Source organism: Engystomops pustulosus, chromosome 6 (assembly GCF_040894005.1).
Source record: "Engystomops pustulosus chromosome 6, aEngPut4.maternal, whole genome shotgun sequence".
NCBI classification, from domain to species: Eukaryota; Metazoa; Chordata; class Amphibia; order Anura; family Leptodactylidae; genus Engystomops; species Engystomops pustulosus.
In genome coordinates this window covers 63,134,651-63,711,366 of record NC_092416.1, presented here as the reverse complement: position 1 = coordinate 63,711,366, position 576,716 = coordinate 63,134,651, and the positions used below count along the sequence as shown (strand labels likewise).

The 576,716-nt window shown below is 41.2% G+C and overlaps 4 protein-coding genes, 1 long non-coding RNA gene and 9 other non-coding genes across 15 annotated transcripts; 7 read left to right on the top strand and 7 right to left on the bottom strand.

The window, feature by feature from the left end:
- Positions 1-18,269: 18,269 nt before the first annotated feature.
- Positions 18,270-19,244, top strand: LOC140065923 (olfactory receptor 1E5-like). Its single transcript, XM_072113482.1, has one exon. It carries the CDS (start codon positions 18,270-18,272, stop codon positions 19,242-19,244), a length of 975 nt encoding a protein of 324 aa, XP_071969583.1.
- A 9,256-nt stretch (positions 19,245-28,500) lies between these two features.
- On the bottom strand, positions 28,501-28,573 carry TRNAR-CCU (transfer RNA arginine (anticodon CCU)). The gene has a single exon. It is a non-coding gene; the product is annotated as a tRNA-Arg (tRNA).
- Positions 28,574-33,708: 5,135 nt separating this feature from the next.
- TRNAL-CAG (transfer RNA leucine (anticodon CAG)) lies at positions 33,709-33,791 on the top strand. The gene has a single exon. It is a non-coding gene; the product is annotated as a tRNA-Leu (tRNA).
- A 2,093-nt stretch (positions 33,792-35,884) lies between these two features.
- TRNAL-CAG (transfer RNA leucine (anticodon CAG)) lies at positions 35,885-35,967 on the top strand. Its single transcript has one exon. It is a non-coding gene; the product is annotated as a tRNA-Leu (tRNA).
- Positions 35,968-42,957: 6,990 nt separating this feature from the next.
- TRNAL-CAG (transfer RNA leucine (anticodon CAG)) lies at positions 42,958-43,040 on the bottom strand. The gene has a single exon. It is a non-coding gene; the product is annotated as a tRNA-Leu (tRNA).
- A 4,770-nt stretch (positions 43,041-47,810) lies between these two features.
- Positions 47,811-47,893, top strand: TRNAL-CAG (transfer RNA leucine (anticodon CAG)). Its single transcript has one exon. It is a non-coding gene; the product is annotated as a tRNA-Leu (tRNA).
- A 9,763-nt stretch (positions 47,894-57,656) lies between these two features.
- TRNAL-CAG (transfer RNA leucine (anticodon CAG)) lies at positions 57,657-57,739 on the bottom strand. The gene has a single exon. It is a non-coding gene; the product is annotated as a tRNA-Leu (tRNA).
- A 4,608-nt stretch (positions 57,740-62,347) lies between these two features.
- On the top strand, positions 62,348-62,430 carry TRNAL-CAG (transfer RNA leucine (anticodon CAG)). The gene has a single exon. It is a non-coding gene; the product is annotated as a tRNA-Leu (tRNA).
- A 7,419-nt stretch (positions 62,431-69,849) lies between these two features.
- Positions 69,850-69,932, bottom strand: TRNAL-CAG (transfer RNA leucine (anticodon CAG)). The gene has a single exon. It is a non-coding gene; the product is annotated as a tRNA-Leu (tRNA).
- A 4,765-nt stretch (positions 69,933-74,697) lies between these two features.
- On the bottom strand, positions 74,698-74,770 carry TRNAR-CCU (transfer RNA arginine (anticodon CCU)). Its single transcript has one exon. It is a non-coding gene; the product is annotated as a tRNA-Arg (tRNA).
- A 172,138-nt stretch (positions 74,771-246,908) lies between these two features.
- Positions 246,909-259,656, top strand: PRXL2B (peroxiredoxin like 2B). The gene is made up of 7 exons (XM_072156330.1): positions 246,909-247,065; positions 249,138-249,342; positions 250,121-250,172; positions 252,559-252,622; positions 255,269-255,344; positions 255,598-255,716; positions 257,510-259,656. Exons 1-7 carry the CDS (start codon positions 247,003-247,005, stop codon positions 257,534-257,536), a joined length of 606 nt encoding a protein of 201 aa, XP_072012431.1. The 5' UTR covers positions 246,909-247,002; the 3' UTR covers positions 257,537-259,656.
- A 23,423-nt stretch (positions 259,657-283,079) lies between these two features.
- On the bottom strand, positions 283,080-440,667 carry MMEL1 (membrane metalloendopeptidase like 1). 2 transcript variants are annotated; one of them, XM_072156329.1, is made up of 23 exons: positions 440,535-440,667; positions 369,856-370,019; positions 328,478-328,513; positions 328,122-328,283; positions 327,255-327,335; positions 324,194-324,289; positions 322,840-322,958; positions 316,438-316,503; positions 311,470-311,604; positions 311,297-311,386; positions 310,054-310,190; positions 307,002-307,095; positions 305,069-305,197; positions 303,158-303,256; positions 300,478-300,561; positions 297,903-298,006; positions 296,205-296,263; positions 295,705-295,824; positions 295,243-295,376; positions 293,394-293,459; positions 292,732-292,827; positions 285,956-286,032; positions 283,080-285,285 (listed from the first exon to the last, which is right to left on the bottom strand). In XM_072156329.1, the coding sequence occupies exons 2-23, from the start codon at positions 370,007-370,009 to the stop codon at positions 285,186-285,188; spliced, it is 2,238 nt and encodes a 745-aa protein (XP_072012430.1). In that variant the 5' UTR covers positions 370,010-370,019; positions 440,535-440,667; the 3' UTR covers positions 283,080-285,185. The 2 variants fall into 2 exon arrangements, with proteins under 2 accessions (XP_072012430.1, XP_072012429.1); XM_072156328.1 differs by lacking the exon at positions 440,535-440,667 and adding an exon at positions 370,295-370,760.
- Positions 440,668-449,443: 8,776 nt separating this feature from the next.
- On the bottom strand, positions 449,444-534,524 carry TTC34 (tetratricopeptide repeat domain 34). The gene is made up of 8 exons (XM_072156331.1): positions 534,357-534,524; positions 528,113-529,777; positions 522,496-522,724; positions 507,415-507,607; positions 497,249-497,415; positions 484,840-485,113; positions 482,819-483,033; positions 449,444-453,267 (listed from the first exon to the last, which is right to left on the bottom strand). The coding sequence occupies exons 2-8, from the start codon at positions 529,738-529,740 to the stop codon at positions 452,746-452,748; spliced, it is 3,228 nt and encodes a 1,075-aa protein (XP_072012432.1). The 5' UTR covers positions 529,741-529,777; positions 534,357-534,524; the 3' UTR covers positions 449,444-452,745.
- LOC140135183 (uncharacterized) lies at positions 525,863-529,797 on the top strand. Its single transcript, XR_011856483.1, has 3 exons — positions 525,863-525,952; positions 529,133-529,169; positions 529,594-529,797. It is a non-coding gene; the product is annotated as an uncharacterized lncRNA (long non-coding RNA).
- Positions 534,525-576,716: the final 42,192 nt, after the last annotated feature.

Sequence of the window (576,716 nt, the reverse complement as noted above, 5' to 3'; positions counted from 1 at the left end):
CATGTCAGCTGTCCGGCCCTCCGTCTAGCTCCGCGGCTCGGTGTGAGATGCGCGGAGGAGTGACGTCACTATCCTGCGCCTCTACACCAAGCCACCAAAGACCGAGGGAAGAAACCTGCTCCAAAGAGGTGAGTATTATGTTTTTTTTTTGTCTGGGGCAGGGGGTGCAGTAGGGCTGGCAGGGGGCATAAATTATATGCTTGGGGCAGGGGGGGGGGCATTAATTATATGTCTGGGGCGGGGGGGGCATTAGGGCTGGCAGGGGGCATAAATTATATGTCTGGGGCGGGGGGGGGGTGCAGTAGGGCTGGCAGGGGGCATAAATTATATGTCTGGGGCAGGGGGGGCATTAATTATATGTCTGGGGCGGGGGGGTGCAGTAGGGCTGGCAGGGGGCATAAATTATATGCTTGGGGCAGGGGGGGGGCATTAATTATATGTCTGGGGCGGGGGGGGCATTAGGGCTGGCAGGGAGCATAAATTATATATCTGGGGCTGGGGGGGAAGCAGTAGGGCTGGCAGGGGGCATAAATTATATGTCTGGGGCAGGGGGGGCATTAATTATATGTCTGGGGCGGAGGGGGGCATTAATTATATGTCTGGGGCGGGGGGACATTAGGGTTGGCAGGGGGCATAAATTATATGTCTGGGGCGGTGGGGAATTATTGTATATCTAAGACTGGCGGGGGGGCATTATTGTATATCTAGGACTGGCAGGGGGCATTAATTATATTTTTAAATGGGTGTGGGCACAATCAAAAACAGTTTCAGATGTACAGAAGTAAAACGTTTTTTTAATTTATAATAGTTTCTAAAATATGACAGACATTGAGTACAATTAAAATGAATAGTGTGAACACATCTGCGTACAAATCATGTAAAGATCTTAATATAGATATAGGAACTTAGTTCGACCTTAATTGTATGTGTATCTCGTTAACAGGGTTCCTTTAGAGCTTTGTAAACAATTTTGTAAACAATTTCTATTCCTTCTGATACTTAGAGACAATATAGCGGTTGGTTCTCTAGATATAGTAATATTAGTAGTCCTGTACACAGTGGGGAGTCCTATATTTCTATAATGTCCCAATAGAAAGATTCATAAAGATGAAAAAATTCGTAGAGCTGAAAAATTCATGGGGATGAAAAAATTCATAAAAATAGAAAATTGCATGCATTAAAAATAAAGATAAAAAATGAATAGTTAAAACAAATTTGTTTAAGAGTGAATTGGTATCCAGGAGGTTTTTATGTTGCACAAAGTGTAGGGCCCTACACTTGTGTAGACTCTTACAGCTATTTGCCAAAAGTATATAGGATGTTTAAAATCTAATCACTCACAGTTGGTTGATTATATGCGTCTTTCTCTCTGTTCGAATTGGAAACGTTCACTATTGTGGAGGTTTTGGTAGTCGTTTTTAATACGTGATGGCGTCCTCCACGTGTAGCGGCATCTGTGTGTGTCCTCCGGGAGCGCTTCCACGGGAAACAGGTTCGTGCGTTTCACACTCCTCACTCTCCTCCTTTCACGGTATGGATTCTGTGACTGTTGGATGCCGCGGAGGATGTCGCGCTTGAGAATATACAACGTTCCAAACAATAGGCTCGAGCCCACCCACGACTCGTAGGTGAAAGTTTTCTTGTATTTCTATCGAGGGTGGTGTAATGGATCAAATTGTGAGGATGTTTAGGTTCTGTAAGAGTCCAGTAATTTGTGGATAATGGCTAGACGCGTTTCAAAGCGCAATGCTTCTTCCTCAGTAGCCTTGCAATTGTGAGAGCTTTAATTATATGTCTGGTGCGGGCAGGGGACATTATTCTATATCAGGCTGGCTGGGGGCATTCATTATATGGTGGGGGCATTATTGTATATCTGGGGCTGGCAGGGGGCATTAATGATATGTCTGGTAGTGGGGGTGGGGCATTATTCTATATCTGGGGCTGGCAAGGGGCATCAATTATATGGCGGGGGCATTATTGTATATCTGGAGCTCGCAGGGGGCATTAATTATATGTCTGGGGGGGCATTATTCTATATCTTGGGCTGGCGGGGGCATTAATTATATGTCTGGGGCGGAGGCTGCATTATTCTATATCTGGGGCAGGCAGGGGGCATTATTCTATTTCTGGGGTAGGCTGGGGGTATAAATTCTATGTCTGGGGTAGGTTGGGGACATAAATTCTATGTCTGGGGCGGGCTGGAGCCATTAATTCTTTTTCTGGGGTGGGATGGGGCCATTAATTTTATGTTTGGGGTGGGCTGGGGCCATTAATTCTATGTCTGGGGCAGACTGGGGCCATTAATTCTATGTCTGGGGCAGGCTGGGGCCATTAATTCTATGTCTGGGGCAGGCTGGGGCCATTAATTCTATGTCTGGGGCAGGCTGGGGCCATTAATTCTAGGTCTGGGGCAGGCTGGGGCCATTAATTCTAGGTCTGGGGTAGGCCGGGGCCATTATTATTACACCTGGGTCATAGTCGGAGCTCTATCAATACTGGGGTGGGGGTGGGGAGTTAAGGAGGTTAAAGGATAGAAAGAAGAAATAAATTATCCTTACATTATGGGGCACTATTTGTGTGGTACTAACTTTCAGGGGGCTCTATTACAGTATTTGGGGCACAGTATTGGTGGTAGCAGAAGAAGGGACAATGGTAAAGTGCAGAACATAAGACGTCTGTGTGGTAAACTTTGCAGGAAAGCTGTATACCTGGTGGAAGAGACAAGGTAATGCTGGAACTAATGGAGAAGATGAGGAACGAGAACAATCCGAGGATACGTCACCTGATGTCACTGGATGAAATAGGTATGGATCTCTCATGTGTTTTCTGTAGCTGTATATGATAAATACTGATTTTTTTGCACGTTTGCTTCTGTGTACAGTATATATGTAGTATTATAGTAGTTATATTCTTGTACATAGGGGCAGTATTATAGTAGTTATATTCTTGTACATAGGGGGCAGTATTATAGTAATTATATTCTTGTACATAGGGGGCAGTATTATAGTAGTTATATTCTTGTACATAGGGGGCAGTATTATAGTAGTTATGTTCTTGTACATAGGGGGCAGTATTATAGTAGTTATATTCTTGTACATAGGGGCAGTATTATAGTAGTTATATTCTTGTACATAGGGAGCAGTATTATAGTAGTTATGGAGAAATGAAAAAATCCTTCGGCACCAGCATGAGATGAGTTGCAGTAAAAAGCTTTCTCTTTATTAAAGATCCATTAAAATGTCCATAAAGATGCAGGAAAAAACATGAGATAATGTGTACACAAACAAAAAAGAGGTTACGCGTTTCGGACCATGCTGTAGCGGTCCTTACTCATACCTATAATGAACACTGGAAGTATGCTGGAATATATAGCAGGAAAGGCTCACATGACTCAAACAGACCACCCACAGGGCCACATGACTCAAACAGACCGCCCACAGGGCCACATGACACAAACAGGCCGCCCACAGGGCCACATGACACAAACAGGCCGCCCATAGAGCCACATGACACAAACAGGCCGCCCATAGAGCCACATGACTCAAACAGGCCGCCCATAGAGCCACATGACTCAAACAGGCCGCCCATAGAGCCACATGACTCAAACAGACTGCCCACAGGGCCACATGACTCAAACAGACTGCCCACAGGGCCACATGACACAAACAGGCCGCCCATAGAGCCACATGACACAAACAGACTGCCCACAGGGCCACATGACTCAAACAGACCGCCCACAGAGCCAAATGACTCAAACAGACCGCCCACAGAGCCACATGGTACAAACGGACCGCCCACAGAGCCACATGGTACAAACGGACCGCCCACAGAGCCACATGGTACAAACGGACCGCCCACAGAGCCACATGGTACAAACGGACCGCCCACAGGACCACATGACACAAAACAGACCGCCCATAGAGCCACATGACACAAACAGACCGCCCTCAAGTCACATGGTACAAACAAATGAGAGAGAGACAAATGAAATGTTAGTAGACATATGTTAAATCATATTTCGCATTTAGACCCAAGGGATTGCGAGTTTTTCCCCTTCACTCGCCAATTTGTATATGGCCCTATGGGAGGAAAAATTTTTGTTTAACGCATCAAATCCATTTGCTCCCTTTATAATATGGTACGGTAGATACATCGACGACTGTCTCCTGGTGTGGTCTGGACACCGGGAGACAGTCGTCGATTTTATCACCTACATAAATCATAACGACTTTAACCTCACATTCACATTTGAACATCGGGAGGAGTCCATTTCATTCCTTGACATCGCACTTTCAGGTGACACTTCACAGAATAAAGTTACCACCAAACTTTTTCGTAAGCCAACGAGTGGTAACACACTGTTGCGGGCTGATAGTTGCCATCCCAGCCATACAGTTAGAAATCTCCCCATAGGGGAATATATCCGTGCCAAAAGAGCCTCTTCCACTATGGAAGCTTTTCACACTAGTTGTGATGACCTGAAATCCCGCTTCCGGGCCAGGGGTTACAATAATTCCATCTGTAACCGGGCCAAAAGAATCGTAGATTCTCAATCACGCACTGATCTCTTATTGGACAAACCCACTGTGGCTTCTAAATACTCCAACAGACCATATTTCAGTACTAAATTCTGTAACCAATACCAAGAGATCACCGCGATTGTCAGAAAATACTTACCTATATTACAACATAATGACATCCTGAGAGATATTCTATGCGAAGGCGTCACCTTTGTCTCCACTCGAGCTTCCACTCTGGGCAACATATTATCGCCAAATTATTTCTTGTCACAAAGTGTGAACAAAGCCTGGTTAACACACAAAGGCAGCTATTGCTGTGGTGGGAGTAGGTGCAACATATGCAGATACATGGTAAAAACCAACACTTTTAAATCCCATACAAACAAATCTTCCTATCAAATTCAGAGGTACATGAATTGCGAGACCACCTGGGTGGTCTACCTTATTGAATGTTCCGAGTGTCATCTTCAATATGTTTGATGCACCGCCCGTAAATTAAAAGATCGGGTGTCCGAACACATTACTGGAGCGAACCCCAAAACGATTGCTAGCACCCGGAATCTGAGCGGTGCATCCAGACACTTTAGGGACTGCCACTCAGGTTCAGTCTCACACATGCGTGTAATGGCCATAGATCATGTTGCCGCTGACAGGAGAGGGGGTGATCGCTCCAAAAAATTATTTATGAGTGAGGCCAAATGGATTCTTACTTTGGAAACTCGCAATCCCTTGGGTCTAAATGCGAAATATGATTTAACATATGTCTACTAACATTTCATTTGTCTCTCTCTCATTTGTTTGTACCATGTGACTTGAGGGCGGTCTGTTTGTGTCATGTGGCTCTATGGGCGGTCTGTTTTGTGTCATGTGGTCCTGTGGGCGGTCCGTTTGTACCATGTGGCTCTGTGGGCGGTCCGTTTGTACCATGTGGCTCTGTGGGCGGTCCGTTTGTACCATGTGGCTCTGTGGGCGGTCCGTTTGTACCATGTGGCTCTGTGGGCGGTCTGTTTGAGTCATTTGGCTCTGTGGGCGGTCTGTTTGAGTCATGTGGCCCTGTGGGCAGTCTGTTTGTGTCATGTGGCTCTATGGGCGGCCTGTTTGTGTCATGTGGCCCTGTGGGCAGTCTGTTTGAGTCATGTGGCCCTGTGGGCAGTCTGTTTGAGTCATGTGGCTCTATGGGCGGCCTGTTTGAGTCATGTGGCTCTATGGGCGGCCTGTTTGAGTCATGTGGCTCTATGGGCGGCCTGTTTGTGTCATGTGGCTCTATGGGCGGCCTGTTTGTGTCATGTGGCCCTGTGGGCGGCCTGTTTGTGTCATGTGGCCCTGTGGGCGGTCTGTTTGAGTCATGTGGCCCTGTGGGTGGTCTGTTTGAGTCATGTGAGCCTTTCCTGCTATATATTCCAGCATACTTCCAGTGTTCATTATAGGTATGAGTAAGGACCGCTACAGCATGGTCCGAAACGCGTAACCTCTTTTTTGTTTGTGTACACATTATCTCATGTTTTTTCCTGCATCTTTATGGACATTTTAATGGATCTTTAATAAAGAGAAAGCTTTTTACTGCAACTCATCTCATGCTGGTGCCGAAGGATTTTTTCATTTCTCCATGCACAAGTCTACTGGGGACCGGACCAGGCTATTTTCTCCAGGCGAGCACAGCTATCTGAACACCTGACGAGATCAGCGCTAAGGGTGAGCACGCACTATTTTTGTCTTTTCCTTGTTTGCATTATAGTAGTTATATTCTTGTACATAGCAGCAGTATTATAGTAGTTATATTCTTGTACATAGGAGGCAGTATTATAGTAGTTATATTCCTGTACATAGGGGGCAGTATTATAGTAGTTATATTCCTGTACATAGGAGAAATGTATATAAGGCTTACCGGGTCGTGTGTTTGCATCATTTACTGATCGACAGGTCACATTCTTTGCACATTAGATTCACTTACTAGCAAAAGATGTTCTTGTTTTGCATTAAGGCCATCTACCAACAATTTTTCTGTTATAACCCCACCCGCATTATCTGACCACACCCACTTGTTTTGACTCCGCCCATAAAATGGGCCCAATTTTACAGTTTTTTCCATTTTAAATTCCCAGTCCGCCCCTGATCCTAACCAGCCATTTTTCACATTAAATCACTAAACAGACTGTGAAAACAATGAAACCAGTATTTGGGACAGGGTCGGGACAAGTCATTTTGGTGCAAAAAATTAGGGCCGATCCTAATGGGAAAATAAAATGCCCCCCCCCATTAAAAATAATAAGAAAGGCCAACTGGTATGAAAACATCTACAATTAGGTCTCCCAGACGTGAATATAGCATAAAATAGAAAAATATGTCCCTTCAGTGAAGGAGGGCTACATTGAGATAGCTGAAACGTTGCACCTGTCTACTGGTGAAATAAAACACTAGTTTTCACAGAGTGCTGCTTCCTTGTCTTGGATTTTGGATTGTGGACCTTGGCATCTTGAGTCTGATCCCTAGAAGCTTGCACCTACACGAATCTGAATCAGTTTTTCACAGTGCTGCTCTATCCTTGGATGTAAAATATAGACCAAAAATGTATTTACTACTCACATAAATATATACCAGCATTACATGTCCTACACACATCAATATATACAAGCATTACATGTCCTGCACATCTGGGCTGCGCTCAGCCCCAGACATCACTTACTGTTAGGTTGCCGTGGTCTCCTTCTATGTCTGTGTTGGTCTTGTCCATCCCGCTTTTTCCTGTAGTTTCCTCCTTTTTGTCAATCATTCTCCATCAGGTAAAGAACATCAAGGAAACTTCTCCCAGTCATGTCTTATCTCTGCAAAATGTGGCACCTTGGTAACTGTGACCTCTGGAGAACATCTCCACACTCCATCTCTAAAAAAAATCACAGTCAATTTAATGTCCTCTAAATAACAGCTAAGTACCCCCTGCATATAGAGATAATACACTGCGACCCATCAATATACTATAATATACTACCATATAATTTCCCCCACTTTAATCCAGTAGCCCCAGCACACTTCCTCAGTATATAGGTAGCCCATGCCCTCATTATATAGCCAGCCAATATATATCCAGCCAGCCCCATGGTATATAGCTTGCCAGTCACCTGCCCCCCAGTATATAGCCAGCCAGTCCCCCAGTAGTATATAGCCAGCCTTCCCCCATGGTAGTATATAACCAGCATGCCCCTGGGTAGTATATAGCTAGCCTGACCCTCGGTAGTATATAAGCAGCCTGCCACCCTTTGGTATATAGCCAGCACGCCCCCAGTAGTATATAGGCAGCTTGTCCACCCTGTAGTATATAGCCACCCTGATCCCATGTAGCATATAGCCATCCTGCCCAATGTAGTGTATAGCCATCCTGCCTGATGTAGTATATAGCCATCCTGCTCCCATGTAGCATATATCCATCCTGCCCCCATGTAGTATATAGCCATCCTGCCCTCATGTAGTATATAGCCATCTTGCCCCCTGTAGTATATAGCCATCCTGCCCCCATGTAGTATATAGCCATCCTGCCTCCTCTGTAGTATATAGCCAGCCTGCCCACCCTGTAGTATGTAGCCAACCTGCCCACCCTGTAGTATGTAGCCAACCTGCCCACCGGGTAGTATATAGCCAGCCACCCCCTGTAGTATATAGACAGCCTGCCCCCCTGTAGTATATAGGCAGCCTGCCCCCCTGTAGTATATAGGCAGCCTGCCCCTCTGTAGTATATAGGCAGCCTGCCGTCCTGTAGGATATAGGCAGCCTGCCCCCATGTAGTATGTATCCAGCCTGCCCCCCATTATATAGCCAACTTGCCCCCCATTATATAACCAGCCGCCCCCCTGTAGTATATAGCCAGCCTGCCCCCCCCACCCGTAGTATATAGCCTGCCTGCCCCCAGTATATAGCCAGTCTTCCCCCCAGTAGTATATAGCCAGATCCGCTGGAAGGGACACCATGTCTGTTGGTCCTATCACCCTCCGTGCTGACAATGCTAGCGGTCTTCCTCTGGCTGCCCAGCTCCAGGTACAGGAGTCTAAACAGGCTTTGGCCTCTATTGGCCTGTGTCTGTGGTTTCGTATCCGGTTTCTTTTTTTTTTATATAATTGTATTTTTATTGTAGTTTTTCCAAACAACGTAACAACAAATATCAGCATAAAATAAGCATTGAAATTTTCCAATATCAACACACAAATACAGGTCTTATCGGGTCTGGCAGCAATGCCCACATCAATCTCTTGCTCTGGCTATGAGTCACCAACCCAGCCATCGCAATGGTTATACAGCAATCATCAGACGCGTATCCACGCGATATAAGATATGGACAGTAACTGAAACCTATATATATATAGCAGGTGCATATCCCAAAGGGTGAACGGTTCTGTTGGTCTCACTACCGATGTCTGTGGTTAGGCGCACAACATTAGGTGCTAATGCCCTCCTAGTAAAGACCCGGATAAAATAATAAAGAGAAAAAAAAACAGTAGTAGAAACATGTTACAGTAGGGGTAACATTCATACTCACAATGACGACAAACATGTGGGAGGAAACAAAAAGGTGGGTGTCCACGTCACTCTTCCTCTCGCCCTAACTCCTCTGCCCAGAAGCGATCCCATTGTTCCCATATTTTATCAAAAACTAGGATGCGGTCATTGAGGGAGGCGGTCAGGGATTCCACCGTGCGGATTCCCCTTATTCTAGAGAGAAGGTCTAAGCGGGAGGGGGGGCTTGCCTTTTCCAGAATTGCGATATCAGACACCTCGCTGCAGTAAGTATATGTAAACACATCCTAGTGGTTGCCTTGGCCAGGGGCTGAGGGGAAACGTTCAGTAAGTAAAAGAGGGGAGAAAGCGGGACGTCCACTGCTGTAACTGCTTGGATAAGGGTCCTCACCTCTTGCCAGAAGGGCTGAATGAATGGGCAGCACCAAAAGATATGCTGAAGGGTCCCGCCAGCAAGGCCACATTGCCAGCAGGTGTATCTGGAAATAGTTTGTGGAGCAAAGAGGGTGTATGGTACCACTGCAACATCAATTTGTACTGGTTTTCTTTGTATGTGGCGCACCGGGAGGTCTCATTAGCCCTCCGCCAAATCAGCTGCCATGTCTCTTTATTGCTATTGTCACCATGTAGATATCCGATATAAGGCCAGCAGTATGAGTGGCATTTTTGTAAATGTGTTCAAATCGTATCCGGTTTCTGAGCCTAAGGTTCCCCTCCCTGAGCTGTTTTCCGGTGACCGTAAAAAAAAAATTTCATTTCGGGAGGGGGGTTAACTTCTTTACGACCTCACTCATCTGGTACAGAGACACAGAGAGTGGGTTTAGTCATTTCTCTTCTGCTTGGCGACCCTTAAATTTGGGCTTTTTCTTTACCCTCCGAGTCTCCTTTTCACTCATCTCTTGGCACTTTTTTTCTGCTCTTGGACAGATTTATGATGAACCAGACCATCGTGCTCTTGCTGTTTCTCGTATTCAATGCGAGAGGGTAAACAAACAGCAGAGGAGTACTGCGCTGCTTCCCGACAGTACATGACGGATTCGGGGTGGAAAGTTCTGGCCCTCAAGGATCAGTTTTTGACTGGTCTCTCAGACCGTGTTAGCAACCTGTACTTGCCCATGCTGAACCAGGGACTCTGAATGAGGCTATGACTCTTGTCGGTCGGTCTGACCAACGTTTAAGGTCCAGGCGACTGCCACAAGGTTCTCCAGTCCAACCATTGAGCTCCAGACTACCCTCTAGTCTAACCAAGCCGGAACCTATGGAGATCGACAATGTAGCAGCAGTTCAGAGGAGGGCGCAACGATGGAGACTACGACTATGTTTCTGTTGCGGCAGTTCCGCACATCTGCTTAACACTTGTCCTAAGAAGCCACAGCTGTGATCGGGAGCGCAGCCTAGGAGCTCAGGTACTCCCTGCAAAATGTAGATTGCTATTGCCATGTATAGTTAAGTTCCAATTGGCCTCAGTTCTTGGACAGGCCCTTTTGGATTCAGGTTCTTCTGCAAACTTCATTAATATTCATTTTGTGTCTCAACTGTTCCCTTCTTTGATTCCGTTATCTCTTCCTATACAGGTGGGGATTTGCCCCCCCCCCCCCTACAAACGGTACTGGTCAAATTCTGCACGCCCACGCCGCAGGTTAAACTAGTAAGTAGTGATATTCATGAAGAAATGTGTTCATTCTTAGTTATGAAAAATTTAACTGTAAACGTGGTTCTGGGATTGCTCTGGTTACTGACTCACAACCCGGAAATAAACTGGGAAACATAAGAGTTAGTCAGAAAGAGTCCCCAGTGCAATGACTATTTGACTAAGGTACACTACACTCTGTGGAGACTAATAGCCCCAAACTCCTAGCCTTTCTCTCTGATTGACCTTCTCCTTGATGCTAAGTTACCTAAGGGCCGAATTTATAACCTGTCTGTACTTGAGCGTGAGTCTTTGAAAAATTACATTGACAAGAGTTTAGCCATTGGACATATCCGTCCCTCTGAGTCACCCACTGGGGCCGGGTTCTTCTTTGTACAAAAGAAAGATGGCAGCTTATGGCCCTGTATAGACTACATAGAGTTCAACAAGATAACAGTGAAAAACCTCTACCCCTGATTCTTGATCTCCTCAATCAGGTCTCTGGGGCTCAGGTCTTTTCCAAGTTAGCTCTCCGGGGAGCCTACAATTTGGTCCGAATCCAGGAGGGGGACGAGTGGAAAACCGCTTTTCATACACCCTTGGGGCATTTTAAATATCTGGTCATGCCTTTTGGTCTGAGTAATGCCTCAGCGGTTTTTCAGGGGTTTATGAATTCTATTTTTTATGACTTGATTGGTGTTTTTATGGTGGTGTATCTTGATGAAATTTTAGTTTTTTTCCTCAGATCTGGCTGAACACCAGGAGCACCTTCACCTGGGCCTGTTCCGCTTCCGTAAAAACAACCTTTTTGCTAAGTTGGAAAAATTTATTTTTTGTGTACAAAAGGTTTCCTTTCTGGGCTATGTGATTACTCCCTCAGATGTTCAGATGGATCTGAATAAGGTTCAGGCAATCACGGATTGGGTTCAACCCACCAACCTACAACGGTTCCTAGGCTTCGCTAATTATTACAGGAACTTTATTAAATACTTTTCCGTGATTGCCTAACTGTTGACGGATCTTACTCGTAAGGGGGCTGACCCAAGTGATTGGTCACCCGCAGCCTACTTTGCTTTTGAAAGGCTAAAGGAAGCCTTCTCTACAGCCCTGTTCTTCTCACGTTTTGATTTTGTAGTCACCTATCGGCCGTGGTCTAAAACTATGAAGGCAGATGTCTTGTCCTGTAGTTTTCGAACCCCCGAGCCCCCTGTGTCCGGGACTGAAAACATTCTTTCACCAGGGATTGTGTTGGCAGCTGTCTCCTCCCACCTCTCCTCCAAAGTTCTCGCTGGTCAAAAATTTCACTCCTGAAGACCATCCGGAAGGCAAACTATTTGTACCACTTACCTGTCATTTAAGAGTGTTGGAGGAGACGCACTGCAGGACATCCAGGAATTTAAGGTACCAGGAGCTTCTTAAGAGGAGTTATTGGTGGCCTCGGATGTTCGACGACATCAAGGCATTTGATTCCCAATGCCAACTAGGCCATGGACTGATATTTCAATGGAGTTTATCATAGATTTTCCGCTTTCTCAGGGAAATACTGTTATTTGGGTGGCGGTAGACCTTTTTTCTAAAATGGGACATTTTATCCCCAAAAAGTTGCCTATGGCAGATGCCCAACTCTTCATCCAAACTCCAAAGCAGCAGCCAGAAGATGCATGAGCCACTGCCAGAGGTGAGTATAGGATTTTTTTTTTAAACAGCAGTGAAAAGATTGTGGCGCCCTAATATATGAAATAATTCATGTTGGAGGGCAGCATAGAAAATAATTAATGGTGGAGTGGCAGCATAGGGAATAATTAATTTTGACGGGCAGCATAGGGAATAATTAATTATGAGGGGCAGCATAGGGAATAATTAATCATGAGGGGCAGTATAGAAAATAATTAATGGTGGAGGGGCAGCATATGAAATAATTAATTATGAGGGGCAGCATAGGAAATAATTAATGGTGGGGGCAGCATATGAAATAATTAATTATGAGGGGCAGCATACGAAATAATTAGTTATGAGGGGCAGCTTAGGAAATAATTAATTTTGAGGGGCAGCATATGAAATAATTATGAGGTGCAGCATATGAAATAATTATGAGGGGCAGCATATGAAATAATTAATGGAGGAGGGGCAGCATAGAAAATAATTTATGGTGGAGGGGCAGCATGTGAAATAATTAACTATGAGGGGCAGCATATGAAATAATTATGAGGGGCAGCATATGAAATAATTAATAATGTATTCACTCCTGCTTTTGGCTACCAATCCTGAGGCTTTGCATTCCTTCCGACAGATGAAATGAAGAGGAAAACCAAACATAATGGCAACGTCACAGAGTGGTGGAGGGTGAAAACAGCATTATGGAAATCACAGGGTGTTCCAGAGAGGGTGGTGTCAGCAGCAGGAGGTCAGAGAGACTGGCACAATGACAAATTCTGGAGGTGGCAGCAACATGCTAGGCCACAGAGTGGCACAATGACAAAGTGTGGAGGTGGCGGCAGCACAGTATGAGGCCAGAGAGTGGCACAATGACAAATTCTGGTGGTGGCAACATGTTAGGCCACAGTCTGGCACAATGACAGAGTGTGGAGGTTCCGGCAGCAGCAGCAGGAGGTCAAAAAGTGGCACAATGACAGATTGTGGAGGTGGGTGACAATTCCAGTCCCTGGTAAAGATGGTGGGAGGCAGATGGAGCAACTGACAGCAGATATGTGGCATCAGGCGGGTGGCAGCATCAGAATAGCTGCCACACCGCCGAGTTGGTGATTTTACCTCCAACACTTTGCACTGAGTGACTACTAACGCCGATGCCTCGCTGAGCCCCTGTGCCACGGCTTACTTGGACCTGTGAAGTGGGTTTTGTACCCCGCGGCCATTTGGCTCCTGTCCTCGCACTGCTGCCACCCTGCTGACTCGCGGCCACAGTAGCGTTTTGCTGCCTGATGCGCAAGCTGACACCCTCTTTTCCCGAGAATGATGTTGAAGCCCTTGCTTCACCCTGCAACATCATCATCGATTTGTGTTTCCCTGTCATTGCTGTTCTCGTTAACGGTCTCAGTATGCACAGCCTGACTACTTGCAAGTGCAACATAACCTCCCGTGCCACTCTCCACATCTCTACGTTCCCGCCTACTGCACAAAGCAGCGGATGTCTGCTCTACCTCTTCACTGCCAAGCAGCTGCTGACTGTCCTCAAAGAGTTCGTCCTCGCTGTATAGTGGTGCTGAGCCAAACCACCTAGTAGATCTCTGGCTGAGGGAAATTAACAGGACAGCGGCTAGTTGAGGACAGGTGAGGGCCGCTGACCTGCTCCTGGGCCATGCCAACTAAGGGTTGTATCTGACGAACCCACGGACTCTTGGCTGGGGTTGTCAGATGTCATTTGGGAGGAAGTGGATGACTTAGTCAACCAATCAAGAACCTTTGGGTTGTTCATCAACACACTACAGCTAGATGACACCGGCAGTTCTGACCTCACAGAGTCACCCATACTTTGTGCCGAACCGAAGTTTTCCCGAAATTCTAAACGAATTCCAATTCATAAGAATCGATTTTCCCATCTCTAATAATCACTTAAGGGGATTTGCCCATTAAGGGGATTGCCCATTAAGAGGATTCACAAATTTTAATCCCCTAGTAATGTTTACACAATAAAGTTCATTTTTAACCTCTTAATTTGCAAGTTTAGTAAGTTTTATTGCTGTTTTTGGTCTCATCACTTAGCAATGGTCAGTTTAAGATTCAGCAGTGTGGGCGGGAACTCTCTAAGCAGACACTTCATGATTCCTCTGTGCTATGAGACGCTGTGTGCTGACATGGTACTTAGATTATCATAGTATCATAGTATATAAGGCTGGAAAAAGACGCAAGTCCATCAAGTCCAACCTTTAAGAATTAAATAAATGTTTTATCCCCATAACCCGTGATATTTTTTCTCTCCAGAAAGGCATCCAGGCCTCTCTTGAACATGTACATAAAGTCCGCCATAACAACCTCCTGTGGCAGAGAGTTCCACAGTCTCACTGCTCTTACAGTAAAGAACCTTTGTCTATGTTGATGGTAAAATCGCCTCTCCTCTAGGCGTAGAGGATGCCCCCTTGTCCTGGTCACAGGCCTAGGTATAAAAAGATATTTTGAGAGATCCTTGTACTGTCCGTTCAGGTATTTGTACATTGTAATGAGGTCTCCCCTCAGTCGTCTTTTTTCTAAACTGAATAATCCCAAATTTTTTAATCTGTCAGTGTATTCTAATCCCCCCATTCCCCTAATAATCCTGGTTGCTCTCCTCTGCACCCGTTCCAGCTCTACTATATCCTTTTTATACACTGGTGCCCAAAACTGTACACAATATTCCATGTGTGGTCTGACCAGGGATTTGTATAAGGGCAAAACTATGTCTTTATCATGAAAATCTATTCCTCTCTTGATACAATTTTATTTGCTTTAGCAGCAGCCGCCTGGCTCTAAAATTAAGTTTACCATCCACCAATACCCCCAAGTCCTTTTCAGCTCCAGTTTTACTAAGTAATTGACCATTTAGAACATAATTATACTTTTTGTTACCATGGCCCAAGTGCATAACTTTACATTTATCTACATTAAACCTCATCAACCATTTCTCTGCCCACTCCTCAAGCTTCCACAAATCCCTCTGTAATGCTAAACTATCGACCTCAGTATTTATTACTTTACACAACTTAGTATCATCTGCAAATATTGAAACTTGACTGTGTAAACCCACTACAAGGTCATTAATAAAAATATTAAAAAGAAGTGGACCCAATATTGACCCCTGTGGCACTCCACTGGTAACATCAACCTAATCTGAGAATGTGCCATTAATGACCACCCTCTGTTTTCTATCACTAAGCCAATTACTTACTCAAATACACATATTTTCTCCTATTCCAAGCAGTCTCATTTTATATTCCAACCTTTTATGTGGCACCGTGTCAAATGCCTTTGAAAAGTCCAGATATACAACATCCACAGCGTCTCCCAGATCCAGTCTTGAACTTACCTCCTCGTAGAAACCAATCAGATTAGTCAAAGTACAGGGTCTACACTTTCAGTTAACTCTTGGCTGGGGTTGTCAGATGTAATTTGTGAGGAAGTGGATGACTTAGTCAACCAATCAAGAACCTTTGGGTTGGTCATCAACACACTGCCGCTAGATGACACCGGCAGTTCTGGCCTCACAGAGTCACCCCTGCTGCGACGTCCCCTCACTGTGCTGCGACCTCTGCCTGCTCCACCTGCCACCTCTCTGTCTGACATATTGGTTAATTAACTATGTTGATTTGACACAGATTTCTTGGTATCAACTTTAGCAACAAAAAAGAATTGAAATTTGGGGAATACAGAACCCCCAAAACGGACACCCTGGACTTTAAGAAAAAAATCACTCCAGCAACTATGTGGATTTGACACGGATTTTGTGATATCTACTATAAGATAAACTGTGTTGTGTCTATGTAAAATTGGTAAACTCCCCATAAATTTTGTGTAATTTGTATTTAGCCAATAAGCCGCAAACTGAATACATTTTTTTGTTAGCAAAAGTCATTGTATAGTCTATAAAATGTATTGTCTATAAAATGCATTGACTATATATATACGCTATCACAGTGGAATCTTAATTTGAACTTTGGGAATAGCTACCAGGAGATGTACCTTGTTAAATTCGTATTACTATGGTCTTACATCATATCCATTTGGGATCTTGCAAACTCTAGTTAGGTTTGCATTTACAGGATATATACTCGAGAAAATTTAGACATTTTTTGTGTGTCTACCACACAATACACTGATTGTTTCTTTTGTCCAATATTGCAAAATATATTATTAAACAGGTAATATTTGTTTATTTTAAATTGCTGTTGTCTAACACATATATTTCATTGTATCACAAGAATTATGTGCACTTGCTTTTTAATCAAAATAGTAGTTTTTTTCTGCTACACAATATTAACTATAACTTTTGGGGGTATCACTATCACTAGATTTACTTTGGAATTAGTAACATGTGTCTGTTTTAAATGTAGGTTTTTTATCCTCAAGTAACTTGAACAAATTGGTTTCCAAATTGAAAGCAGTAATTATGATTAATACATTATATTTGAGGTTCAGTTTGTATCACTGATCAAATACAATACAGGCGGTCCCCTACTTAAGGACACCCGACTTACAGACAACCCATAGTTACAGACAGACCCCTCTGACCTCTAGTGAAGCTCTCTGAATGCTTTACTATAGTCCCAGATTGAAATAATCAGCTGTAAGGTGTCTGTAATGAAGCTTTATTGATAATCCTTGGTCCCATTACAGCAAAAAAATGTTTAAACTCCAATTGTCACTGGGGCCAAATTTATTTTTGTCTGGATCTACAATTATAAAATATACAGTTTCGACTTACATACAAATTCAACTTAAGAACAAACTTCCGGACCCTATCTTGTGCGTACCCCGGGGACTGCCTGTAATACTAGAATCAGCAATATTTATTTTAACATTCATTTTCAAATAAAAAGGGAAAACATAACTAATTAGTTGATCAATAATAAACAAAATATATTCTTTTTTAAATATTGTACTTTATGTTTTAGATGCATTTTTTTGTAAAACGTTTAAAAGGAGGAGTAATTTCAATTTAAAAAAAAAAATCCATTTAAAAAAATTATTAATTAATAGTGCTGGAAAATATATCAAACATTTTAATATATCATATAAAAGGAAAAAATTATTTTCTACATTTATCAGGCTTCCTTCCTCTCCATTCCATCAGTCTCTTTTCTTTAATGGAACTTGCATCTACACAAACAAATCTATGTAGTGGGAAGAGAGGCTGCTAGTAAATCATTTATTGATTTACCCTATTGGGGTACAGTTATTTTAAAGCACATTAGAGTCTTACATTACTATAGCACAGCCTAGAAGCAGCAGCATGTATGTCAATTACAGTGTCCTCATCTCCCTTTCCACTTGCAACAAACTTCTATATTAGAAATTATTCTAAAACATAAAATTCAAAGCAGTAAATAGAGCAAGATGATCTTTTCAATCTAAAGGACATCTACCACCAGGATGAAGCATTGTAAACCAAGCACACTGACATATTGTTGTGTGCCCCCTTGGCAGAATCTCTTCTTCTTTTAGCTTATTATGCCCTTTTTGTAATGCTTTTAAAATTATGCAAATTAGTCTGAGGGGCTTTAGGCTCTATAGGTGTTAATGGAGCCTGGACTCCCCCCGGCAAGTTTGCATAATTTTTAAAGCCTATTTTTCTTACAAAGAAGAAAATAAGCTTAAAGAAGAGCAGATCCTACCAGAGGGGGCACACACCAGTAAGTCAGTGTGCTTGGTTTACAATCCTTCATCCTGGTGGTAGATGTCCTTTAAGAAAAATTATAATAGTAATAAAAACTATATTTTATAATTTGAGGTTTCTTAAATACAAGTTATGATTGGAATATGACTATATTCAATGTATTGCAGCAAAAATAAATATTTTTTAGTATACGTCTCAACTTTATTTTCATGGTTTTCAATCTTTTTAATGAGCCACTAAATCTAACAAAATTATGCAACCTCATTTATTCATATCTGTTCTTAGTTTTGAAATGTATTTTTTAATCTCCTGGTATACATTTGGTTTTGTCACAGAACACATGAACTCCAATCAAAGCACAGAATTCCTAATGCTGGGACTGTCAGACCTTCCAGAGCAACAGGTTATGCTTTTTGTAATATTTTTGATTATGTATCTTTTAAACCTCACTGGAAATGCAACAATTATTTTTCTTGTGAGAACCGAACCCCAACTCCTTACTCCCATGTACTTCTTCTTAAGTAATCTGTCTTTTGTGGATATGTGCTATTCATCAGCAATTGTACCAAAAATGTTAGTGAACATCATATCACAAGACAAATCAGTTACATTATTTGACTGCATCTCTCAGTTGTACTTCTTCCTGTGTTTCGCTTGCACTGAGTGCTTTCTCTTGGCTGTAATGGCCTATGACCGATTTGTGGCTATCTGCAGCCCATTACACTACACATTGATAGTCAGTAGAAGAATTTGTATTCTTCTGGTGGTCTCTTCATGGGTAGCCGCTGCTCTTCACTCATTGCTACATAGTATGATGGCTTCAACCTTGACCTTTTGTGGTCCTAACAAGATCTATCACTTCTACTGTGATATGGCACCACTTTTGGAATTGGCTTGTTCAGATATCTCACTTAACAAACTATTGATTTACACAGAAGGCGGTCTTCCTGTTTTAATCCCTTTCATCATAGTTTTGTATTCCTACATCCGAATCATCTCATCTATCCTTAAAATACGCTCAACAGATGGAAGATACAAAGCCTTCTCCACCTGTTCTTCACATCTCACTGTGGTCATCTTATTTTATGGGACAATCGCCTTTATGTATCTCCGACCATCTTCTAGGTCTTCAGTAAATTATGACAGGGTTGTGAGTGTTGTCTATACTGTGGTAGCACCAATGCTTAATCCTTTTATCTATAGCTTGAGAAATAAGGAGGTCAAAGGGGCATTGATAAAAGTTTTCACCAGGAAGAAAAGTCTTTAAAACCTTAAATTGTTTAAAGGTAATCATGTGAGATTAGGCGATTTCCACCCACAGATGTCTTCACGTGTATTTACAGCTGTACTAAAAAATAATATCACTTAGGTTTAGGATATATGGAAAAGCAGGACATCTCTTTATGGCTGTAGCAAAAATAAATAAATAAAAAATTCAGAATATAGTGTCAAGCTGTATGTAAATATTGCACTTATGATTCTTGAATTACATTACTGCTATATTATATGCAAACATGAGGTTCTTAGAGTACAGTTTCATCACAGTGGGAGAGCCCATGTGCCAAGACAAACTTTTCTCAATGGGTTTAGGCCTCCAAAATGAATTCCTGGCGAGTTATTTCTAGCTACATGATATTTATTAGCCCCTTATAGTTATAAGATTATAACTTTTACATTTTCAGTTTACAGAGCTGTATGAGCGATTGTTATCTTCATAGTGTCAGTGTTCAATATTCCATATACAGGCGGTCCCCTACTTAAGGAAACCCGACTTACAGATGACCCCTAGTTACAAACGGTCCCCTCTGCCCCCCGTGACCTCTGGTGAAGCTCTTTGAATGCTTTACTTTACTCCCAGCCTGCAATGATCAGCTGTAATGTGTCTGTAATGAGGTTTTATTGATAATCCTTGGTCCCATTACAGCAAAAAAATTTTGAAAATCCAATTGTCACTGGGACAAAAGAAAATTTTGTCTGGAGCTACAATTATAAAATATACAGTTCCAACTTACATACAATTTTAAAGTACAAACCCAAAGAACCTATCTTGTATGTAACTCAGGGACTGCCTGTAATGTACTGGGAAGCAGAAAAAAATGACATTACAATTGACAAAAAAACGTAGCTGCACCATTTATTACGGACTTTAGCTATATTTATAAACTGTACAGTCCAAATGACACATCCTTTTTATTCTTTGGGTTAGTATGATCATATAGAAACCAAATTTATACAGCGTTGATTATGTTTTAATATCTTTTTTTAAAAAATGTACCGTATATACTCGAGTATAAGCCGACCCGAGTATAAGCCAAGACCCCTAATTTTACCATCAAAAACTGGGAAAACCTATTGACTTGAGTATAAGCCGAGAGTGTAGTATACAGCCTGCCCTGCCCCAAGTAGTATACAGCCTGCCCCAAGTAGTATACAGCCTGCCCTGCCCCAAGTAGTATACAGCCTGCCCTGCCCCAAGTAGTATACAGCCTGCCCTGCCACAAGTGGTATACAGCCTGCCCCAAGTGGTATACAGCCTGCCCCAAGTAGTATACAGCCTGCCCTGCCCCAAGTGGTATACAGCCTGCGATGCCCCAAGTAGTATACAGCCTGCCCTGCCCCAAGTAGTATGCAGCCTGCCCTACCCCAAGTAGTATACAGCCTGCCCTGCCCAAGCAGTATACATCCTGCCCTGCCCCCAAGTAGTATACAGCCTGCCCTGCCCCGAGTGGTATACAGCCTGCCCCAAGTGGTATACAGCGTACCCCAAGTGGTATACAGCCTGCCTTGCCCCAAGTGGTATACAACGTGCCCCAAGTATGCCAAGCTAATAAAAAATAAATAAACTTAATACTCACCCTCCAACGAAACTCACCTTTAATACTCGGCACGGCTCCCGGTCCTCGGCGGCGGCTTCTCTCTGCATTCTTCAATAGGCGGCAGTCGCGTCCATGCGAGCTGCCGGCGGGCGCGCACTATGATGTGGCGGTGTTGCCGCCGATAACGTCATCAGCGGCGATACCGCCGCATCATAGTGTGGGCCCGCCGGCAGCTCGCATGGATGCGACTGCCGTCTGGTGAAGAATGCAGAGAGACGCGGAAGCCGCGTCGAGGATCCGGGTGCCGGATAAGCCGAGTATAAGCCGAGGTAAGATTTTTCTGCACATTTTTTGTGCTGAAAAACTCGGCTTATACACTAGTATATACAGTATATCTTTTGAAAAAAAAAAAATATATATTTTTTTTAATTATGCCATATTCTGAAGCCAATACCTTTTTCATACTCAATATTCAACATACTTCATATTCAACAGAGCTGTGTACGGTGGCATGGATTTAATAATTATAGTAATAATAATAATTCTTTATTTATATAGCACCTACAGATTAAGCAGCGCTGCACAAAGCATGCCAAATTGGATTTCATGGCTGTATGACCTTTTGATCGCTTTTAATAAAAAATGTTTGTGTAGTAAAATGGTGAAAAAATAGCAATATAGACATTTGGAGTTTTTCTCCCTTTTCCACAGCACAGGGAAATATTTATTTTTTTATTACAGGCAGTCCCCGGGTTACGTACAGGATAAGTTCTGTAGGTTTGTTCTTAAGTTGAATTTGTATGTAAGTCGGAACTGTATACTTTATAATTGTAACCCCGGCCAAATTTTCTTTGACAATTGGATTTTAAAAATGTTAGGTTGCATAAGAAGCTAGATTAAACACAGATGTGCAGACACACTTGATAACTGCTAGATGTGCAGACACACTTGATAACTGTTACAGCTGTTCATTGTAGCCAAGGGCTACAGTACAGTAAATTATCAACATTCAGAGAGTCATTTGTAACCAGGGGTGGTTTGTAAGCTGGGTGTTACATAGGACAGTGATTTTCAACCTGTGTGCCGCGGGGAAAGTTCCCCAAACTATGGTGCCCATGTGTAGTGCTGCCGCCGCACCCCCGTGTTTTGGCCCCCATACTTACCTACAAGCCCCGCGTCGGCGATCCGCCCATCTTCTGTAGCTCCTGCACCGCGCGCCCCATGTCACGTGACTGACGCGACCTGACGTCAGGTCGCATAAGTCACGTGACCAGAGGCGCGCGGTGCAGGAGCTACAGAAGGTGGGCGGATCGCCATTAGGAGTGAAGAAGACATCAAGGGTAAGTATATAAGGTTATTATTTGTATAGGGAAGGCAGCTAGGGTCTTTTTTTATTAGTAAAGGGAGGCCTCTAGGGCCTTTTAATTAGTAAAGGGAGGCCTCTAGGGCCTTTTAATTAGTAAAGGGGGGCCTCTAGGGCCTTTTAATTAGTAAAGGGGGGCTCTAGGGCCTTTTAATTAGTAAAGGGGGCCTCTAGGGCCTTTTAATTAGTAAAGGGGGGCCTCTAAGGCCTTTTAATTAGTAAAGGGGGGCCTCTAGGGCCTTTTAATTAGTAAAGGGGGGCCTCTAGGGCCTTTTAATTAGTAAAGGGGGGCCTCTAGGGCCTTTTAATTAGTAAAGGGGGGCCTCTAGGGCCTTTTAATTAGTAAAGGGGGGCCGCTAGGGGCTCTTAATTAGTAAAGGGAGGCCGCTAGGGTCTTTTAATTAGTAAAGGGAGGCCGCGCGGTGCAGGAGCTACAGAAGGTGGGCGGATCGCCATTTGGAGTGAAGCGGAAGAAGACATCAAGGGTAAGTATATAAGGTTATTTGTATAAGGAAGGCAGCTAGGGTCTTTTTTTTATTAGTAAAGGGAGGCCTCTAGGGGCTCTTAATTAGTAAAGGGAGGCCGCGCGGTGCAGGAGCTACAGAAGGTGAGCGGATCGCCATTAGGAGTGAAGCGGAAGAAGACATCAAGGGTAAGTATATAAGGTTATTTGTATAAGGAAGGCAGCTAGGGTCTTTTTTTATTAGTAAAGGGAGGCCTCTAGGGGCTCTTAATTAGTAAAGGGAGGCCACTAGGGTCTTTTAATTAGTAAAGGGAGGCCGTAGGGTCTTTTAATTAGTAAAGGGAGGCCGCTAGGGGCTCTTAATTAGTAAAGGGAGGCCGCTAGGGTCTTTTAATTAGTAAAAGGAGACGGCTAGGGGCTCTTAATTAGTAAAGGGAGGCCGCTAGGGGCTCTTCATTAGTAAAGGGAGGCCGCTAGGGGCTTTTAATTAGTAAAGGGAGGCCGCTAGGGGCCCTTAATTAGTAAAGGGAGGCCGCTAGGGGCTCTTAATTAGTAAAGGGAGGCCGCTAGGGGCTATTAATTAGTAAAGGGAGGCCGCTAGAGGTTTTTATTAGTAAAGGGAGGCCGCTAAGGGTTTCTATTAGTAAAGGAGGCCGCTATGGGGTGTTTTATTAGTAAAGGGGGGCCTCTAGGGCCTTTTAATTAGTAAAGGGGGGCCTCTAGGGCCTTTTAATTAGTAAAGGAGGGCCTCTAGGGCCTTTTAATTAGTAAAGGGGGGCCTCTAGGGCCTTTTAATTAGTAAAGGGGGGCCTCTAGGGCCTTTTAATTAGTAAAGGGGGGCCTCTAGGGCCTTTTAATTAGTAAAGGGGGGCCTCTAGGGCCTTTTAATTAGTAAAGGGGGGCCTCTAGGGCCTTTTAATTAGTAAAGGGGGGCCTCTAGGGCCTTTTAATTAGTAAAGGGGGGCCTCTAGGGCCTTTTAATTAGTATAGGGGGCCGCTAGGGGCTCTTAATTAGTAAAGGGAGGCCGCTAGGTTCTTTTAATTAGTAAAGGGAGGCCGTGCGGTGCAGGAGCTACAGAAGGTGGGCGGATCGCCATTAGGAGTGAAGGTACGCGGAAGAAGACATCAAGGGTAAGTATATAAGGTTATTTGTATAAGGAAGGCAGCTAGGGTCTTTTTTTTATTAGTAAAGGGAGGCCTCTAGGAGCTCTTAATTAGTAAAGGGAGGCCGCTAGGGGCTCTTAATTAGTAAAGGGAGGCCGCTAGGGGCTCTTAATTAGTAAAGGGAGGCTGCTAGGGGCTCTTAATTAGTAAAGGGAGGCCGCTAGAGGTTTTTATTAGTAAAGGGAGGCCGCTAAGGGTTTCTATTAGTAAAGGAGGCCGCTAGGGGTTTTTTATTAGTAAAGGGAGGCCGCTAGGGGTTTTTTATTAGTAAAGGGAGGCCTTTTATGACTGTTTTAGTGTCATTTTGTGCTATTTTGGTTGGTGGTGTGCCCCAGGATTTTCTAAGTATAAAAAGTATGCAGCGGCTCAAAAAAGGTTGAAAATCACTGACGTAGGAGACCACCTGTATTTTGATAGACCTTGCAATTTGCAAAGCTGGGATACCTATCATGTTTATGTTTATTTATTTTTGTTCTAGGAAAAGGAGGTATTTGGATTTTTTAAAAACTTTTTTATCTTTTAAAAACCCTAGAGGTATATTAACCAGGGTTTTTCGGCTCATTTCTCGCTCTCCAACTTCAAAAATCCATAACTTTTTCACTTTTACGTGTACAGACCTGTGTGAGGGCTTATTTTGTGCGTAACAAGTTTTACTTTCCTGTAATGTTATTTATTTTAACATGCCATGTACTGCAAAGCTGAAAAATTGAAAAAAAAAACGTGCGTCACGTTCTTGTGGGCTCAGTTTTTACGACTTTCACTCTTCGCTCCAAATAACATGCCTACTTTATTCTTTGGTTCGGTGCGATAGCGGTGATACCAAATTTATATAGGTTTTATTGTGTTTTAATACATTTTCAAAAATTAAACGAATGTGTACAAAAAAGAAAAAAAATTTTTTGCCATCTTCTGACGCTAATAACTTTTTCATACTTTGGTGCACGGAGATGTGTGAGGGTTCATTTTTTGCGAAATGAGGCGACGTTTTCATTGCTACCATTTGTCTGTGCGACATTTTGATAATTTTTTATTTAATTTTTTATGTTATGTAAAAAGGTGTAAAAGTCGCATTTCGGACATTTAGGCGCCATTTCCCGCCTCGGAGGTCACCGTCGCCCGTAACCGTTTTTATATTTTGATAGATCGGGCATTTTGGGGACGCGGCGATACCTAATATGTTTGTGATTTTTACTGTTTATTATGTTTTATATCCGTTCTAGGGAAAGGGGGGTGATTTGAATTTTTAATATTTTATTAATTTTTTTTTTAACTTTTTTTTTCACTATTTTTTAGACCATCTAGGGTACATTAACCCTGGATAGTCAGATCGCTCCTACCATATACTGCAATACTTCTGTATTGCAATATATGGCATTTTTGCAGCACATTCATTACTATGAGCCACTGGCTCATTGTAATGAATCTGCAGAAGCCATGTAGCCTCGTGTCAAAAGAAGACCTGAGGCTACCATGGCAACCGATCGCCGCCCCCCCGATGACGTTCGCGCCGCCGGCGACTTTGCCGGCGGCAATCACATGGTTAATAGCACCGACCGCGGTTATTAGTGGTGGGGGTTTTCTGCAAAATGCAAAAACCCCCACCTTTGTATGAAGAGGACTCGGCCTGTGAGCCCTCTTCATACATCCCTTATACCTCTGCGTCGTAGAGCTACGGCGCAGAGCGTTAAGGGGTTAAAAGAAGTTCCAAGTGCAATGCTGGGAGCAGGAAGCAGTGTGGGAAAGCTAGTACTCCTCCCCCTCCTACTAGAAGAGATGATGTGGAGGCGGGACAGAGAGAGAAAGGGGGAGGGGTATGCAGTGACCCGGAAAGTCCAGAGGCTGCTTTGTGCCTACCTAAACGATAACTGTAAGTGGACAGTGTCTAAAAGTTGTTTATACAGTTCACATACATATATGTCTGCATATACCTGTGCTATGTATATATGTGTGTGTATATGTGACATAAAAGGTATATACATACACATATATGCATAACACAGATATATAATATGTCTGTGTTATGCAGATGTGTGTGTTTTATGTATGTATATACCTTTTATGTCACATATACACACACATATATAAAAATATTTGTGTGTGTTTATATCTGTGCTGTGCATATTTGTGTATATATTTATTTCTGTTATACATTTATGCGTATATATATGTGCTATGTACACTGTATATATTTGAATACTGTATGTGTCTGTGTTATGCATGTGTGTTAATATCTGTGTTATGCATATATGTGTATATATATATATATATATATATATATATAGTTCTTTCATGCATATATGTGTATATATCTGTGTTATGCATACTGTATATGGGTGTTGTACTGTATTTGTCTGTGTTATGCATATGTATGTTTATTTCTGTGTTATGCATATATGTGTGTATATGACTGTATTATGCATATAAATGTGTGATATACATATTTGTATACGGCTGTATTAGATATATGTGTTTAAGTGTATGACATAAATGTATGTGTTGTAATGAGGTAATGAAAATATGTTGCATACACTATGTTCTCACCAACGTTAGTAGAAGGGGATTTGAGAGCAATTTGCTTAACCTGCTTAGAGTGCCAAATTACCCGCCTCTCACAGGGGCATCATGGCAAATGCGAGTACAAATTTTTGGTAAAGAAGGGGGACATTTGTCAAAAGCTTGCCATAAATATAGGGAGTCATATTGTAAAAGACGGGCATTTGGCATAAAAGAAAGGGGGCACTTGGCATATAAAAGGGGGCACGGGTTTATATAGTGGACTGTTTACATAACAATCTCCCTTGGGACATCCAGGACTTCCTTGTTAAAAGGCAGAGGTATTATCAGTTATAGTGATTATAAGAGGGGGCCCCATAAGGAACTTTGCTCGGGGGCCCAGAGGACTCTAGTTCCGCCACTGCAAACTGCACTTTTTAAAATATATTTTTCAGTGTCAGGCTTCAGGGTTAGTGGAACCGCTGGACCACCGTGGACGATGACGTAAGCTGACACCTGGGACCGGAATCTAAGTGGATTCACATAAATTGCATTTCTGCAAAAAAACAAAGGTCCTTTGACCAAATTAAAAATGAACTTTTATTTGTATCAATCTATAAAACTATAGATAAATTATTTGTGGTTGGGGTAGATTTCTGGCACTATAGAGGAGAGGGAACAATGAATCAGGAGAGTTAGTGTATATTCACACTGATACCCCCTGAGGACGCCATGTAATGGGGAAACATGTCGGGGGGGCTGTTTGAGCGTCTATAGTTTTAGTTTAGTGGTGTTGAGGGGGGGGGGGTAGAACTATTTAAATAGACCTGATGCTGAACTGCAGCGGCATCTAGATCTAGAAATGGAGATAGAATAGGAACAGAGTGGTGTGTGTCTAGAATCAGCAACAAAGTTACTAATAAGGAAAAAGTTACTAATAATGTGTATGTGTCAAACTCAGAGCCGAGCCAGCAAAATACGTTTGTAAGCCTGAAGGATGAAAAATAGACTTGCTAATAGTGTTCGTTAAAAGCAAGTGTTTTTGCTCCAGATACAAATTAATAAAGTCTAACTAAGAGCAACTGGCAGAACTGTGAAAACGCACAAGTGTGAATGTACACTAACTGATTCATTGTTCCCCCTCCTTTATACACTGAGTGTCAGAAATCTACTACCACCGCATATAATTTTAATAGCTGTTTTGTACATGTATATATACCTCAGTCAAATACAGATATTCATATAGATCTAGTTTTGTAGATTGATACAAATAAAAGTAAATTTTTAACTTGGTCAAAGGACCTTTCTTTTTTTTGCAGAAATGCACTGAACGCGCGCCACAAAGCGTGTTGGACTTGCTGCGGCGTGGTACCACCAGGTCGTTCCACAGGTGTTACTTTGTACGTAGTGACAGCTGAGGTAAGGTACAGTGACACTGAGCAGAATCGTAGTCGTGGACAGGCAGCAGAGTAGGGTAGTCAGGAACGGAACCAGGGTCACAAGTAGAAATCAGAAAAACAGCACTGGGCATGAGACAAAGCTTTAATAAAGCACAAGGCATGAAGATCCGTCAGGGTGTGCAGGGAGAGGCAGGTTTATATAAAATTCTGGGAAATGGCCAGCAGCAATTTACGATGCGCTGACCCTTTAAATTTTACGAAGCCCGCAAGTGTGCGCCCTAGGAGACGGGGACACTCGCACACGGCCGGAGGACCGGAAACAGGAGCTGAGACAGGTAAGAAGCCCGGGTGCCGCAACAGCGAACACAGAGGGGCATGGGTGAGCCCGCGACCCGAGACGGTAGCACCCGTGACAGGCAGTAATACATTTCAGAATATTTATTATTAATACTTATATTATATATACTTATATTGGCACTGTATTCATAGTGCCTGCTGTATTTTCTGGGTTTGTTCTATTTAGAACATATGAAACCCTGCTATTTAAAATTTAACATCATAGTCCAATATGAGTAAAAGGCAGAACATTCATCAGACCAAGCAATGTTTTAGCAGTGCTCTAGTTTTAGATCGACTCCCTCTTATTTTTCCAGAAGGGGGAGTCTATACATTTGATCCAATACCTTAGCTGATTTTTTTCTAATTGTACCATATTTTATTTAAAATACTATATATTTTTTTTACATACCAGCTACACTGAGGCCCAGAAGTTAGGAGATGCCTAAATTAATGGATTTCATGTAATAAATATAAAATTTAGAAGTCACCCCAGATGGGACTCGAACCCACAATCCCTGGCTTAGGAGGCCAGTGCCTTATCCATTAGGCCACTGGGGCAGACACATATTATTCTGTTGCCTTCTGTGATTCGCATCAATGAAATAGAAAAGACACATTTTATAATTTTTTCCATGGACAACGGATTAAGCCAATGTAAAAACACCCTTTGAAAAATAATGGCTTTGTGAAGCATCAGTGGAAATCACTGAACTGAGTATGTGTAAACAACACCAATGTGAAAAAACCTTGAAGGTGTGAAAGTTAGCATGAAAATGCAGTAGAGAGTTTTAGACCCTCGGTGACTTCAAAGTGAAGCAGCACCTTAGATTGCTCAGACAAATGAATGAGACACGCCTATTTTCAGCATTTCTTTTACCAATAACAGGATAACAAAAACCATAGGAATAATTATTTTTTATTTTTTAATTACTGATGCAAAATACACAACAGTATTTTACCCCTTTGAAAAGAATCTAAATTTTTAAAATTTAAATTTAAAATTTAAAATGTTATCAGTCACAAATAAGACACATTCTCATGTCTCCCCTTATGGCCAATTATCCATGGATGGGATTTAAATTTTTAACAGAAGGTTCCCTACTTTGCTTGCGACAAGCCAAAACAGACTAAGGCCCCTTCCACACTAGCGAGTGTGATGCGATGAACTCGCATCACACTCGCCAAGCAAGCTGCCGGGAACGCACGGCCCGAACGCTGCACCGCGGGAGTGAACTCAGCATGTCAGTTCACTCCCGCGGTGCAGCGTTCGGGCCGTGCGTTCCCGGCAGCTTGCGTTGCGAGTGTGATGCGAGTTCATCGCATCACACTCGCTAGTGTGGAAGGGGCCTAAGGATATATAAGTACATAAATCTAATACCAATACTACTCGCTTTTAAGCCAAGTTTTTAAGCACAAAAATGTGGGCTATATACACTGGCTATATACTGGGGGGCAGGCACTGGCTTTATACTGGGGGGCAGGCACTGGCTATATACTGGGGGGCAGGCACTGGCTATATACTGGGGGCAGGCACTGGCTATATACAAGGGGGAAGACCCTGACTATATACAAGGGGGCCGGGGCTGCTGGCTATATACAAGGGGGCAGACCCTGGCTTTATACAGGGAAGCTGCTGGCTGTATACCAGGGGTCAGGAGGCTGGCTATATATTAGGAGGCAGGAGGCTGCCTATATACTCGGGGGTAAGGGGCTGGCTATATACTAGGGGGAAGGGGGCTGGCTATATCCTAGGGGGCAGAAGGCTGGCTATATACTATGGGGCTGCTGGTTATATACTGAGGGACATGGGGGCTACTGGCTACCTGCTACTTGGGGGCAGGCGGTGGCTACCGTATATAGTTGTGTATAAGCTGACCTTTGTATAAGCCTAGGCACCTAATTTTAACAGAAAAAAACTGGGAAAACCTATTGACTTGAGTATAAACCTAGGGAGGTAAATGCATTGGTCACTGCCTCCCCAGTATATAGCCAGCAAGCAAATGCCTCCCAATATACTGCACATGCAGACACATGCTCAGTTAGTTACAGCTGGTAATGCCAGGAGGCAGAACCCAACGGACAGAGGATCTGACCCCGGGGCTGATGTGGGATGGATTGGATCCCACAGTAAGCTCAGGCATGTAAGGGGTTAAACACACGGGATCAAAGCCCAGCAACGGGGTATGCAGAAAGCAATCTCCTGCAATCATCTGACACGTAGCCGTAGAAAGGCGCGTCAGAGGAATTACCCTTAATGACAGACTTAAAAAAGATATGAGTGACTGAATGCTAACAATGTTAATTACAAAACAAGTTGTCAGAGGTGGGATTTGAACCCACGCCTCCAGGGGAAATAACAACCTGAATGCAGGTCCTAAAACTGCTCAGCCATCTTGACTTCCAAAAAGCTACATTAACTCCTGCCACACCAATGATCTTTACAGTACAACTATTTGCAGCTCAAAGATATGAGCGACTGAATGATAATAATAAAAAGGACAAAACAAATTGTCAATAGTGGGACACAAACCCACACAGGAGACTGCAACATGATCACAGTGTTTTATACTACTTGAGCCATCCTGACTTTCATTAAGTTGCTTAAACTCTTGGCACAACAGCAATAGTTAACAGCACAACAAAGATGTTAAAACATATGAGCAACTTAATAAGATACAAACCCAAACCTTGAAAGGAGACTGCAACCTGATGTGATATATAAAGAGATATGAGCGACTGAATAATAATATGAATGACCAAATAAGTTGTCAAAAGTGGGATTCGGACCCAAGCCCTGAGAGGAGACTGCAACGAGAACACAGTGCCCGAGACCATTTGAGCATCCTGATTTTCACAAAGCTGCTTTACCTCCTGCCACAACAACGAGCTTTAACAACACAAATGTTTGTATTTAAATGATATGAACGACTGAATTCTAACAACATGAATGATAACAAAAAAGGTGATAGACTTGCATAGAGCTAAATGAAATCCTGCCAAACCAACAAGATATGAACGACTGAATGATAACAATATAACAAAAAATCCTTAAATGGGATTCGAACCCACGCCTCCAGAGTTCAAATATTTGGAGTTAAAAGATATGAATGACTGAATGAAAACAATATGAAGGACTAAGAAAATTGTCAAAAGTGGGATACAAACCCAAACCTTTAGAGGAGACTCCGACCTGATGGCAGTGCCTTATGCCTCTTGGCCAAAAAGCTGCTTTAAAGAAAATCTACCATTTGATTTGATGCATTATGAAGCAAACATACCTTGAGAATTCTGTAGCTACACTAATGCACTGATCGCTGAAAAAACAATTACAAAATTCAGAACCTTGGGAAAGCTGGATCTACATTACATACAGAGCTTTCTGAACAGCCAAGATAGGACTACAACTTGACCTGGATCACTCATACACAGCAGCTGGGGAATGGTACAGCGATTGATTATTCTGCCTGGCAGGGAGAACACCTTGATTTGATCATCCTCTGAGCAGCGCATAATAAATGTGAAAGGAAAAGCACTGAGCCCAGGCACAGACGTGACAGAGCTTCGATATCATAATTTTATAATAGTTTTTTCAGCAAGATACAATCCTGTATCAGTGAAGCTACAGCAGTTTCAAGGTATGTTTGGTTCATAATGCATCAAATCAAATGGTAGATTTCCTTTAACTCCTGCCATAACAACAAGCTTTAAAGGACACCTGTCATCAGGTCTCTGTCACTAGCTCACAAGGATCCCATCACAGCCTTTATCTAGTCAATTCATACATGAATGATTCTAAAATCATATTTTCTTTATTATGTAAATGAGGCTGGTCACTTGGTCAGATTCAATGATGTCACCCCTGTTAGCCCTCCTCTCTCCTCTCCCTGCTAATGTCTGTGTGTAATGTATGGTAAAGCATTGCTAGTGCCTGTGCTTTATCTGCTGACATGCTCTCCCTCCTAATACACATGTGAGAGACACAGACATCAGCTACACAAGTAGCTGACATGTTCTTCTATAACCTGACTGCCTGGAGCTGTTGTATCTCTCCTATACACACACACACACATGCTGCAGGGGCCGCCTCACACCATTATACAGGCTGTCAGTCAAGCACTGGGGGGGGGGGGGTCTGTACCGCCCACTCATGAATAAACTGGACAGCTAGAATATGGTAATGACTCATTGGACATCTCACAGGTCGTTTGCATACAGCCTTAGGACCTCATGCAAATGGTAGATTTTCTTTAAAGCAGCTTTTTGGAAGACAGGATGGCCGAGAGGCATAAGCACTGTCATCAGGTCGCAGTCTCCCCTGAAGACATGGGTTTGTATCTCACTTCTGAAAATTTTCTTTGCCTTTCATATTGTTATCATTCATCGTTCATATCTTTAAACTACACATAGTTGTACTGTTAAAGCTCCTTGGTGTGGAAGGAGTTAAATTTTTGTTGTGGCATAAAATTTGAACATGAGTACAACACAACTTTCATTTCATGATAACTCAAGTTTATCCCCAAGTTTAAAAAAAAGATTCTGCCTAAACCCGGGATCGAACCAGGGACCTTTAGTCTAACGCTCTCCCAACTGAGTTATTTCAGCAGACTGTAGAAGTGCATGGGGCAGTATAAAGATGAAAAAGAAATCCAACTGTATGTCTAAAGACTCGGAAGAATGATTGTGGGTATTATATTGTATAAGAAACTGCTTATCTTTTAAGGTTATTGTAATCTTTTACCCTGGGAAGAAAAGATATTCCAGCTCTCCACACATAAACAGATAATCTTCTGTCATTGTAGATGATTAACCCCTTATGGACGCAGGGTTTTTTCGCTTATTTCTTGCTCTCTACCATCACAAATCCATAACTTTTTCATTTTTCCGTGTACAGAGCTGTGTGACGGATTATTTTGTGCGTAACAAATTTAACTTCTTTGTAACAATATTTATTATTCCATAGCATGTATGGGAAACTGAAAAAAATTCCAAATGTGGAAAAATTGGGGAAAAAAAGCATTTGTGTCATGTTCTTGTGGGCTCAGTTTTTACCACTTTCACCGTTCACTCCAAATAACACCTCTATTTTATTCCTTGGTTCGGTACGATCACGGTGATACCAAATTTATATAGGTTTTAGATGAATTTATATAGGTTTTTTAACACATTTTCAAAAGTTAAACGATTGTGCACGAAAAAAGAAAAAAAAATTGCACCAACTTCTGACACTAATAACGTTTTCATACGTTGGTGTACGGAGCTGTTTGATGTGTCATTTTTTGCTAAATGAGCTGAAGTTTTCATTGCTACAATTTTGAGGACTCTGCGACATTTTGGTCACTTTTTATTCCATTTTTTATGTAATGTAAAATGTTGTAAAAGTCGCAGTTCGGACATTTGGGCGCTATTTTCTGTTGTGGGGGTCACCTCCAGCAATAACCGTTTTTATATTTTGATAGATTGGATATTTCTGGATGCAGCAATACCTATTGTGTCTGTGTTTTTACAGTTTATTATGTTTTTATATCAGTTCTATTGAAAGATTTGAACTTTTAGGTTTTTTACTTTAATTATTTTTGAAACTTTTTTTTTTACTATTTTTCAGACCCTCTAGAGTCGTTCATGTCTTTTAACTACAAATAGTTGTATTGTTAAAGTTTGTCCGTGTGGAAAGAGTCAAAAGTCACAATGTAGAAGTCAGGATGGCCGAGCGGTCTAAGGCGCTGCGTTCAGGTCGCAGTCTCCTCTGGAGGCGTGGGTTCGAATCCCACTTCTGACAAGGATTGTTTTGTCATTCGTATTGTTATACTTCAGTCGCTCATATCTTTTAACTACAAACATTTTTGCTATTAATAGCACAAATGTTTAACCCCTTAACACTCTGCGCCGTAGCTCTACAGTGCAGAGGTTTGGGGCTTGTATGAAGAGGGCTCACGGGCTCAGTCCTCCTTATACACAGGTGGGGGTTGTTGCATATTGCAGCAAACCCCCACCGCAAAAAACGATCGTGACTATTAACTCCTCCGATGCCGCCGGCAAAGCTGACGGCAGCATTTAAAAGACGTGGGCGCGTGGGCGTCGCCATCTTGGATCTGATTTGTCACTCCCCCGATCGTCATCCGGGGGGGGGGGGGGGGGGTGTGTTGGGCAATCGGTTGCCATGACAGCCTCGGGTCTTCGTCAGAGTTATAAATGTCACAAGATGGCGAAAAAATTATTTTCTTTTTTGTAGACATTCGTTTAGTTTTTGAAAATGTATTAAAACACAATAAAACCTGTATAAATGTGGTATCACCACGATCGCACCGAACTAAAAAATAAAGTAGAGGTGTTATTTTGAGCGCACGGTGAAAGTTGTAAAAACTGAGCCCACAAGAACGTGATGTGAACATTTGGAATTTTTTTCCAGCTTCCCGATACATGGCATGGAATAATAAATAATGTGTCGGAGAAGTTTTTGACTTTTCTTTTTGTTGTAGGGCACAACCACACCTGGTTCGATGCTGGTACCAATTGTAAACCTTTGATTTCTATCTCCACAGGGGCGTAACGATCGCGGTCGCAGGGGGTGTAACCTTGACCAGGCCCACTCTCCAACAGAGGCCCGCACCTGACCCATGCGCTGCGCTGATAACTCCCCGCAGCACATGGGACAGATGTTCTGATTATGAATTGTGATATGTTCCAAATGTCAAAAAAAAAAGTTTCTGCCGAAACCCGGGATCGAACCAGGGACCTTTAGATCTTCAGTCTAACGCTCTCCCAACTGAGCTATTTCGGCAGGCTATAGCACTGCATGGGGCAGTATAAGAGTGTAAATGAAATCCAACTGTATGTCTAATGACTCGGAAGAGTGATTGTGGGTATTATATTGTATAAGAAACTGCTTATCTTTTAAGGATATTGTAATCTTTTACCCTGGGAAGAAAAGATATTCCAGAGCTCCACACATAAACAGATAATCTTCTGTCATTGTAGATGATTAACCCCTTATGGACGCAGGGTTTTTTCGCTTATTTCTTGCTCTCCACCATCACAAATCCATAACTTTTTAATTTTTCCGTGTACAGAGCTGTGTGACGGATTATTTTGTGCGTAACAAATTTTGCTTCTTCATTACAATATTTATTATTCCATGGCATGTATGGGAAACTGAAAAAAAATTCCAAATGTGGAAAAATTGGGGAAAAAAAGCATTTGCATCATGTTCTTGTGGGCTCAGTTTTTACCACTTTCACCATGCGCTCCAAATAACACCTCTATTTTATTTCTTGGTTCGGTACGATCACGGTGATACCAAATTTATATAGGTTTTAGATAAATTTATATAGGTTTTTTAACACATTTTCAAAAGTTAAATGATTGTGCACGAAAAAGAAAAGAAAATTGCACCAACTTCAGAAGCTAATAACTTTTTCATACTTTGGTGTACGGAGCTGTTTGATGTGTCATTTTTTGCTAAATGAGCCGAAGTTTTCATTGCTACAATTTTGAGGACTGTGCGACATTTTGGTCGCTTTTTATTCCATTTTTTATGTAATGTAAAATGTTGTAAAAGTCGCAGTTCGGACATTTGGGCACTATTTTCTGTTATGGGGGTCACCTCCAGCAATAACCGTTTTTATATTTTGATAGATTGGGTATTTTGGGATGCAGCAATACCTATTGTTTCTGTCTTGTTACAGTTTATTATGTTTTTATATCAGTTCTATTAAAAGATATGAACTTTTAGGTTTTTTACTTTAATTATTTTTGAAACTTTTTTTTTTACTATTTTTCAGACCCTCTAGAGTCGTTCATGTCTTTTAACTACAAAAAGTTGTATTGTTACAGTTCATTGGTGTGGAAAGAGTTAATAGCTGCATTGTAGAAGTCAGGATGGCCGAGCGGTCTAAGGCGCTGCGTTCAGGTCGCAGTCTCCTCTGGAGGCGTGGGTTCGAATCCCACTTCTGACAAGGATTGTTTTGTCATTCATATTGTTATACTTCAGTCGCTCATATCTTTTAACTACAAGCATTTTTGCTATTAATAGCACAAATGTTTAACCCCTTAACACTCTGCGGCGTAGCTCTACAGTGCAGAGGTGTGGGGCTTGTATGAAGAGGGCTCACGGGCTCAGTCCTCCTTATACACAGGTGGGGGTTGTTGCATAAAACACAATAAAACCTGTATAAATTTGGTATCACCACGATCGCATCGAACTAAAAAATAAAGTAGAGGTGTTATTTTGAGCGCACAGTGAAAGTCGTAAAAACTGAGCCCACAAGAACGTGATGTGAACATTTGGAATTTTTTTTCCAGCTTCCCAATACATGGCATGGAATAATAAATAATGTGTCGGAGAAGTTTTTGACTTTTCTTTTTGTTGTAGGGCACAACCACACCTGGTTCGATGCTGGTACCAATTGTAAACCTTTGGTTTCTATCTCCACAGGGGCGTAACGATCGCGGTCGCAGGGGGTGTGACCTTGACCAGGCCCACTCTCCAACAGAGGCCCGCACCTGACCCATGCGCTGCGCTGATAACTCCCCGCAGCACATGGGGCAGATGTTCTGATTATGAATTGTGATATGTTCCAGCTCACGGACTGTTCTGCATCTGGTCCGTGCGCTGGTAGCGGGGACCCACGGCTGTCAAAACTTGTAACAAGCAGGGTCCTCGTTCCGCCCACCCTCTGTCCCCATCAGATAATTAGATCTGACCGGGATAGAGCCGGGCCGGATCATACCAACAGCCACCACCACCCAGACCGGCACAGGCATGTTTAATGATGCGTCTGCCTGCGCCAGGTCTGCTGAGGTCTATGACCCGGTATGTGACCTCGCATCATCAGACATCGCCTGCGCTGAATTCCCTGAGAAGGGAGAGCGTGAAGAAGAGGAAATAATGTAAGTATTTTATTAGTTTTTTTTTTCTTAACTTGTTATTAGTGTAATGCAAAACTACTGATGCCCATTGAGGGGAGGGAAGGGGGTGTGTGATATCACACAATGGTGGGTTCTTCAACCCATACATAATATACATTATAATGGCACTATGTTTACAATGGTGGGTTCTTCAACCATGCACAACGTACAAAAAGCAGGCACTAGTCACTTTTCACATTATTTTTTAGGTAATTTAATTGGTTTTGTTAATATACATTTTATATGTTTATACATGTATCTGAGGTGCATAATACCAACATTTGCATACACATGTAGGTTTATATTTAAATTAGCACCTTTATATTCAATACCTATAGGGATTCTAGTATGGTTCATAAACAGCACTAGCACTTTCTCTACACATTGGCAGTTATTTGTTATTTGTTTTTCGCATAGTCACTTCATTTTTAATAGTCATAATTCTATATATAAAAACAAAACCATATGAATTATAAATTTTATTACACATATCTGAGTGTTACACTAATTTACTTTCCTATTATGCGCAATAAATTATTATAAGGGTGTCAATTTCTAAATATGTTATGTGTAATTACTATTTGGTGCTCAAATAGGGAAATGTCTATGTATTAATTCCTTTTTATGTACAGGTGGTCCCCTACTTAAGAACTCTCGACTTACATATGACCCCTAGTTACAAACGGACCTCTGAATGTTGGTAATTTATTGTGCTTTAGTCCTAGGCTACAATGATCAGCTGTAACAGTTATATAAGGCGTATGTAATTAAGCTTTAGTGTTAATCCTGGTTCTTATCACAAGCCAACATTTTTAAATCCAATTGTCACAGACAATGATAAAATATACAGTTCCGACTTACATACAAATTCAACTTAAGAACAAACCTACAGACCCCATCTTGTATGTAACCCGGGGACTGCCTGTATATTGATATACCTTGTATGCACTCAATGCACTTTTAGGACCATTGTATACACTTCCACTTTAGACATATATATTATGAGCAAGTCAATTTCTATATACTTCTCCTATGCAACCCTTGGCCACACTTTTGCCAGCACCTAAGATGGTCGGGTGACATGCATTCCTTCGACACGTGCGCGCACTCTGGTGGCGGGCCCGGACTTCTGGTTCATGGTGACGCGCATACTATATGCGCCATGCGTCTTCTGGAATTCCAGTCTCACCCCTGGAGGCGGGCGCAGAGATGGTGGTAATGCGCTAAGACACACACCTGTACCTACATTTATCTTTAGGTGAGTTGACTATCATTGGCTCTATTTAGTCATCTGGTTATACCTTTGTGGGAATGTATACTGTCCTGCCCCCACTTCACGTACCCCCGAGGTCTATGCGGAGCTCAACAGGCAGTTAAACGCCTTCCTACAGTTCAACAAATGAGACTGGTTGAAAGTCTGTAGCTTTATTAAACTGATGTAGGATTAGGGTGAAACTGAAGAAAAACAGGAATGTACAAGCTATTAGATTAGCACAATAATATAACAGGAGCATGTTACATACATAACATTGGCATATAACAGGGAACAAGCTGGTACAGACGACACAGTCTTGGACCAAACATGGCCAACCATGAGGTTGGGCCTATCTGTGCAATTACAGATCTATACATTCAGGGCCGGCTCCAGGTTTCAGTAGGCCCCTGGGCGACAGAGCCTCACTGGGCCCCTCAACAGTGAAGTCATGTGGCGGGATTTAAAAACATGCTCAATCTAGGAATATGAGGAGGCAAGCCTCCTCCATGAAATAATATGAGGCGAGGAGGCAAGGCTGCAGCCTCCTCCATGAAATAATATACGAAGAAGAGGCATGAATTAATATGAGGAGGGAAGGATTAAATATGTATATTAAAATACTACAAAGCAGTAAGCACTAAAAGCAGTAAGCAGTAAAAAAAAAACTCTAACTTACCTCAAGAACACAGGTCCAGCGGCTCCATCACGCTCTCCTCTTCTAATCTTCAGCGCAGCACGGACGTCAGGTGGCGAGCCGGCAAGCATGCTGTAAAGACGCTCTGCAGATGTATTTTTGTCCAGGACAAATTGTCTTATTCCTGGGATCCGCTTGCGGCGCCGCCTGTCACAGGAGGATGCCGCAAGAGAGATGGGCGACACAAGGATGCCGTTGCCGATATAATTGAGGTTTTATATCATTGAGGCTGGGGGCCCTCTGGGAGTTCTGGGGCCCCGGCACTTGCCCGGGTAAGCCGGGTGCTGACGCCGGGCCTGTATACTTCATACAACAAAGTTTATACAGAGTGGTCCTATAGCTGCTAGTAGCTAGAGATTCTTATAGACAGTCTCCTTACCAGCTATACTACAACAAGGGTTAAGATGGATGAATATAGGTCTTCTCTCTGTGTAGACATGAAAGGAACTGCCCTTCTCCTACCCACAATCCTTTGTATCTACTAGTGGGTGGGGAAAACAGAATGTAAGTAGTTATTAACTTTGGCCATTAGATAGCGCCAGCAAAAAAACATCTGTTACATAATGGACAAAATTATGAGCATCATTTAACCTGCATAACATTTGCCAGTGGGCAGCACATATACTATCCACTCGCCGCACCACAGCACACCCCCTTGAGGAAGCGACAGCAAAACGTACTTCATGGTGGTGGTCAGGGGCTTGATTACTGCTTGTAATGTGCTTGGTATTATGTAACACCTGGTTGGGTAAACTTACTACTTGTACTTATTGCACAGCCCTATGTTGTATTTAATGTGGATGTCCACAGTGATGGTACATGTATATTATGGATTGACCACCAACATCTTTGTTTGTTTTTGTGGATTTCAACGTGTGTTTTAATGTTTTTTGATTGCCTTGGTGTGTACAAATTTATACCCTTTTGGTCCTTTATACTATTGTTGGTACTCATCTCTTGGTTAGTATAGGGATTGTATACAGTGGAAGTGGATGTTGTTATTGGTACTTACAGGTGAAGTTGTAGTCCTATCTTGGCTGTTCAGAAAGCTCCATCTGTAATGTGGATCCAGCTTGCCTAGGGTTCTCAATTTGTTTTTTCAGCAAAACCACTCAGCGCAGGGATATAACAAGATATGCTGCTGCATCAGTGTAGCTACAGAATTCTCAAGGTATGTTTGCTTCATAATGCATCAGATCAAATGGTAGGTTTCCTTTAAAGCAGCTTTTTGGAAGTCACGATGGCCGAGAGGCATAAGCACTGTCAGGTCGCAGTCTCCTGTGTGGGTTTGTATCCCACTTCTGACAATGTTCTTTGTCCTTCATATTGTTATCATGCAGTCATTCATATCTTTTCAATCCAAATACACTCACCGGCCTTTTTATTAGGTACACCATGCTAGTAACAGGTTGGACCCCCTTTTGCCTTCAGAACTGCCTCAATTCTTCGTGGCATAGATTCAACAAGGTGCTGGAAGCATTCCTCAGAGATTTTGGTCCATATTGACATGATGGCATCACACAGTTGCCGCAGATTTGTCAGCTGCACATCCATGATGCGAATCTCCCCTTCCACCACATCCCAAAGATGCTCTATTGGATTGAGATCTGGTGACAGTGGAGGCCATTTGAGTACAGTGAACTCATTGTCATGTTCAAGAAACCAGTCTGAGATGATTCCAGCTTTATGACATGGCGCATTATCCTGCTGAAAGTAGCCATCAGATGTTGGGTACATTGTGCTCATAAAGGGATGGACATGGTCAGCAACAATACTCAGGTAGGCTGTGGTGTTGCAACGATGCTCAATTGGTACCAAGGGGCTCAAAGAGTGCCAAGAAAATATTCCCCACACCATGACACCACCACCACCAGCCTGAACCTTTGATACAAGGCAGGATGGATCCATGCTTTCATGTTGTTGACGCCAAATTCTGACCCTACCATCCGAATTTCGCAGCAGAAATCGAGACTCATCAGACCAGGCAACGTTTTTCCAATTTTCTACTGTCCAATTTCGATGAGCTTGTGCAAATTGTAGCCTCAGTTTCCTGTTCTTAGCTGAAAGGAGTGGCACCCGGTGTGGTCTTCTGCTACTGTAGCCCATCTGCCTCAAGTTCGACGTACTGTGCGTTCAGAGATGCTCTTCTGCCTACCTTGGTTGTAACGGGTGGCGATTTGAGTCACTGTTGCCTTTCTATCAGCTTGAATCAGTCTGCCCATTCTCCTCTGACCTCTGGCATCAACAAGGCATTTCCGCCCACAGAACTGCCACTCACTGGATGTTTTTTCTTTTTCAGACCATTCTCTGTAAACCCTAGAGATGGTTGTGTGTGAAAATCCCAGTAGATCAGCAGTTTCTGAAATACTCAGACCAGCAGTTCTGGCACCAACAACCATGCCACGTTCAAAGGCACTCAAATCACCTTTCTGCAGGAGATTGTCTTGACCATGTCTACATGCCTAAATTCACTGAGTTGCCGCCATGTGATTGGCTGATTAGAAATTAAGTGTTAACGAGCATTTGGACAGGTGTACCTAATAAAGTGGTTGGTGAGTGTAGTTGAACTGTTAAAGCTTGTTGGTGTGGTAGAAGTTGAATTTGCAATGTAGAAGTCAGGATGGCCGAGCAGTCTGAGGCGCTGCATTCAAGACGCAGTCTCCTCTGGAGGCGTAGGTTCGAATCCCACTTCTGACAAGGATTTTTTGTCATTCGTGTTGTTATAATTCTGTCGCTCATATCTTTTAATTACAAACATTTGTGCTATTAATAGTACAAATGTTTAACCCCTTAACGCTCTGCACCGTAGCTCTATGGCGCAGAGGTGTTAGGCGTGTCCTCTTCATACAAAGGGGGGGTTGTTGCATATTACAGCAAACCCCCACAGCTAATAACCACGGTGGGTGCTTGCACCGATCGCGGCTATTAACTCCTCTGATGCCACTGGCAAAGCTGACGGCGCGTGGGCGCCGCCATCTTGGATCTGATTGTTGCTTCCCCGAACGTCATCGGGGGCGGCGATCGGTTGCCATGACAGCCTCTGTTTTTCGTCAGACCCCAGGCTGTCTGGTTTCTCCAGTTTCGTTACTATGAGCCAGTGGCTCATTGTAATGTATACTGTACAGAAATGTCACATCCTGCAATACAGTAGTATTGCAGTATATGGTAGGAACGATCAGACCATCTAGGGTTAATGTACCGTAGAGAGTCTAAGAGTTTCAAAGAAGTTTTTAAAATAATTAAAAAATGTTAAAAACCTGTCAGGTTGCAGTCTCCTCTAAAGGTTTGCGTTCAGGTTACTGGGATCGAATCCCAGTATTGTTTTAATTCAGTCACTCATATCTTTTAACCCCTTAAGGACGCAGGGTTTTTTGCTCATTTCTTGCATTCTACCTTCAAAAATCCATAACTTTTTCATTTTTCCGTGTACTGAGCTGTGTGAGGTCTTATTTTGTGCGTAACAAATTTAACTTCTCCGTCACATTATTTATTATTCCATGCCATGTATTGGGAAGCTGGAAAAAAATTCCAAATGTTCATATCATGTTCTTGTGGGCTCAGTTTTTACGACTTTCACTGTGCGCTCCAAATAACACCTCTACTTTATTGTTTAGTTCGGTGCGATTGTGGAGATACCAAATTTTATACAAGTTTTATTGTGTTTTAATACATTTTCAAAAATGAAATGAATGTGTACAAAAAAGAAAAACATTTTTTCGCCATCTTGTGACATTTATAACTCTGACGAAGACCCGAGGCTGTCATGGCAACTGATCGCCGCCCCACGACGTTCGGGGGGAGCGACAAATCAGATCCAAGATGGTGACGCCCACGCGCCCACGTCTTTTAAATGCCGCCGTCAGCTTTGCCGCTGCATCAGAGGAGTTAATGGCCGCAATCGTTATTTGCGGTGGGGGTTTGCTGCAATATGCAACAACCCCCACCTGTGTATGAAGAGGACTCAGCCCGTGAGTAGCTACGGCGCAGAGTGTTAAGGGGTTAAACATTTGTGCTATTAATAGCAAAAATGTTTGTAGTTAAAAGATATGAGTGACTGAAGTATAACAATATGAATGACAAAACAATCCTTGTCAGAAGTGGGATTCGAACCCACGCCTCCAGAGGAGACTGCGACCTGAACGCAGCGCCTTAGACCGCTCGGCCATCCTGACTTCTACAATGCAGCTATTAACTCTTTCCACACCAACGAACTTTAACAATAGAACAATTTGTAGTTAAAAGACATGAACGACTCTAGAGGGTCTGAAAAATAGTAAAAAAAAAAGTTTCAAAAATAATTAAAGTAAAAAACCTAAAAGTTCATATCCTTCACTAGAACTGATATAAAAACATAATAAACTGTAAAAACACAAACACAATAGGTATTGCTGCATCCCAAAATACCCAATCTATCAAAATATAAAAACGGTTATTGCTGGAGGTGACCCCCATAACAGAAAATAGCGCCCAAATGTCCGAACTGCGACTTTTACAACATTTTACATTACATAAAAAATGGAATAAAAAGCGACCAAAATGTCGCACAGTCCTCAAAATTAATATATATAAATTTATATAAATCCTATGTAAATTTGGTATCACGTGATCGTACTGGACCAAGGAATAAAATAGAGGTGTTATTTGGAGCGCACAGTGAAAGTGGTAAAAACTGAACCCACAAATGCTTTTTTTCCCCAATTTTTTTCCAGTTTCCCAGTACACGCCATGGAATAATTAATATTGTAACGAAGAAGTAAAATAATCCCTCACACAGCTCTGTACACGAAACATGAAAAAGTTATGGATTTTTTAAGGTGGAGAGCAAGAAATAAGCGAAAAAACCCTGCGTCCATAAGGGGTTAATCATCTACAATGACAGAAGATTATCTGTTTATGTGTGGAGCGCTGGAATATCTTTTCTTCCCAGGGTAAAAGATTACAATATCCTTAAAAGATAAGCAGTTTCTTATACAATATAATACCCACAATCACTCTTCCGAGTCATTAGACATACAGTTGGATTTCATTTACACCCTTATACTGCCCCATGCAGTACCATAGCCTGCCGAAATAGCTCAGTTGGGAGAGCGTTAGACTGAAGATCTAAAGGTCCCTGGTTCGATCCCGGGTTTCGGCAGAAACTTTTTTTTTTAACTCAGGGATAAACTTGAGTTATCATGAAATGAAAGTTGTGTTGTACTCATGTTCAAATGTTATGAATCAATATTTGTTTGGCAAAACCAGGTGTAAATCATAATGAGAAAAACATTTCTAAAATAAGTCCATTTCTTACTATTGAAACCTCTAAAACGCTAATTGTTGCTCTGGTTCCTGCTCCTGCTGACCTATTAGCTTATTCTTTCTTTTTTTATTTCTATTACTCTCCGTAAGAGAGATTGAATTTTGGACAATGGACTAAGGACTTGGATTTGGACCCTTGCAATACTTTTTATAGTTTTTTCACTTAGAACTATACTGATGTCTGGAGAGCCTGTATGGAGCTGGGGGTCTATTGTCTACACTAGGGAACAGCTGTTGGAGCTCAGTGACACATCAGGTCAGCATGCTAGCAGACCTGACATCCCCCAAGGACTGAGGAAAAGAAGGAGACGAGGATGTAGGGCTCGGGCTCTTCGGAGAGCCAGGAGGAGATGTCATAGACCTGTTCTACCCTCCGTGATTATGGGAATTGTGAGATCTCTTAAATAAAATGGAAGAACTGGTGGCGCTGACCTGGTTTTTCGATAGTGCAGCATGATGCTGTTTACAGAGACATGGCTTACTGGACTTACTCTGGACACACTTGTCTCCTTGGATGGTTTTAAACTCTTTTGTGCTGACAGGCCAAGGGATAGCGGTAAGAGGAAAGGTGGAGGGTTGGCGAAATTTCTGAATGAGAGATGGTGTGACTCTAGGCACGTTACAATTAAAGAGCAAACTTGCTTTAAAGACATTGAACTGTTAGCCACGAGTATGAGACCATTTTATCTGCAGGATTCTTATGGGGATGACATTGATGGCCTAACACACTGCACACCGGACTATATTAACTTCTGTACAGAGAACACGGTACCCACAAAAATGGTGAGGTGCTTCTCTAACAACAAACCCTGGATTAACCCTGATATAAAAGCTCTTCTTAAAAAGAAAAATATATTTTTTAGATTAGGTGAAAGGGAAAACTTGAGGATTGTTCAAAAGCAGCTGAAGCGACAGATAAAGGAGGGGAAATCCAGATACAAGAGCAAGATAGAGGAGCAGATGAAACAGGAAAACATCAGTGGGGTCTGGAAAAGTCTCAAATCAATATCTGATCACAGACAGCCTGTCTCTCAAGTTACAGGAGATAAGGAGTGGGTTAATGAACTTAATCTATTCTTCAATAGGTTTGATCACACACCTGCCCCTCCCACCTTACAGGCTTCCCCTCTGAGACAACATGAGTTCATGTGATTCTATTGTCTCCTCCACACTTAATGTGATCCCCTGCTGTTAGACCTCATCTCCAGATCAGTCAAACCAATTGTCAGCCATCAAGTTACAATGCCATCATTACATGGCTATACCTGCTGAGGAGGTTGAGGGCATTTGGAGTGCAGGGTGCACTTCTTAAGACCTTTTTCAACTCTGTAGTCATGTCAGCCATCTTCTTTGTTGCAGTCTTTTGGGGAAGCAGCATCTCAGCTAAGGAGAGGAGCAAACTGGACAAACTGATTGGGAAAGTCAGCTCTGTCCCGGGGGGTCCTCGCGACACAGCGCAGGTGGTAGCTGAGTGGAGGAAAGGGAAGTGAAATCTATTATTGAGAATAGCTCCCATCCCATGCATGAGACTGTGATAGCATTGGGGAGCACATTCAGTGACCGACTGCTTCACCCCAAGTGTGAGAGAGAGCGTTATCGTTATCGTTTTTTTTATTTTTGTTCATTTATCCCTAATACTATTGTTCTGTCATTGTTTATACTGTATTCTCTCTGCTGATGTAACGCTGTGAATTTCCCCACGGTGGGACTAATAAAGGATTATCTTATCTTGTATATTGGCCATAGAAAAGGCTACAAGAACATTCAAACATAAAAAGAAGAAGGCAGAGCCAGTGTACTCTATTAAGACCAGGTGCGTGAAGGGGTTAACAAATATGATCCTTGTTATGTTATGTAAAATGGTTTAAAAGTTGTGTCTTTTAAATGCCACTGGCAATCAAGGGGTTAACATCCAAGATTGTTGCCAGCACTGATCGAAGAGGGCTTAGCTGGGAAGCCCTGTTCAAATACCATTCTCAGCTCACTGACAGATATAAAACGTATATATATATATAATGTATCACAGCAAACAGAAAAAAAACACCCCACATGGGACTCGAACCCACAATCTCAGGGTTAGGAGGCCAGTGCCTTATCCGTTAGGCGACTGGGGCTTATATTGTTGGGAGAATGTTAGGCTGGCCCAGGACAATGTCCTCGGCAAGAACCAGGTAGGATTCATGGCAAACCATCACACCACTGACCACCTCTATACCTTGCACAGCCTCATCCAGAACCATGTCCACAAGGCAAAGAGGGAGAGGATATATATGCCTGTTTTGTAGACTTCAACTCAGTGGTACCCAGGTCTCTTCCTGAAACAGCTGGAGAATGGAATAGGTGGGAAAACCTATGATGTCATCAAGAGCTCCCACACCAAGAACACCTGCAGCGTAAAGGAGAACGGCCTTTTTCCAGCAGAGATGAGGGGTCAAACACTCCAGTGAACCCCTTCCCCCTTTGGACACATTGATCCCTCCCCCTCCGGAATACACTGTCCCCCCTCGAGCTACACTGTCCCCCTCCCCCAGGAAAGAAAACGAATCTCACCTTTCCTGGTTCCCGGAGCAGCACCTGCAGCTGCCTTCTTTCTTCAGCCTGGGCCTCCCGTTCGCGCCAGCCCGGAAGTTGGCACACATGATCCATTCTGCCAAAACCCAGGATTGAACCAGGGACCTTTAGATATTCAGTCTAACCCTCTCCCAACTGAGCTATTTTGGCGGACTGTAGCACTGCATGGGGCAGTATAAAGGTGAAAAAGAAATCCAACTGTATGTCTAAAGACTCGGAAGAGTGATTGTGGGTATTATATTGTATAAGAAACTGCTTATCTTTTAAGGTTATTGTAATCTTTTACTCTGGGAAGAAAAGATATTCCAGAGCTCCACACATAAACAGATAATCTTCTGTCATTGTACATGATTAACCCCTTATAGACGCAGGGTTTTTTCGCTTATTTCTTGCTCTCCACCATCACAAATCCATAACTTTTTCATTTTTCCGTGTACAGAGCTGTGTGATGGATTATTTTGTGCGTAACAAATTTTACTTCTTCGTAACAATATTTATTATTCCATGGCGTGTATGGGAAACTGGAAAAAAATTCCAAATGTGGAAAAATTGGGGAAAAAAGCATTTGCGTCATGTTCTTGTGGGCTCAGTTTTTACCACTTTCACCATGCGTTCCAAATAACACCTATTTTATGCCTTGGTTCGGTACGATCACGGTGATACCAAATTTATATAGGTTTTATATATATTTATATAGGTTTTTTAACACATTTTCAAAAGTTAAACGATTGTGCACGAAAAAGAAAAGAAAATTGCACCAAATTCAGACGCTAATAACTTTTTCATACTTTGGTGTACGGAGCTGTGTGATGGGTCATTTTTTGCTAAATGAGCCGAAGTTTTCATTGCTACAATTTTGAGGACTGTGCGGCATTTTGGTCACTTTTTATTCCATTTTTTATGTAATGTAAAATGGTGTAAAAGTTGCAGTTCGGACATTTGGGCGCTATTTTCTGTTATGGGGGTAACTATTTTTCAGACCCTCTAGAGTCGTTCATGTCTTTTAACTACAAAGAGTTGTATTGTTAAAGTTCATTGGTGTGGAAAGAGTTAATAGCTGCATTGTAGAAGTCAGGATGGCCGAGCGGTCTAAGGCGCTGCGTTCAGGTCGCAGTCTCCTCTGGAGGCGTGGGTTCGAATCCCACTTCTGACAAGAATTGTTTTGTCATTCGTATTGTTATACTTCAGTCACTCATATCTTTTAACTACAAACATTTTTGCTATTAATAGCACAAATGTTTAACCCCTTAACACTCTGCGCCGTACCTCTACAGTGCAGAGGTGTGGGGCTTGTATGAAGAGGGCTCACGGGCGCTCAGTCCTCCTTATACACAGGTGGGGGTTGTTGCATATTGCAGCAAACCCCCACCGCAAATAACGATCGTGACTATTAACTCCTCCGATGCTGACGGCAGCATTTAAAAGACGTGGGCGTCGCTATCTTGGATCTGATTTGTCGCTTCCCCGAACGGCATGGGGGGGGGGGGGTGATCGGTTGCCATGACAGCCTCGGGTCTTCGTCAGAGTTATAAATGTCACAAGATGGCGAAAAAATGTTTTTCTTTTTTGTAGACATTTGTTTAATTTTTGAAAATGTATTAAAACACAATAAAACCTGTATAAATTTGGTATCACCACGATCGCACCAAACTAAAAAATAAAGTAGAGGTTTTTTTTCCAGCTTCCCAATACATGGCATGGAATAATAAATAATGTGTCGGAGAAGTTTTTGACTTTTCTTTTTGTTGTAGGGCACAACCACACCTGGTTCGATGCTGGTACCAATTGTAAACCTTTGGTTTCTATCTCCACAGGGGCGTAACGATGGCGGTCGCAGGGGGTGTGACCTTGACCAGCCCCACTCTCCAACAGAGGCCCGCACCTGACCCATGCGCTGCGCTGATAACTCCCCGCAGCACATGGGGCAGATGTTCTGATTATGAATTGTGATATGTTCCAGCTCACGGAATGTTCAGCATCCGGTCCGTGCGCTGGTAGCGGGGACCCACGGCTGTCACAATTCATTATCGGAACTTTTGACAAGCCGGGTCCTCGTTCCGCCCACCCTCTGTCCCCATCAGATAATTAGATCTGACCGGGATAGAGCCGGGCCGGATCATACCAACAGCCACCACCATCCAGACCTGCGCCGCGTCTGCTGAGGTCTATGACCCGGCATGTGACCTCGCATCATCAGACATCGCCTGCGCTGAATTCCCTGAGAAGGGAGAGCGTGAAGAAGAGGAAATAATGTAAGTATTTTATTTGGTTTTTTTTTCTTAACTTGTTATTAGTGTAATGCAAAACTACTAATGCCCATTGAGGGGAGGGAAGGGGGTGTGTGATATCAATAGGGGCAATCTTATTAAAGTCCTCTGAGGACAAGAGAAAGGAAATATTACAAAAGGTTGCTGCTGTGGGAGGGTGGGAATATTACTAGTAGCTACTGGGGCTGGGGGGAAACTTATAAAAGTCTCCTTTGGGAGGGGGGAGTATTATTAATAGGTACTCTGGGTGCCTTAAATGGCTATGGGAGGTATTAGTAATAGCCACTGTGAGTGTGTGTGTGTGTGTGTGGGGGGGATATATTCCTGAAGGTTAGTGTGTGTGTGTGTGGAGTTGTATTCAATTACTGATGTCTACTGTGGGGGGTATTACGGATGTCAACTGTGCTTTTTTTTTTACTGATGTCAACTGTGTGGGGGTTAATTACTGATGTTCACTTGGGCGTTTTTTTCTGATGTCAACTGTGGGAGGGGGTATTACTGATAAATCTATAAAGTATTGCATTAAATAAGCCTGAAATGGGGGAGTAGGGTTCAATGTTGTTTTGGGCATAGTGAGGGGGCCCCTTTGGGAATTTTGGCCCGGGGGAACCTTCTTGCAATACCATATGGTGTACAGCGTCGTTTCCTCTGTGGGGTGTAGTTGTTATTTTCACATGAAGTAATTTTCTGCACATAAATCATTTGCATGTTTACAATGGTGGGTCTTTAACCCATACATAATATACATTATAATGGCACTATGTTTACAATGGTGGGTCTTTAACCCATACATAATATACATTATAATAGCACTATGTTTACAATGGTGGGTCTTTAACCCATACATAATATACATTCTAATGGCACTATGTTTACAATGGTGGGTCTTTAACCCATACATAATATACATTATAGTGGCACTATGTTTACAATGGTGGGTTCTTCAACCATGCACAACGTACAAAAAGCAGGCACTCGTCACTTTTCACATTACTTTTTAGGTAATTTAATTGGTTTTGTTAATATACATTTTATATGTTTATACATGTATCTGAGGTGCATAATACCAACATTTGCATACACATGTAGGTTTATATTTAAATTAGCACCTTTATATTCAATACCTATAGGGATTCTAGCAGGGCCGGATTATAGGCGGGGCTCCCGGGGCTCGAGCCCCGGGGCACCCACCATCTTGCCCCCCCTAGGGGCCCCCACCAGATCGCACCTCCCGTGCCCCCCCTCATGAGCCGAACGCCGCCCTCCGCCTCCGGGCATAGGTGAGCGCCTCCCCGGCGATCCAGCCCCTGCATAAACTGCCCGCCCACCCATCCTGCTGCATGGGGAGCCGCCTCCCGCCACTCCGCCCCCCCCCTCTGGCACAGGTGACAAGCAACCCCGCTCGCTCCCCGCTCCGCTCAATCCCGGCTTAACACCGCTCCCCTCGCTCACCACCCCCGCTCCTCTCCCTCACCACCCCCCGCTCCCAGCTCCTCTCGCTCACCACCCCTTGCTCCCCGCTCCTCTCGCTCACCACCCCCGCTCTCCGCTCGCTCACAACCCCCCGCTCTCCGCTCGCTCACCACCCCCGCTTCCCGCTCCGCTCGCTCACCACCCCCGCTCCCCGCTCACCACCCCCGCTCCTCTCGCTCACCACCCCCACTCCCCGCTCCTCTCGCTCACCACCCCCCTCTCCTCTCGCTCACCACCCCCCTCTCCTCTCGCTCACCACCCCCCGCTCGCTCACCGCGCTATATATGTGTATATACAGTGTATATGTGTATATACAGTGTATATGTGTATATATGTATCTACTGTGTATTTATGCATCTACTGTGTATATATGTATATACTGTATATACATTCATCTACTGTGTAAATGTGTATATATGTATATACTGTGTATATATGCATCTACTGTGTATATATGCATCTACTGTGTATATGTGTATATATGCATCTACTGTGTATATATGCATCTACTGTGTATATATGCATCTACTGTGTATATGTATATACTGTGTATATATGCATCTACTGTGTATATATGTATATAACGTGTATATATGTATATACTGTGTATATATTCATCTACTGTGTATATGTGTATATACTGTGTATATATGCATCTACTGTGTATATATATATATATATATGTATATACTGTGTATTTATGCATCTACTGTGTATATATGTATATACTGTGTATATATTCATCTACTGTGTATGTGTATATACTGTGTATTTATCCATCTACTGTGTATATATGCATCTACTGTGTATATATGTATATACTGTGTATTTATGCATTTACTGTGTATATATGTATATACTGTGTATTTACTGTGTATAGATGCATATACTGTGTTTACACACGCATATATTTATATAAGCATATATGTGTGTACATTTATATATATGTGAGGCGGCTGTATGTAGCTGTGTTACTGGGGGTGAGGCGGCTGTATGTAGCTGTGTTACTGGGGATGAGGCGGCTGTATGTAGCTGTGTTACTGGGGATGAGGCAGCTGTATGTAGCTCTGTTACTGGGGTAAGGCGGCTGTATGTAGCTGTGTTACTGGGGGTGAGGCGGCTGTATGTAGCTGTGTTACTGGGGGTGAGACGGCTGTGTATAGTTGTGTTACTGGGGGTGAGGCGGCTGTGTGTAGCTGTGTTACTGCGGGTGAGGCGGCTGTATGTAGCAGTGTTACTGGGGTGAGGCGGCTGTATGTAGCTGTGTTACTGCTGGGATAGTGGAAAGGAAGCAGGAGGACGTGTGTGTACGCTACACTTAGTGGGGGCCTCCACCAGATTTTGCGCCCAAGGGCCCCCACCAACCTTAATCCGGCCCTGGATTCTAGTATGGTTCATAAACAGCACTAGCACATTCTCTACACGTTGGCAGTTATTTGTTATTTGTTTTTCGCATAGTCACTTCATTTTTAATAGTCATAATTCTATATATAAAAACAAAACCATATGAATTATAAATTTTATTACACATATCTGAGTGTTACACTAATTTACTTTCCTATTATGCGCAATAAATTATTATAAGGGTGTCAATTTCTAAATATGTTATGTGTAATCACTATTTGGTGCTCAAATAGGGAAATGTCTATGTATTAATTCCTTTTTATGTACAGGTGGTCCCCTACTTAAGAACTCTCGACTTACATATGACCCCTAGTTACAAACGGACCTCTGGATGTTGGTAATTTATTGTGCTTTAGTCCTAGGCTACAATGATCAGCTGTAACAGTTATATAAGGCGTATGTAATTAAGCTTTAGTGTTAATCCTGGTTCTTATCACAAGCCAACATTTTTAAAATCCAATTGTCACAGACAATGATAAAATATACAGTTCCGACTTACATACAAATTCAACTTAAGAACAAACCTACAGACCCAATCTTGTATGTAACCCGGGGACTGCCTGTATATTGATATACCTTGTATGCACTCAATGCACTTTTAGGACCATTGTATACACTTCTACTTTAGATATATATATTATGAGCAAGTCAATTTCTATATACTTCTCCTATGCAACCCTTGGCCACACTTTTGCCAGCACCTAAGTTGGTCGGGTGACATGCATTCCTTCGACACGTGCGCGCACTCTGGTGGCGGGCCCAGACTTCTGGTTCATGGTGACACGCATGCTATATGCGCCATGCGTCTTCCGGAATTCCAGTCTCACCCCTGGAGGCGGGTGCAGAGACGGTGGTAATGCGCTAAGACACACACCTGTACCTGCATTTATCTTTAGGTGAGTTGACTATCATTGGCTCTTTTTAGTCATCTGGTTATATCTTTGTGGGAATGTATACTGTCCTGCCCCCACTTCACGTACCCCCGGGGTCTATGCGGAGCTCGACAGGCAGTTAAACGCCTTCCTACAGTTCAACAAATGAGACTGGTTGAAAGTCTGTAGCTTTATTAAACTGATGTAGGATTAGGGTGAAACTAAAGAAAAACAGGAATGTACAAGCTATTAGAATAGTACAATAATATAACAGGAGCATGTTACATACATAATATTGGCATATAACAGGAAACAAGCTGGTACAGACACAGTCTGGGACCAAACATGGCCGACCATGAGGTTGGGCCTATCTGTGCAGTTACAGATCTATACATTACACTTCATACAACAAAGTTTATACAGAGTGGTCCTATAGCTGCTACTAGCTAGAGATTCTTATAGACAGTCTCCTTACCAGCTATACTACAACAAGGGTTAAGATGGATGAATATAGGTCTTCTCTCTGTGTAGACATGAAAGGAACTGCCCTTCTCCTACCCACAATCCTTTGTATCTACTAGTGGGTGGGGAAAACAGAATGTAAGTAGTTATTAACTTTGGCCATTAGATAGCGCCAGCAAAAAAACATCTGTTACATAATGGACAAAATTATGAGCATCATTTAACCTGCATAACATTTGCCAGTGGGCAGCACATATACTATCCACTCGCCGCACCACAGCACACCCCCTTGAGGAAGCGACAGCAAAACGTACTTCATGGTGGTGGTCAGGGGCTTGATTACTGCTTGTAATGTGCTTGGTATTATGTAACACCTGGTTGGGTAAACTTACTACTTGTACTTATTGCACAGCCCTATGTTGTATTTAATGTGGATGTCCACAGTGATGGTACATGTATATTATGGATTGACCACCAACATCTTTGTTTGTTTTTGTGGATTTCAACGTGTGTTTTAATGTTTTTTGATTGCCTTGGTGTGTACAAATAAAGATTTGCAATATTTATTGGCACTGGTAATATGATTTATACCCTTTTGGTCCTTTATACTATTGTTGGTACTCATCTCTTGGTTAGTATAGGGATTGTATACAGTGGAAGTGGATGTTGTTATTGGTACTTACAGGTGAAGTTGTAGTCCTATCTTGGCTGTTCAGAAAGCTCCATCTGTAATGTGGATCCAGCTTGCCCAGGGTTCTCAATTTGTTTTTTCAGCAAAACCACTCAGCGCAGGGATAAAACAAGATATGCTGCTGCATCAGTATAGCTACAGAATTCTCAAGGTATGTTTGCTTCATAATGCATCAGATCAAATGGTAGGTTTCCTTTAAAGCAGCTTTTTGGAAGTCACGATGGCCGAGAGGCATAAGCACTGTCAGGTCGCAGTCTCCTGTGTGGGTTTGTATCCCACTTCTGACAATGTTCTTTGTCCTTCATATTGTTATCATTCAGTCATTCATATCTTTTCAATCCAAATACACTCACCGGCCACTTTATTAGGTACACCATGCTAGTAACAGGTTGGACCCCCTTTTGCCTTCAGAACTGCCTCAATTCTTCGTGGCATAGATTCAACAAGGTGCTGGAAGCATTCCCCAGAGATTTTGGTCCATATTGACATGATGGCATCACACAGTTGCCGCAGATTTGTCGGCTGCACATCCATGATGCGAATCTCCCCTTCCACCACATCCCAAAGATGCTCTATTGGATTGAGATCTGGTGACTGTGGAGGCCATTTGAGTACAGTGAACTCATTGTCATGTTCAAGAAACCAGTCTGAGATGATTCCAGCTTTATGACATGGCGCATTATCCTGCTGAAAGTAGCCATCAGATGTTGGGTACATTGTGGTCATAAAGGGATGGACATGGTCAGCAACAATACTCAGGTAGGCTGTGGTGTTGCAACGATGCTCAATTGGTACCAAGGGGCTCAAAGAGTGCCAAGAAAATATTCCCCACACCATGACACCACCACCACCAGCCTGAACCGTTTATACAAGGCAGGATGGATCCATGCTTTCATTTTGTTGACGCCAAATTCTGACCCTACCATCCGAATTTCGCAGCAGAAATCGAGACTCATCAGACCAGGCAACGTTTTTCCAATCTTCTACTGTCCAATTTCGATGAGCTTGTGCACATTGTAGCCTCAGTTTCCTGTTCTTAGCTGAAAGGAGTGGCACCCGGTGTGGTCTTCTGCTGCTGTAGCCCATCTGCCTCAAGTTCGACGTACTGTGTGTTCAGAGATGCTCTTCTGCCTACCTTGGTTGTAACGGGTGGCGATTTGAGTCACTGTTGCCTTTCTATCAGCTTGAACCAGTCTGCCCATTCTCCTCTGACCTCTGGCATCAACAAGGCATTTCCGCCCACAGAACTGCCACTCACTGGATGTTTTTTCTTTTTCAGACCATTCTCTGTAAACCCTAGAGATGGTTGTGCGTGAAAATCCCTGTATATCAGCAGTTTCTGAAATACTCAGACCAGCAGTTCTGGCACCAACAACCATGCCACGTTCAAAGGCACTCAAATCACCTTTCTGCAGGAGATTGTCTTGACCATGTCTACATGCCTAAATTCACTGAGTTGCCGCCATGTGATTGGCTGATTAGAAATTAAGTGTTAACGAGCATTTGGACAGGTGTACCTAATAAAGTGGCCGGTGAGTGTAGTTGAACTGTTAAAGCTTGTTGGTGTGGTAGGAGTTGAATTTGCAATGTAGAAGTCAGGATGGCGGAGCAGTCTGAGGCGCTGCATTCAAGACGCAGTCTCCTCTGGAGGCGTAGGTTCGAATCCCACTTCTGACAAGGATTGTTTTGTCATTCGTGTTGTTATAATTCTGTCGCTCATATCTTTTAATTACAAACATTTGTGCTATTAATAGAACAAATGTTTAACCCCTTAACGCTCTGCACCGTAGCTCTATGGTGCAGAGGTGTTAGGCGTGTCCTCTTCATACAAGGGGGGGGGGGGGGGGTTGTTGCATATTGCAGCAAACCCCCACAGCTAATAACCACGGTGGGTGCTTGCACCAATCGCGGCTATTAACTCCTCTGATGCCACTGGCAAAGCTGACGGGGCGTGGGCGCCGCCATCTTGGATCTGATTGTTGCTCCCCCGAACGTCATCGGGGGAGGCGATCGGTTGCCATGACAGCCTCTGGTCTTCGTCAGACCCAAGGCTGTCTGGTTTCTCCAGTTTCGTTACTATGAGCCAGTGGCTCATTGTAATGTATACTGTACAGAAATGTCACATCCTGCAATACAGTAGTATTGCAGTATATGGTAGGAACGATCAGACCATCTAGGGTTAATGTACCGTAGAGGGTCTAAGAGTTTCAAAGAAGTTTTTAAAATAATTAAAAAATGTTAAAAACCTGTCAGGTTGCAGTCTCCTCTAAAGGTTTGCGTTCAGGTTACTGGGATCGAATCCCAGTATTGTTATAATTCAGTCACTCATATCTTTTAACCCCTTAAAGGGCACCTACCACCACGAATCTACCTATAAAGGTAGATCGGGTGGTAGGTGGATGTATGGGACGTGAGGATAGCCCTTTTTAGAGCTAATCCTCACGTCCCCGCTAGCGTAGCATAAACTTTATTGCCCTAATATGTTAATTTAATTAAGCGGCTACCGGGGCGTGGAGTAGCCGGACACGAGGCTACACGGCGCGGCTACTCCACGCCCCAATAGCTGCTTTCCCCCGCCTACCCTGTGATCTTCGGCGCGCAGCTCCTGGCAGCTGCGCGCCCTCGTCCGAGAAGCCGGAGTTCTGCGCATGCGCAGTAACTCCGGCCAAGATGCGCGATCTCGGGAACAAGGCCGGAGTTACTGCGCATGCGCAGAACTCCGGCTTCTCGGACGAGGGCGCGCAGCTGCCAGGAGCTGCGCGCCGAAGATCACAGGGTAGGCGGTGGAAAGCAGCTACTGGGGCGTGGAGTAGCCGCGCCGTGTAGCCTCGTGTCCGGCTACTCCACGCCCCGGTAGCCGCTTAATTAAATTAACATATTAGGGCAATAAAGTTTATGCTACGCTAGCGGGGACGTGAGGATTAGTTTTAAAAAGGGCTATCCTCACGTCCCATACATCCACCTACCACCCGATCTACCTTTATAGGTAGATTTGTGGTGGTAGGTGCCCTTTAAGGACGCAGGGTTTTTTGCTCATTTCTTGCTTTCTTCCTTCAAAAATCCATAACTTTTTCATTTTTCCGTGTACTGAGCTGTGTGAGGTCTTATTTTGTGCGTAACAAATTTAACTTCTCCGTCACATTATTTATTATTCCATGCCATGTATTGGGAAGCTGGAAAAAAATTCCAAATGTTCATATCATGTTCTTGTGGGCTCAGTTTTTACGACTTTCACTGTGCGCTCCAAATAACACCTCTACTTTATTGTTTAGTTCGGTGCGATTGTGGAGATACCAAATTTTATACAAATTTTATTGTGTTTTAATACATTTTCAAAAATGAAATGAATGTGTACAAAAAAGAAAAACATTTTTTCGCCATCTTGTGACATTTATAACTCTGACGAAGACCCGAGGCTGTCATGGCAACTGATCGCCGCCCCACGACGTTCGGGGGGAGCGACAAATCAGATCCAAGATGGTGACGCCCACGCGCCCACGTCTTTTAAATGCCGCCGTCAGCTTTGCCGCTGCATCAGAGGAGTTAATGGCCGCGATCGTTATTTGCGGTGGGGGTTTGCTGCAATATGCAACAACCCCCACCTGTGTATGAAGAGGACTCAGCCTGTGAGTAGCTACGGCGCAGAGTGTTAAGGGGTTATACATTTGTGCTATTAATAGCAAAAATGTTTGTAGTTAAAAGATATGAGCAACTGAAGTATAACAATATGAATGACAAAACAATCCTTGTCAGAAGTGGGATTCAAACCCACGCCTCCAGAGGAGACTGCGACCTGAACGCAGCGCCTTAGACCGCTCGGCCATCCTGACTTCTACAATGCATCTCTTAACTCTTTCCACACTAACGAACTTTAACAATACAACAATTTGTAGTTAAAAGACATGAACGACTCTAGAGGGTCTGAAAAATAGTAAAAAAAAATATTTCAAAAATAATTAAAGTAAAAAACCTAAAAGTTCATATCCTTCACTAGAACTGATATAAAAACATAATAAACTGTAAAAACACAAACACAATAAGTATTGCTGCATCCCAAAATACCCAATCTATCAAAATATAAAAACGGTTATTGCTGGAGGTGACCCCCATAACAGAAAATAGCGCCCAAATGTCCGAACTGCGACTTTTACAACATTTTACATTACATAAAAAATGGAATAAAAAGCCACCAAAATGTCGCACAGTCCTCAAAATTAATATATATAAATTTATATAAATCCTATGTAAATTTGGTATCACGTGATCGTACCGGACCAAGGAATAAAATAGAGGTGTTATTTGGAGCGCACAGTGAAAGTGGTAAAAACTGAACCCACAAATGCTTTTTTTCCCCAATTTTTTTCCAGTTTCCCAGTACACGCCATGGAATAATTAATATTGTAACGAAGAAGTAAAATAATCCCTCACACAGCTCTGTACACGAAACATGAAAAAGTTATGGATTTTTTAAGGTGGAGAGCAAGAAATAAGCGAAAAAACCCTGCGTCCATAAGGGGTTAATCATCTACAATGACAGAAGATTATCTGTTTATGTGTGGAGCGCTGGAATATCTTTTCTTCCCAGGGTAAAAGATTACAATATCCTTAAAAGATAAGCAGTTTCTTATACAATATAATACCCACAATAACTCTTCCGAGTCTTTAGACATACAGTTGGATTTCTTTTACACCCTTATACTGCCCCATGCAGTACCATAGCCTGCCGAAATAGCTCAGTTGGGAGAGCGTTAGACTGAAGATCTAAAGGTCCCTGGTTCGATCCCGGGTTTCGGCAGAAACTTTTTTTTTAACTCAGGGATAAACTTGAGTTATCATGAAATGAAAGTTGTGTTGTACTCATGTTCAAATGTTATGAATCAATATTTGTTTGGCAAAACCAGGTGTAAATCATAATGAGAAAAACATTTCTAAAATAAGTCCATTTCTTACTATTGAAACCTCTAAAACGCTAATTGTTGTTCTGGTTCCTGCTCCTGCTGACCTATTAGCTTATTCTTTCTTTTTTTATTTCTATTACTCTCCGTAAGAGAGATTGAATTTTGGACAACGGACTAAGGACTTGGATTTGGACCCTGGCAATACTTTTTATAGTTTTTTCACTTAAAACTATACTGATGTCTGGAGAGCCTGTATGGAGCTGGGGGTCTATTGTCTACACTAGGGAACAGCTGTTGGAGCTCAGTGACACATCAGGTCAGCATGCTAGCAGACCTGACATCCCCCAAGGTCTGAGGAAAAGAAGGAGACGAGGATGTAGGGCTCGGGCTCTTCGGAGAGCCAGGAGGAGATGTCATAGACCTGTTCTACCCTCCGTGATTATGGGAATTGTGAGATCTCTTAAATAAAATGGAAGAACTGGTGGCGCTGATGCTGTTTACAGAGACATGGCTTACTGGACTTACTCTGGACACACTTGTCTCCTTGGATGGTTTTAAACTCTTTTGCGCTGACAGGCCAAGGGACAGCGGTAAGAGGAAAGGTGGAGGGTTGGCAAAATTTTTGAATGAGAGATGGTGTGACTCTAGGCACGTTACAATTAAGGAGCAAACTTGCTTTAAAGACATTGAACTGTTAGCTACGAGTATGAGACCATTTTATCTGCAGGATTCTTATGGGGATGACATTGATGGCCTAACACACTGCACACCGGACTTAACAGTACAGAGAACACGGTACCCACAAAAATGGTGAAGTGCTTCTCTAACAACAAACCCTGGATTAACCCTGATATAAAAGCTCTTCTTAAAAAGAAAAATATATTTTTTAGATTAGGTGAAAGGGAAAATTTGAGGATTGTTCATAAGCAGCTGAAGCGACAGATAAAGGAGGGGAAATCCAGATACAAGAGCAAGATAGAGGAGCAGATGAAACAGGAAAACATCAGTGGGGTCTGAAAAAGTCTCAAATCAATATCTGATCACAGACAGCCTGTCTCTCAGGTTACAGCAGATAAGGAGTGGGTTAATGAACTTAATCTATTCTTCAATAGGTTTGATCACACACCTTCCCCTCCCACCTTACAGGCTTCCCCTCTGAGACAACATGAGTTCATGTGATTCTATTGTCTCCTCCACACTTAATGTGATCCCCTGCTGTTAGACCTCATCTCCAGATCAGTCAAACCAATTGTCAGCCATCAAGCTACAATGCCATCATTACATGGCTATACCTGCTGAGGAGGTTGAGGGCATTTGGAGTGCAGGGTGCACTTCTTAAGACCTTTTTCAACTCTGTAGTCATGTCAGCCATCTTCTTTGTTGCAGTCTTTTGGGGAAGCAGCATCTCAGCTAAGGAGAGGAGCAAACTGGACAAACTGATTGGGAAAGTCAGCTCTGTCCCGGGGGGTCCTCGTGACACAGCGCAGGTGGTAGCTGAGAGGAGGAAAGGGAAGTGAAATCTATTATTGAGAATAGCTCCCATCCCATGCATGAGACTGTGATAGCATTGGGGAGCACATTCAGTGACCGACTGCTTCACCCCAAGTGTGAGAGAGAGCGTTATCGTAAGTCATTCCTCCCACTGCGATCAGGCTGTTCAACATACAAGGCTCAAACAAATGTAACCTGTGTTCAGCACCTAACCAGTCCCTGCAGGTCCCATCCACAGACTGAATACCAAACTGCTGATGATTGCTTGTCTTCTTTTTTTTGTTTGTCTTTTTATCCCTTTTTTATTTTTGTTCATTTATCCCTAATACTATTGTTCTGTCATTGTTTATACTGTATTCTCTCTGCTGAGAGAATTTCCCCACGGTGGGACTAATAAAGGATTATCTTATCTTGTATATTGGCCATAGAAAAGGCTACAAGTACATTCAAACATAAAAAGAAGAAGGCAGAGCCAGTGTACTCTATTAAGGCCAGTGCCTTATCCATTAGGCCACTGGGGCTTCTATTGTTGGGAGAGTGTTAGACTGGCCCAGGACAATGTCCTCGGCAAGAACCAGGTAGGATTCATGGCAAACCATCACACCACTGACCACCTCTATACCTTGCACAGCCTCATCCAGAACCATGTCCACAAGGCAAAGACGGAGAGGATATATATGCCTGTTTTGTAGACTTCAACTCAGTGGTACCCAGGTCTCTTCCTGAAACAGCTGGAGAATGGAATAGGTGGGAAAACCTATGATGTCATCAAGAGCTCCTACACCAAGAACACCTGCAGCGTTAAGGAGAACAGCCTTTTTCCAGCAGAGATGAGGGGTCAAACACTCCAGTGAACCCCTTCCCCTTTGGACACATTGATCCCTCCCCCTCCGGAATACACTGTCCCCCCTCGAGCTACACTGCCACCCTCCCCCAGGAAAGAAAACAAATCTCACCTTTCCTGGTTCCCGGAGCAGCACCTGCAGCTGCCTTCTTTCTTCAGCCTGGGCCTCCCGTTCGCGCCAGCCCTGAAGTTGGCACACATGATCCATTCTGCCAAAACCCAGGATCGAACCAGGGACCTTTAGATCTTCAGTCTAATGCTCTCCCAACTGAGCTATTTTGGCGGACTGTAGCACTGCATGGGGCAGTATAAAGGTGAAAAAGAAATCCAACTGTATGTCTAAAGACTCGGAAGAGTTATTGTGGGTATTATATTGTATAAGAAACTGCTTATCTTTTAAGGTTATTGTAATCTTTTACCCTGGGAAGAAAAGATATTCCAGAGCTCCACACATAAACAGATAATCTTCTGTCATTGTACATGATTAACCCCTTATAGACGCAGGGTTTTTTCCCTTATTTCTTGCTCTCCACCATCACAAATCCATAACTTTTTCATTTTTCCGTGTACAGAGCTGTGTGATGGATTATTTTGTGCGTAACAAATTTTACTTCTTCCTAATAATATTTATTATTCCATGGCGTGTATGGGAATCTGGAAAAAAATTCCAAATGTGGAAAAATTGGGGAAAAAAGCATTTGCGTCATGTTCTTGTGGGCTCAGTTTTTACCACTTTCACCGAGTGCTCCAAATAACACCTCTATTTTATGCCTTGGTTCGGTACGATCACGGTGATACCAAATTTATATAGGTTTTATATATATTTATATAGGTTTTTTAACACATTTTCAAAAGTTTAACTATTGTGCACGAAAAAGAAAAGAAAATTGCACCAAATTCAGACGCTAATAACTTTTTCATACTTTGGTGTACGGAGCTGTGTGATGGGTCATTTTTTGCTAAATGAGCCGAAGTTTTCATTGCTACAATTTTGAGGACTGTGCGGCATTTTGGTCACTTTTTATTCCATTTTTTATATAATGTAAAATGGTGTAAAAGTTGCAGTTCGGACATTTGGGCGCTATTTTCTGTTATGGGGGTAACTATTTTTCAGACCCTCTAGAGTCGTTCATGTCTTTTAACTACAAATAGTTGTATTGTTAAAGTTCATTGGTGTGGAAAGAGTTAATAGCTGCATTGTAGAAGTCAGGATGGCCGAGCGGTCTAAGGCGCTGCGTTCAGGTCGCAGTCTCCTCTGGAGGCGTGGGTTCGAATCCCACTTCTGACAAGGATTGTTTTGTCATTCGTATTGTTATATTTCAGTCACTCATATCTTTTAACTACAAACATTTTTGCTATAAATAGCACAAATGTTTAACCCCTTAACACTCTGCGCCGTAGCTCTACAGTGCAGAGGTGTGGGGCTTGTATGAAGAGGGCTCACGGGCGCTCAGTCCTCCTTATACACAGGTGGGGGTTGTTGCATATTGCAGCAAACCCCCACCGTAAATAACGATCGTGACTATTAACTCCTCCGATGCTGACGGCAGCATTTAAAAGACGTGGGCGCATGGGCGTCGCCATCTTGGATCTGATTTGTCGCTTCCCCGAACGGCATCGGGGGGGGGGGGGGGTGATCGGTTGCCATGACAGCCTCGGGTCTTCGTCAGAGTTATAAATGTCACAAGATGGCGAAAAAATGTTTTTCTTTTTTGTAGACATTTGTTTAATTTTTGAAAATGTATTAAAACACAATAAAACCTGTATAAATTTGGTATCACCACGATCGCACCAAACTAAAAAATAAAGTAGAGGTTTTTTTTCCAGCTTCCCAATACATGGCATGGAATAATAAATAATGTGTCGGAGAAGTTTTTGACTTTTCTTTTTGTTGTAGGGCACAACCACACCTGGTTCGATGCTGGTACCAATTGTAAACCTTTGGTTTCTATCTCCACAGGGGCGTAACGATGTCAAGGTCACACCCCCTGCGACCGCCCAGCCCCACTCTCCAACAGAGGCCCGCACCTGACCCATGCGCTGCGCTGATAACTCCCCGCAGCACATGGGGCAGATGTTCTGATTATGAATTGTGATACGTTCCAGCTCACGGAATGTTCAGCATCCGGTCCGTGCGCTGGTAGCGGGGACCCACGGCTGTCACAATTCATTATCGGAACTTTTGACAAGCCGGGTCCTCGTTCCGCCCACCCTCTGTCCCCATCAGATAATTAGATCTGACCGGGATAGAGCCGGGCCGGATCATACCAACTGCCACCACCACCCAGACCTGCGCCGCGTCTGCTGAGGTCTATGACCCGGCATGTGACCTCGCATCATCAGACATCGCCTGCGCTGAATTCCCTGAGAAGGCAGAGCGTGAAGAAGAGGAAATAATGTAAGTATTTTATTTGGGTTTTTTTTCTTAACTTGTTATTAGTGTAATGCAAAACTACTAATGCCCATTGAGGGGAGGGAAGGGGGTGTGTGATATCAATAGGGGCAATCTTATTAAAGTCCTCTGAGGACAAGAGAAAGGAAATATTACTAAAGGTTGCTGCTGTGGGAGGGTGGGAATATTACTAGTAGCTACTGGGGCTGGGGGGAAACTTATAAAAGTCTCCTTTGGGAGGGGGGAGTATTATTAATAGGTACTCTGGGTGCCTTAAATGGCTATGGGAGGTATTAGTAAAAGCCACTGTGAGTGTGTGTGTGTGTGTGTGTGTGTGTGTGTGTGTGTGTGTGTGTGGGGGGGGATATATTCCTGAAGGTTAGTGTGTGTGTGTGGAGTTGTATTCAATTACTGATGTCTACTGTGGGGGGTATTACGGATGTCAACTGTGCTTTTTTTTTTACTGATGTCAACTGTGTGGGGGTTAATTACTGATGTTCACTTGGGCGTTTTTTTCTGATGTCAACTGTGGGAGGGGGTATTACTGATGAATCTATAAAGTATTGCATTAAATAAGTCTGAAATGTTTTTGGTTTTGTTAATATACATTTTATATGTTTATACATGTATCTGAGGTGCATAATACCAACATTTGCATACACATGTAGGTTTATATTTAAATTAGCACCTTTATATTCAATACCTATAGGGATTCTAGCAGGGCCGGATTATAGGCGGGGCTCCCGGGGCCCCCACCAGATCGCACCTCCCGTGCCCCCCTCATGAGCCGAACGTCGCCCTCCGCCTCCGGGCATAGGTGAGCGCCTCCCCGGCGATCCAGCCCCTGCATAAACTGCCCGCCTACCCATCCTGCTGCATGGGGAGCCGCCCCCCGCCACTCCGCCCCCCCCTCTGGCACAACACCGCTCCCGGCTTAACACCGCTCCCCTCGCTCACCACCCCCCGCTTCCAGCTCCTCTCGCTCACCAACCCTTGCTCCCCGCTCCTCTCGCTCACCACCCCCCGCTCTCCGCTCCTCTCGCTCACCACCCCCCGCTCTCCGCTCGCTTACCACCCCCGCTCCGCTCGCTCACCACCCCCGCTCCTCTCGCTCACCACCCCCCTCTCCTCGCTCCTCTCGCTCACCACCCCCTGCTCCCCGCTCCTCTCGCTCACCACCCCCCGCTCCTCTCGCTCACCACCCCCCGCTCCCCTCGCTCACCACCCCTGCTCCCCGCTCCTCTCGCTCACCGCTCCTCTCGCTCACCGCTCCTCTCGCTCACCGCCCCCCGCGCTATATATGTGTATATACAGTGTATATGTGTATATATGTATATACAGTGTATATATGTATATGCAGTGTATTTATGCATCTACTGTGTATATATGTATACACAGTATACATAAATTATTATAAGGGTGTCAATTTCTAAATATGTTATGTGTAATTACTATTTGGTGCTCAAATAGGGAAATGTCTATGTATTAATTCCTTTTTATGTACAGGTGGTCCCCTACTTAAGAACTCTCGACTTACATATGACCCCTAGTTACAAACGGACCTCTGGATGTTGGTAATTTATTGTGCTTTAGTCCTAGGCTACAATGATCAGCTGTAACAGTTATATAAGGCGTATGTAATTAAGCTTTAGTGTTAATCCTGGTTCTTATCACAAGCCAACATTTTTAAAATCCAATTGTCACAGACAATGATAAAATATACAGTTCCGACTTACATACAAATTCAACTTAAGAACAAACCTACAGACCCCATCTTGTATGTAACCCAGGGACTGCCTGTTTATTGATATACCTTGTATGCACTCAATGCACTTTTAGGACCATTGTATACACTTCCACTTTAGATATATATATTATGAGCAAGTCAATTTCTATATACTTCTCCTATGCAACCCTTGGCCACACTTTTGCCAGCACCTAAGATGGTCGGGTGACATGCATTCCTTCGACACGTGCGCGCACTCTGGTGGCGGGCCCGGACTTTTGGTTCATGGTGACGCGCATGCTATATGCGCCATGCGTCTTCTGGAATTCCAGTCTGAACCCTGGAGGCGGGCGCAGAGACGGTGGCTCTTGGCTCTTTTTAGTCATCTGGTTATACCTTTGTGGGCATGTATACTGTCCTGCCCCCACTTCACGTACCCTCGGGGTCTATGCAGAGCTCGACAGGCAGTTAAACGCCTTCCTACAGTTCAACAAATGAGACTGGTTGAAAGTCTGTAGCTTTATTAAACTGATGTAGGATTACGGTGAAACTGAAGAAAAACAGGAATGTACAAGCTATTAGAATAGTACAATAATATAACAGGAGCATGTTACATACATAATATTGGCATATAACAGGAAACAAGCTGGTACAGACACAGTCTGGGACCAAACATGGCCGACCATGAGGTTGGGCCTATCTGTGCAGTTACAGATCTATACATTACACTTCATACAACAAAGTTTATACAGAGTGGTCCTATAGCTGCTAGTAGCTAGAGATTCTTATAGACAGTCTCCTTACCAGCTATACTACAACAAGGGTTAAGATGGATGAATATAGGTCTTCTCTCTGTGTAGACATGAAAGGAACTGCCCTTCTCCTACCCACAATCCTTTGTATCTACTAGTGGGTGGGGAAAACAGAATGTAAGTAGGTATTAACTTTGGCCATTAGATAGCGCCAGCAAAAAAACATCTGTTACATAATGGACAAAATTATGAGCATCATTTAACCTGCATAACATTTGCCAGTGGGCAGCACATACACTATCCACTCGCCGCACCACAGCACACCCCCTTGAGGAAGTGACAGCAAAACGTGCTTCATGGTGGTGGTCAGGGGCTTGATTACTGCTTGTAATGTGCTTGGTATTATGTAACACCTGGTTGGGTAAACTTACTACTTGTACTTATTGCACAGCCCTATGTTGTATTTAATGTGGATGTCCACAGTGATGGTACATGTATATTATGGATTGACCACCAACATCTTTGTTTGTTTTTGTGGATTTTAACGTGTGTTTTAATGTTTTTTGATTGCCTTGGTGTGTACAAATAAAGATTTGCAATATTTATTGACACTGGTAATATGATTTATACCCTTTTGGTCCTTTATACTATTGTTGGCACTCATCTCTTAGTTAGTATAGGGATTGTATACAGTGGAAGTGGATGTTGTTATTGGTACTTACAGGTGAAGTTGTAGTCCTATCTTGGCTGTTCTGAAAGCTCCATCTGTAATGTGGATCCAGCTTGCCCAGGGTTCTCAATTTTATAATTGTTTTTTCAGCAAAACCACTCAGCGCAGGGATAAAACAAGATATGCTGCTGCATCAGTGTAGCTACAGAATTCTCAAGGTATGTTTGCTTCATAATGCATCAGATCAAATGGTAGGTTTCCTTTAAAGCAGCTTTTTGGAAGTCACGATGGCCGAGAGGCATAAGCACTATCAGGTCGCAGTCTCCTGTGTGGGTTTGTATCCCACTTCTGACAATTTTCTTTGTCCTTCATATTGTTATCATTCAGTCATTCATATCTTTTCAATCCAAATGCACTCACCGGCCACTTTATTAGGTACACCATGCTAGTAACGGGTTGGACCCCCTTTTGCCTTCAGAACTGCCTCAATTCTTCGTGGCATAGATTCAACAAGGTGCTGGAAGCATTCCCCAGAGATTTTGGTCCATATTGACATGATTGCATCACACAGTTGCCGCAGATTTGTCGGCTGCACATCCATGATGCGAATCTCCCCTTCCACCACATCCCAAAGATGCTCTATTGGATTGAGATCTGGTGACTGTGGAGGCCATTTGAGTACAGTGAACTCATTGTCATGTTCAAGAAACCAGTCTGAGATGATTCCAGCTTTATGACATGGCGCATTATCCTGCTGAAAGTAGCCATCAGATGTTGGGTACATTGTGGTCATAAAGGGATGGACATGGTCAGCAACAATACTCAGGTAGGCTGTGGTGTTGCAACGATGCTCGATTGGTATCCAAGGGGCTCAAAGAGTGCCAAGAAAATATTCCCCACACCATGACACCACCACCACCAGCCTGAACCGTTGATACAAGGCAGGATGGATCCATGCTTTCATGTTGTTGACGCCAAATTCTGACCCTACCATCCGAATGTCGCAGCAGAAATCGAGGCTCATCAGACCAGGCAATGTTTTTCCAATCTTCTATTGTCCAATTTCGATGAGCTTGTGCAAATTGTAGCCTCAGTTTCCTGTTCTTAGCTGAAAGGAGTGGCACCCGGTGTGGTCTTCTGCTGCTGTAGCCCATCTGCCTCAAATTTGACGTACTGTGAGTTCAGAGATGCTCTTCTGCCTACCTTGGTTGTAACGGGTGGCGATTTGAGTCACTGTTGCCTTTCTATCAGCTCGAACCAGTCTGCCCATTCTCCTCTGACTTCTGGCATCAACAAGGCATTTCCGCCCACAGAACTGCCGCTCACTGGACGTTTTTTCTTTTTCGGACCATTCTCTGTAAATCCTAGAGATGGTTGTGCGTGAAAATCCCAGTAGATCAGCAGTTTCTGAAATACTCAGACCAGCCCTTCTGGCACCAACAACCATGCCACGTTCAAAGGCACTCAAATCACCTTTCTTCCCCATACTGATGCTCGGTTTGAACTGCAGGAGATTGTCTTGACCATGTCTTCATGCCTAAATGCAGTGAGTTGCCGCCATGTGATTGGCTGCTTAGAAATTAAGTGTTAACGAGCAGTTGGACAGGTGTACCTAATAAAGTGGCCGGTGAGTGTAGTTGAACTGTTAAAGCTTGTTGGTGTGGTAGGAGTTGAATTTGCAATGTAGAAGTCAGGATGGTGGAGCAGTCTGAGGCGCTGCATTCAAGACGCAGTCTCCTCTGGAGGCGTAGGTTCGAATCCCACTTCTGACAAGGATTTTTTGTCATTCGAGTTGTTATAATTCTGTCTCTCATATCTTTTAACTACAAACATTTGTGCTATTACTAGTACAAATGTTTAACCCCTTAACGCTCTGCACCGTAGCTCCATGGCGCAGAGGTGTTAGGCGTGTCCTCTTCATACACAGGTGGGGGTTGTTGCATATTGCAGCAAACCCCCACAGCTAATAACCACGGTGGGTGCTTGCACCGATCGCGGCTATTAACTCCTCTGATGCCACTGGCAAAGCTGACGGCGCGTGGCGTGTGGGCGCCGCCATCTTGGGTCTGATTGTTGCTCCCCCGAACGTCATCGGGGGCGACGATCGGTTGCCATGACAGCCTCTGGTCTTCGTCAGACCTGAGGCTGTCTGGTTTCTCCAGTTTCGTTACTATGAGCCAGTGGCTCATTGTAATGTATACTGTACAGAAATATCACATCCTGCAATACAGTAGTATTGCAGTATATGGTAGGAACGATCAGACCATCTAGGGTTAATGTACCGTAGAGGGTCTAAGAGTTTCAAAGAAGTTTTAAAAATAATAAAAAAAATGTTAAAAACCTGTCAGGTCGCAGTCTCCTCTAAAGGTTTGCGTTCAGGTTACTGGGATCGAATCCCCATATTGTTATAATTCAGTCACTCATATCTTTTAACCCCTTAAGGACGCAGGGTTTTTTGCTCATTTCTTGCTTTCTACTTTCAAAAATCCATAACTTTTTAATTTTTCCGTGTACTGAGCTGTATGAGGGCTTATTTTGTGCGTAACAATTTTAACTTCTCCGTCACATTATTTATTATTATTCCTTGCCATGTATTGGGAAGCTGGAAAAAAAATTCCAAATGTTCATATCACGTTCTTGTGGGCTCAGTCTTTACGACTTTCACTGTGCGCTCCAAATAACACCTCTACTTTATTGTTTAGTTCGGTGCGATCGTGGTGATACCAAATTTTATACAAGTTTTATTGTGTTTTAATACATTTTCAAAAATGAAATGAATGTGTACAAAAAAGAAAAACATTTTTTCGCCATCTTGTGACATTTATAACTCTGACAAAGACCCGAGACTGTCATGGCAACTGATCGCCGCCCCACGACATTCGGGGGGAGCGACAAATCAGATCCAAGATGGCGACGCCCACGTCTTTTGCCCGCCGTCAGCTTTGCCCGCTGCATCAGAGGAGTTAATGGCCGCGATCGTTATTTGCGGTGGGGGTTTGCTGCAATATGCAACAACCCCCACCTGTGTATGAAGAGGACTCAGCCCGTGAGTAGCTACGGCGCAGAGTGTTAAGGGGTTAAACATTTGTGCTATTAATAGCAAAAATGTTTGTAGTTAAAAGATATGAGTGACTGAAGTATAATAATATGAATGACAAAACAATCCTTGTCAGAAGTGGGATTCGAACCCACGCCTCCAGAGGAGACTGCGACCTGAACGCAGCGCCTTAGACCGCTCGGCCATCCTGACTTCTACAATGCAGCTATTAACTCTTTCCACACCAACGAACTTTAACAATACAACTCTTTGTAGTTAAAAGACATGAACGACTTTAGAGGGTCTGAAAAATAGTAAAAAAAAAGTTTCAAAAATAATTAAAGTAAAAAACCTAAAAGTTCATATCCTTCACTAGAACCGATATAAAAACATAATAAACTGTAAAAACACAGACACAATAGGTATTGCTGCATCCCAAAATACCCAATCTATCAAAATATAAAAACGGTTATTGCTGGAGGTGACCCCCATAACAGAAAATAGTGCCCAAATGTCCGAACTGCGACTTTTACTACATTTTACATTACATAAAAAATGGAATAAAAATCGACCAAAATGTCGCACAGTCCTCAAAATTGTAGCAATGAAAACTTCGGCTCATTTTGCAAAAAATGACATAGCTCAGTACACCAAAGTATGAAAAAGTTATTAGCGTCAGAAGTTGGTGCAATTTTCTTTTCTTTTTCGTGCACAATCGTTTAACTTTTGAAAATGTGTTAAAAAACCTATATAAATTTATATAAAACCTAAGTAAATTTGGTATCACCGTGATCGTACCGGACCAAGGAATAAAATAGAGGTGTTATTTGAAGCGCACAGTGAAAGTGGTAAAAACTAAACCCACAAATGCTTTTTTTCCCCAATTTTTTTCCAGTTTCCCAGTACACGCCATGGAATAATTAATATTGTAACAAAGAAGTAAAATAATCCCTCACACAGCTCTGTACACGAAACATGAAAAAGTTATGGATTTTTTAAGGTGGAGAGCAAGAAATAAGCGAAAAAACCCTGCGTCCATAAGGGGTTAATCATCTACAATGACAGAAGATTATCTGTTTATGTGTGGAGCGCTGGAATATCTTTTCTTCCCAGGGTAAAAGATTACAATATCCTTAAAAGATAAGCAGTTTCTTATACAATATAATACCCACAATAACTCTTCCGAGTCTTTAGACATACAGTTGGATTTCTTTTACACCCTTATACTGCCCCATGCAGTACCATAGCCTGCCGAAATAGCTCAGTTGGGAGAGCGTTAGACTGAAGATCTAAAGGTCCCTGGTTCGTTCCCGGGTTTCGGCAGAAACTTTTTTTTTTAACTCAGGGATAAACTTGAGTTATCATGAAATGAAAGTTGTGTTGTACTCATGTTCAAATGTTATGAATTAATATTTGTTTGGCAAAAGGTGTAAATCATAATGAGAAAAACATTTCTAAAATAAGTCCATTTCTTACTATTGAAACCTCTAAAACGCTAATTGTTGCTCTGGTTCCTGCTCCTGCTGACCTATTAGCTTATTCTTTCTTTTTTTATTTCTATTACTCTCCGTAAGAGAGATTGAATTTTGGACAACGGACTAAGGACTTGGATTTGGACCCTGGCAATACTTTTTATAGTTTTTTCACTTAAAACTATACTGATGTCTGGAGAGCCTGTATGGAGCTGGGGGTCTATTGTCTACACTAGGGAACAGCTGTTGGAGCTCAGTGACACATCAGGTCAGCATGCTAGCAGACCTGACATCCCCCAAGGACTGAGGAAAAGAAGGAGACGAGGATGTAGGGCTCGGGCTCTTCGGAGAGCCAGGAGGAGACGTCATAGACCTGTTCTACCTTACTCTGTACACACTTGTCTCCTTGGATGGTTTTAAACTCTTTTGCGCTGACAGGCCAAGGGATAGCGGTAAGAGGAAAGGTGGAGGGTTGGCGAAATTTCTGAATGAGAGATGGTGTGACTCTAGGCACGTTACAATCAAGGAGCAAACTTGCTTTAACCCCTTCACGCTCCGTGGCGGATATATCCGCCACGGAGCACAGTGACTTAGCGCTCAGTGGCGGAAAAATATATTTTTTAGATTAGGTGACAGGGAAAACTTGAGGATTGTTCAATAGCAGCTGAAGCAACAGATAAAGGAGGGGAAATCCAGATACAAGAGCAAGATAGAGGAGCAGATGAAACAGGAAAACATCAGTGGGGTCTGGAAAAGTCTCAAATCAATATCTGGTCACAGACAGCCTGTCTCTCAGGTTACAGCAGATAAGGAGTGGGTTAATGAACTTAATCTATTCTTCAATAGGTTTGATCACACACCTGCCCCTCCCACCTTACAGGCTTCCCCTCTGAGACAACATGAGTTCATGTGATTCTATTGTCTCCTCCACACTTAATGTGATCCCCTGCTGCTAGACCTCATCTCCAGATCAGTCAAACCAATTGTCAGTCATCAAGCTACTGTAACACCCCTTCAGGCCTACCTCTGCAGGAAGGGTGTCTGGTGACTTCAAACTCAATATGGCGCAGTGCCTCCACCCGAATCTTGCTTGAAGCTCTGTAGATAAGCAGGAGGGTTTTCCTCTTCTACCAGGGGTTGACTCGGGAAACCCCTGCCTAAGCTTAACACACACTCACAATAGGTAAGGGTAAAACAACTTGGCAGGTTTATTGTGAGGGAAGGAAATAGGGATGAGCCAAGTGCAATGAATGCAAACAGGGAAAAGCATAAACAAGGATAACGTATATATATACAGATGCAGATTTTCTACTAAAAGGAACTGCTAGTGGCAGTAAAAGGTAACTGCACTCCCCAGGCCTGAGAGGGATAATGGTGCAGAGGGATCCCTGTAAATAATGAGCTCTGTGAGCAACAGAGGGGATAAATCAGAACACAACACAAATGACACCTGTCACTATCACACACTCTGCAGGTGACAACATGCACTCTCTACCTACACAGATTACACTCTTATGCTGGAGCTATGCATATTACACAGTCCATTCGTTGGGGCCCTGATGCCGCGGACGTTGGCGCGCTTTCTGTAAAGTTGGTGCACTTAATACTCTAAGTTCTCTTGGAAATTATGTTCTTGCAAACTCCTTACTAACAATAAAGTCTACTCACAACTCTGAGTAACTGCACCCAGGCTTCTGCTTGTGGCTGGCACCTGGATGGTAATGGAGGGGCAGGCAGGAACCTCCTGTGTGGTGGATGTGGAGACCTCGTGGGGACCAGGCTGTGGTGCAGAGGTGGAGCTTCTCCAGCAGGTCCTCTTCTCCTCTGGGGCTGGGCTGCTGGGCTGTCTCTAGTCCTCTGCTGTGTTACTCTCATTGCAGGAGGTCTCTCTCCCTTCTCCTTCCCACAATCCCTTGTTTCTCCCCTCAGCCCTTTCTCCAGCAACTCCTCCTATCAGTGTCAGTCGCACAGAGCAGCAGGGATTGCTGGGAGATGTAGTCCAGTCGGCTCCTGAGGAGTAGGTGCTGCTAGCTGCTGGTCTTAACCCCTGCTGCCCAGCAATTACACTGTCCTGTTCACATGTTGTGCTCTTAGCAGGGGTTACACTACAATGCCATCATTACATGGACATTGAGGCAGTGAAGTCCTATAAGTACTTGGGTGTCCTTCTCAACAATGGGCAGAGAACATAAAGGAACTTCACAGGAAGGGTCAGCACAGGCTATACCTGCTGAGGAGGTTGAGGGCATTTGGAGTGCAGGGTGCACTTCTTAAGACCTTCTTCAACAGTCATGTCAGCCATCTTCTTTGTTGCAGTCTTTTGGGGAAGCAGCATCTCAGCTAAGGAGAGGAGCAAACTGGACAAACTGATTGGGAAAGTCAGCTCTGTCCCGGGGGGTCTTTGTGACACTGTGCAGGTGGTAGCTGAGAGGAGGAAAGGGAAGTGAAATCTATTATTGAGAATAGCTCCCATCCCATGCATGAGACTGTGATAGCATTGGGGAGCACATTCAGTGACCGACTGCTTCACCCCAAGTGTGAGAGAGAGCGTTATCGTAAGTCATTCCTCCCACTGCGATCAGGCTGTTCAACAAACAAGGCTCAAACAAATGTAACCTGTGTTCAGCACCTAACAAGTCCCTGCAGGTCCCATCCACAGACTGAATACCAAACTGCTGATGATTGCTTGTCTTCTTTTTTTGTTTGTCTTTTTATCCCTTTTTTCTTTTTGTTCATTTATCCCTTATACTATTGCTCTGTCATTGTTTATACTGTATTCTCTCTGCTGATGTAACGCTGTGAATTTCCCCACGGTGGGACTAAGGGTACATTCACACGCGGTATGCCCGCCGTGCGGGCATACCGCCGTGTGCTGGAGGTGAGGAGGGGGTGACCCCTCCTCCCTCCATAGGAAATAGTGGCACACGGCCGCACATCCGCCGAAAGATAGAGCTTGCTCTATCTTTTTGCGGTGTGCGGCCCGGATCGGTGCCACACATGTGTGGCACCGGATCCCCGCCGTGCCGCTGTTGCCGTCTATGGGGACGTACATGCGGCCGCAAATTTGCGGCCGCATGTACGGCCCCGCAGACGGCAGTGTGAATGAGCCCTAATAAAGGATTATCTTATCTTGTATATTGGCCATAGAAAAGGCTACAAGTACATTCAAACATAAAAAGAAGAAGGCAGAGCCAGTGTACTCTATTAAGACCAGGTGCGTGAAGGGGTTAAAAAATATGAGCGACTGAATTACAACAACACGAAAGCCAAAGAAATCCTTGTTATGTTATGTAAAATGGTTTAGTTGTGTCTTTTAAATGCCACTGGCAATCAAGGGGTTAACATCCAAGATTGTTGCCAGCAGTGACCGAAGAGGGCTTAGCTGGGAAGCCCTGTTCAAATACCATTCTCAGCTCACTGACAGATATAAAACGTATATATATATATATATATATATATATATATATATATATATATATAATGTATCACAGCAAACAGAAAAAAAACACCCCAGATGGGACTCGAACCCACAATCCCTGGCTTAGGAGGCCAGTGCCTTATCCATTAGGCCACTGGGGCTTCTATTGTTGGGAGAGTGTTAGGCTGGCCCAGGACAATGTCCTCAGCAAGAACCAAGCCGGATTCATGGCAAACCATCACACCACTGACCACCTCTATACCTTTCACAGCCTCATCCAGCACCATGTCCACAAGGCAAAGAGGGAGAGGATATATACAAACTTTAAGTTTCTGCAACAAAAAAAACGTAATGTGTGAACGCAGCCTCAGGCTTTCTGCACACTACACTTTTACAGTTCTTGGTATGCAAACAATGGTCCCAGCTCAGGCATAATCACAGCCATGTGCAGGAGCCCATAGAAGTAAATGAGGACGTGTACAACAATCCTGCAGAAAACAAACCTCACGCCGTGGTCACACATACTGCTAGGCGTCCGTTCATAACGCGATGCTAGCGCAGAGGGGGCGGTCCTCAGCCCGAACGCACATACTTTTTACAGAGAAACGCATGCGATCGGCTTATCAATTGCATGCATTTTCCTGGAAAAGCACATGCGTTTGGGCCTAGGACCTCCCCCTGTGCGCTAGCGTCGCGTATGAACGGACGCCTAGCAGTATGTGTGACCAATTCCAAATGTGGTATAAATGACAAAAAAAGTTGCATTATTTTTTATTACAGGCTCGGTTTTACAACTTTCACACACCTCTTACTTTTTGAAACTTTGATGTATGGAGCTGGAGAAGCTGACGTTTTTAGTGATATCAGTTTGTGAAGTGAAGAAGTTTTTTCATCACTTTTTATTCAAATGTTTGTGCATTGAAATGGTGATGAATCTGCAATTTGGACACCATGACGGGTGGGGGGTTAATACTGAGGCTGCGGTCACACGTAACGCAGGGTATGCTGGTAATACTGAGGCTGCGGTCACACGTAACGCGGACTATGCTGGTAATACTGAGGCTGCGGTCAAATATAAAGCAGGGTATGCTGGTAATACTGAGGCTGTGGTCACACGTAACGCGGGGTATGCTGGTAATACTGAGGCTGCGGTCACAGGTAACGTGGTTATGCTGGTAATACTGAGGCTGCGGTCACAGGTAACGCAGGGTATGCTGGTAATACTGAGGCTGCGGTCACACGTAACGCAGGGTATGCTGGTAATACTGAGGCTGCGGTCACAGGTAACGCGGGGTATGCTGGTAATACTGAGGCTGCGGTCAAATATAAATCAGGGTATGCTGGTAATACTGAGGCTGTGGTCACACGTAACGCGGGGTATGCTGGTAATACTGAGGCTGCGGTCACATGTAACGTGGTTATGCTGGTAATACTGAGGCTGCGGTCACAGGTAACGCAGGGTATGCTGGTAATACTGAGGCTGCAGTCACAGGTAACGCAGGGTATGCTGGTAATACTGAGGCTGCAGTCACAGGTAACTCAGGGTATGCTGGTAATACTGAGGCTGCGGTCAAACATAACGCAGGGTATGCTGGTAATACTGAATCTGCGGTCACATGTAACACATTGATTCCTTCAGCCCTGGCATTTGGACAATACAAGACACCGGGTGCAGGTTATCCATCGCATGCGTTTACATAGAAGCCCACCCCCGTGCGCTTTGATTCCAATTCTAAACACAGTCAGCGCGTTACGTGTGACATTAATCCTTATTCTACAGCAACAACTTTCAGCATAGCGTAGTTGTAGTCCACTGTTATTCTATATATATGTACTCATTGCAGGGATGTAATAAGGTGCACTGTGTGTGTGTAAATGTGATGCACTTTTATTTTGTACCTTTTTCTTCTGCTGGAAGCCATCATGGGGTGAGCAGCAGCTCCTCATCCATCCTGAGCTCCTGCACATGAGTGCAGCCTGTGCTGTGCCAGGGGGAGGGCACTCCAGCAGCAGCTGCTAGCTGATTGGTGGCCCCTGATGTCTGTCATGACCAGGAGGAAGGGGGCCCCCTGTGACAACTAGGGGGCCCACGTCCTCTGGTCTGTAATTAGTGACAGCTCACTGTCTGCTCCTCCAGTGAATCAGGGGCCATGTTCTCCTGCAGTAATGCAGGGGCTGAGGTGCTCAGTGCAGGGTGGAGGAAATGTCTTCCTCACTGCCCCAGCGCTGCTGTGAGAAGAGCAGAGAACCTGTCTCTCCCTCCTGCAGGACATAATAGTCCCCCCTGCTGCCCCCTTCCTCCAGCCTCAGCTGAATGTGCCTGCTAGCAGACACAGGCAGGAGATGGTGACTCATGATAAGGGCCCACCAGGGCTTTGACCGGTGTCCCGGCAGGCCAGTCCGAGCCTGCCTGCAGCTGCCTTCTTTCTTCGGCCTGGGCCTCCCGTTCGCGCCAGCCCTGAAGCCGGCACACACAGGGGCTGACTGGTAATTTAAAGTGGCCCTGGAAAAAACTGTTAAAGTGGCCCCATTCTGTGGGTGGGGTTAAAACATGTAGGCGTGGCCATGTGATGTGGGTGGAGTTACTAAACTGCATACAAACTGTTTATAGAAGGTCTAAATCAACATGTACAGCACAGAGAAAGAAACTCATACATATGCCTCCCTTATACAGGAATAACACTTCTTTTTTTAAGAGAACACAACTTAATACTACAATACCTTCTCTGATAACCAAGAATGTAACTACTATATTACCATCCCCTATGTACAAGAATATAACTGCTGTAATACTGTCCCCTATGTACAAGAATAAAACTACTATAATACTGCCACCTATGTACAAGAATATAACTACTATAATACTGCCCCCTATGTACAGGAATATAACTGCTGTAATACTGTTCCCTATGTACAAGAATAAAACTACTATAATACTGCCACCTATGTACAAGAATATAACTACTATAATACTGCCCCTATGTACAGGAATATAACTACTATAATACTGCCCTCTATGTACAAGCATATAACTACTATAATACTGCCATCTATGTACAAGAATATAACTACTATAATACTGCCCCCTATGTACAAGAATATAATTACTATAATACTGCCCCCTATGTACAGGAATATAACTGCTGTAATACTGTCCCCTATGTACAAGAATATAACTACTATAATACTGCCACCTATGTACAAGAATATAACTACTATAATACTGTCCCCTATGTACAGGAATATAACTACTATAATACTGCCCCCTATGTACAAGAATATAACTACTATAATACTGCCCCCATGTGCAAGAATATAACTACTATAATACTGACCCCTATGTACAAGAATATAGCTACTATAATACTGCCTCCAATGTACAAGAATATAACTACTATAATACTATCCCCTATGTACAAGAAAATAACTACTATAATACTGTCCCCTATGTATAAGAATATAACTACTATAATACTACCCTCTATGTACAAGAATATAACTACTATAATACCGCCCGCTATGTACAAGAATATAGCTACTATAATACTGCCTCCAATGTACAAGAATATAACTACTATAATACTATCCCCTATGTACAAGAAAATAACTACTATAATACTGTCCCCTATGTATAAGAATATAACTACTATAATACTGCCCTCTATGTACAAGAATATAACTACTATAATACCGCCCCCTATGTACAAGAATATAACTACTATAATACTGCCTCCTATGTACAAGAATATAACTACTATAATACTGCCTCCTATGTACAAGAATATAACTACTATGATACTGCCTCCTATGTACAAGAATATAACTACTATAATACTGCCTCCTATGTACAAGAATATAACTACTAGAATACTGCCTCCTATGTGCAGGAATATAACTACTGTAATACTGATCCTATGTACAGGAATATAACTACTAGAATACTGCCTCCTATGTACAAGAATATAACTACTATAACACTGCCCCTATGTACAGGAATATAACTACTATAATACTGTCCCCTATGTACAAGAATATAACTACTATAATACTGCCCCTATGTACAGGAATATAACTACTAGAATACTGCCTCCTATGTACAAGAATATAACTACTATAATACTGCCCCTATGTACAGGAATATAACTACTATAATACTGTCCCCTATGTACAAGAATATAACTACTATAATACTGCCTCCTATGTACAAGAATATAACTACTATAATACTGACCCTATGTACAAGAATATAACTACTATAATACTGCCTCCTATGTACAAGAATATAACTACTATAATACTGCCCCCTATGTTTAAGAATATAACTACTATAATACTGCCCCCTATGTATAAGAATATAACTACTATAATACTGCCCCCTATGTTTAAGAATATAACTACTATAATACTGCCCCCTATGTACAAGAATATAATTACTATAATACTGCCCCCTATGTACAGGAATATAACTGCTGTAATACTGTCCCCTATGTACAAGAATATAACTACTATAATACTGCCACCTATGTACAAGAATATAACTACTATAATACTGTCCCCTATGTACAGGAATATAACTACTATAATACTGCCCCCTATGTACAAGAATATAACTACTATAATACTGCCCCCATGTGCAAGAATATAACTACTATAATACTGACCCCTATGTACAAGAATATAGCTACTATAATACTGCCTCCAATGTACAAGAATATAACTACTATAATACTATCCCCTATGTACAAGAAAATAACTACTATAATACTGTCCCCTATGTATAAGAATATAACTACTATAATACTGCCCTCTATGTACAAGAATATAACTACTATAATACCGCCCCCTATGTACAAGAATATAGCTACTATAATACTGCCTCCAATGTACAAGAATATAACTACTATAATACTATCCCCTATGTACAAGAAAATAACTACTATAATACTGTCCCCTATGTATAAGAATATAACTACTATAATACTGCCCTCTATGTACAAGAATATAACTACTATAATACCGCCCCCTATGTACAAGAATATAACTACTAGAATACTGCGTCCTATGTACAAGAATATAACTACTATGATACTGCCTCCTATGTACAAGAATATAACTACTATAATACTGCCTCCTATGTACAAGAATATAACTACTAGAATACTGCCTCCTATGTGCAGGAATATAACTACTGTAATACTGATCCTATGTACAAGAATATAACTACTATAATACTGCCCCTATGTACAGGAATATAACTACTAGAATACTGCCTCCTATGTACAAGAATATAACTACTATAATACTGCCCCTATGTACAGGAATATAACTACTATAATACTGTCCCCTATGTACAAGAATATAACTACTATAATACTGCCTCCTATGTACAAGAATATAACTACTATAATACTGACCCTATGTACAAGAATATAACTACTATAATACTGCCCCCTATGTTTAAGAATATAACTACTATAATACTGCCCCCTATGTATAAGAATATAACTACTATAATACTGTCCCCTATGTATAAGAATATAACTACTATAATACTGCCCTCTATGTACAAGAATATAACTACTATAACACTGCCCCTATGTACAAGAATATAACTACTATAATACTGCCCCCTATGTACAAGAATATAACTATTCTAAACTACTATACAACACAGCTACATACAGCCACCTCACCCCCAGTAACACAGCTACATACAGCTGCCTCATCCCCAGTAACACAGCTACATACAGCCCCCTCATCCCCAGTAACACCGCTACATACAGCTGCCTCGCTCCCCAGTAACACAGCTACATACAGCCGCCTTGCCCCCAGTAACACAGCTACATACAGCCGCCTTGCCCCCAGTAACACAGCTACATACAGTCGCTGCATCCCCAGTAACACAGCTACATACAGCCGCCTCATCCCCAGTAACACAGCCACATACATCCGCCTCATCCCCAGTAACACAGCTACACACATCCACCTCATCCCCAGTAACATAGCTACATACAGCCACCTCATCCCCAGTAACACAGCTACATACAGCCACCTCGCCCACAGTAGTAACACAGCTACATACAGCCGCCTCATCCCCAGTAACACAGCTACATACAGCCGCCTCACCCCCAGTAACACCTCAGCCACACCAGCCACGCAGTCCCATGCAACATACCCACCAGCCACACAGTCCCATGTAACATACCCACCAGCCACACAGTCCCATGTAACATACCCACCAGCCATACAGTCCCATGTAACCTACCCACCAGCCATACAGTCCCATGTAACATACCCACCAGCCATACAGTCCCACGTAACATACCCACCAGCCATACAGTCCCATGTAACATACCCACCAGCCATACAGTCCCATGTAACATACCCACCAGCCATACAGTCCCATGTAACATACCCACCAGCCATACAGTCCCATGTAACATACCCACCAGCCATACAGTCCTATGTAACATACCCATCAGCCATACAGTCCCATGTAACATACCCACCAGCCATACAGTCCCATGTAACATACCCACCAGCCATACAGTCTCATGTAGTATACACACCAGCCTGTGGGTGCCTGTGTGGTCTCTGTGAGCTGATTGTATCTAGTTGTCAGCTCACAGCAGTGCTCCAGGCCTTCAAATCTAGCTAGGAGAGATGTCGGCCCGCGCGGGGGAAGTCATGATGCGGGTCACGTGATGACACTGGCATCAGAGAACAGAAGCACAGCAGGGGGAAGTCCCTGCAGTGCTGCGCCCAGCCTCCATTTCCTACGGTTTTCAGCGTGGCCACGGTGAGTTCAGGGTTTTGTTTTTCTTCATCGGCCCCACCAGTGTCAGACCGGCCCCGGACCGGCCCCAAACGAGTCGGCCCACCGGGATTTCTCCCGGTGGGTCTAATGGCCAGTCCACCCCTGGGATCTGATGACATCATGATGGCAGCCAGATCTTGTTGCAGTGAGCTCAGCAGATTTTTGTGGCACATAACCTTTAAAAAAAAGCATCAGAAAAGCGAGTGTGGGAGCTTGGTGGCGAGTGTGCATTGATCCGAAGTGTGTGCAGTGTCTTAAGTGTGACTTACGTTTGAGGGACTTAAGTTTGAGGGGCTTTAGCAGGTAACTGCTGTATTTTTTGTTACTTTGACTGTAAATTCTTCTTTCTGTGCATATTTCTATTGTAATCCCCATTAGAACAATGGACTCCATAAGTGGCATTGCTACACAGTGTACATCCTGTGCCATGTATGCTTTCCTTGAACAGCCGTTTGAGGGGGAATACTGCTGTGTAGGATGTGTGAAAATTGCTCATCTGGAAGCCCAGATTCTGGATCTAAATGAGCAAGTTTCAAGGCTGCGGGCAATTGACAATATGGAGTGAAGTTTTCTGCTCCTGGAGCACAAACTCTCTGGGGAAGATGGGTGTGGGGAGGGAAGTATGGAGGTGCAGAGTGAGGGGGCAGCTAGTTGGGTAACATGTAGAAGGCGGGGTAGAGGGAAGAGTTGTAGGAAGTCTAGTCCTGATCTGGTGCACCCCAATAAGTTTGCCAGGCTGGCGGATGAGGGGGATATCAGCTCTGGGGTAGCAATACTGCAGCAAGACATGGCCTCTAGCAACCAGGGGACTGTCTGCTCCAGTAAGAAGGGTAATGGGGGCACAGGCAAGGTCAGACAGGTGCTGGTAGTGGGAGATTCGATTATTAGGGAAACACACAGGGCAATCTGTCACAAAGACTGTACATACCGAACAGTGTGTTGTTTCCCGGGTGCTCGGGTTCGGCATGTTGCGGATCGGGTTGACAGATTACTGGTGAGGAACCAGCGGTCATGGTCCACATAGGCACTAATGACAAATTAAGAGGTAGGTGGAAGGTCCTTAAAAATTATTTCAGGGATTTAGGCCATAAGCTCAGGGCAAGGACCTCAAAAGTAGTTTTCTCGGAAATACTGCCTGTACCACGTGCCACACCAGAAAGGCAGCGGGAGATCAGGGAGGTAAATAAGTGGCTCAAAAGTTGGTGTAGGAAGGATGATTTTGGGTTCATGGAGAACTGGGCTGACTTTTCTGTCGGATACAGGCTCTACAGTAGGGATGGGCTGCACCTCAATGGGGAGGGGGCCGCTGTTTTGGGGGGAAAAAATGGCTAGAAGGTTGGAGGAGTGTTTAAACTAGAGACCTGGGGGGAGGGCAACTACACTCATGCAGGGCAAATAGACAGTGTAGAAGGGGGGCTGGAATGAGATTGGGGAATAAGAACAAAAGAAATACGGACAGGGAAAACCATATAAAGTGTATGTACACAAATGCCAGAAGCCTCACAAACAAAATGGAGGAACTGGAACTCTTGATGTTGGAGCGGAAATATGATATAGTGGGTATCAGCAAGACATGGCTGGACAGTAGCTATGACTGTGCTGTTACTATAGATGGTTATAGTCTTTTTAGAAGGATCGTATAAATAAAAAAGGGGGAGGGGTTTGTTTATATGTGAATTCTTGCTTCAAGCCTGTCTTGTGAGATGACATCAGTAACGCAAATGCAAATGTGGAGTCCCTATGGGTGGAGATAAGGGGAGGGGAAAAGAATAATAAAATATTACTAGGGGTTTGTTATAAGGCTCCAAATATAATAGAGGAAATGCTGATAAGTGAAATGGATGCGGCTTCAAAGCATGGTGAAGTACTTATCTGGGGGACTTTAATTACCCAGATATTGACTGGGGGGCAGAAACCTGCAGGTCCTTCAAAGGTAGCAGGTTCTTGTCAACAACAAAAGACAATTACCTGTCGTAACTAGTCCTGGAGCCAACAAGAGGGGGGGGCACTGCTGGACCTTATCCTAACCAACAGACCTGATTGGGTATCAAAACTACAGGTTGGGGGGAACCTGGGGAATAGTGATCATAATATCATTGATTTTGTATTACGCTTTACTAAGAGCATTAGGGAAGGGGCAACCAACACTCTAAACTTCAGGAGGGCAAATTTTCAGCAACTAAGGGAAGACCTTAAAGGCATAGACTGGGATAATGTTCTCAAAGACAAAAGCCCCCCCCCCAAAAAAAAATGGGACTTTTTCTCATATATTCTGAAAAAGTCCTGTGAGAAACACATACCTTATTGGAAAAAGCATAAGAGGAACAAGAAAAAGCCTATGTGGCTAACTAGTCTTGTAAGGAAAGCAATAAGCGAGAAAGATAAGGCGTACAGGATTATAGAGAGAAAAATAAATCCTGTAAAAAGCAGATAAAGGCCGCAAAAATAGAGACTGAGAGAAATATTGCCAGACAGAGCAAAAATAATCCCAAATTATTTTTCAAGTATATAAATGATAAGAAACTAAAAACAGAGAGTGTGGGTCCCCTTAGAAATAACATGGGGGTCATGTTGGAAGGAGATGAGGAAAGGGCCAATCTACTGAATGTCGCCTTCTCAACTGTCTTTACCCAGGAAAATCCCCTGGTGGAAGACACAATGAGGAATAATGTAAATTCTTTTTGGAATGTCAACAGTTTAACCCAGGAAGAGGTACGGCGCCGCCTCACAACCACTAAGATAGATAAATCACCGGGGCCAGATGGCATACACCCCGGGTTCTGCATGAACTATGTATGGTGATAGACAGACCGTTATTTTTAATATTTGAAGATTCAATGATGACTGGTTATGTTCCTCAGGACTGGTGCATAGCAAATGTGGTACCACTATACAAAAAAGGATCAAATAGCGATCCTGGAAACTACAGACCCGTGAGTCTAACTGCTGTGTTGGGGAAAATATTTGAGGGGTTTGTTAGAGATGCTATCCTGGAGTATCTCACTGTGCACAACCTTATAACCCAGCGTCAGCATGGGTTTATGAGAGATCGGTCCTGTCAGACTAATCTGATTGGTTTCTACGAGGAGGTAAGTTCAAGCCTGGATCTGGGGGACGCTGTGGATGTTGTATATCTGGACTTTTCAAAGGCATTTGACACCGTGCCACATAAAAGGTTGGTATATAAAATGAGACTGCTGGGAATAGGAGAAAATCTGTGTATTTGGGTAAGTAAATTGGCTTAGTAATAGAAAACAGAGGGTTGTCATTAATGGCACATTCTCAGATTGGGTTGACGTTACCAGTGGAGTGCCACAGAGGTCAGTATTGGGGCCACTTCTTTTTAATATTTTTATTAATGACCTTGTAGTGGGTTTACACAATCAAGTTTCAATATTTGCAGATGATACTAAGCTGTGTAAAGTAATAAATACTGAGGTCGATAGTTTAGCATTACAGAGGGATTTGTGGAAGCTTGAGGAGTGGGCAGAGAAATGGTTGATGAGGTTTAATGTAGCTAAATGTAAAGTTATGCACTTGGGCCATGGAAACAAAAAGTATAATTATGTTCTAAACGGTCAATTACTGGAGCTGAAAAGGACTTGGGGGTATTGGCGGATGGTAAACTTAATTTTAGTGACCAGAGCCAGGCGGCTGCTGCTAAAGCAAATAAAATTATGGGATGTATCAAGAGAGGAATAGATTCTCATGATAAAGACATAGTTTTGCCCTTATACAAATCCCTGGTCAGACCACACATGGAATATTGTGTACAGTTTTGAACACCAGTGTATAAAAAGGATATAGTAGAGCTGGAACGGGTGCAGGGGAGAGCAACCAGGATTATTAGGGGATTATTAGGATCCCCGGGGCCCCCGGCACTTGACCGGGTTGGCCAGGAGCTGGCGCCGGGCCTGCTTCTCTACATTACGCTGAACAGCTGTCCACTGACAGTGACTGACAGGTACAAGACAGGATCAAGCAAGCCATCCAGGTGCTCAAAAACAAGCCATGCAGAACCTAAAATGGCAGTGAGGTCTGGGGCCCACATACATACCCAGACTGGTCAAGGTGGGACTCCAGTCCAACCAAAATATTTCACCTGGAGTGATATGTGATACAATGGACTATAAAAGATAAACTTAAATTAAAGAGAAACTTGTTTGTCATGAAATGATAGTTGTGTACTCTTGTACAAATGTTATATGGGTGTTTCCAGTCCATGCCTGGTTGCCATTTCTCCTTCCAAATACAGTTTAAAGTTATCATGCTAATTCACAAAGATCTTCACAGTGATGTCTACCTCATCTACCCTCATCTAATTGCTCAACCCATGCTTTTCAATCAGCCATTGATCTTAAATTATTTTATTCTTTAATTCACATCTCCAGAACTCTTGCTGCGCCTATTCTCTGGAAAGCTCTACTCAACACTATCAGACTAAGGCTACATTCACACGACCGTAAGAAATATCCGTACCGTACCGTTTTTAAGGGTTACATACGGCCACTTTGTTTTCTATGTAAAATACGTCCAATCATTTATATTGCCGTTTTTAAGCCCGTACCATATCGTACCATATTTTGGCCGTAGAAAAATATAGAGCACTTCCTATTTTCACCTGTATATCTGTCCCATACGCTCCATAGAAGTCAATGGGAAAGTAAAAATACGGACTAAATACATTTGCATGATAGATGTCACCCCTGCAGCTTTGTGCATGATAGATGTCACCCCTGCAGCTTTGTGCATGATAGATGTCACCGCTGCAGCTTTGTGCATGATTGATGTCACCGCTGCAGCATTGTGCAAGCTAGATCTCACTGCTGCAGCATTGTGTGTGATAGATGTGACCCGCCTTTTTTTTTGGTTTCAACAGTAGAAATCATCAGCCTGCGATCAATACAAAAGAGTATGATGGCCAAAAGCAGGTGTGGGAAATTAAAACCATACTTGTACCTGCGTTTCTTGGACGCAGTAATGGATGTTGGAGAGTAAGTAAATAAGGTTTTCAAAATGTTAAACATGTTCTATATGTCCAGAGGTGTTTTCTTTCCATCATGCAGAATTATATCCCTCAACTGAAAAGATTCATTATGCATGATTGACGGAAATCCCTAGCATATACATGTTGATTTTTAATATAATTTTTTTATCCCACAGTACGGCTGATAACCTGGCAGAATCACCAGCACCAGAGATGCCCACTGATACTTCCACTCAGGAGCAGCACGTCTATTTGCCACACCAATGCATAGTCGATGGCGCAGGCCACCGCAGGGCCAGGAGAAGACGACTATGGAGAATGTGGCTCTATTAGAAATATTCGATCAGTTGCGGAATCAAAGGGATAACTCCCCAGAGGATGCCTACCTAAGGGGACTGGTGCCCGAATTAAAAAAAAGTGACCGAACAAGACATGGCCAACTGTAAAGCGGCACTGTTTGCCATTGTGCAGATATTTAAAAAAACTTATTATCTTTACAAAAATGAGGTGGGTCTTTTCCTAGACCGGCACCTGGAGCGTGTTGGAGGCCAACTTCCGCCCAGCCCTCCACGGTCCACTAGGTTGTACCCCAGCTTTGAAGGCCCATCGCATAGCCAGACATCAATGGGGGAATGTCGCGAAAATTTTTTGAATTATATATTTTTTTGTTTTTTATGTATATAGTTTAAAAATTTATCTTCATATAAGTTAAGAAAAAAAAGGTAAAGTCTACTTTGTTTATTTGGGAAATAGTTATTTTAAAAGTACATGAAATATACACCTTTATTATACATGGGTTTATCCCCGAATCAAAGTTCAGTCCAATGCACAGTACAGGCCTAAGTTGATGTGATGATGTGGATTGGGACAAACGTGGATTCATGGGAGAACCCAATTATAGAACATACAAAACATATAGCTTTACAGAACTGTGTTTAGCCATTTAGTGTTTAGTGGCACAATACTACTGGTTGTGTATAGTTTGGTGGCAGCGAGTTCCTTTCTTATATATAAATGTATTGCAGAGACATCCCCCTTATGCAATTCTGGCAAGTCTGCAATTCTGACAAGCCAACAGGAGAATTGTCCCTGCATAATATTTATATATAATGGAGTGTGCTGCAACCACAAAGGTGTGTACATTGAAATAATCCCTCACTCTCTACACCCAACAAAACGATACACACATTTTTAAAAATATATATTTATATAAAAATGATCACTTAATGATGAGGTCTTGGTTAACTCCTTTGACTTATTTTTAATCTCGTGGCACAAAATCCACAAATCAAAAATGGGTCAATGAAGTTTTAAGCTCACAACCCATGTCACAACCCACGTCATCTCTTGCGAGTACCTACACTAACTACCAAAACAAAAAAGATGAAAAATAATAAAAACTGATCTAATAGTCCAGAGCCTCAACATCCACTAATAGCATCCATCTGCCAGGGAACAGCACCCTCTGAAGAAACAAAATAGGAGGCAAACAGCTCACGAACAAACAGTCCAGCTGCTCCGGGAGAGTGTTGTCCAGGGGGACACGAGCTGTAAGGTGTCTGTAATGAAGCTTTATTGATAATCCTTGGTCCCATTACAACAAAGAAATATTTAAACTCCAATTGTCACTGGGGCCAAATTTTTTTTGTCTGGATCTACAATTATAAAATATACAGTTTCGACTTACATACAAATTCAACTTAAGAACAAACCTCCGGACCCTATCTTGTCCGTAACCCGGGGACTGCCTGTATAAACTTGTAGTCGGTGTCAGCCAAAGCCAACAAGACCACAGAAAAATATTGTTTATAATTGAAGAATTGGGACCCTGAGTGCTTCTTCACACGAAAGTGTTTCCCATCCAGTGCCCCAATGCAATTTGGAAACTGTGCTGATTCCTGGAAACCATCCGAAATCCGGATCCAGTCTTCAGCAGTAGGCTCAGGCATCACCGCAGCTTTCAGTTGCTCCCATATCACATTGCAGGTCGCTCTCCCGATCATTGAAATGGTGGAAACACCCAGCAGAAACTCATAATGCAGTGAAGCAAATGAGTTCCCAGTGGCAAGAAACCTAAAAAATTTTTAATATTTAAACACACAGTCCAACTTGAAATAATGAAATGTATGTACTAGGAAAAACTTACTGCAGTTTCACAATGAGCCGTTCCTCTGGTGTGACGGACCACCTCATGTTGGTTTCCTGTAACCGAAGCCCCGATCACAGGTCCTCCAAAAAACGGTCAAACGAAGTGATAGTCATCCAAACGTGGCTGTGAAACTTGTCCGGATGCTGCCGCAGGTCAGTGTACAAGTTCCTGAAGTGATCCATCCTAGGCCGATCAGCGACAATGGGATGAACCCAAAACTGCCGAGTCCTCTTCGGCTCCTCCGCCTGCATTGCAAAACACCTTCGGAGAAGCGTCACAAGGGCCCAGTCCAGAAGCAGATCATCAGTGGGATTGTACGACATCGCTGGAGCTAAAAACGCCAGAAACCACAGCCAAAAGCAGCAATGGAGTCTAACCTCAATGGAGTCTCGGACGGTCAGGTGACCAAATTTGGGGTTGAACAAGCTTTTATCATAATTTTGTCATCATTTTTCATAATTTGCCAGCCCACCGTATTTTATACGGACACGGTATGGATACCGTGATATACGTGCGCATACAGATGAAAAACGGTCCGTATATACGGCCACATACAGCCTGTATATACGGGACTGGAGAAATCATACGATCTTGTGAATGTAGCCTAAGGCCTCCTGCACATAATCACGTTCAGTCCATGGAAAATGGGGAGATGCAGTTGGGCCAGCAGACAAGGAGTCATTGCATCATATTTTGATATAATGCAGGGACTTTGATTCTCTGTACAATGTGCAGGCTGTGGATCGTGTTCAGGAGGACTAATACACTTTTTTCAAAAAAAGAATAAAAAGTATCTAGTCCCAATACTTTTTTTAGTACTTACTTCAGGCTTGGTTACCATTGATCCGAAGCAGTACTATAATGCCACCTGTCCAAACTGCTGGAATGGTTAAAAACAATGTACAATGTACATATATTTTAATCATCTACAATGACAGAAGATTATCTGTTTATGTGTGGAGAGCTGGAATATATTTTCTTCCCAGGGTAAAAGATTACAATAACCTTAAAAGATAAGCAGTTTCTTATACAATATAATACCCACAATCACTCTTCCGAGTCATTAGACATACAGTTGGATTTCTTTTTCACCTTTATACTGCCCCATGCACTGCTACAGTCCGCCAAAATAGCTCAGTTGGGAGAGGGTTAGACTGAAGATCTAAAGGTCCCTGGTTCGATCCCGGGTTTCGGCGGAATTTTAATTTTTTTTTTAAACTTAGGGATAAACTTGAGTTATCATGAAATGAAAGTTGTGTTGTACTCATGTTCAAATGTTATGACTCTATTTTTGTTTGGCAAAACCAGATGTAAATCATAATGAGAAAAACATTTAGATCCAGTCCTTTTCTTACTATTGAAACCTCTATAAAGATAATTGTTGAGCTGTTTCCCTATCTTTTAGACCACTGTAACTCCCTCAATTTTGCCCTTACTTAACTCTCTCCTCTACAATCTATTTTTATTGTAGCAGCCAGGCTTGTCTTTCAGTCCAAACGCTACAGGGATGCCTCCAGTCTGTCCAAGTCACTGCACTAGTTGCCGTTCCCCAATTACAGTTTAAACTAATCACCCTCATCCACAAAGCTCTGTATAATGCTGCACCTCCCTACCTCTCCTCCTCTGCTCTTATATTTTCCAGTGTTTATAATATATATATATATATTCTCTTTTTTAATTCAAACCTCCCACTCACATGTCCAGGACTTATCCCGAGACTATGCCCTACCCCAGATTTAGACTAATACCCAGCCTCCAAAGACATCTCTACAGACAGGACTACCTCGGTAGGATCGCGGGCACACCTGTGTCCTTCTATTTGGCGCATACCGGCTTCCCTGACTAGGCCACACGCTCCAGCTGCTAGGGCATGCCCAAGCCGGCTTTTTAAGACTTAAAGAGAACCCGTCAGGCAAAATAACCCCCCTAAACTAAATATATTTTCATGAACTGCCATTAGAGAGCATTGCATGTATCCCATTGTCCCTCTACATGCCTGTAAACTTAATCAAAACAACAGGAGAATCAGGAGGGGAGAGAGAAGGGAGGTGAAGGTATCAAACCTATATACCAAGTAAGTCCAGATCCATGTGGTACGTAATAAAGTGTGGGTTGGACCGGTATGGTGAGTAACACACCAAAGAGAGGCTTCCCATGAGCATACACAAAAACAAAAGGTACCCCTTTGAGGAGGGACAGGGAAAGAGGGGTAAAAGGAAGCACTATGAAAGACCAAATTGAGTCTGAATAATTGCAGTAAAAAATACTTTATTAATGACCATTTAAGACATAATGATAAAAGCAGGATGAGAATCCTCAGACAATGCTGAGGGGGAATGACAGTGCAAGGCGGCGACAACAAATGAGAAAGTCGTCACCCCGGGCAGACATAGGAGGAATTACACATGGACAAAGCATGCACATGTAATAGGTAAGGACAGAAGGTACATATAATGAAGGCAACAGGTGTAAAGTGGCACACAGCTGCTAACATGCATAAACATAGGTAATGTGCACAAACAGGTAGAGATAATACCTTACCAATGAACAAAAGGATAGATGAAGTGGACCTCCACTGTCCGGGATGGCGATATCCCCGACGCGCGTTTTGGCTCGTAACAGAGCCTTCGTCTGGGGGAAGGCCCAGACGAAGGCTCTGTTACGAGCCGAAACGCGCGTCAGGGATATCGCCATCCCGGACAGTGGAGGTCCACTTCATCTATCCTTTTGTTCATTGGTAAGGTATTATCTCTACCTGTTTGTGCACATTACCTATGTTTATGCATGTTAGCAGCTGTGTGCCACTTTACACCTGTTGCCTTCATTATATGTACCTTCTGTCCTTACCTATTACATGTGCATGCTTTGTCCATGTGTAATTCCTCCTATGTCTGCCCGGGGTGACGACTTTCTCATTTGTTGTCGCCGCCTTGCACTGTCATTCCCCCTCAGCATTGTCTGAGGATTCTCATCCTGCTTTTATCATTATGTCTTAAATGGTCATTAATAAAGTATTTTTTACTGCAATTATTCAGACTCAATTTGGTCTTTCATAGTGCTTCCTTTTACCCCTCTTTCCCTGTCCCTCCTCAAAGGGGTACCTTTTGTTTTTATGCCTGTAAACTTAAGCAATGAGGTCCTAAAGCTGTATGCAAATGACCTGCGAAATGTCCAATGAGTCATTAGCATATTCAAGCTGTCCAGCTTATTCATGAGTGGGAGGCACAGCCACACCCTCAGTGCATGACTGACAGCCTGTATAATGGTGTGAGGCTGTATAATGATATTCTTCCTGGTGGCCACACCCCCTGCAGCCTGTGTGTGTATAGGAGAGATACAACAGCTCCAGGCAGCCATGTTATAGCAGTACATGTCAGGTAGCTGATGTCTGTGTCTCACACATGTGTATTAGGAGAGAACATGTCAGCAGATATAGCACAGACACTAGCAATGCTTTACTGTACATTACACACAGACATGAGCAGGGGGAGGAGAGGGGAGGGGGAAGAGGGGTGACATCACTGCCTCTGACCATGTTACCAGCCTCATTTACATAATAAAGAAAAGATGATTTTACAATAATTAATGTATGAATTGACTAGATTTAAGGCTGTGATGGAATCCTTGTGAGCTGCTCCAAAAGGTAGTAGTGACAGGACAAGTGACACAGACCTGATGACAGGTGTCCTTTAAAGGGCCAGTGTCCTCCTGATTGGAGCTCGCTAATCCAGCCTCACCCTTATAATCCGGGACCTCCCTTCACTCCCCAAGATCATAGGATCTTTTCCTAGGATCTCCTATGGTTTCCATACCAGGCTTCCCTGAGCCGTTCCTGAGGAAGAGAAAGCCATCCTGCGTTCCCATACGCTTCTGGTGTCTCCTGTGTCTCCAGCGTTTCCATACGCTCTCGGTGATCCAGTCTCTCGCTGACTCCTGCCAGCTCTGTGTTCCTGCTGAGAGGTTCCAGGGTTTCCTTCCAGCATAGTACGCCCTCTGTCATTCCGGGCACGGACTGTCTTCTGCATCCCACCTTGGACTGTCTCCTGAATCCCACCTTGACTGCCACTGCGGGACTAGTTGTGCCTGCGGAACGACCTGGTGGCACCCTGCCGGAGCAAGTCCATCCTGCTTTGGGGCACGCTCCTGCGAAGACCAAGTACCACTTAGACTCCGGTCCCAGGTTGCGGCTAGCATCAACTTCCATGGTGGTCTGGAGGGTCCACTGGTCCACAAACTCCTCCCTCCGGACTGTTCCCATAGAGACTTTCCTCCCTGGTACTCCCAAGTACCTTCTGTCGTCTGTGTTACCGTTACAGCGCATTTCCTAACTGCACAAAACGTCAACTCTTTTTACCAACCAACTCTATGCATCCTCCTATCTGTTATCATGCAAACACCAGATGCCAAGCTACAGTACAGGCTTCTCTGCAGTCCCATTGACCTTTGACATTATGTATATACAATGAGTAGCTCAAGCAACAGAATTTTTGAATTATTCTATTATTTTTATAAAGAATATCTGTACCATTAAACAGGCTCTTACACCTCTTGTGTCCCCCTGTCATCCTCATAGACTGTAACCTCATGCAAGCAGCGCCCTCAGTCCTAATGTTTCATGTGACTATGTTTTATCCTGTAATGTCTTATTTTACTTGTACATGTCCCCCACTAATCTGTAAAGCGCTGCAGGATATGATGGTGCTATATAAATAAAGATTATTATTCTGTTTCTTCGATGAGCACAGAGTAGAGAATAAAAGCTGAGGGAAGTCAACTGCCTCTTTTTGGCAGGGTGATTGTGTGATGGATGCAGACAGCATCAAAACACGTTAGAAAATAAATTGTTTACATGCCATTAAAGATGAAATATCATAGTGGTGTATTAATACATAAAGTGCATGCATAGATAAATACAGGAGATTTATCAGAATTGTCTGAGGTAAAATGATTCTAGTTGCCTATTTAAACCAATCAGAGCTCAGCTTTTATTTTATAACAGCTGTGGGAAAATGTGAGCTAAGCCCTGATTGGTTTCCAAGAGAAACTAGAAAAGTTCTGATAAATCTCCCTCTATGATAATGAGGATGACTAATCATTATACATTTACAGATTGTATATTGGCCATAGAAAAGATTACAAGTACAGGAAGTCCCTTACTTAAGAACACCTGACTTGCAGACGACAACTAGTTACAAACAAACTTCTGGATGTCGCTAATTTACTGTACTTTGACCTAGGCTACAAAAAACAGCTATAACAGTTATGAAAGGTGTCTGCAATTAAAGGAAATCTACCTCCAGCATTAAGGATTGTAAGCCAAGCACACTGACATACTTGCAGGATCTGCTCATCTTTTAGCTTCTTATTTCCTGTGTTTTTTTTTTTTACAAAAAAAGGGATTTTAAAATTCTGCAAATAAACATGAGGAGCTCCGGGCTCTATAGGTTTTAATAGAGCCTGGAGTCCCTTAGGCTGATTTGCATAATGTTTAAAGCCTTTTATTCTTGAAAAAATCAGAAAATAGGAAGCTTAAAGTAGAGCAGATCCTGTCTGAGGGGAAGTGTGCTTGGTTTACAATCCTTCATCCTGGTGGTAGATGTCCTTTAAGTTTTATTTTTAAACCTGGTTCTGATGACAATCCAACATTTTTAAAATCTAATTGTCACAGAGACCAAAAAGATTTGGCTGGGGTTACTATTATAAAATACAGAGTTCCGATTTACACTACAAATTCAACTTAAAGGGGTATTCTCGCCTTGGCATTCACATTCAGTTTGATAAATCTGCCATATATAAACATTTCTTCAATTAGATGTTATTAAAAAAAATGTTCCTGTGTGAAGATAATTTCTCATAAATGTAGTCATTTTGTCCCTTAGAAACGAGATGGCTTCCTCGGATACGGCCACGTCTGCTAGAGGGATTGCACATGTATATGAAATGTCCGGGATTTACTACATGACCCACAGCCATCCTCTGGTAATGATTGCTGAATCCAGGAGGTCAGACAAGACTCAATAGCTCATGTCTGGCCACCGCTGCCAGAGTGTGACGTGGTCGTAACCGAGGAAGCCATCTCGTTTCTAAGGGACAGAATGACTACATTTATGAGAAATTATCTTCACACAGGAACATTTTTTTTAATAACATCCAACTGAAGAAATGTTTATAAATGGAAGATTAGTGAAACTTAATGTGAATGCCCAGGCGAGAATACCCCTTTAAGTATAAACCTACGGAACCTATCTTGTACATAACCCGGGGACTGCCTGCACATTCAAAAATAAAAGGAAGAAGGCAGAGCCAGTGTACTCTATGTGCAGTGTGTACCTGTCCCCAGGAGCATAACTAGAAAAGGCTGGGTCCTGTAGCAGACTTCTGAATGGGACCCCCTTTCCTTAACCCCTACGGGACTCGGCCTATTTTGGCATTTAGGAAGCGGTTCCATTTTTTAGATCTGCCCTGTGTCACTATAAGTGCTTATAGCTTTGGAACGCTATGAGATATCCAGGGGATTTTGAGACTTCAAAATTAGTTTAACACATTGGACTTCAAATTAGTTTAAAAATTTGGATGAAATCTTTTGTGTTTAATTATGAAAAAAAAACTAAATCTGGCAAAAATTTGGAAAAATTCTTTATTTTCAATGCTCTAAATTCTCTACTTTCGATGCAGATAGTCATAGCAATAAATTCACAACTTACATTTCCCAAATGTCTGGAATGGTTTTTTAAGATTACACATATTTTACTAGAATGTTATGATGCTCAGAATTTAGGTGTCATTTTTCACATTTTTTGAAAATGTTGGACCTGCTCAACTTCTAATTGACTGTGAGAGGCCTAAATAATAGCTGGACTCGTAAATGACCCCATTATGGAAACTACACCCCTCAACGTATGATAAACCACTTTTAGGAAGTTTGTTAACCCTTTATGTGTTTTATAGGGGTTAAAACAAAATGGAGGTGCAGTCTACAAATTGTAATATTTTTTCACAATACACTCATTTTGGGTGGAAAATGAAACATTCACAATGGATAAAATGAAAAAAGGCTCCACAAAGTTTGATAGCCAATTTCTCCCAAGTACACTGATACCCTATGTGTGGTGGAAACTTGCTGTATGGGCGCACGGACTGGCATAGAGGAGAAGGAGGCGCCATCCAGAGCAGATTTGCATTGTCAAATTGTACAGGCTATATATTTTTTCTTTTTTTAATGTGGACCTATACAGGCTTATTTCTTTTGCCACATGAGATGCACTTTTCTGGTACATAATTTTGGGGCATCTATAGCAATTGGTGAGATTTTACAAACTCTTTGTTGGCGGAGGAAGCGAAAATCATCAGTTTTTAGGAAGCTTTTTTTTCTTTTTTTGGCCGTTTACCATGCCGTAAAAATTGTATATAATTGCCACGATTACGAATGTACCTCATTTATATAGATTTTTCCCCATTTTTACTGAATAAAAAGTAATTTGGTACAACTGTTGTTTATTTTAGCATCACCGTCTTTCATATGCAAAACTTTTTTATTTTTCTCCTCACAAATCTGGTTTGTTCTTTTTAGTGTTCTTATTTTAGAGTGCTTAACATTTTTTTTATCACTTTTGAGAGCATTTTTTATAGGGTATTAATTAATAATGATCTTTTTTTTACGGGGTTCACTTTGTGGATCTAATAACGATTCTGTTTTATTATGCAGATTGATACAGATGCAGGGATACCAAATATGTAGGGGTTTTGTGTATTTTATTCAATTGTACTGAATAAAAGCTAATTTGGAGAAAATCTTGTTCATTTTATCATCACCATCTTTTCATATGCATAACTTTTTTATTTTTTGACTGACAAATCTGTTTAGGGGCTTTTTTTTCCGAGAAGAGTTGTTCTTTTTAGTGGGCTTATTTTAAAGTGCGGATCTTTTTTTTTCCCCCTTTTTAGTGGATTTTTTTTAAAGGTATTATTTAAAAATTATCTTTTTTCAGAATTTTTTTTCCTTTTTTTTTCTCCGGCGTTTACATTGTGGGGCCAGTAATGATTCTGTTTTATTATACAGATTGTTACGGGCGTGGCAATACCAAATATGTGGGGTTTTTGTGTGTTTTATACTTTATTAAGTGCTTTTATGGGAAAGTGACATTTTAGGGGCTTATATTTTTACGTATTTATTTTTTATTCTGTGTAAACTATAGCTTTTTAAAATCGTTTTACTTTTGCATACTTGAACTTGAACCAGCGATGCTCTGATCGCTGGTTCAAGTTCAATACACTGCTCTACAATACTAATTTATTGTAGCGCATTGTAAACTGTCTGAGCATGCAGGCGCATGCGCAGACAGTTTACAGTCCGACCCAGAAGGGGCCTGACTTCCAGGAACATCGGGCATCCCCGGTGTGTTTTGCTAAACTAAATCAGGTACCAAACGTTTATGTGCTATATGACTGGGTCCATATACTTAACTTTTAATATATGTAAACAATAAAAGGTAATAATTGGATTGCTGAAACCTATTGAAGACACACAATTAAAATTCTACAAATCGATGGCGTTGGGATTAGAGATGAGCGAACACACTCGTTCGGGCTTGATGCTCGTTCAAGCATTAGCGTACTCGAAACTGCTCGTTGCTCAGACGAATATTTTGCCAGCTTGAGAAAATGACATCTCCCGCCGTTTTGATTTTTGGCGGCCAGAAACAGAGCCAATCACAAGCCTGGAGACTCTGCACTCCACCCAGCATGACGTGGTACACTTACACGTTGATAGCAGTAGTTGGCTGGCCTGATCAGGTGACCCTGGAATAGACTAGCCCCTGCCCGCGCTGCTCGCATCATTCTCTGACTGGATGCCGTTAGGGAGAGAGCTGCTGCTGCTGCAGGGATAGCGTTAGGGTGTTATATTAGCTTACTGTTAGGCAGGAGTGAGTCTACAAGAACCCAACAGCCCTTGTTAGGGCTAGAATATTTTTTTTTTCTTTGCTTGTGGCTGGGCTTGCTGGCACTAGTAGTGCAGCTAGTACCATATTGTGACGAATTTGCAGGGAGACTTGCAAACGTTCTATTAAGCTCTTAGTGACACACATATCCATCTCAAACACCTAAGTGGGACAATTTATTAGGGGTTTGATTGAATTAGGCACAGTCTGACGATTTTTTTTTTCAAAACTTAAAGTGACAGGCACACCACAAAATCCAGTTGTGTGCTGTCAGTGTAGGTTAGAAACTAGCCATACAAGAACCCAACCGGCTTTCTTAGGGCTACAATAGCGTTATATATATATATTTTTTTTTTTCAAAACTTAAAGCGACACCACAAAATCCAGAGCAGGCAGCTTGTCTGGCACTGGCAGGGGTACGCTTTACAAGGCCTTTGCCAGTTTTATGTCACCCCAGCAAGACACTGTCACCTCTCCCCAGTCTCGGCAGAGTAGGGCTGATCTTTACAGAAAGATGGTGAGGGAGTACGTAGCTACAACTACTGGGTTTCAAAGCTGGACATGTGGCATGAACTGGCGCTGTACGCCTTGGAGGTTCTTGCCTGCCCTGCCACTAGCGTGTTGTCTGAGCGGGTTTTCAGTGCAGCTGGTGGCATCATCACCGATAAGCGTACACGCCTGTCGACTGACAGCACTGACAGGCTGACGCTTATCAAGATGAATAAGGCCTGGATTTCTCAGGATTTTCATTCTCCACCAGGTGAAAGAAGCTCAACCTGAATAATGTATGCACTCCTCCTCCTCATTTTCCTCCTTCTCCTCCTCTTTGTACACTAAAGCAGAGGAAGCTGGCTATTTTTTGCCAGGGCCAACTGGCTCTAGCCATAGTACTCTATGTATTTAATTTTTCTGGAGGGCCACCTATCCGGTCCCCTGTTTTAAACAATTTTTGGGAGTGCCACATACAGGTACTCTATGTATTTAATTTTTCTGGAGGACCACCCACCCAGTCCTCTGGTTTGAAAACTTTTTTGGACTGCCACAAACAGGCACTCAATCTATTTAATTTTTCTGGAGGACCACCTACCAGCTCCTCTGGATTGAAAACTTTTTTGGACTGCCACATACAGGCACTATCCAAATTTTATTGTCTCCATAGCAGCCTCCATACGTCGTCTTTATAGCTGCCTCCACACGTTGTCTCCATTGCTACCTCCACACATCATCTCCATAGCTGCCTCCCAAAGTCGTCCATATAGCTGCCTTCATACATCTTCACCTTAGCAAACGAGCTGTGTCAGGCAGAATTTTGGGTTGTTTTCATGGCTTCCACATCAAACTTGTTAACTTTGTCACCACCCTGCTGTGTTATCCACAAAATATACTGCCAAACTTTTATCATTTACCGATATTATTTCAGCGCTTCTTGCGCATCTGTTTACAATCCCCTCACCCGCCACAACCAAGCCAATTACTTATAAGAACAGTACTACACTTGAACTTATACAAAAGGTTCTTAGGAGTGCTGTTTGTAGCCCCCGCCTGCTTTGAAAATTATAATTTTTTCAAAGTAAACGCTTCTGGCCCCCCGACCCATTTTGGGTGGGGAGGAGCCGAGAGGCAGGGGCTTGGACAGGAGAAAGCTCGCCTGGCAGCGGACCGCCAGCTCCATCCCAAGATCCAATTAACATAGTTTTAACTGAAGAACCTTTAATCTACTACTACCTTACTATACATTGTCCATACATTGTCCCCTTAGCAAACGAGCTGTGTCAGGCAGAATTTTGGGTTGTTTTCATGGCTTCCACATTAAACTTGTTAACTTTATCGCCACCCTGCTGTGTTATCCACGAAATATACTGGCAAACTTTTATCATTTACCAATATTATTTCAGTGCTTCTTGCGCATCTGTTTACATTCCCCTCACCCGCCATAACCAAGCCAACCAAGCAGCCCTCGCCTGCTTTGATAATTATATAATTTTTTCAAAGTAAACGCTTCTGGCCCCCAGGCCCATTTTGGGTGGGGAGGAGCCGAGAGACAGGGGCTTGGACAGGCAAAAGCTCGCCGGGCAGCGGACCGCCAGCTCCATCCCAAGATTAGGCAGCCTCAGAGGCATCCATGCATACTGCCCCTGCTGTTTCCTGTCCATTTCGCCTCCACAATCCTCCACAGCGTCCACCAATGTCTCCATGCGCAACTTTCAACTGTCTATACCTCAGACGCTGGAGCGCGAGAGGAAATACAGCACATCATCCCCTTATCAAATGAGCTGTGTCAGGCAGAATTTTCAGGTGTTTCACCAGATACATAATGGAACTCGGCCCATCTGTCGCCTCCATGCTGGAGACCTGAAGTTGCAATCATAGCAGCGCAATATAGATGCCCCATACTGTCGCTCTTAATCATGGAACTATTTCCGAAAAAAAATTAAAAATAGAACCGCTATGCTATTCCATTATTCCTAGATGAAATATTCAAACGACCCCACCTGCTTTGAAAATTATAATTTTTTCAAAGTAAACGCTTCTGGCCCCCAGGCCCATTTTGGGTGGGGAGGAGCCGAGAGACAGGGGCTTGGACAGGCGAAAGCTTGCCTGGCAGCAGACCGCCAGCTCCACTCCAAGATTAGGCAGCCTCAGAGGCATCCATGCATACTGCCCCTGCTGTTTCCTGTCCATTTCCGTGGTGTTTCCATCATTTTCTGAGGTTTCCAGGTGTTTGGCCAAGCTTTGCGATCACTGCTTTGGAATCCCACCTCAACAAGTACAGTCCATACACATCCGAACTCAAGGGATTTGTTGTGGATGTGTGCCTGTTCCTCATGAGTCACAACTATTTCATGTTTGATAAACAATTTTTCCTCCAGACTAGAGGTGTTAGCATGGGAGCCAAGTTTTCACCATCATTAGCAAATTTGACTATGTCTTGGTGGGAGGAGACATATATATACGGAGACACCAATCCTTTTGCAGATCACTTGGAGTGGTATGGCAGGTTCATTGATGACATATTGATTGTCTGGAAAGGACCAGAACCTGTCATACCACTCTTTTTGGATTATCTCAATGACAATTCCTGTAATCTGAGATTTACATCCTTCATACACCGTACCAGCATAACGTTTTTGGATCTTTGCTTTACAATTGATGAAAATAATATTATTAATACCTCAACTTTCCGTAAGCCAACCAGTGGGAATACTATCCTGCATGCTAAATCGCAGCACCCACCACATACAATTAAAAGCATTCCCGTTGGTGAATTTACCAAAGCAAAACGAAATTGTAGCACTGAATTAGCATTTGCACATGAGAGAGATGACATTCGGGATAGGCTTCTCCACAGAGAATATCCCAAGTGGACATTAGAACGCGCTGACAGTATTGTTAACAAAAAAGACAGAGACATACTAATCAATTCCTGTCTTCCAAACAAATCAAGTAACATTACACATAACAAAGACAACAAACCAACATTGGTACTAAAATACAGTCCCCAATTTAAGGCGATCTCGCGCATCATTCACAAACACTTACCGTTACTCACCAGCGATCCTATATTGGATAAAGTCCTCATGGACGGCTGTAGAATCGTATCTAGGCGTGGCTTAACCTTAGGTAATTTCATTTCCCCCTCTTTGTTCCTATCCACACCCAGAACACGTACTTGGCTCTCCCATTCGGGATTTTACAAATGTGGAGCCGCACGTTGTACTACATGTAGATATGCGTTGAAAACAACTACATTTACAAACAGTGAAGGTACCAAAGAAATTTCGATAAAAAGCCACATTAACTGTAACTCCAATCATGTCATTTATGTCATTCATTGTGTTGAGTGTAACTTAATGTACATTGGCCAAACCTCACGTAAGTTAAAAATCAGATTCCTCGAACATCTCAATGACATTAAGAATCCAACAAACAGAAACCTTTCAGGAGCGGAGAGCGGCACGGCATGACGTAGTCACGCCGCACAGCGTCAGGCCGCCCCCCCGACATCCCTGCGCTGACCTGCTCGAGGAGGATGATTGCTTCCCCCGGAAGACGCCAGCAAGACAGCCGCTACGGGGGCCCACGTGTAGCGGGCAGGTTCTAAGGGGCGCATCGCGGAGAGTGAGAGTCCCCGTGCTTCGCGCAGCAGGAGCTGGACGAGCTCAGCCGAAGTGCTGGAGACTCATCTAGATCGCCCACTGGTCCGCAGCCCCCGAGCCTCACGTGTAGCGGGCAGGTTCTAAGGAGCGCATCGCGGGGAGTGAGAGTCCCCGTGCTTCGTGCTGCAGGAGCCGGACGAGCACAGCTGAAGTACTGGAGACCCGTCCAGATTGTCTATTTGGTCCGGAGTCGCGCGGTCCCACGTGGAGGAGCCCAGGACACTACGCGGGAGTGATGTGCTTAGATTCCTCCTTCCAGGAGCCGCTGCGACCGGTCTGCAGGATGTGTGTCTGAGATGCTCCATGCCATGCTATATCTAGACCTGTCCCAGGATTGCTTCGCCTGAAACCCGGATTATCTACTCCTCTGATGGGTGAGACCGTTTTATGTTTTCATCGGCTTAATAACTAACGCACCAGCTCTGGTCTACGATTCTGTTTTACTAACTATAAGCTTTAAATTACCCCTTGCTAACGGTAGCCTAATAACCAGTGATTTAATGCCAGCTGGGAACCCGGACGGGTTTTAAAGTGCATCACGGCACTTGACATCAATATTATTTTTTTTTGGCCTCATTCTGGTGAGGCTTCTATACTAAATCAAGACGAACAGTCTGCGAGAGGGGAATATTAATTGGTCGTTGCACGGCGGTTACCGGGGACCGGTTGAACCGCCTCACCATCTAACTGCAGTCTGATTGGGATTGTGAGCTGGGTTATACTCCAACTTGAACTTTAGTTTTAACCCAGAACCAATAGGCTACAATTGAAGAACTCTGTTTATTAGGACGTCTGCTTTTGGGACACTGGACCATGCTTAATCTGGACCTTTACGACTCATATTAACAAAGACTAATAGATGCGATGGCTAATAACATTTATGTATGAGTACCTGGTGTTTAAGTTAGAATTCTGAACTGTGAAACCGATTTTCCCTTAATTTACTGTTTTCTTATTCCACTAGCTTGTGAGAATGGTATAATTGTATCTGCCTCTATTGTGCATTGGGTCCACTATTTTCCGTGTTTTTGTCAGGTGGTATAGCAGAGGCCTGTCTAAGAGCTGTTAAGTTTAAAAGGCAGCTGTATCATGCCACCAAAAAACTCAGCAAGGAAGTCCCTAGGCTCAGTATCCCCAAAAGAGAAAGGGGCTACAGGCAAAGGGGACAATTTAACCAAAATAGACAAACTTTGGAAGTCCCCCCCGGTTAAAACTCGTACAGTTTTAAAAAATCAAGGTAATGAAGGTCAAGACCCGAAGAATAAACCTCAAGGGTCAAAATATGCTGTATTAGAGGGGGAAGAAACAGAGGAAGAAATGACAGGTAGTGAGAATGAAATGCTGAAAGAAATCCTAGCCTCTATCAAAGTCTGTAGTAGTGCGATCGGAGAACTTACCGATCAAGTAGGGGCTCTGAGAGGTGACGTCTCCCTTCTCAGAGAGGATCTCAATAAAGTCAGGGAGAAACAGAAAGTATCAGAGGAAAAAATATCAAAAGTGGAAAAGGAAGTGGGTGGAATAAAGAAGATACTCTCTGCCCTAGAAAAGGAGAACGTGACTCTAAAAATCAGATTGGCAGACATGGAAGATAGGTCAAGGAGGGCCAACCTGAGATTAATAGGGGTCCCAGAAAAAGCAGAAGGGGAGAATACAGTTAAATTTGTGAAAGAATGGTTTCTGGAAAAAATAGGCAAAGAGCACCTCTCTGACAATTTTGAAATAGAACGAGCACACAGAATACCATCGGTTCTAAAAGCCCCCGGTAGCACCCCTCGAACTATTATATGCAAAACTCTACTCTCTAGGGATAGGGACATAATATTACGACGAGCACGAGACCATGATGATCTTAAAGTTCAAGGAGTGAAAGTTGCAGTGTACCCCGATTTCTCCCGTGACACCGTACAGAAAAGGAAAAGTTATACTGAGGTGAAGAAAAGACTGAGAGAGAAGGGCATTATCTACTCCCTTATGTATCCGGTGAAGCTAAAAGTTCTATATCAGAACCAATCCCATTTTTTTAATACTCCGGAACAAGCATCCGAATGGATGGATTCAAAGGGATTGTGAGCAATAGTCATTATGTTATAACCGTTGTTGACAGTCGGCGCGGGGGGAGGGGGGGGCGGTTGGGGGCGGGTAAGTGGCTCTAGAAGGAGGAGTTCTACTACGGTAGGACATGGCGGTGGGCGGGGGGGAGCTTGGTGGAGGGGAGGGGGGTTGGGTGGTGGGGGGGGGAGGATGCTGGAACTGGAAGGGGGGAGGGGCTTTTTTTTTTTTTTTTTTTTTTTTTTCTTGAGTAATGGGGGGCACTAGGATTATCTCTTGGAACATAAGAGGGATGCATGACCGCATGAAGAGATGCATTATTTTTGACTATATATGTAAACAACTTCCCGCAATTGTAATACTGCTGGAAACGCACCTTACCGATGAGTCTTTATCCAGAATTCAAAAAAGATGGGCAAATCAGATCTATAGCTCAGTGTTCTCTTCCTTTGCCAGGGGAGTCACCATCCTGATCCATAGATCAATTGAATTTAAAGTGTTAGAATTACAGAGTGACGTAGATGGGAAATTTGTTTTTCTTTTTGGCATCTTGGAGGGCATTAAATGCATAATAGCAGGAATTTATATACCCCCGCCCTTTAGGTATGAGGTTCTGAAAAAGCTTTTATTGTTTGTGGAGAAAGTGGGAGAGTGTCCCGTGTTAGCCATTGGTGATTTTAACTCTGTATTCTCTGACAGACAGGACCGAACAGGAAAGAGACGAACCAACCAGTCGGGGAATTTAGGAGTAGGGGATACCCCCTTTGCCAGATTCTGTCAAGAAGTAGGATGGATAGATGTTTGGAGGTCACTGTATGGAGATCAGCCCGTATATTCTTGTTTTAGTCGTTCATTTAATACCTTCTCTAGAATTGATCTTGCGTTGGCAAACGAATCGGCTAGGGGATGGATTAAAAAAATGAAATATGATAACCGCTCAATTTCAGACCACTCCCCCCTGGTGCTGGAATTATCCGGCTCAATTGAGTCCCCACGTAGATTCTGGAGAATTAATCCATATTGGTTGTCCCTGATGACGAATGAAGATAAAATAAAGAAAGAAATGTGCCACTTCATTGCCTCAAATAGATCAGTTGATAATTATGGTTTGCTGTGGGACACTCTAAAATCCTGTTTAAGAGGGTTATTAAATTCTGAAGTTATATTTCTTCGAAAAGAGTTCTCAAAACAGGAAAGGCAGCTAAAGGAAGAAGTTATTAAGAGGGAGAGGGCTTTTCAGGAGACAAGATTGCAAAGTTCCCTAGATAGCTATAATCAGGCTCAAGAGAAGTATAATAAGTTCTTATCTAATAAAGCTATGCAAAAACTATTTTTCATGGGCCAGTCCGCACACTGTGAGTGCGGAACTTCATCTCAAAGGCTTATGCAGAAAGTCAAGAAACAGCAGGAGTCAAATAGAATAGAGGCGATTAAGAACAATTTTGGAGAAGTGGTACATAGCCAGAGTGAGATCAAGGCTGTATTTCTACAACTTTTCCAAAACGTCTACTCCTCTGACCTGAATGTGACTCTTGATAGGATAAAAAGGTACTTGGATGGTATCTGCATCCCGAAATTACTGGTAGAAAAAAGGGAGCAACTGTCTCTTCCGATTACAGTTAAGGAGGTGGAGGAGACACTATCTTCATCTAGGCGGAGCGCCTCTCCCGGTTTGGATGGGCTACCACTGGAGATCTATGATCGATTTGGCTCGATTCTTCTCCCATTCTTGGTTGAGGTATGGGATAAGTCACAGGCTGTAGGTAGGCTTCCTGAGTCTTGGTATGAGGCTGGTATTGCCCTGATTAAAAAGAAAAATAAAGATCCAATAGAGGGAGACTCATACCGACCTATCTCACTCTTGAACACCGATACCAAGTTGATAGCTAAAGTATTGACAAATAGACTGAAAATGGTAGTGCCCTCTTTAGTACACAGCGATCAATGTGGTTTTGTTGGAGGCCGACATATTAGTACAAACATTAGGCGGCTTTTTCTGAATATGCAATTGGGGAGAGGTGAGGCCCGCTCCATCCTGTCATTAGATGCCTCTAAGGCATTTGACAGGGTGGAGTGGGAGTTTCTCTGGGAAGTTCTATATAGATTTGGACTGGGTAATATCTTTGTTGAGTGGGTTAGATTGTTTTATGTTACCCCCAAAGCATGTATTAAAATAAATGGTGATTTTTCCTCTTTTTTTTCCTTAACAAGGGGAACCAGACAGGGATGCCCTCTGTCCCCCTTGCTATTCGCTATGTTTATTGAACCTCTGGCAATAAAAGTTAGGGCCTGCGAGGAAATCACAGGAGCAGGTATGGGTGGCCCAACTGACAAGATTATGCTCTATGCCGACGATATTTTGTTATGCTTGAAAGATTCAGGGACGTCATTACCAAAGGTCTTGAGTGTTATCAACGAGTTCGGCAGATACTCTGGCTTTGAGATTAATGTTCAGAAGTCGACTTTGGTGCCCCTCGATAAGGATACGATGAGCAATTTGGAAAGCCTAGGTCTAAATGTCTCCCGATCCCTGGACTATTTGGGTCTAAAAGTCAGTGCCAATGTTGGCGACTATATGATACTAAATGTGACTCCTCTCCTGACAAAAGTAAAACATAAAGTGAATACCTGGAACTCCCTGCCGCTGAGTCGAGCAGAGAGGGTTGTATTGATTAAAAGTATACTAATGCCCCAAATTCTTTATATATTGTGCAATTGTCCATGTTGGGTGGACAAGAAATGGTTCGGCTTTATACGGGCTAGTATTAATAAATTGTTATGGGGAAGGAAGAATGTGCGCATCAAACAAGAGACTTTAATGAGGGATAAGAGTAAGGGAGGTCTCTCTCTGCCTTCCTTCTTTCACTACTTCTTGGCCGCCCAGATTCAATTTATAGGGGAAAATAAAGTAAGCGGGCTTCTTGAGATACTAGCCAACTTGATTGGGAAAAGCTTCACTTCCATCTTGGCCCTATTAGAGTCAGGACAACTCAGTGGTGTGGGTATAAGGAAGCTACCTCTAGCCAGATTATTGACAAACTCTTGGAGGGAAGTTAAGAAGACGCTAGGGATTGTGGGGGGCTTTAAATTTACACCTCTGTGGAATAACCTTAATATGCCAGAACTTTGTAAAATGGAAGATGTGTGTTTTTGGGAAAATATGGGAATTACGTCTCTGGAGCAAATGGGCAAAAACGGGTCTTTACCTCCCTTTCAATTTTGGGTAGACGCTGGCATCCTTAAGGAGATAGACTTATTCAGGTATTGGCAATTTTCACATGCATACAAAAGGGAAAAAAATAAAGAAGTGTTTAAGATAGAGGGGAGTGAGAAACTCACAATGATTTTTGAGACAGGAGAAATCACAAAAAAATTAGCTAAGGCATACCGTTTTTTGCGGAGCTATATGGATAAAGAAATTAATCACAGTAGTCAAAGTAAATGGGCTAATCAGATAGGAGGGATCACTATAGAACAATGGGGCGAGATTTATAGGAATGTAGTTAGGAGCACTATTAACTTAAATCACAGATGCACACAATTAAATATTTTATATAGGACCTACTTCTCACCGAGTGTAATGTGTAGGATTGGGTTAAAGGAAGATTCCAACTGTATGCGATGTAATAGAATTGAGGCCGATATCCTGCATGTTTTATGGGATTGTCCGGAGATAGGGAACTACTGGCAGGAGGTTTTTGAAATTACTGAATCTCGGTCTGGATGCTCTATTCCACGAACTGCCGTTCTTGGCCTGCTGGGTTATATCCCAAGTAATATAGGAATTAGAATTAAACGAGATCTGATTCTAAAGGTCCTGTTTTTAGCAAGGCTGGTGCTCATAAAACAATGGAATAAGGATAGGGCTCCATCGATAAGGGAATGGCAAAATTTAGTAGAACGTATTAGGTCATACGAATGTTTATATGAAAAACGATATAGAAAGGGTAGAAAACTTAATGAATTGTGGTGCCACTGGAATTGTTGATGGTTGTTATTTATTTATTATTATTATAATTATTATTATTTTTTTTTTTTTCTTTCTTTTCCCCCGGTCAAGTCCAGCAAGTGGTGGGAGGGGGGAGGACGGGATAGGGTAGATGGAAGACCTGATGATATATCTGATGTCTTTATTGTATATGTACCACAAATCTGTATTTATAAATGACATTTCCTGTGAATGTGCTAGTGAAGGTACGGAATTTATGTAATTTACTTGTTTAATAAAGCATTTAAAAACTAAAAAAAAAAAAAAAAAAGAAAACCTTTCAGGAGCTTCAAAAAATTTTCTGCAATCACATGGTGCAAGAACAGAGTGCCTCCGGGTCTATGCAATAGAGAAAATTGCCAAACCATTAAGAGGGGGCGACTATAATGTCCTGTTGCATAATCGGGAGGCTTATTGGATATTTACATTGGACTCTCGTTCTCCATCTGGTCTCAATATGAACTCCTGTACCATTATGTAGCTTAACTTCATATAGATGTCATATACCTCTTACAACTTCTACATTGATATCGCAGCATACCCACTTACCTTTCTTGCTCCATTACAGTTCACCTTGTTTATTTTTAATAATGACTGATTGTTTTTTAAATTTTCTTTCTTCTTTTTCAGACCATTCTCACATTTGACACGTTGGGGTTAAATTGAAGGCAATTATTGCTGCATCTTTCTACATACTTTATAAATATCTGTCATCCGTCCAACTTTATATTAATGGTCACCATTAATAATGTATCCCTAACCTCTCAAAAGTGACAAACTGACATGTCTTTTGCAAAATTATATTTTTTACTTGTTGTCAATTGTCTGGACCACTACATAGCCTCCTCTAGACTTGCATGCGACTTTATAATAACGTCGTACCTTTATTAATGTTAACAGGCTTTTGTCTATCATCTTGATAGTTCAGTTCCGTTCCTCCCCCACCACTGATGTCATCCGAGGATTTCCGGAAGTGATGTATACGACGTCATTGGTTTGGGGAGTGTCTGTTTGTGCACATGTGCTTTTATATTGTTTGTATCACTCAGTCTGTGTAGCCATGACTAAGAACGGGCTCACCGTTTGAAACGCGTTGGCCTTTAAACACTTTGGGATTTTAAATATCATGCCTTAAATAAAGCTTGGAATATCTTGGACGAAGCTGGACACGGAATCTTTTTTTCTCACTTGCTAGTTTGGCCAAGCTTCCCTGTGCAGACCCTTGGTCCCCTTGAAAAATGCTCGAGTCTCCCATTGACTTCAATGGGGTTCGTTATTCGAGACAAGCACTGAGCATCGGGAAAAGTTTGTCTCGAATAACAAGCACCCGAGCATTTTAGTTCTCGCTCATCTCTAGTTGGAATATATTATTATCTGTAAACCAGTAGAACGAGTTAGCTATTGGGGCACATTTACTTACCCGGTCCATTCGCGTTCCAGCGACGGCTTCTCTGACAAGCGTTCCTGTCTTCCTGCGATTCATGAAGGTCCTGCGCCCGATGTCCACCAGGTGTTGCTGCTGCGCCGCAGTCCGCCGAGGTGCCCCGGAGTTCATCGTCTTCGGTTTTTCCGAATCCGTTGGGTTACCGTTCGGCCACGCCCCCCCGATTTCCGTCGCATGCATGCCAGCACCGATGCGCCACAAACTGATCGCGTGCGCCAAAATCCCGGGCAATTCAGGGAAAATCGGCGCAAATCGGAAATATTCGGGTAACACGTCGGGAAAACGCGAATCGGGCCCTTAGTAAATGACCCCCACTGTGTCAATTCAATGCAGGGAGAACCACTAGAGGTCACCAGAGATGTGGTTCTAATTAACCTATGTGTTGAGTCTGTAATATTGTAACATCATTTATTGACTCTGCAACATTGTTGCTGCGATTGTATTCACTGATGCTATAATATACTACTATTGGCCGACTTCCAAGCCACTACTTGCTGGTGTGCAGGTCCACTAGAAAGTCCTCCCTATCTATAAGCATTTTTATACACATTTCCTCCTCACTTTCTTACTATTAACGGACACTAGAACTGATCCCTAACAACCATTTCATTGCTATCTAAAAAGGATAGGCTAGGGGGGGCTATAATCTAAATCCTTTTTAGATAGCAATGATAATTAGATAACAGATAATAATATATCCCAACGCCATCGATTTGTAGAATTTTAATTGTGTGTCTTCAATAGGTTTCAGCAATCCAATTATTACCTTTTATCGTTTAAATATTTTAAAAGTTAAGTTTTAGACCAATGGGTCTCAGTGAGGTCCCTAGGGACCTTTTTTGTAAATTGCTACACTAAAAGCATTTTTCTTCATTGCTGCAAGTGTAAGTGTCACGGGTGATCCTGCGATCCATGTATCGGATCGCGGGTGCACCTGTGTTCCCCCTGTGGCGCGACCCTGGCCCGGTCCCGAGTCATCGTTGCCTCCGCGATCCATTTTGTGGTTTTCCCGTATTCCTGTGGCGCTCCAGGTTATCCTGTGGTCTTCTGAGGTCCTGCCAGCAATCCTTCCGAGGTCCTGCCATCCCAAGGTCCTGCCATCCCGAGGTCCTGCCATCCCGAGGTCCTGCCTTCCCGAGGTCCTGCCTTCCCGTGTCCCTACCTTGGCTGCCACCGTGGGCCTAGTCGCACCCGTGGAGCGACCAGGTGGCTCCACGTCGCAGCAAGACTATCCCAATTTGCGGCGGGCTCTGGTGAAGACCAGGAGTCCACTTAGACCCGGGTTGTGGATAGCATCATTATATCCCGCGGTGGTCCAGGGAGTCCACAGACTTCTTCCCGCACCCCAGTGCGTGACAGTAAGATCCGGCCATGGACCCCGTCAAGGTCTTGTTTCCTGCTAAAACCCTGGACTGTGTCAAGGACCCACGCCAGCTACTGGGTGATCTTCCCAGCCGTATTTCCCAGCAGTCTCAAGAGATTGCTACCCAACAAGAACTCCTGGACAAACTTCCTGCTACCCTTCAAAGGATGATTGTCTCCCAACAGCAGGTTCCCGCGACTCCTCCATCACCCCGCTATGTTTTCCGGCATTAGAGTCTGAACCCAAAAATTTTTTGTTTGACAAATTTGATGGAAACCCCAAATTGTGCAAGAGATTTGTTTCCCAGTGCTTGCAGCACCTTGAACTGTTGTCCTCTCAGTTCCCCACCGAACGCTCTAAGGTGGCGTTTGTCTACTGTTTGCTCTCTGGAGAGGCACTGGACTGGGCTACTCCTCTATGGGATAGTGGTGACCCAGACATGGTTACCCATACCAAGTTCCTGGCAAAAATCCGGTCCAGTTTTGAACCACCTCAAGTTCGGCTACCTCGCCTGTCCTGCTTGGTCCCCGTGTCCCCAGAGCCTCCGCAGCCTCCCAGAGCTGCTACAATGGCGCCTCAGCCTCTGCAGCCTCCTGGAGCTGCTCCAGCAGCGCCTCAGCCTTTGCAGCCTCCCAGAGCTGCTCCAGCGGCGCCTCAGCCTCCGCAGCTTCCCAGAGCTGCTCCGGCTTTCCTACAAGCCGCTCCAGTGTCTCCGCAGCTTCCCAGAACTGCTCCGGCTTTCCCAAAAGCCACTCCAGTGTCTCCGCAGCTTCCCAGAGATGCTCCGGCTTTCTCATAAGCCGCTCCAGTGTCTCCGCATCTTCCCAGAGCTGCACCGGCTTTCCCACAAGCTGCTCCAGTGTCTCTGCAGCTTCCCAGAGGTGCACCGGCTTTTCCACAAGGCGCTCCAGTGTTCCACTTCCTGGTGTTGCCCAAGAGTCAATCAAGCCTGCGGCTGCCCAAGGGTCGCTCCGGCCTGCAGCTGCCCACTTAGACTCTGCTCCTGGGTTGCGGCTAGCATCGTTAACCCTCGCGGTGGTCCAGGGAGTCCACAGACTTTAGCCCCAGAGACTCTTCCCGCACCCTAGTGCTTGACAGCATCTGTGTAAACATTTTCACACAGGGTCGCACTGGCCCACCGGTATACCAAGGAAAAATACCAGTGGGCCCCGACAAATTTAGTCCCGCCCCATGTCGCTGCTGACTCTGCCTCCCTTCGCTGCTGTCCCCACCACCCGCTGCCGTGCCGTTGATGGTGCAGACAGCTGTGAGCTTTCTGCATCCTTACTGGTCACCTGCTGTATCTGTGTGGTGAGGCCAGCAGGCGCAATGTGATGATCACTGCATGTAGACTTGGAGATTGTCTCCTGCCATTTCCTTGTGTGAGGTGATGGGGGGCTGCAGTTTCTGTCTGTGTGGATAATGTGTTTATAAGTGTAGGGAAAGTGAGGGCTTCTCCCTGCACATGACTGAGTGCTGGAGTAGTGACACATAAGTGCTGCAGCACTGAGCCATGAGGTAATTAGCTGTGTGCAGCGACACATGAGGTAACAGCTGTGAGCAGAGATGGGGAGGGGGCGTGTCTCCTGCCATAGTAACAGACATATGAGCAGTCACTGCCATCTAGGGGAAGTCTGCAGAATACAAGAGGAAGGAGCAAGATTCGGGTAACTAATCCAATTGCAAAAGGGCTTAAAATTACCTGCCCTACAACATATCAAAAGTTTTTTGAAATGACGGTTACACTTTAAGGCTACAAGCAGAGGCTTATTAAAGTTAACACTTTAATATACATGAAAAATACTGTACACTCAAAAACGAACTTGACAAATTACAATAAAAGAAAGTAAAAACAATATACATACAATACATAAACAGTTGATCCTTATTATCCTTATTATTAGATAGCGAGTGTTAAATTGGCTGGAGGACACGGCACCGAAAGATCCAGTCTTCTAATGTATAGAGTCTTCAGAACTGAACAAGGCCATGTGGCCGTTTAACTAATTTAAAGCCGGTGGGTTTTTGACCCCCACCCCTGGCTGTGATGTCATTGTGAGGGGGAGTTTCTCATATCCTCCTCTATTAAAGCCCTATAACTTTTAATTGGAAGATGGCACAAATGTGCCATTGCTCCCAATCACCTGGGTACCTTGCTATCTTTCACCCCATACCAAACTTGGGGTGTCTAGGCCTAACATTAGGGGTGTTCTGCAATTGATTGGGTTCCCCTGCGTGGGGAGGAACAGTGCAGGACACAGCACTTCCTCAGTCATCCCAGGATGTCCTCAGCACATGGGTGGTGTAGACTTTTGATACTCGGGCCATGATTGTATCTAGATCCTAAAACTCTCCCCTGTAACTGGGACCCATAATTATGAATTATGCCCCACTTATGGACAGCCATGATATTTGTCTCTCAAAGCTTTTTTGGCTGCAAAGTGACACACAGGTCCACTATTCCTTTGATCTCTTTGTCCCCAGAGATGAGCTAGCAGAGGTGTAAATATTTTCACTTGGGGTAGAGAAACTTCCTCTTAACCTTTGGTCATCAAGGAATCTCCTGGGGTGCTGACTCCAACTAACCTTCCTGCCAGTTGTATATGTAATTAACATTTCTTCCTCTACTCAGTCATAAATTTAAAAAGACTCAATGAAAGAAAAAAAAAACATATGTACAGTTGGTGTAAATGATCACATTTACACTTACAGCAATAAAGAAAAATACTTCCAGAGTACCAAAATGCATTGTAACATTTAACCCCTTTACGCTCCGTGACGGATATATCCGCCAAGGAGCTATGAAGGGTGTATGAAGAGGGCTCACGCAGCAAAGACCCATCGCTAACACCCGCGGTTGGTGCTTACATCTGTATTACACTGTGTAAGGTGAAGAAGAGCTTTAATAAGCGATCATTGAATCGCTTGTTCAAGCTAACCTGTAAAAGTAAATAAAAACAGTTAAAAACATTGAAAATTTTTTTTTTAATTAAAAGAATTAATTTAACCCCTTCCTGACATTTGACGCACTATTACTGCATGGCGGGAGGTGCGTTCCCGCAATATGCAGTAATAGTACGTCAAAATTCTGGCGCCAGCTCCTGAAGTATATTATAGCCGACACCTGCCTCTAACACCTGCGATCGGCGCTTACCTGGGGGTTTCCGTGGTTCCGATTGCATTCCCGGGAAGCTACCCTGTAAAATTAAAGAAAAAAAGTTAAAAACACTAAATAAACACACTTTTTAATAAATAGAATTAAAAAAAGTTTAAGTCCCCTAAACACAAATATTCCCTATACATATCTAATAAAGTAAAAAAAACCTGAAAATCACCAAAACCCCCACATATTTGGTATTGACGCGTCCGTAACCATCTGTACAATAAGTCAGAAACATTATTGGACCCGTATGGTGAACGCCGTAAAAAAAAAACCTGAAAAACTCGCCAAAAATGTAAATTTTCATAAAATCCCTTCACAAAAATGAGCCAAAAAGTGATAAAAAATTTTTATGTGCACCAAAATGGTACCACTGAAAAGGACAACTCAACACGTAAAAAATAAGTCCTAAACTAGCACTGTCAACCAAAAAATATTAAAGTTATATCTCTGAAAAGATGGCGATGCAAAACAAATGAGATTTTCTTTATATTCGTTTTTTTCCTGTAAAATTGTAAAATATATCACCGTAATCGTAGTGATCTATAGAATAAAAATATTATAGTATTTTTAGTGTATGGTGTACGACTCCCAAAATACACAAAAAAAGTAACCCAAAATTGACAATTTTCTTTTTCTCCATACATTAAAGAGTTAATAAAATCTCATCAAAAAGCTACAGACCCACTACAATGAAGTATTTTTAAAGTGCATCTCATGTCACAAAAAATAAGCCCTTATATGTCCAAATTGCCAAAAAAAATAAAAATTGTATAGCCATTATAAAGTGACAATACATAATCTGCTCTGAATGGCGCAGCTCCCCTCTCAATGCCCTGGCGTGTGCCCATACAGCAGGTTACCACCACATATGGGGTATTGTACGGGAGATTGGGTATCAAATTTTGTAGAGCGTTTTGGTATTTTATCCACTGAGAATTTGTAGATTTTATGAAAAACACATTCATTTGGCCAAAAAAAAAAATGTATTTCAAAATTGCATCCGATATTGTTTTAACCCCTGTAAACCAATTAAAGGGTTAACAAACTTCATAAAAGTTGTTTTACGTACGTTGAGGGGTGTATTTTCTATAATGGAGTAATTTATGGGGTTTTACTTTTATTTAGGCCTCTCAAAGTGACTGCAAACCTGAGCAGGTCCCTCAATAGCAGGATTTAGCTTTTTTTATGAAAATGTGAAAAATTGCACCTGACGTTCAAAGCCCCTTAACATCTTACAATAATGATAGTATGTATAAAAACCACGGAGGCATAAAGTAGACATTCGGTGAATGTTAGTTATTACGTATTTGGGTGTTATGACTCATGTGTGGAAAAAGTAGAACATTTTGAATTTCGAAAATTGAGAATTTTTCCAAATTTTCACCAAATATCTGATTTTCTCATAAATAAATGCAAACATACCACCAAAATTTTTTTAACTAACATGAAGTACAATGTGTCACGACAAAACAATTTCAAAATCACTTGGATATGTTACAGCGTTCCAAACTTATAACCACTTATAGTGACACAGGGCAGATTAGAAAAAATGGGCCGTGTCAGGAAGGTGAAAAGTGGCTTCGGCGTTAAGGGGTTAATAAAGTTAAAGTCCCCTAAACACAAACATTCCCTATACACATTACTTGAAAATGGCTACATAGAGATAGCTGAAACGTTGTATTTTTACCACTGGTGAAATAAGAGTTAAAAAATCTCATCAAAAAGCTACAGACCCACTACAATGAAGTATTTGTAAAGTTCATCTCATGCTGCAAAATATCAGCCCTTATATGTCCAAATTGCCAAAAAAATAAAGACTGTATAGCCAATAAAAAGTGACAATGCATAATCTGCTCTGAATGGCGCAGCTTCCCTTCGATGCCCTGGCATGTGCCCATACAGCAGGTTACCACCACATATGGGGTATTGTTATACGAGGGAGGGATTGGGTATCAAATTTTGTATTTTATCCACTGAGAATTTGTAGATTTTTTGAAAAACACATTAATTTAGCCAATAAAATTTTACTTTCAAAATTGTATCCGAATTTGTTTTAACCCCTGTAAAACAATTAAAGGGTTAACAAACTTCATAAAAGTTGTTTTACGTACGTTGAGGGGTATAGTTTCTATAATGGGGCAATTTATGGGGTTTTACTTTTATTTAGGCCTCTCAAAGTGACTTCAGCATTTTTTATGAAAATGTGAAAAATCGCACCTAACGTTCAAAGGCCCATAACATCCTACAAAAATAAGAGTATGCATAAAAAAACATGTCCACATAATGTAGACATTCTGTGAATGTTAGTTATTATTTTTTTTTGCGGTTATGACTATGTGTGGAAAAAGTAGAACACTTTGAAGTTCGAAAATCGAGAATTTTTCCACATTTTCACCAAATATCTGATTTTCTCATAAATAAATGCAAAACATACCACCAAAATTTTTCAACTAACATGAACTACAAAGTTTCATGGGAAAACAATTTTAAAATCACTTGGATATGTTAAAGAGTTTCAAAGTTATAACCATTTATAGTGACACAGGGCAGATTTGAAAAAATGGGCCGTATCAGGAAGGTGAAAAGTGGCTTCGGCGTTAAGGGGTTAATAAATGATGCTTCTGCTGTCTTTTTTTCGGGCCCCCTTGCATTGCATCACCTTTGAATCCTTTATTGGTGTGTAGCTGAACCTATTGCACATCCCTGGTGTAAACAGGGTTGCTGCCCATGCCTGGAGGCAGGGCCAGCTACACCACCCATGCCCTGAGGACATCCTGGGATGACTGAGGGTGCTGTGTCCTGCACTGTTCCTCCCCACGCAGACAAGGCACAGGACAGGCAGAGGCTACTGATCTATTCAGAGCTTGTGTGCTGCATTATAGGGTAAACCCTCCCCCCATCTCCTCTTCACATGGAGCTGCAGTCAGGGCGTGGTCACACAGTGCCTTTTGGTTGCGTTTTCATTGCTTTTTGAACCGTATAATAACAGCTGAGGAGAGGTAATTTGCCTAATTACATTACTGTTAACATTTGTGTTAATAGTGTGTTTACATTTGAATGTGTTAACATATTGTTAACACATGTGTCAACATTGCATTTACACTGTGTTTTGTAAATGGAAATGTTAATAGTAATGCAATTAGACAAATAAAGTCTCCTCAGCTGTTGTAATGCATTTCAAAAGGCAATGAAAACACAACCAAAAATGCATGCGTTTTTAGTCCGTTTAAAATGGTCCAAAAACTGTTCAACTTTAGGGTGCAGTAGCACACTACAGTTGAAATCTGGCAGCTCATGAATCGGGATGAAGAAGTGGAGGAGGAGAAGCGTGAAGACTGCTCTGTGTGATGCCAGGGCTTGCTGCAGACATCACAGGGTGTGTGATGATATGTGACATGTATGGATGTGTATAACAGATCCATATAGTGAGTGTTTTGTATGTGTGATAAGCCTGTGTTTGCCTGCATGTCTGTCTGTCTGCATGTATCTGAGTCTGCCTGCCTACATACATGTGTCTGGCTGCATGTAGCTATACTTGTCTGCCTGTATATATGTCTTTCTGCATGTGTGAATGTTGCTGGTTTATAGACTAAAAATATTAATCACCTGAAATGTACATGAGAAGGAGAGAGGGTTCTGTGTCATAATGTGTATTATGAGGTTCCACAGCAGAAGGGGTGTGTATTATGAAGTTCTGCAGCAGCAAAGTTGTGTATTATGAGGTTCCGCAGCAGATGAAATGTGTATTATGAGGTTCTGCAGTAGGTGAGGTGTGTATTATGTGGTTCTGCAACAGCTGAAATTTGTATTATGAGATTCTGCCGCAGCAGATGAGATGTGTAGTATGAGGTTCTGCAGAAGCTGGGGTGTGTATTATGAGGTTCCACAGGAGATGAGATGTGTTTTATAAGGTTCTGCAGGAGCTGAAGTGTGCATTATGAGGTTCTGCAACAAGTGAAATGTGTATTATAAGGATCTGCAGCAGCTGAGGTGTTTATTATGAGGTTCTGCAGAAGCTGAGGTGTGTATTATGAGGTTCTGCAGGAGCTGAGGTGTATATTATGAGGTTCTGCAGGAGCTGAGGTATATATTATGAGGTTCTGCAGGAGCTGAGGTGTATATTATGAGGTTCTGCAGCAGTTGAGATGTGTATTATGAGGTTCTGCAGGAGCTGAGGTTCTACAGCAACAAAGTTGTATATTATGAGGTTCGCCAGCAGCTGAGGTGTGTATTATGAGGTTCTGCAGCAGCTGAGTTGAAGTTTCAGTTTTATTACTTGGCAGAGGGGATGGGCAATGTTGGTTAAATTACCTCAAAACTATCCTGGCGATGACAGCGGTGTTTGCGATCATAAACTATGGAATATTTTAGGGAACAGGAGACTGTTTTGAATTGTTAATGCCCCCACGTGAGTTCACTGCAAAGGGGCCCACTGAAAACTGGAGCTGGAAATAAAGTGTGTAGGCAGTCCTCGGGTTACGTACAAGATCGGTCCTGGAGGTTTTTTCTTAAGTTGAATTTGTATGCAAGTTGGAATTGTATACTTTAATCATTGTAACCCCAGCCAAATTTTTTTCTGTTTCTGTGACAAATGGATTTTAAAAATGTTGGGTTATCAACCAGGATTAACAATAAAGCTTCATTATAGACTCAAAAAGCATATGAGTGATATCTGGTGCATAGACAATTCATCACACCATTTATCATTTATTAAAAATATTTCTCATTTTATTAACAATCACAATCTAAAAACAACAATTTGACGCCCCCCGGTGTCTGGGAGAGAACGCACCACTGGACCCGGGAACATGTTACCCTGGACCCGCGATGCGTCTCCTAACAATGAATGCACTTACCTGGCACTCGGGCTTCAGCGGACTCCCCCTTCTTGTCTTCAGCATGGGCTTCAGCAGTAGATATGCACATAAAAGACTCCTTGAGAACTCCAGCTTCCGCACTTAAGAAAGATATTTGTTAAAAAAAATCTCACTTTATTGAATACGAAAAGGGTGTTATTAAAAATACACCATATGGTCTGTAAAAAACGGACGCGTTTTCTGACACGGGGAAAGGGGAATCTTAACACTAAATACATTGGATGCAAAATACTAATACAAGTACATTGAATCATTTTTAAAATTCATACTGCCAGGTACCCAACTATAGGATCCAGAAGACATACTTCTTGCATGTGAAGGCTTCTTCTGGTAATTGTTCAACAGGAATAACCCGTGAGCCCACCCTATATTTTTACTAGAAAGAATACCAGACTGCTAATAGAAGTGTGAAACACCCAGATAACTAAACACATTGGGGCAACTGTTCTAGTTGCTCATGGCAACCAATCAGAGATCAGCTTTCATTTTCCCACAGCAGCTTATGAAACTAAACCTGAGCTCTGATTGGTTTCCATGAGTCATTGTAAAAGACAAAACACGTTACAACTTGCAGAACACAGATGCGTTTCATAGGTTCTGCCCAAAGCATTTGAATTACAACGTATCATCAGAAACCGGCCTCTGACTGTGTTCACACTCCTTAGGAAAGCAATTCCAGCACAGCGTAGAGGAGTTTCTTCCGATCAAATCTGCGTTTACAGTAAAACGCTAGCGATTAGGAATATGCATTGTAGATATGAGATCGGGAAACACTCTTTTGCCGAATTGTGTTCCTAAATGTAATTCAAATGTAGTGTGTGAATGCAACCATCAGGAACCTAAATATGGCCACTAACTCTAAGCCTACTATACCAAGTCCCACTAACCCTAAGCTACTGACCCATTAACATATACTGCAGCCTCCCTAATTAAAGGGGCTTGGGGGGGTAAGAACAAGAAAGCAATTGTACGTACCCCCCTCTGGTGCACCGGTCAAGCACTGTGCCCCCATCACTCCCAGTCTGTATGTATAGAGGTACAGCAGTGACATCACAACCAGAGCGGGGGAGCTGCAGGTCATGGCCATGGTCAGTGTTACACTTACAAAGGCCTCAGACAGAGGCTACAGGGGAAGCGCAATGTGGTTGTGACATCACTGCTGCATCTCAGTATATATATACAGGGACTGGAGGCACAGCACTGGATCAGAGCACCACAGCGGGTAAGTACAGCTGCTTTCTTGTTTTTACAGCCTCTCCACTTCACTGGTAAAAAAAAGTATATAAGCCTGGACAACCCCTTTAATAATAAAGGCCACGTATGTGTATGTATATATATGTATATAAAATGAATAAAATGGCAGCACTCCATTTAAATGAAAATAAGGGTTTGTTCCATCCTCTGCAACGTTTCAGCTATATCCCAGCCTTTATCAACATCATCATACAGCTGAAACGTTGCAGAGTCCATCCTCTGCAACGTTTCAGCTGTATGATGATGTTGATAAAGGCTGGGATATAGCTGAAACGTTGCAGAGGATGGAACAAACCCTTTTTTTCACTTGCATGGAGTGCTGCCTTTTCTTCATTTTACTAATGGACTCTTTTGGTTAGAGTGTAGGATAGTCTTTATATATATATAAAGGCAGTCCCCGGGTTACATACAAGATAGGTTCCATAGGTTTGTTCTTAAGTTGAATTTGTATGGAAACTGTATATTTTATAATGGTGATCCAGACAAAATGTTTTTTTCCCCCAGTGACAATTGGAGTTTCAAAATTCTTTGCTGTAATTGGACCAAGGCTTATCAATAAAACTTCATTGCAGACACTTTACAGCTGATCATTGCAGTCTGGGACTATAGTAAAGCATCCAGAGAGCTTCACCAGAGGTTACAGTGGGCAGAGGGGTCCGTCTTTAACTAGGGGTCATCTGTAAGTCGGGTGTCCTTAAAAGGGGACCGCCTGTTTATATATATATATATGATGAACCACAACCCAGCTCAGTGTTGTGTATTAAGTGATTAAGTGGATAATTTACTTACCCGGTCCTGCGCGATCCATGTATATCCTGCGCCCGATATCCAGCATGTGTCGTTTCCTCGCTCAGGTCCGCCAGAGTTCACCTTCTTCCCGGTGCATGTACGTGCTCGGCTTGCGACACAAATTTAAATGTTTAATTCCGCGCTTAGTCCGAATCCGTCGGATCTTCCAATGGCCTCCCCCCAGAATTTTTTTGCGTGAAAGCTGGAGCAATTGCGTCACAATCTCATTGCGGGCCACACAATCCCTGGCACAATCCCCAAAAGGTCGGAAAACCTGTTGAAAATGCGGCCGCGGGACCCTTATTAAATAAGCCCCAATGTGCTACTTATCTCCCCAAGTAGCCAATAGAAATGAAAAAAGGAATTAGTCCTCACGATTCGGTTTCCATAAGTCCACCATGACGGCTCCCTGGAGGTTGCTTCCCCTTCCTCTGTAGGGACAGGAAATTGAGAGTATTAAAAGAAGAAACCCTCAAAACAACAAGGGAGGGAAATAATAGGGTCGTGATGGTGGACTTATGGAAACCAGATTACCGGTGAGGACTAATTCCTTTTTTCCATTTCGTCCCCCATGACGGCCCCCTGGAGACATACCAAATTATCCCCAGGTAGGGAGGGACCACAGCTTGTAGGACTTTACGGCCAAAGGCCAGATCTTTTGCCATGGCTATATTTAGTTGGTAATGGTTAACAAAGGTGGAATTTGAGCTCCAAGTGGCTGCTCTGCAAATTTCATCAATGGAGGCTCCTCATCTCTCAGCCCAAGATGTGGAGACTGCTCTGGTAGAGTGAGCCCTTATCTTCATAGGAACAGGAACACCTTTAAGATTGTAACATTCCCTGATCGCATTTGTGATCCACCGGCCAATTGTTGACTTAGAGGCTTTTCTTCCCTTATTTTTCCCTGCAAATTCCCTGCAAGGTTTGAATCCTTTCTCCAGGGATTTAAGACCTCTAAGTATCTAAGTAGTGAGCGCCTTACATCTAGAAGATGCCATTTCTCTTCCGTAGCATTCTTAGGCTGACGACAGAAGGTTGGCAATATGATCTCCTGGCTCCTGTGAAAGTTAGAAACAACTTTAGGTAGAAAATTTCTATCAAGTCTGAGAGTAATTCTATCCTCTGTAACTAATAGATAAGGTTCACAAATCGACAAGGCCTGAAGTTCCCCTATCCTTCTAGCAGATGTATTCACAACTAGAAATACTGTTTTAAGCGTTAATAAACGTATATTATTTGAGTTATTGGTTTCAAAGGAGTTTGAGGTTAACACATCTAAGACCAAGGAAAGGTCCCACTGGGGGGAAGATTCCTTTACGGTAGGTCTTAAGCGGGTACAGGCTTGAAAGAATCTCTTTACCCACCTGTGTTCCGCAAGTGCTGTATCAAAATATGCACTTAAAGCCGACACCTGGACTTTCAGTGTACTAGGCCGTAAACCCTTGTCGAATCCCTCCTGCAGGAAATCAAGAACCTGGCAGATATTAGGAGGATCTTGGTTAGGTTGGTCTTTTGACCAGGCACAGAATTTTTTCCATATCTTAAAATAGATAGCATGGGTGACAGGCTTCCTACTATTCCTCAAAGTCTCCTTAAAGGAGAATCCTTTTGTGTTCAGGAAGGCGCTTTCAGCATCCAGGCTGATAGATTCAGGAACCCTGGGTTCTGGTGTAAGACTGGTCCCTGGTGCAAGAGGTCTGGAATCTTGGGAAGGATGAAAGGAAGGTCTAGAGCCAATTTTTGCAGAAGCAGAAACCAGCTTTTCTTCGGCCAAAAGAGAACTATTAGAATCAGCTTGGCCGGACTGGACACTAACTTCTGGAGAACTGTGTTGATCAGAGGAACTGGAGGAGGTCCTGATCCCAAGACTGGGAGAAGGCATCCAGACCCCAAGGAACTTCTTTCGGATCTAGGGAATAGAGTTTTTCGACTTTTGAATTTGTCCTGGATGCGAAGAGATAGATGGAAGGATTTCCCCATCTGAGGACAATCCCCTGGAAGACTTTGGTGTTCAGACTCCATTCGTGAGGGAGAATAGGTGTTCTGCTGAGGTAGTCTACTACCTTGTTCTCTGAGCCTCTCAGATGAACTGCTGAAACTGAAAGAACATTTTCTTCTGCCCAAGAAAATATTCTCTGGGAAATGCTCTGAAGTTTCCTTGACCTTGTTCCACCCTGTCTCTTTAAATATGCAACCGTAGTTGTATTGTCGGAGAAGATCTTTAGGTTCTTCCCTTTTAGATCCTTGGTACAGGCTTCCAGGGTTTTTAGGATGGCTTTCAATTCCCTTTTGTTTGAGGATGCATGAGACATTGAATGGGACCAGAGACCCTGAACATACTTCCCCGGAAGAAGTGCTCCCCAACCTGAGGTGCTGGCATCCGTCTGGATCTGGATTATTGGCCAGAGAACCCAGTTCACACCTCTTTGAAGGTGATCGAGATCCTTCCACTAGTCTATCGATTTTTTTTACTGTTGAAGGAATCTTTAACCGTAAGTTCAGGTGACGGTAATCTTTGTCCCATTTTGACAGGATCCATGATTGTAGAGGTCTTGTGTGGTTCTGGCACCAGGCTACACTTTGGATGCAGGAAATCATGGAGCTGAGAAGACTCATCGCTGCTCGTATCGAGATGCATTGCCTCCTCTGGATGTCTTTGATTTTCAGAAGTAATATGTCTACTTTCTCCTGCGGAAGATAAGAAGTTTGGGTTAATAAATTTAAGGATACCCCCAAAAATTATTTTATGGGATTGGGAACAAGATCGGATTTTTCCAAATTTATGATCCAGCCCAACTCCTGAAGAACTTCTATTGCCACCTTCTTTTGTTTTTCTAGATGGCTTACCGAGTCTACCACTAGTAGGAAATCGTCTAGGTATGGGACCACTAGGACTTCTTCGGTCCTTAAGTATTTGACCACTTCTGCCATGACTTTGGTAAAGACTCGGGGCACTGAAGAAAGACCAAAGGGTAAGCCTGTAAATTGAAAATAAGACTTCAGAAAATCTGCATGAATGGGAATATGATAATACGCATTTTGCTCCCAAAGATGATGTCACAGACTTCCTGGGGACTGCCTGGATAGAAAAAACCGATGAGGAGGAGAAGACATAAATGCTATACGGTAACCATCCTGGATAATGGAAGTCACCCACCTGTTGTTTATTATGTTCTTCCACTGGGGGACAAAGTTCTTTAACCTTCCCCCACCCTGGCGTCATTGCTTCTTTTCTTGTTTGTTAGAGGAACTGAATAGAAATGGCTTATTCTTTCCTCCTTTGGAGCTATTCCAGAAGCCCTGTCTCCAGGAAGATCTCCCTTTATTCTTTGGCTGGTCCTCATTTACTCTAAAGCCACAAAAAAACCAGCTTTTTTGGTGTAGGTTTAGGTTCAGGAAAACCTTTCTTCTTATCCGCAGCTTTGTCAAGAATCTCATCTAGCTTAGATCCGAACAAGAATTCTCCTGAAAAAGGAAGGCTGCAAAGTATGGCTTTAGAGCGAATGTCCCCAGACATTGTATGTATGTGGTACACTGTATGCTGTGTGCATTTTATATTAAATACAGCGTGCCGCCATGTTATATAAAATACATACTGCCATATGCTGGAGAGGCAGGCCGGGGGTCCGGGAGAGAAGGGTCGGAAGGTGGCCGCAGACAGAAGGGGCCGCCCAGGTGGCCGGGAATGGAGTGGTCTTGGCGGTCACAGCCGAGCTGCGGTGAGTGACCTGCCTGATGCCGCCCCCACCGTCCACCAGGAGGTGAGTTTCTCAACTCACCTCATGGTAGATGCGCCCCTGGGTATCCCCGTAATCATACTGACCCATAAAATAAATATAACATGTTTTGGTGAACACCAAAAAAAATTGTGTTTTTAAATATTATTCCTCTATTTCCCCACACATAAAAATTGATACATTTTAACAATAGGGCATAGCCTCCCCAACATAATATCACTGGAATCATTCCACTAAAAAATGCACTCACATGGCCCCACTTAAGGAAAAACAGGAAATAGTGGGGGAGCAGGGCTGCAGGCTATATAATGAGGGGGGGGCAGGGGCTGCAGCCTATATACTGGGGGAGGCAGGGACTGCACGCTATATACTGGGGGGGGGGCAATGGCTGCAGGCTATATAATGAGGAGGGGCAGGGGCTGCAGCCTATATACTGGGGGGAGGCAGGGACTGCAGGCTACATACTGGGGGGCAGGAGCTGCAGGCTATATACTGGGGGCCAGGGCTGCAGGCTATATACTGTGAGGCAGGGGCTGCAGGCTATAAACTGGGGGGGGGGCAGGGGCAGCAGGCTATATGCTGGGGGGACAGGGGCTGCAGACTATATACTGGGGGGCAGGGGCTGAAGACTGTATACAGGGTTATAAACTGGGTGGCAGGGGCTGCAGGCTATATACTGGGGGCAAGGGGCTGGCAGGCTATATACTACGGTGGCTGGCAGGCAATGCATTTCCCACCCTCGGCTTATATTGGAGTCAATAGGTTTTCCCAGTTTTTTGTGTTAAAATTAGGGGTCTCGGCTTATACTCAGGCCGGCTTATACTCGAGTATATGCAGTATATTCTTTAGGACAAATTGGCAACTGCATAGCCATCCTTCCCTTCTGCGCCTGGCTGTGCACCCATACATCAAGTAACTCAGGAGAAATTTAAATAAGTTTTTACTTTTATATTTTATGAATGTAGAAATTTTAGGGCTAAATGAATGTATTACAAACAAAATAAGACCATTCTACATTTCACCTCCATTTTGCTTTAATTACTGTGCAGCCCTCAAAGGGTTAAAATCCTCCTAAATGCAGTATTTAATAGTTTGAGGGGTGTATGTTTGAAAAGGGATGATTCATAAGGGGTATTCTAATAATCTTTATTTCAAATTTATTAAAAAAAGATAATCCCCAAAAAGTTCAATTTAGAAATTTGACAAAAAAAAATGGAAAATTGTTGTTCAGTTTGTAAGCCATCTATATTCTTTATCTGTATTAGAATATAAGGACATTTTTAAAATGCTAAAAACATGAAGTTGAGACCTTGAAATTTTTGTAAGTAAAAATTTTGGTGGTAAAACTATCTGTCTCAAAAGTAGAAGATAATTTAGAATGTAAAAAATTAGGAATTTCTCAAAAAATGTACCAAATTTTAGTTTTTTAAGTAAATAGACACAAAACATATGAACCAAAATTTATCACTAACATGAAGGACACCATGTGATGAAAAAACATTTTGGAAAATTAAATTGTTCAAAAGTTATAACCATATAAAGAGACACATGCCAGATTACACAAACAAAAGGGCTACACCTTAACATACAAACTGGCTATGTCCTGAAGGAGTTACAATCCCCACAAATAATTACCATCCCATAGCCTATGCCCTTCATCTTGGCACAAAGTTTTTTAAAATAAATTTCAATTGTCCTCTGTTCAGGGAGTATGTTGTGACAAAAGTATAGGATATTAATTTCACCAATACAGCATTGCTACGATCTGGATCTGTTATTGCCCTTGCCAGCTTAAAGTAAATCTACCGTTTGCTTTTATACATTGTGAACCAAACATACCTTGAGAATGCTGTGGCTATGCTGATGCAAAAACATATCTTGTTTAATCCCTGAATTGAGTGTTTTGCTGAAAAAAAAATTATGAAATTATGATAATTATTTATAATGACTGTGGCTACTCCTATTACCCTTATTTTGCACTGCTAAAGAGAATGGTGTATTCACTGTGTTGTCTCTGACAGAAGTAATCAATCCAGCTCAGGTTGATTAGTCCTGTCTGAACAGTTCAGGAAGCTCCGTGTAATGTGTTTATGTACAGCAGCCAGGGCACCCAGCTTTTCCAAGGTCCTGAATTTTATAATTGTTTTTTGAGTAAAACCACTCAGATCAGGGATTAAACAAGATATGTTTCTGCATCAGTGTAGCAACAGCATTCCCAAGGTATGCTTAGTCCATAATGCATAAACAGAATTGAGTTCCTAAACATTAGACACACCAGCTTTTTTATATGGAGCTGAGCATGAAGCATGAATACTAAGTGTAAAGTCCTGATGAGACAGACAATATTTATCCTTTTCAAGGAGATATGTATACTGAACTTAGGTAACCTGTGATTTAGATTAAATTAACTCTTTTTAATAATGCCCTTTTTGCTGGGATTTAAGACCACATTTAAAAATAATGTGATGCCATTAATTATTACATTTCATTTTATTCCCTAGATTCCTATTCCCTTATTCTCCATGGGGCTTGTTCTGATAACTATACCTTCTATACCTCTATACAGGTTACTGTGAGCTATTTATCATGTATATTTAGTTATTTTGACCATTGATGGTCTTTTTCTGTGTTCTCTTTTTAAATTTCTTTTAATTTATCTAATGAAGTGTTATTATATGCTTATATGTAGAGATGAGCGAGCACTAAAATGCTCGGGTACTCGTTATTCGAGACGAACTTTTCCTGATGCTCGAGTGCTCGTTTCGAGTAACGAGCCCCATTGAAGTCAATGGGAGACTCGAGCATTTTTCAAGGGGACCAAGGCTCTGCACAGGGAAGCTTGGCCAAACACCTGGGAACCTCAGAAAAGGATGGAAACACCACGGAAATGGACAGGAAACAGCAGGGGCAGCATGCATGGATGCCTCTGAGGCTGCTTAAATGCACCATTATGCCAAAATTATGGGCAACAGCATGGCCATGACAGAGTGACAGAATGAAGCTAGATAGCATCTAAAACATCCAATAATTGACCCTGACACTATAGGGGACGGCATGCAGAGGCAGCGGCAGCAGCGGAAGGCTAGAGAGTGGCATGGCGACATACCCTAAATGGACTCAGGCTTCAAACCAATGGGTAGCAGAGAGGAACCAAAGGAGGTGAGCAAGAAGCGCTCAAATAATATCGGTACATGATAAAAGTTTGCCAGTATATTTTGTGGATTACACAGCAGGGTGGCGACAAAGTTAACATGGAAGCCATGAAAACAATCCAAAATTCTGCCTGACACAGCTCGTTTGATAAGGGGACGATGTATGGAGGCAGTGAACTAGTAGTAGATTAAAGGTGCTGCAGTTAAAACTATGTTAGTTGTTTCTTGGCATGGAGCTGGCGCTCCGCTGCCAGGCGAGCTTTCGCCAATCCAAGCCCCTGTCTCTAGGCTACTCCCCAAACAGCACTTCTAAGAACCTTTCGGATAAGATCAAGTGTAGTAGCGTTCTTATAAGTTTGGGATATGGCGGGTGAGGGGAATGTAAACATCTGCGCAAGAAGCGCTGAAATAATATCCGTAAATGAAAAAAGTTTTCCAGTATATTTTGTGGCTTACAGAGCAGGGTGGCGACAAAGTTAACAAGTTTGATGTGGAATGCCCTGCAATAGCTCTTGGGCGGTGTGCCTTTTATCACCTAGGCTCAGCAGTTTGAGCACCGCCTGCTGTCGCTTAGCGACGGCACTGCTGCTGTGCCTAGAGCTACCGACTGATGGCGCCATGCCCACGGATGGTAATTCGGAGGAGGAGGAGGTGGAGGAGGGGTGGGAGGATTTGGAGGTATAGTAGGCCTTTGAGACCTGGACCGAGGTAGGCCCCGCAATCCTCTGCGTCGGCAGTATATGACCAGCCCCAGGGTCAGACTCTGTCCCAGCCTGCACCAAGTTAAGTGTAGTAGCGTTCTTATAAGTTTGGGATATGGCGGGTGAGGGGGATGTAAACAGATGCGCAAGAAGCGCTGAAATAATATCCGTAAATGGTAAAAGTTTGCCAGTATATTTTGTGGATTACACAGCAGGGTGGCGACAAAGTTAACAAGTTTGTTGTGGAAGCCATGAAAACAACCCAAAATTCTGCCTGACACAGCACGTTTGATAAGGCGGGCATGTATGGAGGCAGTGAACTAGTAGTAGATTAAAGGTGCTGCAGTTAAAACTATGTTAGTTGGTTCTTGGCATGGAGCTGCCGCTCCGCTGCCAGGCGAGCTTTCGCCAATCCAAGCCCCTGTCTCTAGGCTACTCCCCAAACAGCACTTCTAAGAACCTTTTGTATAAGATCAAGTGTAGTAGCGTTCTTATAAGTTTAGGATATGGCGGGTGAGCGGAATGTAAACAGATGCGCAAGAAGCGCTGAAATAATATCCGTAAATGGTAAAAGTTTGCCAGTATATTTTGTGGATTACACAGCAGGGTGGCGACAAAGTTAACAAGTTTGTTGTGGAAGCCATGAAAACAACCCAAAATTCTGCCTGACACAGCACGTTTGATAAGGCGGGCATGTATGGAGGCAGTGAACTAGTAGTAGATTAAAGGTGCTGCAGTTAAAACTATGTTAGTTGGTTCTTGGCATGGAGCTGCCGCTCCGCTGCCAGGCGAGCTTTCGCCAATCCAAGCCCCTGTCTCTAGGCTACTCCCCAAACAGCACTTCTAAGAACCTTTTGTATAAGATCAAGTGTAGTAGCGTTCTTATAAGTTTAGGATATGGCGGGTGAGGGGAATGTAAACAGATGCGCAAGAAGCGCTGAAATAATATCCGTAAATGGTAAAAGTTTGCCAGTATATTTTGTGGATTACACAGCAGGGTGGCGACAAAGTTAACAAGTTTGTTGTGGAAGCCATGAAAACAACCCAAAATTCTGCCTGACACAGCACGTTTGATAAGGCGGGCATGTATGGAGGCAGTGAACTAGTAGTAGATTAAAGGTGCTGCAGTTAAAACTATGTTAGTTGGTTCTTGGCATGGAGCTGCCGCTCCGCTGCCAGGCGAGCTTTCGCCAATCCAAGCCCCTGTCTCTAGGCTACTCCCCAAACAGCACTTCTAAGAACCTTTTGTATAAGATCAAGTGTAGTAGCGTTCTTATAAGTTTGGGATATGGCGGGTGAGGGGAATGTAAACAGATGCGCAAGAAGCGCTGAAATAATATCCGTAAATGGTAAAAGTTTGCCAGTGTATTTTGTGGATAACACAGCAGGGTGGCGACAAAGTTAACAACTTTGATGTGGAATCCATGAAAACAACCCAAATTTCGGCCTGACAAACCTCGTTTGATAAAGGGACGATGTATGGAGGCAGCTATATGGACGACTTTTGGAGGTAGCAATGGAGACAACGTGTGGAGGCTGCTATGGAGACAATTCAATTTGGATAGTGCCTGTATGTGGCAGTCCAAAAAAGTTTTTAAACCAGAGGAGCAGGTAGGTGGCCCTCCAGAAAAATTGAATAGATTGAGTGCCTGTATGTGGCAGTCCAAAAAAGTTTTTAAACCAGAGGAGCAGGTAGGTGGCCCTCCAGAAAAATGGAATAGATTGAGTGCCTGTATGTGGCAGTCCAAAAAAGTTTTTAAACCAGAGGAGCAGGTAGGTGGCCCTCCAGAAAAATGGAATAGATTGAGTGCCTGTATGTGGCAGTCCAAAAAATTTTTCAAACCAGAGGAGCAGGTAGGTGGAGCTCCAGAAAAATTGAATAGATTGAGTGCCTGTATGTGGCACTCCCAAAAAAACAATTTTTGGGAGTAAAACAGAGGACCGGGTCGGTGGCCCTCCAGAAAAATGAAATGCATAAAGTACTATAGGTAGAGCCAGTGGGCCCTGTCAAAAAATAGCCAGTTTCCTCTGCTTTACTGTACAAAGAGCAGGAGAAGGAGGAAAATGAGGAGGAGGAGGAGGAGTGGATAAATTATTCAGGTTGAGCTTCCTTCACCTGCTGGAGATTGGAAATTAGGAGAAATCCATGCTTTATTCATCTTGATAAGCGTCAGCCTGTCAGCGCTGTCAGTCGACAGGCGTGTACGCTTATCGGTGATGATGCCACCAGCTGCACTGAAAACCCGCTCGGACAAGACGCTAGCGGCAGGGCAGGCAAGAACCTCCAAGGCGTACAGCGCCAGTTCGTGCCACATGTCCAGCTTTGAAACCCAGTAGTTGTAGGGAGCTGTGTGATCATTTAGGACGATGGTATGGTCAGCTACGTACTCCCTCACCATCTTTCTGTAAAGATCAGCCCTACTCTGCCGAGACTGGGGACAGGTGACAGTGTCTTGCTGGGGTGACATAAAGCTGGCAAAAGCCTTGTAAAGCGTACCCTTGCCAGTGCTGGACAAGCTGCCTGCTCGCCTACTCTCCCTCGCTACTTGTCCCGCAGAACTACGCACTCTGCCGCTAGCGCTGTCAGAAGGGAAATACTGTTTCAGCTTGTGCACCAGGGCCTGCTGGTATTCATGCATTCTCACACTCCTTTCCTCTCCAGGGATGAGAGTGGAAAGATTTTGCTTGTACCGTGGGTCCAGGAGAGTGAACACCCAGTAATCGGTGCTGGAATAAATTCTTTGAACGCGAGGGTCACGGGATAGGCAGCCTAGCATGAAATCTGCCATATGCGCCAGAGTACCAACGCGTAAGAATTCGCTCCCCTCACTGGCCTGACTGTCCATTTCCTCCTCCTCCAACTCCTCCAATTCCTCTTCTTCTGCCCATACACGCTCAACAGTGAAGGACTCAACAATGGTCCCCTCTTGTGTCTCGCCAACATTCTCCTCCTCTTCCTACTCATCCTCCTCCACCTCCACCTCCTCCGATATGCGCTGAGAAACAGACCTAAGGGTGCTTTGGCTATCAACAAGGGAATCTTCTTCCCCCGTCTCTTGTGAGGAGCGCAAAGCTTCCGACTTCATGCTGACCAGAGAGTTTTTCAACAGGCCAAGCAGCGGGATGGTGAGGCTGATGATGGCGGCATCGCCACTGACCATCTGTGTTGACTCCTCAAAGTTACTCAGCACCTGACAGATATCAGACATCCACGTCCACTCCTCATTGTAGAATTGAGGAAGCTGACTGACCTGACTACCAGTTCTGGTGGAAGTTGACATCTGGCAGTCTACAATCGCTCGGCGCTGCTGGTAAACTCTGGATAACATGGTCAGTGTTGAATTCCACCTCGTGGGCACGTCGCACAACAGTCGGTGAGCGGGCAGTTGGAGGCGGCGCTGCGCTGCCCTGAGAGTGGCAGCATCTGTGCTGGACTTCCTGAAATGCGCACAGATGCGGCGCACCTTCGTGAGCAAATCAGACAGATTGGGGTATGTCTTGAGGAAACGCTGAACTATCAGATTTAACACATGGGCCAGGCATGGCACATGTGTCAGTCTGCCGAGTTGCAGAGCCGCCACCAGGTTACGGCCGTTGTCACACACAACCATGCCTGGCTTCAGGTTCAGCGGTGCCAGCCACAGATCAGTCTGCGCCGTGATGCCCTGTAATAGTTCTTGGGCGGTGTGCCTTTTATCGCCTAGGCTCAGCAGTTTGAGCACCGCCTGCTGTCGCTTAGCGACGGCACTGCTGCTGTGCCTAGAGCTACCGACTGATGGCGCCATGCCCACGGATGGTTGTTCGGAGGAGGAGGTGGAGGAGGGGTGGGAGGAGGCATAGTAGGCCTCAAACACCTGGACCGAGGTAGGCCCCGCAATCCTCGGCGTCGGCAGTATATGACCAGCCGCAGGGTCACATTCGGTCCCAGCCTCCACCAAGTTAACCCAATGTGCCGTCAGAGATATATAGTGGCCCTGCCCGGCAGCACTCGTCCACGTGTCCGTGGTCAGGTGGACCTTGTCAGAAACGGCGTTGGTCAGGGCACGGATTATGTTGTCTGACACGTGCTGGTGCAGGGCTGGGACGGCACATCGGGAAAAGTAGTGGCGGCTGGGGACCGAATACCGAGGGGCGGCCGCCGCCATGAGGCTGCGAAAGGCCTCGGTCTCTACTAGCCTATAGGGCAGCATCTCCAGGCTTAGCAATCTGGAGATGTGCACATTAAGGGCTTGGGCGTGCGGGTGGGTTGCACTATATTTGTGTTTCCGCTCCAGCGTCTGGGGTATGGAGAGCTGAACGCTGGTGGATGCTGTGGAGGATCGTGGAGGCGACGATGGGGTTTTTGTGGCAGGGTCCTGGGCAGGGGGCTGACTATCAGCTGACACAGGGGAAGGAGCAGTGGTGTGCACGGCCAGAGGTGAATGCGCTTGTTGCCACTGAGTGGGGTGTTTAGCATTCATATGCCTGCGCATACTGGTGGTAGTTAAGCTAGTAGTGGTGGAACCCCTGCTGATCCTGGTTTGGCAAATGTGGCACACCACAGTCCGTCGGTCATCCGGTGTTTCCTTAAAGAACCTCCAGACTTCTGAAAATCTTGCCCTCGCCGCAGGAGCCCTTGCCACGGGAGCTTCACTAGTTGACACATTTGGTGCTGATGCACCAGCTCTGGCCCTGCCTCTCCGTCTGGCCCCACCACTGCCTCTTCCAACCTGTTCTGGTCGAGGACTCTCCTCCGTCTCAGAAGCACTGTGTTCACCCGGCCTCTCAACCCAGCTTGGGTCTGTCACCTCATCATCCTCCGATCCCTCAGTCTGCTCCCCCCTCGGACTTCCTGCCCTGACAACAACTTCCCCACTGTCTGACAACCGTGTCTCCTCATCGTCGGACACCTCTTTACACACTTCTTCCAGTACGTCAACAAGGTCATCATCACCCACAGACTGCGACTGGTGGAAAACCTGGGCATTGGAAAATTGCTCATCAGCAACCGGACAAGTGGTTTGTGACTGTGGGAATGGTCCAGAAAACAGTTCATCAGAGTATGCCGGTTCAAATGGCAAATTTTGCTGGGAGAGGGCAGACTGGGGGGGAGGAGGCTGAGGTGCAGGAGCTGGAGGAGTGCCGATTTCGGTGACATGGGTGGACTGCGTGGAAGACTGACTGGTGGACAAATTGCTCGAAGCATTGTCGGCAATCCACGACATCACCTGTTCGCACTGTTCTGGCCTCAACAGTGCTCTACCACGATTCCCAGTAACTTCAGACATGAACCTAGGGAGTGTAGCTCTGCGGCGTTCCCCTGCTCCCTCATAAACAGGTGGTGTCTCACCCCGCCCAGGACCACGGCCTCTGACCCCTGCAGTAGTTGGACGCCCACGTCCCCGCCCTCGTCCTCTACCCCTAGCCCTCGGGTTAAACATTTTGAAAATGAGAGTTATAACTTGAATTTTTTTTTTAACTTTTTTTTTTTTGTTTTTTTTTTTTTTGTGTTTTTTAGCTTTTAAAACCAAACGATGCTATCCTATTGCTATGGCTATTTTTATAGCCAAGTATGAAAGCACACTGCTATGCCAGATGAGATGACGCTGAGTTATGAAAAAAATAAACGTAAAATAAAAAAGGAAATGGCAGACTGTGCCTAATTGAAATACAACCCCGGGCCCTAATAAATTTTCCCACTTCGGTCTTTGCGATGGATATGTGCGTCACTAAGCGCAAAACACAGTGGTCGCAAGTCTGACTCCAAATTGCTCACAATTTGCTAGTAGATGCACTGCAACAACTACAGCCACCAGCAGATCAACCAGAAATCAAATATATATAACGCTACTGTAGGCGTAATTAAGCCGTTTGTATTCTCCTATGGCTATTTTCTAGCCAAGTATTGCAGCACACTACTATGCCAGATGAGATGACGCTGAGTTATGAAAAAAATAAACGTAAAATAAAAAAGGAAATGGCAGACTGTGCCTAATTGAAATACAACCCCGGCCCCTAATAAATTTTCCCACTTCGGTCTTTGCGATGGATATGTGCGTCACTAAGCGCAAAACACAGTGGTCGCAAGTCTGACTCCAAATTGCTCACAATTTGCTAGTAGATGCACTGCAACAACTACAGCCACCAGCAGATCAACCAGAAATCAAATATATATAACGCTACTGTAGGCGTAATTAAGCCGTTTGTATTCTCCTATGGCTATTTTCTAGCCAAGTATTACAGCACACTACTATGCCAGATGAGATGACGCTGAGTTATGAAAAAAATAAACGTAAAATAAAAAAGGAAATGGCAGACTGTGCCTAATTGAAATCCAACCCCGGGCCCTAATAAATTTTCCCACTTCGGTCTTTGCGATGGATATGTGCGTCACTAAAACACAGTGGTCGCAAGTCTGACTCCAAATTGCTCACAATTTACTAGTAGATGCACTGCAACAACTACAGCCACCAGCAGATCAACCAGAAATCAAATATATATAACGCTACTGTAGGCGTAATTAAGCCGTTTGTATTCTCCTATGGCTATTTTCTAGCCAAGTATTACAGCACACTACTATGCCAGATGAGATGACGCTGAGTTATGAAAAAAATAAACGTAAAATAAAAAAGGAAATGGCAGACTGTGCCTAATTGAAATCCAACCCCGGGCCCTAATAAATTTTCCCACTTCGGTCTTTGCGATGGATATGTGCGTCACTAAAACACAGTGGTCGCAAGTCTGACTCCAAATTGCTCACAATTTACTAGTAGATGCACTGCAACAACTACAGCCACCAGCAGATCAACCAGAAATCAAATATATATAACGCTACTGTAGGCGTAATTAAGCCGTTTGTATTCTCCTATGGCTATTTTCTAGCCAAGTATTACAGCACACTACTATGCCAGATGAGATGACGCTGAGTTATGAAAAAAATAAACGTAAAATAAAAAAGGAAATGGCAGACTGTGCCTAATTGAAATACAACCCCGGGCCCTAATAAATTTTCCCACTTCGGTCTTTGCGATGGATATGTGCGTCACTAAAACACAGTGGTCGCAAGTCTGACTCCAAATTGCTCACAATTTACTAGTAGATGCACTGCAACAACTACAGCCACCAGCAGATCAACCAGAAAACAAATATATATAACGCTACTGTAGGCGTAATTAAGCCGTTTGTATTCTCCTATGGCTATTTTCTAGCCAAGTATTACAGCACACTACTATGCAAGATGAGATAACACTGAGTTATTAAAACAATAAACGTAAAATAAAAAGAAACTGGCAGACTGTGCCTAATTCTACTCAAACCCCTAATAAATTTTCCCACTTTGGTGTTTGAGGTGGATATGTGTGTCACTAAGAGCTAAACACAACGGTAGCAAGTCCCCCTGCTAATTCCTCACAATATGGTACTAGCTGCAAATAAAAAAAAATAAAAAATTATAACGTTATTGTAGCCCTAAGAAGGGCTGTTGGGTTCTTTTAGAATCACTCCTGCCTAACAGTAAGCTAATAGAACACCCTAACGCTTTCCCTGACCAGCAGCAGCTCTCTCCCTAGCGGCATCCAGACAGAGAATGATCCGAGCAGCGCGGGCAGCGGCTAGTCTATCCCAGGGTCACCTGATCTGGCCAGCCAACCACTGCTATCTACGTGTAAGGGTACCACGTCATGCTGGGTGGAGTGCAGAGTCTCCTGGCTTGTGATTGGCTCTGTTTCTGGCCGCCAAAAAGCAAAACGGCGGGAGCTGCCATTTTCTCGAGCGGGCGAAATACTCGTCCGAGCAACGAGCAGTTACGAGTACACTAATGCTCGATCGAGCATCAAGCTCGGACGAGTATGTTCGCTCATCTCTACTTATATGCTTTTTACATTTTGGTTATTGTTTCCCTTTGTTGTGGTGTTATCTATATACAGCCACCTCATTCTCAGTAATACATCTATATACAGTCGCCAACCTCACAATAATATATCTATATACAGCCGCCAACCCCAAGTAATACATATTTATATATATACAGCTGCCTCTTCCCCAGTAACACATCTACATACAGCTGCCAACCCCCCAGTAATACATCTACATACAGCCGCGAACCCCTCAGTAATACATCTACATAAAGCCGCCTCACCCTTCGTAATACAAATATATACAACCACCTCCTCCCCAGTAATACATCTACATCCAGCTGCCAACCCCCCTGTAATACATTTATATTCAGCTGCCACCCCCCCCCCCTTCCCCGGTAAAAAATCTACATACAGATACCAACCCACCAGTAATACTTCTTTATAGACACTCCCAGAATGCACACGTTCTGGAAGGCGCGGGAAGTAATTTAGAATTGTCCACACAACCTCCAGATATGGCACAACAATAAATCACACCCCTTTCACTAGCCTCAGTGAAACAGAACCTTATCAACCCCTATAAGCCACCACCACCTCTCCTTTACTATAAGCTCAGTCAGTAACGGGATTATATAGGGCAAGGAACCCGGTAGCATGTATTGAGCTGAGACACGGACGTGAGGATTTGTGGATCGAGATAAAAGAGCAACGCAGGTTAGATAGACACCCCCCTGCATACCCACAGGAGGGCTTTGGACCCCTCCTCCCTGGAATCAGATCCAGGACCATGAAGAAGTTCTAGCTTCTCAAGGGGACGTCATAGCGCCAGGATTCTGGTCTCATTCCGGGTGAATCTTTGGATCACATTGATACCAAACCTGACCCATTTGTTATGGTTCCATTCAGAGATATTTGTATCTCTGTGTCAAGGATGCTAGAATTTAGTGAGTCAGAGCTTTACGATCCCCTGGCTATACAGATGCCAAAAATGTATTTTCCCTTCTGCTGAGATTGACCTTAACTCCATAACCAACATATTGGACAGGGATTTTTATGACCCTTTGTCTGTTGTCAAACAAAATGGAGGGAGGGCTCTGAGAGATCCTTGGAGCCGCTGTGGCTGGGAGACATCCTTTGAAGCTCTACCACCTGGAAATTTGATGACCCTCTAGCTCAATTAGGCTAATCAAGATGAGGCTTGAGGGGGGAATTTGGGTAGTATAAGGTCCTGATGTCCCTAGTCATATTTATCACACCCCCAGTAATGTATCTACATACAGCCCCCAACTCCCCAGTATTACATCTGCATATAGCTGCGAAGCCCCCAGACCCTGTGAGTTCTCTCCCATCCATGTTTCGCCAGACAGTCAGACTTTCCAGCTTCATTACTTCCTGCAGTGTGAAGAGATTTTCCCGGGAAGCTCCATCCCTCCCATGTCATCACACCTTCCAGGAGAAACTGCATTATAGAAGATATAGTAGTAGGGTCTATTCTGGGAGGTGTGTGCTCTGTGTTTTCACTGTGTGCTGACTGTCTGTAGCTGGGAGTGATGTGCACTCAGGACTGTTTATCTGGGATGGCAAAGAAGTGTGCAGTGGCACCATGTGCTGTTCAACTTGCTGTGACTGCAAGCTGACTGCCCCTGCCTGACTAGGAGCGATACTCTGCAGAACCACCACTGCACAATGCTCCCAGTTACAGAGGGTGACAGCTTTCTGTCTTGGAGCACCAGAGGCACACCATGGGGGCAAATGGGGACAAATAAAACATACAAATGTCTGGCTGACAATGTCAGATACTGTCATCTGCTGGGGGCCCCTTGTGGGACAAGGTGGTGGGGGCCCGGGACAAGCCCCACCTATAATCCGGCCCTATACATACTTCTTATACACACTCACGGTATATAGACATCATATGTACGCATAAATATACAAACATGCAAGTATATACAAATCATATACACACACATACATACAGTGCCATATACAGGCATACATCATATACTCACACATACAGTATATACATACACCATATATACCATATACACAAATATATCATAAACATGCATACAGCTTATAAACGCCACATAAACACAGATATAGCAAATACACACATAATTACAATGCCATCTACAGACTCACATATAGAGCATATGCACATCATATATACACACATATCATATACGGACATATATCATATATACACACACATATAGTATATACACACTAAACACCATATACACTTACAGAAAACATGTATATAATGGTGCACATCCTCAGCCCTGAAATAATCACAAATGCTAGTTTATTACTACCGCTTGCAATTATTTCCCCCTTTTTGCCACTTCCACGCTAGGAGGGCATGGGTTGGGGTGTGAAGACGGCCGGGGGGCAGTGCGGCAGTGGGCCGGGATGGGGGGTTCCTGTCCCCCACCTGCGCACTTGCTGCAGCCAGCAAATTTTTATTCACGAAAATTCACTGGCTATGTTCATTTCTATGCCAGTTAGGGCCAGGAAAGAGATAAACGATGTGCATGTCCCCGCTGCATACATCAAGGGACGGTGGACAAGCGCCAGTGTATGATAAATGGCCCCATTGTCTCCTAGTTTATTGTTTTGGTTATATCTTTTGTTTTGTAGGTAATAAATGCTTCCTTTGAAACAAACAATTCAACCCAGCAACACGGAAATGGTATAATTTACCTGGCATTATCATAAAAATGACCTAAAACTTTGGGATTCACAGCTTTTGTGTCTATTTTAGTGGCTTTCAATGGATTTTTGAGTTCAGAAAAAAAAACAATTTAAAAATTGTAATTTTATGTAATAAAGCCAAAGGAAGACATCACTAGACAGCTTCTAGTATTCCACAACTAGACATACAAACCTATTGCCTTCAAACTATATGCTAGAAGAACTTATTATTGTATGGAAGCAACAGTTACCATGGTAACTAAAGAATCAGTTCTCAGAAGACACATTGTTTATGATGTCATAGACTTGTTTAAGCCAATAAACATCAAGGGAAGGAAAACTGATCAATCAACATCTAACTGCATCCAATCGATTAAAAAAAGATGGCTTATAAATGCCCACCTGAAACTGATCAAACAGAAATAATAATAATAAAAAAACATAATCCATTCCACCAGCATCGACCAACCAGAAACAATGATACAGAGCTCTTCTTATTTGAATTCAGCGGTTTAGTAGGAAGATTATTCAGCTCCACCAACCTGAACTGACCGATCAAGACTTCCCACCTGAACGGACCAATCACGAGCAAGATTTTTAAGCCATACTCACTTGGCTAGGGTATAAGACCTCAAAATGTGCACACATGGACAGAGCTCCAGAAGACCTTGACACTTGAAGACCTGTACCGGACATCTGAAGACTACTAAAAGTAGCCTGGTTAGTGATGAATATGGTGACTAGAGAAAGAAAATAGATGTCTCCCGCAAATATATCTATCTATCTATCTATCTATCTACATAGAAAAGCTTGAAGTTTATAAAGTAGGTTGTCAGGATGTTTGCTCATGTTAACAGAATCCCCCATCTAAATCCACTATGTAACCAGTCAAATAAAACTGGGGAGTCATTGTATTTAAAGTGACATGCTGGGAGTTATAGTTCTCTCCTCCTACACCCCTCTTAATTAATTAACATTAATTTGGCAAATTAATGTTATTGTTTATATAATGAAAAGTTATACAATTTTCTAATATACTTTTTGCATGAATTCTGCACAGTTTTCTGGATCTCTGCTTGCTATCCTCGTTCTAACATAGAGAGTAATCAGAGCTGTGTGATATAACGAGCTGCGCATCTGTGTGACCATGGTCCGATTTCTGTCCAATGGTATTAAACAGAAAAGATACAGAAAGATAAAAAAAAATTGATACAGAAAGTATATTGGAATTGCATAACTATTCATTATACAAACAATATCAATTATTTGCTGAAATGGGAATATCCCTTTGATTTTAAATCTAACTGTTGGAGAATGTACAGTAGTCCCACATGGAATGTCATCCTTATTACCAATAATATAATAATGGACATGCTGGCTGTTGTAGTTCCACCATTCCTGCATTACTATATTGCCGCATCAACATATCAGTTTCTATGTTTCCTAGATTAACCCCCAGGTTTTTTTAAACAATTTTTATTGGTTTTACAACAGTGAAAAATTTGACAGACATTACATGCCCTTTGGACACCAATTATATATTTTCATTAACAAATGGACAAAAACCGCGGGGTATATCAAAGCATTTACCGACATCACATTTCTTGCTCTTACAATTCTGTTCATTTGCATGGAATTTCCATGGTGCAGTTAGTATATTTGTATTTTTACTGACATGTAGGTTCTCGAGGGTCTGCTAGGCATAGATAAAATTCTAAAAGAAAAAAAAAACCAAAAACACAGAAATATATAAAAAAGAAAACAAGGACAGATTACTCAGGTTTTTTTTAGTGTTTCCATTTTTCACTCCCCGTTTTTAAAAATTGTGATGGCAGTTAAATGAAGCCATTGGAAGACTTTAACATACAGCTTCTAGTATTCCACAACTAGACATATAACTCTCTTGCCTTAAAAAACTATATGCTAGAATAACTCATTGTATGAAGGCCACATATGCCATGGTAACTACAGTAGCAATGCATTTTGGTCCAGTCTTTTTAGGAAAACTGCATTATAGAATCTGTAGACTTCTCTGAATGCAAATTGTTTATGATGTCATAGACTTGCTTTAGCCAATGGGCACCAAGGAAAGGAAAACTGATCTATTGGCGACCAAATAGCATCCTACCAATTAGAAAAAAGGTGGCTTATAATTTCCCATCTGAAACTGACCAAACAGTCACTCCTGATTAGTCAGACATGAATAATTAGGAGTAAGAAAACATAATCCTTTCCACCTGCATGGACCAACCAGAAACAAGGATACAGAGCCCTGCTCATGTGAATACAACTGATTAGATGCAAGATTATTTAGCACTGCCCACCTGAACTGACCAATAAGGAGCAAGATTTTTAAGCAACACCCATTTGTCTGTGATATAATAGCCATTCCGCAGCCAGCAGGGCCATTACTCAGTAAGACCTCGATGTGTGCAGATGAGGACAGAGCTCCTAAAGACACTTGAAGACCTGTACAGGACATCTGAAGACTACTGAAAGTAGCCTGGTTAGTGATGAATATAGTGACTACAGATAAAGAATATAGATGCCTCCCCCAAATATATGTAGAACAGCTTGATGTTGTGTAGATTGTGGGGAGGTTTGCTCTGGTCAGCAGAAGCCCTCATCTAAAACCACTATGTAACCAGTCATATAAAACAGGATAGTCATTGTACTGTAAGTGCTGGGAAACAGGGACATGCTGGGAGTTATAGTTCTCTCCTCATACACCACTCTATATAATATCTTAGAAATCCTAAAATTTCAACCTAACTATGTTGGAGAATATAGGTCCTCATGGTATGTCATCTATATTGCCTATTATATTATTATGGACACGCTGGCTTTTGTAGTTTTACTGTTCATGCTTTGCTATTTTACAGCATCTACATATCCCTCTTCTATGTTTTTTTAGATTATGGTCGGGTTATTTTTGTTTTTTTGCAGTTCCATTTTTCACTCCCTGTCATTAAAAATTGCAATGGTAATTTAATTTGATAAAAACGATATGCTAGAAGAACTTATTATTTTATGGAGGCCACATTTGCCATGGTAACTACAGTAGCAATGCATTCTGGGGCCAGTCTATTTGGTAAAACTGCATTATAGAATCTGTAGATTTCTTAGAATACACATTGTTTATGATGTCATAGACTTGCTTTAGCCAATCAGCATCAAAGGAAGGAAAACTGATCAATCAGCGGCCAACTGGCATACGGCCAATTAGAAGAAAAATGGTTTACAACTGCCGATATGAAACTGTCCAAACTGTCCAAAAATAATCAGACTTGACTTATCAGGATTAAGAAAACATAAACCCTTCCACCTGCATTGAACAAGGAGAAAGAAGGATTCTAAGGCCAGTCTGGACTTCCTACCTAAAATGACCAATCAGGAGAAGATTTTTTAGCCACAACCCCTTGGCTGGGTTGTAAAGAGCCATACCTCAGCCAGCTGATTCATTACTTGGTAAGACCTAGAAGTGTGCAGACGTGGACACTTGATGACCTGTACAAGAAATATGAAGACTACTGAAAGTAGCGGGGTTAGTGATTAATCTAGTGACTACAGATAAAGAATATAGATGCCTCCCCCAAATATATGTAGAACAGCTTGATGTTGTGTAGGTTGTGGGGAGGTTTGCTCTGGTCAGCAGAAGCTCTCATCTAAAACCACTATGTAACCAGTCATATAAAACAGGATAGTCATTGTACTGTAAGTGCTGGGAAACAGGGACATGCTGGGAGTTATAGTTCTCTCCTCATACACCACTCTATATAATATCTTAGAAACCCTAAAATTTTAACCTAACTATGTTGGAGAATATAGGTCCTCATGTTATGTCATCTATATTGCCTATTATATTATTATGGACACGCTGGCTTTTGTAGTTTTACCATTCATGCTTTGCTATTTTGCAGCATCCACATATCCCTCTTCTATGTTTTTTTAGATTATGGTCGGGTTATTTTTGTTTTTTTGCAGTTCCATTTTTCACTCCCTGTCATTAAAAATTGCAATGGTAATTTGATTTGATAAAGCCATTGGAAAACCTCAAAAGAAAGCTTTGAGTATTCCAAGGCATAGACATACAACCCTCTTTCCTTAAAAACGATATGCTAGAAGAACTTATTATTTTATGGAGGCCACATTTGCCATGGTAACTACAGTAGCAATGCATTCTGGGGCCAGTCTATTTGGTAAAACTGCATTATAGAATCTGTAGACTTCTTAGAATACACATTGTTTATGATGTCATAGACTTGCTTTAGCCAATCAGCATCAAAGGAAGGAAAACTGATCAATCAGCGGCCAACTGGCATATGGCCAATTAGAAGAAAAATGGTTTACAGCTGCCGATATGAAACTGTCCAAACTGTCCAAAAATAATCAGACTTGACTTATCAGGATTAAGAAAGCATAAACCCTTCCACTTGCATTGAACAAGGAGAAAGAAGGATTCTAAGCCCAGTCTGGACTTCCTACCTGAAATGACCAATCAGGAGAAGAGTTTTAGCCACAACCCCTTGGCTGTGTTGTAAAGAGCCATACCTCAGCCAGCTGATTCATTACTTGGTAAGACCTAGAAGTGTGCAGACGTGGACACTTAATGACCTGTACAGGAAATATGAAGACTACTGAAAGTAGCGGGGTTAGTGATTAATCTAGTGACTACTGCTGAAGAACATTTACATGCCTCCCACCATAGAACAGCTTGATGTTTATAGAGTAGGTTGTAGAGAGGTTTTCTCTTGTTAACAGAAGCCCTCATCTGTAGACAGTATGGGACCAGTCACATAGTTCTCTCCTCCTACACCCTTCTATGTAATATCTTAGAAAAGGCATACATTTCAACTAACTATGTTGGATGAATATAGGTCCTCATGGTATGTCATGTGAATTGCCTATAACAGTGATGGCGAATCTTTTAGCTGCCGAGTGCCCAAACTGCAACCCAAAACCCCCCTTATTTATTGTGAGGTGCCAACCAAAAATGAAAGCAGTAACTTATTGCTCCCTGTTCAACAACTTTTTATCATATTGGCCTCCTGAGGACAGCAACACAGTAGAAAGATGGAAAATTTTCATCATTTTAGCTTCTTTCCAGTGTCCCTCTGTAGAGAAAAAATCGTGGGGCCAGCAGGAGGTCCTCCAAAGATAATTAGGCCCTGTCTACTCATTCTCCCTCTTCCTACAGTCCCAAGTAGTGAAGTAAGTATCAAAATATGACTGAAAGCAGCATCTTTTAAGTTGCTTGGAACTACAGGAAGATTCTTTGAGTTCTGTCTGCTGTGCTGGGGCGATAGCCTGGGTGCCCACAGAAAGGGCTCTGGCACCCGTGCCATAGGTTCGCCACCACTGGCCTATAATATAATTATGGAGATGCTACTTGTTGTAATTCCACCATTTCTGCCCCATTACTGTATTACTTTAACCCTCCTAGGCTACATTCACACAAACGTATGCCCGGTGGCATATGTTCGCCACGATGGAGAGGAGGAGTGGTGACCCCTTCCAACTCTCCATTGCGATGCATGCCGTGCAGCACCGTAACACGGGGAAAGATAGGACATGTCCTATCTTTTCCCCATGTAGGGAGCAGTATCGCTCCGTGTGCCCATTGCCGGCCTATGGGTCTTCTAATCATCTCTCTTGCAGATACAAATTAGGTTGTAGGCCCCTTGAAGATCCAGTTTGGAGAAGATCTTGGCTCCATGAAGATGGTCAAACAGCTCACGGTAGGCAGCTCACATGCAGCCAATGCGTATTTGACTTGGGCCGACAGACCTTTTTTAACCCCTTCCCGCCGCGGCCCTTTTTCGATTTTGCGTCTTCATTTTTCACTCCCCACATTCAAAAATCTGTAACTTTTTTATTTTTCCATGTACAGAGCTGTGTGATGACTTATTTTCTGCGTAACAAATTACACTTCAAAATGGTGGTATTTAATATTCCATGCCATGAAGCGGGAAAAAAATTCCAAATGCAGTGACATTGGTAAAAAAAACGCATTTGTGCCGTATTCTTGTGGGCTTGGATTTTACGGATTTCATTGTGCACCCCAAATGGCATGTCTACTTTATTCTTTGGGTCGGTACGATTACGGTGATACCAAATTTGTATAGGTTTTATAATGTTTTCATACATTTAAAAAAATTAAAACCTCCTGTACAAAATTTTTTAGGGGGATTTTGCCATCTTCTGGCGCTAATAACTTTTTCATACTTTGGTGTACGGAGCTGAGGGAGGTATAATGTTTTGCAGATTTTGATTAGGTTTACAATTTTTAGGACTGTACGACCTTTTGATCACTTTTTATAGAATTTTAAATTTTTTTTTTAAATGGCAAAAAAGTGCCATTTTCGACTTTGGCGCGATTTTCCGTTACGGGGTTAAACGCAGTGAAAAACCGTTACCATATTTTGATAGATCGGGCATTTTCGGACGCGGCGATACCTAATGTGTTTATGATTTTTACTGTTTATTTATATTTAGATCAATTCTATGGAAAGGGGGGTGATTTGAATTTTTAGGTTTTTTATTATAATTTTTTTATTTTAACTTTTTTTTATTTTTATTTTTACAATTTTTCAGACTCCCTAAGGTACTTTAACCCTAGGTTGTCTGATCGATCCTACCATATACTGCCATACTACAGTATGGCAGTATATGGGGATTTTACTACTCATACATTACAATGTGCTGACAGCTGGAGCGGCGATCCGTCGCCATGGTAGCTTCGGGTCTCACCCGATGACGTCACGGGGAGCGACGAACCACAGAAAGATGGCGGCGTCTCTTTTTGGAGCCGGGCGGCGGCGATCAGCGGTAAAACACCCGCAATTGGTGCGGCACCGATCGCGGGTCTTATCGGTAAGCCTTTGCTGCATTATGCAGCAAAGAGTTATCGGCCTGCGAGCCCTCTCCATATACCGGGTCCCGACATGTGACGTACTATTACGTCACATGTCGGGAAGGGGTTAATGGTTACAGTCAGGGCCGCCTCATTCCAGAAGAGTTCAGAGGCCAGGGTAGAGAACTGAACTGCATGTCTTCCACAGATGAGTCCCCCTAGTTCAGGTTCAGCAGTGCAGTCTCGGCTGAAGACTGAACTATATAGTCTATCACATAAGTTATATGTTAGGAATATGCCCTAACAAGCTTATCATGTGACCTAGACATTTTAGGAATACTTAGAAGTTGAAATGTAAGGGTGAATATGCTACTTGAAAACATTGGGATAATAGCAAAACTATGATAACTAAATAACAGGATGAAGATAACCGTCTGCAGCTCCGGCTCGACTGCTCCATTCCAATGAGTGGCCCCTCAATGTTATGGAAATGGGAGGAGGACATTGTCTTCATTAGAATGGGCTCCCCATGTGATGCTGCAGCAGTTTGGATTTCCTGTACTTATTGTATGAGGATTTAGCAGGAAGTCTTCCTCAACCTAGACCTGGAGTGGACTCTGTGCTTCAGCACCTCATGGGCAAACTGTATTTTAGTTATTAAGTTATAAATTAGGTTGGCAAATAACCCTAAAGGTTTACAATTTTATTTAGATGGTTTAAGACTATTTGAGATCTAAGTTTACATATGCTACTTGAAAACTCTGGTATAAATTGCATAAATACAGGTTGTAATTACTGTACTATCCTTCAGCCAATCTTATTAATTAGAGGTACACAACCATGCCCTGTACAAATAATATTTCTGTAGTTTAGCAAACCCAAAAAGGACTTTATACCTTTGATGTTTTTTTTTTACTTTTTCATTCCCACATTGTGTAAAACTCTGCTATAAAACTCAGCCCGTCTTATGAATTGTAATTTTTTCGGGCACCCCCACTTATGGGCTATTCTTAACTTTTACCCCCTCCAACACATAACACGCTGAAAAAATTAAGGGTTTTGCACCTTTGAGCAGTAAAAAAGATTGGCTTTTTATAGTAGAGTAAGTTACCCTGCTACATTCCCTTAATTATTTGAAACTTGATTATAGAAGATTGCCACCAATAGTGGTAGAATATTCACCTATTCTGGTGATGGTTAGGGCGGCTATGGGGGTTATGGAGGAGGCCATTTTTTGTATAGGTGAACTTTAATCAATTTACAAATAATTTTAAAAAACTACACAAATTATGATAGCATATATTTTACATTAATAATATCATGGCTTAAATGAATGACAATTCCTGCAAGGTATATATCTCTAATTAAGCCTTTGCCAAGATCCCTGCATAAGCTATGGCAAGTGATTATTGTATGGAGGTTTAGCAGGAAAGTCTTCCTCAACCTAGACCTGGACTCTCTGCTTTAGCACCTCAGGGGAAAACTGTATTTAAGTCAGTAATTTATAGGTTAGGAATATACCCTAACAAGCTAAGCACGTTATCTAGATGTATTTGAGAATATTTAGAGGTTGAAATATTAGCGTAAATATGCTCCTTGAAAACAATGGGATAATAGCATAACTATGATAACTAAATTACAGGATGAAGATAACCGTCTGCAGCTCCGGCTCAACTGCTCCATTCCAATGAGTGGCCCCTCAGTGTTATGGAAATGGGTGGAGGACATTGTCTTCATTAGAATGGGCTCCCCATGTGATGCTGTAGCAGTTTTGATCCCCCTACTTATTGTATGGGGATTTGGCAGCAAAGTCTTCCTCAACCTAGACCTAGAGTGGACTCTGTGCTTTAGCACCTCATGGGCAAACTGTATTTTAGTCAGTAAGTTATATGTTAGGAATATGCCCTAACAAGCTTATCATGTGACCTAGACATTTTAGGAATACTTAGAAGTTGAAATGTAAGGGTGAATATGCTACTTGAAAACATTGGGATAATAGCAAAACTATGATAACTAAATTACAGGATGAAGATAACCGTCTGCAGCTCCGGCTCGACTGCTCCATTCCAATGAGTGGCCCCTCAATGTTATGGAAATGGGCGGAGGACATTGTCTTCATTAGAATGGGCTCCCCGTGTGATGCTGCAGCAGTTTGGATTTCTTGTACTTATTGTATGAGGATTTAGCAGGAAGTCTTCCTCAACCTAGACCTGGAGTGGACTCTGTGCTTCAGCACCTCATGGGCAAACTGTATTTTAGTTATTAAGTTATAAATTAGGCAAATAACCCTAAAGGTTTACAATTTTATTTAGATGGTTTAAGACTATTTGAGATCTAAGTGTACATATGCTACTTGAAAACTCTGGTATAAATTGCATAACTACAGGTTGTAATTACTGTACTATCCTTCAGCCAATCTTATTAATTAGAGGTACACAACCATGCCCTGTACAAATAATTTTTCTGTAGTTTAGCAAACCCAAAAAGGACTTTATACCTTTGATGTTTTTTTTTTACTTTTTCATTCCCACATTGTGTAAAACTCTGCTATAAAACTCAGCCTGTCTTATGAATTGTAATTTTTTCGGGCACCCCCACTTATGGGCTATTCTTAACTTTTACCCCCTCCAACACATAACACGCTGAAAAAATTGAGGGTTTTGCACCTTTGAGCAGTAAAAAAGATTGGCTTTTTATAGTAGAGTAAGTTACCCTGCTACATTCCCTTAATTATTTGAAACTTGATTATAGAAGATTTCCACCAATAGTGGTAGAATATTCACCTATTCTGGTGATGGTTAGGACGGCTATGGGGGTTATGGAGGAGGCCGTTTTTTGTATAGGTGAACTTTAATCAATTTACAAATAATTTTAAAAAACTACACAAATTATGATAGCATATATTTTACATTAATAATATCATGGCTTAAATGAATGACAATCCCTGCAAGGTATATATTTCTAACTAAGCCTTTGCCAAGATCCCTGCATAAGCTATGGCAAGTGATTATTGTATGGAGGTTTAGCAGGAAAGTTTTCCTCAACCTAGACCGGGACTCTGTGCTTTAGCACCTCAGGGGAAAACTGTATTTAAGTCAGTAATTTATAGGTTAGGAATATACCCTAACAAGGTAAGCACGTTACCTAGATGTATTTGAGAATATTTAGAGGTTGAAATATTAGCGTAAATATGCTCCTTGAAAACAATGGGATAATAGCATAACTATGATAACTAAATTACAGGATGAAGATAACCGTCTGCAGCTCCGGCTCAACTGCTCCATTCCAATGAGTGGCCCCTCAGTGTTATGGAAATGGGCGGAGGACATTGTCTTCATTAGAATGGGCTCCCCATGTAATGCTGTAGCAGTTTTGATCCCCCTACTTATTGTATGGGGATTTGGCAGCAAAGTCTTCCTCAACCTAGACCTGGAGTGGACTCTGTGCTTTAGCACCTCATGGGCAAACTGTATTTTAGTCAGTAAGTTATATGTTAGGAATATACCCTAACAAGCTTCTCATGATACCTAAACATTTTAGGAATACTTAGAAGTTGAAATGTAAGAGTAAATATGGCACTTGAAAACATTGGGATAATAGTAAAACTATGATAACTAAATTACAGGATGAAGATAACCGTCTGCAGCTCCGGCTCGACTGCTCCATTCCAATGAGTGGCCCCCTCAATGTTATGGAAATGGGCGGAGGACATTGTCTTCATTAGAATGGGCTCCCCATCTGATGCTGCAGCAGTTTGGATTTCCTGTACTTATTGTATGAGGGTTTAGCAGGAAGTCTTCCTCAACCTAGACCTGGAGTGGATTTTGTGCTTCAGCACCTCATGGGCAAACTGTATTTTAGTTATTAAGTTATAAATTAGGCAAATAACCCTAAAGGTTTACAATTTTATTTAGATGGTTTAAGACTATTTGAGATCTAAGTTTACATATGCTACTTGAAAACTCTGGTATAAATTGCATAACTACAGGTTGTAATTACTGTACTATCCTTCAGCCAATCTTATTAATTAGAGGTACACAACCATGCCCTGTACAAATAATTTTTCTGTAGTTTAGCAAACCCAAAAAGGACTTTATACCTTTGATTTTTTTTTTTACTTTTTCATTCCCACATTGTGTAAAACTCTGCTATAAAACTCAGCCCGTCTTATGAATTGTAATTTTTTTCGGGCACCCCCACTTATGGGCTATTCTTAACTTTTACCCCCTCCAACACATAACACGCTGAAAAAATTGAGGGTTTTGCACCTTTGAGCAGTAAAAAAGATTGGCTTTTTATAGTAGAGTAAGTTACCCTGCTACATTCCCTTAATTATTTGAAACTTGATTATAGAAGATTTCCACCAATAGTGGTAGAATATTCACCTATTCTGGTGATGGTTAGGACGGCTATGGGGGTTATGGAGGAGGCCGTTTTTTGTATAGGTGAACTTTAATCAATTTACAAATAATTTTAAAAAACTACACAAATTATGATAGCATATATTTTACATTAATAATATCATGGCTTAAATGAATGACAATCCCTGCAAGGTATATATTTCTAACTAAGCCTTTGCCAAGATCCCTGCATAAGCTATGGCAAGTGATTATTGTATGGAGGTTTAGCAGGAAAGTTTTCCTCAACCTAGACCGGGACTCTGTGCTTTAGCACCTCAGGGGAAAACTGTATTTAAGTCAGTAATTTATAGGTTAGGAATATACCCTAACAAGCTAAGCACGTTACCTAGATGTATTTGAGAATATTTAGAGGTTGAAATATTAGCGTAAATATGCTCCTTGAAAACAATGGGATAATAGCATAACTATGATAACTAAATTACAGGATGAAGATAACCGTCTGCAGCTCCGGCTCAACTGCTCCATTCCAATGAGTGGCCCCTCAGTGTTATGGAAATGGGCGGAGGACATTGTCTTCATTAGAATGGGCTCCCCATGTGATGCTGTAGCAGTTTTGATCCCCCTACTTATTGTATGGGGATTTGGCAGCAAAGTCTTCCTCAACCTAGACCTGGAGTGGACTCTGTGCTTTAGCACCTCATGGGCAAACTGTATTTTAGTCAGTAAGTTATATGTTAGGAATATACCCTAACAAGCTTCTCATGATACCTAAACATTTTAGGAATACTTAGAAGTTGAAATGTAAGAGTAAATATGGCACTTGAAAACATTGGGATAATAGTAAAACTATGATAACTAAATTACAGGATGAAGATAACCGTCTGCAGCTCCGGCTCGACTGCTCCATTCCAATGAGTGGCCCCCTCAATGTTATGGAAATGGGCGGAGGACATTGTCTTCATTAGAATGGGCTCCCCATCTGATGCTGCAGCAGTTTGGATTTCCTGTACTTATTGTATGAGGGTTTAGCAGGAAGTCTTCCTCAACCTAGACCTGGAGTGGATTTTGTGCTTCAGCGCCTCATGGGCAAACTGTATTTTAGTTATTAAGTTATAAATTAGGCAAATAACCCTAAAGGTTTACAATTTTATTTAGATGGTTTAAGACTATTTGAGATCTAAGTTTACATATGCTACTTGAAAACTCTGGTATAAATTGCATAACTACAGGTTGTAATTACTGTACTATCCTTCAGCCAATCTTATTAATTAGAGGTACACAACCATGCCCTGTACAAATAATTTTTCTGTAGTTTAGCAAACCCAAAAAGGACTTTATACCTTTGATTTTTTTTTTACTTTTTCATTCCCACATTGTGTAAAACTCTGCTATAAAACTCAGCCCGTCTTATGAATTGTAATTTTTTTCGGGCACCCCCACTTATGGGCTATTCTTAACTTTTACCCCCTCCAACACATAACACGCTGAAAAAATTGAGGGTTTTGCACCTTTGAGCAGTAAAAAAGATTGGCTTTTTATAGCAGAGTAAGTTACCCTGCTACATTCCCTTAATTATTTGAAACTTGATTATAGAAGATTTCCACCAATAGTGGTAGAATATTCACCTATTCTGGTGATGGTTAGGACGGCTATGGGGGTTATGGAGGAGGCCGTTTTTTGTATAGGTGAACTTTAATCAATTTACAAATAATTTTAAAAAACTACACAAATTATGATAGCATATATTTTACATTAATAATATCATGGCTTAAATGAATGACAATCCCTGCAAGGTATATATTTCTAACTAAGCCTTTGCCAAGATCCCTGCATAAGCTATGGCAAGTGATTATTGTATGGAGGTTTAGCAGGAAAGTTTTCCTCAACCTAGACCGGGACTCTGTGCTTTAGCACCTCAGGGGAAAACTGTATTTAAGTCAGTAATTTATAGGTTAGGAATATACCCTAACAAGCTAAGCACGTTACCTAGATGTATTTGAGAATATTTAGAGGTTGAAATATTAGCGTAAATATGCTCCTTGAAAACAATGGGATAATAGCATAACTATGATAACTAAATTACAGGATGAAGATAACCGTCTGCAGCTCCGGCTCAACTGCTCCATTCCAATGAGTGGCCCCTCAGTGTTATGGAAATGGGCGGAGGACATTGTCTTCATTAGAATGGGCTCCCCATGTGATGCTGTAGCAGTTTTGATCCCCCTACTTATTGTATGGGGATTTGGCAGCAAAGTCTTCCTCAACCTAGACCTGGAGTGGACTCTGTGCTTTAGCACCTCATGGGCAAACTGTATTTTAGTCAGTAAGTTATATGTTAGGAATATACCCTAACAAGCTTCTCATGATACCTAAACATTTTAGGAATACTTAGAAGTTGAAATGTAAGAGTAAATATGGCACTTGAAAACATTGGGATAATAGTAAAACTATGATAACTAAATTACAGGATGAAGATAACCGTCTGCAGCTCCGACTCGACTGCTCCATTCCAATGAGTGGCCCCCTCAATGTTATGGAAATGGGCGGAGGACATTGTCTTCATTAGAATGGGCTCCCCATCTGATGCTGCAGCAGTTTGGATTTCCTGTACTTATTGTATGAGGGTTTAGCAGGAAGTCTTCCTCAACCTAGACCTGGAGTGGATTTTGTGCTTCAGCACCTCATGGGCAAACTGTATTTTAGTTATTAAGTTATAAATTAGGCAAATAACCCTAAAGGTTTAGAATTTGATTTAGATGGTATAAGACTATTTGAGATCTAAGTTTACATATGCTACTTGAAAACTCTGGTATAAATTGCATAACTACAGGTTGTAATTACTGTACTATCCTTCAGCCAATCTTATTAATTAGAGGTACACAACCATGCCCTGTACAAATAATTTTTCTGTAGTTTAGCAAACCCAAAAAGGACTTTATACCTTTGATGTTTTTTTTTACTTTTTCATTCCCACATTGTGTAAAACTCTGCTATAAAACTCAGCTCATCTAACGAATTGTAATTTTTTCGGGCACCCCCACTTATGGGCTATTCTTAACTTTTACCCCCTCCAACACATAACACGCTGAAAAAATTGAGGGTTTTGCACCTTTGAGCAGTAAAAAAGATTGGCTTTTTATAGTAGAGTAAGTTACCCTGCTACATTCCCTTAATTATTTGAAACTTGATTATAGAAGATTTCCACCAATAGTGGTAGAATATTCACCTATTCTGGTGATGGTTAGGACGGCTATGGGGGTTATGGAGGAGGCCGTTTTTTGTATAGGTGAACTTTAATCAATTTACAAATAATTTTAAAAAACTACACAAATTATGATAGCATATATTTTACATTAATAATATCATGGCTTAAATGAATGACAATCCCTGCAAGGTATATATTTCTAACTAAGCCTTTGCCAAGATCCCTGCATAAGCTATGGCAAGTGATTATTGTATGGAGGTTTAGCAGGAAAGTTTTCCTCAACCTAGACCGGGACTCTGTGCTTTAGCACCTCAGGGGAAAACTGTATTTAAGTCAGTAATTTATAGGTTAGGAATATACCCTAACAAGCTAAGCACGTTACCTAGATGTATTTGAGAATATTTAGAGGTTGAAATATTAGCGTAAATATGCTCCTTGAAAACAATGGGATAATAGCATAACTATGATAACTAAATTACAGGATGAAGATAACCGTCTGCAGCTCCGGCTCAACTGCTCCATTCCAATGAGTGGCCCCTCAGTGTTATGGAAATGGGCGGAGGACATTGTCTTCATTAGAATGGGCTCCCCATGTGATGCTGTAGCAGTTTTGATCCCCCTACTTATTTTATGGGGATTTGGCAGCAAAGTCTTCCTCAACCTAGACCTGGAGTGGACTCTGTGCTTTAGCACCTCATGGGCAAACTGTATTTTAGTCAGTAAGTTATATGTTAGGAATATACCCTAACAAGCTTCTCATGATACCTAAACATTTTAGGAATACTTAGAAGTTGAAATGTAAGAGTCAATATGGCACTTGCACTTGAAAACATTGGTATAATAGTAAAACTATGATAACTAAATTACAGGATGAAGATAACCGTCTGCAGCTCCGGCTCGACTGCTCCATTCCAATGAGTGGCCCCCTCAATGTTATGGAAATGGGCGGAGGACATTGTCTTCATTAGAATGGGCTCCCCATCTGATGCTGCAGCAGTTTGGATTTCCTGTACTTTTTGTATGAGGGTTTAGCAGGAAGTCTTCCTCAACCTAGACCTGGAGTGGATTTTGTGCTTCAGCACCTCATGGGCAAACTGTATTTTAGTTATTAAGTTATAAATTAGGCAAATAACCCTAAAGGTTTACAATTTTATTTAGATGGTTTAAGACTATTTGAGATCTAAGTTTACATATGCTACTTGAAAACTCTGGTATAAATTGCATAACCACAGGTTGTAATTACTGTACTATCCTTCAGCCAATCTTATTAATTAGAGGTACACAACCATGCCCTGTACAAATAATTTTTCTGTAGTTTAGCAAACCCAAAAAGGACTTTATACCTTTGATGTTTTTTTTAACTTTTTCATTCCCACATTGTGTAAAACTCTGCTATAAAACTCAGCCCATCTTACGAATTGTAATTTTTTCGGGCACCCTCACTTATGGGCTATTCTTAACTTTTACCCCCTCCAACACATAACACGCTGAAAAAATTAAGGGTTTTGCACCTTTGAGCAGTAAAAAAGATTGGCTTTTTATAGTAGAGTAAGTTACTCTGCTACATTCCCTTAATTATTTGAAACTTGATTATAGAAGATTTCCACCAATGGTAGTAGAATATTCACCTATTCTGGTGATGGTTAGGACGGCTATGGGGGTTATGGAGGAGGCCGATTTTTGTATAGGTGAACTTTAATCAATTTACAAATAATTTTAAAAAACTACACAAATTATGATAGCATATATTTTACATTAATAATATCATGGCTTAAATGAATGACAATCCCTGCAAGGTATATATTTCTAACTAAGCCTTTGCCAAGATCCCTGCATAAGCTATGGTAAGTGATTATTGTATGGAGGTTTAGCAGGAAAGTTTTCCTCAACCTAGACCGGGACTCTGTGCTTTAGCACCTCAGGGGAAAACTGTATTTAAGTCAGTAATTTATAGGTTAGGAATATACCCTAACAAGCTAAGCACGTTACCTAGATGTATTTGAGAATATTTAGAGGTTGAAATATTAGCGTAAATATGCTCCTTGAAAACAATGGGATAATAGCATAACTATGATAACTAAATTACAGGATGAAGATAACCGTCTGCAGCTCCGGCTCAACTGCTCCATTCCAATGAGTGGCCCCTCAGTGTTATGGAAATGGGCGGAGGACATTGTCTTCATTAGAATGGGCTCCCCATGTGATGCTGTAGCAGTTTTGATCCCCCTACTTATTGTATGGGGATTTGGCAGCAAAGTCTTCCTCAACCTAGACCTGGATTGGACTCTGTGCTTTAGCACCTCATGGGCAAACTGTATTTTAGTCAGTAAGTTATATGTTAGGAATATACCCTAACAAGCTTCTCATGATACCTAAACATTTTAGGAATACTTAGAAGTTGAAATGTAAGAGTCAATATGGCACTAGCACTTGAAAACATTGGGATAATAGTAAAACTATGATAACTAAATTATAGGATGAAGATAACCGTCTGCAGCTCCAGCTCGACTGCTCCATTCCAATGAGTGGCCCCCTCAATGTTATGGAAATGGGAGGAGGACATTGTCTTCATTAGAATGGGCTCCCCATCTGATGCTGCAGCAGTTTGGAATTCCTGTACTCATTGTATGAGGGTTTAGCAGGAAGTCTTCCTCAATCTAGACCTGGAGTGGATTTTGTGCTTCAGCACCTCATGGGCAAACTGTATTTTAGTTATTAAGTTATAAATTAGGCAAATAACCCTAAAGGTTTACAATTTTATTTAGATGGTTTAAGACTATTTGAGATCTAAGTTTACATATGCTACTTGAAAACTCTGGTATAAATTGCATAACTACAGGTTGTAATTACTGTACTATCCTTCAGCCAATCTTATTAATTAGAGGTACACAACCATGCCCCGTACAAATAATTTTTCTGTAGTTTAGCAAACCCAAAAAGGACTTTATACCTTTGATGTTTTTTTTTTACTTTTTCATTCCCACATTGTGTAAAACTCTGCTATAAAACTCAGCCCGTCTTATGAATTGTAATTTTTTCGGGCACCCCCACTTATGGGCTATTCTTAACTTTTACCCCCTCCAACACATAACACGCTGAAAAAATTGAGGGTTTTGCACCTTTGAGCAGTAAAAAAGATTGGCTTTTTATAGTAGAGTAAGTTACCCTGCTACATTCCCTTAATTATTTGAAACTTGATTATAGAAGATTTCCACCAATAGTGGTAGAATATTCACCTATTCTGGTGATGGTTAGGACGGCTATGGGGGTTATGGAGGAGGCCGTTTTTTGTATAGGTGAACTTTAATCAATTTACAAATAATTTTAAAAAACTACACAAATTATGATAGCATATATTTTACATTAATAATATCATGGCTTAAATGAATGACAATCCCTGCAAGGTATATATTTCTAACTAAGCCTTTGCCAAGATCCCTGCATAAGCTATGGCAAGTGATTATTGTATGGAGGTTTAGCAGGAAAGTTTTCCTCAACCTAGACTGGGACTCTGTGCTTTAGCACCTCAGGGGAAAACTGTATTTAAGTCAGTAATTTATAGGTTAGGAATATACCCTAACAAGGTAAGCACGTTACCTAGATGTATTTGAGAATATTTAGAGGTTGAAATATTAGCGTAAATATGCTCCTTGAAAACAATGGGATAATAGCATAACTATGATAACTAAATTACAGGATGAAGATAACCGTCTGCAGCTCCGGCTCAACTGCTCCATTCCAATGAGTGGCCCCTCAGTGTTATGGAAATGGGCGGAGGACATTGTCTTCATTAGAATGGGCTCCCCATGTGATGCTGTAGCAGTTTTGATCCCCCTACTTATTGTATGGGGATTTGGCAGCAAAGTCTTCCTCAACCTAGACCTGGAGTGGACTCTGTGCTTTAGCACCTCATGGGCAAACTGTATTTTAGTCAGTAAGTTATATGTTAGGAATATACCCTAACAAGCTTCTCATGATACCTAAACATTTTAGGAATACTTAGAAGTTGAAATGTAAGAGTAAATATGGCACTTGAAAACATTGGGATAATAGTAAAACTATGATAACTAAATTACAGGATGAAGATAACCGTCTGCAGCTCCGGCTCGACTGTTCCATTCCAATGAGTGGCCCCTCAATGTTATGGAAATGGGCGGAGGACATTGTCTTCATTAGAATGGGCTCCCCGTGTGATGCTGCAGCAGTTTGGATTTCTTGTACTTATTGTATGAGGATTTAGCAGGAAGTCTTCCTCAACCTAGACCTGGAGTGGACTCTGTGTTTCAGCACCTCATGGGCAAACTGTATTTTAGTTATTAAGTTATAAATTAGGCAAATAACCCTAAAGGTTTACAATTTTATTTAGATGGTTTAAGACTATTTGAGATCTAAGTGTACATATGCTACTTGAAAACTCTGGTATAAAATGCATAACTACAGGTTGTAATTACTGTACTATTCTTCAGCCAATCTTATTAATTAGAGGTACACAACCATGCCCTGTACAAATAATTTTTCTGTAGTTTAGCAAACCCAAAAAGGACTTTATACCTTTGATGTTTTTTTTTTAACTTTTTCATTCCCACATTGTGTAAAACTCTGCTATAAAACTCAGCCCGTCTTATGAATTGTAATTTTTTCGGGCACCCCCACTTATGGGCTATTCTTAACTTTTACCCCCTCCAACACATAACACGCTGAAAAAATTGAGGGTTTTGCACCTTTGAGCAGTAAAAAAGATTGGCTTTTTATAGTAGAGTAAGTTACTCTGCTACATTCCCTTAATTATTTGAAACTTGATTATAGAAGATTTCCACCAATAGTGGTAGAATATTCACCTATTCTGGTGATGGTTAGGACGGCTATGGGGGTTATGGAGGAGGCCGTTTTTTGTATAGGTGAACTTTAATCAATTTACAAATAATTTTAAAAAACTACACAAATTATGATAGCATATATTTTACATTAATGATATTATGGCTTAAATGAATGACAATCCCTGCAAGGTATATATTTCTAACTAAGCCTTTGCCAAGATCCCTGCATAAGCTATGGCAAGTGATTATTGTATGGAGGTTTAGCAGGAAAGTTTTCCTCAACCTAGACCGGGACTCTGTGCTTTAGCACCTCAGGGGAAAACTGTATTTAAGTCAGTAATTTATAGGTTAGGAATATACCCTAACAAGGTAAGCACGTTACCTAGATGTATTTGAGAATATTTAGAGCTTGAAATATTAGCGTAAATATGCTCCTTGAAAACAATGGGATAATAGCATAACTATGATAACTAAATTACAGGATGAAGATAACCGTCTGCAGCTCCGGCTCAACTGCTCCATTCCAATGAGTGGCCCCTCAGTGTTATGGAAATGGGCGGAGGACATTGTCTTCATTAGAATGGGCTCCCCATGTGATGCTGTAGCAGTTTTGATCCCCCTACTTATTGTATGGGGATTTGGCAGCAAAGTCTTCCTCAACCTAGACCTGGAGTGGACTCTGTGCTTTAGCACCTCATGGGCAAACTGTATTTTAGTCAGTAAGTTATATGTTAGGAATATACCCTAACAAGCTTCTCATGATACCTAAACATTTTAGGAATACTTAGAAGTTGAAATGTAAGAGTAAATATGGCACTTGAAAACATTGGGATAATAGTAAAACTATGATAACTAAATTACAGGATGAAGATAACCGTCTGCAGCTCCGGCTCGACTGCTCCATTCCAATGAGTGGCCCCCTCAATGTTATGGAAATGGGCGGAGGACATTGTCTTCATTAGAATGGGCTCCCCATCTGATGCTGCAGCAGTTTGGATTTCCTGTACTTATTGTATGAGGGTTTAGCAGGAAGTCTTCCTCAACCTAGACCTGGAGTGGATTTTGTGCTTCAGCACCTCAAGGGCAAACTGTATTTTAGTTATTAAGTTATAAATTAGGCAAATAACCCTAAAGGTTTACAATTTTATTTAGATGGTTTAAGACTATTTGAGATCTAAGTTTACATATGCTACTTGAAAACTCTGGTATAAATTGCATAACTACAGGTTGTAATTACTGTACTATCCTTCAGCCAATCTTATTAATTAGAGGTACACAACCATGCCCTGTACAAATAATTTTTCTGTAGTTTAGCAAACCCAAAAAGGACTTTATACCTTTGATTTTTTGTTTTACGTTTTCATTCCCACATTGTGTAAAACTCTGCTATAAAACTCAGCCCGTCTTTTGAATTGTAATTTTTTTCGGGCACCCCCACTTATGGGCTATTCTTAACTTTTAACCCCTCCAACACATAACACGCTTAAAAAAATTGAGGGTTTTGCACCTTTGAGCAGTAAAAAAGATTGGCTTTTTATAGTAGAGTAAGTTACCCTGCTACATTCCCTTAATTATTTGAAACTTGATTATAGAAGATTTCCACCAATAGTGGTAGAATATTCACCTATTCTGGTGATGGTTAGGACGGCTATGGGGGTTATGGAGGAGGCCGTTTTTTGTATAGGTGAACTTTAATCAATTTACAAATAATTTTAAAAAACTACACAAATTATGATAGCATATATTTTACATTAATAATATCATGGCTTAAATGAATGACAATCCCTGCAAGGTATATATTTCTAACTAAGCCTTTGCCAAGATCCCTGCATAAGCTATGGCAAGTGATTATTGTATGGAGGTTTAGCAGGAAAGTTTTCCTCAACCTAGACCGGGACTCTGTGCTTTAGCACCTCAGGGGAAAACTGTATTTAAGTCAGTAATTTATAGGTTAGGAATATACCCTAACAAGCTAAGCACGTTACCTAGTTGTATTTGAGAATATTTAGAGGTTGAAATATTAGCGTAAATATGCTCCTTGAAAACAATGGGATAATAGCATAACTATGATAACTAAATTACAGGATGAAGATAACCGTCTGCAGCTCCGGCTCAACTGCTCCATTCCAATGAGTGGCCCCTCAGTGTTATGGAAATGGGCGGAGGACATTGTCTTCATTAGAATGGGCTCCCCATGTGATGCTGTAGCAGTTTTGATCCCCCTACTTATTGTATGGGGATTTGGCAGCAAAGTCTTCCTCAACCTAGACCTGGAGTGGACTCTGTGCTTTAGCACCTCATGGGCAAACTGTATTTTAGTCAGTAAGTTATATGTTAGGAATATACCCTAACAAGCTTCTCATGATACCTAAACATTTTAGGAATACTTAGAAGTTGAAATGTAAGAGTAAATATGGCACTTGAAAACATTGGGATAATAGTAAAACTATGATAACTAAATTACAGGATGAAGATAACCGTCTGCAGCTCCGGCTCGACTGCTCCATTCCAATGAGTGGCCCCCTCAATGTTATGGAAATGGGCGGAGGACATTGTCTTCATTAGAATGGGCTCCCCATCTGATGCTGCAGCAGTTTGGATTTCCTGTACTTATTGTATGAGGGTTTAGCAGGAAGTCTTCCTCAACCTAGACCTGGAGTGGACTCTGTGCTTCAGCACCTCATGGGCAAACTACATTTTAGTTATTAAGTTATAAATTAGGCAAATAACCCCAAAGGTTTACAATTTTATTTAGATGGTTTAAGACTATTTGAGATCTAAGTGTACATATGCTACTTGAAAACTCTGGTATAAATTGCATAACTACAGGTTGTAATTACTGTACTATTCTTCAGCCAATCTTATTAATTAGAGGTACACAACCATGCCCTGTACAAATAATTTTTCTGTAGTTTAGCAAACCCAAAAAGGACTTTATACCTTTGATGTTTTTTTTTTAACTTTTTCATTCCCACATTGTGTAAAACTCTGCTATAAAACTCAGCCCGTCTTATGAATTGTAATTTTTTCGGGCACCCCCACTTATGGGCTATTCTTAACTTTTACCCCCTCCAACACATAACACGCTTAAAAAAATTGAGGGTTTTGCACCTTTGAGCAGTAAAAAAGATTGGCTTTTTATAGTAGAGTAAGTTACCCTGCTACATTCCCTTAATTATTTGAAACTTGATTATAGAAGATTTCCACCAATAGTGGTAGAATATTCACCTATTCTGGTGATGGTTAGGACGGCTATGGGGGTTATGGAGGAGGCCGTTTTTTGTATAGGTGAACTTTAATCAATTTACAAATAATTTTAAAAAACTACACAAATTATGATAGCATATATTTTACATTAATAATATCATGGCTTAAATGAATGACAATCCCTGCAAGGTATATATTTCTAACTAAGCCTTTGCCAAGATCCCTGCATAAGCTATGGCAAGTGATTATTGTATGGAGGTTTAGCAGGAAAGTTTTCCTCAACCTAGACCGGGACTCTGTGCTTTAGCACCTCAGGGGAAAACTGTATTTAAGTCAGTAATTTATAGGTTAGGAATATACCCTAACTAGGTAAGCACGTTACCTAGAGATGTATTTGAGAATATTTAGAGCTTGAAATATTAGCGTAAATATGCTCCTTGAAAACAATGGGATAATAGCATAACTATGATAACTAAATTACAGGATGAAGATAACCGTCTGCAGCTCCGGCTCAACTGCTCCATTCCAATGAGTGGCCCCTCAGTGTTATGGAAATGGGCGGAGGACATTGTCTTCATTAGAATGGGCTCCCCATGTGATGCTGTAGCAGTTTTGATCCCCCTACTTATTGTATGGGGATTTGGCAGCAAAGTCTTCCTCAACCTAGACCTGGAGTGGACTCTGTGCTTTAGCACCTCATGGGCAAACTGTATTTTAGTCAGTAAGTTATATGTTAGGAATATACCCTAACAAGCTTCTCATGATACCTAAACATTTTAGGAATACTTAGAAGTTGAAATGTAAGAGTAAATATGGCACTTGAAAACATTGGGATAATAGTAAAACTATGATAACTAAATTACAGGATGAAGATAACCGTCTGCAGCTCCGGCTCGACTGCTCCATTCCAATGAGTGGCCCCCTCAATGTTATGGAAATGGGCGGAGGACATTGTCTTCATTAGAATGGGCTCCCCATCTGATGCTGCAGCAGTTTGGATTTCCTGTACTTATTGTATGAGGGTTTAGCAGGAAGTCTTCCTCAACCTAGACCTGGAGTGGATTTTGTGCTTCAGCACCTCATGGGCAAACTGTATTTTAGTTATTAAGTTATAAATTAGGCAAATAACCCTAAAGGTTTACAATTTTATTTAGATGGTTTAAGACTATTTGAGATCTAAGTTTACATATGCTACTTGAAAACTCTGGTATAAATTGCATAACTACAGGTTGTAATTACTGTACTATCCTTCAGCCAATCTTATTAATTAGAGGTACACAACCATGCCCTGTACAAATAATTTTTCTGTAGTTTAGCAAACCCAAAAAGGACTTTATACCTTTGATTTTTTTTTTTACTTTTTCATTCCCACATTGTGTAAAACTCTGCTATAAAACTCAGCCCGTCTTTTGAATTGTAATTTTTTTCGGGCACCCCCACTTATGGGCTATTCTTAACTTTTACCCCCTCCAACACATAACACGCTGAAAAAATTGAGGGTTTTGCACCTTCGAGCAGTAAAAAAGATTGGCTTTTTATAGTAGAGTAAGTTACCCTGCTACATTCCCTTAATTATTTGAAACTTGATTATAGAAGATTTCCACCAATAGTGGTAGAATATTCACCTATTCTGGTGATGGTTAGGACGGCTATGGGGGTTATGGAGGAGGCCGTTTTTTGTATAGGTGAACTTTAATCAATTTACAAATAATTTTAAAAAACTACACAAATTATGATAGCATATATTTTACATTAATAATATCATGGCTTAAATGAATGACAATCCCTGCAAGGTATATATTTCTAACTAAGCCTTTGCCAAGATCCCTGCATAAGCTATGGCAAGTGATTATTGTATGGAGGTTTAGCAGGAAAGTTTTCCTCAACCTAGACCGGGACTCTGTGCTTTAGCACCTCAGGGGAAAACTGTATTTAAGTCAGTAATTTATAGGTTAGGAATATACCCTAACAAGCTAAGCACGTTACCTAGATGTATTTGAGAATATTTAGAGGTTGAAATATTAGCGTAAATATGCTCCTTGAAAACAATGGGATAATAGCATAACTATGATAACTAAATTACAGGATGAAGATAACCGTCTGCAGCTCCGGCTCAACTGCTCCATTCCAATGAGTGGCCCCTCAGTGTTATGGAAATGGGCGGAGGACATTGTCTTCATTAGAATGGGCTCCCCATGTGATGCTGTAGCAGTTTTGATCCCCCTACTTATTGTATGGGGATTTGGCAGCAAAGTCTTCCTCAACCTAGACCTGGAGTGGACTCTGTGCTTTAGCACCTCATGGGCAAACTGTATTTTAGTCAGTAAGTTATATGTTAGGAATATACCCTAACAAGCTTCTCATGATACCTAAACATTTTAGGAATACTTAGAAGTTGAAATGTAAGAGTAAATATGGCACTTGAAAACATTGGGATAATAGTAAAACTATGATAACTAAATTACAGGATGAAGATAACCGTCTGCAGCTCCGGCTCGACTGCTCCATTCCAATGAGTGGCCCCCTCAATGTTATGGAAATGGGCGGAGGACATTGTCTTCATTAGAATGGGCTCCCCATCTGATGCTGCAGCAGTTTGGATTTCCTGTACTTATTGTATGAGGGTTTAGCAGGAAGTCTTCCTCAACCTAGACCTGGAGTGGATTTTGTGCTTCAGCACCTCATGGGCAAACTGTATTTTAGTTATTAAGTTATAAATTAGGCAAATAACCCTAAAGGTTTACAATTTTATTTAGATGGTTTAAGACTATTTGAGATCTAAGTTTACATATGCTACTTGAAAACTCTGGTATAAATTGCATAACTACAGGTTGTAATTACTGTACTATCCTTCAGCCAATCTTATTAATTAGAGGTACACAACCATGCCCTGTACAAATAATTTTTCTGTAGTTTAGCAAACCCAAAAAGGACTTTATACCTTTGATTTTTTTTTTTACGTTTTCATTCCCACATTGTGTAAAACTCTGCTATAAAACTCAGCCCGTCTTTTGAATTGTAATTTTTTTCGGGCACCCCCACTTATGGGCTATTCTTAACTTTTACCCCCTCCAACACATAACACGCTGAAAAAATTGAGGGTTTTGCACCTTTGAGCAGTAAAAAAGATTGGCTTTTTATAGTAGAGTAAGTTACCCTGCTACATTCCCTTAATTATTTGAAACTTGATTATAGAAGATTTCCACCAATAGTGGTAGAATATTCACCTATTCTGGTGATGGTTAGGACGGCTATGGGGGTTATGGAGGAGGCCGTTTTTTGTATAGGTGAACTTTAATCAATTTACAAATAATTTTAAAAAACTACACAAATTATGATAGCATATATTTTACATTAATAATATCATGGCTTAAATGAATGACAATCCCTGCAAGGTATATATTTCTAACTAAGCCTTTGCCAAGATCCCTGCATAAGCTATGGCAAGTGATTATTGTATGGAGGTTTAGCAGGAAAGTTTTCCTCAACCTAGACCGGGACTCTGTGCTTTAGCACCTCAGGGGAAAACTGTATTTAAGTCAGTAATTTATAGGTTAGGAATATACCCTAACAAGGTAAGCACGTTACCTAGATGTATTTGAGAATATTTAGAGGTTGAAATATTAGCGTAAATATGCTCCTTGAAAACAATGGGATAATAGCATAACTATGATAACTAAATTACAGGATGAAGATAACCGTCTGCAGCTCCGGCTCAACTGCTCCATTCCAATGAGTGGCCCCTCAGTGTTATGGAAATGGGCGGAGGACATTGTCTTCATTAGAATGGGCTCCCCATGTGATGCTGTAGCAGTTTTGATCCCCCTACTTATTGTATGGGGATTTGGCAGCAAAGTCTTCCTCAACCTAGACCTGGAGTGGACTCTGTGCTTTAGCGCCTCATGGGCAAACTGTATTTTAGTCAGTAAGTTATATGTTAGGAATATACCCTAACAAGCTTCTCATGATACCTAAACATTTTAGGAATACTTAGAAGTTGAAATGTAAGAGTAAATATGGCACTTGAAAACATTGGGATAATAGTAAAACTATGATAACTAAATTACAGGATGAAGATAACCGTCTGCAGCTCCGGCTCGACTGCTCCATTCCAATGAGTGGCCCCCTCAATGTTATGGAAATGGGCGGAGGACATTGTCTTCATTAGAATGGGCTCCCCATCTGATGCTGCAGCAGTTTGGATTTCCTGTACTTATTGTATGAGGGTTTAGCAGGAAGTCTTCCTCAACCTAGACCTGGAGTGGACTCTGTGCTTCAGCACCTCATGGGCAAACTACATTTTAGTTATTAAGTTATAAATTAGGCAAATAACCCCAAAGGTTTACAATTTTATTTAGATGGTTTAAGACTATTTGAGATCTAAGTGTACATATGCTACTTGAAAACTCTGGTATAAATTGCATAACTACAGGTTGTAATTACTGTACTATTCTTCAGCCAATCTTATTAATTAGAGGTACACAACCATGCCCTGTACAAATAATTTTTCTGTAGTTTAGCAAACCCAAAAAGGACTTTATACCTTTGATGTTTTTTTTTTAACTTTTTCTTTCCCACATTGTGTAAAACTCTGCTATAAAACTCAGCCCGTCTTATGAATTGTAATTTTTTCGGGCACCCCCACTTATGGGCTATTCTTAACTTTTACCCCCTCCAACACATAACACGCTGAAAAAATTGAGGGTTTTGCACCTTTGAGCAGTAAAAAAGATTGGCTTTTTATAGTAGAGTAAGTTACTCTGCTACATTCCCTTAATTATTTGAAACTTGATTATAGAAGATTTCCACCAATAGTGGTAGAATATTCACCTATTCTGGTGATGGTTAGGACGGCTATGGGGGTTATGGAGGAGGCCGTTTTTTGTATAGGTGAACTTTAATCAATTTACAAATAATTTTAAAAAACTACACAAATTATGATAGCATATATTTTACATTAATGATATTATGGCTTAAATGAATGACAATCCCTGCAAGGTATATATTTCTAACTAAGCCTTTGCCAAGATCCCTGCATAAGCTATGGCAAGTGATTATTGTATGGAGGTTTAGCAGGAAAGTTTTCCTCAACCTAGACCGGGACTCTGTGCTTTAGCACCTCAGGGGAAAACTGTATTTAAGTCAGTAATTTATAGGTTAGGAATATACCCTAACAAGGTAAGCACGTTACCTAGATGTATTTGAGAATATTTAGAGCTTGAAATATTAGCGTAAATATGCTCCTTGAAAACAATGGGATAATAGCATAACTATGATAACTAAATTACAGGATGAAGATAACCGTCTGCAGCTCCGGCTCAACTGCTCCATTCCAATGAGTGGCCCCTCAGTGTTATGGAAATGGGCGGAGGACATTGTCTTCATTAGAATGGGCTCCCCATGTGATGCTGTAGCAGTTTTGATCCCCCTACTTATTGTATGGGGATTTGGCAGCAAAGTCTTCCTCAACCTAGACCTGGAGTGGACTCTGTGCTTTAGCACCTCATGGGCAAACTGTATTTTAGTCAGTAAGTTATATGTTAGGAATATACCCTAACAAGCTTCTCATGATACCTAAACATTTTAGGAATACTTAGAAGTTGAAATGTAAGAGTAAATATGGCACTTGAAAACATTGGGATAATAGTAAAACTATGATAACTAAATTACAGGATGAAGATAACCGTCTGCAGCTCCGGCTCGACTGCTCCATTCCAATGAGTGGCCCCCTCAATGTTATGGAAATGGGCGGAGGACATTGTCTTCATTAGAATGGGCTCCCCATCTGATGCTGCAGCAGTTTGGATTTCCTGTACTTATTGTATGAGGGTTTAGCAGGAAGTCTTCCTCAACCTAGACCTGGAGTGGATTTTGTGCTTCAGCACCTCATGGGCAAACTGTATTTTAGTTATTAAGTTATAAATTAGGCAAATAACCCTAAAGGTTTACAATTTTATTTAGATGGTTTAAGACTATTTGAGATCTAAGTTTACATATGCTACTTGAAAACTCTGGTATAAATTGCATAACTACAGGTTGTAATTACTGTACTATCCTTCAGCCAATCTTATTAATTAGAGGTACACAACCATGCCCTGTACAAATAATTTTTCTGTAGTTTAGCAAACCCAAAAAGGACTTTATACCTTTGATTTTTTTTTTTACGTTTTCATTCCCACATTGTGTAAAACTCTGCTATAAAACTCAGCCCGTCTTTTGAATTGTAATTTTTTTCGGGCACCCCCACTTATGGGCTATTCTTAACTTTTACCCCCTCCAACACATAACACGCTGAAAAAATTGAGGGTTTTGCACCTTTGAGCAGTAAAAAAGATTGGCTTTTTATAGTAGAGTAAGTTACCCTGCTACATTCCCTTAATTATTTGAAACTTGATTATAGAAGATTTCCACCAATAGTGGTAGAATATTCACCTATTCTGGTGATGGTTAGGACGGCTATGGGGGTTATGGAGGAGGCCGTTTTTTGTATAGGTGAACTTTAATCAATTTACAAATAATTTTAAAAAACTACACAAATTATGATAGCATATATTTTACATTAATAATATCATGGCTTAAATGAATGACAATCCCTGCAAGGTATATATTTCTAACTAAGCCTTTGCCAAGATCCCTGCATAAGCTATGGCAAGTGATTATTGTATGGAGGTTTAGCAGGAAAGTTTTCCTCAACCTAGACCGGGACTCTGTGCTTTAGCACCTCAGGGGAAAACTGTATTTAAGTCAGTAATTTATAGGTTAGGAATATACCCTAACAAGGTAAGCACGTTACCTAGATGTATTTGAGAATATTTAGAGGTTGAAATATTAGCGTAAATATGCTCCTTGAAAACAATGGGATAATAGCATAACTATGATAACTAAATTACAGGATGAAGATAACCGTCTGCAGCTCCGGCTCAACTGCTCCATTCCAATGAGTGGCCCCTCAGTGTTATGGAAATGGGCGGAGGACATTGTCTTCATTAGAATGGGCTCCCCATGTGATGCTGTAGCAGTTTTGATCCCCCTACTTATTGTATGGGGATTTGGCAGCAAAGTCTTCCTCAACCTAGACCTGGAGTGGACTCTGTGCTTTAGCGCCTCATGGGCAAACTGTATTTTAGTCAGTAAGTTATATGTTAGGAATATACCCTAACAAGCTTCTCATGATACCTAAACATTTTAGGAATACTTAGAAGTTGAAATGTAAGAGTAAATATGGCACTTGAAAACATTGGGATAATAGTAAAACTATGATAACTAAATTACAGGATGAAGATAACCGTCTGCAGCTCCGGCTCGACTGCTCCATTCCAATGAGTGGCCCCCTCAATGTTATGGAAATGGGCGGAGGACATTGTCTTCATTAGAATGGGCTCCCCATCTGATGCTGCAGCAGTTTGGATTTCCTGTACTTATTGTATGAGGGTTTAGCAGGAAGTCTTCCTCAACCTAGACCTGGAGTGGACTCTGTGCTTCAGCACCTCATGGGCAAACTACATTTTAGTTATTAAGTTATAAATTAGGCAAATAACCCCAAAGGTTTACAATTTTATTTAGATGGTTTAAGACTATTTGAGATCTAAGTGTACATATGCTACTTGAAAACTCTGGTATAAATTGCATAACTACAGGTTGTAATTACTGTACTATTCTTCAGCCAATCTTATTAATTAGAGGTACACAACCATGCCCTGTACAAATAATTTTTCTGTAGTTTAGCAAACCCAAAAAGGACTTTATACCTTTGATGTTTTTTTTTTAACTTTTTCATTCCCACATTGTGTAAAACTCTGCTATAAAACTCAGCCCGTCTTATGAATTGTAATTTTTTCGGGCACCCCCACTTATGGGCTATTCTTAACTTTTACCCCCTCCAACACATAACACGCTGAAAAAATTGAGGGTTTTGCACCTTTGAGCAGTAAAAAAGATTGGCTTTTTATAGTAGAGTAAGTTACTCTGCTACATTCCCTTAATTATTTGAAACTTGATTATAGAAGATTTCCACCAATAGTGGTAGAATATTCACCTATTCTGGTGATGGTTAGGACGGCTATGGGGGTTATGGAGGAGGCCGTTTTTTGTATAGGTGAACTTTAATCAATTTACAAATAATTTTAAAAAACTACACAAATTATGATAGCATATATTTTACATTAATGATATTATGGCTTAAATGAATGACAATCCCTGCAAGGTATATATTTCTAACTAAGCCTTTGCCAAGATCCCTGCATAAGCTATGGCAAGTGATTATTGTATGGAGGTTTAGCAGGAAAGTTTTCCTCAACCTAGACCGGGACTCTGTGCTTTAGCACCTCAGGGGAAAACTGTATTTAAGTCAGTAATTTATAGGTTAGGAATATACCCTAACAAGGTAAGCACGTTACCTAGATGTATTTGAGAATATTTAGAGCTTGAAATATTAGCGTAAATATGCTCCTTGAAAACAATGGGATAATAGCATAACTATGATAACTAAATTACAGGATGAAGATAACCGTCTGCAGCTCCGGCTCAACTGCTCCATTCCAATGAGTGGCCCCTCAGTGTTATGGAAATGGGCGGAGGACATTGTCTTCATTAGAATGGGCTCCCCATGTGATGCTGTAGCAGTTTTGATCCCCCTACTTATTGTATGGGGATTTGGCAGCAAAGTCTTCCTCAACCTAGACCTGGAGTGGACTCTGTGCTTTAGCACCTCATGGGCAAACTGTATTTTAGTCAGTAAGTTATATGTTAGGAATATACCCTAACAAGCTTCTCATGATACCTAAACATTTTAGGAATACTTAGAAGTTGAAATGTAAGAGTAAATATGGCACTTGAAAACATTGGGATAATAGTAAAACTATGATAACTAAATTACAGGATGAAGATAACCGTCTGCAGCTCCGGCTCGACTGCTCCATTCCAATGAGTGGCCCCCTCAATGTTATGGAAATGGGCGGAGGACATTGTCTTCATTAGAATGGGCTCCCCATCTGATGCTGCAGCAGTTTGGATTTCCTGTACTTATTGTATGAGGGTTTAGCAGGAAGTCTTCCTCAACCTAGACCTGGAGTGGATTTTGTGCTTCAGCACCTCATGGGCAAACTGTATTTTAGTTATTAAGTTATAAATTAGGCAAATAACCCTAAAGGTTTACAATTTTATTTAGATGGTTTAAGACTATTTGAGATCTAAGTTTACATATGCTACTTGAAAACTCTGGTATAAATTGCATAACTACAGGTTGTAATTACTGTACTATCCTTCAGCCAATCTTATTAATTAGAGGTACACAACCATGCCCTGTACAAATAATTTTTCTGTAGTTTAGCAAACCCAAAAAGGACTTTATACCTTTGATTTTTTGTTTTACGTTTTCATTCCCACATTGTGTAAAACTCTGCTATAAAACTCAGCCCGTCTTTTGAATTGTAATTTTTTTCGGGCACCCCCACTTATGGGCTATTCTTAACTTTTACCCCCTCCAACACATAACACGCTTAAAAAAATTTGAGGGTTTTGCACCTTTGAGCAGTAAAAAAGATTGGCTTTTTATAGTAGAGTAAGTTACCCTGCTACATTCCCTTAATTATTTGAAACTTGATTATAGAAGATTTCCACCAATAGTGGTAGAATATTCACCTATTCTGGTGATGGTTAGGACGGCTATGGGGGTTATGGAGGAGGCCGTTTTTTGTATAGGTGAACTTTAATCAATTTACAAATAATTTTAAAAAACTACACAAATTATGATAGCATATATTTTACATTAATAATATCATGGCTTAAATGAATGACAATCCCTGCAAGGTATATATTTCTAACTAAGCCTTTGCCAAGATCCCTGCATAAGCTATGGCAAGTGATTATTGTATGGAGGTTTAGCAGGAAAGTTTTCCTCAACCTAGACCGGGACTCTGTGCTTTAGCACCTCAGGGGAAAACTGTATTTAAGTCAGTAATTTATAGGTTAGGAATATACCCTAACAAGCTAAGCACGTTACCTAGATGTATTTGAGAATATTTAGAGGTTGAAATATTAGCGTAAATATGCTCCTTGAAAACAATGGGATAATAGCATAACTATGATAACTAAATTACAGGATGAAGATAACCGTCTGCAGCTCCGGCTCAACTGCTCCATTCCAATGAGTGGCCCCTCAGTGTTATGGAAATGGGCGGAGGACATTGTCTTCATTAGAATGGGCTCCCCATGTGATGCTGTAGCAGTTTTGATTCCCCTACTTATTGTATGGGGATTTGGCAGCAAAGTCTTCCTCAACCTAGACCTGGAGTGGACTCTGTGCTTTAGCACCTCATGGGCAAACTGTATTTTAGTCAGTAAGTTATATGTTAGGAATATACCCTAACAAGCTTCTCATGATACCTAAACATTTTAGGAATACTTAGAAGTTGAAATGTAAGAGTAAATATGGCACTTGAAAACATTGGGATAATAGTAAAACTATGATAACTAAATTACAGGATGAAGATAACCGTCTGCAGCTCCGGCTCGACTGCTCCATTCCAATGAGTGGCCCCCTCAATGTTATGGAAATGGGCGGAGGACATTGTCTTCATTAGAATGGGCTCCCCATCTGATGCTGCAGCAGTTTGGATTTCCTGTACTTATTGTATGAGGGTTTAGCAGGAAGTCTTCCTCAACCTAGACCTGGAGTGGATTTTGTGCTTCAGCACCTCATGGGCAAACTGTATTTTAGTTATTAAGTTATAAATTAGGCAAATAACCCTAAAGGTTTACAATTTTATTTAGATGGTTTAAGACTATTTGAGATCTAAGTGTACATATGCTACTTGAAAACTCTGGTATAAATTGCATAACTACAGGTTGTAATTACTGTACTATCCTTCAGCCAATCTTATTAATTAGAGGTACACAACCATGCCCTGTACAAATAATTTTTCTGTAGTTTAGCAAACCCAAAAAGGTCTTTATACCTTTGATGTTTTTTTTTTACTTTTTCATTCCCACATTGTGTAAAACTCTGCTATAAAACTCAGCCCGTCTTATGAATTGTAATTTTTTCGGGCACCCCCACTTATGGGCTATTCTTAACTTTTACCCCCTCCAACACATAACACGCTGAAAAAATTGAGGGTTTTGCACCTTTGAGCAGTAAAAAAGATTGGCTTTTTATAGTAGAGTAAGTTACCCTGCTACATTCCCTTAATTATTTGAAACTTGATTATAGAAGATTTCCACCAATAGTGGTAGAATATTCACCTATTCTGGTGATGGTTAGGACGGCTATGGGGGTTATGGAGGAGGCCGTTTTTTGTATAGGTGAACTTTAATCAATTTACAAATAATTTTAAAAAACTACACAAATTATGATAGCATATATTTTACATTAATAATATCATGGCTTAAATGAATGACAATCCCTGCAAGGTATATATTTCTAACTAAGCCTTTGCCAAGATCCCTGCATAAGCTATGGCAAGTGATTATTGTATGGAGGTTTAGCAGGAAAGTTTTCCTCAACCTAGACCGGGACTCTGTGCTTTAGCACCTCAGGGGAAAACTGTATTTAAGTCAGTAATTTATAGGTTAGGAATATACCCTAACAAGGTAAGCACGTTACCTAGATGTATTTGAGAATATTTAGAGGTTGAAATATTAGCGTAAATATGCTCCTTGAAAACAATGGGATAATAGCATAACTATGATAACTAAATTACAGGATGAAGATAACCGTCTGCAGCTCCGGCTCAACTGCTCCATTCCAATGAGTGGCCCCTCAGTGTTATGGAAATGGGCGGAGGACATTGTCTTCATTAGAATGGGCTCCCCATGTGATGCTGTAGCAGTTTTGATCCCCCTACTTATTGTATGGGGATTTGGCAGCAAAGTCTTCCTCAACCTAGACCTGGAGTGGACTCTGTGCTTTAGCACCTCATGGGCAAACTGTATTTTAGTCAGTAAGTTATATGTTAGGAATATACCCTAACAAGCTTCTCATGATACCTAAACATTTTAGGAATACTTAGAAGTTGAAATGTAAGAGTAAATATGGCACTTGAAAACATTGGGATAATAGTAAAACTATGATAACTAAATTACAGGATGAAGATAACCGTCTGCAGCTCCGGCTCGACTGCTCCATTCCAATGAGTGGCCCCCTCAATGTTATGGAAATGGGCGGAGGACATTGTCTTCATTAGAATGGGCTCCCCATCTGATGCTGCAGCAGTTTGGATTTCCTGTACTTATTGTATGAGGGTTTAGCAGGAAGTCTTCCTCAACCTAGACCTGGAGTGGATTTTGTGCTTCAGCACCTCATGGGCAAACTGTATTTTAGTTATTAAGTTATAAATTAGGCAAATAACCCTAAAGGTTTACAATTTTATTTAGATGGTTTAAGACTATTTGAGATCTAAGTTTACATATGCTACTTGAAAACTCTGGTATAAATTGCATAACTACAGGTTGTAATTACTGTACTATCCTTCAGCCAATCTTATTAATTAGAGGTACACAACCATGCCCTGTACAAATAATTTTTCTGTAGTTTAGCAAACCCAAAAAGGACTTTATACCTTTGATTTTTTGTTTTACGTTTTCATTCCCACATTGTGTAAAACTCTGCTATAAAACTCAGCCCGTCTTTTGAATTGTAATTTTTTTCGGGCACCCCCACTTATGGGCTATTCTTAACTTTTAACCCCTCCAACACATAACACGCTTAAAAAAATTGAGGGTTTTGCACCTTTGAGCAGTAAAAAAGATTGGCTTTTTATAGTAGAGTAAGTTACCCTGCTACATTCCCTTAATTATTTGAAACTTGATTATAGAAGATTTCCACCAATAGTGGTAGAATATTCACCTATTCTGGTGATGGTTAGGACGGCTATGGGGGTTATGGAGGAGGCCGTTTTTTGTATAGGTGAACTTTAATCAATTTACAAATAATTTTAAAAAACTACACAAATTATGATAGCATATATTTTACATTAATAATATCATGGCTTAAATGAATGACAATCCCTGCAAGGTATATATTTCTAACTAAGCCTTTGCCAAGATCCCTGCATAAGCTATGGCAAGTGATTATTGTATGGAGGTTTAGCAGGAAAGTTTTCCTCAACCTAGACCGGGACTCTGTGCTTTAGCACCTCAGGGGAAAACTGTATTTAAGTCAGTAATTTATAGGTTAGGAATATACCCTAACAAGCTAAGCACGTTACCTAGATGTATTTGAGAATATTTAGAGGTTGAAATATTAGCGTAAATATGCTCCTTGAAAACAATGGGATAATAGCATAACTATGATAACTAAATTACAGGATGAAGATAACCGTCTGCAGCTCCGGCTCAACTGCTCCATTCCAATGAGTGGCCCCTCAGTGTTATGGAAATGGGCGGAGGACATTGTCTTCATTAGAATGGGCTCCCCATGTGATGCTGTAGCAGTTTTGATCCCCCTACTTATTGTATGGGGATTTGGCAGCAAAGTCTTCCTCAACCTAGACCTGGAGTGGACTCTGTGCTTTAGCACCTCATGGGCAAACTGTATTTTAGTCAGTAAGTTATATGTTAGGAATATACCCTAACAAGCTTCTCATGATACCTAAACATTTTAGGAATACTTAGAAGTTGAAATGTAAGAGTAAATATGGCACTTGAAAACATTGGGATAATAGTAAAACTATGATAACTAAATTACAGGATGAAGATAACCGTCTGCAGCTCCGGCTCGACTGCTCCATTCCAATGAGTGGCCCCCTCAATGTTATGGAAATGGGCGGAGGACATTGTCTTCATTAGAATGGGCTCCCCATCTGATGCTGCAGCAGTTTGGATTTCCTGTACTTATTGTATGAGGGTTTAGCAGGAAGTCTTCCTCAACCTAGACCTGGAGTGGACTCTGTGCTTCAGCACCTCATGGGCAAACTACATTTTAGTTATTAAGTTATAAATTAGGCAAATAACCCCAAAGGTTTACAATTTTATTTAGATGGTTTAAGACTATTTGAGATCTAAGTGTACATATGCTACTTGAAAACTCTGGTATAAATTGCATAACTACAGGTTGTAATTACTGTACTATTCTTCAGCCAATCTTATTAATTAGAGGTACACAACCATGCCCTGTACAAATAATTTTTCTGTAGTTTAGCAAACCCAAAAAGGACTTTATACCTTTGATGTTTTTTTTTTAACTTTTTCATTCCCACATTGTGTAAAACTCTGCTATAAAACTCAGCCCGTCTTATGAATTGTAATTTTTTCGGGCACCCCCACTTATGGGCTATTCTTAACTTTTACCCCCTCCAACACATAACACGCTTAAAAAAATTGAGGGTTTTACACCTTTGAGCAGTAAAAAAGATTGGCTTTTTATAGTAGAGTAAGTTACCCTGCTACATTCCCTTAATTATTTGAAACTTGATTATAGAAGATTTCCACCAATAGTGGTAGAATATTCACCTATTCTGGTGATGGTTAGGACGGCTATGGGGGTTATGGAGGAGGCCGTTTTTTGTATAGGTGAACTTTAATCAATTTACAAATAATTTTAAAAAACTACACAAATTATGATAGCATATATTTTACATTAATAATATCATGGCTTAAATGAATGACAATCCCTGCAAGGTATATATTTCTAACTAAGCCTTTGCCAAGATCCCTGCATAAGCTATGGCAAGTGATTATTGTATGGAGGTTTAGCAGGAAAGTTTTCCTCAACCTAGACCGGGACTCTGTGCTTTAGCACCTCAGGGGAAAACTGTATTTAAGTCAGTAATTTATAGGTTAGGAATATACCCTAACTAGGTAAGCACGTTACCTAGAGATGTATTTGAGAATATTTAGAGCTTGAAATATTAGCGTAAATATGCTCCTTGAAAACAATGGGATAATAGCATAACTATGATAACTAAATTACAGGATGAAGATAACCGTCTGCAGCTCCGGCTCAACTGCTCCATTCCAATGAGTGGCCCCTCAGTGTTATGGAAATGGGCGGAGGACATTGTCTTCATTAGAATGGGCTCCCCATGTGATGCTGTAGCAGTTTTGATCCCCCTACTTATTGTATGGGGATTTGGCAGCAAAGTCTTCCTCAACCTAGACCTGGAGTGGACTCTGTGCTTTAGCACCTCATGGGCAAACTGTATTTTAGTCAGTAAGTTATATGTTAGGAATATACCCTAACAAGCTTCTCATGATACCTAAACATTTTAGGAATACTTAGAAGTTGAAATGTAAGAGTAAATATGGCACTTGAAAACATTGGGATAATAGTAAAACTATGATAACTAAATTACAGGATGAAGATAACCGTCTGCAGCTCCGGCTCGACTGCTCCATTCCAATGAGTGGCCCCCTCAATGTTATGGAAATGGGCGGAGGACATTGTCTTCATTAGAATGGGCTCCCCATCTGATGCTGCAGCAGTTTGGATTTCCTGTACTTATTGTATGAGGGTTTAGCAGGAAGTCTTCCTCAACCTAGACCTGGAGTGGATTTTGTGCTTCAGCACCTCATGGGCAAACTGTATTTTAGTTATTAAGTTATAAATTAGGCAAATAACCCTAAAGGTTTACAATTTTATTTAGATGGTTTAAGACTATTTGAGATCTAAGTTTACATATGCTACTTGAAAACTCTGGTATAAATTGCATAACTACAGGTTGTAATTACTGTACTATCCTTCAGCCAATCTTATTAATTAGAGGTACACAACCATGCCCTGTACAAATAATTTTTCTGTAGTTTAGCAAACCCAAAAAGGACTTTATACCTTTGATTTTTTTTTTTACTTTTTCATTCCCACATTGTGTAAAACTCTGCTATAAAACTCAGCCCGTCTTTTGAATTGTAATTTTTTTCGGGCACCCCCACTTATGGGCTATTCTTAACTTTTACCCCCTCCAACACATAACACGCTGAAAAAATTGAGGGTTTTGCACCTTCGAGCAGTAAAAAAGATTGGCTTTTTATAGTAGAGTAAGTTACCCTGCTACATTCCCTTAATTATTTGAAACTTGATTATAGAAGATTTCCACCAATAGTGGTAGAATATTCACCTATTCTGGTGATGGTTAGGACGGCTATGGGGGTTATGGAGGAGGCCGTTTTTTGTATAGGTGAACTTTAATCAATTTACAAATAATTTTAAAAAACTACACAAATTATGATAGCATATATTTTACATTAATAATATCATGGCTTAAATGAATGACAATCCCTGCAAGGTATATATTTCTAACTAAGCCTTTGCCAAGATCCCTGCATAAGCTATGGCAAGTGATTATTGTATGGAGGTTTAGCAGGAAAGTTTTCCTCAACCTAGACCGGGACTCTGTGCTTTAGCACCTCAGGGGAAAACTGTATTTAAGTCAGTAATTTATAGGTTAGGAATATACCCTAACAAGCTAAGCACGTTACCTAGATGTATTTGAGAATATTTAGAGGTTGAAATATTAGCGTAAATATGCTCCTTGAAAACAATGGGATAATAGCATAACTATGATAACTAAATTACAGGATGAAGATAACCGTCTGCAGCTCCGGCTCAACTGCTCCATTCCAATGAGTGGCCCCTCAGTGTTATGGAAATGGGCGGAGGACATTGTCTTCATTAGAATGGGCTCCCCATGTGATGCTGTAGCAGTTTTGATCCCCCTACTTATTGTATGGGGATTTGGCAGCAAAGTCTTCCTCAACCTAGACCTGGAGTGGACTCTGTGCTTTAGCACCTCATGGGCAAACTGTATTTTAGTCAGTAAGTTATATGTTAGGAATATACCCTAACAAGCTTCTCATGATACCTAAACATTTTAGGAATACTTAGAAGTTGAAATGTAAGAGTAAATATGGCACTTGAAAACATTGGGATAATAGTAAAACTATGATAACTAAATTACAGGATGAAGATAACCGTCTGCAGCTCCGGCTCGACTGCTCCATTCCAATGAGTGGCCCCCTCAATGTTATGGAAATGGGCGGAGGACATTGTCTTCATTAGAATGGGCTCCCCATCTGATGCTGCAGCAGTTTGGATTTCCTGTACTTATTGTATGAGGGTTTAGCAGGAAGTCTTCCTCAACCTAGACCTGGAGTGGATTTTGTGCTTCAGCACCTCATGGGCAAACTGTATTTTAGTTATTAAGTTATAAATTAGGCAAATAACCCTAAAGGTTTACAATTTTATTTAGATGGTTTAAGACTATTTGAGATCTAAGTTTACATATGCTACTTGAAAACTCTGGTATAAATTGCATAACTACAGGTTGTAATTACTGTACTATCCTTCAGCCAATCTTATTAATTAGAGGTACACAACCATGCCCTGTACAAATAATTTTTCTGTAGTTTAGCAAACCCAAAAAGGACTTTATACCTTTGATTTTTTTTTTTACGTTTTCATTCCCACATTGTGTAAAACTCTGCTATAAAACTCAGCCCGTCTTTTGAATTGTAATTTTTTTCGGGCACCCCCACTTATGGGCTATTCTTAACTTTTACCCCCTCCAACACATAACACGCTGAAAAAATTGAGGGTTTTGCACCTTTGAGCAGTAAAAAAGATTGGCTTTTTATAGTAGAGTAAGTTACCCTGCTACATTCCCTTAATTATTTGAAACTTGATTATAGAAGATTTCCACCAATAGTGGTAGAATATTCACCTATTCTGGTGATGGTTAGGACGGCTATGGGGGTTATGGAGGAGGCCGTTTTTTGTATAGGTGAACTTTAATCAATTTACAAATAATTTTAAAAAACTACACAAATTATGATAGCATATATTTTACATTAATAATATCATGGCTTAAATGAATGACAATCCCTGCAAGGTATATATTTCTAACTAAGCCTTTGCCAAGATCCCTGCATAAGCTATGGCAAGTGATTATTGTATGGAGGTTTAGCAGGAAAGTTTTCCTCAACCTAGACCGGGACTCTGTGCTTTAGCACCTCAGGGGAAAACTGTATTTAAGTCAGTAATTTATAGGTTAGGAATATACCCTAACAAGGTAAGCACGTTACCTAGATGTATTTGAGAATATTTAGAGGTTGAAATATTAGCGTAAATATGCTCCTTGAAAACAATGGGATAATAGCATAACTATGATAACTAAATTACAGGATGAAGATAACCGTCTGCAGCTCCGGCTCAACTGCTCCATTCCAATGAGTGGCCCCTCAGTGTTATGGAAATGGGCGGAGGACATTGTCTTCATTAGAATGGGCTCCCCATGTGATGCTGTAGCAGTTTTGATCCCCCTACTTATTGTATGGGGATTTGGCAGCAAAGTCTTCCTCAACCTAGACCTGGAGTGGACTCTGTGCTTTAGCGCCTCATGGGCAAACTGTATTTTAGTCAGTAAGTTATATGTTAGGAATATACCCTAACAAGCTTCTCATGATACCTAAACATTTTAGGAATACTTAGAAGTTGAAATGTAAGAGTAAATATGGCACTTGAAAACATTGGGATAATAGTAAAACTATGATAACTAAATTACAGGATGAAGATAACCGTCTGCAGCTCCGGCTCGACTGCTCCATTCCAATGAGTGGCCCCCTCAATGTTATGGAAATGGGCGGAGGACATTGTCTTCATTAGAATGGGCTCCCCATCTGATGCTGCAGCAGTTTGGATTTCCTGTACTTATTGTATGAGGGTTTAGCAGGAAGTCTTCCTCAACCTAGACCTGGAGTGGACTCTGTGCTTCAGCACCTCATGGGCAAACTACATTTTAGTTATTAAGTTATAAATTAGGCAAATAACCCCAAAGGTTTACAATTTTATTTAGATGGTTTAAGACTATTTGAGATCTAAGTGTACATATGCTACTTGAAAACTCTGGTATAAATTGCATAACTACAGGTTGTAATTACTGTACTATTCTTCAGCCAATCTTATTAATTAGAGGTACACAACCATGCCCTGTACAAATAATTTTTCTGTAGTTTAGCAAACCCAAAAAGGACTTTATACCTTTGATGTTTTTTTTTTAACTTTTTCATTCCCACATTGTGTAAAACTCTGCTATAAAACTCAGCCCGTCTTATGAATTGTAATTTTTTCGGGCACCCCCACTTATGGGCTATTCTTAACTTTTACCCCCTCCAACACATAACACGCTGAAAAAATTGAGGGTTTTGCACCTTTGAGCAGTAAAAAAGATTGGCTTTTTATAGTAGAGTAAGTTACTCTGCTACATTCCCTTAATTATTTGAAACTTGATTATAGAAGATTTCCACCAATAGTGGTAGAATATTCACCTATTCTGGTGATGGTTAGGACGGCTATGGGGGTTATGGAGGAGGCCGTTTTTTGTATAGGTGAACTTTAATCAATTTACAAATAATTTTAAAAAACTACACAAATTATGATAGCATATATTTTACATTAATGATATTATGGCTTAAATGAATGACAATCCCTGCAAGGTATATATTTCTAACTAAGCCTTTGCCAAGATCCCTGCATAAGCTATGGCAAGTGATTATTGTATGGAGGTTTAGCAGGAAAGTTTTCCTCAACCTAGACCGGGACTCTGTGCTTTAGCACCTCAGGGGAAAACTGTATTTAAGTCAGTAATTTATAGGTTAGGAATATACCCTAACAAGGTAAGCACGTTACCTAGATGTATTTGAGAATATTTAGAGCTTGAAATATTAGCGTAAATATGCTCCTTGAAAACAATGGGATAATAGCATAACTATGATAACTAAATTACAGGATGAAGATAACCGTCTGCAGCTCCGGCTCAACTGCTCCATTCCAATGAGTGGCCCCTCAGTGTTATGGAAATGGGCGGAGGACATTGTCTTCATTAGAATGGGCTCCCCATGTGATGCTGTAGCAGTTTTGATCCCCCTACTTATTGTATGGGGATTTGGCAGCAAAGTCTTCCTCAACCTAGACCTGGAGTGGACTCTGTGCTTTAGCACCTCATGGGCAAACTGTATTTTAGTCAGTAAGTTATATGTTAGGAATATACCCTAACAAGCTTCTCATGATACCTAAACATTTTAGGAATACTTAGAAGTTGAAATGTAAGAGTAAATATGGCACTTGAAAACATTGGGATAATAGTAAAACTATGATAACTAAATTACAGGATGAAGATAACCGTCTGCAGCTCCGGCTCGACTGCTCCATTCCAATGAGTGGCCCCCTCAATGTTATGGAAATGGGCGGAGGACATTGTCTTCATTAGAATGGGCTCCCCATCTGATGCTGCAGCAGTTTGGATTTCCTGTACTTATTGTATGAGGGTTTAGCAGGAAGTCTTCCTCAACCTAGACCTGGAGTGGATTTTGTGCTTCAGCACCTCATGGGCAAACTGTATTTTAGTTATTAAGTTATAAATTAGGCAAATAACCCTAAAGGTTTACAATTTTATTTAGATGGTTTAAGACTATTTGAGATCTAAGTTTACATATGCTACTTGAAAACTCTGGTATAAATTGCATAACTACAGGTTGTAATTACTGTACTATCCTTCAGCCAATCTTATTAATTAGAGGTACACAACCATGCCCTGTACAAATAATTTTTCTGTAGTTTAGCAAACCCAAAAAGGACTTTATACCTTTGATTTTTTTTTTTACGTTTTCATTCCCACATTGTGTAAAACTCTGCTATAAAACTCAGCCCGTCTTTTGAATTGTAATTTTTTTCGGGCACCCCCACTTATGGGCTATTCTTAACTTTTACCCCCTCCAACACATAACACGCTGAAAAAATTGAGGGTTTTGCACCTTTGAGCAGTAAAAAAGATTGGCTTTTTATAGTAGAGTAAGTTACCCTGCTACATTCCCTTAATTATTTGAAACTTGATTATAGAAGATTTCCACCAATAGTGGTAGAATATTCACCTATTCTGGTGATGGTTAGGACGGCTATGGGGGTTATGGAGGAGGCCGTTTTTTGTATAGGTGAACTTTAATCAATTTACAAATAATTTTAAAAAACTACACAAATTATGATAGCATATATTTTACATTAATAATATCATGGCTTAAATGAATGACAATCCCTGCAAGGTATATATTTCTAACTAAGCCTTTGCCAAGATCCCTGCATAAGCTATGGCAAGTGATTATTGTATGGAGGTTTAGCAGGAAAGTTTTCCTCAACCTAGACCGGGACTCTGTGCTTTAGCACCTCAGGGGAAAACTGTATTTAAGTCAGTAATTTATAGGTTAGGAATATACCCTAACAAGGTAAGCACGTTACCTAGATGTATTTGAGAATATTTAGAGCTTGAAATATTAGCGTAAATATGCTCCTTGAAAACAATGGGATAATAGCATAACTATGATAACTAAATTACAGGATGAAGATAACCGTCTGCAGCTCCGGCTCAACTGCTCCATTCCAATGAGTGGCCCCTCAGTGTTATGGAAATGGGCGGAGGACATTGTCTTCATTAGAATGGGCTCCCCATGTGATGCTGTAGCAGTTTTGATCCCCCTACTTATTGTATGGGGATTTGGCAGCAAAGTCTTCCTCAACCTAGACCTGGAGTGGACTCTGTGCTTTAGCGCCTCATGGGCAAACTGTATTTTAGTCAGTAAGTTATATGTTAGGAATATACCCTAACAAGCTTCTCATGATACCTAAACATTTTAGGAATACTTAGAAGTTGAAATGTAAGAGTAAATATGGCACTTGAAAACATTGGGATAATAGTAAAACTATGATAACTAAATTACAGGATGAAGATAACCGTCTGCAGCTCCGGCTCGACTGCTCCATTCCAATGAGTGGCCCCCTCAATGTTATGGAAATGGGCGGAGGACATTGTCTTCATTAGAATGGGCTCCCCATCTGATGCTGCAGCAGTTTGGATTTCCTGTACTTATTGTATGAGGGTTTAGCAGGAAGTCTTCCTCAACCTAGACCTGGAGTGGACTCTGTGCTTCAGCACCTCATGGGCAAACTACATTTTAGTTATTAAGTTATAAATTAGGCAAATAACCCCAAAGGTTTACAATTTTATTTAGATGGTTTAAGACTATTTGAGATCTAAGTGTACATATGCTACTTGAAAACTCTGGTATAAATTGCATAACTACAGGTTGTAATTACTGTACTATTCTTCAGCCAATCTTATTAATTAGAGGTACACAACCATGCCCTGTACAAATAATTTTTCTGTAGTTTAGCAAACCCAAAAAGGACTTTATACCTTTGATGTTTTTTTTTTAACTTTTTCATTCCCACATTGTGTAAAACTCTGCTATAAAACTCAGCCCGTCTTATGAATTGTAATTTTTTCGGGCACCCCCACTTATGGGCTATTCTTAACTTTTACCCCCTCCAACACATAACACGCTGAAAAAATTGAGGGTTTTGCACCTTTGAGCAGTAAAAAAGATTGGCTTTTTATAGTAGAGTAAGTTACTCTGCTACATTCCCTTAATTATTTGAAACTTGATTATAGAAGATTTCCACCAATAGTGGTAGAATATTCACCTATTCTGGTGATGGTTAGGACGGCTATGGGGGTTATGGAGGAGGCCGTTTTTTGTATAGGTGAACTTTAATCAATTTACAAATAATTTTAAAAAACTACACAAATTATGATAGCATATATTTTACATTAATGATATTATGGCTTAAATGAATGACAATCCCTGCAAGGTATATATTTCTAACTAAGCCTTTGCCAAGATCCCTGCATAAGCTATGGCAAGTGATTATTGTATGGAGGTTTAGCAGGAAAGTTTTCCTCAACCTAGACCGGGACTCTGTGCTTTAGCACCTCAGGGGAAAACTGTATTTAAGTCAGTAATTTATAGGTTAGGAATATACCCTAACAAGGTAAGCACGTTACCTAGATGTATTTGAGAATATTTAGAGCTTGAAATATTAGCGTAAATATGCTCCTTGAAAACAATGGGATAATAGCATAACTATGATAACTAAATTACAGGATGAAGATAACCGTCTGCAGCTCCGGCTCAACTGCTCCATTCCAATGAGTGGCCCCTCAGTGTTATGGAAATGGGCGGAGGACATTGTCTTCATTAGAATGGGCTCCCCATGTGATGCTGTAGCAGTTTTGATCCCCCTACTTATTGTATGGGGATTTGGCAGCAAAGTCTTCCTCAACCTAGACCTGGAGTGGACTCTGTGCTTTAGCACCTCATGGGCAAACTGTATTTTAGTCAGTAAGTTATATGTTAGGAATATACCCTAACAAGCTTCTCATGATACCTAAACATTTTAGGAATACTTAGAAGTTGAAATGTAAGAGTAAATATGGCACTTGAAAACATTGGGATAATAGTAAAACTATGATAACTAAATTACAGGATGAAGATAACCGTCTGCAGCTCCGGCTCGACTGCTCCATTCCAATGAGTGGCCCCCTCAATGTTATGGAAATGGGCGGAGGACATTGTCTTCATTAGAATGGGCTCCCCATCTGATGCTGCAGCAGTTTGGATTTCCTGTACTTATTGTATGAGGGTTTAGCAGGAAGTCTTCCTCAACCTAGACCTGGAGTGGATTTTGTGCTTCAGCACCTCATGGGCAAACTGTATTTTAGTTATTAAGTTATAAATTAGGCAAATAACCCTAAAGGTTTACAATTTTATTTAGATGGTTTAAGACTATTTGAGATCTAAGTTTACATATGCTACTTGAAAACTCTGGTATAAATTGCATAACTACAGGTTGTAATTACTGTACTATCCTTCAGCCAATCTTATTAATTAGAGGTACACAACCATGCCCTGTACAAATAATTTTTCTGTAGTTTAGCAAACCCAAAAAGGACTTTATACCTTTGATTTTTTGTTTTACGTTTTCATTCCCACATTGTGTAAAACTCTGCTATAAAACTCAGCCCGTCTTTTGAATTGTAATTTTTTTCGGGCACCCCCACTTATGGGCTATTCTTAACTTTTACCCCCTCCAACACATAACACGCTTAAAAAAATTTGAGGGTTTTGCACCTTTGAGCAGTAAAAAAGATTGGCTTTTTATAGTAGAGTAAGTTACCCTGCTACATTCCCTTAATTATTTGAAACTTGATTATAGAAGATTTCCACCAATAGTGGTAGAATATTCACCTATTCTGGTGATGGTTAGGACGGCTATGGGGGTTATGGAGGAGGCCGTTTTTTGTATAGGTGAACTTTAATCAATTTACAAATAATTTTAAAAAACTACACAAATTATGATAGCATATATTTTACATTAATAATATCATGGCTTAAATGAATGACAATCCCTGCAAGGTATATATTTCTAACTAAGCCTTTGCCAAGATCCCTGCATAAGCTATGGCAAGTGATTATTGTATGGAGGTTTAGCAGGAAAGTTTTCCTCAACCTAGACCGGGACTCTGTGCTTTAGCACCTCAGGGGAAAACTGTATTTAAGTCAGTAATTTATAGGTTAGGAATATACCCTAACAAGCTAAGCACGTTACCTAGATGTATTTGAGAATATTTAGAGGTTGAAATATTAGCGTAAATATGCTCCTTGAAAACAATGGGATAATAGCATAACTATGATAACTAAATTACAGGATGAAGATAACCGTCTGCAGCTCCGGCTCAACTGCTCCATTCCAATGAGTGGCCCCTCAGTGTTATGGAAATGGGCGGAGGACATTGTCTTCATTAGAATGGGCTCCCCATGTGATGCTGTAGCAGTTTTGATTCCCCTACTTATTGTATGGGGATTTGGCAGCAAAGTCTTCCTCAACCTAGACCTGGAGTGGACTCTGTGCTTTAGCACCTCATGGGCAAACTGTATTTTAGTCAGTAAGTTATATGTTAGGAATATACCCTAACAAGCTTCTCATGATACCTAAACATTTTAGGAATACTTAGAAGTTGAAATGTAAGAGTAAATATGGCACTTGAAAACATTGGGATAATAGTAAAACTATGATAACTAAATTACAGGATGAAGATAACCGTCTGCAGCTCCGGCTCGACTGCTCCATTCCAATGAGTGGCCCCCTCAATGTTATGGAAATGGGCGGAGGACATTGTCTTCATTAGAATGGGCTCCCCATCTGATGCTGCAGCAGTTTGGATTTCCTGTACTTATTGTATGAGGGTTTAGCAGGAAGTCTTCCTCAACCTAGACCTGGAGTGGATTTTGTGCTTCAGCACCTCATGGGCAAACTGTATTTTAGTTATTAAGTTATAAATTAGGCAAATAACCCTAAAGGTTTACAATTTTATTTAGATGGTTTAAGACTATTTGAGATCTAAGTGTACATATGCTACTTGAAAACTCTGGTATAAATTGCATAACTACAGGTTGTAATTACTGTACTATCCTTCAGCCAATCTTATTAATTAGAGGTACACAACCATGCCCTGTACAAATAATTTTTCTGTAGTTTAGCAAACCCAAAAAGGTCTTTATACCTTTGATGTTTTTTTTTTACTTTTTCATTCCCACATTGTGTAAAACTCTGCTATAAAACTCAGCCCGTCTTATGAATTGTAATTTTTTCGGGCACCCCCACTTATGGGCTATTCTTAACTTTTACCCCCTCCAACACATAACACGCTGAAAAAATTGAGGGTTTTGCACCTTTGAGCAGTAAAAAAGATTGGCTTTTTATAGTAGAGTAAGTTACCCTGCTACATTCCCTTAATTATTTGAAACTTGATTATAGAAGATTTCCACCAATAGTGGTAGAATATTCACCTATTCTGGTGATGGTTAGGACGGCTATGGGGGTTATGGAGGAGGCCGTTTTTTGTATAGGTGAACTTTAATCAATTTACAAATAATTTTAAAAAACTACACAAATTATGATAGCATATATTTTACATTAATAATATCATGGCTTAAATGAATGACAATCCCTGCAAGGTATATATTTCTAACTAAGCCTTTGCCAAGATCCCTGCATAAGCTATGGCAAGTGATTATTGTATGGAGGTTTAGCAGGAAAGTTTTCCTCAACCTAGACCGGGACTCTGTGCTTTAGCACCTCAGGGGAAAACTGTATTTAAGTCAGTAATTTATAGGTTAGGAATATACCCTAACAAGGTAAGCACGTTACCTAGATGTATTTGAGAATATTTAGAGGTTGAAATATTAGCGTAAATATGCTCCTTGAAAACAATGGGATAATAGCATAACTATGATAACTAAATTACAGGATGAAGATAACCGTCTGCAGCTCCGGCTCAACTGCTCCATTCCAATGAGTGGCCCCTCAGTGTTATGGAAATGGGCGGAGGACATTGTCTTCATTAGAATGGGCTCCCCATGTGATGCTGTAGCAGTTTTGATCCCCCTACTTATTGTATGGGGATTTGGCAGCAAAGTCTTCCTCAACCTAGACCTGGAGTGGACTCTGTGCTTTAGCACCTCATGGGCAAACTGTATTTTAGTCAGTAAGTTATATGTTAGGAATATACCCTAACAAGCTTCTCATGATACCTAAACATTTTAGGAATACTTAGAAGTTGAAATGTAAGAGTAAATATGGCACTTGAAAACATTGGGATAATAGTAAAACTATGATAACTAAATTACAGGATGAAGATAACCGTCTGCAGCTCCGGCTCGACTGCTCCATTCCAATGAGTGGCCCCCTCAATGTTATGGAAATGGGCGGAGGACATTGTCTTCATTAGAATGGGCTCCCCATCTGATGCTGCAGCAGTTTGGATTTCCTGTACTTATTGTATGAGGGTTTAGCAGGAAGTCTTCCTCAACCTAGACCTGGAGTGGATTTTGTGCTTCAGCACCTCATGGGCAAACTGTATTTTAGTTATTAAGTTATAAATTAGGCAAATAACCCTAAAGGTTTACAATTTTATTTAGATGGTTTAAGACTATTTGAGATCTAAGTTTACATATGCTACTTGAAAACTCTGGTATAAATTGCATAACTACAGGTTGTAATTACTGTACTATCCTTCAGCCAATCTTATTAATTAGAGGTACACAACCATGCCCTGTACAAATAATTTTTCTGTAGTTTAGCAAACCCAAAAAGGACTTTATACCTTTGATTTTTTTTTTTACTTTTTCATTCCCACATTGTGTAAAACTCTGCTATAAAACTCAGCCCGTCTTTTGAATTGTAATTTTTTTCGGGCACCCCCACTTATGGGCTATTCTTAACTTTTACCCCCTCCAACACATAACACGCTGAAAAAATTGAGGGTTTTGCACCTTCGAGCAGTAAAAAAGATTGGCTTTTTATAGTAGAGTAAGTTACCCTGCTACATTCCCTTAATTATTTGAAACTTGATTATAGAAGATTTCCACCAATAGTGGTAGAATATTCACCTATTCTGGTGATGGTTAGGACGGCTATGGGGGTTATGGAGGAGGCCGTTTTTTGTATAGGTGAACTTTAATCAATTTACAAATAATTTTAAAAAACTACACAAATTATGATAGCATATATTTTACATTAATAATATCATGGCTTAAATGAATGACAATCCCTGCAAGGTATATATTTCTAACTAAGCCTTTGCCAAGATCCCTGCATAAGCTATGGCAAGTGATTATTGTATGGAGGTTTAGCAGGAAAGTTTTCCTCAACCTAGACCGGGACTCTGTGCTTTAGCACCTCAGGGGAAAACTGTATTTAAGTCAGTAATTTATAGGTTAGGAATATACCCTAACAAGCTAAGCACGTTACCTAGATGTATTTGAGAATATTTAGAGGTTGAAATATTAGCGTAAATATGCTCCTTGAAAACAATGGGATAATAGCATAACTATGATAACTAAATTACAGGATGAAGATAACCGTCTGCAGCTCCGGCTCAACTGCTCCATTCCAATGAGTGGCCCCTCAGTGTTATGGAAATGGGCGGAGGACATTGTCTTCATTAGAATGGGCTCCCCATGTGATGCTGTAGCAGTTTTGATCCCCCTACTTATTGTATGGGGATTTGGCAGCAAAGTCTTCCTCAACCTAGACCTGGAGTGGACTCTGTGCTTTAGCACCTCATGGGCAAACTGTATTTTAGTCAGTAAGTTATATGTTAGGAATATACCCTAACAAGCTTCTCATGATACCTAAACATTTTAGGAATACTTAGAAGTTGAAATGTAAGAGTAAATATGGCACTTGAAAACATTGGGATAATAGTAAAACTATGATAACTAAATTACAGGATGAAGATAACCGTCTGCAGCTCCGGCTCGACTGCTCCATTCCAATGAGTGGCCCCCTCAATGTTATGGAAATGGGCGGAGGACATTGTCTTCATTAGAATGGGCTCCCCATCTGATGCTGCAGCAGTTTGGATTTCCTGTACTTATTGTATGAGGGTTTAGCAGGAAGTCTTCCTCAACCTAGACCTGGAGTGGATTTTGTGCTTCAGCACCTCATGGGCAAACTGTATTTTAGTTATTAAGTTATAAATTAGGCAAATAACCCTAAAGGTTTACAATTTTATTTAGATGGTTTAAGACTATTTGAGATCTAAGTTTACATATGCTACTTGAAAACTCTGGTATAAATTGCATAACTACAGGTTGTAATTACTGTACTATCCTTCAGCCAATCTTATTAATTAGAGGTACACAACCATGCCCTGTACAAATAATTTTTCTGTAGTTTAGCAAACCCAAAAAGGACTTTATACCTTTGATTTTTTTTTTTACGTTTTCATTCCCACATTGTGTAAAACTCTGCTATAAAACTCAGCCCGTCTTTTGAATTGTAATTTTTTTCGGGCACCCCCACTTATGGGCTATTCTTAACTTTTACCCCCTCCAACACATAACACGCTGAAAAAATTGAGGGTTTTGCACCTTTGAGCAGTAAAAAAGATTGGCTTTTTATAGTAGAGTAAGTTACCCTGCTACATTCCCTTAATTATTTGAAACTTGATTATAGAAGATTTCCACCAATAGTGGTAGAATATTCACCTATTCTGGTGATGGTTAGGACGGCTATGGGGGTTATGGAGGAGGCCGTTTTTTGTATAGGTGAACTTTAATCAATTTACACATAATTTTAAAAAACTACACAAATTATGATAGCATATATTTTACATTAATAATATCATGGCTTAAATGAATGACAATCCCTGCAAGGTATATATTTCTAACTAAGCCTTTGCCAAGATCCCTGCATAAGCTATGGCAAGTGATTATTGTATGGAGGTTTAGCAGGAAAGTTTTCCTCAACCTAGACCGGGACTCTGTGCTTTAGCACCTCAGGGGAAAACTGTATTTAAGTCAGTAATTTATAGGTTAGGAATATACCCTAACAAGGTAAGCACGTTACCTAGATGTATTTGAGAATATTTAGAGGTTGAAATATTAGCGTAAATATGCTCCTTGAAAACAATGGGATAATAGCATAACTATGATAACTAAATTACAGGATGAAGATAACCGTCTGCAGCTCCGGCTCAACTGCTCCATTCCAATGAGTGGCCCCTCAGTGTTATGGAAATGGGCGGAGGACATTGTCTTCATTAGAATGGGCTCCCCATGTGATGCTGTAGCAGTTTTGATCCCCCTACTTATTGTATGGGGATTTGGCAGCAAAGTCTTCCTCAACCTAGACCTGGAGTGGACTCTGTGCTTTAGCGCCTCATGGGCAAACTGTATTTTAGTCAGTAAGTTATATGTTAGGAATATACCCTAACAAGCTTCTCATGATACCTAAACATTTTAGGAATACTTAGAAGTTGAAATGTAAGAGTAAATATGGCACTTGAAAACATTGGGATAATAGTAAAACTATGATAACTAAATTACAGGATGAAGATAACCGTCTGCAGCTCCGGCTCGACTGCTCCATTCCAATGAGTGGCCCCCTCAATGTTATGGAAATGGGCGGAGGACATTGTCTTCATTAGAATGGGCTCCCCATCTGATGCTGCAGCAGTTTGGATTTCCTGTGCTTATTGTATGAGGGTTTAGCAGGAAGTCTTCCTCAACCTAGACCTGGAGTGGACTCTGTGCTTCAGCACCTCATGGGCAAACTACATTTTAGTTATTAAGTTATAAATTAGGCAAATAACCCCAAAGGTTTACAATTTTATTTAGATGGTTTAAGACTATTTGAGATCTAAGTGTACATATGCTACTTGAAAACTCTGGTATAAATTGCATAACTACAGGTTGTAATTACTGTACTATTCTTCAGCCAATCTTATTAATTAGAGGTACACAACCATGCCCTGTACAAATAATTTTTCTGTAGTTTAGCAAACCCAAAAAGGACTTTATACCTTTGATGTTTTTTTTTTAACTTTTTCATTCCCACATTGTGTAAAACTCTGCTATAAAACTCAGCCCGTCTTATGAATTGTAATTTTTTCGGGCACCCCCACTTATGGGCTATTCTTAACTTTTACCCCCTCCAACACATAACACGCTGAAAAAATTGAGGGTTTTGCACCTTTGAGCAGTAAAAAAGATTGGCTTTTTATAGTAGAGTAAGTTACTCTGCTACATTCCCTTAATTATTTGAAACTTGATTATAGAAGATTTCCACCAATAGTGGTAGAATATTCACCTATTCTGGTGATGGTTAGGACGGCTATGGGGGTTATGGAGGAGGCCGTTTTTTGTATAGGTGAACTTTAATCAATTTACAAATAATTTTAAAAAACTACACAAATTATGATAGCATATATTTTACATTAATGATATTATGGCTTAAATGAATGACAATCCCTGCAAGGTATATATTTCTAACTAAGCCTTTGCCAAGATCCCTGCATAAGCTATGGCAAGTGATTATTGTATGGAGGTTTAGCAGGAAAGTTTTCCTCAACCTAGACCGGGACTCTGTGCTTTAGCACCTCAGGGGAAAACTGTATTTAAGTCAGTAATTTATAGGTTAGGAATATACCCTAACAAGGTAAGCACGTTACCTAGATGTATTTGAGAATATTTAGAGCTTGAAATATTAGCGTAAATATGCTCCTTGAAAACAATGGGATAATAGCATAACTATGATAACTAAATTACAGGATGAAGATAACCGTCTGCAGCTCCGGCTCAACTGCTCCATTCCAATGAGTGGCCCCTCAGTGTTATGGAAATGGGCGGAGGACATTGTCTTCATTAGAATGGGCTCCCCATGTGATGCTGTAGCAGTTTTGATCCCCCTACTTATTGTATGGGGATTTGGCAGCAAAGTCTTCCTCAACCTAGACCTGGAGTGGACTCTGTGCTTTAGCACCTCATGGGCAAACTGTATTTTAGTCAGTAAGTTATATGTTAGGAATATACCCTAACAAGCTTCTCATGATACCTAAACATTTTAGGAATACTTAGAAGTTGAAATGTAAGAGTAAATATGGCACTTGAAAACATTGGGATAATAGTAAAACTATGATAACTAAATTACAGGATGAAGATAACCGTCTGCAGCTCCGGCTCGACTGCTCCATTCCAATGAGTGGCCCCCTCAATGTTATGGAAATGGGCGGAGGACATTGTCTTCATTAGAATGGGCTCCCCATCTGATGCTGCAGCAGTTTGGATTTCCTGTACTTATTGTATGAGGGTTTAGCAGGAAGTCTTCCTCAACCTAGACCTGGAGTGGATTTTGTGCTTCAGCACCTCATGGGCAAACTGTATTTTAGTTATTAAGTTATAAATTAGGCAAATAACCCTAAAGGTTTACAATTTTATTTAGATGGTTTAAGACTATTTGAGATCTAAGTTTACATATGCTACTTGAAAACTCTGGTATAAATTGCATAACTACAGGTTGTAATTACTGTACTATCCTTCAGCCAATCTTATTAATTAGAGGTACACAACCATGCCCTGTACAAATAATTTTTCTGTAGTTTAGCAAACCCAAAAAGGACTTTATACCTTTGATTTTTTTTTTTACGTTTTCATTCCCACATTGTGTAAAACTCTGCTATAAAACTCAGCCCGTCTTTTGAATTGTAATTTTTTTCGGGCACCCCCACTTATGGGCTATTCTTAACTTTTACCCCCTCCAACACATAACACGCTGAAAAAATTGAGGGTTTTGCACCTTTGAGCAGTAAAAAAGATTGGCTTTTTATAGTAGAGTAAGTTACCCTGCTACATTCCCTTAATTATTTGAAACTTGATTATAGAAGATTTCCACCAATAGTGGTAGAATATTCACCTATTCTGGTGATGGTTAGGACGGCTATGGGGGTTATGGAGGAGGCCGTTTTTTGTATAGGTGAACTTTAATCAATTTACAAATAATTTTAAAAAACTACACAAATTATGATAGCATATATTTTACATTAATAATATCATGGCTTAAATGAATGACAATCCCTGCAAGGTATATATTTCTAACTAAGCCTTTGCCAAGATCCCTGCATAAGCTATGGCAAGTGATTATTGTATGGAGGTTTAGCAGGAAAGTTTTCCTCAACCTAGACCGGGACTCTGTGCTTTAGCACCTCAGGGGAAAACTGTATTTAAGTCAGTAATTTATAGGTTAGGAATATACCCTAACAAGGTAAGCACGTTACCTAGATGTATTTGAGAATATTTAGAGGTTGAAATATTAGCGTAAATATGCTCCTTGAAAACAATGGGATAATAGCATAACTATGATAACTAAATTACAGGATGAAGATAACCGTCTGCAGCTCCGGCTCAACTGCTCCATTCCAATGAGTGGCCCCTCAGTGTTATGGAAATGGGCGGAGGACATTGTCTTCATTAGAATGGGCTCCCCATGTGATGCTGTAGCAGTTTTGATCCCCCTACTTATTGTATGGGGATTTGGCAGCAAAGTCTTCCTCAACCTAGACCTGGAGTGGACTCTGTGCTTTAGCGCCTCATGGGCAAACTGTATTTTAGTCAGTAAGTTATATGTTAGGAATATACCCTAACAAGCTTCTCATGATACCTAAACATTTTAGGAATACTTAGAAGTTGAAATGTAAGAGTAAATATGGCACTTGAAAACATTGGGATAATAGTAAAACTATGATAACTAAATTACAGGATGAAGATAACCGTCTGCAGCTCCGGCTCGACTGCTCCATTCCAATGAGTGGCCCCCTCAATGTTATGGAAATGGGCGGAGGACATTGTCTTCATTAGAATGGGCTCCCCATCTGATGCTGCAGCAGTTTGGATTTCCTGTACTTATTGTATGAGGGTTTAGCAGGAAGTCTTCCTCAACCTAGACCTGGAGTGGACTCTGTGCTTCAGCACCTCATGGGCAAACTACATTTTAGTTATTAAGTTATAAATTAGGCAAATAACCCCAAAGGTTTACAATTTTATTTAGATGGTTTAAGACTATTTGAGATCTAAGTGTACATATGCTACTTGAAAACTCTGGTATAAATTGCATAACTACAGGTTGTAATTACTGTACTATTCTTCAGCCAATCTTATTAATTAGAGGTACACAACCATGCCCTGTACAAATAATTTTTCTGTAGTTTAGCAAACCCAAAAAGGACTTTATACCTTTGATGTTTTTTTTTTAACTTTTTCATTCCCACATTGTGTAAAACTCTGCTATAAAACTCAGCCCGTCTTATGAATTGTAATTTTTTCGGGCACCCCCACTTATGGGCTATTCTTAACTTTTACCCCCTCCAACACATAACACGCTGAAAAAATTGAGGGTTTTGCACCTTTGAGCAGTAAAAAAGATTGGCTTTTTATAGTAGAGTAAGTTACTCTGCTACATTCCCTTAATTATTTGAAACTTGATTATAGAAGATTTCCACCAATAGTGGTAGAATATTCACCTATTCTGGTGATGGTTAGGACGGCTATGGGGGTTATGGAGGAGGCCGTTTTTTGTATAGGTGAACTTTAATCAATTTACAAATAATTTTAAAAAACTACACAAATTATGATAGCATATATTTTACATTAATGATATTATGGCTTAAATGAATGACAATCCCTGCAAGGTATATATTTCTAACTAAGCCTTTGCCAAGATCCCTGCATAAGCTATGGCAAGTGATTATTGTATGGAGGTTTAGCAGGAAAGTTTTCCTCAACCTAGACCGGGACTCTGTGCTTTAGCACCTCAGGGGAAAACTGTATTTAAGTCAGTAATTTATAGGTTAGGAATATACCCTAACAAGGTAAGCACGTTACCTAGATGTATTTGAGAATATTTAGAGCTTGAAATATTAGCGTAAATATGCTCCTTGAAAACAATGGGATAATAGCATAACTATGATAACTAAATTACAGGATGAAGATAACCGTCTGCAGCTCCGGCTCAACTGCTCCATTCCAATGAGTGGCCCCTCAGTGTTATGGAAATGGGCGGAGGACATTGTCTTCATTAGAATGGGCTCCCCATGTGATGCTGTAGCAGTTTTGATCCCCCTACTTATTGTATGGGGATTTGGCAGCAAAGTCTTCCTCAACCTAGACCTGGAGTGGACTCTGTGCTTTAGCACCTCATGGGCAAACTGTATTTTAGTCAGTAAGTTATATGTTAGGAATATACCCTAACAAGCTTCTCATGATACCTAAACATTTTAGGAATACTTAGAAGTTGAAATGTAAGAGTAAATATGGCACTTGAAAACATTGGGATAATAGTAAAACTATGATAACTAAATTACAGGATGAAGATAACCGTCTGCAGCTCCGGCTCGACTGCTCCATTCCAATGAGTGGCCCCCTCAATGTTATGGAAATGGGCGGAGGACATTGTCTTCATTAGAATGGGCTCCCCATCTGATGCTGCAGCAGTTTGGATTTCCTGTACTTATTGTATGAGGGTTTAGCAGGAAGTCTTCCTCAACCTAGACCTGGAGTGGATTTTGTGCTTCAGCACCTCATGGGCAAACTGTATTTTAGTTATTAAGTTATAAATTAGGCAAATAACCCTAAAGGTTTACAATTTTATTTAGATGGTTTAAGACTATTTGAGATCTAAGTTTACATATGCTACTTGAAAACTCTGGTATAAATTGCATAACTACAGGTTGTAATTACTGTACTATCCTTCAGCCAATCTTATTAATTAGAGGTACACAACCATGCCCTGTACAAATAATTTTTCTGTAGTTTAGCAAACCCAAAAAGGACTTTATACCTTTGATTTTTTGTTTTACGTTTTCATTCCCACATTGTGTAAAACTCTGCTATAAAACTCAGCCCGTCTTTTGAATTGTAATTTTTTTCGGGCACCCCCACTTATGGGCTATTCTTAACTTTTACCCCCTCCAACACATAACACGCTTAAAAAAATTTGAGGGTTTTGCACCTTTGAGCAGTAAAAAAGATTGGCTTTTTATAGTAGAGTAAGTTACCCTGCTACATTCCCTTAATTATTTGAAACTTGATTATAGAAGATTTCCACCAATAGTGGTAGAATATTCACCTATTCTGGTGATGGTTAGGACGGCTATGGGGGTTATGGAGGAGGCCGTTTTTTGTATAGGTGAACTTTAATCAATTTACAAATAATTTTAAAAAACTACACAAATTATGATAGCATATATTTTACATTAATAATATCATGGCTTAAATGAATGACAATCCCTGCAAGGTATATATTTCTAACTAAGCCTTTGCCAAGATCCCTGCATAAGCTATGGCAAGTGATTATTGTATGGAGGTTTAGCAGGAAAGTTTTCCTCAACCTAGACCGGGACTCTGTGCTTTAGCACCTCAGGGGAAAACTGTATTTAAGTCAGTAATTTATAGGTTAGGAATATACCCTAACAAGCTAAGCACGTTACCTAGATGTATTTGAGAATATTTAGAGGTTGAAATATTAGCGTAAATATGCTCCTTGAAAACAATGGGATAATAGCATAACTATGATAACTAAATTACAGGATGAAGATAACCGTCTGCAGCTCCGGCTCAACTGCTCCATTCCAATGAGTGGCCCCTCAGTGTTATGGAAATGGGCGGAGGACATTGTCTTCATTAGAATGGGCTCCCCATGTGATGCTGTAGCAGTTTTGATTCCCCTACTTATTGTATGGGGATTTGGCAGCAAAGTCTTCCTCAACCTAGACCTGGAGTGGACTCTGTGCTTTAGCACCTCATGGGCAAACTGTATTTTAGTCAGTAAGTTATATGTTAGGAATATACCCTAACAAGCTTCTCATGATACCTAAACATTTTAGGAATACTTAGAAGTTGAAATGTAAGAGTAAATATGGCACTTGAAAACATTGGGATAATAGTAAAACTATGATAACTAAATTACAGGATGAAGATAACCGTCTGCAGCTCCGGCTCGACTGCTCCATTCCAATGAGTGGCCCCCTCAATGTTATGGAAATGGGCGGAGGACATTGTCTTCATTAGAATGGGCTCCCCATCTGATGCTGCAGCAGTTTGGATTTCCTGTACTTATTGTATGAGGGTTTAGCAGGAAGTCTTCCTCAACCTAGACCTGGAGTGGATTTTGTGCTTCAGCACCTCATGGGCAAACTGTATTTTAGTTATTAAGTTATAAATTAGGCAAATAACCCTAAAGGTTTACAATTTTATTTAGATGGTTTAAGACTATTTGAGATCTAAGTGTACATATGCTACTTGAAAACTCTGGTATAAATTGCATAACTACAGGTTGTAATTACTGTACTATCCTTCAGCCAATCTTATTAATTAGAGGTACACAACCATGCCCTGTACAAATAATTTTTCTGTAGTTTAGCAAACCCAAAAAGGTCTTTATACCTTTGATGTTTTTTTTTTACTTTTTCATTCCCACATTGTGTAAAACTCTGCTATAAAACTCAGCCCGTCTTATGAATTGTAATTTTTTCGGGCACCCCCACTTATGGGCTATTCTTAACTTTTACCCCCTCCAACACATAACACGCTGAAAAAATTGAGGGTTTTGCACCTTTGAGCAGTAAAAAAGATTGGCTTTTTATAGTAGAGTAAGTTACCCTGCTACATTCCCTTAATTATTTGAAACTTGATTATAGAAGATTTCCACCAATAGTGGTAGAATATTCACCTATTCTGGTGATGGTTAGGACGGCTATGGGGGTTATGGAGGAGGCCGTTTTTTGTATAGGTGAACTTTAATCAATTTACAAATAATTTTAAAAAACTACACAAATTATGATAGCATATATTTTACATTAATAATATCATGGCTTAAATGAATGACAATCCCTGCAAGGTATATATTTCTAACTAAGCCTTTGCCAAGATCCCTGCATAAGCTATGGCAAGTGATTATTGTATGGAGGTTTAGCAGGAAAGTTTTCCTCAACCTAGACCGGGACTCTGTGCTTTAGCACCTCAGGGGAAAACTGTATTTAAGTCAGTAATTTATAGGTTAGGAATATACCCTAACAAGGTAAGCACGTTACCTAGATGTATTTGAGAATATTTAGAGGTTGAAATATTAGCGTAAATATGCTCCTTGAAAACAATGGGATAATAGCATAACTATGATAACTAAATTACAGGATGAAGATAACCGTCTGCAGCTCCGGCTCAACTGCTCCATTCCAATGAGTGGCCCCTCAGTGTTATGGAAATGGGCGGAGGACATTGTCTTCATTAGAATGGGCTCCCCATGTGATGCTGTAGCAGTTTTGATCCCCCTACTTATTGTATGGGGATTTGGCAGCAAAGTCTTCCTCAACCTAGACCTGGAGTGGACTCTGTGCTTTAGCACCTCATGGGCAAACTGTATTTTAGTCAGTAAGTTATATGTTAGGAATATACCCTAACAAGCTTCTCATGATACCTAAACATTTTAGGAATACTTAGAAGTTGAAATGTAAGAGTAAATATGGCACTTGAAAACATTGGGATAATAGTAAAACTATGATAACTAAATTACAGGATGAAGATAACCGTCTGCAGCTCCGGCTCGACTGCTCCATTCCAATGAGTGGCCCCCTCAATGTTATGGAAATGGGCGGAGGACATTGTCTTCATTAGAATGGGCTCCCCATCTGATGCTGCAGCAGTTTGGATTTCCTGTACTTATTGTATGAGGGTTTAGCAGGAAGTCTTCCTCAACCTAGACCTGGAGTGGATTTTGTGCTTCAGCACCTCATGGGCAAACTGTATTTTAGTTATTAAGTTATAAATTAGGCAAATAACCCTAAAGGTTTACAATTTTATTTAGATGGTTTAAGACTATTTGAGATCTAAGTTTACATATGCTACTTGAAAACTCTGGTATAAATTGCATAACTACAGGTTGTAATTACTGTACTATCCTTCAGCCAATCTTATTAATTAGAGGTACACAACCATGCCCTGTACAAATAATTTTTCTGTAGTTTAGCAAACCCAAAAAGGACTTTATACCTTTGATTTTTTGTTTTACGTTTTCATTCCCACATTGTGTAAAACTCTGCTATAAAACTCAGCCCGTCTTTTGAATTGTAATTTTTTTCGGGCACCCCCACTTATGGGCTATTCTTAACTTTTACCCCCTCCAACACATAACACGCTTAAAAAAATTGAGGGTTTTGCACCTTTGAGCAGTAAAAAAGATTGGCTTTTTATAGTAGAGTAAGTTACCCTGCTACATTCCCTTAATTATTTGAAACTTGATTATAGAAGATTTCCACCAATAGTGGTAGAATATTCACCTATTCTGGTGATGGTTAGGACGGCTATGGGGGTTATGGAGGAGGCCGTTTTTTGTATAGGTGAACTTTAATCAATTTACAAATAATTTTAAAAAACTACACAAATTATGATAGCATATATTTTACATTAATAATATCATGGCTTAAATGAATGACAATCCCTGCAAGGTATATATTTCTAACTAAGCCTTTGCCAAGATCCCTGCATAAGCTATGGCAAGTGATTATTGTATGGAGGTTTAGCAGGAAAGTTTTCCTCAACCTAGACCGGGACTCTGTGCTTTAGCACCTCAGGGGAAAACTGTATTTAAGTCAGTAATTTATAGGTTAGGAATATACCCTAACAAGCTAAGCACGTTACCTAGATGTATTTGAGAATATTTAGAGGTTGAAATATTAGCGTAAATATGCTCCTTGAAAACAATGGGATAATAGCATAACTATGATAACTAAATTACAGGATGAAGATAACCGTCTGCAGCTCCGGCTCAACTGCTCCATTCCAATGAGTGGCCCCTCAGTGTTATGGAAATGGGCGGAGGACATTGTCTTCATTAGAATGGGCTCCCCATGTGATGCTGTAGCAGTTTTGATCCCCCTACTTATTGTATGGGGATTTGGCAGCAAAGTCTTCCTCAACCTAGACCTGGAGTGGACTCTGTGCTTTAGCACCTCATGGGCAAACTGTATTTTAGTCAGTAAGTTATATGTTAGGAATATACCCTAACAAGCTTCTCATGATACCTAAACATTTTAGGAATACTTAGAAGTTGAAATGTAAGAGTAAATATGGCACTTGAAAACATTGGGATAATAGTAAAACTATGATAACTAAATTACAGGATGAAGATAACCGTCTGCAGCTCCGGCTCGACTGCTCCATTCCAATGAGTGGCCCCCTCAATGTTATGGAAATGGGCGGAGGACATTGTCTTCATTAGAATGGGCTCCCCATCTGATGCTGCAGCAGTTTGGATTTCCTGTACTTATTGTATGAGGGTTTAGCAGGAAGTCTTCCTCAACCTAGACCTGGAGTGGATTTTGTGCTTCAGCACCTCATGGGCAAACTGTATTTTAGTTATTAAGTTATAAATTAGGCAAATAACCCTAAAGGTTTACAATTTTATTTAGATGGTTTAAGACTATTTGAGATCTAAGTGTACATATGCTACTTGAAAACTCTGGTATAAATTGCATAACTACAGGTTGTAATTACTGTACTATCCTTCAGCCAATCTTATTAATTAGAGGTACACAACCATGCCCTGTACAAATAATTTTTCTGTAGTTTAGCAAACCCAAAAAGGTCTTTATACCTTTGATGTTTTTTTTTTACTTTTTCATTCCCACATTGTGTAAAACTCTGCTATAAAACTCAGCCCGTCTTATGAATTGTAATTTTTTCGGGCACCCCCACTTATGGGCTATTCTTAACTTTTACCCCCTCCAACACATAACACGCTGAAAAAATTGAGGGTTTTGCACCTTTGAGCAGTAAAAAAGATTGGCTTTTTATAGTAGAGTAAGTTACCCTGCTACATTCCCTTAATTATTTGAAACTTGATTATAGAAGATTTCCACCAATAGTGGTAGAATATTCACCTATTCTGGTGATGGTTAGGACGGCTATGGGGGTTATGGAGGAGGCCGTTTTTTGTATAGGTGAACTTTAATCAATTTACAAATAATTTTAAAAAACTACACAAATTATGATAGCATATATTTTACATTAATAATATCATGGCTTAAATGAATGACAATCCCTGCAAGGTATATATTTCTAACTAAGCCTTTGCCAAGATCCCTGCATAAGCTATGGCAAGTGATTATTGTATGGAGGTTTAGCAGGAAAGTTTTCCTCAACCTAGACCGGGACTCTGTGCTTTAGCACCTCAGGGGAAAACTGTATTTAAGTCAGTAATTTATAGGTTAGGAATATACCCTAACAAGGTAAGCACGTTACCTAGATGTATTTGAGAATATTTAGAGGTTGAAATATTAGCGTAAATATGCTCCTTGAAAACAATGGGATAATAGCATAACTATGATAACTAAATTACAGGATGAAGATAACCGTCTGCAGCTCCGGCTCAACTGCTCCATTCCAATGAGTGGCCCCTCAGTGTTATGGAAATGGGCGGAGGACATTGTCTTCATTAGAATGGGCTCCCCATGTGATGCTGTAGCAGTTTTGATCCCCCTACTTATTGTATGGGGATTTGGCAGCAAAGTCTTCCTCAACCTAGACCTGGAGTGGACTCTGTGCTTTAGCGCCTCATGGGCAAACTGTATTTTAGTCAGTAAGTTATATGTTAGGAATATACCCTAACAAGCTTCTCATGATACCTAAACATTTTAGGAATACTTAGAAGTTGAAATGTAAGAGTAAATATGGCACTTGAAAACATTGGGATAATAGTAAAACTATGATAACTAAATTACAGGATGAAGATAACCGTCTGCAGCTCCGGCTCGACTGCTCCATTCCAATGAGTGGCCCCCTCAATGTTATGGAAATGGGCGGAGGACATTGTCTTCATTAGAATGGGCTCCCCATCTGATGCTGCAGCAGTTTGGATTTCCTGTACTTATTGTATGAGGGTTTAGCAGGAAGTCTTCCTCAACCTAGACCTGGAGTGGATTTTGTGCTTCAGCACCTCATGGGCAAACTGTATTTTAGTTATTAAGTTATAAATTAGGCAAATAACCCTAAAGGTTTACAATTTTATTTAGATGGTTTAAGACTATTTGAGATCTAAGTTTACATATGCTACTTGAAAACTCTGGTATAAATTGCATAACTACAGGTTGTAATTACTGTACTATCCTTCAGCCAATCTTATTAATTAGAGGTACACAACCATGCCCTGTACAAATAATTTTTCTGTAGTTTAGCAAACCCAAAAAGGACTTTATACCTTTGATTTTTTTTTTTACGTTTTCATTCCCACATTGTGTAAAACTCTGCTATAAAACTCAGCCCGTCTTTTGAATTGTAATTTTTTTCGGGCACCCCCACTTATGGGCTATTCTTAACTTTTACCCCCTCCAACACATAACACGCTGAAAAAATTGAGGGTTTTGCACCTTTGAGCAGTAAAAAAGATTGGCTTTTTATAGTAGAGTAAGTTACCCTGCTACATTCCCTTAATTATTTGAAACTTGATTATAGAAGATTTCCACCAATAGTGGTAGAATATTCACCTATTCTGGTGATGGTTAGGACGGCTATGGGGGTTATGGAGGAGGCCGTTTTTTGTATAGGTGAACTTTAATCAATTTACAAATAATTTTAAAAAACTACACAAATTATGATAGCATATATTTTACATTAATAATATCATGGCTTAAATGAATGACAATCCCTGCAAGGTATATATTTCTAACTAAGCCTTTGCCAAGATCCCTGCATAAGCTATGGCAAGTGATTATTGTATGGAGGTTTAGCAGGAAAGTTTTCCTCAACCTAGACCGGGACTCTGTGCTTTAGCACCTCAGGGGAAAACTGTATTTAAGTCAGTAATTTATAGGTTAGGAATATACCCTAACAAGGTAAGCACGTTACCTAGATGTATTTGAGAATATTTAGAGGTTGAAATATTAGCGTAAATATGCTCCTTGAAAACAATGGGATAATAGCATAACTATGATAACTAAATTACAGGATGAAGATAACCGTCTGCAGCTCCGGCTCAACTGCTCCATTCCAATGAGTGGCCCCTCAGTGTTATGGAAATGGGCGGAGGACATTGTCTTCATTAGAATGGGCTCCCCATGTGATGCTGTAGCAGTTTTGATCCCCCTACTTATTGTATGGGGATTTGGCAGCAAAGTCTTCCTCAACCTAGACCTGGAGTGGACTCTGTGCTTTAGCGCCTCATGGGCAAACTGTATTTTAGTCAGTAAGTTATATGTTAGGAATATACCCTAACAAGCTTCTCATGATACCTAAACATTTTAGGAATACTTAGAAGTTGAAATGTAAGAGTAAATATGGCACTTGAAAACATTGGGATAATAGTAAAACTATGATAACTAAATTACAGGATGAAGATAACCGTCTGCAGCTCCGGCTCGACTGCTCCATTCCAATGAGTGGCCCCCTCAATGTTATGGAAATGGGCGGAGGACATTGTCTTCATTAGAATGGGCTCCCCATCTGATGCTGCAGCAGTTTGGATTTCCTGTACTTATTGTATGAGGGTTTAGCAGGAAGTCTTCCTCAACCTAGACCTGGAGTGGATTTTGTGCTTCAGCACCTCATGGGCAAACTGTATTTTAGTTATTAAGTTATAAATTAGGCAAATAACCTTAAAGGTTTACAATTTTATTTAGATGGTTTAAGACTATTTGAGATCTAAGTTTACATATGCTACTTGAAAACTCTGGTATAAATTGCATAACTACAGGTTGTAATTACTGTACTATCCTTCAGCCAATCTTATTAATTAGAGGTACACAACCATGCCCTGTACAAATAATTTTTCTGTAGTTTAGCAAACCCAAAAAGGACTTTATACCTTTGATTTTTTTTTTTACGTTTTCATTCCCACATTGTGTAAAACTCTGCTATAAAACTCAGCCCGTCTTTTGAATTGTAATTTTTTTCGGGCACCCCCACTTATGGGCTATTCTTAACTTTTACCCCCTCCAACACATAACACGCTTAAAAAAATTGAGGGTTTTGCACCTTTGAGCAGTAAAAAAGATTGGCTTTTTATAGTAGAGTAAGTTACCCTGCTACATTCCCTTAATTATTTGAAACTTGATTATAGAAGATTTCCACCAATAGTGGTAGAATATTCACCTATTCTGGTGATGGTTAGGACGGCTATGGGGGTTATGGAGGAGGCCGTTTTTTGTATAGGTGAACTTTAATCAATTTACAAATAATTTTAAAAAACTACACAAATTATGATAGCATATATTTTACATTAATAATATCATGGCTTAAATGAATGACAATCCCTGCAAGGTATATATTTCTAACTAAGCCTTTGCCAAGATCCCTGCATAAGCTATGGCAAGTGATTATTGTATGGAGGTTTAGCAGGAAAGTTTTCCTCAACCTAGAACGGGACTCTGTGCTTTAGCACCTCAGGGGAAAACTGTATTTAAGTCAGTAATTTATAGGTTAGCAATATACCCTAACAAGCTAAGCACGTTACCTAGATGTATTTGAGAATATTTAGAGGTTGAAATATTAGCGTAAATATGCTCCTTGAAAACAATGGGATAATAGCATAACTATGATAACTAAATTACAGGATGAAGATAACCGTCTGCAGCTCCGGCTCAACTGCTCCATTCCAATGAGTGGCCCCTCAGTGTTATGGAAATGGGCGGAGGACATTGTCTTCATTAGAATGGGCTCCCCATGTGATGCTGTAGCAGTTTTGATCCCCCTACTTATTGTATGGGGATTTGGCAGCAAAGTCTTCCTCAACCTAGACCTGGAGTGGACTCTGTGCTTTAGCACCTCATGGGCAAACTGTATTTTAGTCAGTAAGTTATATGTTAGGAATATACCCTAACAAGCTTCTCATGATACCTAAACATTTTAGGAATACTTAGAAGTTGAAATGTAAGAGTAAATATGGCACTTGAAAACATTGGGATAATAGTAAAACTATGATAACTAAATTACAGGATGAAGATAACCGTCTGCAGCTCCGGCTCGACTGCTCCATTCCAATGAGTGGCCCCCTCAATGTTATGGAAATGGGCGGAGGACATTGTCTTCATTAGAATGGGCTCCCCATCTGATGCTGCAGCAGTTTGGATTTCCTGTACTTATTGTATGAGGGTTTAGCAGGAAGTCTTCCTCAACCTAGACCTGGAGTGGATTTTGTGCTTCAGCACCTCATGGGCAAACTGTATTTTAGTTATTAAGTTATAAATTAGGCAAATAACCCTAAAGGTTTACAATTTTATTTAGATGGTTTAAGACTATTTGAGATCTAAGTGTACATATGCTACTTGAAAACTCTGGTATAAATTGCATAACTACAGGTTGTAATTACTGTACTATCCTTCAGCCAATCTTATTAATTAGAGGTACACAACCATGCCCTGTACAAATAATTTTTCTGTAGTTTAGCAAACCCAAAAAGGTCTTTATACCTTTGATGTTTTTTTTTTACTTTTTCATTCCCACATTGTGTAAAACTCTGCTATAAAACTCAGCCCGTCTTATGAATTGTAATTTTTTCGGGCACCCCCACTTATGGGCTATTCTTAACTTTTACCCCCTCCAACACATAACACGCTGAAAAAATTGAGGGTTTTGCACCTTTGAGCAGTAAAAAAGATTGGCTTTTTATAGTAGAGTAAGTTACCCTGCTACATTCCCTTAATTATTTGAAACTTGATTATAGAAGATTTCCACCAATAGTGGTAGAATATTCACCTATTCTGGTGATGGTTAGGACGGCTATGGGGGTTATGGAGGAGGCCGTTTTTTGTATAGGTGAACTTTAATCAATTTACAAATAATTTTAAAAAACTACACAAATTATGATAGCATATATTTTACATTAATAATATCATGGCTTAAATGAATGACAATCCCTGCAAGGTATATATTTCTAACTAAGCCTTTGCCAAGATCCCTGCATAAGCTATGGCAAGTGATTATTGTATGGAGGTTTAGCAGGAAAGTTTTCCTCAACCTAGACCGGGACTCTGTGCTTTAGCACCTCAGGGGAAAACTGTATTTAAGTCAGTAATTTATAGGTTAGGAATATACCCTAACAAGGTAAGCACGTTACCTAGATGTATTTGAGAATATTTAGAGGTTGAAATATTAGCGTAAATATGCTCCTTGAAAACAATGGGATAATAGCATAACTATGATAACTAAATTACAGGATGAAGATAACCGTCTGCAGCTCCGGCTCAACTGCTCCATTCCAATGAGTGGCCCCTCAGTGTTATGGAAATGGGCGGAGGACATTGTCTTCATTAGAATGGGCTCCCCATGTGATGCTGTAGCAGTTTTGATCCCCCTACTTATTGTATGGGGATTTGGCAGCAAAGTCTTCCTCAACCTAGACCTGGAGTGGACTCTGTGCTTTAGCGCCTCATGGGCAAACTGTATTTTAGTCAGTAAGTTATATGTTAGGAATATACCCTAACAAGCTTCTCATGATACCTAAACATTTTAGGAATACTTAGAAGTTGAAATGTAAGAGTAAATATGGCACTTGAAAACATTGGGATAATAGTAAAACTATGATAACTAAATTACAGGATGAAGATAACCGTCTGCAGCTCCGGCTCGACTGCTCCATTCCAATGAGTGGCCCCCTCAATGTTATGGAAATGGGCGGAGGACATTGTCTTCATTAGAATGGGCTCCCCATCTGATGCTGCAGCAGTTTGGATTTCCTGTACTTATTGTATGAGGGTTTAGCAGGAAGTCTTCCTCAACCTAGACCTGGAGTGGATTTTGTGCTTCAGCACCTCATGGGCAAACTGTATTTTAGTTATTAAGTTATAAATTAGGCAAATAACCCTAAAGGTTTACAATTTTATTTAGATGGTTTAAGACTATTTGAGATCTAAGTTTACATATGCTACTTGAAAACTCTGGTATAAATTGCATAACTACAGGTTGTAATTACTGTACTATCCTTCAGCCAATCTTATTAATTAGAGGTACACAACCATGCCCTGTACAAATAATTTTTCTGTAGTTTAGCAAACCCAAAAAGGACTTTATACCTTTGATTTTTTTTTTTACGTTTTCATTCCCACATTGTGTAAAACTCTGCTATAAAACTCAGCCCGTCTTTTGAATTGTAATTTTTTTCGGGCACCCCCACTTATGGGCTATTCTTAACTTTTACCCCCTCCAACACATAACACGCTTAAAAAAATTGAGGGTTTTGCACCTTTGAGCAGTAAAAAAGATTGGCTTTTTATAGTAGAGTAAGTTACCCTGCTACATTCCCTTAATTATTTGAAACTTGATTATAGAAGATTTCCACCAATAGTGGTAGAATATTCACCTATTCTGGTGATGGTTAGGACGGCTATGGGGGTTATGGAGGAGGCCGTTTTTTGTATAGGTGAACTTTAATCAATTTACAAATAATTTTAAAAAACTACACAAATTATGATAGCATATATTTTACATTAATAATATCATGGCTTAAATGAATGACAATCCCTGCAAGGTATATATTTCTAACTAAGCCTTTGCCAAGATCCCTGCATAAGCTATGGCAAGTGATTATTGTATGGAGGTTTAGCAGGAAAGTTTTCCTCAACCTAGACCGGGACTCTGTGCTTTAGCACCTCAGGGGAAAACTGTATTTAAGTCAGTAATTTATAGGTTAGGAATATACCCTAACAAGGTAAGCACGTTACCTAGATGTATTTGAGAATATTTAGAGGTTGAAATATTAGCGTAAATATGCTCCTTGAAAACAATGGGATAATAGCATAACTATGATAACTAAATTACAGGATGAAGATAACCGTCTGCAGCTCCGGCTCAACTGCTCCATTCCAATGAGTGGCCCCTCAGTGTTATGGAAATGGGCGGAGGACATTGTCTTCATTAGAATGGGCTCCCCATGTGATGCTGTAGCAGTTTTGATCCCCCTACTTATTGTATGGGGATTTGGCAGCAAAGTCTTCCTCAACCTAGACCTGGAGTGGACTCTGTGCTTTAGCGCCTCATGGGCAAACTGTATTTTAGTCAGTAAGTTATATGTTAGGAATATACCCTAACAAGCTTCTCATGATACCTAAACATTTTAGGAATACTTAGAAGTTGAAATGTAAGAGTAAATATGGCACTTGAAAACATTGGGATAATAGTAAAACTATGATAACTAAATTACAGGATGAAGATAACCGTCTGCAGCTCCGGCTCGACTGCTCCATTCCAATGAGTGGCCCCCTCAATGTTATGGAAATGGGCGGAGGACATTGTCTTCATTAGAATGGGCTCCCCATCTGATGCTGCAGCAGTTTGGATTTCCTGTACTTATTGTATGAGGGTTTAGCAGGAAGTCTTCCTCAACCTAGACCTGGAGTGGATTTTGTGCTTCAGCACCTCATGGGCAAACTGTATTTTAGTTATTAAGTTATAAATTAGGCAAATAACCTTAAAGGTTTACAATTTTATTTAGATGGTTTAAGACTATTTGAGATCTAAGTTTACATATGCTACTTGAAAACTCTGGTATAAATTGCATAACTACAGGTTGTAATTACTGTACTATCCTTCAGCCAATCTTATTAATTAGAGGTACACAACCATGCCCTGTACAAATAATTTTTCTGTAGTTTAGCAAACCCAAAAAGGACTTTATACCTTTGATTTTTTTTTTTACGTTTTCATTCCCACATTGTGTAAAACTCTGCTATAAAACTCAGCCCGTCTTTTGAATTGTAATTTTTTTCGGGCACCCCCACTTATGGGCTATTCTTAACTTTTACCCCCTCCAACACATAACACGCTTAAAAAAATTGAGGGTTTTGCACCTTTGAGCAGTAAAAAAGATTGGCTTTTTATAGTAGAGTAAGTTACCCTGCTACATTCCCTTAATTATTTGAAACTTGATTATAGAAGATTTCCACCAATAGTGGTAGAATATTCACCTATTCTGGTGATGGTTAGGACGGCTATGGGGGTTATGGAGGAGGCCGTTTTTTGTATAGGTGAACTTTAATCAATTTACAAATAATTTTAAAAAACTACACAAATTATGATAGCATATATTTTACATTAATAATATCATGGCTTAAATGAATGACAATCCCTGCAAGGTATATATTTCTAACTAAGCCTTTGCCAAGATCCCTGCATAAGCTATGGCAAGTGATTATTGTATGGAGGTTTAGCAGGAAAGTTTTCCTCAACCTAGAACGGGACTCTGTGCTTTAGCACCTCAGGGGAAAACTGTATTTAAGTCAGTAATTTATAGGTTAGGAATATACCCTAACAAGCTAAGCACGTTACCTAGATGTATTTGAGAATATTTAGAGGTTGAAATATTAGCGTAAATATGCTCCTTGAAAACAATGGGATAATAGCATAACTATGATAACTAAATTACAGGATGAAGATAACCGTCTGCAGCTCCGGCTCAACTGCTCCATTCCAATGAGTGGCCCCTCAGTGTTATGGAAATGGGCGGAGGACATTGTCTTCATTAGAATGGGCTCCCCATGTGATGCTGTAGCAGTTTTGATCCCCCTACTTATTGTATGGGGATTTGGCAGCAAAGTCTTCCTCAACCTAGACCTGGAGTGGACTCTGTGCTTTAGCACCTCATGGGCAAACTGTATTTTAGTCAGTAAGTTATATGTTAGGAATATACCCTAACAAGCTTCTCATGATACCTAAACATTTTAGGAATACTTAGAAGTTGAAATGTAAGAGTAAATATGGCACTTGAAAACATTGGGATAATAGTAAAACTATGATAACTAAATTACAGGATGAAGATAACCGTCTGCAGCTCCGGCTCGACTGCTCCATTCCAATGAGTGGCCCCCTCAATGTTATGGAAATGGGCGGAGGACATTGTCTTCATTAGAATGGGCTCCCCATCTGATGCTGCAGCAGTTTGGATTTCCTGTACTTATTGTATGAGGGTTTAGCAGGAAGTCTTCCTCAACCTAGACCTGGAGTGGATTTTGTGCTTCAGCACCTCATGGGCAAACTGTATTTTAGTTATTAAGTTATAAATTAGGCAAATAACCCTAAAGGTTTACAATTTTATTTAGATGGTTTAAGACTATTTGAGATCTAAGTTTACATATGCTACTTGAAAACTCTGGTATAAATTGCATAACTACAGGTTGTAATTACTGTACTATCCTTCAGCCAATCTTATTAATTAGAGGTACACAACCATGCCCTGTACAAATAATTTTTCTGTAGTTTAGCAAACCCAAAAAGGACTTTATACCTTTGATTTTTATTTTTACTTTTTCATTCCCACATTGTGTAAAACTCTGCTATAAAACTCAGCCCGTCTTTTGAATTGTAATTTTTTTCGGGCACCCCCACTTATGGGCTATTCTTAACTTTTACCCCCTCCAACACATAACACGCTGAAAAAATTGAGGGTTTTGCACCTTTGAGCAGTAAAAAAGATTGGCTTTTTATAGTAGAGTAAGTTACCCTGCTACATTCCCTTAATTATTTGAAACTTGATTATAGAAGATTTCCACCAATAGTGGTAGAATATTCACCTATTCTGGTGATGGTTAGGACGGCTATGGGGGTTATGGAGGAGGCCGTTTTTTGTATAGGTGAACTTTAATCAATTTACAAATAATTTTAAAAAACTACACAAATTATGATAGCATATATTTTACATTAATAATATCATGGCTTAAATGAATGACAATCCCTGCAAGGTATATATTTCTAACTAAGCCTTTGCCAAGATCCCTGCATAAGCTATGGCAAGTGATTATTGTATGGAGGTTTAGCAGGAAAGTTTTCCTCAACCTAGACCGGGACTCTGTGCTTTAGCACCTCAGGGGAAAACTGTATTTAAGTCAGTAATTTATAGGTTAGGAATATACCCTAACAAGCTAAGCACGTTACCTAGATGTATTTGAGAATATTTAGAGGTTGAAATATTAGCGTAAATATGCTCCTTGAAAACAATGGGATAATAGCATAACTATGATAACTAAATTACAGGATGAAGATAACCGTCTGCAGCTCCGGCTCAACTGCTCCATTCCAATGAGTGGCCCCTCAGTGTTATGGAAATGGGCGGAGGACATTGTCTTCATTAGAATGGGCTCCCCATGTGATGCTGTAGCAGTTTTGATCCCCCTACTTATTGTATGGGGATTTGGCAGCAAAGTCTTCCTCAACCTAGACCTGGAGTGGACTCTGTGCTTTAGCACCTCATGGGCAAACTGTATTTTAGTCAGTAAGTTATATGTTAGGAATATACCCTAACAAGCTTCTCATGATACCTAAACATTTTAGGAATACTTAGAAGTTGAAATGTAAGAGTAAATATGGCACTTGAAAACATTGGGATAATAGTAAAACTATGATAACTAAATTACAGGATGAAGATAACCGTCTGCAGCTCCGGCTCGACTGCTCCATTCCAATGAGTGGCCCCCTCAATGTTATGGAAATGGGCGGAGGACATTGTCTTCATTAGAATGGGCTCCCCATCTGATGCTGCAGCAGTTTGGATTTCCTGTACTTATTGTATGAGGGTTTAGCAGGAAGTCTTCCTCAACCTAGACCTGGAGTGGATTTTGTGCTTCAGCACCTCATGGGCAAACTGTATTTTAGTTATTAAGTTATAAATTAGGCAAATAACCCTAAAGGTTTACAATTTTATTTAGATGGTTTAAGACTATTTGAGATCTAAGTTTACATATGCTACTTGAAAACTCTGGTATAAATTGCATAACTACAGGTTGTAATTACTGTACTATCCTTCAGCCAATCTTATTAATTAGAGGTACACAACCATGCCCTGTACAAATAATTTTTCTGTAGTTTAGCAAACCCAAAAAGGACTTTATACCTTTGATTTTTATTTTTACTTTTTCATTCCCACATTGTGTAAAACTCTGCTATAAAACTCAGCCCGTCTTTTGAATTGTAATTTTTTTCGGGCACCCCCACTTATGGGCTATTCTTAACTTTTACCCCCTCCAACACATAACACGCTGAAAAAATTGAGGGTTTTGCACCTTTGAGCAGTAAAAAAGATTGGCTTTTTATAGTAGAGTAAGTTACCCTGCTACATTCCCTTAATTATTTGAAACTTGATTATAGAAGATTTCCACCAATAGTGGTAGAATATTCACCTATTCTGGTGATGGTTAGGACGGCTATGGGGGTTATGGAGGAGGCCGTTTTTTGTATAGGTGAACTTTAATCAATTTACAAATAATTTTAAAAAACTACACAAATTATGATAGCATATATTTTACATTAATAATATCATGGCTTAAATGAATGACAATCCCTGCAAGGTATATATTTCTAACTAAGCCTTTGCCAAGATCCCTGCATAAGCTATGGCAAGTGATTATTGTATGGAGGTTTAGCAGGAAAGTTTTCCTCAACCTAGACCGGGACTCTGTGCTTTAGCACCTCAGGGGAAAACTGTATTTAAGTCAGTAATTTATAGGTTAGGAATATACCCTAACAAGCTAAGCACGTTACCTAGATGTATTTGAGAATATTTAGAGGTTGAAATATTAGCGTAAATATGCTCCTTGAAAACAATGGGATAATAGCATAACTATGATAACTAAATTACAGGATGAAGATAACCGTCTGCAGCTCCGGCTCAACTGCTCCATTCCAATGAGTGGCCCCTCAGTGTTATGGAAATGGGCGGAGGACATTGTCTTCATTAGAATGGGCTCCCCATGTGATGCTGTAGCAGTTTTGATCCCCCTACTTATTGTATGGGGATTTGGCAGCAAAGTCTTCCTCAACCTAGACCTGGAGTGGACTCTGTGCTTTAGCACCTCATGGGCAAACTGTATTTTAGTCAGTAAGTTATATGTTAGGAATATACCCTAACAAGCTTCTCATGATACCTAAACATTTTAGGAATACTTAGAAGTTGAAATGTAAGAGTAAATATGGCACTTGAAAACATTGGGATAATAGTAAAACTATGATAACTAAATTACAGGATGAAGATAACCGTCTGCAGCTCCGGCTCGACTGCTCCATTCCAATGAGTGGCCCCCTCAATGTTATGGAAATGGGCGGAGGACATTGTCTTCATTAGAATGGGCTCCCCATCTGATGCTGCAGCAGTTTGGATTTCCTGTACTTATTGTATGAGGGTTTAGCAGGAAGTCTTCCTCAACCTAGACCTGGAGTGGATTTTGTGCTTCAGCACCTCATGGGCAAACTGTATTTTAGTTATTAAGTTATAAATTAGGCAAATAACCCTAAAGGTTTACAATTTTATTTAGATGGTTTAAGACTATTTGAGATCTAAGTGTACATATGCTACTTGAAAACTCTGGTATAAATTGCATAACTACAGGTTGTAATTACTGTACTATCCTTCAGCCAATCTTATTAATTAGAGGTACACAACCATGCCCTGTACAAATAATTTTTCTGTAGTTTAGCAAACCCAAAAAGGACTTTATACCTTTGATGTTTTTTTTTTACTTTTTCATTCCCACATTGTGTAAAACTCTGCTATAAAACTCAGCCCGTCTTATGAATTGTAATTTTTTCGGGCACCCCCACTTATGGGCTATTCTTAACTTTTACCCCCTCCAACACATAACATGCTGAAAAAATTGAGGGTTTTGCACCTTTGAGCAGTAAAAAAGATTGGCTTTTTATAGTAGAGTAAGTTACCCTGCTACATTCCCTTAATTATTTGAAACTTGATTATAGAAGATTTCCACCAATAGTGGTAGAATATTCACCTATTCTGGTGATGGTTAGGACGGCTATGGGGGTTATGGAGGAGGCCGTTTTTTGTATAGGTGAACTTTAATCAATTTACAAATAATTTTAAAAAACTACACAAATTATGATAGCATATATTTTACATTAATAATATCATGGCTTAAATGAATGACAATCCCTGCAAGGTATATATTTCTAACTAAGCCTTTGCCAAGATCCCTGCATAAGCTATGGCAAGTGATTATTGTATGGAGGTTTAGCAGGAAAGTTTTCCTCAACCTAGACCGGGACTCTGTGCTTTAGCACCTCAGGGGAAAACTGTATTTAAGTCAGTAATTTATAGGTTAGGAATATACCCTAACAAGCTAAGCACGTTACCTAGATGTATTTGAGAATATTTAGAGGTTGAAATATTAGCGTAAATATGCTCCTTGAAAACAATGGGATAATAGCATAACTATGATAACTAAATTACAGGATGAAGATAACCGTCTGCAGCTCCGGCTCAACTGCTCCATTCCAATGAGTGGCCCCTCAGTGTTATGGAAATGGGCGGAGGACATTGTCTTCATTAGAATGGGCTCCCCATGTGATGCTGTAGCAGTTTTGATCCCCCTACTTATTGTATGGGGATTTGGCAGCAAAGTCTTCCTCAACCTAGACCTGGAGTGGACTCTGTGCTTTAGCACCTCATGGGCAAACTGTATTTTAGTCAGTAAGTTATATGTTAGGAATATACCCTAACAAGCTTCTCATGATACCTAAACATTTTAGGAATACTTAGAAGTTGAAATGTAAGAGTAAATATGGCACTTGAAAACATTGGGATAATAGTAAAACTATGATAACTAAATTACAGGATGAAGATAACCGTCTGCAGCACCGGCTCGACTGCTCCATTCCAATGAGTGGCCCCCTCAATGTTATGGAAATGGGCGGAGGACATTGTCTTCATTAGAATGGGCTCCCCATCTGATGCTGCAGCAGTTTGGATTTCCTGTACTTATTGTATGAGGGTTTAGCAGGAAGTCTTCCTCAACCTAGACCTGGAGTGGATTTTGTGCTTCAGCACCTCATGGGCAAACTGTATTTTAGTTATTAAGTTATAAATTAGGCAAATAACCCTAAAGGTTTACAATTTTATTTAGATGGTTTAAGACTATTTGAGATCTAAGTTTACATATGCTACTTGAAAACTCTGGTATAAATTGCATAACTACAGGTTGTAATTACTGTACTATCCTTCAGCCAATCTTATTAATTAGAGGTACACAACCATGCCCTGTACAAATAATTTTTCTGTAGTTTAGCAAACCCAAAAAGGACTTTATACCTTTGATGTTTTTTTTTACTTTTTCATTCCCACATTGTGTAAAACTCTGCTATAAAACTCAGCCCATCTTACGAATTGTCATTTTTTCGGGCACCCCCACTTATGGGCTATTCTTAACTTTTACCCCCTCCAACACATAACACGCTGAAAAAATTGAGGGTTTTGCACCTTTGAGCAGTAAAAAAGATTGGCTTTTTATAGTAGAGTAAGTTACCCTGCTACATTCCCTTAATTATTTGAAACTTCATTATAGAAGATTTCCACCAATAGTGGTAGAATATTCACCTATTCTGGTGATGGTTAGGACGGCTATGGGGGTTATGAAGGAGGCCGTTTTTTGTATAGGTGAACTTTAATCAATTTACAAATAATTTTAAAAAACGACACAAATTATGATAGCATATATTTTACATTAATAATATCATGGCTTAAATGAATGACAATCCCTGCAAGGTATATATTTCTAACTAAGCCTTTGCCAAGATCCCTGCATAAGCTATGGCAAGTGATTATTGTATGGAGGTTTAGCAGGAAAGTTTTCCTCAACCTAGACCGGGACTCTGTGCTTTAGCACCTCAGGGGAAAACTGTATTTAAGTCAGTAATTTATAGGTTAGGAATATACCCTAACAAGCTAAGCACGTTACCTAGATGTATTTGAGAATATTTAGAGGTTGAAATATTAGCGTAAATATGCTCCTTGAAAACAATGGGATAATAGCATAACTATGATAACTAAATTACAGGATGAAGATAACCGTCTGCAGCTCCGGCTCAACTGCACCATTCCAATGAGTGGCCCCTCAGTGTTATGGAAATGGGCGGAGGACATTGTCTTCATTAGAATGGGCTCCCCATGTGATGCTGTAGCAGTTTTGATCCCCCTACTTATTGTATGGGGATTTGGCAGCAAAGTCTTCCTCAACCTAGACCTGGAGTGGACTCTGTGCTTTAGCACCTCATAGGCAAACTGTATTTTAGTCAGTAAGTTATATGTTAGGAATATACCCTAACAAGCTTCTCATGATACCTAAACATTTTAGGAATACTTAGAAGTTGAAATGTAAGAGTAAATATGGCTCTTGAAAACATTGGGATAATAGTAAAACTATGATAACTAAATTACAGGATGAAGATAACCGTCTGCAGCTCCGGCTCGACTGCTCCATTCCAATGAGTGGCCCCCTCAATGTTATGGAAATGGGCGGAGGACATTGTCTTCATTAGAATGGGCTCCCCATCTGATGCTGCAGCAGTTTGGATTTCCTGTACTTATTGTATGAGGGTTTAGCAGGAAGTCTTCCTCAACCTAGACCTGGAGTGGATTTTGTGCTTCAGCACCTCATGGGCAAACTGTATTTTAGTTATTAAGTTATAAATTAGGCAAATAACCCTAAAGGTTTACAATTTTATTTAGATGGTTTAAGACTATTTGAGATCTAAGTTTACATATGCTACTTGAAAACTCTGGTATAAATTGCATAACTACAGGTTGTAATTACTGTACTATCCTTCAGCCAATCTTATTAATTAGAGGTACACAACCATGCCCTGTACAAATAATTTTTCTGTAGTTTAGCAAACCCAAAAAGGACTTTATACCTTTGATGTTTTTTTTTACTTTTTCATTCCCACATTGTGTAAAACTCTGCTATAAAACTCAGCCCATCTTACGAATTGTCATTTTTTCGGGCACCCCCACTTATGGGCTATTCTTAACTTTTACCCCCTCCAACACATAACACGCTGAAAAAATTGAGGGTTTTGCACCTTTGAGCAGTAAAAAAGATTGGCTTTTTATAGTAGAGTAAGTTACCCTGCTACATTCCCTTAATTATTTGAAACTTGATTATAGAAGATTTCCACCAATAGTGGTAGAATATTCACCTATTCTGGCGATGGTTAGGACGGCTATGGGGGTTATGGAGGAGGCCGTTTTTTGTATAGGTGAACTTTAATCAATTTACAAATAATTTTAAAAAACGACACAAATTATGATAGCATATATTTTACATTAATAATATCATGGCTTAAATGAATGACAATCCCTGCAAGGTATATATTTCTAACTAAGCCTTTGCCAAGATCCCTGCATAAGCTATGGCAAGTGATTATTGTATAGAGGTTTAGCAGGAAAGTTTTCCTCAACCTAGACCGGGACTCTGTGCTTTAGCACCTCAGGGGAAAACTGTATTTAAGTCAGTAATTTATAGGTTAGGAATATACCCTAACAAGCTAAGCACGTTACCTAGATGTATTTGAGAATATTTAGAGGTTGAAATATTAGTGTAAATATGCTCCTTGAAAACAATGGGATAATAGCATAACTATGATAACTAAATTACAGGATGAAGATAACCGTCTGCAGCTCCGGCTCAACTGCTCCATTCCAATGAGTGGCCCCTCAGTGTTATGGAAATGGGCGGAGGACATTGTCTTCATTAGAATGGGCTCCCCATGTGATGCTGTAGCAGTTTTGATCCCCCTACTTATTGTATGGGGATTTGGCAGCAAAGTCTTCCTCAACCTAGACCTGGAGTGGACTCTGTGCTTTAGCACCTCATAGGCAAACTGTATTTTAGTCAGTAAGTTATATGTTAGGAATATACCCTAACAAGCTTCTCATGATACCTAAACATTTTAGGAATACTTAGAAGTTGAAATGTAAGAGTAAATATGGCACTTGAAAACATTGGGATAATAGTAAAACTATGATAACTAAATAACAGGATGAAGATAACCGTCTGCAGCTCCGGCTCGACTGCTCCATTCCAATGAGTGGCCCCCTCAATGTTATGGAAATGGGCGGAGGACATTGTCTTCATTAGAATGGGCTCCCCATCTGATGCTGCAGCAGTTTGGATTTCCTGTACTTATTGTATGAGGGTTTAGCAGGAAGTCTTCCTCAACCTAGACCTGGAGTGGATTTTGTGCTTCAGCACCTCATGGGCAAACTGTATTTTAGTTATTAAGTTATAAATTAGGCAAATAACCCTAAAGGTTTACAATTTTATTTAGATGGTTTAAGACTATTTGAGATCTAAGTTTACATATGCTACTTGAAAACTCTGGTATAAATTGCATAACCACAGGTTGTAATTACTGTACTATCCTTCAGCCAATCTTATTAATTAGAGGTACACAACCATGCCCTGTACAAATAATTTTTCTGTAGTTTAGCAAACCCAAAAAGGACTTTATACCTTTGATGTTTTTTTTAATTTTTTCATTCCCACATTGTGTAAAACTCTGCTATAAAACTCAGCCCATCTTACGAATTGTAATTTTTTCGGGCACCCTCACTTATGGGCTATTCTTAACTTTTACCCCCTCCAACACATAACACGCTGAAAAAATTAAGGGTTTTGCACCTTTGAGCAGTAAAAAAGATTGGCTTTTTATAGTAGAGTAAGTTACCCTGCTACATTCCCTTAATTATTTGAAACTTGATTATAGAAGATTTCCACCAATAGTGGTAGAATATTCACCTATTCTGGTGATGGTTAGGACGGCTATGGGGGTTATGGAGGAGGCCGTTTTTTGTATAGGTGAACTTTAATCAATTTACAAATAATTTTAAAAAACTACACAAATTATGATAGCATATATTTTACATTAATAATATCATGGCTTAAATGAATGACAATCCCTGCAAGGTATATATTTCTAACTAAGCCTTTGCCAAGATCCCTGCATAAGCTATGGCAAGTGATTATTGTATGGAGGTTTAGCAGGAAAGTTTTCCTCAACCTAGACCGGGACTCTGTGCTTTAGCACCTCAGGGGAAAACTGTATTTAAGTCATTAATTTATAGGTTAGGAATATACCCTAACAAGCTAAGCACCTTACCTAGATGTATTTGAGAATATTTAGAGGTTGAAATATTAGCGTAAATATGCTCCTTGAAAACAATGGGATAATAGCATAACTATGATAACTAAATTACAGGATGAAGATAACCGTCTGCAGCTCCGGCTCAACTGCTCCATTCCAATGAGTGGCCCCTCAGTGTTATGGAAATGGGCGGAGGACATTGTCTTCATTAGAATGGGCTCCCCATGTGATGCTGTAGCAGTTTTGATCCCCCTACTTATTGTATGGGGATTTGGCAGCAAAGTCTTCCTCAACCTAGACCTGGATTGGACTCTGTGCTTTAGCACCTCATGGGCAAACTGTATTTTAGTCAGTAAGTTATATGTTAGGAATATACCCTTACAAGCTTCTCATGATACCTAAACATTTTAGGAATACTTAGAAGTTGAAATGTAAGAGTCAATATGGCACTAGCACTTGAAAACATTGGGATAATAGTAAAACTATGATAACTAAATTACAGGATGAAGATAACCGTCTGCAGCTCCAGCTCGACTGCTCTATTCCAATGAGTGGCCCCCTCAATGTTATGGAAATGGGCGGAGGACATTGTCTTCATTAGAATGGGCTCCCCATCTGATGCTGCAGCAGTTTGGATTTCCTGTACTTATTGTATGAGGGTTTAGCAGGAAGTCTTCCTCAACCTAGACCTGGAGTGGATTTTGTGCTTCAGCACCTCATGGGCAAACTGTATTTTAGTTATTAAGTTATAAATTAGGCAAATAACCCTAAAGGTTTACAATTTTATTTAGATGGTTTAAGACTATTTGAGATCTTAGTTTACATATGCTACTTGAAAACTCTGGTATAAATTGCATAACCACAGGTTGTAATTACTGTACTATCCTTCAGCCAATCTTATTAATTAGAGGTACACAACCATGCCCTGTACAAATAATTTTTCTGTAGTTTAGCAAACCCAAAAAGGACTTTATACCTTTGATGTTTTTTTTAACTTTTTCATTCCCACATTGTGTAAAACTCTGCTATAAAACTCAGCCCGTTTTATGAATTGTAATTTTTGCGGGCACCCCCACTTATGGGCTTTTCTTAACTTTTACCCCCTCCAACACATAACATGCTGAAAAAATTAAGGGTTTTGCACCTTTGAGCAGTAAAAAAAGATTGGCTTTTTATAGTAGAGTAAGTTACCCTGCTACATTCCCTTAATTATTTGAAACTTGATTATAGAAGATTTCCACCAATAGTGGTAGAATATTCACCTATTCTGGTGATGGTTAGGACGGCTATGGGGGTTATGGAGGAGGCCGTTTTTTGTATAGGTGAACTTTAATCAATTTACAAATAATTTTAAAAAACTACACAAATTATGATAGCATATATTTTACATTAATAATATCATGGCTTAAATGAATGACAATTCCTGCAAGGTATATATCTCTAATTAAGCCTTTGCCAAGATCCCTGCATAAGCTATGGCAAGTGATTATTGTATGGAGGTTTAGCAGGAAAGTCTTCCTCAACCTAGACCTAGACTCTCTGCTTTAGCACCTCAGGGGAAAACTGTATTTAAGTCAGTAATTTATAGGTTAGGAATATACCCTAACAAGCTAAGCACGTTACCTAGATGTATTTGAGAATATTTAGAGGTTGAAATATTAGTGTAAATATGCTCCTTGAAAACAATGGGATAATAGCATAACTATGATAACTAAATTACAGGATGAAGATAACCGTCTGCAGCTCCGGCTCAACTGCTCCATTCCAATGAGTGGCCCCTCAGTGTTATGGAAATGGGTGGAGGACATTGTCTTCATTAGAATGGGCTCCCCATGTGATGCTGTAGCAGTTTTGATCCCCCTACTTATTGTATGGGGATTTGGCAGCAAAGTCTTCCTCAACCTAGACCTAGAGTGGACTCTGTGCTTTAGCACCTCATGGGCAAACTGTATTTTAGTCAGTAAGTTATATGTTAGGAATATGCCCTAACAAGCTTATCATGTGACCTAGACATTTTAGGAATACTTAGAAGTTGAAATGTAAGGGTGAATATGCTACTTGAAAACATTGGGATAATAGCAAAACTATGATAACTAAATAACAGGATGAAGATAACCGTCTGCAGCTCCGGCTCGACTGCTCCATTCCAATGAGTGGCCCCTCAGTGTTATGGAAATGGGCGGAGGACATTGTCTTCATTAGAATGGGCTCCCCATGTGATGCTGTAGCAGTTTTGATCCCCCTACTTATTGTATGGGGATTTGGCAGCAAAGTCTTCCTCAACCTAGACCTGGAGTGGACTCTGTGCTTTAGCACCTGATGGGCAAACTGTATTTTAGTCAGTAAGTTATATGTTAGGAATATACCCTAACAAGCTTCTCATGATACCTAAACATTTTAGGAATACTTAGAAGTTGAAATGTAAGAGTAAATATGGCACTTGAAAACATTGGGATAATAGTAAAACTATGATAACTAAATAACAGGATGAAGATAACCGTCTGCAGCTCCGGCTCGACTGCTCCATTCCAATGAGTGGCCCATCAATGTTATGGAAATGGGCGGAGGACATTGTCTTCATTAGAATGGGCTCCCCATCTGATGCTGCAGCAGTTTGGATTCCACTACTTTTTGTATGGAGATTTAGCAGGAAAGTCTTACGCAACCTAGACCTGGAGTGGAATCTGTGCTTTAGCACCTCATGGGCAAACTGTATTTTAGTCAGTAAGTTATATGTTAGGAATATGCCCTAACAAGCTTATCATATGACCTAGACGTTTTACGAATACTTAGAAGTTGAAATGTAAGGGTGAATATGCTACTTGAAAACATTGGGATAAAAGCAAAACTATGATAACTAAATAACAGGATGAAGATAACCGTCTGCAGCTCCGGCTCGACTGCTCCATTCCAATGAGTGGCCCCTCAATGTTATGGAAATGGGCGGAGGACATTGTCTTCATTAGAATGGGCTCCCCATGTGATGCTGTAGCAGTTTTGATCCCCCTACTTATTGTATGGGGATTTGGCAGCAAAGTCTTCCTCAACCTAGACCTGGAGTGGATTTTGTGCTTCAGCACCTCATGGGCAAACTGTATTTTAGTTATTAAGTTATAAATTAGGCAAATAACCCTAAAGGTTTACAATTTTATTTAGATGGTTTAAGACTATTTGAGATCTAAGTTTACATATGCTACTTGAAAACTCTGGTATAAATTGCATAACTAGAGGTTGTAATTACTGTTCTATACTTCAGCCAATCTTATTAATTAGAGGTACACAAGCATGCCCTGTACAAATAATTTTTCTGTAGTTTAGCAAACCCAAAAAGGACTTTATACCTTTGATGTTTTTTTTAACTCTTTCATTCCCACATTGTGTAAAACTCTGCTATAAAACTCAGCCCGTCTAAGAATTGTAATTTTTTCGGGCACCCCCACTTATGGGCTATTCTTAACTTTTACCCCCTCCAACACATAACACGCTGAAAAAATTAAGGGTTTTGCACCTTTGAGCAGTAAAAAAGATTGGCTTTTTATAGTAGAGTAAGTTACCCTGCTACATTCCCTTAATTATTTGAAACTTGATTATAGAAGATTTCCACCAATAGTGGTAGAATATTCACCTATTCTTGTGATGGTTAGGACGGCTATGGGGGTTATGGAGGAGGCCGTTTTTTGTATAGGTGAACTTTAATCAATTTGCAAATAATTTAAAAAAACGACACAAATTATGATAGCATATATTTTCCATTAATAATATCATGGCTTAAATGAATGACAGTCCCTGCAAGGTATATATCTCTAATTAAGCCTTTGCCAAGATCCCTGCATAAGCTATGGCAAGTGATTATTGTATGGAGGTTTAGCAGGAAAGTCTTCCTCAACCTAGACCTGGACTCTCTGCTTTAGCGCCTCAGGGGCAAACTCTTTTTAAATCAGTAATTTATAGGTTAGGAATATACCCTAACAAGCTAAGCACGTTACCTAGATGTTTTAGGAATACTTAGTTGAAATATAAGCATAAATATGCTCCTTGAATACAATGGGGTAATAGTATAACTGTGATAACTAAATTACAGGATGAAGACAACCGTCTGCTCCACTGCTCGACTGCTTCTTTTCAAAGAATGGCCCCTCAATGTTATGGAAATAGGCTGTTTCGCACCGAATTGCCCAGGTTTTTGGCGCATACAATCTGATTGTGTTGCATCGGCGCCAGCTTGCATGCGACAGAAATCGCAAATGGGACGTTGGTCAACCCGACGGATTCAGACAAACCGTTGAATTTAAAAAAGGATTTGTGATCAAGCACTCTAAGATCAAGCAAGCTATGGCAAGTGATTATTGTATGGGGGTTTAGCAGAAAAGTCTTCCTCAAGCTAAACCTAGATCGGACTCTGTGCTTTAGCACCTCATGGGAAAACTAGATGTTTTTAGCATACTTAGAAGTTGAAATATTAGGGTATATATGCTTTTTGAAAACATTGGGATAATAGCATGATAACTAAATTACAAGATGAAGACAACTGTCTGAAAGCATGGCTCGACTGCTCCATTCTATTGAGTTGTCCCTTTATGTTATGGAAATGGGCAGAGGACATTGCCTTCATTTGAATAGGCTTGTTGTGTGATACTGTGGCAGCTTTGATTCTTGGACTTATTGTATGTGGTTTAGCAGGAAAGTCTTTCTCAACGTGAAGTGGACTCTGTGCTTTTGTACCTCTTGGGCAAACTGTATTTTAATCAGTAAATTATAGGTTAGGAAAATGACCTACAAAGTTTGCCATAGTACCTTGATGTTTTTCGAAAACTTATAATTTGAGATGTAAGGGTAAATATGCTACTTGAAAACATTGGCATGATACCATAACTATGACCACTAAATTACAGGTTGGAGACAACCACCTGCAGCTCAGCTAGTCTGCTCCATTCTATTGAGTGGCCCCTCAATGTTAAAAAATAAGCAGAGGACATTGTCTTCATAAGAATGGGCTTACCCAGAGCTGCCACCGTAGCCATTGATTTTCTAGCCACCACCTGTCCACCACAGCCGATCACTCCCGTTGCTGCTTGGATACCAGGCGGCTCCACACGGATTCAGAGGTACAGTGTACTCATGTATGGCAGGGGTGTGGGACAGGGGGGATTGGGCTGGCCAGGTGCACCTGGGTGGTCTGTCCCCTTTGACTTCGATTTTCCTCTTTTACAGCTGGTCTGTGAAGAAGTCATCTATATGGAGTGACAATGAGCAGGTTGGGAAGTCGCACTTTCCATTAGTGATGATCTTTAATGAGGTGGCAGCCATGGCTGAAGTTCCCGGTGTAATTGGAGGATTACACCGATCTGTGGCTTGTATTCCTATAGTACAATATTTCTCTGGATTTGCTTTCATCAGACTAATTACAGTGTGGCTTAGGGGACGAGAAAACGTGATTATTACTATATCTTTCCTGAGGGGATAATCTTTGCTACTATAACCAAACGCTACTCCTCGGAGTTTAAACTTAGTGTGGCATAGTGGAGAAGTAAACCTAAACTGTGACTTGTATTATCAGATTACTACTGCTTTCTTAAGGGGACAACCTTTGCTATCCTAACAAAATGCTGCCTTCAGGAGTTGAAACCATAGTCTGGTATGGTGGAGGAGCAAATGTGAACTCTGACTTGTATTACCAGATTATAACAGCTTTTATGAGGGGACAATCTTTGCTATACTAACAAAATGCTGCCTCCAGGAGATGAATCACAGTCTGGTATAGTGGAGGAGTAAATGGGAACTGTGACTTGTATTACCATATCACTACAGCCTTCCTGAGGGGTCAATCTCTGCTATACTAACAAAACGTTGCTTCCAGGAGACGAATTATAGTCTGGTATAGTGGAGTAGTACTACAGCTTACTTGTGGGGACAGGGGATAGTGGAGGAGCAAATGTGAATTTTGACCTGTATTACCAGATTATTACAGCTTTCCTGAGGGGACAATCTTTGCTACACTAATAAAAAGCTGTTTACAGGGGATTAACCATAGTGTGGCATAGCAGAGGTGCAAATGTTAACTGTGATTTAAATTACCAGATTATTTTAGCCTTCATGAGGGGACAATTTTTGCTATATTCACAAAACGCTGCTCCCAGGAGGTTAATTATTTGTTAGACTATGACTGTCTTTTTGAGGGGATTATTTCTGCTTCACTAGCAAAACATGGTTTTAAGGATTATCCATAGTCGGTCATAGTGGAAGTGCAAAACGTGAACTGTGACGTGTATTATAAGATCGCTATAGTCCTCTGGTGGGGATATTTGAAATTATGGCCCCTAAAAAAATGGAGGAAAATGTTAGCATAAAAGAAAAGTTCTTAAGAGAAAGGTCTAGGAGAGCTAATTTGAGAATAGTTGGTTATCCGGAAGAGAGCGGGAAAAGGGTCTCAGTGAAATCCACTCAGAAATGGCTGAGGGATATTTATAGACCGGAAGGTCTTCTTGACAATTTTGTGGTGGAAAGGGCTCACAGTCACTTCTCGGAAACCAGTTCCAGGTGCTCCACTCAGAACCATCTTAGTGAAATGCCTAAATTCACAGGACAGAGATTATATAATTCGGAATTCAAGAGTGAAAGAGTCTGAGTTAAAAAGAAACTCTATGAAGCTAAAATTCAATTCCCACTTTTATTCCCCTCCAAGTTGAGGGTGATATATAACAATAAAACCTGAAGTAGCCTCAGAATGGCTGGATCCATTCAATGAATAAGTAATTGATATATCTCTTTCTTGGATAGGTGCACTCTTAGTCAGCTAGACTAAGTACATCCCTCCAGTAAAATGTTTTTACTTTATCCGTACCTTATGGCCAATTGCTAGCTGTCTCCGGCGCATGCGATCTAACTTCATGCTTTGCCCGATCGCCTCAGTGCAGTGCGCAGTCTCCAGCACTTAGTTTTCGGCACTTAGTTGGAGGGATGTACTTAGTCTAACTGATGTTATTTGTCCATCTCATAGTCACTCTATGAGATCTGATAAGATAACATACGAGTGGCTAAATGATGGAATAGGGAGGAACTACTTAGATAATATAGTCCCAAACAATTTGTGCCGCCATCACTTATAGCCCAATACCCCTGATGAAGCCAGTGAGCTGGTGAAACATGTTGGGGGGGCTATTAGATTTGGATTTTAAAATCAATGTGTGTGTGGATGAGTGAAAAATGACTAGCTAATGAGCTAAGATTTGTACTGCAGATGGAGTTAGCCCAGCAAAAGGCATCAATAGCGAGTTACAGAAACATAGAAATTGCTGCAGTGTGTGGACGGGCATGAGTGTACAATAACTAAGTTTGAGACATGAGTTAACAATGATGTAGCAAATGAAGAGATCTAATATAAATACTGACACCTAGTGTCTACATTGAAAATTGTGCTACATTGTATCCAACAGAACGTCACTCATTAGCTGCTGAGAACATAGGAGTGCCCACTGTGACACTGAGCTATATAGTGCACACTACAAATAATTAAGCAATAATAAAAACTCTCCACACAACATTGGGCTTTTAAAGATAAGTTTATTTGCATTAGTAACATTAGAATAAAAGTTATTTTTTTAATGACACTTAAATATGGGTGGTATCGTTTTGCCTTAGCCAATATTCTGTAAATAAGCTAACCCTGCTAAGTGCCTTTGCCCTAAAAGTTCTGCTTAGTAAATAAAGGGACCTAAACGGTCCATTATATTGGCATTATATTGGCAAGATTGTGAAATGCACTTACTAAAAATGCATTAACAGAGAAGAAGTTTGTATTCACATTTACATTTAATAGTGTGATGGCCAACTTTCTACCGCAGATTATTAATCCAGAACAGATCCTACAACAGGCAACAACAGTCTTTCCACAAGAGGACCTACCCCTAAACTAATCTGACATCACCCTAGCATTCAATGATCTTTCCAAAACATACAAACAATACATACGCTCCAGCTAGAAAACAACCAGCCTTGAGACATATCTAAAACAACGTCTAGTGTATAGAGGCCTAAGGATAAATCTATCACCGAACACACATAAGGAAGATGATGTTGGATTCATCAGGGGGTGGCAAAAACTGATGACTGAGAACTCACTCTGGATGATAGATTATCTACTGACCTATGAGAGATCACACTTAAATAAAGTGAGCGAGAAGTTGCAGAAAGAAATAAGCGAGACACAAGTCTTTAACCAACAACCTGAATTTAAGACTTTAGAAACAAAGCTACAAAAGAACATTGACACACTAGCGAATGAGATCAAAGAAAAAAAGCATAAGAAATATATCTGAGATAGACAAGACTTTGAGCCTGGACAAATTTGAAACAATGAAACAAGAAAGAAAGTGACCGCTCACTCACATTTGCATTCTCAATGTAGACAAGGTCCGACTCCACTCCAGCTCCTGGTGCACGGAATTAGCAGTCCTGTCGGATGACTGAGCAATGTACAAGTTGAGAAACCGAAGGTATTCCAGCACTCGATTTCTTTAAAAATAAATGATTTTTATTGTATAAACGTTAAAAAACGCAATGTCACTTCTTGCATAACATACGAAAAAAAGGATCCATGCGTTTCGGACTAGTGTGCTTTCGTCCTTATTCATGATCTGAATAACATTGTGGTCTGCCATCTTAAAAAGGAAATGACCAGGTGAATTAGCATATAATTAATTAACTGTTGCATGCTAGCAGTGGAAATACTATCTACAATCCAAACACTATTGATCAAAGTATACAATTGCACATTAGAACAAATTCATCACATATACATATGTGCTATTTACAAACAAGATGTTGATACATCAGGAAAAAATGAGTGCATTTAAATGCATAACTGCAAGTTACGTTATAAATCACATGACCGGAGGATTACTTCACAACATTTGGATGATCAACACAGGTGTCCTATAGCATAAATATTCTAACAGTTTTCAATACACCGTATCTATTTTGTTATTCGGACCTATCAACATTTTGCTATTTAATGCTAGACTATATAACTATAAGTAGTGGTATAAGTCACATGACCGGAGGATTACTCCACAACATTTAAGCGAACAACACAGGTAGAGACTTGAAATGTTTTTATCTGTAGATTTAGAGCCATCTGTTACATGTTCTGCAATTCTCTTTTTGAGAGAACGGATGGTACTCCCGATGTACTGTACTTTACAAATATTGCAATAAGCTAAATAAACAACATATTTGGTATTGCAATTTATGAATGTTTTAATGTTTCTTGGTTTATTGTCTTGTTGGGAAGAAAAAACTTTTTTATTAGTCATAAATTTACATACACTACATCTGTTCCCACATCAAGCGTAAGAACCTTTCATGTTTAGCCATGTATCTGTTTTACCCTGTGATACAGAAGAAAACATAGAGGGTGAAACTACATTTCCTACTGTGCGTGTTCTTCGGGAAACAAATTGACATCCTGGACGTAAAATATTTTTAAGTTTGGTATCTGCTTCCAATATTGGTAAATATCTTTTTACTGTTTTTAGGATTTCTTTGTAATCCTCACTGTATGTGGTGGAGAAGACAACTTTACAGAGGGTGAAATCCTGTCTATTATTTCTGCATTGATTCTTTAAGAGAGACTCTCTAGTTCTACCACTGGCAATAGTCTTTGCTCTCGCTATGTCCCTATCTGAGTACCCTCTATTTTTTAGCCTGTTTGTCATGCTGATACATTCCTCAAAATAAGTGTGAGGGCTACTACAGCTTCTCCTTGCTCTGATTCTGAATTCTGAATTCTCCTACAGGTAGATTTCGGATTACATGTTGTGGTTGGCAACTGGTGGCTTGAAGAATCGAGTTGCCACTGATTTCTTTACGGTATAATATAGACTCAATATTGCCCGTGGCATTGTCTCCCTTCAAAGTCACATCTAGAAAAGTAATATTGTTTCTACCAATATTGTGTGTAATCATTGTTATTTATATACAGCATGAAATCTGATACAGATGTGGTCGAACCCCTCCATATGAGCAGACCATCATCTATGTATCTTCCATAGAAGTAAATAAAATCATGAAAAGGATTATTATCAGAATAGATATTTTCTTGTTCCCACCGGGAAACATAAATGTTTGCTAATGACAGGGAAAAACATGAGCCCATAGGGCATCCTTGAGTTTGTAGAATAAATTGTGAAAAAATTGTTCTTTGATAGGACATGATTCACTGTTAAGATATATTGCTGTAATTCTGTAGTGTAAGATGTGTATTTTTCCATGTGATATTGCAGAACCATTAATGCCGTTTCATGAGGTATACTTGTGTATAACGCTGAAATATCACATGTGACCCATATGCAATCTTGGTGCTGTGTAATGTTAGACATAGTCCTTAGAACTTGTTTGGTATCCTGTAGATGTCCTGGCATCTGTCTCACTATCGGTTGGAGATGCAAATCTAGCCAATTACTGAGGCGTTCTAATAGTGAATCCACTCCAGAAATAATGGGGCGTAAGGGGGACGGAAAAATTCCCTTATGTAGTTTATGGAGGGCATGAAATATCGGACACAATGGGGGTCATTTACTAAGGGCCCGATTCGTGTTTTCCCGACGTGTTACCCGAATATTTCCGTTTTGCGACGATTTTCCCTGAATTGCCCCAGGATGTTGGTGCACGCGATCGGATTGTGTCGCATCGGCGCCTGCATGCACGCGACAGAAATCAGGGGGCGTGGCCGAACGAAAACCCGACGAATTTGGAATAACCGCTGCATTAAAAAAAAAGTGTTGCTGGACTCGCGCTTACCTTCACCAGGAATAGGCTCGTACATTCCGGCGGGCCTCGGCGGACTTCAGCACAGCAGCGCCACCTGGTGGACGTTGGAGGAATCATTATAGATTTCTCATATAGCCCACTATTCTAAATTGTTAGTGAGCCCCCTTTATCCGCCATACGTATCGTAATATGTTTATTATTCTGTAACACTTATAATGCGTTTTTTTTTTTTTTTTTTTTTTTAAGTATTTTTATTAAATTTTTCAAATTACATTAACAAAGGGTAGGTAATCAACCTACATTTATCCGAGTGCAATCGGATTATTGAAATTAAACCAAATATAAGTTACATAGATAATGATATGGATAATTGTTACATCCATTAACAATAGAACGTAAAACATAACTTATATATATGGTGATCGAGTTTTGCATGTTAGATATAACCTGTTTGTGATTGTATGTTCATTGTCTTTGTGTGTCTTGTAACGTAATGTGTCGTTCAGGTGGAGTGTGTCCTTTAGTTTCGTTGTAGATATTAGGACTTCTCGGTGCCACGAACGTTTTTTAGTTTCAGTCAGTGTTTGTGACTTTCCTGTGTTTCTGTTTAGATCCTAAAGTGTGGGGAGGATGTCCAGATAGCCCATTTTTTCTGAAAGGCAGCTTTGCTTCGGGAGTTGGAGGCTAAAGCCAGTTCGTAAGCATATGTGGTGTTTAGGGTATCCACCACTTCGGAGAATGGTGGGCACTGTGGCTGTTTCCAATGCCGAGTGATAACCAGTTTTGTGATTATCCGTATGTGTGCTATTACTGTTCTCTGGGATGGTTTGAACGATGTAAGATCCATCAGGAGTAATGCTGTTTTGGGCGTGAGAATGTAGGGCCTGCCGAGTAGAGATGAGATCAATGCGTTAATCTGTGCCCATAGTGGGGCGATAGAGGTACACTTCCATAGAGTGTGCAGTAGTGACCCCTCGTGTCCACAGCTTCTCCAACATTTTGGTGAAGTATTTGGGTATATGAGGTGGAGGCGTGATGGAGTGAAGTACCATCGTAGGCTAGTTTTGATGGCGGCTTCCTGGAATTGTGTGCATTTAAAAATTTTGTATATACCTTTCAGTGTTTGTCGCCATTCTGAGTCTGAGAGGTGTATTTTGAGATCTCTACTCCAGTTCTCCAACGGTTTAGTCTGAGTCAGTAGTGTTTTGTCATCTATTGCATTGTATAATGATGTTATTCCTTTGGATTTCTTTCCTTTGTTAGTAAAGACCCTAAGGGCTTCATCAGTTATCAGTGGGGAGGAGGTATGGAGTGAGGATAGTAGATCATTTATTCTGTGAACTGCTAGGAATTCAGACTCTGGGATATTGAATCTTTCTGCTAAGTCGCATATCGTTACTTTCTGAGAGTCTGGTTTAATATCATATAAGGAATTAATTTCCTTGTTTTTCCAGCGTTTTAGCTGTAGATCATCTATTTGTTCCTCTAGAAACTCGATCGGTACTTGTTGTAAGGGCAGTTTGTTTTTGTTTTTTGTCTTTGTCAGAAATGTCGCCCATGCCCAGTCTGAAGCCTGTATTGTATGTATGTCTGACTTGGGTGGTTTCAACTTCCACATAATTGCAATCATTCTGTTTTTTAGGGAAGAGGTTCTAGTAAGTGACATTTCCAGTTCCACCCATTCTTTTTGTTTGTTCGCGTTCCACCAGTGCGTCAATTGATCAACTATGCATGCGATATGGTAGTCTTCTAAATTGGGTACCCCCAGCCCTCCTGCCTGTCTGTGTTTAGTCAATATTGTCATGGATGTTCTTGGCTTGTTGCCTTGCCATATAAATTTGGACAATTGTTTTTTGGCCTGTTGAAAGAATGTTTTAGGGAGTTTAATGGGGATGGTCCTGAATAGATAAAGGAATTTGGGTAAGATCATCATCTTGTATAGGGCGATCCTCCCAAACCATGATGAAATGTGGGTGGTATACTCGTTCATTTCTTTTGTGGTCTTATTCAGTATAGTTAGAAAGTTGTTTTTATATAAGTCTGTTGTCGGTGTCGATAGTTTAATTCCTAGGTAGTCTATACTTGAGGTTTGCCAGTCAAGATCAAATTGCTTCCGTAATGAGTTTATATCTGCGGCTGCTAAGGAGATAGGTAGGATTTGGGTTTTGGTTGAGTTCACTTTATAATACGAGATTTGTCCAAAAGCTTTTAGGACTTCAAGTGATTGCTGCAGTGAGGTTGAGGGGTTTGAGAGCATTAAAATAACATCGTCCGCAAATAGTGCGAGTTTATGGGATTTATTTACTATTTCAACCCCTTTTATTTTATCATTGGACCTAATTGCCTCCGCTAGTGGTTCAATGGACAGATTAAAGAAGGTTGGAGAGAATGGGCAGCCTTGACGGGTTCCATTTGTTAGTGGAAAGGAGTTTGACAGCACCCCATTAACTAGTACCTGGGCGTTGGGATTGGAATATAAAGCCTGGATTGCCGAATATATTGGGCCTGAGAAGCCAAACTTTTTTAATGCGGCAAAGGCGTACGCCCAATTTACCCGGTCAAACGCCTTCTCTGCGTCGACCGTCACGAAGACCGCCGGGATTTTTTCTTTTTCACAATGTTGCATTAGAGATATAACTTTCCGGGTGTTATCTGGAGCCTGTCTTTCTGGTGTAAAGCCTGTTTGGTCGTTCTTGATGAGTAATGGGGTTACTTTCATCACTCGATTTCCTAGTATTTTGGCGTAAATTTTTATATCCCCATTGAGCAAAGATATGGGTCTATAGTTTGAGGTCTCTTGTGGGTTTTTGCCGGGTTTTGGGATGGTGGTGATAATGGCATTTAACATGTCAGCAGGGAAGTTACCTTCTTCCATGGCTTTGTTAAAGATCACTTCCATGTGAGGGGCCAGTATGTCTGCGTATTTTTGATAGTACTCATTAATGAACCCATCTGGGCCTGGTGCCTTATGTTTGGGTAGTGACCTAATGCTTGAAATGATTTCTGTTATCGTTATTGGATCGTTTAGATCCTTTAATTGTGTTTCGGATAGTTTTGGTAAGTCCAATTTTCCCAAAAACTCGTCTATCGCTGCTTGGGATGGTATGGGAGTGTCAGGGTTTTCTTTTAGATTGTATAAGGCACTGTAGTAGTCTTGAAAGGACTTAGCTATTCCTCTAGGGGATAGGGTTTTGTCTTTTGTAATTGGATGGTTTATGCATGCTATTTTACTTTTCTGTATCATTTCTTTCACTTTTGAGGCAAGTAGTTTCCCTGCTTTATTACCCTGTGAGTAGTGTGTTAGTTTTAGCTTTTTAAGATTTTTTTCATATTTGTATAGTAGTAAGTTGCGGAGATGGTCTCTTTCAGTTTTTAATTGTTCTATTATTATGGGGTCTGGTACCTTTTTGTTGCTCCTTTCTAGTCTCTGAATGTTTTCCAGTGTCCTGTTTATTTCCGCCTCTCTGCGTCGTTTTATTCTACCACTAAGGTTTTGTATGAGTCCTCTGACATATACCTTGTGAGCTGACCATTTTGTGAATTCGTCTAGTCCGGGAGTTGTGTTAAGTTGGTAATAGTCGTTTATGAACTTTTCTATCTCCTTAATGTTCTGGTCATTTGTCAGCAAGTATGCATTCAGTCTCCATATATAGTCATTGTGTTTGGGATGTTTGTCAGATACGATAATAGATGTTGGGGCATGGTCGGACCATGTGATCTCGTCTATTGTCGTTTTTTCTATCCTGTCCAGGAGGTCTTTATCTGTCAGAAATAGGTCTATTCTTGAGTAGGTTAAATGTCGGGAGGAGAAGAAGGTGAAGTCTCTCTCGTCTGTATGAAGTACTCTCCATACGTCGAACAGTGAGTTTTCTGAGATTGTCTTGTCTAGACTTGTGTTCAAGTTGGGGTTCTGTGAGGTAGTGTCGATAGAAGGTGAGGGGGGAGCGTTAAAATCCCCACATATTACCAAGTTGCCTTTTTGTACTTTCTTTGCTGTTTTAATCACCTTCTTTACAAATCGTATTTGGTGTCTGTTAGGGCCATACACATTCACTAGAGTCATTTCTACATTGTTGATAGTACATATTATCACCAAGTATCTACTCTGTGGGTCCACTATTTGTGAGTGTATTGTCACTGCCAAGGAGTCCTTAAACGCTATCAGCACTCCTCTTTTTTTTTTTTGGAATGTGGAATAAACAATTGTTGGGAAGTGTTTGTGGTACACTCTTGGGGTTTTCTCCAACGCTAAATGTGTCTCCTGTGCACACAGAATGTCACATTTCTGGGTCATTGCCTCCCGCCACATAAATGCTCTCTTGTGAGGGCTATTCAAGCCTCTTACATTAATGGAGGTGATTTTAAAGCCCATGTTGGTGACTCAAAGGTTTAGCTCGATATAGGGCAGGTTACCCCTACCTGGGGTTTGCTTAATGGGCTCTGGGTATATGTGGTTTTATGTGTCGATATGTGTCTAGGGATCAGATATTTTCGTCCACCAATATGTTGCAAATATACAAACAGGTAAAACCAATTTTAACAGTTTTTTAGGTACAGTAATCGTACTCTAATAAATGGGATTGTGTGGTATTCACGTGAGTGAGTCTCGTCTGCCTGAGCAGCCTCTATTAGGTGGTATAACTGTCTACCAACCTTCTGCATGTTGTGTGGTTATACATTATGTAGCTTTAGGTTAGTACTGAACAAACTTGCATATTTAACCTTGCAAACAGTAACATAGTAAAACAGAAATGGTACCAGAGTGTCCTCTGTTGGGTTTTATTATTCCTGTCATCTTCTGATCAGGTTTCTTCAGGGAGATCCCACGTACTGATGAGTTTCATTCCTTCTTCCGCTGAGTGTACTGTGTGGATGGTGTCTTGCTGCTTGACTAGTAGTTTAGTCGGGAATCCCCACCTGTACGATATTCCATGTTTGCGCAGAATAGTAGTTAGTGGTTGAAAGGTTCTCCTAGCTTGAAGAGTATTTGCCGATAGGTCAGCATACAACTTGATTGCGTTGTAGGGAGCTGGTAGAGTCGGGTGCTTCCTGGAGAAGGCCAATAGCTGGTCTTTGGTGTTATAAAAAGTAAAACGTGCTAGAACATCTCTGGGAGTAGAGTCTGGCAAGCTTCTTGGCTTAGGGACCCTGTGGGCTCTGTCCACACAAAGTTCATAGTCGGTCATAGATCTTAAACATGTTCTGGTTAGTTTTATTACATAGTCTCTCAGTTGTGGGCCAGATACTGATTCTGATATTCCTCTAAATTTGACGTTGTTTCGTCTATTGCGGTCTTCAAAGTCGACCAATTTTGCTTGCATTTGTGATACTCTTTCCTCCAGCGCTTGGTGTTCATCAGCCAGAGTATTGAATTCTTCAGCATATTCTGCCATTTTAGTCTCCACATGTGTAACTTGCTCTTGTATTACAGAGATGGAGGATTGCAGGGGACTCACCGCTTTTAGTAGATTAGATGTTAGGGATGTCCTCAGGGCTTGTAGCATGTCTTTTAACAGGTGCTCTGTGACCGCTTTGTCGAATGTCTGAAACGCCGCGAAGGCGTCTGCTTCTTCGGCCTCATTAACCCCTACCTGGATCTCAGGTTCGTTCTCCCAGGGTTCTGCATGAGGGTTTAGCTGCAGCCTTTGTTTTTGCTTTAGCGGACTGCCTGTTGGAGTCTGGGTTGGCTGTGTGCTCTGGTGTTGTGCTGGCTTATTCTTGCCTTGTTTTGTGTCCCCGGGGGCCATCTTGTTTCTGCCCGGGGAGGGAGAGTCTGTCCACTTGCCGGGTATGTCAAATTCTGGGTCTGCTGGTTTACTGAGGGATCTATTTGTGGCTCTGAGCGGTGGTGTATGCTTTAGAGTCGGCTCGGGTACCTGTGCTGTGGCGTGCTGTAACTCCGGCCCGTCAGACCTCTTCAGCCGCGTGGCGCCGGCGCCATGTTTGTTGCGGCTGCCCTTAGCCGAGAAGAACTGCGGAATCCGCTTGTTTGGCAGGTCGGTATCTCCCCCTCTTTTGCCCATATGTTCTGGGTGTTATGCTTAGCACCTTCGAGGGTGCTGGGTGTCGCTGGCGAGGGGTAACTGCTCCGTATTGCTGCTCAGGAGACGGAGCTAGCGCTTCACGCAGCCATCTTCACTGGTGGCTAAACCACGCCCCCCATGCGGTTTTTTTTTTGAGCATGAGATAAATTGTGCTTAATATATTTTCTGGAACTGTTCAATTCTTGTAGATATTTCTCCACTAATGATTGAAACAAGTCCATTTCTGGTGTCCTTGACTTGATCGGGTAAAACTCAGGATTTTGTAGTTTCATGTATGGTACTTCTTCTTGCCCAATTTTGTCTATTGACGAAAGTTGATGTAAATCCGATAAGGTACACTGATCCCTACAGTCCAAATCTTGATATTCATTTGTCTTTTGGTTTAGGCCTTGCAGTTCGAATTCACATCTTGTGAATTGTTCTCCATCAGATTGTTCTCCATTGTTATAAACCGCATCCTCCTTATAGAATTGGCGTTTTAGAGTCAGTGTTCTTATAAATTTATTGACATCCAATAATGTATGATAAAAATCAAACCTGTAGATGGAACAAAATTTAACCCTTTGCTAAGTACTTGAATTTGCTCAGGTGACAATATATTTGATGAAAGATTAATCACTGTTAGTTCTTGTATTTCTTCTTGGTTGAATTGGTCGCCCTCGCGTTGTATTGCATTGCATTGCAGCGGCACTTGTGCTTGCGTCCTTCCCTCCTGCTACGTTTTTGGCTTGTGTACCATCCGTTTTCTCAAAAAGAGAATAGCACAACATGTAACATGTCTCTCCATACATTTTTATCATATACACAAAGGTGACTTTTCTTCTTTGGAAGTCACTGGCATAGAGAGGGTTTCCATTCCAATGAGGGGAGGCAACAGAACACACAAATTCCGCAATCGCCAGATGTTTTGGATTCTAGCATTAAATACTAGAATGCCGATAGGTCTGAACAGTAAAACAGACACTATGTATTTATATTGCAAATCGTTAAAGTATTTATGCTGTGGGATTATACCTGTGTTGTTCGCTTAAATGTTGTGGAGTAATCCTCCGGTCATGTGACTTATACCGCTACTTGTAGTTATATAGTCTAGCATTAAATATCAAAATGCCGATAGGTCCAAATAACAAAATAGATACGGTGTATTGAAAACTGTTAGAATATTTATGCTATAGGACACCTGTGTTGATCATCCAAATGTTGTGAAGTAATCCTCCGGTCATGTGATTTATAATGTAACTTGCAGTCATGCATTTAATGCACTCATTTTTTCCTGGTGTATCAACATCTTGTTTGTAAATAGCATATATGTATATGTGATGAATTTGTTCTAATGTGCAATTGTATACTTTGATCAATAGTGTTTGGATTGTAGATAGTATTTCCGAGTCTGATTTCTCTGGATCTGAAGATCCTAGATCAAACGCCACTAATAGACAACAAAAAGGGGGAACATAATGAAAGAACTCTAAAAACTGGAAATCGCCTCATCATAAAAGACCACTGGCACAAACTAACTCACACAGTGAAACAGCAACATGCACACCTTTACCAATGCAAAATCACTCAACAAGTATATCACCATTTACTTCTTTTGCACAACCCTTGAATACATCCACTACAAATACCAACACAAGTGGAGCACCAACAGTGAGCACCAACCAGGACCAAACTCAATTGGCCCCTCACCAATAAATAAATGGGACACAAACCTCCATCTTGCCGCACTTGATCACGACTGCACATCAAGCTCCTTTTTTAGGAACCCCGGCCCCTCAAGTACAATTGAGGGACTGGGAAAAATGGGGCTACAACAAATAAGCACTTTAGACAAACAAATGATAAGGAAAACTTGATAATTGATCTATTGTCTAAGAATCTGGACCAGTATACTGTAGAGTTACTACAAAGGGGTCTTTCGTTCACACCAACCCCACTTACAGATACATTTCTATGGATCAAGGACATCAACTTGTTCGCAAGGAAACTGGCACTACATAAGCTACATAAAAGTGAACTTCTTGAACAAAGGAAAAGAGGGATGAGAGACACAATAACACTAAATACTCTGATAGAACTAGAGTATGAAAATGAAGTGGGACCAGCACCAGTCACTTTGCTCAGCATCTAATATTTCTGACGCAGAGCGCTAAGGGGTTAAATGTTAAATCCTGCACTCAGTCCGAATCAGTCGGATCGTCCAATGGCCTGCCCCACGATTTTTGTTACATGAAAGCCGGCGTGGATGTGCCAAAATCCGATTGCGTGCGCCAAAATCCTCTGCTAAATGCGTCACAAATCGGAAATCGGCAGAGTATCCGACGATAGTGCAGTCCGCGGAACCTTAGTAAATGAGCCCCATTGTCTTCATTAGAATGGGCTTCCCATGTGATGCTACTGCAGTTTGCATTCACGTACTTATTGTATGTGGTTGTGCAGGAAAGTCTTCCTCAACCTAGACCTGGAGTGGACTCATGGACAAACTGTTATTTAGTCAATAAGTTATAGGTTAGGCAAATGACCCAACAAGTTTACCGTGTGAAAGGGAAACTCTCAGGAGAAATTGACCAAATAGACTACTACCAGTATTTTGCTAATCAGCTTCAATATTATGTTTCTGTCATGACCCAGTGAAGGAATCATCCAGAAAATCTACTTTGAAATGAAATGTAAATTGGTTGTATAAAGTCATGGAGGCTGAGAGTTTAACACTGAAATCAAGCTCTCTCTTCCTCAGAAAGCCTCTGTCACTGTAATTAATAGTCCTGCATACAGAGTCATCACTATCCAGATCTCCTGAAGTCTGATGCATGATGTCAATCACAGAAAAGGAGGCATTGAGAGCTTCCAACCTTGACTTCAGTGTTAAACACTCGGCCTCCTTGACTTTATACAACAAATTTACTTCTAACGTCAAAGTTAATTTTCAGGCTGATGCCACCACACTGAGCCATGAAAGAAAAGCTAGAAGATGTTACACTGCTTGATAATACACTGGTAGTGTTTTTTAGGCCAATTGCTAATGACAGATTCCCTTTAACTAGTTGTTTTTAGAAAACTTAGAACTTCAGATATAAGGGTAAATATGCTTCCTGAAAACATTGGGATAATAGTAAAACTATGATAACTAAATAACAGGATGAAGATAACCGTCTGCAGCTCCGACTCGACTGCTCCATTCCAATGAGTGGCCCCTCAATGTTATGGAAAAGAGCGGGGGACATTGTCTTCATTAGAATGGGCTCCCCATGTGATACTGAGCTGGTTTGCATGGTGATTTAGCAGGAGAGTGTACATCAGAATGGACCTGGAGTGGACTATCACGCCCGTTATTAATAAGAGATACACCACCATGCCCTGTTCAAATCACATCTCACACCTTTGCTATTTTTTTTATTAAAAATGTTAACTTTAATTATTTGATTCCCACATGGCATAAAACTCTGCTATAAAATTCAGCCTGCTTATGAATTATAATTCTGTCGGGTACCCCCCACGCTATTCCCCCCCCCCAACACATGACACACTGAATATTCTAAGGGTGTTGCAGTAAAAAAGATTGTCTACAGTAAGTTGCCTTGCTACTTTCTCTTAATTATTTGAAACTTTATTTTATATGGTTTTTACCGCTGTTTTTTGTATAGTTAAACGTTAATCAATTTATACAAACGACACAAATTAAAATGGTGTATGTTTTCCATTAATAATATAATGGCTTAAATTTATGACAGTCCCTGCCAAGTATAAATCTCTGCTTTAGCATTTGCCAGGATCATGGCTGAAGAAATGGCAAATGCTTATTGTATGAGGGTTTAGCAGGAAAGTCTTCCTCAACCTAGACCTGGGTTGGACTGATGGGCAATCTGTATTTTAGTCAGAAAGTTGTAGATTAGGAATATTCCCTAACAAGCTAACCACGTTACCTAGGCATTTTAAGAATACTTAGAAGTTGAAATGTAAGGGTGAATATGCTACTTGAAAACATTGGGATGATAGCAAAACTATGATAACTAAATTACAGGATGAAGATAACCGTCTGCAGCTCCGGCTCGACTGCTCCATTCCAATGAGTGGCTCCTCAATGTTATGAAAATGGGCGGAGGACATTGGGGGTCATTTACTAAGGGCCCGATTCGCTTTTTCCCGACATGTTACCCGAATATAACCGATTTGCGCCGATTTCCCCCAGGATTTTGGCGCACATGATCAGATTGTGGCGCATCGGCGCCAGCATGCACGCGACGGAAATCGTGGGGAGTGGCCGAACTAAAACCCAACGGATTTCGGAAAAACCGAAAATTGCACTTACCTTCACTCAGCCCGGCTCGGTGTATTCCAGTGCATTCCGATGCTCTTCAGCGCATCAGCGCCACCTAGTGGACGGCGGAGGAACTACCTTAATAAATCCCGGCCGGACCCGAATCCAGCGCAGAGAACGCGCCGCTGGATCGCGAATGGGCCGGGTAAGTAAATCTGCCCCATTGTCTTCATTAGAATGGGCTCCCCATGTGACGCTGCAGCAGTTTGGATTTCCTGTACTTATTGTATGAGGGTTTAGCACAGGGGTCAGGAACCTTTTTGGCTCAGAGAGCCATGAACGCCACATATTTTAAAATGTTATTCCGTAAGAGCCGTACAATATGCCCATGACCCCAGTAGATAGGTAGTCTCAGTGTCACGGGTGCCCCTGCGAACTACAGTACGTCTCAGATCGCAGGCACAACTGTGCCCCTTTTCGTGGCGGCGCCCCCTTTCTGAGCTCACTCACCTCTCCACATTCCTGCTCCCGCTGGCACTCGCATATTTAAAGCTACCCACTTTCCGGGTCCTAGAACCCAGCATTCCCCGCTGGATCTTAGTGCTTCATGCCTATGAGGAAGCATTCCACAGTGTTTTCTTCCCAAGTGTTGACCTCCCGGACCTGTTCCTGATACTGCTCCTTCGCTGCCAGTCCTGACCTTGCATCATTGCCGCTTACCTCGACCTTGGCTGCCACTGTGGACAATGCTGCGCGTGGAACGACCTGGTGGTACCAGGCTGCAGCAAGACCATCCTGCTTTGCGGCGGGCTCTGCTGAAGACTGGGTGCCACTTAGATTCCGGTCCCAGGTGTCCCCTTACATCATTATCCGCAGTGGTCCAGGGGGTTCACTACTCCAAATCCTGACACCCATCACATGCCTCCCAGTAGATAGGTATGCCCTGCACATACCCCCAGTAGCTAGGTAGCCACAGTACATGCTCCCCAGTAGATGGGTAGCCACAGCAAAAAAAAAAAAATTAATATTCACTTCCCAGCGCTCCCCGCAGCCAGCTCCCCATTGCTCCCACGCTCTTCTCTTTGACCCAGGTTTAGACGATGGCGGCGATGGCACCTGGGTTGTACAAAGGACGTAGGCAGCGGTAACATTGCTGCCTGTGTCCAGTGATCAGTCTAAGACACACACAGCAGCCATTACTATTTATTAAAGATCTGTCTGAGAGCCAGATGCAGTCAACAAAAGAGCCATATCTGGCTCCCGAGCCATAGGTTCCCTACCCCTGGTTTAGCAGGAAAGTCTTCCTCAACCTAGACCTGGAGTGGACTCTGTGCTTCAGCACCTCATGGGCAAACTGTATTTTACAAATTTAAGTCTGAACATAGATATTTGTAGAAAAGTAGGGTCTTAATTTGGTCGGAATATAGTGTAGACAAGTGAGGTTTCGGCGTGTAATCCTTCTTCAGATACTATAATATGAATATACTGGAACAATAATAAAAAAAAAAATGGTATTAGGGTAGTCATATAAGTGAACATATATTTTGTTGACATATTCATGTATTGACATGAATTGATGCGTCACTATCGTGTGAGTGCTGTGTGTCGGCTAGTGGTAGACCTGTAGCTCCTCCCTTCTATTGGTTCAATGCAGCTAATAACGAATGGGAGAAGTGTAGTGTCCACAGGTAAATGTTATTGGTTAAGAGGAAGAGCAGGCTAAACTATGTGTCTGGTTGATATCAGTAGGGAGAAACACGTACGTGCATGAGACAGCGCAGCTGGCTAACAATTACGTGATGGCAAAGTGCACAGCTCGAGGTGCTTGCCGAGATATTGAACGCGAGATGGCAGGGCAGGAAGTGGCTGAAAAGAGAACTGTAGGAGTAGTTTGGACAACACAGCTGGCTGGAGTCTTGGTGAATGCTTGACTGCTGGATCCAGAAGCCTACTTCCCTGACTGGTAGCTGCCTGTGAATATAAGTTTTTATTTCAGCATGCGGCTGGCACACCATCATTATAATGATATGCCTGGGCAACATTTTATGCAACCTATAAGGTATGTTTAGGGTTTTAACAGGCGTCTCGCTGTTAACAAGTTTAACAAAGACTTGAAAAAAAAATTGAGTTAGCATTTTTAAAAATGGGGTGATTTGTGGGGAGTTTCAAATATATAGAACTTTGAAAACCCTTATGGAGATGAATCGCCCTTTAAAAATTTTGAATCTGAAATTTACTTAAAAATTTGGAAAATCACTATGCGAACTGTAAGCCTCCTAAAAAAAAATTGTCAACATAAAGCATACATATGGTTAATGTTAGTTAACAACCAATTTGGGTGGTTAGACTAACTGTATGTGGAGAATTATCATGGATGCTCCTGCGACCCATGTCTCAGGTCACAGGTGCACCTGTGTACCTCTGGATCGAGGGTCCCCAGTGCGGCAGCTGCAGGGTAACTCACCTGTCCACGCTCCAGCCACAGCTCCTGTTGTTCGGAGCATGTGTCCCTATCCCCTAGTGCGCCCCGGGTCCTGTCAGTTTAAAGGGCCAACGCATCGCTAATTGGCGCTAGTTGGTCACTGCCCTGATACATAGCCTGTCTCTTCCTTTGTCTCGCTGCAGGATCTTTGTTCCCTGTTGCCTGAGAGAAGGTGTTTTACTGAGACTATTGTGCTTTATCCATTGTGACCTCTGCTTCATGTCCTGACCTCGATTCTCTGCCGCCTATCATGACCTTCAGCCTGACTACTACTCTAGAAATTCGAAAATCTCAAATTTCTCATTTATTTTATAAATAACTGTCTGAAAGTAAACTCGCTAAGATAAAGCGTTCCAAAGTTATAACTGCATATCATGACACAGGCAGATAGGGCTGTGTCCTAAAGGTGAAAATGAGCCGTGTCCTTACGGGGTTACAGCCTGCCATATTAACTAATATACTTTCCAGCAGTAACCCCTTCTTAATATACTTCAACCCCCCTTCTTACCTGTACATTTAGTCTTTTACTGTATATACTCGTGTATAAGCCGAGTTTTTCAGCACAAAAAATGTGCTGAAAAATGTCCCCTCGGCTTATACACAAGTCTATTACAAAAAAATGTACCCACTTAAAAAAAATAAACTTATATACTCACCCTCCGATGTCTGCGCGGCTCCCCGATGTCAGCGCGGCTCACCGATGTCCCCGATGTCAGCGCGTCCCGTCTTCTTTCTTCTCAGCGGCTCCTCTTCTTTCTTTTTGCTTCTCTCATGGATGCGGCGCATTCATGAAGCGGCCGCTGCTGACGTCATAGTATGGGCGGCCAGGAAGAAAACATGACCGCGTCCATGAGAGAAGCAGAAGAAAGAAGATGAGCCGCGGAGAAGAAAGAAGACCAGATGTGCTGACATCGGGGAGCCGGGCTGACATCGGAGGATGAGTATGTAAGTTTATTTTTTTAAAGTGCTGTGGGGGACGGCTGTATACTAGGGGCAGGCTGTATACTACTAGGGACAGGCTGTATACTACTAGGGGCAGGCTGTATGCTACTAGGGGCAGGCTGTATACTACTAGGGGCTGGCTGTATACTTTATGGGGACTGGCAGGCTGTATACTACATGGGGGCTGGCAGGCTGTATACTACTAGAGGCTGTAAGGCTGTATACTACTAGGGGCGGGCAGGCTGTATACTACATGGGGGCAGGCTGGCTGTATACTACAGGGGGCAGGCTGGCTGTATACTACATGGGGGCAGGCTGGCTGTATACTACATGGGTGCATGCTGGCTGTATACTACTGGGGGCTGGCTGGCTGTATGCTGCTAGGGGCTGGCTAGCTGTGTACTACAGGGGGCTGGTGGCTGTATGCTACTAGGGGCTGGCAGGCTGTATACTACTGGGAGCTGGCTGACTATATACTACTGGGGGCTTGCTGGCTATATACTGGGGGGGGGGGTCTGTGACCAATACATTTCCCACCCTCAGCTTATACTCGATTCAATAGTTTTTCCCATTTTTGGTGGTAAAATTAGGGGTCTCGGCTTATACTTGGGTCGGCTTATACTCGAGTATATACGGTAGTTCTTTAGAAAACCTAAATAGGGCATTTAACCATTGAGGCTTTTTAAATAGGCTAACTTTAATCATTTCAGTCATACCGTAAAATTCTGCTATAGCCTGTGCCAGAATACTGGTATGAGCAAAAGCAAAATGGCAGGCTGGGGCATTCATGGCTCTGCCTCTTTTCTTCCTCCATGCCCCAGTACATGATGCGCAATTGCCATAGAGAGATAGAAAATTGCATATCTGAGTGTGCCATCATATGTTGCAGCATTTTTGAAACTTTTAGAACTGTGTAGAAGCCATTATACATACCAAACATAATGCCAAGAAACCATCCTTATTAACATACTGGCTAGCAACCCTGCTTAATATTCTAAACCCCGTTTAATATTCTATCTTGCAACTGTCAAAAAAATACTGTCTAGCAGCTCCCATATTCAAAATATTCTCTCCAGCAGTTTTCCTTATTAGTAGACTGTCCATCAGCCCCCTTAAGGAAGTATTATTATACTTTCTAACAGGTTTCTTTATTAACATGCTGATCAGCATGCCTCTCCCCTTAATATACAATCTTGTAACTGCCACAAAATTTCCAGCAGCCCACCCTTAATAATATACTGTCCAGCCACCCCCCTTGTGAGCATATTGGCAGAATTCCCTGAATGTTAATATGCCATCCGGCCACACCCACTAATTCATATACTGTATATCAGCCCACTGAATTAATTAGTATACTTTCCATAAGAACACTCCTCTTGAAGGGAATCGGTCATCAGAATCACCCTTTTCTGGCTCCCCTATGCTCTCATGGAAAAAAGTGTACACATTGCCAAAGAGTTTTTTTTCTGAAAAAAAATATGTTAGATCAAAGTTTCAAACCTTTTTGTATGCAGAGTTGTGTCACTAGTCCTGTGAGTGTGGCCTGTAAGGAGTGGGGCTGACATGTATGACGTACTAATGGGGGAAGCAATATAGGAGGGACATGGGGGACATGGGAGTTTTTTAAATTTGAAATCGATGCATGACGCAGTTATTTCCCGAGGATTTTAGCAAACCCAAAGAGGTCCTTCCACCTTTTTTTTTTTTTTAAATAGGTTAAAATTAATTCACTCGGGTCCATACTTTTCTTCTCTGCAAAACTTTTGCAAACCCCCAACACAAGTATGGGCTGTGTATAGCTACAACTTTATACTTTTTGCGTACATTTTGTGGTCCCCTAAATTTTTATGGGCTGGCCATGTCAAAAATAAAGCAGAAGCTAGGGCGTGGTCTACTTTTTGTGGCACGGCCAAGCACCTAAAACACGTTGTGGTGGGATATACAGCCATATGGATATATTTAAGAGCTGTATTACGCATCACAGTATGGATATAAAACGGCCCCGAAATATGTATGTGTAAATGGAGTCAAACATAGAATGCCAGCTAACTCAAGTAAGTATGCTAAGGTGTGTCATGAGTTAGTTTTCCAATACAACTTATGTTCGTGGCCATCTGTGGGACAATATAAAGAACGGCCCCTTTTACATGGCCTGATTTTTCCGGTTGTATGATATCCAACAGTACCATACCATTTCAGTATAGGCAGCGTACAGCCACATACGTTTCAATAAGCAAAGTGTCCGTCTTTATGAATGGACATACTGCCCACTATAATGTACCGTACACTGGAAAAAATATAGCTTGCTCTATCTTTCCCTGTGTCTATGGCCGTACTACACTCCTCCCTGTGGTGTGGGGAGGGGTGCACAACACTCACCCATTCTCTCTCCAGTGCCTGGCTGTATGTTTGCCCAAGATACAACCCAGGTGAGTATACCTTTGTGTTTACACACACTATACACAGACACAATCACTACAATGACATCACACACTATACAGACACACACGTAAGCACTACAATGGCATCACACACACTATGCACACACAATCACTACAATGACATCACACACACAACACACATAAGCACTGCAATGACGTCACACACAAAATACACACATAAGCACTACAATGACATCACACACACAATATACACACATAAGCACTACAATGACATCACACACACTATACACTCACATAAGCACTACAATAACATCACACACACTATACACACACATAAGCACTACAATGACATCACACACACTATACACACACACATAAACACTGCAATGACATCACACACACAATACACACACAACAGCACTGCAATGACATCACACACACACAAGCACTACAATGACATCACACACACTATACACACACATAAGCACTACAATGACATCACACAATATACACACACATAAGCACTGCAATGACATCACAGACACACAAGCACTGCAATGACATCACACACACACACAATACACACACACATAAGCACTGCAATGACAATCACACAATAACTTTATAATCAGTGACACACCCCATCATGTAGCAGTGACTCTGCTCTAATCACGTGACCTCTGCCCAGTCACTGCGCTGTTATGAAAGTTGCATTGTAGCGGCTTATGCAACTAAGCCCCGCCCACATAACCATAGCTGGATGAGCAAGTGTCACCTTCAGCCCCGCCCTAATGCAGTGCAGTGCTCTGATTGGTCAAGGAGCTTCCAAGGCGGGATCTATATACAAGTAACGTGAGGAAGCGCTGTCCCGGGTGTTGTGAGTGTCGGAACCGCGGACGCGATGGGAAGCGTGGACCTGGCGAAGCTCGGAGGTCTCCTGGTGAAGAACGCGCTGACCGGGGAGGTGAGCCGGGGGTGCAGGTCACACGTCATTCTGCTCCCTGCTGTAGCACAGCATCTTGGGATCATTCGCCGGGTTGTATGTGTATATATAACAATCAAAGATGTGCAGTACTGTTTGCCCGGGCATTGAAGAGGTCCACATTTCAGGTTGAGATCAGTGGAGCTGCAGTACCGCACACAGCCACTGGACAGACGTGGCACTGTTTAATGAAAGAAAGCAGGGCACCCACAACTTAGGCTGAGGGGGTCCTTATATTCACCCTCCTTGTCATCACCGTCGAAGCATAAATGGTGATTAGTGGGAACTTCTCTAGAGTGGTCCTGGTGACCTCCGCTGGTGGGATCTCTATTGGCCCCAGACCCCCCTATACTGCCAGCATTTTCATGCGGTTTTTTAAATCATTGAAATGCTTAAAGTACATCTACCACCGGGATGATGGACTGTATGCAAATGATCCCGAGGGTCTCTAGACTACATTAACACCTATGGAGTTGGGATCCCCTCAGGCTCATTTGCATACAGTCTTTCACCCTGGTGGTAGATGCCCTTTAAAGAGAACCCATCAGGCAAAATAACCCCCTAAACTAAATATATTTCCATAAACTGCCATTAGAAAGCATTGCCTCTATCCCTTCATTGTCCCTCTACATGCCTGTAAACCTAAACAATGAGGTCCTAAAGTTGTATGCAAATGACCTGTGAAATGTCCATATTCAAGCTGTCTGGCTCATTCATGAGTGGGAGGCGCAACCACACCCCCAGTGCATGACTGACAAGCTGTATAATGATGTGCTTCCTGGTGCTGGCTGCCACGCCCCCTGCCTCCTGTGTGTGTATAGGAGAGATACAACAGCTCCAGGATGCAGCCATGTCATAGCAGAACTAGTCAGGTACTTGTGTAGCTGATGTCTGTGTATTAGGAGGATGCAGCATGTCAGCAGATGCAGCACACACACTAGCAATGCTTAACTATACATTACACACAGACATAAGCAGGGGGAGGGGTAACAGGAGTGACATCACTGCCTCTGACCATGTGACCAGCCTCATTTACATAATAAAGAATAGATGATTTTGCAATGATTAATGTATGAATTGACTAGATAAAGGCTGTGATGGATCCTTGTGAGCTGCTCCAACAGGTAGTGGTGACAGGACAAGTGACACAGACCTGATGACAGGTGTCCTTTAAATATCAAGCCTTTGTCTCCTTATCTAAATGAGAGATGTGCGCTGGCACCACGGTCAGACTGGATGGCATAACAGATGCATAGAAATGCCTCAGGGAATTGTGTAAGTTGTAATTTTGTAAGAGACTTAACATTTCTTGCAGTTATGCAAATAGTCTATAAACAAGTGGAGCAGGACTTTCTTGTGTATGACCCGGAGACCTATAGACCCCTCATCTAATCATCTTCGATGGTGCCCAGATATGGGCTCTCCTTGTATGATGATCAGTGACACATCCTATATGATGTGAAAAAGAGGAGTAAAGTCTGATATCTACGTTAAAGGGAACCACCTTTTTCAAAAACAGATATTGACTGGTTTCAATAGAATCCTAATAGTACAAAGTCGCCCTTCCTTTCCCTAAAAAAAAACAACTCAGAATCTTGCAAGATTAAGTTTAATTCTCTATTTGGTAACCAGGCAGACGAGCCAGCAAGTCGGACAGGCGTGGCCTCCATGGCTGCATCTCCTCCCACAGTCAGCCACCGATTCCTCATCATAGTCATCTGGCCGAATTCCTTCGCCTGCGCACTGCACTCCTGTTATCTGTCGTGCGCAGTGAACTCTGGAGCGGGTTTGTGTCCTCCACCCACTCACTGCGCATGTGCGGCTTCCTGCACATCGTCGCTAAGTAGTGAGCGGGTGGAAGATGTACAGCTACTGCAAGGCGAGGGTTTTTTTCTAGGGAAGAGGAGCGTGCCCCCGTGATAATTAGGGCTCTATGGGAACCTGCAAATATCTGTTTTTAGGAAAAAGGTGGTGGCAGGTTGGCTTTAAGCAAAGATGAGTCCATGTCAGTCTAGCACTGGTTTGACCCCAGATGTGACACTTTGTACTTTCAGGCGGTGGAGTTACAGTCATTGTGGAGAGACAACACAAGTGTCTTCTTCTTCCTGAGACGATTTGGCTGCCAGATTTGCCGGTGGACGGCAAAAGAAGTTTCCAAATTGCAAGAATCGTTCAGTGCCAACCAAATACGTCTGATAGGGATTGGACCAGAGAATGTGGGGCTGCAAGAATTTGTGGAAGGAAAATATTTTTCTGGGGGTAGGTTTGTATGTAAATGAGTAAGGCAAATACGGGTCATAGTAGCCTGGAGTCCTTACATCATAGTTGACAAAGATACAGTCTTTGCATCATATTTTTGTTTGATGCAAGGACTCCTGGCTACTGAAGTGTGTGAAGGACCTGACCAGCACATTGGTCCGTTTCCAAGCGGGTCTAAGTTTGGCCCCATAAAACAATAACCTGTCCAAATCCATCTAATGACCTATATATCATCAGTGCCTCGTTGACTTTAATGGCAGCTGTTCAATCGTGGGGTCATTTTACCAGAAAGAATAGCTAGTGTGCCTAAAACTTGCCTTGGTATGGATGTATGCTGAATTTCCCTTGATCCTCAAGACATTTTTTTTTTCCCCGTAAAACTGGTGATTACAGCGCTGAACTTGCTGTTCTGTGGGGAAGCAGAGACTCCATGCTTCATGAATCCCGTCCTTGGTACTGTGATCAGTCCATGATATCCAGACAGCAGACGGTGTGTGACTCACTGACCGACCAGGGCCGTGTATCGCTCTTTGTGGTGGTCTGTAACCCCTCATACATTGCTGTAACAATGTATGTAACTCATTTTGCTTCCAGAATATATTTGACAATAGTTTTGACCTTTACATAAAGCTGCATGACGTGCTCCTAACCTGTTAATGAACAGCCGGCCTCCCCCTAGGTGTAAACTCCACCTCATCCTTTATCTATAGTTTACAGCTTGATGTTGTGTAAGTCTGTGTCACTGGTTGTGTAACTGAAGATCTTGTCTCTGTTTCAGAACTGTATCTGGATGAATCAAAGCAGAGCTACAAAGAGCTGGGATTCAAGAGGTTGGTGTCTGGAGAAGGAAGACAGAGCCCCCTCTATGGGCAGAGTGGGGGAGATACGTGACCCCCTGCAAGAATTTGGGGTTCAAAAATGGCAGAGTAAAAGATGCTGGGTGTTCCTTGATGTATGGAAACTCTCAGCAGTAGATAGAGAAGATTGGTTTGCTGCCGGCGGTGGTCTCAGTCTCCACAGGAACAGGCTCTTGGTATTCAGATGCAAATGTTGAAGGAAATTCGGAGAAAAGTGACGCTGCTTAGACCCAGTAGTTGGGTCTTTCTCAGGTGCAGGGTCATGTCATGTACATGTATTTGGAAAACTAACTTTACAGTTGGTAATATAAAGTAATACCCATGCACTGATTTGGGGAGATTAGAAGTGTTTGAGGTAAAACTGTTCTCGTTGCCCAATCAGAGCTTGACTTCATCTTTTATTTTCCCAATGCTGTTTATAAAGCTCAAGTTAAACTCTGATTTGTTGATATCTATAATAATCCTGCTGTTAGACACTTCTGATAAATCCTCCTCCATTGATCTAATCTATAAACTACATGGAGGTGCCCAGGTAGGGTGGAGTTCATGATGCCCTGCCTCTTTATGCCTGAATTTGCAGAGCGGTGCCTGTAAAGTATGGACTGTCCTGGCAAATCTGGAGTAGTTGACAAGTATTGTATGGTAATGGTTTATAAGCTGTAGTAATATCCCAAGACAGAATTAAAGTAAACCTACCATCTGAATCCCTCATGATAAACCAGGGACACTTATTCATAGATCCAGGGACTGTGACTGTGGTAATCTTCTTATATTTGTTATCCATAGCCTCCTTCCATCTAAAAGTTGTAAAATTATGCTAATTAGTCATAAGGATTGGGGGGGCTGTTATCAGTGCTCCTTTTTGCTCTGGCTTAATACGCTGTTATGTCTACCCCTGCTCCCTTGGCACTTACCTCTCCCTCTGTCTGATGTAATCTCCCTGCAGCAGCAAAAGTTTCGGCACATGGTGGGAGAGGTAGATGCTCTTTACATACTATAACAGCTTGTGAATCTGCAGCATGGTGGGGCTGTGGTAACATCCAAAAAAACCTTCAGGCCCTTTAGCTTGATTTTAGAAGGAAGAAGGCCATGAATGACTAATATAAGATTACCAGAGTCACAGTGATTTGATCTATGGAGTAAGTGCCCCTCTATCATGCTGGATTTTTATGGTAGGTAAGTTTAATGAAAGCAATGGGACTATATATATATATCTCAATCAATTTGTTAAAATGTATGCATTTCATGGTAAAACATATCCCTTCAAAAATAAAGTTCGGTCATAAATATAAGAGGACATGTGGCCTGCAAAATATATGCAGATGTGCCAACATTTTCACACATTTTTATAGTGTACACTAACCCAACCAATAGGAAGTTGGTCTACTCTTAAAGGAAATCAACCATTGAAAATAACAAAAAAAATAAAAAAATACTAGAAATGCTCACCTCGCCCACTATACTCTTTACCCTGATCCCGACACTGTCAGTCGCCAGTCTTGGATCACCTAGAAACGAAACTTCTAATTAGCTGGCCGGAGCATGCGGACAAGATGCTGGGAGATGCCCTCGTGATGTCACCTTCCTCTCCCAGCATGGGAGTTGGCGAGGGCGTGCATAATTAGCAGTCCAGAACACCGAACACCGCTCTCCGTCCTGCTAATTATAAGTTTGGGGATCCCGACGGACTAGATTAGCGACGGACAACGTTGGGATCAAGGTGAAGAGGAGCGTAGGAGAGTATTTCTAGCCTTTATTTGTTTCAGTGGCTGATTTGACAGATGAATTATCTCACAAGACATTTTGATGAATCAATTTGAGTGTCTAGAGTAACTTGGGGTACATTTTAGTAAGGTTTTCCCATGGGATAGAGCCTAACTTGCTGACCAGTTGGAGTCTCAGTGCTGAGACCCCCACAGATTAGAAAAAACGAGGAGTCCGTCGGACCCCTCAACACCCCGTCAGACTAATGGAGCAGACAGTTGCGCGTGACCATTCTGCTCCATTCATCTCCATGGAGTTGACAGAAATTGCTTAGCGCCTGCTCCATAAGTCTGACGGAGCGGAGAGAGCTCCGACGACTCCTTGTTTTCGATGCCCCCACTGATCAGCAAGTTAGGCCTAACTTTAGTTTGTGGGAAAATCCATTTAACATGATGCCTATAACAATGCTCAGTTCTGAGTTTAGAAATGAGGTGTTGACTTTGTCAGTTCTAATCGAATTAATGTATAAATTGCGATCTCTGGAGAGGTACAGTTTTGGAATACCTGCAGCCCCTTCCATTTAGAACCGTTTTTGTAGGGAATTGCTTCCCGTGCTATATGGGTTCACATATTTTTTTTTTTTTTCGGATCATAGGTACAATGCTCTTTCTGTAGTTCCTGCAGCTCTTGGAAAGAAGGTTCGAGACATTGTTACCAAGGTGAGAAAAAAGTAGATTTCACATTTATGTTATTTTATGGGGGGTTTGGGACAGTTAGTCACCCACAGAAGCCAAATCGCCTTGTATAATATCTGTTCAGACATGCAATAAAAAACAGACGCTTATATTCCTTGACATGAGTGTTTTTCATCTGTTTTTGCCATGTGGGATTTGCAATGGACCCATTGTATTCCACACGCGCTTACTTTTTAAGGTGTGTGAAAAACCCCCTATGCAAGTCTATGGAGACGCATCAAAAATGCAATGCACTGGAAGCATAACAGATTAGTCTGATGCGTCTTATTGGACTCCTCTCTTCGTAACTATAAGGTTGGCTTCATACGAGCAAGTTTGTGCTGTCAAAATCGCCAGACTGGCAAGAGTTCTGCCAAGCGCATGCGGCGAGTTTGACTGAACTAACTCGCTCATGTGCAGATGACCTTTGACGTAATAGTACTGCATGGTGGGAGGTGCGTTCCTGCATTAAGCAGTACTATTATGTCATGCTCCTAAACAGAGCCGGTACCAGAAACTGGGCTCCAACTGTATGTTACAGCTGGCACCCGTCTCTAGCACCCGCGATCGTAGTTTCCTCTGATCATGGGCATTAACCCCTTACACGTCACGGTCTGCCAGTGCCCCGGGGCTGCGTGGCTACACCTGGGAGCCTGCCTTCTGACAGGAGTGTTACATAACAGTGTAACACATCTGCATTACACTGTGTTAGATGAAGAGGAGCTTGAACAAGCGATCAGAGCATCACTTGTTCAAGCCAACCTGTAAAATAAAAGAAAAAAAGTTTACAAATACAACCCTTACTAGAAACATTTTTTAATAAAAAGAATTAATTAAATAGTTAAAGTCCTCTAAATACAAACACTCCCAATACCTATTTTATGAAGTAAAAAAGCACAAAATCCCCAAGGAAACCCCCACATACGGTATCGCTGCATCTGTACAAAAAATCAGAAACATTATTTGACCCACTTGGTGAACGCCGTTAAAACAAAACCCGAAAAACTTGCCAAAAACTGTCATTTTTTCATAAAATCCCTTCTAAATCTAAAGAGTGGCCAAAAAAGTTTTGTGCGCCAAAATGGTACCACTGAAAAGGACAACTCAAGACACTCAAAAATAAACCCTAAAACACCTAAAAATATAAAAGTTATGTCTCTGAAAAGATGGCGATTGAGATTTGTATAGATGAGATTTTCGCTATATTAGTTTTTCTTCAGTAAAAATATATTAAACTATATAAATGATGTATCACCACAATCATAGCGGTCTATAGAATAAATATAATATGCTATTATTATGGTACGGTGTACGGCCCCAAAAAATACAAGAAGAAAGGAAACCAAAATTGACGATTTTCTTTTCCTAAATAAATCTTAAGAGTTAATAAAACCTCATCAATAATCTAATGACCAACAAAAATTAAGTATTTGTAAAGTGCATCTCATGTCGCAGAAAATAAGCCCTTATATGTCCAAATTGCCCAAAAAATAAAGATTGTATAGTCAAAAAAACAATAAAAAGTGACAATGAATAATCTGCTCTGAATAACGCAGCCTCCATTTGATGCCCTGGCGTGTGCCCATACAGCAGGTTACCACCACATATGGGGTATTGTTACACTCGGGAGAAATTGTAAACCACAAGAGCAAGACAGGATGTATGCAAACAATATGAAAACTTTATTAAGCCAAGAAATGCATAAAAACAATTAAAAAGCACTACAGGTGCTATAGTCCAGCAACCATCCCTGGTTATATGCTTGGGGCCTTTTGGCCTACATATATCTTTGGGACCCTTCCTTGTTGGATACTCGGGAGAAATTGGGTATCAAAACTTGTGGAGCGTTTATCAATTTTTTGAAAAACACATTCATATAGCCAAAAAAATGAAAATTTCAAAATTACATCCAATTTTGTTTTATCCCCTGTAAAATAATTAAAGGGTTAACAAACTTCATGAAAGTTGTTTTGCATACATTGAGGGGTGTAGTTTCTATAATGGGGCAATTTAGGTTTTACTTTTATTTAGGCCTCTTAAAGTGACTTGAAACCTGAGCAGGTCCCTCAATAGCACGATTTGTTTTTTTTAATGAAAATGAAAAATCGCGCCTAACGTTCAAAGCCCCATAACATCTTTAAAAAAATGTGAGAATTCGTAAAAAAAACCATGTCCAGATAAAGTAGACATTCGGTGAATGTTAGTTATTACGTTTTTTGCTGTTATGACTGTGTGGAAAAAATAGAACATTTTGAATTTCAAAAATCGAGAATATTTCCAAATATTCACCAAATATACTTTTTTTTTTTTTTTTTTTTTTTTCATTAATAAACGCAAAACGTAGCACCAAAATTTTTCAACTATTTCAAAACCACTTGGATATGTTAAAGGGTTCCAAAGTTACAACCACTTATATTGACACAGGGCAGAATTTTAAAAAATGGGCCGTGTCAGGAAGGTGAAAAGTGGCTTTGGCATTAAGGGGTTAATGTTGGTCACTCCCTCAAGTAATACACAGAGATTTGGAACACGTTAAACCAAATGGTCATAAGGACTTTTAGTTGCTTTACTGTCCCCAATTGCCAAGCTTTTTTTAAAAATTTTTTTATTTTAACATGTTATGTTTTCCAGGCTAATGCAGATGGAGTGCAAGGAAACTTCAGTGGAGATCTCCTCCAGAGTGGGGGGATGTTAATTGTCAGTAAAGGTAAAAGCTTTTTATATTGCACATTAATTTTGCAATTTACATTTTATGGGCTAAACTCTGAATTAAATGTGGAGACTTTACCCAAAACAGCCACAAGGTGGCAGCAGAGAACTCTGTGGCTTTTAAACCTGTAAAACAGTGTCTGCAGCATGAGCCGTTAGAACTACAACTCTCATCATGTTCTTTGAAGTATTGCTCTAACTTGTGGCTACAGTAATCTTTTATTTAATGGAACGTGTGTTTTTGCCACTAGGTGGAGAAAAGGTTTTGCTTCATTTTGTTCAAGACTCACCTGGTGACCACGTTCCTTTAGAAACTCTGGTGAAAACTCTAGGCATTTCCGCAAATGTGACTGAAGGCCAGCGCCCTCAGGTAGGAGAGCAGGATGTTATGGAGTAAATTGCACATGGCAGTACCTACCTGCTACTGATGGCCTATCATGTGAATCCCAGAATCTCTTACTGAATCTTAATTTTTTTTTTTTTCATGACAATGTTGTTTCTAGATGTAAAATTCTGTACTCATTGGGGGATATTTATCATGGCCTCTGTGCCACGTCATTGGCATAGAAGCCCTGAAATAATTGCAAATGCTTATTGCTAGCACTTGCGATTATTTTGCCACCTTCACACCAGACTCTTCCCGACCCTAAGGCCCTTGATGTATCGTGCTGCGGAAATGCACGAGCGCCAGCGTATGATAAATATCCCCCATTGTGTTTATGAAGCATTATAGGTCTACACTCTCATTGTAAGACCTCATTGGATCATCACTTCTCCAGCACAACAAGCCTAGACCTGAGGAAGCACTCGTTGGAGTGCGAAACGCGTTGTCCAAAATATCTTTGAATAAGAGGAAACCTCTTACCCCTGATGACCAGCGCCTTTCTGACGTCCCATTTTTACACATAGGGTGGCACCACCAGTGGTTTCACAGTGTTATGTATATTTTTGTGAATGTGACTCTGATGTTAAAGGACATCTACGACCAGGATGAAGGACTGTATGCAAATGAGCCTGAGGGACTATAGACTCCATACGTGTTAATGGAGCTTGGAGCCCCTCAGGCTCATTTGCACACAGTCCTTCATCCTGGTGGTGGATCCCCTTAAAGGTGAGGTTAGCGTAAGAATCACTAGGCATAAGGTTATAGTACAAGATTTAGGTGCTAATATAATTGTGGTGCTTGATGCATGGTTGACAATGATGTAGCACAGATGTGATTTATCAGGGTGTGTCCCATTTTTTCCGGGGTACAAGGCCTGCAATAATCGCACGGCACTGTGAACTGCCAGGCATTGCGATTATTACTACCTTTACGCCGAGAAGGGGAGGCCACTGCACTCGCTACAGCCAGTGAGCTGCCATGAGTTAAAGTTTGCAGACTGTAGCACAATATTACACCAGGCATGGCCTGTTGAATAAATGTATAGCGGCATAGCATATTTTTAAAACTTTTTCAAGAAAAAAACCCTTTGATGTCTGATTGTCCAAATAGAAATGTCACCTATATAAATGGCACTTTGTTAGCCGGGTGCACCCCTATGTGAGCACAACCACTCTCCTCTCTGTGAGGAAGGGCAGTGGCAGGCTTCTAGTTGGTTATTACAGCAGAGGGGAAGGGAACAAATGGGATGCAGAGATCAATGAACACAACAGTTTGAGCAAACCTACCCCCCCTGTCCATGCACAGTCCTGCTGCTACCACATACAAAGTTATGGTTACACATTTCTCCATGGCTGCTACAGTAAACTCGGCAGCTTTGCATGGTGAAAACTACTGACAGATTCCCTGTGGCTCATAACTATAAGACGCAGTCTTCTGTTTAAATAAGGGAGCTTGGAATCCAAAAATGTTAGCTTCAAACACTGTAATGAGTTCAAAGTAATGAATTGGCTCAAAATTGTGTGGACAGTACAAGTTTTTTTTATTACAAAATTGGTTTAATGTTGTCTATCTAACAATTGGTAGAACAATTCTGTGTCTCTGATCCTTTAGACGATGACCTCTGGGGGAATTTCCCTTGTAAGTGAGTTGATAGAAGGGGATGAGTGAAACCTGTAGAACCTGTCGGGGCTTTAGAGAAAGTGAATTGTTCCGGCCTGTACGGTGCATATCTGTAGTCATATTCTCTTCTACCCACTGACTTCTTTCTCTTCCCATAGTGTAATGATGACGTGTGCACAAGATGAGTGAAGCCTTCCGCACTGCGCATCACAGAAGTCATTTGACCTCTCAGATTATGTCCTTTGCACCGACTACATCCTACCACTAACTGAAGGGGCTTCTATAGGAGTATGACGAGTGGGGTCTTCAATATTATGTATAATTATTGTTTATCATTTTGCACCTTTTGTAATATGACTTTCTTTAGAGGAATATACCATTTTTCTGAGTTTCCCTCAGATACTCCAGGGATCAACTGGTAAACAGAGAATGGAACATAACGCGCTAGCACCGTTCTCTGTGTAGTGGCTGAACTGATTTATTGCAGCTTAGCTCCCTGAATTGACCAGAGATCAGCAGTAACCAGGTCTGGCCACAATATTGAAATGGAGCTGTCATTTTATTTTCTGTTTTATTAATTGCCTAGCTCAGTTGATCTGTCAGGATGTTGGGTTGGACCTCCACTAATATGATATTGATAATTTGGATGTTTTATCACAACTGATTTGCACAAGTCTGGCATCTTGTTTTTCACATATCCTCCTAAAACATTGTCTAAGTGATGTGAAACATGCGTCTGACTAGTACATGCTCTAGTTTTTAATGGATCGGATGCACGGTCTGTTAAAATAAGGCCCCTTTCACACAAACCACACCACCACTTTTACACTTCCTTTATCATACCGTTTTGGTACTGGTAGCATCCATTTGAATGGCTGTATTACCCACCCTACCATACTGTACACAGGGAAAAAGATTGAGCATTTTCTACCTTCTCCCAAACATCCGGCCGGGCGGCCCTCTTACCTATTGAGAGGGTAGGGGTAAGCAGTGCGCCCGGGCCGTAATGTGAAAGAGGCCTAGGGGTGTGGGCGCTTATTCATTAAACTTTGCATTCAGTGCAGACATGTACCGTCCATTCAAAATCAGATCGCATGCAGCCAATATTTGTGTACCCCTGCCCTTAAGTTACATGCACATGAACGTAGGTTTCTATCAATGTTCTTTTGATGAAAACTACGGCGTTGCTAGGTAACACAATTGTGTGACCCTTCAGAAGGTTGGGACGAGCTAGTGCCATGATTTGTTATCTTTCAGATTTATTTGCTTACCTGCAAAAATGGTTGACACATGGACCATTGTTGTGGACATACAGCTTGGCAATGGATTACACACTGATCAGTCACAGACTGGAAATAAATGCAGCCAGAGAAAAACACATTATCAAAGGGGTTTCCCTGTGAAAGAAAGTTCTCAAATTTGAATCCCCTAGTGATGTTTACACAATAAAGATAATTTTTAACCCTTTACTTTACAATTTTACTCAGTTTTATTGTTGATTTAGCTCATACAACTCAGTGACGGTCAATGTAAGTATCTAGAGTGTGGGCGGGGACTCTCTAATCAGACATTTCATGATTCCTCTGTGCTAGGAGATGCTGTGTGCTGACAATGTGCTTAAAGTATCAGGGTTAAGGTTTTTTAAACACTTTTATTCAGGTTCTAAACATTCTTCTAACATATGCAGTCATTGCAGTGGTAGCTCCTGCCTGGCAAGGCAGGAGTTAAGTGTTTTGTATGATTCAAGATCTGTCATCCAATCACTTGTATTGCATTCTGTCTAATGTAAGCTGAGATGTAATTGGAGGAGCAGCCACCACCTGACCAGAGGAGTTGCAAAACCCCTGGCCAGGAATGTTCTAGAGAGCAGTCTCTCCCTGGAGGGAGAAGAGCTCAGTTCTAGTCAGACCTGAGGGTCTGCAGGACACCAGAAGAGTTTAGTTTTAGCCTAGCTCAGATCAGAAGAAGCAGACTGGGTTATCCCAGTCCAGACTCTATTCAGCCAGCATACCATACGAGAGCAGGAAGAGCCTAGCCCCTGCCTCTGAGGAGTGGAGCTAATAGCTAGTTAGTGAGAAAAGGGGTATCATCCTACCTTTAAGGGTGATACCTGAAGCAATCCAGGATAAAGCTGAAGCATCCTATTAGGACACAGCTACCTCCCAGCCTGCCCTCTGCATCCAGGCTGAGAATCCCTCCTGTGGCTCCCTCCAACTTGCATCTCAGCACTCCACTACTCTGTTAAAGGCACGTTGCTGCGGTTCCTGTCGGTTCCAATAAAGAACTGTAAGTTGTTTTTGTTCAACCTCTGCCTCCGTCTGGTCCCTGCTACTACAGCTGCCATCATCACCGGCACCCTGTCCACCACACAGAGACTCATACTCTAGACACTAAAGGGTTGCCCCAGGGAGATCCGCTATAGCCGCCTCTCCCTCATCATTTCTTGCCAACACCACCCTGCTGGAGACCTGCCAGGCTGTAGGACAGCCCTCCGGTTCCCCATACCAAGCACCGTGACACTAGCATGCCTAGGCCGCAACCGCCAGCCACTCAGGTACTGCGGGCCCCGGCTGACTCCAGGCCCCGAGAAAAAGCTAGGCCCTGGTGGGGGATGTTGCACATCTGACACATAGAAAAAGAGAGGTGAGATCCATGGGATGGATATAACAAACAATGACACTCAGCTCAGCTAACCTGCTTATAACACACACTTACAGCACTGCTTTATGTCTCCCTCCTGGATAAAGACCTTATCTGTCTGTAGCTAGTAGAGTAATTCTCTACACACTGCTGCTTGCTGGCAGGAAGTGCCTGTGTCTGAGCTGGTCTTGTGATGTAGGAGCAAGGGACAGGAGGCAGAGGGCACTGCAGTGTGCAGACAAGAGCAGCTATTCATGAAAGGATGGCTGTATTTAAGGAAGTTATACGGTCATATCCAGGGAGAAATTGGAAACACCAGGACTAATAGAGACAGGCTGAAATTATATCTGTAAAAAACTGTTCTTTTCTTAATCTGAGTATATATTTTTTGTGATCAATTTTCGGAAGTTAAAAGCCTTAATTTCCGTTGCTCTCTTTATCCCTCCCAGGGTTTCCTTTATGATAACATTTCAGTTCCGTTGTTCTGGGAGGGCTATTGAGTGTCTAGATTTTTTGAGATCTAAAGAACTTACACATCATCATCTACTATTCCAGACTATGAGAAAGCCATAAAAACATAGCCCACAAGAAAATGTCCCAATTTTTGTCAATTTCACCATATTTGAAAGAATTTTCCATCTTCCCAGTAAATGGCATGGAATATTTAAATACCATCACTTGGAATTACAATTTGTTACGTAGAACACCTCATACACCTCCTTACATAGACTGTCAATGTCATAAAAATGTCATTTTTAAAAGAGGAGAGTAAAAATCGAAATGCAAAAGGGCATTAGCAGGAAGGGATTAAATACTGACAATGAGTACAATTTGTTAGGCAGAAAACAACCCCCCATACAGTTCCGTAGATCCAAAATGTAAAAAAAATATGGAATTTTATGGTTTTCGATTTTTGGTGATGCATATTCGGAAAAATACTGTGTGTTTAGGGTTTAACCCCTTAACATCGCAGGACATAAATAATCCCTTCTATGTCCAAAGTGGCAAAAAAATATAAAAAAATTGTATAGCCTTTAAAGGGAACCTGTCACCGGGGACCTCATTTTTTTTACTAAAGACAGGTTGCAGAAGCCCATCATACCTGCAGTGCAAAATGTCTTTGTGCTTTATCTCAGCATTTTCATTACAATATAATTGTGTGTTTTAACTTACCTGGCTTCCTGATAGAATCCTGTGGTGAGTCCTGGGGTTAGCTTTTTTTTTTTTTTTATTAAAACGCACAGTTAATGCAAAGTTAAGATGCACAATTAAGCTACATTCACATGAACATACAGAAGATAAAGACCTGATTGACATGGGCAGGCAAAACAGCCTCAATCAGGTAATAAACATGCACCAAAAGTTTGAACGCGAGTGATATACCACCCAAAGAAAAAAATTTTTTGCAACAAAGAATACTTTATTATGTGCCAAATACATTAACAATAAATACAATTACTGGACAAGCAACATATGTTAAAAACTCTGCAATAGATGGCTGAACAAAAAGCCTCAAGGTAGGTGAGACAATCATGAGGGTTGTCATAAAGTACCAATGCACTATAGTGCAAGGTTACAAGACAGTAAACGATAACACATATAAAATAGTATGGCCGAGACAGTAACAAATACCATACCCAATAATGACCAGCAGAGGCATTCCTCATTCCTATAATATAAATGTGTGTATGAGTGTGTAGATGTGTGTGATTGTATAAACGTGTCTATACAAATATGTATAGAAGGGGGTCCCCATGCAGAAATCCGCTATGGGGCCCAAGCTCTTCTAGTTACACCCCTGATAATGGGTCAAGACATGTTCATATGTGGCTGCAAGCAGAAGTGAATTGTCATATTTTTTAACAAAAAGATGTTCTGTGAATAGAGAATAATACTTCTTTATATAGCATCATAATTTTCTGTATCACTTTACAGATCATGGGGTACATATAAATAATACATTACAAAGCAATGACAATTCTAAGTATAATTGAAGGTTCAGTCCTATGATTGATAACAATCACTCATCTAACAAAAACTCCTAAAATTTAGATTTCACGTTTAGACATGATAATAGGAAGGGGGCGTTTAAAACAAAAGAGCCAGGTGCAACCCTGCAAATCTCTACAATCTGCGGCTATAAGACAGCTAAACTAAGCAGTATTCTTTGCTGGGAGAATTAATATGACAATGCACATTAGATGTTGGTCTTACATTTTGGCTTATTTCCCTCCCTGTAAATGTAAGTAAATATTCAAGTTTTCATGATATTAAATGTACATTTTTATGGGGCAAAGCGAGTGCAGCTCTGGAGTATAATACAGGCTGCAATTCAGGATCACCATCCGTATGTGCACATATGGCACCGTATCCGTATAAAATATGGTGGTCTGATAAATGATGGATGGCTGACTATTGGCTAGCTGACAGAATGCATCTTCCACTGGTTCTGGACACTGAACTTATATACAGCAGCATACGGTGCACAACCATATGAAGCCTGTATTTTATATATTCCCATTGACTTCTATGGTGTATACAGACGCAAATACATGAAAAAATAGGACATGTTCTATATGTTTATATGGCTCAAAAACGATATGGTGCACAATACGGCCATTCAATGCTGTATTGCACGTTGAAAATGCATTTGTGTGAATGGAGCCTAAGTAATGAATATAGACAATCACATATAGTGAGTGCCAGTTTGGTGTATAATAATGGGTAAATGTAAGTGCTAATAGGTGCGTGAAGTGTTAATTTATGTAGAATACAAGTCCCTCCTAGTGGATAAGAGGTGCCCAAGTACATTGTCACTCCAGATATACAAGTAATTAGCATCTCAGCATTCAGGTTCGATGCAATGTGATGATTATTATATTTGAAAATTGTGCAATCCACAGGAAATTATATGACGTTTCGGTAAACGAGTTGACCTTCTTCAGACACTATGGAACAGTTCAATAATGTCTAAAGAAAGTCACTGCGTTGGCCGAAACTATGGATTGTACAATTTTGGAATAAAATAATCACCTTACTGCAGTGTTGCTAATTAAATTTTGTAATGTACTAAGGCACTAAACCATTGTTACTAAACCATTTTAGGTTTTATGGTTTCCTACAAGGGCCAATTCTGCTTGTAAGTCTGTATGACTGTTATATTCTTACCTTAACTAACAACCCCCCCATTACATGTCAGTAAAGTTTTCCATGTAAATAAACAACAACCCCCACCATAACTGTAACTTCTACTTTCTGTTCATCAATTTTCCTCTTCAACACCTGACAACCAATCAACTAAGGGCCCATGCAATAAAATCTATAGCAGTCTCACCATCAAAGAATTAAAGGGGTTGTCCGAGTTTAAAAAAAAAAAAAAATATATGTGGCCGGGAGGGGGGTGACTAAAACAATAAAGCTGTACTTACCTCCGGTGCCCTCCGGTATCCAGCGCTGCTGTCGCTCTGGTCCGGGCGCCATGTAAACAAACATGGCCGCCGGAGCAGCGCTGGACTCAGTTCCGGCCGGACCCGACAACCTTCCGGCCCCCATACACAATGCTGTGTATAGGGACGGATAGGCGTACCCGGCCACGGCCGGCCGGAAGCTGAGTCCAGCGCTGCTCCGGCGGCCATGTTTGTTTACATGGCGCCCGGACCGGAGCGACAGCAGCGCTGGATACCGGAGGTAAGTACAGCTTTATTGTTTTAGTCACGCCCCCTCTCCCGGCCACATATATTTTATTTTTTTTTTAAACTCGGACAACCCCTTTAAAGTATGAGAACACACCAGAGACATTGACAAATCGAAAAATGAAATGGATGACAGTTGTCTAAAAACTAAAAGTCATTTCAACAAAATTTCATCAGAGCAATTCTAAACTCTTGAGGTTCATCCGCATTGATCATACTCATCGAGGCTCAAGTAGAGGAAATGTGAGTAATAGATTAGTACAATTAGCATCACAATGGATATATCGTCTGGGGACTATGTCATCCAGAGGGCTGAATGAATCTCTAGTGTTTAGCTAATTTTTGTATATTTTTATTAGGTGTTTGCTGCCTTGTTTGTTTATATTCTAGTTTATTTAGGTTTAAAAAAAAATCTACTTTCCATATTCTCATACAGATTGTTGAGGTCCTCGTTCTTTCTGGATGGATTGTCATTTTGGTCTTCGACTGGAGGTTTGATTCGGAATGGCCAACAACCGCAGATTCCTGCATTGGAGCTGCGCATGCGCGATAGTCCAGAAAAGGTCTCAATGAGACATGAGACTCCCTTATCCCTGTATAATTTGTGATTGTCCCTTAGGTGAATTAAATATCACCTGATCCACGCCTATTGTAGATGTCTCCCGATGATGATACACGCTTCAGGTGCGCACAAGGGATTTCTCACTTTGCTATTATTTAAGATTGGATTGACTAATAGTTCTGTTTATTTCATTATGCATTAGTATGTTGACTTGGGTCATGTCCTCTCTTTATGTATAGATTTAGTATATGTGCTTAAAATTTCCCTTTTATTTTCTTACATGCCTAAACACACCCAGTTTCTTTTTCATACTCTTCATAGAAAATAGCCATATTTTATGAATGGGAATTTTAGTTACTTTTGTTAATAAAGAGATAGTATTTTATGTTTACACATTTTTCTTTCAGCATATTGTTAATTGGGAGTTGATTCCTTTGTGTAATAGGTGTTTTGTATCCTATACTCTGTATTCTGGTATTTTGACCCTTTTCTTGTATTCACACTATCCTTTTGCCTTGTGATTTTGTACTTTGCCCTCTTGGTTTCGTCCCGGCTCTGGTGACTATTTTTCTTTGTATGTATTGTTGTGTCTTCATCTCTCTGTGTACTTTGGCGCAGAAAGGGAACATTTAGGGAACGTTTAGTTGTCCCATATCATCTAGGGTAAGCAAGGTAAAAAGGCAGGGACAGCTGGGAAGGGGGATTAGTCTCCGTGCCAATATCTCTCCGGCTGTGTCACCTTTCTGGTTCCAAAGCCAGCATTACACCAGCCAAACATTTATACTGACAGTATCAAGATAGCTACACATCAATGTGCTGTATATAGACAATGTCAGTATCAAGTACCAAATAATTATTGTAATGTGTACACAAGAATAGAGTTTTATAAATGGAAATTGGTGTTCAGAAGTAAACAGACATACTACAACTTTGTCTTTTACTAGTAAAATATTCTGTTAAAGTGCATATTTCTGTGCCTTTGTATTAGCTCTTAAGTAATTCCGCATGCAAATTCATGTGTTACTTATTGTCCACAGCCTTGTGATGAGTTTGTGGTTGTAAATCAGGTATACTTGGCTTAGAAGTTGATGCGCCTTCAGAATCTTGGATAATTCTTTGGTTTGTTTAGAATTTAGAACATGGGAAAGAAACTTTTCTGAAGTGACTGACGAGTTACTAGCAGGACGATAAAAACTATCTACCAAGCATTAGCCTGTAGTGACCCTAAGGGGGAAAATACACTCACCGGCCACTTTATTAGGTACACCATGCTAGTAAAGGGTTGGACCCCCTTTTGCCTTCAGAACTGCCTCAATTCTTTGTGGCATAGATTCAACAAGGTGCTGGAAGCATTCCTCAGAGATTTTGGTCCATATTGACATGATGGCATCACACAGTTGCCGCAGATTTGTTGGCTGCACATCCATGATGCGAATCTCCCGTTCCACCACATCCCAAAGATGCTCTATTGGATTGAGATCTGGTGACTGTGGAGGCCATTTGAGTACAGTGAACTCATTGTCATGTTCAAGAAACCAGTCTGAGATGATTCCAGCTTTATGACATGGCGCATTATCCTGCTGAAAGTAGCCATCAGATGTTGGGTACATTGTGGTCATAAAGGGATGGACATGGTCAGCAACAATACTCAGGTAGGCTGTGGCATTGCAACGATGCTCAATTGGTACCAGGGGGCCCAAAGAGTGCCAAGAAAATATTCCCCACACCATGACACCACCACCACCAGCCTGAACCGTTGATACAAGGCAGGATGGATCCATGCTTTCATGTTGTTTACGCCAAATTCTGACCCTACCATCCGAATGTCGCAGCAGAAATCGAGACTCATCAGACCAGGCAACGTTTTTCCAATCTTCTACTGTCCAATTTCGATGAGCTTGTGCAAATTGTAGCCTCAGTTTCCTGTTCTTAGCTGAAAGGAGTGGCACCCGGTGTGGTCTTCTGCTGCTGTAGCCCATCCGCCTCAAAGTTCGACGTACTGTGCATTCAGAGATGCTCTTCTGCCTACCTTGGTTGTAACGGGTGGAGATTTGAGTCACTGTTGCCTTTCTATCAGCTTGAACCAGTCTGCCCATTCTCTTCTGACCTCTGGCATAAACAAGGCATTTCCGCCCACAGAACTGCCGCTCACTGGATGTTTTTCTTTTTCGGACCATTCTCTGTAAACCCTAGAGATGTTTGTGCGTGAAAATCCCAGTAGATCAGCAGTTTCTGAAATTCTCAGACCAGCCCTTCTGGCACCAACAACCATGCCACGTTCAAAGGCACTCAAATCACCTTTCTTCCCCATACTGATGCTCGGTTTGAACTGCAGGAGATTGTCTTGACCATGTCTACATGCCTAAATGCACTGAGTTGCCACCATGTGATTGGCTGCATATCAGTTAGCAGGAGCATTGGTGTCCAACTTGGTCTTATTTTTAAGGGACTCTGTCACCAGCTTTTACACCAAATTACCAGCACCCTCATTTAAGACATGAAATATGCTTTCTTTTAAGATACAATTTCAACGCCATGTGGAAGATGCACTATTCAAGGCTGGAAATGCAGCATAATTTCAGATGTCCCCATCTTGAGTTGTGTAACACCGAGTACCATGTTTTTGGGGTGTCGCTTTAAAGTTGCAGTTACAGACAGACATAGTTGGGAATACAAGATGCAGAAAAATATAAATTTCCTAACTATATGCTCAAATATTTCTGGTCCTGTAGCACGCAGAACAACAAGTCTGATCATTCATACAAACCTTGTTTGACATGACATGGAGTTTTTAAGAGGATAAAATGCTAACTCTTTCTAAAATCATGTACATACTACATTATACTACATCAGATTCATCATCCCGCTTCAGGCACTGTGATTCATTTGGTGCAGTAGCAGGCTCACTTTGCTTTGGTATGGCCCTGTATATATTTAAGAGTCTTAGGCCTCTTTCACACTGCCGCTTGCATGTCCACTCATAGCCCATGTGAGCATGTAAACACCGGAAAAGATAGAGTATTCTCTATCTTTTCCTTTGCACGGTAAAGTGGCACATGCGTGTGTGCACTGTTCTGCGGCCAGGCACCAAATTTGTGACTGGATATATGTCCCCACAACGGCAGTGTGAAAGGGGCCTTAGTTCCAGTCCTGTATCTGGTTCTGTTTCTATGTAGTATACCTGGTTCTGTTATATATGTAGATGTGTTCAGAAGGAGTGAGAAGGCTATGTCAAAAGCTATGAAAACACTAGACAGAGAAGGCGGTTGTCAGCCAGCAGGTAGTGTATGTTACACTCAGGTAAATGGCTGGACTGTTTAATGGGTGGGTGTTTCTTTGTGGTTGGTATTACCCACTCACTCATTAAACATTGCCAGTATCTAGTATAAAACTATACTAAACTGTGGACAGACTGATGATTACAGATATTTGGCAAGAATACACTAGAATTGACAAATGGAAGGGATTATACTAGACTGACAGCTGACAGTTATTATACTTGAATGTTTATACGATTTGGGGATATGCTACATCTGACACAGTTATGGATATTGAAAAAAATGCAATTATGATGGCCTATACCAGATTTATCACATTTATTTACCTAGGGGCCTCCACCAACCTTAATATGACTGGCGGTTTTTATCATAAATGGGGTTACAGCTTATGGAGCAGTTGCGTCATCAAGATCCTAAGTTCTTGCAGCTACAGTATAATAGCAAATATTGGAAAAAAACATCCTAACAGGTTAAAGTGCCCAGAGAAGATACTGAATACAGGAATTTATTCTTCTTTAAATTTCTGGAGATAAAGAAACAAAAGTCAGTAACAAAGCCAAAAGTTATCACTAGTGGAAAAGTGAAAAGGCAAAAAAAGAGAATTTTCCAGGTTGAACCAAAAATACCAGGAGGCAGAATCCATAGGCAAAACTAAGGTAAGTCCCAGGGTCAAAGAACAATGCAAAATGTAAAGGGAAAAATCCACTTGAGGACGATAGGACAGCCAGATGTTCTTTAAATGTTCTCCCAGGGTGTCATTTCAGAGGGGCTGTTGTTGTGAAAATTTAAGAGGTAAGTAGTAATTGTTGTCAGGAGACTTGTGAAAACATGGAACGTAACCCACTATTTTATCACTATAGATCTCAACAGTCTCTAATTATATTAAATAATAAATAGTTTTGCCAAATATCATCCAATCAGATCTATTGATTTAGCTGCAATTTGATTGGTTCCTATAAATAAAAACCTTGTTTTTGCTTGAATTTATGTGATTTATGTTTTTTCCAAACATGACAGCACTGATAATTTAACCTTGGAAAATGTTATTTTTGGAACCTCATGTAACATCTGATGCTTATCCAGTTTTAGGTCCAAACAAATGCATTCCCCTCCCAATGTGTTTTCAATAATTGATGGCAACAAATTCATAATGTCTTTAAATTGGTTTACAGGCTTGTAAACAATTACCTGGAGAATATTTTGATTCTCATAATGTTCCTACCGTTGATTCATAAATGAATAAAGTAGCAAGAGGTCTCTGATGTCTTTTTATGTGGAAATTAGCAATTCAATTGGAGGGTGCAATTAATGATTCTATTTATTCATTTTTGAAAAATATTTGCAGGTAGAATCTTAAAGGAGCTAGTCAAAGAAATGTGTTTTTCTAGCTATCGAGATGAAGCCATCACAAAATAGTTTAGCAATAATTAGGAGTAGAGGTGAAGCCCAGAACCCACCACAGCCAAATTGCATGCCCACCACCTTCTAGGCATGACAGGGATAGCTTTTATGGCATGTTGGGTTGGTATGTTTGGTGATATTGGAGGCACTATCTCTACATCTCTTACATGGAGGTAGCTGTGAAAATATTTTTTGTGGTAAGGACCAAACTAATTCAGGACAAGATGGTTCTTTTGTTTGACTAGACAATCCCAGTTAATACTGCTATGCATATATAGCTGGTCTTGCTATTGCTAAGCAAACAATCTGGTATAGGCCACTTATGAATTATATGTTCTTTTAGATACCTGGAAGTCCTATTCAACAAGTGGTTCTAACCTGTAATAATCCTTTACCTTATTGGGTTTAATACCAGAGAGACAAGGTGACTATAGTTCCCCAATTGCCAGTATGCAATATGAATAACTCATTTTATCGCAGAAGACTTGAAGAAAACCTGATGGTATGATTTTGTATTTTCTCATCATATTTGTTTTCATGTATACAGATGCCTAAATCCAGACTTTCCCATATGATGGTTAAGATACTGCTAAGACTTTCTGCTGAATTTTGAGGCAAAAATAATTTTTAACAGAACCCATAGTTACCACTGACAGGTTAAACTCCATGTGAAATGATGCAGAGTTCACACAACACCTGCAAGCAGATCATCAATCACATGACCCAAGTTTTATTTTTATGCTCCCTGTCATGGTGCATCTTAAGCATACAGTAAAAATGTGTTAAGATAAGTTTTCCCAGAAACGCAGCTTTCTCTCATACATATTTTTTGGAAATATAAAAGAACTTAATTGAAGGCCAAATGAGTAGCACATGGTTTGGTTTCTCAGTCCATTAAGAAGACGTTACATCATGTTCTTCCTTTGGCTTTCCTCAACATTTGTTCTAGCTTAATGACTGGTACTCAATATCTATGGTCTATGTTCAATCATGAAATTATAAAAAAATATACTTCTGTGCTTCATTATTGGCTTTACTTGTATCTAAATGATAACATTTTTTTATCTCTGATCTTTGGCACCTCAGGGTTGTCATACAGACACAATGGGGGTCATTTACTAAGGGCCTGATTCGCGTTTTCCCGACGTGTTACCCGAATATTTCCGATTTGCGCCGATTGTACCTGAATTGCCCCGGGATTTTGTCGCACGCGATCAGATTGTGGCGCATCGGCGCTGGCATGCACGCGACGGAAATCGGGGGCCGTGGCCGAACGAAAACCCGACGGATTCGGAAAAACCGCCGCATTTAAGAAAAAAAATGTGTTGCGAAAATTACACTTACCTTCACCAGGTATAGGCCGGTGAATTTCAGGGCATTCCAGCGCGCCTCCGGGGAACTTCAGCGCAGCAGCGCCACCTGGCGGAGGAACTACCTTAGTGAATCCCGGCCGGACCCGAATCCACCGCAGAGATCGCGCCGCTGGATCGCGAACGGACCGGGTAAGTAAATCTGCCCCAATGTCCACTTTTGACCTCTATTTTTTTTAAATAGACAAAGCGTTATTTACTAGTTTTATTGGATTCTTAAAAGGGTTTGTCATGAATGATGCGCTGCCTTGTCACCTGGGGTGCGACTGTACTGGTTAATTTACTTGGCCCACTCATCTTGTGTTCACCACACACTCAGGACACAAATTGATTATAGATCACACCTCATACAGTTTCACATTCCAATTATGGATCTGCTGCCACCACTTATTGAATATACACTGGGACAGTAAGTATCCCACTCTACATCCGCTCTTGCCTTTCCAGCAGTCACCTAGTCACACAGCTAGACATGCACCCTCAGCACTGTAGCAGGCACACAGATAACCACCCATTACAAGGCTATGAATACGCAGAGCATACAGGGACCAAAATTAAAGTGCAAAGCTTTAACACAAAAGGGAGTTCAGTGCTTTCAAAAGGATGTTAGAAAAGTTACCGAAAAGGAGCTCATATTTCGTCCTTTCACTCTGGCACGATGGTACTTGCTGGAACAGCTGAAAGGGTCTTAAGGCAGATGGGGTATCGGGTAAAAGAGGAAGGGAGGGGGATCTTCACCCAGGTATGGACCAGTATCAGGTGTATGTAAATTGTGGACCACTTTAGGGAAATGTGATATCCTACGGTATTTGATATTAATACATTGTAATATATGTTAAATGTTTAAAAGGGCCTGCAAGCCTGGAATTTGATGTATTTCTTTGTTTGATAAATGCAAAAATAAAATACAAAAAATATATATAAATAAAAAGTTACAAAAATTAAATGAAACAAAACACGGCAAAACGGTTAAAAACTAAAAAGGGAGAAAACTTACAAGCTAAAGTAATTCCTGGTTCCCTGGAGGTGGGAGAAATATGGAACACCTAGCTTGTACCGACAGCCTCCATAGAGCAAACCCCTATATCAGTGGTGTCAAACCTATGGCGTGGGTGCCAGAGGTGGCACTCAATGCCCTCTCTGTTGTCACCCAAACCATTTACACAGCACAGAGTTCACCAAACAAACTCAAATAATTCTCCTGCAGTCCCAGGAGACTGAAGCTGCCCTCAGCACTACACATAGGGGCAGATTTACTTACCCGGTCCGTTCGCGATCCAGCTGCGCGTCCTCTGCGGTGGATTCGGGTCCGGCCGGGATTCACTAAGGTAGTTCCTCCACCGTCCACCAGGTGGCGCTGCTGCGCTGAAAAGCATCGTTCCGCACTGGAATTCACCGGGCCGGACCAAGTGAAGGTAAGCGCGTCCCAAGCGACACTTTTTTTGTTTTAAATGCAGCGGTTTTTCCGAATCCGTCGGGTTTTCGCTCGGCCACGCCCCACGATTTCCGTTGCATGCATGCCAGCGCCGTTGCACCAAAATCCGATCGCGTGCGCCAAAATCCTGGGGCAATACAGGGAAAATCGGCGCAAATCGGAAATATTCGGGTAACACGTCGGGAAAACGCGAATCGGGCCCTTAGTAAATGACCCCCATAATGTCTACTTGGGACTACAGGAATAGTGAGAGTTGTCTAAAGGGCTGCATAAGTTTTGGAGCTCTTCGTGCTGGCCCCACATTTCTTCCTTGTACAGGGGGACCCTGAAGAGAAGCTACAATGATAGTTCTTCTTTCAACTCTATTGGTGCCATCAAGAGGACGAAATGATTGAAAGTTGTGGCAGAACAGTTAGTAATAACTTACTACTCAAACTGCTTTGATTGCACTTTGTGATAAATCATTGGGTTTTGGTTGAAATTTGGGCACTTGGTCTCTAAAAGGTTCGCTATCACTGCCCTATATCATATTGTTCAATATGTTCTCTGTTTGGTTCATGTTTCAGAACCTCCCATTGATTAATTAGTCCACAGGGTCTTTCAGGATTGGAGAAACTTAATGAAGGGGGGAATCCAGGAAATTGTAAACAGTTTCTTTGTTTCCAAGTCCTCATGCAGGATGGCGGGGAAGACCAAGTGTCTTTTGAAGTCTGCACAGACCAGTCTTCTGTTCAGAGTTTATCAGTCTGTAGAATCTCCAGGATGTCGTAAAAGCTGCCTGGACACCTTAATAGATGCCAATTGTCCTTTACAATTGTTCTACACACTTAATAATATTTTTTCCATGACAGGGTTGTTCGACCATCAGAAAAATTTAGCAAGTGGACTGAAGAGGACTTAAAAAAACCTTTACACCTCCTCCCTGCATCAGGGTTCTTGAGCAGAGCCGTTGTGCCTCTGTAGACAAACAGGGCAGGACACTGGGAGCCCTGGAGGAGGTGAGTCAAAGTTTTTTTTTTTAAATGCCCTCCCTAGCCATCCTGCTAATTTTTTTTGGTAGTCGGACAACCCCTTTAATGTGATTAAACTATGGAGCCATGATTAAAGTTTCTTAGGCAACAATGTAACTTGAGGGGGTTGACAGGCACAGGAGCCTTAGAGGGCCCATAATGTGTATCTCCTTCATACAGAGACTCAGTTATACCTAAACTTAAGCTTTATCCCTGTTATTAAGAGTTAATTGACTATATCTAAAGGTGGGCATTCACTGTGGAGATTATTGTAGGGCTCCACTTGTTTTAGACTACACTATGTTGTATCTCGTTTTAGTATATTTTTTTTGTCTGAGAATATTTAAAGCATTGGCAAAACATAAAATTTTGATCTGGATTTTGAGTGATACACTAAGCCGGAGGAAACAAGGTCTTTGAAGATGGAAAATGTTGTGTGGCCAAAACTGAGCTAAGTTCCCTAAGAATAGTTGAGTGAATGCCATGTACTTAGGTACTTTTATTGATGCTAATTATATCCAGCTTTCCAGACTTTTCTTCTTTTCCAAGTATTTTTGTATAGGTAAGATTTTATTCCTCTGTAAGGCTACATTCACACAAAAGTATGGGGGACATATATATAGGGGCAACGTATATATGGCGTATATACAACCCCCATACACGGCAATGGGCTCATGGCGGACTACAGGAGCGGTACGGTGCCGCACACATGCGGCACCATAACATTTCGTAGCTGGGAGAAAGATAGGACATGTTCTATTTTTCCCCCGAATACGGCACCGCCGGCCATATATCACTATGGAGAGGAGCAGGGGTGAGCAGCGCCAATGTATGCGTATGCCATACATCATGTGAATGTAGCCTAAGAAATTATTTTTGGAATCACTTTGAGATTATTATTTGGCTAACTCCTTGGACTATCAGCAGTAAGTGGATAATTTAAATGCAAAGTCTATTGTAATTAGAGATGAGCGAGCACTAAAATGCTTGGGTGCTCGTTATTCGAGACAAACTTTTCCCAATGCTCGAGTGCTCGTCTCGAATAACGAGCCCCATTGAAGTCAATGGGAGACTCAAGCATTTTTCAAGGGGACCAAGGGTCTGCACAGGGAAGCTTGGCCAAACACCTGGAAACCTCAGAAAATGATGTAAACACCACGGAAATGGTCAGGAAACAGCAGAAGCAGCATGCATGGATGCCTCTGAGGCTGCTTAATCGCACCATTATGCCAAAATTATGGGCAACAGCATGGCCATGACAGAGTGGCCGAATGAGGCTAGATAGCATCTAAAACATCCAAGAATTGACCCTGACACTATAGGGGACGGCATGCAGAGGCAGCGGCAGCAGCGGCAGGCTAGAGAGTGTCATAGCGACATACCCTAAATGGACTCAGGCTTCAAACCAATGGGTGACAGAGAGGAAACAAAGGAGGTGAGCAAGAAGCGCTGAAATGATTTCTTATGTCAACAAAAGGTTGACGGTATATTTAGTCGATAACACAGCATGGTGGCGACATAGTGACCAAGTTCCATAACGTATTTGGTGAAACAGACGAAAAATGAGCCTGACACAGCTTGTTAGATAAGGGGACGACATGTGGAGGCAGCCGTGGAGACAACTTCCATGATTAAGAGTGACAGTATGGGGCATCCATATTGCTGCTATGATTGCAACTTCAGGTCCCCAGCATGGCGGCGACAGATGGGCCGAGTTCCATTATGTATCTGGTGAAACTCTGCCTGACACAGCTCGTTTGATAAGGGGACGATGTATGGAGGCAGTAAAGTAGTAGTAGATTAAAGGTGCTGCAGTTAAAACTATGTTAGTTGGATCTTGGGATGGAGCTGGCGGTCTGCTGCCAGGCGAGCTTTCCCCTGTCCAAGCCCCTGTCTCTCGGCTCCTCCCCAAACAGCACTTCTAAGAAACTTTTGTATAAGATCAAGTGTAGTAGTGTTCTTATAAGTTTGGGTTATGGCGGGTGAGGGGAATGTAAACAGATGCGCAAGAAGCGCTGAAATAATATCGGTAAATGATAAAAGTTTGCCAGTATATTTTGGGATTACACAGCAGGGTGGCGACAAAGTTAACAAGTTTGATGTGGAAGCCATGAAAACAACCCAAAATTCTGCCTGACACAGCTCGTTTGCTAAGGGGACGATGTATGGAGGCAGCTATATGGACGGCTTTGGGAGGCAGAAATGGAGATGATGTGTGGAGGTAGCAATGGAGACAACGTGTGGAGGCAGCTATAAAGATGACGTGTGGAGGCTGCTATGGAGACAATTAAATTTGGATAGTGCCTGTATGTGGCAGTCCAAAAAAGTTTTCAAACCAGAGGAGCAGGTAGGTGGTCCTCCAGAAAATTAAATAGATTGAGTGCCTGTATGTGGTACTCCCAAAAATTGTTTAAAACAGAGGACCGGGTAGGTGGCCCTCCAGAAAAATTAAATACATAGAGTACTATAGCTAGAGCCAGTTGGCCCTGGCAAAAAATATCCAGTTGCCTCTGCTTTAGTGTACAAAGAGGAGGAGAAAGAGGAAAATGATGAGGAGGAGTGCATACATTATTCAGGTTGAGCTTCTTTCACCTAGTGGAGAATGGAAATCCTGAAAAATCCAGGCTTTATTCATCTTGATAAGCGTCAGCCTGTCATCGCTGTCAGTCGACAGGCGTGTACGCTTATCAGTGATGATGCCACAAGCTGCACTGAAAACCCGCTCAGACAACACGCTAGTGGCAGGGCAGGCAAGAACCTCCAAGGCGTACTGCGCCAGTTCGTGCCACATGTCCAGCTTTGAAACCCAGTAGTTGTAGGGAGCTGTGTGATCATTTAGGATGATGGTATGGTCAGCTAAGTACTCCCTCACCATCGTTCTGTATTCATGCATTCTCACACTCCTTTCCTCTCCAGGGATGAGAGTGTAAAGATTTTGCTTGTACGGTGGGTCCAGGAGAGTGAATACCCAGTAATCGGTGCTGGAATAAATTCTTTGAACGCGAGGGTCACGGGATAGGCAGCCTAGCATGAAATCTGCCATATGCGCCAGAGTCCCAACTAGCAAGAATTCACTCCCCTCACTGGCCTGACTGTCCATCTCCTCCTCCTCCAACTCCTTCAACTCCTCTTCTTCTGCCCATACACGATGAACAGTGAAGGTCTGAGCAATGCTCCCCTCTTCTGTCTCGCCAACATTCTCCTCCACTTCCTCCTCATCCTCCTCCACCTCCTCCGATATGCGCTGAGAAACAGACCTGAGGGTGCTTTGGCTATCAACAAGGGAATCTTCTTCCCCCGTCTCTTGTGACGAGTGCAAAGCTTCTGACTTCATGCTGGCCAGAGAGTTTTTCAACAGGCCAAGCAACGGGATGGTGAGGCTGATGATGGCGGCATCGCCACTGACCATCTGTGTTGACTCCTCAAAGTTACTCAGCACTTGACAGATATCAGACATCCATATCCACTCCTCATTGTAGACTTGAGGAAGCTGACTGACCTGACTACCAGTTCTGGTGGAAGTTGACATCTGGCAGTCTACAATCGCTCTGCGCTGCTGGTAAACTCTGGATAACATGGTTAATGTTGAATTCCACCTCGTGGGCACGTCGCACAACAGTCGGTGAGCGGGAAGTTGGAGGCGGCGCTGCGCTGCCCTGAGAGTGGCAGCATCTGTGCTGGACTTCCTGAAATGCGCACAGATGCGGCGCACCTTCGTGAGCAAATCAGACAGATTGATGTATGTCTTGAGGAACCGCTGAACTATGAGATTTAACACATGGGCCAGGCATGGCACATGTGTCAGTCTGCCGAGTTGCAGAGCCGCCACCAAGTTACGGCCATGGTCACACACAACCATGCCTGGCTTCAGGTTCAGCGGTGCCAGCCACAGATAAGTCTGCGCCGTGATGCCCTGTAATAGCTTTTGGGCGGTGTGCCTTTTATCGCCTAGGCTCAGCAGTTTGAGCACCGCCTGCTGTCGCTTAGCGACGGCACTGCTGCTGTGCCTACAGCTACCGACTGATGGCGCCATGCCCACGGATGGTAATTTGGAGGAGGAGGTGGAGGAGGGGTGGGAGGAGGAGGAGGCATAGTAGGCCTGAGGGACCTGGACCGAGGTAGGCCCCGCAATCCTCGGCGTCGGCAGTATATGACCAGCCGCAAGGTCAGACTCGGTCCCAGCCTCCACCAAGTTAACCCAATGTGCCGTCAGCGATATATAGTGGCCCTACCCGGCAGCACTCGTCCACATGCCCATGGTCAGGTGGACCTTGTCAGAAACGGCGTTGGTCAGGGCACGGATGATGTTGTCTGACACGTGCTGGTGCAGGGCTGGGACGGCACATTGGGAAAAGTAGTGGCGGCTGGGGACAGAATACCGAGGGGCGGCCGCCGCCATGAGGTTGCGAAAGGCCTCGGTCTCTACCAGCCTATAGGGCAGCATCTCCAAGTAGTTTGGAGATGTGGACGTTGAGGGCTTGGGCGTGTGGGTGGATTGCACTGTACTTCCTCTTGCGCTCCAGCGTCTGGGGTATGGAGAGCTGAACGCTGTGCATGGAGACATTGGTGGATGCTGTGGAGGATCGTGGAGGTGAAGGTGTGGTTTTCGCACGGAAGGTGTTTGGGCCGGGGTCCTGGGCAGGAGGCTGACTAGCAGAGGCAGCAGATGACACAGGGGAAGGAGCAGTGGTGTGCCCTGCCGGAGGTGAACGGGCTTGGTTCCATAGCATTCATATGCCTGCGCATACTGGTGGTGGTTAAGCTAGTAGTGGTGGAACCCCTGCTGATCCTGGTGTGGCACAGGTTGCACACCACAGTCCGTCGGTCATCCGGTGTTTCTTTAAAGAACCTCCAGACTTCTGAAAATCTAGCCCTCGCCACGAGAGCTTCACTACATGAAACATTTGGCGCTGATGCACCAGCTCTGGCCCTGCCTCTCCGTCTGGCCCCACCACTGCCTCTTCCAACCTGTTCTCGTCGAGGACTCTCCTCCGTCTCAGAAGCACTGTGTTCACCCGGCCTATCAACCCAGCTTGGGTCTGTCACCTCATCATCCTCCGATCCCTCAGTCTGCTCCCCCCTCGGACTTCCTGCCCTGACAACAACTTCACCACTGTCTGACAACCGTGTCTCCTCATCGTCCGACACCTCTTTACACTCTTCTTCCACTACGTCAACAATGTCATCATCACCCAGAGACTGCGACCGGTGGAAAACCTGGGCATCGGAAAATGAGCTCAGCAGCAACCGGACAAGTGATTTGTGACTGTGGGAAGGGTCCAGAAAACAGTTCCTCAGAGTATGCCGGTTTAATTGCCAAATTTTCCTGGGAGTGGGCAGACTGGGGGGAAGGAGGCTGAGGTGGAGGAGTGCTGATTTCGGGGACATGGGTGGACTGCGTGGAAGACTGACTGGTGGACAAATGGCTCGAAGCATTGTCCGCAATCCACGACATCACCTGTTCGCATTGTTCTGGCCTCAACAGTGCTCTACCACGAGTCCCAGTAACTTGAGAAATGAACCTAGGGAGTGTAGCTCTGCGGCATTTTTTAAATTTTTTTGTTTTTTTTTAGTTGTGTTTTTTTTTTTTTTACAAAACGATGCTATCCTATTGCTATGGCTAGTTTCTAACCTACACTGTCAGCACACAACTGGATTTTGTGCTGTGCCTGATGACTTTGAGTTTTAAAAAAAAAATACAAGTAAAAAAAAAAATCAGCAGACTGTGCCTAATTCAATCAAACCCCTGATAAATTGTCCCACTTAGGTGTTTGAGATGTGTGTGTCACTAGGAGCTAAATAGAACGTTCCCAAGTCTCTCTGCAAATTCCTCACAATATGGTACTAGCTGCACTACTAGTGCCAGCAAGGCCAGCCACAAGCAAATTAACATAATATATATATATATATAACGCTATTGTAGGCCTAAGAAAGTCGGTTGGGTTCTTGTATGCCTAGTTTCTAACAGCACACAACAACTGGATTTTAAGTCACTTTAAGTTTTGAAGAAAAAAAAAATCGTCAGACTGTGCCTAATTCAATCAAACCCCTAATAAATTGTCCCACTTAGGCGTTTGAGATGTGTGTGTCACTAAGAGCTAAATATAACGTTCCCATGTCTCTCTGCAAATTCCTCACAATATGGTACTAGCTGCACTACTAGTGCCAGCAAGCCCAGCCACAAGCAAACAAAAAAAAATATATATATAACGCTATTCTAGCCCTAACAAGGGCTGTTGGGTTCTTGTAGACTCACTCCTGCCTAACAGTAAGCTAATATAACACCCTAACGCTATCCCTGCAGCAGCAGAAGCTCTCTCCCGAACGGCATCCAGACAGAGAATGATGCGAGCAGCGCGGGCAGGGGCTAGTCTATCCCAGGGTCACCTGATCAGGCCAGCCAACCACTGCTATCGACGTGTAAGGGTACCACGTCATGCTGGGTGGAGTGCAGAGTCTCCTGGCTTGTTATTGGCTCTGTTTCTGGCCGCCAAAAATCAAAATGGCGGGAGATGCCATTTTCTCGAGCTGGCGAAGTATTCGTCCGAGCAACGAGCAGTTACGAGTTCGCTAATGCTCGAACAAGCATCAAGCTCGGATGAGTGTGTTTGCTCATCTCTAATTATAATATTATTGTCTCATTTGTCTGTTCCTGCCTTCTATCGCACTTATAAAGAGAAACTCTAGGAATGACCAATACACTGTGGTATGCCTAGTATGGGGCCTGAGGGGGCTGCCAGGAATTCAATTCAACTTTTGGTGTTTCACCCTCTCAAGGCTTTTTCTGTGGCATATAACTATGGACCAGGGATTGCTCCTTTAATCTTTTACATAATATTGTGATATTTTGCCCTGAAAAGAAATTACATTTGTGTTTCAAGTTAGAAAATCAAATGTGTTTTTTGGAAAACTGTTCATATGACACAAACAGTTTACAATACAAGAGCCATATGGATTCTCTGGATAATCAGATTACCTTGTTTGAGTAGCATTTTAAATAAAAATTTAAAGGCAATTTACCACCTTTATTTATAATCTGCTAGCAGTATATCGTAGAGAAGACTGAGCACCGGAACGCTCCCTTACATGCAGAAATTTGTGTTGCGTGAGCACAGTGCAGCCGCGACACAAAAAGTTGTGTGCGACACAAATGTGGTGTATATACTTCTTAAATACCTGTGCAGGCAGTTTGCAGAAAGTCTGACAGAAAACTGGCGCACAGAGCTTAGTAAATGTGCCCCTATGTCTCTGCAACATACTGTCAGCAGATTATGTTTGGGGGAGGTGGTAGACTCTCTTTAAGGAGTGACTTTAGATGAAGCTTTACTATTGTCCAGAATTGGCAGCCTTGGTTTCAATGGGGCATGTGTATCTTAACGTGAACCTGTGATCAGGAATGTGCTTTTTAGCTGGTTTCACTAGCTTATGCTATGCTGCCTTTGACAGCATTCTGTATCATTTCAGTAGTTTATAATAGTTTATTTCACATTACCTGGGTCCCTGTCAGCAGCATGTGGCAAGTTCCTAGGGAGGAGGCAGCTGCAGTCAGTGTCATTCTCCTCTCCTCCACACTCATGCAGCTGCCTCCCCTGCCCCACTTTATATTATGCGCAATGGGCAGGGGGGGGTGGCCTGGTTTAAAGGAAGTATATATTAGGAGCCTGAGACATAGGCACACACAATCTGCAGATGCCCCTCCCCAAGGACTCACTACACACTGCTGGCAGGGAGCCAGGTAATGGGAATGTAAATATAAACTACTGAAATAATTCAGAATGATGACAGAGTTACTTTTAAAATCAGCCAGGGGCGGACTGGGAATTTAAAGTGGCCCTGGAAAAAATTGTAAAAGAGGCCCAATTCTATGGACGGGGTCATAACAAGTAGGTGTGGTCAGACAATGTGTGTGGAGTTAGCACAGACAAATTGTTGGTATGTTGGTAAATCACCTAAATGCAAAACAAGAACATCTTAAGTGAGTCTAAAGTGCAAAGAATTTGACCTGTAGATCAGCAAATGCTGCAAACACACAAGCTGGAAAGATTTAAATACCATTCCTCTGTGCCATACATGTAAAATGCAAATCTACTACGTACATGAATAATGCTACAATAACACATTTAGAAGTTAATCCTGCCTTCTGTATACAAAATAAAACTACTACAATACCTCCTCCCATATACAAGATATATTCTTGAAAATAGAGGACAGTTTCATAGAAGTTAACTACTATAATACTGCCCCTTATATACAAGAATATAACTACTATAATACTGCCCCCTATGTACAAGAATATAACTACTATAATACTGCCCCTATGTACAAGAATATAACTACTATAATACTGCCCCCTATGTACAAGAATATAACTACTATAATACTGCCTCCTATGTACAAGAATGTAACTGCTATAATACTGCCCCCTATGTACAAGAATATAACTACTATAATACTGCCCCTATGTACAAGAATATAACTACTATAATACTGCCCCCTATGTACAAGAATATAACTACTATAATACTGCCTCCTATGTACAAGAATACAACTACTATAATACTGCCCCCTATGTACAAGAATATAACTACTATAATACTACCCCTATGTACAATAATATAACTACTATAATACTGCCCAAATGTTCAAGATGGCACTTTGTCGCCAACAAGTGATCAAAAGGTTGATACATCATCTCATACCGCAAAAATTCACACCGGCACAGTTCAGTAAATCTTTTTTTTTTTTTTGTACAGAAGGTTTTAATTGTTTTAAATGTGTTAATACACAATAAACTCTATAAAAATATAATATCTCTGTGATCGTACTGACCCAAAGAATACATTTGACATGTCATTTGGGGAGCACAATGAAAGTTGTAGAAACTAAGCTCAGTAAAAATGGCAGAAATGTATTTTTTCAACAATTTTGCAGCATTTGTAATTTTTTTCCCACTTCCCAGTACACGACATGTAATATTAAACACTGTCACTATGAAGTGCAATATGTTACGCAGAAAACAAGCCCTCATACAGCTCTGTACACAGAAACATGAAAAAGTAATGAATTTTTGAAGGTGGGGAGTGAAAGATGGAAACGCAAAAACTAAAAATGGCCTGGGCATTAAGGGGTTAATAACAATATATCTAGTGAAAACCTAACAATAGATAGTATCCCACAATAACATGCTCGTTTAATTAGTTTTGTAATAATTAGTCCCCCTGCCCTCCTAATAATAATGTGTCTGTGTCTGTGTTGTTCCTGCCTCCAGCGGTTCCCACGTAGAGTCGGCGGCCGGCCCGCGCACCACAGTGCAGCACTTACTGCGCGCCGACGCTCTTAAACGCCACACAGGTCGCGCAATGACATCAATTGTGCGACCTATGTAGTGGAGAGTAACCTACAGACGCAGCAGTGTGTTAATTAATGGTGTGCTTGTACAGTTGTAGAAAGGCCGGGGAATGCGAGACCGGCCCTGACCAGCCCGAAACCAGTCCGCCCCTGAAATCAGCATAGCATAAGCTATTGGAACCTGTCACCAGCTAAAAATGACATTCCTGTTGACAGGTTCACTTTAAGTCTGGTATTGTGCATCTTTTTTGTTTTCTTGTGTGACTGTATTTTATTGTATTTTAGATGTATTAATACATGAAGAGTTTGAGGAGTTTAGGTCTTTAGTAAATTTGTTACTTTTTAAAACAAAAGTTGCTCTAATGCCTCGAAGTTATTTCCTACACCTCTAAAAAGAAAGTCGCAATTTTCACATCTGGAATCATGTGATTGCTCAGTGAATACAGCAGAAAAATTGACCATAGCAAACTTTGAAGAAGATTGTCTGTTACAAAAAAAATTGCAAAACTGCAAGTGTGACCCGAAATTTGCAAATCAAGAAGAGAAATGCTATCCAAAATGAAGATACATTTGCCCCATTTAGTGTTTGAGTTTCTTTGTTCTTTGTTTTGAGATGATGATAAGTAAATTAGTTCAATATCAAATCAGTCCCTGTGAGAGGCGAATAATACAACTGCACTGACAAAACTGCTGTCAGTCTCCTCAGAACATTGACAGATAATGTACAAAATCAATTGGAATATTCTTTATTTTCACTGAAATTCATGTAACGACAACTACCCTAAGGGTGCGACCACACGTTCAGTTTGTAAGATGCAGTTTTTGATGCCTAAACCAGGAATGGAGTAAAAGTAGGAGGAGGAACAGACCCTTCCAATTATTTGTCTCAACCCATTATCATCCACACCTGCTTTTGGCTTCAAAAACTGCAACTGAAAAACTGAACGTGTGGACAGGTCTCAAAAAAGTAGTAAAATACAAGAGGCTGCACACACCATTAACATGTCTTTTTAATGAAAAATAATCATTTGACACACAATAATGACACCATTTACCATTGAAACATGACATCATAGCAATCTGAAAAGAACATACATGTAAGATAATCATTTCTCTGTTACAGAAAGCCTGAGAAGACATATAGCACGATGTAGATTTATATTTATTTATATATATATATATATACTTTATTTTTTAAAACAAAATTACATAGACTTTGTATATATTTCTCTAAAACAAATCACTTTCAAGCAGCTGTCTGATATGTGAAAATGACCAGTCCTGAATATCATAGTTTTTCCGTAAAAAAATATTGAGCTTTGTGTAGATTTTTGGATAGCACACTTCTGGATGATGCCATTATTCAGACTATATATATATGTATATATTTATACTTTGTATATTACATAAAATATATTTTCTAACACTCTTGATAGTACTGTAACGGGTAGGGTAAATGCTTATTTGCAATATAAATATGCATTCCTGTGTCATTAAAGGATAGATACAAAGGGGCTTAAAATTTAAGGTTCAAAAGTTGGAAAGTTTGCATAAAAATGTCTCTATGTTCCAGCTACTGAAAGCCAAAATATAATGGCCGCCAACATTGAAGGGAATATTCCTGATTCTGTAATCAATTTCTTCAAAGCATTAGAGCGGGGAGAATTTAGCATTTCTCTACTATAATAAAATACCATGTCAGGCAAAGATGATACAATGGGCCAGATTTATATTTACTATGTGCAGTTTACCTTGCGAATGTGCAGGGTGTGCCGGATTATTGAATACTTCAATTATATGGCACCCCCTGTACTGCTCGGGAAGTAAGCACCATCTTTTTTTGGTGCACCTTTAACATACAGGGTGCGACATAATTCTGTCAAGTCTCTGTATTGAACACCGACTAAGCACTAAGACTCCCCTTTAGGTCTTGCTGAAACAGTGCAGCTGTGACACAAAACTGGCGCAAACATTTCTTAAATGCATGTGCAAACAGATTACAAGTTCTTTTATGCGCCAACTCAAACAGAAAACTGGCATAGCCGGTATAATAGATCTGGTCCATTGAGTTATGCCTAGTGCCAGACCTTTTTTAAGGTTTTTTAATTTATGTAATTTTCTGTATTACTTTTGTGTAGGGTGTTCCATTAGGTGTATTCATTAATCAGGTAGAGATGCCAAATTCTGCAAGCAATTTCTACTTATCAAGGTCACTAACAAATTTCAGTGCTCCTGGTGGATATATAATGGATAGTTTAGGAAATGTTTGTCAAAAACATCTGCAAGAAGTTTTGTAGTTTTAATAACTAGATATATTAGCCTGTAATAACAGTACCCTAAACTAGTTACATGTTTTAGGGGCCCCTTACAAACCACTAAAGACAGTAAAATATATTTAACCAAATGGCCATTCTACCTTTGAATATAATACATATATGAGGACATCTTTACAACTGGGTTTTGTATGATTTAACATGACATCAAATAAAAAATGGGAATTATTATGGATATTGTAGAGAAAAATGCTAGTCTTGTACTGTTGTAGTAGAATAGAACATGCCACCTATAGGCCACAGGTAAGACAATTTCATGAAGTGCCATTAACATTTTAATGATATGTGTCCAGTTGTGAGTAGCCTGGGGGGGGTAACCTTCATAAACTGACATAAGAGATATTACATTATCTCTTATTACATTATCTTAATTGTTTTGTAACAACAACATGAAATGAAAGCAACAGAGACATACAACATGATATCAAAAGCCAAGTCAACTTGAGGAAAAATACTTCTTCTTGGAACTAGTCTTTGAAAACCTGACAGCAGAATTTTTATAACAGTCAAGCCAATAAAACAGTCATTTCCACCACAACTTTCTCCATGGGACATACTGCCTAAAACTCTAACACTTGCTTTTGTGTCAAAGGAACCCTAAAACAGTATGCCTGTCTCCTTGCTTGTCCTGACTTGCTACACACACCATGGCTCTGACCTGGTCAGAGGGAAATACCAGGCACATTGTTGGCTAGAACTGTTCACTATGTATAAGCCAGCCCAGTAGATTTTTTCAGGTTGATAGTTAAGAATCAAAGCTTGAAACTACCAGACTCTGCATCTTTCTACAGGGTGCATTGTTGTGCCTTTTTTGCAGTTAAATTCTTCAGAGAAAGCTTCAAAGTTTTGTAAGGATCCCATTACCCTGAAATAAAAATGAGCTTTACAGATTAGAATGTTTGGGGTAGAGGTTGCTAGACCTTTAACCATTTCACAGATGATATGGGGGGATGAAACTGTTAATGTTCATCCAGCTTTACGGAGCATGAGAAAATGATGAAAAGATTGTGAAGAATAGGACCAGAATCAATGTTAGGGGGGATGAGAGAAGTAATAAGAAGAAATAATGTAAGGTAGAATAACGTACCAAAGAAGAAAGTCAACAACACCATATGGCTTGTATAGACTGCGAGATATGTGTCTAATTTTATAGTTAGAAGCAGATGACTTTGGGTCTGACATCCAGCAGATGCACTGATGAGCTGTTTTTGGTTGCCTTTCACTCTGAAATTATACATTGGATGGAGCCAGAAGCAATAGATTCCCTACTTGTACTACAATACAAGTGAATGACAGCTGAGCTGCGGACTGGCAAGGCAACTAGACAGGGGTTGAACTTTTCATTGTATAGCAATTACTAATATTGTATAGTAATGGTGGTCGTGGAAAGGTCATCAATACGAAATTCCTGAAAATGTTTTCAGGGTGGGCCTTTTAGTAAGTAAGGGAGGTTTAACTTTACATTGAGACAGAAGTGTGAAATGCAAATCTTAATAACTGACTCCAGTATTTCCAGGCACACATACATGACTCACCTGTACTTAAATGGGCTGTGCACATCTGTCTTTATTGAATGCCTGGCATACTCTGGCCGATAAGATCCGCACCATACCTGTGTGTACAAGACATTTTCCCCAGGCTCATAATTAATGTTACACACATAGCAAGTCTCTCTATTTTCTTCAGATCAATTCAATTAAATGATTATCAATGATAAGTTATCAATAACCCAAATTTATTAACGTTATTGGTTAGGGATATTTAATTAGTATCAATGAGACATACTACACCCCCCATCATGATCCCCCTGGTTGGACAGTGTTCAACGGGGTGTTTCTGTCTCTCTCTATTTTGAGTGCAGAATTCTCAACACTCAAAGATAAAGTATCTATAGACAACATTCATGTGACACTATATGGCCCAATTTCTGTGACTCCCCCCACCCCCCAAGGGCTGTGTGTGATTGTGTAATACAGTTTTTCTTGAACTCTAAAATCCAATTAAATAAAAAGTACTCAGTTTAAAAAGTGGGAAAGCAGTATAGTATTCCATGATAATGCAGATTTAGGTTACTGTGGGGAGGTAGGTCAGGGTAGAAACTGTTGTCCTTTTTGTGAGTTTGCCATTAAAGACCTCCATTGAAGGTGTATGAAGATTTAAAGGCCATACCTTTAAGGTATTGCCCCCAGAGTCTGTCTGGCTCTTTAGCATAATTTCCACAGATTTCCACAGTCAGAGTGCCTGGATCTATACGTAAATGTCCCTGGTTTATACATGCTTGATTCTGATGGTAGATTTCCTTTAAAAGGATGCCATCAATTTTAGTGCTTAAGAAAGACTGACCGTATTAACGTTTACCCAACAAAAATGTACCCCACTCCCCCTTTCCCAAAAAACCAACACAACTACAATTCTTGGGATAAAAAACTGGGGGTCGGCCACAGCTTTATTATTTACATAACAAAATAAGTGACCTGTGGGAAGAACCCTGACCCTTACCCTAACTTCACCTTGCATGCCTGGCCCCGCCTCCGCGGGGGCATGTCCTAGTTGTTTCGTCAGGTGATTTAACTAACCGCCGAGAGGGTCAAGATTCCACCACAGGCCAAGCTGTGACTACCAACAACAACATGAATAATGCAATAACAAAGATCAAAGAATAAAATATTAACAAAAACCATAATATACAATATTAACATAGGGAGGGTGGGTGGGATCTCTTGAGCGCGGAGCAGTCAAAGAGGCTGGCTAGCTCCGCGCTCAAGAATAAATATCCTGGCCCGCTGCCCCCCAGTGGCCAGCGGAACTCACTGGCCACCAATGAAAATTAAAACAGAGGAGGAAAGGGGAGGGGGAGAGCAGGAGGGACCGTGCCCCTTAAAGGAGCCAGAGCATGGCCAGTCCTGCAGCCCCCCCGCTTATACAGCCTACGGGCTGAGCAGACTGACCGTATTAACGTTTACCCAACAAAAATGTACCCCACTCCCCCTTTCCCAAAAAACCAACACAACTACAATTCTTGGGATAAAAAACTGGGGGTCGGCCACAGTTTTATTATTTACATAACAAAATAAGTGACCTGTGGGAAGAACCCTGATCCTTACCCTAACTTCACCTTGCATGCCTGGCCCCGCCTCCGCAGGGGCATGTCCTAGTTGTTCCGTCAGGTGATTTAACTAACCGCCGAGAGGGTCAAGATTCCACCACAGGCCACTAGGAGAACAGTGTAACCCTACACTGTGCTCCGACCCCCACACAAGAGGAATAAGGCCCTCTCGATGGCGTCCTGCAACCCAGAAAGGAAGATATCCAGGCCGATGTCATTCAAGTGAACACCGTCCTCCCTCATGAGGCCCGTATTATCTCCTTCCAGCTGCCGATGCCTAACCACTACCCCACACCTGGACCTAACAAAACGCGCCACCCTCATAATCAGCATACGCCTCGCCATTTCGATGGAGTCGGGGTTACGGGCACCATTCCAGATTCCTCGCGGCACGATCTCCGACCATACCACCACCAAGTCCTGGAAGAAGGCTGCGAAACGCTCAAAATCCGACTTCATAACTGAAATCAGTTCCGCCAGACGTGTTGAACACATGTCGTTCCCTCCGGCATGCACCACAAGCACCGCCGGACCCGGGGAAGACTTGCTGATCGCCACCACTTCAGGTAGCACTTGCAGCCATTTCAGGCCCCTGATTCCCCTCCAAGACAGGTCCGCATTGGTGAACCCCAAGTTTAAACCTCCCGGCCGAACTGCTGCTCGCCGAGCCGCCCAATATATATAGGAGTGGCCGACCAGCCAAACCCTAGGCCGGGGAAAACCATGGCTGTTCCAGGTGCTCTCCGCCAATGAGGATTGGATCAACGGTGTCAACTGTTCACCACCAGGTCCCACAGGAAGGGGGGGCAGGGGTACCCCTCTGGGTCCGCCAGGGGGTGGAAATCCCTGAAACGTTGTAGCTGAAAACGAGATAACACATCAGCAACCACATTAAACTCGCCAAGAACATGCCTAGCCCTGAAGACTATATTCAACTGCAAACATCGCAGAACCAAATGCCTAAGCAGGGCAAGAACCTGCAAAGAACTGGAGGTGAGACCATTCAGGGCCCGGACCGTACTTTCGTTGTCTGACCAAAAACGAATCCTTTTATTTGCCATCTCATGACCCCAAAGTTCCACAGCCACCACAATCGGAAAGAGTTCTAGCAAGGTCAAATTCTTTGTGAAATCCCTCTCCAACCACTGCGGCGGCCACCGTTCTGCTGACCACTGCTTACCAAAAATAGCACCGTACCCCACCAATCCTGCCGCGTCCGTATATAACTGTAAGTCAGCATTGTCAATCTCGTGTTCAAGAAATGCTGACACACCAGTATAATCCGTCAAAAAGGACCTCCAGACCCGCAAATCGTCTTTCAGAACCGCCGTCAAACGTATATGATGATATGGCTTCGAAACACCGGCCGTAGCCAGCGACAACCTCCTGGCAAAAACTCTACCCATGGGAAAAATTCTACACGCAAAGGCCAACTGGCCCAGCACAGACTGCAGCCGCTGCAAGGTCACGTTATCGGACAAAAGGCACAAGTCAATGTCACCCCGCAAACGTTCCAATTTATCAGCAGGGAGGCTGAGAGTCATTTCTTCTGAGTCAATCAAAATACCCAGAAAGGTCAGGCGGTGAGTGGGACCTTCCGTCTTCTCTGCTGACAAAGGAACACCGAAAAAATCTGCGAAGTGACGGAACATGTTCAATAGTCTCAAACAATCGTGAGAGTCCTTCGGACCCACAAACAAAAAATCATCCAAATAATGAATGACCCAATTCGAACCAGCCTCTAAACGAAGAACCCACTCCAAAAAATTGCTAAACATTTCAAAAAACCTACAGGATATAGAGCAACCCATCGGAAGGCACATGTCCACAAAGAAAGAATCGTTAATTCTGCAACCCAGTAGATGAAAACAGGACGGATGCACCGGGAGGAGGCGGAAAGCCGACTCAATGTCCGACTTAGCCATAAGGGCCCCCGGACCGGCTTTATTTAACAAGAGAACCGCTTTGTCAAAGGAAGTGTAAGAAACAGCCACCTCCTCCCGGGGAATACCATCATTGACTGAGTCACCCTCCGGATACGACAAATGGTGTATCAGGCGAAACTTACCCGACTCTTTCTTTGGGACCAAACCCAGCGGAGAGACCCGCAAATTTTCAAAAGGCGGCAACGAAAAGGGGCCCGCCATCCTGCTCAACTCAACCTCCTTTAACAATTTTTCCTCAACCAGTAACTCGTTGTCCCTAAACGATTTAAGATTGTTTGACAACATCAGACCGTCACACGGTACAAACGGAATCACAAAACCAAAGGTAAAACCGTCAAGCAGCACTTTTGCCTCCTGCTTCAGGTGGTAATTGTCTAACCACGGCCGCATCCTTTGCACCTGAACCGGAGTCCTCCCCCCTGACAGCTGTGGAAGATTTCGCAGGGGTTCTCTGCCTTTTAAAGCACCGGAGAGCGGAATGGGCCCCGCCACATATGGAGCATTCGTGCTTGAACTTACAGGATGCAAAGAAGCGGCAGTGGCCTTCGTTAAACAACCAACAGGATCCCGGACGCTTGGAAGCCGCCCCGGACTGCGAGCCCGAGACGGCTCCCGAAGGAAAGGGAGCCTGAGGCTTCTGTGTCATCATAAACTGAATCCAAACATCAGTCGCTTTAGTCGCCCATCCAACCTCCGGACTCGCCGCTAAGCGACGCCAAAACTCCTCGTCATATCTCCACCAAGCTAAACCTCCATGCAACTTATGCGCAGTATATATAGTATCCAAATACACAAACATATCCTGCGCACAGGCAGGCTTCTGTCGCACAATGATACTAGACATAACCGCAAAGGCTTGAAGCCAGTTGCCAAAGGTCCTTGCGACCTTAGGCTTCTTGTCATCACCCTTCTCAAAACGCTTCTCCTTATCTACTGTCAACTGATCAGGAGATAACAATGACCAAATATCAATATACTCAAAATTAACAATTTTCTCCCGGAGGTCAGCAGCCACCCGCGTGCCCAAAGGAGCTACGCCACAAAACAAGGAATCTCTAAAAAGCATCCCTGCTGACCCCGGGGCCTGCACAGGCGGCAACGATGTCGCCCCTGGGGATGCCCCGGAGGCACCAGCCTCCATTCTTGCCACAACTGCCTTAAGGGCGCCCACAACATCATCACCAGCAATAGCAGACTTTTTCCATGCGGTCTCACAGGACAACTCACCCGCCGGAGGAACGACCTGCTGCAGAACCACTGGAGGAGGAGGCGCCATGGGTGCGCTAGGCAACGCTGAGGATGGGACCGTTGGCGGTACCCTAGCTTCATCTACCCCATGAGGTGGAGAAGAGTGTTGCCGTCTCCGCGACCGCCTCTCTCTGGAGCGGGTGTGACCACCGCTGGACGAGGATGAACAGCGCCTGGAATAGGTCCGGCCCCAGCTGGATCTACCAGACCGCCTGCTGTCTCTGTCACGAGACCTGGACCGCTTACGGCTCACCCAAGTTGAGCGGGAAAAGGAACGGGAAGATCGAGATCGGTGTCTACACCGTCCCTCCGGGCTGTGCGGCCGAGGCCCAGCCCCCGAGCGGTACCCGCGTTGCGGAAATTCCGAACAGCTGCAGGCCACGCTGGAGTGGCTATGACAGCTGTGTCAGTATGTGGTGTGTGAACTGTATCACTGCTGGCACCCAGCCCAAACCACCTAGCTAAACGACCAGGCTGTTTGGGAAGGGAACCAGCAGGGGGAGCAGCTGTAACCTGTGCTGCGCCTGAAGGCACAGCCAGGTTAACTGGGTGAGAAGACGCAGGAGCAGGCGTGCCCTGCATCTCCTCCCCACGCGGGGACCTTGTCACTGCCGGCGTCGGCCCGCCTGCTGCGGCGACGCACGGCTACTGGCCTTAGCAGAGCGCGACATGCGCTCTGCCGGCCGCGGAGCCGAGGCAGGGTTCCAAGACGGAGCCCGCGCTCGGCTCCGAGTCTTGATGGGGGAGGGACTAAGCCTGCACGGCGCACGACCGCGCCGTGCAGGCCGGGCAGCGGGGGGATCGGGCACCGGAGGAGCCGACACAGGAAGAGAGGGAGCCGGCTGGGACAGCAACGGAGTTAACCAGCCGGAGCCCTCTCTCCTCAGCTTCTCTTCAAGCAGGGCCAACAACGCGGGGTCCGCCATTATACTTGCGGGTCCAGGATCTCTTGAGCGCGGAGCAGTCAAAGAGGCTGGCTAGCTCCGCGCTCAAGAATAAATATCCTGGCCCGCTGCCCCCCAGTGGCCAGCGGAACTCACTGGCCACCAATGAAAATTAAAACAGAGGAGGAAAGGGGAGGGGGAGAGCAGGAGGGACCGTGCCCCTTAAAGGAGCCAGAGCACGGCCAGTCCTGCAGCCCCCCCGCTTATACAGCCTGCGGGCTGAGCAATGTGTTCTGCATGTAAAGCTCTGTATAACCTACTGACTAGTAATAGGGAATAAGTATCAAGAACCTATATTATGCCGAGATTAGTGCCTGATTATGCATCAATATAGTGCATATAGTGCAAACAGTTCTTCTTGTCAATATGGAATATGTATTAACTGCGCATAATGTACAAACAGTTTTGACTTGTGTTTCAGAGTTAGTATCAAAACTTTATATCATATCAACAGTACTAAATTTAATAATAAAAAATAGTATCAAAACCATATATTATACAAATAGTGACTTTAAAGTAATAGGACTCAATGGGGCACATTTATCACTAGTCTGGCTTTGTCTGTTTTTCAGGACTTTTCTTGGTCTTTCTACTGGTCAGATGTATCTTACTGGTTTTCCCTTATTGATACTAGTGGCGTCTGTTCTTTAGTGAATTTGCAACTTTTTAAAACAAACGTTTTCAAAAGTCGCAATCAGTTCCAAACTAATTTCTACGTCTAGTCAGGGGCAGCCACAGATTTGCAACTTTCTGGATTTAGGTGATAACTCAAGGAACACTGCAGAAAACTAGACAATGGCAAACTTTGAAGGAAGTCTAAAGGTGCAAAAAAGTCACAAATGAGCACAAACACCATGAAAAGTCTCAAAAATGAAAGAAAAGGCAAACTAAAAGTTTGATACATGTGCCCCAATGCCTCATATTTTAGCAAAAGAACTACATAGTAAAAGCCCATCTGATATTAAACATTGTAGGCATATCTGATCAATAAAGAAAACCTGGAAATATCTCTTTTTTTGTAGTTTTATAGGACAGCCCAGATATACAAATCAAAAAGTTAAAATCACCTGTGCAAAGTTCAGGAAGAAAAGCTGCTTGTGTGTCAGGTCCAGGCCCGGTAACTTTGGCTCTTTGCCATGTCTCTCCACCCATTTTAGATATGCCTATAAGATAACCAAGAAGATATCAATATCTATGCGAGCAACCTTTGAAACTTTAGGTAGAACTATCTATTAATGGGAAAACTATTGAGACATTTTTATTTTATTGCTCGTTAGAATTGCCTTTGTCAAGAGGCATCTGCACAATAAAAAGCCACCCGTATTATAAAGGACACCTGGTAGGTATAAGTGGGAAGTTTTTAATTGAAAATAGGTCCAATGAAGGCCAAGTTACACCACCTTCATCTATGTGTTACAGTGTGTGTCTTTCTTATGTAAGGAAACATGAGACTCTTGAATTGGACCCAACTGTAGTTAAAATTTTATGAAATTAAAATGAAAAAAACCAAGAACCATATAATCCTGAGCCAGCTGAATAATGAGTCTGACACTGTAACTAACTCGTCATGAAAGATTGCAGATTTGACCACATTAAATAGTGCGCCGCTTTCTGAAAACCATGAAGAACATTAATTATTGTGACATTTCAATGTCAGGACTCTGTCACTATCCATCCATTCTCACTGGCAATAACAGGGATGGAGAAAAAAAACCTCATCACACTTTACCTTGTAAGCTTGTCGGACACCACCGTTATCTGCAATATTTTCTCCCAGGGTAATGATACCACTTACCTAAAAAATGACAAGTCATGATTACATGTAATTTATACCGTCTCTCAAATAGAATAGAGTTAAGGTCAATGTATCATAAAACAGATGAATAAGAAGGGTGGGAATTTAAAAGAGGATCTATCAAATCTTAAAATACCAATGTTAAGAAACAAAATTTTAAGGATACACACAAAATAAGAAAACTCTCTAAATCAACTTTGAAGTTAAATGATAACTGGTTATGTAAAGTCAAGGAGACATGAATTTTAACACTGAAGTCAAACTCTAAGAACATCCCCTCTTCTAGGATTGACATAATTTACCAAACTCCAGAAGAGCCGGTTATGATGTGTCTGTATAATTGCCAGTCCTACGACTGGCAATTAGGCCTCATCTACATGGCCGTAATTTGTCACACAATTTGTGGCTAACTCACAGCCCTATTGACTTCTATCATGCATGGTCTTGGTTTTACCACACCATGAACTTGGGAGGCTGCTGCTTTGCAAAATATAGAGCAGACATCTGATTTTCGACACTTTGAATAGATGTGGGTGGAGGCAGGGAGACCTCAGATCTAAACTCTCCACCTGCCAAACTTTATACAGCCATTTAACTGCAAAATGAATTTTTTTCTGGATGATACCACCATATTGGGCCATGAAAGGAACATGATCTGAAAGCTGATGTGCTGCTTGACATTATAACCACTACAGGGGTTTATTAGATTAATTTATGCTGTCAAGTTCCCTTTGAAAAGAGTCAAAATGTCCAGTAATAGGAAGAAAAAGCAGCACTCACCAGTAAAATCTTCTTTTAAGTACAATAAAAAACCAAAGCAGTCAGAGTGGAAAGGAGTAGAATTGGTTGTTGCTCTTATAACAACCCCTGGTTCCATCCACCATGGCTGCTTTGGGTTTTTGATTTACTTGAAATAAAAGGAAGCAGATTTTACTGGTAAGTGCCACATTTTATATCTACTTTTTGACCACCCTAACTAACAATGCCTGCATTATTCTGACTGACAATTCTCTCTTCAAATCACTGCTCTGCCTCCTTGTACTTAGGGACTGTTTGCTAATATTCAACTATAGACATATAAAGCTCTATGTACATATGGGAAATTTTTTGTTGTGTCAATTTTTTTACACAATGCCTTGTGTTTCATTCATGACATGTGACCAGAGACATCATCGCAGGTCCCTCAGCCTTCTAATAAGAGCAAAATGTGCACCATGTATATGATCACATGAAACCACAGCAACCTCCATGGAGGATGGAGAGGAGTAGAAGTCCATGGAGGCTGCTGGGACTTTATGTGGTCAGATACATGCATGGGGTACAGTTTGCTATTATTAAGAGGCTAAAGTACCTGAGATAATGTCACTCTGGTCACATGACATGAACTGTGACCAGTAAGGAGACAAAAAGCATGGGGAGGATTAGATGGGAGGGGCCAGCCGAACAGGACACTCCCCATGATGCCAAGGATTATAAGATAAAAGGTAATTTGTGTGGATGTCAGAGAAACTATTTTTAGCTGAAAGAAGGGTGTCAGTCAGTTATTATGGCTCTATAGGAAACTGCCACTGCCTGTATATGTGGAGTAAGTTTAGTAAGTTTCTTCTTGTTTTATTTTTTGTTGTTATTATTATAAGAAATCATCATAGTTATTAACCCACTTCATGTCTACTATACCTCTGGCACAATGTTATGTAGATGAGTTGAGTCCAACTCAAATACTTATTCAGTCAAATAAAATGTAGATATCTAATTGTTTATTTTAAGAAAAAGAAAAACATACATTTTGATTACCAGCCAGTTCCCAAGTGTAATTGCCATATTGATAGACCATGCATCGAGACTGGTCTTTGAAATGCATTGCAGAAAAGTTACTCCACCAGTCAAACATATTTCCATCCTTGTCAAAATTCCTTCCTGTAAATGGCAACCAACAATGAGATTCCTACAGTTTATAAACTGTTCTGTAAAAGTGCATTCATATATATGACTCTGAGATCATCAAAAGATTACTTTTGGGATCATTGCTTCAAAACTATGCTAGGAGAGATGATGCAGAAGAAACACCCTGCCACTTTAAAAAGACAGATGTTCAAATGTTTCTGCATGTTGAGGATAACATCAGGGCTACTGATAATTCGCCCATGAATGGGATGACCTAAAAGTGTCATAAAGTACTAGTTTCATAGATACATTATTGGTGGCTCATTGTCTTAGTAAAGCATAAATGACATGTGATCATTACCATTGTCATCAAAGCCATGAGTGATTTCATGACCAATGACCATGCCGATTCCACCAAAGTTCAGTGCTTGAGGCTGTTGTTTACTGAAAAATGGGGGCTGCAGGATCCCAGCAGGAAATACTGAAATAATATATAGAATATTACAAACATTACTGGTTGCATTAATTTAATGCCAGAGAAGGATTGGCACAATAATATATAATCACATGTGACAGTATGGAAAAGAAGCTTGAAGGAAATCTACCACCAGGATCAAGGATTATAGACAAAGCACAGTGACATACTGGTGTGTGCCCTCTCTGGCAAGATCCACTCCTCTTTAAGCTTTATAATTTTTAAAGCCTTTTTATGTAAAGGCTGGCAGAGGGGACAGACACCCATATGTCAGTGTGCTTGGTTTACAAACCTTCCTCCTGGTGGTAGATGTCTTTTAAATTATAGGAAGGAAGACAATATTGGCAAATTAAAACATTATTGAACTCATTGTTGGAATAACTCACCGATCTGATTCCTATTGGGGGAATAGAAGGCATCGGCCACTGCTGCACCAATTATCCAGCTAAAAGAAAGTAATGGAAGTAATGGATACATTTGATGGTGACATATTAGGTCCTCTGTGGCTTATTTTAGTCTCTACAGACTGATATATACTCTATGTTGTGTTTAAATCAAAGATATAAAATATAGTGAACCTGTCTCTGAAAATGCAATCCAATTTCCAAGGTGAGGCATCTTATAAAGCATGAGGAGCTAAGAAGATTAATAAATAAGTTTTGTCGCAAAATGTTTCATGTCTTTTTTTTATTTTATCTGGCCACGCTTGACTGAAAGAAATTGTGTCATATAAAGATGTCAACTATTCTGTGGTGTGCTGGATCCATCATATTTCAAATGATTTCCAACATTCCATCACAAATTGTTGCAAATCTACTCCACCGTCACCTCTGCCTTTGTACAATTCCCTTGACAACCTCAAAAATGTGCACAAGGTGGTCTTAAAGTTTGCTTATTTTGTGAGTTAGCTAAAAGCCAATAGTATTTTAATAAATTGGCAGATTCAATACCGAAATGTCCTTAAAGTGGAAAAAAAAAAAGACTCCCAAAGCATGTCTAGTACTAATTCAGCTCAAACGATTGGGTCGAACCTCATGACTAAATGACTGATTCTAAGAGTAGAAAGAGCTGACAAACATTCAGATAGGACATTGGGGCAGATTTACTTACCCGGTCCATTCACGATCCAGCGGCATGTTCTCTGTGGAGGATTCGGCTCCACTAGGTGCCCGATGTCCACTAGGTGTCGCTGCTGCGCTGAAGTCCGTCGGAGTTCACCAAGCTACGCTGGGTGCAGGTAAGTGCGTGTCAAGCGACATTTTTTTTTAAAATACGGCGGTTTTTCCGATTCCGTTGGGTTTTCTTATGGCCAGGCCCCCCGATTTCCGCCGCGTGTATGCCTGCGCAGATGCGCCACAATCCAATCGCGTGCGCCAAAAACCCGGGGCAATTCAGGTAAAATCAGTGCAAAATGGAAAAATTTGGGTAACCCACCGGAAAAACGTGATTCAGGCCTTTAGTAAATCAGCTCCTCATGCTCTATGACATTCTGCCTGCAGATAAAATATAATGGAAAATCTTTCCAGATTATCCTGCTCTAAAGCATAAAGCCGGCTGATAGGAAACCATAGACAATCTGCTTAACTCCTCTTGCTCTATAAGACACTGCCTACATATAAGACTCTATTTACAATCCTCTCAGTTCCACCCTCTGTACAACATGCTGCTTGCTGATAGGACACTATGAATTATCTGCTCAACCCCTCCTGCCCTATAACACACTGCTTGCAGATAGGACACTATTTACAATACTCTTAGGTCCACCCTCTGTATAACATGATTCTTGCAGATATAACACTATTCACAATCTGCACAGTTATTCCTGCCCTACAACACACTGCCTGCAGATAGGACACTATTTACAATCCTCTTAGCTCCACCCTCTGTATAACATGCTTCTTGCAGATAGGACACTATATACAATCTGCACAGCTACTCCTGCCCTATAACACGCTGCCGGCAAATTGGACAGATACAGACAGGAACCTAGACACATTGACACAAGCCGTACACATTGCCTAATAGGGGTTTCTTTGAAATCAAATTTCTTTGATTGACTTATTTTCATAGGTGTTAGAACTTACGCATCAGGGTCAACTGGCTCTCGCAGCTTTTTTAGACTCTTTTGTGCCGTAGCTTTAAGGATTTCCAGTATGTTTTCAAAATATTTCTCCTCACTAAAGTTTAACTGAAAAGAAAAAGGAAAAAATAAAAGATGCGTCTCATGCATTAGATGAATCCAGCTTGATCTGTGTTTTTATGAGGCTATTATATTTGTCAGGTGGACTTTCAGCATTGCAATTACACTGACCTTCCCTCTCCGGTATAAGCATTTTATGAAAGCGCTCAGAGCTGTCACAAGTACTGTTCAAGTTACTGCAAATCAAAGGAACTCCTGCCAGATGTCTGTGACCTGGAGAAGATGACTTGAACCGCAGGAGCCGAAACAAATGACACTCAAAGCAATGTGAAAATGCCTGACGGTGGGTGAAGATCTGTCTCTCTTGAATTGTTATGTCACAATTAAAACTGATTTCAAGCCTTTGATGCATCATCTAAAGAAAGCAGGGATTCGGAGAGTATACCAACAGGCAGGCTCGGCACTGAAACTGCAATTATCTACTGAGAGCTGCACATTTTACAGCTGATGCTGTTCCAACATCAGTAGCAGCAACATGGGGGACCACAACATGCAGCAGCATCTTAGTTATCCTTCATAATGGTGGGAATTACATAGGATAGTAACAGAATGGATACTCTGTGCTGTGCAGTCTGAAGAAAAATGTCATCCCTCTCTCATACGTACCTTGAATCGCTGTCATATTCCACCACCGCAGTGTTAACATCTTTCCTGCAGGTTCTTTTTAATGTCCTGACTGCTGCTAATACTCATGTAAGGTGCACTCACAATCCCTCTGTAATCTATCCAGCATTATAATATGCTGCCAGCAGTTTTTAGAAAAATGCACAGGGATGTCACCAATATCTTTATCATTTCTGTCAATTATTACGTTTCTGAGAAATTCCCATTTTAATCCATATGTTAATGAGGCAGTTGGTGCATGAAGGTCACATCCTTATCACTCGATCACCGATACTTCTTTCCACACCTGCTTCCAGCAGAGGAATAGCAGTGCTCCGGGTGTTGAGGACATATCTTGGGTGAACCAGCTGTCTCATTAAGATATGGATTAAAATGGGATTATCTTGGATATGGCCTAATAAACAGGGATCATAAATGTATGATAGAAATCACAGTGCTTTCTCTACAAAACTCTGTGTGACTACTTTTACCAATAACCATAGGAACTTTTGGGATACCTGATAATTGACATCACTTTACAGCTGTTTTGCCTGCCAATTAATTTATTTATACCATCGATAGAGGAGATTTATCAAAAGTGTCTAAGAACAAAACTGTTTTAATTGCCCATGGCTACCAATCAGAAAATGAATGGTTGCCATGAGCATTGGAAAACAGAAAGTTTCTACTGTCCCCTTCTGGAAACTTCATAAATGTTTACAGGTGGTCCCCTACTTAAGGACACCTAAGTTACAGACAACCCCTAGTTACAGACGGACCCCTCTGACCTCTGGTGAAGCTTCCTGAATGCTTTACTATATTCCCAGATTGCAATACTCAGCTGTAAGGTGTCAGTAATGAAGCTTTATTGATAATCCTTGGTCCCATTACAGGAAAAAATGTTTAAACTCCAATTGTCACTGGGGCAAAAAATTTTTTTTTTGGATCTACAATTATAAAATATACAGTTTCGACTTACATACAAATTCAACTTAAGAACAAACCTCCGGAACCTATCTTGTACGTAACTGGGATACTGGCTGTATTCAGAAATACAATAAAACCATGGCTGAGGTACATCAGAAAGGGAAATACACACAAGGGGGGGGGGGGGGTAGTGCCTCTGTTTTGAACTGTGCCAAGGAGTTGCCTGCTTGATCAAGAACTCCTTGGTAGTGTCCACAACACATGTACTTTCCCATCTGGTATACCACTGCCATGATGTATTTTTAATAAACATTTATAACGTTTTTAAGGAAATTGACCATTGAAGTCAAGCATGATAAACCAAGGACACTTATTCATAGGAGTGCGGAAGGTAGTCCAGCTCAAACCACGTGTGGAACGCTGAGTGTTGGAGAGCACGGGTCCTCGCCCCAGACGAGTAGAATCCACAAAGCCAAGAAATTCATAGAAATTCACTTATTCATAGATCCAGGCACTGTGACTGGTAATCTTCTTATATTTGTTATCCATGACCTCCTTCATTCAAAAATCTAATTTTAAAATTATGCTAACCTGCCAAAAGTACTCTATAGTTGCCAGAGCCCATCCATGCTCTAGCTTCATTGGCAGTTACACTAGCCATGAATACTGAAGGAGCATGAGTACCGAGGGAGCAGGGGGAGGGTGAGACATGTTCCTCTCAAACAATTCTGATAAATCTCGCCCGTAGTGTGAAAATTGTGAAAATCACTCGATCAGTCGTCAGGATTTTTTTAAAATAAGTTTGCATACACACTTGTACTACCTTCTACCCACTTTTCCAGTCTTACAATTTACCACTATTGCTGGATCTGTCCTTTTTCAGACGAGTAAGAAGAACTATCAAAGTAAATCACTAATAAAGTACTTACTGCAAATGACTCCTGGTCCAGTTTATCATTTTGATCTTCCAGAATATAATCTGGATATCCAATTTGCTCTTTAATTGACAGTGCCTAAAAAATATTCAATGCAAAAATGTGAGGATGTGATTAATGCATTTAGCATTTCTGGAGCCATTGGTCTCAACTACTCAATCCTTCTACATGGACGTCTACAATCTACAATCCGCAACACTCACTCACACTCTGGAATCTTACACTGACCATCACTAAGTGATAGGAGCTAAACCAGCAATAAAACTGAGTAACACTGTAAAGTAAGGGGTTAAAAATGATCTTTATTGTGTGAACATGAGTAATTTCTTTCGTGGGCAATCCCTTTTAAGTTTGTACTTATGAATACTATCATAAGGTCATTGAAGGTAGATTGGTTAAGGGAATAAAGGGGTCTTTTGCTAACACACTTCATTATTTTCTATGTATTAAAGTATCTATAATTGTACCTAATAAATATATTTTTAAACAATAATTAGCATTCTTTAACTTCCAATACGGAACTGGGTAACATGACCCCTGAAGGCCAAAACAGAAAAAGTAGCCCCTTCCCTTTAATTTAACCCTAAGATGTCAATGTACAACTAGAGTGTATGATGTGCTCCTGAACCTGCACCATATTATAATAACACAAATCCTTAGGACACCAGTACAGTTATGTCAAAACAGGGAGCAAAACACTACCTGCTTGTCAATCACGGCAGATTTCACTGTTGAGTGGTTCAAGTCTTGCCCTCAAAAAGCCAAATCAGGCGCTGCTCTTACATTGGATGTTGTTGAAGTATTAAGTTGAGTTCGGTCTGCATGTAACCACCATAATTGGTAGCTAAGTAGTATAGAACATACTGGCTTCTAAAATTTTATAATTAAAATCTAGATTTGTTGAAAAGATTTGGAGCCATGTATCAGAAAAACAAGCCGATACATACAAATTAATAAAAAGGACACGGTGTGAAAAGTCAGAGAGTCACTCTGAACCCTATTTAGAGGAGATTATTATTAGCAAGAATGCTCATTATTTGGGGAATGTAAACATTCTACATGCCGAGCTGTTTTTCTGTAGTTGTTTTGATATCACAAATTTACAAGAATTTCCAAACCAGGACCTGTACTGATGCTGAAGAAGCATGAGCCAGGAGAAGACCACACACCAGGAAGAGCAGAATGTGCACATACATCATTGTCTCATTAATTAAACATCAGAATTCTTGATTAGAGACTCAGTAAATTAAGAAATCATTCTGTATTTCTTAAGGTCATAAACACCTCAGCTCTGAGTGGCACATTAGTCAATGTGTTTGTAGTATTGTAGTATTATAGTTTCATCTAATTGCTGGCTAAACAAAAACTTCTAATAAACTTTTTAATTAAATACAAATGAATCACAGAACATCTGAATATTACAGGAATAATCAGTGTTTTAACTCTAAAGTGTTTTTGGCCTATTTAGCCAAGTTCCCACTTCTATATTAAGTACAACTTACAACATAGTTTCTTCACATTGAAATGAAAAAGAATCATAACATTTCCATGGTAGGTATATATAGATAAAACCCCAAAATGGCACAAGACAAAACCAGAGATGGAGCGGTTTCCCGAGGGTGGGGGTGGGGAACCACTCCACACTGGACACTTCCATGGGACTAGGGACACTACTCTGAATATAGAAAGGTAAACTTTTAAATAACTTTTTTTTTCGGAAAATGACAGTTTTACTATAAAAACTCTTTTTTTAATGTTTACAGTATTCTCTATGGGAAAATGGGAGAGACAGAAAAAGGGCTCCTGATGACAGGTTCACTTTAATATACTTTTCCGTATAGATGTCAAGAAATATTTAAAGCAACAAAGAATATTGTTATATCAAGACAAGTCAAATGTGTATGGCATGCTTAATATAGATGTGATTGTGGGCAAGGTCAGGGAAAGCTGCTTCACACTCAGCCATTGTGGTCTCACACAAGATGTCAATGGCTTTGTGTCACTTACAAAGTTTCTTAGCACTGGTAGTCGTGAGTGGTCTATAAGAACTGAAGGGCAAAGTACTTCTGGCTTTTCACACACTGGATTCACAGATTATTACTTCATCAACCACTGTTGTATCTTGGTAATAAGGATTTTTAAACACATGCATAAACAATTTGGCATAGAGAAAACCATGGCTCTGTTAGCTAACTTGTAAGGCAGTCCCCTTAACATCAAGAATGACTTCCAGGAAGCCTAATGACATGATGCAGGATTTGATGTTAAGAGAGCTGCCTTACAAGATAGCTAAAAGAGAAAGGGTTTTCAATATCCCATCCTGGAAAACGTATTTGCATATTTTCCAAGAATCCCCTAGACAATGGCTATATGTCTCCATACCTAGAAGGCGGCCTTAATTGGAAAAAGCCTCCATAAGGATAACACTTACTTTCCGACCCTGACCTAATTTATAATGTGGAGTATTCTATTTATTGGTGAATATCATGGTATTGAATTGACCTATCTTGACCTAATTCACCTCTATACTTTTTATTGTATTGATGGATCCCTCGTAACAATATAAAAAAACAACATAAACTTAATGGGAAAAAAATACGAGACTCAAGCTTCAGGGCATATCCAAAATGCTCCTGTAGACATTTTCTGCCATAAATTGAGGATACTGACTGACCTTTTCTCGTGCCTTTTCTTTTGATGTTTCATCCATCCACTGTAATTCATCCAAAGTCTCAATAAAAACTTCACGCACTTTATTTATGAGGTCACTGATCTAGAAGATTTCACGGAAAATATCACAAATGAATATAATGAATATCCTTGTATGTCCATAAGAATAAAAAATCTATTTCTGCCGTAGTGTGCACTAAAAAACTGTCTGTACCACATTTATAAAAGGTTTTAGACAGTTTTCTGGCTCTCATACAACTATCTAGACAAAAGAGGCATGGTCCATTAAAAGGGGGCGTGGCCTGAAATCAAATTTGTCCATGCACCAGAAATACTGCTGACCCGGCAGAATTTTGTCCTCATTTTCTGGCATAAAGTAAGCCAACAAATAGGAGGTGCAGAGTATGGCTAGACAGTCTTATACTGGGACAGATTTATCATCCAACACCAGACACTTATATGAATCTGGTGTAGAATAAGACTGTCTAGTCTATGGGGCATATTTATCAGGACCTCTGCGGCAAGCCAGTGGCACAGAGGCCCTAAAATAATCGCAAATGCTAGTTTATTGCTAGCACTTGCGATTATTTGCCCCGATCCGCCACCTTCACGCCAGTTGGGCATGAAGGGGCGTGACTGTCCCCGCGCCTGCGCACTCGCTGCTGCCGGCGACTTTTCATATGTGGCGGAAGCGGAAGCATCTTGATGTATGCCGCTGTGTACATGCAGCGGCGGGGCTATCATACGCTGGAGCATGAGCGCCAGCGTATGATAAATATCCCCATATATGTCCACGTAAGTGGTGGTGTTGCCTATAATTTAGCGACTGAATTTTTAAAACTTTTTCCGGAGAGGATGAAAAAAACCCCAAAGTTTATAATACGAATGCAGCAATGTCATATATTGGGGATTAAATGAACTGAATAGAACAAAGGGGATTTGATGATTTATTTTTTTAATATTTAATTTTACTTGTTTTACTTTTAAAAAAACTTTTTTATATTGTCCCAGGAGGGTACTTGAAGGTGTAAAATCTTGATAACACTTTCAATAAATTGTAATATGATGGTGTTGCGATGTCTTCTGGCTGTCTGCATAAGGTTTATAAGGCAGAACCTAATATTATGTTAACTATGGTGGCTTGGAGGCCTTCATCAGGCCACCAGCTGCAATGGCAAGGCATCAGTTCCCTCTGTTCGTGGTGTGGGGGGTTCCAATGAGTACCGCAGCCTCTAAGAAGTTAAAGAGTAGGAGCTCGGCTATCAGTATATGCTGGGTTTCTGCAGTGAAAGCATGATCTCAGCTTCTGAACCCATGCAGTCACTGTGATGGTACAGTGTGTTGTGGTGTCCAAATGCAGACTTGACCACAATTTTGTGATGTTCTTTTAATCTTATAATACTCCTAACACCCAAACAAAATTCCAGAAAAACCCAATAAACTAGCCTAAGACTTTTCAATACTCCAGAGTTTTTATTAAATTCTTATTTAATAAAAGGTTCAGTAACTTAATTATATAGATTGTGTTTGAATTTCCAATTGTTTTAAGGATATCTGTCTGAGATAAAAACACTGGGATAGATGTATCATACATTGTGTGCCTTTTTTTAGATTATAAAACATGAAAAATGTAAATTCCTGACACACTACGTGGAATTTGAGTATTTTTTGTCCTTTGCACTAAGCATGCCTCTTTTAAAAAAAAGTGGGCATGGTGACTAAGACTGCCAGCCAAATATCAAAGAATGCTACTCATTGCAGGGGAATGCCATTGCGAAGATGCCATTGGTTTTTAAAGAACCAAGTAAGTTAGATGCATGTTACAAAACCAAGACTTAAAGCATGCTCAACCTAATTTATAATGCGGAGTATTCTATCCATATGTGAATATCATGGTAGTGTGAATGTTACATACCATCCTCTTGCTCTCACCAGCAAATGTTTCCTTTACATACATGGCTCCAACAGCGTTCTCCATGTTGCTGTTCACATAGCTAACACACTCTCTCCATCTAGCTTCTTCTAATGTGGTCCCATAAAGAGCCTTCACAGAAAAAACAAAAAACTTCAGACTTGACTGGGATGAACATCTGCCTAAAGTTTTAGGTCTACTCAATTGTCTTGCTCTTGGTGCTTGAATTGGTTTAATGCTCCAAAAAGTGTACACTAATTCTAATAAAATTGGATATAGCCTATTTCCTCATAAGTTTATAGCAAACAGTGGCTTCTTCTGACACATTTTGCCTTAATGAAGTTAGCCTAAACTTAAAACAGCTCAAGCTAAAGCATAGACAATTGAATAAACCTGATGAAGGCATACTTTCAAGATCCTGCATTGTCACAATTAATTAAAGGGGTTGGGGAATTCATGTATTTTGGAATGTGTGTGGGGCAGGATATCATGTAATTTACCAATATACATATATTAAACAGTCTGTACTGCTTTCTAGAAGTGTAAAGTACGGTATATACTCGAGTATAAGCCGAGTTTTGAGCAAGCGGCTGACCTCATAGTATGTGCGCTGCCAGCTGGCTGATAATATACTAGAGCATGGGCTGGCTATATACTGGGGACATGGTCTGGCCAGCTATATACTGAAAGCATGGGCTGGAAAACTATATACTGGGTCAGTAAAGCTATATACTGGAGGGAAGGGGCTGGTTGGTTACTGAAGGCATGGGCTGGCAGACTATATACTGGGGCATTCAGGCTATATACTGTAGGGAAGGGGTTGGCTGTATACTTGGGCAGGGGGCTGCTAGCAATATGTACTAGGAGGCTGGCTGGCTATATACTGGTGGGGGCTGTGGCCTGTACATTTCCCACCCTAGGCTTATACTCAAATTAATAGGTTTTCACAGTTTTTTTGTGGTAACATACTTGAGTGTATATGGTAATTATCTTTTACCTCATAAGCTGCCATATATGTCTGTAAAATGTCAGAAGATGGCAGTAAGGTCATGTGATCCTAACTGTCCATTACCAATTGACCTTAGGTCTGTATTCATGAACACTGTTGTAAGGTTCTGAAAGGTAGATTAGTCATGGACAGGATCACATGACTCTTCATCTTTGTCCATTTTATGGAGAGGGATGTCTGGCTGGTGAGGTAAAATACATTTTTGAACCAGGAGACTTTCCTTTACATTTCAAGAAAGTAATGTGCCATATTTAATAGATGTATGTTGGTTACCCAATATCCTGCCCCTCGCACATAACAGAAAACTTGATGTAAACTGGCCAATCCCTCAAGACTCAATGGCATCTGCCTGGACCAGATGTAAAACATACATCCTTAAAGGAGTATTCTCGTCTGGGCATTAACATCCAGTTTAGATAATCTGCCATATAAAAACATTTCTTCAATTGGATGTTATTAAAAAAATTTTCCTGTGTGAAGATAATTTCTCATAAATGTAGTCATATAGTCCCTGAGAAACAAGACTGTGTCCTTGGTTACTGCCACCTCTGCTCCAGTGATTGCACAAGGAAACAAAAAGTTTTTGTATATGAAATGTCTGGGAGTTATTGCATGTCCCACAGCCATCCTGTGGTAATGAACGCTGAATCCAGGTGGTCAGGCAGGACTCATTAGCGCATGTCTGGCCAGCATTGCCAGAGTGCGGGGTGGTCGTATCCAAGGAAGCTATCTCAGTTCTAAGGGACAACATGGCTACATTTATGAGAAATTATCTTCACACAGAAACATTTTTTTTACTAACATCCAATTGAAGAAATCTTTACATATGGCAAATGAATTAAATTAAATGTGAATGCCCAGATGGGAATACCCATTTAAAGATATCATGATAAAGTTACCAGTAGAACCTAAAACATATGGACTAACCTTTCTGTAGTTGGCCCTTGCATCTTTATAGCGTCTGCTCAGGCTGCTAACTCGGTCAATTGCCAATCGCCAAACTAGATAATTCTGCAGAGTGCTGGAGGAAATAAGAAATTATTGTAATAGTGAATTTATTAACATTGCAAACTGAGTACTTTATAATGACCTCTTCTTCTACATAAAACAGTGGAAGTTTGCGTCATACCACAATTCTTCATCTTTGGTTACCCAAGACTCACAGTTTGTCGTGAATAAACTCTTTATTGTCTTGGCACATATATGTCAAATTTAGAAAAGAATGTTGGAATAATATAGCAATACCTGTACACTAAGGCTTGGCTTAGATGTGCCCTGACTGTGATGCCATGGCCATGACTGCCATTACCCTACAATAGTAATGGTAATTTATTTATTAGATTACAATACTGTAGTCTTTGCCAGATAGCAACTAATTTATTTGGCTGCTTAATCAGCCCCTATTGGTTAATGGGAAAAATTGTTACATTTCCTTTATAATGAAGTTGCAATAAACTTGAACCCTGCAGACAAGCTGTGAGAATCTGCACAAGAATGAGTTTATAAGGACTGTAATGTTAAAGGGATTGTGCCAGGATAAGAAACTACCTCTATCTAAAGGATAGCTAGAATCCAAATGTAGCACCCATACAATCTCTGGCAGTCCTGCATGACAACTAATCAATTTTGGCAGAGGTATGAGGACCCTTATTCTTGGGATTGGTGGGTACCCATCCATTAGAGCCCCACTCAATCATAAGAGTGGAATTGGGCACCTGGAACATATGTTATAGGAGGACCATGGTGTCTTTCTATGTCAATGCCACGGAAGATGACTTCCCCTAAGAGGACAATTGTTTTAGGGGGACCCTCTACAAAAAGTAATTGTCCAAAATCAGCACAACCCAAATAATTTGTTGGGCCATAGTTTAGCTTCTTCAAGATATACTGTACATATTCCATGTTGCTTTAACAAATAAATATTAACTAAATGAGACTCCTGCTCATATTATAATGGTGTAATGTCACTTTGTTTTATGCTTTTGTTCATCCATATACAATTTATATGACCTGGAATCTGATTATTTACACTAAACTTTCTTTTTTGCAATAATTGAATTATTATTATTTTTTTATAAAAATGAAATTATTAAGACCATAACAATAACAATACTGAACATAAGCATTGAGACCCCGATAATACATTTGACTGCACACTAATGCACATGTCTCTGAGGATATGAGGACCTCCTGGTAGGGGACCATATGATACAATGTATGCAGTAATTAATCTATTTAGTACACATCATTGATAGGATGTTGGATTATAAGTGAAGACAAGTTAGCAGAAAGATAATTAGTTGCAGAAGAGAAATAAAAATGTGGTTGTCGTGGGAAGCAAAACTAATAAATTGTGGCTGGAAGCTGTAAATGAACTGTGAATTGTCCTGGGACGCCTAAGAATAGGGATATTGTACAGTAACAAGTCAAAGAGACGAATGCAAATGGTTATTATTACAATTAACAAACTATGAAAAATAAATGATGGCGGCAGTAGTGGGGGGTAGAATTTATTTTAGTTGGCAACAGGGATTAACCCTGTATTACCCAATGCAAATCCTGGATTAAGCCAGTTGAACCAAGATAATTCAGGCCGGCCATAGAAATAGAAATGAAGTAGTGATATTTAGGCATGTACAACTACACAAAGCATAGTGTAAATGGTAATGTGAATTGGGGAGTCTTCAATTTTATTTTGATCCATACAGAAATGTTTGAATTATTTTGCAAGCCATATAAACTATAAAAAAGGTCAAAAAGGTTACTTGGGTAGGATGTTTCGTTGAGAGAGCATCATGGGAGTTGTAATTTCTGGAGGGATACCGATTGGAGGCTATTGATGTCAGACACTCATATACAGTATGTATAAATCCACTGCAGAGAAACCAAAGACTGTCTATGGTTCTTTTATCTTGGTGTCATTTTCAATGACTGTACATAGGCAAACCTACTTTACAGTATATTGTGTGTATACCTATATAACTCTATTGCTCCAATACATATTAAGTTTTGCATGTAATCTTAATTACTGGAACTATCTATGGGTCTATCGAGAATAGAAGCCCAGAAAATTACTTACATACCAGTGAAGTAGATGTACTCTTATATTTTTGAGAAGTCCATGCATAGAGTTGCTTCATTTTTCCGTTTCAAAATATACCAAAAATAATATCCTTGCATTTATTATCAGGAAGGGCTCATTAAACAAAAACTATCATCAAAATTCAGCATGGTAAACCAGAGGCACTTACTCATAGATCCAGGCACTGTGAATGTGGTAATTGTCTTATATTTGTTATCCATGTCCTCTTTCCTTCTAAAATCAACTTGAAATTATGCTAATGAGTCTGAAGGGCTGTTGGGGCTATTCCCAGAGCCCCTCTGTGCTGCAGTTTCATGGGCTGTTTGAGTGTGCAAGGAGCACTAACCCCTCCCACTGTGTGCTGAAACTTCATGTGATGCAGAGAGATTACATCAGGCAGAGGGAGCAGGGAAGTGCTGGAGGAAGAACAGGGGAGGAGGGGAGACAGTCTTGGAATCTGCAGCACGGAGGGGCTCTGGGAAAACCTCTAGGAGCCCCTAAGGCTCATTAGCATAACTGTAAAAGTTCAGGTGACTATGGATAAAAAATATAAGAAGATTACCACAGTCATGGTCCCTGGATCTATGAGTAAGTGCCCCTGGTTTATCCATCCATCGATGGTAGATCTCCTTTAAGTTCTGGTCCTAACCTCTCTTTGTGAGTAGTTGAACATCCATTAATAGCATGTATTTTACTAAAGCATGCAATGAAAATGAACCATTACAAAATATTCAAAAAATATACAAATACATATATACAGTATACTCAGTTGCAGTCAACCATCAAGTTCCTCTAAGACATTACAATGGGTCCACACACAGCGTGATGAGAGCTGCTGAGTTAAATATTGTCTATTGACGACAAAACCTCAAAACTAAATATACTAAAAGTAATTACCTTGCTGAATAATTAGAGAGAATTGTTTTAAGCTGATGTAGATAAGGAACTCCATAGACCACAACTTCCTCTTCAGGATGGAGCTGAATGTTGACAGATGTCATTACGTTTTGGATGAAGCTGGTCCAATTAAAATCCTACAACAAAAAAGTTAGTTATGTAACATTATTTATACAGGGGCGAACATTTACTAAGGGGTGTGCGCCAGGTTTCTGTCAGACTTTCCGATTCTTTAAGGTGAAAACTGCTTGCACAAGTATTTAAGAAGTACCTGTGCCACATATGTGTTGCATGCGACTGTTTTGTGTGCTTCATGTGACACAAATTTCTGCACTGAAGGGGGCATTGCAGACTGTGCATCAGATTTAACATGCAAACTCCGACAGAATTGTGTTGCACGCTCTATGTTAAAGGTGCACTAAAAAAAAAGTTGGTGCACTGTGTTGGAGCAGTAAAGGGAGCGCCAGATTCATGCAGAACGTGCACCAGAAACCCTGGTGCAGCCTGCACTATACACAGGCTAACTGCATGTAGTACAGACTGCATTCCATTTTTAAGACAAGGCAGATAAAAAGTTGATGTGGGAAATTTATCATATGCCAGCATATGATGTAAACCATGCCCCTGGCGTACAGGCCTTGATAAATCTCTCCCAATAATTTTTACTTGGAACATTTACTTATAGATCTAAATACCATCACTGTGGTAATCTTCTTATATTTGTTATCCATGACCTCCTTTCTTCTAAAATCAATGTTTAAAATTATGCTAATGATCTAGAAGAGCTCTGGGGGGCATTGTCAGTGCTCCTCCTTGTTGTACCTTAACATGCTGTTTTCCTGTGCAGGGGCATGTTTCGCCCTTACCCTGCTCCCTCAGTACTTCCCCCTCCATTTGTTGGTAATCTCACATAGTGTTCCTGTACAGTGTAACAAGCTAGGAAGCCAGATGAACAAAATATTAGGTGCTCTGGTAACACCCCCAGAGTACTGCTAGCTCCTAAGCATAATTTTAAAAGTTAATTTTAGAAGGGTAACAAATATAACAAGATTGCCACAGTCATAGTTCCCTTGTTTATCATGCTTAATTTTCATAGTAGATTTACTTTATTAAAAACAGAAATTTGGGTAACAAAACTAATGGTAGATGCTATGATTTCCATTCTGATTGACACTTTAAGCTTCAAAAGCGCCTTTTATAAAAGATATATTTTAGCCATGGCTTGTCATAAATTATAATTTACATCTATTGCAAACTTCTGCTGGAACTCAGTAAGGGTCATTTTATTGTATAACAAGGTGACATCGTTCCGTTCCTCAGATGGTGCTGTTGCCTGAAAGACAAAGAAGACTGTTTTATGTCTTGCAGTGTAGGAAGAACTCTTCCCGCAATGATCGGTGGTAAAATAATCTTCACCTTTGCTATATCTGACTCTAAATCCATCACACGAGCCATTTCTTCCTGCACGTAATTGTCATCTTTCGTGAGGTTCTTGTCTTCTCGTACCATTCTGGCTATGGTGATCATAAACTGGAGGTAGGCTTCTCTAATCTGTAGACAAAAATAGGTCATATGTAGTGGGCCGGTGAGCTCAGCACAATGATGTTCTATACAAGGGGCATATTCAATTTATGTGGCCAGGTGGTCTACAGTGTCCATGTAAAATCAATGAAACTTGCGAGAAGAGCCCATATTTCCTTTACTATGTGATTGTTGCTTTGTAAAAGACATCAGCCTTGTGTAGACAAGCATGAGAAATATTCTTTACAGAAAGAAAGACTCGTCCATTGCGTGGCACCTCTTCTCAAACCATGGATACTCTTTGATATTGATGACCTGAATGTGTCCTTTAAGGCTGTAAACCAATGGAACTTGACCCACAAAAACACAGGCAATGGGCGTACTCTTTTGATAGGTATGACCAGCAGCAAACTCTTGCAGTTTTCAGTAGCTAATAAATATATAATGGTGTATGGTTTTAATCTACAAAATCTAAATAAAGATTGCATAACTATGCAAAGACTCTTCATATAGAAGAGACTCTGTGTAGAAAAGAATCTTCATGTTAGAGAAGAAAGTTCAGTCTTCTCCAAGAGCAGTGTCTGTGAAATGCACTATACATATGGCTTTTATCAGGAGACGGTTCTCCTCATTGAGTAATTTATAGCGCCAGACATCAAGCCCCACTGAGTAAAGATGTTATTATCCTCAGGATGTTGAGATTCCCACTATTTTATATCTACAAACAGACTAATCTGCAACTTTAAATGGTACCACTACATGGAATTCCACTATGAGAAATAATCTGGACCCAATAAAGATTGCTGTCCTGTGCTACAATGGACTTAAGTCTGGTTCATGTGCTGTATGCAGTGCAGTATTCTGGGGAACACAAGGATTTTAGATAAATACTTAATGTGCACAAGTTAAAGTCTTCCAGAAGTTTTCACCATACACAGCTGCAGATAGCGTTAGGTAACCATACCTTTGTGTGGTTGTTATTAGCAGCCGGACTGTGAAAGATGCTGTGATGGTTCCGGACTGCTGAAGGGTATGCAATTTATTATCATTTTTTATAGATTCACCCTGAACACATAGATTATGGAAGTTACACTGGTCCATGCAATCTTCCGTATGGAACAACACTTGCCCACAACCCTGATTGGTTGAAAGACCCCTTCCACTAGCCTTAGGGAAACAGAATCTTCACAGTATGATAGGCTGCCACCAGCTTCTCATCTGATATAAGCCCGGTTTGTAATGCATTATATTGGGTTAGAAGCCAACCTGATATATAATATGTATACAACCGAAACAAGGACATGGGGATTTGTAGATAGGGGTTAAACACAAGTTATATTTTATATTTAATTGCCTTAAAGACAAATTTGACAAGCAGTACATACAATATATATATATTATATATAATACAAGTGTAGGACTACAAGTATCAGCAATCAGTGAGTTCGTTACCTTTTGCTGATCAATGGTGAAAGATGGTCCACGCTTTATGATTCCTCCTGCCATCAATAGTAAGATGTCTCCCAGGGAAGAATAATGGACACAAGGGGACACACCCCTTCACATGCAAAGGAGAGCTTTAGCAACTCTCCTACCTTGGATCAGATCTGAGACTTTGGAGGCGTTCTAGCTTATCAAATGAAAGTCATAGGGTCATGGTTCTGGTCTCATTGGATCTGGATGAATCCCTGGATTACATTGAGACCAGACATGTCCTACTTACTATGCTCCCATTGAGTTATTTATGTCTCTGTGTCTAAGGATGCTAGATCAAATTGAGACACAGGTAAGCATTACCCTGGCTACCCGTGAAGCATAACTCCATAACTTGTCCATAACTGATGTATTAATTATACAAGCACATGGGTTTTTATGATCCTTAGTCTGAAAAGTGGTAGGATTTCATTATTTATTCAAGATAAGACTGGGGGGGGGGCGGTGAGGGATATTGATGCACTGATGAACAAGACAAAACCTGGCGTGTAACTCTTCCTTGTGCATGTATATTCCTAAATTTCACCACAGATACATTTATATTCCATGATTGTAGCTGAACTCGGAGCACTTGGTGTGTTCTTTGAACTCTTCATTCAAGGTGTTCTCCAGCCCCTCCTTTCTCCTATTACTAAATAACCAGAAGCCTACAACCACTCTTACACAGACCAGAGGGGATATAAATATAAATGCATTTTTAACAGTCCTGCAGCGTCTGACAAAACACAAAATGCTAAGGTTACACATATCTCCAGGACTGCTACTTAACACGGTTGCAGCTTTGTATGGTCAAAACTACTGATAGACAACATGTAAGCTAGGACCATATTGAGCCATCTAAGGGCTATGCTGCTAGACATAGTAAGGAACATGCATGCACCATGACCAAAAACTGTGACTGCCATGTCTGTTCCCTTTTTGAAACACTCTTTGAAACCATTAAGCTAGTTGCCTCTTGTAAGAAACTTTAGGTCATTTAAACAGTATTGTATGTACTCGGTGTGTGGTTGCACTTCATCTTACTGTACTTTTAGCTGTTTTTCAAAATATTGGTCCAAATATGTCACCTACCCTTTGTTTTTGTTTTGTTTTTTTAAATTTTTATTATTTTATTTGCAAAAAGAAAGCAAAAATATTATATACAAAACAAAAAAGAAAGTAGCATACCATATCATAACATATGGTGACATTAAACATATGACATATTGATATTGACTTATCACATGTCTTATCCCTTAGCACTTATCTAATTCTAATAATGTCCACATTCTATTATCAACATCTACCTTGAGGCCAAGATTCTCTCAAGGAAGAAGAAGAGAAAGAAAAAAGGGAAAGAAAGAAGAAAAAGAAAAGAAAAAGGGTAGTCAATCATATAATATAGATGTGAACAATCCGAATTTCTTTATATATTTCTTATATATAATAACCCCTAAATAGATCTGGTTTTGAGCTTTTCTAAAGCTATCCAGAACTGTTGCGAGAATTTACTTTTGAAATACTAGCTTCCAAAGAGGGACATACCCCTTCTTTCCAATGTTGAGCTATTTCCATTCTCACTGCACAAAAGATGTGAGACACAAAATATGTTGTTTTAATCTTTCCTCATAACAAAGACCATACCCCTTATCATTTTTGTGGCTCTAAGTTGAACCCTCTCCAGCTCATCCTTTTTATGGACCGGAGCCCAGAATTGGACAGCATATTCCTGGTGAGGCCGAACCAATGCCTTGTACAGTGGTAATATTACATTGCATGCTGGTATTCAATTTATGATCTACTAGTACCCCCAGGTCCTTCTCATCAAGGGACTCACCCAGATTTATTCCCCCAAGGACATATGTTGCCTGTCTATCTTAGTTTCCTTGGTAAAAATCTAAACCTGTTGTTAAAAGAGCTGGTTCCACTGACAGAGCTACCTCTTTCCCACAAACTTTAGAGATAACCATAAAATTGTCCCGCCAAAATGTATGTACCATCACACATGGAATGTAGAAAACATCCAACTATGCCACATCCCTTCCAGCAAAGATCACTTTTTTTACCACCATTAAATTAGTTTACTAGTTCTGGAACAATAATGCTAGCTATATTGGATTTTTTTCCTAATTCTATGGGGAATCTTTGCATGTTCAGTTTTCTGACAATATTATGTCATTTTATAGAGCTACAAATTCTCATATAAACCAAAAAGTCACACTTTGCAACGATACCAGCATCCCAACCTTCATCAAAAGGGCCTAGTCTGTTATCCATCATTAGATCATTGAGTGTAAAGTCATCATGTTTTCAACCAGCCAAGCTATTTTGATGTCTTTCAAAAAAAACAATTAGTTTCTTTAGGTTCCTTCCAGGCTGCAAGTAGATGGTGAATTGTGGCTGATTTATAGGATGGAATCGATAATCCAGCCCAGGCCCTGAATAAAACTTCCTTCGGGGAACAGCCTGGCATAAATAAAGCCTCTTCAGTTTTCAATGCTGTTGTGGGTTGTGTTCTATACCAGCCAACAATATATTGCAGGCTAACGGCTTTGTTATATAAAATTAGGTCTGGAAAATTGACACCCCATTATCCCATTGCAGAGAAAATACTTTACTAGATACTCTTGCAGTTTTCCCTTTCTATAGAAATTTGAGTTGCAATCTCTGTTTATCGTTTAATTTTTTTCCTAGGGAGGAAAGCGAAGCAACAAATTATATCTTGACTAGATTTATCCTTGCAATCCAGGTACATCTACATCTTGATTTATCATCCTTAACGCATGTAAGCAAATTTTGGGAGTTAATCAGGCTGAAATTATCCATGTGTACTCCATCTTTAGAAGATAGAATGCTGAGGCAGAATACAGGAAGTACCGTTAATAGTCAGGACTTAGTTCTCCACGAGCTTCCACTACTGCTGCTGCTCCCCTTAGGTTCCACCTAGACAGCTGATGACATCAACCTTCCTCTCTCCTCAGAGCTACTGGGCGTCTCTAATAGCACATCTAATCCTGTCTGCCTATTGTGTACAGGAACTGAGGTTACGTCCAAAAAGAAGTAATTTACTTCACCCTCTTATTATTGTTATAATGCAGCACTTGTGTTTTGGAAACTTCTCCTACACCGGACTTACTATATATTACAGTGCAGGTGTCCTTTAACAATGTATACAACAACGTTTCCTATTATCATCCACACTATTGATTTATCAAATAAAAGATGGCTTCAAAAATTCAGTTATGCTTTATGTTTAGATTTCAGAAAAAGTTCGGAAGTGGTCTGTGTTTGGTTCAGTAAAGTTACATGGGTTTAGAGCATTACAGCCATAACATCGACCTAATATTTGAACTAAGTTTACTAGTGAATGTGAAAAAATTTGATACTCACCCGACGATAATTTCCACTGTTAAAGTAATAATCTCTGGAAGGCATTCCAAGGCTAGGCTGGTCAATCTGATAGAACAAAACAAAATATTATTATTACATGTATAGTAGGATATAATAAATTTATGTGGGTCATAGCAAGAAGTCACAGTAATCAGGGGACATTTATCAGAGCTCGTACATTGGGTTTTAGGTGTACAAACCCTGAGATGATCACAATTACCGGCAAACCAGCAGTAATTGCCATTATTTCCCCCGTTAAAGGGACATAGAGGGGCATCAAGGGACGGCAACATGTGAAAGGTCGGAGACTGCAGAATATTTCTATTTCTGGTAGGACCTGTCGTAGAAATATACACAGTGCAGCCTAGCCAGCAGAGAAATCAAGAGCTCAGAGCCTTTTGATGTATTCCGGGCACCTGGAGTGGCGGGGATTTCATAGTAGGCCGGTGCTCATCTGCTGGCGTATGATAAAAGTCCACCTAAAAAGATAGATTCGGTGGCAGGTCTATCTGGGGTGTGGATTAGCCATAGCTTCTGCTCCTGATCATTTGCATATTTACATGATAAAAGTTTTCTAGTATTCCGGGGCACTAAAGGATTAGCTAAAAAATGGATTGGGCTGCTGTACAATAGATGAATCTGCCATCGAACCTGCCACCGAATCTACCCTAGGTTTCCATTAAAAGAGAATGGTGGGCATTTATCATACGCCAGCGCATGAGCACCAGACTACGATGAAATCCCTGCCCCTTTGGGGTCCGGATAACATCAAGAGGCTCTTGGCTCTTGATGTATCTGCTGGCTAGGCTGCACAGTGTATATTTCTACTCCAGGTCCTATCTGACATAGAAATATTTTGCAGCCGCTTTTAGGTGTACAAGCCCAATTACCGGCAAACCACTAGTGATTGCCATTATTTCCCCCGTTAAGAGGGCGTGGAGGGACATTAATCGAGGCACGGCCACCTGTGAAAGGTCGGAGGCTGCAGAACCCGAGGACCCGTAGCACCTCATCTGAGAAGCCAGAGCTCAGATGAGTATGTGCAGCTGCTGTGAGCTACCGGTGAAGACAGGAGGGAATGAGGGATTTAAAGAGGCTACTGGGTCATGGAGTACCCATAGGTTCTGTTCCTGGACGGGTTACTCCACATCTCAGTAGCCTTATAAGATCATTTGCATATTTATATGATAAAATATTTATAATGCTCAGAGACATCAAAGGATTAGATAAAAAGTGGATTGGGCTTCTGTACAATAGATGAACCTGCCACCAGATCTACCTTATTAGGTAGATCCGTGATGTAGGTTACCTATAACTTCAGATGTGACATTTTGCTCTATAGAAGGAATAAAGATTTACTAAGATTTAATAATAATAATAGACTTTATTTAACTCATTTGGAGACCTTGATCCTTTTTTGTTTTTATTCTTACTCTTATGCTGTATATACAAGTGTTTTCTTCCAATACCATGGTGTCAACAGTGGGTTATAATATAGGCGGTTTGAGCCTTAGCCTGGGGCCCAAACCTTCTTGGGGGTCCATGGCAACCCAAACCCCCCACCAAATTTTATACTCAGAGGGTCCTTCATCCAAAAATCCTCATACATATGTTCCTGCTCTTAATACACAGGTATACAAGAGCCATTTCAGGTCCTTTGACAGTCCTCCAAAGGTCCTGATACTGTAGATTGAAAGCAGCAAAAGAGACACATTCTCAATTCCCCAAGAAGCTTGTTCCTAGTACCATATGTAGGAATTCCAGTATGATTCCAGACTTGTAGGGGCTACAATGTTCATACAGCCCAGGGCCCATGACAGTCTTATTGTGCCGCTACATGGTGTAGTATACCTCTAAGTATTTTGGGTCACGCAGCTCATCTTTTTGTAATTCTCTAAAAAAAATGAAGTATGTTTTTGAGTCTGGGTATAAACCATTTACTCTGCATATGGCAATGTTTAGTTCAAAGTTTTAATGCTATGGAAGAGTCCCATTCCACCATAAGCTTGACTTGGAGCAGATGTATGTGCAATAACTGGGTCACAGCACATTAACTTGCATAAGATGAGTTCAGCATCATGGACCAACAATCTATAAACGTGTCAATAATACGACATCCCAATTAAGACAAGGTGCATCTAGCCATGGAAAGTATCAAGGGACAGTAAAACTCATATCTTTTATAGCCATTAAAAATCTTCAAAGGCATTTTAAGCATTTTGTGATTTCCTTGATTCTTTGTAAGAAGTAAAATAAAATAGTTTAGCAGGATTTTTATTGACCTTGGATAATAAAAAAATAGCATTTTGGAAACTGCTGAAAATATTGGATGGAGCACTTGGGACGTGGATGTACCTGGGTAAGTGAAACACCCAGGGCCGGTTCTAGACAAAGTGGGGCCCTAGGCAAAACTAAAAGTGGGGCCCCAAAATAAAACTATTTTATGACCAGTCACAGTCAGGAAGTGGCTCCTTTAGTATGGTAAAACAAACTGTAATATGGGCGAATTTTATAGGAGATAGATAGATGATAGGGAGATTTATGGGCAGCATGGAGGCTCCGTGATTAGCACTACAGCCTTGCTGCGCCGGTCAACATCTGCAAAGAATTTGTATGTTCTCTCTGTGTCTGCGTCGGTTTCCTCCGGGTCCTCCGGTTTCCTCCCACACTCCAAAAAATTACTGGTAGGTTGATTAGACTGTGAGGCCTATTGGGGAGAGGGACCAATATTTTCTGAAAGCAGACACTTGCCCGATTTTCAAAATTGCATCAAAGAGTTTATAGACATAGGTGCCTGCATGCAATTTTGATTCAAACTGAAACATTTTATAAAAAATACTTAAAATTTGACTTTGATGGCAAAAAATGTGCTCCAAACAGAAAATGTTTACCTTCACATCTCCTAAATGTAATACATGGACATGTGTAGAGTTCACAAATGTGCCCTATTGATATGTTCACATAATATCACTAAAACTGTAATAACTAGATATCTGCTTTTTAGCTAGACATTTTTAGACAGTCACAACCTGCAAAATATAGCAATAAAACAGAATAAAAAGTAAAGGCGCCATAAAACCTATAGAATTTTGAAAGCAGACAACCAGGCGATGCATTTGGCAATTAACATTCAAAATTTCCTCTAAAATATGTACAAATCCAGATACTTATATAAAGAAAATATACTTTCCTAAAAGAGTAAGATGTGAGGAGAGCATACAGACCCCACACCAATATACTGTATTCACCAAAATATGCAGCAAAGGGAACTGCAGAAAATTCACACAGATGTATCATTGTCTGTTCCTTACACAATGGTAACCCAAATAAATAACTATATATCCATAAACCTCTTCAATGAGATAATAAAAGTCACTTTTAGATGTGCGCCATTGAATTAGCTGCACAATAACAGAACCCTCAGCGCTTCATAAGAATGAGAGTGAGAACGTCATAACATAGGTATAAATAATGGAGGATGGTGGGAAATAAAAACTTTATTCCAGAACATGTGTGTGTTTTTGGTGTTACATATAACTTTATGGACATGTTCTGGTCGCGGTGTAGTCACATTAGGCGAAGAGGGTCGAATGTTCATCGTATCAGTCAATTTTCCCACCACTAAAAGACTATCTTATAGATTTCTATCTGGGGTTCAAACCCCTAATCATTGTAAAGGTGACTTTCAAATTATAGAGTCTTTGCATTCCAGCTTGGAATGGAGTAAACCAGGAAAGACACATTGTCCTTTCTGCTCTAGACAAGACAAGACTGTTACTTTATTGTGGGACTGACAGATTTATAGAAAACCATAAGGCACTTTACATAAGGCGTGTAAGTAGGAAAGCAGCAACTATAATTGGGTGTTCTCACCCAGGAAATGTAATACTATTGGATGTAAGCACACAAAGGAATGTAGAACCATTGGCTGTCTTCACATAAACATAATCACATCACATAATGTCCAGATGTGCACCTGGATACCTTCCTCTAGGTCAGTTATGGCGAACCATTTGGGGACTGAGTGCCAAAACTACAAGCAAAAGCCGCATATTTGACACAAAGTGCCAAATGCCAATTTAAAGTAACTAAAGTAACTCACAGGTTTCAAATGTACTGGCGTCCTGAGGACATTAATACAGTAGAAAGAAGAAGAAATTCAGATTATTATTGTAGTTTCCCTCTAAGGTCCCTCAACAGGATCAATCACAGCTCCAGAGAAGGGTCTACAATGATAATACAGCTCTGTGAGCACCTCCTTGCTCCTCCTGCACTTCTAGTCACTTTAAAATAGTGCTGAACGTGGCACGTACTGGGCTGCCTGTGACTGCAGGAGAAGGAACTGAGTCCTAAATAGTGACCTGGGTAATGGCCTGGGTGCCCACAGAGAGGTCTCCGAGTGCCACCTGTGGCACCCGTGCCATAGGTTCGCCACCACTGCTCTAGGTAGTGCTAGCGAGCACTAAGTCTTTGTGTGCTGAGGGGCACACCCAAACTTTAGTTTTTATTACACAAAGTTATGTGAAATGAATGCTGAGTCTTTAAAATGTCTAACAATATGTAAAATGGCGTCTGAGTCCAGTGTAATATCTTTAACAACTATCACAAAATAAAAGGGAATAAGAGAGAAAGGGCCCCATTTATCACTTTTGTGCGCCTAAGTGTAGTAGTTGTGCCTAAATTCTGGCGCACTGTTTTCCAGAATTTTCACAAGCTACAACCATCTGTGATAAGTTAATTTCCTGCCTCTTATTAATTACTTTACTTTAACACAGTTTAGGCGCAATTTTGGCGCAGTTTAGGCGCAATGTTAAATTCAGGCACTTACATGTGATCCTGCTACAAGCTCCTCTCTGCTTCTCCCACAGCCCAGAATGAAGATAACACTCACAGCAGCACCCAGGTGTGTGACACCCAGCACCCAGTGATCTCCTCAGCAGTGGCTTCTCCTGGAGGGGATCCCCCAGTGCTGGTCTCCTGCTGCACCCCTGTAATTCTGCACAGTATCCCTCTCAGACACACTGTGCAGAATTACACGGGGGACACTTGTCTGTGATATCTGCAACATTCTGCAAAGTTCTGAGCTCTTACTTTGAGCTCAGGAGTCTGCAGAATGTTTTGTAAATAGAAGGTGATGAACTGTAAATAGAGTCTGCAGCTCCTGTCTGCAGAGTATCTCATGTCTGTATTATATGTTCTAGTGTTTGCAGAGTATCTCATGTCTGTATTATATGTTCTAGTGTCTGCAGTGTCTGGCTGAGCTCTGTTGCTAGAAATGAGCTGTTCTGCAAAGGGGCTCAGTGCTTACTTCTCAGTTAACGCCACCTTCGGGTTGGAGTGTTTTTGCGCCCGTTTTTGCGCCTAAATGAAAAGTCGCAAGTGATGAATATCATTAGGCGCTGGATTGCTAGGATAAATGAGGGAAAGCTGCTTATTTTTGCTGCGCAGCTAGTTTGCCGTTTAGTCGCAAAAATGGCGCAAAAACGGTGCGCCTGAATGAAAAGGCGCAAAAACAACAGAAAAAAACGAAAACGATTGATACATGTGGCCCAAAGTGTGTTCTTAGATAGTTCTGCATAGAGAAGGGTTAAAAACATGAATATTAGTTGATATTATCCCTTCTCAAAATGTAGTAACATATAAAGTGAATATTTCCATTATCTGTGAGGTGCAGCAGCTCCTGTGTCCAGCAAATGCTCCCTGCAGCCTGATGGCTAAGAATCTGGATTGGGGGGGGGGTTAATTTCAGGGGGTTGTATCTCTGTCTCTGTGACACATAGAACCTCACTTCTTTTTTCTTCCTATGAAAAAAAGTCTAAGTTTTAGGAAAACGGAGATAATCTCTGTTAAACTGCCGTTGGGAGTGATTTTTATATATAAAAATGGCACCTGATATTCTCACTTTAAACCTGAATATCTTTGGATCCATAGCACCTAGAAACAAAATTCAAGATTCATTTGAAAGAAGAGATTCTCCCCTTTCAGGGGGCCCTGGGCAATTGCCTCCTTTGCCTACCCATAGCGCCGGCCCTGGAAACACCTCAACTTGGATATAAAAAAATCTGCAGTATCAAGATTCAAAACAAATGGAAAAAAATATATAGGTACTTTCAGTGAAGTACCATCATGACTAAGGACGTTTAGAGATCTGAAACAGGTTTTGGAACAAAGTAAGGCCCCGTTCAGAGGACCGTGTATGGCAGCTGTATAGAACATCAGCTAGCATACGGCCACCATAGGAGTGCTGCAGCAGTCCCGATTGTAGATTATGTCCCTGTGGCAGAAGCCTATCTTGGATTTTATAGTGCAATATAAATAAAGACAACTATATTTTTTACTATAATTATTATTATTTTTTTGCAGTAAGAAAGACTAATGCAACATTAAAACTTATCTCCATACATAAATGATGTGTTTGCTTGATTCTCGGTCATCATTCCATACAAATAGGTCAACAAGGACTCTCTTGTTAAATCTGTTGTTCAAAAGGGACAATTTTTCTTCCAAACTCCAACTGGACTCTATAAAATCATAAATATATGTAAATTATTAATAAAACTGAAGAACAAAGGACAAAAACATCTGAAACATTAAAAAAGCAACAATAGATAAATTCTGCAAACAAGCAGTAGAAAACAGGATCGGTGCACTGGGCATACCTGGGCAAGTGTCAGGACCCAGAGCTTCTGGAGGGGGGGGCACATTATCAAATGAATCCATAGGGGGTTAGGGGGTGAGGGGGGCTTTATATAAAATAACCATGACAGGACTGTTTGGAATGATAAACTAGGGAATATTTTAGGGAATAGGAGACTTTTTTAGTCTCTGAATTTTTAATGCCGCCACAAATGTTCACTGCAAAGGGGCCCACTGAATCCTGCAGCAGACCCTGGAAGAAAGTACTACTTAAATAGAGTTGTAATGTTATTGTGTCTGTGCCAGTTTTTGTAATTTTGAAATAAAAAATAGTCTTTTATGCTTGCACTTGTATTTATTACTTGTAATCGTTACATTTGTGTCCCGGGTGCACTTTGGGTGACACTTTGCACTTAAGGGGGCGTGGTAGTTCTTAGGTGTAGTTTGAGATAAAGTTATGTTTAGGCTTCAACAGAATTGTGGCACATGACCGCACGTGCTGTTATTGGATTATCTGGTGCAAACGGCACATTAGTGAGGCAAAGTGCACTAAGGTAGTTTGCTCCAGTTTTTATATATTTGGGCCATACTATGTAAAAAACAAGAATCAGCCGCAAAATAAGGTAGTAAAAGGGGTTTTCCCCATTAACAAAAGTTAGGCTCTATCCACTGGATAGGGTCAAACTTGCTGATCATCAGGGGGTCTCAGTGCTGAGACGCCCACAGAGCACGAAAACAAAGGCGCCGATGTGGTCTCACGTACCTCCATTAAACCCCTTGTCGCTTTCTGTCAGCGATCTCCGTCAGCTCCATAGAGATTAATGGAGCAGAACGATCATGCGCGGCTGTCTTCTCCATTAATCTTGGGACGGTCCGACGGAGCCCTTGTTTTCGTGATCTGTAGGGGTCTCAGCACTCAGCACTCGTGGATAGGGCCTAACTTTTGTTCATGAGAAAACCCCTTTCAGTTATATTTTTTATTTAACAACGTTTAAAGCCCTCTTGAAACATCTGTCTGGTACTGAAGACTTTCCCTTTAATTTGACTTCATCCTTTCATTTTTGATTAACAGCGTTTTCATGAGGCTGTTGTTTAGAAGAAACGATGTGCTAAGTGTTACCTTTGGTGAGGTTCCAATCTGTATAAGCCACTGGCCATTCTCCAACAAGAGTTAAAAGTTCTAAAAGAGGTAATGAGTCTCTCTGTTCAATCAGACCTGGACGTAAAGATAGACCAATCAGTGTGGAAACATAATACATTGACGTCATCTCAATATGCTGTTAGATATTTCAGATCAGAGATTAAGAAAAGTAATGGATGCTCACCAAAGTACAAAAGTCTATCAGTGTTGGCTGGAAAAAGATGGACAAATCCCAAAATAAACTAAAGGAGCTATCTTCTGTGTTATGCTAGAATGCTTTCTTTTGTTAATGACCAAAGATTATGTTGAACATGCTTCCACTATACTCATTGTACAAGAGGAGCAAAATGTAATTTGTGCAACACAGTTCTTATGACATATTTTGTTGAACTTGTCAGTTTGAAGTTCTAGCCAAAGCATTCTCTTTAGGTAGTTAAGGATCAAGTCAACTACATCAATAATTAGCAGATTTTACAATATCTGAAAAAGGTACAAAATGTCCGCCTGATAGGAACAATCTGGAAACTCACCCAGTCTCGACCTGTCGGCCTAAGGGACCCAGTGTCTCCTCCATTATAGACATAAAGTTAAAAAAAGTTGGCACTGACCCTCAACTGATATGTTTTAGATAACTTTAGGTTACAGTTTGTGCCTTCATGTTTTGCACTTAAAATGTGTTTTCTTTAGCCAAAGCTCAAAAACTGAAAGCTCAAACACTGCTTAAAGATGACTTGTAATGTCACGCAACAGTCCTTATAAAACAGTGATTTATTGTCCCAAATTGCCCTTTATCAATTCTGTTTTCATAAAATACCTTTTTACAGATCTTGCTCCAAAGCTCCCCATACCTGTGCAGTCCCACAGTCAAGCCTACATACTAAACCCTGCAGGAGCCGTGCACACGAAGCCGGGCTGCTTCATTAATGCACTGTGCAGGAGCGAAGAGCACTAGAGATGGCTCCATTGAGCCTTATCGGACCAATTTATCGATAACTATAAAGTTTTTTTTTTTTATAGCGTCCATGAAAGGACTTGCTATAAGACAATTTAGGACACTGAACTACAGCTCCATAAGGAAAAGTGGGTGGTTTAGTGTCCCAAATTTCCCTGACAGACCATCTTTAATACAGGCCTTCTCCACCAAATAATGGCAGAGAAGTCATAGTAGAAACTCCCCTCAGTGTTTCGTAAAAATGCTGTGTTCTAAAAAAAAAAAAAATTAATGAAGTCAAGGAGCTCAGACTTGCAATATGTTACATTTATAACTCTCTTATAACTCTTTATAACCGTGCTTAGTATTGAGCCTAAAATCCTCCTGGTGGATGAGGTGGTTAGGAACATTCTGGGTGACCTGGTGAAGGTACACTCTCTGGAGTATTAGAGGCTGGGCACTCTCCTTTGGAGGGGTTCTCCTTTAGTGTAGCTTAGTCTGTCATCTTCCCTCCTGGTGATGGGCTGATGGTGCACTACAGATTTTTGTTTTATGTTGTAAGGCGGCGAACTAGGGCTTTATGTTATTGATTGCTGTTGTTTAGTTTTCGTTTTTTACTTTTGCTTATGTTTCTAATGTACATTGTATATAGTGTTGTTTTGACGGTACAGGAAGTCAGTTCTTTAGGTCTGTTCTTAAGTTGGAATTGTATGTAAGTTGGAACTGCTATATTTTATAATTGTGTCTCCAGACAAAATCTTTTTTGTGTCTCAGTGACAATTTTATTTTCTAAATGTTTTGCTGTTATGGGAACACGGATTATCAATAAAACTTCAGTACAGACACCTTAAAGCTAATCATTGCAGGCTGGGACTAAAGTAAAGCCTCAAGAGATCTTCCCCAGAGGGCAGGGGGAAAGAGGCAGTGAGGTCCGTCTGTAACTAGGAGTCATCTGTAAGTCAATGTCCTAAGTTGGGGACCAGGTGTATATTGTTAGGTTGGGAGGAAGGCGATGGTGGTGGTGCTTTTGACACTGGTCTGGACTACCTAACGCAAACGTTGGACCTATGGACTTTGTGTCTTAGGAGAAGGGGAAAGTATTGTGTATTCTGTGTTTGTTTAGAAAGTGATATATCCCATACCCAGAAATTATTATTTGTTGGGGTCTTTTTTTTGGTTGTTGATTGGTTTGGTTGATACTGTCATAATAGGTCGGGCAGAGATTGTGGCATTTGGTGTTATTTAAGTACTTTGCTATATGTTACTTTACTGTTATTTCTCAGGAAATAAAAAAGTATGAATGGGGCTGGACCAGCAGGTGAGCTATTGTAAATACAATATAAATACATTGTATATAATGTTTGTGTTATGTATTGTTATGTTTTATACTTTATATTTGAATAAAAGATATACAGGCTGTGGTTTAGGAGCCGTAAGAAATTAGATATGTCCTGTTGTTAACAGTTTTTGCATATATTCATGCATATATTTAGACTGGCAAAAGGTCAATAAATTCACATTTGGGGTTTTACCATACAATATGCCAGAATTTGGAAATTGGGATGCTGAATGTTTATTCTATGTTAATTATTTAAAATTAGTAATGCACCTGTACAGTAAACCCTCATGGGCCATCTGTGTTTTGTTACTACAATGGAAGGAATTCTGCCCAATCTGATGGAACCTTTCCAATGTTAAAGCAACCAGCTGCAACTAAACTGTAATGATAAAACATTCTGTTTGGAAAGTCATGTCATTAGTGTTTCTGGATTTCGTAAGGAAAAGATAAGTGTGAATGGTCATAGGACTACAATAAAGGGGTGATGGGGAATAACAATAGTTATGATAGTGGATACAAAGTATCTTAAAAAAATGTACAAAAAAAAATTCTATCAACATATTTATACACTACAATTCGACCCTGTTAAAAGTGCAGTAGATATTAACATAGATAATAACTGTGCGGAATTTTGCAGCAGGTCTGGGACTATGGAAGGGACCTGCCTCCTGACCTTAATAGATATGAATCGTCTTGTTCCAGATAAACACCAAGGGCCCTGATTGCCAAGATACCAATAAACATATTCTTAAAATGTTTGTATTACTTACTTTCATTCATGCAGGATTTATACAAAATTTTGGCTTTTTGAAAGGCATCTCGGTCATCTTCTTCAGAATCTTCCAGTAAACCTTTACAACATAGAAAATATAGGTTGTTGCTGGTAATTAAAGTACATAAAGAACTTGATCTTGATACCTTTGGTTAGCATTGTTTTGGATTCTAGGTTTGTTTCATTTGTTGTTTACATGTAATGACAATGCCCATACATGGATTCCTCATAGTTCCCCTATATAGCAGTAATCTCATGATGTACTGTCCTCATGTACTGTCCTCATGTGCCAATTAAATGACTCACAAATTTAGTAGAAAACCTTAACCTCTATCTTTGGTACCATGATTAAAACCACAGAATAGTCTGATTACTGGAATCGCCTCGATTATAAAAATGGTCGTCCTCCATTTTTAATTGAACAATTGTATATTAAATTCTGTTGAACTGCTTGATGTTAAAAATGGGTACATTCAGGACCTCTAGTTTTGTTTTTCATACACGCAAACATTAGGGTAGATTTATGGAGCTGCCTAAGAGTGAGAATGTGCTTAATTGCCCATGGCAACCAATCACAGCTCCCCTTTAAAATATTCACAAGCACTGGTAAAATGAAAGATAAGCTGTAATAGGATGCTATGGGCAATTAAGCACATTCTTACTCTTAGGCAGTTTGATAAATCTACCCCAGTGTTTTTGGACATTGCCTTGTGATCACTGTTCCTAGTTGTTGGACCAATACCAATAAAGCATATATATATATATATTCCGTAACCTGTGCATAAGAGATTAGTCATTTCGCATTTCCGCAGTTTAGAAATCCATACTTCCTTTCACACTATTAAACTCTTCATGATTTCCTTACCCTTTAATATAATCTCCATTTCATCTCGAAGAATATCAAAGATGCTATAGCGGGAGCTGGTCTCTGGTATTACGTGCTTATTTAACCAACCACCGCAGGCATATTGGTAGAAATCAGTGCAAGGTTCTATAGTTGGGTCCATATTCTGGATGATTCTTGCAGCTAAAAAAACAATAACAACTATTACAACACATAAACCTTCATGGAACTTCTCACCCTCAGGTGATTATTTTGAGAGCAAAGAACAAGGGGTTTCTATGTGTAACTTAATTAAATAACTATGCATCACTAAATGAATTCTCAAAAGTAATGAAATAACTTTGCATTATGCAATGAAGGGGTTGCCCATGACATACCTGCAGTAACACATCCTGTTGTTGTGCATACGGTCTCTGAATTAAAAAAAAGGAGAATTTTTATTCAGTTTGGAAAACTTTGCAGACCACAAACTTACATGAGAAAAGTCAACCATCTCTAAATAGCAAACATGTGGCATACAGTTCTATTAAACAGCACTTCAGTACTGAGAAGATTAAAGGAATTCTATTTAGACAACATAACTTTCATATAGTAAAACCCCATACGACTCATTTTACAAAAATATTTTTCATGGTGTTCCTGGATGCCTATTTTGTTAAAATTTTTGCTGCAACAAATGTTAAGGCCAGATGTTAGGTCTCCTATAAAACATGAGATAGCTGTTGGCTATGTGAATGTTGGCAAACTCCACTATTTTTAGTGAATGGAAAAATATTTTGCCATTTACCTGTGGGATAAAATAAAAGGATAATAATTATTTATTTATATAGCACACACAGATTATGCAGCGCTGCACAGAGTGTGCCAAATTGGTCCCTGTCCCCTGTGGGACTCACAATCTAATCACCCTACCAGTATCTTTTTGGAGTGTGGGAGGAAACCCACACAAACGCGTAGAGAACATACAAACTCTTTGCAGATGTTGACCCTGGGACTTGAACCCAGCTCCCCAGCACTGCAAGGCTGTAATGCTAACCACTGAGCCACCGTGCTTAGGCAGCTGAACTCCTGGTGTTAACTTTTTCATTTCATCCTATTTTTTCAATTGCCCAAAGAAACAATGGAGGACATGTACATATACAGAACAAGTCTCAATCTTCTGGCCATGTGAGAACATAAGATTTAGACGGGGGGATCAAATCTACCAAGAAAGAAAACTCCACGCTAACTAGATCTGTCAGATAGCGGGAGGCCAGACAGCCTTCCACTAAGTCCCACTTCAGGTCCATCTTGTGGTAAAGTAGTGTCGAGGGGCAGCAAATTTAGCAGCAAGTTGGAAATTTTGGCATAAAAAATACCCATGCATCACTCATGTTATCATACATATTATGCCAAAAAAGTACATAAATCTCTTCCTATGTGTGATAGAACCCAAAACACATGAACAGATTTTAAAATCCAGGACTGAGATTTTGGGTTTAAAAACTGCATGTAAAAATATGAACATGTGTCTATACCCAGAGAGTATCTTCCCACAAGGCTGCAATGCAGCAGAAGCATAAAACGCTCATCAGAGGTAATTTGAAATGGATGGGCCGCAGTGCAAAGTCTGTGCCAGGCCTTCAACTATAATGTATGGTTTATAGTGCTAGTCTTCTCATATGGGAAAGTGACACCTTATGGGCCTCATAAGCCTCTTGGGCCCAGTTGCAACTGTACCCTCTACACCCCCTCAAGTTATGCCCCTGAGAATTTGCATTCTTTTCTACAGATGTAAACATACTGCAAATTTGGAGGAGTTAGAACTCCTGGTTTTATTGGGTGGAAGCTATCATCGTGACATAGAGGTTCAGAACAAGCAATCAGATCTCTTTCTTTCTGTCCCAAAGTCCCTATGGTTATAATAATGACTCTACTCATGAGTGTAAAGTGTTGTCATCATGACACTTTCACAAAAGACTATAATTTACTATAGGAATGAAATATAGAAATAAAATGAACCAAATAGTTCAAACAGACTCCAGAGACGGATAGATGATTTATATACTCTTGACTTTTAGCTTGCAATTCCTGCAACCCTTCTTTATAACACACTTTTTGTCACCAGCTTAGGACTATTGGTAGTGAATTCTATTAAAGGCCCTTTAAAAAATTGGGGGCCAGTCCTGTTTGGTTCTGTACAGAAAATGAACCCCAATACCCCATCTGTCCGCTATGGGTCCCATTCTTCTTTGGAAGTATGTTATTTATTCCCAAACAAATGATGGGGTGTATCGTGTTCATTATGTTTCCCAGGTAAAATCGGCCATGATTAAGGAATTTATTCCGAAACGCATAGGTTGAAATCTACGTGAACACATCTGATTGCTGCATCCATGTTCCAATCTTTGTTTTTAAAGTCGTACAAATAGAGAGAAATGTTTTACTAAAACCAGCTATCTCTCAGCTGGATATCCCCTTTGTTATTATCCTGCCTCTGAACTGAATACGCTTGGATATCATTGGATTAGATATCGTTGGATATCGTTGGACTATATATGCTGTGATTGTTGGGTGAGATGATCTTTTCTTCTCTGTTATTTAAAGCCATCATAAGCACTGTAGTATGCCCCCTCCCAATTTAAACATATTTAAAATAGCTAAAAAGTTCCTATGAGATTCTAACAACCTTGACAAGCTGTTTTAGATGTTATAGCCTTGACAATCTTAGTTCCCAGAGGAGTTATGTGTTACAAATGATCAACATTCTGCCAAAACCACAAAGGAGAAACATCATATCTTTATGAATGTCATTAAATAGTTTCATCTAAATAGACAATGGGTCTTTGAGATGTTGAAGGAATACTTTCATAAGCACAAATGAATAAAACAATACACATGAAGGTATGATGGGATTTTACTGTGACCTTCTGGTTTTATCGATCTTATCAAAACATGGAGATCTCCAAGTAAAGAAGAGGTATAGGATTGGGATATTAAGGATGTAATAATGTAGAAATGGGATTAGATAGTACACCCTGTGAAATACATAGGATCTTGTGTCAGTCGATGGCATAGTGGTCACCCAGTGGGTGATGGATGAGGAGAAATTTATTTACTTAGAGGCAGCAACATTGGAGGTTACAGAATTCTCAAATATGGCGACTGGTAGAGCTGTTTCAAAACTGTCTTAGAAGAGGCAACAAGTTGACTTGAACTTTGAACTTTGAATGACATAATGGTATAATTTACTTTCCAGACTCACTGTTGGTATGGCATGACCTTGTCCCACACATGTGGATTTACTTTGCTTTGGGGAAGATGCAAGTGCAGCTCAGGCTAACGTGTCAGATCTCCTCTGAGGCCCTAACATAAATCTATGGATGTGCACCTTCACGGTAAATTGGTCCTCAACCCAACGCTTTCGCTAACCAACTCCCAGCGCCACTTAAGACCTATAATGCTAGAAACTGGATTAAAATGAAAGATAGTTACCCCCAAAACATTTCTTTCTTGTAATGTTACAATGTTCCATCAGAAGCAGATGCAGAAATACTAAAAATGCCTTAAAGGAAATCTGTCGTTAAACGAAGCATGATCAATCAGATACACTTACTCATACATCCAGGCCCCATGACTGTGGTAATATTTTAATATTTGTTATCCTTGGCTTGCTTTCCTCTAAAAGAAACTTTTAAAATTATGCTAATGGAAATTAGGGACTACCCTAACCCTTCACTGTTCTGGCTTTAAGGGCTGTTACCCCGCGCTAACTGCAGATCACAATGGGGCTAGGGTAATTCCTCAGGCTTATTTGCCTAATTCTAAAAGTTGATTTTAGAAGAAAGGAGGCCATGGACAACAAATATAAGAAGGTTCTACCACCATCTACCACCGGCATCAAAGACTATGCAAATGAGCCTAAGAGGCTCCAGGGTCCATTAACATCTATAAAGCCTGGAGCCCCTCAGGCTCATATGCATACAGTCCTGCATCCTGCTGGTAGATGTCCTTTAAGGTAGAGTCTTCTGATTTTAAGTGAATCATTGGCATGCCATGCATCTGCCTGAATTTTTCCCTTTTACTTTTTTGGGACCCATTACTATCAGTATAATAAATGCTTTGTTTATTATCTAGTAAAGTGACTTTTTCACTGTTGGGTCCTAGACTGTATGTCATTTACAGCTTACAGGAATCTCTGCTGCTATTGCCGACTCCTTTGTGTAATTGGTGTACGTGTGACTGGAGGTGCCACTTTGGGAATCCATCCAGTGTGACTAATATTAACACCAGGAGCTTTTCATGGGTATAACATGCATGGTAAGTGTTTTGGCATCTACTTCAGGTGGAGGAAAACAGAATTCCATGCAGAAAACACATTTTACCTGTATAATTCAGAGGAGTTACATAATACAGTATATATAATATACAATAACTGGATCCAAGTGGTTGAAAGTTAATAATAATAAAACCTTCATTCTGGAGATTGTGTTGATCAGAAAACTGCCCAATGCCTTCCTAATATAAGGTTTATATTACTGTTCTCCTCATACAAACAAAAACCTAATGGATTCTGGAGCCAGATACAACACCACACTCTGCTCCACTCAAGATCAGCCCCTGATGTCATCTTCTCTCAAGTCTCGGAAAAATATTTTTCTTCGAAAATTAGAGAATAAAGAAGATAAAGCTGAAGAACAAAAATGAAGAGAATATGAACTGCATGTTCTCCATTCTAAGATATGAAAACAGTGACCTTAGTCAATACCATTCTACAACCAACATTGTCTTTTTGAGATATTTCTTACACCATTGGTCTGTGGTAAATGACGCTGTACTGTAAGTCTGCCCACAGACATGAAATGGAAAGCCAATCTGCTTCCAAACTCTGCTTAGTCTCATTTTCATCTTTATAACTTCCATATGAACTTTGGTGGATACAAAACAGCCACAGCATCACTAATAGCCTTCTTGTAAACCCATTATATAATATTATAGCTGGTATTATTTCCCACACACACTTCATCCTTCACTCTACAAAGAGGCCAAATTAGAATCTGCACAATCTCTCCCAACATCCAAAGCACAAACTGCTCAGACAACAACACTCCAGTAAAAATAACATCACCAGTAACGTGAGTCCCTCAGCTTTAGAGCATGTCTTCCCGTTCCAACACAAATAGTGCAATAACCTATGTAGCATACCTCAACAATCTTGGTGGTCTAGGATAATAAAACGTGCAATTAACTGGCTTTTCCGAGTAAAAATATCTCAGTAGTCCGTACACAGAGTCTGCTGCTCAGGTACAACCAGGTTGAGCTCATTCATTTAGGCTAAGCTACAACCATTTAATTCACCCATTTTCTGTGTTGGGTGTCAGATTCCTTCCGATCCAATATAGATAGACATCCCTTAAAGTAGGCCATCAATACTCCATTAAATTAACTTTTTGATCTGTTCTACTAATAAAACCTGAATTCTTTATGGCTCAATTTACTTACAGGCTGCTATTTACCATATTCTTTACCATATACTACATTTAGTTGCAAATGTTGGATTATGTAGTTGCTATAATAAGATACTTTAGAACAATTCTAATGGGTGAGTTTAATGTCGAAGCAAGGGTGTGGGTGCAAAGTTCTGGCTTCATGAAGAACCAGAAAACCAATCATATGATAAATGTGAGTTGCGGCCTTTGTAATAGATTTTGCTTTAGGACCTGGAAGTCTAAAATGATTCCCCTCACTGTCTTGGCTAAGGCTATAGATCCCATAGTGTCTTTTTGTTTCTTATTCTTAAAAAGCGAGTGACTGCCATGGCAATAGACATCATGTATACAATAGTTTGATTGCAACAGTTTTAGGGGGTACTGAAGCTTGAAGTTGTATACCTTAGGCCAACAAGGCTAACCATGGCAGATGTTGCTAAAGAGTTCATTACCTTCACATAGTATGAAGTATGTAAAATGTTTGCTTGTGTAGCACATCAGCTAAGATAGCCACTTATGTTGTCCCCTCAATTGAAGGACATCTACCACCAGAATCAATGATTGTAAACAAAGAACACTAAGATACTGGTGTGTGTCCCCTCTGGCAAAAAACATTTAGTTTACATTATGCAAATTAGCCTAAGAGGCTCCAGGCTAAATTAACACCTCTTGGACTCATTTGCATAATTTGAAAAGCCTTCTTTAGTAAAGAAAAGGGGATAAGAAGCCAAAAGAAGAGCAGCTCCTACCAGAGGGGGTGCACACCAGTATGTCAGTGTGCATGGTTTACAATTCCTCATCATTACATTTCTAAAAGAGCCTTCAGACTGAAATATAGATACAATGAAGAGGCTTCTGTACAGCACAGTGCATTTTAGAAAGTGTGTGTTGGTGATGAGGTAGGGGACAATGTCCTGTCAGAGAGGACTGAGCTGTTTATTACTGGTGTGACAGTGGTGTTGGGGTAGGGAATTGAGACAAGAGGGTGATGGCTCATTTGGTCTATATAATTTGCAGAAAATGGCCTCCCATGAAATGTTTCATATTATTTGGCATCTGTTCATTGAACTTAATATCATAGAGAAGTAAATATTTTCAATTAAACCAGAGTTAATGTAAGATTCACAGGGCGCCAGTAATAGTGATGTGAGTTGTTCCAGTAGTTGGTCCAGAGGTTTCACAACGGAAAACAACTTAGCAGCTTTGGATGGGTTGAACATATTATGAAAGCAACTAATTATGAAATGCGATTGCCTCTTGTCAGTACTATTAATGATATAAATAATTAAAGGTACAAGGTACAAGTACAAGTTTAGGCTGTAGACCCTAATGCCAGTGTTTGAAAGGATAGACCCATCTGAAACACTGATGGCATGTCAGGAGAATGAAAGACCCCACAGTGGTTATGCATGTTTCCTGCACTTTGCTTTAATAATTGCCATGTCATGATGAATTGCTGTCCAATATATGATCAAATAATGATACAGTAAAATCAGGTGATGATTGGAGATATATAACATTGAGCTAGCCCAACTTGTTGCCTGATTGGTCACAGTTACATCTGCCATATTCATCATTAATTCATCTTCTCCTCATTCCTTATGTAAGTCATAGAAAAGGCTTTCAATGTTTTCTATACTATTAGCAGACAATGTCACTCCAGTTTTGTTAGGCCACTGGATAGGCGAGAGATTTAAAGAGCTGAAAAAGGTTAAAAAGCATTGGTTCATTTTTCCCAAAAACAGCACATTGGTTGTATGTAGTATTGTAGGTCAACTGCAATCCTTTGTATAAACTATGAATAAGTCTGGTGTATTTTTGGAAGAAATCAGCCATTTCTTTCTAATTATGAACAAGCGTTTACTCCATAACAGTGAACTTTGCCCATAGACATAACAGCCAAGTACACAGCCATGCTACAGATACAGACATTGAGAAATATTGCCCTGACTGCCAAATAAAAATATTCTTTGTGATAGGAGAAAGACAATGCCAAATATTTCTGAATTGCTGATAAATTTCTAAATTATCCCGACACATGCATGACAGTGTGAAATTAAAGTTAAGACCTCAGAATGAGTTGCTAATAAGGATTTGACAGGCGTCGGTTCTAATTAGGAAACTGGATATAATTGTTTATCTTTAAAATTCCTCATTTGTCCAGAAGACAGAAGAGACTGGACAGAAGACAGAAGAGACTGGAGCAGCATTGGATTTATTGCTAAATGGTGCTCACATATTACAGTTCTCATGAATGAAAGCAATACCAAAAAAAAAATAAAGAACCCTTTCCCAAACAGTAGGCCTTAAACCAACCTTAAAAATATTCAAAGGCAGCAACCTCAGTGAAACTGCTTTAGCTAGGTTTGGCACCCTAGTACTTTGAGGGTTCCTCTGTGATTTTTATAGATTGTCTATTCTCAGGTAGGATATCAATATCCAATTTGGTGGGGTAGGACAATAGACTTTTGAGACTAATACGTTTCTTCAAATATAGGGACTGAGGTTCCAGAGCGGTTTGATGCACCGACTTACCTTCCACCTTGTATCTCATGTGTATATCTGTATGTAATATGTCTTTTCACTATAAATATAGATCCATCCCCTTGATAAGTATGCCTATCATTAGTTATTAGGATAGTTATCTATATGTGAGATAGGAATATAGGCTCTTATACTATGGTATATTTTTCAGGGGCAATTAATACAATTATTTATCTATTCTACCCCGTACTAGCACAATGCTAGTACAATGCCTTTATAATTATACAGAAGACATTTTAGTACGTAATCTTTTCAGAAGCAGTATCAGAAGCTCGGGAACATGTGGTTAAAACCCTATAATTGCCATTACCTCTGAATAAGAACATGATTCTATTATTCCATCACTTGAACAAACCTCCTCTAATGCTCTCATTTTAATCTAATGTCTTCGAAAGACATTAAAAAGACAATTGCTTCCGAGCAGATTTTTAAACCATTCTTTGTGACACTATACAGTACTAGGAATCTTAGCGCTTTTAACACAGTCCTTGTTTGTAACAGGTGAAATGGTAAAAAGTTACTGTGCATGACCTACTTGTAGGCACTCTATTTGGTACCATAAGAATGCCAGATTAGTACCAAATCTGAGAACCAATTATTAGATTTGCTTGTCTCTATTCAGGACCCTTATATATGAGCCACTGAATGGGGAAAGATGAAAACTGGTTCGTCTGCTTCCTTGAGTTGACCATCTTTAGATATCCTACTGGGGAAATTTATATGGCTGAGAGGTTGTTAGCATCTTAAAGACACGTAACCAGTGGCGTAAGTTAAAGCTGATGGTGTGAAGTCTGTGCCAGGCCAACGACTATAATGTATGGTTTATAGTACTAGTCTTCTCAAATGGGAAAGTGACACCTTATGGGCCCCCTAAGCCTCTTGGGCCCGGTTGCGACTGCACCCTTTGCACCCCCTCAAGTGATGCCCCTACACGTGACTGAATAGTATGTAACAATTTCTTAAAGGCCTGCGTGGAGTAGGCTTATGGGCTGCAGCAGATACATACCACTAACACCAACAATCGGGGTTGGAAGCCAGAACTTAAAGAGTAACTTTAAAGATTTTTTCCCCACAACTCAATAGCTCTTTGGATGTAAAACAACTTTGCCTATTATCTTTGTTACCTTTGTTATTTGTTATCTCCCTCAGATTACCTCAGAGCTGCAATTGCTGCATCCTCTCCATGTGCTGATAACCCCTGTGAATCTGTACTTTGTTTCTCTGTCAGTTTCATGGGAGGGGAGAGGCTGCTGCTTCCTGCTCACAAAGGAGGAGGTCATGTGACAGAGCAGAGCTGGATGTGTACAAGGCAATGAATGCAGATGTCTCCTGCACAGAATAGTGAGGTATAATATCTCCCTGTTCCCTCCATCCCATTCTGTGATTCTACAGAACTTTCTCTTTCTCTCTATGCACCTCATGCTGCTCCTCTTCCTCACCTTGTCATGTGCCGTATCAGCACTGTGCAAATAAGCTATTAACCCTTAGTGCTCACAAAACGCAGGCTATAGACTTTATGTCCTAATTATTTCTCCCACTTATTACATGTTCCCTGCTTCTTAATGCTTCTTAATGCTGCCATACATCCTGTATGTGCACGGTGCAGTGTTCACTAGATTTACTTGTGGGAAACTATATGGATTTAATGCTAAATTACTTTGAGAGGCATTATGGGATCTGTGGGCAAGCTAACTGGCCTCAGCTTGAGGGCATAGACTGACAGTTATTAGTCTCCACCAACTTCACATCTGGTGAGAAAGATTTTTGTCAAACACTTTCAGAACACAAAATGCTATAACTTTGGAAAGAAAAGGGTGAGCAACACAAAGTAGGTATTGTTCTGTTTGTTTTCAAATGGGGAATCACATATAATAATTTGGTAGAATCACTATACCTTTACAGTTATGCTTTAAATGCCAGAAGTGAATGTGGAATGAAAATCTTCATTTAAGTCCTTGCCCAAACTTTAAAAAATCTTTTGGACATAACTTCATTTGAAGATATTTTGAATTCTAGCCAAATACACAATACATTTCTGGGATCTGGGATATAAGTTGGGTCTTATTTAATTTTCTAATAAACTGCAGGCCCTGTTGGTCTAATGGCACCAGGACCATTGATGAGTGGACCCGAACATTACGTTCGAAGTACTCCATTCGGCAGCTCCGCCTAACCCAGACATATTGCTTGATAGGCTGCAGAGCATAAAATCAGGCAGCTTTACATCCCTAGCTACTAGGCATGGCTGTGATTGGCCAGGTGTGTCCAGGGGAGGTGTTTCCTATTTACTCACTGCAGTGAGCTGCTCAATGGCCCCTGCTCTCAGCTCTGATTGATAACTGTAACATGCTTCTAGTTAAATAGTCAGCTACACTAGTAGATGTGTCTTTGTTACTGTTCTTTGTGGTCTAAGGTTGCTAGGGGTAAATAGCTTTATCTCTAGTTGTCTCTGGTGGGGAACACCAATGACTTCTAGCACTGACTTTGGAATTAAATAAATTAATAATTTTCCTGCAAAACTGGATTCCAAAGAAATCTTCCAATCAGCCACCCCTTTCTTTTACTGAATGTTCTTAGAAGAGGATATAAAATGGATTCTCCCTTATGATTACTTTATTTATATGGACGTTCCCAAGATTTTAGTTAATCCACAAGGAACTTTATAAAATAGTGTTCTTCCTACTAGATATCCTGTTATATCTAAGTTTTTTAAGGGTTTTACTGTGACAATGTAACATCTTCCTTATTCCCATTTCTCTCTGATTTCCTTTCTTCTCTCCCATGAAAAGAACCTTGTATTTAATAAGGACAAGGTTATCAGAGCAAGTGCTACCTGTGCTTATCACAGACCCCACTTATACGGTGAGTGCGTGCTGGCGGCGGAGCTGAAGCACTTTTAATTTGTAGTTGTATTCACTGAAATCAGTTAGTCCCTTTAAATTGAAAACAGTCACTAAATGTGCTCATTTGCATAATCTTTATCTAATTAAACATTCAGTCTGCCATGAAAGAAACTAATTATTTCTTTCTTTGACAAAGACAAATGCAGCAAATGAGGCAGAAAGTCTTTGAAATGTAACTTTTTTTTTTCCGCAGCCTCTCTTCTGGCCCTTTGGGTATAATAACAGGGGGCCGTGTCTTATGATCGCCAGTTTTGGAAGCATTGTTAGACAAGGTGGGTATGAAAGATAACACTGGCGAAATGCATCAGAGGGTACAAAGAAGGCACCGCTGAGATTCAGGCTTCATAGGGGGTGAATACATTAAATCGACTGTAATATGGTCACATATATCGGAAAGGAAGTTGTAGGTTTATGACTGGCTTGCTGTGGGATAGAAGGAACAGGAGACTATAGGAATGGGATCATTTGCTGCAATGCTCTGTGCTGTTGAGTGATTCTTAAAGGAAACTACCACTACGGATCTACCTATGAAGGTAGATGCGGTGGTAGGTGCATCTAACGTATGTAAGGATAGCCCTTTACTCCCCTCTATCTTTGCTAATCTTTAATCAGGGTAATATGCTAATATTCTAAAGAGGCTACTGGGGCGTGGAGTAGCTGGAGCTGAGGCTACATGGTACGGCTACTCCATACCCCAGTAGCCTCTTTGATCCTCCTACCGAGATGAAGCCGGAATTCTGTGCATGCGCAAAACACAGGCCAACTGCTGCGCGATCTTGACTCCAAAGGCAAAGCTGCTTCGCATGCACAGAACTCCGGCGGAGGAGTGCGTGCAGCTACTCGTAGCTGCATGCTGAAGATGTCTGGGTAGGAGGATCAGAGAGGCTAATGGGGTGTGGAGTAGACGCGCCATGTAGCCTCAGCTCCAGCTACTCCACGCCCCAGAAGCCTCTTTAGAAAATTTGCATATTACATTGATTAAAGATTACAAAAGATAGAGGGGAGTAAAGGATTAGGCCTAAATAGGTAGATGCACCTACCACCGCATCTACCTTAATAGGTAGATCCGTAGTGGTAGGTTTCCTTGAAGCTGAAGTTTTTCTCTCAACATTGTCTTCCTATATTATAGAAGTGGTTTCTCTAATATCTGCTAAGTTAAATAGTGCCCTACAGCTCTTCCTCGAAGAGAACATGTCCGCAGGACCTAACAAACCACTACCAGGATGTTGTCAAGCAGCTGAACACCTTCCAGACCATGTCTCTTTCATAGTCCAGTGTGGTGGCATCATCCAAAAAAAAATCTACTTTGAAGTGAGTATAAATTGGTTGCATAAAGTCAAGGGAGCAGAGATTGTAACACTGAATTCAAGATCTCTCTTTCTCAGAACGCTATTGTAATTGCTGGTCTTGCACCCATAGAAATCACTAACCAGATCTCCAGAAGTCCTGTCCATGATGTCAATCAGAGGGTACAAAGAAGGCACCGCTGAGATTCAGGCTTCATAGGGGGTGAATACATTAAATCGACTGTAATATGGTCACATATATCGGAAAGGAAGTTGTAGGTTTATGACTGGCTTGCTGTGGGATAGAAGGAACAGGAGACTATAGGAATGGGATCATTTGCTGCAATGCTCTGTGCTGTTGAGTGATTCTTAAAGGAAACTACCACTACGGATCTACCTATGAAGGTAGATGCGGTGGTAGGTGCATCTAACGTATGTAAGGATAGCCCTTTACTCCCCTCTATCTTTGCTAATCTTTAATCAGGGTAATATGCTAATATTCTAAAGAGGCTACTGGGGCGTGGAGTAGCTGGAGCTGAGGCTACATGGTACGGCTACTCCATACCCCAGTAGCCTCTTTGATCCTCCTACCGAGATGAAGCCGGAATTCTGTGCATGCGCAAAACACAGGCCAACTGCTGCGCGATCTTGACTCCAAAGGCAAAGCTGCTTCGCATGCACAGAACTCCTGAAGATGTCTCAACATTGTCTTCCTATATTATAGAAGTGGTTTCTCTAATATCTGCTAAGTTAAATAGTGCCCTACAGCTCTTCCTCGAAGAGAACATGTCCGCAGGACCTAACAAACCACTACCAGGATGTTGTCAAGCAGCTGAACACCTTCCAGACCATGTCTCTTTCATAGTCCAGTGTGGTGGCATCATCCAAAAAAAAATCTACTTTGAAGTGAGTATAAATTGGTTGCATAAAGTCAAGGGAGCAGAGATTGTAACACTGAATTCAAGATCTCTCTTTCTCAGAACGCTATTGTAATTGCTGGTCTTGCACCCATAGAAATCACTAACCAGATCTCCAGAAGTCCTGTCCATGATGTCAATCATAGGAGAGGAGGCGTTCTGAGGCAGGGAGAGCTTGACTTCCGTTTTAAACTCTTTGCACCCTCGACTTATACAACCAATTTACATCTCGCTTCAAAGTTGATTTTGGAAGCATGGATGATGGAAGCTAACTGGGCCATGAAAGAATCATGATCTGGAAGGTGTAAAGCTGCTAGACAACATACAGGTAATCGTTAATAGACCAATATCTGTTGACAGGTTTTCTTTAAAGGACATCTACCACCAGGATGGAGGGTTGTAAACCAAGCACTCTGACTTACTGGTGTGTAACCCCTCTGGAAGGATCTGCTCTTCTTTAGAACTATGCCATTTTAGGGATTCAGGACCAAGCCAGATTTTTTATATCTGCCCTGTGTCACAGTAAGTTGTTATAACTTTGGAACACTATAACATATCTGGGAAATTTTGCGATTGTTTTCACATTGTGCTTCAAATTATTTGAAAAATTTAGATTATATATTGTGTTTTTAGTTATGCAAAAAACGGAAATTTGGCAAAACTTAAAAAACAAATTCTCCATAGTTAAAGTTCAAAATTCACAGCTTTTTAGGTAGATAGTCATAGCACCCAAATAACTTCATTATGCACATTTCCCAAATATCTGATTTATATTGGCTTGGGTTTGTACACATCTTCTAATTTTTCTAGGTTGTTGGGAGGTTTAGAATTTTGGGTGCAATTTCTCAAATTGTTATGAATATCGTCAGAAACTATATTTATAGGGACCTGTGCAGCTTAAAGTGACTTTGAGAGGCCTAAATGATAGTAAAACCCGTTAAATTACCCCATTATAGAAACCACACCCATCAACGAATGGAAAAACAACTTTAAGAAGTTTGTTAAACCTTTAGGTATTTCACAGGGGTTACAACAAAATGGAGGTGGAATTTATAAACTGTAATTTTTTATAGACTATACATTTTTGTAGACAATTAAACATTCAGAAAGGATTAAATGATGAAAAGTTCCACAAAGTTTCATACCTAATTTCTCCTGAGTATGTTGATGCCACATATGTGGGTGGTAAACTTTTGCAATTTGGACATATGGGGGCTTTTTTGGGGGGGATGAAATCCAGTTTTCAGATACATAATTTAGGGGGATTCAATAACTAATTGATGAGATTTTATTAACTCTTTCTTTGTTGGCCATACCATAAATAATAATATTTATTATTATTAATAAGAATCTTTATTCTATGTGTCACCACAATTATGGTGATAACTCATTTTTATACAGTAGCTTTAATGGTTAACTTGTTTTGTAGAATATAGAACTCAATATAGGTACTTATTTGGTGAGAGATTTGCATGTTTTACACAATAGTGAGAGCGGGCACTACTGGAAAAGTGCGTAAAGGACTATTGTCCACGTATCCCTAAATGCAACATATAATATATATAATATAACATATATAAGTAGACTTACCCCTGAGGAAGTCACCAGTCAGGTGACGATATGCGTGGAGTCCGCTCCATATCCCTCCCCGTCTGACTTGGTCTGCCTGTGGTACTGGCTTTCACCTTAATCCAGATAGGTATCATTCATGCACTGCCATATTACGTGGCATTGCATCTTTTCTCAGGCAGCCTTGTTCTGATCACCAGGTTTTTGTATACCTAGCGCCATTCAGCTATTGATTTTTTACTTGCAATTACATTATTGATTGTGGTTTGGACACCTGGTGTCATCCTGTACATTCACTTATATAAACTTTTGGATTGTCTGTACGTGGGAGGGACTACAGGGTTCACTGACCCTTGGTAGCCAGATACACCTGTGAGTGTATCCTTTTAAGCACTTACCCCTGAGGAAGTCACCAGTCAGGTGACGATACGCGTGGGGTCCGCTCCATATCCCTCCCCGTCTGACTTGGTCTGCCTGTGGTACTGGCTTTCACCTTAATCCAGATAGGTATCATTCATGCACTGCCATATTACGTGGCATTGCATCTTTTCTCAGGCAGCCTTGTTCTGATCACCAGGTTTTTGTATACCTAGCGCCATTCAGCTATTGATTTTTTACTTGCAATTACATTATTGATTGTGGTTTGGACACCTGGTGTCATCCTGTACATTCACTTATATAAACTTTTGGATTGTCTGTACGTGGGAGGGGCTACAGGGTTTACTGACCCTTGGTAGCCAGATACACCTGTGAGTGTATCCTTTTAAGTGTTTTTAATTTTTTCTTTGTCCTGTTCATATGTGTAGTTATTTACAATAAAATATTTTGTCATTTATGGTTAGTCCTTTGTACGTATCCCATCTTTCTCTTCAGTGTTGTTATAGATTTGCATGTTTTTGCATCGCAATGTAATAAGTGGCATAATATTTTTATTTTTTTTACAGAGCTGTTTTCGGGCTTTTTGCGGAGTGAACTGTACTTATTATTGGTATCATATTGGTGTAAATGTTACTTTTTGATCACTTTTTATCCTGTTTTTATGAGGTTGGATGTGAAAATATCATAATAATTTTTGAGCTTTTTTTGTTTACAGAGTTCACTATATGGGTTCAGTAACAATTTAATTTTATTATACGGGTTGTTACAGACGGGATGATACCCAATATTTACTGGGTTATGTTGTATGTGATTTTTTTCATAGGATGTGGGCTCTAGGTGACTTTTTTCTTTTTTTTAAATCATTTTTTATTTTCACTTGTTTTATTTTGTCCTAATGTAGGACATGAGTAAGTAAGCATTTGATCACTTGTTCACTGAAATACTCTGCAATACTGATGTTGCCATGGAAGAGGTTGGCACTGCGTTGATCGTTCGGATGAGTACCTGGTACGGCGATCGCTGTAGCGTAATTGTACGTAAAGGTGTGCATTCAAGCCACATTCTACGAATAACAATTACATCAAGATGCAGTAAGGGGGTTAAGCTTTTTTAAAAAGGGCTATAAAAATTAGTCAAATGAACCGAGCTAAAAGAAGAGTGGATCCTGCCAGAGGAGGCACATACCAGCATGTAAGTGTGCTTGGTTTACAATTCTGGTGGTAGATGTCCTTTAAAGGAGAAAGACTTTATTTTAAATTCTTTATTTCTTTGGTTACAATTGTCATATCTGCTGCTTGGCTACACACTGCTTATAACACAAGGCAACTCCCTCAATTGAGGTTGCCCTACCCTTTATGTTTCCAAGTTTCAAGTGTTCAGTACAGGTCTGTTTTCTGGTGATGACCTTGTTAAGCATCCAGGAATTGTATTGCATTGTGCCTGCCCTGGCCCTAGGCCTGTATCTTGGACTCTGTCTTGTACCTGGGATTTGGTTTTCCCAACCTGATCTTTGGCCTGTATTCTGGTTTTCTCCTGACCACAGACTGCAACAGACTTGGACAATGTTTAACTAATCTCTGCCTGACCCCTGCAGCCCGGCACCTGCATACCCTAACCAGTCTAGGACAGATGTCACCAACACAGGGACTACTTCTAGAGGTATGCTGTGAAGCAAAAAAAGTGTACTCCTCACAAAAATGGTTGTACAGCAATCTCTTAAAGGACAAAAAGACAGAAGTTATTCCTAATGATTGGGTCAAATATCAGGACAGCAGAATAAAGGAATTGATGTCAATACAGGTCATATTCATTTCCCTCCAATCAGAATTATCACATCTCTGTTATATAAGATCTTCCTCCCATACTGACTAGACCACTGCATGTTTTCCCCAATGTAATTCAGGCTGAAAACAATTTTCTTTACTTTGCTGCAAATTGTGCTCTGTTTATTTGCTGTAATGTTCAGCTAATCACATCTCAAGAGGCCCCAGACCTCTAATTTACTTTATCTCAGAGGATAAGTAGAAAATCATGGGCTACTATTATTAAAAATCACAATAGTTGCAGATGGTGCAGTCTTAAAGGCACACTCCTATAGGCAAGATTAAAGGGAACCTGACACCAGATTTTGCCTCGCTTAGCTTTCAGCCCCCTCAGGTAGAATTCCCTCTTTTACGTGAAATCTTCCTTGTTTACGGATTAAAATATCCTCCATTTGAAAATAAGCAGAGAAGATTTAAATTGGTGGCTGCAGAAAGAGTCACTTCAGATCTTTGGTTCCTAGAAACATGCTTTTTTTATCGAATTAAATATAATACACTCATCTTTCAGATCATTTCAGGATCTGTGAGCTAAAGAACCAGAGAGTGTAGATTTGTACTGTGTTATCCATGGAGAGCAGAAGAAGAGTGAAGAAACCAGGTGATACCTTTTTGAGGCAAAGTATATTTGAAGGTGATCGTTCGAGAATACAGGCAGTCCCCGGGTTACATACAAGATAGGTTCTGTAGGTTTGTTCTTAAGTTGAATTTGCATGTAAGTCGGAACCGTATATTTTATAATTGTAACCTGAGCCCAAATTTTTTTGGTCTCTGTGACAATTGAATTTTAAAAATGTTGGGTTGTCATAAGAACCAGGATTAACAAAAAGCTTCATTGCAGACACCTTTAATTACTGTTATAGCTGTTTATTGTAGTCTAAGGCTAAAGTACAGTAAATTACAAACATCCAGAGCTCTTTTTGTAACTAGGGGTCTTTAAGTAGGGGGCCACCTGTACAGGCAATTAAAAAAGGCAGGAACTGGAGCCTTTTAATGGGTTTTTGTTATCAGAAAACTGAATACTGCACAGAAAATATAGAGTTTTAATTGAAAGAGTTTTAGTTGAGCTTGACTAGAAAACTGAATTCTGAATACATTCTTTAAAAAAGTTGGTTCAAAAAAGAAAATCCAGCTAGGATTCACTTAAACTCAGTGAGAGACATTTATCTTGCCTTGTATGCCAGAATATGGCTTTTCCCCTTCCTACACCACCCTCCCACACAAGTGTGGCAGGACACAGGGCAGATGGGGGAAAAAGTCCCCTTAGCCTGCGACTCACACAGGTTAGTGCTGTAATCTGTGCAAGGCAGTAACTGGCGTAGAATTAATTTGGTTGCACAATTGTGTGTCAGATATAGTAAGAGTCTAGAGCTGGCAAGGAAAAAATGAAGACTCGGGGATGACATGCCCCATCTCGATAAATATACCCCAGTCAGTTCAATGAAAAGTGTGAACAAACACATATGAGAATTCCAAAAACATGCATCTCACTTCCACATTGATAAGGCATTATTAACATTGCCACCTTCACCTACAGAATATCTTTTCCCAGCAATGAACAGCCAACCGCCCATGCATTGGAATTGGAGAGAGGTGAGTGGCAACAACAATAAAGTAATTTTTTTTTAGGAAAATGAGGCCATATAAACTTAACCCGAGAGCATATGCAGACTGTGGGTGTGAAATTACACTGCAACCCATAGCAGACACATTGGGGCACATTTACATACCCGGCCGGTGGAGTTCACCGAAAGTGCATTGGTCGACGATAATGCAGGATATTACTAATATATCCTGCATGTGTCGCTTCAGGTCTGACAGAGTTCCCCATCCATTTAGTGGTGCATGTAAGTGCCTCGGCTAGCAAAACAATTTGAATGTTAAATTCCGTGCTCAGTCTGAATCAGTTGGATCGTCCGACGGCAGGCCTCCTAAAACGTGTCGCGTGGAAGCCAGCACAACGGCGCCAAAAAACAGCGCGTGCGCGGAAATCCCAGCGCAGACACTTCTTAAATACCTGTAAAAGCCATGTAATCCGTGAAAAAGGCGCACAGTCTGATGAAAGTGAGCAGCGTGACCCTTAGTGTCTATTACAGTGGTAGTTACATCATTGTTCTCTACCAATACATACATATTTAGCACTGGGGAGAAGAAGCTTCAAATTATGCCTCTGCAGATCATAAAATGACATTCTACGGTAATCTGCACTTTTCTATAACAATTTAACAATCCAGAACATTCGTTTAATACTAAGTTTAATACCATGTACTTTAATTCTAGGGAAAGATTTCTGGCACATTTTGCTTTCTTTTTCCTCCCTATGTCATTCTCAAAGCCCAGGTTAATACCACAATCATAAAATGTCAAGTGAAGTTGTAAATCTTTGCCAAGGTTGCGGCTCCGGTACTTTTCTTGGCTTGGCCTATGTCTTTTCAGTTCCGATGATTAAACAAAGAAATATAAGATGTGATTTTCTGCTTGCCAAATTTCAAAAACATTTTCTTCTGAGTTGAAACAAAACACAACCGTTTTATAAACTTTTAAATCACAATTATAAAAACCGTAGAGCAAGTAAAAAAAAAATTAAAGAATACAAACAATCCGCCCATGGCCTCTGACACTGGTAATTACAAGATGGTAGAAACAAGGTATTTTTGATGTATGTGAGATAGAATCAGGACAATTAACTGGAGCTTTTTCCAAAAATGAAAACAATCCAAGCCACAGCTCTGTCACAATGATTGTCATCCTGCATTCTTCCCTTGCTAGCTGCTAGCTACATTTATGATTTAGGCCTCCGAGAACAGTTTAATTATTATTTATTTATAAATAATTTAAATTAATAACACAGTGTTGTACATCCATTTAGAGGGTTAAAAAGCAAGTGGATACAAAACTACTGGAAAGTACCACAATTGGTGAAGGACTCGGTCTCTGAGGACTCATACTCTATAATGGAGGTAGACTAACTTGGTTGAGGAGCACTGCATTGGGATCATCGTTTTTTGTAGGTGATGCTTAACAGATGAATTTTCAGGTTACTTTTGAATGTTTGGAAGGTGGTGGACGAGGATCTAAGATCATGTGTGGGATTGTAAGAAGACCTGACTGAAACTGTATTAGGACCTATAATTACTGTCATCCGGCTGTCAAAGACACTTGACATATGTAAAGAAACAGAAGTGGACAATTTAGGGATCTGTTTTTATTACTAATTTGTTTTATTATATTTTATCTTCATGGACTAGTAGACTTTGGGATGAAATACTATCAGGAGTATAATCTATCTGTATTTTGGTAGTGTCAGTGTGCCACTCCTAGTTGTGGAGTGTGTGTGTGGTTCTGAGAGTTCCCTCCTGCTGATCCACAGATGCCGGCTCTTTTTCATCACTTAGGAGGTTATGCTCTGAAGTCACTTCCACACTTCTTCCATGCTCCTCCAGATGTTTTGGGATGAAGTAAACAATATTAGTCATTTAGCAGGTGGAAGAGTTGCCTTTTTGGATGCATTTGTGTTTTGCACAGTTTCTATATAAAAATTGATCATTTTAAACTAACCTTCAAAGCAATACAATTGTGCCTATGAAATCAAGGCTAACAAAGGCAAAAAGAGCCCAGTGGGGCCAATACCATGTTGGGTGCTCTACAGCCATGGTCTGATAATGTATTGTCTGCTCTTAATTTTCTTGTTTGATTCTTTACAAACTTAAATTTATGGGAGAATATGTGTGTGCTGCAGCAGTTTTACTTTAGCTCCACTTGAACCAAAGTAAGTTCTCCCTTCCTCTCCCCTATATTATTATCTGGGCATTCACATGTTATTTAATTCATCTGCCATATTCACATGTCTTCAATGGGATGTTATTTTTTTAAAAATGTACCAATGTGAAGTTAATTTCCCAGAAATGTAGTTATGTTGTCCCTTAGAAACAAGACTGTTGTCCTTGGATACAACCATACTTCTGGAGTGGGTGCACAAAGAAACAAATTTGCTAATGAAATGGCCAGGAGCTACTGCATGTCTCACAGCCAGCCTATGTTAATTATGATTCCAGGTGCTTGGGCAGGCAACAATAGCAAATGCCAGGCCACTACTGCCCGGTGTGGTGATATCCAAGGACAACTATCTTGTTCCTAATGGACAACATGGCTACATTTACAGGAAATTATCTTTGCACAGGTAAAATGTTTTATAACATCCATTTGAAAAAATGTTTATAAATTCTCATTGAATTAAATGAAATTTGAATGTAGTGATGAGAATACCCAAGATTTGTGTTTTTATGCCATGTTCATACGGGGTGGTAATGTACCAACAGAATTTGTGCATCTCTTAGCCCTGATTTTTAAAGGGCTACAGCGGGGACCTGGTTTTATCAATGCCAGGTTTTTAGATGTAGCTGTGTTATTGTAGTGAGGACTCATGTACTGGGAGGGTACAGTAATGTAACACTTAAGAGCGTGTTTGGTGATTTAGTTTTGGCACATGATGTCTCAGAGTCCTAGTCTGGAAGAAAAGGTTTACCAGTCACAAAGGAACATCATTTTGTTGAAAACCCTGAAAGAAGATGTGCACACTTGGGGTTTGGATCAGCTGGTATCAGAAATCTGGTACATCACTTGGGTCCATCATCAGTGTAAGTACATAATAAGGCCAATGTTTCACTTAGGGAGACCAGGCAGCAATAAATACATATGAATGTTGTGTGCAGATGCCGACAGCTGAGATGGTGTAGTGGTGGTTATTAGGGCGTTTCAATAAGTACCCGTGTTTGACGACAGAGGGTGTTCCTGAGGGGATTTGGTGTTATCATTGTGTGCTGCCATCTATCTTAAGACGGCAAAACAAATTGCAGTCTGATTGATTTGTTAGTTTGGATTTGGTAGCCATTTGAGTAAGACATGTTTCATGATTTTTTTGCTAAGATGGAAAAAGCGCAGTATAGTTCATTAATTCGCTTTTTGTTTTTGGATGGGAAAAAATGCGAGGAAATAAAAGCAAAGTTGGATGCTGTTTATGGGGACTCTTCGCTTTCTATGACCACAGTTAGATATTGGTTCAATGAATTTAAACATGGGTGAACATCTGTTTTTGATGAGGAGCGACCAGGACGCCCGGCAGACGTGGATACTGAGGAAATCATTCAAAAAGTCCACGACGTGATACTTGCTAATCGGCGAACGAAAGTGCGCAAAAGTAACAAAGGCCGTAGGTGTGTCAACCGGGACAGCAATTAATATTTTACATGATAAGTTGGTGATGGAAAAATTAGTCGGCCCGATGGGTGCCACAATTTCTCACGGTGAACAACAAGCGGTTGCGGCTGTTAACTTCAAAGCAGTGTTTAGTGCAATTTAACGGAGATCCAAAGGAGTTTTTGCGTTGAGTTGTCACCATTGATGAAACCTGGATTCATCATTACACACCAGAAACTAACCAACAATCAAAACAATGGATTTCTCCCAGTGAATCTGCTCCAAAGAAGGCGAAGATGGTCCCATCGGCCGGAAAGGTCATAGCAACGTTTTTTGGGATGTGAATGGCGTCATCCTCATGGATTTTTTAGAAAAAGGAAGAACGATCACTGGACAATATTACAGTGAGTTATTGGTCCACTTTGACAAAAAATTGAAGGAGACACGGCCGCATTTGGTGAAAAAGACGGTGCTGTTTCACCACGATAACGCATCAGCACATTCATCCGGAGTTGTCGCCGCCAAACTGAATGAATTGCATTATGAATTGCTGCCGCACCCCCCTGTGTTCACTCGATCTGGCTCCCTGCAACTTTTTCTTCTTCCCTAACAAGAAGAAATGGCTTGTGGGAAAAAAACTTTGCTCAGGAAGTCATCGCCGAGGCATATTTCGACAAATCCTATTTTTTGGAGGGGTTAAACAAATGGCAGGAACGTTGGGAGAAATGTATCTTTCTAAGAGGGGACTATGTTGAAAAATATATATATATATTTTTTTTTAAATGGTGTCTTCAATTCTATTGATCCACCCTCATATACCCTTAGTAAAAGATACAACCTAATTGTGATAAGAAGCACAATATCTGTGCAAAGTCTAACTTAAGCAAAATGCTTTTAAATATACAATGACTCTTTAAAAAAAACATGGACTTGGTTGTACAATCAGTTGGGTATCATAGAAACAGATTTGTAAGTGAATAACCAAGGACAGTCAGGGATCATGACTCAGCGACAGCCAGCACCAGTAACCCCAGGTCCTTTCTGATGCATGCACCAATAAGCACACAGGCTGCTGGCTTAGTTCCCTTCCCTATGCAGAAGTAGAATACAGAAGCGGAGGATAAGTGAAATACATGAATGGAGATAGAAAACAGAAGTGGAGTAGAGGTAGACAACAGGTGCAAAGCAGGCTAAGTGCAGCTGAGATTCAGAATGAAATGCAGAATAGAGAGCAAAAAATTAAGAAGAGGCTGTGCACAAGTAGCCAGAACAAAAATCTTACCCAAGGTCACCCAAAAGTTTTACCCAAAGAATCACTCATTTATTATTAATGCGTCTTTCTTTTTTAAACACTAATTGTTCAACTCTTTTTCTTGAATTGGCACTTTTCCTTGTCATTTACATATTCTTTATAAATATTTTGCTCTCTTCTTAGAACTTGGTGGAGTCCAACACTTACTGAATTCTTCAGAAGAACACCGGCTTCCTAAATCCATTAACCTTCAATAAACCAAAATAAACAGTAGAAATGGAGCGCACTGTTTATCTGACCTTCCCAGTAGTCATTCACATGTTGGTGTCTTTGCTTCCAGACCACACACTTGTCATCTCAGCAGGTTCCACAGCCCCTCGCATATGACTGAGGCATTTACTATGTTCCACGAAGGTTGATACATCTGTGTGTATGAAGCTTGGAAGCATGACAGCACAATAACTGGTTCTTCTCCATAAATAATACCATCTTGGACAATAGCAAATTATAAGGAATTTGTAAAACATTTGTTTTTACAGATGTAAATACGTTTGGGATTCAGTAATGACAAGAAACCTAGACCCTATCCTGAAACATGGAAGACAAAGATTACTAAAAGCCCCTTTATAGCAGTTTTTGGTGGAAAACACTTATGGCAAAAAGTTAGGTACATCTTCTACCACTCTTGCGCCTGCTCTGCACATGTATAGCTGAATATTCCTCCTAACATAGTTCATACTAATCCTCCTGATCCATGCGAAAACTAAGTCTTTCCAATATAAATACAGTCTATTGAGTTGTAAGATAACATGTACATGTGGGTTATAAAACTTGAATAAATGGTACACAATTCCCACCTTTCTCCAAGTAGACTCCATCTCTGCTCTTAATGTGAACAGTAGCTTCAGTATCTCAACAACAAGCATATAAATGAAAATGTGTGACTTGCTTTGGCACAAGAGATGAATGGAAGTTAATAAATACCAAAACAGTGCCATTTCTTTTCACTTACCAGAAGAGTGCCCTCCTTGACATCTAGCCAAACTCCATGGTTCCAGCAGAACAAGGTACTACAGTAGGTAGTCACCCTCTTTCCACTCACTTTTTAATAATAATCTTTAAGAAGACTGTAATCTTTTGCCTAAAAGCCTTCTAGTTTTCCTCATCTTGGACTGAAAAGGAAGGTTGTTTGAGTCCACTTTCTATATATAACAGTGCTGAGTGTAATAATGTCTGTGACATGAGATTTATGGATTTTCTCATTTGCATTACATCACAAAATTAACTTCAGATTTTCCTACTTTTTGATGTCTGCCTCTTCCTGCTCTATAAAACGAAAGCTACTCTTAAATTTGTCATCCTCTTTTTCATCATCTCCCGTAAATGTATTTTACTACTTCTTCATACATCTTCATATGTAGGAAATTTACAGGCATCAGCAGATTTAACTTCTGCTTCAACTTATGGAAAAAAATAATTTTTAAACAGTCACGTGTTATAAGTGTGACCTTAACAGAGGTATCTAGGATTAATAAAAAGGTATGTGTGTATATATATATATATATATATATATATATATATATATAGTGGTCCCCTATTTAGGGAAACCCGACTTATAGATGACCCAATTCTCACTGGGACAGAAAAATAAATAAATAAAGAACCTATCTTGTTCGTAATCCGGGGACTGCCTGTATTGGATATACTTTGGAGAAGATTTAACTGAAGTTTTTGAGAGCAGAACTGTTCTAGTTGAAAACCAATAATAGCTCAGCTTTCATTTTATAAACAGCTGAGGGAAGATGAAAGCTGAGTGCTGATAGGTTTCCATAGCCAACTAGAACAATTTCATTCTCATACACTTTTGATAAATCACCCCCTTTTAGTATATGTCAGCTACAGCATTCATTATTTTTGGCGCAGGATTGAAGAAATGTGGCCTAAATTTAGCAACAGAAAAAGGCACGAGTGATGGAAAAGAAGTTATATGATGGCGCCGAAACATCAAAAATATGGTGCACATGTCGCAAATCACAGAAAAATGGTGCAAAACAAAAAAATGGTGCTCAATGTGTGGGACATCTTACAGTATGTCTACGGGGCCGCCTCTGATTGCAGACATTAAAGCAGAAAATAATCAGCAATGCTGGATTTTAACTTCCTAATGTTTTTGTTTTTATCGAAAAATTACATGCCAATTCATTAATGAATTAATAATACTTGTGCACAACAATGGAGAAAATGATTAAGACTCATATGGTCTTAACGTGCCTACCCCAATGATTGTATAACATTTTAATGAATGTATTACCTGATCTGTGCAATATATTATATTCACTTTGTATGAGCCTAATAATGGATATAGGCGGCCCGGGGGAGATAGTGGTATCCAGTGTGTATGGCTAACCAAACAAGACTGCTTTATACTTTTTAAAATGCAATGCCACACTAATCCTCAGGTAGTGTGTGATACTGCACAGCGAGGTTGACTAGCATCAACAGACATCATGGGCAGGAAAATGCTGCTATTTTTAGAAGAAATTAGCCATGTTGTTTTTACTACTCCTTCACAACCCTTTTAAAAAAACTCTAGTTATCCTATATGCATATATATATATGTGTGTGTTTCAATATAGGCAGTAATCTCATTATTATCAAAAGTATGAAATCCCGTTCTAGTTGTTGAAGAGCTTGTCAGTCTCAAACCTACTGTCATAAGTTGCTGCGTGTCAAACCAAATTTAGAGTTGTTATAGTCACAGCTAATATTGTCAATTGGGGAAATTCAAATTTTGGAGGCAAATGCTGCCAAAAACGCTCTTGGTGTTAAAGGACCCCTTAAACATTTTTGTTTGGGGTGAAGAAGCTTTCATCTTCACCTCTGGCAGTCTCTATGCTTTTGTTTTATATGGTAACAAGGTTTGCTGCCCTACAGTCTCCATGCGTGGAGTTAAAAATTGGACATAGCCTTCTATATCTAGAGCACACAGCATCTTTCTGCAGTGATTGCTTAGTTTCCATCCACATTTAGAATCAATCTGCAATCAAATAGTTCATTAACCTCCTGCTGAGGCAAAAGTTTCCCATCTAGAGATCACCTACAGAATAACAATGGCAAATTCTTATCTTATCATTATCATCCTGATACAGTGGTTCACATAACTGACTGCCTAGTGCTAGATGCTAGGGTTAAAGTGGCATGTACGGTGCATGTACTATAACTCTCCTGTGCAAACTTATAGACTATACAGGTGGATCCCAACTTTAGGACCCTTGGTTTCAGACAGAGCTCTCTGCCCACTGTGACCTCTGGTGAAGATCTCTGGATGCTTTACTTCATTCCCAGACTGCAATGATCATCTGTAAGGTCTCTGTAATGACACTTTATTGGTTATCCTTGTTCCCATGACTGCATAAAACTTGGGACAAAAAATATTTTTGTCTGGTGCTACAATTATAAATATACAAGTTCTGATTTACATACAAATCCAACTTAAGAACAAACCTAAAGAACTTATGTACTTTGTATGTAAATCGGGGACTGCCTGCAAGGGATTTGACACCATGACATGAAAGTCTGTATGTGAATTTACACAGCAATGGAAGTGACACCAGATTGGCACAAAATTCACATTGCCATTCATTTCTATGGGAGACCCCAATGGATCTGGTATCCTCCACTGATCCTAAGATCTAACATGAGTATGTGGTATCGGTATATACTGCTGGTTTAGCACCTTTCTACACTGAACATTTTTTAAATGAAATATATATACCGGTATATATATATATACACTCACCGGCCACTTTATTAGGTACACCATGCTAGTAACGGGTTGGACCTCCTTTTGCCTTCAGAACTGCCTCAATTCTTCGTGGCATAGATTCAACAAGGTGCTGGAAGCTCCACAGAGATTTTGGTCCATATTGATATGATGGCATCACACAGTTGCCGCAGATTTGTCGGCTGCACATCCATGATGCGAATCTCCCGTTCCACCACATCCCAAAGATGCTCTATTGGATTGAGATCTGGTGACTGTGGAGGCCATTTGAGTACAGTGAACTCATTGTCATGTTCAAGAAACCAGTCTGAGATGATTCCAGCTTTATGACATGGCGCATTATCCTGCTGAAAGTAGCCATCAGATGTTGGGTACATTGTGGTCATAAAGGGATGGACATGGTCAGCAACAATACTCAGGTAGGCTGTGGCGTTGCAACGATGCTCAACTGGTACCAAGGGGCCCAAAGAGTGCCAAGCAAATATTCCCCACACCATGACACCACCACCACCAGCCTGAACCGTTGATACAAGGCAGGATGGATCCATGCTTTCATGTTGTTTGTCGCCAAATTCTGACCCTACCATCCGAATGTCGCAGCAGAAATCGAGACTCATCAGACCAGGCAACGTTTTTCCAATTTTCTACTATCCAATTTCGATGAGCTTGTGTAAATTGGAGCCTCAGTTTCCTGTTCTTAGCTGAAAGGAGTGGCACCCGGTGTGGTCTTCTGCTGCTGTAGCCCATCTGCCTCAAAGTTCGACGTACTGTGCGTTCAGAGATGCTCTTCTGCCTACCTTGGTTGTAACGGGTGATGATTTGAGTCACTGTTGTTTTTCTATCAGCTCGAACCAGTCTGCCCATTCTCATCTGACCTCTGGCATCAACAAGGCATTTCCGCCCACAGAACTGCCACTCACTGGATGTTTTTTCTTTTTCGGACCATTCTCTGTAAACCCTAGAGATGGTTGTGCGTGAAAGTACCAGTAGATCAGCAGTTTCTGAAATACTCAGACCAGCCCTTCTGGCACCAACAACCATGCCACGTTCAAAGGCACTCAAATCACCTTTCTTCCCCATACTGATGCTCGGTTTGAACTGCAGGAGATTGTCTTGACCATGTCTACATGCCTAAATGCACTGAGTTGCCGCCATGTGATTGGCTGATTAGAAATTAGGTGTACCTAATAAAGTGGCCGGTGAGTGTATATATATGTACCAAAAAGTATCCAGCAGCACCAGCAACCATAGCATTGCAAAATGTCAATGTTTCGGTTCCTATTCAGGAACCTATTTCAAAAAGGAACCGAAAGATAGCTTTTTTTGCTCTCTAGGTAAATAAAGTACCCACATATTTTTCTATTGAACTATTGGTGTCTTTTTGATGATTATAGGCTGTGCGAATCTATATATAATGCAACCTTGTATATATAATGCAACCTAAGTTTTCCTCTCATGTGCCCTAACTTTATCCAGGACCAGCTACTGATTATTTCTTAAAATTAACAGGGTACCAATATACCGTATATTCCGGCGTATAAGACGACTTTTGAAGACAGAAAAATCTTCTGTCTTCTCTGGGGTCGTCTTATACGCCGGTAATCCCGACCGTCCGCCGTGTATTCACGGCGGCAGTCGGGTCCCGGTGCATGGAGAGGGGGGTCGTCTTATACACCAGGTCGTCTTATACGCCGGAATATACAGTAATAATACCAATGTCTTGTGAGCTGGTCTTAATTTTGGCTGCACCAGTACCATAATTATTAAGAGGATCTGACCTTGTAATAATTCTCTTGCATGACTTGCACCACAACGTAAATCTTTTCGGGAGCAGGTTGTAGTAAATCTGACTGGCCCCTGTACCCTCCTGGCCAGCCTTGTTCCCCACGCATTCTACTCACTTTTTTATCAGTGGCAATTTGCAATTTATTTGGTGCGTGCAAGAAATTGCATTTTTTTCATGTCAGTAAAACGGGCAAAATAGTGTATCTCACCCAATTCCACCATATGGTACAAAGACTACCTATAATTTTGCTGCAAAAATAGCGGTCAGTGAATGTCACTCCTCTGTTTCTCATGTATTAGTTTGCAGGTGAAAACTGGCAGGATGGGACTGTGTAAGATAAGAAAAAATATTCAGATTCTTTTAGAAAGGTATCACAGGTACTGTATAGTACTTGAATGGAGCTTATGGACAAAGATAGGTGCTGTTCCTGTAAATACCTCAGATCCTAGATAATCCATTAAAGGGGTTGTCCGAGACCTGAAAAAAATGATACGTGACTGGGAGGGGGCTGCTTAAAAAAATAATTTACTCACCAATGCGGTCCCTCCAGGAGTCCCACGCTGTCATCTTCCTGGTCTGTTTGTTTGGCTTCCAGCCACGCCCACCAGTCCCCATTCCCAGTGCTATATCAGGTGCTGAGATATGGGTACAGGTGGGCGTCACTGGCCACCGTGGCCGGAAGCTGAACTCAGCGCAGCTACTGTGCCCCTGTAAACAAACAGGGGCGCAGTGAGAGAAGGCAGTGCGGGACCCCGGGAGGGACCATAGAAGTAAGTACATGGTTATTTTTTTAACAGCCCCTCAAAGTCACATATCAGTTTTTTTCAAGTCTCGAACAACCACTCGAATAACTTTGGTTATAGCTGCATCAGTGTTGACATCCTATGATATAAATATCTGATATTATATTTATGAGCTCAGCAATAAATAATTGAGCTATGTTACACGTTGGGAGAGACATCTTCTCCCAAAAAGTGATTCATTTTTCATGACCTTTTTGGTTGGAAGTTTAGTTTTTCTAAAAATGCATTAAAATAATTTTCTAAACATTTCGGCCTGGGGTGTTAATAATTTACTAAAACATGCTCTGAAATACAAACAGGCACTGGCAGCATTTATTTGTTATGCAAAGGATTTAGTTACTGTTGATGACTGCAAAACTGGAACTGAACCAATGCTCTCCACAACAGACTCCAGCATAATGCAAATGTTATAGAAGTACAGATAAAACACGACTAATAGGATTTATGCTAATATTTTAATTATTTATAGAAAGTTTTTAGAATTTAAAAATTATTATACCTTAATTATTAATTATTTATAAAAAGTTATTGTAGGTATAACATTCTATTTTTATGAAATGCAAGTAAATTAAATATTACAAAAAAAAGGATTAAAAAAAATAAATAATACCTGCCACCATGTTTTACCCACTTAACTACCAGGCCCCTAAGGTCAGATATGAAATGTCCTTTCTAGAATTTTTTAATCTGAAATCTCACCCATTTACCTATAAGAAATCACCTCCAAAATCAGGTTTGGTACAGAACCAGCGATATAGGCATCTAGATACGGACAGTGGGGAAGAAAAGGATTTTGTCAGCCAGCAATTCTCCCAGAAAGAGTTCTCCCAAAAAAATGAGAGAGGCTTGTAATGGATATCATAGGTAGACCTCAACTATGAGAATGTGAAAACAAATCCAGTAAATTTACATTGTCTGTTTTTTAAAGAATTTTTTTTCAAATTTTGGTGGAAAATATGTATTTGGTCACCTACAAACAAGCAAGATTTCCAGCTCTCACAGACCTGTAACTTCTTTAACCGGTTAAGGACAGGGCCCTTTTTCGTTTTTTCATTTCCATTTTTCACTCCCCACCTTCAAAAATCTATAACTTTTTTATTTTTACACATAAAAAGCTATGTGACGGCTTGTTTTTTGTGTAACAAATTGCACTTCATAGTGATTGTATTGAATATTCCATGCCATGTACTGGGAAGCGGGAAAAAATTTCCAAATGCAGTGAAAATGGTGAAAAAACGCATTTGTGTCGTATTCTTGTGGGCTTGGATATTACGGCTTTCACTTCACACCACAAATGACGCATCTAATTTATTCTTTGGGTCAGTACGATTACAGGGATACCAAATTTGTATAGGTTTTATAATGTTTTTATACATTTCCAAAAATTAAAACCTCATGAACAAAATTTTTTTTTTATTTTGCCGTCTTCTTGTGCTTATAACTTTTCCATACTTCGTTGTATGGAGTTGAGGGGGATGTCATCTTTTGTGAATTTTGATGATGTTTTCAATGATATTATTTTTAGGACTGTACGACCTTGTGATCGCTTTTTATAGAATTTTAAAAAATTTTTTAAATGGCAAAAAAGTGCCAGTTTTGACTTTGGACACGATTTTCCGTTACGGGGTTAAACGCAGTGAAAAACCGTTATCATATTTTGATAGATTGGGCATTTTCGGACGCGGCGATACCTAATGTGTTTATGATTTTTACTGTTTATTTATATTTATATCAGTTCTAGGGAAAGGGGGGTGATTTGAATTTTTATGTTTTTTTATTATAATTTTTTTTTTTTTACTTTTTTATTTTTTTTTATTTTTACTATTTTTTAGACTCCCTAGGGTACTTTAACCCTAGGTTGTCTGATCGATCCTACCATATACTGCCATACTACAGTTTACTCCTCATACTCCTCCTGATAGCACATTGTAATGAATGGTTAACCCGAAGTAGCTTCGGGTCTTCGTGAGACCCGAAGCTACCATGGCGACGGATCGCCGCTCCCCGATGACGTCACGGGGAGCGGCGATCCTCGGAAAGATGGCGACGCCCATGCGCCGCCACCTGTTTGAAGCCGCCGGCAGCTTTGCTGGCGGCGATCAGCAAGAAAACACCCGCGATCGGTGCCGGCACCGATCTGGGGTGTTACCGGTAAGCCTTTGCTGCAATATGCAGCAGAGACTTACCGGCTATGGAGAGGGCTCGGCCGGTTAAGAGGCTCCTCTGTCGTCCACTCATTACCTGTAGTAATGGCGCCAGTTTGAACTTGTTATCAGTTTAACCCCTTCACGTTGCAGTGGTTTTTGTTCATTTTTTGCTCCCCACCTTCAAAAGCTATACCTTTTTCTTTTTTTCGTGTCCAGAGCTGTGTGAGAGATTATTTTCTGCATAACAAATTTTACTTCTCAGTGACCTTATTTATTATTCTAAGCCACATACTGTGAAGCTAGAAGAAAAATTTATAATGTGGTGAAATGTGCAAAAAAACACATTTGGGTCACTTTATTGTGAGTTCAAAATGATACATCTGCTTTATTCTTTGGTTCGCTACGATCACGGTGATACCACATTTACATAAGTTTGTGTTTTATTACACTTTCAAAAATGAAAATAATGTGTACGAAAAAAAAATTAGTTTTGCCACCTTCTGACGCTAATAACTTTTTCATACTTTGGGGTTCGGATCTGTGTAGGTGTCCTTTTTTTGCAAGATGAGCTGGCGTTCTTATTGCTACCATTTTGAGGACTGTGCTACGTTTTCTATAATTTTTTATTACATTTTTCTTTTTTTTTAATTATGCGGTTCACCGGCGGCAATAATGTTTTTTATATTTTGATAGATCAGTACTAGGGAAAGGGGGTGATTTGATTTTTTTAAAAAATATATGGCAATATATGGCGTTTTTACATAGGATTCATTACAATGTGCCACTGAAAACATACAGCCTTACTAAGATAACCATACAGTCCTACTAGACCAGGGGTCTCAAACTCATTTTACCTGGGGGCCGCTGGAGGTAGATTCTGGGTAAGGCTGGGCCGCATCAAGTTTTCCACACAAAATGCGCTTACAAAATATCATTATTCAGATTAAAATGTCATGGCGTCTCCCAGCGCAAGGAAAGCCCCGAGCGGGGAGACGTGTTTTCTCTATGAACGCGTCCTGTGCACCAAGGGGTCCCAAGCTCCTACCGCACTGAGCCCAGTCAGGGACACTCCATCCCCCCCTCCCCCCCGGTACTTGCCTCCCCATGTCCCTCCCATCGAAGAAGATGAAGTCGCCGCTCTGACCTGCACCAAGTGCGTTCAGAGCGGCGACTTCATCTTCTTCAAGTACCGGAGGGAAGGGGATTAACCGGTTACGGGTTTTTTCATGTCCATTTTTCACTCCCCACCTTCAAAACTCTATAACTTTTTTATTTTTACACGTAAAGAGCTGTGTGACGGCTTGTTTTCTGCGTAACAAATTGCACTTCATAGTGATGGTATTAAATATTACATGCCATGTACTGGGAAGCGGGAAAAAAATTCCAAATGCAATGAAAATGCATTTGCGCCATTTTCTTGTGGGCTTGGATATTACATCTTTCACTGAGCGCCCCAAATGACATGTCTACTTTATTCTTTGGGTCGGTACGATTAAGGGGATACCAAATTTGTATAGGTTTTATAATGTTTTCATACATTTACAAAAATTAAAACCTCCTGTACAAAAATTATTTTTTTTTGATTTTGCCAATTTTTAGGACTGTTTGACCTTTTGATCACTTTTTATAGATTTTTTTATATTTTTCAAAATGGCAAAAAAGTGCCATTTTCGACTTTGGGCGCTATTTTCCGTAACGGGGTTAAACGCATTGTAAAAAACGTTATCATATTTTGATAGATCGGGCATTTTCGGACGCGTCGATACCTGATGTGTTTATGATTTTTACTGTTTATTTATATTTATGTCAGTTCTAGGGAAAGGGGGGTGATTTGAAATTTAATGTTTTTTTATTATAATTTTTTTTTTACACTTTTTTGTATTTTTATTTATACTATTTTTCAGACTCCCTAGGGTACTTTAACCCTAGGTTGTCTGATCGATCCTATCATATACTGCCATACTACAGTATGGCAGTATATGGGGATTTTCCTCCTCATTCATTACAATGTGCTATCAGCACATTGTAATGAAGGGGTTAAAACGAAATAGCCTCGGGTCTTCGGAAGACCCGAGGCTACCATGGAGACGGATCGCCGCCCCCCGATGACGTCACGGGGAGCGGCGATCCCAGGTAAGATGGCGGCGCCCATGTGCCGCTATCTTTTTGAGGCTGCCGGCAGCTTTGCCGGCAGCCATCGCTGTGAAAGCACCCGCGATCGGTGCTAGCACCGATCGCGGGTGTTACCGGTAAGCCTTTGCTGCAATATGCAGCAAAGACTTACCGGCTATGGAGAGGGCTCAGCCCGTGAGCCCTCTCCATGCAGCGCGACCCGACCGACGCCGTGAATACACGACGGGCGGTGCTTTTCCAGGTGGGGGCCGCAAAATATTGGCCCGCGGGCCGCAGTTGGCCCGCGGGCCGCGAGTTTGAGACCCCTGTACTAGACTGTCCACAACCTCAAACAGTCACACTCCAAATTCCAAGACTTTTATTGTGACACCAGAAACTAAATTGTAAAGCTGGGAGGACTGAATCTGCAATAGACAAGCAGTTTTGTCAAAATCATCACAAGAATAGTGAGCAAAAATCCCAGAACCACACAGGGGGACCTAGTGAATAACTTGCAGAAAGCTGGTACAAATGTAGCAAGGGCTACCACCAGTAACACACTACTCCACCAGGGACTCAGATCCTCCAGTGCCAGCAGTTTTCCAATATTGCCAACAAAGGATATATAACGAAGTATTGAGAGGAACTGTTAGTGACCAAATACGCATTTTCCATGTTAAGTTGCAAATAATTTCTTTAAAAATCATACAATGTGATTTTCTGGATTTGTTTTTACATTTTGTTGAGGTCTACCTATGATGTCAAGTATAGGCCTCTCTCCTCTTTTTAAGTGAGAGAACTTGCACAGTTTGTGGCTGACACTGGATACATGTATATATCTATGCAGATATATATCTCCCCTGTATATGAAGGCTGAGAAGGAACATTTCTATAAAAACCTATTTATAGAAACAATTACAGTATTTTTCGGACTATAAAGCGCACCGGAGTATAAGGCGCACCATCAATAAATGCCTGCTAAAACATCTAGGTTTATATATAAGGCTCACCGGAGTATAAGGTGCACCTGATTATAAGGATGAATGACCAGTAGGTGGCAGACGTGTGCACAGTTCAAGGCAGCTGTTGTCTGTAAGTACGGTTCATATATAAGGCGCACCGGACTATAAGGTGCACTTTTGATTTCTGAGAAAATCAAAGGATTTTTAGTGCGCCTAATAGTCCGAAAAATACGGGTAGTGGAATGTTTACAGTAAAATACGGGTATTGGAATGTTAACAGTAAAATTGACCAGATTTATACATGAAATATAGAATCCTTAAAAGTGAACTGAATAAACTAAAATACAAAGTTTCACTAAATTAATATAAATAATACATTTGAACTGCAACAGAACCTTGTAATACACACAACTGCTGCCTCAGAAACTTGTAATACAAAGCTTATGTGCTGCAGAACATCTGCTGAATATCATAATACACACCGTTGCTGCTGCAGAACCTCACAATACACACCTCAGCTTCTGCAGAATATCACAATACTCAATACACAATGCTTAAGCTGCAGCACATCACAATATGTACCGTAGCTACTGCAGAACCTCATAATACAAACCTTGGAGGTGTATTTGTCACAGATTTAAAAATGCTGCTGATTTTCCTCCCAGGAATTCTGTGTGGAAAATCTGCAGCATTTAAACACAGTTTGGGTATTCTTTTTTTATCATAGAAGTCAGATCCTTTCCAGCATATTATAGTAATATTTCATTACATTATATGATCATGCTGTGTATTGTAGATATAGACATCTGTTATAAGGTTCAGTTCACATCAGTGCTAATAGTTTCCATTATCTTATTCCTTTATAAGAAGATAAGGGAAACAAAATACAGAGCGGAAGGTCTCCATTACCCCTCCATTCCACATAGTGTTACTGTACAGAAAGTCTAGAGGTATAGAAGGTCTTCTATACACCCTCCATTCCCCATAGGGTCCTTTTGTCATTCTTTTGTTATTGATAGCAGAAAAATAGACTCGGAGGCAGCGCTACTTTTCTAATTTGAATCACAGAGGGGAGTAATTTTCCATTATAGAACAGTGAACACAAACTATAAATGAAGGTAAACTGAAGATCTTCTGCTCACTTTTTGTGCTACACAAATATATAACTACATCATATATCTAAACAGAAATATACACATCATATAATCTCACACCCATTAATATATAAGATATGCATGTATACAAATACATAGAGTCTGGATGTAAGAGTTCTCCTTATGGAGACTTTACCAATTAAGGGCACCTTGCAGGCGTGTGGAGACTTATAGCTATTGATGCTACACTAGGAGATTCTGGGAAATATGCAAGTATATTTTCCAGGATGGGACAAAGAAAACAAAAGCACACACAGAAACATACATTCAAACACATGCATGCACCTTATGTTCATTTATTGACATACCCAAACATACATTTCTCACATACTTAGCAGTATTGACGTCACACTGTGGATTGAAGCATGTTCAGGTTGCAGAAAGACATGTGTAGACAGAGGGGAACACAGCTAACTTCCTCTTCCTGGAGCATGGTACACTCTCTTGTTACGCGGTACCATGTCCTCTCTTGTCACTGACCCAACTCCCCTCTGCAGGAGGCGGCTCTGCAATGAAACAAGTACAGAGGGGGCCCAGAACTCCAGGTCAGCTGGATGGGGCCCCTACCAGCGAACAAGCCAGGAGAACATTCAATTATTACATTTATGTGCACATGACAGTACAGGCGATCCCCTACTTAAGGACACCCGGCTTACAGACAACCCATAGTTACAGACAGACCCCTGTGACCGCTGGAGAAGCTCTCTGGATACTTTACTATAGTCCCAGACTGCAATAATCAGCTGTAAGGTGTCTGTAATGAAGCTTTATTGATAATCCTTGGTCCCATTACAGAAAAAAATGTTTAAATTCCAATTGTCACTGGGGCCAAAATGTTTTTTGTCTAGATCTACAATTATAAAATATACAGTTTTGACTTACAAATTCAACTTAAGAACAAACATCCGGAGCCTATCTTGTACGTAAACCGGGGACTGCCTGTATAGAGGTCTATTGTGCATGGTTACGGGGCAGTGAACACAATAGGGCTTATTTACTAAGGGTCCCGAGGATCACACCGCTGCGGTGACAGGTATTTTACTGGGGATTGTGCCGCACACAACCGGATTAGGCTCATCGGCGCCAGCTTTCATGCGACAGAAATCAGGGGACAAACCGACTGATGCGGACTGAGCACAGGAATTAATATTCAAATTGTGTCGCAACCAATGCACTTACATGCACCAGGAAGAAGAAGGTGAACTCTGGCGGACCTGAGCGGGGAAGCGACACATGCAGGATATCGGGCACACGATCTTTGTGAATCGCGGCACAGTGCATTGTCATTGGACAATGCACTTAGGGTGAACTCCGTCGGCCAGGTAAGTAAATGTGCCCCAATGTGTCTCACCGCACTGTGACCAAGCCTGGCAGTCGTGATGCTAATTATAGAGCAGGTCCTATTTCTGCCTGTATTCACCCTCAGCTTCTATGGAGATGGGATGGGTGAGCAGAAATGTTTGCGGCCCGATTTTTGCACATAGTCATGAGCACATAGCCTAATACTGAACGAAAGGACAGAACATAAATATCAGATCAGTGGGTCTATCAGTCAATCAGCTGATGAGAATGAAGTTCTAATGAGAATTGAACTATAGTAACACAACTTGGCCACTTTATAATGAATATATAGTCAGCCTTTTGGTTTTTATCATCTTTGAACCTAAATTTTATGGATTGGTCAATATAAATATTCTAGGAAACCCTTTCCATGTATTAAAACCAAAGGGAGCAGCCAGAACCAAAATTTGGACCTCAAAGCAAACTTGTCAGCACGAACGTGAATTTTAGTTGTTGACAAGTTCCAATAGCCTATGCTATGCTGATTTTAACAATGCATTCTGAATCGTTTCTGTAGTTTATATAAGTTTAATTCACATTAGCTGCTTCCCCTTTCAGCAGCATATGGGGAGTACATATGGTGTGTGGAAGGAGGGGGGTACATCTGGAGCCTGTGTGTGCCTGTGTCTCATTGATTCTTTCTATCCTCCTCGCCATCCCCCCTCCCCTGCCTGCTGCATGCACATGACAGGAAGTGGGTAGGGAGCAGTATGGAGGAGTGTGGAGGAGAGGAGACTTATACAGGTACACACAGGCTGCAGTTGCCCCCTCACTGGGTTACCTAAAGATTCTGATTTTGTATGTAGTGGGGACCCTTTCAGTGGACTTTTATTTCAGCATCACCATTTGGATTTATGCACAATGAAAAGATGGTGTTGACTTCTTTTCCTATATGCTCTGCGTGTCTGCTTACTTTGCTTTAAAGGAATCTGTCAGCAGCTTTTGACAAAAACAGCATGAAAGGTAAAATGTATTTATATTTCTGGATTGCAGCTAGACTTAGGCCCCTTCCACACTGGCATTGCATTTCACGTCAGGGTGCAATGCGTGAAAAACTGACGCTTTTGGCTGCGTTTTTGTTCCATTTTTCCTTGGAGTAATTAGCGTTTTTGCGTTTTTTACCGCGCGCGTTGTTAGCGGTTTTTTGCGTTTTCGGCGCATTTTTACCGCGCGAGTCAATGGGAGACTCGAGCATTTTTCAAAGGGACCATGGTTTGGGATTAATGTGTGTGAAGAACATCTGCAATGTGTTCTTCACACATATATATTGTTCTTCACATGCTATTTTGGGCACACCGTTCCGCGCGTATCTCCCGACAAGTAAGCAGATGTGCCGAACATCTGTAATCTATTCTGCACTGTGTTCTGCACTGTGTTTTTCTCTTAAATGATCCTGTGTTCACTGTGTTCACTGTTTTTATTCTATTCTTCACTGTTCTTCATTGTGTTTTTTTAATTAAATGATCGTTCTCGAGCAGGGGAAATACTGTTATTCTGGTCACCTAGCAACCCTTACGTTTAAAACGCATTGCACTCGCATTGCACTTGCAATGATTGCGAGTCCAATGCGTTCTTGATGCATCTCCATAGACTTGAATGGGGCGTGAAAAACGCACGTGACACGCAAAAGTAGAGCATGCTGCGATTTTGACGCGCGTGAAAACGAACGCAAGCACGCGCGTGAAAACCAACGCTAATGAAGAAAGACCCATTGAATACAATGGGACAGAGTGCAATGCAAGTTCTGCGCGTCAAATGCACGCGCAGAACTTGCGCGTGAAAAACGCCAGTGTGGAAGGGGCTTTAGTGTGTGAGATCTCTATACTGAATTTAGTACAGTTCCTCCCCCCATAGTTACTGATAGCATGCAAACAGGAGCCTTCTACAGCGTGAATCATAGTGTAGGGAAAGGACTGTGCAGTGTTTAGTGAAGAGATCTCACACACCAGTGCACCAAAGTATTCAACATCCAGCAACAATTCTGGAATATAAATCCATTTTACACGGTCCTGCTGCTGCTAATGACAGCACTCCAGGGCTGCTACTTAACACTGTCTGCAGTTTTTTGTGGTCAAAACTGCTGACAGATTCCTTGTAATGACTCATACAGCCATAGAGCAGCTAGCAAGGGTATAGGGCAGAAATATCAACCAGTGTCTGGGTGAACCCAAAGTCATTAGCATTCAGCAAAATCTTTCATACAATACTTTTTTCACAGGAAAAGTAGAAGTTATGCAGTGAATCCTTCTGTAAGTAAGAAGTTATTGTAATGTGTAGTAATAAAAAGGGGTTGTATAAAGTGGTAAATCCCTGTAAGTGTTATGCATATGAATGATGAAGGTTCTAACCATTCATTGGACTCTTATAAAAAAAAACACATCTCTTTCGGGTAGGCACATTCAATTGTCATTATCATGTACAGTGGTCTGCAGCAGCACCCCCATGGTCAGCTTTTCATCTGGCAGTCCAAAGTTGATTTATACAGGTTTCCACTGAATACACTGAATACAAATGCTGACTAGTGCAGCCTGTACTCTGTGAATAGGCTGCCATCCCATGACTTTCTCTCTTACCTTCCATTAGGTGCAATAAACTGCGCCAAGAAGAGCAGTCATAGGAAAATTAACTTCCCTGTGTATCCTAATGCTAATAGTGTAGATTTGTACCGTGTTAGCCACGGAGAGGAGAAGGGTGAAGAAATCAGGCGATACCTTTTTGAGGCTAACAGAGTATATTTGATGGTGAGCTTTCGAGAATACTAGTTCTCTTCATCAGATCACTGCCTGGTGTGCATAAAATGCTGTGAATTTTCTGTTTCATGCATAACATCATGTCTGACGAAGAGAACTAGTATTCTCCAAAGCTCACATCAAATATACTCAAAAAATGTATCGCCTGATTTCTTCACTCTTCTTCTATCCTAATGATACCAATTCAAGGAATGAGGATGCTATTTGTTAAGTAGATAGTTATTGTTTCCATTAATAACAGTGACTATGACAGAATATACAGATTCAGCGGATATGGCATATTCATGTCATATGTCATATTTAACTGGACATTTTTTAACCATAAACGTCTTGAACATAATACCTCCCTGTGCCACATGACAAACTCAAGATGCCTACAGCAGGGCAAAATAAGCAAAGGCAATGAAATAAAGTCATGGAGTAGGTTACCATCACTCCTGATACAAGAGCAGTGTTGTTACATCTGACAGGCTCAGCTCTGCTACATCAGTATATAAAGATGATGTCTTGGCAGTGACCAGCCAGCAGTTTTTTAACAATAATGACTTCTATTATGACCGATCACTCCAGCACTCAGAAATCAATACTGCTCCAATGGTTGCTGCTCACACAGTGTAAAGAAATATTCCAGGGTTTATGGATTTGTATAGAAAGCAATCTGTCTCCTCTCTTAACGGGGTAATCATGCATGACGGGCCAAAGTTAACCCTTTACTTGTGCTGGTTCGCCCCAGGCGAGCGTGTGACCGCCTGGTGGGATTATCGATTTGATGAACTGACGACTAATTGCAGCTGGTTATTGATGTTAGGTCAGGAAATATGTGTCATGTTTGGCCACATAATGGGTTCATATAATCCAGTATACTGTACATGCAGATGTAGCAGTGCTGAGATAGAGCTGACACTGCCAGGTAATTAAGAGCGGAGCTTTCCAGATCAAGCAGGGTTGAGAATGAAAGATGAAGTATAGACAGAATGTAACAGATCTGATATTGTCACATTTAATAGAACTAAGCCAGCTGAATCTAATAGAGCCAGGTATATCATCCCTCAGGTAGCAGTTATACTAGATGTATATCACTGTAGTTTCTATAACTATGAGTACTGTATTGCCAGATGTAGCAGAGCTTAGGTTGCTTGGCATAGCTTATAGGCTGACAGTCATGGGAATTAGTGATGAAGTTAATATGTGCTATCTGTGGTTAGACATAGGACTGCAGGCAATCCCGTCACATTCTATGAGAAGTATCACAATGCAGAAATTACACAACCCTACAGAGTTAAATAACCAACTCAACTCAACTACATTGTATGGAAAATACATTTGCTGCTGCTACACACATAGCAGACTGGCATTGTTTTCTAATTACCAGTATCTAATTATTTCAACACAGAGATAAATGAGTAATAATTTTACATAGAGACATTTTTATATATATACATATATACATGCACCCGAATTGTTAATGTAGCAGAGCTTCATGTTTTTCCCTAGGTTAGTACTAATAACACAAATGACCAAATTAACTCTGCTTCATAGCCTATATCCATAAACCTTCAGCGATCAGATTAGATTCTTCTTACCTTTATTAGTCGTGTATAGGACCAAGAGAGCAATGAGACCACAGGTCATCAAGAAGAGCAGCACGGAGAGGCCAATTTCTACGACACTCCAAGACTTTCTCACAGATTTATTGGATTTTTCTACTATGTCCATTTGACTCTCGGATTTCCCCATTATTGTAACTCTTCAAAAACAAAAAATAATAATAAAAAGATGTTACATTTTCAGAGCCTATAATTTGGTGCCCACAGCCTGAGCAGCTCATAGGAAGGAGAGAATGAAGAAAGAGAGAGAAAAAGAGAGAGGAGGGTGCAGAGATATTAACACTAGAGGCAGAAATGCAACCAAATGACAGCAAGCAGAGAATAACGCACATCGGGGAGGAGAAAGGGTTAACAGTGAAGGTCTATGAGGACACCAACTGCAGCGGAGACATTGTGCCAATCATCCCATAATTACATGTATTTCTCCATCTGATTGTCCACGGTTTTGGCCGCTTCATTTTCCATTTCCCCCAAGTCTATGGTGAAATTTAGAATAAATGTTATGGGATTTTTGTGTATTTTCTGCCTTTTATCCTTTGGTTTGTGTTGCAGGGTCCAGGGATTGGATATTATAGATGGAGCAGTTGGTGCAGCTGGCAGGTTATGTCCATGCAGTGAGATTGTGCTTCCTCTTGAGACTTCATTGAATCAGCAGGGGAGATCTATTGACCCTAAGGATGATAACAGCCACAAGATCTGCTGAGTGCATTGGAAATCATAGGCAGTGCAATTCTGCCCCCTTCACTCAGGATCCATGCTGACTTCTCCAGGGCGTCTTCTGTCACAATAGGATCTTATGGTGTCTCCCTGGTACAGCTAGAGCCAAGTGTCCCCCCTCCTCACTCCCTGCTAACTCCTTACAAAACTTCTGTTTTCCAATGAGCGGCTTCAGAGCTTGGAGTAACTATATCATCTACAGTGGGTGGGGAGGGAGGCTTAAAACACAGAAAAAAAGCAGGAGGGAGGGCACAGTCAACCACAAATTTCACTTGACACTTGTATATACCTGTATGTATATACATAAATATAATAGCACAGGAAGTGCGGTATAGGAATTCCCATGAAAAGATTAACGATTAACCCTTTGATGCTTTGTTGACAAAAATCAAAGCTCATCAAGGTGTTACTTAATACATTTTCACCAAGGAGGTTGAAGATGTTATTTTATACTACATTGTCGTAAAAGAGTTCCTCATACTTCAGAGTTGTCTGTGTTTTCAAAGTAAGTTGTGTAACAACCAAAGTCACAGTTATTAGGCTATACTGTTCATTGTTTAACGCTTGGGATATAGGTGCTAGTTATACTATTATGGTATGAATTCATAAAGCAGCACCAAATTCATAACCAGATTTACCATTCCGGAGACTGTAAAAGTATAACGCAAACAAAAATAGAATGGGCATCCAGCACTGGGCACGGGAAGCATCTGTTAAAAACTTTTAATCTTTATTCCAACATCTTTAAAACTGTTCACATGCCATATAGGTGAGTACAGGTATCAAGGACGACGCATGTTTCGGTACTGTGCCTTCAGGTATGATAAAGACATTGCTATCATAGAACAGGCATATGCAATTCAAAAGAAGGTTGGACACAAGCGTATCAGACCACATCCATAAATCACTAAAGAAAAAAGTGATGCATAGCTCTTTTCTTTAGTCATTTACAGTACAGGTATAATACACATAGTGATGTCCCAGTACAGGGATAACACACATAGTGACGTCACAATACAGGGGTAATACATACAGTAATGTCACAGTAGAGGGATAATACTCACAGTCATGTCACAGTACAGGCATAACCAGTGGCGGATTAAGTGTCCCATGTTCCCCGTGCTGTTTTCACGACTAGGACCCCCCCAGTGTCCAAACCAATATGTGCCTGTATGTTAGGACTTACTTAATACTCTATACACTCTACATCCTCTATATCCTTAATCTTCTACTGTTCATAAAGTTAAATGATCACATTCAATCGTGCTCTTATAACCCATATATATAGGAGAGCCAGTCACATTTCCTAACTGCATGAATTGTGCTCTTATAACCCATAAATATAGGAGAGCTGATCACATCCCGTAACTGCATGAAACCCTCTACCCCGACTACCGTCCAGATGAGATCCCTCAGACAGTGTAGGAGATGTGAATGCTACCCCTGGCCCAGTCTCTGTGCGCTCTATAAGCTCAGGCTCCCAATTTACCACAAGAAAAGAAAAATGGAAAAAATTATTGACTGGAGTATAAGCCCCAGGATAGGAAATGCATCCGCTACTCCGCTAAAATGTCCAGCAGCAGCCACACCTCATTACTGAAAAGTCCACAGGAGAGCCCCCCTTTACAGAAATGTCCACCTGAGATGCCCGCCTTTTATGAAATATCCACAGCAGATGCTCCCTTTACTGAAAAATCCACCCCAGAAGGCCCCCTTCAATGAAATGTCCACAGCCAATGCCCCATTGAATGAAATGTCCACAACAGAAGTCCTTCTTTAATGAAAAGTTTACCCCAGGTGGCCCCTTTAACTCATATCCACCCCAGATGTCCCTTTTAACAAAATGTCCACCTCAGGTGGCCTCCTTTAACTAAATGTCTACCACAGAAGCTCCCTTTTAATGAAATGCCCACCCTAGATGGCCCCCTTTAATAAAATGTACACCAAGGTGCCTTCTTTTAATGCATTTTCCACAGCATGGCCCTCTTGATAATACACACAGTCATGTTACAGTACAGGGATAATACACACAGTCATGTTACATAATAGGGATAATAAACATACTGATGTCAAGAGAACATGAACAATACACATAGTGATAAGAGCATTTCCATCCTCTGTATTCATAACTTATTTGCGTGATATGTCATACATACATGGTACGTGTGGCTCCCACCTCTGGGACCAATACCTATTTCAGGAACAGGGCCTGCTGTCCCTTTTCCTGTGCTGGTCTGAAAATTAGTGGCTGAATGCCTCCATAGACATGAATGAAGAGGGTGCATGCAAGGAAAACTCATGTCCATGCTTCCGAAAGAGGATCAGTGGACTCCCATTACCCAGATTGATACGGAGAACAGATAGATACAGGTCACAGAGGTGGGTCCCAAATTGATAACGTATTTATTCAATATCCTGTCATAAATACAGAAGATGGGAATACCCTTTTAAGGGACTCAGTCTCCAGAATTTACCCACTAAACTGTTAGCAGCAAAAACATATTTCTCGGTACTAAAAAAACCAAAATATTGAAGTCTGAACATGACTCTTCTGCAATCCTATTAGTTTTACCCATGCACAATGGAGGAACTGACTGAGGTGGTTCTCTGGCGCCCAAAGGCCGAAAAGAGTTTTCCAAAAAGGGGTGACCCACCTAATAAATGTGTGTGTCCTCAATGTTCAAATCCAACCACTACCTTTTTCAGACTTGTAGGGGGTATCTCATCTTATTTATTTGTTGTTTTTTTTACTCTTTCTTTTTGTGCCTTTTTATGTCTGTAATAGGGTGAGTTTTGACCAAAAAATGTTACAAAAGTATTCCAGCCCAATATTAATATTTTGCGAAAGGAGGAAAGCCACACTTCTGTTGATACCCTGTATGCTCTCACCAAGTGTCTTGAACTTTGGGGCTTCTTCTTCCCACAGATGCAGCATTTATTGTCTATTTTTAGTTTTAAACATATAGATTTATTAAAATTTAAAATTTCGCTTTACATGAGCTGACACAGCTTATAGGTACTGTACATAGAAATAATTCTGAACAATACAAACTATTCCACAGGAGTACAAAGACAGAGCATGGATATTCAATTTGACTCAGGTACCAATCATCAAATCTATATTACTGGAGAGATGTAAAAGTAAAAAGGAAAGTAGCAATTAATAAAAAATATTTCATATAATGACAGTGAGAGGAAGATAGCCAAGTTCTTGCATATGTCCATGGTATCAGTTCTAACGGTAAGGAATTGCACCTCTCAATCACTCTAGAGACTCGTAAGCCCATTTTTGGATGTAATAAACTGGACCATATTTTTTCCATTTTTGCCCAATTTTAAATACTACGATATAAGTCTAATTTTTATTTCTAACAATGGAAGGTAAGTCTCTAAGCAGAGGCATGGCTTTATGAAATTTTATATTAATTTTCTGAAGGATCTTGCTTGGCTTGGCACTTTGATGAGTATTGGATGCCTGGTCCATTTTAAGGAGCAACAATGGCTGCTCCACTGTACTATGTTTGCTCATCTGCTTTATGCACCTGGGTGTAGTTTGTGAAATTTCAAAAAGAGAATGTGCGCCTTTCTAAACAAAAACAGAAAAAACAAAAAAGAACATTAAAAGATTTAACACAAAAGCCCAAAATAAATTGGACACAAAAATAAACCTAAACACCACCAAAAAATTGAATATACAGACAGTCCTTGACTTAAGGACACCTGTCTTGCAGACGTCCCATTGTTACAGATGGACCTCTCTGCCCACTGTGACCTCTGTGGAAGCTCTCTGGGTGCTTTACTTTAGTCCCAAGCTGCAATGATCAGTTGTAAGGTGTCTGTAATGAGGTTTTATTGATAATTTTTATGACCATAATAGCATAAAATTTTGAAAATCCAATTGTCACAGGGACAAAAAAAATTGTCTGGGGCTACAATTATAAAATACACCAATTCAGAGTTACATACAAATTCAATGTTAGAAGAAACCTAAAGAGTGAAAAAACAAAGAAAGAAGATGTGTATGAATGACACAAATAAACTTTATTAATATAGCAATTTAAAACATACTTAAAAACCCAAAAGGAAAATTGGGTACATATCACATCATTTCCCCATAAGAACCACATATATGAATGGTGAAAGCACCATGTACAACCAAATAAAGGTAAGTGAATATGAGTAATGCACAGACAGTATATGTACAGGACCAAAAAGTGATATAAACCCTACTATGTAAAGAGTAATCGGTAAGAGGCAAGGTCCGACATAGACAAATCGCAACAAGATAGTGCAGAGCTACATTACCAAATAAAAGGGTTCAATCTGGGGAGAGAAAGACGCCCCGATTTGTCTATGTCGGACCTTGCCTCTTACCGATTACTCTTTACATAGTAGGGTTTATATCACTTTTTGGTCCTGTACATATACTGTCTGTGGATTACTCATATTCACTTACCTTTATTTGGTTGTACATGGTGCTTTCACCATTCATATATGTGGTTCTTATGGGGAAATGATGTGATATGTACCCAATTTTCCTTTTGGGATTTTAAGTATGTTTTAAATTGCTATATTAATAAAGTTTATTTGTGTCATTCATACACATCTTCTTTCTTTGTTTTTTCATTATTACTCTTTGGATGTGTGACCATATTTTTCTTACGGTACATTGTTACCCCAACCTTTTTTAAGTACAAGAAACCTAAAGAGCCCATCTTGTACATAACCTGATGACTGCCTGTACTAAGATAAATGACCTCCATAGTCCATTACCTATATAAAGTCTCATACAAAATGCACTTTGATGGCAGTTACACACATTATTAGTATGGTAACAGAGCAGGAAAATGTGTTACATCATCACCTGGAGCAGCGCATAAGAGGTAGGAGCTAATACTGAGAACTGTGCGATCATGGGACTTGTAGTTATAGATGGCGGCCATCTTGGAGATAACTCTGCCTATTTAGAAAACCATAAAATTTTGTTAATCATGAAAGCAAACTATTTAAGCTCAGTTTTGTGATTATTGACATTGAGTTTTGCTGTATTCATTTATTTATAGCTTTATGTGGTTTTGTATCAGATGTTCATATTTACGGATGTACCTTATACCATCATATCATATGACACTTATCATATGACACTGGTTTTGTTCCCAGTCAACAACTTCTTTTTTCATGTTTTTTGCCCTCTATATTCTAGGAAATGTTAATTTTTAGATTATTCACTAATAAGAGATTTTTAACAGATGAGACCGATTTACAAGGAAAGTGCTCTTGAATTATGGATTAGTGGGGTTGTCAAATTCACACTGATTTTGTATCTAGAATTTTTAGGATTCATGCACACAATATGGTTAAGAAGGGGAGTAAGTGCTCAGCACCCCCTCTACATAGGAAGATGAATGGCTGGGCAAAAAATTGGGCCAAAGATAAGACCTGCTTTATATTTTTGACGAGGTCATGGCATAGTGAGTCTATTTACCACACAGTGACCAGATGTAATAGACTTCTACGGTAGCTGAGATCTGGCAATAACTTGTGCATGGGGCCCAAGTCAGATGAGGACAGGCTAAAAATTTTCACAAATTCGATGGGGGCTATTCACATCTTACTGTCCTTGCATCATTTAATTGGGATATGTGTGGATCATCCTGGGTACAAGACCAACAAAACACCCATTTAGAGGCTATCATTGGAGGATTTTAGTAATTTCATCTGACAGTATCGATCCGAAAATTTGTGTCTTATGAATTATTTTCATCATTTAATACATCACATATGTAAGGGAATGTGATTATTATGACTGTGTGTACAGTACTTGGTGGCTAATGTTAAGAAGTACATGGTCCATCGTGGTTTCTTATTTTATATCTATATTTATGACTTAAAAAAGGCACAATACTGTATATATATATTTAAATACATGACATCTGGGTCACTGACCTGCAGAACAGTGCCATGCATGCCTCTTCATAGCACATCCATAGATATGCATATCCTGAACTTTACAAGAATACACCTATTTTCCAATATTTCCACACAAATAAATGGTCCATTGTTCGGTAAAGCTGTCCTTGGCCCCTCGCTGCAGGATGTTTTACATAGGAAGTCTTATTTCCACATGAAAAAATAAGTTGCTCATAATTACAGTTCTGTCTCCAAAATTTACAATTCTAATAAGATTCAGAATTGAAAGAAAAAAAAAACCACACCTCTCGCTGGTCTGATCTGAACTCTAGCGAGTTGCCCTGACAAGAAACAGAAACCTACATGAAGCAATTAGATTTTCCAACAAACTGTCTGATCCCATTAAAACATTTTGATCATCTCAGTAATCCTGCCAGTAAATATATGTGTGTGATTTTATTAGACCCAACCACCCAGAGCAGATATCAGCTTTGAAAATAATCATAAACGCAGGCAAATATCTTTACAGGCAAAACTATAGACTGTTATCAGTCAGAGGACCGCATTGTCACACTGCTCAACTTTAAGGAGCCATTCTAGTGACCAGCACCCTAGATGCGCCAAAACCACAGTACAGCAGAAATGCCACCCCACAAACCATTACTACTTACGGCCCCATGCACATGACCATATAAAAACGGCTGTATATACGGCCGAAATATAGCCTCAATAAGGCCCCATGCATTTCAATGGGCAATACGGCCATCTATGTACATGGCCGTATTGTACCGTAAGCGAGCCATATAAAAATACAGAGCATGTTCTATTTTCCACTGTATTTCTATTCCATACAGTCCATAGAAGTCAATGGGAACATAAAAAATACAGGCTAAATACGTGCTACATATGGCTGTGCACCGTATGCTGCTGTATATACGTGCAGTATCCAGAACCAGAGGGAGGTTCATTCTGTCAGCTAGCCAATAGTCAGCCATCCATCATTTACCAGCCCACTCTATTTTATATGGAAGCGGTATGGATATGGTGCAATGCGTTGCCATACTGTTGCAATACGTTCCGTATTTATAGTCAGAATAGAGCCTTATATACAGCCATATACAGAAAAGACCATACAGTCTAGTGCATGAGGCCTACTACTACATTTGTACAATAACTAATACAGAGCAGACTAAAATACACAGCACAAACCAGAAAATAATACTAGAGACCACCCCCTGGAGCATAATACAGACCCCAAGGGCAGACATAATAGTAGAGACCCCAGAGCAGAACTATAATACAGGAGACCCCAGAGCAGACCTATAATACAGGAGATAGAAATAGAAGATGTGGAGTGCTCACTGTTCACACTACTAAATGTGTCGCTATAGATATGGTAGACAGATATGGCATAAACGATGGATAATGGACATCTCAATCAAATAGACAAAAATAACAGCACAAATGATGGCCATTTCACGCATAAAGCACTTCATCTGGTTCATATGCACATGTATACAGGCAGTCCCCAGGTTACGTACAAGATAGGGTCCGGAGGTTTGTTCTTAAGTTGAATTTGTATGTAAGTCGAAACTGTATATTTTATAATTGTAGATCCAGACCCAAAAAATGTTTGGCCCCAGTGACAATTGGAGTTTAAACATTTTTTACTGTAATGGGACCAAGGATTGTCAATAAAGCTTCATTACAGACACCTTACAGCTGATTATTGCAATCTGGGACTATAGTAAAGCATTCAGAAAGCTTCACCAGAGGTCAGAGGGCTCTGTCTGTAACTATGGGTTGTCTGTAAGTCGGGTGTCCTTAAGTAGGGGACCGCCTGTACATATAATACAGGAGATACTACACCTATACACAAGAAAAAACAGATTTTAAGAAACAAACTGTTTAAAATAAATTAATATTTTTATTGAGAACATACAATATCACAAAACATTACTTGTAAAAATAGTTGGGAAATGGGGGCGTGGTATTTACTGACATATACTGAGGTCCATCCCCTCTCACTCCAGGTCCTTTCTTTCTCCCGGCGCTGCACTGCCCTGGGTCCTAACACTGGCATATATAGACAGTATTATAAGCCGGAGCAGTGCAGGAGCACTTGTCTTATGAGCTCACTGCTGCCGGGTGTCCTGCACCACGGATGGCAACGCTCATTTGTCTCTTCAGGAAGCAACATGCGCGCCACATGACCCTGCTATAGAGAATGCTGAGGGGGCATAGCGTCTGTGGAGCCCAAAGGAACATGCATCCTTATATGAGCACACCAGATAGCGCATTGTAAAATTGGGTTCAAGATATACTAATTGCATTGATCATTGCTGGCTTTTTTATATAACGCAGAACTATATAAACTGCATAAGTAAAAAGCCTCGCATTCCATTTACAGGGTTACCTTTCCACTTTCCATCCTCCCTTGTGAGATCCAAAATGACCGACATTTTAGAAACGTTCCAGGATGCCGTATATATCCTGCTCATGAACTTTAACATAGATCTATTTAATCTGTGACCATTGACATGAAGATTATAGGATGGATGATACTGCTGACAGTTTTGACAAACACAACTGGATTATCAGCAGATCAGTTTGTGTGCCATGGTTTTCTTACACCAAGATGAAACTGTCTTCTATTAGTTTTCATACTAGAGGGCTATAACAACCTTTGTAATGTACATTGTGCATGTTTTCTTTCCTCTTTTCAAGCTCTGTGTGAGATGTCAGTGACTACAACCATTCTTAGAACCTGTATAGAGCCTATACTTTATATGAGGTATTTTTGGACAACCCTCAATAATCTTCTTATAGTTATTATGCTTGGCAGCCTTCCTCCTAAAATTAGCTCTTAAATTATGATAATGAGCCAGAGACCTTGTGCTGCAGCTTCATAGGCTGCTACTCTGTCTCACTTCCCCCCTCCTGCCCCATACCTCTCTACTTGCTGTAATCAGTTTATAATCCTTGAGTTTGATGGTAGATTTCCTTTTAACTTGCAGATATTAGATTAGGTATGCTTTTAACAAATTCTCAGCTGTGTCCACACAGATTTTACATTTTTTGGGTACAAAGCAAGAGTGCTAGATCAGTTCAGACTTCAGAGATGAACTGAGGTAAAAAAAATGTTAAAAAGTTGTAAAGCATTTCGATGTGTAGTTGCAATTCTGCTGACTGTAATACTCCCTTTAAGGGGGGTTGCAAAATATAGTGAGGGTTCTGTAAAAACCCCCCAAAAAAGTTGCGCTTACGTCATCTGTTGCTCTAATTGTTCCACCCCCACCTGTTAGTGCCATGCCCCTGTTTGTTTACAGAAGGGACAGACTACCTCTGGTCCCCAAGTACAGTGTTAGATTCAATGCTGTACCAGGTAAGTGGCACTGGATGGGTAGGCTTGCCTTCCTCTCTAAACAAACAGGGGCACCACACTGATAGGACAACAGGAGTGACAGAGAAGGTAAGTATAATTTTTTTTTGTTTTTACTGCTCCCAAGTCAGTTATCTAGATTCTTTCCTGTAGGTGCAGCCACATCAGGGCTTGTTTTTTTTGGCATAACTTGTATTTTTAATGCACCATTTGTGTGTATTTTTTAATGATTAATTATCTAGTATTTATTTGGGGGAAATGGAAATAAAATGTGATTATTATCACTGATTTATAGACACTTTATTCAATGAGTTGGCATTTTTCCCATATTCTTCAGGGCGTCACAAACAGAAGTGGATTACAATATAGGTGACACTCAAATGGATTAAAAACAAAATTAAAAACCACAGAAACAACAAGACAATGGGTGGTGGTCAAATAGTAATAGCTATACATCCCACAATGGGGTAACAGAGTAAGGCACAAAGGAGAGTCAAGTTATAAGTAAAGACAGTACCAATGCCCAAAACAGGGCACTATGTAGCCTAGAAGTGCCTATCAATGGTGTTGAGATCACCAGACCACCAACACAGCAAGGAAGCTAAATACTATAACGAAAACAAAAAAAAGAGAGGCAAAACAAGAGGACGGCGCCTCATGTATTATTGTAGGATAAATGGGAAAAAGTAAATTAAATTGAAATTAAAATATCCAAGGGATATGTATAGAGAGGGAGGGTATGGACAGTACCCCCCTGAGAATCACGCTCACCTTAAATAGCTTAAATCAAGCGTAGAGATACTCCAAAAGCTGCCCAACAGCTTGCCGGTATTCACTTTATGCAAAGGCTGAACCGGTGTCACAAGCATAAAATGGGGTTAGAAAACCAAGAAAAAGGCTGGCACGTCGCTAAAGTGCCCGTATAATGCTTGACATGATTTGTCTTGGTGCAAAAGGATGTGTGTTAAACTCAAATATTCCATGGCAATTGATAAAGGCTCTGTGCGTTATGATGATGATAAAAAAAACTTTTTTTTTAGATGTCAATAAACATAAGTATAAAGAAACGACTTACAATCGTTGTGCGCTGGATCCATGACATGTGGGGTGAGTGGACACCGCGCATATAAAAGCTCAACTGGCGGAAGTGTCGGAGGATGAGCAGGAAGTTTGAATCTCTCGCTACAGCAAGAGGTTGCCTAGGAAACCCGAGATAACTGGAGAAGTTAAACGGGATGCGGAGGTGTGATCGGGAGGTGCCATTGACACAAATAAGGACCATGGGTATGGACTTAGGGAGATACCAGTGTGAAGAATATTTATGTATAGGTATCTATATTAATTAAAATGGACATAAAAAAACAAAACCTGACATGGAAAACAAAGGCAATAGTAGATAGAATATACCACCGTAGGAGCATAAAGGTGGAGTGGAATGAGGGTATACAATACACACAAGCTGTTAGAAGGATGTCATCTAGGATCTTCTAGTGTTTCATTTAGCCTGTTGGGCATTACTGTTTTGAGTTTAAATATCCAAAACATTTCGTGTTGTCTTAGCTTGTTGAATCTTTGGTGGCAGGTGTTATCGATTTGTTCTATAGGGGTGACACTAAAGTCATCTATGTTGCAGTCATGTAGGGTGGCTGCATGTCTAAACACACTGGGGCAGATTTACTTACCCCATCATGGTAGTTCCTCCGCCGTCCACCAGGTGGCTGCGCTGAAGTCCGCTGGAATGCCTCGAAACCGGCCTATCCTGGATGAAGGTGAGTGAAATTTTCGTGACACAATTTTTTTTTTAAATGCGGCGGTTTTTCCGAATCCGTCGGGTTTTCGCTCGGCCACACCCCCCGATTTCCGTCGCACGCATGCTGGCGCTGATGCGCCACAATCCGGTCACATGCGCCAAAATCCTGGGGCAATTCAGGTACAATGGGCGAATCGGAAATATTCGGGTAACACGTCGGGAAAACGCGAATTGGGCCCTTAGTAAATGACCCCCACTGTGCTTGGGGAACCCTTTTTGAATGTTGGCCCTGTGATTGTTTAAACGACTTTTAAGTGATTGGGTCGTTCTCCCTATGTACTACAAACCGCAGGTACACTCCAAAAGGTACATCACAAAGGATGAACTGCAATTTAAAAAGGTTTTTATAGGAAAGCATTCGTTGGTGATATTGGAACAAAATTCTTTTTTTCTATGTGTAATAGAATGACAACATTTACATAGGACATGTCCACATTTCAAAGATCCTTTTAGGGCCGGAAAAAAGTTGTTTTGGGATTGCTAGCTTGACTATTAGTTTTTCTCAAATGACTAGGTGCTAAGGAATTGCGCAGTGTGGTATTTCGTCTAAAGGTAAATCTGGGGGTTTTAGTAAGGGATTTCCCCAGGTGTGGGTCGTGGAGTAACATGTTCCAGTATTTGTTGAAAATCTGTTTGATCTTAGATGAGTGTTTGGAGAATGTAGAGATAAAATTTGACGTGAAGTCATTCGATTTTGGCTCGTCTTTTTTAGTTTTATTGTTTGTTTTTTTGTTTAGACAGTCTATCTGATTAAATGACTCGGCTTTGGTCCTTGAATCTTGAATTATTTGTCTAGGGTAACCTTTGTCTTTAAATCTTCTGGCCAGTTGCTTTGACTGTTCAGAGAAATCATTATCTCTGGTACAGTTTCTTCTAAGTCTTTTGAACTGTCCATAAGGGACGTTTAGCAGCCATTTTCGGAAGTGTGCACTAGAGAAATCTAAATAGCTGTTGCTGTCTACTGATTTAAAAAACGTTCGGGTATTGAGTACGTTGTCCGCATTGGGAAAGATTTCAATATACAAAAACTCTGCTTTGTCACTGGTGACAGTGTGTAAATTGTAGGCCCCATGGGTTCTTGTTCAAATCGCATATAAAATTATTTACTTCCTTGGTGCAAAAGGATGAGTGTCAAACTCAAATATTCTATGGCAATTGATAAAGACTCTGTGCATTATGATGATGATAGAAAAAACTTTTTTTTAGATGTCAATAAACATAAGTATAAAGAAACGACTTACAATTGTTGTGCGCTGGATCCATTCAGTGCTGGAGCACCTAGGTACATGACATGTGGGGTGAGTGAACACCGTGCATATAAAAGCTTAACTGGCGGAAGTGTCGGAGGATGAGCCGGAAGTTTGAATCTCTCGCTACAGCAACAGGTTGCCTAGGAAACCTGAGATAACTGGAGAAGTTAAACAGGATGCGAAGGTGTGACCAGGAGGTGCCGTTGACACAAATAAGGACCATGGGTATGGACTTAGGGAGATACCAGTGTGAAGAATATTTATGTATAGGTATCTATATTAATTAAAATGGACATAAAAAAACAAAACCTGACACGGAAAACAAAGGCAATAGTAGATAGAATATACCACCGTAGGAGCATAAAGGTGGAGTGGAATGAGGGTATACAATACACACAATCTGTTAGAAGGATGTCATCTAGGATCTTCTAGTGTTTCATTTAGCCCATTGGGCATTAGTGTTTTGAGTTTAAATATCCAAAACATTTTGTGTTGTCTTAGCTTGTTGAATCTTTGGTGGCAGGTGTTATCGATTTGTTCTATAGGGGTGACACTAAAGTCATCTATGTTGCAGTCATGTAGGGCTGCATCTCTAGACACACTGTGTTTGGGGAACCCTTTTTGAATGTTGGCCCTGTGGTTGTTTAAACGACTTTTAAGCGATTGGGTCATTCTCCCTATGTACTGCAAACCACAGGTACACTCCAAAAGGTATATCACAAAGGATGAACTGCAATTTAAAAAGGTTTTTATAGGAAAGCATTCGCTGGTGATATTGGAACAAAATTATTTTTTTCTATGTGTAATAGAATGACAACATTTACATAGGGCATGTCCACATTTGAAAGATCCTTTTAGGGCTGGAAAAAAGTTGTTTTGGGATTGCTAGTTTGACTATTAGTTTTTCTCAAGCGACTAGGTGCTAAAGAATTGAGCAGTGTGGTATTTCGTCTAAAGGTAAATCTGGGGGTTTTAGTAAGGGATTTCCCTAGGTGTGGGTCGTGGAGTAATATGTTCCAGTGTTTGTTGAAAATCTGTTTGATCTTAGATGAGTGTTTGGAGAATGTGGAGATAAAATTTTACGTGAAGTCATTAGATTTTGGCTCGTCTTTGACTTTGCTTTGGTCCTTGAGTCTTGAATTATTTGTCTAGGGTAACCTTTGTCTTTAAATCTTCTGGACAGTTGGTTTTATTGTTCAGAGAAATCATTATCTCTGGTACAGTTTCTTCTAAGTCTTTTGAACTGTCCATAAGGGACGTTTAGCAGCCATTTTCGGAAGTGTGCACTAGAGAAATCTAAATAGCTGTTGCTGTCTACTGATTTAAAAAACGTTCGGGTATTGAGTATGTTGTCCGCATTGGGAAAGATTTCAATATCCAAAAACTCTGCTTTGTCACTGGTGACAGTGTGTGTAAATTGTAGGCCCCATGGGTTCTTGTTCAAATCGCATATAAAATTATTTATTTGCTCTAGAGAGCCTTGCCATATAATGAAAATATCGTCTATAAAATGTTTATAAATTTTGCACTTTGCAAAAATGGGATGCCAGTAGAGGAAGGCTTCTTCCAGGTGGCTGACAACCAAATTGGCAAAGCTGGGTGCAAATTTCATGCCCATGGCTATCCCTTTGGTTTGGAGGTAAATGTCTGATTGGAAGGAAAAATAATTGTGAGTCAAAATGAATTGAATTGCATCTAGAATAAATAGTAATTTGTGAGGGCACAATTTGGGGGTCCTTGTCCAGAAAATATTTGACTGATTGTATACCGAGATTATGATCGATGTTAGTATACAAAGAGCAAATATCCATGGTTAAAAAATGGTATGTATTTTGCCATGGATAGTTTAGAGTGACATTAATGAAGTCAGTGGTGTCTTGGATTTGAAAATTCAAATTTAGAACATATTTTTGCAGAAAAAGGTCAATGTAATGCGATAGATTTGAAGTGATTGAGTTTATTCCCGCAATGATGGGTCGGACAGGTGGGTTAGTGATACTTTTGTGAATTTTCGGCAAATAGTAAAACAACGGAGTTTTTGGTTCATGAATCATTAGAAAGGATAATTAGTTTTTGTTTAAAATGCCTTCGCTGAAACCTCTTTTCAGAAATGTTTTCAATTTTTTATTGAATGAATTTGCAGGGTTGTGATCCATTTTCATATAAAATTTTGTGTCTGATAAAAGACGTGTAGATTCTAAGATGTAGGAATCTCTGTCCAGAATGACAATCCCCCCCCCACTTATCTGCCGATTTTATCACTATCTCTGAGTTTTTAGCCAAGTCGGTAAGAGCACGTCATTCTCCTCTTGTGAGATTATCGTTCTTGGTAAATGGTTGGGGGGGTCATACTCCTGTTGTTGGTTATACTTTTCAACTGTTTTTTTTTTTTTTTTCAGAACTCATAAGTTTACTGATCTCTGTGGTGACTAAGGTATAAAAGGTGTCAATGAAACCCCCTTTGTGGTAGGTGGGGTAAAATGTAGCTGGTAGTGGCTCTGAGTCATCTTTAGATCCTTTGATGTTAAAGTGCCTGGTCAAAGTAAGTTTACGTATATATTTGATGATATCTATAAATAAGTCGAATTCATTAGCTGGTGAGACTGGGCAAAATGAAAGGCCTTTTTCTAGAAGGGATCTTTCGTGTGGTGTTAGGTTATGCTTAGAAAGGTTAAATAACTTTACTGTTTCTTTCTTTTGGATAATATTAACAGTGTCTTTGACTTCTGTTGTTGGAGGATTGATTCTAGGATCTTTTACATCATATATAGATATTAAGCCATTTTTTTCATTTTCCTGCTCGTTGGTCTTTCTATTTGTTTGTCTAGAGATGTGTCTACCAAGACAAATCATGTCAAGCATTATACGGGCACTTTAGCTTATGATATATTTTTAACCATCGATATGTACTTTTATATGTATATATATTTATATACATATATATATGTACTTTTATATGTAAACATATATGCATGTGCATATATGTTTGTATATCTATGTGTGTTCTCATATATATATTTATATATGTATATATATATTCATATTTATATTTGTATATTATGTATATGTATTTGTTATAAATTCAATCCCTTGCTTCTATGAGCCATGTGCCAAATTGAAATATACATTGAAGTAGATTTGTATAAATATTTATGTAATATTTTTGAAGTATTTGCTTTTTATATCCCCTATTGGCTGTAATGCCTCCCCATTTTATACATTTATTTATTTATTAATTTTTACCCATATATTTACTATGTATTATGCATTTGTTTTAATACCGTTTAGAGCTATTTCCATTTGTACTTGAAGAAGGGTGTCCTGCCCGAAACGCGTTTACAGTTTTTGGAATAAACAATTTAAACTTACCAGAAGACTCTCTCCATAATAGCGCCTTGCCAGCCTTTTTCTTGGTTTTCTAACCCCATTTTATACAACAAGGAAGTGACAGCGAAACGTACGTCGGGGTGCTGTGGTGGTGTTCTGGTGATCTCAACACCTCCAACTCTGTGTGTGCCTGGAGGGAGAAATTCACACTGTGCATGCGCCACGTACCTGCTAACCAGCCACTTTGCCCGGTCACTTGCTTGTTGTGGAAGTGGATCTAGCATGTATGATGCGCAGTTTTCGCTAGCAAGTGGCACGGTAAGACAGGGAGGTGCCGGTTATCAGGGGGAGGGCTGCTATCAGTAACACGGAGAGAAGGAGCAAAACACCAAGCCAATTTAGCCAAAAAATATATGGAATTAGGCTAAATTGGCTTGGTGTTTTGCTTGTAGGTGGCTAAATTGTCTTGGTTTTTTGCTTGTAGGTGGCTAAATTGGCTTGGTGTTTTGCTTGTAGGTGTATAGTTCTAAAAAGCCAATCGTATGATTTGACTAAACAACAGAAAGGGATTCATTTGAGTGAGTGCACCATGGCTATGGTGTAATGGATATTAAGTATACTACTCTTATACCCCTTCTTGTAATTGTAGCCCAGTCTTTTGTGTTACGGAGAGAAGGAGGCAGGGTTACCGAATGAGGCGGCCTTTGATACTTGAGGGTGGCTGCCTGCTTGACTGCAGCTCCCCGCACCCCATCCCCCTGACTGGTAGCTGTACAATAAAAAAAAAAACATAATTTTTCCAGATGAAGGCATCGTTGCCATTTTACAAAAACATGTCTGTAAACCAGTTAGCAGCCCGTATAAGGTATGTTTGGGGGTTTAGAAGCAATGGCGCTGATGAAATGTTCCCTTTAAGACCATTTTGTCCCCTATTCCTACTGGCTTCACAAAAGGGGCGTGGTCTCCAGAAAACAAGGCTTGTAGTCTGTGCTCCAATAAAAAACTATCCAATGCTCCACATTGGCGCACAGTTTAGTCCAACTAAACTCAGGTCTAAAATAGAGCCTGCAACATATTCATAAATTCCCCCATTCAGTCAAGATCTTTAGACATTTAAATGCTTCTTAATGTAGTTTGATACAATCATGTGATTTTAGAAATAATTTTGTAACCCTCTGCCCTCTGCATTATATTCTATGGATGTTACACAGCAGATGGATAGATAGAGTGGCCTCCCATGTACCATCCAAGGACATTCATATCTTAGATTGATAAAACATGTTGATACATTTTTTAACAGAATCAGTTGTGTCTGCCTCCAGTAATGTGTTAAGTTCATTAGGATACATGCTGAAGTTCTGCAGGTGCCGTCACTTATTTCACAAATTTGATTATGGTTCCTCATCTCCGGTTAAATATAGTTAAATATAATAAAACCTATTGAGTCTGCTTGCAAACCAAAGAAGTTACAATTATCTAACTATACATGACACCGAAGTTTCTCTATGAGCTACAAATGATGTGAATGTTATAATGCAATCTACACAAGGAGCTGCTTTTGCTTACTTTGCCTGGTTTTGTCAGGTTTCAGAAGAGGACGGGTGGTATGCTATTTTATTTTCTTAAAAATAAATCTTTAAAATAAAGGGTACATTATTCTGCCATCTATTTAATTGGGGTATGAGGCATTACTATAGGTGATGCAAAGCTCATATAGATACCAGGGACTGAATCATCTCAATGCTCATACGTCTCCTGAGATGCCTATAAATATTTCATATATATAAATATTTCATATATATATAATGTGCCCCAGATGAAATTTGTACTCATGACCCCTGATATAGACATGATTTTTAATACCGAAAAAATCTGTCAAGAGAGGGAAAACCAATATCTCTGCCTACTTGCCAGCCCTGCACTAAACTGAAGGCAGCAACTGGGCAGCGTACAAATAGATAGACAAAAGGCAAAGTCTAACAAACCAGGTCAAAACCAAGATGGTGGCGAGCAATGTCAGACTGAGAGATCTATGGCCCACCAGAGAAATTGATTCTGGGGGCCCACCTACTGCTACACAGAAATATTAAATGCACATTTATAGGCCAAACTATTGTATTGCATTTTGAAATGCATTAAAAATGCAAAATGAGTCATTATTAATGTTGGTAAAAACGCAGATGTGTTTTACATTGAGTTTTTCCCATTGTAAGTGCACATGATAAGTGTACCAGTATATTCGACCCAGGTATTTTTAAATTAGCAGGAGACTGCATATATTGGCCGCCTACTTCCTCTCAGTCAGTGTCTGAAACCACATGGAACAGTGAGTATTCAAGACCTGTTCACACATGGTGAGCATTTAAGTCCTGTTCACATGGTGAAACTGGCTCACGTGAGGACTGTCCCAGGAAAAAAGTCACCTCTGCTGCGGAGGATAAGTTCAATCGAGTCACCAGCCTCAGAAATTGCAAGTTAACAGCAACTCCGATTAGAGATCAGGTCACTGCCACACAGAGTTCTAGCAGCAGATACATCTCTACAGCAACTGTTAAAAGGAGACTGTTTGCAACAGCCGTTATGGTAAAATAGCTGCAAGTTTGGGCTAAAGAGCACAAGGAATTGCATTAGACCAGTGGAAATCTGTGCTTTGGTTGAGTCCAAATTCAAGCTCTTTGGTTCCAAACACTGCGTCCTTGTACGATGAAGAAAAGATGAACAAATGGACTCTACATGCCTTGTTCCCACCATGAGGCATGGTGGAGGTTGTGTGATAGTGTGGGCATGCTTTGCTAGTGACACTGTGGGGATTTATTCAAAATTTAAAGCATACTGAACCAGCATGGTTACCACAGCATCTTGCAGCGCCATGCTATTCTATCCGGTTTGCATTTAGTTGGACCATCATTTATTTTTCAATAGGACAATGACCCCCAAACACATCTTCAGGATGTGTAAGAGCTATTTGAGTAAGAAGAAAAGGGGTGCTATGCCAGATGACATGGTGTCAGCACCTGTCCAGCAAATGTGCAACCACAACCAGGCTTGGCGCTAGCTGCCATACTAGGTAAATGGTGGCGAACTCACCCTGTGACGTCCCTGCAGGCTAAGGCCCTGCCTAAAGCAGGTAAAATGATCTGATAAGGGCAAACCCACTATCAGGAACCTAACTGACGGTCCCTGAGCGACCCTACAAGATGACAAGGAAAACAGCTGCTGGATGGTGGAGCGGACAGGTAACCGGAATACAGGAATAGACCAGTGTTCACACTGGTGCACAGAATACTAACACAGGACTGAGACAGGTAAAGCAGGATAACACTAGGAGGTAAACGATACTGAGGGACAAACAACAGATACAGGACTTCAGACGGGTTATACACAGGTCAAGTCAAGATACAGGCAGACAAGTGGAGTCAAACAAACCGGGTCAAAACCAAGATGGCTGCAAAGGTACAGAATCGGATACAAAACACAGAATAGCAAACAAGATAACAACAGCACTAGATACACATGTAGGACTTGAAGAATAACCAGCAAGGCTGATCCCGGACACGCTTCCAGTAGCACACTGGGGAAACTGTCCATCAGGCTAGTAACCTTTGCTGGGCAGGACTAAAATGCAAGGAGCAGGGTGTGGCTCAGTTAATCCAAACACAAACATTAAGCCACAGTTCACACACAAATTAACGCCATCTATTCTGCCAATTGCGGATAGAGCGACATTCAGGCACGGATGTTGCACATGAGCTTCACCGTTACCAGACCTGAACCCAATTGAGATGGTTTGGGGTGAGCTGGACCGTAGAGTGAAGGCAAAAGGGCCAACAAATGCTAAGCATTTCTGGGAACTTCTTCAAGACTGTTAAAAGACCATTTCTGGTGACTACACTTGAAGCTCATCAAGAGAATGCCAAGAGTGTGCAAAGCAGTAATCAAAGCAAGAGGTTGCTACTTTAAAGAACCTAGAATATAAGACATATTTTCAGTTGTTTCAGACTTTTGTTAAGTATATAATTCCACATGTGTTAATTCATAGTTTTGATGCCTTCAGTGTGAATCTACAATTTTTATAGTCATGAAAGTACAGAAAACTATTTGAATGAGAAGGTGTGTCCAAACTTTTGCTCTGTACTGTATATACAGTGGGTATGGAAAGTATTCAGCCCCCTTAAAATTTTTCATTCTTTGTTTCATTGCAGCCAACTAGTACACCCTGCACCCCATCTTGACAGAAAAAAATTAGATATTTTTGCAAATTTATTAAACAAGAAAAACTGAAATCTAACATGGTCATAAGTATTCAGTCTTTTTGCTCAGTTTTGAGTAGAAGCACCTTTTGAGTCTTCTTGGGAATTATGCCTCTGCCATTCTTCCTTGCAGATCTTTTCCAGTTCCCTCTGTTGGTGGAAGCCATTTCCAAGTCTCTCCAGAGATGCTCAATTGGGTTTAGGCCAGGGCTTTGGCTGGACCACTAAATAATGGTCACAGAGTTGTTGTGAAGCCACTGCTTTGTTATTTTAGCTGTGTGTTTCAGGGTCATTGTCTTGTTTGAAGGTGACCTTTCAGCCCAGTCTAAGGAGCACTCTATAAGAGGTTTTCATCCAGGTTATCTCTGTACTTGGCCGTATTCATTTATCCTTCAATTGAAATCGGTCGTCCTGTCCCTGTAGCTGAAAAACACCCTGATAGCATGATGCTGACACCATTATGTTTCACGGTTGCAATTATATTTGGCAAGTGATGAGCAGGAACTGGTCTTCTCCACACATACTGGTTATACCACAAATACCACATAACACCAGGATTTCATATGTCTTGCAGTGAGGATAGGCTTCCGTCAGAAGACTGTGCCATAAAGCCCTGACTGGTGGAGGCTGCAGTGATAGTTGACTTTGTGGAACTTTCTCTAATCTCTCTACTGCATCTCTAGAGCTCAACCACTGTGATGTTGGGGTTCTTCTTCACCTCTCTTACCAAAGCTCTTCTTCCATGATTGCTTAGTTTGGTTGCATCACCAGAAAGAGTTGAAGTCGTCCCAAACATCTTCCATCTTTGCTGTGCTCTTAGGAAACTTGAGATGCGTTAACGTCGTATTATTGCGTTTTGTAAATACATTAACAGTAATGTAATTAGGCAAGTTACCTCTCCTCAGCTGTTGTAATGTGTTTAAAAATGTAATAGCAGTAGCCATTAAATTTAAAAAAACTTGTAAATGCAAAAATTTCTGAATTTTCACAAAACAGGTTACTGTGCTAAATTTTAAACAGTTAAAGCATGTGAAATAATTCCAATTTACATGTTAAAACAGGGTCCATGAAAAAAATGCTTCCTTTGCACCTGCCCTGGACCAGATGCAGATTTACGCCTGAAAAGTTGCAAAAATAAGCAAAAAAAGTGATACAGAAGTTAAAAGTCGCACACAGCATCTGGAAAACAAAGATACATAAGGCACTGCACTAGGTGAAAAATGACAGCATAAGTAGCAGACAAAAGTGGCAAAAATGTAAAAAGTCACAAAAATTTGAAAATTTGACTAGTAGAAATAAATATACATGTCCCCCAGTGATTCCACCAGCAGAAGAGTGACTGCAGACCTGGAGAATAATACAGAATATAACAAAAAAAAAGTATATAAGGTTTGAATGGGGCTGGACCAGCCCATAAGTTGTTCTAAATGTTTGTATATATAAACGTTTGTGTTTTTATTTATGTTATGTATTGTGCGACTATTGATATGTTTTATACTTTAAATTGTTATAAAAGATCTAACAAAGCATTTAAACAGGACAACTAATATAATGTATGTTACTCCAGCAGCAGCACTGTTACTGCAGCTCTGACTATAACTACTATATCAGTGTTAGATATCTCTCTTACACAGCTGTGTGATGGTCAGTAGTACATAGCTAGTGCATTGTATAGTAATGTACTGTGCTGTAAAGTAGCTACTCTTACCAGTAATTGTTCCCACACTACTGAATGGTAAATCTGTCAGATTATTCAGAAGTTTATGAGACAGAAATGATGAGTCACATTTGGTGCTGAGTCTGCCAAAAATTCCACTCAGCCCTTTCCAGTTGTGTCCATTCATAGAAAACCGGAGCGACTAATATTACCACTATCTTACGGATTGCCATTCATTATGGCAATCCGGGGATATAAAATTTGGCGGGCGACTGCAGAAAGTTCACGTCAGCCATTTTGATTTCACCCCCCTTTCCCAGAAATTAATGTACAAATGAATTTGATGAAGACACGTTTTGTTAAATAGGGTTAAGGTAGATGAACTTTGCCTCTTTCATTGGCTTAGTAATGCTTATTCCTCTTGTGTAAACACAACCAGCGCATGTGATTACTTTCCATCAGTTTGGAAACGTTCCCCGGGAACAATGAGTCCATTCAGAGTTTGACTTCTGCTCAGATATCCGGAGAATGCTGGGGTAGGAGCATTATTATGGTGCAGTCTGTGTTCACAGACCATTGCCTGCTCTTATTGTCTGACTGCAAAAATTCTCCTCGGACTCTGACCACATTAAAGAGGACACAAGACAATCACTGAGTGTCAGCCAATGGCTATTGGAATCAAGTTTCATATTTAAAGGGGATGTCCGAGAATTACAATTCATTGTATATCATAAGGATAGGACAATTATTGTAGTACCTTCAACACGTGGACTCGCATTGATCATCCATTTTTACATATAAAGGTATTAGCATACAATGTGGAGGGACCTGGCTGCTGTCTGGCCAGTGCAGAGTACTCATACTTGTCTGTCACTACTTCTGTACCCTCACTAATATTAACCACTGTCTCAGACCTCCACCTATTGTCAAATATCTCAGCTGTGATAACATTTAAGTCTGGATGATAGACATTAGATTTATTAAAGGGATTGGCCACTTTACCTCATGTGTTTTGTAACATGTATAAGTGTTGGGGCAGGATATTAGGTCATTTACCAATATACATCTATTAAAAGTTCTGCTCCACTTAAATGATATGTAAAGTGAGGCCTCCAGTCTTTTACCTCATCAGCCAGACATTCTTGTACATAAAATGCCCGCTGATGAAAGGTCATGTGATCTCTAACTGTCCATGAACAATCACCCTGCCAGGACCTTGATCTTGTTTTCATGAATACCAGTGGCGTAACCAGAGTTTGCTGGGCCCCAGAGCAAAATTCCTAACAGGAATTCCCACCATAATTGTGACCACCCCTATTACTACTTCCCAATAATAAAAACTAGCTCACATGAAAATGACACAATTTAGTTTTTTTTTCACCAATTTCACCACATTTGGAATTTTCTCTCACCTCCCAGTATACAGCACAGGATAGTAAATGCCGTCACTAAGCAGTACAATTTGTTACATAAAAAACAAGCCCTTATACAGGTCTTTACATTGAAAAATAAAAAGTTATGATTTTTTAAAGTGGGAGGTGCAAAATGGAAACAAAAAGGGCCAAGCCGTTAAGGGGTTAAATAGGCGTGTATCTACTAAACACACATATAATATATACTTAAATACGTAGTACAACTAGCCCCACATAGCCATATCATTAAAAAAACACACATCTATAACACATAATTACTCACACATGCAGTAAATATACCACCTTCACACAAACATGCATTATATATCAACATATGTATATAGCATACATTACTGAACATACATACCACATATACATTACTGAACATACATGCTGTACATACATACATTACTGAACATACATGCTGTACATACACTCACCGGCCACTTTATTAGGTACACCATGCTAGTAACGGGTTGGACCCCCTTTTGCCTTCAGAACCGCCTCAATTCTTCGTGGCATAGATTCAACAAGGTGCTGGAAGCATTCCTCAGAGAATGGTCCATATTGACATGATGGCATCACACAGTTGCAGCAGATTTGTCGGGTGCACATCCATGATGCGAATCTCCCGTTCCACCACATCCCAAAGATGCTCTATTGGATTGAGATCTGGTGACTGTGGAGGCCATTTGAGTACAGTGAACTCATTGTCATGTTCAAGAAACCAGTCTGAGATGATTCCAGCTTTATGACATGGCGCATTATCCTGCTGAAAGTAGCCATCAAATGTTGGGTACATTGTGGTCATAAAGGGATGGACATGGTCAGCAACAATACTGAGGTAGGCTGTGGCGTTGCAACGATGCTCAATTGGTACCAAGGGGCCCAAAGAGTGCCAAGAAAATTTTCCCCACACCATGACACCACCACCACCAGCCTGAACCGTTAATACAAGGCAGGATGGATCCATGCTTTCATGTTGTTGACGCCAAATTCTGACCCTACCATCCAAATGTCACAGCAGAAATCGAGACTTATCAGACCAGGCAACGTTTTTCCAATCTTCTACTGTCCAATTTCGATGAGCTTGTGCAAATTGTAGCCTCAGTTTCCTGTTCTTAGCTGAAAGGTGTGGCACCCGGTGTGGTCTTCTGCTGCTGTAGCCCATTTGCCTCAAAGTTCGACGTACTGTGCGTTCAGAGATGCTCTTCTGCCTACCTTGGTTGTAACGGGTGGCGATTTGAGTCACTGTTGCCTTTCTATCAGCTCAAACCAGTCTGCCCATTCTCCTCTGACCTCTGGCATCAACAAGGCATTTCCGCCCACAGAACTACCGCTCACTGGATGTTTTTTCTTTTTCGGAACATTTTCTGTAAACCCTAGAGATGGTTGTGCGTGAAAATCCCATTAGATCAGCAGTTTCTGAAATACTCAGACCAGCCCTTCTGGCACCAACAACCATGCCACGTTCAAAGGCACTCAAATCACCTTTCTTCCCCATACTGATGCTCGGTTTGAACTGCAGGAGATTGTGTTGACCATGTCTACATGCCTAAATGCACTGAGTTGCTGCCAGGTGATTGGCTGATTAGAAATGAGGTGTTAACGAGCAGTTGGACAGGTGTACCTAATAAAGTGGCCGGTGAGTGTACATACCATACATATATTCCATACATTGATGTCAGTGATTGTGTTTCTATACATTTTAACACAATTATTTGACAATAAATTATTGTGTAACATTCAAACAAAATTGTTTGTAAAATTGTCATTGATTGTCAATTAACCATTGACAATGGACAATTAGTTTTTCTGTATGTCATGACGTATTACTGATTTCATGTGTACTGACATCTAGTGGCCATTCAGACTAAGGCTAAGTTCACACAACTGTTTAAATCCCTGTTGCTTTACTCCATTAAAAAGTAAAGAATGGATGTTTAATGTAACAATAAAAAATCCCATTGACATCGATGTAAATTATATGTCATCCGTTATGTTGGGCAGGTATTCATTATGAATGTGTTTTTTTTATGGAAAAAATTATGGTGACTGCAGTACTTTTTCTCCATTTGAAAAAAACGCATACGTTATGCATAACTGACCATAATGTATGACAATTAATTCACATTCATGACAATGGGATTTTTAATCGATACATTAAACCTCCATTCTTTACTTTTTTTTTTAACAATGGTATGGAGCGGAGGTATGAATAGCAGTGTGAATTTAACTTTAAATAAATTATGGTCCAAAAACTTTTACAGTGTTCACTGTACGGGATTAAAAATTATTTTATTTTATTGGATGGGTTGTTACAAACACAACAATATATAATATGCACTGTTTGTTTGGTGTTTTCCACTTTTTTTTTATATGTAGGTATTTGGTCATTAATGGGGCATTGAGGGGACTCATGTATAAGCCGATTTTTTCAGCACAAAAAGTGTTCTGGAAAACCTCACCTCGGCTTATACATGAGTCAATAAAAAAGAAAACAAACTTACATACTCACTCTCTGGCGCCCCAATGCCCATCGTGGCTCCTGATCCTCGTTGCGGCTCCCGGCAGCGCCACTATAATGTGGCGGTGTCGCCGCTGATGATGTCATAATGTGCACCGGCCGGCATATCGCAAGGAAGCATCTCTGCCAGCTAAATAGAGCAGAGAGAAGACCAAAGAGGAGCCACGATGAGAATCAGGAGCCGCGACCAGCATCGGGGCGCTGTAGGGTGAGTATGTAAGTTTGTTTTTTTTAATGTGCGGGCTGGGAATGAGATTCGGATTAAGCGTGGGGTAAAATTGTGTAGCAAGACATGCACTTACATACACCGGGAAGAAGATGGTGAACTCCGGCGGACCACAATCTTAGTGAATCGCGGCACAGTGCATTATCGTCGGAACAAAATGTGTGACTCAAAGGCCCAATATTTCTAGTGGTGGCCCTGTCTCTGGTAGTACCACTGTACCTTATCCTACCTTCCCTTCTAATAAGTATAAGATGACTCATCTGACCCTGTCCTGGTCTACACAGGAAAGTCCAGGCTACTGTACATGAATTCTATAGGAATATTTTCTACAGACACCCGTGTACTATACATCTAATATATGCAGTTACTGATCTAGATTTTATTTTTAATTACAGTGCAGGTGAGGGAGAAGCTGGGTTCCACTTTTATTGTATTTTCCCATAATATATTTAATGTCTTGGCTTGTGGTAACTCCTACAGTCCCCACAGACCACAGTAATGAATATATTTTGTCAAAATCCAAAAATCCTTGTGCCATTTTTAGAACTTATTCTTTTGATTTGAAAAGTCTCAGGTTGAAAGATTCTGTCTTCCTGATAAAAGTAGCCAGGGTTAATGTACTGAACGCTGTAAGTAGTCATTTCTGCCAGTGGAGAGTCTTAGAGCTCTACAATGGCTCCAGCTGGGGAAATTATACCCAGAGATGAAACACAGGCAGTTTTTAGGTACAGCGCCAGGCTCTGAATTTTCACAGTGCAAGTCGTAGTTATTATGCTGTTGGTTTATGGGGTTTACGTAATGTATTTAGAGGGTAAAGTCAGGACATGACAGAACATTTAAAGGGGCAGTGGATTTTAAAAATGTATTTGTATCCATGATGCTGTGAAGGGGCCATTGCATCCCTTACACATATCAGATATATTGATTAAAGATTGTATGTTGCAGTACTAGAGCCAGGCCTGAATCAGGACCTATACTTACAGGAAATGTATTTCCAAATTGTTTTACTTTTACTCATTAAAACCACATAAAAAATATCATTTCTATCTTCGGATTGTAGATATTTTTTATTCTATTGACTGTATAACATCATGGAAGCCTGCAGTTTTGCCTGAGCATCACAGCACTTAGTGATTTGCTTTACAACCTCTGGTCCATAGGCAGCAATAAGCTGGAGTCTCTGGAAGTTTGCTGTGAGCAGGGAGAAGAAGTAGAAAAACGGTGATATCATCTATTAAATTGGATATAATGTTAGATTCTAAAGGGGTGTTACTTTCTATTGCAATGTTATCTGTCTTGTCTGAAATGTAAATATGGTGAATGCTACAAAAAGCCCCTTTCAAAATTGTGACAGTCTCTTGGTCAGGGTGAAAATGACATAATTTGGGAATTTAAATTAACAGAAATCTGCCATCAGGATCCTGTAATCTAAACCAAAGACCCTTACATGCTGCTGTGTGCCCCCATATTCAATCTGTTCTTTAATTTTTTTCCTTTCAGCTTGGTTTGTCTAAAAAATAACTTTTAAAACCCGATGGGCTTTTGGGGGGATGTTACCAGAGCCCCTACAGCTGGTGTTGTCCAGTGGCAATTACCCCCCCCCCCACCAACTGCTAACGGAAGCTGCTTACGGGTTCACTTGAACAGACAAGGAGCAGCCGTATGCATACCACAGATATGGCTGCGTATGCGCTGTTATTTACAATAGACTGGTTACCGGCATTGGCCAGTAAGCCCTGCAAGGGGGCGTTAATAAATGATAGACTACAGAGGGGCAAGGGCTTTCATGATATCCCTCAGAGCTCCACATACTCATTATAATAATTACATAATTTTTGTAGACAAGTCAAGCCATAAGAAAGAAAAAAACAGATTCATAATGAGAGGGCTAACAGCAGCATGTAAGTATCTTTGGTTTATATTACAAAATCCTGTTGGTAGATTTACTTTAATTGCAGAGACATGAAAAAATAAGTAGTGGTTTAAAAAGGTTAGATGACACATTCCCTTTCATTTCCATATGGCCAGTGGATCCTGAAGCCCTCATGGCCACATACAGTTTAAGGTTACATGCACTCAACCATGTGCTCACCTAGGCTGTATCCCAGTGCAGAAGGGGTGGGCGCTCCTCACCACACTACCCTCTCCATAGAAACCTAGCGGGCGCAGAGCAGTGTAGAGAGCTTTTTTCTTTTGCTTTTTTGCGCATGCTTTTGACCTTTAGAACTTGCATTGCACTCTGACCCATTGGAATCAATTGGCTTTTTCAGACTTGCATTTTTTTCACGCACACACACACGTTTTTTTTTTAATGCGCATTTGAATCTCAGCATGCTTTGCTTTTTAAAGACATGCGCGTGAAAAATGCACCATACAAGTCTATGGAGACGCATCAAAAACGTATTGCACTCTGAGACACATGCAAGTACAATGCCCTTTTCACGCATTAATTGCCATAGAAAAGATAGACCTCAGTCCTAAGTCCTTTTCACGTACTTTATCCGCGCATGAAAATGCATTGAAATTGCATTGAATACGCGCGTGAAAAACTGAGACACTGAACAAACTCTGACTGAAAACTGATTGAAATCTGATGGAAAATGTCAGTTTTTCACTGACCAAACCCTGATCGCACCCTGATCAGACTCTGACGTGATCTGCAACGCGAGTGTGGAAGGGGCCTAATAGTCGTGTTCTTGTAGCGTTAGCTAAATATCTGTTGTGCTCCCAGAACTCATGACACAAGACAACCAACAACTGGAGAAACCTCTTAGCCATATATGTTGCAGTGGCCATACATACAAGATTGTGGAATAATGTGATGGCCTTCAAAAAGTGCTAAATTCAATTAAAAATGTTATTCCGTTTAGAATGATCACACTTCCTACAAACTTTGCATGAAGTTCATGAGGGTCGCACTGAAGGCCTCAATTTCTGTAGAGCGTGCATTTTGTATATTTCCCAGTCATGCAGTAATTCAGGTACCAGTCATCAGTAACATCAATCCTTTACCTCCTATGCAACATTCATATGGTCAAGGGAAATAGGATAATTTGTCATTTAGACAGTTCTCCAGCGGAAAAAATTTGTCTACAGTCAATCTTCTGCTTTGGAGCTGAGGAATAGCTGTTTAGCATGACCTTGTGCTTTCTCGGATCTGCTGGCACTGGGCTATGCTCCTGCCTCTCAAGCTGTTTATCAGAAGAGAAATGCCCCCCGCCCCCCTTTATGCTTTTACTGTGTTATATCTGCTTATCTTGTTGAAACCCCAGTGATTTTCCCTAGACATCTGCAGCAATTACTGCCAATTACCAGATGTATACATTAAGTGGCACACTGATGGGGATGGAGATTTGGTTATGCCTTTTAACATTTCTGGATTTTGCTAAAGTTATTGCAAAGATTAATATGAAAATTAACCCTGTATAGGCAAAGTGTTGCTAGGCTTCTTCTGTCTCAGTTGATTCGATTCCATCAGAGGCTAATGGCTTACATATCTTTTCCCTTTTACAAAGCACTTTATTTCATGTACACTTGATTGGGGAAAATAAAATGTAATTGAGGAAAGTTTATATAATCATACATCTATATGTCCCTTCCAACCATTAGTCTTTGGACATTCCCTGACTAACAGAGGATTTAGAAAATGGTTAATGTCCCTTCTGGTTAATGTCCCTACTTACAAGAAGAACATTAATTTTATATGGATCCCACCGTTGATTCTTATATTTCTGTTATGGGTTACCCTTTATCGGGGGTATAGCTGAAGCCCCTCTAAAGTGTTTGGCCAACTTCCATGTGTGATGTCAGAGCTAATACAGACAGGAAAAAAATTAGGTCCCAGGAAATGCTACAACATCTTTGAGTAGCTATTTCAAAATTCTCAGGTACTATCAGTTTTGGACTAATGTTTTGTGCTGTGTCCGTTAATTTAAAATTCACTAACCTGCAGAGAGGGGTCAACTTGAGATAGTTTTGCACCATATATCACTATAATGCTCACTATGAAGTCTCATACCCAGCATCACATAGAACTGGACAATGAGAGAGAGATATAAAAAGTGTTGTAGTGTAGAGCAGAACTGGATCCTCAGTCTTATTCTGCACCCAATCAATCATGCTGGATGATGTATCTGGAGTAGTTTAGAATTGTGTCTTACTATAGACCAGCAATTAGATGGTCTAGTTTTCTGGTGCATAGACTGAATTTTCTGGCTCCGCGGTGAAGCCTACCGGACACGTCAGAAAACTGTCAGTTTGTGTTAGGCTCCAGGGGTAGTGGACCCACTGGACCACCGCAGACGATGACATAAGCTGACACCTTGGACCAGAATCTAAGTGGCACCCGGTTTTCACCAGAGCCCACCCCAAAGCGGGTTGAACTTGTAGCGTTGTGGTACTATCAGGTCGTTCCACAGGTGCAACTTTGCCCACGGTGGCAGCCAAGGCGAGGTACACATACGTTGAGCAGAATCATAGTTGCGGACAGGCAGGAGGTCAGGACGGGCTGCACTGGATGAGAGTCGGGGAAGTAGCAACAGGTCAAGGCAGCAGAGAAGCGTAGACAGGAACGGAACCGGGATCACAATGGGAAATCACAATGACAGTGCAGTGCATAGGAACAAAGCTTTCTCTAGGGCAGAAGGCACGAAGATCCGGCAGGGTGTGCAGGGAGAGGCTGGTTTATAAGGAATTCTGGGAAATGGCCAGCACCAATTAACAATGCACTGGCCCTTTAAATCCTCTGAAGCGAGCATGCCAGCTCACCCAGAGGACAGGGAACAGAAACGGGGACAGGTAAGAGGTGCGGGCGCTGGCTTACAAACCGAGAGGAGCACGGGTGAGCCCGTGACCTGAGATATGGGTCATAGGAGCACCTCGACAGTTTAAATCCCTCAATAAAACAGCATTTCAAGTGGAAATTACTCCAAAATTCTGAGGGAGACAGATTGATGAATCTCCCCTTTTTGCAGTCGTTAATTCATGATTTGACCACAGTTGTTTAAATCTGCCATAAAAAATAGACATGCAAACAATACAGACAGGAGGAGGTTCTACCAAGGACGGCCCATAGACTGTGTCATGGGTAGCTAGCAAGTGGAGGATAGCAATTCGATAACTGGCCAGGTGCTAAGCAGCTCTGGTTCGATCTGCAGTTGTGTATTATAAAAAGTGCAACATCCCCCACCGGGAGCTGACCTTTCTTTTGGCCTGGAGAAAGTCAGGCCCAAAATACCTGAGTGGCTGGCTGTTGCGGTCTTAGGCATGCAATGGTCATGGTGCCTAGTATACAGGAACGGAGATCTTGTCCAGAGCCTGGCAGGTCTCCAGCAGGTAGTGCACAAGAAAATGGAGGGTGAGGCTGGCAGAATAGCTTCTCCCTGGGGCAACCCCAATGTGTAGATAGGGATCCATGTTGATGGAGGATGGGGCACCCTACAGCCTAATCCAGGGATCACTCAGAGGCACATTGGTGCAGAATAACTTACAGTTCTAGGAACAGCAAATTTCAGCAACGGCCTTAAACATCAGCAGACTTTAGCTGAAAGGAGATAGCTGTTCTGAGTGCATGTCCACAGGAAGATGGTTGTTCACAGCCTGGATAATAAGCTTGGCTTGTAAAGATGGAAGATGTCGATAGCAGTGGTTGGCTGGCCTGATCAGGTGACCCTGGAATAGACTAGCCCCTGCCCGCGCTGCTAGCATCATTCTCTGTCTGGATGCCATTAGGGAGAGAGATGCTTCTGGTCAGGGATAGCGTTAGGGTGTTCTAGTAGATTACTGTTAGGCAGGAGTGATACTACAAGAACCTTACTGTTAGGCAGGAGTGATTCTCCAAGAACCTTACTGTTAGGCAGGAGTGATTCTCCAAGAACCTTACTGTTAGGCAGGAGTGACTCTCCAAGAACCCAACAGCCCTTGTTAGGGCTACAATAGCGTTTTTTAAAAGTTAAAGTGACACACTCCTTTTGTGTGCTGTCAGTGTAGGTTAGAAACTACCCATAGCAATCATCTACAGTGGTTGCTGTCTGATTTTACAGTTTATATTTCTGTTTTGTCTATATAATAGACTTTAATTTTGAAAATGTGGGAGCAGGGGAATGCCGCAGAGCTACACTCCCTAGCTTCATGTATCAAGTTACTGGGACTCATGGTAGAGCACTGTTGAGGCCAGCACAGTGCAAACAGGTGATGCCGTGGATTGCGGACAATGCTTCAACTAATTTGTCAACCAGTCAGTCTTCCACGCAGTCCACCCATGTTACCCAAGTGAGCACTCCTCCAGCTGCTCCACCTCAACCTCCTTCCCCCCAGTCTGCCCCCTCCCAGGAAAATTTGGCATTTGAGCCGGCATACTCTGAGGTACTGTTTTCTGGACCCTTCCCACAGTCACAAACCACTTGTCCGGTTGCTGCTGAGCTCTTTCCCGATGCCCAGGTTTTCCACCGGTCGCAGTCTGTGGGTCATGATGACATTCTTGATGTAGTGGAAGAAGTGTGTAAAGAGGTGTCGGACGATGAGGAGACACAGTTGTCAGACAGTGGTAAAGTTGTTGTCAAGGCAGGAAGTCCGAGGGAGGAGCAGACTGAGGGATTGGAGGATGATGAGGTGACAGACCCAAGCTGGGTTGATAGGCCGGGTGAAGACAAAGCTTGTGAGGCGAGTCCTATATAAGAGAACAGGTTGGAAGAGTCAGTGGTGGGGCCAGATGGTGAGGCAGGGCCAGAGCTGGTGCATCAACGCCAAATGTTTCACGCAGTGAAGCTCCCGTGGCGAGGGCTAGATTTTCTGAAGTCTGGAGGTTCTTTAAAGAAACAGCTGATGACCGACGGACTGTGGTGTACAACCTGTGCCACACCAGTATCAGCAGGAGTTCCACCACCACTAGCTTAACCACCACCAGTATGCGCAGGCATATGAATGCTAAACAACCCACTCAATGGAACCAAGGCCATTCACCTCCGGCCGGGCCCACCACTGCTCCTTCCCCTGTGTCATTTGCTGCCTCTGCTAGCCAGCCCCCTGTCCAGGACCCCAGCACAAACATCTCCCCGGCGAAAACGACACTTTCGCCTCCACGATCCTCCACAGCGTCCACCAATGTCGCAGTGTTCAGCTGTCTATAACCCAGACGCTGGAGCGCAAGAGGAAATACAGTACCACCCAACCACACGCCCAAGCCCTCAACGTCCATATCTCCAAATTATTCAGTCTGGAGATGTTGCCCTATAGGCTGGTAGAGACTGAGACCTTTTGCAACCTCATGGCGGCAGCCGCCCCTCGGTATTCGGTCCCCAGCGCCACTACTTTTCCCGATGTGCCGTCCCAGCCCTGCGCCAGCACGTGTCAGACAACATCATCTGTGCCCTGACCAACCCCGTTTCTGACAAGGTACATCTAACCACTCCTGCTGCCGAGGATTGCGGGGCCGACCTCGGTCACGGTCTCTCAGGCCTACTTTTTTGGACTGCCATCCGTGGACTGTCTCCATAGCTGCCTCCAAAAGTCATCCACATAGCTGCCTGCATACATCGTTCCCTTAGCAAACGAGCTGTGTCAGGCAAAATTTTGGGTTGTTTTAACGGCTTCCACATCAAACTTGTTAACTTTGTCGCCACCCTGCTGTGTTATCCAGAAACTTTTATCATTGACCGATATTATTTCAGCGCTACTTGCGCATCTGTTTACGTTCCCCTCCCCCGCTATAACCAGGCCAATTACTTATAAGAACAGTACTACACTTGATCTTACACAAAAGAAATGCTTAGAAATGCTGTTTGTAGCCCCCGCCTGCTTTGAAAATTATAATTTTTTCAAAGTAAACGCTTCTGGCCCCCAGGCCCATTTTGGGTGGGGAGGAGCCGAGAGGAAGAGGCTTGGACAGGCGAAAGCTCGTCTGGCAGCGGACCGCCAGCTCCATCCCAAGATCCAACTAACATCGCTATCTTTTATCTTCTCTAGCCGGCAAAGTCGCGTCCATGCGATCTGCTGGCCGTCGCACACTATGATGCAGCGCTGTCGCTGATGATGAGGTCATCAGCAGCGACAGCGTTGCATCGTAGTGTGCGATGGCCGGAAGATCGCATGGACGCGACTCTGCCAGCTAGAGAAGAGAGAAGATAGAAGTGATAAGAAGCTGTCGGGAGCCGCGACGGGGATCAGGGGCCGCCAGGAGTCGGGACGAACATCGGGGACACCGGAGGGTGAGTATTAAGTTTATTTTTTTAAATCTGTATATTACATGGGGGCTGGCTGTATTCTACATGGGGGCTGGCTGTATTCTACACAGGGCAGGCTGTATGCTACACGGGGGCAGGCTGTATGCTTTGCAGGGGCAGGCTGTATGCTTTACGGAGGCAGGCTGTATGCTACACGGGGGCAGGCTGTATGCTTTACGGGGGCAGGCTGTATGCTTTACGGGGGCAGGCTGTATGCTTTACGGAGGCAGGCTGTATGCTACACGGGGGCATGCTGTATACTTTACGGGGCAGGCTGTATGCTTTACGGGGCAGGCTGTATGCTTTACGGGGGCAGGCTGTATGCTACACGGGGGCAGGCTGTATGCTTTACAGGGCTAGGCTGTATACTACACGGGGGCGGGCTGTATACTACATGGGGGCAGGCTGTATTCTACACGGGGGCAGGCTGTATGCTTTACGGAGGCAGGCTGTATGCTACACATACATCTTTTATATTTTGCAAAGAGCAAAAAAGTGATATGTATGCACAAAGGAATACATGTATATTCCTTATTTTATTTGATTGTCTGTATTTTTGGATATAAATTTCTGTGATATCGCACTATTGCACTTTTTTGCACTTTTGTTTGCACTTTTTTGCACTTTAAGGATTATCGCACTTTATGTAGATATAATGAACATCTGAGATATTTTAAAATTAAATTGTACTCAATTAATTATCCACTGTAATTTGGGATGATATATATTAAAATATTATATATGAGTTGTATCACAAAGTTCATATGCACAGTAATTGTGATGTCATTTTGGGATATTTACGATCTCTAGTTTGATGTACATATGAAATACATTAGTTCCCCTCTCCACGTAGCTCTTGTCCTTTCCTCCTTCCTCCTTCTTTCTTTAACTCGCCAAATGAATGGACGCATGCGCAGTAGATGCCTTCGGCCGTCGGGTGCCTGCCTGCGGTGCCATTGGGCGCACAGTGCATGATACGGGAGTAGTTCCGTATTTTGAAGGTGGAGGGCTTGAGTATTATGTAGCAAAATGAAAATGTGGTATTTGATACAGTGTGGCAGTAAATGGGGATTTTACACATCATCTATTACAATATGCAAACCGCACATTTAAATAGATCGTCTCAAATCAGACAGGTGTATAATTGCTTAGTAACCTGCAAACTTTCAGCCATGAAAGTTCACAGGTTATAGCAAGTCGCAGGCACCACTGTCTGTATTTCCTTCAAGCTCTCTCGGCGTGGAAAAGGAGTGAACATAAAAATAATCGCAATGCCTGGGGAACCACAAGACATTGGGGCAGATTTACTTACCCGGTCCATTCGCGATCCAGCGGCACGTTCTCTGCGGTGGATTTGGGTCCGGCCGGGATTCACTAAGGCAGTTCCTCCGATGTCCACCAGGTGTCGCTGCTGCGCTGAAGAGCATCGGAACGCACTGGAGTACACCGAGCCATCCTGGATGAAGGTAAGCGCATCGAGCGACACTTTTTTTTTTTCAATGCAGCGGTTTTTCAGAATCTGTCAGGTTTTTTTACAGCCATGCCACCCGATTTCCGTCGCGTGCATGCCGGCACCGATGCGACACCATCCGATCGCGTGCACAGAAATCCCGGGGCAATACAGGGAAAATCGCCGCAAGACGGAAATATTCGGGTAACCCGTCGCAAAAACGTGAATAGGGCCCTTAGTAAATGACCCCCATTGTGATTATTTCAGGGCTTGTATGGCACAAAACTGACACACAAGCCCTTGCCTGACATCATACACTGACCTTAAACCATGTATGATGTGAGTGGCAGGCTGGTCTCCCTCATCCCTTCTCTGGGGATTCTCAGTGTAGACATCTGAAGCTGCTGGGACATCACACAAGGCAGCAATCTAGCCTCTGTCAGTGTTGCCACCCTCCTCCCTGCATCTCCACAACTGCAAAGTCCAGGAGCTGAGGAGGAGAGGAGCAGAGGAGTTTCCTGAGTTGGTGGCCAGGTCACCTCGCCTGGTACTGTGCCCCATGGTGATTCCTCCTCTGACTCGGGATACGAGCTCACACAGGGAGTAGGGGCAGCCCGGGAGAAAGGAAGTAGGTGCCACACTGTGACATCACTAACAAGCTCAAGCAGACACGTTACTTCTGTCCCTGCAGCCATTGTGTACCAGGACCAGGAGACGGGACTCCATATCTTGGTCCGGGACAATGCGGGAACAGCTGGACAATCTCTCAACCGTTCGGGGCGGCAGGACAGAAGTAAAAAACCGGGACTGTCCCGCCAAATCCAAGAAGGTTGGGAGGTATGTAATTACTATAACACTGCCCCCAATATAAAAGAATATAACAACTATAATACTGCCCCTATGTACAAGAATATAACTACTATAGTTCTGCCTCCTAGAGCTGAGGTTGTGTGATAGTTGTGCTCCTGAACTCTCTCAATGTCTGTAGCTAGCCCAGGGCGGGGCCACTGTGGGTGGGGAAGCTCCCCATGCAAGGCCCAGGCTTCTAGGCCTAATCTGGTGAACAATACCCAACCAGCACAAGCAAGGGATGCAAATTCCAAAGATTCTGTTAAAGGAACAAATATCGATGTGGAAAAACAATCAGTTTCAAGTCAGAATGTGGTGAAACAACCTGCAAGTGTGAATGTAGCATCACCTGTGAGTAAAGTTAAAGAGGTGAAGAGTCCAAAAGTAAGGGACATACAGAGTGTGCAGCAAGCTCCATCCCAGGCCTCAGGTCCACCATCCACCTCCACCCTGAGCAGGCAGAGCAGGACATCCTTGGAGTGACAGACAATACAGGAGAACCTGCAGCAGAGTGTTGCAGGCTGTGAAGGAGACCAGAAGCAGCCAAGAGGGAAGACCCAAAGGTGCTACCAGTGTTGTGTCTGCAAGACCTCTGGGACCCAGTCACACATCAAGAGATTGTGACCCATGAGCAGTAATAGGAGCTTCTAAACACCAAAGTCACAGGATCTGTTGCCAGAAAAGAGTGTTGGTAGTGTGGCTACATGATACAGGCCTTCTAGCAAGTTAAAACAACACCCCAGCAGCAAACAACAGCCCACAGAGCCAATACCTGAGCTCCAGCTGGCAAGTCAGATTCCTGGACTGGGCAGGAAGATGAAAGCATTGAAAAAATAAAAACTGTACCTGCAAAAGCAAATAGACAAACTGCACATACAAACTTAAGGCAGGAAACCCAGCTAAGCAGGCCCTGCTGGACAACAACCTCGACACATTTGCTAAACAACTTTCTAACATTGTGAGGGAGATATAAACCGTTATAGACCAAATGGGACCTGTTGGAGAGACTTTCAGGAACCAGAGGTTTAAAAAAGACAAGATATCTGCGTCAACATCCAGGTCTGAGACCCAGCAGTCCTATGAAAGACCAGTACTGTAACTGGCAAGTCTTCTTTTTGAAGAGAGAGAAGTCTACAAAGAAAGGCAACATTAACAAGGTTCAGCAACAGCTCCAAATAAGGTACTACAAGTTTCAGCAGTAAGTGGACCTGATGCCAGCAGTAGAACTCTGGACTCACACCTGCAGGTAACACCATAGCACCTTCTTGGTGTCTCTTCTCAGGACTTTGCTGTGCAGGGTGTTTCTGGGAAGGATATTAAGGACTGTGATCAGCAGGGGCTTATTGATGATGCCAATGTTGCTGATATACTTAATATTGTTCATGTCGCTGTTGCTGATATGCCTAATGTCTCTGTGCATGAAATTGTCCCAGCTGAGGAGTCATCCAAGGTACAATGTATGGCAGGTGGTGATGCAGAGAGCCCTAGTGAGGGACTATCTGAAGCTGAGGAGATCCCTCCTCTAGTCACACCACAGGCAACAGAGCCCCATGGTCCGGGTGGGTGGAAGCCCCCTAGTACAGATGGTCCACTTGCCCCTCAGCAGGACAGTGGTCAGACATCAGGCAATGCTTGGAGTCATGGTTCCCCATTTTTCTCCTCCAACACCCATTACACCGACCAGGCATTCAAGAGTAGAAATGTTGTCAGGTTTAGGCATAGAGGGGCGAAGGAAGATCTACCTGACAGGAGGAATGTGGTCAGGGATATGTTGTATACCCAGATGGGTTTCCAGCCAGCCGGCATCCTGGCTGTATTAAATCTTCCAGATAGACAGGGGTACGATATTAGCTTTAAGCTGATGTCTAATCTCGACCAGTTCTGGGCTCACTACCCCCGGGTCAGAGATACTGAGGGGTGGAACAAGTTCAGTTTCATTCCCATATCCAAGCCAGTTACAGCAAATATTACCATTAAGTTCTGGAATAATTCTGTCCTCCCTCAGGATATCATTATCTGGCTCAGGAGACATTGTACACTCTTGTCAAACCTGACCAAGACTGGAAATAAGGATGCAATGTGTACCGGAGAGGTTAGACTATATCAACACCAGAACATCCCCAATTCCTTCTTTATCGGCAAAGAGAAGGGTGTATGTTTCTATGCTGGTCAGCCCAGGCTTTGTTTTAGGTGTGGGAGATAGGGTCATGTAGAAAGTAACTGCACCACGGTAAAGTGCACCCCTTGTGGGAACCTCAGCCATGTGAGTGCCAACTGCCAGACCATAAGGTTTAACTTGTGTGATCAGATCGGTCAGTCCCATAAGGAATGTCCTGAAACCTAGCACAACATCTGTAGGGACCTCCTTGATCAAGATTTGATGGAAAGGGCAGTTGTCCCAGATGAAGAGCAGGCAGCGTTATTATCAGGGTCAGTGTGCACATTGCCAGAGACCCCAGACATGAGAGGTACTACCCCGGACCACCCAGAGATGGGTAACAATGAAGTCAACATGGAGGTAGTGCATTCAGTCTGTAGAGCAGTCAGTGCCTGTCCTTTCCCCTACCTCAGCACCTGACACTGGGAAAAATAGTGTAAAAAAGACTAAGTAGGATAAGAGCAACCAAAAATCTGAGAGTGTGTGGACCACTGTCCTAAAAAACCCTCTAAAATGAGAGTATAACTGTGACTGCTAATACTAACTGTGACAACAATGGAGGAATATGAAAAGGACCAAGCGAAGGATCCTCCCACAAAAAGGAGACCCATTCATGATGAGTCTCAGTCAGTTTGGGATTTGGAAATTGGTAGTCAGGAAGACAACTCTGACTCTGACATATGATGATGGGGATAGTCTCTCTCCGGATGGCAGACTTCCATCTTACAGTGGTCACCAGCAATGTAAATAGTATTAGAGCTAAAAGGACCAGACATGTTGTATATGAACTTCTGATGTACCTCAATGCTGATGTATTTTTCTTGCAGGAGATACGATTGAACACCTTAGGTCTTGTACGAGAGGCTTAGAGGGAATGCCAGTTTGGTCCATCCTTTTGGTTGCTGGCTGTGGAGGCTTATGCCGGAGTCTGTATCTTGTTTAATACCCATGATGTCACCATCCACAGACTCACCGAGGTATCAATGGGCCAGTTCCTTCTGCTAGAGGTCACCATCTGAGGTAGAAGACTCTGGCTTATTAACATCTATGGCCCACAGACAGTGACCGAAAGGACTCTGACTTTTAATGATATGAAGCCTTATCTATTCACATCTATTCTTGTCATCATGGCTGGGGACTTTAATGCCACTAATATCACCAGGGAGAGGAAGGTCCTTAACAGTATTATTCAGCAAGCTGGCCTTTTGTTGTACTTGGATAACGTGGCCCTGTGCTCGCTGAGGAAAAGCTTGGTCCAGATCCAAGTAGAAATGGAAGTTATTGAGACAAATGGAACCTTTGGCACCAGCTTTGTAAAAAAAAGTTGATCCTTTGTTTATTTGTTAGGTGCAATATCTGCTTTAGCATCTCCAAACCAGATACAGCAAAAGTTACCATAATGTTCTGGAATGAGCCTATCCCCCCTCAGGACATCGTTATCTGGCTCAAGAGACATTGCAACCTCATGTCAGATATGACCAAGAGCAGGGATGAGGATGGAATCTGGACCGGGGGGTGGAGGGTTCTGGTTAAATTACATCAACACCAGAATATCCTCTCCCCAACTCCTTTTTTATCGGCAGAGAGAACGGTGTGTGCTTTTATGCTGGTCAGCCCAGGCTATGCTTTAGGTGTGGGAGATCCGGTCATGTGGCGAGTAACTGCACTGTAGTGAAGTGCACCCTGTGTGGGAACCTCGGCCATGTGAGCGCCAACTGCAAGACCATAACATGTAACATTTGTGGTCAAATTGTTCAGCCCCGCAGGGACTGTCCTGAAGCCTGGAACAACATTTGTAGCGTCCTCCCTGATGAAGATCTGATGGGGACCAGATGAGGAGGAGGTGCCAGGTATGTTTGGTACTGCCCCAGAGACAAATAATTTTGATTGGGACATGGAAGTAGTGGAGCAGCCAGTGCCCGTCCCTTCCCCTGCCCCATCATCTCCCACCACCAGGAAAAATCAAAGCTTAAAAAAGAGGAAGAAAGATAAGAGTACTCGCAAACCTGAGAGTGTGTGGACCACTGTCCAATAACCCACCAAAATGAGAGTGGAGAGTCGGGATGTTGTTACTGTGACTACTAACTGGTACAGAGTCAGATGGAGAGGAAGAGAATGAGAGAGAGCTGAAGCGTATAATGGAGGAATATGATGAGGACCCAGGGGGAGATCCTTGCACAAAAAGGAGACCCCTCAATGCCGAGTCTGTATGGGATATGGAAACTGGTGGTCAGCAAGACAACCTAGACTCTGATTTATGATCATGGGGATAATCTTTCTACTTCTTCTCCTGATGGCAGACTTCCATCTTACTTGGTCACCAGTAATGTGAACAGTATTAGAGCTAGAAGGACCAGACATGGAGGCTGAATTCTAGTCTGTTAGAGTCTCGAGAATCCTGAGGGTGGTGAGATTCTACTATACTGACTTGGACAAGGCTTTGGACAAGGAAAAAGTGACCCAATTCTTGGTGGCAACTCCAGGCCCTGACACTAGAGAATTAGACATTTCTCCTTTGACAGCAGAAATAATGGTGGAGGAGATAAAAGAGGCTATTGATAAGTTAAATCTAGTGTCAGGGACTGGATATTGCCTTTTGCGGAATCTTGGAGGCGAGGCGGGAGTCTCAAGAGGAGTCGATTGACTCCTGGCTTCTTCCCCCCGTATCTGGTGTATGGGATAAGATGTCTGAAGAAACGGGGTATTGAAAAGTCTTTCATTACGGGGGAAGCTCTTTTTTAGGGGAATTCTTAAGTTCTTGGTTTTGGCAGATCGCATGTGTCCCTGCGGGTGTCAGACAGAGGTGACAATGGTTCATTTTATATTTTAGTGCTATGGTGGACGGAATATCTGGCATGATATATCCACCAAACTTAAGATTACATCATTACAGTCTCTACAGTACCCAGAAATCCTCTATGGCAGTGATGGCAAACCTTTTAGAGACCGAGTGCCCAAACTACAACAAAGACCCTCTTATTTATCGCAAAGTGCCAACACAAAATTTTAATTTGTGATATATACTCCTTTCTCTGTCACAGTTTTCATTGATACCAGCACCCTGAGCACATCAATAAAGCAGAAAATAGTCTCAGGTAGAGCGGTCACTTTAAAATAGCTCTGTGCACAGTAAGTCCTGGGCTGTCTGGGACTGCAGGAAGATACCTGGAGTCATCTCTGGTGATGGCCTGGGTGCCCACAGAAAGGGCTCTGAGTGCCACCTCTGGCACCAGTGCCATAGGTTAGCCATCACTGCTCTATGGTATAACATCTTTTTTTTTTTTTGAAATTTTCTTTATTTAGCTTTTCTAGTAGAAATCCTCTATGGTATAACATCTAATGTAAGTAACATCAATCGGGAGACCATGTATCTGATAATCCAGGTCATTTAATACTATGGTATGATTGGCCCATGAGAATAAGAGTGTCCATCTATAGTGAAGACTTCCATTATAATAAAGCCATAAGCCTCTTGATGTCAGAAATCAGGTGAATCCTTTCATTAGAGGTCAGGAAAAAGGGGGAAAATGTAAGACTTTGGAAGGAATATTCATCTATGCTGATATAACATTGATTGTAATATGTGATTGTATTTGTTTTCTTATATTTTTCCCCCCTTTTTAGCCAAGACTTTTAGGTTACTGTTAATCTAAATTTTATTTTCTTATGAACATGTGTGATTAATATGAATGACCTTTGATTTTGATTTATTTGATGGAGAAGTATTTTTTGTATTTGTTTGTTTTATATTAATAAAAATTTGCACCCTATGTACAAGAATATAACTACTATAATACTGCCCCCTATGTACAAGAATATAACTACTATAATACTGCCCCCTATGTACAAGAATATAACTACTATAATACTGCCCCCTATGTACAAGAATATAACTACTATAATACTGCCCCGTATGTACAAGAATATAACTACTATAATACTCCCCCCTATGTACAAGAATATAACTACTATAATACTGCCCCTATGTACAAGAATATAACTACTATAATACTGCCCTCTATGTAAAAGAATATTACTACTATAATACTGCCCCCTATGTAGAAGAATATAACTACTATAATACTGCCCCTTATGTACAAGAATATAACTACTATAATACTGATTCTATGTACAAGAATATAACTACCGTATATGCCGGCGTATAAGACGACTGGGCGTATAAGACGACCCCCAACTTCTGCCCTAAAAATATAGAATTTGGTATATACTCACTGTATAAGACTACCCCTCTCCCAAATGAAAAAAAGTCTGCTTAAAACTTTGCAAAACAAACAAGAGAGCAAGTGCCTGGTGATCATAACTGTAAGCTGCGATATTAATGAAGATCCGACATGCTTCTGTAAGTGCCGCCTGTGACCCCCAGCTCTGTGACGCCGACCGCTGTGACAGGGCGGCTGCATTAGCATACAGCGCGCCGCCCCGTCAGCGCGTACTAAGCCTCTTCTAATGACTGTGAGAGGTGTCTCACAGGAAGCGGCTCTCTGCGCGCTGACGGGGAAAAAAAACACCTTACACAGTGCGGCCCCCGTATATCCGGCGTATAAGACGACCCCCCACTGTAGCCATTATTTTAAGGGGTTAAAAAGTAGTCTTATACGCCAGTATATACAGTACTATAATACTGCCCCCTATGTACAAGAATATAACTACTATGATCCTGCTCCTATGAACAAGTATATAACTACTATAACACTGCCCCCTATGTACAAGAATATAACTACTATAATACTGATCCTATGTACAAGAATATAAGTACCATATTTTTTGGACTATAAGATGCACTTTTTAACAAGAAAAAATCCAGCACTGCCAGACCCTCCTGACTGCTGTAATGGAGATCGGGTGATGCCCTTACATAGAGCTGCACCCGGTCTCCCACAGGTACAGGACCTGCGGTGATGTCAGAATCATGTGACTGATCACATGCTTCTTACATCTCCACAGGTCTGATACTGCCATGCTGCGCTAAGACTGGGTATGAAGATGGGGAATGGGGGAAGTGTGTGTGCGTGGTTGTGTGTGTGTAGCTGAGGTGTGTGTGTGGTTGTGTGTGTGTAGCTGAGGTGTGTGTGTGGTTCTGTGTGTGTAGTTGAGCTGTGTGTGTGTGGTTCTGTGTGTGTAGCTGAGCTGTGTGTGTGTGGTTCTGTGTGTGTAGCTGAGTTGTGTGTGTGGTTCTGTGTGTAGCTGAGGTGTGTGTGTGGTTCTGTGTATGTAGCTGGCTGTGTGTGTGGCTCTGTGTGTGTAGCTGAGCTGTGTGTGTGTGTGGTTCTGTGTGTGTAGCTGCGCTGTGTGTGTGGTTCTGTGTGTGTAGCTGAGCTGTGTGTGTGGTTCTGTGTGTGTAGCTAAGCTTTGTGTGCAAATGTATGTCTGTGTGTGCTGTGCTTTAGTGAGACCAACAGGGATATTTTAATTAATGTAAAATATATTTTTAATTTTTTTGGAAGCCTAAATCCGGGGTGCGTCCTATAGTAAGAAGCGTCTTATAGTCTGAAAAATACGGTACTCAGTACTGACTCTATATCCAAGAATAAAACTACTGTAATACTGTATAAAATATTAACAAATACACAGTAACGTTTATAATACGGCTGCCTATATATAAAACAACAACTACTATAACCATAACATATTGATTTGTGGTCACAATCCAACTTGCAGCAAAGTCTTGACTCAGTTTTTGTGTAGGCAGTAAAGGATCATCTCCATAGTAAACACAATCTTGAATACAATTCAACTCTCAGTCAAACACTAGAACCCAAACACAATGCTGTAGAAAAAAACATATGCTTTATCTCTGACAGAAGGTACCTTCACAATGGCTAATCTGAAAAATCAATTCCAAGATAAAACTCTATATCCTTTGGAAAACACAGTTTACTGTATTCTTTTTATGCCACTTTTCCACTATTGACTTATGAAATGAGAAGATTAAGTGTGACAATGGAACAGAACAAGTCAGATCTTGCTATGGCCATCAAAGAACAAACAGGTAAAATATGTGTACTGCAGATAAGATTTCAAGTTCACAATTAGAAGTGTATATGACAAATCACACTCTTTATATAAACTGCACCTGTCACCACACTACACCCCCCCCCCCAAAAAAAAAAACCTACAAACATCACCTCCTGTAATATGTATGTCCCCTGGTTGTGTTTTTAGCTATTCCGCCTCCAGCAGTGAGTCTGCTCTGCCCACTCCATGCAGCTAGCCCAGCCCTGCCTCCTAGATCTCCAGATCTTTACTGCAGGAGACGGGTTGTCTGACTGCAGGAGACAAGGTTTTCTGAATGCAGGAGGTGGGGTTGTCTGAATGCAGGAGGCAGAGTTACTTGACTGCAAGAGACGGGGTTGACTGCAGGAGGCGCAGTTACTTGACTGCAGGAGATGGGATTGTCTGACTGCAGGAGACGAGGTTGTCTGACTGCAGGAGGCAGGGTTTTCTGATTGCAGGAGGCAGCATTGTCTGATTGCCGGAGGAAGAGTTGTCTGACAGCAGGACAAGGAGTTACCTGACTGCAGGAGGCAGAGTTGTCTGACAGCAGGAGGCAGAGTTGTACCGAATGCAGAAGGGGAAGTTCCTGAATACAGAAGGTCGGAGGGGGGTGCCTGACTGAAGGAAGCGGGGTTGCCTGTCTACCGGAGGCGGGGTTGTCTGACTGCAGGAGGCATGGTTTTCTAAACGTCTAACTACATCCTACAAAAGAATCAAAGATGATTTTTAACCTAGAAATATGCTAAAAAGACCTACAGGGGAAGTACATATTACAGAAGAAGGTTAGTGTATGAAGCAAGATGATAAATACGTCGGAAAAGGAAGCTTGTGTAACTCACGGATCTATTTTTAGGTAATGGTTGTGACCAAGCTAGGTTTGAGAGTGATTAGTTTCTCTTCACTGCTAGAAGTTTTTGGTTTTTCATACAATTAAGCATGTAATTCAGGGGGTGGACCCACAATCACTAAACTGATGTGATTTGAGAGGGCATTGGCTAAGTGGTCCCCTGACTTTCACTCTTTACTCCCAGGGTGAGCTGGTGCCGGTACTTACTTTCGTTAGTGTTATTAACCGCTGTATCGCAGTTTTAACACTTTTTAAACTCTAGAGCAGAAAATGCTTCGGCGCTGCACGCGACCGAGCGCGCGCAACGTCTCCGGCATTTCTTACGTAGGCGCGCACATGATCGTGCGCACGCATCGTCGAAGCCTCTTCTGCTCTAAAGTTTAAAAAGTGTTAAAACCGCGATACAGCGGTTTATAACACTAACGAAAGTAAGTACCGGCACCAGCTCACCCTGAGCTGGTGCTCGGTACTTACTGCTTACCCCTGCCATTCTAACTGGTAGGTTTCCTTTAATGACCAAACTCGATTTTTCTGCCTTGTGTCACAATAATTGGTTATAACTTCGGAACGCTTTAGCATATCCAGGTGATTTTGAGAATGTTTTCTCATGACACATTGGGACAGATTTATCAAGAATATTTCCAGTTGTGCATGGCAACCAATGACAGCTCAGCTTTCATTTTACCAGTGCTCATGAATATTTTAAAGGGGAGCTGTGATGGTTGCCATGGGCAAATAGAAATATTCTGACTTTCAGACACTTGATAAATCTGCCCCATTGTTCTTCATGTTAGCTGTAAAATTTAAGTGATAAGTTTTGCGTTTTGTTGAAAATTTGGCAAAAGTTTGTAAAAATTCTTCATTTTCCTAGTTTGAAATGTTCTACTTTCCACACAGGAAGTAAAATTGCCCAAAAAGCTTGATAATTAACATTTATGGAATGTCTGCTTCATGTAGAGATGATATTTTAGTCCAGTGATGGCGAACCTATGGCACGGGTGCCAGAGGTGGCACTCTGAGCCATTTCTTTGGGCACTCAGACCATGGGTCCAGGACAGAGTTCACCAAATAGGACCAAATCCACCTGCAGTCCCAGGCAACTTAAGAGATGCTGCTCTCAGCGCTGTTTTAAAGCAACATTTCATTGGTTGTTTGGAACTGCGGTAAAAGTGAGAAGGTGTTTACAGAACTGCAATCTCTTTGGAGCTCATCCTACTGGACCCACCGTTCTTTATCTACAGAGAGACCCTGGAGAGAAGCTACAACCAGAGTCTGCTTTTGCGTTCCTTCTTTCAACTGTATTGGTAGCCTCAGGTGGTTGATACGATTGAAAGATAAGGAAGAACAGGTAGCAATAAGTTACTGCTTAAAATGTCATGTTGGCACTTCATGGTAAATAAGTGGATTTTAGTTGTAGTTTGGGCATTCGGTCTCTAGAAGGTTCGCCATCACTGTTTTAGTCTATTAACCCTTTAAGTGTTTCACATGGGTTAAAACAATATGAACCTGCGATATAGAAACTTTTGAATTTTTTTTGGAAATAAATTCATTTAGGCCAAAACTGACATTTTCATAATAAATTAAATGATGAAGCGCTCTGTTTGATGCCCAATTTCTCCCGAGTGTAGCGACACCCCATATGTGGTGGTAACTGCTGTATGGGCACACGGCCAGGTATAGGATGAAAGGAGGCGCCATTCACAGCAGATTTGTGTTGTCACATTGTACAAGCTATAAATTTTTACTTTTTTGGTAATGCGAACATATGAGGGCTTATTATGTACGGGATGAGATACAATGTATAGATAATTAATTTTGGAGGTCTATAGCTTATTCATGAGATTTTATTAACTATTTCAAGGGGCACAAACAAAATCACCAATTTTTATTTTGGATTTTTAGCACTTTTTTTCCCCCATTCACTGTAACGTAAAAAAATGTTTTTATCTTTATTCTCTGGTTCACTACGATTGTGGTGTTACCTCATTTATACCGTTTTTCTTATCTTTGCTCAATTTTACTGAGCAAAACCAATATTGGAGGAAATCAAATTTTTTTTACTATCAACAACTTTTCATGGCCATAACTTCAGTATTTTTCTGTTTATTTTTCGCGTAAAGAGTTGTTCTTTTCAGATGTATCCTATTAGGGAATGTAACTTTTTTTGATCACTTTTTAGAACATTTTTTGTGATGGTGTTTGATGAAAAATTGTATATTACGGGAAGTTTTTCATGTTTTTATTTTACGTCGTTCACCGAGCGGGTTCAATATTGATTTAGATTTATTGTACAGATTAATACGGACGTGTGATACCAAACATGTAAGGTAAGGTTTTTTGGTGTTTTAGTGTTTTATACACTTGTTTTGCATCTTATGTGTAACTGTGGAGTTTATGGGACTTTTATTTTATTTATTTATTTATTTAATTATTATTATACAATGACTTAATCTGCGCATGTTCAGTTACATACAGCCGGAGGCGAAACCCGACAGGGAGAGAAGCCGGCAGCCTCGGGGCACTTGCCGGACCCCGGGGCTGCAGCAGGAGGGATCAGATACCCCGGTAAGTTCACCGTGGGGTCCGATGCACGGCAGACATACTAAGGGGTTAAACACCCAAGATCAGAGTTTTTCCGATCCTGGGTGTTAGTGCTTGGTCTGGGTTGTGATATCACAGCCCGACACCAGCACCAGACTAACCCAATGTCCCTAAATTTTCTTCTGACGCGCTGCCGTAGAAAGGCGTTGTGTCAGAAGAAGTACCCTTAATGACCGACGTAAAAAAGCAGATAGAGCGGTCATTAAGGGGTTAAAGGGAACCTGTCACAAGGGACCTCATTTTTGCTAAAGGCAGCTTGCAGAAGCACATCACAACATCAGTCAAAACATGAGTTTCTACCTTCTCTAATCATTTACAGTACAATAAAATTGTGTGTAGAGGAGCACAAAGGTGGGGGCCAAGAGCTGACGAGTGAGTGACACGGAAAAGTCACATGTTGTTTTTTGAAATGTATCCAAACCCAAGCCCAACCTTTGTGACTAAACAGAGGATTTTGTCAGGATGCAAGGCAAGTTATAACACACAATTACATTATAATGCAAATGCATGGAAACAAATGAGACTTAGTTTACAATTACCTCCTAAAGGAAATCTACCATCAAGAATGATAAACCAGGGACACTTCTAAATCCAGACACCGTGACCATGGTAATCTTCTTATATTTCTTATCGATGGCCTTCTTCCTTCTAAAATCAACTTTTGAAATTATGCTAATAAGTCTTAGGGTGTTGGGGGACGTTACCAGAGTGCCTCAGTGCTATAGCGTCACAGTTTGTTACAATCAGGTCTCCCCTCCCTGTGCACATCCTGCTGCTGATTAGATTACACAGGCAGAGGGAGGTGGGAGAGAGCAGCCTGTGAATCTGCAGAACTTAAGGGCTTTGGTCACGCCCCAGAGCCCTACAGGCTCATTAGCATAATTTTACAAGTTGACTGTAGACAGAAGGGAACCATGGATTACACCTATATGAAGATTACCACAGTCACAGTGCCTGGATCTATGAGTAAGTGCCCCTGGTTTATAATGCTTGATTTTGCTCCCAAATTGTTCTTTTGACACAGATTTTAACTAAGTCACATGCTTTTGTGTACAAGATGTAAAAGTGTCTAAAACAGGGAAAATCATGTTTGTTTGTTTTTTGTTTTGACAAATCTCATACCACAATTCTTTCCACTTTTGCTGTGTTTTGCTAGTCTGAGACATATTTTTATTTTCCCATTGCGACCATGATGATTCTAAAGATTTTTGGCACAACATATATGTTTTTAATATGGATTGTGAGGAAGTGAGTGTGGGAATTCTGAATATTTAACTGTTTTTCACAAAAGGACTGTAAGTGGTTTAACCGCACAATAGCTCATGGCTGAAATACACATTTTTAGAAGCTTACGAAATACAGTAGCAAAAATAAATCTAAGAAGGAGTTTGCCTTGGAGAAGATTGGATATACCATATTTTTCGGACTATCCAGTGTGCCTTATATATGAACCTTACTTACAGGTATGACTATCCAGTGTGCCTTATATATGAACCTTACTTACAGACAACAGCTGCCTTGAACTGTGCACAGGTCTGCCACCTGCTGGTCATTCATCCTTTTAATCAGATGCGCCTTATAGTCCAGTGCGCCTTATATATGAACCTAAACATTTTAGAAGGCATTTATTGATGGTGCACCTTATACTCCGGTGCGCCTTATAGTCCAAAAAATACTGTATGTATGCTGGGACTGTTCTTATTTCTACTAAGGTGGGAAGGAGGCAAGTAGAAACCTTTAAACCATTTACCCCTTAAGGATGCAGGGTTTTTTCACTCATATCTCGCTCTTCACCTTCAAAAATCCATAACTTTTTCATTTTTCTGTGTACAGAGCGAGCGGTGTGCGTAGCAAATTTTACTTCTCAGTGACATAATTTGTTATTCCATGATGTATTGGAAAGCTGGAAAAATGTGCTTTACCAAATGTGGTGAAATTGGCAAAAAAAACCTATTTGCGTCATGGGCTCAGTTTTTACGACTTTCACTGTGCACTCCAAATAACACCTCTGTTTTATTGTTTGGGTCGCTATGATCACGGTGATATGTTTAAAATTTATATAGGTTTTACTGCATTTCAATACATTTTCAAAAATTAAACTAATGTGTACAAAAAAAAAAACTTTCGCCATGTTAGACACTAATAACTTTTTTATACTATGGCGTACAGAGCTGTGTGAGGTTTCATTTTTTGCGAAATGAGCTGAGGTTTTCATTGCTAACATTTTGAGGTTTATACAACATTTTGATCACTTTTTATAATATTTCTATATGATGTAAAATGGTGTGGCGTTTCAGACATATGGGCCCTATTTTCCGTTTTAGAGTTCACCGCTGGCAATAACAGTTTTTATATTTTGATAGATCAAGCATTTTGAGCCGTAGCTATACCTAACGAGTTCATGATTTTTACTATTTATTATGTTTTTATCAGTTCTAGGGAAAGGGGGTGATTTTAATTTTTATGTTTTTTACATTTTTAATGATTTTTTAAACTTTTTTAAACTTTTTTTTTTTTTTTACTATTTTTAAGACACTCTAGGGCAGTGATGGCTAACCTATGGCACTGGTGCCAGAGGTGGCACTCGGAGCCCTTTCTGTGGGCACTCAGGCCATCACCAGAGAGGACTCCAGGCATCTTCCTGCAGTCCCAGACATCCCAGGACTTGCTGTGCACAGAGCTATTTTAAAGTGACAGCTGTACCTGGGACTATTTTCTGCTTTATTGATGTCCTCAGGGGCTGGTATCAATGAAAACTGTGACAGAGAAGGGAGTATAAATCATAAATTAAATTTCTGTGTTGGCACTTTGCGATAAATAAGTGGGTCTTTGTTGTAGTTTGGGCACTCGGTCTCCAAAAGGTTTGCCATCACTGCTCTAGGGTAATCTATATGGCTGGATCGTTCCTACCATATACTGAAATACTACTGTATTGTAGTATATGGAAATTTTACATAGTATTCATTGCAATGAGTTCAATGGTTCATTGTAACGAATGTGCAGAAACCACACAGCCTTGGGTCTGATGTTTGGGGAAGCGATGATCGGAACCAAGGTGGCATCACCCATGCACTGCTGCCAGCGGCATCAACAGGGTTCGTACCCGCGATTGGTGCAAGCACTGACCCCGGGTATTAGCGGTGGGTGTTTGCTGCAATATGCAGCCTATGAGCCCTATTCATACAGCCCCAGAACCTCTGTGCCCCGGAGAGTGAAGGGGTTAAAGGACATCTACCACCAGGATGAAGGATTGTTGACATACTGCTCTGTGCTCCCCCTCTGGCAGGATCTTCTCTTATTTTAGCTTCTTATTCCTTGGTTTTTTTTTTGTTTTTTTTAACAAAAATAAGTATTTTAGAATTATGCTAATGAGCCTGAGGGGCTCCGGGTTCCATAGGTTTTAATGGACCCTTCGGCTCATTTGCCTAATTTTAAAGACCTTTATTCTTAAAAACAAGGGCATAAGAAACTTAAAGAAAATTGGATTCTGCACAAAGGGTGCACACACCAGCATGTCAGTGTGCCTGGTTTACAATCCTTCATCCTGGTGGTAGATGTTCTTTAAATATGGTGGTGAAATATTGAGATACAATACATATGATACTAGTAATTCCTTTATTTATATAGCGCACATACATTTTGCAGCGATGCACAGAGCTTGGTGAATTAGTACCTGTGCCCAATGGGGCTCACAATCTATGTTTTGCAGTGTGGGAGAAAACCCTTGCAAACACAGAGAGAACATACAAACTCTTTGCAGATTTTGCCCTTGGACTTGAACCGTGGTCCCCTGCGCTGCTAGGCTGTGATGCTAACCACTAAGACATCGTCCTGCCCTTACTAGTACTAGTATCATAGCTTCACATCACCAATTCCGTCTATTCAAATTGTTAACCATTGATGTTTGTATTGGTACTCCAGTTCCCATCCAAATTAGGATGCTATCTTTATTCTGTAAACTTTAAAAATGTCACTATAGGCGGTTAGAACTTAAATGATTTATCTTGTGTGACACATTATACTTTATGTTGACAAATTCACTGTCTTACTGATTTACTATGTTTATGTCCACAATAAATTATTCTGATTCACTGAACATGTGGACATTATGAGCTCTTGGAATATTTTGGTGAAAATGAATTAACCCCTTCAGGACTGAGCCATGTTAGAGCTTCAGGGCAAAGCTCAATTTTTTTTTTTATATCAGCCCTGTGTGACTATTAGTGGTTATAACTTTGAAACACTTAATAATAATAGTATTATTTGTAGCACGTTACAAATCATATACATGTATTGCAGCATATTACATTACATAAGTCAGACTATGCATTCTGTATAGACAAAGTCTCAGGCACACTGTTAGATCATGCGGAAACAAAATCTAACAGGCATTTTCTCAAGGTGGAAAAGTTGAAAGAATCCAGCTCACCTCACGCCAAACAGGAGAATCCAATGAAGCACGGACTGCCCCACTGCAAGGGCTGCAACAGGTTAACAGACGTAGGAAAAAAGGATTCCGTGTCCAGCTTCATCCAAGATAATCCACACTTTTATTAGGGCATAATTGTTAAAATTCCAGAGTGTTACATGGCCAACATGTTTCAAGCGGGCAGACCGCTCTTTCTCAAGGTGGCCCTGGGGACCTTCATTGGACCCCACGGCTACCATGGAAGCGGTTGTCAATTGTCCAGGGGAGTACCCAGTCTATAGGATTAAACAGCTTGAATCGCGACTATTGTGATCCCAGCTGTTAGTTACAGGAGCCGATTATATATTTTTCTGTTCTCTCATTATCAACATTAGTGATGTCAGAGTGTTGCTGTATTGTTGCTTAATAGGGGTGTTACAGTCTCTTACTATCCTATGATCATCTGACCCTACAGGATACTTTGTTTGTTCCTTTTTCTCCCTCATATAAATTAATTAACCCCTAGGCACACCAGGACGTTATAGTACGTCCCCGGGGCTAGATGCTTAGCGCACGGGGACGTTCTATAACGTCCTGCTTCTGGCACCGGCTCACGAACGGAGCTGGTACCAGAAGCAGCGGCTGTCAGCTGTCTAGTACAGCTGACAGCCTGCGCTAACACCCACGATCGGAGCCGGCTCCGATCGCGGGTGTTAACCCCTTGCACGCCGCGGTCAAACATGACCGCGGCGTGTAAGGGTGTTTGCGCTGTGGATCGGATCCCCCGTGCCGCTTACCGGGGGATCCGATCCACTTCTGGGCAGCTCCGAGGACTGGCATGTGCCCCGGAGCTGCCCGGTCTCCATGGCAGTCAGACCCCTTCCGGGTCTGACTGTAAACTGTCTGAGCATGAGCAAGCTTGCTCAGACAGTTTACACTGCTCTACAATAAAATAGTATTGTAGAGCAGTTTATTGAACTTAAACCAATGATCAGAACATCACTGGTTCAAGTTCAAGTATGTATAATTAAAAAAAAGTCAAAAACACTAAAGTTAATACATTAGAATAAATAAAAAATAAATGCATTAAAATATAAGCCCCTAAAATGTCACTTTCCTATAAAAACACTTAATAAAGTATAAAAAACACAAAAACACCAAAAACACCCGCATATTTGGTATTGCCACGTCCGTAACAATCTTGATAATAAAACAGAATTGTTACTGGACCCGCACGGTACACGCTGTAGAAAAAAAACGCAAAAACGTTCCGAATAAAGATCATTTTTAATTAATACCCTATAAAAAAAATGCTCTAAAAAGTAATTTAAAAAATGTTATGCACTCCAAAATAAGCCCACTAAAAAGAACAACTCTTTTCGCAAAAAATAAGCCCCTAACCAGATTTGTCAGCCGAAAAATAAAAAAGTTATACATATGAAAAGATGGTGATGCTAAAATGAACAAGATTTTCTCCAAATTGGTTTTTATTCAGTACAATTGAATAAAATACACAAAACCCCCACATATTTGGTATCCCTGCGTCCGTAACAATCTGGATAATAAAACAGAATTGTTATTAGATCCGCAAAGTGAACCACGTAAAAAACAAAACAAAAAAAAGCTCCAGAAAAAGATCATTTTCAATTAATACCCTATAAAAATGCTCTAAAAAGGGATTTAAAAAATGTTATGCACTCTAAAATAAGACCACTAAAAAGAATAATCCTTCTCGCAAAAAATAAGCCCTTAAACAGATTTGTGAGGCGAAAAATAAAAAAGTTATGCATATGAAAGACGGTGATGCTAAAATTAACAACATTTTTTGCCAAATTACTTTTTATTCAGTAAAAATGGGAAAAAAATAAAAAATCTATATAAATGAGGTCTTTTTGTAATCGTGGCGACCCATAGAATAAAAATAATATACTATTTTTATGGTATGGTAAACAGCCAAAAAAAAAAAATTATAAAAATCTTCCTGAAAAGTGATGATTTTCATTTCCTCCACCAACAAAGAGTTAATAAAATCTCACCAATTAGCCTATAGATTCCCCCAAATTATGTACCAGAAAAGTGCATCTCATGTGGCAAAAGAAATAAGCCCCTATAGGTCCACATTAAAAAAAAGAAAAAAATTATAGCCTGTACAATGTGACATAGCAAATCTGATCTGGATGGCGCCTCCTTCCCTTCTGTGCCCGGCCGTGTGCCCATACAGCAGGTTACCACCACATATAGGGTATCCGTGTACTCGGGAGAGATTGGGTAACAAACTTTGTGGAGTCTTTATTCATTTAATCCATTGTAAATGTTTAATTTTCCACCCAAAATGGGTGTATTGTGAAAAAATATTACAATTTGCAGACTGCACCTCCATTTTGTTTTAACCCCTATAAAACACGTAAAGCGTTAACAAACTTCTTAAAAGTGGTTTTTCATACGTTGAGGTGTGTAGTTTCCACAATGGGGTAATTTACAAGTCTCGCTATTATTTAGGCCTCTCAGTGTCAATTAGAAGTTGAGCAGGTTCATCTAATACAGGTTTTGGTGATTTTACAAAAAATGTGAAAAATGATACTTAAATTCTGAGCCTCATAACATTCTAGTAAAATATGTGGAATCTTAAAAAACCATGCCAACATAAAGCAGACATTTGGGAAATGTAAGTTATGAATTTATTTGGGAGCTATGACTATCTGCATCAAAAGTAGAGAATTTAGAATGTTGAAAATAAAGAATTTTTCCAAATTTTTGCCAAATTTAGTTTTTTTTCATAACTAAACGCAAAAGATTTCATCCAAATTTTTAAACTAATTTGAAGTACAATGTGTCACGAGAAAACAATCTCAAAATCCCCTGGATATCTCATATCGTTCCAAAACTATAACCACTTATAGTGACACAGGTCAGATTTGAAGAATGGGGCCGCGTCCTTAAGGCCAAAAGAGGCTGAGTCCCATAGGGGTTAATAAACTCCCCACAAATGCCCTATTTTTAAAACTGCATCCCTCAAAGTATTCAAAATTAAGAATTTATCAGAATTTTCACATTCTGACAATAAAATGTTTACTTATCCCTGAAATCTACACATTCATATGGAATATAAAGGAGAAAACATTTCCTCAAATTTGTTGTGCAGCCTTTCCTGAGTATGTTTATACCCCAGATGTGGATGTAAAGTGCTGTATACACCCACAACAGGGCACAGAAGAGGACGATTGAGCTTTTGGAGGGCAGATTTTATTGGAATTGTTTTCAGGTGCTATGACACATTTTTTAAATCCTAAGGTGCCAGGACAGTGAAACCCCCGTTAAATTATCCTAATTTGGAAATTTTGCCACTCAATTTATCAAGGGGTATATTGAGCATTTTAACACCACAAAATGTTATTATCAGTGTCTTGTGTCAGTAAACTTTTATTTTTAGACAAGGTTAAAGAAGAAAATTAACTCTATAGATTTAAACTCAAAAAGTAAAGTGCAACTTACATGTGGCATTAACTTTTGATCTAGAAATGTAACAGTTCTCACAAGTGATAGACCACGATACACATATGAAGCCTAGTTTGGTAATTATATTAACACTGCATTGATGAACAAATACAGTTGCTCTGAGATGGAGGAAAAACAAAACCCTCAACATTTGATCCAATTTTAGAAACTACACCCCTCAATGATTTTTTCAAGGAGTAAGTGATCATTTAGACCTCAGGGCTGCTAGCGTGTAATGCATAGTGCAAACTGAAAATTGCAACTTTCCAGATGTTCCCCATATGTTGTGCCCAGATTATGTTGACAGACACACACCCCAAAAACTGTTATGTGGGTTAGCTCAGGTGAACACTTTGTATATGTTACATACACTGTTGACTCTGCTACATACACACACATAGAAAACTCTGCTACATTTGCTCACAGACACCTCCGCTACATTTTTACAATGACAGCTCTGGTACTTTCATACACAGACATCTCTATAACATTCACACACACTGCACTGCTACATGCCAGCTCCCCTTCTCTGACACATCACCACTAGCTCTCAATCCCTTATAATGACTAAGTTTACCCACCTGCCACACACCATCAGCTCTCAACCATTTATTATTAATTCCCCATTAGCTCTTTCTCCTTTTATGTAACATCCCACCATCTTCTCCTCCTCTCAGTATAAGCAGTCTTCCCTCCCCTGCAGTTCCTGCCAGCTCCTCATCCCCTCATCCCCTCAATATAAGCAGTCAGCCCTCCCCTGCAGTTCCCGCCAGTTCTTCATCCCCTGGGTGTAAGAAGTCAGCCCTCCCCTGCAGTTCCCACCATCTCTTCATCCCTTCAGTATAAGCAGCCTTCCCTCTCCTGCAGTTCCCGCCATCTCTTCATCCCCTGGGTGTAAGTGGTCAGCCCTCCCCTGCAGTTCCCGCCATCTCTTCATCCCTTCAGTATAAGCAGCCTTCCCTCTCCTGCAGTTCCCGCCAGCTCTTCATCCCCTGGGTGTAAGCAGTCAGCCCTCCCCTGCAGTTCCCGCCAGCTCTTCATCCCCTCAGTATAAGCAGTCAGCCCTCCCCTGCAGTTCCCGTCTGCTCCTCATCCCCTCAGTATAAGCAGCCTTCCCTCTCCTGCAGTTCCCGCCAGCTCTTCATCCCCTGGGTGTAAGCAGTTAGCCCTCCCCTGCAGTTCCCGCCATCTCTTCATCCCCTGGGTGTAAGCAGTTAGCCCTCCCCTGCAGTTCCCGTCTGCTCCTCATCCCCTCAGTATAAGCAGTTTTCCCTCTTCTGCAGTTCCCGCCATCTCCTCATCCACTGAGTATAAGGTGTCTTCTCTCTCCTTCAGTTCCCGCTAGCTCCTCTTTCCTTTGGTATAAGCAGTCTTCCTTTTTTGCAGTTTACACCAGTTTCTCATCCCTGCAGTATATGCAGTCTGCCCTCTCCTGCAGTGCCCGCTAGTTCCCCTTTATCTTGGTATAAGAAGTCTTACTTTTTCTGCAGTTTCTGCCAGCTTCTCATCCCCTCAGTATAAGCAATCTTCCCTCTCCTTCAGTTTCCGCCAGTTCCACCTGGATTTTATGTGATATTGTGAAAAATCCCAAAGAATTACTATTTTGGAAACTAACACCTCAAGAATCTATCAAGGGGTAAGTGTATCCCACAGATGTTCCATTCATTTATTTTTTGAAAACTGTGAAAACATGAAGAATGTGACAGAAAGAGAATATATATTGCCATCTTCAAGTTGGAATTTGGGGGCTCTAGACTAATAATTCTGGTGCATTTTAGATTGCAATATAGAAATACAGCATTATTAGTGGTCTCCATGTACAAGTATAGCATCAGAACTGGCTTCTCTACAGAATAACAGTGGCAGAAACAAGCTTATATATACAGTACCTATGCAATGCATGTGTATATATGCAATGCTTCTAATGCATTTCCATACATACAGGCCAACATTTACCGAAACTAGTGCAAACTGCACTATGTGCAAGTAGTCTGTAGAGTGTACAGAGTGCAACAGATTCATGAAATGTGTCACATGTTCTTCATGAATCTGGTTCTTATTGGATCGATCGCAGCACATAGAGTGGAGTTGTGTCTTACACGCACCAAGCTTGAAGCTGACTTATTTGAGGCAGAACAGACTTATCAGATGCAACAGACCGACGCTGCTAGAGAAACATGGTTGGGGCTACAGAGACAATATGACTTACACTTGACAGAATATACCACTAAAAATGCTGAATCAGAGACAATTTGCTGATGGGACAAAGGAGGAAAGACATTGGCATATTTGTCGAGGGTTGAGACCCCCAAAACAGTGGTGGCTGGCATCTCTAACCAATTGGGCTCCACTGTAACGGAACCAGCCGGCATATGCTCTCAGTTTGTTCAATTCTACTCCGGACTTTACGCCTCTAAGGTAGATCTCCCTTTAGAGACCACGAGGGCCTATCTAAACACCATGTCTCTCCCGAGATTATCCGTGGCAGATAGAGATTTCCTTGGGGCCCCCTTGACGGTTGAGGAGATAGCACATGCAATTTCCTCTCCGGCAAAGCACCGGATGGGTTCCCAGCGGAGTGGTACAGCAGACAGGTGGAGGAGATTAGCCCAAGGTTACTAGCGACCTTTAAGTATGCTTGGGAAGTGTCTGAGCTTCACCAAACCTTCCATGAGGCCACCATAGTGGTCATACACAAACCAGGCAAACCCCCTGACCAATGCAGCTTTTACAGGCCGATATCGTTAAACCTAGACGCAAAGATACTGGCCAAAATATTGGCAATACACTTAAGCATGGTCATACTGTCAATTGTTTCTGTTGACCAATCGGGCTTTATGTCAGGGAAATGTACGGATATTAATTTAAGGAGATTATTCACCAATCTTCAGGTATAACACGAAAATAGAGGGCAGAGGGCAATAGCTTCCCTGGATAATGAAAAGGCATTTGATTCGGTTGAATGGGGCTTCATGTGGGAGGTGCTTGATAGACTGGACTTTCCAACTGGGTTCATCAAGTGGCTCCGGCTTCTCTACCATAGGCCCAGAGCAAAAGTGCGGGTCAATGGATACCTGTCTGAGTACTTTCAGCTGGGGAGGGGAACTAGACAGGGATGCCCACTTTCCCCTTTGCTTTTTGCCTTAGTGCTGGAGCCCCTGTCTGCCCTGATTAATAATAGCACAGCAATCGAGGATTGGAATATCGCTGGCATCACTGAAAAGCTATCTCTTTACGCAGTTGACTTACTGGTCTACCTAGCTGATCCAGTTCCCTCGCTTGACGCCTTGCTGGCAGTGGTGAATGAGTTCAGGCGCTTTTCAGGGCTAAGGGTCAACTGGCACAAATCCGCCCTCCTTATGGTGGATGATTTTGACCCGGATCTAATCTCTCGGTCTTCCAATCTCATGGTGGTTAACCACTTCACTTACCTGGGGATAGTCTTTCACAAAGATGTTTCCAAATTTGCATCCCTAAATTTGATTCCTACTATGCAACATGTGACCAAAAAAGCTTAAGGCTTGGGAGAATCTCCCTCTATCTCTAGTGGGTAGAGTTAATATTTTCAAGATGGTCCTTCTGCCTAAACTCCTCTACCTCTACCGAGCTGCTCCTGCACTGCTGTCCAGGTCCCATTTCCTAACCATTGACAAGCTCATGACCCCATTTTTGTGGGGGACTAGTCCACCGAGAATTGCAAGGGAAACCCTGAAGGCCCCGACAGACAGAGGAGGACTAGCTTTACCCCATATGCACAACTATTACCAGGCAGTACAATTGACATATGCAATGTGGTGGATAAAGGCGGACTCCAATAACCCTGTGGTAGTCCTAGAAGCGGCACTTATGGGCTTGTACGAGGCACTAACCAACTTTGTTTACAGGGGGGGAAAGGTTCATGGGCCTTACTATACATCAAATATGGTAGCAACTGTGACAGTATGGAACAGAGTAGTGGATTATCGGGGGGATGACTCTAGGGCCTGGTCTCCAGTAACTCCCTTGTGGTGTAACCCCTTCCTGCCTGAGCTGGGATCTCTGCCAGACTTTGAGTTTTGGGCACGTAAGGGGATTAAATATTTGGTTCAGTTGTACCACAATGGGTGTCTTAAAACCTTTGCATCCCTTAGCCAAGAATTAAATTTAGCTCCAACAGCCTTCTACAGATACCTGCAATTGCGCCATGCACTGGGGGGCCAATTTGGGAGGGAGGATTAAAATTAGAACATTGTCCCATGGAGGCCATCGCTAGAACTAAGAACCTTGGGAGACCCACCTCCACCTTCTATAAACAACTGATGGATTCCCAGCCCTCTCCCGCTGAGAGAAGTTTCCATGTGTGGCAAAAAGATATCCCTGATTTAGAGGACCATCACCTCAAAGAAATTACACACAACTGGCGCTCAACAGTTATTAGTGCCCGTGACCAGTTGATACAAGTAAAGTGGTTGCACCGAGTGTACTTGACCCCTCTGCGGCTACGCCAGATGCATAGACTCCCCTCGGCTGTCTGTTCTAGGTGCGGGGAGGGTACGGGTACCTTCTTCCACATGGTTTGGGAATGCCCACCCATTCAGGATTTTTGGGTGGGAATTCATTCTTACATCAATGGGCGTCTGGGTCTTCCGGGTGTCTGCTCCCCTCGAGTGTGTCTCCTGGGCCTAGTAGGAGACGTCCTCCAAGCAAAATTTGAGAGGGTTTGTTTCGGCTGTTAATGTTTTATGGTAGGAAGGTTATTTTGCTAAATTGGAAGCCTCCTAAGCTCCCCACTTTGGCCAAATGGATTTCACTGATTAATGCGGAACTTCCAATGTACAAACTCACCTACACTGCTAGAGGTGCTCCAGACCGTTTTTCCTTGATCTGGGATGTGTGGGTGTCCGCTCAGACTGCTTCAGGAGAGGAGGAGGGATAGCTCTGTGTGTGTGAGGTGTGAATGAGGTAGTGAGCGAGCGTTAATCTGCCTTAGGGAGGGTTTTTCCTCCTGTGAGGCCTTATACGGGTTTGTTATTGCACTACCGACTGATGTATTTCTCTTTTAGTGATATCTTTGTGCTGCTAACCCTAACTTTATGATTGTGCCTTATACTTCCCTGAGGTGGATGCTGTTGCCTTTTGTGCATTGTTGTAATTTTGGAAAATGAAAAAATAAAATATTTTTTAAAAAAAAGGAATCTGGTGCCCCCTGCACTGCACCGACAAAGTAACCAACTGTTTTTGGTGCACCTTTAACATGGCGCGTGCGACACACTTCTGTAGTACACTGCATGATAAATGTGGCACAAGGTCCGACTGTGTACCGGAACGCCTTTTAGTGCAGAATTTTAGTGAAGCAACGCCACAAAGTGTTGTGTGCATTGCAATTATAAATACCTGTGCAAGCAGTTTGCACTAAAAAGAATGTGCAAAGTCAGTGGGCCACAGACTGCATAAATGTAATGCATTGGGTGCACTGCATATATACAAATGCAATGTGGGCACTGTATATATAAAATTACAATAGGGGACTATATAATAAAGTGCCCCCATTGCATTTGTATATACAGTGCCCTTCAATTTTTCATCTTTAGAATGGAAACATTAATTTCTATATGTATACAGTGGCAGTACCCCTCTCTATAACAATATTACATATATCCTACTACATTCTCCTCCTGCTGTTGCCCTGGCTCCTGCTGGTCGTAGTGTGATGATGTAAGCACACTGCTATGACCTATTACCTTACAGAAGGAGTCATGTGTGTTGCACTTGTTATCAATAGAATAATGTCATAAAAATGTGGATACTTTTGATTGTTATTCAATTTGGAGAAGGTGAAGGCTGGTGCCACCCCCTGTCCATTGCTAGAAACAGCCCTGTTTGTAGAAAAAGAACCCCAGTTGTGGTCACTTGTTCTGTGTCTCCTAGCAGGACCTTTTTTCCTCTCATACAGAGGATTTTTTGATCCTCTATTTCTCTTCACGGCTTTTTTGGAAAGATGAAGATGTTTTGGTCATGTGCTGTCTTTCTTTTTTTGAAAGTGGAACCTGACCTGAACATCTGTGTCTCTCTATTCATTCAGCAGTGAGGCACAAGGTCAGACTGGATGAAAGTAAAAAGCATTTTCCAGAGGCAAAACTTGTTTTTTGTGTTTTACCCACGATACTCGTTGTAATAAACCAGCTAGTATATCATCATGTACAACACAGAATACAGCATTGTGTGTGAACACAAAGCTCTTTTGATCCTCCACTCATTAGATGTTAGCTTATTCTCAGAGCAGACAGTCAGGTAACCCTACTTGCTGACACCGATGACTGATGCAGAATGGAGCGGGCAGACATTTCTCTTTTATGTATCCATGGCTCTTGTGAGAGAGGCTCAGGCTGCATACATAGAGCTTGGATTATTACATCTATTGTATTATTAAGAGGTAATATGATCAGCTTAGATGAAAACGGGTTTGATAGCGATTGCTTTTTTTATGATGAGCTTAGAGTACAGGAATGTTTGTGACCCCGGGCATTGTGAAACAGGACAAAGAGGTCTAAGTGAATAAATGGACTATTTTGTTAATCCAATATATTAGAATGTGAACTGTACCACTACCCCAATGGAAAAACATCACTACAGGTTAAAAATATTCTACCGTACTAACAATATGGAATGACGGTTGGTAGCGTCAGGAGGCCAGGGGGGGTTAGTTTAAATTACATTCAGCAGAAGAGCCTATTTTGGCTTTACTGTGGGCATCACATATTATGAGTTTAACTTGTGTTGTACATTTCATTATTTTCTAATTATGCCTTTACTACTGTTTTTTTGCGTGAAGGGGTTTGTGTGAGACAAACATGGAACATGCCTGCTTTCTTATCATAGGTAGTGTGTATTGCAACTCATTTTCCAGTGCAATACGATTACATACTATACTTACGTGTGGAGCTGTTGCATATTTAGGTGTGGGAGAAAGCAGCCATGTTTCTTGTTTGCCTTGAACGACTCCCATAAAAAGCAGATTTGTTCCTGTCAAGCCGTTTCCTGCTGTTTAGCTCCTGTTCACTTGAATTGGAGCTGAGTTGCAGTTACCTGACCTGGCCACTGCACAGAGTTGTTCTTCATATTCAGTCGCTGTTCATTCTCTGTATGGATAGGTCAAGCTGGAAACACCCTTTAAGAAATATCCGCCAATTCTGGTTGCAGGAAGTTAGTAAACCCAAATTAGTTTAGGGCATAGAAAGTAGTCATGTCACTTACTAAGGTGTAGTTAGCAAAGGTCCACAATCTATGGAGATGCGGGGCATTGGTTAACTTTACCCAAAATGGTGGAGTTTTGCTAGTTAATAAAAGGACGGAGTTCCTGTCTTAAGGGGATTTCATTCTGTTTTGTGTTCTGTAACTACAAGTGCAGTAGGTAGCATAAAACAATATAAAAACCAAAAGCTGTTATACTTATCATAACATCAGAGTAGCACAGGTCATATAGAGAAAGTCACAGGAAATATCCCAAACTTCAAGTATGTCTTCAATTCCTTTGATCTGAACTCAATTACTTAGGTGACTTGGTAATCAGATTCCAAGTGAATGAGTCCAATAATTCTCCACTGAATTGAAGATGGAATATAGTGCAAAACAAGGGTATATCTATATTTACACCAGAACCACTATCCATGGATCCATAGGAAAGCCTCTGTATATATACCGGAAACTCTACTGCCTCCTTCGGACTCTGAATGGATTTTATTAAAACATTCTTAGTAGCATAAAACCAAGCACTGTATTATAACAATAAAATCCAAACCCAACCGAGGGTTTCACCTGTTTTCAACTTCTTACTGCGTTTTATACTACTTTTATGAGCATTTTTTATTAAATAATTTTATTCAATATTTGAGGTGATTTGCACTATATACTGTACACTTTAATCCATTTAGAGTCTGAAGGAGGCAGTGGAGTTTCCTATTTATACAGGGTCTTTCCTGTGGATCCGTGGATACTTGCATGCACCATACCTTTTGCACATGTGCAGCGAAGCCAGGAACACTATGCTGGCTGCTCCAAATCATCAAGATTTTATGGTTTAGTGTCCGAAATTGCCTTGGCAGGCTCCCTTCCTGGTATGGGAGAATAGTTCTGTTGGTCCCCCATATATTATTTGAGCCAGCCTACATTAGAGTGCTTCTAGCATTTCTGCTTCTTCTTATCTGGTGCCACAACAGATGTTGCAATCCAAAAACAATGGTTTTGTACATCTTGTTAGCGTAATGGGTTAACAGACATAAATAACGTTACTTGCAGTCCTATGGAAAGCCATAGTTTATTACATCAAAATGATCTGCAAATCAACAAACGCTGCTAGATTGACAACCTCAAATGGTAACTTTTGTAAATGACCCTCAATGAGTTCAAATCTGAGTGAAATGTTGTTTATCGAGTGTTGTCATCTCATACTCGCATGATTATGTTTGTTTACACTAGTTCTTATTATTCAAGACCTTGACGTATTCAGAAAGAATGTCCTGGTCATTAAACTCAAAGATGTTACATTATTCTTAACCGTCATACTAGAAAATCCACTAAATGCCAAGTCCTCCAGAATAAACAGCATTGTGATCTTTGAGAAAGCCAAGGTAACAAACAGGACTATCTAGATATTAATATTTATAGATGTGTGTATTGTGCCGTGAATTGAAAAATAAAACAGACATACTCTTAGACCACCAACTGTCACACACAGCGGGTTGCAAAAGTATTCATGCCCTTGAAACATTTCCTCATTTTTAAGCATTCGTATTTATTCGGCCCCATGTGCTTTTATACCCTTTAGTAAGATCCAGTCTCCATCTATCCTACTAGAGTACATCTATATCTATATATCTTATTTTTATTTTCTGTATAACTACAACTGTTTTGTGAAGGCCTCAGAAGTTTGTTAGAGAACAATAGTCTAAAAACTATGGTATAAAAACTAACAAACACACCAGCTCATGGAAAACATTATGGCAAAGTATTTTGCTGGGTTAGGTTTTAACCCATAACGACATGTGACATATCTGCAACTATCATGGGCTGAGCCCGCTCCATGTACATCGGGTGACAGCAGGTGCTTGCACCGATCACAGGTGCTAACTCCTTATCTGCCACCATCAAACGCTGATGTTGGCACTTAAGTGATTGCCCTTCATGGGCAGAGCCGTCTTGGATCTGGCCTGCACCCCCACTGGCATCATTGGTGGGTTTCGGCTGGTTTATATCTGTAAAGGAGCCTGTTGTCAGCAGGTTTTTTAAATATCCATTAATTTTACAATATACTCCAATACCCTCATCCACAAAGCTCTGCATAATGCTGCTCCTCCCTATCTCTCTCCTCTCATCTCAGTTTATCGCCTAACCTGTGCTCTTCGATCTGCCAGTGATGTTAGATTAAACTCTCTGAAATGCTCTTCCCTGGACTATTAGACTAATACCCAACCTACAAAGCTTCAAACTTGCTCTTAAAACCCAAGAAATTTCAACTTTCTCTTTACTAACCCATCCTGTGTCCTCCTCCCATCTGTTATACTCGGCAAACTCCAGATATTTATCAAGCTCCCTGCTTCTCTATTGATGACTGGTTCAAGCAGCAGAATTTTTATTTATTTAAATATTTTATTCTGTTGCCTTATAAAAATGGCTGGACCATTATACAAGCTCTTATACCTCTTGTGTCACCCTTTTATCCTCATGGAGCTTTTGCCCTTACGCCTATTGTTCCATATGACTGTTTGTATTATATTTGTATATGTTCCCTACAATTTTTGAAGCGCCATGAGAGGGAATAAGATTGTTTATTATTATACTGTAGTGATGCAGCATATTGTTTACATGATCAGACATCTAGGGGTAAAGTACCGTAGGTAGTAGAAAAAAAAAATTAAAACCTAAAAGTTCAAAACAACCCCTTATCCCTAGGACTGATCTAAAAATAAACAAACAATAAAACTGTTAGATATTGCTGCATTGCAAAAGTCCCAAATGAAGATTTTTTTTTTCGTACAAAAGGTTTTAATTTTTTTAAACCTATATAAAATTGGTATTCTTGAGATCACACCAAACTGAAGAATAAAGAGGAGATTGAGTCACTTGGAGTGGATTATGAAAGCCATAAAAATGGCACAAAGCGTTATTTTTGTCAAGTTAACTGCATTTGGAATTTTTTCCTGCTTCCCAGTACATGGCATGGAAAATTAAATACTGCCACTAGGAAATGCAGTTGTCAGTTCTGTGGTTTATTTTCAGAAGCTGCAACGCCCATCTGTCCATTGCTACTCAGCTTCTACAGCATTGTATATAATGCTGTACAAGGTGAGTGACAGTAGTATAACAGCACCTGTCTCTTTAAACAGTGACAGGCAGCGGGACAATGGGAGCTATGGAAGAGGTAAGCATAACATTTTTTTTTGTTTTCACAACCCCCCTTCCCCCAGGCTGGTTGTATAGTTTTTACAAAGCCAGAACAACCCTTTAAAGTTTACATTGTTTCACCTTCATCCATATCCACATGTCTAATTTAATTACTTACTGCTTTCGAAAGTTCCATTGAAGTCAATTAAATGTGCAACGCATCGCTTGTGCACTATGTTATTCAATGGTGGGAATTCATTAAGACTAGGGTTGTGAACACCAGTCTTTAAATTTCCCCCCAATGGCTCTCCAGTCCCTGGATTCACTAAAAGGCTCCGGCCTCTTAATAAATATGGGTGCAAACTCTGCAAGTTCAGACCTGTAGAGTATTTTGCCATAGTCTCCACCATCGTCTCCGGTGGAGACTAAAGAAATTTTGTGGGTTGCGTTTTTATGCTCCGCTTGCTCTCCACCTGCCCTGATAGTGGGAGATTCATGTGACTTCTCTCTCAGGATACTCCCACTATGGTAATCAGATTAGTTTGCAAATCATCTGAAATGTGGAGGTCCCGCTATGTAGGGCAACAGTGTTCACATACTACTCTCTTACCCTGTGTAACCCATGATGCAACCTTTAAGCCCAAAAGTTATGGTAAATAGCTGTTAACATTGGTGATATTATTTAAATAATAAGCTCATTATTGAATGTATAATTAAAGGAAACCTACCATGATTTCATCATGCGAGCAGACCACCCGGTAGGCTATTTAATGCTGATGCCGGCACATACTTTAGTTAGACACGGCGATCTTTAGTTTAGCTAAAAAAAATATTTTCTTACATATGTAAATAGCCCTCCGGTGCTACTCCTACGTCATCTTCGGTAGGTCAATGGCTTCCAATCTTTAAATATTCCCGCCTCCTTCTTTAAGAGCACAGCAGTGTGTGGAAGCTTCCCTCTCAAGTGCACAAAGCTGAGACAAAATTCTGGATTATGAAGTACTGGATTCACAGTACTACCAATTCTAACAACACACAAAGGTATCATTTAAAATAAAAGCTCTCTAGGGCTGCTACCGGCATTGTCTGCAGTCTTATATCTTCAAAAGAACTGATACTTTACCTCTTATAAACCACTGAGCACCAAGGATAAGAACCAAGGAGTTCAAAATTGGGCACAACAAGAACCACTTCCAAAATATGCCTACCCTAGTTATAACACTGACAATCAGGGTATTTTGTTTAGACAAACAACTTCCTTTTGTTTCCCCATAAAATATAAGAATTATACTTTTACAATTCACAGCACATTTCACATACTGTATCTATAATATGTGAGATGATAATTGAATACTTGCCACCTCAATGATTATACCCATAGAAAAATAATAGTTATGCGACTTGCACAATCATGCCTTTCACATGCATCTTATTTCATGGCAGATTGATAGCAGAAAAGCCTAATCTAATAATAGCCTTTCATAGTTATATTACATTAAAATGTATTAGGAATTTCTAAAGAGGAAATAGATTATGTTTCCTCATTTCCATTTAATTCCGACCACTACTTTTCCACTTAATTATTCCAATTTTATATCGGCTTATGGAAAGTTCTGCACATTTATATTCATGTGATGGGTTTAGGTTTTGCTACTGATTTACCAGTAGTACAGTATAAAAACCATGATGTAGATACTATTGGACTTGAAGGTTAAAGGGGCTCCAACTCTGATTAGCCCCAATCTCTTTCCTAAGTGTGGTGTGAACCTATGCATCTTCACTTTTGAAACAGGGGCGTAACTACAGCGGTAGCAGCCATAGCAGCCGCCATGGGGTTCACAGTGTCGGGGCCCCGGCATCTGAACTGACTGACACATTAAAGAATGGAGGATGTGCATCATTATATACATATTATGCTGAACATTGTACAGCATATTTATTAGTGCGTAAATGTTTGAGTAAACAAATATGTATATTTTCTGAGGGTGTAGGGGTCCCCATTCAGACATCTGCTATGGGGCCCTGCCTCACCAAGTTACGCACCTATTTTGAAGTACTATCATTGGGCAATTAGGTCTGACCCCATAAAAAGAAATGTTATTTATGATATATAAGCAATCCAATAGAGTAACGTTTCGATCCATCAAGGATCTTCATCAGACACAGATTGCCTTACTCCTTGCAATATGTGTCTGATGAAGATCCTTGACGGATCAAAATGATACACCATTGGATTGCTTAAATATCATCAAATATCTATCAAATTTGTTAATCAAAAAAAAAAAAAACAGAATGCCAAATTTTTTGCTTAACTGTTTAATAACGGGCTGGTACCCTATTCTGTGCACCCAAGCTTTACCAGGAGTGTCATGTATTATTTTTACTAGACCCCCTGAAAAGGGCCAAATATAATTATAAAAAGTGCCTGCAACATAGATTCATGAAGCTGAGACAGATTAACATGTATTGCTCTATGCAATGTTCTGGGCAAGAAACTGGAACACCTGTAGGAATGTCTAAAATCCGTAAGAAATAGGGAACCTCTTGCACATTTTAATTTATATGAAGCCTTTTAAGGGGTGAAAATTGACATAAAAACTTGTCATAATGATGAAGGAAATGGAGAAACTGAGAGTGGGCCACGTAGAGGGTAAAATATCAAAATAGTTTTTATAATATAAAAAGGGAAATGGAGCTGAGCTGCTGTCTGTTTCCAATGGCAACCAAAATAATTTTTCAAACTACAGGCAGTCCCCGGGTTACGTACAAAATAGGTTCTGTAGGTTTGATCTTTCATTGAATTTGTATGTAAGTCGGAACTGTATATTATATAATTGTAACCCCAGACAAATTTTTTTTTTCTGGGACAATTGGATTTTAAAAGTGTTGGATTGTAATAGGAACCAGGATTAACAATAAAGCTTAACTGCAGACACCTTTGATAACTGTTACAGCTGTTTATTGTAGCATGGGGCTAAAGTAGAGTAAATTACCAACATCCAGAGGTCTGTTTGTAACCATTGGTCGTCTGTAAGTTGGGTGTTCTTAAGTAGGGGACTCCCTGTAGTGCAAAATAGTTATAAGAGACTAAAATTTTAAGTGTTTACTAAGTGTTACTTAATGGAGCTTGAAACCATCCCCAGGTACTGCAGGCCTCTTGATCCTCACACCTTAATAATTCTAAGGTTCCAAATTTGTTGCTGTATTCCAACATTGATCCTGTTTAGAAAAATATTCTGGCAAAAACACCATGTTTGAGTATAGCTTATGTACCGGTCAGTTCACATCACTTTATTTACTGAAATAAATTTTTATTATTATACTTAATATATTTCTAAAAAAACATAAAATTTTGCATACCACACTACTCTCATCCGACTGCATCTTATAACAGAGATCGGAATTAAAATTTAATCAAATGGTTGCATATATCAATGTTTCATAAGGGCTTAATCTGCCGTAACATCTGCACAATAATGATTTTACAGCTCCAAAGTAGCATAATAACCCAGCTGCAAAGTTAAAGATCATGAAATATTAAAAAGGCCATGAAGATCATCACAAAATAAAGAATAAGAATGAGGGAATGAAACTGTAAAACATTTTTTTTTTCAATTAAAATACAAACAGTATTTTCTTGAATTCATGTTATTAGTTTAAAATAAAAAGATTAAAATGTATGATTAAATTATTAAATTGTACATAGTAAAAAAAATTACCCTTGCACTTTTACATCACATTCATCTTCTGTTATTATTCCCTGTACATTATAAAATGTTCTCTCACCTGAATAATGTGTAGAATTTCTCCGCAGTCACTGGCAAGTACTGAGCGGATGTGAAAAAAAAAAATCACCTGTGATATTTACATTTTCTGCCGGAACCAATGGCTGATCTGTATAGCAGCTTATTAGAAACAGCTTTTCTCAGCAAGATGCTTTTCCACAAAGTGCTCAGACTATAGACCTTCCTTTTCACTCTCTACAATTTTTATTTGTCCGCTCTCGCAATCTCATCACACTCAGGTGTCTGAGATTACCCAATGAATTCCCAGCGCTGGTGCTACACGACCAAGGTTATCGTTACATTAACTCCTGCTGATCCAACACAGCAATGAGAATTGTGCCTGGATCTACCTATGCTGTGTCACATTCATAGGAGAGCAACCGCTGTGAACATCAAAATAGGATTTTTGTCTATGGACAACTGGTGAATTTCTCTCCTGTTATGCCTGGTTTTCTAGTCTCTTTCCCTGAAAGACAAGGTTTCCTGTCCTGTACACGTTAATCAACACATTACAAGAGAATTTGGGAAATTAGAGTGACAACCAATATGTGTACACTTTTAAATCCCTCACCTGCTTATAGTTAAGGATGGGGAAGTTATAAGAGACTGCATTGACTGTAAACTTAACCAAAATTAACTGACATCGCTGCATATGGCCATTAGCACCACAAGAATATGGAACAAACAATGTTTAATGATGAATTATTCATAAGTATAGTCTATTGAAGAACTTTAAATACTGGCGAATAATGCATGTGGTATTATAAGTGTTAAGATCAGGCAGAAATGTAATGTAACCCCAGGGCAAAATATCCCCCAGTTTGAGAAAATTCAGTCATTACAGAAGACCTCTAGTGAAGATCGAACATCTTTCTGGCTCAAATTTTTATATAATAAAAGCATAACTCTTAAGTTATCTGGCCAAAAATAGTTTAAGCACAGCTGGAGAGAATCTTTGACACCAATTCTAACAATACCTATATCATTCTGCTTACTTCTTCATAGCCTGAGATACAGCCTGATATATCTATCAGCCCTATGTCTAAAAGCTTCTCTTGAAGTAGGCGGACACTTCCTGGTTGTAACATCAGCTAAACTGATGCCAGAAAAGCTTCGCCCACTTCCCATAATGCTGAGCTCTCATTTCATGCTCTAACGCTGGCAGTGCAGCTAATCAGGATACAGAATTTCAAACTGAAGCCTCTCCTCAGTGTTACTGATGTACAACACAGAAGTGACCCTAACCTGACAGAAAAATTCAATGTCAGTTTTACATCCTCACATCCATACTAATATGCATTACAGTTAAAGTAACATATACACACAAATTAGTACACACACATACATACATATAGACCTATTCACTATTGTACAGATAGACCTATAGTCTGATACAGTATTAGAATATCCTATGTATTGCATGTATGTGTGTGTGTGTGTGAATGCACAGTATTAGTATATCCTATGTATTGCATGTATGTGTGTGTGTGTGTTTATGCAAAGTATAAGTATATCCTATGTATTGCATGTATGTGTGTATGTGTGTGCACAGTATTAGTATATCTTATGTATTGATGTATTGCATGTATGTGTTCAGTATGAGGCTGCTTTTACAAGTAGCATTTTCATTGCATTTATATTGTGTTTAACCTTTTTTGGACTGACTGCTGGCTTTTGATATCAGCAGGCGCAGGTCTGGAGTCTGCAGCAATGTCTCTGGACACTACTGCAGTTTTCTACTGCTTTTGTGCTAGTCGTGGGAGTAGGACCGGTTAGAGGGGAGATGCGGTTTATTACCGCTTCTCCACTCCTCACAGTATCGCGCTAAAACTGTGCGATCATGTGAGGTTAACCCAAGCTGCTGGGTCTGATCAGACCAAGTACAGCTCTGATCAGCATCAAGTCCTCACAGGGGATTGTTTCCCCTTGTAACTGGGGCTCTTGTAGATGCCTCAGTTACAGGGGTAGACTTATTAAAGAAGAAAAATGTAAAATAAAAAAAAACTGTTAAAATAATGTAAAATATGCACACAAAAATATTAATAAATATTCAAAAAAATATATTTACATTCTTACAATTAGGGAATTCATTGATAATGTTAATTTTGAGTTAATTTGAAAACTAAATAAAATACATACTATAAATATAAATATATTTTTTTCTACTTTTAACCCTGATTAAAACTAAAAATGAAAACTTTTATTACGTTTTAATTAGCCCTATGTGTTCCAAAAAAAGGTAGCAAAAAATTTTAAGATAGCACGCGAAAAAATTATGGCCCCTAAAAGTATGAAAATTCGCTACAAATGCCCCGATCACTAAAGCCTTTTCAAGGCTTTACAAGGCTTGGGTCACTAAGGTGTTAATATACATGCAATGCAAAGTAAAAGCAACATGTAAACATGGCTTTAGAGTGCCATAATTTATTTCCAGAGAATGTGACTATGTGAAAAACATAGTTTACATATAAACTTATATTAAAATCTAAACACAATGGCTTGAATTCATTAAGGCGTTTTAAATACCAGTCCTAAAATTCTGCTGGTAGTCCTGCACCCTTATTCACTTCTCAGTAAATGCTGCTGCAAACCTCGCCACTTCGTACCTGTAGACCAGATCTGAACTGGTGGAGCTTTTTGCTAAACGTGGCAGGCCAGGCGCCTTATTCCACAAGGGTTTAAGTGTAAACGCTTATGTAACCGGGTCTAGCTCCTCCCCACCCAATGTAAACACTGCGCGTTAACGTAGTACATGTTGAGGAGATGTGTTGCACTGTGGGCAAAAAATGGTGGTCACACCAGTTGATGACTGTTTTTTGCAGTAGCTGAGGTATGTATTATGATGTTTTGCAGCAGCTGAGATGTGTAATGGGAAGTTCTTCAGCAACTTGGGTGTATAATATGAGGTTCTGCGGCAGCTGAGGTAGGTATTATGAGGTTCTGTAGCAGCTGAAGTGTGTACTATCAGGTACTAAAACAGCTGATCTGTGTACTGTGAGGGTCTGCAGTAGGTGAGGTGTGTATTATGAGCTTTGCAGTGGGTGAGGTGTGTATTTTGATGTTCTGCAACAGCTGAGGTTTGTATTGTGATATTCTGCAACAGACAAGATGTTGTGTTGTAATTATTGAAATAGTATGAATTATGTGTTGGGGGGATTTTCTAAAACTATCTCTGTTTGTCTGGAAACTGCCCTGTATTCAACCTACATCTGCCATAAATATACACGTTTAAAGGGGTATTCTCATCTGGGCACTCACATTCTGTTTCAATAATCTGCCATATATAAACATTTCTTCAATTAGATGTTATTAAAAAAATGTTCCTGTGTGTAGATAATTTCTCATAAATGTAGTCATATAGTCTCTTAGAAACAAGACTGACTCCTCGGATACGGCCACCTCTGCTGGAGGGATTGCCCAAAGAAACAAAAAGTTTTTGTATATGAAATGTCTGGGAGTTACTGCATGTCGAACAGCCGTCCTGTGGTAATGATTGCTGAATCCAGGAAGTCTGGCAGGACTCAATAGCGCATGTCTGGCCACTGCTGCCTAATTGTAATGTGGTTGTATCCAAGCTATCTCGTTTCTAAGGGACAACATTACTAAATTTATGAGAAATTATCTTCACACAGGAACATTTTTTTAATAATAACATCCAATTGAAGAAATGTTTACATGTGGCAAATGAATTAAATTAAATGTAAATTCCCAAATGGGAATAACTTGGCCAAACTGGCATTCATTTTCACTGGGAATAGTGGAATAAGATGGCGAAAAGTTCCTCAAAACTTCCATTAGGGAAGACAATCCCATACACATTCCTAAGTAAAAATCAGCAGTTTCAGGTGAAACTTAAAGGGGTATTCCCACAAAGACAAGTTTCTTAAATGTATTTGGGATAACAAAATAACACATTCTCTAATTCACTGTTATTAACAAAAATGCAGCATTTCACAGATATATAAGTCCAACCAGTTTCCATAAGTCCTGGTGTACACAATTTCAGTTGCGCCTATACACAACCCTGTAACTTCTGACTTGGGGTCAGGGAAGCAATCTTGGATTTCTGTGTGCAGTGCAGCTGAAATTTCTGTCTCTCTGCTCCATGCGACCGGACCAGCCCTCCTGCCGGATGGAGCTCACAGACACTCACTCACTTCCTGACAACAAACAACACAAACAACACAGATATGTAGCAGAACTGACAGTGTGTAATAGGTATCTCATGGGTCTTATTGTCTCTGATCTGTCTCATCTCTCTTGCTATGTGTCAGATACTAGTAAAATGTCAGAAGCCAGATGAAAGTGTAGATAAACCTGTACCCTGATAATCTAACCACAGTGTAAGCTCACAGAAATAGATGAGTAATAAAGTGTCAACCTGTGTAATAGGTATCTCATGGGTCTTATTATCTCTGATCTGTCTCATCTCTCTTTCTTTATGTCAGAAACTAGTAAAATTTCAGAAGCCAGATGAAAGTGTAGATAAACCTTTATCCTGATAGTCTAACCACACTGTAAGCTCACAGAACTAAATGAGTAATAATGTGTCTGCTTAGAGAACCCCCGCTCACACACTGGAATTTTGCACTGACCATCGCTGAGTAATAGGAGCAGTTAAATATGATCTTTATTGTGTAAACATCACTAGGGGATTGAGATCTTAGAATTCTCTTTTTGAGGGAAACCCCTTTAAGGTAGTAAGATATGTCTAGTATCCCTAGGAAATGTAAGATCCCAGCCCCACCAAGAACCTGAGTAAGTTACATTTCATTGAAAATGATGTATATCCCCAGTGATCGAAAGATCAGTACTGAGCAATCCTCATGTGATACACTTTTAAACTCAATATAAGGTTTTGTACCAGTAAGATGCCATCTCTTGATGGATTGTCATAGAACGCGTAACACTTTCTCTTCTCCTGTCATCCTAGCACTTCTGCGTCTGCACACCTCCCTGCACATTCACCCTTCACCATCACCTCAAGCTCATGGCACATGCTCTTCAATTATCACCAAGGATACTAACCAATTATTCATAGAAAATATGAAATTCAAGCTCCAATTCAAGCAACATTACCACTGCAGTTAACAAAGACTTACAGTATGTATCAAAGTGACAGGTACAAAGTACCTGGACAAGTGAAAGTAAGGGAGTTCAGATAGATAAGCTCAGAAATAACGAGATATTTATTAGTGTAATTTAGAATTTTTAGGTTATATATAGAGGTGTGGCTTGTACCTACAATCGACACAGAGGTGTGGGTGGGCCATAAGGGCAAATTTTTTCGTTGTTTTCCTATCACTTTCCATAGAAATATTTTAGATACAGTATATGAGGCCTGGAGTTTTGTGTTCTGAGTTATATTTTCCAATATATTTATATTTTCAATATTTTTGCTTATCCTAATCATTTAAATTAACATATGTTTTTGGTAGTGATTCATTGCTATAAACAATACCATTTGTTTGCTCGCCAGATGTATAAACTATAGATTGTATTCACTGAGTAGAATCAAAACTATTAAACTACAACCTTTATTAAATGTCGATTAAAAGAACAAGGAATTACCAATCACAAAGTGCGTCATATGCTGCCACACAATACTACAAATGCTCCTAGGTCTGCCTTGCTTACTAATATCACTGCATTGTAAGCTACTATATGGCATAGTATACGATATAGACATAGGACAGTATCAGGCATCTATATTTTGAAAGATGGATGGGATACACTAGACCGTTTCACAGCTGCCTCACTTGAACATAAGTGACTGATCTGGTATCCAGCTAGCTCCTATGTTCCGTGACGCCTACTAAGTTTGTTTATGCATGTGCTGCTGATGGTGCATGCACACATGGACACCCACATTGATAATAGCAGTGAACCCAAGAATTGGGTACACTGAGATTAAAAGGGCTTATAACCCCTCCTTTGTCTACCAATTGTGGTACATCATAACACTACCATCTAGGGGCCTGTGATGTCTCCAAGGGCCTGGAGTTCATAACCATGAAGACATCCCTCTGAAAATCAGCGCATGCAGAATGCATATCCCCGCACATCTGTGAGAAGCGAGCAACGATTCAGCCACTAAGTGCAGGGACAGGCCAGGCTGCACTACAAACCCTGCATTGTGATGTCAGTGAGAGGTGGTAAGTGGGTTAATATGAAATGAACAAACCAACGGCTGGATTATAACTGTGCTGGAACTAAGATTATAATAATGACATTCGATTGTAACCTGCATCTCGATGACATATCTGTGCATAATGCATGGGGGTGTGTTCACTATTATGCCTTACCTCTGTTTTTTATGATTGATTTCCAGAACATACATTATGTATTGGATGGCTTTTGTAGCTGGTTTCTGCTGTATCTTCGAGTTCCATAATATTTTGCAACGCTGTGTGCAATATGAACAATCCATTGTCTCACTTTTTCCCATATACTTCCATATTGTTTGGTTGTGTTCACACAAATTTGCAATTTCCAGTTATTGATGTTTTTATTACTCTGAAATTTATTTTTTTATATTAGTCAATGCTGTACACACGATTTCTTTGTAATTATCTTCGATCACATGATTGGTCTGCCAGCTGAAGGGAGTTGAAGTTTCTCCACAGGTATTTAAAGTTTGTGTTCGCTTGCATTGTATTCAGACCTTGATAAAGACATGGTGTGCCGAAACGCATCAGTCTGTGATGCTTGGCTGTGTGGGATGGGAAAATAAAGAAGAATTTTTACTTCCTACCTATGTCGTGCTGGATCAGTGGGTATACCCCTTAAGAGGGTTCTATGTTTGGTCAGGCTCTGGACCAGTTCCTGTGCACCATAAGAGGCAGGGTTGGAGGATATCGTTGTTGGTGACAGCCGAGCGAGGAGGCATATATTGCCTTTATGAACCTTTTTTTTCTTGGACGAGATGCAAATACTTCCAAAAAGTGCCTTCTACAATTAGGAATCTGTTACTTCTGGAATAGATATACTGGGACTTATTTACTAAGGGTCCCGCGGCCACATTTTCCAGACTTTTTCGGGGATCGCGCCGAGGATTGTGTCACAAGCGATCGGATTTTGGCACATCGGCGCCAGCTTTCATGCAAGAGAAATCAGGGGGGCGGACCATCGGACGATCTGACAGATTCAGACTAAGTGCTGGATTTTACATTTAAATTTGTGTCGCATCCAATGCACTTACATACACATGGAGAAAGATGGTGAACTCCGGCGGACCTGATCGGGGAAGCGACACAAGCAGGAAATCGGGTGTATGATCGTCTTTAATCACGGCAGATGTGCAATCCGGTGGACATTCCGGATGAGGGATCGCGTATGACCAGGTAAGAAACTGTGCCTCACTGGTTTGGCTTTAAGCCCACACGTCAATAGGCTTCCTGAAAGTCATGGCTGATGTTAAGGAGGCTGCTTTACAAGGTAGCAAAAAGACGCAATTTTTTATCTCTTCCTGGAAAACGTATTTTCATATTTCCAAGAACAGCCGAGTGGAGCATCAATGGCTATAAGTCCCCACATGTCTGACAGGCGGCCTTAATTGGCAAACTCTTGAGAACTCTCACTTGCTGAACTTAAATTGAGGTAAAACACAATTGAACCTGCATATACCCTGACAGCAAACAATGCAAACTCCTACTCATATGGTTTCAGTTCGTTTAACTATAGGTCACAGTCCATGGAAGAATAGCTGAATCATGCAATTTTTTTAAAATAAAGTAATACATTTACAGAAATCCAATGAAACAATCCGAATGTGTAGCGATTCAAGCAGAATACGTGACTTTGCTTCAATTAGAATTATTTAATGGATAAGAGATCAGGCACGAATCCTGGGCCCTTACAATGTCTTTATCATTCTTAATGCCTTAATAATGTTAAGAGTCTTAATAATTTTACTGTCATGATCCAAGGAAGAAAAGAGGAGACATAAAAGGCAAAGCTTCGTGACTCATTATCCAGCGTTGTCAAACTTGCATATTTTGGAAGACGACAACTGATGATCCAAAATGTCATTGACTAATAAATGCAGCACTCCAGTAGACCTCTCTGAGACGACACAACTGCACTATGATTACAGAACAAGCATCTAATGAGACAGACGGTTACGCCAATTGCAATTTATTAAAAGTGACCTTGTGTACACAAGGACAGTGTCTCTACAGAGCCTTGAAATTGCCTAATGCTAATCAGTCCCTCCAAGTCTCCCTCGTGGGTAATTCCAAGTATCACTAGTTGAAATCAGTTAAAACCATTCACCCTCACACACCAAGATAAAACACAATTAGATTATCACTTCCAAAATAGAATTTCTTTCAATTCTGCATGGACACCCTGGATACATTGTAGCGAGACCAAGCGAGTTGAAAATTGTTGCTATTTAAAGGACAGAGATAAGAGGGATTGGATGTGATTTAAAGGCATTGCATGTTTCAGTTCAACATGTTGTAATAATTAGATTACCGTTTCCATAGGATATTACCATGAGTGTGATCACGCATTACAGTATACAGCTGTGGATGATAGACAACTCTGGAGCAGGACTGGAGCAGAATGGTTAGGGCAGCTAATAATATTATTATATAATATTTTTTTACTTTTAAACCAATGTTGAGTAAACTATCCTTCTTCTAAAGGAATTTTTTAGAGTTTAAAAAAACATTAATACAGGTTACTATAGGCACTGCATTAGACACAATTGTATATTGTATAGTGACAATTTTCTTGTAACCCATGGCAACAAAAACAGTCATTATCCTACCTACTATAAAATAGTAGATAATCAGTGAACCAATAACAATACCCCAATATGTTTCTCTAATGCTGAATAGGGAAAACAAGACAATCAAAACATAGAACATTTTAAGAATTGTTTTATTTAAATTCATGGTCAACTTTAAACATTATTTCACAGTATATATAGACTTCATATACATAAAAATGTTTTTTAACCTGTAACTATATTACCTGACTAATCTTGCAGTTATTCTGAGTAACATGTTGTATTATACTCCAGAGTTGCACTTACTATACTCCTAGTGGAGTCACTTGCATTCATTATTGTAACCATCGGAGAGGGTGTGAAAAATTAACTGCCCAGAGCGCTGGACATTGCGTTTTATAGTTCTTCTTATTCAGCGATCCAAATATATCAATCCTGAAGAAGACCAGCGGCGGGATCGGTGAAAAGAGGGTAAGTATGTTTAGTTTCATTTTAATTCATATTAGTGCTTGATTTCCTTGATTTATTCTGCTGGTAAATTCATTGTGTACATACATTAGATGAATTATCCTGTTCTGATCCTGTGTTTTACCCTATATTACACCCCAGAGGTGAATTTAAATTGCATTAGGCAAATTTTTTTCAAAGGGCCTGAAAATAAGCAGGTGCAAAGCTAGGCGGACAGTCCTATTCTTTACCAAATTTATCCAATAGATTATCCAAGTATTTTTACTTTCTTTTTTGTTTTATTTTACACCAAATAAATGTGCCAAAATTTGGGAGTATACTCCTTTTTGCACAGAGCCACAACTGCTTTTGGTGTACCTTGACCATGGCAATCTACTTATATTTGTTATCCATGGCCTCCTTCCTTCTAAACACAAGTTTTTAAATTATGCTAATGAGCTAGCAGGGCTCATGGGGGCATTACTAGAGCCCCACCATGCTGTAGCTGTACAGACTGTAACACTGTATCACTCATCCCCCTAATCCCTTATCGCTTCCCCCTTCCTCTGCCTATTTTAACCTCACAGCAGAATGACAGTGGGAGGGGGAAAGTGCTCCTACACAGTGTTACAGCCTGTGAATCTACAGCACAGATGGGCTCTGATAATGCCCTGCAGAGCCCTTCTGGTTCATTAGCATCATTTAAAAAGTTAATTTGAGAAGGAAGAAGGTCATGGATAGCAAATATAAGAAGATCACCACTCTCACAGTTTCTGGATCTATGAGTAAGTGTCTCTGGTGTATCTTGCTTGATTTATAGGTTAGATTTCCTATAAAGACTGTCTCAAACCCATGATGTAGAGCGAGGCATTTAAAACTAATAGTTTTTGCGCAGACCAGGATACATCTCTGATACATTTTTTGTACTGTACATTTTTGTATCTGCATTATATCATGCATTATGTTCTAAAGTTGCATTCACAATTCTGCTGCCTTCAGAGTCCAAATCTCTCAACATTCCCTATGTAGTTAGTGTATGAACACAGTTTGTTCTGGTGAAGCAGCATTTACAGGCATTGCACAGTAATCTGCCATATTTACAACTAACTGTTGCCCTCCATTAATCATTTAAAAGTGAATGAGGTCTCAACCTGGAGGTGGCCATGGCTATCTGATGTTCTATGTAAATAAATGTAGCATTACATAAGGCTCCTTCATGTAAATAACAACCCAGTCATACATGGTTGCTTGATCTCCAAAGTGGAAGTATGTGTTAGAGAAGTATATATAGCCAGGGGCGTAGCAACAGGACAAGCAGCCACAGCAGCTGCTAAGGGGCTCGCAGTGTCAGGGGGCCCGGCATCTGACCTGACACACTAAAGAATGGAGGATGTGCACCATTGTATTCAGGTTATACTGAATATTGTACAGCATATTGTTCACCACTTTCATGGATTACACGGCTTGGACAGATATTTAACAGGTGTCTGTGCTGGGATTGTGTTGCATGCGATTGGTTTTTGGCACAGCCGCGCAGGCTTCCATGCGACACATGTTGGGGGCAGGCCGTCGGACGATTTGACTGATTTGGACTGAGCGCGGTATTTAACTTTCAAACTGCGTGACAGGGCAATGCATTTACATACACTAGGAAGAAGAAGGTGAACTCCCTCCGACCTGAGCGGGGAAGCGACACATGCAGGATATCGAGAGCACAATCTTAGTGAATCGCGGCACAGTGGATTATCGTCAGACAATGCATTTTCTGTGAAATCCGTTGGACAGGTCAGTACATGTGCTCCAATATATAACAGTGCACAACTTTCACAGTACACAGCATGAATTGTCAGCTCAGATAAGAAATTTTGGGGTGGATGGAGGGGAGAGAAGAACAACAGGACTAGGGATCTCTCACCTATAATTCCTCATGTGGTAGGCAGCTACTGGGGCTGATCTGTGTAAGTGTATAAATGTATATATCAGTGCATAAATGTGTGTGCATACGTGTAAAATGTGTGTAAGTGTATAAATGTGAGTATACAAATATGTATATTTACTGAGGGGATAGAGTCACCAATCAGAAATCCGCTATGTGGCACTGCCTCTACTAGTTACGCCCCTGTATATAGCCCAACAGATAACACAACTGGTGAAATAAATATTCACTATTTATCTTGGAGTGCTGCTTCCTTTCTAAGTCAGTTCCTTGAAGCCTGCACCTACATTGGATTTAATCCGGTTATCCACAGTGCTGCTCCTTCTACCTATTTATCTAGCCCAACAGATAATGTAATGTATCAATATAGACCTGATATTCTGCACGTATGGTTCTACATTTTGTATGAAGGCAACCTCTGTTGAATAATGCCCCCAGTAACTAAGAAGAGTGGTGGTGTTATTTAGTGATGAAAGTGACAATCAAAGGCATAACATGAATCTTCTTAGCTCCATTCCTAATACTTGTATCATCTTATGGGTAAATCTTCTTGCGACGTTACCTCTAAATGATCCCTTTGGTTAAAGCCTCTTGTACCTCTCTATCCCTTATAGATAGCCATGGTGACAACAGCTCTGATCATATCTGTAGCTAAGAAAACCGTTGCAGTACAGGTAGTCCACAAGTTACGTACAGGATAGGTTCTGCTGGTTTGTTCTTAAGTTGAATTTGTATGTAAGTCGGAACTGTATATTTTATAATTGTAACCCCAGCCAAAAATATTTTGTGACCAAATTGGATTTTGAAAATGTTGGATTGTCGTAAGAACCAGGATTAACAATAAAGCTTCATTGCAGACACCTTAATAACTGTTAGAGCTGTTTACTGTAGCTAAAGTACAGTAAATTAGTAACATCCAGAGGTCCATTTGTAACTAGGGGTCCTCTGTAAGTTGGGTGTTCTTAAGTAGGGGACCACCTTTTATATCAAATCCTCTCAACTAACTAAGCTGAGATCTTTACTGCACCACTGCTGATCTTGTGCACAAGTTGGATAACTTTACTCTGGAGTTCTTAGTCCTATACAATTACACTAATGGACAATACATCCTGATGCTTCTCTTTTAATCTTGCTTTTCAATTTCCTCATCTCCTGGTTGGTTTCATCGATTAGTAATCCACATTCAGTCACTTTCCACGACTCTTCTAGCAATTTTTGCTCATAATATTTCTGTGAAACGTGACTGAACATCTCTGCCAGCCGCTGCTTTCCAGGTGAATTGTTAATGGTGGACAATGCCAATGAGCTGTCCAGGCTCAGAGCCTTCATGTACTGCCTGCAGGCTGCTTCATCCTCCTCCTGTATGAGCATGATGTATCCCTTACAGCAGAAGTCTTCCACTTGTGTCTTTAGGTCATTCGCACTGTGCCTTTGGATGGCTTTATCCATGTCTGTGACCGCGCTGTGATAGTCTCCCATATGAAGAAGGCAGGTTGACCGCTGACGGAGATATTTGGGGTTGTTATTACTGGCTATGACGGCTAGAGTGAAATAATTCAGCGCCGTGTCATGGTCATTTTCCTGAGTGAACGAGGCGCCTTCTTGTCCGGCCACCTGTAAAAAAAGAATGAAATCGTAAAATTAAATGTATAAGTTTAGGCTGTTTTTGGAAAACATACATTGCTGAATTACATATTTGATTGAACATTTATAATTTTGATGTTTGTGCTATTTAAATCTGTCGATCCCCAGAATCAGTGGATACTAGTCAAGGGGGTGGTACCCTTTCTTTTTAATGCAGAATACAGAGACACACTCCTACAGAATAACACACCTGGATTCAGTATCCAACATATCACAGTGCTGTTCCACCCTATATTTTTCTAGCCTACAGAATGACAAATGTTACATGTATGAGATAATTGACATATACACTTTTGAACAGGTTGACAATTTAAAAAACACTAAGATGAAAAAACAGGGCACTATTAGGAGGTATGAGGTATGTCATTAACAGTAATGACAGTAGGCAGTTTGGTCAGTAGCCTGGCCCAAGACTTTTAAGGGGGCCCATGGTCACCTAAACCACACACCAAATTTTATACAAGGACCTTCATCCATGAAATTCTTAAACATATGTTCATTCCGTCAATACACATGTACACACGTGCCAGTTCAGAATCTTTGAAGCTCCTTCAAAGGTCCTGAAACCTCAGCTTGAAAGCAGGCAGAACGGACGAATCCTCCATTCCCCGAGAAGCTTGATTCTAGTATCTAGTACCATATGTAGGAAGGGAATTACAGACTTGTAGGGGCAATAATACAATAATAGTACAGCCCAGGGCCCATCACAGTCTTAATCCACTCCTGGGTCCACCCCATATTCCTAGTATTTTCTTTTGCTTCTTATACTCTCTTATCCGGATCCTTTGGATTCTGGTCACCAGTGGACGCTGCAACTCCGGAAAAAAATATTTTACATTTCTATTATCTTTGTATATAATTTTTACCAATTGTATTTATTGTGACAAATTCTGGTTGCGCTGTGACATTTTTGTATATCCTGCATTTAATCCTTTAATCCCTGGTCATTGAGCATTCTGTACTTGGTAACATGTCCTCTTTCCCTCTTTCAGTAAAGATATGCTTGTACTCATGGTCTTTTACACTAGACAAATATGCCATTCAGGGCACCACAAACCAGGGAATTTAGGCATATATTGATTCATTCAGCGCAAGAGGAGGAAAAAATGTTTAAAAAATACCAACAACTCTTGCATCTTGTTTGGAGGTTAATATACAGCTCCTCCAGTGGGAAATGTGTGCAACTGCAGCATTATTTTTACCTTATGTAACAATTTTTTCCTCAGAATTTATTGTACTACCATTTGTTTGCATAATTTTATGTACCAAATCCTTGTTCCAAAGAAGTGTTATGTATTAAGTCACTAAAAGAAATACAGAAACAAAGGGCTGGAGACATTTCCAGGATTCATTTGGCTGTTTAAAGCTCTCCCGGCAGTAAGTGTTTGCCTCACAATGTGTGAGTAGACTGAGTGCACTGGTGCTCATACAAGAGGCTATTCCCATCGAGATAAGATTATTTAATGTTTATCTACACTTTTAGAGTCCATTGTTCAATTCTGCAAGCATTTATTTGTTTAAGAATATCATCCCATTAAATCATATTATGAAAGAAAGACCTGTGTCACTATGAAGATGACAGGTAGGTGTTTAGTTCTCAGCATTTAGTACTCCAAGATAAAAAAGGCAAGGATTTTGTAGAGTACCATGGTGGTGGGCCACTTCGCATAGGTGACAGTCACACCCTTTCCCTGGCAGTAAAGGATCCTCTATCATGTTAGATGATGCCAGTGTTATAAATGGCATATTGTAGGGGAGTAGGGAGGAGATGTTCCATATTTTATAATATTGATCACCTTTCATAGCCTCATAATAATCTGGAAAAATAATCCCTTAAAATTAGATGGCAATTGTATGTGTGCAAATGATCACCTGACAAATGGGGAAACATGCCACGGTCACATGTACCGCTAGGTGTCCGTTCATACCACGATGCTAGCGCACAGGGGGAGGTCCTCAGCACGAACGCACATGCGTTTCCAGAGAAAACGCTAGGGTTTAGGGTCCCTAACATTTTTACCATATGTGTTGGTGACCACATTCCCAAATATGGTGGCCCGATTACACACTGTGCATGATGGAAGCTGAGGTCAGTACACCTCACCATTGCACATGCACCCACTTCTCAGAGCATGTACTCACCCCGACTTCACTATGGGCAATGGCAATAGGTATCTCATAATTATTTGCTTTTCGTACAATAAGAGCAAATCAAAACTAATCAAACCAGAGACCTTTTGCATAGGCAATTTAAAGTGGACATTTTAAAGTGAAGCTATAAAAACTCTGGAACTGTTATATTTATATTGGGGCTTATTTACTAAGGGTCCCACGGCCGCATTTCCGTAGGGTTTTCCAATGTTTTCAGGGATCTCACCGCTGGGACAGGGATTTAGAAATCAGAAAACAGGGGCGGGCCATTGGACGATCCGACTGATTTGGACAGAACATGGGACTTAACTTTAAAATTGTGTCGCACTTACATACACCGGGAAGAAGATGGTGAACACCGGCGGACCTGAGCGGGGAGCAACACATGAGGGATATCGGGAGCATGAATCGTGGCACAGGGCATTCTCGGCGGACACTCCGGATCGGGGAACGCGCAGGACCGCGTAAGTAAATGTGCCCCATTGTGTTCATTTTTACATCAACAGTCAAGAGAAAAAGAAAGTACATCCTTTTTTAAATTCTATAGTATCAGGACAAGATTTATTCCTTAGAATGACTCAAAATTAGATAAATACAACCTCTAGTATATGTATAATATTGCCCCAAAGTCCCTTATGACCTTGATATTATAGAACCACTAAAACCTATTGGGCAATCTGAATTAATTATCTTACCCCATTTTAGAGGTGTTGTAGCCGGAGCCTTATCTGTGTATATTTTTGATATTTAAAAAAAAAAAGGTTTTAATCTACAAGTTGTGTTAAGATTTCTCTGAACGTGTTTGTCCTGTAATGGATTTCTAAGAAACATATTTTCTGATGCGAAAATGCTAACCAGCTGTCAGCCATTAAGTGAGGTCAACTTAACAAGCAGCGGAGTTCAGTGTTTTGCATACTTAACAATATTAACAGGATCATTTCTGTCGTTTCTCGTATTCAACAACAGATCATGCACTCACAGGCCAGAATGTAGAGACTAATGAGCAGAAATAATGAGACTCAACAAAATAGTTTTCTATCTCCAATTAGATACAATTATGCTTTATATTTCATTATAAGCAGCCCTAAGTTGTCCTTAAAGGGATAATAAACTTAGTAATGCCTTTAATATAAGGGTGCGGTCACACGTCGCGTTTACTGCATGAGTTTAAAAACGCATTGGAATAGCTGAAGAGTGATTTGCCTAATTAAACAGCTGTTAACACTTGCGTTTACAAAATGCAACTGTTAACACATTACATATGCGTTAACATCCCGGTTACTGCACGCGTCTGTTAACACACAGTTAACATATATGTTAACGCAAATGTTAGCATTTGCATTTTGTTAACGCAAGTGTTAACAGCTGTATAATTAGGCAAATCGCTCTTCAGCTATTCCAATGCATTTTTAAACGCATGCAGTAAACGCGACGTGTGACCGTACCCTAAGAGTTTTGACAATCATATTAAGTACATGCACTAGAAGATGTGCTAGATATGTGGAGTCCTAACATCAGATTACTTAAAGGAAACCTACCACTTCTGAAGGTAGGTGTGAGATGTAAACACCGGGCACCAGCTCAGGGTGAGCTGGTGCCGGAGCTTACCTTAGCGAGTGTTTTAAACCGCTATATCGCGGTTTAAACACATTTTGATTTACGTCCGCGAGGTAGCTTCGGCGCTGCGCCCGGCCGTGCGCGCTCGCCTCCATACGAAGTGCCGGAGGCGTCACGCGCGCACGGCCGCGCACAGCGCCGAAGCTGCCTCGGGGCTGTAAATCAAAATGTGTTTAAACCGCGATATAGCGGTTTAAAACACTCGCTAAGGTAAGCTCCGGCACCAGCTCACCCTGAGCTGGTGCCCGGTGTTTACATCTCACACCTACCTTCAGAAGTGGTAGGTTTCCTTTAAAATCAAATATGTATCCATGCTTTGACCAGGTCTTTAAGAGGTGTATTTAGAATAATTTATATTAGCTCTGTAAAAATGTTTTTGGTCCTGTGACAATTGGATTTTCAAAAGTTTTTTTTGATCACCTCAAAAATTGATCACCTCACAGCTGATCATTGCAGGCCTAGGACTAAAGTAAAATCTTCACCAGAGGTCCATCCATCCATCTGTAATTTGGGTGCAAAAATTCAGAAACTAAAACAGTCTCCTTTGTTTCCTAAAATATGCCATAGTTTATCATACCAAACAGCCCCTTCATGGTTATATTATATAAGGCCCCTTCATTCCCTGTGGATTCATTAGAAATAGTCCCTCCCACCCCATGGATTCCTTATGTACAGTCTTATGTGAAGCCCCCCAGCAGCTCTTGGCTCCGACACTTGCCCAGGTATGCCCAGTGCGGACGCCGGCCCTGTCAACAACTTACACTATGTTACCCCAAATATCTTGTGAATTGGATCAAAAAAATTAAGTAGCTATTGGCCCTCATGCATGAAACTGGCTATGGCTTAGTTAGGGCTGGGAACCAAATACTGGTAAGTATACCCAAAATAACATTTTACCATCCTCTGTTATATCTTTTTTATGTATCTATTAATTTACAGAGAACTTGCAGAAGCTAAAAAGTTCTTAAGATACGGATCTTAAGATACAAACACCAGAGATCTTAATTGGGTTTTATATGAACCCAATAATCTCAACCTTATTAGTAACAGAGAGCAAAGTATCCACAATGCATTTGTATTTTAGCACCTTACCCGCTGGAGTAACAGACGCGGACCTGCTCCCAGCAACATTCATGAATCATGTTTATGTTCAGTGAATAGAAACTTAAACCCAGTAACATGGCTAATTATTATATTACTCTGTGAGATACATATTTCCCTAGACTCCAGACTCATAACCTTTGCTTCTGATTGGAACTATGAGGGGCTGTTTAGTGGGTTCAATTGTATCCATTAGTTAAGATTTATGTAGCTCTGGGAACATTCTTCCTATACCTAACCACAATTTATTTCCTTATTTATGTTATTTGGAAATGTTTTGCTCTTAAAAACATTCTAGCTGCTTCTTCTTATTTCTGAAAAGATATAAGTAAGTCTCCTAAAATGTAACCATCAACCTAGACCTGTTAATAGATTTACGCCTTTATGATCTCACCAGTGTCTAGAGACAAGGACAAGTTGTGTGTGTGGTTGATGTGTAATATACCCAACAGACACGATACACGTCCTAAAAGACACATGGTTAAAAAATCAAGTATCTAAACAATTCTAAAAATTCTCTCTTCTTTTTGTTATCTATTACACAATCGTGGAAACAAGAATGCAAATCACTGAGCGCAGCTGGATCTTGAAGGAGAAAAGTAGAAGGGATTTGTAAATAACCTCTTTTATGGAACTCCGGAGGATTGTTCAAAAAATGACAAGGGTCCCAGGAGGTTGTGGACCATGAATCATCCACAGCTGAGCAGGTCTATTATGGAGGAGCAGTTCAGCGCTAGGACACAGCTCCAAATTACAAAGTCACTTAATGTTAGATAGAAATCATTTATTTTATTTATCGCTTTAAGAAAGATAGGATGTTAAGAAAAATATTTCTTGACAGCCTTTTAATTTTTAGATTATAGGGATATTTCCACATAAGCCATCCCACCGGTATCCAGAATACATACACACTAGACCATTTCAGCCTATTAGCAACTACGGACATAGCCAAACCCTGGCGTTTACGGGCACCTCTCTCTGACACATTGGTAGACACCATTATGAATGTAGTTTAGGGCCCTGTAACATTTTGTTTAATTTTAATATCAAGTGATCTCAGATCTTTTGTCTCATAAAATGAGTTCATAAAAAAGTTCTTCTGTCCCCAAACCTCTCTTTCTTATAAGTGTTGTGAAAATATTTAAATGATTTTTAACAGGATCTAAAAAGACACAAAGTGGGAAGCAACCCAATTGCTCAGCACTTAAAAACATGGTAAGACGGAAGTATATAAAGAAAAAAAAAGGCTAACATCACTTCTACAGCTTTGGCAGCAGAAGGGGCATCATTTTTATATATTTTATTTCTATGTACATTTGTGAGATGAAGGCCCAGATTTACTAAAGCCAGTTTTCTGAAGGACTTTGGGCTGTTCAGCTGCACTATAGCCAACGCGACACAAATTACTGCACTGAAGGGGGCGTTCAGGTAACAGAAGGACCATGCGCCATATTTATCAAGCAGAATTGTGTAGCGCGCTCTATGTTAAAGGTAAAAAAAAGTTGCCGCACCCTGTCGGAGCAGTGCCGGGGCACCAGATTCATGAAGAACGTGCACCACAACCTGGCGTGAACCTGGCGCATCCTGCACACTACACAGGCAAACTGCATTTAGTGCAGTGTGAACTGTTTTTGATAATTGTGGGTCAAAAGTCTAAAAAAATATTTACACATTTCTAAAATTCACCAAAATTGCTTTGCAAGGTTAAGCAAAACCACAAAGTGTTTAACAGATTTCTCAATATCCCACCACAATATTAATCCCACAATGTTTCCACAAGAGTCAGGGATTGTGGGTAATTCCACACTCACTGCATTTTATAGATAGGATGACACAGTTAGACCACACTGTAGAGGTTTCCACTCTCCGGTTCATATGTATTGCAGAAAAGTGCCTGCTTTTTGTGGTGCTGACCTGTGTCCTATAAAGTATATTTCCAGAGCATTGAAAATATCTGCCGGAGTGAATAAAAGTTCATGTGTTCATTTTTGGATGATAGGATGAGTAATTGCAAATAAACATACATACATTACACAGATAATTATTCACAGCCAGGGAGTTATCATTCTTCAAAAGACAAGCTACCTTCAAAGGAAAAACACACATGTATATTTTGAGCATTTCTAACTTTTTATATAAGAGGATATTTCCCTACTCTTAAAGAAAATCTACCTCAAAATCCATCATGATAAACCAGGAGCACTTACTCATCGATCCAGGCACTGCGACTGTGGTAATCTTATAGTTCTTATCCAAGGCTTCCTTACTTCTAAAATCAACTTCAATCTTCCTGCTGTGAGCACACAGCAAAAGGAAATCTACCATTTGTTCTTATGCATTATGAACCAAACATACCTTGATAATGCTGTAGCTACACTGATGCAGAAACATATCTATCCGAGTGGTTTTGCTGAAAAAAACAATTATAAAATAATGATAATGAAGTCTCTCGCTCCTTTGGCTGGCTCAGATTTTCTCCTCACCCTAATTATGCACTGCTTCAGCCTTGTCCTGCCCAGCATAAGCTGAGAATATATCATCACTGTGTTGTCCCTGACAGGCAGAAGCAATCAAAATTTGCACAATCCGCCAGCTGCTGTCTATGAGTCATCCATCTCAGGTTGATTAATCCTGTCTGGATAGTTCAGGAAGCTCAGTGTTAAATGTGTTTTTGTAGGCACCCATCTTTCCCAAGGTCCTGAATTTTATAATTGTTTTTTGAGCAGAACCACTCGGTTCAGGAATTAAACAAGATATGTTTCTGCATCAGTGTAGCTACAGCATTCTCAAGGTATGTTTGGTTCACAATTCATAAAAACAAATGGTAGATTTTCTTTAAAGTGGAACAGCCTATTCATCTACAACACAGAGGGGCTCTGATAACACACCCCAGAGCCCTCTCTGGTTCATTAGAATAATGTTAAAAATTGCTTTTAGAAGAAAGGCCATGGAAAACCAATATAAAAATATTACCAAATATTGCCTTGATCTATGAGTAAGTGCCCCTGGTTCATCATGATGGATGTTAATGGTTAATTTCCTTTAACCGGATATTAGTCCTTTAATTAATTGTCAACCAAAAAGTGAGCTTACGCCTGACTAAATTCCCTCTTTCCAAACTCCAAGAAATTCTGTGTAGTTGTCTAATACCAAATGTTGGAGCTCATTAACATAGTGATCCTCTGGGCTATAAATATTTGAGTGCAGAACATCTCAGGGCAGCCATGGAACACTGAGAACTGGCAGAGGACTGAATAGTCTCTGGGTTATACAATATAACTATCGTTCTACTACTCAGATCAGCATACTACTTCATATTCATGGTCTAATCCATGGTCATAACACTTATGTTGAAGATGGTAAATATATCCTGAAAGTATTTATCCCCCTTTTCTACATTTCAGGCTTCAAACGTACAGATATAAAATGTATTTTTTTTGGTGAAGAATCAACAACAAGTGGGACACGTTTGTGAAGTGGAATGGAATTTATGAATTCTGGGCTATCTATGTAAATCTGTTTTTCTGGTCTCTATTTTCATGCATACAGCAGAAGACTGCTGCAGCCTATCTATGGTCACACCAATCATGGAGAGTATTACTGGCATTAATGAACATAGTATATGACCTGTATTATCAGTGACTGGCTACAGAAGTCACCTGACATATACACAGTAGCAGGACCTGCCTATTTTGGGTACTTGCATTCCCTTGATGGCACCCTATCTACTTGTCAACTCACTATAAAATGCCCATGTAGGATGTACATCTACTAGTACAACTGAAAGAAGTGACACCCTGTTTATCTGTCTGTACTAGTCAACCACAATAATAAGATAAGAAAATCAAGATACTACAACCCAACAACAATTAAAACCAATCTACTGTACATCCAAATGAATGTTAAACTCCATCATGAATAGAACATGAACAAGTGTAGACGATGGACAGAAATAGACGGAACCCACATAGATATGGCAGAACCATCGCAATAGCACTAGTCACCAAGAAGTCCAAATGCTTATCTCTGAACTTGCAAGTCCTATGGTCTACATTAAAAATAACTGAGAAATATTTTAATGCACTTCGCGTATTCATTCCTTTCGCAACTTTTACACTAGTAATTCTGTGTTATTAATACCTATCTACTGTGACATTTTAATGCTTCCAGTAAAGAAACATAGTCTTCCTGGCATAAAGTATTACTGAAACCAAGAGTGAAAAGATGAGATGGTTTCCAGATCAGAACACGTTGACACCACATCAGACCACGCCACAGCTTTTTAGATACTGTTAACATTGCTCTCTTCGTGCGTTTCTAAAGAAAGAAGTGTGTTGATTGTTCAAAATGTAAAATAATAATAACCACAAGTGGAATCTGAGTTGCATAGTGTGTCTTCGGCATCTGGATTTTATGAATGCACAGTTTTAAGGGTCTTTTGGATGATCTGCACTATGTTACATGCAGCCCAAACTGCTGATCTTCACTTGGAAAACGCAGGAACGGTGTCTAGGAATCTAATGTGATGTCAAAATGTTCAGATCCTAAAAAAAACATTTCTTCTATCCACTCCTGATGTGGTGAGAATCAACCACCCCTATTGCATCCTTTTGGATTTTTTGAACTTTAGGGTGGCATATATCGGTCCACACAATTTTAAGCTGGATCTCGGTCCACATAAACACCTATGGCACCCAGTCACAGTGCAGTGAGCACACGCTGTCTCAACGCATCATGACCGAGCACGGAAAAATATAGGATGTGTCCTATATATTGCCATATAACAGTGCATGTCTTTTAACGGAGAGAGGAGGGGTGAGAAGTGCTCACTCCTCCTCTCTTTTGAAAGTATCTGTATACTCATCGGAGGTTACCGCTCGTGTAAGCATACCTGTGCAAGGGGCCTAAAAGAAGACTACTTTTACCTTTAATGACTTTGTATAAGTGCATCCAAAAGGAAACTAACCAGAACTAAATTGTTTTTTCCTTAAAAAGAGTGACCTTTTTATAGAGACACTGCACTGAGAATACTTTCATCCCTTATCAGAAAGGCTATGTCATGGGGACAATCATGTATTGGGTAACACTGATCCCAATGGGATGAAAGTATTCTTTTAGACAAAGTGGGGCCCTGGGCAAAATTAAAAGTGAGGCCTCAAAATAAAACTATTTTATGAATAGTGACAGTCAGTAAGGGGCTCCTGTAGCTCTGCACAATAATAACACTTTGTAGTTACACACAGTACCGGTAGTATGATAGGGCAATGTGTATGTAACATGTGACCATAGGGGAATTTTATAGGCGATAGATAGATGATAGGGAGATTGATGATTGCAGATAAATATGAAAGATTATACATTTATAGATAGATGATAGATTTTTAGATGCATAAATATAAAGTAGATTACATATGGATAGCTAGACAGAAGATAAATATATGAGAAATAGATGAATAGATAATAGATAGGAGTGGGCTAGGTAGATAGAAGATATATACACTCACCGGCCACTTTATTAGGTACACCATGCTAGTAACGGGTTGGACCCCCTTTTGCCTTCAGAACTGCCTCAATTCTTCGTGGCATAGATTCAACAAGGTGCTCGAAGCATTCCTCAGAGATTTCGGTCCATATTGACATGATGGCATCACACAGTTGCCGCAGATTTGTCGGCTGCACATCCATGATGCGAATCTCCCGTTCCACCACATCCCAAAGATGCTCTATTGGATTGAGATCCGGTGACTGCGGAGGCCATTTGAGTACAGTGAACTCATTGTCATGTTCAAGAAACCAGTCTGAGATGATTCCAGCTTTATGACATGGCGCATTATCCTGCTGAAAGTAGCCATCAGATGTTGGGTACATTGTGGTCATAAAGGGATGGACATGGTCAGCAACAATACTCAGGTAGGCTGTGGCGTTGCAACGATGCTCAATTGGTACCAAGGGGCCCAAAGAGTGCCAAGAAAATATTCCCCACACCATGACACCACCACCACCAGCCTGAACCGTTGATACAAGGCAGGATGGATCCATGCTTTCATGTTGTTGACGCCAAATTCTGACCCTACCATCCGAATGTCGCAGTAGAAATCGAGACTCATCAGACCAGGAAACGTTTTTCCAATCTTCTACTGTCCAATTTCGATGAGCTTGTGCAAATTGTAGCCGCAGTTTCCTGTTCTTAGTTGAAAGGAGTGGCACCCGGTGTGGTCTTCTGCTGCTGTAGCCCATCTGCCTCAAAGTTCGACGTACTGTGCATTCAGAGATGCTCTTCTGCCTACCTTGGTTGTAACGGGTAACGATTTGAGTCACTGTTGCCTTTCTATCAGCTCGAACCAGTCTGCCCATTCTCCTCTGACCTCTGGCATCAACAAGGCATTACCGCCCACAGAACTGCTGCTTACTGGATGTTTTTTCTTTTTCGAACCATTCTCTGTAAACCCTAGAGATGGTTTTGCGTGAAAATCCCAGTAGATCAGCAGTTTCTGAAATACTCAGACCAGCCCTTCTGGCACCAACAACCATGCCACGTTCAAAGGCACTCAAATCACCTTTCTTCCCCATACTGATGCTCGGTTTGAACTGCAGGAGATTGTCTTGACCATGTCTACATTCCCTAAATGCACTGAGTTGCCGCCATGTGATTGGCTGATTAGAAATTAAGTGTTAACGAGCAGCTGGACAGGTGTACCTAATAAAGTGGCCGGTGAGTGTAGATAAATAGATAGACAAAAAGCTAAAATGGAAAAAGTTCAAGTCCGCACAGTAAAGTGACTCATGAGAAGGAGGGGTGCATTGCCTCCAAGGATTTCTTCTTGATCCTTGTTTGTAGTCAACGAATGGAAAAGGCAGGCAGCACTCCAAGGTTCAAATCAAACGTGAGTGATTTTTATTGAAACGGGTAGCAGCCCGTTTCAATAAAAATCCCTCACATTTGATTTGAACCTTGGAGTGCTGCCTGCCTTTTCCATTTGTGGACAAAAAGCTAGATAGATAAATGGTTAAATAGAAAGATAAGAGATTCTGACGATTACAGAAAAGGACATATCTACTATTGGCAAACCACACAATCTGAACCAAAACAGAGAGAAAACAACAAAAGTAAAGGCAAACCATCCAACAACAAGCCCACACCGAGAAGGAACACCAAACAAGACGAGGGGGCCGCAAGCACCACCGATACAGGAAATCCCACACAGCCAAAAACACAGCAACCCACACCCAAGATGGCGTTGAGAAAGAGAACCTGACACAGACAGTGGTAAATATTTCTTCCAAAACACTCACTAATGATCAAATGTCTGTTTTATCAAAAGGTCTCTCATTTTGTATTGCCTCCCACCCTGATTGGTTTCAGGTGGAGACAGATATACAGAAGTTGATACGTTCTATCAAACTCAAACAGTTTTTTCATACTCGCACTATGAATGTACCTCGTAATGAATCTGATCTGTGTTTAAGTCAATTTAATCTGTATAACAAGAGCACATTCACTCCGGATGTTGAAGCCCCACAAATTGAGGCTTTCGCATCTGCAGTGAAAAATGATATTGCCACGTTACGTGCTGCCACAATAGATGCCCCTTTGAGCCATCCCAACCTAACTAGGGGTGAGATCTCGGCCTTAGGCGAGCTGGCCCGTGATGGCGACGTCACCGTCAAGTCGGCAGATAAGGGCGGTGCCGTCGTCGTCATGGACACCAGCTCGTACGTGGCCGAGATTAAAAGACAATTGTCTGATGAGCAAGTGTATCAAAAAATTCCAATGGATCCTAAATTTTCACTATCCAGAAAGATTAAATCAATTTTAGACAAAGCTCTACAGGAGGGTATTATAAATGAGGATATGTACAGGTATTTATGGGTGGAACACCCTGTAACCCCGGTGATATATATATTACCAAAGATACACAAGAGTTTAATACAACCCCCTGGTAGACCGATTGTGTCTGGTACAGCTTCGATTTTTTCAAATATTGCCACGTTTCTTGATAAGGCTCTTAGAGATCTATCCACCTCAGACAGCTCATATATACGTGATACTGCCGATTTCATCAATAAGTTGAATGACACTCAAATCATACTTACACACAATACTTTATTAGCATCGTTTGATGTGGTATCACTTTATACCTCCATAGATCATGGAAGAGGTTTAGCAGCGGTATGAAAAAAGATTACATCTACTGGTTTTTCGATCAAGACACAAGAATTCATTCTCACATTACTCGAGTTTGTTTTGAAGAACAATTATTTTCTTTTTGGTGATGACTTTTTTTTACAGCGCATGGGGGTTGCGGTGGGGGCTAACATGGCACCCACATATGCAAACATCCTAATGACGGCACTGGAGGAGGATGTCATCTATACCTCCCCATCTTTTGCATGTTGCTTAAGATGGTGGAGGTATATTGATGACATCTTCCTTCTGTGGGCACTTACTAAAGATGAATTGGACACATTCCACAATTTCCTAAACGCTGTTGATGATAGTATCAAATTCACCCTAGTCTGTTCTGATGTTGAGTTACAATTTTTAGATGTGGAAATCACCAAAGATGGTGTCTCTTTGCAAACAGACATTTTTTCTAAACCCACTGACAGGAACACATTGGTCAGATACGAAAGCAGTCACACCCGCACAACCATCAAATCACTAGCATACAGCCAAAAGAATCACCAGCTGATAAAATACAGAGCAATCTAGACAACATGGCATATACATTTAAACAAAAGGGATATCCCAGAAAAATCATTGAACAAAATTTACACAAAGCCAGTTTGACAAATAGATCTGAATTATTATCAACTAGGAGAGAGAACCATCAACTAGATAGAATTCCTTTTGTCACAACTTACAATTCACAAAGCAACAACATAGCCAACATAATCCGTAGACATTGGTCCAAACTTTCAGGTGGCGCAAATGCCATTCCAGAATCCACCATTGATGTCTTACAAAAATTCGCAAACTATAAGAGATCGACTAGTACGAGCTGATATAGGGCCATTCAAAATAACCAGACAAAACGGGGTATTGGGTCAACTTAAAAAGGGATGCTACCCTTGTTGCAACTGTGTAAATTGTAGGTACATGGAAAAAGGTCCCCACTTTACACATAATGACAAACAATACAATATTGCTTATTACCTAACATGTGACAGCACATACGTGATTTATTTACTCAGCTGCCCCTGTGGTCTAGCCTATGTAGGCGAAACCACGTTAGAGTTCAAAACACACCTTAACCAGCACAGATATACTATTCGCTCCAAACGAAGGGACCTCCCAGTCCCAAAGCATTTCACGGAAGTGGGGCATACAGAGAAGAAGTTCAAACTTATTGACCATGTACCACCACTCCGACGAGGGGGAGACAGGGAGAAAATTTTAAAGAAGAAGGAATTACATTGGATCTTCACGTTAGAAACACTTAGACCCAAGGGCCTGAATGTAGATTTCAAATTAAGTACACTTTGAAAGCTGGATACCCACCGAAATCATCTTGCAGGCATCCACCCTGATCTTCTCAAGTTTAGGTCTCATATAGTGATACCATATTTATCATTGATTCTTATACATGTTTCTTTCTTTTTCAGAATTTAAGAAGCCATTCCTGGATGTTCCCCTGCGCTATATTTTTGTTTTTCCTCCTATGATCAACAATGTCTATCTTTTTTTGCAACTTTTTATTGTGTATATGTCAATGGTCATCGGATCTCCATCGATTGCGCCACCAGTTGCATTGGCTGAGGCTCCACTATCATTGTTTTTACATTTGTGTATGAGAGCATGTTTGCCCAATATTCTGTGTGCTGGCGCCCCTAGCCAGGGACTCAATACGCATTATCATGCCAGTGGCATAACAAGGAGGGGGTACAATATTTTATAATGCTACTCTGTTACCTTTACCCATAAGAAGCATTTGTTTTCTCCGGGAGGTGTTAATCATTCCTCGCCACACTTATTCTGTCCCGCTTATATGGCTGTGACGCCGTGACACACTTCACACTGAGCATATCTTGTATTGCCTCTAGCGTAGTTCAGGGTGTACATCACCCCTTTAACTTTTTTTTGTAGCAACTTTCTGTAACCTGCACATGTTCTATATAGCAGACAATGGTACTAAGCTGCCGTTATGTCAGATAGACTGTCCATTTTTGTGGCGCACGCACATTTTGGCGCATCCACATTGTGGCGCACGCATCGGCATCTGGTCACCATGACAATTTGATACACAAGCCGGACTTATCTGGCGCATGCGCATTGTGTCGCACTTGGCGTGCGTTCCATTTATGTGTTCCACAGCGTCTTTATTGTTTTTCACACTCTGTGTCAGTTCTTGGGAGGATCAGAGAGGACTACAAGCGTGGGGACACATCCAGGAGGAGACAGGGAATTCTTTCCCTCCGGCACTAGCACTACAGCACTTTGTGGATAGAAGGTTAGCGGCTAATTAGCATGTTGGCACATTGTTTTAACCTAGTTTATATATCTTTATACTATTTAATGTGTTCACATTAATACACTGTTGGTCTTTATGTATTTTTATGCATTTTTGTACAATTCAACACTAATATGTAAATATGGTAGGCGGATCTTTGTTAGTCACATGACCTTGTATGTTTGTATAAATTTCCGCTGATTGCACTATGTAAATGGGTTGAAAAAGGCTCTCTTGAGCCGAAACGTCGCTATTGTATTATGTGATGGAATAAAAGAACCACATTTATTTTTTCACCACAAACGGAGTGCTGCACGTTTTCTTCAAATCCCTATCTGGAGGATTCTAGGCCCAGTCCTGGGTTGCCTGCACCCACCTACTCAAGACGTCTTGAGTGCTGCTTGTATTTTACCATTGTATATAGAAAGATATATAGATAGAAAATAGGCAAATTATAGGAGATAGATAACTAGACGGATAGATGATAGATACATAGACAGGAGATGGATGATAAGCAACTGGGCATTCAACCAAGGGGTATTAAAAGAGCAATAAATCCTCTTCCCACAAATGTCCACATGTGAATGCCCAGTTTGCCGCCCCTTAATGCCGGCCCTGACTACTCCCTACTCTTTTCTCATGACTTATCAGATGTCTCACCATATACCTCAGCCTGACCATTGCAGCCTGAATAAAGTAGTCCATAACACTGATCACCATAGTGGACAGTTGGGTATTGGAAAGTTCTTTCACGGAATGTCATTCAGTTTTCAAATGTAATTTTCCTCCAATGTATGGGGTCTTTTTTCATATTACATTTTGCACTGTCTGTGCTATTTATTACTTAAATTATAAAGAGTACCTATCCTGCAACCGCGCAACTACAACTAGGCTTGGCGCTCTCTGTCAGACTAGGCGGGCAGTGGCAAACTCACCCTGCGACGTCCCTGCGGGCTAAGGCCATGCTTGCAGCAAATAAACTGCCCTGGCAAGGATGAACCCACTATCAGGAGCAAACTAAGGGTCCCTGAGCGACCCTACAAGATGACAGGAAACCTACTTCGTCTGGCAGCTACTGGATGGTGGAGCGGACAGCTAACCTGAATACAGGAATAGACCAGTGTTCACACCGGTACACAGAAACCGACACAAGTCTGAGACAGGAAGGTGGGGTCACACTAAGAGTTAAACGATACTGAGGGACAAACAACAGATGAAGACAGACAAGCGGAGTCAAACAAACCGGGTCAAAACCAAGGGTGGCAAGGGTACAGAATCTTATAGCAAATGAATGGTCAGTAGGCAAAGGAGAAGTCAATACACAGACTAGCAAGAGCACTAGATACACAGATTAGACTGCATAACCAGCATCCAATGAAGGGATTGGGCAGAATATAAGGCAGTAATGGACACTACCTCCAGCACTGACTGGTTCAGCCGTCCATCATTAAAACTGCAGGTGCAGACCAACCGAGTTCAAAGACACACCCAGCTTTCCCAGGATTAGAAATGGAGCTGTCAATCACTGCCAGCTCTGTGTGTGGTTTTCCGGCAAGAAGCCTGAAACCTGATCCCATCAGTACAATTTGTCAGCTCTGACAGTTACACAGAGAGATATTTAGGTACTATGTTCTATGTTAAAGACTATAAAACCCTGGGCTCATTACACTGCAGTCATCCTGTGACTTATAGTTCCTAAACAGCTGGAGAACTACACAGCTTGTAGCGTTACACAAGAAGAACTTGCTAGTGATTTAGCTTCTCTATTGTCTCTGTGAGAAATGGATGTCTTGGCAGATTTCCTAAAACGTACACCTGGAAAAACAACAACAAGCCACCTATTTGGGGTTTGAAGAGGGTTAATGTAAGTTTAAGAGCCTTTTAGACAAAGCCTAATGGCAAAATAAATTGTGTTTGACGAGCAGCAAATTAAAACAGAAGGAAATTCATTTACACCAAGTGATATAAGATAGCAGCCTACACAGCTCTATGTACGTCAGCGGGGGATTCATTACCTCCAGATATGCTTGAAGGGGTATGCAGCACATGCTGCAGTACCAGGACTCAACAGCATCTATTCCATGGGAAAATGGCTTCATCTCTGCAGGATGAGGGACCGTAAGATTTTTAACACATTAAAGGTTTTATTAGGGATATTTTTTCTGTAATGCTTAAAGGCAGTTAAAAAAATAAATACATCTCACATTTTATCTGGAAATTCACACTCACTTACTGCTAGTATGCAAGTATTGGCTGGGAAGGCAGAGTGACAGGGATCCAGTCAGAATGACATGGATACAGCCAGAGTGGCAGATGTCCAGTTGGAGTTCCATGAGTCCAGTCAGATTTGCAGGGATAAGTCAGAGTAGCGTGGATCCAGTCCTAGTAGCATGGATCAGTCAGAGTAGCGTGGATCCAGTCATAGTGGCAGAGATCCAGCCAGAGAATCAGTGATCCAGCCAAAGTAGCAGTGATCCAATCACAGTGGCACGGATCCAGTCAGAGTAGCATGGATCCAGTCAGAGTGGCAGGGATCCAATCAGATTGGCAGTGGTCAGACAGAATAGCATGGATCCAGTAATAGTGGCAGGGATTCAGTCACAGTGGCAGGGATCCAGCCAGAGAGGCATGGGTCCAATCACAGTGATTAGTCTGAGTAGAATGGATTCTATATGAAAAAAAAGCAGATTGGATACAGAAAGGGGGACTGCTGTGTGGCTGGGTTACGACAATTTGTCTATGTGGGTGATGACCTAATGTGGCCCAGTCTGGTTGCGCACCTGGTATGTTTAGTCCAAAAAACTAAATTGACAACAAAGGGTACCCCTTACTTGCAGGGGAAAATGGACAAAAACACGATTGGGTAATAATAAAATTGAATCTTTATTAATGCTACACATATATAGATACAAAAGAGACAAGTGCCAACAAAACTGACACTAACATGTGGATGAGAGGTATAACATACAATAAGAACTGAGTGGTTTGGCACAGATGAAAAAGCGGACCAAACCAGACAAAAGAGGAGGGTGAATAATATACACTGTATGTGAAAAAGTACAGCTGAGCAAAAGGTGTATGTTAGATACAGGATATCTCCATATATCTAGTGTATAGAAACAATTACGGAGCAAACCCTAAAAAGGGGGAGTAGGTATGTTGAATCGATATTGAAGAATACGTGCCAGCTCTTACCAGATTAAGGGGGGTAGTAGTACCCCCGGTAGACCGTGTCCCCGACGCGCATTTCAGATCGGGATGAGCCTTCGTCTGGGGCTCATCCCGAGCCGAAACGCGCGTTGGGGATGCAGTCTATTTTCACAAATACAGCTAGTGACAGGTTCCCAAGGTGCCCTATTAACTATATGTCACCCTTATTTTAGTTAAAAATTGTTTCTCACACATATCCTTAAAATTAACTTTAGGTTATAGTATCTGACATCACAGGGGGGGATATCCTGCTTAGCTGGCACCTTCCATCTACTCCTCCCTATACCTTATGCCTCCTTACTATTCAGCACTTCATGTCATGTGACTAGGGTGATGTCATCTAAGGTCCGTTACCTTTACACCCCATTTATGTATCTGATCACATGAAAACACAGCATGGCTCCATGTACTTATAATTCTCCCCATCCCCCATGAAGGATGCTGATATTTCATGTGATCAGATAAATACATGTGGTAGATTTTGCAAATGTAAAGGGTACAGGACCTTAGATGACATCACCCTGGTCACATGACAAGAATGTAACACAAGGCACTGTGAAAAAATATGACACAAGTTTTTCTGTAATTAAAGAAAAATGTATTTGTCCGTAGTTGAATCTTGGCAGTCAGTGACTAAGTACTTGCTACATACAGCAGCATGTCCTAGCAGTGAGAACAAGGAGGCAGGACAGTGCTCCAGGGCATCTTTTAAGAGAGGGGACATAACATTGGCCCAAAGTTTAAAGGGTATAGATAAAATGGTAGGAGGTCCATTTGCATTTTTGAACTCCTAAATAGGACGTCAAGTTTGAGGTTTTCTATGTATCTATCATCATCTATATATGCCTCTTTTTACATATTGTAGTAGTGCAAAGATTAACTATAGCCCCTTAGTATAAGGGTGATGGCACATGTGGCGTTTGGAACGTGTTTTTGGCCCTTTTTTAAGAAGTCTGTCAAAAAGCTGATGCGTTTTTGACCAGTTTGAATTAAGCTAATTGGTCAAACCTGTCAAAAACACATGCGTTTTTTAATGGGCCGCTTAAAAACAGCCCTAGAACGAGTTCAAAATGCCATGTGTGCCCTTAAAGATACAGCTGCCACCCTACAGTCATTTAAAAAAGATATAACACATAATGTTGCTATCAAAGCTCCCCTTTAAAAATTTGGCCCACCTTAAAGGAAATCTACCAATTATTAAGCAGTAGATAAACTCTTAACACTGCTGGTTAAGTCCCAGCAACATGATTATAATACTATGTCCATTAGGAGCACTGCTCCTGTATTTTACACCTTCCCACAGTGTACTGGAAATATTGTGGCAGCAGTGAATATCTATACTGTGCTGCAACAATATTTCTACCACACATTGGTAGTGCAGAGGGAGCAGGGAGGCGGGGGAGAAGGGCTCTGGGCGTGTCTTAGAACCAGAACCTCACGGGTTGGAGGGTCTCTGGTGACACCCCTCAGAACTCTGGCACTTAATTTAGTCAATTATAGTAAAAATAAATACAGTAAGTAAAAAAGAGGAGCAATGTTTGTAATAAACATAGTTTTATAATGACTCCGTAGCAAATCTTAGGATAACCAATTAGAAGTTGCACATAATTGTACATAAAAGTTTTGAAAATCTGGGTGACAATCTCCGTGGCCACCTAGAATAAGGGCCACATTGATTGTTACTTATCTTTCCCAGCCAAACTTGTCAGTGGTAAATTCCTCCACTCCTTCTGCATTTTCTAGCATTTTAAGATGTTGGTGTGAAATGTCTGTTAGATTTTGTTACAGTTCCAAACATCATCATTGATTGAAATGAACAATGATAGATGTGTTATGTTGACCTGGAGGCAATATCTGAACTCAGAGGGTGAGAAATCATTGACTTTAGTATAGCCAGCTATACATTGAGGTTTCAATACATGTGACGAGTTATCACTTGAGGGGGTAAAGTGTACGCAATTCTTTCTTTGTTGTAAGATGAAGGACATATCACATAGCAGTCATGAGTACTTTATGACAATACTATGGCCGTTGCTTAGTACTGAATACACCATATACCTTGTGAATATTGAATGAATGGAAAGTTCTGAGAAGTATACCTCCAAATGAAAACTATAATGTGCTTCCTCCACCTATTTGTGAGGCCCCATCTCCAGCCACAGTGAACTTCTGCCCAGGTTCTCACTTCTCTACAAACCCTAAATGATTGAATATCATTGCAAGAGAAGTTAGCTCCTGCTGGCCATTAAACCCATAATATTGGATTTCTTAGAATCCCCTGTTAACATCAATCTCCAGAGTCCCGGTCCTTCCTGGTAACAGAAAGTGGATTCACATGCATACTTTCATTGACCCAAGGGGATTGATGGTTGCAATGCTGTGCCATTTCAATCAGTGAAACCAGAGGCATAGCTGCCTGGGGGGCAAGGGGAGCAGTGTCTCCAGGGCCCCAGACTTTGAGGGCTTTCAGCTCTCTCTCTGTGTTCCTAGCAGGGACACAGAAGAGTTGTATCCAGGGACTAGGCTGTCCTGCTCTGCTCTTTAGTAATACATGTTTGCCGGCTGTGACATACATGTATTACTATTGACCTTCCAGGACCTGTGAGTTGAACCCTCAACAGGTCCTGGTTGTGCAGAACTGCTGAAAGGAGACAAAGCACATGTGTGAGGTAAGTGGTATGTGTTTTCTGTGTGTGTATGTCTGTCTGTCTGTGTTTGGTGTTTCTATCTACACTACAACTCTACACCTATCCTACACTACACCACATCTCAAAACTACTACACCCATCCTACACTACAATAAAGCACTACACCACTAACACAGTACTCCTATCCTGTATATATGGGCACAGCACTGCACTATTACTCCTACCCTGTGTATGTATGGCACAGCACTGCACTACTACTCCCATCCTGTATATACTTGGACACAGCACTACTAGCACTACTACCCTGTGTGTTTGTATATACAGGCACAGCACTATCCCATACCTCCCAACCGTCCCGTTTTGGGCGGGACAGTCCCGTTTTTTAACCCTTGTCCCGCCTGCACGGACTGTTAAGTGAAAGTCCCGGTTTTTTTGCGGTTTCACGGATTTTTCCGTTTTGTCCCGCCCCCGAGTCCCGCCCCCCCGAGTCCCGCCCCCGAGTCCCGCCCCCGTCCTGCTCAGGATACAGAGAAGCCAGGGGGCGGGGTGCAGCGTCCTCCTCCTCTCCAGCTCCCGGCTGTCTGCTGCAGAGCCGGCACCTCCCCCATCCCCTCCCCTGGGAGGCAGAGCCCTCCCTGTCCTCAGGCTGCCACTTGCAGGCACATGGATGGATGGATGGATGGAGCAGTGCAGAGTGTCATGTTCTCTGCACTGCCGCTGCACAGCAGCCCCAGGGGATCATCCTCCGTGCAGGCAGGAACTCTCCAGCTCTGCTACATCAATGGCTCCCTGCCCCCACCTCCTCCTCCTGCTCCTCACTGAAGTTCCTCTGATGAAGCAGAGCCGAGTGTGTGCAGCTGCTGCAGTGTGATAACAGGTACTCTACAGTGACTGCAGGCAGCAGCTAAAGGGTTAAACACTTCACTTTCCTCCATAGACCCCCTGCCCCCATCCCTAACCCCCCCAGTGCCCTTCTATTCTGCTTTTATTGTACCATATACTTAATCCCTTAACCCCTTAAGGACACAGGGTTTTTCCTCTCATTTCTCGCTCTCCAACTTCAAAAATCCATAACTTTTTCATGTTTCCGTGTACAGACCTGTGTGAGGGCTTATTTTGTGCGTAACAAATTTTACTTTCCCGTAATGTTATTTATTTTAACATGCCGTGTACTGCGAAGCTGCAAAAAATTCCAAATGTGGAAATTTTTTTTTAAAAAACCGCACGTGTCACGTTCTTGTGGGCTCAGTTTTTTCGACTTTGACTGTGCACTCAAAATAACACCTCATCTTTATTCTTTGGTTTGGTGCGATCGCGGTGATACCGGATTTATAGGTTTTATTGTGTTTTAATACATTTTCAAAAATTAAACGAATGTGTGCAAAAAAAAAAATAAAAAAATTTTGCCATCTTCTGACGCTAATAACTTTTTCATATTTCGGTGCACGGAGCTGGGGGTGGGGTCATTTTTGGCGAAATGAGCCGACGTTTTCATTGCTACCATTTTGAGGTCTGTGCAACATTTTGATCATTTTTAATTTCATTTTTTATGTGATGTAAAAAGGTGTAAAAGTCGCATTTCGGACATTTGGGCGCCATTTCCCGCCTCGGAGGTCACCGCCGCCCGTAACCGTTTTTATATTTTGATAGATCGGGCATTTTGGGACGCGGCGATACCTAATGTGTTTGTGATTTTTACTGTTCATTATGTTTTATATCCGTTCTAGGGAAAGGGAGGTGATTAGAATTTTTAATATTTTATAAATTTTTTTTATTTTTAAAACCTGTTTTTTCTTTTTTTTCCACTATTTCTTAGACCATCTACGGTACATTAACCCTAGATGGTCAGATCGCTCCTACCATATACTGCAATACTTCTGGCTCATTGTAACGAACCTGCAGAAGCCATGTAGCCTCGTGTCAAAAGAAGACCCGAGGCTACCACGGCAAACGATCGCCGCCCCCGATGACGTTCGGGGGCACAGCGATCGTAAAAAAGACTTTGCCGGCGACAATGACCGACTGCGGTTATTAGCGGTGGGGGTTTTCTGCAACATGCAAAACCCCCCACCTTGTATGAAGAGGACTCAGCCCGTGAGCTATACTCCTTATACTCTCTGCGTCGTAGAGCTACGGCGCAGAGCGTTAAGGGGTTAAAGGGGTTTTCCCACAAATACAAGTTAGGCTCTATCCATAGGACAGGGCTTAACCTGCTGATGTGTGGGGGTTTCAGTGATGTGACCCCCATAGATCATGAAAACGAGGGGTCTGTTGGGGTCCACATAAGGTCCATGTCATCGCTCTATGACAGTAATGGAGCAGAATGGTCATACACGGCCGCCTGCTCCATTACTCTGACGGAACGATTTTTGCGTTTCCATATTTCACTCCCCACTTTCAAAAATCAATAACTTTTTTATTTTTCCATGTACAGAGCTGTGTGCGGCCTGTTTCTGCGTAACAAATTATACTTCCTAGTGACAGTATTAAATATTCCAGGCCCTGTACTGGGAAGCGGGAAGGAAAATATCAAATGTGTTTTTTATGGCTTTCACTGCGCGCTCAATAGGACTCCTCCCCTTTACTGCGCTCCATAGGACCCCTCCCCTTTACTGCGCTCCATAGGACCCCTCCCCTTTACTGCGCTCCATAGGACCCCTCCCCTTTACTGCGCTCCATAGGACCCCTCCCCTTTACTGCGCTCCATAGGACCCCTCCCCTTTACTGCGCTCCATAGGACCCCTACCCTTTACTGCGACAACGAGCATGTCTCCCCCCCCTAGACAACAAGCATGTCCCCCCCCTAGACAACGAGGATTTCCCCCCCTAGACAACGAGCATTTCCCCCTGCTAGACAACGAGCATGTCTCCCCCTGACCCCTAGACAACGAGCATGTCCCCCCCCAAGACAACGAGCATGCCCCCCCCTAGACAACGAGCATGTCCCCCCCCCCAGACAACGAGCATTCCCCCCCCCCCTAGACAACGAGCATGTCTCCCCCCGACTCCTAGACAACGAGCATGTCCCCCCCCTAGACAACTAGCATTTCCCCCCCCCCCTAGACAACGAGCATGTCTACCCCTGACCCCTAGACAACGAGCATGTCCTCCCCTGTGGCTGCGTGCCCTTTTTTGTGTGTTTGTGTTATTTTTGTCTTCCAGGACCGTGCCTGCTGTGGACTGCTTCGGATTCGAAGGATTACGTCTATGACCGACATTTCTAACAAATAAAATGGTCAACGAGGGTGTGTCTGCGTCTTTTGTTCAATAAAATTTTCTGAAAACGGTGTGATTATTTATTTTTTTGCGACACTCTTCATAGTTTGCCGTAGTAGTGGTGCCGGCTAGGTGACGGTGCTCATTACTAAGGGCTGGCCTTAGTGTTTGCCTTAATTTTTTTGGCAAATTTACACTAACGCCCATACCATTACCCTGGTACCCACCGCCACCAGGGGTGCCGGGAGGAGCCGGGTACAAACCAGTACCTGACCGTCTATAGATGGTCAGGTGTTGGGGCGGCTGCAGGCTGTTATTGTTGCGCTGGGATAGCCCCCTAACAGTGGCCTATCCCAGCTCAGTAATGGCAGGCTGCTGCTGCTTTTTTGTATCAGGCTGATTTGAACAATAGGGGCACCCCATGCCGTTTTTCCCCCCCATTTTTTTGTAAAAATGGGGGAAACAGCCTGGGAGCCCCCTTTAAAGGGGGGACCCCACGCATATTTTTGTCAAAAATTTGAAGAAAAAACGGCATGGGGTGCCCCCTATTTTTCAAATCAGCCTGATACAAAAAAGCAGCAGCAGCCTGCCATTACTGAGCTGGGATAGGCCACTGTTAGGGGGCTATTCCAGCGCAACAATAACAGCCTGCAGCCGCCCCAGCACCTGACCATCTATAGACGGTCAGGTACTGGTTTGTACCCGGCTCTTCCCGGCACCCCTGGTGGCGGTGGGTACCGGGGTAATGGTATGGGCGTTAGTGTGAATTTGCCAAAAAAATTAAGGCAAACACTAAGGCCAGCCCTTAGTAATGAGCACCGTCATCTAGCCGGCACCACCACTACGGCAAACTATGAAGAGTGTCGCAAAAAAATAAATAATCACACCGTTTTCAGAAAATTTTATTGAACAAAAAACGCAGACACACCCTCGTTGACCATTTTATTTGTTAGAACTGTCGGTCATCGATGTAATCCTTCGAATCCGAAGCAGTCCACAGCAGGCACGGTCCTGGAAGACAAAAATAACACAAACACACAAAAAAGGGCACGCAGGGGGGGACAGGCTTGTTGTCTAGGTGGGGGACATGCTCGTTGTCTAGGGGGGGGGACATGCTCGTTGTCTAGGGGGGGACATGGTCGTTGTCTAGGTGGGGGTACATTCTCGTTGTCTAGGTGGGGGTACATGCTCGTTGTCTAGGGGGGGTACATGCTCGTTGTCTAGGGGGGGGCATGCTCGTTGTCTAGGGGACATGCTCGTTGTCTAGGGGGGGCATGCTTGTTGTCTAGGGGGGGCATGCTTGTTGTCTAGGGGGGGCATGCTCGTTGTCTGGGGGGGACATGCTCGTTGTCTAGGGGGGGGCATGCTCGTTGTCTGGGGGCGGACATGCCCGTTGTCTGGGGGGGACATGCTCGTTGTCTAGGGGGGGACATGCTCGTTGTCTAGGGGAGGACATGCCCGTTGTCTGGGGGGGCATGCTCGTTGTCTAGGGGAGGACATGCTCGTTGTCTAGGGGAGGACATGCTTGTTGTCTAGGGGGGGCATGCTCGTTGTCTGGGGGGGACATGCTCGTTGTCTAGGGGGGGGCATGCTCGTTGTCTGGGGGCGGACATGCCCGTTGTCTGGGGGGGACATGCTCGTTGTCTAGGGGGGGACATGCTCGTTGTCTAGGGGAGGACATGCTCGTTGTCTGGGGGGGCATGCTCGTTGTCTAGGGGAGGACATGCTCGTTGTCTAGGAGGGCATGCTCGTTGTCTGGGGGGGGCATGCTCGTTGTCTAGGGGGAGTGGAATATGCCCCCCAATTATATACATAAATATACATTGGTGCCAGTGGATGCGTTGAAGGTATGAGCAGTGGCGTGGCCAGGGGGTGTGGTTAGGGGGCGTGGCTAGGGTGTGGCTTCTGTGGGTAAAAAAATCGCCGCGGCGCGCTTCGCGCGCCGCCATTTTGTCCCTCTTTCTCCTCCACAAAAGTTGGGAGGTATGCTATCCTGTCTATATATGGCACAGCACTGCACTACTGCTCCTACCCTGAATATACATGGGCATAACACTGCACTTCTCCACCTACCCTGTATGTATATGGGCACAACACTGCACTACTCCACCTATCCTGTATATATATGAGCATAACCCTGCACTACTGCTAATACCCTGTATTGATAGGGGCACACCACTGCATTACTACTTCTATCCTGTAGGTATATGGACACAGCACTCTACTACTCCAATGCTGCACTATGCCTCCTATCTTGTATATATGTGCACAGCCCAGTATTACTAATCCTATCCTGTACATATGGGCACAGATCACTATTACTAATCCTATCCTGTATATATATGCACAGCACATTACTACTACTCCTATCCTGTATATATAGGCACAGATCAGAACGAATACTCATTTCCTGTATAAATGGGCACAGCTCAGTATTACTTCTCCTATCCTGTATATACAGGCACAGAACAGTACTACTACTCCTATTCTGTATATATAATGTATATAAATTGAAGATTTTCCATTCATATCTGTCATTATGCACAGCTATGTAATATGATGTAACATGAGTGATGGCTTTCAATAAATATAAAGTGATGGCTTTCAATAAATATATCTTGTTTTAAAGTTAAAGATAACCTGTCAGGTGGATTTGGGACACTGAGCCATCCATAGCTCATTATTGACCAGTGGTTAAGTGTTCCAAATTGCCCTGTATAATTACTGTTTGTGACTGCATTAAAAAAAATGTCCTTGGTCCGGGGCTCTCAGCACCTGCGTTATACTGCTAGTGATGCTGGAGTAGTACTCCCTGGCTTCGCTGCTCAAGGGCTGTAGGTGCAGGGCTGTAGGTGCAGGGCTGTAGTAGAGTCCTATGTGCCTCCACGGACTCACATCTGGATAAGTATAAACACCCCATAAGAACAAATCCACCTGATGGGTTCTCCTTAACAATTCCAAGATCCCGCTGGTAGAAGTCAGAGTGGGTATATGGAAGAGCCAGGAAAAGTGTATGAGTACAGGGAAACCCCTACATTTTTATACATACGGGGGTTATAAATAAGGAGGACTGAGGAGAACCAGCATCTACCACTATATGGTCACTGTATGGTGGAATACTGGTACACCTGGGTTGGGGGCCCACTTGGTGAGTTTTGCCCACACTATGCTGGTCCTTTAAACATAACCTTCTAGACCTACTCCACAAAACATAACCTAATAACACTTACTACTAACCATAATCCCTAATGCTGATGCATTATTCTGAACTCACTGACCATAAAACCACTACGCTCACGAAATGACCTAAACTTTCAAAATTGAACTTATTAAGCATAACCTTTTTTGTATTTCACCCAGGCACCATTATATACAGGGTAAACCAAAATGTTACATTGTTATATCCTACCACTAAAAGAGTTTATCTCAGACTATCAAATCGTGTGAGTGTTTCTACTGAAATGCTAGCGAAAAATTAGAAAAATTTTGCAAACATTGATTTAATGGGATGCTATCAAATGTTTTTACGGCAATGGGCAGCAGATCTCTGTTATAAACTGCAGTTTAAATTTAGATAATTTTATTTAGCCTTAGAATAAAATATTTTTTGCTTGATTAATGTGTCCTGTTGAGGCTGCACGTTGTGGCCCTGACTAGAACGTCAGTAAACACGGAATTGTGTTATAATAAAAATATGTTCCAGAATAAATCTTGATATACACGTCCTGTTGTCCGTAATGGGAGGTATGTTATAAAACAATGGATCACACTTGACTTGTTTTACTCAGTTCATTAAGTGCCTGCTCAGTGAATTAAGTAACTATGTATACATAAAAGTTTATATTTTATTTGATAGGCGTATATCATATTAAAGGGGTTGTTTCAGGATAAGTCGGTGCAAAGCTGACACTCAGCACAGTCATCAATCAACTGTTAAAGACAAGAAAAACACAGTACAGGCGGTCCCCTACTTAAGAACACCTGACTTACATACGACCCCTAGTTACAAACAGACCTCTGGATTTTGGTAATTTACTGTACTTTAGTCCTAGGCTACAATAAACATCTTTAACAGTTATCACAGGTGTCTGTAATGAAGCTTTATAGTTAATCCTGGTTCTTATGACAACCCAACATTTTTAAAATCCAATTGCCACAGAGACCAAAAAAATTTGACTGGGGTTACAATAATAAAGTATCCGGTTCCGACTTACATACAAACTCAACTTAAAGACAAACCTACAGAACCTATCTTGTATGTAACCCGGGGACTGCCTGTACACAGAGTTGAAAGCAGATGACTCTTTGTCCTGTGGTTGGGTGTAATAACTGTAGGGGAACCTTCAATGAATTAGAAAGGAGCAGCGTTATCTGCATTATTGACAATAACAATTTTTGGAAATCCCTATAAGAAGCAAATAATTGACTAATTTTCAACAGAAAACCGGCACATACTGGGCCATAATAGTATGGTGCACGTTGTTAAGTACCTTCCTGCCGTGCCATAATAGTATGATGTGCGCGTTGGGAAGGTACTTAACGTTCGCCATACTATTATGGCGTACAGTATGTGCAGGCACCATAAAGAACGGATGTCAGCTGCATATTGCAGCTGACACTCTGCTGTAACACCCACGGGTGTAAACCCCTTACACACTTCTGAACTGGATTGGACGCCCCCTGCGCCACTTAACGGGGGAGTCCAAGCATCCGCTGGCAGCCTCGGGGTCTGGCCAGTGCTTTGGGCTATGTGATCTTCCCTGGGTGCCAGCCCTTCCTCCTGGCTGAACCCGGCTGTAATCTACTGAATATGCACAGCATGCTCAGTGTATTAAATAGCACGGTGCATTGCACTGTGATAGCTCTATGTGAGCTTGAACAAGCTATCAAAAGATCGCTTATTCAAGCCAACCTGTCAATAAAAAAAGTTTAAACAATATAGTTTTTAAAATAAAATTAAATTGCTACATCACTGCTGACAACCACATATCAGCAAGCGTGTGTTTATAGTTTGTAACCTTCCAACAACCTGTATAGGAGCTGCTCCCATAAGACAATACAAATGCTTTGTAGGAACTTCTGACATTTGTAGGAAGAATAAAAACTTCTATAAATTGAAATTGTTACCTGTGAAAGACTTTGCCTTTCCCTTTTATCCAAAAATTTGACAAGAGTTTCTAGTTCACTGGGGTTTTTACCAGCCAAAGTGGATAATTCTTGAGCTGCTGCCAGAATGTTGCGGCACTTGACATGGAGGATGCCATATCGAGCTTTAGCAGATTCATCAATGACGCTGTTGGTGAAAGACCTTTTAAGGTGTGTAAAAGCTTCTTCATATCTCTCTAAAGGTAGTAGACAAGGGAAAATGGGATTATTTATAGTCTTGTATTACCTGCTTCTTATAATGTTCTATAGACTTCTTTATTCAACTGATCTGAAGATTTATGTACACGGCAAATAAATTGGAGAACTTGTGAAGAAATGTGGCAGCCTGTTTCCTCAGCGAGAGCAAATGTCATAGCTCGGTCCCTCATGTATTTCTCACCTTCCAGAGTATACTCCTTCACCTAATCCATTTTATACAGTACTGCTTTTTTATTTGCTTCCCATTCTCTCCCATGCCAGTCTATGGAGCTGGCCCACAGTTAAAAAAGTGGATCCACTGATGATCCCCTTATCTCGGTGGAAATTACCAGGCAAAGACCAGTCAGCAGGGTTTAGACAGGGCTTCTAAGTCCATAACAGTCCAATCACTATAAAGCTATGGTCTACAGTGGAGGACCCCATTAAATGATTTAACCAGTGGGCCCTAGGTTCTCCAGTCTGACACTGCATGGACGAAATCTGTGTGATGTTTGTTTGTAACAGTGGTTATGATTCATACATGAGTGGACAGTATCCACTTTTTTGCAGATGAAAATAAAGAATGACATTTGTTAGAAACAAGGACCAGAAATGGAACAAAACAAAGATGTATGAAGAGGTTGTGTGAAATGACCCTTATTATATTGGGGCCCATAGTATATAGTTATATTATATTGGGGCCCATAGTATATAGTTATATTATATTGGGGCCCATAGTATATAGTTACCTGCGGTGAGACACTTTTTTCTCTATTGATGTTTCATTTTGCCATTGTGTAACAGCTATATTATCTTAGGGAATATAATTGTTATGTCGCTATATATCAGTTATGTTTTATGATTATGACCTTGTTTATCTCCAAGACATGTCACTCATCGACTATAACATGTTGTACTTAGTCACAGTGTCTTGTGGCTAAGCCCGGCTTTTGAATACTGATCATCTGATGTTGTGGTAAATGACTCATGGGTTATGGAGTGTAAGAATTCAAGTATATAAGACTTATCATATCTTTTGTTTGTCTTTACATTTCTTCTTTTACTTACACCATAGACTTGTGACCCTTGGGTCCAAGGATGTCCATTGGCACCCACTCAAGGTAATGGATCCTCACATGTGCTGCAAAATATAGTAAATGTCCTATATTTGGAACGCTGCACATCGTGGCCACTCTGCTTTCTATGGAGAGGGGAGGGGTGAGAATCACTGACTCCTCCCTTTCCACCTGGCCACGTGCTTCACCCAAGTTAAGCACATGGTTGTGTGCATGGAGCCTTAGGCCTGGTGAGTGCAGCTAAAAGTCATTCAGAGTCACAGCTTGCACTTGTAGTTTGCCAGTAGGAAAGAGACAGAGAACTGATAACTGAGAACTATAGATAACTTAGGACATTGTACTGTATAGTGTGTTGTACCTCCACGTATTTTTACAATCAGGCCTTATGTAAACAGTGCTCCTGGATTTTTTTTAACATCAAAGCTATACTCACTAGCCACTGTGACAACTGGCCAGCCCAAAAGCCCATCCAAAACCCCTCACAATTCTACTGCCGTAATGGCCATCCTTTCACCTATGAGCCTATCCTCCCTTGACTTGCCAGAAGATCCCCAACTACAATGGTATTTGCTATGATTGACCTCTAAGGTTGACTCAACTCAAATGTACATGCTAAATATAAATGAATGTAATAATAACATGTTAACAGAGGCAGCATTACATTTATTACATTTACTATGGAGTTAGGTTGAACCAAACGACCTATAATTGTATCATTATTTTCCATACCTTTTGCAATAAGGATATCTGTATACAGTGTTTGAATTTTTCCTTGCATTTTGCCAATTTTACAAAGTGATTCTGTGATGATCTCCAAGTCCTTAAATAAAGGGTCGCTTTGCAGACTCTTATTGGCACTGAGTAACTGGGTAAGGCCTGTGCGGCAGTGGTCATGTAACCAATTCACCACCTGTAACTGAGTCTCTGACTGTAAAATGTGGATTTCGTGGACGACGTAACCGGCATGTACTCGGAAGGCCAGCACCAGGTCACACACGGCTTCCTTTGTAATTAAAAATAGAAAAAAAATAGTTATTTCCAACAAAGACATTACAGCAAGTCATTAATATCTTAATGGTTAGTAACCTCTAGACATGGAACAGTGTAAATGATGTATTGTTAGCGCAGGTAAATAGAATAACTGGAAAGATGCCCAACTTTTTAGAACTGTAGTGAAAATGTTTGCTGGAAAGAAATGTGCAAAGGAATCTCAAAGGATTTTGCATTTAACCCTTAAAGGGGAATCAAACTGATGGTCAATCTGAGGGTGGGTTTCTCTTTCTGTCCTAACCAAAAAACTATCTTTCTCTAAGCCTTTAACACTTCCTAACCTGATCTAAACTTTATTTTACAAATATGCAAATTATCAGCAGAGGGGTGTGGAGTAGCCTCCTGGGCTGTGGGAGCATTGCCTATTCCACACCACAGCAGCTACTACTGCCCTGCCTTCACGTTCCTACTTTTGCTGTTGGCTTCCTTGGAGCTCTGCGCAGTAGTTCTCCTCCAATTATGTAGCTTTTGGCAATAATTTTCATATTTGTAAAATAAAGTTTAGATCGGGTTAGGAAGTATTAAAAAATTAATATCTGACCTTTAACCTTAGTAGGTTTCTATTGTAGTCCCGCAAAATGATGTTTTGACCACTGAAACCTTTCACTCCTTGTCGAATACACAGAGACAAATTCAAGTTGCATTAGCCAAAAAGATGGGGACAATGCAGAATCAATTACCTTTGGTTTCAATTTATTGTAAAGAAAAACAATAAAGTAAGACTTTATTAATACTACTATACAGTATAGTATTAATTATGTTGTAATAGTACTATAGTTGTAAATATGTTGTAACAGTACTATTAGTAATACAATGCAGGAATGAGAACACAAGCAAGCATATTTAGAGAAAATGTACCGTACACAAACCAGCAGAGGAAAATAAAAAACTGCAACATTTTTTACTTTTTAACCGAAGACAAAAGAGAGTTGGAAGAGAAGGGTTATTTAAATCAAGGCCCAAAGTTCACAATTCTTTGGAAGTCCAGCTGGTGTGTCTGTGTATCGAAAAGCAGAACCATTGCATTCTGCAGCACCAGGGTCATAGGTGATAATACAGGGCTAGTTTCAGGTCACTTTGACCTCACAGTGATTTAATAAACACAATTTAGCCATAATTAATCACACACTCCAATCTCTGGTGCTCTAAATCTAGTCTTTTCACACTGCTACCATCAGGAATTGGCCCATCTCTCATTTCAGTATTTAAAGACAATGGGGCTTATTCACTTAGGGTTGTGCTACTCACTTTCGTTGGAATGTTCGCCGTTTCCGGGATTTGTGTAGCTTTCACAGGTATTTAACAGGGGTTTGTGCTGGGATTGTGTCGCACACGATGGAATTGTGGTGGAGTTGCGCTGGCTTTCATTGGAAATTGGAGTGCGTGCCATCGGACGATTCAACTTATTCGGACAGAGTGTGGGATTTAAATTTTTAAATTGTGTCGCAAGACAATGCACTTACATGCAACATGAAGAAGATGGTGAACTCTGTTGGACCTGAGTGGGGAAGAGGTACATGCAGGATATCGCATGATCTGGGGCGCATGATATTGCAGCACAGGGCATTATCGTCGAACAATGCACCTTCTGTGAACTCCAAGGAACGGGTAAGTAAATGTGCCCCAATCTGTCAACTTGATATGGGATAAAAAAAACAGTAAGTGGTCATTGTGGACCAGTGTTTCATTGCAGAGTCCTCAGGCCATGCAATCCGAGCAGCACACGTTGCGAGTGTAATTCGCATCACACTGGCGAGTGTGGAAGCGCTGCATTTGGACAATACTGCATACACACTACTAGTTCCTGCAGTTTATGAGTCTGTATATATACTGTATGAACTAATAGGTATTTTTTAAATGTCGACAACAGGACACAATGGGGCACATTTACTAAGGGCTTTGCACCGCTTTGCAACGCACTTTAGTCAGACAGTTCCTGTTCTTCATGGCTAAAACGGCTTGCACAGGTATTTAAGAATTGTGTGCGCTGCGATTGTGTCGCACGTGACACTTTTGTGGCGCAGCTGCGCTGGCCTCCATGTGACACAAATTAGAGGGCCGGCCGTTGGGCTGATTGACTGATTCGGACTGAGCACGGTATTTATCATTCAAATTGTGTTGTACGCCCAATGTTAAAGATGCACCACAAAAAAGATGGGGAACTCTGCCGGACCTGAGCAGGGAAGCAACACATTCATGATTTCAGGTGCACCTGCCGCACACTGCAGTATAGATGGACAATGCATTTTCTGTGAACTCAAGTGACCAGGTAAGTAAATGTGCCCTAATATCTCAGATAACTTCAAATAACTTCAAATGTAGCAAGGCAATCTACAACAAATCAGATATTCTTAACGAGATAAAAAAACGTAAACGTTTGCATATTTACTATATTCCTATGTGACTCTCCATATAAATCTAGATTAATCCTTTCTGATTGCAAAAAAATATAAAAAAAATTAAAAGAATAATACATTTCATTGTCCTCTTGAATTGTGTTTCATAAGTTTATCTCAGTAGAGGCTGTTCTTTGATGAAAGCTTTTAAATCAGTGCGTCCACCTCCCTGGAGAACGGTGATAAAAATAAAAAAGACAGAAATGGCGTCTTCTTAATTGAGCTTAGGTTCTCTGAGGCATCTGGGAAAAATAAAGTCTAATCTGAGCTATTGTAATAACGTTACCTATCTACTTGCACAGTCATTACTCTGCCATCAAACCTGCTGCGGGACCTCTTGAGCTGAGTGTTCTATATCAATGGCGCTATTAATAACACAGGTGACGCTTTAATTGTCTGCTCTTCTGTTAAGGAAAAGGGGAAATACTGCAAAACCAGATTTCTGAAAATAATACGTAATAAATCAGAATAAATATTCACCTTTTTATGGGCTTTTTATGTATGTAATTAAAGCCTAAACCATATCTGGGCAGAAGTTCATGTATGGGCATTGCCACTTTATTCAATTCTGAACTGGTAAAGAGAAAAAAAATCAGACCCCCACCCTTCTCCCAAAGAAAAGCCCCAACTTGTTAAGTTTTTGTTGCTATGGATTATCAATGACACAAACTGATAATTATTTCTCCTCTGTTGTTGGGAAGACACAATTATGGTGGTAATTTGGTGGCAGCACCACTCAGTGAAGGTGCCTCCATTTACTGCTAAGGAAAGGAGGAGAAGGGAATCTTTTTAGTTTTCCTCCATCCCTCTCTACAAGCAGGAAAAGGGGCCACTGTAAATTGTCTCAGTACACAAAGCCTGCACACTAGACTGCAAAGGTTTATACTACACTGCAGACTTACCATGGGGAAGATTTATACTAGATTTGGTGGATGCCAAGTGATGTCGCACCCACTAATGTAGGGACTCACTAAACAAGGTCACTGTGAAAGGCTTATGCAATTTGATCAAGATGTAACAAAGCACTTTAACCCCTTCTTGCACCATGACGCCGTACCAGTCGGGTCATGGTGCATGTAGAGGGCTCACAGACTGAGCCCTCTCCAAAGCGGGTAAGTCTTTGCTGCATATTGCACTGGAGTGTGAAAAAGTTATTAGTGCCAGAAGATGGCAAGATCAAAAAAAAGGTGGTTTGTACAGGTGGTTTTAATTATTGTAAATGTATGAAAACATTATCAAACCTATACAAATTTGGTATCCTCATGATCACACCGACCCAAAGAATAAAGTAGACATGTCATTTGGGGCAAACAGTGAAAGCTTATAATCCAAGCCCACAAGAAAATGGCGCAAATGTGTTTTTTCACCATTTTCACTGTATCTGGAATTTTTTTTCACTTTCCAGTACATGACATGGAAAATTAAATACCATCACTATGAAGTACAATTTGTTATGCAGAAAACAAGCCATCACAGAGCTCTTTATGTGGAACAATAAAAAAGTTTTTTGAAGGTGGGGAGTGAAAAATGGAAGTGAAAAAACTAAAAAGGGCCTTGGCGTTAAGGGGTTAAGTTGTGTTTATTAGTGTAGCCTAGCGGCAATAGACAATTTTAAAATGTGTGGAAGTGCAATGCTGTGATCTCTTTATCTCCAAGTATAGTTTGAATTCGGTCCCCTCGTTAGGTTTTTTCGTGGTATCAGCACTCATTTGGCTTAGGTGTTTTTAATTTGCAGGAGATGTCATCTAGTGGTCTCCTAGTTAATATCAGTCAGTTTCTGAAACCACATGGAAGGCTGAGCATTGGACCACATGGTGTGGTACTGCATGGCATCTGCTGTTTCTGTGGTGTGGTGCTGGTGGGCACCTGGAGCCCCGAGCCATGGGGGCTATGTCTGCCAGTATGGGTACTAGGGGGCTGCTGGGTCTTGGTCCCTAATGGCGCTGTAACTCAGGGACGGTGCACACCATGTTATGCTACAATTTTAGGTTTATTTGGTTACTGTAGCCGAGGGGCAATAGATCACTGTATAATGTGTGGACGTGGAGTCCTGATCTTTTTCTCTCAAAATGTTGGTAAGATTTATACTATACTCACCAGAGCAGCAGCATTTACACCAGACCAGTACAGTAGACTGAGGACTGGCCATGGATAAGATTTATACTAGACTACAGTCATTTACACTATACTAAAAGGCATTCTACAACATGCATTCAAGCTATCCACTCACTACCTAAACTCATACATTTTACATGTATATACAATACATACTGTATACACAGTTTTACCACTGATTAACAGATCCTTGTTATCATACCTGCAGAGCTCACTTATTGCAAAACCACTGGAAGGAGAAGGGATAACTTGAAAATGAGGGAAGAGGGGCAGCCACTTTCTTTTACCCCTTCTCTTCTCCAGTACAGACAAAATACATACAGCATAAATATACATACTGCTCCACTCCTGGATCTTCCTTCGATTTTGCCTCACTTTTCTAAATAAGGGGTTAGGAAGGGCTGGTGTGAGGGTTGACGTGTCCATTTATCTACAGAATCCTACTATACAATGGTGTGTGGTGAGTGGACTCTCTAACTTCCTGGCCTAGGGGTTCATTCACAACTGCGGCCTCTGGGACCCCTAGAGCTATGTCACTGGGCCCACCAAAACATCCTCTGGTCCTCCAATGGATATGGCCTGGGCAAGAAATACCTCATGCTTGGTGTAGCAGTCTAGATATTAGACAGTCTGTGGTACTACTGGTGAAAGGTGAAAGTTTTAGTTGAAGCTTTATGCAAATTCAGTATCAGTATGCGGTCGGTACAGTACCCAACCTGTCCCCTCCAGTCAGTTGTGATCTTAAAGTTCCATCACAGAGAAAATAAAGCATTCTGGTAAGAAAATGAGGATCCTGAAAAGAGGGTCCCCCCCTAATAAGCCTTATGCTAAACCAGAGCCCTCTATGCTCCCTGGCAACAAAGATATGATAGGTGCTCAGCTTTCCACTGTGTCTTCCAGAGAGGTTGCCCAACCCAATCCCCCCCCTCCTCCACTCCAGATAAGAGAAAAACAATTCCTATAAAACATAACAAGACTTCAAGATGTTTTAACCTGGAACATTGCCAAATTACAACACAGTTCCAAACTTATGCTGACGCCGACATCCACACATAAGCTTCCTCTCTCCCCTCACCTGACCTTTACTGGTCAAATCCAAGCTGGGCAAATAGCATTAATAATATTATAATAACAATGGATGCATGATTGTGGTCTGCCATTAATACTTTGCCATGTGGGAACAATGAGTTTTGTGTACCATCATCTTTCATACCATCTCTGGTGCCAAGACCAAACAATGACTTGTCTTCCCACCGAATTCTCAGTACAAGAGACTTACACAATCAGCACGTTCACAGATATATTGAGAAACCTCTAAAAAATAAGTACACAAGGTGGTGGCAGACCTGGAACCATGTAACAAGCAGAAATACAATATAATTTTGGCTTGAGTCCTCGTGTTATATGAGGTCAGCAAATATTACAAAAACACAGTTGAATAAGAGTAGTGGTTATAATGATTTTAAATGTTGGCACCCTATATATTTTTTATCCTATAAAATGGGAATATTACTTCCAAAGCTGCTCCTCCATTGAAGCAATTTTTCTTTTATTCTGGAAATTAATATTGGAAATGGACAAAGACTAACAACTTCCTGTATCTGCCCTGAAGCCAAATTTAGGCTGCCAGCAGTTCCCATTAAGCAGTAAAACCATTGATATTTCTACATGTACATCCATTGAGCAATGTATAGTGTAGATAAGGGATCCATAGTGACTAGCCTGGCAGCTTTCATCACATGGAGGAGCATGTAAAAAGTAGTAAAAACCAGCTGTAAAACATGTACATGAAGTGTATAGTCTGTGCTGCATGTGCACTGGATTACAAATCACACCTGTGTAGAAAGAGTCTGTAAAGCAGAAGGTAGGGGAGTGTTGCTGCAGGGCAATGTATGACACAGCTTGAGGTGTAAAAAGAGACAGAGAATGTTCTGCAGAATCACGCTGAGAATGAACTAATAGGGTACAGGGGAGACATTTTACCTTACTTTTCTGTGTAGGAAACTTCTTCACTCACACATCAGCACACACTCAGCTCTCAGCTACACATGACCTCCCCCTCCCTCTAGAGATCGGATTTTGGCGCATTGGTGATGGTTTTTACGTGTCACAAATCGGGGGGGTGGGCCGTTGGTTAACCCGACGGATTCGGACAATGCGTGGGATTTGATATTCCAAATTGTGTTGCAAGCCAAGCACTTATGTGCACCGGGAAGAAGAAGGTGAACTCCAGCAGACCTCAGCGGGGAAGCGACACATGCAGGAAATTGGTCGCACAATCATAGTGAATCTCAGCAGCTCCAAATCCTCATCAGACACCGCACCTCGGGGATCGCGACTAGACGGGTATGTAAATGTGCCCCACTGTGTCTTGTACAATGTAAAGTCTTTTCAGTCACAAGGTAAGTGCCCAGATCTCTGCAATTTGATGACTATTAGTTTTGGATCCATACATTTATCACATGTCCTAAGTATATGTCATCATTACATGCTTTTAAATAGTTTTGTGATAATTGTTTGGTCCATTGTATGTAATAGCAGCACAAATGCTAGGCAGAGGCATACATTAAAGGAAATCTACCTTTAGGATTATAAACCAAGCACACTTACATGCTCATGTGTGCCATTTCTGGCAGGATCTGCTCTTCTTTTAGCTTTTATACTCATGTTTATACACAAACAAGGCTTTAAAAATTATTCAAATTATTCACAGCTGTTAATGGAGCTTCGAGCCTCTCAGACTCATTTCCATAAAATTTAAAGCCCTTTTTCATAAAGCAAGACCACTAGAAGCTAAAATAAGGGTGCATGCTGACAGAGGGGGCACACACCAGAATGTAAGTGGGTGTGGTATACTATCCCTGATACTGGTGGTAGATGTCCTTTAACCGGTTAAGGACCGGGCCCTTTCCTGTTTTTTCATGTCCATTTTTCACTCCCCACCTTCAAAAATCTATAACTTTTTTATTTTTACACGTAAAGAGCTGTGTGACGGCTTGTTTTCTGCGTAACAAATTGCACTTCATAATGATGGTATTAAATATTCCATGCCATGTACTCGGAAGCGGGGAAAAAAATTCCAAATGCAATGAAAATGGTGAAAAAACGCATTTGCGCCATTTTCTTGTGGGCTTTGATATTACGTCTTTCATTGAGCGCCCCAAATGACATGTCTAATTTATTCTTTGGGTCGGTACGATTAAGGGGATACCAAATTTGTACAGGTTTTATAATGTTTTCATACATTTACAAAAATTAAAACCTCCTGTACAAAAATATATTTTTTTTATTTTGCCAACTTCTGGCGCTAATAACTTTTTTATACTATGGTTTACGGAGCTGTGGGTGGTGTCATTTTTTGAGAAATTTGATAATATGTTCAATGATATCATTTTTAGGACTGTACGACCTTTTGATCACTTTTTATAGATTTTTTTTAGCTTTTTCAAAATGGCAAAAAAGTGCCATTTTCGACTTTGGGCGCTATTTTCCGTTACGGGGTTAAACGCATTGAAAAACCGTTATCATATTTTGATAGATTGGGCATTTTCAGACGCGTCGATACCTGATGTGTTTATGATTTTTACTGTTTATTTATATTTATGTCAGTTCTAGGGAAAGGGGGGTGATTTGAAATTTTAGGTTTTTTTATTATAATTTTTTTTTTTAACTTTTTTTTATTTTTATTTATACTATTTTTCAGACTCCCTAGGGTACTGTAACCCTAGGTTGTCTGATCGATCCTATCATATACTGCCATACTACAGTATGGCAGTGTATGGGGATTTTCTTCCTCATTCATTACAATGTGCTATCAGCCGCGATCGGTGCTAGCTAGCAATATGCAGCAAAGACTTACCGGCTATGGAGAGGGCTCAGCTCGTGAGCCCTCTCCATGCAGCGTGACGTGACCGCCGCCGTGAATACACGGCGGGCGGTCGCGAACCGGTTAAAGTCTCTGGGTCCTCCTGCAAGATCCATGTTGGGGTCTTTTTAGGCCTCTGGACTCCATTAGTAACTGTTGCACCCCCCTAATCAGTCGATCTGGGACCTGTAGAGTATTTGATCTGTACAACCTGATGTTGTGATGTTTCTCTTCCCTACTTTTTTAGTATATGCATTTACCAGTGGCCACAATTTCTACTGCACAAAGTGTTCTTCAATAAGCGCCTCGTTCTTCCACTATTTTGTGCTGTTTGCTAAGATTGAAACCCCCTAACTACCTTAAGTGGGGCCTACACTTGAAAAGCCATTTGCGCTGAGAACAAAATTAGTTAAATGGAACGATGAGCTGTGATTGACCTTGACAAGTGTATGGGTATAAGATAACGCTGGGGAGTGCAAGTGCCGACATGTCATTTACAGGCTTTTATATTAATGTGGATGCATCGCCGCTTCTTGTTTTCTTAGCTTTTAAAGTCAAAAGAGATAGAGATTGTCTCCTTATAGGACCTGTCTCTCGCTGCGCAGTCCCTTCAATGGCTCTCTCCCTCTTGTAGAGATAATTAGAAGATGGTCTTATATAACAGGAAGAAAAAACACACATTTACAAAGACTGCAGCCTTTTATAAAATGGCCTGAAACTGCCCATCCCTTCCAGCAGCTCTTACTTCTTACTAATATACATGTAGAAGGTTGCCTCAAAGAACAGGGATGATGATAGATGGCAATATGATTGCAAGATCAGATTATATTGGACTTGTTTGTAGTCTGTTACCATAGAAACACATAGATAAGCATAGGAACTGTAGACATAAAATGTACTGCAGTTGGGTGTTGTTTCACTCTTTCTAGGTCTGCAGCCATCTGTAGGGGAGTTTTAGATGCTTTTTGTTGTAAATATGTGAAATACAATTTTATCATACTCCAATATCTCTACAACAGTGTAGAAATAAACATATCCTATGGAACAGTGAGAAAGTGTAACAGCCTGTGAAGCTGCAGGACAGAATGGCTCTGGGAACACCCCCAGAGCTGTTATGAACTGAACCTCTGTTTTTTCTAAACCATGTATCTCCATTTCCATTGGTATCACCTTAACTCTATGGCAGCAGGCCTGCTGACCTGGGGTTATGCTCGTTTGCACATTAGATACAAACACTTGCATGTTCCTACCACATGGAGGATCGTGCAATTTATTTTATCTACCATAATCTACCATTTTCTAACCATTAAATTATAATTTTCACTTTCATTCACTCTTCTCTTGATTATTCCCTACTAATCAGCCACGTACTTAACTAACACATTGGGGGTCATTTACTAAGGGCCCGATTTGCGTTTTCCCGACGTGTTACCCGAATATTTCCGATTTGCGCCGATTTCCCTTGTATTGCCCCTGGATTTTGGCGCACGCGATCGGAATGTGGCGCATCGGCGCCGGCATGTGCGCGACGGAAATCGGGGGCGTGGCCGAATGAAAACCCGACGTATTTGGAAAAACCGCTGCATTTAAAAACGGAAAATGTGTCGCTTGGGACGCGCTTACCTTCACTTGGTCCGGGTCTGTGAATTTCAGGGCATCCGGATGCTTTTCAGCGCAGCAGCGCCACCTGGTGGACGGCGGAGGAACTACCTTGATGAATCCCGGCCGGACCCGAATCCTCCGCAGGGAACGCGCCGCTGGATCGCGAACAGACCGGGTAAGTAAATCTGCCCCATGCTTTTTCAATCTATCACCCAATCAATCAATCTTCCAGTTATCTAATATTATTTACTTTTTTTAATTCATAATTCGAACACCCCTCTCACCTGTTGTATCATTTGACCATGCTGTAATATCTTTTCGTTTGTACAGACACTTCATGATCTGCGGAATATGATGGTGCTATATCAATAAAGATTAATTATTATTACCATCTTACAATGGTTAATAATAATAATACCATGCAGTACCATACAGTACTCAAAATATACCATAATTTTGCGCTCATATAGCACCACCCTACAATGTTCAAATAACAAACCCAAGTTTTCAAATAGCTTAAACAATAAAAGTGTTATACAGGCAATCTCCGGGTTACGTACAAGATAGGGTCTGTAGGCTTGTTCTTAAGTTGAATTTGCATATAAGTCAGAACTGTATATTTTATCATTGTAACTCCAGACAAATTTTTTATGGTCTTTGTGACAACTGGAGTTTAAAAATGTTGGATTGTGATAAGAACCAGGATTAACAGTAAAGCTTCATTGCAGACACGATGGATAACTGTTATAACTGTTTATTGTAGCCAAGGGCTAAAGTACAGTAAATTATCAATTACCAGAGGTCCGTAACCAGGGGTCATCTGTTAATCAGGTGTTCTTAAGTAGGGGATCGCCTGTACTGTGAATTAAAGAACTAATGGTCACAAGTCTATGTGCCTGGCCATCTGAAATACAACCTCAAGTAAGTCAAGAATGCCAAGACCTAGGCAGCTGCAGAGGTCAAACTCACCGAGGACCGACACTAGGAATTTTGGGGCTCCTTACAGTTTCCCACTATATACATAGATGAGCAGACCCGATATTCTTGTACCCGGTATATACATATGCCCCCTCAGTATATACATAGCCCCAGCACATGCCCCTTTAGTATGTACATAGCCCCAACACATGCCTTCCCCCTGTATTCCCCCATGGTAGACGCACACAGTGCTTATCTCTATCCTATGAGACATCTTATTGAAGCATAATACAGCCAGACTGTCCACAACCTGAAATAATAGAATAATAGATTGAACAGGAGAGAGGATTTAGGATTAGCATGCCTTTAACTTCTAATATGTTAAATGCTGGTTCTGTTTATGGCTGATGCACTGCAAACAAAGTCTCATAATAGGAGCCTCTTATCTTTGATAGAACACAATGAGCAAATTTCCTCCCAGTTTCTTTGATTCATGGATCTACTCTGCCCATGGTATATGGATGCCAAGTCCGAATAGCTCAGATGCAGCATGGGAACATCATAGTACGTGTGGGTCCCTCAGAAATAGAAAAACAATCATTTACCTTGAGAACGCTATTGTTTCTTGTTCCCATAGCTGAACCGAATGGACGTTACCATTTATAATCTTATTATTAATATCAGAAACGGTTGAGCACTTGCCACCGGGCTCTGGACAACGGTCCATTTATCACCACAGTCCTTAATATAGCTGTTTGCAGACAGTTTAATCCATGTACAGTGCCAGTAGTTTAGAATATCTGAGTACAGCTTGCAAAGACAAGGTAGGGCTGCTAGTGATAGCATGTATGCTCAAGTACTCATGAACACTTCCATTTCATCTACAGTATGTTGTAACTAATATATGTCCCTTCTTCTTGTGGACTTGGCTACTATTCAGAACTATTCTTCTGTTCTACTTTCTCCAGATTTACATGAATAGCGGGCATAGGGTGTGCAATAACTGCATGACTACATATAGGCGCTACTTGTAGTCTGTAACCATGGAGACTACAGCCATGCTCATAGATCCTCAAGAGAAATGTATATACAAAATGGTAGGAAATGACCATAGGAATTCTTCATAAACCACTCTACAATGGATAATTTTATTTTGAAGTTATGCAACACATAATCTAAGCCAAAAAAATACCTTCTGCTGGTTCAGTGTGGCGTACACTAAGCCCTTTCCACACAGCGCCTCCACGCTTCCAGGTTCCTCCTTCAGAACATTTTTGAAATCATATATAGCTGTTTTCTTCTGTCCCAGCTGCTCGTAGCATCTGGCTCTGGCTAGTAAAGAGTCCCTGGCGTGTCCTCCTGTTACAGAATAAAAAACACATTAGTCCTTTATAAGAAGAAATGTTATCTTTTCACCCCTGACATTACACACAGCAATGACTGAGCAATGCTGTGCTGGGTCACACAGATGTGAAAGCCATCTACTCCATATACTCCAGACCACCTCAATCACATACGAGGAGGATCATTTATTTTTAATGATGATTTTTCAGTTTATTTTCTGCTTCTTTTCGTTTTATGACTATTGTAAATTACAACATAAAACTACAACTACTACTACTTCAGCAGCACCTTACTAGTAGTAATAATAATTACTATATTATTACCAGTTATAATACTACTACTACTACCACAACTACTACTATAGCTAACTAACACTAACACAGATAATTCTTACACTACTACCAGTAATAACTATACTATTACTGTGCCTACTACAGCAGCTGATAAAATAATTCTTATACCGCTACCAGTTATAACACCTATAGTAACACTACTGATAATATAAGCAAAATGAGACAAATATTTATTGGCGATTTTACACAAAATATGAACTACTTTGAAAAAAATCGCTCAGTGAGCATCAGATGGAAGGGGCAGAGTAAGACTGGCATGGGCCCTGGGCTTTATGGAAATTGTACGACAAGTCCAATATTTTTCATGGTTTGACATCTACATGCTTCCTAGAGATGGCACCAGAACCAAGCTTCTTGGAAAAGGAGGATAGGTCCCTTCTGTACACTGTGAGTTCTGTAGTTTGAGGACTTTGGAGGATCTTCAAAGTTCCTGAAAGAGCTCTTTTATACATGTAAGTAGAGACTAGGAAAAATTTGTATGAGTATTTCATAGCTGAAGGTCCCTTATCTATTATCTTTACAAGGCATGAGCTCCCTAGAAGCCTTGGGCCTCGCACTGCTCCCAAAACTGCCCTTATAATAATCTGCAAGTGCTGGAAGGGTTAATTTGGTGCACCCAAATGCCATGAGTTGTATCTGTCTCCCGAATAAAACTGATGAACAATAAACATGAACCCACCCCTCTAGACTTTGCATTGGAGAAATAATGTAGTTTCTATAACAGATGCGCCTCCCTTGCCACATAGCAGTACACTACCTCTGACTCTTGTAAAGCTAGCACTTGGGCCTATGGGTAAGTTACACAATACAACTTCATTAATTGTTACGTTCATTTCCTTTTGGCTTTGATGATCTGCTATGTGTGTGAAAAGCTGAATGTGATATGATAATGACCCCTTTGAAGTTCCGCCATGTCGCACTGCTTGAGGTTAATAAGAATAGGTTTCACCTGCTGTTTGATCATCCATAATTTCACAAGTTCAAACTTCTCATCTTTTTTTATTTTTTTTTTTGGTTTTAAAATATTTTATTAAGTAGAAATTCAAGTACAATGACAAGTCATCATAAATTACAATTTTGTTGCATGAGCGTACATTTACAATAAGAGTAGTAGACATAAGCATATTTACTATTATATATTACTAGTACGCTGCAGAGAGGTTTGGGGTAGGAGTGGGTAGGGAGAGGAAGGGGGCGGAGGGGAGGTGGGGGTTGTAAGGGTAAAGTCCTTCTGGTTCTTCACTCAAGCTCTTATTTGTGCCTGTAGACAGGTTGGGATTGGGTGGGGTATAGGACTGGGTATGGGATGGGAAAAAAGGGGGGGAATAAATTTGGTAACAAACAAGTTAATAACATTTAATTTGTGTAACCAAAAACAGAACAACTGGTTGTGTATGTCGTTGTTATCGGTGGAAGCTGCTAAGATGAGTTGTGGGGTATTATTTATTAGTTATGTCTTACTTTCTTAGTGCCATTTGCAAGTAATCCTTTGGTATTTCCCTACTCCAATTCTCCCTGTGTTTGAAAGGCAGGCCAGCTCAACAGGCTGCTGACAGCCGACATCAGCAGTCCTTGTCCCGGAATTTAGACCACGGCTCCCAGATCTTTGAGAATTTGTGGTGTGTTCTGGACTCCCAGTGAGCTAATTCCTCCATCCTATACAAGATATCTACTCTGGTCAGCCAGTCTTTTATTGTGGGTGGGTCAGGATTGAGCCACTTAGGGGGTATCGTTAGTTTGGCAGCCTGGACTAGGTATGTTGTTAGGTGTTTTTTTTGGGGTCGCCAAGATTTGTTGGGTAACCATAACAGTACTGATTCAGGGGACAGGGAGATTGAAGAGTTTGTGATTTTGCGAACCATGTCCTCTACCTCTTTCCAGTATGGTTTCAGTATTGGACAGGACCAGTAAATGTGTAATAGAGAGGCTTTGGGAGAGTTGCATCTCCAGCAGGCGTCTGATTGTCTAAGCCCTATGTCTTTAAGTTTTGTTGGGGTATTGTACCATCTGGTCATTATTTTGAAGGAGTTCTCCTGGATTTTAACACATATAGAGAAGCCATGGGAGTTATTGTGTATGGATTTAATTTGTTTGTCGGTTATGGACATCCCTAAGTCCTTTTCCCACATGCCTATGTATGTAGGCTTGACCTCTTTGTCCCTGGATACTATAATGTCATATAAGATTGAGACTAGTTTAGGTTGGGACATTGGTTGCAAGAGCCATTTTTCTAGCCAAGTAGGATCTTTCAGCGCAACATGTTTTTTTATGTAGTTCTCTCTTATGCATGCTGAGTTCTGCCTCATGTAAGAAATTACGTAGGGTGCTAGGGGTCAAACTTTCTTGTATGAGGACTGAATTGTCAGTTTTGTGGAAGGTACGAAGCGGGTTCTTACGGAACTGTTTCCATAAACTTGAAGTAGGATTCGATGTGGGGTTTAAGTATAAAGGTAGGAGGTTGCTGGGTAAAAGGGAGGGGGGGTTGTGAAGGGCTGTCAAGTGTTCGCTAGCCCATTTAATTACCTTGATTGTTCCCCTCGTAAGTAGGCTGGTACAACTTCCTGGGGTGTTAATGTTCCATAGTTTGGCTAAGGATTGGCTGCTGAGGGTTGCCGCTTCTAATTCAGTGTCTAGAGTAGCGTATGCCGGGTTGAATAACTGCACCCACCTTCTTATTTGTATTGCCCTATAATATGCTATTGGGTCAGGTAATCCAAAGCCTCCCATGCTCTTTTTCTTAATAAGTCTATCGTGTTTGATCCGTGACTTCTTGTTACGCCACAAAAAGTTAAGGAATAATGATTTCAGTGAGTTAAAAAATGAGTTAGGTAATTCAATGGGCACCATCTGCATTACGTACAAGAGAGTAGGCATAATGAATGATTTTAGTAGGTTCTTGCGACCCATCCAGGAAACATAGGGTATGTCTAGAGATTTAAGTTGTGTTGGGATCTGACGTATCAGTTTAGTGTAGTTGGCCTGAAATAGTTCTTTCCCAGATTTAGTGATCTGAATACCTAGATATGTGAGCTGTTTGTTTTGCCAACGGAATTGCGTTGTTTCCTTTAGCGTTCTTATTACAGATGGAGGGACCGAAATATTCATGGCCTCTGACATTGAATAATTTATTTTAAAATTAGAGACCCTGCCAAAGGCCTCAAAGGCCTTCAGTAACATGTTTAACAGAGACAAGTGGATTTGTTAGTATCATTAATAAATCGTCCGGAAATGCGGCGTTTAGGTGCATGGTACCATCAATGTCTAGTCCCTTGATGTTCGGATGTTGCCTGAGTGCCTGGAGCAAGGTCTCCATAATCAGTATGAATAAGGTTGGGGATAGTGGACAGCCTTGGTGAGTGCCATTTTTTATAAGAAATTTACCTGAAAGTAAATTGAGTCTGATTCTTGCGCTTGGCGAGCTATATAGCGACATTATCGCCTGTACAAAGGAGTGTGGGAAGCCAAATTTGTGAAGGGTAGTGGTCATGAAATTCCAGCTTACCCTATCAAAAGCCTTCTCGGCATCTGTCCCGAGAAGGACCATGGGTGTTTTTAAATCTAATGCATAGTGTATGGCGTTAAGTACCCTCACAGAGTTGTGGTTGCCCTCTCGCCCTGGCAAGAACCCTGTTTGCTCTCTTTGTATGAGGCCTGGTAAGAGCATCTTCATTCTGTTTGCCAAAATTTTGGCCCAGATTTTTAGATCTATGTTTAGTAGTGATATGGGTCTGTAACTACCACATAACTCTGGGTATTTACCTGGCTTGGGTATAACTGTTATTATTGCTTCTAGAGCCTGTGGGGGTAGTTGTTGTCCCTTTAGTAGTGTGTTACACCATTTTTTCATATGGGGTAAGAGAACATCCTTCATTTTTTTATAGTAGCTTATGGGGAGGTCATCGGGTCCCGGGCTCTTGCCCAGTGGTATGGAAGCGATGATGTCTCTCACCTCATCTGTGGTTATCGGTGTAGTTAGGGAATTTTGTTGATCTGTTGGGAGGTTTAGGGAATCCAGGAAGGACATATTTTCATCAGGGTGCTCTGGTTAGGGGTTAGAATCCTTGACTGGGAGGTTGTATAGGTGTTGGTAGAACTTTCTTCTGCTATGGTTTTGGTGTCTGAGACTTTTTCCCCTTCTGTTGTGGTGATTGCTTGAATGTAGTGTTTTTCTCTTTCTTTATGAACTAAATGGGCCATTAATTTATTTGCTTTATCTCCATGTGCAGAGTACTTGAATTTTGAACGTTGGTAGTTTAACGCTGCTTTTAAGTTTAGTAGATCCTTAACCTTTTTCCTTAGGAGAGTAAGCTCTTCCAGTTCCCTATTTGTGGCTATATGTTTATTACTGTTTTCTAGTTTGGCTATACTTCCCAGCAATTGGTTCAGTTCCTTTGTTCTTTCTTTTTTAGTCCATGCCCCTAATGACATTAGTTCTCCTCGTATGTATACTTTGCGCGCTTCCCAAATGTTTGTTTGGGTGGTGTCTCTAAAATAGTTGTCTAGCTTCTTTTTTATATTGGCTAGGTTATTTTCTCTGTCCAATAGTGTTTCATTTAACCTCCAAACACTAGTTCTTTCAGGTAGGATTTTGAAGCTTAGGGTTGTTGTTACTGGTGCATGATCTGATATTGAGATGGGGCCTATATGTGAGCCCTTAAGCATGTCTGTCATGTGTCTGGTTACTAGTATGTGATCTAATCTTTGATAGGACTTATGCCTTTTGGAGAAGTACGAATAGTCTTTACTCGACACATTGCACAAGCGCCATGTGTCTATCCAACCTAATTGGGCTAAATATTTACGAAAGGCATGTAGGACTTTCCTAGAGAACACTGATTTCCCTGTGGAGCTATCTAACTGCGGGTCTAGTATTATGTTGAGGTCACCTCCTAGAATTTTTAACCCATCAGCTAGGGAGTATACTTTAACAAGCGTTTCCTTTAGCCAACTGATCTACCAGCCAGGCTCGTCTTTCAGGCCAAACGCTACACGGATGCCTCCAGTTTGTGCCAATCACTGCACTGGCTACCTGTCTCCTTCTGTATTCACTTTAAAATAATAACCCTCATCCACAAAGCTCTGAATAATGCTGCACCTCCCTATCTCTCTTCTCTCATCTCAGTCTTCCCGTGCTCTTCGATCTGCCAGTGACATTAGATTAATCTCTACCTTAATTCGAACCTCCCATGCACATATCCAGGACTTCTCCCGAGTTGCACCAATTCTCTGGAATGCCCTTCCCCAGATTCTGAGACTAATACCCACCCTCCAAAGCTTCAAATGTGCTCTTTAAACCCATCTATCACACTCGCTAACTGCATGAAATGTCAACTCTCCCTTTACTGATCCATCCTATGTCCCATCTGTTATCTGGCAAACAGCTCCAGGCTTCTCTGCAGTCTTTTTCACCTAGGACCCTGTAAATAAGATGGCGGCTGATGGCCGGTTCAAGCAGCAACATTCTTGTTTAGTAAATTATTTATTAAATTATTTTATATTGTTCCCTTATAAAGAATGGCTGGACCATTTTACAACCTCTTGTGTCACCCCCTCATCCTCATAGTCTGTAAGCTCTTGTGAGCAGGGCCCTCACTCCTATTGTTCCATATGACTGTTTGTTCTTTGTAATGTAATATAGTTGTATATGTCCCCTATGATTTGTAAAGCGCTATGGAATTTGATGGCGCTATATAAATAAAGATTATTATTATTATTATTATTATTATTATTATTATTAGTTGGGAGCCTAGAGTGCAACTAGGGACACTGCCACTGAACCTATTTTACCATTGACTAGCAAGAATCTGCCTTCCGGGTCTGAGCAAGTCAGAGTATGTGTGAAGGGAATATATCTAGCAATTAGAATACTCACTCCCCTGGCTGCCTTCTTAAATGTGCTATGGTAAGCATTTGAGAAGTATGTGGTGGGGAATTTTGTGATTTTGCCCGTTCTCAGGTGAGTTTCCTGTAACATACAGATATCAGATTTTTCTCTCTTGAGTAGGGTAACTATTTGAGATCTTTTTTGAGGCGTGTTCATGCCTCTTACATTAAAAGTAGTTACATTAATGTCAGACATATTGTTTAAGTTGAATTGGATTGTATGTCTTCCTTAGAAGTTTATGTACACACCAGTGAGTAACTTTTAAAACAGAGTATAACGGGGCTGCAGTTAACATGTGCAGCTTTAACAAAACAGACTTTTGATGAGTAGATGAGACTATAGTCTCTGGGGAAAGGGTGTGGGGCCAGGAGTCCGATTCAGCCAATATAAGGGTATCTGCACGAACCAGGGCCCGGGGGGGGGGGACACGCACATGGTGGTGTGTGCCTGATCGGGTACTACAACTCTTACAACACTTCATTGTAAATAACAAGTTGTACAAGTTAGGAGGCCTCAATCTCTTTCAATTTGGGAATAAAAAGTTATATAACTCACGGGATCCGTGGTTAGGGACATTTAGAAAAGAATATCAGTTCCTACTGCATGCACTCCTGGATAGGTCTGGAATTTCGACACAGTCCCTCAAGATGCTTCTAGGTCGCAGGTTGTCTTCTTCTTTTGCCTAGGTGATTTACCCTTCCCCGCTGGGGTCCACTTTTCCAGGCGTGGTAGGGTTGGTAGATCCAAAAGCTGTTCTGTGACCGGCAGCCAGGACTGGATAACCAGGGGTTCTGTGTCTAGAATGTCCCATGCTTTGCCGAGATCCTTGGGGCTCTTGATGGTACATCTCCTGCCTCCTGATTGGAATGTTATAAAAAAAGGGAAAAGCCACTTAAATATTATTTTCTTGTTTCTCAAGTGGTCTGTAAGAGGCTTAAGGAGTCTTCGTTTGTACAGTGTTGAGGGGGCTATATCCTGATATATGAAGACTTGTTGATCCTCAACACTGATATCCCTCTTTTCTCTTGCCGCTCGCAAATATGTCTGCAGTGTTGTGGTAGCTTAATAGGCCGCAAACAATGTCTCTGGGTGGTTCAGAGTCTTTAGGTGCTGGACGAAGGGAGCGATGTATGTGCTCAATTGTAATGGCGTTAGCTTTCTCCGCGCCTGATAGGCCTCTGAAGAGCTTTTTCGCTGTGGCAGGTAATTGCTCGTGGGAAATAGTTTCCGGCAGGCCCCGGATTCTTATGTTTTTCCTTCTACTGCGGTTTTCTTGATCCTCTATGAGGAGTAATGCGTTGTTGAGGGCATCAGCTTGCTGGGATAAGTTATGGGCTATAGCTGCGCTGTGCTCTATAATGGCGGCCTGTTTATCCTCCAGCACTTCTACCCTCTGCCCAATGGCGCATACCTCTTTGTGTATGGCGCTAAGTTCCTCCATTTCCGGTGAAAGCGCTTGTGATAGCAGCTTTTTCAGTGTAGCTCCGGATAGCGGAGCATGCTGCAAGGTTGCGGCTTCATCCTGCACGCTCTCGTCCTCTGAGTCTTCTTGCTGCTCTGTCTCCTCTGTCAGCGCGGCGGCCATCTTGCGGAGTTTCGCGGGTGGTGTGGTGAGCTTTATGCGGAGAAATTTCTCCATGTCTCCTTGGCCTTTCCTCCCTCTGGGTGTCTCGGGTCGGTCTAGAGACTTCTCTCTAAGTGGTTTGCCCATTTTGCAGCCAATCAGGGTCGCTGAGTCGAGTGCTTCAGATTTGTGTTGCGGGAGCTCACAGACACACGTCCGCCATGCAGCTCAGTCAGGCCCAAACTTCTCATCTTTAAAGAGTGTGTCTTCCTTATAAAAATACATTCTTCAGGAAATAGAAGTCCCTAAGTTGTGGAATCAGCCATTTCTGATTGCTCTCCAGCTTTAATAAAGTCCGAAATTAGAAACCAGCGTGACACATACATTACTACTGCATAGTTTGTATGGAATTTTTTATTAAGGGCTTATTCAGAGAGCATTTCTGTTGTGCTTCCCAAAAAAAGTCAACGTGTGATATCCATGTGCAGTCCATGTTGTATGCGTATCCATTTTCTTTTCATGCATTCTTTTTTTTGCATTCGCAAAAAAAACCCCAGATGGGTGGCTCATTCTGCCTTGCCTTACTCAATTGGTTATCTAGCAACAACAACCACTTCCACCTTTGTAGGGCAGCACTAGGCCTAGTGGTTAGCACTACAGCCTTGCAGCACTGGGGACCTGTGTTCATGTCCCACGGTCAACATCTGCGAAAAGTTTGTATATTTTCTCTGTGTTTGCGTTGGTGTCCTCTGGTTTGCTCTCACACTCCATAACATACTGGTAGGTTGATTAGATTGTGAGCTCCACTGAGGACAGGGACTGATTTGGCAAGATCTGTGCAGCGCTGCATAATCTGTGTGTGCTATATAAATAAAGGAATTATTATTTTTTTGCAGATCCAATGACTTTTATGGAGGTCCGTGGTACCATATGTGAGAAAAAAATTATGCTTACTGTGATTTTTTTTTTCACGATCTGCACATCCATGGAAAAAGAAACATGTGAACCAACCCATAGAAACGAATGGCTCGGCATGTTATCTCATATGCCCACACAGGATACAGATGTCCCACAACTGTAAGCACCAAGCTTTATGGTTACAGCAGTCTTTGGTGAGACAATTAACATGATGGTTTCATCATTCTAACATGAGGCAACACAAATTCCAGAAATGCAACAATGAGTTAGCCCTTGAAATAGAGCAGCCTCTCTATCACAACAACTCTCTCTTTCTCAGCAGACCAGCTTTCACTTCTGTTTTCTGACTAGCACTTTGCTTTGCACAAATCTGCTTCTCTGCAGCCCAATCCTATGATATCTCCACTTTACACATGTGATAGGTAGGCTGGTCTCAAGGCCGGATAGGTATTGCTTAAGATCTCCTGGTTGTGGCCAATCACTGGCTTTAGAAGTACATAGGCCACTGATTGGCTACAAATGGCCCCTAAATTGAGGAAACCAGAACCTATGAAACAAAAAGGCAAAGAGGGTGATTTGTATTATATCAAATGAACCCTATTGCTACGATGACAGAGTGCAGAATCTTCACCTAAGGCCTCATTCACAAGACTGAGTGCTCATCTGGGCCAGATCCCTGGCCAGGTGGAGAAGGGGTGGGAAGGTGAGTGCTCCTCACTCCTGCCCTCTCCATAAGCTGTATTGCTGGAACATACAGTACTTAACTACAAGGATGTAATAGTAGCTAGCATCAGTACTTTGTAAGTGCTATACAGAACAGTATGACATAACATTACACAACATCAGTACAGGTATATAGCAATGACATAGCAGGTCCAAACATGACATTGGGTTCAATATAGTATTAGTAACTTTTTCTACTTTTTTAAGAGAACAAATGTCAACCCTTTTTGTTCATGGCTTTTGGAAAGTTGTGTTGCAATGTATTCAGATGACAGCTATAATCCTCTTTCCTGTGAAAGGTCTCCCAAAATCAATAGACCACTGGTTGGGAATTTACTGACCAGCTGCTGTCTGTGAGGGACCTGGACTAAAATGTATATTATCCTGCAGCACCCCCACAGGAGAAAAGCAGTATTACATGGCTCTTAACTTAAACTTGTGATGTGTAGACAGACATGTCATGTCCTCGAAAATAAGAGCTGCTCTTGTAATGTGTATTATATGGCATTTTTTTTACATTTTTCAATTCATACAACTTATACCCAATTCTTTTTAAAGGAAATAAATATCACCTGAGGCAATAATAGCAAAGGACAGGTAGGCCACAGCTTCCTTCAGATACATGTCCCCTTGTCTGTCTCGCAGAATTGTTATGGCTTTACTATGACAATGATTCTGCATAAGTCTGCGGTCCTCTTCCTTAAATATATCCATGATGGGGAGGAGACAGGAAGTGTCACCCAACTGGATAACTTTCTTTATCAACTGGAAAAATACAAGCAGAGATTATTTACTATGGAAATTACAATTTGTGATACATTCTGCTCCATTTTTCTTTGTGAAATTGACAACCACAAAAAATACTGTGTCTTGGATTGTATGGCAGGAACCCTCTGCTGCCTCCATGCATATTTTGCTGTATATTGGTTATCGCTGGCAATGAGGCAGTGGTCAATGTGCTGTAAACTCACCTCCTATGTCCTCTGGCAAAATATATTTCTAGGCAGCAGATGACTATTGGCTCTGGTATTGAACCAATGTTAGAATTGGACACCTGAGAATAATTTATCAGTACTTATACGCCAGTTTTTATGTCCTGAAATAATCACAATTACTAGTGAACACCATCTCCATTCCGAATGGGTGTGGAAGGGGTGTGATGGGTTGCTGATGCCTGAGTTGACCGGTACAGGGTATTGCTGGCTTATAGTATCCAAGATATTGCACAATTCTATGCCAGGTCCTCCCCGTCTCTGCCAACGCAGCTGCCTGCTGACAGTGCCGGAGGAGTAGGGACCATATCATATGTGGTTCCGGCACACGAGTCCCATCGTATGATAAATGTCCCCCTTGGTATCCATAGTCACAAAATAAACTATACAAAAGTAATTATCCCCTTCCTGGTGTTCATTGTTGGGATTGTAGGTATTCAAATATAAAGTCCCATAAGTGGAAACTAGTTGATTACTAATATCCAAACTTTGCTAGGATTGACCTGAATTTTCTGCGACATCCAGGAAAATTGTGCCAAAGTTGACACCCCCAAACAAAGTGACAGCAGTCCTAGGAAAGATTCAAATTATTTTGATGAGCTATTAAATAAAAGCTGAGTTTCCATTTTCATTGATACCATATGGGGGTATGTACTATTTTCTGATTACTTTTTGGAGACTAAAGTAATTAAGTTTAATTACTTATAATAGTTTAATTTACTTATCATATCATAACACCCATGCCATAGGTTCACCACCACTGCTATAGTGAGTGCCAATACAGGGGGGTGGGAAGGAAGATTGTCTCAAAACTACTTAGAAGTCAGTACTCGTGGCAACATCTAAGGCAGAGGTCGGGAACCTTGTTGGCTGAGAGGGCCATGAACACCACATATTTTTAAATGTAATTCTGTGAGAGCCTTACAATATGCACATTCCCCACAGTAGATAATAGTTATTGGCCTTTACAGTCAATAGTGCCATTCACATGTCTGTATTTTCATAGACTTTTTTCCTGGACACAAAATATACTTCTTTTTACTCATCTGCATTCTCTTTTCTTTGCGTGCTGCCCATTTTGCACAGTGTTAATTACTGGAGAATTAGTGAAGTGCAGTTTTCTTGTAAAAAATAAAGTCTATGACACATGGAGGACACAGAGATCAGACAGTCAGCAGGGCCCCAATCACAGAGATAAGGAAAAGTGGTCTGACGTCTGTCGAAATGTTTTGGCCCAGTTGTTGTTTATGTGGTATGATGTAGGATGGGAAACTGTAATGTGGTATGTGGCCCTGAAATTCCAGTGGGCAACCGCTGTGTAATGACGGGCAGCTAAGGCATTATGTTTTTGATATGTCGGGTGTTGACCTTAGAATGTGTTATTATTGCTCTTTTTTGAAACATCTGTACAAAGATGTAGAAAAAATGGGGCCTAGTAAAAATGACCTTATAATTTTTCCTTTAAAACCTACCTAGCAGCATGACAGACCTCTGCTCACACTATACCAGCAGTACTTGGTCTTTGCACAACCCATAAGCGTGTCACACTGCCATCTGCTGGGGAACAGCACATTTTTCTTCTTGCCTTAGTCGTTTTTGCACTGTTTATTTCTTTGAAGATTATTGAGGGAACAATCTAGGAAAAACTTTGTGCAATGCCTGGTGCATGAGGGGACAGCAGGGCCGGCGCTATGGGTAGGCAAAGGTGGCAATTGCCCAGGGCCCCTGGGAGAAAGGGGAGAATCTCTTCTTTCAAATGAATCTTGAATTGTGTTTCTAGGTGCTATGGATCCAGAGATATTCAGGTTTAAAGTGAGAATATCAGGTGCCATTTTATATATAAAAATCACTCCCAACGGCAGTTTAACAGTTAATATCTCTGTTTTCCTACATTTTAGTAACACAAATTTAGATTAATATAAAAGAGGAGACTCTCTTCTTTCATAGGAAAAAAGAAGTAAGGTTCTATGTGTCACAGAGCCAGAGATACAGCCCCCTGAAATTAACCCCCCCCCCCAATCCAGACTCTTAGCCATCAGGCTGCAGGGAGCATTTGCTGCACACAGGAGCTGCTGCTCCTCACAGATAATGGAAATATTCACTTTATATGTTACTATATTTTGAGAAGGGATAATATCAACTAATAATCATGTTTTTAACCCTTCTCTATGCAGAACTATCTAAGAACACACTTTGGGCCACATGTATCAATCGTTTTTTTCTGTTGTTTTTGCGCCTTTTCATTCAGGCGCACTGTTTTTGTGCCATTTTTGCGACTAAACGCCAAACTAGCTTTGCAGCAAAAATAACCAGCTTTCCCTCATTTATCCTAGCAATCCAGATGTTTTGCTGCGCCTAATGATATTCATCACTTGTGACTTTTTTAATTTAGGCGCAAAAACACTCCAGCCCGAAGGTGGCGTTAACTGAGAAGAAAGCACTGAGCCCCTTTGCAGAACAGCTCATTTCTAGCAGCAAAGCTCATCCAGACACTGCAGACACTAGAACAGATCATACAGACATGAGATGCTCTGCAGACAGGAGCTGCAGACTCTGATTACAGTTCATCACCTTCTATTTACAAAACATTCTGCAGAATCCTGAGCTCAGAGCAAGAGAGAAGAGAACGTTACAGAATGTTGCAGATAGTACAGACAAGTGTCCCCCATGTAATTCTGCACATTATCACCAGTGTGTCTGAGGGTGATTACTGTGCAGAATTACAGGGGTGCAGCAGAAGATCAGCACTGGGGGATCCCCCCCAGGAGAAGCCCCTGCTGAGGAGGTCACTGGGTGCAGGGTGTCACACACCTGGGTGCTGCTGTGAGTGTTATCTTCATGCTGGGCTGTGGGAGAAGCAGAGAGGAGCTTGTAGCAGGATCACATGTAAGTGCCCGAATCTAACATTGCGCCTAAACTGCGCCAAAATTGCGCCTAAACTGTGTTAAAGTAAAGTGATTAATAAGAGGCAGGAAATTACCTTTTCACAGATGGTTGTAGCTTGTGATAATTCTGGCAAAACAGTGCGCCAGAATTTAGGCGCAACTACTACACCTAGGTGCACAAAAGTGATAAATGTGGCCCTTTCTCTCTTATTCCCTTTTATTTTGTGATAGTTATTTTTTGTTGGGAAAATTGACTGATACGATGAACATTCGATCCTCTTCGCCTAATGTGACTACACAGCGACCAGAACATGTCCATAAAGTTATATGTAACACCAAAAACACACACATGTTCTGGAATAAAGTTTTTATTTCCCATCATCCTCCATTATTTACACCTTTATTATGACGTTCTCACTCTCATTCTTATGAAGCACGGAGGGATCTGTTATTGTGCGGATAATACATTGGCGCACATCTAATAGTGACTTTTATTATCTCATTAGAGAGGTTTATTGATATATAGTTATTTATTTGGGTTACCATTGTGTAAGGAGCATACAATGATACATCTGTGTGAATTTTCGGAAGTTCCCTCTGCTGCATATTTTGGTGAATATATTGGTGTGGGGTATGTATGATCTCCTCACATCTTACTGGTTTAGGAAAGTAGATTTTCTTTATATAAGTATCTGGATTTGTACATAGTTTAGAGGAAATTTTGAATGTTAATTGCCAAATGCATCGCCTGGTTGTCTGCTTTCAAAATTCTATAGGTTTTATGGCGCCTTTACTTTTTATTCTGTTTTATTGATACATTTTGCAGGTTGTGACTGTCTAAAAATGTCTAGCTGAAAAGCAGATATCTAGTTATTACAGTGTTAGTGATATTATGTGGATTTATTTATGTGAACATATCAATAGGGCACATTTGTGAACTCTACAAATGTCCATGTATTACATTTAGGAGATGTGAAGGTAAACATTTTCTGTTTGGATCAAATTTTTTGCCATCAAAATCAAATTTTAAGTATTTTTAATAAAATGTTTCAATTTGAATCAAAATTGCATGAAGGCGTCTATGTCTATAAAATCTTTGATGCAATTTTGAAAATGAGGCAAGTGTTTGCTTTCAGAAAATATCGGTCCCTCTCTCCAATGGGCCTCACAGTCTAATCAACCTACCAGTAATTTTTTGGAGTGTGGGAGGAAACCGGAGGACCCGGAGGAAACCCACACAAAGAGAACATACAAAATCTTTGCAGATGTTGACCAGCGCTGCAAGGCTGTAGTGCTAATCACGGAGCCACCATGCTGCCCATAAATCCCATAGGAAAAAAGAAGTAAGGTTCTATGTGTCACAGAGCCAGAGATACAGCCCCCTGAAATTTGTTTATTTATTTATCTCCTATAAAATTCTCCCATATTACAGTTTCTTTTACCATACTAAAGGAGCCTCTTGCTGACTGTGACTGGTCATAAAATAGTTTTATTTTGGGGCCCCACTTTTAGTTTTGCCCAGGGCCCCACTTTGTCTAGAACCGGCCCTGGGGGACAGAGCATGTTCTCTTTATTCCTGTTTTGCTACTCTTAACTTAACCCCTTCCCGCTAATGCCCTTTTTAATTTTTGCATTTCCATTATTTGCTCCCTTTCTTTAAAAAACTCCATAACTTTTTTTTTCATTTCTCTGTCAACTGAGCTTTATAAGTGCTTGTTTTCCGTGTTACAAATTCCTAGTGATGGTATTTAAGTTTAGTGAAGCTGTGGGAAGCTGTAAAACAAAAATAAACAACGCTTTTGTGCCATTTTCTTGTGGGCTCTGTTTTTACAGCTTTCACTGTGCACTTCAAATGACACCTCCCTTTAATTCTTTGGATAGGTACAATTACGGAGATACCGTAATTAAAAACTTCTGTACAATAAAATAAATCTTAATTTTCACATATACCAATGTTAAAATATTCTGATACTAATGGCAAACTTAAAGGGAACCTACCACCACGAATCTACCTATAAAGGTAGATCGGGTGGTAGGTGGATGTATGGCCCTTTTTAGAGCTAATCCTCACGTCCCCGCTAGCCTAGCATAAACTTTATTTCCCTAATATGTTAATTTAATTAAGCGGCTACCGGGGCGTGGAGTAGCCGGACACGAGGCTACACGGCGCGGCTACTCCACGCCCCAGTAGCTGCTTTCCCCCGCCTACCCTGTGATCTTCGGCGCGCAGCTCCTGGCAGCTGCGCGCCCTCGTCCGAGAAGCCGGAGTTCTGCGCATGCGCAGTAACTCCGGCCAAGATGCGCGATCTCGGGAACGAGGCCGGAGTTACTGCGCATGCGCAGAACTCCGGCTTCTCGGACGAGGGCGCGCAGCTGCCAGGAGCTGCGCGCCGAAGATCACAGGGTAGGCGGGGGAAAGCAGCTACTGGGGCGTGGAGTAGCCGCGCCGTGTAGCCTCGTGTCCGGCTACTCCATGCCCCGGTAGCCGCTTAATTAAATTAACATATTAGGGAAATAACGTTTATGCTAGGCTAGCGGGGACGTGAGGATTAGCTCTAAAAACGGCTATCCTCACGTCCCATACATCCACCTACCACCCGATCTACCTTTATAGGTAGATTCGTGGTGGTAGGTGCCCTTTAAGCATATACAGCTGTGTCAGATATCATGTTTTTGCAGGACGTGATGACGTTTACATTGATTTGATTTATGGGACTGTATAACCTTTCAATCACTTTTTATTAAATTTGTGATTTTGTGAATAGCAAAATTACAAAAAAGGGGAGTTTTGTTCATTTGGGTGCTATTTTTTACCACTGGGAATCAACATTTTTTTTTATATATTTATAGATCTGGACTTGTCACCAAATGATACAAAACATCTTTATAATTTTTATTATTTCTTTTTATATCAGTTTTATGGAAAATGGGTGATTTGATGAAAGCGGTGAAAGAAAATCTACCATCAAGATCAAGCATGATAAACCAGGGGAACTTACTCATAGATCCTGACATGACTGTGGTAATCTTCTTATGTTTGTTATCCTTATATTTGTTATCCATGGCCACCTTCCTTCTAAAATCAACTTTTACAATTATGGTAATGAGCCAGAAGCACTCTGGGGGTGTTACCAGAGCTCCTCTATGCTCTAGTTTCGCTGGCTGTTACACTATCGCACCCAGGGCCGGATTAAGGTTGGTGGGGGCCTCTGGGTGCAAAATATGGTGGAGGCCCCCATTGAATGTAGTCCAGACAGGGAACAGCAATCGCTATATACAGCCTCCCCAGTAATTAGTATATACAGCCTCCCCAGTAATTACTATATACAGCTCCCCCAGCAACCACTGTATACAGCTCCCCCAGCAACCACTGTATACAGCCCCCAGCAACCACTGTATACAGCTCCCCCAGCAATCACTGTATACAGCTCCCCCAGCAACCACTGTATACAGCTCCCCCAGCAACCACTGTATACAGCTCCCCCAGCAATCACTGTATACTGCTCCCCCAGCAACCACTATATACAGCTCCCCCAGCAACCACTGTATACAGCTCCACAGCAATCACTGTATACAGCTCCCTCAGCAACCACTGTATACAGCTCCCCCAGCAATCACTGTATACAGCTCCCCCAGCAATCACTATATACAGCTTCCCCAGCAATCACTATATACAGCTCCCCCAGCAATCACTATATACAGCTCCTATAATAACTATATACACCCCCCTATAACAACTATATATAGTGCCCCTATAATAACTATATACAGAGTGTTGCCAGAGCTCCTCTATGCTCTAGTTTCGCTGGCTGTTACACTATCGCACCCAGGGCCGGATTAAGGTTGGTGGGGGCCCCTGGGTGCAAAATATGGTGGAGGCCCCCATTGAATGTAGTCCAGACAGGGAACAGCAATCGCTATATACAGCCTCCCCAGTAATTAGTATATACAGCCTCCCCAGTAATTACTGTATACAGCTCCCCCAGCAACCACTGAATACAGCTCCCCCAGCAACCACTGTATACAACTCCCCCTGCAATCACTGTATACAGCTCCCCCAGCAACCACTGTATACAGCTACCCCAGCAATCACTATATACAGCTCCCCCAGCAATCACTATATACAGCTCCCCCAGCAATCACTATATACAGCTCCCAGTAATCACTATATACATTCCCCCTATAATAACTATATGCCCCCTATAAAAACTATATACACCCCCCTATAACAACTATATACACCCCCTATAACAACTATATACAGTGCCCCTATAATAACTATATACACCCCCTATAACAACTATATATAGTGCCCCTATAATAACTATATACAGTTCCCCTATTACAATATACAGTCCCCCTATAATAACTATATACAGTCTCTCTATAATAACTATATACAGTCCCCTATAATAACTATATACACCCCCCTATAATAACTACATACAGTTCCCCTATTACAATATACACCCCCTATAATAACTATATACAGACCCCTATAATAACTATATACACCCCCTATAACAACTATATACAGTGCCCCTATAATAACTATATACACCCCCCTATAACAACTATATATAGTGCCCTATAATAACTATATACAGAGTGTTACCAGAGCTCCTCTATGCTCTAGTTTCGCTGGCTGTTACACTATCGCACCCAGGGCCGGATTAAGGTTGGTGGGGGCCCCTGGGTGCAAAATATGGTGGAGGCCCCCATTGAATGTAGTCCAGACAGGGAACAGCAATCGCTATATACAGCCTCCCCAGTAATTAGTATATACAGCCTCCCCAGTAATTACTATATACAGCTCCCCCAGCAACCACTGTATACAGCTCCCCCAGCAACCACTGTATACAGCCCCCCAGCAACCACTGTATACAGCTCCCCCAGCAACCACTGTATACAGCTCCCCCAGCAATCACTGTATACAGCTCCCCCAGCAACCACTGTATACAGCTCCCCAGCAATCACTGTATACAGCTCCCTCAGCAACCACTGTATACAGCTCCCCCAGCAATCACTGTATACAGCTCCCCCAGCAATCACTATATACAGCTTCCCCAGCAATCACTATATACAGCTCCCCCAGCAATCACTATATACAGCTCCCCTAGCAATCACTATATACAGCTCCCTCAGCAACCACTGTATACAGCTCCCCCAGCAATCACTGTATACTGCTCCCCCAGTAATCACTGTATACAGCTCCCCCAGCAATCACTGTATACAGCTCCCCCAGCAACCACTGTATACAGCTCCCCCAGCAATCACTGTATACTGCTCCCCCAGCAACCACTGTATACAGCTCCCCCAGCAACCACTGAATACAGCTCCCCCAGCAACCACTGTATACAACTCCCCCTGCAATCACTGTATGCAGCTCCCCCAGCAACCACTGTATACAGCTCCCCCAGCAATCACTATATACAGCTCCCCCAGCAATCACTATATACAGCTCCCAGTAATCACTATATACATTCCCCCTATAATAACTATATGCCCCCTATAAAAACTATATACACCCCCCTATAACAACTATATACAGTGCCCCTATAATAACTATATACACCCCCTATAACAACTATATACAGTGCCCCTATAATAACTATATACACCCCCTATAACAACTATATACAGTGCCCCTATAATAACTATATACAGTTCCCCTATTACAATATACAGTCCCCCTATAATAACTATATACAGTCCCTCTATAATAACTATATACAGTCCCCTATAATAACTATATACACCCCCCTATAATAACTACATACAGTTCCCCTATTACAATATACACCCCCTATAATAACTATATACAGACCCCTATAATAACTATATACACCCCCTATAACAACTATATACAGTGCCCCTATAATAACTATATACACCCCCCTATAACAACTATATATAGTGCCCCTATAATAACTATATACACCCCCTATAACAACTATATACAGTGCCCCTATAATAACTATATATACCCCCCTATAAATAACTATATACAGTGCCCCTATAATAACTATATACACCCCTTATAACAACTATATACAGTGCCCCTATAATAACTATATACAGTTCCCCTATTACAATATACAGCCCCCCTATAATAACTATATACAGTCCCTCTATGATAACTATATACACCCTTATAATAACTATATACAACCCCCTATAACAACTATATACAGTGCCCCTATAATAACTATATATATCCCCCTATAATAACTATATACAGTGCCCCTATAATAACTATATATACCCCTATAATAACTATATACACCCCCTATAACAACTATATACAGTGCCCCTATAATAACTATATACACCCCTATAATAACTATATACACCCCCCTATAACAACTATATACAGTGCCCCTATAATAACTATATATAGTGCCCCTATAATAAATATATACACCCCCATAATAAATATATACAATCCCCCTATCACAACTATATACAGATTCCTATTATTGCTATACACCCCCCCCCAATAATAACCATATACAGTTCTAGATATAATCCCCCCCCCAATAACAACTATATACAGTTCTAGATATAATACTAAAATTTTACTCACCCTCCATCGTTCCCAAGATTGCGCGCTGTCTTCATCCTCCCTCACGTTTTCCGGGTGGAGATCGGATGTAAACAAAGATGGCGGCGCCCTGTTACAGCCCGCGCCGTGAGTCGCTGTGACGTCACACTCTGCGACGTGACCCAGCGGCAGGGTGCCGCCATCTTTATTTACAGTGGATCGTCTATGGCAGAGCAGAAACATCGGCGGGATTTGGCCCGGGGAGCCCGGCGCCAAATATATTGCTGGTGATTCGGGCGGTCATGCGACCCCCCGAATCGCCCCAATTTGGTGGCGAAGTGGCTCGTGCCCCTGGAACCCCCCCTATGATCCGGCTCTGATCGCACCCTGCCCCTCTGCTCCTGTTCGGCACTTCCTCCCTCTCTCTCTTATAGTTTCAGCACACAGTAGGGGGGGAAGTGCTCCTCATATCCACATATTGCGGAGCGGGGTTGAGACGGGAGTGGAGACAGGAGCGGAGGTATGGGCAAGAGCCAAAGTATGCTGGGAGTGGGAGGCGGCAGCACATTGTCGGCCGGCGGCGGCAGGGGTTTGATGCAGGCTGGCAGGGGGGCGGAAGCTCACTGCCGGCGGCGTCAGGTGGAGGGTGCAAGTTGCCAGACGGAGGGCTGCAACGTGGTCCCGTCGGCGTGCGCGAGCTCAGTGACAGACGGTGCCAATCCCTTCTTGAGCAGGAGGCGCGCTGCCTGAGGCGAAATGCTCAACTCGCCTCATGGCAGGTGCGCCCCTGCATGTATTGTAGCTCCAGTATTATGCAACCACATAGACAATAATTACATGTAATATTGCCATGTACAGGCGGTCCCCTACTTGAGAACACTCGACTTACGACCCCTAGTTACAAATTGACCACTGGATATTGGTAATTTATTGTACTTTAGCCCTAGGCTACAGTAAACAGCTGTAACAGTTATCACAGGTGTCTGTAATGAAGCTATATTGTTAATCCTGATTCTTATGACAACCCAACATTTATATTACATAATATATTACCATGTATTGTATCTCCAGCATTATACAACCACAGAGACAATCATTACATGTAATATTACCATGTATTGTACCTCCAGCATTATACAACCACAGAGACAATCATTACATGTAATATTACCATGTATTGTACCTCTAGCATTATACAACCACAGAGACAATCATTACATGTAATATTACCATGTATTGTACCTCCAGCATTATACAACCACAGAGACAATCATTACATGTAATATTACCATGTATTGTATCTCCAGCATTATACAACCACAGAGACAATCATTACATGTAATATTACCATGTATTGTATCTCCAGCATTATACAACCACAGAGACAATCATTACATGTAATATTACCATGTATTGTATCTCCAGCATTATACAACAACAGAGACAATCATTACATGTAATATTACCATGTATTGTATCTCCAGCATTATACAACCACAGAGACAATCATTACATGTAATATTACCATGTATTGTACCTCTCTCTCTTATAGTTTCAGCACACAGTAGGGGGGGAAGTGCTCCTCATATCCACATATTGCGGAGCGGGGTTGAGACGGGAGTGGAGACAGGAGCGGAGGTATGGGCAAGAGCCAAAGTATGCTGGGAGTGGGGGGCGGCAGCACATTGTCGGCCGGCGGCGGCAGGGGTTTGATGCAGGCCGGCAGGGGGGCGGAAGCTCAGTGCCGGCGGCGTCAGGTGGAGGGTGCAAGTTGCCAGACGGAGGGCTGCAACGTGGTCCCGTCGGCGTGCGCAAGCTCAGTGACAGACGGTGCCAACCCCTTGTTGAGCAGGAGGCGCGCCGCCTGAGGCGAAATGCTCAACTCGCCTCATGGCAGGTGCGCCCCTGCATGTATTGTAGCTCCAGTATTATGCATCCACATAGACAATAATTACATGTAATATTGCCATGTACAGGCAGTCCCCTACTTGAGAACACTCGACTTACGACCCCTAGTTACAAATTGACCACTGGATATTGGTAATTTATTGTACTATAGCCCTAGGCTACAATAAACAGCTGTAACAGTTATCACTGGTGTCTGTAATGAAGCTATATTGTTAATCCTGGTTCTTATGACAACCCAACATTTTTTAAACTCCAATTGTCACAGAGACCAAAAAAGTTCTGGCTGGGATTACAATGATAAAAAATACAGTTCCGACTTACATACAAATTCAACTTAAGAACAAACCTACAGACCCTATCTTGCATGTAACCTGGAGACTGTCTGTATTGTAGCTCCAGCATTATACAACCACAGAGACAATAATTACATGTAATATTACCATGTATTGTATCTCCAGCATTATACACCACAGAGACAATCATTACATGTAATATTACCATGTATTGTACCTCCAGCATTATACAACCACAGAGACAATCATTACATGGAATATTACCATGTATTGTAGCTCCAGCATTATACAACCACAGAGACAATCATTACATGTAATATTACCATGTATTGTACCTCCAGCATTATACACCACAGAGACAATCATTACATGTAATATTACCATGTATTGTACCTCTAGCATTATACAGCACAGAGACAATCATTACATGTAATATTACCATGTATTGTATCTCCAGCATTATACAACCACAGAGACAATCATTACATGTAATATTACCATGTATTGTACCTCCAGCATTATACATCCACAGAGACAATCATTACATGTAATATTACCATGTATTGTACCTCCAGCATTATACAACCACAGAGACAATCATTACATGTAATATTACCATGTATTGTACCTCCAGCATTGTACAACCACAGAGACAATCATTACATGTAATATTACCATGTATTGTACCTCCAGCATTATACAACCACAGAGACAATCATTACATGTAATATTACCATGTATTGTACCTGTAGCATTATACAACCACAGAGACAATCATGACATGGAATATTACCATGTATTGTACCTCCAGCATTATACAACCACAGAGACAATCATTACATGTAATATTACCATGTATTGTATCTCCAGCATTATACAACCACAGAGACAATCATTACATGTAATATTACCATGTATTGTACCTGTAGCATTATACAACCACAGAGACAATCATGACATGGAATATTACCATGTATTGTACCTCCAGCATTATACAACCACAGAGACAATCATTACATGTAATATTACCATGTATTGTATCTCCAGCATTATACAACAACAGAGACAATCATTACATGTAATATTACCATGTATTGTATCTCCAGCATTATACAACCACAGAGACAATCATTACATGTAATATTACCATGTATTGTACCTCTCTCTCTTATAGTTTCAGCACACAGTAGGGGGGGAAGTGCTCCTCATATCCACATATTGCGGAGCGGGGTTGAGACGGGAGTGGAGACAGGAGCGGAGGTATGGGCAAGAGCCAAAGTATGCTGGGAGTGGGGGGCGGCAGCACATTGTCGGCCGGCGGCGGCAGGGGTTTGATGCAGGCCGGCAGGGGGGCGGAAGCTCAGTGCCGGCGGCGTCAGGTGGAGGGTGCAAGTTGCCAGACGGAGGGCTGCAACGTGGTCCCGTCGGCGTGCGCAAGCTCAGTGACAGACGGTGCCAACCCCTTGTTGAGCAGGAGGCGCGCCGCCTGAGGCGAAATGCTCAACTCGCCTCATGGCAGGTGCGCCCCTGCATGTATTGTAGCTCCAGTATTATGCATCCACATAGACAATAATTACATGTAATATTGCCATGTACAGGCAGTCCCCTACTTGAGAACACTCGACTTACGACCCCTAGTTACAAATTGACCACTGGATATTGGTAATTTATTGTACTATAGCCCTAGGCTACAATAAACAGCTGTAACAGTTATCACTGGTGTCTGTAATGAAGCTATATTGTTAATCCTGGTTCTTATGACAACCCAACATTTTTTAAACTCCAATTGTCACAGAGACCAAAAAAGTTCTGGCTGGGATTACAATGATAAAAAATACAGTTCCGACTTACATACAAATTCAACTTAAGAACAAACCTACAGACCCTATCTTGCATGTAACCTGGAGACTGTCTGTATTGTAGCTCCAGCATTATACAACCACAGAGACAATAATTACATGTAATATTACCATGTATTGTATCTCCAGCATTATACACCACAGAGACAATCATTACATGTAATATTACCATGTATTGTACCTCCAGCATTATACAACCACAGAGACAATCATTACATGGAATATTACCATGTATTGTAGCTCCAGCATTATACAACCACAGAGACAATCATTACATGTAATATTACCATGTATTGTACCTCCAGCATTATACACCACAGAGACAATCATTACATGTAATATTACCATGTATTGTACCTCTAGCATTATACAGCACAGAGACAATCATTACATGTAATATTACCATGTATTGTATCTCCAGCATTATACAACCACAGAGACAATCATTACATGTAATATTACCATGTATTGTACCTCCAGCATTATACATCCACAGAGACAATCATTACATGTAATATTACCATGTATTGTACCTCCAGCATTATACAACCACAGAGACAATCATTACATGTAATATTACCATGTATTGTACCTTCAACATTATACAACCACAGAGACAATCATTACATGTAATATTACCATGTATTGTACCTCCAGCATTGTACAACCACAGAGACAATCATTACATGTAATATTACCATGTATTGTACCTCCAGCATTATACAACCACAGAGACAATCATTACATGTAATATTACCATGTATTGTACCTGTAGCATTATACAACCACAGAGACAATCATGACATGGAATATTACCATGTATTGTACCTCCAGCATTATACAACCACAGAGACAATCATTACATGTAATATTACCATGTATTGTATCTCCAGCATTATACAACCACAGAGACAATCATTACATGTAATATTACCATGTATTGTACCTGTAGCATTATACAACCACAGAGACAATCATGACATGGAATATTACCATGTATTGTACCTCCAGCATTATACAACCACAGAGACAATCATTACATGTAATATTACCATGTGTTGTAGCTCCAGCATTATACAACCACAGAGACAATCATTACATGTAATATTACCATTTAAGTAAATGATACAAGGTTGACACCTACTGGTAGAAAACAGAACTTCATGCATTACCTGATTCCCATCATAAATGAAACCTTTCTTGAACTGTAGCAAAGCCAATCTAGCCAAGACTGGAGATCTGTGAGAACCGCTGTTGAGAGCTAAGGAAAGCATCTTGTGAGCTTCTTCAATCCTGTCCATCTGATAGAGGGCATCTGTACACAGTATCCGACACACGTCATCAGTGGGATCCAGCATCATTAGGAGACTGGCCACCTGGTGCACCCCGGAAACATCATGGCTGGATAAGAAAGAATGGGACAACGGTTATAGATTATTGTGTGATTGACTCCATGCAAAGTTGTATCTTGCAATCTCAGCTGCACCACCAATATCAGAGCAAGGAGTTTATAAGTACCCGCCTTGATCTAGCTTTACATTATGAATGTAGGTACAGTTTATATCATACAGGAATGATGCCAACTTTTTCTTTTAACAATTAGCATATATCCCAACTATCCCAGATCCAGCAGGACAGTCCCGGTTTACGGGTTCTCTTTAGGCATCCTCTGACACAGGGAGTTCCTCTGGTTCTGCTTTTAATGATGTCATCTCTGCCTACCGGTTTCAATGCTACATACAGCAGGAGCAGAGGAGAGGGGAGCTGCTGTGGGGGAATGGGGAAAAAGGAGTACATGTATTTATTAGTTTACAATGGGGTTACCATAAGCAGGGCAGCCATCAGGAAATTCGGGGCCCCATACAGCAAAAGTGTCTGGGCCCCAACACACCCCAAAACCGAACAAGCCTCCTGCCCCCCGCAGTGACCTTTCACAAACAGGGTTTGAGGCCTGTTGCTACGACAAGGCACACTCTTCTGGTAGATTGCCAATAGGAGTCATACTATTGAACGTCACGTGCAATTTTTCACATTTTCATAAAAAAAGCTAAATCCTGCTATTGAGGGACCTGCTCAGGTTTCAAGTCACTTTGAGAGGCCTAAATAAAGTAAAACCCCATAAATTACTCCATTATAGAAACTACACCCCTCAACGTACGTAAAACAACTTTTATGAAGTTTGTTAACCCTTTAATTGGTTTACAGGGGTTAAAACAAAATCGGATGCAATTTCGAAATTACATTTTATTTGGCTAAATTAATGTGTTTTTCATAAAATGTACAAATTCTCAGTGGATAAAATTCCAAAACGCTCCTCAAAATTTGATCCCCCATCTCTCCCGCGTATAACAATACCCCATATGTGGTGGTAACCTGCTGTATGGGCACACGCCAGGGCATTGAGGGGGAGCTGCGCCATTCAGAGCAGATTATGCATTGTCACTTTTTATTGGCTATACAATCTTTATTTTTTTGGCAATTTGGACATTTAAGGGCTTATTTTTTGCGACATGAGATGCACTTTACAAATACTTCATTTAAGTGGGTCTATAGCTTTTCGATGAGATTTTATTAACTCTTTAATGTATGGAGGAAAAGAAAATTGTCAATTTGGGGTTTCTTTTTTTTGTATATTTTGGGGGTCGTACACCATACACTAAAAATACTATAATATTTTCATTCTATAGATCACTACGATTACGGTGATACCTCATTTATATAGTTTTTCATTTATTTTTACAATTTTACTGGAGAAAAACTAATACAGAGGAAATCTTATTTGTTTCTGCATCGCCATCTTTTCGGGAACTTAACCTTAATATTTTTTGGTTGACAGAGCTAGTTTAGGGCTTATTTTTTACGTGTTGAGTTGTTCTTTCAATTGGTACCATTTTGGGGCACATAACTTTTTTTGATCACTTTTTAGAACATTTTTGTAAAGGGATTTTATGAAAATTTATATTTTTGGCGAGTTTTTCGGGTTTTGTTTTTACGGCGTTCACCGTACGGGTCCAATAATGTTTCTGACTTATTGTACAGATTGTTACGGACGCGGTGATACCAAATATGTGGGGGGTTTTGGTGATTTTCAGGTATTTTTACTTTATTAGATGTGTATAGGGAATGTTTGTGTTTAGGGGACTTTAACTCTATTTAATTAATTATTTTTATTAAAAATTGTGTTTATTCAGTGTTTTTAACTTTTTTTTCTTTACTTTTACAGGTTAGCTTGAACAAGTGATCCACTGATCACTTGTTCAAGCTATTCTTCACCTAATACAGTGTAATACAGATGTATTACACTGTATTATGTGAAACACTGAGCATGCTGCGCATGCTCAGTGTGTCACAGCCGGGTCCTGCCAGGAGGCACGGACCCGGCACCCGGAAGAAGATCGCACAGCCCCGGGCACCGGCAGTCCCGGGGCTGCAATCAGAGCAGCGGGACCCCCCCGGTAAGCGCCGCGGGGGGGTCCGAATCCTGTTAAATGCCCCTAGCACGCCGCGGTCAGCGCGACCGCGGCGTGTTAGGGGTTAACACCCGCGATCGGAGAAATCTCCGATCGTGGGTGTTAGAGGAGGGTGTCGGCTATAATATATAGCCGACACCCGCAGCTTCTGGCCCCGGCTCCATTCAGGAGCCGGGGCCAGAAGTTTGACGTACTATTACCGCATATTACCCCACCGGCCGGGCCCCCCCCCCTAGTGTCTTAGAGTCCGGGCCCCATAGGGCAGTACCAGTTGTACTGCCCTATCGGCGGCCCTGACCATAAGGGGGAACCACTCTGTGTGTGTGTGTGGGGGGGGGGGGTAGTACTATAAGAAGTGGAACTGCTGGGGTGGGTACTTTAAGAGGGGGTACCGTTGGGAGGCACTATAAGAGGAGGTGCTGTTAGAGGGGGGAGAATAAGTGGGTGAGCTGCTGAGGGGGCTTTAACCTCTCAACGATCAGGCCCTTTTTCGTTTTTGCGTTTCCATATTTCACTCCCCACTTCACTCCTATAACTTTTTTATTTTTCCATTTAAAGAGCTTTATGAGTGCTCCTTATGAGGGACTGTGAGGCTTTTTGATCACTTTTTATAGATTTTTTTATATTTTGGCACTATTTTCCATATTTTCCCGGGGTTAAATGCTGGGAATAACTGTTATTATACTTTGATAGATCGGATATTTTGGGACACGCTGATACCTAACATGTTTATGAATTTTACTGTTTATTTCTATCAGTTCTAGGGAAAGGAAAGTGATTTGAATTTTTAGTTTTTTAATTTTTTTTTCTTTTTTAAAATGTTTTTTTTAAACTATTTTTCAGATTCCCTAGGGTACGTTAAATCTAGGTTGTCTGATTGGTCATTTTAAATACTACCATACTACAGTACTAGTACTACAGTGTGGCAGTATATGAGAATTTTACACATCATCTACTACAATGTGCAAAGCACACATTTTAATAAATGGGTTAAAATCAGACAGCCTCGGGTCTTTGTATGACCCGAGGTTGTCATAGTAACGATCACCTCCCCACAATGACTTCACAGGGGGAGGCAATATGCATCAAACACCCACCTTGTATGGAGAGGGCTCAGCCTGTCCCATACAGCGGGAGAAGACGTGTGACGTACTAATAGGTAAGGGGTTAATAATGTATGGGGAGCTAGGGGCAAAATATCAAAGAGGCTACAATGTGACAGAGAGCTGAGGGGGGGCACAATGTGAGGGGGAGATGGAGGCACTAAGGGGGAATTATACTGTGGATTGGTGGAGTAAGTGGAGGAACAAATGGAATAGCTTAGGGCAAAAAAAAGGTCTGCATCATTTCTCTCCTGCAAAAGTTGGGAGGTTTGCAATTAGTTTGATAAAATCAGCTGCAGTCTCTCTCTATGTTGTGACCCAACGCTCGGTCACAAAATAGGGCCCCAATGCTGGGCCCCAAACAATTGGTTAGGTTGCAATATGATTAAATAAACCCTGATGTATGCATAAAATAAATAGTTTGTCCAGTGCATAAAACATATTGATAAAGGACTTAAATGGACCTTGTCAGCAGAAATTGACCCAATTAACCACAACTTGTATTTTGTGAAGCAAATTAACACCTTCAATATGATGTTTCTTTCATGGAGTGTGGTGAAATCATCCAAAAAAAATACATTGTAAATTGGTTGTATAAAGTTACAGAGGCAGAACGTTTAACATTGTAGACAACCTTTGCCCAATCCTGCCATGATTGACGTCATGCCCCAGACTTCAGCAGAGCCTGTTATGATGTCCCTTGTCACAGGGTCATCAATTACATTGCATAGATGGCAACTTCAATGCTAAACTCTACACTTCCATAACTTCATACAACCAATTTACATCTCACTTTAAAGTTGATTCTCTAGATGATGCTACAGCGCTGGGCCATGATAGATACTGCAACAGGAAGGCTTGTTTAGCCACATACTATAATTTCCGCTGACAGGCTCAATTTACCCCCTCCACCAAGTGTTATAATCTGCTGGCAGCATGTTGTAGAGAAATGCTCAGTGGTTTCTGACATACCTTTATTATCTATAAAGGTTGGGCCATTACCAACATATTGACAGTTTATTCCTATCAGTAGATATTCCTACCTAAGTCACTTTCCCCTAGTCTTTCCCCATGATTCTCACAAGTCAAATCCCCTCCTCATCATATAGATAAGGCAGTGGTCCGGCAGGAATAGCAGTGCTCCAGGTGCTAAGGAAATTCCCTTGCTGTGCCAACTTCCACAATAGCATACGGATAAAAATGGGAAAAAAGGACGGACCCCTCTGCCCACTGTTACCTCTGGTGAAGCTCTCTGGTTGCTTTACTATAGTCCCAGACTGCAATGATCAGATGTAAGGTGTCTGTAATGAAGCTTTATTGATAATCCTTGGTCCAATAACAGCAAAAAATGTTGAAACTCCAGTTGTAACTGGGGAAAATTTTTTTTGTCTGGAGCTACAATTATAACATATACAGTTCTGACTTACATACAAATTCAACTTAATAACAAACCTACGGAACCTATCTTGTACGTAACCCGGAGACTGCCTGTATCTCAGAAACTGCATAATGTAAAGAAATAATAAAGGTCATTTTTCTACAACTTACAGACAGCAGATTATAAAGTTTTGGGAGGTGGTAGGCTCCCTATAAAGTGAGCTCAAAAATAAAAAATCAATCAATCAATATCTACCTACAATATCGACCCTATCTCCCATTTTGCCGAAGTAGTAACCTGCCACAATTAGTGATTGGCTGAGCAGGTATTTCCTGTATTTCAAGTTGTGACTAGTGCAGACTCCTTCAAAGTTCCTTCACCCCATTCTAAAATTTGTAGCAGGGTCACTGCTTATACTGTGTGCCATGTAAAATAATACTGTGATCTTTTTATTGCTGATTCACCATACACATGCAGTTACAGCAGGAACAAGGAAAATTTACCAACGGTCATAGGTCGAAACGCATTGGTCAAATTTTGTTACTCTTGCTGTAACTGTACGTGTTTAGTGAATCAACAACAAAGACAGTTTTTATCACAGAAGATCACACAAGTGCTTTAAAATCTTTTTTTTTTCTCTGAAACATGTACTTGCTTTGGGATAAACATCCTTGCACCTTAATGTTGGAGGTCTAAACATTGAGCAGAACATATATTCAAACTATATGTGACAGAAGAGACTTTGACTTCCATCAAGTACCACAGTTGTGGTTCTAATTGCTACCTCGGTGCTCCCCTGGCCATAAATAACAAAAAGATGTGTACATTTTGTCATTACCATTCTTGAGATGAGTCATCATCATGTTCCACAGTCTTCTTTTTGTTTGTTAGTTCATGGTCATTGGTATTAGATGATTTCCTGTGTAGCATCTTCTCACCTTCTTCCTGTAGAACCTTGTAAAGAAGGCCTCTTTGGTTCCAGGGTACATAGGTTTTAATTGTTAATAAGGTCTCATCTAATTTTAGTTTACAGGCAGTAACATAGTCTAAAGCAGTCAAGTAGGAGCTTCCACTTATCATCCGGATTAGTCCCCTCCCACAGAGAGCCCTCACACAACTAGAGGGATGAGGAGACTCATCTTCTATAATATTTTGAAAGTCCTTCAGGGCTTGTTGATGTTCATTACTGTGGAAGTGACAGAAGCCCCTTAAAACATATAAGGTGTTTTGATATGTCTTTATTTCCGAGTTAAGCAGTTGGTTGCAAATGTCCAGACAGGTCCTGAAATCTCCGGAAAGGAGTTTGCAGTCTGCTAAACGCACATTCATCTCTCGTTTACTTTCCGGCGAGCACTGGATTAAGAACTCGAGGGCCTGTATGATTGGTAATAGAAGTTCTTTACCAGTGTCTGTTCTTAACTCAGGCCTAGCCCTGATGGCTTCTCTAAAATCTCCAAATTCCATTTCAATGCAGGTTTTAGACCGTTCCATTACTCTTGCAATGTCTGCTTCAGAGAAGATCTCCATAAACCGTTTCCTGGCATGAATGGGGCTGACTCTGAAGGCCTCTGCTAAATCCTGCACCATTTCTTTTGTACGGCATCCTAAAGAGTAATAGGCTGCTGCCCGGTCCACCAACAACCAAGAAATCTTTTCTTCCTTAAGTTTAGTTTCTAATGACAAGGCCTCAATGGCCCTAGAATACACAGCTATACATTCTTCAAACTTACATTCCTCAAATAGATAGGCAGCCTGGGTTTTACATATTTGGAGGTCATCAGGTGCCAATGCAGCTAGAAAGCTATAACAATCATGAAGCAACAGGTTCATGTTTCCTTCCATGTTGTTGTTTTCATAGGAGGATATAAAGCTATGAAAGGCATTTATGATTTTGGGTAAGTGATCTCTTTGCTTATTACATATGTAGAGTCTTGCTTCCTCCTTGTACTTTGTAAAGACTTGGATGTAGTCAACCACCCCATTTTTTGAATGAGTCTGAGACAAGATCCAAGCGAGACCTCTTGTCAGAAGAAGTTCTAGAGAGTTCTGTGGGTATGTATTTAATAAAGAGTTACATCTTGTTACCACATCTTCATAGCGTCCACTTTTTAAGAATGTACCCATCTTGAATAATGAAGCAGAAAAATTGTTTGGATATAGTGTAGAAAGAAAGACTGCTGCAATTCCAGGGTTGAGAGTGACGATGGCCATACCATCACATTTAATTTTTGGTATATCACTTTCTCCTTGACACCATTTCTCCAGAGTTGTAATCACGGAATGATACTGCCCATCATCCAGAGATTTTACTCTTTGTAGGGCAATTGGAGCATTACAACTAAAAGCAGCCATATAGAATGCTGACGCCAAGACATGTTCTCCATTTAGAAGGTGCTGATAGGCTTCACGGCACAGTCGACTGGGGACGTCTTGACCAGACATCTTTACTCTTTGGGAGCTACGCATATGACTTGGAACACATCTTCATCTCCTTCTGTAGAATCTAATTCCAAAAATAATAACATGACATGTAAAATGATTTCCATGTAATACTTAACTTTTTGGTAGTTGAAAACATATCCTCTACTCATAAACTACTGGATACTGGTGCTCACATGTCATTAGTTTGCAACACCAGCACAAGCTTTAAAAGCTGGTAGAACCACTGTAATATACGGTAAGTTTTATCTACTAGTACAAATCTGTTATTTTACTTTAATTCAAGGGTTTCAATCTCATTTTCACCAAGGGCCAAAGCAGCCATATAGGTGCCTTCAAAGGGCTGATTTTAATTTGAAGCCTAAGCAGAAACATTCCCTTCTAAACCATTCATAAATTATGCTCTATCCCAACACTCTCCCCCATTGGCAGTAACATTGTTCTGTTCCCATGAGTTGTCCTCTCACCACCATTAACATTTTCTTTTGCTCATAGCCCATACCCCTGACAGTAAAATTTTGGTCTTAAGTGCAACCAAAACATGTGGAAGTTCTGTCATCCAACCGCTCTCATTTTTCTGAAGCCTGCTCACCTCACTTCATTATGTGCTGAGCCCAGGTCTGACTTGCCCTTCCTGTGCAGTGAGAGTCCAAGTTTAGGTCAGGTGTCTTGGCCAGGATGCACAATGCTGATTTGGTGCTATCTGGAGCATGAACGGCTAACACTTCAACTTTGTGTTCAGCTTTAGGGTCATTGTGGGGCCAGGAGCAGAGGCTCCCATAACTTTATGAAGTCCTTATGTTTGCTGTGTGCTTTAATGGCTTCTTTTGTAGTTTTCCGAAGAACTTGTCTTCACAGATTGTGAAGTGATAAACAACTGGACACCAAATTTGTAAAGACTTGAGGACTTCACAACCAGGAATGGGACACTACAGCGTTTCATACAAAGCTGACCCTGAACTAGGATTTCTTTCAGCTTTGAGTGAGCAACTAATTTAATTGTTACAGGAGATTAACTTAATGCCAAAATAAAGCAGGTCACAATCACTGGCCGAAATAGATCACCCCTTCTACCAGTGATTGTATAGCCTCCTCTTGTGTCTGATATGCATGGAGTCCAGAGCAGTGAGTAGTAGCAAGTGCTCATTAGGCTACCTACACATAAACATGTCCATGGAAACTGATCCATGTGTTGGTCAGATCCCACCGACTGAGCGAATTGCAGTGGACTGGAATCCTTGCATTATAGAGAAATATGTCTGCTGGGCCAAACTGCTGTGCTGAACTGTACAACTATTTCAACTTATGAACTTATAAGAACTAGAAAATATATCACTAATATACCATATGGGGGTGGATTCCAAGTGTGATATACTTATTATAATTTACATCATTACATAAGGGTAAGTAACTTATATGGCCTTTTATGCAGGCTTGGTTCAATGTATGTGTTGAAGCATCTGGACGGAGCCTGGAACCCCCCACATTCTAGTAACTAAATATGTGCTAAAGATAATGGAACTTTGGAGCTCTGGAGGTCATATTAAAAAAAGAAATTGACAATGTAACACAACGCAGCATTATGTTATCAGAAGGGCCTCTTGGTCACCTATTAATTTCATCCACTATTCCGCTAAATAAGTGTGTTGTTGACCCAAACCTGGCACAGCTGTAGGCAGCATATCAGCTCAGATGACACAGACTAAAATGGACCGTGTACAGCAGTCCCTAAAATTCAAAGCTATCCCACATAGGGGACCGATTTTCTGCACATGATCTGTGAGAAGATGAGCCACATTATTAAGAGATATGAATATGGCTCATCTTACTCCCGAGTCCAGACTAGTGGTTTAGGCTTGTGTGTGAAATTACAGTCTTAGGCCTCATGCACACCACAAGGTTTTTCAGGCTAGCTGTATTTTTTTAAAGCTACCACAAACGCATTTTGAAACACAATTTAACAGCTGTGTAGAAGAGATCTGCATAAATGCATTGTATGTGTATCCTTAAACAATGTAAACACATTTGGGGCTGGATTTATTAACGCACTTGCGCCATAATTCTGGTGGTTTTGTGCCAAAAACACTGGGGGAATTTATTAACGCACTTGCGCCACAATTCTGGTGGTTTTGCGCCAAAAACACTGTCTAATATGACTTGGACCTCAGTTATCGAGGCTTTTAGACTATTTTTTCCAACTTGTCAGAATAAGGGGCATGGCTTTCTGGAAAAGGGGCGTGGTTTGCAGGAAATTGTCCATGCGCCCAAAATTCTGACGCACAGTTTAGACCAACTAAAAGTAGGTCTATAGTAGGAACTGACAGTCTTATGCTGGACCAGAATTCATCATCACCATGATAAATCTGGGGCACCAAAAGACTAGTGTTTTCCAGCTAGAGACTGGCGGAACCTGAGACATATTGTTATATCCCCACACTGTTTAAAATGCCTTGCACCACAGTTATCAAGGCTTTTAGACCATTTTTGGCAGTTTTCCAACTTATCAGAATAAGGGGCCTGACCTTCAGGAAAATGGTCGTGACCTCATGAAAAATGGGCGTGGCTTGCAGGAAATCGCCCGTGCGGCAAAAGATCTGGTGCACAGTTTAGACCAATTAAAAGTAGGTCTAAAGTAGGAACCAACAGTCTCATACTGCTTGAGGATTCATCATCACAGTGTTTTCCAGCTAGAAACTGGCGGAACCTGAGACACATTGGAGCAGATTTATCAAGCTGTCTGAAAGTCAGAATATTTCTAGTTGCCCATGGCAACCAATCACAGCTCCCCTTTAAAATATTCATGAGCACTGGTGAAATGAAAGCTGAGCTGTGATTGGTTGCCATGGGCAACTAAAAATAGTCAAACTTTCAGTTAGCTTGATAAATCTGCCCCAGTGTGTGAAAGAAAATCAATTAACAACTTATGAATAACAAATATAAGAAGATTACCACAGTCATAGTTACTGTTCTATGAGTATGCACAGGAATGTATGGGGACATATATATACGGCCGCATATACGTTCCCTGTAGTTGTCTATGGCGCCTGGGCTTGGTACGGTGAGCACAATGTGTGCTCACTGTACCATGTCATGGCAGCAAAAAAGATAGAGCCTGCCATGCGCCACTAATTTCTATGGAAAGGCGAGGGCGAACAGTGCTCGCTTCTCCTCTTCTCCAGTGTGGCCGTCTGCCGTAGCCATGTGGGCACATGTTTGTGTGCGTGCTCCTTAAGTGTTCATGGTTTATCATGCTTGATTTGGGTGGTAAATTTTTCTTTAAATTGTGTACTGTTGAGCTCATGTTAACACAGTGTTTGCACCAGTTTTCTGTCTGATTTTGCACTGAAAAGAATGTGCAAACTTCTTGCACCTGTAATTATTAAGTGTTTGCACCAGTTTTGTGGATTCTACAGCTCCGGGCAGAAGTTGTCTGGCCGAGCCACAGAGGAAATGGCAGGTCCTATTCCTGTTCTATATTACATCCCGTGACATCGGCAGGTGCATGGAGCTCAACCGCCAATGACACTCGGGCCTACAATACCAATTTTTGCTTACCGATACCGGTGTGCATGGAACCTTAGGGTGTGTTCACACGTTGCAATTTAAATTTTTGTTGCAGTTTATGCAAATTTTGAATCTGGTTGCTACTGTCACTGGTCCATGAGTGGATCTCAAATGACGGTGACACAAGAGCCACACCATGGTCTTGTTGTTTGAGGCCTGACATTGAACTGGGTCATGGGCAGACAGCCATAGTAAATCTAACAGTGAGAAGTGCTCAAAAGGACAGGAATCTTTTTAGTTAATTAACCTCTTTACTGACTGAAATGGCTGATAACAGAGAACAAAATCGAAAAAAATACCCACAAAGACTTATTGAATGGACATTAAGTTTATTGTTCTGCATGAGTAGTGCTCCTTCCTTTAGTCATTTGTCTGCTTAATTGTTCATTGTGTAAAGGCCACATCTTGTGCAAAATAAGTTCCCGTTTCCATCTGCATTTTGGCTTCCGTTTTGCAGTTTTCTTGACAGATACCTTTAATGGATATGTTTAAAAAATGTCATAATTTCTATTTTTTAATTATCCACTCAAATGAAGAAAGGTCTAACGGAAGATTTAAAAAACGGATACTAATGGATACCATTGCAAGTCCATTGAAATCAATGGGGAAAAACGCCAGTTTTTCATCCACATTTAAACGGAAACTGCTAAAAACAAAATCCAAAACGTAGATGGCAACTGGCTCTGAGTCACAGCATCAAACATTTTATAGTAACATAAAACATAGTGCAGCAAAATATTATAGGGTGGGCCTCCTGCATTAGCCATCCACTTTCACTATGAACCTTTCCCCTCAATCTGCTGCTTTCTATGGGGCCCTTTATTCAGAATCCCCTTTTATCCTCTATTCTCCGCTGCTTTTGTTATCTTTTGTCCATTATCTTCTTTTATAATGTAGTTTGTTAATATTTATCATCCGGCTGAGAGCTGAGAATCTATGTGTACTCAGCATCGTGCTATAAACTGCTCTCAGTAAGTACAATCACCAGTATTGCTGTGTATTAGTGGAACAAAGCAAAACAAAGAGAAACAATAGAGAGTAGCTTGATACATTGTATCCTTCTCAGAGAGTTTACTTACTTGCAGATTCTGGACCCTCAGGCCGGGCACTAATTCCATTAGTTGCAGGGTCCTGGTGGTTTCATTGATGGTTTGACTATTGGTGTACTATTAGAGGAGTCTGTAATGTAGGATCTTATAGTAAATATAGGTGATCCTGGAAGTTCCAGACGCAGCAGCTGCTAGGCTCAGCACCTCCCATGTGCCTTGTTGCTTTGGTGACCATAAACAAAAGGGCAAGCTGGTGTCTTGTACACACCCCACTGCTTCTAGTGTCTTACAAGGATCTCTGCGGGGACAATGCAACAGCTTGTGTGTCAAAACACAGGTCTGTACAAACCAAGACATTTTTCATTCATTTATTTGGCTATATTATTTATTTAACTTTTTTATGCATAAAGAAATTGGCAATATGTTTAATTGGTTCCAACCTACTGATCTTGATGGATGCAAATTAAATCAGATGCATATATATTTACCCCCTATTTAGAACACCCTTCAATAATTTGAATCACAGAGACATAAAATGTGAAATGTTTTAGGGGACCAATTGTGTCCGTTGACATCATTTATCTGTGGGTTCTCTGCAGTATTTATTCGTAATAGTAAATTTTAGTATTTAGTATTTCTATCTGTATTCTGGGTCATCAAAGCAATTTTAGTTTAGGTTACCTAAAAAGCCTGGAATGTGACAATTTGGCAAAGGGTGCTGCTATAGAAAAAAGGGGATATTCTGAAATGTTTGGAAGTCTTCCTGGAGTCTTCTAAAGAGTATCCTATACATTGGGGCACATTTTTAAAACTGGCTGAACTGTAACCGCCACAACACAAAACTGTGCACCTAAAGGGGCATTCCAGTGCAGATTTGCACCAGCCACAACATTTATTTCAGAAGTCCCAACATAAATGTGGTGCATGCCCATTAAACTGAAAACACCAGAAAAAGTGATGTACACTTTAGTGGTGTTACTTTAGTAAGCAGGCCCACCGGGCATTTGTCAAAACACACTGAAATCTGTATGTTGTGTCTCAAGAAGGACACTTTGTATAGTGCTGCTGCTTTGTATAGTGCTGCTGTACCTCTCTCTCTCTCTCTCTCTCTCTCTCTCTCTCTATATATATATATATATATATAATTATATGTTGATACATCACTGATTTTTAAAGGGGTTGCTATTACTGTATTGTCCCTCCTCTCCCTATATTCATACGCCAAATTGATCCCTATCTTGTCCTTTGAGATCTTTGAGGGTCATCTACTGGGCCTCGGGGTGCAGTCACAATAAAGACTTACTTTAATGCTGAGTTTTGTTGGTTTCATTTATTACCTTTTTTATATCCAAGAATTTCCATCTTTGGAGGATTAAAATTTTCTTTTATGGATCTTGGAGGTTTTGTAAAATCTATGTGAGGCAAAGCTGGGTTCTCCCAAAAATAGTCCGTAGTCTTATTTTCCTAAGTCCTCAGAAATCACATATGCCCATGATCAAATTTCTAAATAAAATAGGTTGTATGTTATTATTTATATATAGATTTACATATAAACCAAGAATAAAAATAATAATGATAACTGAGCAGAACTAAACAGTAAATGAAACATTGCACACAATAGAAGGGTTTCTGGTTTTAGAACAGTCATGTCAATCTCTGTTTAGTAAAGTTGCATTTTGTAACATACTGTGGCCCACATTTATGAAATCGTTTGCGTCAGCTTTCTGACTAGATGTGCCCTAGAAAGAACATGTAAACTGCTTGAACATGTATTTATAAAGTGTCTGCGCCAGTTTTGTGTCGTGGCTCCAGTGTGTCCGACAAGATAGAAAAAATGTGCAGCTAAAGGATGTGTTACTGCTTAGTCAGACCGTGCACCACAATTCTGTCCGATGTGCGCCACAGTTATGTCTGCGTCATAATTCTGCAGCATGAACAAATTGCACCCAAAAAATGGTGCATTCTGCAGGAGCAAAGCGGGGGGTGCCAGATTAATGTAGACAATGCACCACAATTCATGAATCAGGCCCTGCTCACTTTACAGGCAAACTGCACATTGTGGGGGGGATTTACTAATAGTGGCGCAAGCACGTCTTTCGGCATCGGAGATCAGTCTCCGCAAAGCACAGCCCAATGTATTTAAGTGGGGCAAGGCTGTTAATAATTGATGGGTTGACGGAACTGATCAGTCGAGCGCCATAAAAATGCTGACATCAATGAGATGTGCGGCAAAATCTTACATGGACTGCGCCTTAATTTTGCTATCTGACCAATTTTTTCCTGGTCTATCGCGCGCCAAAAATTGCGCCTAAAAATGTCGATAAAATACACAGAAATGTGGAGGATAATGTGGAAACGTTAGGCCACGGCCATTTGCGCAAGAAAAGCCCCAGTGTCGTTCAAACTGTTTTTGATATATAAGGACCTGTATGTTTTCCATTTTCAAGATCTCTACTTGTTGTCAGTTGGTGAAAGATTACTTTTCTGCCTACATTCAGAGTTTGTATCCTTACCAGACCTAATACTTCTCATGATATGGGGGTAGTTTTAACTGCATCCCCTCTATCCAATCTAAACAGGACAGCAATACAAATCCCACCTGTCCTGACAGTCTGCTACCTTGTTTCAGTGCACAGAGGAGTCTCTTCACTGGATACACATGTATATCTATATATATCTATACATATCTATCTATCTATTTTTTTTCTTACACTCTTTTCCACGTAGTGAGTGATCTGTACTGCTAGATATTGCTACAAGGTTGGGGCCACATGGACAGTTGTGAGTGGCTAATCTAAAGTAACAGCATGGCTGTCATCAGTGCCTAAGAGCTGTCAGTGTCACAAAGAAACTTGCAGGCAAGCCTTAGCAAAAACGCCAGACGAGGTAGTTTTGCCATAGGGGCTTGCAGGGAAACTCACATATTCCTATGCAGCATCGGTACTTTGGGAGTTATTAATCTTACCTGAACAGTATAAGAGAAGTATAAGTCCATCTAGGTGCATGTGAAGTGTCAGCTCACTGTGGCGAGTTCTTAGTGTTTAATAATACAGAGCAGGGGATGTTATCACAGAACGCTGGGCCTGGTGACTACCGCCATGGAGCCGGATCAGCTTTCAGTCTCGTATCCACTTTCTGCCTTGTAGAAGAGAAGCTCAAGTTGGAAAACGTTGTAATTTACTTCTAGGATACTGTGTTAACAATGGAAATATATACAGTATACGGTATATATGTATGTATATATATATATATAATATAATGTATCTTATAATTATATTTATGTATCTCATTGTATATAGAAATCTTGTATATAGAAATCTGTAGGTGTTCTATTGTATTGTTCTATTCTATGTAAAAATAATTATATGTAATTATGTAAAAATAAAGAGTCATTAGAGGGGTGTTCTGGTGCACAGTTGGATCACGCACCGCAATTCTACCCGACGTGCGCCACAATTCTAAAGTACAAAGAAAATGCACCAGAAGGAAAGTTGCATTCATGATTCATGAACACCCTGCGACATTTCATGAATCTGGCGCCTTTTACACCCTCTACAGGCAAACTGTAGTTCAGTTTGCACTAGTTTTGATAAATGTGGGCTGAAAAAGCACCACTTGGCCTATACGCTGGTATATAAAAAAATAAACTCTGTACTCATCTTTCTGGTTCCCCCCGCAGTCCCACCGTTGGTGCGTGCTAGAGGCGCATAGACTGATGTCGGCAAGCAGCTGATGTCATAGTCTGTATGCTGCCAGCACACACGGAGTTGTCACTGCTGGCTGGACTGGATCAGATGTGGACCAGTGGGGGGCGTCGGAAAGTTGAGTTCAGAGATTATTATTTTTATATGCTGGGCAGGTGGGTGTCTGGCTTCATACAGGGGACTGGCTGGCTATATGCTGGGGGGACTGGCTGGCTATATACTGGGGGGACTGGCTGGCTATATACTGGGGCTGGCTGGCTATATACTTGGGGGACTGGCTGGCTATATACTGGGGAGACTGTCTGGCTATATACTCGGTGGACTGTCTGGCTATATACTGGGGGACACAGGACTCGCTATATATTGGGTGGAGACTGTGACCAATGCATTTCAAATCCTACGCTTATACTTGAGTCAATAGGTTTTCCCATTTTTTATGGTAAAATTAGGGGTCCCAACTCATATTCGGGTCGGCTTATACTGAAATATGATAACTGCTCTTAGCTATAACAAAATAAATGGGTTAACAAAAAATAATTTATGTCTATTTATCTCTATGTCTCTCTCTATCCAGCTTACCTCACACATAAGTTCTCTAGTACTCATTGCTTATAGTAACCATCAAAGATCAAAGCTCATATTAATGACCTGTGGCTGAACAGCAACTAATTACAGCTCAGCTTCCAGCAGACAGTGGCTTCTGTACATGGTGGTTAATAAATGGATTTTGGAAAGCATTGGGTGAAAATTTTGACTCAAAACCAAGTCTATGATGTTCCCTGAGTCACAAAATTGGTGAATGTAAACGCTACTGTGCAGATTCCTTTAGCAGACATACGTACACACACACACACACTCAGCTTTATATATTAGATTATATGTACAGCTGGTATATCTGGTATATTATATATATCTTCTTTAACCCCTTAAAGAGAACCCGTCATGCAAAATAACCACCCTAAACTAAATATATTTTCATAAACTGCCATTAGAGAGCATTGCCTCTATCCCTTCATTGTCCCTCTACATGCCTGTAAACCTAAGCAATGAGGTCCTAAAGCTGTATGCAAATGACCTGTGAAATGTCCAATGAAGCATTAGCATATTCAAGCTGTCCACTCTATTCATGAGTGGGAGGCACAGCCACACCCCCAGTGCATGACTGACAGCCTGTATAATGATGTGAGGCTAGAAACAAAAGAAGTGATGTCCGCGCTCCAGGGAAATTCAGATAAAATTCATTCTTTTATTGTAGAAATAGCATTAAAATCCATAGGCATGGTTGGCAATCAAATGGTTACCCAGGTAAGTGACCAACGCGTTTCGCCCTCTCTCAGGGCTTAGTCATGGTCTCGCTGACTTACAAAACATATACTGACAAATTTATAAGACCCGCTCTGGTGTTGGCGTGTGACGTCATGATCACGTGACACACGGTCACGCGGTCAGACAAACGCACGCCCACCAGAATGTAACAAGGTATCGTATATCAATAAGAACTTAAATTATCATAAAAACAAACACACTAAAATTGTCAGGAAGGGCACAGATTGTAGCGAGATATGAAAAGTAGTGGACGCACATATCTAATGTGTTGAACAGGAGAACCGGAAACTCATAAGATACAACACGTATGCGCAAAGGCGTAATCATAAATGGATATATACGCTTGAATAGAGTAAAGCAATTAATGAAACTCTAAGGAATGGTCTAAAGCCAGGGTTTTTTGACCTAAAAAGGGGGCTTAGATATTAAATGTACTGGAGGGAAGTATATTGTCAGAATGCAAATTCAACTGATAGAAAACATACACATGCCAGCAAAAGCTGAAGTATGTGAATGATTATCCTGACTTGCCAACATTAGTAGCACAACAACAAGTCCTGTCTAAGATTCATCCCTAAAGGCTGAGTGGTTCTAAGTACAAACATCCAATATGTTTCCCTGTTCATGATTTTCTTCTTTAAATCTCCTCCCCTCCTAGGTCTCTTAACTTTTTCGATCCCTTGTACTAATGTTGGCAAGTCAGGATAATCATTCACATACTTCAGCTTTTGCTGGCATGTGTATGTTTTCTATCAGTTGAATTTGCATTCTGACAATATACTTCCCTCCAGTACATTTAATATCTAAGCCCCCTTTTTAGGTCAAAAAACCCTGGCTTTAGACCATTCCTTAGAGTTTCATTAATTGCTTTACTCTATTCAAGCGTATATATCCATTTATGATTACGCCTTTGCGCATACGTGTTGTATCTTATGAGTTTCCGGTTCTCCTGTTCAACACATTAGATATGTGCGTCCACTACTTTTCATATCTCGCTACAATCTGTGCCCTTCCTGACACCTTTTAGTGTGTTTGTTTTTATGATAATTTAAGTTCTTATTGATATACGATACCTTGTTACATTCTGGTGGGCGTGCGTTTGTCTGACCGCGTGACCGTGTGTCACGTGATCATGACGTCACACGCCAACACCAGAGCGGGTCTTATAAATTTGTCAGTATATGTTTTGTAAGTCAGCGAGACCATGACTAAGCCCTGAGAGAGGGCGAAACGCGTTGGTCACTTACCTGGGTAACCATTTGATTGCCAACCATGCCTATGGATTTTAATGCTATTTCTACAATAAAAGAATGAATTTTATCTGAATTTCCCTGGAGCGCGGACATCACTTCTTTTGTTTCTGGACTTTGTGCCTTTAATCCGTGGGGCTTATTAGATGTATCACGCGCTGGGAAACAGTGAAGATAGAAGGTGAGCAGGAACTTTCTTGTTATATTTGCTTTATTTGCTTACACAATGATGTGAGGCTGTATAATGATGTGCTTCCTGGTGCTGGTGGCCACGCCCCCTGCAGCCTGTGTGTGCATGTGTGTGTGTATAGGAGAGATACAGCAGCTCCAGGCAGCCATGTCACAGCAGAACATGTCAGGTACATGTGTAGCTGATGTCTGTGTCTCTCACCTGTATATTAGGAGGATGCAGCCTGTGTGTGCATGTGTGTGTGTATAGGAGAGATACAGCAGCTCCAGGCAGCCATGTTACAGCAGAACATGTCAGGTACTTGTGTAGCTGATGTCTGTGTCTCTCACCTGTATATTAGGAGGATGCAGCCTGTGTGTGCATGTGTGTGTGTATAGGAGAGATACAGCAGCTCCAGGCTGCAGCCATGTTACAGCAGAACATGTCAGATTCCTGTGTAGCTGATGTCTGTGTCTCTCACCTGTATATTAGGAGGATGCAGCATGTCAGCAGATGCAGCACACACTAGCCATACTTTACTATACATTACACACAGACATGAGCAGGGGGAGGAGAGGGGAGGGGTAACAGGGGTGACATCACTGCCTCTGACCATGTGACCAGCCTACAAAAAAGAAAAAAAAATTGCCATCTTCTGAAGCTAATAACTTTTTCATACTTTGGTGCACGGAGATGTGTGATGGGTCATTTTTTGTGAAATGAGGCGACGTTTTCATTGCTACCATTTTGAGGTCTGTGCGACATTTTGATCATTTTTTATTTAATTTTTTATGTTATGTAAAAGGTGTAAAAGTTGCATTTCAGACATTTGGCGCCATTTCCCGCCTCGGAGGTCACCGCCGCCCGTAACCGTTTTTATATTTTGATAGATCGGGCATTTTGGGACGCGGCGATACCTAATGTGTCTGTGATTTTTACTGTTTATTATTTTTTATATCAGTTCTAGGGAGAGGGGGGTGATTTGAATATTTAATATTTTATTAATTTTTTTTATTTTTTAAACTTTTTTTTCTTTTTTTTCACTATTTTTTAGACCATCTAGGGTACATTAACCCTAGATGGTCAGATCGTTCCTACCATATACTGCAATACTTCTGTATCGCAGTATATGGCATTTCTGCACACTGTACATTACAATGAGCCACAGGCTCATTGTAATGGATATGCAGAAGCCATGTTTCCTCGGGTCAAACGAAGACCCGAGGCTACCATGGCAACCGATTCCCGCCCCCTGATGACGTTCGGGGGCGCGACGATCGCAACAAAAATGGCGGCGCCCGCGCCGCAGCAACGGAGTGGTTAATAGCCGTGATCGGTGCAAGCACCGACCGCAGTTATTAGCGGTGGGGGTTTTATGCAATATACAAAACCCCCCACCTTTGTATGAAGAGGACTCAGCCCGTGAGCCCTCTTCATACACTCCTTATACCTCTGCGCCGTAGAGCTACGGCGCGGAGCGTTAAGGGGTTAATACAGTTATATGAAGTAATTAGTGATACTCTACTTATATTTGTTATCGAAGGCCTCTTTCCATCTAAAATCAACTTTTAAATTATGCTAATGAGTCTAAAGGGCTTGTGGTTGTTACTATAGCACCTCTATGCTGCAGATTCACAGACTGCTGTTACACTGTCTCACTATCCACTTCTGCAGCCGCAGCACTTCCCAAGGCTTGAGTGGTGCCCTAGGAACAAAGCAAATACCATGCTGTACTTCATGTAAATAAAATATAATTTATAATATAACAACATGCCAACAGCTTATATGTGGTGGAGTTGGTAGACTCCTATTATCAGTAATAACCTAGAGTTATTAGCACCTTAACCCCATAACGACTAGGCCCGTTTTTGTGTTTTCATTTTTCACTCCCCACCTTCAAAAATCTATAATTTTTTTTATTTCTCCATGTAAAGAGCTGTGTATGGGCTTGTTTTCTGCATAACAAATTGCAGTTCATAGTAACAGTCTTTAATATTCCATTTCGTGTACTGGGAAGTGGGAAAAAAATTCTGAATGCAGTGAAAATGCTGAAAAACGCATTTGTGCCATTTTCTTGTGGGCTTGGATTTAACAGCTTTCACTGAGCTCTTTATTGTTTGGGTCAGTTCGATCATGGAGATACCAAATTTGTAAAGGTTTATAATGTATATAATAATTTTATAATAATTATATTCTGATTGATTGGACATTTTGGAACGGCGATAGATAACTTGTTTATGGTTTTTACTGTTTATTTATATCAGTTCTAGGGAAAGGGGAGTGATTAGAATTTTTAGTTTTCTTTTTATTTTACTTTTTACATTTTTTTTTCAGACCCCCTAGGGTTAGGTTCCTCTGAGCTACGGCTGTGGATGCACTGATTGTATGATTGTGTTTTACATTGTGTTTTACACTGTGTGTACAGTGGTTTATGTTTGCTGGCGTGGTTGATTGAATTGCTCCACACCCATTACTCTGCAGCTCTTCTCCATTATATCAACAGTTAACCCGCTGTGACTGAGAGAGCGCTGCTCTATTCATTCCTAGGTCCAGAACTGGGGTTTACATAAATCATTTGCTCACATTTTGTTTGCTGCTTGTAATATTCTCTGTTCGTAGTAGAGCTCCTGCCTGTATTTTGACTACCCTTCTGCTTTGTGATTTTGTACTGCAATTGCCCTCTTGGTTGTGACTCTGGAGACTATACTTCTGTATTTGCCTTGTCTTCGTGTTTTGCACTTTGGCGCAAGGAGAAAACGTCTCCTAGTTGTCAACCCAGTGCCAGGTGTATGTCGGGCAACAGAAAGGGATTGCTGGGAAGTGGGTTTAGTGTTAGGGCACAGTGTCAGTGTCACCTGTTATCTTCCAGGGCTTTTACTCATGACTCTGTGTATGTACAGCATATTTGTATATTATATATTTTCAACTGCATATTTTGTAAAAAAAAAAAAAGATTTATGTATGGCTTCTAAACAGTTGTGCATCTTTTTGTATATAATAATATGGACCATTCTGGAATATATATGTGAAAATGTTCATTTCGATATAACCTAGGAAACTCTGGGATATGTACAATTTGCACAAGTTAATATTGCCTTTTATACTGTATAGTTATACAGACCCCATAAATATGCACAGTACAACACGGACTGCGACAGGGGCACCATCAATAAGCAGAAATCATAATATTTGCACAGCAGAAGAAATTTCCACCTTCCCCTCAGTCTAATTATCTTTTTGCCTATTAAGTAAAATGCCACTATTTATAAGAGCAATGCTTAAGTATGCAAGCAGTAATTAAGTTGGTAATGAACTTGGGACCCTAGTGCCTCCCCCTCCCAGAGCTAATTTGCATGTTAATTATCATTGGCAACCAGGGATACGAGTTCTAAACAGCTTAATTAGCAACTTAATCATTTTTACAAGTAAATGCGTCATAATTTGTTACATGAGCAAGAGTTGGATTAATTAAGCCATTAAGGCGTTCTTTAAGACTCAGCTGCTCGTGTGCTTGACTTCAGTGTGCAGGGGCTGCAGCACTGTGTAGAGGTAAAGTGAGTAGTAGAACACCCTTCATCCTAACCTGTACTGTGTCATACAAGTGTTTGGAGATGTTAAGTGCACATGTAATTAATAGGTAAACAATTGCACAGTACCAGTGATTAATGCAAATTCTCAAGGATCCCCGCATTACTATTTATACCCACCATTTAGCACCTGCCTCATGGTGTCTCAGGAGCTCTCCATACACTTCATTATGGTTTCTAAAGACCCATATAGGTTGATACATTGTATGAAATGGTGATTTGTAGATAAATATTTTAACCCCTACATTATTAAGCATGTTATGCACTTTTGGATCACACCTTTTTACAACTTGTCAAAATGTAGTTTCGACAGAAACATACATTTTCGGTAACATATTTGGACAGTACTTGACTTTTGCCAAAGACAACCTGTGGACTTCTGTACGGTACCAGCTATGTTGATTGGGTAGCTACGTATGGGTGAGAGAAGGTCTTCTTCCCTAGAGTCAGGTCAATTATCAATCTTTTGATTGTTAGATCACCTTGATGTGGTGTCAAGATGTCTTTACTACCTGAAGTAGCAGGAAAAAGGACTGTCCGTTTAAAAAAGTTAGTAGAGGGGACTACCCAATTCGTCATCTATTACCAAGACCATTATCAATTACCTAGAATTACTATAAATCATTTGTGTTGCTCTATAGGAGCAGAAAGGTGTATAATTCATTCATCCTCTGGAAAGGGGATTATTGCCTATTGCATTATTGTTTGTGGTAGCCAAATGTAAATAAAAGTCTGTATTTTTCATTGATAAAATAAAGATCATTTTAAGTAAAAAAAAATCCTCTGGAGCGTCTGCTGAGAATTTGAACATTTGGATTTTCCAAAGATTACAAAATATCACCGAGATACCGGTTGTAGAATACTTTTTGATCAGTCCATAGGATGGAAGCATCTGGTGGATTTGTTTTTTGAGGGGGGCACTTACAGTCTTGGAGCCCCTCAATGTACATCCCTGCTTTCTGCTCTGTCAAAGCCAAAAACTGTATTGGTGCCTGAAGAAACCTATAAATGGAAAACTTCATCTACCTTATTCCTAAACCAGCAGTTTTTTTAACAACCAGTGCAGGAGAACCTGCATCCCACCATTGTGGACCTACCTTGATCTCAGGGGTGCCTTGCTGTTGGATGAGATGAGTTATATGAAAAAGCATCCCAGAGAGCTTTAAAATGGGAAATGACATGTGTAGAATGATTGATAAAGATTTAGCCCCTATCTGCCAGAAAACCTATGGTTATATTGACCTTATCTCTTTTCAATTGGTCGTATAGACCTCATAGAATGCCTTTAGAGTCAAGGAAACATCAGCAAATGGGTAGGTGGAAAGGTTAAGTCACATTTCTCTAATCAACCCATCTGACTGTGGGAGAGTATGTAATGATGTGAATGAGCCCGACTGATGTTAAGAACTTCTTAGACTTTGCAGGAACATACATGAGCTGAAGTTTTATTTGTGCAGATATGAGGAAAAAAATTATTAAGAGTTAAATTTCCTCTCATCAGTATTTCATGCACTGGTCTTTAGAGTTTATTCCTATCTTAGTCAATTATGAATACAATGTAAATATTAGGTGGGATATCTTGTTCACAAGGTACACAACAAGATATAGTTGGCAAGACTATGGCCTTTCTGTAACACCCATAGAAGCATAGCCCATACAGCTCGCCTATGTCCATTATTCCGGTCTACCAGGGCTGGACATTGAGACATGTTCTACACTCTGAGCCATTGGAATGCCATTTACTAGATGTTTGATTATAAAGCCTTCTGTAATAAAATGTATGTATGATCACATTTGGCTGCTCTCAACTATGTACCAGTTTTTTCAAGTCTCTTTTTATCATACAAAGTATTTAGCAGATTATCTTCACATCTAGGTTTTGGAACTTCAAAAAGCTCCATAGCTGAAATTATGTTGCCAAGCCCTTGAACCAATTTAATTATTTTATTTCACAGTATTTTCTTTGCAACTACATTTGTATCCTTCATTAGCTCTATTTCACCTGCACCAGATGCACATGTCATTTATGGTCACATAGCTGGACCAAAGACCCATCACACTTATGTCTTCCCTTGATATAAACAACTTCTTAATGTTGTCCTGAAGGAGGCCAGGAGCTCTGGAAATCCTGGAAGGGACACAGGAGGTATAATTTGATTCTCTGCTAATAGCACTAAAAGGATGGCTACAGAGGTGACAAAATACCATTTGTCTATAGAATCTTAAGCCTCGATGATGGAGAAGAATGTTGATGCAGGGTATCTGATGTGGAGCACAGTCCATCCGAGTCTCTGCCAAAACCACAAAGTTCATTTCACTTAATCTCTAAGACGGAGTTAATAACTTAGTCTACAGTGCATGGGTCCTCAGAGGACCCCGATCCAATCTGTGCGAGCAAATAATACATAAATCCAGATAGACACAGAGTTACTGGAAATCATAAAGCACCAAGTCCAACAATTGTCTGGAGATCCCAAACGCGGAGAACTTTTTATAGAGTACAGAACTTTAATCTCCGCCTGTAGACTTTTGTTTGATAGAATAATATTTCTTTTAACCCTGACTCGTAGATTTCTAGAACACATCAAGATAATGCATTTTACACGCTTCTTTCAATATTCTTTCTTTTGGTTTGGTCTTTTATTTGTTACTTTTTACACATATTGCAGTATTGTATATGCATACTAATGGAACTTGCATAGCAACAACTTCGCCTATGTAACCCTTTGTGGTGTACATTGTACACTGATGTGGTTTCCACGCTGATTCCCTAAGGCTGTAGCATAAAGTTAGACTGAGGAGGTGTTTGGGGTTTATTTATATAGGGAGCATATAAAGGAGACCCAGAGGGATGTAAATGGTACTTAACATGGGCATGAATGAGAGACATGGCATCTTTGGGGCCTTTTTTTACTGGGTCACCTTTAGTCCCTTTTGTTCCTTCAGACTTCAGAAAGCATCATTACCTATGTCATCTGATGGAGGTGGGACATCTGGAAGCAATTTGATGTTTCTTGCTATTAACAGCCATTGCATTAAAGAGGCTACAATATCCATTGGAAAAAAAACGCGTTACTGGCAACACCCACTTGTCAATTTTTTCATATTAACAGAGGGACAGTGCATCTCTGAGGTCTAAGACAAATGCTCCTGAATTGTTATATCATCAGATATACAAATATGACCAGGCAAGTCATCTTTAAGTGATATCTCTGGAAATTTCACTTATGGAAAAGGTTCCCTTTAAGAAGGCTGCTGTTAGAAAACATTTGATGGAGAATCTACAGCGCTGCGCTCATGGAATGAATCAGAATATTTTTAAGTTATAGTCTTACATTTCCATTTTTACCTTGGCACATGCTGTGGTCTTTACTCAGTGCTTACAATATTATGGGAAAACCTGATTCACTCAATTCCCTAGTGGCCTAATGTTGAATCACGGGACTCTTTTACTGGTAGCATACATCATATTGGCCCGAGCCTCAGTCCAAAACAATCCAAGAGCAGAAGTGCCTCAGTTCAGTGACTCAACATTTAATAGGTTGTACTTTTGTGATCCCTGGATTCCTTTAATCACATTCCTAGATTGTACCAGTAGAGGGCATTAAAGTACTTTGGATTTAAAGGAATCATGTTGCCTTGACAATGCGCTGCATTTATACTATCCCTGTGTATTCTTACTAACTTTTGCAATAAATACTAAAATGTATACAGTGTTATCTTGTGTTTGCTTATCCCCATGCCCATGTCCATGAAAAATACCTAGCTGCGCTGTAAAATTGCTATAGTACCTGCTGTATATTTTTTGTTGCGTCCGTTTAGCAACATTCCAGAAGCAGCGTGGTATGGTACATGACAATAGTTGCCAAGGGGCTATGAGTTAGCCGCTTGTGTGGCTTGCTCATGGCCTCTTCACGTGGTCATGCTCATGAGGCCTATGACTGGGTTCTTATTTGGTTGGATTTTGAAAAGGTTGTCTGCCTTTAAATTCAATACAAAGAAGTTCCCATTCGTCCTCTGCAGAAAGGGGAGGCCCATCATGTGCACCCCACAGACAAAAAAAACCCTGTCTCTGCCTCCTATAACAAATGTTAGACAGAGTCCTGTTTTTTTGTATAGATAAAATGTAGTGTGAATATATCCTAACCATGTCCTAAATTCATCACAGCTGGCTCAAGCTGGATGGTAAATTTTGTACCTTCTATTGACGTATAAAGGCCAGTTTTCAGTTGTTATGAGCTAAAACCAGGAGTGGTTGAAGACACAGAAGGTGCATATCGTTCCATTATACCCAGGGATAGGATCCATCCTGTTCCCCTGGTTCTCCTATTGTCAAGCAACTTGAAAAACAGGGTAGAAGAGGGATGCAGACCCATATCATCACTGAAATAGGTAAAACAAATGGCAGGGAATGGGAAGCTTTCAGTTTTGCCACTCTTTGGATTGGTCAGGATGTCAGTGCACACATGCAGGTATCTGTGCCAACTGACAGAGCACCTTGTGCACAAGTGCACCATGTCGGGGGATCCTAGCCGATGCATAGGGTAGGTAGCTGTTGCGAATAGCACCCTCTCCATATTAGGAGCTGTCTAGGGAGACTGATCACCTCCCTAGGAGGTCTCCAAAAGCTTGGAGACTTTGTAAATGCAGCTGGGACCACTGCCTAGGAGGGCAAGAGTTAACATCTCTATTTGTCTATAACCAATGATATGTTGTGTTCTTATTGTAAAGCAAGCTGGAAGCTGATTGGATAGTGCTGCCACCTCACTAGAGGAGTATAAAACCCCTTGTGGTAGGAGCAGATGGATAGACTAGGCCCTACAGAGTCAGTCTAAGCTTTATCTGGGTGTCAGCAGTCCCAGAGCCCACCAGTGTTTTGGAGGTTCCTACTGAGATGACCTTGCCAGCAGACAATTTCAAAGTGGTGAGAGCTTCTGTTTCACAGGTTGACCCTCCAGCTGAATCGGAACATGTTCCAGCATCATCTGTTCCTGCTATAGCATGTGTTCCCATGCTACAGCCACAGCTGTGCCAAGTGACATCTCAGTTACTTCTACATTTACCTTTCCACATTTTCCAGTTTCCACCACCAGATGTATTCAGACAACAGATCCAGCCACTGCTGCCTTCACCCAGGCTGATGATGTTCATGCTGCAGCCCCTGCTGTTACAGAAGACTGTGCCTGTCAATGGGTGTCTCCAGCTGGCTGCTGCTAACAATTCCCCCCAATCTACAAAGACAACATCCAGGGTGCTGTTGTTCCTGTGGAAGATCCTTCTGATGTTACTACTCAAGTGGAACACCATCCTTAAGGGTTGCAACCCTTAATTTCCCGGTACTGCTTTGTAAATATTATTCTTCTCATTTCCTACTTTCCCAGTTGGGCTGAGCCCATAATCCCCTTATCCTTCTAAGAGCCAGAAACTGTCCTGAGACTCTTTCCCCTTGTCCCTAAGCGAGATACTTTCCTGGACTTATCCCAGTTGTGCTAGAAACCATCCCTCTCTGCTGAAAGAAGACACTATTACTTCTCTACAGAGGAGATCCTCCTCTGCCTTTTACCCTTCCTCAAGGACTGTGCCCAGAGAATGGACGCTATATTATTGAGCTCTCTGAGAGACTTATAGTCATTTGTCTTCTTCTAGGAAAAAGGAACATTTATTTAAATATAATTATTGCCATGAATATTATGCTTTCCCTTTTTAGGTGAAATGGACATTCTTTATTTATGCTTTCGATATAATGTCTTTCTTTTTTCAGGAAATGCTATATCTGCTATTACAAGTAGCCATGTGTAACATTTCTAACTCATGTACCCATAGGGGTGGTTAATGCCAATGAGATGTTTGCACATATATAGTAACAAGTACTATATGTTAGTATGCATTAACCCTTTGCATTGCAGCCAGGTGGAATAGACTGTGTCGGACTGTCTATATCTGTGTTTTTGACAAATCCTGACCGCAGGCTTACACCTCAAACCAAAGCTTTGTACTTGTGTGGCCTCTGTAAACCGCAGGTCTTTAGGGTACCAGGAGTGTCTAAGTAGTGACACCTAGGCATTGTAGGTGATGTGTCATTGGACAATTTTCAGGCCTTGGTGCATGGAGTGGATTACAGAACATGACACCACACCTTACCTAAGAAAGCAGTTTAAGGGCGATAGCTACCAACTATATTATAATTTATGTAATGTACTTAGTCAAACACCAACCCTGGTTCCAATAGCCAGGACCGTGGGTGGTTTTGTCTTCCCTACACTGCACATAGCCCTAGCACTTCACCTAAAGTGCACTTTAGTTTTCACACCTCCAGATTGTAGTATGCGTGGACCTTCTGTAGGCTGTGTACTACTAGCCAGCCCCAGCTTCTCCCCATCCGGTCCATAGCCGAGCCATGGGCGGCTTGTTCAATTACTAAAGGGGTATGCAACAACTATGCCAATGCATAGGGTAGGTATTTGTTGCGAATAGCCCTCTCCATGTTAGGAGCTGTCTAGGGAGACTGATCACCTTTCTAGGAGGTCTAGACCACTGCCTGGGGGGGTGAGACCTGCCAGGCTGTAGGCCTGTCCTCCTTATACCAATACCAAGCACCGTTACCATAGGCCACATAAGCCAGCCACTCCAGTATTCTGGGCCCTGGCTTTCTACAACCTCTGATAAAAGGCTCGGCCCTGCCTGGGAGGGGTTCCATTAGTGTTTTATGATCTCAGTTCTGATGTATTTTTTTATGCATTAAACTTCTTTAGTTTAGGTTCTGATGTTGAAAATATATATATATATATATATATATATATATATATATATATACGTATTTGGTTTTAGTGCTGTATTTACTGTAAGTATTTTTCTTGGCTGAAGTTTGTATGGAACTTCTATTTATAGTGGGTATATAAAGAACCCTTTAAATTCTTTACTCTTTGTTTCATTACAGCCAGGATCAAGATGAATCAAGAATCAAGATTTTTCTCATTACAGTACACTCTGCATTCTTGACTGAAAAAAAACATAAATGTTATTATTTGATAATTTATTAAACAAGAAAAACTGAAATTTCTGTAGCACTCAAAAATGAATGAAATCCAATAAACTAAATAAATAAATCAATGCTCCATTAAAAATACATGACAAACATCGGATTCATGTAAAAATACTAACGCGTTTCAAACTACACAATTCTTAAAGGGAACCTATCTTCAGTAATTGGTTTAATAAACCCCTACCAGTATGTTACCAAGCAGCTAAGCAGGTTCCAGATCGTATTTCTTTCATGTCCTGGTGAGATCATCATCCAGAAAATCAACTTTGAAATGAGACGTAAATAGTTTTATGAAGTCAAGGAGACGGACAGTTTAACACTGAATTCAAACTTTCCCTGCCTTAGTATGTCCCCTTTAGTGTAATTGAAGGTCCTCTGTCCAGGTTCTTCATTGACCAGATCTATTGAAGTCCGATGGATGATGTCAACCACATGGGAAGAGTTGTTCAAAGATCTTGATTTCAAGAGAGAGCTTTATTTCAGTGTTTAACTCTCCACCTCCCTGACTTTATCTAACTTACATCTCACTTCAAAGTTGATTTTCTGGATGATTCCACCACGCTGGGCCATTAAAAAAAGAAATGACCTAGAAGCTACTCAACTGCTTGACAACAACATACTGGTAGTGGTTTATTAGGTCAATTTCTGATAACCCGTTCCCTTTAACTTTTTAATTATGGTCTAAGAACTTAGGATTTCTGTAGTTTGAAACATGTTGGTATTTTTACACGCATCTCATGTTTGTCATGTATTTTTAATTGAACATTAAAATTTATTGGATTTTATTCATTTTTGAGTGCTGGAGAAATTCCTTTTTTTTCTTTGGATTAGCCAATCTGGAGCCTACCTGGCTTCCTCTCGGTCTCCTGTTAACAACATGCAGTCTACTACTTGGAGATCATGGGTTGGTGAGCTGTAATTGCAACTTGTATTTTTGTATTTTCTTATAAGTATTCAGACTCTTTGTTGTGACAATCATATTTTACTCACATGCTGTCCATTTCCTTCTGGTTCTACTCCTTCATTGGAGTCTAGCTGTGTTGAATTAAACTGCTTGGCCTGGATTAAGAAAGGGACGCACCTATCTATATTAGATCTCACAGCTCACAGCACATACAGAAAACATGAGATTCAGAAGGTCTAAGGAACTGCCCAAGGAGCTCAGAGACAGAATTGTAATAAGGCACAGAACTGGCCATGGTTACAGAAGAATTTCTGCAGCACTTAAGTTTCGTAAGTGCACAGTGGCCCCCCATAATCCTTAAATGGAAGAAGTTTGGGATGACCACAACTCTTCCTCATCTGGCTGTCCAGTCAAACTGAAGAAGAAGAGCCTTGGTGAGAGAGGTAAAGAAGAACCACAATATTTCTGTGGCTGAACTCCAGAGATGGAGTAGGGAGATGGGCGAAAGCTTCACTAAGTCAACTATCACTGTAGCCTCCAGCAGCCAGGGCTTTATGGTACAGTCAGCTGACGGAAGCATCTCCTCAGCATAAGATATATGAAAGCCAGCATACAGTTTGGAAGAAAACACATAAAGGTCTACCAGACTATGAGAAATAAGATTCTCTGTTATGATGAGATGAAGATTGAACTTTTTAGTGGGAATTCTAAGCCATATGTATAGAGATAGAGAAAAACACATCTTTTGTGTTCATAACTAAACACAAAAGATATCATCAAAATTTTTCTATTACTTTAAAGTACAATGTGTGACGAGAAAACAATCTTAAAATCCCCTGGATATGTTTTACAAAGGTATAAACTCCTATAATGACAGAGGGCAAATTTCAAAGTCCTAAGGCCCTAAAATAGCTTAGACAAGAAGGATGGATAAATTGGTGCATAAAAGAGGGCCCAACAGTCTGATTGAATAGTGCATGCATTATTTTGTTTCTAAGCACAGATCACACAAGGCTGAAAACAGCAGCCATGTTCATGAGGGCTAAGATAGATAGATCCAGGGTAGGACTGGGGGCCTAGGGCCCACCAGTGAAATTGATCTTGTGGACCCACCTACTAAAACACAATGCAAACACATAATGTGAACATAGCTTAAGACCATGTTCTTAGATGCAATTGAATTTTGTTTTAAAATGCATTTTAGGCGCATCTGGATAATCTCCTCCTGAAAGGTCTATATTCAGATGTCAGGGAGGAGATTCCCCAGATGTGCCTCAAATGGAATTCAATCTTGTGAACATGGATGTAAGGTCCAGCCCCCTCTTATACCTCCCTCCCATATTATGGGCCCCCTCTCATAACCCCTCCTGCATATTGTGACCCTCCTACACGTCCTCTTGTAAAAAAAAGTGTAAAAAAATTAACACCACATACTCTATACATCTATCCTTGTTTCCCAACTGCTCTTCTCTTCTTATCTTTTTCTGTGCTGTCATGCCGGCAGATGGATGACATCATCACTCCACACCTGCTGGCATCACAGTTACAGGGGAATAGTGATGAAGCACAGAGCTAATAGCTCTATGCACCATTCACTTAGCATAGCAGATTGGGCCAGAGTCAGTGGCAAGGTCAGTGCACATAAGGGGTGGAGCTAATAGTTGTTGCGGCCCACCAGCGAAATTGATTTTGTGGGCCCATATACTGCTTCATCTGTGTTTTCATCGACACACTGGTAGGCCAGACCGACCCTGCATAAATAGAAGACAATGGATAAATAGATCTATGATACAAATATATATGTTTTTTTTCCCTACCATTTATTTTGTTGGTTAAAGCATTTTATTGCACTGCTCTTTTTAGATTTTAATTTATATTGAGATAGTGTCTTATTCGGCATCTCTATCACATACTTACTACAAGGTGAAAGGGGTGAGATTAGTAACTCGTAGTTTTACAATTTATTTGCACAAGGAAAACAAAAGCTATGGGAGACAATGGGGCACATTTACTTGCCCGGTCCTGTCGCGATCCCCGCTTTGCATTTTCTGGCGAGGATTCGGGTCTGCCGTGATTCACTAAGATCGTGCGTCCAATTTCCTGCCTGTGTCGCTTCCCCCACTGAGGTCCGCCGGAGTTCACCTTCTTCTTCCCAGTGCATGTAAGTGCTGATCTTTGTGTCCGATTTGTGTTGCATGCAAGCCAGTGCCGATGCGCCACAATCTGATCACGTGCGCCAAAAACCTGGGCCAATTCAGCGCAAAACGGAAAAAAAAAACAAAACCCGTCAAAAATGTGCAGTTCTGACCCTTAATAATTGTGCCCCAATATATGGGGACCGGTGTAAACCTTCCTTTTGCATTATAAGCACAGATCTCATTATAAAGCAGAGTAGCAGCCAATGGCCTTGGATGTTAATTCTGCTGAGGTTTAATGGAGCCACTTATTTCTTGCTCTCTTCACACCCCGTGAAAACAAAGCCAAAATAACACGTCACTGCTTATAGTATTGTGATGTAAATGGAATATCGCTCACATAATACTTCAAAACTCATCAAAAGACATTGGGGCACATTTACTTACCCGTCCCGTCACGATCCCGAGGTGCGTTGTCCGACGAGGATTCAGAGTTGCCGCAATTCACTAAGATCGTGCATCCAATTTCCTGCATGTGTCGCTTCCCCGCTGAGGTCTGCTGGAGTTCACAATCTTCTTCCCGGTGCATGTAAGTGCATGGCTTGCGACACAATTTTGAATGTTAAATCCCGCACTCAGTCCGAATCAGTCAGGTTGTCCGATTTGTGGAATGGAAAAAATCGGGAAACTCGACGACAATACGGTCTGTGGACCCTTAGTAAATAAGCCCCATTCTCTAAAGCTTGTGCAAAGTTATTTTGTTGCCTTCCCTATCTAAAAGAGGTGCAGGTGATGCACGGGCTCGGATACTCACTCACATAACTTTTCGACCTAGTCGTCAGGGAGCAGTGGATAGCAGGAACATTCGTTTGTACAGCAATGCATTACCCACTGCTAGTTTCCCTACTGAACTACATTCTCCTGTTATCCACTGCTCCCTGTGTTTTTGACAAAGACCACTAGGTCGGAAGATTAGGTACAGATTGCAAAAAGTGGAATTACTAGTTTCAAATAAAAAATCTGTTTGCATTAAAGGAGTGTTTGGGATTTACTCTTCATTTCATTGCCTTCACACCACAGATAACTGCTAAAGACCAAAACAGATCAGTACAGATGTCTTTGATTTCCTACTAATTTTGCATAATAATTATAATGTGGAATAAAGTATTATTCATTATTTAAGGTAACTGAAAATGTATAAAAACCTGGGAGTAAATTATCTGCTCTATTTTGGTGTTAGTCACATAGCCTACTAAATCATGGTCTCTTGAGCCATAGGAATATGGATAATTATAATAAAAAAATGACAATGACTCATTGAAGCATGTTGCATTGTGCCTTAGTAATAATTGATTGAAATAAAATCGACTAGCCTCTAATATATTATGCAGATAGCTGTAGTCATTGCTACTTCTCAGCCGCATAACAAAACTCCAATGTGCCCTGTTGCAAACTTTGGATTGGGCAATATATGCTTGAGGGTGCAGTCAAACGTCACCTAATGCATGCGTTTCAAAATGCACCAACTAGAGAGAGATTTGCCTAATCAAACAGCGTTACCATTTTCATTTTCAAAACGCAACCATTAATGCATTAATGTTAATGTATCTGGTAACATAACATTAACGTATGCAAAAATATGCATCACCCATAATTTCTAACTAACAAGGAAGAGTCACCTTTAATTTCCATGTTTTGTATTGCAGTTTAGTTGTAATTGTGCTGAACTGCAATACCAGAAATGGCATAAACAGGAGAGCTTAGCGTATATACTCGAGTATAAGCCGACCCGAGTATAAGCCGAGGCCCCTAATTTTACCACAAAAAACTGGAAAAACCTATTGACTCGAGTATAAGCCGAGGGCGGGAAATGCATTGGTCACAGCCTCTCCAGTATGCAGCCAACCAGCCCCCTATAGTATACAGCCAGCCCCTGCCCCAGTGTATATAGCCAGCCAGCCCCTGCCCCAGTGTATATAGCTTGCCAGCCCCTGCCCCAGTGTATATAGCCTGCCAGCCCCTGCCCCAGTGTATATAGCCTGCCAGCCCCTGCCCCAGTGTATATAGCCTTCCCCGTCGTGCAGCACAACAATACCGGATGGATCGCATAGAAAATCTACGGGTGCCGCCAGAAAGGAGAGTTTTGATTTATTTATTTTTTTTACTCGAGTATAAGCCGAGTTTGGGTTTTTCAGCACACTTTTTGTGCTGAAAAACTAGGCTTATACACGAGTATATAAGGTAATTTATCAGGGGCGCTTTTTTTCTAATAGTTCTTTTGCTGTCAATGGGTCAAATCAAACACTGCAGCTCATTATTGGCTTATGGGCAATGGGGTTGAGAGAAGATTTGAAACAACCCCTTAGATGCCTCCGTTATGGAGCTAAGACAGTGGTTCTCAAACTTTCTAATGCTGTGACACCGCAATACAGTTCCTCATGTTGAGGTGACCCCAAACCATGCGATTTGCAGTAAAAACACAATAAAATTGCGGCTCCGATGGCTTTAGGCGACCCCCGCTTTTGGTTGTTCGACCCCTGCTGGGGTCGCGACCCACAGGTTGAGGACCACTGAGCTAAGAGGTTCAACATGCTTAATGCCTTCAACATTAAAGAGTAGGTATAAAGTTTTTTTTCCACACAACCAATAGCTCTTGGGATGTAAAACAACTTTGCCTTTTATCTTTCTTACCTAAATCCATCAGTTTCCTTGCTATACCCATCAGATTACCTCAGTGCTGCAGTATCTGCTTCCTCTCCCTGTGCTGATAGGCTCTGTGAGTCTGTAGTGTGTTTATAGTTTGTTTATCATTTGGTTTCAAGGGATGGGACCTCCTCCTCTGTGCTGCTTCCTGCTCACAGAGGAGGAGGTCATGTGACAGAGCTCTCTGTGTAAGTAGCAGAGCTGGATGTGTTCCAAGACTTACAAATGTTTCCTGCACAGAATAGTGAGGTAAAAGATCTCCCATGTTCCCTATCAGTCCCTCCATCCCAATTTGTGTTTCTACAGAAATTTCTCTGTCTCACTTTGCACCTCATGCTGCAGACCATCCCCCTTGTACTCTGCACTATGAGCACTGTGCAGATAAACTATTAATGCTCACACTGCACAGGCTATAGACTTCATCTAACTGGTTACTTATGATTTCTTCCACTTATTACATGTTTTCTGCTCCACCATGTGATGGGATCTGCCAGGTTGTCACCATATGCATGCTGTGTAGTCTTCAGTGGATTTACTTGTGGGAAACTAAATGGATTTAATGCTAAATTACTTTGAGAGAAAACACAAGGCATCATGGGATCTGTGGGCAAGCTAACTGGCCTCAGCTTGAGGGCATAGACAGACAGACCTTAGTCTTCCCCCACTTCTAGAGAGAAAGATTTTTGTCAAACACTTTCAGAATAGAAAATGCCATAATTTTGGAAAGAAAAGGGTGAGCAGCACAAAGTAGGCATCGTCCTGATTGTTTATAAAGGGAGAAAGTGAAGTATAATAAACTTAGTGGCTTCATTATATAAAATGTGACATAAAATGAGCAATAAATGAATTGAGCAATAAACAGTTCAAAATAAATAAAACACACTGACAAACCGTTACCTGCCTATTTCACGCACAGACCCTCAGAACACTGATCTATCACCTCCCATGAAGTTTCCATACTCTTGGTGAACAGACAATTTTGGCATGCTCTGACCAGTGATGCATGAGCCAACAACCAACAGTTTATCTTCATTAAGTATACCATGAACAACTACTACATATTGACTACCCGTTAGAAGTTGTGAAATCTAGAGGCCAAATACAATATACAAATAATATATATAACAACATTATCTTGTACAAAACATCAGAATTGCAATTCAGTTTTTATGTTACCTTGGAAAGGGGTAAAATTATTTATTTCCCCTTTTTATACCCCAATCTGTTTTACAGTGCCACCTTTCTCAAGTCTGGTATACCATTGCCCACTGTGGTCCGTGGACAAAGGTGGTGGAGCTGCTGCTAAGAAAAAAAATAATACCTATAAAAGGTATATTCCAGAAATGAAAAGAATTGATATTCAAATTATTCAATAAAATATAAGCTAATATGGAATTAGTGTTTTTTTAAATTTTGCTCCCATTAGCAGAAAAATCTTGTGGTCATACACAATGAAGGAGAATTAAAATTCTACTGGCTCTTTAATCAGTCCTATGACTTTGTCCCTGTTGAGGAGACACAGGACAGAAGATGGCCGCTGGTCACATGTCCATATCACATGTCCTGCACCTGCCTGGGCAGGTCATGTAATCATCACATGACCCAGAGCTGCTGGAGGCCCAACAAAAGACTGTACAAAAGGAGGGGGCTTTGTATAAAATAAGGGTGAGGGTGCTGTTTGGTATGATAAACTAGGGAATATTTTAGGTAACTGGAGACTGTTTTAGTTTCTGAATTTTTAATGCCAGTATGTGAGTTCACTGTAAAGGGGCTCACATACTGGGCTCTGTCGCCCAGTGGCCAACTGAAACTTGGAACCGACCCTGCATATCATTACTATGTTAATAGAGCAGGACAGTCTGTTAGACATCTTGGAGATAACTCTGCCTATTTAAGAAAGCCCATAACATTTTGTGAATCCTAAAAGGAAACTATTTAAGCTCAATTTTGTGATTAATAGGACATTGGGTTTTGTAGTATTCATTTATTTATAGCATTAGGGTTTTTTGTATCAGAAGTTTATATTACTGAAATACCCCTTAAAGCATGGAGATTCTCAGAACTTGGTCAACGTATAATAAAGGACAAGGTATTCTAGACCTATAGGCACTTTTACCCTTCAGCAAATCTGCTACTCCACTTTCCTACTGCCTAATCTTGACTCTTTCGGCAAAGGAAAATCATGAGCTATTCAGCTATTCATTACACCTGCTGATCATTACTTTCAAGGGACAACCTTTTCCTTGCACATCATGTTTTTTTTCTTTAATTTCCGAGCCCACATACTTCTTTATCACTCTCAGCCATGAAAGTAAATTAAGAAGAAATGGCTTTTCTTTCAATTAAACCGGCAATGGCCCTGAGTGACTGCGTATAATTCTATTTAATGAAAAAAAATGAAAATCATTATTGCGCTGATTTCACCGGCCTCTCTGTCACGCAAACAGCAGGTTTCGTTAATGTGAACCTTGGACTTACTTAATTAGAAAATATTTAGTTCTGAAGCAGAAAAGAGGAAGGAAAAAAAGACTTTGGACCTAAGATATTGCGGCTGATATATTTAATGGCGTCTAATATAAACTACAGGCATCCCATGAACATAACACTTTCTCCCGCATCACCCGGAATGAATTCGGAGGGGGACTTCTACACACATATTAACATCTGCTGCCCTGCAAGAGTCATTATTGTAATAGTAAATGACTATATAGATCATTAGCAGCATGACACGCGGGTGATGGGCCACTCGCTACCTGACATATTTCAAATAGGCAATAAATGCATAAAGTTGACAAAGTCCACAGGTGGCAGTTCACGAGTCGCCATGGGTTAGTTAGTGCTATCAGTTTGTAAAAATCTTGTGTATTTTAAGTTGTGTAAAATGGTAAAACAAGAATTACCATATATACTCCAGTATAACCCAACCAGAATATAAGGCTCCTAATTTTACCACTAAAAACTGGGAAAACCTATTGACTCAAGTATAAGCCTAGGGTGGGAAAAACATTGGTCACAGCCCCCCCCCCACCCCCACCCCAGTATCTAGGTCTTCAGCACCCTGCCTCCAGTACATAGCCAGCCTGCCCCCAGTATATAGCCAGCCAACCCCCTAGCCCCAAATATATAGCCAGCCAGCCCCCTAGCCCCAGTATATAGACAGCCCCATGCCACCCAGTATATAGTCAGTCCGTGCCCCAGTAAATAGCCAGCCAGCCTTAGCCCCAAGTATATTGCAAGCCCTTAGTATATAGTCAGCCAGCCCACTGTGTATAGCAAGCCAGTCCCCTGTATATAGTCAGCCAACCTCCAGTATACAGCCATCCAGCTCCCAGTATATAACCATACCCTTCCCCAGCATGTAACCAGCCAGCCCTAGCCCAAGCCTCAGTATATAGCCTGCACCCAGTATATAGACAGCCTTCCCCCAGTATATAGCTAGTCCCAACCCCACAACTGCCATCACATTGTGTACCGGCAGCTGGCACAAACTCTAATGTCAGCAGCGGCCTATGTCAGAGCCTGTGTGCCGCAACATCACACAGACCTGTTGCTGCAAGATGGATGAAGGGAAGTCCTGGGGGAAGGGGGGCATCAGAAAGATGAGTATTGACTTCTTTTTTTTTTCCCAAGTATAAGCCGAGTTTGGGTTTTTCAGCACATTTTTGTGCTGAAAAACTCGGCTTATACTTGAATATATACAACCTTTCGGCTGCATATACATGCCCATAGATGGCAATAGGCTCTCGGTGGTAGTACGGTGCCACACCTACATGGTGAAAAGATAGTACATGTGCTACCTTTCTCTGTGTGCACAGCTGTGCAACGTGCATCCCAATGTAAAGGGGTGTGCAGAGCTCACCCCTCCTCCTGTCCAGCGTGCGTTCCATTTGCCCATCTGTGTATGTAGCCTTAGGGTGTAGGGCAATTTTACCTTTTATCTATGTGCAACACTTTCTCATGCTATCCTCCCCTGTAGAGTTGTAAACATGATATGGGACTGAAACAGGAGCGGCTCCTGCTCACAGTGGAGGTACAAGATCTCCTATGTCCACTATCAGACCCTCCATCCCAAGCTGTGATTTTACAAAACATCACACACACTACCATTCCCCTTTAGGTGCACAGTTTGAAAAAGTGTTGGACAAGATGCAGCTGTGACACAATTGTGGCGCTTAATAAATATTAAGCAAAAAAGCAAATAATTTGCAAGCTCCAAAAACACTTCTTCATGCAAATATTGACAAAAAACTGTTGCAGACACAATAATATACCTTTGCCAATCTTCCCATAAGTTACCCAGCACATTTTGTTTAATGCATTGTGAAAGGTAAACAAAATGTACGATATATGTGCTACACTAAAAAGGTATTAAAATTAGGTGTATACCACTTCAAACAAGCAATAACACACATGAAATTACAAATTACATTATTAAGTTACCAAAACTCAGTCAAAAATGAAAAGTATCTGAGAAATTAGAAGTTCCTCAATACTATTTCCTTAGGAACTAAGAAGCCAAGTATTGGCCAGTTGATGCTAATCAAGGGCATCAGTGAGTGAGACCACCTTTATAAAGGCTGAAGGTCTAGCGGGACCTGGAGGGAACATCCAGGACAATGTCCCAGCTGCCTGTGATGATGGGACAGAGGTGAAAAACGGGGACTGTCCCACCAAATCTCTTGATTTTGCATTGCCGTCTACTAAGCGGCATAACGTTTTTATTATTTTGTTGCTTGAGCTTTTTTAGGGATAATTTTTTGTGGAACGAGTTGTCCTTTTAATTGGTATCATGCAGGGGTAAATGTGATTTTTTTTTCACTTTCCATGGTGTTTTTTTGTTTGGTTGGATGCGCAAAAATTATAATTTTTGCTGTGTTTTTATTTATTTTTATAAAGTGTTTGACATACGGGTACAGTAATATTTTTATCTTATTGTATGTAGTTGTTGTTACGAATGCAGCGATATCCAGTATGTGTTGTTTGTGTGGTCATTTTCATTTTTTATTGTGTTTGGGAGTTTTGCACTATATGGAGCATTTAGGGGACTGATCACTTGTTCATCTGATTACTTGTTCAAATTAATAATGGCAGTGTATTTTACCAGTTAGCCTATACATGTATAGTCTTTTAATGTTTTATATCTGTGTGTTTGAGCTGACATCTGCACATCTGCCGTCCCAGCAGGCAATCAAGTAAGGTGCCTCTTGGCTGCCGTGGAGACAATCGGTACCCCATAAGTGGCACATGGGGGGCCATCTCCGGGAGGAGAGGTGGGTGAGCCCTTTAGGTGCTGTGGTAAAGTTTGACCGTGGCGCCTACAGGGTTAAACAGCCAGTATTGCACAATCCCGGCTGTTCATGCCTATAGCAGGAAAGACTTTCCGGCAACACCCACAATCAGCGCAAAGCTGCAGGCGGCTTCAAAAAGATGGAGGCGCATGGGTCGTCATCGGGGAGCGGCGATCCTCATATAAACCCTTTCATTACATTGTGCTATCAGCACATTGTAATGAATGAGGAGGAAAATTCCCATATACTGCCATACAGTAGTATGGCAGTATATGGTAGGATCAATCGTACAACCGAGGGTTAAAGTAACCTAGGGAGTCTGAAAAATAGTAAAAGTAAAAATTAAAAAAGTAAAAAAAAAATGTATAATAAAAAACCCTAGAAATTCAAATCACCCCCTTTCCCTAGAACTGATATAAATATAAATAAACAGTGAAAATTATAAACACATTAGTAGAGATGAGCGAACATACTCGTCCGAGCTTGATGCTCGATCGAGCATTGGCGTACTCGTAACTGCTCGTTGCTCGGACGAGTATTTCGCCCGCTCGAGAAAATGGCAGCTCCCGCCGTTTTGCTTTTTGGCGGCCAGAAACAGAGCCAATCACAAGCCAGGAGTCTCTGCACTCCACCCAGCATGACGTGGTACCCTTACACGTCGATAGCAGTGGTTGGCTGGCCAGATCAGGTGACCCTGGGATAGACTAGCCGCTGCCCGCGCTGCTCGGATCATTCTCTGTCTGGATGCCGCTAGGGAGAGAGCTGCTGCTGGTCAGGGAAAGCGTTAGGGTGTTCTATTAGCTTACTGTTAGGCAGGAGTGAGTCTACAAGAACCCAACAGCCCTTCTTAGGGCTACAATAACGTTATCCTTTTTTTTTTTATTTGCTTGTGGCTGGGCATGCTGGCACTAGTAGTGCAGCTAGTACCATATTGTGAGGAATTAGCAGGGGGACTTGCTACCGTTGTATTTAGCTCTTAGTGACACACATATCCACCTCAAACACCAAAGTGGGAAAATTTATTAGGGGTTTGATTTCAATTAGGCACAGTCTGCCAGTTTCTTTTTATTTTACGTTTATTTTTTTAATAACTCAGTGTCATCTCATCTTGCATAGTAGTGTGCTTTAATACTTGGCTAGAAAATAGCCATAGGAGAATCCAAACGGCTTACTTACGCCTACAGTAGCGTTATATATATTTGATTTCTGGTTGATCTGCTGGTGGCTGTAGTTGCTGCAGTGCATCTACTAGCAAATTGTGAGCAATTTGGAGTGAGACTTGCGACCACTGTGTTTTGCGCTTAGTGACGCACATATCCATCGCAAAGACCGAAGTGGGAAAATTTATTAGGGCCCGGGGTTGGATTTCAATTAGGCACAGTCTGCCATTTCCTTTTTTATTTTACGTTTATTTTTTTAATAACTCAGCGTCATCTCATCTGGCATAGTAGTGTGCTTTAATACTTGGCTAGAAAATAGCCATAGGAGAATCCAAACGGCTTACTTACGCCTACAGTAGCGTTATATATATTTGATTTCTGGTTGATCTGCTGGTGGCTGTAGTTGCTGCAGTGCATCTACTAGCAAATTGTGAGCAATTTGGAGTGAGACTTGCGAACACTGTGTTTTGCGCTTAGTGACGCACATATCCATCGCAAAGACCGAAGTGGGAAAATTTATTAGGGCCCGGGGTTGGATTTCAATTAGGTACAGTCTGCCATTTCCTTTTTTATTTTACGTTTATTTTTTTCATAACTCAGCGTCATCTCATCTGGCATAGTAGTGTGCTTTAATACTTGGCTAGAAAATAGCCATAGCAATAGGATAGCATCGTTTGGTTTTAAAAACTAAAAAACACACAAAAAAAAAAAAAACACAAAAAAAAGTTAAAAAAAAAAATAAAGTTATAACTCTCATTTTCAAAATGTTTAACCCGAGGGCTAGGGGTAGAGGACGAGGGCGGGGACGTGGGCGTCCAACTACTGCAGGGGTCAGAGGCCGTGGTCCTGGGCGGGGTGAGACACCACCTGCTTATGAGGGAGCAGGGGAACGCCGCAGAGCTACACTCCCTAGGTTCATGTCTGAAGTTACTGGGACTCGTGGTAGAGCACTGTTGAGGCCAGAACAGTGCGAACAGGTGATGTCGTGGATTGCCGACAATGCTTCGAGCAATTTGTCCACCAGTCAGTCTTCCACGCAGTCCACCCATGTCACCGAAATCGGCACTCCTCCAGCTCCTGCACCTCAGCCTCCTCCCCCCCAGTCTGCCCCCTCCCAGCAAAATTTGCCATTTGAACCGGCATACTCTGAGGAACTGTTTTCTGGACCCTTCCCACAGTCACAAACCACTTGTCCGGTTGCTGATGAGCAATTTTCCGATGCCCAGGTTTTCCACCAGTCGCAGTCTGTGGGTGATGATGACCTTGTTGACGTACTGGAAGAAGTGTGTAAAGAGGTGTCCGACGATGAGGAGACACGGTTGTCAGACAGTGGTGAAGTTGTTGTCAGGGCAGGAAGTCCGAGGGGGGAGCAGACTGAGGGATCGGAGGATGATGAGGTGACAGACCCAAGCTGGGTTGAGAGGCCGGGTGAACACAGTGCTTCTGAGACGGAGGAGAGGCCTCGACCAGAACAGGTTGGAAGAGGCAGTGGTGGGGCCAGACGGAGAGGCAGGGCCAGAGCTGGTGCATCAGCGCCAAATGTGTCAACTAGTGAAGCTCCCGTGGCGAGGGCTCCTGCGGCGAGGGCTAGATTTTCAGAAGTCTGGAGGTTCTTTAAGGAAACATCGGATGACCAACGGACTGTGGTGTGCCACATTTGCCAAACCAGCATCAGCAGGGGTTCCACCACTAATAGCTTAACTACCACCAGTATGCGCAGGCATATGAATGCTAAACACCCCACTCAGTGGCAACAAGCGCGTTCACCTCCGGCCGTGCACACCACTGCTCCTTCCCCTGTGTCAGCTGATAGTCAGCCCCCTGCCCAGGACCCTGCCACAAAAACCCCATCGTCGCCTCCACGATCCTCCACAGCATCCACCAGCGTTCAGCTCTCCATACCCCAGACGCTGGAGCGGAAACGCAAATATAGTGCAACCCACCCGCACGCCCAAGCCCTTAATGTGCACATCTCCAGATTGCTAAGCCTGGAGATGCTGCCCTATAGGCTAGTAGAGACCGAGGCCTTTCGCAGCCTCATGGCGGCGGCCGCCCCTCGGTATTCGGTCCCCAGCCGCCACTACTTTTCCCGATGTGCCGTCCCAGCCCTGCACCAGCACGTGTCAGACAACATAATCCGTGCCCTGACCAACGCCGTTTCTGACAAGGTCCACCTGACCACGGACACGTGGACGAGTGCTGCCGGGCAGGGCCACTATATATCGCTGACGGCACATTGGGTTAACTTGGTGGAGGCTGGGACCGAGTCTGACCCTGCGGCTGGTCATATACTGCCGACGCCGAGGATTGCGGGGCCTACCTCGGTCCAGGTGTTTCAGGCCTACTATGCCTCCTAATCCTCCCACCCCTCCTCCACCTCCTCCTCCGAACGACCATCCGTGGGCATGGCGCCATCAGTCGGTAGCTCTAGGCAAAGCAGCAGTGCCGTCGCTAAGCGACAGCAGGCGGTGCTCAAACTGCTGAGCCTAGGCGATAAAAGGCACACCGCCCAAGAACTATTACAGGGCATCACGGCGCAGACTGATCTGTGGCTGGCACCGCTGAACCTGAAGCCAGGCATGGTTGTGTGTGACAACGGCCGTAACCTGGTGGCGGCTCTGCAACTCGGCAGACTGACACATGTGCCATGCCTGGCCCATGTGTTAAATCTGATAGTTCAGCGTTTCCTCAAGACATACCCCAATCTGTCTGATTTGCTCACGAAGGCGCATTTCAGGAAGTCCAGCACAGATGCTGCCACTCTCAGGGCAGCGCAGCGCCGCCTCCAACTGCCCGCTCACCGACTGTTGTGCGACGTGCCCACGAGGTGGAATTCAACACTGACCATGTTATCCAGAGTTTACCAGCAGCGCCGAGCGATTGTAGACTGCCAGATGTCAACTTCCACCAGAACTGGTAGTCAGGTCAGTCAGCTTCCTCAAGTCTACAATGAGGAGTGGACGTGGATGTCTGATATCTGTCAGGTGCTGAGTAACTTTGAGGAGTCAACACAGATGGTCAGTGGCGATGCCGCCATCATCAGCCTCACCATCCCGCTGCTTGGCCTGTTGAAAAACTCTCTGGTCAGCATGAAGTCGGAAGCTTTGCGCTCCTCACAAGAGACGGGGGAAGAAGATTCCCTTGTTGATAGCCAAAGCACCCTTAGGTCTGTTTTTCAGCGCATATCGGAGGAGGTGGAGGTGGAGGAGGATGAGGAGGAAGAGGAGGAGAATGTTGGCGAGACACAAGAGGGGACCATTGTTGAGTCCTTCACTGTTGAGCGTGTATGGGCAGAAGAAGATGAGTTGGAGGAGTTGGAGGAGGAGGAAATGGACAGTCAGGCCAGTGAGGGGAGTGAATTCTTACGCGTTGGTACTCTGGCGCATATGGCAGATTTCATGCTAGGCTGCCTATCCCGTGACCCTCGCGTTCAAAGAATTTATTCCAGCACCGATTACTGGGTGTTCACTCTCCTGGACCCACGGTACAAGCAAAATCTTTCCACTCTCATCCCTGGAGAGGAAAGGAGTGTGAGAATGCATGAATACCAGCAGGCCCTGGTGCACAAGCTGAAACAGTATTTCCCCTCTGACAGCGCTAGCGGCAGAGTGCGTAGTTCTGCGGGACAAGTAGCGAGGGAGAGTAGGCGAGCAGCAGCTTGTCCAGCACTGGCAAGGGTACGCTTTACAAGGCTTTTGCCAGCTTTATGTCACCCCAGCAAGACACTGTCACCTGTCCCCAGTCTCGGCAGAGTAGGGCTGATCTTTACAGAAAGATGGTGAGGGAGTACGTAGCTGACCATACCATCGTCCTAAATGATCACACAGCTCCCTACAACTACTGGGTTTCAAAGCTGGACATGTGGCACGAACTGGCGCTGTACGCCTTGGAGCTTCTTGCCTGCCCTGCCGCTAGCGTCTTGTCCGAGCGGGTTTTCAGTGCAGCTGGTGGCATCATCACCGATAAGCGTACACGCCTGTCGACTGACAGCGCTGACAGGCTGACGCTTATCAAGATGAATAAAGCCTGGATTTCTCCTAATTTCTAATCTCCACCAGGTGAAGGAAGCTCAACCTGAATAATTTATCCACTCCTCCTCCTCCTCATTTTCCTCCTTCTCCTCCTCTTTGTACAGTAAAGCAGAGGAAACTGGCTATTTTTTGACAGGGCCCACTGGCTCTAGCTATAGTACTTTATGCATTTAATTTTTATGGAGGGCCACCGACCCGGTCCTCTGTTTTAAACAATTTTTGGGAGTGCCACATACAGGCACTCAATCTATTCAATTTTTCTGGAGGGCCACCTACCTGCTCCTCTGGTTTGAAAACTTTTTTGGACTGCCACATACAGGCACTCAATCTATTCCATTTTTCTGGAGGGCCACCTACCTGCTCCTCTGGTTTGAAAACTTTTTTGGACTGCCATATACAGGCACTCAATCTATTCCATTTTTCTGGAGGGCCACCTACCTGCTCCTCTGGTTTGAAAACTTTTTTGGACTGCCACATACAGGCACTCAATCTATTCCATTTTTCTGGAGGGCCACCTACCTGCTCCTCTGGTTTGAAAACTTTTTTGGACTGCCACATACAGGCACTCAATCTATTCCATTTTTCTGGAGGGCCACCTACCTGCTCCTCTGGTTTGAAAACTTTTTTGGACTGCCACATACAGGCACTCAATCTATTCAATTTTTCTGGAGGGCCACCTACCTGCTCCTCTGGTTTGAAAACTTTTTTGGACTGCCACATACAGGCACTCAATCTATTCCATTTTTCTGGAGGGCCACCTACCTGCTCCTCTGGTTTGAAAACTTTTTTGGACTGCCACATACAGGCACTCAATCTATTCCATTTTTCTGGAGGGCCACCTACCTGCTCCTCTGGTTTGAAAACTTTTTTGGACTGCCACATACAGGCACTCAATCTATTCCATTTTTCTGGAGGGCCACCTACCTGCTCCTCTGGTTTGAAAACTTTTTTGGACTGCCACATACAGGCACTCAATCTATTCCATTTTTCTGGAGGGCCACCTACCTGCTCCTCTGGTTTGAAAACTTTTTTGGACTGCCACATACAGGCGCTCAATCTATTCCATTTTTCTGGAGGGCCACCTACCTGCTCCTCTGGTTTGAAAACTTTTTTGGACTGCCACATACAGGCACTCAATCTATTCCATTTTTCTGGAGGGCCACCTACCTGCTCCTCTGGTTTGAAAACTTTTTTGGACTGCCACATACAGGCACTCAATCTATTCCATTTTTCTGGAGGGCCACCTACCTGCTCCTCTGGTTTGAAAACTTTTTTGGACTGCCACATACAGGCACTATCCAAATTGAATTGTCTCCATAGCAGCCTCCACACGTTGTCTCCATTGCTACCTCCAAAAGTCGTCCATATAGCTGCCTCCATACATCGTCCCTTTATCAAACGAGGTGTGTCAGGCCGAAATTTGGGTTGTTTTCATGGATTCCACATCAAAGTTGTTAACTTTGTCGCCACCCTGCTGTGTTATCCACAAAATACACTGGCAAACTTTTACCATTTACGGATATTATTTCAGCGCTTCTTGCGCATCTGTTTACATTCCCCTCACCCGCCATATCCTAAACTTATAAGAACGCTACTACACTTGATCTTATACAAAAGGTTCTTAGAAGTGCTGTTTGGGGAGTAGCCTAGAGACAGGGGCTTGGATTGGCGAAAGCTCGCCTGGCAGCGGTGCGCCAGCTCCATGCCAAGAACCAACTAACATAGTTTTAACTGCAGCACCTTTAATCTACTACTAGTTCACTGCCTCCATACATGGCCGCCTTATCAAACGTGCTGTGTCAGGCAGAATTTTGGGTTGTTTTCATGGCTTCCACAACAAACTTGTTAACTTTGTCGCCACCCTGCTGTGTAATCCTCAAAATATACTGGCAAACTTTTACCATTTACGGATATTATTTCAGCGCTTCTTGCGCATCTGTTTACATTCCCCTCACCCGCCATATTCCAAACTTATAAGAACACTACTACACTTAACTTGGTGCAGGCTGGGACCGAGTCTGACCCTGGGGCTGGTCATATACTGCCGACGCAGAGGATTGCGGGGCCTACCTCGGTCCAGGTGTTTCAGGCCTACTATGCCTCCTCCTCCTCCCACCCCTCCTCCACCTCCTCCTCCTCCGAATTACCATCCGTGGGCATGGCGCCATCAGTCGGTAGCTCTAGGCACAGCAGCAGTGCCGTCGCTATGCGACAGCAGGCGGTGCTCAAACTGCTGAGCCTAGGTGATAAAAGGCACACCGCCCAAGAGCTATTACAGGGCATTCCACATCAAACTTGTTAACTTTGTCGCCACCGTGCTGTGTAAGCCACAAAATATACTGGAAAACTTTTTTCATTTACGGATATTATTTCAGCGCTTCTTGCGCATCTGTTTACATTCCCCTCACTCGCCATATCCCAAACTTATAAGAACGCTACTACACTTGATCTTATACAAAAGGTTCTTAGAAGTGCTGTTTGGAGAGTAGCCTAGAGACAGGGGCTTGGATTGGCGAAAGCTCGCCTGGCAGCGGAGCGCCAGCTCCATGCCAAGATCCAACTAACATAGTTTTAACTGCAGCACCTTTAATCTACTACTAGTTCACTGCCTCCATACATGGTCCCCTTATCAAACGAGCTGTGTCAGGCAGAATTTTGGGTTGTTTTCATGGCTTCCATGTTAACTTTGTCGCCACCCTGCTGTGTAATCCACAAAATATACTGGCAAACTTTTATCATGTACCGATATTATTTGAGCGCTTCTTGCTCACCTCCTTTGGTTCCTCTCTGCCACCCATTGGTTTGAAGCCTGAGTCCATTTAGGGTATGTTGCCATGACACTCTCTAGCCTGCCGCTGCTGCCGCTGCCGCTGCCTCTGCATGCCGTCCCCTATAGTGTCAGGGTCAATTATTTGATGTTTTAGATGCTATCTAGCCTCATTCGGTCACTCTGTCATGGCCATGCTGTTGCCCATAATTTTGGCATAATGGTGCGATTAAGCAGCCTCAGAGGCATCCATGCATGCTGCCCCTGCTGTTTCCTGTCCATTTCCGTGGTGTTTCCATCCTTTTCTGAGGTTCCCAGGTGTTTGGCCAAGCTTCCCTGTGCAGAGCCTTGGTCCCCTTGAAAAATGCTCGAGTCTCCCATTGACTTCAATGGGGCTCGTTACTCGAAACGAGCACTCGAGCATCGGGAAAAGTTCGTCTCGAATAACGAGTACCCGAGCATTTTAGTGCTCGCTCATCTCTACACATTAGGTATCTCCGCATCCGAAAATGCCCGATCTATCAAAATATAATAACGTTTTTTCACTGCATTTAACCCCATAATGGAAAATAATGCCCAGAGTCGCAAAAAATGACACCACCCACAGCTCTGTATACCAAAGTATGAAAAAGTTATTGGCGCCAGAAGATGGCAAAATACAATTTTCTACACTAGTTTTTAATTTTTGTAAGTGTATGAAAACATTATAAAACCTATACAAATTTGTCATCCCCGTGATCACACCAACCCAAAGAATAAAGTAGACATGTCATTTGATGTGCACAGTGAAAGCCGTAAAATCCAAGCCCATAAGAAAACGTTGCAAATGCGTTTCTTCACCATTTTCACTGCATTTTGAATTTTTTTTCCACTTCCCAGTACACGGCATGGAATATTAAATACCATCACTATGAAGTGCAATTTATTACGCGGAAAACAAGCCATCACAGAACTCTGTACGTGTAAAAATGAAAAAAGTTGTAGATTTTTGATTGAGGAGAGTGAAAAATGGAAATGAAAAAACAAAAAAGGGCGAGGTCCTTAAAGGGTTAATTACATAATATATAATTCCCAATTAATCATTTCATTTATAAAGTCTTACAGTGCTCCTATTTATTAATTATGTTTTATGTAATGCTCCCCTTGATTATTCTTCTTATATTTACTGCTCCTCTTATGCTGCTCAAAAATTTTATATAAAAGTCCTAATAAATACTCCTACTCCTGTCTTGTATATATGGGCACAGTACAGTACTACTACTCCTATCCTGTATATATGGGAACAGCACAGTACTACTAATCCTATACTGTATATATATGTACACAGCACAGTACTACTACTCCTATCCTGTATATATGGATAAAGCACTGTACTACTAATCCTAACCTGTATATGTGGGCACAGCACAGTACTACTACTCCTATCCTGTTTATATGGATACAGCACATTACTACTACTCCTGTCTTGTATATATGGGCACAGTACAGTACTACTACTCCTATCCTGTATATATGGATACAGCACTCTACTACTACTCCTATCCTATATATATGGGCACAACACACTACTACTACTCCTATCCTGTATAAATGGGCAAAGAGCATACTACTACTCCTATCCTGTATATATAATGCACTACAGCATTAACAGCATTACTACTCCTATCCTATATATATGTACACAGTACAGTACTACTACTCCTATCCTGTATATATATGAGCACAGCACAGTACTACTACTGGTATCTTGTATATTTGCGCACAGCTCAGTACTACTACTCCTATCCTGTAAATATGGGCACAGCACAGTACTAATACTCCTATCCTGTATCTAAAGGCACAGCACAGTACTACTCTTCTCCTGTATATATGTAAGCAGGAACTACTACTCCTATCCTGTATATATGCGCACAGCACAGTACTACCAATCCTATCCTGTATATATACATACCTCCCAACATTTGTGAAAAGGAAAGAGGGACAAAATGGCGGCAAGCGTAGCGTGCCGCGGCGATCCCCCTAAGCCACACCCCCAATCACTCCCTGGCCACGCCCCAAATTTTAGCCATATTAAAATAATAAAAATCATCTCAATAAAAAAAAATAATAATCCTCATTGGGATTTGAACCCTGAACCTGCAGTGTCCATGTACAATAATAACACAGTGCCCCAACCCACTGAGCTATAATCTCAGTGATTAACAAGGTGGAGAATTTTGGTAACTAAGAACTATGACTATATACTGCCTTGGTATATAGGGAGGGATCTTCTCAGATTATTGTAATTATTGAGACTATTATTATTATTATGGAGATTATTATTATTATTAATTATTATTATTGAGATGATTATTATTATTTTTACCATTATTAATAATCATCTCCATAATAATAAAAATAATAACATTTATAATAATAATAATAATAGTCTCAATAATTACAATAATAACCTCTGAGAAGATCCCTCTCTATATATCAGTGCATTAGTCTGTGTCACAGTGTAACAGTGGCAGATAACACTTCTTAGTTACCAGAAATCCTCAGCTCTGTATCACTGGGCTTATAGCTCAGTTAGTTAAGCTCCTGTCTGCAGTGCAGAGGGACCCAGGTTTGAATCTCAGCCTGGCCAAAACTTTATTTAATTTAATTACATAAAGAGCTTGTGTCTGGGGAAGCCCTGGAGACCATATATGGACAGATGCTGATCTGACCTGATGACGTGGTCCCTGCTCTCTGGCTGAGCCGACACTTCTCTGAAAAGGATTCCCTGCCCGATGTCTGCTCTGGGGAACCCTAGGAGATGCAGTGACCATATATGGACAGATGCTGATCTGAAGCTGATGACGTGGTCCCTGCTCTCTCCGCTAAGCCTGACACTTCTCTGAAAAGGATTCCCTCCCGATGTCTGTAGAAGCCATTCTGTACTGTGAGTTCAGACTTTCAAAGTGTTTACTATGCGGACACAGCGCCGGGACACAGCGGGACCTGGGGGGAGAATCTGTGACAATCTCATAGCTGCCCGTGACGCGGGGCAGAGGTACGAAAAACGGGAAAGTCCCGTCAAAATCGGGACGGTTGGGAGCTATGTATAACACAGTACTACTACTCCTATCCTGTATATATGGGCACAGCACAGTATTAGTACTTATATCCATTATATATGGGCACATCACAGTACTACTACTCCTATCCTGTATATATGGGCACAGTACTACTACTCCTATCCTGTATATATGGGCACAGCACAGTATTAGTACTTATATCCATTATATATGGGCACAGCACAGTACTACTACTCCTATCCTGTATATATGGACACAGAACAGTATTAGTACTTATATCCATTATATATGGGCACAGCACAGTACTACTGCTCCTATCCTGTATATATGGGCACAGCACATCACTACTACTCCTATCCTGTATATACGGGCACAGCACAGTATTAGTACTTATATCCATTATATATGGGCACAGCACAGTACTACTACTCCTATCCTGTATATATGGGCACAGCACAGTACTTCTACTCCTATCTTGTATATATGGGCACAGCACAGTACTACTACTCCTATCCTGTATATATGTACAGAGCACAGTACTACTACTTCTATCCTGTATATATGGATACAGCACTGTACTACTACTCCTATCCTGTATATGTTGGCACAGCACAGTACTACTACTCCTATACTGTTTATATGGATACAGCACTCTACTACTACTCCTATCCTGTATATATGGGCACAACACACTACTACTACTCCTATCCTATATATATGGGCAAAGAGCAGTACTACTACTCCTATCCTGTATATATAATGCACTACATCATTAACAGCATTACTACTCCTATCCTGTATATATGTACACAGTACAGTACTACTACTCCTATCCTGTATATATGAGCACAGCACAGTACTACTACTGGTATCTTGTATTTTTGCGCACAGCACAGTACTACTACTCCTATCCTGTATATATGGACGCAGCACAGTACTACTACTCCTATCCTGTATATGTTGGCACAGCACAGTACTACTACTCCTATACTGTTTATATGGATAAAGCACTCTACTACTACTCCTATCCTGTATATTTGTGCACAACACACTACTACTACTCCTATCCTGATTATATATAGGGAAAGAGCAGTACTACTACTCCTATCCTGTATGTATAATGCACTACAGCATTAACAGCATTACTACTCCTATCCTGTATATATGTACACAGTACAGTACTACTACTCCTATCCTGTATATATGAGCACAGCACAGTACTACTACTGGTATCTTTTATATTTGCGCACAGCACAGTACTACTACTCCTATCCTGTAAATATGGGCACAGCACAGTACTAATTCTCCTATCCTGTATATAAAGGCACAACACAGTACTACTCCTATCCTGTATATATATATAAGCAGACACTACTACTCCTATCCTGTATATATAGGCACAACACAGTACTACTACTCCTATCCTGTATATATGGGCACAGCACAGTATTACTACTTATATCCATTATATATGGGCACACCACAGTACTTCTACTCCTATCCTGTATATATAGGCACAGCACAGTATTACTACTTATAACCATTATATATGAGCACAGCACAGTACTACTATTCCTATCCTGTATATATGCACACAGCACAGTACTAATACTCCTATCCTTTATATATGTGCATATTACATAGTCCCCCCTTATTATACTGTACATATCCTCTAGTGGCCATTAATTATATATTACTGCAACCGGTCCCATTATTATATATGGTCTTCTAGTGACATGGCTGCAACTTAGGGCATTTAGGCATGTAGACATGGTCAAGACAATCTCCTGCAGTTCAAACCGAGCATCAGTATGGGGAAGAAAGGTGATTTGAGTGCCTTTGAACGTGGCATGGTTGTTGGTGCCAGAAGGGCTGGTCTGAGTATTTCAGAAATTGCTGATCTACTGGGATTTTCACGCACAACCATCTCTAGGGTTTACAGAGAATGGTCCGAAAAAGAAAAAACATCCAGTGAGCGGCAGTTCTGTGGGCGGAAATGCCTTGTTAATGCCAGAGGTCAGAGGAGAATGGGCAGACTGGTTCGAGCTGATAGAAAGGCAACAGTGACTCAAATCACCACCCGTTACAACCAAGGTAGGCAGAAGAGCATCTCTGAACGCACAGTACGTCGAACTTTGAGGCAGATGGGCTACAGCAGCAGAAGACCACACCGGGTGCCACTCCTTTCAGCTAAGAACAGAAAACTGAGGCTACAATTTGCACAAGCTCATCGAAATTGGACAGTAGAAGATTGGAAAAACGTTGCCTGGTCTGATGAGTCTCGATTTCTGCTGCGAAATTCGGATGGTAGGGTCAGAATTTCGCGTCAACAACATGAAAGCATGGATCCATCCCTCTTTGGGCCCCTTGGTACCAATTGAGCATCGTTGCAATGCCACAGCCTACCTGAGTATTGTTGCTGACCATGTCCATCCCTTTATGACAATGTACCCAACATCTGATGGCTACTTTCAGCAGGATAATGCGCTATGTCATAAAGCTGGAATCATCTCAGACTGGTTTCTTGAACATGACAATGAGTTCACTGTACTCAAATGGCCTCCACAGTCACCAGATCTCAATCCAATAGAGCATCTTTGGGATGTGGTGGAAAGGGAGATTCGCATCATGGATGTGCAGCCGACAAATCTGCGGCAACTGTGTGATGCCATCATGTCAATATGGACCAAAATCTCTGAGGAATGCTTCCAGCACCTTGTTGAATCTATGCCACGAAGAATTGAGGCAGTTCTGAAGGTAAAAGGGGGTCCAACCCGTTACTAGCATGGTGTACCTAATAAAGTGGCCGGTGAGTGTATATTCCTGCAATGGAGTCCCTTATTATATGTAGTCCCTTACAACTGTGGACCCCTATGATATATTTAGTCTGGTAGATGAAAATAATAAAATTCACTTACCTTTAGAAGCGCTCCCGTGTCCTCCGCTTCTCTTCTCCCTGTGACAGTGGAACTCACAAGAATAAAATGCACTGCAGCATGAGTACATCATCACACTGCAGCGCATCAGGGGTCACACTGCGTCGCTTGCCGGACAAAAAAATGTTGCACGCACACACGTCACGACCCTGTATTTTTAACTGGAACATAACTGTTTTATGTGAATCTAATGTAGTTGTAAGGATTCGGGATCAGGAGGTGGTACTAGCCGACAGCTGGAACTGGAATCTAAGTGGCACCTGGTTTTCACCAGAGCCTGCCGCAAAGTGGGATGGTCTTGCTGCAGCGGAGTGCCACCAGGTCGT

Coding starts and splice junctions, on each gene's coding strand:
- LOC140065923 (XM_072113482.1), top strand. CDS start 18,270: ATGTATTTTTTAATCTCCTGGTATACATTTGGTTTTGTCACAGAACAC.
- PRXL2B (XM_072156330.1), top strand. CDS start 247,003: ATGGGAAGCGTGGACCTGGCGAAGCTCGGAGGTCTCCTGGTGAAGAAC. Junction 255,345..255,597: donor GATGTTAATTGTCAGTAAAG/GTAAAAGCTTTT, acceptor TTTTGCCACTAG/GTGGAGAAAAGGTTTTGCTT. Junction 255,717..257,509: donor CTGAAGGCCAGCGCCCTCAG/GTAGGAGAGCAG, acceptor CTCTTCCCATAG/TGTAATGATGACGTGTGCAC.
- MMEL1 (XM_072156328.1), bottom strand. CDS start 370,344: ATGGAAAATGAAGCGGCCAAAACCGTGGACAATCAGATGGAGAAATAC. Junction 305,198..307,001: donor CAAGGGCCAACTACAGAAAG/GTTAGTCCATAT, acceptor TTTTCTGTGAAG/GCTCTTTATGGGACCACATT. Junction 300,562..303,157: donor AAGAAAAGGCACGAGAAAAG/GTCAGTCAGTAT, acceptor AATATTTTTTAG/GCACTGTCAATTAAAGAGCA.
- TTC34 (XM_072156331.1), bottom strand. CDS start 529,740: ATGCGTAGCTCCCAAAGAGTAAAGATGTCTGGTCAAGACGTCCCCAGT. Junction 522,725..528,112: donor GATGACTCATCTCAAGAATG/GTAATGACAAAA, acceptor TTTCTTATCCAG/CCATGATGTTTCCGGGGTGC. Junction 483,034..484,839: donor AGATATCCTTATTGCAAAAG/GTATGGAAAATA, acceptor TACTACCTTTAG/AGAGATATGAAGAAGCTTTT.